The 530,725-nt window shown below is 38.4% G+C and overlaps 9 protein-coding genes across 12 annotated transcripts; 5 read left to right on the top strand and 4 right to left on the bottom strand.

Moving 5' to 3' along the window:
- Window positions 1-38,216: 38,216 nt before the first annotated feature.
- On the top strand, window positions 38,217-80,935 carry LOC137262278 (plastin-2-like). Its single transcript, XM_067800091.1, has 14 exons — window positions 38,217-38,342; window positions 38,793-38,945; window positions 67,822-67,977; window positions 69,148-69,317; window positions 70,222-70,311; window positions 71,727-71,934; window positions 72,386-72,571; window positions 73,042-73,116; window positions 74,102-74,315; window positions 74,923-75,099; window positions 75,459-75,560; window positions 76,085-76,197; window positions 77,044-77,181; window positions 78,215-80,935. The coding sequence occupies exons 2-14, from the start codon at window positions 38,883-38,885 to the stop codon at window positions 78,425-78,427; spliced, it is 1,905 nt and encodes a 634-aa protein (XP_067656192.1). The 5' UTR covers window positions 38,217-38,342; window positions 38,793-38,882; the 3' UTR covers window positions 78,428-80,935.
- On the top strand, window positions 72,245-165,292 carry LOC137262280 (aldehyde dehydrogenase family 3 member B1-like). 2 transcript variants are annotated; one of them, XM_067800094.1, is made up of 14 exons: window positions 72,245-72,250; window positions 144,257-144,276; window positions 153,027-153,170; window positions 154,846-154,941; window positions 156,045-156,180; window positions 156,571-156,656; window positions 157,149-157,312; window positions 157,783-157,909; window positions 158,675-158,778; window positions 159,395-159,521; window positions 160,054-160,240; window positions 160,998-161,127; window positions 161,843-161,978; window positions 163,589-165,292. In XM_067800094.1, the coding sequence occupies exons 2-14, from the start codon at window positions 144,259-144,261 to the stop codon at window positions 163,631-163,633; spliced, it is 1,500 nt and encodes a 499-aa protein (XP_067656195.1). In that variant the 5' UTR covers window positions 72,245-72,250; window positions 144,257-144,258; the 3' UTR covers window positions 163,634-165,292. The 2 variants fall into 2 exon arrangements, with proteins under 2 accessions (XP_067656195.1, XP_067656196.1); XM_067800095.1 differs by lacking the exon at window positions 72,245-72,250 and having other exon boundaries at window positions 144,241-144,276; window positions 161,843-162,042; window positions 163,589-165,290.
- LOC137262286 (small ribosomal subunit protein bS21m-like) lies at window positions 83,040-85,397 on the bottom strand. The gene is made up of 2 exons (XM_067800100.1): window positions 85,309-85,397; window positions 83,040-83,421 (listed from the first exon to the last, which is right to left on the bottom strand). The coding sequence occupies exons 1-2, from the start codon at window positions 85,392-85,394 to the stop codon at window positions 83,244-83,246; spliced, it is 264 nt and encodes an 87-aa protein (XP_067656201.1). The 5' UTR covers window positions 85,395-85,397; the 3' UTR covers window positions 83,040-83,243.
- On the top strand, window positions 85,577-96,718 carry LOC137262279 (nuclear pore glycoprotein p62-like). 2 transcript variants are annotated; one of them, XM_067800092.1, is made up of 11 exons: window positions 85,577-85,680; window positions 87,057-87,137; window positions 87,842-88,432; window positions 88,725-89,000; window positions 89,451-89,602; window positions 90,370-90,521; window positions 91,210-91,378; window positions 92,513-92,697; window positions 93,150-93,261; window positions 94,062-94,128; window positions 94,914-96,718. In XM_067800092.1, the coding sequence occupies exons 2-11, from the start codon at window positions 87,107-87,109 to the stop codon at window positions 95,003-95,005; spliced, it is 1,827 nt and encodes a 608-aa protein (XP_067656193.1). In that variant the 5' UTR covers window positions 85,577-85,680; window positions 87,057-87,106; the 3' UTR covers window positions 95,006-96,718. The 2 variants fall into 2 exon arrangements, with proteins under 2 accessions (XP_067656193.1, XP_067656194.1); XM_067800093.1 differs by having other exon boundaries at window positions 85,586-85,680; window positions 87,057-87,134.
- On the bottom strand, window positions 100,520-136,648 carry LOC137262285 (GTPase KRas-like). The gene is made up of 8 exons (XM_067800099.1): window positions 136,413-136,648; window positions 110,953-111,001; window positions 109,671-109,699; window positions 108,251-108,335; window positions 106,588-106,690; window positions 105,762-105,801; window positions 104,657-104,817; window positions 100,520-103,893 (listed from the first exon to the last, which is right to left on the bottom strand). Exons 1-8 carry the CDS (start codon window positions 136,441-136,443, stop codon window positions 103,831-103,833), a joined length of 561 nt encoding a protein of 186 aa, XP_067656200.1. The 5' UTR covers window positions 136,444-136,648; the 3' UTR covers window positions 100,520-103,830.
- Window positions 165,293-174,653: 9,361 nt separating the features above from the next.
- On the top strand, window positions 174,654-242,751 carry LOC137262275 (low-density lipoprotein receptor-related protein 6-like). Of its 2 annotated transcripts, XM_067800088.1 has the most exons (17): window positions 174,654-174,845; window positions 200,579-200,972; window positions 215,134-215,534; window positions 223,431-223,448; window positions 227,704-227,835; window positions 228,504-228,704; window positions 228,920-229,115; window positions 230,176-230,426; window positions 230,732-230,872; window positions 236,908-237,197; window positions 237,745-237,971; window positions 238,165-238,349; window positions 238,621-238,824; window positions 239,520-239,663; window positions 239,852-240,069; window positions 240,453-240,649; window positions 240,853-242,751. In XM_067800088.1, exons 1-17 carry the CDS (start codon window positions 174,779-174,781, stop codon window positions 242,435-242,437), a joined length of 4,851 nt encoding a protein of 1,616 aa, XP_067656189.1. In that variant the 5' UTR covers window positions 174,654-174,778; the 3' UTR covers window positions 242,438-242,751. The 2 variants fall into 2 exon arrangements, with proteins under 2 accessions (XP_067656189.1, XP_067656190.1); XM_067800089.1 differs by lacking the exon at window positions 223,431-223,448.
- A 7,265-nt stretch (window positions 242,752-250,016) lies between these two features.
- On the bottom strand, window positions 250,017-262,797 carry LOC137262281 (eukaryotic translation initiation factor 3 subunit M-like). The gene is made up of 9 exons (XM_067800096.1): window positions 262,612-262,797; window positions 261,090-261,228; window positions 259,460-259,601; window positions 255,745-255,865; window positions 255,079-255,173; window positions 253,931-254,114; window positions 252,759-252,840; window positions 250,703-250,846; window positions 250,017-250,284 (listed from the first exon to the last, which is right to left on the bottom strand). Exons 1-9 carry the CDS (start codon window positions 262,651-262,653, stop codon window positions 250,085-250,087), a joined length of 1,149 nt encoding a protein of 382 aa, XP_067656197.1. The 5' UTR covers window positions 262,654-262,797; the 3' UTR covers window positions 250,017-250,084.
- On the top strand, window positions 262,783-526,069 carry LOC137262277 (cysteine--tRNA ligase, cytoplasmic-like). The gene is made up of 21 exons (XM_067800090.1): window positions 262,783-262,852; window positions 270,381-270,472; window positions 478,413-478,501; window positions 488,178-488,274; window positions 491,408-491,506; window positions 491,683-491,823; window positions 493,720-493,860; window positions 498,523-498,611; window positions 501,019-501,140; window positions 505,522-505,634; window positions 509,388-509,516; window positions 511,697-511,930; window positions 512,484-512,584; window positions 513,720-513,760; window positions 514,514-514,662; window positions 515,520-515,585; window positions 516,540-516,621; window positions 517,729-517,877; window positions 518,344-518,403; window positions 519,676-519,759; window positions 522,102-526,069. The coding sequence occupies exons 1-21, from the start codon at window positions 262,837-262,839 to the stop codon at window positions 522,258-522,260; spliced, it is 2,253 nt and encodes a 750-aa protein (XP_067656191.1). The 5' UTR covers window positions 262,783-262,836; the 3' UTR covers window positions 522,261-526,069.
- Window positions 301,581-446,348, bottom strand: LOC137262283 (uncharacterized). Its single transcript, XM_067800097.1, has 7 exons — window positions 446,094-446,348; window positions 354,000-354,086; window positions 331,718-331,815; window positions 310,103-310,232; window positions 305,100-305,273; window positions 304,193-304,374; window positions 301,581-303,292 (listed from the first exon to the last, which is right to left on the bottom strand). Exons 1-7 carry the CDS (start codon window positions 446,188-446,190, stop codon window positions 302,939-302,941), a joined length of 1,122 nt encoding a protein of 373 aa, XP_067656198.1. The 5' UTR covers window positions 446,191-446,348; the 3' UTR covers window positions 301,581-302,938.
- Window positions 526,070-530,725: the final 4,656 nt, after the last annotated feature.

Raw genomic sequence — 530,725 nt, 5'->3', positions numbered from 1 at the left:
CTGGTCCAGACCGGATTATTTACATGCTGCCACCATATAGGTGTAATATTGCTGAGAGCAACCTTAACCAGCTAACCAAGCTGATACCGAAGAAATGTTTAATACAGATACAGTACTGTGAAAATATCTAGAAAGCAACTTCACCAAATGTTAGCCAAACGTGCTAGACTCCAGTTGTTTGTTTCTTATCTCTGCAATAAAATGGCGTGCGCATTTGAAAGAAGTGAAACGTGGACCTGCATTTAGATTTGCTATCATATCACAGATTATATCGTATACTATTTAAGTCAAACATTTCACCTGTATCTTGATCCTGCTGTTGACGATGATAGTGATTGGGAGCTTTTACGTGAGCTTCCTATCAAGACGCGCATTACATTCACTGATCTGTGTAGAGGAACATACCGACAGTAATGAAACCTTGACACCAAACACTCGGGGCTTCGCCATGTTCATATCCAAGTCCTATATGTAAGTAGACAGGCTATGAATTGGCACGTTGAAGTTTATATAATGAGGAGAGTACGCTATATTCGATCTCTATCCCAATTAACCTGCTTGACAGTATCGTCAGTAAGAGAAGTATGGATCACTGGATTGTCTGGTCCAGGCTCGATTATTTAGACCGCCGCCGCTACAATATAGCTGGAATATTGCTGAGTGCGGCTTAAATTTAAATCTCTCACTCACTCACTTCTCCGAAGACGACACGGCGTGATATTACTGTAAGCAATTAACCCAACTCCCCCACGAAAACGCACCGGATGTAAGGCACATGGTATGTCCCAAAAGTCAAGATGGCGTACGAAGACCCGGTCCGCCACTTCGGCTCTCGGCAATAGCAAAATTACGCATGGACATAATGCATGAACATGTTCCCGAAAGCATTCTCAAATGATTACCTCTTGGGACACATCTGTGGTAACAGAATTATCATTCTCCTGAGGGAATAAACCCAAGCCGCCCGTTAAACTATTAAACATTTCACCATACAGGCTACCTGTCCACTACTGGATGAATAGAGGCACATTTTGTACAAAAATTAAACACATTTGGCAAAGGAGACACTAGACGTAATGCATGAGCTTCAATATCCATCACGAACATTATTTTTCACTGTCAAAAATGAAAATATTTCACCTCTGTTATCAAAGGACCCGTGAAGGTCCCGGGGTAGAATAGGCCTTCAGCAACCCATGCTTGCCATAAAAGGCCACTCAGCTTGTCGTAAGAGGCGACTAACGGGATCGGGTGGTCAGGCTCGCTGACTTGGTTGACACATGTCATCGGTTCCCAATTGCGCAGATCGATGCTCATGTTGTTGATCACTGGATTGTCTGGTCCAGACTCGATTATTTACAGACCGCCGCCATACAGCTGTAATATTGCTGAATGCGGCGTAAAACTAAACTCACTCACTCACTCACTCTGTTATCAAAGTCACAAATACGGCATCAGGGCATTCCTGAACAACTGGGGCTGCGGGGTAGCATAGTGGGTAAAGCCTTGGCTCGTCCCGAGTTCGAATAGGTACAATGTGCATGTCAAAACATTGATTACAGAACAGTCTCGTTTCCTGTTTACTTGGTTCCGTCCTATTGCGCAAGTTAGTGCGATAACTAGTCCAGAATTCTTAGCCTGTGTCATTTAGCTGGATGCATAAATATTATTCAGTATGATCTGATAAGTCTTCGCACTTGTATACTGAAACAACAAGAGTACATAGCGTGCTCTGTCGTATAGCGAGCTCTGACAAACGCAAAACCTGGAAATCGTGGAAATCTCAAAACGAGGCTCTGCTGTTAGAAAGGTTTGGCGGTCTGTGACGGCATTGATGTTTCATCAACCTCATTGTGCGTTACAGATCTACACTGAATAAGCGTAAAAAACACATAAGAGGTTTAACCAGTGAGCCAGATGCATTGTGAATCATTTTACCACCTCATCAAACATGGGCAGTTTGTGATTCCATATGCTGTCTGAACTTCGACATGAAATATAGAAAGACGGTGTTTATTATTAAAGTTTAAAATTAAAATTCTTTCCATACCATTTTCTAATGAAACAAAGAATTGGAATTCAGTTTAACCAGAGCTGTTTGTGGTGTCATTTTTCACTTTCACAAGGGAAAATTCGAATCGACTAAAACAGTAGGTCAGTGTCTTAACAGGTTAATGAGCCTTATGTTTCGGTATGTGAAGCAATTTTCTCGATTTCTCCGCCGTGATGTTGCTTGAATAATGCTAAAACCGGCTTAAAACCAAACTAACATTCGTCACCAATCGTCCATTTATGTAACTTGTTCCAACACGAGTTGGTCACGAATTGCGGCGTTGCGTAAGAGCAAAATGACATCCGGGTACTCATAAAAGCGGATCCGACACTTCCGTATCGCGGTGACCTGGGCACGTGCTCTACTTGTAAATGGATTATGGAGTTGTTCCGTTTGAGAGCCTATTACATCACTTTCAACTTAACCAGACACGATATTTGGTCAGCTCAACTTACAAACAGTTTCTGTGCAATAATATACAGCAATAATATTAATTATTATTCACTTGTTTCGGTTATGCTTGCCACTGCTATAATCCTAACCCAAAGTTAAGCAACACTAATTTTAGTCTCAATATACATTTTCATTTATTAAAATTGACAAATCATGGAATGATTCAAGAGATGAAACATATGTACACACGATTAACAAAACGAAATGGTATTGGGCAATAACAGACTTAGGAACCATCAAAAACATGTACCCGTGAAACGGTTATGCGAAATGTGTTGCTCTCATGAAGCACAATGTTAAAATGAAAGTTTTGGACTGGGAAACAGTGTTCAATAAAACGTATGGCTGCCTTGAGCACGAATGCAAGCTTCTACACGTCTTTGCATTGACCAGTTGAGCCTTTGAAGTTGCTGTCATAGAATGTTCTGCCATGCGCTCTGTAACGCCTGTTTCAACTCTGGGGGTGAACAGGGAGGCCGTAAATACGACTTGTCCCAAGCATGTTCAGTGGTGTTCAGATGCCCCAGCAAGCCAGTCCATATGTGTGATGTTGTTGAACTAAACAACATCATTAGCAACTCTTTCTCTAGCAACATCTTTCACAGACAGGCATTAGAATCCATAAAAATGATTGTGTTGTGTACGCTTTAACCGATCATACTGTGTGACATGCGGAACACATTCCCCAGATGAGTACAATGTGTGAGACCCATTTCTGGTGTTCCCCAGCCGTGATATTGCTGGAATATTGCTAAAAGCGGCATAAAATCATGCTCACTCACGATTGTCTCTTCCACAAAAGTTAGTACTTTGATATAAATCGATTCCTGCGTGGCCCTGGTAGAAACTGAACAGCCTGGATACAATGTGATAATGTTGTTTTCGTAATGTATCATGAAATTCATTACTGAAGTGTTCTCTATATGCCGGTATCAGCAACCTGAATACAAATTTGAATGTATTTCTGCCAGGGAGGTAGTGACTCATCTGTTTTCACAAACTGTTAACGTTTACTTTCATTATATATTGTTTCGAGAAAATCATTGTCGTAATTGAATATACTGTACGAAATGAAAGATAATATGGTTCTGCAACACACAAAATCAAATAATAAGCATTGTTTCATTTTGGATATAATATATTTAAATTTCACTCAGTTATCTAGGTTAGAATCATCTCGAATGATGCCTTAAAGACATGTATTCTTTATGGTGCTTGGTGAGCTGGACGTATTTCCTACAATACTCCTCTGTTTCCGCTTGGTGCAGGGGCGGTAGGGTAGCCTAGTGGTTAAAGCTGTCGCTCGTCACGCCGAAGATCCGGGTTCGATTCCACTCATGGGTGTCATTTCTGTTGTACCCACCGTGATATTGCTGGAATATTGCTAAAGCGGCTCAAAAGAGTACTCACTCACTCACTTAGTGCCACTACTTAACTATTATGGGACACAGACTTACAGTATTCATAGCTTCTCCGTTTCCAGCGACATAGATGTACGATTGTCGTAGCTGCTCACATTCTGTAATGGAGACAATATTCAGAACCACCGGAATATTGATAAAAGCGGTGAAAAACAAAATTCACTCACACACTGTACACAGTACAGCATCTGCAACCGAAAATGGAGGACCTACTAAGACATATGGTATCCTGAGAGTAATGGCGTTTAGTTGACTAAAGTAACAAGACGGTATGTGGTATGTTTCTTTAATATCGAAATTCTGATTACACGATGTCATTTAGAAAGTGGTCAAATGCAACCTATGTCATGTTTGGGATTTCTCTTTCTCAGTAAAGTACAAATTCTAGTTTGTCATAAAAGGCGACTGTGCTTGTCGGAAGAGGCGACTAACGGGATCAGGTGGTCACGCTCGCTGACTTGGTTGACACATGTCATCGGTTCCCAATTGCGCAGGTCGATGCTCATGCTGTTGATCACTGGATTGTCTGGTCCAGACTCGATTATTTACGGACCACCGCCATGTGGCTTGAATATTGCTGAATGCGGCGTAAAACTAAACTCACTCACTCACTCATTACAAATTCTAGTACTTTTTCGGGTCGAGTCCCATCCGGGATTCGAACTCGCACCCTCAAAGTCAGGCACCTAATCGCCAGCACACACGGCTGACTTTATCATTGTATCGCGAGGATGTTGTACAAAGCTCGTGCTGCAGTTTGTTTGTATGTGTGTGTTTGTGATATGTGACCGTGTAGATATAGTGCCTTTATTCCTTGTCCTGGTAGATACGCTCTCGTCTTGCTGGATGTGACATCCTGCATCGTGACACGTTGAGATGTTATGACGACGATATCATGAGGATATCCTGAACATAATTCAAGCAGACTACTGATATCTACAAAGCTTTCTTTTGACAGGCCCTTAGGAAGGAATCTAATCTTTATTAAAGGAATTATATTTCATATTTCCCCATCCGTGATGATTTAAGCCATAAGTCTTTGGATCATGGAAGATCGGGGTTAGAATTGATCTTCAGTAACCCATCCTAGTAAGAGGCTACAGGATTGGTGGTCAGGCTCGCTGACTTGGTTGATGTCGTATCCCAATTAGATTGGTGCCCATGCTATTGGTCATTGAATTGGTTGGTAAGGACTCGATTATGTACATATTATTTACATATAGCTGGAATGTTGTGTACGGCGTTAAACAACAAACCCGAAACGCGGTAGAGATAGAAGCCCCAGTAAAATGTCATATTGCGTTGCTGCACTTGAAGTAGGGTCTCCATGGCGTGAACTGTATATAAACCACCAGGAGGAGGTGATGCAATGAAATACTGATGTGATTACTAAGTCAATGCCCACCTAAGTGTAGAGTCATGTTTCAGACAACACCTGTGATTTCGTTCATTATTTTTGTCACCAAAATACATGTATATCGAAAGAAATTCCCAGAGTCATAATCGAATCATAAGTCGAATTCATGAATTCACTCGAATAAGGAGCATCAGATATAACGTCGAATGTTTTGATATCATGGATGGAACGCACACGCACACGCACACGCACACGCACACGCACACGCACACGCACACGCAGGCACTAAAGCACGCACACACACACAGGCCTACTTGGAACATTGTGATTAGTCCATTTTAAAAACTTTATCATTCATTTTAATTCGCAATAAAATGGAAAGGTGCTGATGAGTGATAGCAGATGTTGACCTTGTATCACGAGAATGATGCTGTCAGACGATGTTTGTTCCGGAGAAATAGTTCCGATCTCGGAAACCGCTCTCTCCCTCAGTCATAACGCTTGACAGTCTCTATTTCGCCAGAACACCCTCTCGTCACGTGCAGAATATTCTGAGAATAGTCTGAGATCAAACTAACATTACACAACAACGTAGCTTTTCCATGAAGAAATCATAATTCATCTGGTTATATCGACTTCGTTTAATCCGAACTGTGACTATTATTATTTGACCCTTTAGTAACATAAGTTCGCTTTTCTTAAGGTCTTTCCGAATACTTATTAAATTAATATGTGCATCTTCCCCAATCGTACCTACAAAAAAGAATAAATAGAACAGTTGGTCAGTTGGCGTTAATATGATGGGCGTGGCCAGTTAACGTTAACATGGCGGATAGATGTTACGTGACAGGTTTATGTTAATACAAACGTCTCGCACTACTTGCATAAGGATGGTGGTCTGGAAATGAATCTTGAAAAGATTGTCAAGCACCCGAATGGTAGACATGTACTGGAATGTTATTGTTGTCGTTGTTGTCGTCGTAGTTATTGTTGCTGTTGCTGCATCTGCTATTGTGTTTCTTATATTTTTTCTTATCTGAAACCTGACATTGCCATCGATTTGGTTTTGCACTTGCAGTATGTTTTGTATTCGTAGTAAATACCTTGGCACACAATTAGCCACATCAAACAGCATGACACAATGTGGCTAACTGAAACACATGGTGACACTCTGTAATACACCTTGACATACTGTAATACAACCTGACAGACTGCCATGCATCGTGACACACTGTAACACGTCGTTACTTACTGTAAGGCATCGTGACACCCTGTAACACGTCGTTACTTACTGTAACGCATCGTGACACTCTGTAACACGTCGTTACTTACTGTAAGGCATCGTGACACCCTGTAACACGTCGTTACTTACTGTAACGCATCGTGACACACTGTAACACGTCGTTACTTACTGTAACGCATCGTGACACACTGTAACACGTCGTTACTTACTGTAACGCATCGTGACACTCTGTAACACGTCGTTACTTACTGTAAGGCATCGTGACACTCTGTAACACGTCGTTACTTACTGTAAGGCATCGTGACACCCTGTAACACGTCGTTACTTACTGTAAGGCATCGTGACACCCTGTAACACGTCGTTACTTACTGTAACGCATCGTGACACTCTGTAACACGTCGTTACTTACTGTAACGCATCGTGACACTCTGTAACACGTCGTTACTTACTGTAAGGCATCGTGACACTCTGTAACACGTCGTTACTTACTGTAACGCATCGTGACACTCTGTAACACGTCGTTACTTACTGTAAGGCATCGTGACACTCTGTAACACGTCGTTACTTACTGTAACGCATCGTGACACTCTGTAACACGTCGTTACTTACTGTAAGGCATCGTGACACTCTGTAACACGTCGTTACTTACTGTAAGGCATCGTGACACCCTGTAACACGTCGTTACTTACTGTAACGCATCGTGACACTCTGTAACACGCCGTGACTTACTGTAACGCATCGTGACACTCTGTAACACACCTTGACATACTGTAATACACCCTGACTGTAATACATCGTGACACTCTGTAACACGCCGTGACTTACTGTAACGCATCGTGACACTCTGTAATACATCTTGACATAATGTAATACACCCTGACAAACTGTAATGCATCGTGACACTCTGCAACACACTGTGCCACACAGTAACACACGGTGACACGCCGTGGCAAACTGTAACTGATCGTGACTCACTGTAATACATCGTGACAGACCATTACACACCGTGACACACTGTAACACACCATGACACACTGTGACACAGTAACACACACCATGGCATACTGTGACACTCAGTAAAACATATCGTGACACACTGTAACACACCTTCAGCACGATTCCTATTTTAGTCATATCCTACAACAATCACGCGACACGGAAGACATGTCGTCTCGACGGGAAGTATCAACTACGGGTAGCAAGAATGAATAAAACACCCCTCACCCACTGACCATGCGCTAACTACCAATCACAAATCTTAAAGCACACCAATCATAATATAAACGAGGATAACTAGATACTGAAGTCTGTACACACCGGGAAGTATATAAGAGCATATCATTAAACAGTCACAACATGGATACCATATGCACAAGCATAAAACGTACAGCCACACTCCCTGTACAGAATATACTAGCTGTATATGTGTCTCTATATTGTACGTATGGGCGTCTAAAGCACACACTGGGTCACAGATCACACCACGTGTGACATCCGTACCTATCGATATGAAATGTTTCCATATATGGCCATATGAAGTCGTCCCGGACACTGCTGTATATTACTGTCATTCAGGGTGTCATTCGGGTCAACTGACTGCAGCCTGGGAATCGGGTAGCCGCTTACTAGGCCGGCCTGTACTATTTAAATAGGGACTTTCTTAATCCCCCTTAAGTACCACCGTAATACCTCCACTGAGGGGTTAGATGTCCGGGATAGGTTAACAGACGGATTGTTGTCCCTGGTTATGGAGGGGCGAGATTAATCGATTATGGACTCGTCAGTTTACCTGTAGGAGCAGGGAAGGGTTAAATTAATTGATTATGTAAACGACAGTTTACCTGTAGGAGTTGGGAAGGTTGAAATTAATTGATTGTGGGAACGGCAATTTACCTGTAGGGTTTGTCTCCCTTGATCAAGATAATGCTATATTCATTCATAATATGAGATATTAGATGAGTGAGTGAGTGAGTTTAGGTTTACGCAGCTGCATGGTGTCGGTCAGTAACTAATCGAGTCTGGACCAGACAATCTAGTGATCAATAGCAAGAGCAACGATCTGCGCAATTGGGAACTGATGACATGTGTCAACCAAGTCAGCGAGCCTGGCCACCCGATCCCATTAGTCGCCTCTTACGACAAGCATAGTCGCCTTTTATGGCAAACATGGGTTGCGGAAGGCCTAACCTACCCCGGCACCTTCACGGGTCAGATATTAGATGTATTTGTTGTTGTTTTATATGCTGTTGTATTTGTGCATCTTACAAACATACGGATGTTTGTTTTACTCACTAATTACTATAGTAATTAACCAGAAACAGCATTTGTCTGTAGGCCGGGCAGATCGTATAACTAACACTAAAACCAATTTCAGTGTTTGGTGAGGGAGCTGGGGGTAGACATCGGAGGGACTGGTTTTGAGGGGGGGGGGGGGGGTGCGCCAAGCATGCATGCACACTATATCTAATAGGTGAAACTATGCACACAATATGCAATATGTGGAACCATGCACACATATGCATTGTGAGAAACTGTGCTACAAGTATTGACCACACATGACGGTACGGGCTCACTGTTACAACCAAACAACGAATTGTGTAAGGTTTCTTTCCACAAAAACGTTAAAAACGTTATATAAACAGCAGTATTTAGTTGGAATCCCAGAGGCCAGCAATAGAAGATACTCTACGGTAGCGTAGGAAGAAAACCAGTTTACATTCACTGCGTGTTCGTGTCAACACCTATTGATGTAGAGAGGGGAATCAGTAGACCGTCGGTAAACCCTGATGCTCCATAGGGCTCATCACTACACTGAAGAGGCACCTGCATGGTATGTCTGCCACAGCAACACTCACGCCAGGGTGTTACAAGGAAGGCCTTTGACCCATATGTGGAAAAAACTTTGATTTTTTTAAAGGCATACTGTAGCCTTTCTAAATTAAAGTGGGGATTTGTTAAAGTTAATTTGATTTGCTCCACTTTATTTTTATATTTCTTGAACCTAAATATGCGGAATTGCGGAAATCAAATATTATTTATATTTCCAGGTAACCTTGTAGCAGGTGGTTTCCTTTCGTTTGCCCTGTCAGCTGTTTTGCTGTTATACTCCTGACCCGGGCGTTTATATTGCCTTCTATCATGTTCTTGTTAATTTTGTCAACTTCTAAAGCAAATATCAGGTTTTAACACTTTAAACGTCATGAAGTAACGTCTAGTGGAATAAATATTGTTAGTGGCTGTTTGAAACGGCAATGAAAGCAACAACAAGCAAACAAACAAAAAAATACACAAAAACTTGTAGAAAGCACAACGTTTAGCACAGAATGCATATTGCGTAACATTTGAATGATGAATTAGATTTCGTTTCCGGACTGACTTGCAGTAAGTGTATGCCGTGAAGCTCTAAACCGCAATATCATGCATAAACATGTTAGCCTAATTATGCAAGGACAGGTTCGACCATACATAAAGTTGTGTAATAGGTGTATCAGGCATACAATGGTGTGTTTACCCATACATTCAGTAAATTGTAAAACAAGACGTGTTCGAGCATAAATACACTGTGTTAGATCATGCATGGAGTGACATGTTAGATCATGCATGGAGTGGTATGTTAGATCATGCATGGAGTGAAGTGTTAGATCATGCATGGGTGATGAGTTAGATCATGCATGGAGTGATGTGAGACCATGCATGGAGTGATGGGTTTGAATATCTCTCTGTGATATTGGTAGAGGTGGCGTAAATGCAAATTCACACAATGATTTTAACAAAATTTCTTTAATTAAGGATAGAGTTAAAATTATTGTGAACAAACGACGTACAATCATCCACCTTCTCACGATGAAGAGAATGGCTAAAGCGATAGTATTGTATAATAACCCCCGTATTAAGGGACGGTATAGTATCATCATTGCTAAATACATTTGACGCACCAGATATTGCAGACAGCACTTTGATGTGAAAGGTTCTGTAATGGCCCTGAGTGTTTGCTTCGGTGTCAAGGTTTCACAACTCTGTCAATGTTGACATGCAGAAGCTCGGTAGGTAAATATATCGGTGAAATGTTGGGCGTTTTCACTGACGGAAATAGTAAACCGTCTAGTCTACCCATTCTTCATATTTGTATGAACTATGTAAATCGTTATTAGGCCATGAGAACTTTTCTTTTTTTCCGCGGTGTTGACCAATATTTATTTTTTCATAATATTCAGATGAAATGAATAAATCAACTATCAAACAGCCATGTTTAGACCAATTGAGACACACAAACTGTTTACACATTGCTTAAATGGTGATGTCTGGAAGAGACTGGTACAATTCAATCCCTTGAGGGTCCAGAAACTATTCCTTTGTGTGTCGAATTATCTGTTATTTGGTCTGACTTGGGATGCCGGGTGGTCTTGTGGTGAAAGCGTTCACTCGTCACGCCGAAGACCGGGTTCGAATCCCAGAATGGGTATAATGTTTTAAGCTCATTTTTGATGTCCCCGCCATGATGGAATACAGCCGAATCCCGTTTATCCGGACGTTTTGGTTTCACTCAAAAATCGTCCGGACAGCGAGACGTCCGGTTAACTGGATCAACCACGCCAAACGTGAAAACGTGATAACAAAAAGTGAAATTTGTTTCATGTACGTATATCAATAAATCAATAGTCAAGTAATAACAGAACCGATAATACATGGAAGGTGGAACGCAGGTTACAAGTTGCCAGGTTGTCTCGGACGTAATCATGTGGCGTGTGAAGCTTCAGGTGGTAAGTTAAATACAAAACGTAAATCCATGCTAAATCCACGCTGCTAATAGCGGCGTAAATCAATACTCATTCTCTAACGCTAACTGGTTTATTCACACTCGCCGGGATTCCCAAGCCTAACTGTGCGTCTTGATATAAGTGGTCAATGACCTGCAACCCCATGGTTGTAGAGTCAAAAGGTAGGCGGATTCAGTGTACTTTTAACCGTATCAATAACATGTGGACAAACGCCCATTCAATGCATGTGTGTTTCATCAGGTGTATGGAGTGGCCGACCACAACACGAGGTTGTTGCCCATACATACTCCCTACCATTCACCTGGTGAGGGAGCAAGAATATGAACAGAAACATCGTGTTATTCACAATAATGTGGTTGACACGCATGTGCTATTTTCTCATACACATGTGGATGAGAGTGTTATAGTTTCACGCCACGGCATTCAACAATATTCCAGCTATATGGCAGCGGTCTGTAAATAATCGAAATTGGTCCACTCAATCAAGTGATCAACAGCATGAGCATCGGTCTACGCGATTGACATACGGTCAACCAACTGAGCGAGTCTGACAACCTGATCCCATTCGTCGCCTCTTACGACAAAAATGGGTTTGCTGAAGATCAAGTCTAACTCGGATCTTCATGGGTCTGAAAAAAGGAATCCTCCCCATAAAGAAAAGGTATCCTTTAGACTCGAAACACTTCTAGCAAATATGAAGGTAGACGCTCGGACAAGCAAGAAGTCACCAATGCCTTTATCCTCACGAGCAAGAGGTAAACACCTGTATGAATGGGTAAATATGCTATTATCAGCATATATCACTGATTCCATTTTATTTCGTCTGTATCACAAGACACCAAATACGTCAAAAGCCGAAATCTGTCGTAAATCTGCTTGTAAATGCAGTCCACTCTCGCACATTGCTTTATTGCATTTGATAAAGATATATTACCTCTGATAAACTTCACACTAAAGCGTTTGTCACTGGCATCTGTCGCGCAATATCGTGATACTGTTCTCTGAAAAAATGTATATCAGATAAAAACTTGTCCGACATCTTTGTTAGTGGCAGCTTTGTGTTATTTGCTTTGATAACAGTATCTGCTTCGGAAGTCAAGCAAACCTGATTTTTCTCAGCCGAACACTGTGTACGAAGTAGGTCATGACGGAGTTTAGTTGATCAACTGGCCGATCAACGATATTCGAAATAGTGAGTGAGTGCGTTTACAGACTGTTTGCAGTGGACGTGTACCCTGTGAATTTCACGTTAAACCAAGAAGTATACTAAATAGAATGAAATTAAGATTGCGAATCCTCACAACTCTACGTTACCAATTAAACATTAAAATCTCAGAATTTTATTCAACATAGGATAAAGGTTGTTTAATAAACGATCAGTTTCAGTTATTGGTTTGTATTACAATTTAAGGGGGTATGCACAATAAATGAAACCCCGAGAACAAGAATCTTTGGTTTGTAGGGTAGTCCAAGTTAGCGCTCATCACTCACCGCCCGTGCATTTGTTTCACTGTTCCAACTACTGTGCATACCCCCTTGTAATACAAACCAATAATAGGGATTTGAAACTATGATTGTTTGTTTAACAAATTTTATCCTAAGTTGAATAAAAGTCTGAGATTTAAATGTTCAATTGGCAAGGTCAAATTATGAGGATTAGCAATCTTAATTTCACTTTTTTGTGATTGATTTTTGTGTTTAAAGTGAAATTCATCGGTACGTTTTCACTGCAGACAGACAATAGTTGGACGCCGCACTCAGCAATGATCGAGTCTGAAACAAAACATCCACTGATAAACAGCATGTATTTTAATGAGGATAGATCCATGACAAAACATAAGTATGTTATTGTTTCATCTGATCAATACTAACTGAAAATACACATAGTGTATGGCAAAAGAACTACAATCCTTCATAAGTTAAACTTTTGGATATTTTTATATACCAGTTTGGCATGATTAAGATGTGAGGTTTTGGTGTCCAGAAAGTTGATGACAATACACTTAGTCTATGTTCATAAAATATTTTATTAGAAATCAATACTCATGGTGACACAATAATCGTCTCCGTTTACAGGTGGCAGTTATACTACAAATGACAAGCTGCGATATTGAATTTGGACTTTCTGCTCAAGGGTCTTATGAAATATATCCATGAGCATCAATCATACAAGAGCCCACTTTTTGGCGATGAGTACGAAAACGCGTGTCGTGCATATGCTTTGAAAAACAAAATTACACAGATTAAAATTGCAACACATTTTACTCTGATTTAAACAAAAACAAAACCGAAATTGAAACAATGAAACACATTACTGCAAGAATAAACAAAAACGTAAACATCAACAATGCAGGAAAGTATGGCCACCCCATTAATCTGATTGCGGACGGTTTTTCAACAACAGCTGTTCTGAATGCATGAACCACCGCAGTATCGTGTGCAGCATCCTGGGGGTTATATAATATATGCAAGTCTCCTACTCATAGCATCATACTATAAGCCGATGCAACGGCATAGCCTCGTGGTTAAAGCTTTTTCTCTTCACTCCGAAGACCTGTGTTCGATGACTCCGCTTCTAGTGTGCCTGACTTGATGTTGCTAGAATACTGCTAAACAGTGTTATGGCATATGCTCTATGCCATTTAGCTGAACCAGCATTTTAGGAAATTATTTCAGAAATGTTATTGAAAAGCATTATCAACATCTGTGCTTTATCACTGAATGTATATTACTAATGGGAAGTCGATCTAAGCCGTTTCACCACACGTGAGATGTCCAACGTCCGCCCTCCAGACGCAGCATTCTTGTTGGCATGTACTCGTCCTTGACTGTGTGACAAGAGGGATAATTTCAGCTTTCCAGTAGTCAGCTTCCCCTTTCATGGCAATATTCCAACACCTGTAGCCTCTGGTGGTTACATTTAATAACTTTCATAATGTTTCAAGGAGCATCATACGACCCATGCGATCAGTTGTTACAGCATGCCGTGGCCCTGGGCCCAGATTTTCGAAGCTCTCTTAGCGCTGAGATAGTCGTAAGTGCCATTCATTTACATTAACCTACGACTAACTTAGCACTAGGAGAGCTTCGAAAATCTGGGCCCAGGAGAACTATCAAAACGTTGTATAGTAGATGTGAAGGTAAGTTTAAAATCAGTGCATCAGTGACAAATATAATGCCCGATGCAATCCCTTATTTTGAGTTGTTTCGTGAGTTTTTGTGCATGTGATCAACTGACTAGACTGTGCATGTGTTTGTGACGGAATGTCGCGAATACCTTGTGCTCTCACTGTTTGAGATTGATTCATAAGCACATGTTCAGTCATATACTGAATGAAACAAATAAAGGAACACACATATAACACTTCCTTTATTCTTTTTCAGGTTTCTTTGCATTAACTGCTTGAAACGTGGCTGAAAATAAGGGAATGAATAAAAGAACACTGCGATGAAGTGGTGTTCCCTTATTTATTTCCATCAGTATATATCAGAGTATGTATCACTGGATCGTCTAGCATACTCGAGTCGTCGTTGAGCTGTAATGCTAACGCGGTGTCAACAAACACATCCCCTTGATTTAGTATAATTGTACAATCAACTTTCCTTTTAGCAGAATCCGTGAAGACCCAGTTTAGAATAGACCTTCAGCAAACCCATGCTTGCCACAAAAGGCAACTATGCTTGTCGTAAGAGGATCGTGGACAGACGTCGTCGGTTACCAATTGCGCAGATCAATGACCATGCTGTTGATCACTGGACTGTCTGGTTCACACTCGATTATTTATTATAGACCGTCGCCACATAGTTTGAATGTTGCTGAGAGCAGCGTAAAACTGAATTAACTCACTTTTTAGTAGACATTTCTTATAGGCCTTGAAATCGGATTTTCGTCTCCAAAAGCACCCAAGAGATTTATGCATGTTACCTCACAGCACATATAGCCAGTACTTCAAGACTTTCGTTACACGCCCGTAAGTATTTGTAACACGGACGATTATTAATATGTACCTCTCTCTCTCTCTCTCTCTCTCTCTCTCTCTCTCTCTCTCTCTCTCTCTCTCTCTCTCTCTCTCTCTCTCTCTCTCTCTCTCTCTCTCTCTCTCTCTCTCTCTCTTTTATATATTTTTTTTTATTTTTAGTTTCGTGGTTATTCATATAACAGATATTGCAACTAGTACATGGATGTCAGTCTCCATGGCACATCGTATCAGTAATTTCTACTCCCATACAACTCTTGCAGCCACTAGTTATTGCGGCTTAACCAATGACAAGCTTGGACACGGGTTGCCCAATTTGCTGATCAGAGTTGCCTCTCTTAGGCACGCGCGACACCTTGTGGTTCTAGTCTAGACAGTAGGTAATTTAAACGTCAGATACATGCATCCATCGGACTTTCGTCCAACATCAAACTATCACCTGGAAAAGTGCTCATTTATTGCCTTAATTTTGTATTTGTACAAGTATTTAGTGTAAATCCACGTGTAATTAGCAATCTGCCAAAGAGTCAACATGTGCCACCTAGCTGACGTCAAAGTAGAAACATCCTACACTGATCTGTAGGTATAATGAGTCCTATGATAACTGCGATAATTAAAGTAATGAATCGAGAGGAGAAAACGGTATACGAATATCGCTTTATAATCTTGTTCTTTCGTCTGGTGTTATCTCTCTCTGTTTTTGTTCTATTGCTTTCTTGTCTTATGTTATTGCTTTCTTGGACTTTCTCTTTTTCTCGTCTCGTGTTATCGTTCTCTCGTTCTTTCACTTATTTGACTCCTTGTGTTATTCCTTTCAAGGCACATGCTATCGTTTTTTCGTCTCGAGTAATCGTTTACATGTTCTAATTTTTGTCTAGTGTAATCGCGGTCTCATTCTTCGCTTCCTTGTCTCTTTGTCTTGTTCTTACTTTCTCGTCTCGTGTTATAGCTTACACGTTCTATTTATTTTTTGTCTAGTGTAATCGCGGTCTCATTCTTCGCTTCCTTGTGTCTTTGTCTTGTTCTTACTTTCTCGTCTCGTGTTATAGCTTACACGTTCTATTTATTTTTTGTCTAGTGTAATCGCGTTCTCATTCTGTGCTTCCTTGCCTTGTGTTACTGTTTTCTGGTCACATGTTATCGCTCTCTACTGATACCGCTTTCTAGTTATTGCTTCCTCGCGGCCGTTCTGTGAATAGCATACTAGCTATGTTATGCCTTCTCCCTTGCACGTTCTGTCTCATCCTCGTCATGTGTTACCGCTCTCTCGAGCTATCCCTTCCTTGTCCTATGTTATCGCTTTCTCGTCATTTCGTGTTATCCATTCCTTGTGTTGTGTTATCATTTCACGTGCCATTGTGTTCTCGTCTCGTGTTATCTCTCGACTGTAATTGAAGGCGAGAAAAGGCGATGTTCCTTCACCGCCACCATATTAATATCGAGTGGAGACCTTATAAAGCCCTTCCGATGTAATCAATCATAAGTGATATGTGCATATCATGAGTGCTGCAATATGGTGCAGGTAATATTGAATCTGTGCCTTCGTTATACACTAGTCACGTGACAACCCGAGAGCGGGGTGACCTGCTCTATATAGATACTATCTGGTGCATGGGACGTGCAGGGACAGAGTGGAAGGGATACACTGATGGGCTGTTTCCTTCCTCCTTGTCTCCCTGGGACGGGGCATACACATGCTGAAGTGGTATCTCTCCTTCCTAGAGATAGCATCATACTTCCCTTGTCAGTGTATGACAGCTAACTGATACACATACATACAAAACTAATGTCGAAACTACTGTCAGTATATTTGCTACACTACTTCATTGATGACTGTGACTGGTGTTATGATTATTGATCTCTCGAGTGTTTGATTCAGACTCGATTTTGACACCGCCGCCATATAGCTGAATGCGGCGTTAAATAACAGCGAACCAACCGTATCCTGGTTAGTGCCTCCGGTGCCTCATAATTCGTTATTGCAGACAGACCGGTGCCAAACAGCGTTAAAAAAAAGAAACAAAACCCACCCAGGATTCGAACACACACTTTCAGATGTAGGCATATATTCGCCCAGACGTAAATCAGCCATGACGTACAACGAGAAACAATGTTTTCACCTGAACGCTGAATCGTATAACGTTTGAAAATATGTCATATCTGCATACATGCCGTATGGTATCTTCCGAATCACAACAGATGAATTATTATTGCAGTGTGCTATTGTTATCCAAGTCCTATATAACAATGACAACGAACACCTGTGCAACACTGCATCAATACATGCAGTCATTACCAGTATTAAACAGAGACGCAGTTTTCTACCCGACAAAACGCCACATACGGCAATGCGAGAATCCCGTATTTGTTTAAACCACGAGAGCAACTCCACCGAGCAAGTAGGCAACTAGACTGTGTTAGTGGCTTCCATAGCTGCACAAGCGGATCCAGAGAGCGTGTGTGTGCGTGCGCGCGCAGGAGTACTACTACCACTTCCGCCCATTCCATCCCTTTTTTGTCCTGAAAGTGTATAAAATTATCAGTGATACTTCCGCGAAAACGGGTGAAAGTGAAGTGTGCAAACAAGGTCCCCATGGCAAGACCACGACAGTGGACACAAAGAGTGGATTCAAACATAGTTCTGATGTAGCTTCGTCGTCATGAGTAAACAATCCACCCCTAGGCTACTCCAGAATCCACAACTGCTGAAGGAGGTAGTGTTTCCCAACGATGCTATAGAGGCTGGCTTCTAAGTATTAGAATAGATAGACTGCAGGCATAATGCCCATGATAACGGATAACTAGAGGTGTGTGTGTGCGTGCGTGCGTGCGTGCGTGCGCCTGTGTATGTGTGTCAGTCTGTGTATGTGTGTTTGTTGGGTAATTTATGTTTTTTGTTTCTTCTTATATCCTTTTATTTTTATTTTATTTATGTATTTTTTTATTCTTGTTTTTATTTCTCAGTTGTTGTTTTTTGTTGTTCATATTTTTTTTTCTTGGTTATGTTTTTCAACAAATTATTTTGTTTGTCCTGAACAGTTGTTAATGGACATTTGTATCTGCCCGGTACTGTATTGGCAGGGGCGTGATAATAAAGGATTGGCAATATAAGAGGCAAGATATTCATAGATGACCATATAAGACAGTCGTACAGTTATGGTGTTTTGGGGGGAGGGGAAGGGAGGGGTTGCTATCTGATTATATATTTTAATTGTTTATTTTGTTTTTAGAGCTTGTGTTTCTTCAAAAAGTGATAATGGACTCCTGTCTGGTCCTGTCCTGGTATGCTAATACGGCCAAAGTATCGATAAAAGAGGATTGTTTTGTTTGTCGGTTTTATTTAGTTTTGGTCTTTTTTCTTCATTAACTGATAATGGACACTTATTTCTGCCCGGCACTGTCGTGGTACGCTAATACGACATAAGTGTGTGAGTGGGATATTTACCCGATTGTTCAGCATCAGGGAAGGAAAGTAACGTCACGGTGAAACGGCTGTTTTTTTAAAGCGAAACAGTGGAAGTTAACTAGGATCACTTGAGTCTGCTTGTCAGGAAACCCGGTAAGTGTGTGAACCTTATTTACCCGTTTTATACATACTCCGCGCACAGGTAAAGTCGAAGGCGGAAAGTGTACTAAGGGGTCGATGTCTGAGTACACTTCAGTGTTCCTTGTGAAATAAGTAAAAAAATACCTTTGCCACTGTCCTTTCTCTGTAGTGAGTGAGGGTAGTTTTACGCCGCACTCAACAATATTTCAGCTATATGGCGGTGGTCTGTAAATTATCGAGTCTGGACCAGACAATCCCGTCAACAGCAATAGCATCGATCTGTGCAATTGGGAACCGATGACATATGTCAACCAAGTCAGCAAGCCTGACCACCCGATCCCCTAAGTCGCCTCTTAACAGCATAGTCTCCTTTTATGGCAAGCATGGGTTGCTGAAAGCCTCAGTTCTACCCCGGACCTTCACAGATCTCGCGGTAGTGCCCATTTCGAGTCAAAGATGTAATTAGAGCCTTCCTTGAAACTTTGGACCTATTCGTTTACGTCCATGGTGAAATGAAGACATTATCAACAGCAGTTAGGGTAAAAGTTAAATGTCTGACTAGCAAATAGCAATACACCAGTGGGGGTCGGATTACCAGTATCAAAACGACCACGGCCTCTTTTCACAAAGCACTAAGGTGATCGTAAGCAACTAAGGTAATCTTAGTGCAGTGTTACAGAAATGGGGGTTCAGGTTAACCTTAGTAATGGTTGCTTCGTGAAGGGAGTTCCTGGACACGGTGCGCCTGAGAGTAGTCTCCCTTTCCTGGCTAATGTTAAATATGCAAGTCTAACTGCGGTAAGGGGGCGGAGGGACTGGTTGCGAGTGGAGACCTCAAGGTGTACCGCAATTTCCTGTCCTTAGACGATATTAGTTTCCCTTCGTATAGGTAATGCAGAAGCCATTGCAGAAGAGCGACAAATGTAGATTTCCTCAGGAACTTTCTACCTTACTGGGAGATTATCAGTGTCACCATCGCATGACACCGTCTTTCCAAGTTTGGTTTTGTCTTGCATTACTTCTTCTTCTTCGTCTTCGTCTTCGTCGTCTTCTTCTTCTTCTTCTTCTTGCTCTTGCGGGTGTTCTGTTTCGTAAGTTTTGTGTCTTTTTCTCTGTTATGAATATGAATGATTTTTGTTGTTGTTGTTGTTGTTGTTGTTGTGGGGGCAGTTTTTGGTGGAAGTTTTTTTAGCGGCCTAAGTGTGTTAGAGTAGGCTGGAGGTTATCAACTAGTTCAGCGAGCCGACTGGTTTTTGCACCGCATTTTAACATAGGAACCATGTTGGGTTTACCATTACAGGGAGACAGGCAGGTAATAGACTGCTGTCATTTAGTTCCAGATTAACAGTGACGTGTATCCCAATTCACAATACACATCTACATATATTAACATCCAAACAGGAGCTGGGAATAATACTGAACTTCGACAACTGAGCCAATCTGGACTTGCCTAATGATCCTAGATTTCAGTTGGACTCCTGGGTCCGGGAGACAGATTATTCAGGTGACAGATAGTACCATCTTTCTACGGATTCTGGTATTGAAAGACCCGGGGTTCGAACCACAGACCTTCTACTCTCTAGATAAACCCTTCACCACAAGCACTTGGCCATAAAGGCTGTCTCCAAAATATGGAATGACTGATACTGCTATATTATATGGATCTGGTTAAATTTATGTAGGTTTGGGAACTGGAGCACTCCAGTCTTCTTACATCATAACGCAGACTTGAAATTACTTTGAAACATTTCATGTGGAAATTCAGGTCCAACCAGGTCATGTTCGACGGCAACATCAACATCAGATTTATGACGCGACGTGATGAAGACATCGTTTTGAAGCTGTTTTCTACAGCTGAGGCGGATTTCAATATCCTTTATCCTTCTTCAAATACTACATCCACCTAAACAGGATTATTGCTCTGTGTACGAAATAAAATATCAACCACCCAATCCTGTGATCGACACCCTTGCGAAGATAAAGCTCGCAGTTGTACACTTCCCATCATCGGGTGTTTCCGTGGCCAATCGGAACCGCAGCTGACTATCAGCATAACTCAGTAGTCAGAGTTTGAGGAAAGTTTCAAAGCCTTTATCTCAATCATTCCTCGCCATTATGAGCTGAGCTGATACTGTCGGTAATACGTTTCCTCATGGTTCACGCAGCTTTCCTTTTAAAGTGTTTATCAATCCTGCTATCGGGTCTACTTAAATAAAATGTTTGTTGACAAAACACGTCATATCGGTGAGCACGTTTGGGTGTTTTGTTGTGCGAAAGGCCATTTATTACACGCAACAACAGCAGTAATGACCGTGTTGCTTTTAACAAGCTCACCCGATAGTCCTCATGATATAATCCCTCTCAACAAAAATGGAGTTTTTGCTTATTTTTTCTTTAATTTTGACCTTCGAACATATATTCAGATTTGTGCTTACATACGAACTACACGCAATGCAGACGTTCTAAAGAAAACGAGTTGAGGTAATGATGTGATTTTGGTAAAAAAAATGCAATTGTTCCACACCCTACAAATTAAAACATTGTTGGGTTGCGAGCAGAATGCAGGTGGTGTTTGTGTTGGGAGTTTGTTGCCGTTGCAGTTGCGGTCTCCAGCTGCTGTGTGCTGTCTGGAATCGGTGTAGCGTCCGCGCCATTGTTTATGTTCGATTTCTCGTGTCCAAGACTTCGTGAAATGTATGTTCGTATGGACTAAGGCACACGTTACCTCCCTTATCCGCGACAGAATCCCTCTCATTTTCACCCTACATCATCATCGTCTTATTTTCAACCTGGTTCATCACGTATTATTTTCGACCATCCTAAAGAGGACGCAATTTAGATTATTCAGAAACGCTTAGTAAGCTATGCAACAACATTGGACATTAAGACGAGGGCTCAACTACCCACCCGATTCCTGTGTTATACTCCACATAAAGCCTACGTACAAAACACCTTCAAGACAGGACGTGCAACAGATGCCTTTTATGCAATGTAAATACCTGTGGATCACATTCAGAAATGTATCTGTCTATACAAAAGGCGTGGCCATAGAACGCCCATCTCCCATAACCTAAGGCGCTTCCTCCCACGAGAAACATACCACGGTTGTCTGGAAGCCCCGATGTGTATAGGCGTGGCGGTCGGGTAGCAGTAGTCAGACTTATACAGAGGCATATTTTATCAAATCAATGTGACAATCACTGTCACCGGATCACTCCCTCGTAACAAAACTGACCTCATTGTGGGTAACGGAATGTTATGTGACAATCAGCGTCATGAGTTGAACGGGACAATCACTTTCTGTTGACGAGCGTTGTAATCACTGTCCTGGTATGAATGTGCCAGCCATTGTCGTGTGGTGAATGTGACAATCACTATAGGGAATGAAGGTGTCAGACATTGTCATGTGGTGAATGTGACAATCACTATAGGGAATGAATGTGCCAGCCATTGTCATGTGGTGAGTGTGACAATCACTATAGGGAATGAATGTGCCAGCCATTGTCATGTGGTGAATGTGACAATCACAATAGGGAATGAATGTGCCAGACATTGTCATGTGGTGAGTGTGACAAACACTATAGGGAATGAAGGTGCCAGCCATTGTCATGTGGTGAGTGTGACAATCACTATAGGGAATGAATGTGCCAGCCATTGTCATGTGGTGAGTGTGACAATCACTATAGGGAATGAATGTGCCAGCCATTGTCATGTGGTGAATGTGACAATCACTATAGGGAATGAATGTGCCAGACATTGTCTTGTGGTGAATGTGACAATCACAATAGGGAATGAATGTGCCAGCCATTGTCGTGTGGTGAATGTGACAATCACTATAGGGAATGAATGTGCCAGCCATTGTCATGTGGTGAGTGTGACAATCACTATAGGGAATGAAGGTGCCAGACATTGTCTTGTGGTGAATGTGGCAATCACTATAGGGAATGAATGTGCCAGCCATTGTCATGTGGTGAATGTGACAATCACAATAGGGAATGAATGTGCGAGACATTGTCATGTGGTGAGTGTGACAATCACTATAGGGAATGAAGTTGCCAGACATTGTCATGTGGTGAATGTGACAATCACTATAGGGAATGAATGTGCCAGCCATTGTCATGTGGTGAATGTGACAATCACTATAGGGAATGAATGTGCCAGCCATTGTCATGTGGTGAATGTGACAATCACTATAGGGAATGAAGGTGCCAGACATTGTCTTGTGGTGAATGTGGCAATCACTATAGGGAATGAATGTGCCAGACATTGTCTTGTGGTGAATGTGGCAATCACTATAGGGAATGAATGTACCAGACATTGTCGTGTGGTGAATGTGGCAATCACTACAGGGAACGAATGTACCAGCCATTGTCATGTGGTGAATGTGGCAATCACTATATGCGATGGATGTAGCTGTCACGGTCATACGATGAATGTGGCATCCACTGGGCATGATGAGTGTCTCAGTCAATGGCATGGTGTGAATGTGTCAATGTACAGACAAAATCCCTTCTGGTCAATGCGAAACCGTCTTGTGCTATGATTTCTAACACCACCGACGACCTAGCCTCAAGGTTCGAAACCTTAAAGTCAAGCTCATATGACGGACCTTGTATAATCTCTTTATTAAAATCATGTCTCTGTTCTGCCAATAACGGTCCATGTACGATCTACATAATTACATCGACCTTGTGTCAGCGAGGTAGCATATTGACAAGCTTAACACTATCTGTTTTCGTATCTTTTGCACGTTACACGGTATTCCAAGCAACAGCGCTGTCACTGAAATTACGAACAATTCCTTTCTAAATTATTTTTAGAAAGGACATAAATGAAAACAATTATGGCGATTCAAACTATTTCGTGTTGGTAAAGTTGGACTGGTTTTGACGAGGACTCGCGCGAACACCAGTGTCGCTCCTTGTTTATCCTTTCCACATTTAGGCGTGCTCGGTATGGCAGGCACGCCGCCATATTTGTTTATGCTTTTAAGGAGTTACACTGAAATATTATGGGCCATGTTTATCTCACCTCGTGCTAGAAGTAGGTGTGAAGAGGGAAGGCATGTTCTGTCAACGCTAGCCCTCAACAGGTATAACAGCAACCTTGGACGGGCGTTAACGAGGCTGTTTCATCACCTGTGAAAAATAACCTACACGATGTAAGTAGGTGAGTTCACTTTTGCATCGCTTTTAGCAGTATTCCAGCAATATCACGGCGGAGGACACAGGAAATGGGCTTCACGCATTGTACCCCTATGGGGAATCGAACCCATGTCTTAGGCGTGACGAGCGAACACTTTACCCACTAGGCTACCCCACCGTCCCTGCACATAATATGAACATATATACATCGTTGCACGATGTAATATTACCGCTACGACAGTCATAAGTCTATGTTAATGAATAGGTGTAAAGAACAAATTATCACTAATATCTCTTTGTATAACGGCATCTTGCCAGGGTGGCAATAAAACCTGGACCCAGGTAGGTAAAGGAACGGCACTGTCCTCTGAGTTAGCCCAGTCACCCTGCAATCCACCCGATAACTCAGTTCTTGATTATCATAGTCATCGTAATAGGACTCTGGGGCGTTAGGCACCAGTGGTTGAAGCCGATCAGGCCCAGGTTCGAATCCCCTTATGGGTATTATGTGTGAGACCTGTATCCGGTGCCTCCCCCGACACCACCCCCCCCCCCCCCCTACCCGCTCCCCTGAAATATATATATTTATACTCACTCATTCACTCACTCACTCACTGTAAAACGGAGGGCCGCTGTTCCAACCCTCTGTTCCAACTAACTTTCAAATTGAACCTAGTTTTACTGAACATGGCTAAAACATTAATTCATAACAAAACCAGGTTAGCACATGATAAGAGAGGGCACTATCCACTGAGCTGTCCTGCTTAACCATAACGGTTACCACCTACAATGCAGGCAGCATGCTTTCAGCAGTTACGGTATGGGCTACTGTGTGTCGACGTATAATCCCAAATCCTAAAATCGTCTAACGCCTCACAAACAACTTGACCTGTATGTTCCCCAGGGAGTTGAGAATGAATATCGAGTTTACACGGACCTATTGGTAAATAGTGTTAGCGCTCTGAACATGCAGCACATGTATGGAGGCTAGTGCAGTACAACTACGATTAGTTTTATTTCAACTAGTACTTCTACATTTGTTAATATGATTGTTAATAAGTTTGGATATAGCATTGCGATCATTACATTATTTAAGGGTGGGGTGGGGTGGGGGGGTGGCGTGGTAGCTTAGTGGTTAAAACGTCCGCTCGTCAGGCTGAAGACCCGAGTTCGATCCCACACGTGGGTACAATGTGTGAAGTTCATTTCTGGTGTCCCCCGCCGTGATATTACTGGAATATGGCTAAAAGCGGCGCAAAACGTGACTCGCTCACTCACTCATTTAAGCGGGGTTCTGAGTTAAAACCCGTGTTTGTTAAGTTGTGTTGGCGACAGATGGTTTGGCGTCCTTGATGTTTAAAACACGATTTATTTCCTCAAAAAGCAAACACAGTCTCGTCAACGGTTTCCAGGTAACGTCCGCATTGAGCAGCGTCGGGCAGGACAGTCTCGTTTGCCCCATGACCTAGACGAGTGTATCTATCCGGTCAGAGAGTAGTGAATTCATTACCACCCTTCTTTTGTCAGTATGTATGAACCGACATGCATTTACTAAATGAGTATGTTTTTGTTTAATGCTTCACCAAGCAATATTCCAGCCACAAAAAAAGCACAATTTATTGGTAATTCTCGAAATCCTAGCCTGGTGGTTAAAGCGTTGCTCGTCACGCCGAAGGTCCGAGTTCAGTTTCCCACATGTAAGTGTGTGGTGAATTATTCTGGTGTGATATTGTGAGGATATTGTTTCAAACGACGTAAAACCCACACCACTCTCTCCCTAACTCGAGTTAGTGAGTGAGTGTTGGTTTGCGCCGCTTATAGCAATATTCCAGCGATATCACCAGAAATGGGTCTCACACACTGAATCCATGTGGGGAATCGAACCCGGGCCTTTGACACGGCGAGCGAACACTTTAACCACTAGGCTCCCCCAACACCCCCCTAACTCGAAGTCACTTCATTCCTTCATTAACCATACCCCACAGTCGGTCAGACAAAAAAGTTGATCCAAACATATCCAACATATATGATTCAAAAAGAATAGGAGATGTTAAATTTACAAAAATGAAAAAAACCCCGCAAATTATGAAGCCAAGGTGAGAACAAACGACGAAGTGAAATTTAGAGAAAATGTCACAGTTTCTACCTCTACTTTGGAAATGTTTCATCTGTATGGGTAAATTTTACTTTTTATCTATGCACTGGCATTGGCTAAAAAATATATATCGCCTACTTTTTCTAATGGTATACTATTTGGTATGTCCAGATTACTGTAGTTTCTTTAAATGAAGTATTAATTCTCTTGCTTCATTTGTAGTATAGCTTATTAAGATAATATAAAAGTTTCTTTATTGTTTCTGTTTTTATTTTGTTTACTTTCAAATATGTTTTTAGTAGATGTTCGTTTTTGTGTCCTTGTACAAAGGAATGTCAAAACAACCTTTGCTTACATTAACTGTAGGACGTCAGATGTCATGTATTACACGTGCAGCAAGTCCGATTTCACGTTTTAGACGATATGCACGTGCAGCATGCACACGTTTTTATGTGACTACTTCCTGTTGTACACAGATCGTGACATATATCGAGGTTACTCTCGCTTTGCAGTCCCATAACTTCCTCCTCGAGAAAACAAATCGACATAACGCTAACATGCGTGCCAGGAAGGAGAATACTACCCCGGTTTAGAGTGAGTGAGTGAGTGAGTTTTAGTTTTACGCCGCACTCAGCAATATTCCAGCTATATGGCGGCGGTCTGTAAATAATCGAGTCTGGATCAGACAATCCAGTGATCAACAACATGAGCATCGATCTACGTACTTGGGAACCGATGACATGTGTCAACCAAGTCAGCTAGCCTGACCACCCGATCCCGTTAGTCGCCTCTTACGACAAGCCGAGTCGCCTTTAATAGCAAGCATGGGTTGCTGAAGGCCTATTCTACCCCGGAACCTTCACGGGTCACCCCGGTTTAGAAAGTAATTGTAAGTGATATACCAAATACGAAAGAAAACAGCTGATTTTCAATATCCGCCTAGAGGTTTCGTCACGTAGCACACCGAGGTATAACTTTATAGGGCTAACAGACCGTCTCCATGGTGTTGTGGTTCGAGCCTTCGCCCGGAGAGCAAAATGTCGCGGGTTCGATCCCCGGCCACGTCATACCAAAGGGCGTTAAAATATTGTACTTGTTGTTCCCTGCCTGCGCTAGGCATGAACGGGTCTTTTCGGCAGGGAGTCAGTTTAATGTGTCTGAGTACGGCATGGTATCTCATGGATTGCCCCACCCCACCCCATAAACACATACCATAGGGCTACTATTGCTTTGGTCAATCGCCTCAAGTGATGTAAATGTCGTTGCAGCAAAAACACTAACGACGCCATAGCATAAATGTTTTTCAGTTGGTGTTTCCGCCATGTTTTCTGGCCTGTTGTACAAAGCGTATTGTCATGGTGTCAGCGGTTTTCAACTGTTCGGTGTATAAGGTCGACTCCGGTGTTCATTGTAGTTAAAAGAAATTGAAACAAACCATATCACGCATGTCGTTTTGAATCAAGGAAGTAATTCTGACGCAAAGTACAAAGTGTGTGTGTGCGTGTGCGTGCGTGCGTGCGCTTTTGTATTCATATGGACAATGTACAATGTATGGATTATTAAATTCAAGATGGGCACCAGATATCCGTTTTGTACACTATTATGAATATGCTGAAAACCAGCGTCTGAAATACACCGCTGGTCAGAAGGAAATGCACTCCTTATATATGGATTTGACAGAAATATTATCAACAAGTGTCATCAAAATTTAACGCGCTGCCAATATAATGTCCCAACTCAGATATGATACTTAGACATACCATCATTGAATAACCATCTCTTACATGTATCATTTTGTCCTCTTACCCCGTGAAGACCCGGGTTAGAATTGGTCAGCAGTAGCTTAAGCTTGTCGTAAAAGATGACTGTAACGAAATCGGGTGGTCAGGCACGCTGACTTGGTTGACAAATGTCATCGGTTCCCAACGTTGATTTCACTGATTTCAAAGACGACGTAACGAAATCGGGTGGTCAGGCACGCTGACTTGGTTGACAAATGTCATCGGTTCCCAACGTTGATTTCACTGATTTCAAAGACGACGTAACGAAATCGGGTGGTCAGGCACGCTGACTTGGTTGACAAATGTCATCGGTTCCCAACGTTGATTTCACTGATTTCAAAGACGACGTAACGAAATCGGGTGGTCAGGCACGCTGACTTGGTTGACAAATGTCATCGGTTCCCAACGTTGATTTCACTGATTTCAAAGACGACGTAACGAAATCGGGTGGTCAGGCACGCTGACTTGGTTGACAAATGTCATCGGTTCCCAACGTTGATTTCACTGATTTCAAAGACGACGTGTTGCTAAATGATCTCATAAACTAGATGTATTTAAACAGTAAAGGATCTATGTGATATTTGTATAGTAATGACTAAACACAATTTCATAAAAGCTATTCCCTACTTTGTTCAGTTTACGTACTGCACATATTTGTTTATCTAAAGTTAATACAAACAGTATCAGTATGCATTACCCGGATGTTGAAACAGTCGAGATATACATTGGGTGATTTTGTTTTCCTCTGATGGACAGAGGGTTCTTGTTTAGTGTGTGCATGGCTTTCTGAGTGGACAATACAGACTGAGCCCATGTCAACACTGCCTGCCTGCTGGGTGGGTGTAAGCGGTAGTGCTGACGGCGACGTCGGGTTTTTGTCCATTGACATCCATGGCTTCTATGTACACATCGTTCTAAAACACCAGGAGTCCTAGTTCTCACTTTAAAAAAAACACCTATGTTTCGACTTGGACATTTCAGTACAGGCGGTGTTTTAAGGGAGACGTGGCTCCACACTCCACTACATGCTGTGTTTAAGACAGAGGCTTGGTTCCATAGCCCAGTACATGTTTGAGAGGGAGACATGGTCCCAGACTCCAGTACATGCCCTGTTTTAGAGGGAGACATGGCTCCTCGCTCCAGTACAGGTCGTGTTTTTGAGGGAGACATGGTTTCATGCTCCAGTACACACCATGTTGTATCCAGAGGCTTGGCTCCACACTCTATTATAAGAAGTGTTTTAGTGGGAGACTTGGCTCCACACTCCAACGGATACCCTGCTTTAGTGTGAGGGTTAAATGGGTTCGACGTTCCAGTACATGTCGTGTTTAAAGGATACTTGGCTCGTGGTTCCCAGTACATGTTTTGTTTTAGAGGGAAGCTTGGCTCCATGCCCTTGTAATGTCATGTGTTAGAGGAACACTTGGCTCCACGCTCCAGTACATGCCATGTTATATAGATGGAGTGTTGTAGAGAGAGATTCGACGTCACACTTGACGTAGACTTGCCTCGGAATGAGGGTAGATGATTTAATGAGGAAGTGACTTTACCCCTGTGCCTACAGACTTTTACTGGACGACAAGATCTATTAATTATTCATTCCATCAGTTACCATTTTTTTCTCCTATTCATGTATTCACTGGTTTCATGCACATATATTTTCTTTTCACTTTATATTCGTTCATACATATTCATTATTTCCTCAGATTTCTTTCTTCCCGTCTTTAAAAGTATGTTGAATTGCATCACTCTGACATGTTTGCATGACAGAAATTCATGACTGTCTTTGAACCAAAACCGCTGGCTTTCACATATGCAGACAGAGGCACGAACAAATCGGACTACACGTTCAAACCACAGTCCGCCCCCTACATTGTCCGATTCCTCATACCTCTGTCCAGTCACGTACAGCTATAGCGGCTTTACACGATTTGCAGTTGTACGTGACGGCACTGCGATGCACTCCGAGGAATCACATTTTCTAAATATAGTTTTGGGGCATTAGTGCATGAAGATGATTCGCCCGAATCGTGCATAAAGCACCACAGGAGAGGGCTTACATCTTCCCCCGAGTGATACTGGTGTTGTCAATATATATACTGACCTAGGGCTTTAAATAAGAATATGAGTCATGTTTATGACGTCATTCTAGTGACGTCACTTGAAATAATATATTCAAGTCTGTTTTTATGGCAAGAGGTGGTGAATAATAAGAAAAGGGTTGGATACCGATTGTATGTGGGTCTTGTTATCCATTTGCTACTCGGTCGTTAGGTAAATGGGATTTATGTCGCGCACTAGATTATTGCACCTACGTTGCCACATGCATGAATGGTTGGTGACGTAGTCTAGTGGTTATAGTGTTCGTACTTTATGTCGAAGACCCAAGATCGAGCCCAACATGAGTACAATGTGTGATGCCCATATTTTGTGCCATCGGCGTAAAAGTAAATTCCCTCTCCATGGTGTTAGTGGTATGTAACACACTTATTCACATGCATGTATGTATATGGATACTTGTTCAAGGCCGATACAGTGTACAGTGGTAGCCCATTCAGATACCATGACTCCGTTTATCGTGGATACCCCATACTGACCCGGGGCGGTGGGGACGCCTAATGGTAAAACATTCGCTCGTCACGCCGAAGACCCGGGTTCGATTCCCCACACAGCTACAGTGTGTGAGATCCATTTCTGGTGTTTCCTGACGTGATATTGCTGGGATATTGCTAAAGTAGGAGTAAAACTAAGCTCACTCACTCAGCCATACTAACTCCGAGTCGAGCAGTCTATCGCCTGAATCCTGAGCGAAAGGCAGGGTAACAATAAGTACCATCTTTTTATCATCACTGTGTTTTGTTATGACGCGTCCGTGGATCGAAAACCGACCCTCCACTCTCCCTGAAAACATTATGTCCACTAGACCGAAGAGGATCGCCTCCTTATAAATCCCAATAGCCATGTTGATTATGAATTTTCTGACGGGATAGAATAGGCCTTCAGCAACCCCTGCTTGCCATAAAAGGCGACTATGCTTGTCGTAAGAGGCGACTAACGGGATCGGGTGATCAGGCTCGCTGACTTGGTTGACACATGTCATCGGTTCCCAAATGCATCGATTCCAGATCGATGCTCATGTTGTTGATCACTGGATTGTCTGGTCCAGACTCGATTATTTACAGACCGCCGCCATATAGCTGGAACATTGCTGAATACTCACTCAGTCATGAACTTTCTCGTCACAGCTTATAGTCTGAAAATTGAAAGACCATTTCAGCACTAAATAATAAAAGAATTCGTCCCTTTGACGTCACAGTTAAAACAAAACCAGACAAACAGCTGACTGAAAACATTAGCAACCATCCACGCTGTGAGGTCACAATGACCCTGACCACCCGACCCCCAACAAGCACGAGATACTGAATACTTGGTTTCATCCTGCGTCCCATACGTATTAATAAGACATGTAACATTGCAAAGGTATGTTACGAATCAAGTTGGCGTGATGCATTTGTGTAATCTATCATTTTACGAAAACTAACTCGTAACTGCCAGAGATAACTGTGAAGATGTCGGTGAGACTGACTGACAGCTGAAAAAGCGGTTACAAAAATACAGTAGATATCCATCATCTTCGACCATGTGCAACGCTGAGACAAATGAAATGTTACGTTGAAGTGCCCTCCGGGTATCTTCAGTAATTATGATAATGACATTGTAACCAATACACACAACGCATTAGTTTCATCGGTTGTGTGGCCTACTGGTTAAAGCGTTCGCTCTTCACAGAATAGGCCGGTTCGAATCCGACATGGTACATGAAGTCCATTTTCGGGGTTCACCTCTGTAATATTGCGATATTATCGATTAAAGCGTCGAAAAACCAGACTCCGATACTCCCTGCTGTTCTTGGTTTCAATACACTTCGGTCAGCAACATTCCAGGCAGTCAGGCACTCCCCGTTTCTTGGATTTTTAGTTGTGGGTACCCGGAAGTGAATTGTTTTTACCACCAACGTGTTCTTTATGTTAGCGTATCTACAAATAACACATACTTAACTATTTCAAGAGTCTTGTGGCCTTTTGGCATTATAGTATACACCACTGTTGACTGAAAGTGTACACCATTAAAGTACAGTGCCCACCATTCTTGAAGTAAAGTACCCACCATTCTTGTAGTAAAGTACACACCATTCTTGAATTAAAGTACCCATCATGTTTTAAGTAAGGAACACACCATTCTTGAATTAAAGTTGCCACCATTCTTGAAGCGAAGTACCCGCCATTCTTGAAGTGACGTACCCACCATTTTTGAAGTAAAGTAAATATACAAAGTAAAGTAATGTTGATACCTCTTCTGACGGGCCATATGTCAACGCCACTGATGACGACAAATTAACACCATTGTGATAAAAGCAGCTGTTGGAGGAGGTAGACACTATTGTTGACGTAGATACCATTCAATAGTAAGATGATCGCCACTGTTGAAGTAAAGTAGATGTCGCTGTCTTTCTAAACTAATTGATGATGGAAGAAGACACCGCTGTTGTTGGCAAATACGTTGTTGACGGAAGAAGACAGTCGTGTTGGTAAAGACACCGTTGTTGACGGAAGAAGACAGTCGTGTTGGTAAAGACACCGTAGTTGACGAAAGAAGACACCCGTGTTGATAAAGACACCGTTGTTGACGGAAGAAGACACCCGTGTTGATAACGACACCGTTGTTGACGGAAGAAGACACCCGTGGTGGTAAAGACACCGTTGTTGACGGAAGAAGACAGTCGTGTTAGTAAAGACACCGTTGACGCAAGAGTACACCACAGTTGGTGTTACATACACCGTTGTTAACATACAATGGTCGCCACTGGTGTCATGATGATCCGGCATATCTGTCTGACTTTTCATCTACTAGCTCTGAAACTACATCTCTGTCTCGTCCTGCTCTGATTTCTTCTGTCCTGGCCCTATTATACCTATATCCCTCTCTTTTCTACTTCCACCTTATCTATATCTCTGTGAAACGGTTGGGTAGCCTAGTGGTTAAAGCGTCACGCCAAAGACCCGGGTTCGATTCCGCACATTGGCACAATGTGTGAAGCATATTATTGGTGTCCACCGCTGTGATATTGCTGGAATATTGGCATAAGCAGTGAAAAACTACACTCACTCCATCTGTCGTCATGACAAGGACATTGTATACGTTCATAGAAGAAGTTAGTAAATTTGGGATGAGCTATGACAATGATACTCCATCAAAATAATGCGCAACAGACCTATTTCAGTAGGTAAGATACTTTCTGTTCCAACACACATTCGACCCGTGAAGGTCCCGGGGTAGAATAGGCCTTCAGCAACCCATGCTTGCCATAAAAGGCGACTCAGCTTGTCGTAAGAGGCGACTAACGGGATCGGGTGGTCAGACTCGCTGACTTGGTTGACACATGTCATCGGTTCCCAATTGCGCAGATCGATGCTCATGTTGTTGATCACTGGATTGTCTGGTCCAGACTCGATTATTTACAGACCGCCGCCATATAGCTGTAATATTGCTGAGTGCGGCGTAAAACTAAACTCACTTACTCACTCCAACACACATTCCTTCCTAAAGTGGATAATGTCAAATAATTACAAACAATAGCAAATTTTATTGCATGAACTAAAGTGATCATGCAGTTTTGTGTTGATGAAAATGGACATGGAAAAAATCTGCAACTGAAAGTGCCACTTCCAACAGCCATCTGTGAAGTCATGATGTCGACTCAAGGGGGATGGCGGTTCTTCTTTTGTCACTACAAATAAGTCACGATGATAGAAGGGCCTCGCAGATGATCCAGTTTCAGGAAGGTCTTCCACTGCTATCACTAAATAAAATGTTTATTATTGAGACGACTATGTGCAGTTATCCCTTAAAGGACAGTTGTGACCATTGATAGTATTGGGCTGTATACACACGTTTCAGAAACCGGAGTTCTAAGACTAGAGCCTGTCTTCCTAGTATGTAAGTCTACAACTTATCTCTGAAATGAACATTTTTGAAATAATGAAAAGGAGCCCAGAGACTTTCTTCATTTTCAGAAACTGTGGCAATGAGGATTTGCCACATACCAGACTTTCATGGACTTTCTTGGATATGTTTGTTTCAGGATCTGTATGACAGACTACCTGTCTCCCAAACCTTAGAGAACAAATATATGGGAATCCCGCTGAAGAGCAGAATAATTTGCAAGCCGTGGCTCCGTTTGAATATGTTTGGAAGATGATGTTTAAATATACGTTATTGATATGCAGTGTTAACTTTTGCATCTCTCCTAACATATGAGTGGCGTTGCACCATGTATGCAGCCCTTGCTATGCATGTTCTGGGGCATTTTCGTAAAGCGCTAATTAAATATGTCTGTCTGTGACATTGTTGTATGGTTAGTCAGACTTTACTGACCGGGAAAGATTCAGACCCGTTACATCGCCATGCTGGCGACCTTTGTGGTTGTTTCATGTCGCGCTGAAGTGGATTCGTGATGCATCACGGTCTATGACCAGTTAGTCATATTTGCCAGTAGACCACACTGCCAAGAAATAAATTAACAAGCCTTTGAAAATTATTTAATCAGTCGACTTAATTATGATCGGTTTTAACAATTGGAGTTGTAAGTTCTTTGTGAGCGTGTAGTTGCCCTTTGTGCTGCTCACTTCCGACATAAATCTGCCTTCTCCACTCACCCACCTCCGCACCCCTCTGGATTCGCCAATGTATTGCATGCAGTACATGCAGAGTACGTGTATATTACTCATACTTCATGCACGGTAAGTGTATATAAAATATACTCCACACACCATACGTGTATATTACATATATTCCATGCATGCATCTTACATAAACGCTATACATGTATATTACAATAGAAGTGCTGGGTGATGCAGATCCGCGCAGAAAACCAGGAAGTACTTTTCATCAAAACCAGTGTTCACTTTACTGTAGGACTTGGTGCACACCTTTGTATATTTTAGACTTCGTGTACAGGCATGTTCCATGTCTGACTGTTCATGTACACGGATGTATATGCGCGGTTGTTCGGGGTTTCGTTTTTTTTGTTGTGTGTTTGTATTGACGACTATACAGATATATTCACGTGTGCAATGTTTTGTTGGGGTGAACCTGAGAGTAAGGGCGTGTATATGAGTATGTGTGCATGTTTCTATTGCTAGGTGTGTCGCATGCATCTCCGTGCCTATCTCTGGTCCTGACGTCCTCGACACACCCTGCATAACCTCGACTACCTGAAGACAAGTACGAACCGAAGCCTCTGGGTCACTGAGCTGTCTGTGGCCTGCAGATCATTTGATTCAAATGTTTGTCCTTGATCTGTCTGTTGTCTGTCTCTCCGTATATTCAAATATACTGAGAGAAACAAATAAAGGAATGTGGGAAAATTACAGTGTTTCTTTAATGTGTTCCAGTTTTCATAACCAGCTTTGAATAGCTCTGGTGGAGAAGATCTCAGAATAAATAAAGAAACGCTACCATGAAGCGGTGTTCCCTTATTTGTTTCCCTCAGTATAACTACTGCCTTGAGCTGGTCTGTCTGGTATCTGTAGATCCAAAGGTTAGTTAAACTGTCAAGACACTTGACATGCACCTAGTGTCCCAACATTCCTGAATTGTAGCTGGTTTCTACATCCTGGAACTCGCGAAGAACCGGGTTAGAATTGATCTTCGTAAGATGCGACTACCAGGATCGTGTAGTCACGCTCGCTGACGAGGCTGATACATGTCATCGTATCCCAACTGCGTAGACCGATACTCATGCTGTTGATCACTGGATTGTCTGGTCCAGACTCGATTATTTATAGATCTCTGTCATATAGCTGGAATATTACGAGGGAGAACCAAGTTCTGTGGATAGTCAGCTTCTTTATTGCAATGTGTACGGCGTTTCAGTGTAGATACTAACACCGTTATTGAGCAAGTGATAACGGTGTTATCGTACCTACACCGAAACGTCGCTCCCATTGCAATAAAGAAGTTGACTATCCATAGAACTTGGTTTTCCTTCATCTTTACAACTTCTTCAATGCCCCGCAAAGAAGCTGGAATATTGTTGTGTGCAGCTTTAAATAACAAACCAACCAAATTCTCTTGAACTGTCACGGGTGTTTACATTCTGAAAACTGACTGAAGAAACATGGTCGGGGGTGGGGTGGGGGGTGTCAACATCTTTCAACTGTCGCGGGTTTCAAGATGCTTCAGCTGTTGGGTTTCACAGTGCTTCAACTGTCGGGGGTTTCAAAATCTCAGATGTTTGTTTCAAGATGTTTTGACTGTCGCTGGTTTCAAGGTGTTTCAGCTGCCGTGGGTTTCAAAATCCCAGATGCTTGTTTCAAGATGTTTAACTGTCGCGGGTTTCACAATGCTTCAACTGTCGGGGATTTCAAAATCCCAGATGCTTGTTTCAAGATGCTTCAACTGTCGCGAGTTTCAGACTCCCTCAAGTGTGGAGGGTTTCAAGATGCTTCAACTGTCGCGAGTTTCAGACTCCTCAACTGTGGAGGGTTTCAAGACGCTTCAACTGTCGCGAGTTTCAGACTCCCTCAACTGTGGAGGGTTTCAAGACGCTTCAACTGAAACCCACTGGAATAACATGGTCGAGAAACTGTGACGGGTTTCAAAACCCTTTAACTGTCGTGGGTTTCAAGATCCTTCAATTGTCGCGAGTTTTAAGATCTTTTTAAGATAAACGTCATTGATCTTCCCAGAAAACAATATTTCTCAGTGAGAAGAACCTATTCTTGTTAGTCCAAAACGTGCTGGCCAGCGACCCGCACAATATAAACTGAGTATTCATTCCGAACTCGGTCACTCCCTCTGGGCCCCTCGGCCGTGTGTGTACACAAGAGATGGTCAGCACAGGGCGTCCTATTCGGCAACCCTCGCCACATTCCGTAACACGATACATACATTCAAGCAGGAGTCTTTAGAACTATCACGGTAGTGAGTCATGGTTTAGCTGTAATCAGCTGAATGTGTTCCTTAGCTTTTTCCGGCATGACTCGTGACTGCACCGTGCCCTTTCAGGCGGCAAGTCGGAACCATCTGGACTTCATCACTACATGCCACTAATGTTCCCGTAGGAAAATTAAATCTAAATTTAAAATTTTTTTTATGACACTGTCAGATGAAATTCAAAACAAAGATCGTTTTCATCTGTAGATACGATTATAGCATCTAGCCTCTGAAATGAATATATCTTACAGAAAAAAGGGTTCATGAAACTGAGTCAGAAAATGTAATGAAAAGGCGCCCGGAGACTTTCTTCGCTGTCTGAGAAAATCTAGACTTGTCACATAATCTAGACTTGGGCTCTGTAAGATATATTTGTTTCATCACACCCCACCCCCTTCTCTCTGTCTCTCTCTCTCTCTCACACACACACACCACGGAAAGAGCGTCTGCTTGCACGCGCATGATTAATGAAGGATAGGGATGTTACATGAAGTAAACAGTCAAACCCTTGTAAGAAATGAGCCCCAACACATTCAACAGATTTACAAGCTATTGATCCTTATAAATGATCAATTCCAAAAGGCTATACCTCAATGTAACTTCACTTCATTTTGTTTTACCACACATCATTACTGCACCTTGAGGATATGTTTTAATTCGAACAAAGCTCATGTATATAAATTAGAAAACAATGGAATATAATTAGGTGTTAAAGTCATGCCTATGAGTTAAAAGAACTGCCTCGTTACAGCCCTTGAAGTAGAAATAAATGACATTTTGTCTTACGCACAGAGGCATAACAAGTTTCCATTGAGTACTCGCTTAGTGATCTTCCCATCCCAGTAATCGCTTTAGGGGATAATCGCCTTCCGTGTGTTATGTAATGTTATCACCCCCGCTCATAAATGCATTACATCACACCTATTTCAAGTCGCCAGGGAATACTGTTAGAATAGTTGTTAATTACAGGTGTGTGAAGGTGATAGGTGCATAATTACATTCTGGCCAGGTGAGTTGTGTTGTATTTGAGGTAAAGGGACCGCTGTTTTGGATTTATGCGAGTACTGAATGCATGAATTCTTTATTTAATTTTGGGATATTCTGAAAATTAATACTCTCCCTTTTTTTTAAAGTGTATATAAAAGTGTGCGTCTATCTCTCTCTCGACCTCTGTTTTCTCATCATGTGTGCATTATTTATTAATTCTGTATATTTACATGGCTGCGAAAGAAGAGCATTGCTACTCTGGCTAAAAGCCGAAAGCCAGTCAGATGAAACTCAGTCCAAGCGAGTCATATTTTTAGCATTCTTTAGTTTCAGGAAATACTTGAACGCTAACACGTGACTAGCTGCGAGTTGGGTCATAGTTTAGTCAAAACAGTTCAGTAGGCCAGTGAGGGAGACCGGCCGGAGAGCTCGCTCTCGCAGCTGAGGCACACGTGTGATTTTCACGAAATTGTCGTTACGGAAATATTTATTGTGAATCCATTTAAAATGTGGGTGTACTTTTGTATTAAGGTTTGTGAGAGTCTGTAGATGATCATGTCAGCATTTATTTCCAGTTATTTATTTTCAATAGTTTTTCATTGATTTGAATTCTGCTTCCTTGTTTCCATTACATTTTCCAGGGGTTGTACATTCAGTTTGAATATGTTTGACGGTTTCATAACCTTCTGATCCGTGTTTTGTTCTTAATCCAAAAGTGAAAAACTTAATTGTTACACAATTATGTTCGTAGCGAGCATGGATCTAGAGAATGTTCAGACACATGACGATAGCATATAGGTTAATTTACTTTCCAAGTCAATAGGATAATCGATTTCAATAATATTCCTTTTGATTTCGTGTATAACACGAACGCCTTTATACTTGGAATTCGTGATTCACAACCAAGTTGTGAATGTATAGTAAATATTACCTTATTTGGAACGTCAACTATTTTACAGCTTCTGACCAATAGCAGAGCCTCTTTTCCGGTTTTAGTCAAAACCACGTGACGACTGGAGTCCCACCCTGTGCTTTGGTAAAGCGACAAGATGGCGGATAGCAGGGGATTGACAGCCGAACAACGACATGAGTTGTGTGAATTGTTCAGTGGGGTAAGGAGACAAAATACATTTACTCTTAGAGCATGTCAAACACTTTCGAAATGACCATTTACTATCGACCTGTTATCACCTGTAATTAACACATAACAGGTGCAAGTGGAGGGGTAGCTATGCACTCATTCCCTACTTTGCGTCCCCTCGATACGAAATGGTCACAAGTCCCCAAAGTCTTTTTTTTGCATATAAGCACAGTAATTACTTGAATATGACTACATTATGAGAGATCGGTACCATTGTAGTGTTCTGGCATATTATTAAAGAATTATGTTGATCAGAAAGATAATGTCAACTCAGCCACTTACCTGTGAAGTTCGGACCGGTTTTGCGACCTGTTTCGCTCACTGGGCCCAGTGTCACCCAATGCCGTACCGCTGGACGACATATTAAACCAGCCACGCTTTCATTTGGAGGGTACCATAGCTAGTCCGATGTATATATAACTCTAATGTATGTGTGAACGGTTAGAAGCAGATATGACAAAATACTAAATATGATGCATTTGTTAATGCAGTTTTTTCATCGATTTCACCTTGGATATAATTAATAATGAATGCTTCGAAGGTTGCGTGTTCATATAGAGTCTAGCCTGATTCTCATGCGTCGAAATGCCTTGAAATGAAAAGTTTAAAGGTTCATTTCATCGGCCATTTCATCAATATAACTAACACCGTCGTCTTCCTACTAAATGCTGAACAGAAATCCAGTCACTTGTATTATGTTGTACAATATTCAGTAAACATTGTAACTCACAGGATCATATCGCGTAAGTCAAAGGTGGGTTTAGATTTCATAACGTTTTAAATAAGGGTTCTGAATCATCTTTCAAACTTGCATGTAAGTTTTGTCAAATATATTGGCACTTTCATGAAATAGTATATCCATCTCATATACCTAGTATATCTACAAGAAAGAATAGGCATTGTTTGAGTAATGGCTTTGCTGGTTTGTGTACAGAAATCAGACTTGTTTTATCTACACTGCTTAGTCAAGTGAGGTTAACGTTTGGTGGTCTGCAGTGAGATGGATGAGGTCAGTGGAGCTTGGTTTCAGTTGGGCATTAGCAAATCTTACAATGAAGATGTTGTAATCAAATATAATTGACTTATTGCACCATGAAGTGCATTAATTTGCTCCAATTTTGTTTAAATGGATAAGCAAATTTCATTGATTCAGCTCATGGAAGAACCTGAATAATTTGTTTTCTTTCTACATTTCTTATGACAATTTGATATTCTTTGGTATTAAAACACATGACCCATTACGTTTTCGTTGATGCTAGCATGTTTTCATCACTGAGTTAAAGAATACTGTTAATTATGAGTCATTGCCAAGACTTGTAAAGCTGTTGGTAGATGCATTATGCTCACTGGAAACTGAGAGTGAAAGTTGTAAAGGCATGGTTACAGGAACATGTTTGTTAATCATATCTGTATTATGTATGTTTTCGCTACACAATCACTTTTTGAAAGAAGTATTCACCTCAGGGATATAAAATGTTCGTTGCGGCTGGCTGACTGTACCTGCCGACCTGATATCAGGATATTTGATGACTCAAAACTTTCATCCTGCTACATGTCACAGGAATTCTGGTGTGTCCATCGAATAGGGTAATGCTGGTGTAAGACTTAATTTATGAGTTTATCAAGAGGAGTTCCTCAGGTGTATACTTAATGCAGGATGTCTGGTCGCTTTCATGCTGTCAGGAGCTCTTTGTTCTAATATGGTTCAGTGTTTCACCCACAAAGAGGCTTTTGTCATAAATTCCAACTCAAGTAAAGCCAGAGGGATTGTCTTCAGCTGTTGCTGGTTGTTTTACATCAATAGTTCTAGGACGAAGAAGTGTACCCATTCACTTGTCCAAGTTATTATTACATTAACTAATTAAAGGTGAAATGGTCTGTTTGATCAAAGGTGAAATGTTTGGTTATCACCTTCCCAGGGAATACATTGGACCTTTTGGTATGTAGGTGTATTAGATTAATGCAACATTATTTCTCAAGTGTTGTTGAAATAACTTGAAAGTAATCTGTTTATCAAAATAAATACTTAAAGAATGAGTATGATTTAAAGTTGCTTTTATCCCCATAGTAGCAATATCAGAAGACATTACTCAAGGAAAAACTTTCATGTGGGAAATCAAGCCCAGGCTTTTGCTGTGACAAGCAAATGCTTGTACCACTAAGCTACCCTGTCATCCCTAAAGGAGCAAATTTCTGAAATCATTTTTATGCTGTATCATCAGTTTTCTTTGCCTAAATAAATTGTCACTCTTCAGGTCAGCAGGAATGCTTCTAAGTTGTAAGATAACATTTGGAATGTAGAAATGTTTAAATCCTTCACCGATATGTCTTGTTTTATAAGAATGTGCAGATTGTTTTCTACTTTTCACGAGTCATGACCATTCGGTAGGTCATATCTTCAAAACAATGTTGAATGAAATTAATGTTGTGTGAAGAACATACAACATTTGATGAATTGCATACACAGTGTGGTGTTGCTCCCATTACTTGTATGTTTACCTGCAGGCTGTTTTTCTGTCTATGAGAGATGTGTATGACATTAACGGCTAGACAGGATCAAGTCAGGCGCTCATGTTTGTCGTTCCAGTGAAGCAACCTTATCATAAGTTGGCAAAGCTGAGAGGGAAATGAATATTATATTTGGGCATGTGAATATAGTTAAACATGCTGCTTATGAAAAATGGATTAGATTGTCCAGGTGTTTGTGATGCAATGCTTGCATACATTGTAATACAGAAGCTAGTAACTTAAACCTTGCATCAAGGTGTGTTGTCATCAGTGATGGAGGGTTGCACTAAACAACAGGATATAGTGCAAAGGCCCCGTCAGGGACAGTATATAGCTGGATGCTTGGGTTTTATATTACAAACCCTTGATATCATGGTGAAATGGATATTTTCTCGAAATTTAGGAGGCTTGGGATCTGTGAGGTCTTTTGTATGTTTTTTGGATCTAAGGACCCCTAAATCTTAAAGGTCACATGCAACGTAAAACACAACTTTGCAGATTCTGGTACCTTTAGGTATGCACTTACCGAAACAAATCATAAAAAATGCCAAATCAACCTATAAAGTTGGAAAAAATGTGATGAAAAAAAAAGCCCGCGAAATCAAAGTTCAAACGTTTTACTAAATTCCCCCCAGCGCTGGGGGGAAAACTGGTTTCAACAGCTGTGCTGCGCTGCGTCCGTAACACATGTGCAGTGAATAGGTTCGCGGAGCTTGAAACAGTATGCATGCCCAGCGTCTGTGGTCGTGAGCAGTAGTCTAATCTTGGTTGTGTACACAAACAAGTAAATAATCTACTCGTTACGTAAAAATACTTGTTGATTGTGGTAAGCAGTCTCTGTCACAGAGAAAGCTCAATGTCTGGTTTATTCACACCTATATGTCTGCCTGCCTGTCTGCTAAAGACAACATGCAGTACACAGCTTCAATCACGTGTCCACGTGCAATTTGAACTTAACACCTATCAGACTATACGACATAAAGAAAGTAAGTTGATTTATGACTCGTGCACCCGAGTCCCGTGTCTGCCACATTATGTAATTAGGCACGTGTGATACATACGACATGTTTTTATGTCTGTGGGTTGCAAACAAACTACACTCATTTTTTTCGGATGACTGAATCTGACGGAAACTGGTGCAAACTCTTGTCACTTTCAAGTCCTGCTTTGTACTTTGACGGATGACAGATTCCAGTCACGCAGTAGTTTACTATCTCTACTGACATGATTTTTTATTGGATCTTGCGCAAATTCAGAGGACATGTATTTTCCAAATCCAGCATCTCTATATACATTCTTCATGGATAATGACTTCTTTTAGTGTATATGATTTTTTTTGACAACAGTCTATGAATCCATACTGAAACGACGCATCAAATACTCAAAAAGAAGTTGTTATCCATAAAGAATCTTACTTTCTTGTGACTGGCTTTACTTCTAAAATGCCCACCAAACAGATCATCTGTCTGTACACACAATGAACCCTCAGCATATCAGCAAATGAAACAGCCAATCAGAAGCCGTCGTTACACTTGTGTGCACATCCACCCGCTATGACTGGGTTCAGTCTCCCGAGCACTTCGTTTCGGGGTAAGTAAGCCCAAGTACAAAATATTGCACTTTTGAATCGCGATTGTACGCTTGGAATTTTGTTTATTTGTTTATTTAAAAGCATCAATGTATATTATATGTCATGAATAAGTGATAAATGTGTTTTAATTATGATTTTTTGGTTGCATGTGACCTTTAAGTGTTTTAGACCCACTGACTGCATTCCTTGATAAAATCATAGTGTACTTGTCTGGTACTAATGGTGGGAAATTGACAGGTACAGACTTAAATCAGGTAGTTCTTGCTCTGTTGTTGGTGAAGGACAACTTGTTGCGTGAGACATGCATCCAACACACCATATAAGAGGATTGTTATGAATCTTTAACTAAGCCAAGGTAATTATTTGTAGCATTGATTGTGGAGGTACATTCCAGGGAGATTGTCCTAGATGTCCGTGTTACTTCTCATCACCATTAGGAGAGGTTTACAAGGTAGATAGTAGTATTTGATCATTATTAGATTCAGAAGCAGATAACACAGAAAGACGTTGGATTCCCTGGTTAATGTAACTTGTTAGCAAATGGGATATGATGGTCACAAGTGAATCATTTTGTAATTCTGTACAGGAACATTTTGTAATTCTTGGTTTGTTTTTATGTCTTGTATTGACCCTATCAGTTTGAAGGGATTAGTTTTATCTGTTCCATTCATGAAGCCGTCAGAAATGTTAAGGTGTGCATATTATATGCCTCGGTATTGATTGTTACAGTTACCATGAATAACTTCTCGTAAGTGTCACCATGAGATGCAATCGTTCTGCATTGCATGTTTCTTATAGTAGTGAACTTTTATCATGTTGTTAAGGTGGAGGGAAAGCCTTGTGGTTAGTGTGTTTGCTTGTCATGCCGAAGACCCCGGTTCGATACGCCACATAAGTACAATGTGTACAGCCCATTTCTGGTGTCCCCCACCATGATATTGCTGGAATGTTGCTAATAGTGGTGTAAAACTAAACTCCCTCCTCCCATATTGTCAGTGGTGGGTTGCCAGTCAGAGCTGGTATATATATCCTTTCTTTGGGTGACTTCAGGAGTCAGCGGAAACTAATTAGCATTAATAACAGAAGATTGTGTACAAGATGCAATGAAACTTTAGTCTGATATTAATGATAGGCATCAACAAGCTGTTTGAGCTTTGTGCCTCCTAATGTGAGCAAGGGTCAAGGCTAAGTATAGATAAATGTTATGATACATGTTGACTATCAGTATACTGTACTCAGTGTAAAAAGTACCCTGCTAAAAATCCCCTCCATTTGACCAGTTTCTTGACTAAACTGCAAGTGTTCGTCTTAAGCACACATTATTAGGATTTTCCTTGGTTTCTGTTTTTACAATTTTACGTTTTCATTTTCAGTGTACATTAAGGTGTATAATTATTTTGCACCTTTGTATGAAAAGTTAAGTGTCTTTATCCCTGACAGTAGCTAAAACTTGTGAAATGTTTTGATATGCAGCCAATGTGGTCAATTTTCTAAATGTTAGAGGTGTTTATTATCCACAATATGGTTCTGTAGATAAGGAAGAAGATTGTGTTATCTGTCTGACCAGATTGCCTTCCTTCCTATCAGTGTAACACCTAGGAAGGCAATGGACACATGTAATTTGACATGCTACTATCAAGGGTCTAACACTCTAATGGAGGACTTTGTATCAGTGTCAATGTGCTTGTGTTATTGTCATTCTTCATGCTCACTGATGGAGTAATAATAGTTGACACTGTTGATAATTATCCCTAGTAATTCAGGTGATTATCGTGACAGTGAGCTGTCGGTCAAGGTTGAGTCTGATGTTAAATGGCAAACTGTGACATGTTCAGAAGGGTCATGAAGTTCATTTCCACTGACGTTTCTCTAATGAGATTAGGTTAAAGCTTATACAGCATAGTATATTTGGGCCGACACTTTCTCAGTGTTTACAAATGTTTGGTACTACTTTGGATTGATTCCCATCTGGGTTTGAAAATCTCTCAAAATGAGGTACACAATTGCCAGCGCTCAAAGTCAGCAAGCTAACCCACTCAGCCACCACAGCTTCCAGGTGTCTGACATGCATTGTGTATATCTCTATTTATCAGCGTCGTTTGTGGGACTTGGTGTCTGTGACATTTCTCGTATAGCTTTTGCTTCAGTAAAATGTGGACATCAGTATCCTCATAGAAATTTGAGGAAGAAGTGAATAAATTCTACATCATTTTTTCATGGTTGAGGGCTTTCTGCAAACATGTCATGTACTTCAGAATTAAATATGGAAAATTGCAGTATTTTTAATATTGTAGATTGGCATCCTCAAACACATGTGTTGTAATGTTGAAGTGATAGGGATATATACAATTTGATAATCAAATGCTTCTCCTGATCATCGTTTTGATATAGGTCTATATTCAAGATGTGGCCTGACAAAGTAGCTATATAAACATCAGGAGTTATACAAATGATTTTAAGAGCACAACTAACATAACGGAAGGAAGCCCTTATGGTAATCTGCCTCACAGTCCCAGAACCATATTATTTTACCGATAGGCTAGTCCTCTCTGCAGTGTGAAGACCCTAAATGAAGCAAGTCTAGATTCCTTTAGGTTCTGAATCTCTTATCATGAGCTCCTTTTCAGTTTAAATGTGTGTAATTGTTACTGTCAAAATTCTATATATTCTGAGACCAAGGGCTAGTCTATTGTTCCCCTCCAACTGACTTTAGGCTAATCTGGGTCATACGTTGTCAGAAAGATAAGCATTCATCTCCCGATCCCGTAAGGTGATCCAGTGTGATCACTATGCACATGTTGTCATCTGAGCAGACTGGAGTGGCGTGTACATCCACTGATGCATATTACATGATAAATTGCAACTTTGCAGTTTGTGACACAGACACATGAAACTGGAGGAAAAACATGTTGTTTTAGTAAACCTTGTTTTGTCACATTGAAATTTGTGTGATAAGGAACAATGTTTTGCCATCTGAAGTCAGAAGATTAGTTGTTGCTGTTTTCCCAACAGGTTTTGTTGTTTACACAGTGTTATTTGGCAGTAAATGCAGGTAGTGTTTCTGTTGTCTGCTACCTTCATTATTACTGTGAATGTGTAGTGCAGTCATGAGTGTTAGTGTGATGGCGCCATTTAGTGAATATTTGATGCTGTCATAAATGTAAAAATATGATGCTCTCATTTTGATGAAAATATGGGGAATTTTTGTCATTATTGTGAATGTATAGAGTAATGTTGAATATTTGACTTTGTTTGAACGTTTGCTATATGGTCAATGTATGATGTCATTATTGTGATTCTTTGTGGATGTCAAGAGTTATTGTTATGTTGAATGTTTGATGCTGTTGTGTGTAATGTTTCATATTGTTATGGTGAATGTGTGATGTCATTATTGTGAATGTCAAGTTATTGTTATGTTGAATGTTTGATGCTGTTGTGTGTAATGTTTCATATTATTATGGTGAATGAGTGATGTCATTATTGTGAATGTCAAGTTATTGTTATGTTGAATGTTTGATGCTGTCGTGTGTAATGTTTTATATTGTAATGGTGAATGTGTGATGTCATTATTGTGAATACCTAGAGTAACTGTTATGTTGAATGTTTGATGCTGTCGTGTGTAATATTTCATATTGTTTTGATGAATGTGTGATGTCATTATTGTGAATACCTAGAGTTATTATTGTGTTGAATGTTTGATTCTGTCATCATGAATGTCTGATGGCATGGATGTCTAGGAATGTTATGTTGAATGTGTGATGCTGTCATAATGATAAATGTGTCTTACCATGATTGTGATGAATATCTCATGCTGTCTGTCTAGACCATGCATGGAAACAAATCCCACTACCTCATCTGTGCTCACATTATGTGATAAATATGATAAAATTTTGAATTTTTTGTTGTTGCTGCTGCTTCTCTTTCTGGTAAACAAGCAAGGCAGTCATTATGGTTAAAAGTGTTTCGCTGTTACTGGAGTGAAATAGATTTGTCTTTCTGATGCAGCTGTCACTGTTTATTATACCCTTGTAAACGTCAAGTTAAGTGTGAGCTGGTTGTCACCAACATATGTAACACCTTAGCATAAAATTTTCAAAAAGGAACTTCTGTATGTTTCAGTAGCATGTTAAAGTGCCATTTTTCTATCTGACACCCATCAACGGTTCATTCTTAACTAATGCCACTTTCATTTCACGTGTGCAAAAGGCCAATCTGGGGTTTTCATGATTGATACGCCTTTGTGCATATGTGAGCTATAATGCCTAATGTATAGTTCTATATGAGCCGCCCATGAATACCAAGCCTAAGTAGTAAACTATATTTCGCTTGTACTATATTTCGTAGTTCGTAACAGCAGGTCTGAATGGTGAATAGCTCAGTGTTTGTTCCAATATTTTATCACTGTCATAAAGAATATTGATGTTAGAAGACAAGATTAGCTCTGCTATAATTATTAATAATACGTATGGATTCCGAATTGAGACTCTTTGGTTCTGTAGCTGTTATCAACTGGATGAATAATTGGATTCTCTGTTTTCTTGACTTTAGCATTCTTTGCTTATTTTTTGTGTTCTGTCCTAAAATGAAAAGTTTGACTCATACAATCCTTAAAGTCAGACATGTTTCAACTACAGCTTTTGCTTAACAGGAAATTCCAATTATTCTGCCAATGTTAAGCAATAGTTAACATAATGTTGGAATAAGCTGTCGTATTTCAACAGGGTCTCTATTTGCAGATTCCTCAAGTTCAAAGGTTAAACTCAGTCTCTTTCACTTCTGCTTGCTTTTCATTACAAATATCAAAGGTCATGGCTTGTTTAAAAATCAAGAAAGGCATCAGTTCTTTAAACATTGCTGTCTTGAGGTTACATGGCTGTTATTAGGAGGTAGTATAAATATGGGTAGTATACTCTTCAAATTTTCAGAAAAAATGGTCTTCAGTGGTTTTATCAACCTGCCTAAAAATCATCAACAGTCACGACACCCCATGCACATGTAGGAGGCGCCCATGTTGTGCACATGCTTCTCATGCATTGTTTTGCATGTGGTGATAACGTGAAATGATGCTGTATACACAAGATGAATGTACCTGTTTCGTTTCTCAATGGGTTTTCTTTCTACCAGACTTCAAAGTTCATGTTCCCCTACTTTTTTTGAAGAGTATATATTAAATGGTTCAGAAAATATGAGGACACACAGCTGTTAACAGGAGGTAGTAGAAATATTGGTATTTTATTAAGTCGAAATATTTTTTATGGTAAGAGGGATTTTTTTGGTATAATAATGAAGCTTTGCTATAACATTTTTTTTTAATTTTAAGGAAATAGAATACCTCATGCAAGGAACTCAAGCTTCAGTTTCTTGATGAAATCATTCACAGCATGATATATTCTATATCTGGCAACACTTCATGACTAATTGGGAACATTTTAAGACATACATCAAAGGAGTATTTTCTGACAGATGTAATGTTGTGATTTTGTTGCAGTGTACTGCTTGAAGAAAACTGATTGTGTTGGTGCATGAATTCTGGGCCGTTGTCCCCTATTGCTTTGTCCTTTGACCCAGACAGACCCAGTACTGCCCATCGCTTAAATATTTTAACACAATCTGAAAACAGCTTGTGTACACATTACAGGTGAACTGGCTTGGAATTCTGCCTATTTCTTTTTGTTAACCACCCTTTGGAAGCCAGTGTGTGTACTGGATTACCAACACAAAGTCTGTGACCTTGCTGTTAAATGAACTACTTGTAGGTTTAACTGTCTTGTACATACTGCCTCCTAATAGTGGAGAATTTCAACTACAAAGTTTTACACAAACTGCAATTAGTGTCATGAAATTATATGAGAATAAAAACCACAAAAGTAGTCCGCAAAGGACAATTAATGTGGTGAAATGATATGAGAATAAAATTTGAAAACAATAAAAAGTGTCCATAGAAAGCATATTGTAGTTTTAACGGTCATGATTATGTGTTTATGAATCATTTTCGAACAGTGTTGACACCAGGTGTTGTGTTAAAAGATGTGAGGTATTTAGGCTTCAAGTAACTTGCATTTATGTGAATCACTGTTTGATGTGTTCATAAGACATGTTAAAGTAATTCTACCATCATTATACTGACAGGATGCAGGATTCAGAATTGAGATAACAGTAGTAAAATTCAGGAAGATGGGTGACTTCATCATGTTGACTACCACTTCAGCATTCAGCGCAGACAGCTTTATATCATGTCATTTTGCAGGCTAGTGAAACAATATGAAATTCTAAACCTGCGTTCACCAGACGTTTCAAATAACCTGATGAGTAATTGGTCTAGTGCAAAGTGAACACCTGTCGCTCACGACTCTAGACGAAATAGGCTATGCAGAACAGCAGATGGGATGCTTGCAGTTGGTATGTGATCAGCAGCAAATGAAATGAGTTTTATCCCTCCTGAACCCTGACCTTCGGTAAAGTGAAATAATTAATGCTGTGGTTTGTCTTGGTAAAGTGAAACAATTAATGCTGTGGTTTGTCTCGAGTGCTATCAGTTCTATCCAGGTGTCACCTTACCCCATTATATCTGTATGGATCAGTCAGTAAACCATGTTTCTGTTCTTGTGTTGGGTTAAAAAATGTGGGATTGGCGCCCACAAAGGCTTAGTGTCCGAACTGAGGTCACCATCTCTGGTATTGCAAATGGTGCACAGAAATGTTTCACTCGTGAATTTGACTTGATGATCAAATGCTTCTTCTGAACAAGCTCTGATGTAGGTCTATATTCAAGTCATTGCCTGACAAAGTAGCTGTTCAAACATAGAGGAGTTCTGGAAATGATTTTGATAGCATAACTAAGAGTGGGCAAGGAAGCCCTCATATTTGTCTGTTTGACAGTCCCTGTACATTATTATTTTACTTACTGCCTAGTCCTACCTGCAGTGCTAAAGTACTAAATGAAGCAAGTCTAGATTTCTGAAGCTCTGGCCTTCCTCCTTGGGGCTCCTTTTCAATTTTAAAAAGGATTATATGTTACAATGAAACTTCTATACATTCAGAGACTAAGCACTAGTCAAGGTGGAATGCATGAGACCTGACAGATAATCATCATATGGGTAATTGATGTTTGCCCTTTGAACCATGTCATAAGGCATTTCAAATCCTGGTCATTATCCAAAATTTATAAATGCATGTTTTGTTGCGATTTCTTCCATTAAATTACATAATGTTCTATGAAGCCTTTGTGCTTGCTCATGTTAGCTGAAAAGCATTACTTAGACTATTTATGAAGAAATGAGTGATTTTTCAGTGTAATGAATTTTTTATATGAGTTCCACTGTAAAATACATGTAGATGGGAGTTAGTATGATAGTAATCCATGTATATGATGTAGGCTAAAAAGTTGACGAGAAAGTTTATCAATTATACTTATGACTTCACAGGCTCTTTACCATTTATTCTGTGACTGCATAGGTGAATGAATATGATTTGATGCTGTTCTTAGCAATATTCCAGCAATATCATGGCAGTGAGAACCAAAAATGGACTTTACACATTGTTCCCATGTGGGGAATGGAACCAGGATCTTCAGTATAAAAAGTGGATTCTTTAGCCATTAGGCTACCACAGCACTCCAGACTGCATGGAATGCTTATGTTAGCAGTTCAATTGCATGTCACCCTCCATTACAAGGCATGTCTTGACTTTGAACTGCACAAAATCCTTTCCCAATCAAAGTCAACCTGAAGAGATTGTATTTCGTGAAATCGATCCTCGTGCTACATTCATAAGCAATGGTCATAAATTTCAACAGTACAAAACCAAGATGAATACTTGCAAAGGGTATTGATCCATTATGGGACATAAGGAATTGATTTCTCTTCCTGAATTGTTATGATAAAATGAGTTGGTGAAGCAGATATTCGCCAGGCAAGCCAGATCATGCTCCAACAGATAAAATGATGCTGTACTGTACAGATATGCCAGTGTTACGGGTACATGAAGGGAGATTTAGGTGTTCACATCTCATACACCACTATACTACTCAAAGATAGTTAGAAAACAACCAGCTAATTTCAAAGGGATAGAATGGTTAATATGTTTTTGTCATGGCATGTTAACTATACTCCTATTTAAAAATCTGGTGTTTGTTTAACTTCTTTTGGACACATTACAGTATGCTGTTCAGTTGGCAAGCAGGAACAATGCGACTTTTGTTCGAAGGTTTTTGGCTAAAAGTCAGCTGCAAATCTTGTTACAGACTTTGCTAGATATGTCAGAAGTTATCTTTAATGATTATTTCCCAAAGATTTTAATGTTAAATATGGACTAATAACTAACTAGAATGAACATACCTTTTTCTTGAAATTGGTATCAGACCAGTGAGAAGTTCAGGTTTTCAAAGATCCTGTGCATTTAGGAAATTATGAATGATGATGTATTTATTCATACACACTGATAAAATATCAGTCATAAAAGTACCAATATCCCTAACTTATTTTGTCCAGTATAGTTTTGGTTTCTCCAGCCATGGTATTGCTGGAACATTGCTGAAAGTGGTGTAAAACTTTCCTCTCACAGACACCAGTAGTGAGCTTCACTTACTGTACCTATGAGGGAATTGAACCTGTGTCTTCATCATGACAAGTGAACATTTTAACCACTAGGCTACCAGACCACCCTTATTGTTCATACATTTACATTCTACAGAAAAATAAATTTCTTTCATCCAAGTCAACATCACACATCCCAAGATATGCTGAAGTTCAATGTTATAGTTTGGGAGTATCAGATAACATTGAAGGATGTTTATCTTTAAAATTTGGAAATATTCCCCTATGACTCATAGCTACCAGCTTTTAGATAAACAGTTTGCTCTTTTTCCTCATCTGTTACTTATGTTGTTATTCTGTGATATTTGGTTATGGGAAATACAGATAATGAACAAGGAAGAGAAGTACTTAATAGGCCTCTCTTGTGATACTTCATCACCTTCCTTTTTCAAACATTAAATATTTGTTTAACTTAACTTTGTAAGTTCTTTGCATGTTAAACCCTGATACACATCTTATCTATGATCAAGTTTTAACGCCCTGGTACATATTTGGTGTTATGTCACTGATAATATCAGTATTACATTCGCACTTCATGTTTCAGGAAATTTTTTTGAAATTTTGTTGTTTCCTTTTCATAACAGCTTCAAAAGATTTGAAACAAACATTTCAATGCAGTGACAAAAAAATAGTTGATGGACAACTTTCCTCTTCTGGGTCACAATAATGTCAGGGTGTTTATTCAAGTTTACTTTTAGATGTAGTTTGACTACCTACTAGAATGTCATGTATATGTACCAAAGAATAAGCTTGTGTCATGAATCATTACATGCAGTTAACTTTTAATTTTATGTTAGTACATGGTTGCTATAATAGTGACCATTAAATGATTATTCAGAACATTACGGCTGATTGGGAATCACCATTGATCACTCATTTTGACTCAGTTATGCAGAATCATTGATCTACTGCATGTCAGTCTGATACATTTATTCTGAACAACCTTGTCTACCTGTCAGTCAAGTTCTAAAATAGGACGCATTGATAGGGCTTTCGCCTCGTACAGTATGTTTTTCGTTACATTCTGTTATGTTTACACTGCAGGGTAGGGTGAGAACCAGGGAAGGTTTGTTCTCATGTAATCAATAGCTGATTCTCTTGTCCCAGCTTTTTTATCATGTTCATACAGGGCCGAGAGCACAACCTTGTCAAACCACCTACTCTAAACGGGAGTTGATGGGGGTTTTATTGCCTGGAGAATGCTTCCCATAAAAGGAAAATTTGCATTGACTGTATTCATATGAAGGAAGAAGCGTCATGCTTCATTCCAGTTATTTGGTGGCTTTACTTCAAAGGGGGGGATAACCCAGGAGTACATTTTGTGTATGTATATATATATATATATGATCACATTAACAATTTGCCATATAGCATTTCCTCTAGCTTTCAGTTCATATGACATTGACAAACAATAGACAGTTCATGTACTTGCTTCAGCTTGGCTTTTATAACGGATATAGTGACCCATCCGAAGTAAATGTAGAACAGGGGGACATTTTATCAACAGGACTGGGCAGGTAGCGTTGTGAAAACTATAGCCGACCTTACTAAGCATTTTTGTAGATTATAGGGGGTTTTTTTTCATTGTAACTGCATTCATCTCTAGTGTCATTGAGAGGAAGACAGTATGTAGGTTGATGGGGCATGAAATGTGTCTCAGCATGTCTCCAGATTTCAAGTTAAGTATTCTTTACATCAGTCCTCAAACAGTTTATTCTAGATAATGTTATTCGGGAAATACTGACTTTGGGACAAGGAGTTCGAGAGGATTGTTACTTTCTACTGTGCCAACATAGCTGTAATTCTTACTATTTCATAAGCTCATTCATACTGTCCCAACAGCATTGAAGAGATTGAAATGTGCAGGGTTTTATTTTATGGACTGGTGTGAAAGTATAATAGGGGCAGTTCAGATGTTTCCATATTGTTCCAGATTTGCAGATCTTGTGATCAGTGTGCATGAATACCTGAAAATTGATTTGGTCTATGTTGTATACTTCCACACTATTGTATGCTAATGAGAATCAGTGAGGTGGAAGCACTTTTGTGCGGAGAGGACAGCTGTTGCTACAAAATAAGACAAATGAGATTAGATTGATTGGTATGGGTAGCTTAAAATCACTACAGGTCACTGATTGGATATAGTTGTACATAGTAATCCGGCTGTAGCCTTGAAAGTCATGCTGACATATGTCAAACTTATGTGAAGATTGTGTTTGTGTTGCTTTAATAAAGTCTGTCAGATCTGAGTTTTCTCATTGGTACCTATTAAAGCAATAGGGGTGATGTATTAGCCTAGTGGTTAAGGTGTTGGCCTGTCATGCCAGGTTCAATATTCCACACCAGGGTACAATGTGTGAAGCCCATTTGTGGTGTTTCCCACCATGACATTGTAGGAGTATTGCTGAAAGCAGCATAAAACCATGCTCACCTACTCACTCACAAGATGAACGACCAGTGAAGGTCGGGGGTAGAATAGACCTTCAGCAACCCATGTTTGCGATAAAAGGTGACTCTGCTTGTCGTAAGAGGTGACTAACAGGATGGGATTTTCATGCTCGCTGACTTGGTTGACGCATGTCATCAGTTCCCAGCTGCACAGATCAAAATTGATGTAGTTGATCACTGGATTGTCTGGTCCAGACTTGATTATTTACAGACCAGTGCCAAATAGCTGGATATTGCTGAATGTGGCGTAAAACTAAATTCACTCATTCAATCACTCAAATGAATACAGGTTTATTCATTATGTTAACTCTTATGACCAATAAGCAAATGCTATACTTGAGTGTTGACTTGTAGTAGTCTATGATCTGAAAATGTTTAAATTGCCTTTTGATATAAAAAGAAATTAGCAGATAAAATCTTGTCAAACAAGATTTCAAAACGTGGAAATTAAAGTTGAAGATTATTTTTAGTTGAGTAGTTATCATGTGTATTCATTTAAAAACCTCTTAGGAAAGTCTTTCATTTTAAGAAAAAACTTGCTGGTAGACATATAGAGTTAGGTTATTTTTGTACTAACACTTAGTCCCTGGTTATATCAGTCTGATAGTAACAAATAAACCCATTTAAAGTAAAAAAGAGCTCTGGTGGTTTTGGAAATTGAATTGACCTGAATTCCTGAACATGGGGAAATCTAGACTTGCTTCATTTAAGCTTAATTATTGCAGAAAGCGCTGGGCAGTAGGGAAAATAAAATAGTTCAGAGACTGTGAGACAGACTAGGTTGTTTTCTGCTCCACTGTTACAGCCTCGGTATGCTTTCCTCCAAGTAGTCAGGCCTGGCCAATAGGAGTGAGTTTTATCTCTCCACTTGACATATTGATACCAGATGTATTCCTGCTCCTGTCCTTATGTCATTGAGCTCACAGAGGACACTGAAACTTACCTCCTCTTGAATGCTGCTAAAAGTGGCATAAGTGAGAACTAGTCTGTACTTTTCATTAAATGTTAGGTTATCTTGTGTTCTAAAAAAGAATATCTTGTTTTGTATCATCAGTATCAGAAAATGTTTGATTTTTGTATGCTCATGATTTAGTTAAAAAAAATGTTATGTTGGCTGTCCTTTGTGTAATTGTTTAATCTTGTATAAATGAAGCATACACCTTAATACATGAAATCTTCTTGTTTAATGAGCAGAGTGACATTTCGATAGAGTCAACAATAAAGTTATATGCTTCATTTAGCCTGTATGATCATGTTTGAGGACATGTGAAGGTTCATCAGGTACATCAAAGGCTGTTACTGTGTGGTCAAAAGAATGAATTATTGTGAAAGAGTTCTTGTCTTTATAGTGATGAGGCTTTTCACTAGTTTACAAAAAAAGGTGCACAACACAGTTGCCAGGAAATAAATATCATAGTCTACAAAGAAATATTAGTTATCATTTTGCAAACAAGCAGAAATTAAATTGGGAAATAATTGTTACAGGTATAAATCAGGTGTTCCCTACACTGCAATAAACCAGTCACCCTTAGGACACCCCCACCTCCTACAATTGTTCCATGTTGACGACCATGTCATATTTGTATCAGAATCTGTTATCTGAATAAGCCTAAATCATGTAACATAGGTTGTGTGAAAATGTGCTGAAAATAATTCTGGTGCTCAAGTTATATATTTGTTTTGCCTCAAGCAACCATCATTACCCAATGCCATGGATTGGATTGACATGACACAGTGTCCCCACCTTGTAAATCATACACAAGCCTCAAGTTATTTGAATAATCTCTTTAAAACTGGTGTTAGATTTGTAGCCTGAGTCCATTGTCAATCACACCAGGCTTGAGAGTTGTATAAGGTATCAGGAGATAGCTGGGTTGTAAATATCCTTGAGTATTGAACCCTGCTATCACCTGGAAGTGTACAGCCCTCTCTGTGCCTTATGGCAACAGGTGACACTAGCAGCCTCCAGCTACAGACATGTCAATGCTTACTCCTTCAGGCCCTACAAGGGGAGATAAGCTATTTGCCTCACAGCTACTTGTGTCATTGATCATCTGATCACAGTAATTGATTAGGCGGAGAAAGATCTGGATGATAATGAGGAAGCTCTGTTAATGTCAGTATTTTTTGAAAATATATATATATTTTACATGTTAACTATGATATATGTCCTGTTGTAAATCACGTTTTTAGAATTGATTAGTTTTGGTCCCTTTGGCATAGAGATTTCAGTGGTATAATTGTTTTATGTTCCAAGTAAGTAATGATCATTGCAGTTTGTTCTACTCTTTTTGGATCTACAAGCCCAAACAGGCACATGGGGACTATTTTCAGTAAATATTTGTCTAAGTATAGGGACATGCAGAATAAGTGCATATTATTAGAACAGAAAACATTTTATTCTCAGGCTTTGGAAAAGTGGCTAACACTGCAGCCTCTAAATAAGTATGAAATGCATCCTGATAGAAATTGTTTGATTTTGTACTTGATACCAGCTGTTGTTTGAGAATTAGGTGATACTGTTTGTTTAAATGTAAATTTACTATCAGTCTACTTGTACAGGAACTAATTATGTTGAATTATACAGCTATCATATTTAATCTTGTGACATGTGAATGTACACTGTATGAAGATAAGCACATGATGTAGTTTTGATGTCCATTTTCCTTAAATATTTAAGTGTAATGCCTTATTTGGTAGTCACTTTAGTCATAGACACTATATATGGAAGCCTTCAGATCTCTCTGATCGAAAGTTGTGAGTCAGTATTACTGTAATCATGAAAATGATTAAATGACCCTGTTTTAGCAGTGATAATATGACAATTGCAAGCACCATTGTTGTTGCAAGTTTTACAAGGAGATTGATTATGAGACCTGAGGCTCTTTGGTCCATACAGTTTTAATTTGCTTATTTGGAGGGAAACAAAACATTCATTTCATAAATGTTTCAAAAGACGTTCCTTTCAGTTTTGCAAGTTTTCGGGTTTTGTACCTTTGAAAATTTTTATTTTTTTGCTCTGTATCACAAACTGATCACAGCGTAATCTTTTGTGTCAAAGTGTCATACAACTACATTTGACTTATGCCATTCATTCGTGAAGGGGTACCCTGATGGTTAAAGTATTCGTTTGTCATGCCAAAGATGTGGGTTTAATTTCCAACACGGTTCAGTGTGTGAAGCCCATTTCTAATATACCCCAGCTGCGGTATTACTGGAATAGTGCTAAAAGCAGTATAGAGCTTAACTTGCTCACTCTGACAATCATGTCACTACAACTATATATTCTACTGTCAAATAGCCAAGTAGAATATTTTAAGGATGTATCATAGTGACCATTGGCTCTTGTCGCTAAGCAACCTTTACTAAGGGTAATATTAACTGACAATTCTTACTACACTCAGGTTACCTTAGTGACTTGTGATCACCTTAGTGCTATGTGAAAGGAGACCACTTTACATAGACTCAGCATGTGTTCATAGTATTGGTAGCATTTGCAAGAGGATCCTTGTTCAAACTTAATTTCCCTAAGTCGTATGTTCATGCAACAGTTCCTCTCAATTTATCTGAAATTTATCACATTGATCATCAACATGTACTCATCAACATATATCCTGCTGAACAAGTTTCTGCAGGTTTGCTGTTTTATGGAGTAACATTTAAGGAGACTGTATATAAACTGACCAGGGCAGTGAACTGGCTTGTTGATGGGAAACAGGGTCATCACAGGCCAGAATTGGCTGTAAATTTCCTCAGAGGGTCTCTGATGGCTTCTATTACTACAATTTCATGGTCAATTATTCTTCAGAGTGTTCACTCTCCTTAGGACAGGGGTCAAGTAAACAAATGACCAGTGATGACCTTAGCTATCCTTGGAGGCTTAATGTAGACTGCTTCATCCAGTTGACAACTGAAGCATGTTGTTGAAGGGATAAGTATTTGTTTACTGCATACCTCATTTAGACCTAGTAAACTTCATCTGTCAAGTCAGGTCTGTCAGGAGAACTCTGTCTCCTTGAGGGGCATTTTGACTGTCATGAAAATGTTGATATCAAAGTTTCCTCTTTTGAAGTGGATTCTGGGATGTCATTTGTAAATGTTAGATTAGTGATTGATGTTAATGCCTAGAAAGGTTTTGAACAAATTTAGTTAGCTGATTATTGCATCTCTGAGTTATTAGTTGTGAGTTATTGTGGCTCATTTATGTTACTCAAAGTATGTTAAGGAACACCTAATACTTTGTCTATTTCATGCAGATCAGCTATAGTTTAAAGAGAGAATGGTGTGTGCTGTAACTTCTTTTGAGTAGTATGTCACACTATGTGTTTACTGTACCACTACCATATGTAGTTGATATATCATGCTCTTCTGTATCAGCTATAGTTTAAGAAAGAATCAGTTGTGCTATAGCTTTGTTTGAATTGTTAAAGGGTTTACTTGTCGCATCAAGAACCCACATTCAATTCCTCACATTGGTACAGTGTGTGAATCCCACGTCAGGTGTCCTTTGCCATCATATTGCTGAATGTGGCGTAAAACAACACTCGCTTATGCACTCATTTGGGTCGTTTATCTGTACATTATGACTTTCATATATGGGCCTGTGTGATGGTTCTGCTTAGTCGACAAGATATTTGTGGTGTGAATGTGTTGTGTCAGCATAACTGAGAAGCAGTATGCAAGAAACAGGAATTATGTGGTTTCAGATGGTTACTTGTGTCAAATGTAGTAGGTAATGCTTGTTACGTGTGTGTTGGCATCTTAAATCAACACTATCAAATTTTGCAGTAATTATGATTCTCGACATCGGAGGTCATTTACTGCTATTTACTGCTATATATAAGTTGTGGTGTACGATCAGTAGTAATAGGTAAACTTAACAGTTTGATCAGATTGTGACGGGAATGAGATGCAGCGATTTTTATGGCACTTTGCTGTTCTTGATCTTTCGTGAGTGTGTACTGATATTTACCTGTTATTAGGATATTTTTACATACTGAACAGCAAAAGAAATGCAACTGGCTTTTTGTCAAGTGATTAATGGAAGACATAAACATGAACGCTTACTGTTGTGAGATTTTGGTTTTTTTTACTTTTTTTATCGAAAGTCGCGTTCCTTTTGCAGATCAGTATATATTTTTGGCCGAAAGGGTAGGCTGTTAAAGGAATCACTGATAACAGGCCTAGGTTCAGTTCTCATGGGTACACTGTGTGATTTCTGGTGTCCCCATCCTCCCGTGATGTTGCTGGAATATTGCTAAAAGGGATGTGTAACCCCACTCACTCTTGTTACCATGTTTATGACAATATATGAAGACATATTACACAGTGAGCCTTCTGATGCCAAAATAAAGTAAAACTGTTTGCTATTTTGGAGAAAAGACACATGAATATTTTGTTATTTTGCAATGAAAAAAAAAATTGGTTTCTGGAGAAGAAAATGTTTTCCTGTGTTAGTATTGTTTATATGGGACGGAAGAAAGTGTCAGTCTCTGTGAGGCTACTGCCACGGCAACCTTTATTGTTGCCATGTGCCTACCTCCGGTTGGGCAATAAATGGCCTTGGGTAAATAGGTCTGACACATAACGATAAGAAGACAATGCTGCATTCCTTCACCCCACTTATTCAAATAAACCTTTTTTTCTTGGCGACTTGTGTAAACCTCAGTGGATGACATGATGTGATTTGGACAGTCTTTGTTGTTTCCCAGATTAGGTTGTATTAGAAGCAGACTGACAATGTTTGTTTTCTCTTCATTCATACAGTCGTTTAACTTTTCAAATGGTTAGAATTCTATAAGGAAAAACAACCGGACATGGAAGGTTAGATTTTATAGTATCAAAAAGCTCTGCTTGTTTTGTTAAGATTAATGCAAATCTGGGACTTGGCCGAAGGAATATTGTGTCCTCATAGCAAGTGTTTTTGAAATCTTTCAAAACAAAAAACAAAGTGAATTCCATGAGATGATCCATTGCAAATTTCATACACAGGGACACTGCCCCTTGAAGGTCATCAGGAGTGTTTGCATGGACATGCTCGGTATCCATGTCTAGATCAGGGATTGGGAAAGGCAGTTTTGGGCATTAGAATAAAAAATGCTCCATTAAAATTTTGAAGTTTACTATTGATACAAGGACAGTGGTCCATTCTAATTTCATAAAATGGCTAATAATCCTGAAAATGTCCCATTGTCAAAGTTCTCTATCCCAATCCCTGCTAGATACAGTGAATACTTCATAATACAGGCCAGAAGGATCATTTCAGAGTCATGAACACATAGAAACTGAGGTATTCAGTATTAGAGAATGGTTGTGGTCGGGGAAAAGGGTTTTTCAACATTGCTGCACCGTTTTCACACATAGCAACTCATTTCAGTGCGTTAATACCACATCTACCATTTGTCCAGCCATTGAGGCAGTTTGTAAATTAGGGAGTCCATTGATTGAAGTAACAAGCATCAACTTACATAAGCTGGGGACAATGACATGCATTAAACAGGTAATTAAGTCTTGACTACCTAGTCTGTTCGTCTCTTACAACAAGCATAACTTAAAATTGGTAATTTCGTACACTAAAACCAAGTATCATATCCCAGAGTGTAGACTGATGATGTTGATCTTTGGATTGTATGGTCCATGCAGGATTATTTACAGATAGCCATTAGATTTCTGAAATATTTTTGAGTGCATTGTTAAACAAACAAAACAAATGCTCCGGGATTGTCTGGTTACAGATTTGACAATTTAAAACCACCTCCATTTATCTCAAATATTGCTGAGTGCAGCAGTACACATCAGGCCAACAAGCCATCATAATCTTCATGGACAGTTTTTATACTCACAGTTAGTCTCTGAAATGAACATATTTTGCTGAAAAAAGCTGATAGTAAAAGAATATGGGGAATCTTGTTTTGCAACATTTTTTAGACTTGCATGGGCTTTCTTGGATATATTTGCTTCAGGGTACAACAGACTAGGACAGTTGTAACGATTTTTAAAGCTGAAATCTTGAATTGGCCTTTGGAGCCACGTCTAGCCTACAAGCAATCCATCCTGTTCTACCCATGAAGGTCCCAGGGTAGAATAGGCCTTCAGGAACCCATGCTTGCCATAAAACATAACTATGCTCGTCATAAGAGGCGACTAACAGGATCGGGTGGTCAGACCAGCTTGACTTGCAAATAGGACAAATTGTATGGGTAACAACTTCTTTATTGCATGATTGCATGAAAGAAGTTCTTACCCATACAATTTGTCCTATATGTACACCTCAACTTCTAAAATGCCACTCAAACAAGATAGCTGACATGGTTGACACATGTCATCGGTTCCCAATTGTGCAGATCGATGCTCATGTTGTTGATCACTGGATTGTCTGGTACAGACTCGATTATTTACAGACTGCCTTATAGCTTGAATAGTGCGGAGTGTGGCATAAAACTAAACTCACTCACTCACTCCATCCAGTTCTTTTGAGCATCTACATTCATGAAGCCTGATTGAAACACCTTTCTTGATTGAAACCATTCACATATTGTTCATAACTGATGATGAATGATGGCTTTAGTCTGGCATAGGCTCCTCCACTGACAGGAAACCTCTCCACATCTAGGTCAAGTAGTGCAACAAAAACCTGTCATGGAGAAGCTGATGGACCAGTCACATGGCTGCAACACTCCTGATTTCAATCTCTGCAGTGCTTTGTAGACTGGTATTGGTTTCAACCTGGTTGCTGCATGTAATTAGTCACCCTGCAGTGATGACATCATGGATAAGGAAGTGCAGAGTTCTCTCTCCAGCATTAGTCTAGGTGACATGAATATACTAAGAGAATGGAGTTGAAAGTTTGTTTCACATCTGACCGGGGATGGTCTTAAATAGCAAGAATATCATGTCTCTGATGGCATTTAGAACTACAGTTAAATCTTTTAGAACTACAGTTAAATCTTTTAGAACTACAGTTAAATCTTGATGAGTCCAATAACTGGGGACTAAGTTATAAATTTGATTTATCAATGTATTTGAGACATAGGTACAGATATTGGGAAGGAGATCTTTGATAGTGGGCCATTTTCAGGATTATTATCCATTTCCTGAATTCAGAATGGGCCACTGCCCTTATATCAATTGTAAACTTCAAAATTTTAATGGGCGTATTTGTTTTATTCTAATGTGCTTAATGGCCCATGGCCCCTGCCTTTCCCAATCCATGTGGGTATGTCAGGGATTGTAGAAAAAATGGTCGGGACTGTCAGCTACTTGGAGTTGTGCATAATATTCAAGATGGATCGAGACGCCGGCATACAACTCATCGGGATTTGACTGTGATACACACAAAGGGGGAAATCTAGGTCTGTCAACTTCCCTGATACATCTTGTTTCTCATACACAGCAGAAGTTGATGTCCATAAATTTTCCCTCTTGAACAAGGTTGTCACCACAATGTCTCTGTGGTTTAAAACTTGAAACCTTTATACTTGTACATATAACACTGAAAGAGTAACACAACTTTGTGAATTATGCTCAGTGAACAAGGTACAAGATGATGAATTTGTATTTGAATGTCATATATCTATAATTTACATGGATCAGTTAGTATGTTTCTCCCCAAATCTGATCGTATTTTACACAACTGCTAGTCCAAGTAAGTTACATACCATCAGAATCATCCTTCCCTGATCTTCTGTTGTAACCCAAGAGCTTGCTACAGTCACTGGACATGACTGATGTCTCTCAAGAAAGCACTTGATAACTTTAAGATATTTTAGCAGATATGATAAAATTATAACTACATATATTTTTGTGGCATTTTTCGTGTGTGTGTAAATTGTGAAGCAGGTGTGGGGAGATGTGTCAGGGTGAGTGACTCACGGAACCTCAGAGATGAGATTATGTTACCTAGTAGAGATGGATGTTAGTGTTTACCCAATGATGCTATTTCTGTCTTTCTGTGATTGCAATCATAAATTGGAGAACTATTTAACTATGTTAAATTCATCCCATGAAGGTCCTGGGATAGTTCTTCAGCAACCCATGCCTGCCATAAAAGGCGACTATGCTTGTCGTAAGAGGCGACTATCGGAATCGGGTGGTCAGGCTCGCTGACTTGGTTGACACATGTCATCGGTTCCCAATTGCGCAGATCGATGCTCATGTTGTTGATCACTGGATTGTCTGGTCCAGACTTGATTATTTACAGACCGCCGCCATATAGCTTGAATATTGCCGAGTGCGGCGTAAACCTAAACTCATTCACTCACTCACTCACTCACTCTTTCAAATTCAAGTTCGGCCTGGATTTGTACCAGACTTCAGTCATGAAAGTGTTTAGAGAGAGAGAAAAATGAAATTGTGCCAGTGATAATTCTCATTTCTTTGATCTGTAATTTATTTTACTGTGTAAAAGTATGGTTCCAACAATGTAATGATTTAATGTGTTCTTTGTGTCACTGTAAGATCCAAACAGCTTCTAGACTGTGTTGTCAATAATTTTATCAAAGTCTTGATCAGCACTAAATTTTCTAAAGCCACAAAATAGGTTACATTCAAAGAATATTTGACAGGTATGACATATTTACTATCAAGTGACAAGTGTTAGCAGATAAGCCCCCAGTCTCCAGCACAGACAGATACATGTGTGACTTGACTGTGTCGCACTCAGGTAGTGTGCTTAAAATTTTCACTGTTTGTACAGCCCTGTGGTCCGATAAGCCATGTTTAGTGTTCACGGAGGAGAGTAATTGGTGTGAGCAATTTGTGCCTTGTCCTGGAGCTAAGTCTGTAAAGATTTGGTGGATGATAATGGATTGTATTATCAGCCAGAACCTGTGGCTAGAGTAATTTTCGAAAACTTTAGTGTTGGAGTTGAGCCTGGATGCATTTAACTTATGGTTCAGTCATATTACAAAATTTTACGCCAATCAGTTGTTGATGTAAAGGATCACATTGTTAAGGAACGATCACTGAAATTTCTACCTAGAAATTGAAACAATGTTTGGAAAGTTTGTAATAAGACATGAGTGTTTTTCATATGATTATGAACTTTAGCTCCAGCCAGCCATTTGAGAAAGGTCAATGGCATAGCATCTAGAAAGCATTGCAATGAAAACAAAAAAAAACAAAAACAAATAATACTGTGTACTTAACATTGAGGTTTTAAATTTCTCAGGCAATCAAGTTAAAGTTTGCCTTTTAGTTTTTCATGTCAAAGTTTTTCAATGGATATTTGATTTTGAAATAGTATCTCTTTCTTTGGCTGTTTGTGGTGGCTAAAGTGATCTGTTTCCAATATGCAGGCTGTGTATACAGTGTCTACCTGTCCATATAGTCAGGTGTGTTTGTCAGCCCACAGATTCCTTCCACTTACTGTGATGGGAAAGTGACAGATGATTGACTTGATCTTGTCAACTAATATTAACCATTAGCTCAAGTCAGAGGAGCTGGTGACATTTCCCTGAAACTATATTGACTTTCTCTATTTGATGATGTTTCTTCAAACGTTGCTGTTATAAATTAATTGGGCTCTTGTCAATTTTACTTTGAAATCTAACATTGTTTTGTGCCTAACTTATGTTTTAAAAATTGCATGTTGGACATTTTTCACATGGCACATTGAACAGTGTCTCTATTGCAAGTGGTAATTCGGTTGCTAGACCTTTTTTTTGCCTTATATGAATCTACATGTAGTGAATGTGGTCTGAATGCAGCCAATTCTAAGTCTAAGTGCAGAACATTTGTGTAAATAGGATGGAGATTAAGTTAAGACAAAATGTAATATGATATATTATCATATTTTAATATTTATTAATTCAATGAAACTCTTCAATGAAACAAATAACATGTATAACATGTTATTTGATGCATAGCAGTGTATAAGAAAATGCTTCAGTTTACTGGTAAACTATTGATGTGAGGAATATTACCAGTTGAACCTACCAGCTGAAACTTAAGTTTCGACCTGTGAAGATCGGAGGTAAATTTGATCTTCAGCAACCCGTGCTTGTTGTAAAAAGGCAACTAACAGGGTCAGGTAGCCAAGCTGACTCTTTTTTTTTTACTTATGTCATTGTATCCCAATTGCATAGATAGATGCTCACGCTGCTGATCACTGGATTGTCTGATCCAGGCTTTATTATTTGCAGACAACTGCCATATAGCTGGAATAATGTTGAGTGCAGCATAGAACTAAACTCACTCACTCACTCACTCACTCACTCACTCACTCACTCACTCACTCACTCACTCACTCACTCACGATGTTACCAGTTTAACGTACCAGCCAAAACTAGTTTAAGACTCGGGAAGTCAGATAAGTGGTTTCTGTCACATAAGGACGTTCTGTCACATAGGTTGTGTTCACTTGATAATTAAACACTCACTTAGACTGATTCTTTTTACACACTGCACTAGGATGCAAGTGTGGAGCCACTTTTGTAGAGCAGGTCCTTCAGAGCAGAATGAGCCAAGACGTTCTTTTGTTCTCTGACTCATGTTTTTACATAGCATGTGATGGCAATGCCAACTTCCGTTTCATCTGCTTTCACTTCAAGTTTAACCCAGTTGTGATACGAAAATAAATTATTTCGTGTTGTGGCAATATATCTTTGCCCACAGTTCTAATGCTCTTGTTTTCATATGGAACAAGGAAAAAAGCTCTTGGCAACGAAATCCTTCATTTCTGTGTTTCAATTTTTGCAGAAATTTGCAATGAATATCCTTTTTGAAAGTTCCAAAGCATTTACTGTGGACTCACATTCAAATTCATTATGTTACAAGTGTCATTGAAAGACAGTCGATGGAAAATTATGAAAACATTATGTCCTAATTGTAATATATCTTACGCCTTTAGAGTTGATGGTCCCCAGTTGACAATGGGGATTCGGTGGTCGGTGTCATTGTGGATTGAATGTCATTGTGATGTGTCTGATGATGTGGTTTGCTACTCTTTTCTTCAGTGTCTTGTATGCTTCAATCAAGCATGATATTCTACTGATCTGCATGAAATATCTTTAGTATTGCAGACTTACACGCTCTTGATGATAACCAGACACTTACACAAGAAACAGATAATACTGTAGCTGGTAACTAGTTGACATGTTGAGGCTTGAATTTCTTCTCTATCATGTAACAATTTCCAAACGAGCTAGACTGACGAGCGTTATCAGTGCAAGTGTGTTTGCTCAGTCCTCTGCCTGCCCAGCTGATTTCCCCAACTGCATGGCACTCCAGTCAATCAATCAGTTCCATTGAGGACTGCCTTGGGCTCAGACATTCGTCTGAAGCTAATCAAATAGCTCCCTTTAACATTGATCTAAGAACCGTCCTACAAAACACGTGGTGGTGGTGGTGGTGGTGGTGGTGGTTCAGTACGACATTGTGATTGAAAAATAGCAGCAGCATATTTTAATCAAAAGACTTACAAGATTATCATCATTTTGAAAGACTGTTTAGGTCTGTTTTGTTTTTGATATTTCAAAGTATTTCATGGGCTTTACATTATTCTGTACCTCACTTCACCTCATGGGTACAATGCAGACACACGCTTCTGTAGCCAAGAGCCAGTTGACCGTTTAGATACCTGATCAATATTCACCAGCCAGAAAAGCTTATCACATACTACAAGTTTTCCTCAGCAACCATCCAAAATACCACACAAATTGATCAAATACAACTGTGTTATTGAGATTAGGGCAACAAGCTGCCATGTTTCTGTGCATGAATCATGTTGACTGTAGGCTGAGTCAGGAATGAGAGACCACCTGGCACTTGTGACTAGAAATCATCTTAACTGATTATAATCAGTTGAAAGTTGTCTTTGGATGTGTTTGTGAAAGGAAACCAGTTCATGCTGCCATATTCCCATTTTGAAAGTCATTAAGAAAATTGATGTTTTCATTTCTTTGACACAATCAGAACTTTGTCGTTTCCATGATTTTTTTTTCTCCAAAGTAACCTAATTGTGGATTATGTTTCATTTGAAATGTGTAGGGATAGACGTACAGCTTGTCCAGTTCAAGACTTTTCAGAGACTAGTAGCGTATTTCATATTTTAAAAACAATTTCAATTTCATTATTAATACCCGCCAGAAAATAACTGTAGACCAGTTTGATTTTAGTGAAACTATGGTGGATGGTGGGGTAGCTTTGTGGCTAAGCATTTGAACCCGGGTTAGCTTCCCAACGTGGGTTCAAAGTATGATACCCATTTCTGGTGTCCCCAGCCATGATAGTGATGCAATATTGCAAATATTGAGTGAGTGAGCAACCCCACACTCAGCAATATTCCAACTATATGGCAGCGGTCTGTAAGTAATCTAGTCTGGACCAGACAATCCAGTGATCAACAGCATGAGCATCAATCTGAGCAATTGTGCAGTGATGGCATGTCAACCAAGTCAGTGAGCCTGACCACCTAATCCCGTTAGTTGCCTCTTATGACAAGCATAGTCGCCTTTTATGGCAAGCATGGGTTTGCGGAAGGCCTATTCTACCCCGGGTAGACCTTCACGGGTCTTAAAACTCAGAGAAAGCGTATTCCCAAATATAACACTTTACACATTGACCACTTTCTTAGAAGTATTATGTATTCAAAGGTTTCCATGTTCCGTTTTTTGTATACCAACATAGTAACTCCCACTCTGTGACAATGTTTTTCGTGTCATTCCTGTATTTGAAGCTGTGTGTAATAAAAATGTCTTATTGTGCAGGTAGATGAAGATGGCAACGGCAGTATTTCTCTTGATGAGATCAAAGATGCCCTTGCAGCAGTCAACATCAAACTAGCCGGCTATGAAATCCGGGAGATTGTCGAGCGATATGACACAGACGGGAATATGAAGCTTGATATGAAAGAGTTTGAAAAGGTAATGGGGTTCAGCCCACGTTTACTCTCAGGTTGGCACTCCGACCTTGAAAAGGAGTTACATTTAATGAAACAACCTAAATTTGACAACCTTTGGTGTTGGTTTTGTACTTTAAGAGCATGTTTGGATTTATAAACTATTTCTGAAAAATGTATATATCCCAAAAGAGTTTTTGAAAAAATTCTGTCAGGCCTACCATACAAACTGTGAACACATAATCAAGATGAAACCACAAAGATAAGAAAACAGACTTCAAAATCTGCAACAATAGCTTCTAAGATTGAAACAAATGCTCTCTGCTTGAAAACTAATCATTTGATATGGGGAAAAACATCTGTCGGCTACAAGAGCACCTGGGAGTGCTCACAAACGACTTAAAAAGTGGCACTTAAAAAATGGCAGTCATAGCATCCCGAAACAGAATATATATCATCAAAGATGGCAGCGAGGGGAGACGAACAGGCTTTGGTCAATAATTTCTTTCACCACTATGAGTCTTATCTTGAAAATTAAATATCGGTATATAGTGTGAAAACCACCTATCGTAGTAAGCTTCAAAGCTATGTTCTTGCTTTTCGGTGTCAGGCTTGTGATTCTACACAATGTGGCCCTTCGTTCGACTGAGTAGGTTTTGGACTTTGTCGACATTGTGTCATGCTACTGTTTCTCTTAAGTCTGGTAAGTAAAGTAGAGCTTCACATTCAACATCGTTGCTCACTCTCTCTGAATCGCATGTCTAAGTGGTCTTTGACCATAAAGTGCGCTTATTAGAGCAGAGATTTCTGTTTTAACTCCATTGGAGACGAAAAACATTATTGACCAAGGCCTGTTCACTTCTTTGAACTATTTATTCCGTTTCAGGATACTATGACTGCCATATTTGATGCTATGACTGCCATTTAGTATACTTGGCGACCGTTTTCGGGCCTCTTGTAGCTGATATGAAAGTTATGTTTCCATTTCAAATGATAGTTTTCCACTACAGAGTATTTGTTTCAGTTTTAGAGGGAGGATATTATTGCAGTTTTTGAAGTTTATTTTCCTATTTTGTTTTGTTTTGGTGTATATGAGTGTTGATAATTTGTTCATAGTTTGCATGGTAGACCTGTATGTAGTAGTGAAAAACAAAGATGACAGGATAGTATTTAATGTTACTTGATCATTCTCCAGCTATATATTGAAGAACTGAAAAAGCGGAACTTCGGCCTCAAGTTTAAGACATCTGTAGCCCCCAAACGTGGTGTTCGTAGCCATGAAGGAGTGTCCCAGGCGTCTACAGTCGGAACTACACACACTGTCAAGGACTCTGAACTTGTTGCCTTCTCTGATTGGATCAACGCGTGAGTACATGTGCAGTATTAACATGTAGAATTCAGGCTCATTCCATCCCACAAAGCCAGATTATGTCCCATCCACCCAAGCCAATCTCACCCTGTGCAGCCTTACATAATCTTATCCACCTCTCCCGTCCTTATGTGTGAAGCCCATATCTGCTGTTGTGTGCAGTGATATTGGTGGAATATTGCTAAAAATGGTGTAAAACTAAACCCACTCACTACCCCCATTTCATTCACCTCACCTCACTTTTCATTCACCTTACCTCACCTCACAGCATCCCATTTACCTCACTTCACCCCACAACATCCCATTCACTTCATCTCACCCCACAACATTCCATTCACCTCACCTTACCCCACATCTCATTCACCTTACCTCACCTCACAGCATCCCATTTACCTCACTTCACCCCACAACATCCCATTCACTTCATCTCACCCCACAACATTCCATTCACCTCCCCTTACCCCACATCTCATTCACCTTACCTCACCTCACAGCATCCCATTTACCTCACTTCACCCCACAACATCCCATTCACTTCATCTCACCCCACAACATTCCATTCACCTCCCCTTACCCCACATCTCATTCACCTTACCTCACCTCACCCCACAACATCCCATTCACCTGACCTCACCCCATTCCACAACATCCCATTCACTTCACCTCACCCCACAACATCCCATTCACCGCACCGCACCGCACCGCACCGCACCGCAAACCCAAACCAAAACCAAAACCAAAACCAAAACCAAAACCAAAACCAAAACCAAAACTCCTCACCACCCCATTCACCTCATCCCTCAATATCTTGTTCACCTCACCCCAACCCACAACATCTCATAGTTTCTTAAGTTGCAGCCATGTTCACCCACCCATGTTTTAATACCATTGCTGTTCCAGGAAACTTCGAGATGATCCCGACCTCAAAGATTATGTACCCCTGACTGGTGACAACCTGTGTGCAAGGTGTCATGATGGAATTCTTCTGTGGTAAGCACTCACCAAGTTGGCTAGATGAAGCTGTTAGTGTCAGTGAAAAACAAACTTTGTATTTTTCTTCTATGATTTGATCGCTGTTGTTGGCATTACTCCCCTTGTTTGGAATCCTTTCTTATGCCTTGACAATGAATTGACTGGGTTGTTAATGCTTATGTAAAAATTATTAGAAGTGCTATACGAGGAGCATATGCAATTTTAAAAATTGAAGGGGACCTAGAGCTCTTGAATTCATTTTTCGATGGAATTTTGATCTTTTTGTATGAGTGTTTTAAACAGTTTTTAATGTAAATTTACAAATTTCATCGCACTAAAACATGGCAACAGATTTGGTGGAAAGATGTAAATGAATAGATGACAAGGAAACCATATTGATTTCGACAGCGTTCATGGTTAACTGCAAGTTTTATGGAGTCTGTAATATAATCCCCTATCCTATTCAAAGATAGCTTCCAGGATTCCCTTGTTTGTGTGCAGTATTTCAAGAGTAACACATTTGTGCCATCTTGAATTTTTATGAAATAGTGAAAAGGAATTCTGCATCACTGCATGTGTAAAATTTATAAAAGTCATAAATTAATGTTTGCTGGGTGGCAAAGTAGCCTAGTGGTGAAGGTGTTCGCCTAAGACCAGGGTTCAATCTGTGCCATCTTGAAATATTTGTATCCATTTATCTAACTCAAGGAGGAGGCTGTATTCTTCACGTTTGTTGCATTAATATTTTAAAGTCATTTCATTTTAATTGTCTCGAGGCGACTAATGAAATTGAATGGTCAGGAACACACATGTCATCGTATCCAAACTGCATAGATTAATGCTCATTTTGTTGGTCAATGAATGTCAGGTCCAGACTCAATTGTTTCCAGACCGCCAATATATAGCTAGAATATTGCTGGGTGCAAGCTTGGCCACCCAATCCGTTAGTCGCCTCTTTCACGCAAGGGACCAGTGAACAACATATTTATCTTACCGAACACAAGTATTTTAATTTTGACGTGTTTGAAGCACTGGTTCAACCTCGTGGGTGTGGTGAATTATTTTGTCGCCATTGTGCAGGCAACACAAGGAAAACTAATTTAGAGTTATCTCCCTCCCATTTACTTTCCATCGCAAAACATCGGTAATTTCCGTGCATCATGTGTGATTCAATGTTATTCGAGATAAAGAAGTACTACAATGAAGAACTAAATAAGTTTGGCATTCCCAGTCGTGTACATTGAAAAAAATACATTCTCTGTAAGCGTGGTACATTGAAAAAAATACAAGGGTGCTTAGCCAATCAGAAAGCGACTTTCATGTGTGAGGTAAGATAATGTGTAAAGCCCATTTCCTGTGTCCCCTGCCGTGATATTGTTGGAATATTGACAAAAGCAACATAAAACTACTCACTCAGGAATGTTCCTTTACAGCAAGTTGTTGAACGAGACAGAAAAGGATTTGATAGATGAACGGACAATCAACAAGACGAACCTCACTGTGTTCAGGAAACATGAGAACCTCACTCTTGCCTTAAACTCTGCCCAGTCCATCGGCTGCAGCATTGTCAACATTGGAGCAGAGGACATAGAGAAGAGGACCATTCATTTGGTTCTTGGTCTTATCTGGCAGATAATCAGGGTGAGGTGAACTGACTGCTCATCTTGATTGGTAGGGGTACCCATGAAGGTCTGGGGTGAATTAGGTTTTCAGCAACCAATATTTGCCATAAAAGGCTCAACTCACTCACTAACTCACTCTTAGAGGTCTAAAGGATTGGAAGTTAATTTTCCCAAATTTGTTTGGATTACAAAGTAGCCATTTCATGCTGATGTTTTTTTAAATGGGACAATAAATTAAGGATTTCAAAGAACTGTTCATTTTTAACTTGTATATATATAATCTTTCTTTTGGACTTAAATATTCATCCATGGTAGGTAAGTGTGTTTACCTAACAGTTCTGTTGTATTCAAATGATACTGGATGAAACTTTGTTTGTATGACACTGTTCCAAGCCTCTACTGTATGTGGTATTTGTATGAGATGAATTAAATTTACAACTTGAAAGCACATACGTTTAATTTTGTTGTAGATTGGTCTATTGTCGGACATTGATCTGAACCATCATCCTGGTCTGGTAGTCTTGTTAAACGAGGGGGAGGATATTGGGGACCTCAAGAGTTTGTCCCCCGAGGCGCTGCTTCTCCGCTGGGTCAACTACCACTTGAGGCAGTCAGGATGCTCCAGGCAAATCAATAACTTCAGTGAAGACATCAAGGTATGTAAAGACACTCACTGATTCTGTGCTACTTATGAATGCCATCCTCAAATTGTATGTTTTGAAACATACTAAACCATACTGTTAATATGTTTCTTAAAAATCTTAGAAAGCAAGTTATGTGCTGATTATCAGTTTTTTTGTAAATTTTCTACTTTACCCTGCTCCACAGCCTAATAACAAACCCCTCACAAACACCCCTATCCTTTCCATAAGGGTGGGACCATTGAAGGTCCCGGAGTAGAATGGGCCTTCAGCAACCCATGCTTGTCGTAAGAGGCGTAGTAACGGGATCGGGTTGTCACTGACTTGGTTCTAGGCTTCCCCCCACCTTGGTATTCCTGGTATTGCTAAAAGTTGTGTAAACTTAAACTCACTATCCTTTCCTAAATGCTGTATTATCCCTATAAACAGACAATTCTACACTGACTATTCTGTTGGATACTAAGATGCATTATTTCATATTTCAGGACTCTGAAGCTTACAGCTACCTTCTAACACAGATTGCCCCAGAGGATGCAAAGGTCACGTTAGCACCCATGCAGGTGAGTTAACACCAGGTGTCAACAATCATGCATCATATCTCTAGTATTCTGGACCTAACTACTCCTAGATTGCAAGAACACATGAAGATCCAGGTTAGAATTGATCTTCAATAACCCATGGGATCATCCAGTAAGACTCACTGATTTGGGATGACACATCATCATATCCTGTTTGTTGCCTCTTACTACAAGTCTCCCGTGAAGATCCAGGGTAGAAGAGGTCTTCAACAGCCCATGCTTGCCACAAAAGGTGACTATGCTTGTCGTAAGAGGCGACTAACAGGATGGTGTCGTCTGACTCGCTGACTAGGTTGACACGTCATCGGTTCTCAGTTGCGCAGACCCATGCTGTTATCACTGGATGGTCTGGTCCAGACTTGATTATTTACAGACTGCCACCATACAGCTGGAATATTGCTGAGTGTGGCATAAAACTAAACTCACTCACTTATGACAAGCATGAGTTACTGGAGACCAAGGTCTTCATAGTAGTAGCTGAAATGGTCTTGCTGACTTGGACCTGTGAAGGTCCTTGGTAGAAAAGGCCTTCAGCAACCTATGCTTGCCATAAAAGGCGACTATGCTTGTCGTAAGAGGCGACTAACGGGATCGGGTAGTAAAGCTTGCTGACTTGGTTGACACATGTCATCAGTTCCCAATTGCTCCAATCGATGCTCATGTTGTTGATCACTGGATTGTCTGGTCCAGACTTGACTATTTACAGACCGTCGCCATATAGCTGGAATATTGCTGAGTGTGGTGTAAAACTAAACTCGCTCACTCACCCACTCACTCATTCACTCACTTGCTGACGGTAAACTTGGGCATCTAAATCCGTCATGAAAGGAAAGAACAGAAAAGAGGAATAATTGTTTAAGAATTACCTTTCACTATTGTTTTGTAAAATTTCTTTCGAGCATAGTTTTCACTGTTATTGTTGTTGTTGTTGTATTATTGTGGAAATGTGTATATATTCATTTGACAGTCAGGCGATCTAACTGAGCGGGCTGAAGGTGTTTTGAGGGAATCTGACAAAATTGGCTGTCGCAGTTTTGTTACAGCAAGGGACATTGTCACCGGAAATCCCAAGCTAAATTTAGCCTATGTTGCCAACTTGTTCAACCAATATCCTTCCCTGGATTCGGATGGGAAAGATATTGATTTGGGAGAAATACCCGAAGAAACTAGAGAGGAAAAAAGTGAGTTCATGCTTCAAAATGTTGTCACTTCAGGGATTTGTTAAGGCCTTAGCTGAGACTGGGAGGAAAGGATTCTGGCCTTTTGTTATCCATTTTCATTTAAAAACTATCTGGGGATGCGGTGGGATAGCCTAGTGTTTAAAGTGCTCACTCATCATGCCAGAGAATATCCACACATTGTGTTCAATCCACACATTGGTACAGTGTGTTCAATCCACACATTGGTACAGTGTGTGGAGCCCATTTCTGGTGTTACCTGCCATGATATCTAAAAGGGGGACAGAATGAAACTCACCAATTTAAACCAAGGTTATAAAAACTAGTTTATATGAGTTTGTTATATTGCATTTTCAATAAGTAAATTCCATGTATTCCTACCAGCAATATTTGTTCTGGACATAATGCTCTATGAGAGACCATTCAGATCACTGATGTGTATATGTTCCAGTTTTTATTGTGATGTCTGTCAATCAATGAATGTACCAATGAAAATCATACATTTACAGCCAAAAAGGTTTAATTTTTCCCCCAGATGTTAGTCTGTGTATTTGAGGCTTTGTACCTGGTCCTGTGTTGGTTGTTATGTATCAAACATTTTCTGTTTCAGCGTACCGTAACTGGATGAACAGCCTTGGTGTCACGCCATTTGTCAACTACTTGTACAATGACCTTGGCAATGGTCTCGTTATTTTCAAACTGTATGATAAAATCAGACCAAACTTAGTGGACTGGAATAAAGTAATAAACCAATTCCACAAAATGAAAATCAACTTTGAGAAACTGGGTAAGAATTTATATCTCAGTATACAACAATCTTATCACATCTTGTCGCGGATACTTGTGAAAAATGTGGCAGCTGACAACAAACTACAGTACTTGACAAATTTATAACTGCTAATACGACATTGTAAGAATTCCTGTATTTTGACTATATAATTATCTTGTTTACTTGTCAGTGGAGAGGAGCACTGTTGCAAATTCTCAACATTAGGTTTGTGTGATGACAGTCCTTGTAGAGGATTCCTGTGAGTGATGTAATAGACGTACTGTTAACATTATCTGTAATGGGGTTGCGCTTAATGTTTTGTCATGTCAAGTTCTTCATGTCACCATTTAATATCACATGACACCGTTCTTTTTCAGAAAACTGTAATTATGCAGTTGCCCTTGCTAAGGAGATCCATCTCTCCGTTGTCAACATAGGAGGAGAGGATATTCGTGAAGGAAATCCGACAATCACATTGGGTAGATATGCTGTTATATTACAGGGGCGGTAGGGTAATGTTTAAATCATATGCTCTTCATGCCGAAGACCTGGGTTTTATTCCCCACATGGGTAAAATGTGGGAAGGCAAATGCTCGTGTCCCCTGCATTCATATTGCTGGAATATTGCTAAAAGTGGCATGAAACCATACTCACTCACATCTTGCAACTTTTCTCAGCAAGATTATTGAAGAGCACTTAGACTGTTTCTTATTTCATTAAATGCTGACAATTGTAGATATCTCGTATTCTGAAACTTAGGGACCACTGAAAACAGTTCTTAATATTTACACCTCATGTTGTTGCAAGAGGCAGCTAACAGAATTCAGTGGTCATACTGGCTGACTCGTGTCATAACTGTATAGATCAATGCTCATGATGTCAGTCACTGGATTGACTCCATTTTTAACACACTACCACGCTATAGATTGCTCAGTGTAGTTTTAAAAAAGAAACAAAACAAACGTTGATTTCTCGCCTTCACCTATATTGTGTGTCACTGCAGCGCTGGTGTGGCAGTTGATGCGAGCGTACACCCTGAAGATGCTCACAGAGCTGGCTGACAATGACAACAAGCCCATACCTGATCAAGACATTGTAGCCTGGGCAAACCACAGGGTAAGGACTGTTCAGTCAGTCCCATCACAGGGAATCATACCGAAAATTACTCACTTTTACTCACCTTGTGCACATTACTTTCAGAAGGTCATCAGAAATTGTCCTTGTAATTTGTTCTAGATGGCTTCTTCACGTAGGTACCGTTTCTGATATTTCTGTGCCGCCGCTATTGTCAACAATTCATGCAAATGCGATTGGATGAATAAGATAAAAGACACGTTTTGTTTGGGCTTCTCAGAACTTTGACCAAACCAACAGTGCCTTTCCATACAAATGTTTGTCCTATCGAATTTTATTCTTAATGAACTGCATTACTTACCGTACCGTAGCCTGGCACACGTTGTAACCCTAACTGATACAAACTGCCTGGGGCGCAGCATTTAGAAGATGGGGCAAGAACTATTCACTTCAGTCAAGATCTAACACGTAGATCTAACAAGATCCATTGCACGTACAGTGTTATATGATAAGGAATATCATGTTTAGAGTCCCATGTCACATTTACCTCATACTCGCGTGAATGACCACCAGCTTGTGTTATTTCTTGATGTTTGAGACCATACTGAGATGGTAGGGTAAAACCTCATGGTTATAGTGTTGACTCGTTACGCCAAAGACTCAGGTTCAACTCCTCACATGGCTGATCAGTATCAGGGGAGGATACAGCTTCTTTGAGAACTGTTTTCACGACATGGGTACAATGTGTGAAGCCCATTTCTGGTGTCCCCTGCAGGGATCTTACATGAATATCCCCCATTCTGATATTGCTGGAATATTGCTGAAAGCTGCGTTACACCATTCTCACTCAGTGGAGACTGTCCCTGACCAATTATGGTAATGTTTCAGTTGGGAGGCACTTACAAGATCAAGAGCTTTGGTGACCCGGCCATCCAAGATGGCATTGTGCTTCTGACAATAATTGACAAGATCAGGCCGGGCGTCGTCAACTGGGAGTTGGTCAGCAAAGCAGAGACCGAGGAACTGGTAGGTTTGATTGGCACTTTAGAAGTTAAGTTGATAAAGAATGATGAAAATGTTTATGGATATACAGTTTCTTATATGTGAAAGGCGACATTCGATGCAGATTCTAGTGTCATTATCAAGCTTTTTTTTTCACATAAGTTGTATGCCCGTAAACATTGTCATCATGCTTCAGGTGGTCAGTTGTGGAAACTGTTGCAGACGTTCGGGCCAGTTGTCTTCTGATGACATGCTCTTTCATTATACCAGGTGGTAAGGGGTCAGTTGTGGAAACTGTTGCAGACGTTCGGGCCAGTTGTCTTCTGATGACATGCTCTTTCATTATACCAGGTGGTAAGGGGGTCAGTTGTGGAAACTGTTGCAGACATTCGGGCCAGTTGTCTTCTGATGACATGCTCTTTCATTATACCAGGTGGTAAGGGGGTCAGTTGTGCAGACGTTCGGGCCAGTTGTCTTCTGATGACATGCTCTTTCATTATACCAGGTGGTAAGGGGTCAGTTGTGGAAACTGTTGCAGACATTCGGGCCAGTTGTCTTCTGATGACATGCTCTTTCATTATACCAGGTGGCAAGGGGTCAGTTGTGGAAACTTTTGCAGACATTCGGGCCAGTTGTCTTCTGATGACATGCTCTTTCATTATACCAGGTGGTAAGGGGTCAGTTGTGGAAACTGTTGCAGACGTTCGGGCCAGTTGTCTTCTGATGACATGCTCTTTCATTATACCAGGTGGTAAGGGGTCAGTTGTGGAAACTGTTGCAGACGAACATGGTTACGAATGATCACTTTTGAAAGAATGTCGCTGATTGCACAACTAAATCAGATGGCAAGCAATCATGAAATCTTGAACACTCGCGCCAAGAAAGAGCCGTATTAGAACAGAGGTTCATAGGAAGATATAACAAATAACCTGTATAGAAAGAGAATGTTGGCCTTTTGAAGAGTATGCTGTATGAATCTTTCTTTACATATATAAGCTGTATTCATGGTGGAAAAATGTAGAATTGACTTAACATCCAAACATGATCTACTTTTCAGAGATGCCTGAACAATGCTAAGTATGCTATTTCACTAGCAAGGAAGATCGGTGCACGAGTGTATGCCCTTCCAGAGGATATTGTAGAGGTGAAAAAGAACATGGTGATGACAGTGTTTGCTTGCCTTATGACCGTCGACAACCCCTTCAAGAGAGAGAGGGAGCAGGGCCAGTTGAAAGATGCTGCCAAGCCATTGATGGAGGGCTTACAGTGATCTTCACATGTCTAGCTGGGAGGGGCACTGCATGGGAGAGATCTCCATGCTGGAATAGATGGTGTCATGGATCATTTACAAATGAATTTCTTTGCACAGAATCTATGATTTTCATATTGTAAATTTGCTAAATTTTCATAGACCTATTATCTTGATAGGGAACACTTTTGGGGTAAAACTTTTGGATTTTAGAAAATGTTTTCAGTGGTGAATTTTGTAAAGCTGGTCAGGTCCTCTCTACCGTGCAGTGCATGGGTCATTGTTGCCAGAATGAACTTGCTAGTAGACCAATATCTAACTATAATTCCAAGTATTGTGTACAGGTATCATAGCCCATCTTTGTTTCTCTTTGTATTGCATATCACTATTGCATAATTCACATCCTTTTGTTGGTGAAAACAAGAGCAATATAATTTATTGATGTGCTTTTTCAATAGAGTGAAACAAATTTCTTGAGTAGACTCATGCGTCAACACCTATTCTTGACCTGCTTTCGGCTTTCGAGAAATCGACCTCAAAGTTGTGTCCACTTGATGCTTATACCCATGCAAGTGCCTGTGATATATCAACATCAAGACTTGCAACTTAAGTGTTAATGGAATTTTGTCTCACCGCAGTTTCATCATATTTGCCTAAATTTACCTGCATACAAGTATGAGCCCATAGTGACTATATTGAACTACATGTTAGAGGCTGAACTGTTTCTATTAGCTATTTTTGTTTCTTGGATTTTTTTGCCCCAAATCAAATCCCAATAGTTGATGGAGCTTCTGATACTGGTCCAAAGTTGTCCTGTACTATTTTTATGCTGCTGTTGACATGAACAAGCAGGAAACCAAGATTTAAAAAGCAAATATATCAAAGATATATATAACTTGTGGCCATCTCTGAAGTTTTATCATATTTCCAGTTGTCAAATGCATCATTTTTACCCTGCATCAGTCTTCATCTAGTTACCCTGTTCTTGATAAAGGGCAGCTAAGTCTAAAACGAAGGTACAAACGGGACTGGATGCTTCATGTGTCTGTGCAGGCTCTGGTATGGGCATCATGATGACGTGCCTGACATTTATAATGTCTTGCAAAAGACCTCTTCATTAAACCATTGATTATGTTGTGTTATTTAGGCCAAACGAAACACCAGAACCGTAATATGAATTCAATGGGACAAATGTCGGAAAATGTTGATTTTTATGGTTGTATATTTTTTATTTATGTTTTCATTTTTAAACAGTTTAAAGTCAAAGGCTAGCTTTTAAAGTGGAGATGTATTGTTTTTATGACGTGACATTTATTATGATTGTATGAGTATGTTTGGTTGCCATTTTAGAGGTCACAGGTCGATGTATATGTTTATGCAGGAATTTTATCTGAGCTTAAATCATGTTTGTTGAAAAAAGTTGAATAGTCTCAGTCATGAACTGAAGAGGGAAAAGTATGGATCAAAGTTTAACAGCTTGCATATTGTTTTAGGGTACATAGTCATTTGTGCATTATTGTCAGTTGTTGATAATTCTATCATTGTTAATGCTTAATGGATGCAACAGTAGCAAAACTTGTATTGTCAAGATTCTTTTCAGAAATGTCAATGATCAGCTCTACTATCTTTCTGAAAATCCATTTCGTGCTTTAATTGTTTCAACACCGATATTGTTAGAGTTTCTCTGTTGATATAACAATCATGTGTTGATGATGATGCCTTGTTGTAGTGATCTGCCTGGTAGTGAAGCATCAAGCAATACATATTTGTATGTAGCAGTGCAGTGTTAAACAGGACTAACCATCAGTGAAGACGTAGCCTTTTCTATGCAGAGTGATATGGTAGGGCTGTTGCCATGGATACAGGGGCCATGTTTATTACTTGTACAGGATGATGTACAATATTTTCATTTTATAGTTTGTTTTACACTAGCTCATGCAACCATGATCTGATATTTTGCTATGGGACAAATACTGTTGACTATATAATATGTCAGAGCTTTGATCAGAGCAGATTTATGTATTCATTTTGAATTGTTACATAACCAGGCTCTTGTTTTAGTAACTACTGCAAGAGAAAGAGTAGGATGCATTAGTTGTGTTTCCATGGTTACATATATTGTTTAATGACGGAGGTATGAAGTCTGTCATCAGCAGAAGTCATCCTCAGGACTGAATTTGCTGAATTCCGAAATTGGGACCAGCTGATGTCATGTGTGACCCAGATTTTAAAGAGGGACCATTTTACCGTACAATTTGTAATTATTGCCATTTTACAATGAAATTTATTTCATTGTAATGTTTCTCCAAAATAATTGTGATAATTGACATCGGTTGAGGAATCACAGTGTTCTAAGAACTACTTAAGAATTGAGTCAAAGTTCTTTTGTTGAACTAACAACACACTTCAGGCCATTCTGTTTGCTGCGTGTTGGCCCTCATGCACATGCAAACCTCCAAATTGCATCACTTGTTCCAGACTGTTCGGTGACTGTACATCATGGTTTCTTAATAAAATCAATAAAGATTAGTTGTGGTTTGGTGATCTTTTCCTAATGGCAGAAACCTATCATCCTTGTAGCTAAGCAGAGTGGAAGACAATGTTCTGATTATGGGTGATCTCAAAACAACATATTGATTTACATTGGAATGATGATAATTACACAGTGAAATATGTTGTCAAGACTGGCCTTGTGCATAGAGTGAGTGAGTTTAGTTGTACATCGCACTCAGTAATAGTCCAGCAATATGGCGGTGGTCTGTGGAGTCTCCAGACAATCCAGTGATCAACAGCATGAGCATCAATCTGTGCAATTGGGATCCGATGACGTGTCAACCACGTCAGCAAGTCTGACTACCCGATCCCATTAGTCGCCTCTCACGACAAGCACAGTAGCCTTTTATGGCAAGCATGGGTTGCTGAAGGCCTATTCTACCCTGGATCTTCACAGGTGTTGTGCACAAAGAGATGGTGATAAAGAGATGATGAAGTCGCTCAGTGGAAAGTCTAGAGTTTAAATCCTGACTTGGGTATGATTTCAACCTATTTGTTGAGTCTCATATCGTGAAGTATTTGGAATATTGAACAAAAAGGTGTCAGACTGACAGACCTCTGCACCATGACCAGTGACACAAGCTAGTGGATAAAGCATCTGCACATCACACTGAAGATTCTCACTCTCTCACGCCTTAACATACACCAGTTTTTGAAACAGTATTTATCTGAAATGCATCCCTGCAAGTCAATCAGGGTGAACTCAGGAATGAACGGGCATTGAATGTCTTTGATTTTGTGTGCAAACCTCAATTGCACACTTAACACAGATATAACTATTTACAACCACAAAGCACAAATGTGCTTATGAATATCTACCAACTGATGCAGTAATGCTGCATAAATATGACCCGGGTTTGATTCCCCACATGGGAACAATGTGTAAAGTCCATTTCTGATGTCCCTGGCCATGACATTGATGGAATATTGCTAAAAGCAAGGTAAAACTAACCTAACTCTCTGAAAGAATATGGGTAATTAAGACAGAAATGCATAAAGTTTCTTGATTTGCAAGTGTTTACAGACGGATAGACTTGTGACCAAATTCCATGGAAACCAGTTAAAAGAAAAATGCCCAATAACTGTTAGTAGCTAAAGCCACAACTTAAGATTCTATTTGATTTATCTATATCTATTTTGTTGAAAAATATTGCACTGTTGTTTTAGTTATGCCCTGGAAACAAAAGGATTATGGACAGATCTTCAACCAATCATCACAATGTCACCAGTTTCAGTTTTCAGAAAATCTGGATTCAAATGGGCCGTGACATTCAGTACTACCTGGCAAAAGGACTTGTTACAAATTTATTGCCCTTTGAAATTATTTAAGAACTTTATGTCTATCTTCTAGAACAATTTTCATTTCTCTCCCCTTTTAATGGTGTTTCGCCAAGATAAGAATGATAAACTAAGGGACATAACTCCTGTAATATTAACAAGAAGACAATGTCATCAGTCCCCACAATGGTAAAATACTCTTCATGAATATGTCAAATGGTCATGGCAGATATTGTCGTGTACACATAGATCCAGATCTGCAAAACATATAAAGATTGTTTTTCACATTGAAAATAAAAACATGTTAGGTTTGGAGCTGCAATGTATGTTGTAATAGTATCAAGCACTGCACTAGTATTAATGAATAAATCAGATTTTCATTCTGTCATAATAAAACCCATGTCATTTCATACTGAGTAACTGAGTGAGTTTAATTTTATGCATCACTCAACAATATACCAGTATACAATGGCCCTCTGTACATAATTGAGTCTGGGCCAGACAATCCCATGATCAACAACATGAACACTGATCTATGCAATTTGGATAGATGACATGTTTCAACCAAGTCAGCGAGCCTAGCCACCTCATATCATTAGTTACCTCTTATGACAAGCATGGGTTACTGAAGATCAATTCTCACCTGGATCTTCACAAGGTTTCATATATCTAAAAAGGCACTAAATCCAACAGACTCAGAAGAATGAAAAACTTGCTTCAGCTTACAGCTACCTACAACATGTACATGTATGTCTACAACTACTGTGATGTTATCATGAATTAATCTAACAAAGCCAACAAGTTTGTGATGAAGTTTAATAGCTATATGTACATCTTAGCATATGTTTCGTGTGAGGACATTTCCTTTTAACTGAATAAATCTCCTTGATGGCCATCTACAAACACAGCATGGATGAACTCCTTCAAAAGTTACTGTGAACATAAGTCCAGTAGAAACTGTCATACTTTTCTTCACACTTGATGCAGACATGCTGACCTGACCCTGCTACCGGACCCATGGGTCAACCCTGTTCTTTCTCATAACAAAGGCTATCTTTCTTTGCATCTCTGAATTGTATATCCTTTTACACCTCTCAAAACTCAGTCGCCGACGAGCTTCTGTTGGCTTCTCATAATATTCTTTTCGTCGAACATTTTCGTAAAACTTTTCATTTCTCAGGATCCTGTAAAATTGAAGGAAAGAAATATTAAATTACACTAGTAATCGAAACCATCATAGCCATTAGTATGTCTGTGATATTTTGTACACATATTAACCTAGGAGAAATGCACACTAGCAAAATCACATAATTATAAAATACTTAGGGGGCAGCAGGGTATCCTAATGTTTAAAGAATGAATAAACTTTAAGTTTTTGTCCTCCTTTTAACCATTACATATGAAATACTTGTGGTTAGTCTTAACCAGAACACCAAACTCATTCTTAAGAAAAACTACAAAATTGCAAATAGGTTGTCTGCTTCACCATGTTCACTCTCACCTAGCATCAAAACCAGACAGGATGCAGAACTATGTTGTCAGAACTCTAGCGAACCGGAAGTGGCACAGTGTGAGGAAGATTTAATAGTCAGTTACTAGTATATACAATTTATTATAAAGTGTGTGACGAGCTCATCAGTTTGTTGATGTCAACAAAGACATACCAAATTGTGCTGCCAACAGGTCATATGTTGGTGTAACCATGCAGATTTCCACCAGAAACCCCGCAGTTTGTGCTAAATGGGATATGTTTGTAAGTGCAAAACGAGCCTTGTGGAAGCCTGTAGACAATAAGAAATTGGATGGCTCGACCCCTATCATACTAGAAGATAGAGAATATCATTTAAGATTTGTTTTCATCGACTTAATAAATCATACCTGCCCGGTACTTACTAGCTGTAGTAAATGACTGATGGCCTAAAGGATTTTGTAAGACACAACTTGTAATATAACAATTTCTTCCTTGGAAGCAAGGTTGCGGTCGTAGTGAAAATAATATTGTAAGTAGTATAATACTAACACCCACCTCGCTTCCAAGAGTGAAATTGTTATGTCATAAGCTATGTCATGCAAAATCCTATTGTCCATCAATCAAATACATATTTTACTATCAGTAGAAAGTAGTTTGACAGTTTTATGAAAATTTCTTTTCATCAGACTTTTAAAACTTTTTTCTTCATCACTCATCATTGGATTTAATATGCAACACTCTTCCTTACATTGATGAGTTTAAAATAATCTGGCCCTAATAGTATACACTTCCATCCCTCAGACCTCCAGCTGGATGTTGCATCAGCTGCACAGAATTACTGGACAGCAAGCAATATCGTCAGAACACTGGTAAGGTCAATCATATGAGTGGGTGAGTTTGGTTTCACGCAACATTCCAGCAACTGGAAATCACCAGAGAATGGGCTTCACACATTGTATCAGTTGTATGAGATAATGCAAGGTTAGAATCTTATAGTCAATAAAACTTATATTTCTAGGTAAAAAATGATGCATGTTTAGTCATGTAAACCACAAAAATAAGAGACAATGAGACTGATGTGCCAAAGTGCACGCAATTACAGAACGGCATTGTATGTATTAGTACCACGTTTAAGAATATGTCAACTATAAAACATTAGCTTGTCTTGCCACAGACAGGGTTTTTTCATAGGTAAAACATGTGAAGCCCATTTATAGTGTCCACAAGGTTGATGCTGCTGAAATAGAACCTCCCTCCCTTCACTCACTCACTCTTGTTAATATCCAACCACAACATGAACCTGATGTTCTCCTGTTTTCGTAGTTCAGCTAGCTAAACTACTGTTTTCGGCGATCGTTTTTCTAACGTGGGTTTACAATAATGCGATCAAGTTCACATCAGTATCCAAATTTAGAGACAGAATATATGCTGCACCCGGTGACAACGGCCTCTTCGGCTGTACTGAAAGACTAGATCTTATAAATGGGACAACTGCCAAGATCACATTCGCCCTTGAATTTACCTGCACCGTTTTTGCATAGACTCCGCTCCTTACCAATTTCCAAAGTGTTGAAAATGAGAACGTCTTTCATCCACATACCTGTTAAGAACCCCGTGAGCTTTGTCAATATCATTATTATTGACAAGAACCGTCCTTGCGAAAAACCGTATGTGATTTCGCGACATGTTCGGAAGTACTAGTTTAGAATACGGTTGTCGTTAAATATGAGATCGCATCGATGTTGTTATATCATATATTAGTGAACCTACAGCCAGAATGGTGAAAGAAACACCTTATCAATAAGATTCATGTCCCCTACGTGGTTCGTGTTCATGTAACATCGATTTAAATGGTTACCCTTTCACCGCAACTTGCCGTCTGAGAGTCATTTCCTGTGCGCGAATCGAAAGTGAGCCCAAGTTTTCGAACGGTGTTATGTATATTTAGTCGTAGCGAGGCATACCTTGAGAGGTAACCATCATTGTATTAATTATGAATTCTAACAGATTAATTGTAGGTGAAAACTGAGATTCAGATTAAGTCAATGTCGCCTTCAGTTAACACGTTCGTACTGCACATGGCATTTACTGGTTCAGACGAGTTTAACCTGGTAACTAGCAAATATATAGTCAAGGGTTCGAAATCTATTTAGAAAGCCACTGGCAATAGGCAAGCGACTTTAAGAAAGTAACTTGTTTTGGCTAATTTCCCACTTGCCCTGATATTAATGAGATAATCATGATGATGTAATTATGAAAGATCAAATCAACGTGGTATTTGGTGTTAATGTTTACTGGAATACTTATTGTAAATTGTAAACCAAAAGTCACTGTGTTCTGTAATCTGATTGGTTGAAAATCATGATCAAATCTTATTAGATTCCCGGAAACTGCAAGACTATTCACTGCGTACTGACACGTAGAAACACTGCAAACAATTGTTTTGTTGTGTCATCAACAGTGGGGACGTCATTCAATCATATTGTGACATAAAGTTAGAATGACGTCACAAATGAGCAACTCCAGATGCTACCATGGGAACCAGCTGAAATGGCCAGCTGATGACACTTCACTGCTGTATCCGTACTAGATGTAAACGAGTGCAGAGACTAAAACCCTTTGGTTTACTTTTGTGTTTACAATGTCGATAAACATCATGTGTTGGCCAATTTCCGGGTGTTATTGAGTATTTGAAGCACGGGAATATTTCATTTGAAACCTCCGGCTGACGCAGTCGGTTCTAAATGCATTCCCGTGCTTCAAATACTCAATATCACCCGGAAACTGGCCAACACATGATGTTTATCTCCTAAGAGTTCCACCCGCAACACCGCCCACCGTTGGCAGCTGGCCAGAAATCTGCATTTCATCTGGCATAGAGAAGTTTGAAGCTTGTCTCTCGGATGAAAAACAGGAGTTACTTGATTTTCACCATCAGTGACATTTTGAACAACTATCAATGACTGTAGCAAATTTTGTTTACTTATTTTCATAAATAACACTTATAGACACGTTTTTATGTGACATGCAGAATTTCCCTGTCACTCTAATTAGTGACCCTCCTCTCAAGTAGTCATATGTACAGTCAAGTCATACCTCCATTGATCCAACACTTTCATTGGTAACAAACTGAATAAACATTATTTAGTCTTATTTATTTAGTCCAACGTCTTCGTTAATCTGACAATTTACTCTACAACGGACGGTGTGAGATTAAACAAGACGTCTGTACATGTAAAGTGGAACCATCTTGTGAAGATATTATGTCCTCTACCATTGTCTTCTGTTACAATGATGAGTTTCTGTTAAACTGCCTGTTTAAATACTGCTTGTTTTCTTTGTTTTCAGGTTGTGATATCTGAACTGGTATACCTGAAATCTTGACCACAGAACGCAAAATGTTTGGTGGGAACCAGAATAAAACAGGTGGTAAGAAAACTTACATAAGTTATACTGCCTGGTAGCAACTGATCATATGTATCTTTTGTTGATTGTAGCTAAGAGAAAACACTTGTATAAAACAGTACTCAACACTGGAACATAAATATGACAGTAAGAATGTGTATAATTTTACTTGTAATGATATATATATTTACCATTTACTTTAAGAACATAAATTGTATTTTGACAAACAACAACTTTTGTGTTTTCAATGATGATAGTTTCTAAAACAACTTGTTTGGTGGAGTTTGGAAAATGTTCAAATATAAGAAAGCTGTTGGGTATTAGTAAATTATAAATATGTGTACTATTTATATTTATGTGGCAGTTTTGTACAATGATAATATTTGCAATTCATCGGTCAGTTTCTGACTCAAATGGACTGTACATGCAGATTTCATATTTCATGCATACAGAGGGCCTAAAATAAATGTTATGGTTCTGCTAACATCAATCTGAATGTTTATCTGAATGTTTTACATGCATTTTTTCTGCTACAAAATTGATCTGTTTGTAGCATTTTTGTCTTCATACCCTTCAACAAAGTGAGAAGAATGATAAATATCATCTGAATAAGTTTTTGGAACAAAACCCTAATTTATGACGTGAATTGTGATGGTTTGATGATGTTTACCACCATACTAGTTATAGTAATTTAAATTGAATGAAAACTAACACCAAGATTATTTTAGGGTTCACCTTTGGGGCATCTACTGAAGGAGGAACATCAGGGGGGTTTTCCTTTGGTACTCCCACAACAACATCATCCTCTGCAGCCCCGGCAGGTGGTTTTACCTTCGGTGCATCATCAAGCACTCCAGTTGCAGGGGGGGTGTTTGGAACTCCCGCTACTTCTGCTTCAACAGGAGGAGGATTTTCATTTGGTGGAACCCCAACACAAGCACCTGCTGCTGCTAATCCCACAGGTGGATTTTCTTTTGGTGGCACTGGTGGACAGACAACTACAGCAACGAGTGGCTTCTCTTTTGGGGCTGCTCAGACTACAGCAGCAGCAGGAACAACAGCTGCAGCTCCAGCTCCTGCTGGAGGGTTCAACTTTGGAGCAACAGCACAAACTGCAGCAGCTACCCCCCAGACTGGGGGATTCAGCGTAGGGACACCTGCTAGTACAACACAATCTTCTAGTACTGCTGGAGGTTTCAGTTTTGGGGGTGCAACTGCAACACCAAGTGCAACATCGACACCTGCGACAGGGGGATTTAATTTGGGACAAACAGCCACCACAGCAACATCAGGTTTCAGCTTTGGGAAACCCACAGCAGGTGTGTTACTGTGATTGCAACAGATCACTCACTCTCACCCAGTCACTCACTCTCTCACCCACCCACTCACTCTCTTTTAAACTGGTCCCGAGGATCACAGTATGAGAACCTAGTCCTCATCACCCCATTTTACCAACAGTACTGGGGACATTCCACAGTGGAATGGGTTAGACCCACACCATTGCTTTATGTTATCTCTATTGGGGCTAATAGATGTTCTTGGTTAATTTGTAACCCAGGTGTTTCGACACAAAGGATACAATGTGTATGTATATTTTTGTGCCTCTTCCAGCTGCAACTGGCATCCCAGCAGTAGGGACAACACCTGCTTCAACTGCAGCTGCAACTACAGCAGCTGCCTCAGGGTTCGGTCTGGGAACAGGAGGGTTCACATTTGGTTCAACTGGCCCTTCAACAGCAGTAACTACAGCCCAGACAACCAAACCTACAGCTGCTGTTGGGGGCATTGTAACTGGTGGTCTGGGTGTTGGACTTGGTGGAGGATTCAACCTGGCAGGAGCTCAAACAACAGCTGCACCAGCTAAACCTGCAACTACTGCTACTACAGGTATGTTACAGATCAGGATGTGAAGGGGGTGTAACATTGACAAAGTGGTTAAGTATTCACTTGTCACACCAAACACCTGGGTTCGATTCCCTACATGGGTACAATGTGTGAAACCCATTTCTGGTGTCCCGGGCCATGGTCATGCTGGAATGTTGCTAAAAGCATAAAACTAAACTCACTTACTCGTAATTAGTAGGGTTAGGACTGGTGTTCAGCAACCCATGCTTATCATAACAGACAACTAAGAGGATCAGATGATCAGGTTTGCTAACTTGATTTGCACATCATTGTATCCAAGTTGTGTAGATTGATGCTCATGCTGTTGATCACTGGAATATCTAGTCAACACTTCACGATTTTTATTATGTTTAGCTATGTTTCTTAGGGATAGTTCCTTGAATGAGAAATCTGTATATGGCTGATAATGTCATCACAAATGTTATGTTATAGCCTCAGGTGGTTTCAGTCTTGGTGGTGCTGGTCTAAAGCTGGGAACAACAGCAGCAACAACAACAGCCGCTCCAACTGGATTCAGCTTAACAACACCTGCAACAGGGACTACAGCAGGACTCACCACTGGCGGACTCACCACTGGAATACAGGTAACAGGTGTTTTATAACGCTAACATGCACAGACTGGGCACAAATGTTCCCAAAGTTCCGGCATCATACATTGAGATTGAAAAGACATGACATATTGACTTTTTACATAAATGGAATGGCAGTTTGTTTTAAGCTGGCCTTGAAACAATTGTGGTCCATGACTAAAGATAGTGGCAACTTGTGCATGGTGGAAAAAAAAATTCTTTATTCAAAGGGAGGTAATTATGTTTGTGACTATGGTAAGCGAAATGTGAAAGCAAAAATGAATAGATTTATGAAGGAGAAAATTTTGGTAATATTTTTGGTAGGTCAAGTATACCAGAATAAATATGACTGATTAACGAGGAGGACTAAATTTAGTGGGGTTGGTAGCCCTTTGACGGAGATGCTGCCTTGTCTTACCTTGACACACCATGTTTGATTCCCCACATGAACACATTGGATGAAACTCATCCTGTTTCCATGACAATGGCCAGGGTTCATGCTGATTTTGTATTTGGGAGGATTATCAGCAACTCTACTTTAGGGACAGTAGATTAGCCTAGTGGTTAATGAATTTGCTCAGTGTATTAAAGAGGGGATTTGATTCCCTTGCAGTGTGTTGAGTTCATTTCTGGCACCAGTGTCATGATATTGATGGGGTATACAAGGCACTATAAAATATTACTCATGTGTCACTTGAGGCTTCCCTCCCGTTTTCAGCTGACCTCCCATGATATAACTGAAATACCTTTAAGCAGTTTCTACGTGACATTTTGTCCACCAGGCAACTTCCACCACAGCCAGCACTGGTTTAAACCTGGGTCTTAAACTTGGGACGTCTACTGCAGCAACAACAACAGCAGCATCAACAGGCTTTAGCCTTGGTTCCTTCAGCACAGCATCCACAGCAGCAGCCACTACAGGAACAGCTGCAAGGTAAGGCTCATGTTTCTGATGGGTGGTATCCTAATGAAGAATAAAGGGCATCAGTGGCCCAGTCAAGCAGTGCTAGAGTTCTGTCCCTTGGACTCCCCTAAACCTATGATTGTGGGATCAAATATAGGCCATCGACTGTTTCTCTTGGCCTTTCAGCACAATGCCTGTGCTCAAGGTGCCCTGTTGTACACAATTGTGTCCCTTGTGTATGACAGAACTCCTGTGATTGTGGAATTGAATTACTATTCACCTCAGTTATGTTTCTTAACTTGTCAACACAGTATCCGTCCTGTGGGTACATCTAAAGTAGTAAATGTCTGACTTGCATCTTTTGACCTTCATCCCTTGTTCAGTTCATTTGATGTGAAATAGCTGAAACTTGCTTCACGACATTAGGATCTATGTTGAAATGTCACCTTTCACAGAATGAAAGAAGTTGTATATCCATTAAATCATCATGATTCTTTATCAACTCAACTTCTAAAATGGCCATCAAAGAAACTGAAATACTGTTTAAGTCACTGCCAGAGAGAAAGACACTTGTACACATATAATTTTGATTGATCTGATATATTGACAAGTTAATGTCTAAAGAACAAGACTGTGAACTTAATGAAACGTCGTCCTAATTCTAGTATATGTCAAGGGATAGTCTGATTTTTTTTCAATTAAATCGTTGTGTCTGCAGTACCATTACAACGACAGCAGTGACTGGGGGGAAGCAGATGACGTACAGACAGCTGGAAGATAACATCAACAAGTGGACTGCAGAATTGGAGGACCAGGAGAAGATCTTCCTTCAACAGGCAACACAGGTCAACGCCTGGGACCGCCTAGTGATGGAGAATGGAGAGAAGGTGGGTTAGAATTTACTGGGCATGGTGGAGTACTGGGTCAGGATTCACTGGGCATGGTGAGTTGGGATGCAATGGGCATGGTGGGTGGGGATTCACTGGGTATAGTGAGTTTGAGATTCAATGGGTATGGTGGGTGGGGATTCAGTGGGCATAGTGAATTTGGGATTCAATGGGTATGGTGAGTTTGAGATTCAATGGGTATGGTGGGTGGGGATTCAGTGGGCATAGTGAGTTGGGATGCAATGGGTATGGTGGGTGGGGGATTCAGTGGGCATGATGGGTGGGGATTCAGTGGGCATGGTGAGTTTGAGATTCAATGGGTATGGTGGGTGGGGATTCAGTGGGCATAGTGAGTTTGGGGTTCAATGGGTATGGTGGGTGGAGATTCAGTGGGCATGGTGGGCGGGGATTCAGTGGGCATGGTGAGTTTGAGATTCAATGGGTATGGTGGGTGGGGATTCAGGGGGCATAGTGAGTTGGGATGCAATGGGTATGGTGGGTGGGAATTCAGTGGGCATGATGGGTGGGGATTCAGTGGGCATGGTGAGTTTGAGATTCAATGGGTATGGTGGGTGGGGATTCAGTGGGCATAGTGAGTTGGGATGCAATGGGTATGGTGGGTGGGGATTCAGTGGGCATGGTGGGTGGGGATTCAGTGGGCATGGTGAGTTTGGGATTCAATGGGTATGGTGGGTGGGGATTCAATGGGCATGGTGGGTCAGGATTCAGTGGGCATGGTGGATGGGTGGGTCACCATTCACTGAGCATAGTGGGCAGGTGGATTGTGATTTACTGGTCGTGTTGGATGGGGATTTCCTGGTCGTGTTGGGTGGGGATTTACTGGTCGTGTTGGGTGGGGATTCAGTGGGCACAGTGGGTGGGTTTTGATACACTGGGGTTGACGTTCTCTGAACATAGTGGAGAATGTTCTGAAGAAGGATCAGGATTGACTAGGCTTGATGAAGAATGATGTTTCGGAATTCAGTATGCATGGTAGGAAATTGGGTTGAGATTCAGTTAATGTGAAGGAGAAGGTAGATTCAGTGGTGTCAGTTTCTAGGCCTGTAGTAGTTACTTCTCATTCAATATCATTGGAGAAATATCTTTGACAACTGTCATGTTTTTCATTTTTAGATTGTTTCACTGAACAAGGAGGTTGAGAGGGTGAAGACTGACCAGCAGAAACTCGACCATGAACTGGACTTTATCCACGCCCAGCAGCGAGAGCTGGAGGAACTCCTGGATCCCTTGGAGAAGACCCTGGACCTCCTGCCTCCCATCAGCTACCAACAGCATGCCGACCTGGAGCGTGAACACACGTAAGTCAGTCATAGGGTTTACATGACGAATGCATTCAAATCTGCCACAAGCAGCTGGACTTTGTATTGGATATTTAACATAAGGGGTTTCAAATATTGTACTGCTTCCCTAAATTTTGTTGACTGCAATGTAAATATGATCTTCCTTGCTTTTACTCCCTAAACTTAAACATAAGGGTAATGAAAAGGATTTCTTATAGTTTATTTCAAACACTGTATGTAGTGGGGCGGTGGACTTGCGTAGTGTTTAAAGCATTTGCTCGTCCCATGTTGAATTCCCCATGTGGGTAGAATGTGTGAAGCTCATTTCTGGTGTCCCCTGCAGTGATATTGTGTGAATATAGCTAAAATTCGCTCGCTTCTCACTCACTAGCTCACTCGTTCACTCAAACGAACAAACACTGTAAACGTACACAGGATAGAAATATTGACATGGTGGTGTTGTGTTTCAGGTACCAGCTGGCTGAGAGTCTGGATGCCCAGTTGAAGAGGATGGGGCAGGACCTCACCGAGATCATCGATCGTCTCAACTCCTCCAACTCAAAGACCGATGCCCAAGACCCGGTAAGGAGATTGATCTTACACATAACAATCATCCTTCAAACATGTATTCTTGAAAAGAATGATTGTGATACAGTAAAACCGATCTCAGTTAATGTGCCATGCTTTAACTGATGTCTTGTTCAGTGCAGTGTTGAACCAGACTCACTCACTCACTCACTCACTCGCTCACTCACTCACTCAAAGTCATGCACTCAGAATCATGACATTGCATTCAAGGTTATCGCATGTATTTCATGACATGCGTGCACTTGTGTCAGCTGCTCGTACAAGTCCATACTACCTACTAACTCCCATGCCTCCACATGCAAGTAATATATGTAAGTAAATATATGCATCATGTCTTTGTGGTTTTGTGTTCGAAATGTACAAGTGAGATGGCAAGTGACATCTGATTATTACATTTATTTCATGATGTTCATGTGCTGTGTGTAACTGCTTGTACAAGTCTAGATTGAATACAGTGCTCATGCTCTGAGAGACCATGCCACTATTTTAACATTGATATGCCACTCAGGTGCAAGATACTGACACAGTTAATACTAGAACAATCCTTATTATATACCAGCAACAGATAACATGTTTTAATATCTTTAGTTGTGACATCAAACTACTGACCTTCAGCACCCAAGATTGAACCTTTATCCATTAGAGTATTGATGCAGTTTTGAAGCTAAAGAGATACTGAGAGTTTGACTGAACATCAAGTGTTTGGTGGGCTAGAGTCAGGCTATGTATGTACAGAACAATACTACATCTGTTAGTGGTGTTACACCTGTTGAAGATTTTCTTTATGTGTTTAGACCCAGCAGATCACCAAGATCCTGAACGCCCACATGGATTCACTGCTCTGGATAGACAGAAACACAGGTAAGCAAACACACCTCTCTCATCAACATCACCTGTACAGTATGGGTCTAAAATCTGTTAAATTTACCTTTTCACTCATCCTGAGGACCCAGGTTTGATTCCCATGTAAGTACCTGGCGTGAGGATCATTTCTGGTGTCCTTAGCTGTGATATTGCTATATCATTGCGAAAAAGGGTAAAACCACACACACTCACTTTCTCCAATCTCACTACCTGATAAATTTCATAGTACATATTTTGGGAAATCATTTTCAATTTCTTTTCCCAAAGAGCAATCATTTTCTGCAGTTTGTAAGAATATTGCTCTAAAATCTACCATGAAGAATGTTAATTCTGTTTCTACATCTGTTTTATGACACACTCAGTATTATTTCATCAATTTCATTGAGATTTATAAATAATTAAATCTGAATCAGTTGTTACTATTATTTGTGTAGATCCATACCATTGGGATAACATGACTTGGTATAACCAAGTCTGTGAGTTTGATTACCCAGTCAACTTCTTTTTTTACCGAACAAGTATTGGTAGTTTGGCACCACTGTATATAATCCAGAGCCTTAATTGTGTGTCATAGATAAGATGTCCCCCTTCTACAGACTGCTTTTTTCGGTCTTCAAAGTTTGGCCTATACATGGTAATATACGGTATATACACTGAAGCAGATAACTGTATCTACTTACCCCTATACAAGCAGATGAACTACGAACACATGACAGTCATGCAGTGATTAATGACACCAAGTTATTTTGCAGAAAATGTTTATATAATGTGTTTGTTTTCAGTGACTTTGAGTCGTCGAGTGGAGGAGATTGGTAAGCAGATGGACATGCAACGTAAAGAGCAGGAGAGGAACTTCCGTCTGGCCTACAGCTGATAAAGATGGTTGATAGATGTGTCAGTTGTGTCATGGATTCTGGAAAGTGTTGTGTTGATACTCCCATATGAGATGTGGGAGATCGAAACACTTGTTAATCTAGAAGTGACAGATTTCAGACATTCATGGGATCAATGTTTTCAGAACAAACTGTAGTTGCCCAAACTGGCTCCAGACAAGCAGATGCAAGGGGTCAATTTTTTTTTTTTTCAAAGCCACTTGTCACAGGGCAAGTGATTTTAGGAGAGTAACTTGAATAAATCAACATGATTTTTTATGTTAATGTTTACTGGACTATTTATCGAAAAGTGATAAATGGCAAAGAAATATAACCCTACTATATTATTGCAAAATTTAGTAACTATATTTTGAGCAGATGTGCAATTCAATCCCATGTTTGTTTTCAGTTTGAAACCATATGTGGAAATTTTCCAGTAGCCCATGGACAAGTAAGATACATTATTTGATTGCCTGAAGTGAAAACAGACTTGTCTCGGGCATCAGGCAATGTGATTTTTTAACCCCCGAAAAGTAACTCAGTTATGTTTTCTATTGACCATAACATACACTTTCATTCACCTAAGCTCTGGATCTGTTAAAACAAGAAATGTTTAACATTTTTATACTTGTATGTGAAACATGATCTTCATGTCAATCTGTTATTCAGCTGTGTCATCCGTTTGTCATTGCAAATTTCATCACAAACTCTACATTCATATTTCTGACTGTGGTTTTCAGGAATTATATAAGAAAAACACTTTCCACTGTAATTGTTTGGTATTGTATATTACAGTAGCTGTTGAAATTGAGTCATGTTGGCAGTTTCATGCAGTTTATCTTGGCTGCAGGATGAGCTAACCATCAGATAATTTTGTTCTCTTTTTAAGTAATGAGTGAGTGAGTTTAGTTTCACACCAGCACTCAGCAATATTCCAGCTATTTGGCTGCTGTCTGTAAATAATCAGACCAGACAATCCAGTGATCAGCATGAGCATCGATCTGCACAGTAGGGAACAGATGACATGTGCCAACCACCTGATCCCGTTAGTTGCCTCTTACAACAAACATAGTCGCCTTTTATGGCAAGCATGGGTTGGTGAAGGCCTATTCTACCCAGACCTTCACAAGTCCTTTTAATTAATGAGGGAAGTAGGGTAGCCTAATGGTTAAAGCATTTAGTTTTCATGCCAAAGGCCCAGGTCAAGTGGGTATATTGTTTGAAGTGTCCTCATCACTTTGATATTGCAGGAATATTGCTAAATGCGGCATAAAACAACTCACTATTTTAATAGACCCAATTCCAGGTGTATTTTGGGCAATTAACAACTGTAAATGGCAGCTACTTTATTTTTGACTACAAGGCTGTGTAGTGATAGCTGCAGAGTGATTCATTCATTGAGACATCAATATCTTGTCTGTGCCATAATTATGTCTAACACCAGGGATCAGTACTTGAATCTAAACTCTCACTCACTCACTCTAAGTAACATGGAGTTAGTACATGTGTACTTAATCATTTAAGAACAAGAACATACAGCGTTACTCATGTCAGACTTAGACTGTGGAGGACATGCTTTGTTAGCAGCAAAATCTGGATTTTCAGTTTCATCAACACTATATTATTACTTTAAGTGGCTGTAAAATGTAAAAACAATTGTGAATCCATGATCTTCTCCGTGTTCTCAAGAGACAATAAAAATTTATTTTCTATGAGTGTTTGTTGAGAAATATGTATAGATTATGAGGTTCTGCACATGTCAGCATTCTGTTGTGTTATACCTGTGATCCAGCTGAAATGGCCAGTCGCAATGGACCCTGAATGACCAGTGAGTATTGTGTTTTAAACACTGCCTCAGCAAAGCCCATCTTTTCGCACAACCAGTGACTGTGAACATTTGTTTTATGTGTTGTTTACGCCACACTCAGCAGTGTCCCAGCTATATGGCGGCAGTCTGTAAATAATCAAGTCTGGTCCAAACAATCCAGTGATTAACAGCATGAGCATCAACCCTGCATTACTGATGATGACATGCATCTACTAACATGCTGTGGAAATGCAGACAAAAATTTATTTTACTTTTAATGTAAATGTTCTGGAAATGAACTCAACTCGCATTTCCACATTAGTCCATATACGCGAAGGTCTGGGTTAGAATATTGACCTTCAGTAACCAATGCTTGTCGTAAGAGGCGACTAACGCGATCGGGTGGTCAGGCTCCCTGACTTGGTTGACAGTTCCCAATTCCGTAGATTGGTGCTCATGCTGTCGATTACTGACTGGTCTGGTCCAGAATTTGCTTATTTACAGACATCCACCATATAGCTGGAATATTGCTGAGTGGGGTGTAAAACTAAACTCACTGACATTAATGTAACCTGTTGCTATGGAAATGCATAAAATGATATTTTAAAAAACATGAGTGCTTATTTGGTTTCCAATATACAGAATAATTTCTATTGCTATTGTACACTGTCTAAATGAAACAAATGGAATGAATATTCAGATATTAAATATTCATGATTGTATCAGATTTTCTTTGGACCTTCTACATTATTACCAAATATTAACAAATCGTTTGGACTGGACATGTTAGATTGTAATTAGGATGGAGCTTTTCTGACAAACTGGCAATGAAGAGTTCACCCACAGAAAAGCTGGCAATGAAGAGATCACCCATCACCATATCAAGCCATGAGTGTTTGGAAAGGTGATTATTCTCATAGTTCTTTTATGACTGCTTCACTGACCTTGACAGACTAAACAATTTATATACTCTAAGTTTGGCATGAAATGCATATGGACCCGTTTTTTTGTAAATATCTCTTCATCCAATCGATCTCAAAGTTTGCAAGTGGATGTTTTCTCAGGCAACCTAATCACACCGTAAGTCACTGATTTATGCATTTGTATGAATCTGTCTGTTTAACTGCTGCTGTTACAGGTCATTGGCTCCCTCCCTCTGCAAGCAGGATGGGTTCTGCTGTTCATACTGCTTCATACTGAACACATGGTTCATACTGACAATCTCATTCTTCACAGGGATCTGTCGTAGCCGTGTGGATGAAACTGCCATCCTAGTATGCAAGGGGTTACAGATCCTAAACAAGGTATCAGCAGTATATGTTGGAAATTTTCAATATTGTGATATTTTATCATCATCGTCAGTGATCGCAAGACAAAGTTATATCGGACTTTAAAACAAGTAACAATTCAAAGTAAAGGGCTGTCCCTCAGAAAATCTCTGGCATGCTGGGAATTCTGTAAAGAATCAAAGGGATTTCATGGAGAATGCCAGCGAACCTTCCTGTGGCTACACAGGAGGTTTGTAAGTGAATTTATCCTACCCCAAAGTAAGTTATCTAAGGCCAGACCAATTTTATTTCTTGTTTTATGGATCCGTCTGCTGTATTTTTTCAAGAATGAGAAAAAAAAAAATGAATTCCCCCACTCAAAAAATAAAATCCTAATGTTTTTATCTGCTAAAAATGTTAACTCACAAGAAAATACTTTTTGGGTTTTTTTAAACATATTCATTTCAAGTCTTTGAAAGGCATTTAGAAGTGAAATACATAAGAATGAAGATTTTATGGATATCAACTTCTTTATATGAGAACACAACGTTTTGGAATTAATGCTTACTCCTTCATCAGGTGATTGAGATTGGGGTACAGAGCTATATTTATATGTACAGGTAAAACAATAACAAAGGAACAAGTGCAATTCCAAGGAGTAAGCATTAACTCCGAAACGTTGTGTTCTCATATAAAGAAGTTGATATCCATAAAAATCTTCATTCTCATATTCTTTTCATAAATTGCCAAAAGTAAAATATTTTGAGTATTTCGATGGAATATTACTTTGATTGGAAATTTTATTTTTATTTTTATTTTTTTTTCTCGCTTGCCTTTAGGTTTTCAGAGGAAAAAAATCGGTAATACAAGAAATACAATTGGTCTAGCCTAGTATGTAAATATTTTAACATGTTTTTAAACTCTTTCATATGCTACCCAGTTAATTTCCTCCAGGGCAGTAGCATAGCCTTGTGGTAAAAAGCATTCACTGGTCCCACACTGAACAGCTGAAGAAACACAAGTGGGTGTTTTTTGTCAAGTTCATAGATACAAGTTTTGCTTGCTTTTATGAGATTTTTTTTTTTTTTTTTTTTTTTGTAAAAAATTGCATTTTTTAGCTGTTCAGTATATTTGTCACATGGGTGCAGAGTCACCATGAAGCCCATTCCTGGGTGCCCACTTCGGCCATTTTCTGGCTCCCAGTCACTTCCCAACTGTTAGATACATACATGGCCATCCTTGATGAAGTAAGAGCTGCCCACCTCTCTACCTGCACGTCTCTCAACCCTCCACCTTCCATGATCCTTCTCACTTTGTTGAGAAAAATCCCAGTCTTAATTTTTTGGCTAGACATGTCTAAATTTCTGACAGCTGAAGGGATGGTGTAAAATCCAGCTAAGGGACCCACACAGGAAGCCAATGTGCTGCAACCCTATGGTCCCTAGTATGGTGATCTACCTTCAGTTGTTGGTGATCTGTAGCCTGTTTTTATATTGTATTGCTTGTCTTAATTACACTGGTTTAGTTTCACATGCTAGTTTTATATTCACATCTGTGATCATCTGTAATTTCTACTGTCCTTCAACGATAGGTTTTTACATTCTCAATTTATTAATTTTAATATTGATATACATTAAACTGTTCTTGTCACGATATGGCTGCAATATTGCTGGTGTGACACTAAATATTAACTCACTCACTCTAAGTTTCTGGATTCCTCAGGAGAGTTTTTCTGTCAAGATGGATGTTGACATCTTGCTTCCTCTTGGAAATTTGGTGGCTTGGGTTAGAATCACCTACAAATAAGTGCATGTGAAATCAAACATGCTTGTATCGTTTTGTTTCACAGGTTGCGAAACTTCATGACGTGTCCCTATTCTTAACATTGATGTACAAATGTATTGCACAGACTCCGTCGGTTGTGTACTCGTGGGATTCTAAACATGCTTCTATTTTGTCATAGGACCATGGCTGGGTCTTTTGGAAATGGCTTTCCAAAAGAATAAAGGTGTAGTGTTTCACCAATATTTATGAAAATGTCTAAAAATGTCATTCAGTGTCAAATATATTGGCCTTTTCAGAAAAGATTTAAGATTGTCATCTTTTTAGTACTGTTAATAGTACTGTTTCAGCCACTTTTAGCAATAGTCCAGCAATATCATGGTGTGGCCCCCAGAATTGGTTTCACACAGCTTAAAGTTGTTACTGTTTGTATCTATAAACACACACGTTTCTTATTTAATATACTGCCATTGTTTAAGCAGGCAGGCTCTATCGCTGCTTTACTCTCCATACAACTCTTGCATGATCTCCAGGGAGCTGAGATCGGTAATATGATGTAGTGACAATCAAAGGGAAAAAATACCAGCACCTTGATCATGTACTCATCTTGATACGTGTGCTATATAATAATATATAAATACAAAATAAAGAACACAAAGTTACAGGTAGAACTTATTTTTATTGAGAATAACATTCGTCTGACAATACAAAAGTGACCCACCATATATCAATGAATGCCTTGAAGGTGATGTTTCCTTCCGGACAGTGACGTTGCTGTGAAATACTATCACACACGTTGCACGTGTCCAGTTTCTCCTCTACCCGGTTTAAGATCACAACAATTTTCACTAGCACATGTCACTGCCTCTCGGAGGCCCAATGTGGTCAAATGAACTTACTCGTGAGATCCTCATGCCTTGTATCACAAATAAAATTTGACTTAACTAATAAATACAAAGGGACCTGTATTCATAAATAGCGTTTCTACACTGACACTCTGGTCCTATATATATCTTACAAAATTTGTCAGTTTCTTTCTGAACACAGAAATCATTAAACATACACATCTCGAATTAAAAACAAACAACTCCCGTCCATATTTTCCTTTTCAATATGGCTAGACTAACAAACGGCGAAATGGTTCAAGAAACTTCTATTGTGCACTGATTAGTTGTAGATAAAGCCCTTATGCACTAACCATTCATTAACTTCACATATCTCATATGTGGAACAGTAATTGGTTGAACAGTGTCCTTTGTCCGTAACACAACTAATAGTGACACACTCATACACTTAAATAGAAGATATCTGGACACGAAAAGGTCTGTACCTTTTACAGACTGAAAACAAGTAACAGTGTAAGCTCTGAAAAAAAAATAATCACAGTGTTCTAAATCAATTAACTGTCTCAAACAATTCATCACAGTGTTCGAACTCAAGTGACCGTGCTTAAAAACAATTAGCGTGGCTTACCTCAAATTAACTTGGTTTCAGTTTCTAACGAATTTCCAGAAAAACTTCACATTAAAGTTATTATTCAAGCTGAACATGATAATCACATTCATGCATATTGAGCATCGTCAAGCCTTACTGTCGATATTGCACTAAAAAGCAGCTACACTGATCATTATCTATAAAGCTCACATCAGTTTTACATAAACCCCATCTATTTAATACCCTTTTGCACTAAATATTGATTGGGAAGCAGTATCATCTCTTGGATCCATGCCATTGTCAAGCCAAATTTTCAAGTACTTATAAAACTCTGATACAATGCCATTGTGTGCACATGAAAACAATTCAGCTAAATAAAACTGCTTGTATAACCGGGGTCATGAAATCTCAACATGAAGATTAATCAACTTAACTATTCAGAATGGAATAAGATTTTCTATACAAATGGAAAAACTTCAAAGAAAATATCACTCAGCACTATATGAAGGAAAAGAGGTCAAGGTGAAGGGATACCATTTAGAATTGGACTAAATACAAATTCAATATTTACAAAATGCAACAAAGTAAATCAATGGTGCCTTAATTACCTTCTTCACAAATACATATGATGAACAAAGGAGTTGATACGGAGTAGTCTTTAATTTCAATTAAAGCAATGCAAGAATATTTCTCATGCTTTTCCTTACTCAAATCTGAATTACACTTATTGACTTAAAACTAAATGCCACAGCCAAACAAAATGGCTAAGTGAAAGAAATGTCACCAGACAGAAATACCCTTTTGAAAATAATTTACAGAATACATACCTTTATTCACATGACCAGAGTTGTGTAACACAATGATTTAACTAGTCATGAAAACAAATCAGGTACTCTTTAACTCATTTTAAATAGAATATTTCTGAAAATAATACAGTAGCATGTCAAACAAATGTAAATGCACCTCATCCAAATGATCTGGTTACTAATTTCGTTTGATGCCAGTTTTCTTCAAGCATCATCAAACAAACTGCAGTCGTACATCTTAACAACACAACGCTGTCGGTTACATATGCATGTTTAGAATGATCAATCAGTAATGAAAAAATATATCTCAAAATAGTTTCTTATCTGCAGAATTTCCCTTGTTTTTATGATGATACACAATGAGATATTGATGAATGAGAAATACTACCAAACCACTTAGCTTGTACTTTCAAAACATTTATTTCATCTTTGTTGACTTGAGCAAGTTGTTAGCTTTAGCATAAGGAGTTATTCAACATTCCAACAACCAAAAAAAGAATTGCTTTAATACATCTAACTTGAGACATTTTTCCCAAACCATTTTCCAATGTAGAGGAGTCAAATACCACCTGTACTTGCTTCTAAAGCATCACTATATAAAAATTTGCCTGCTGGAGTTCAGAATTATCGCCGAAGCACCCATGATGGCTAGCAGATATCGATGATTTGTACAAGTATCAATAAAACAGAAACATGTACAAACAATGAAAAAATATCATAACCCACTTGTGACAAAAGCCATGTCTTACTGCACATTCAGAAACAGTATTGTACAAAACCTGCTTGAGGGGGAGAGAACTCTTACCAATCAAATGTGGAAGATACATTTTGTAAGTCTCATGTGCGTATGTTTTGTGTCCAATTTGTCAAGTACTGAAATTCAAAGGAAAAAAACTGACACCGATTAAGAAGTTTGTCCAGAATCACAATAGAAATTTCAAGTGTTCTTAGAAATAATTGGTACGAGTGGATTCAAGTGAGGGTGAAAAACTCACATCAACTGACAACATTTAGATCACATAAATTAATTCCTAGTCCCATAAAACAGAGGAATGATATTATAAATGGCCAAATGAGGCAGATTACCTACTAACATTAAGATTCTTGCTTCCTTCGTTCAAAATTTCATTTTGGAAGGTACCAATTCTCAGTATACGGGCCATAATTCAATTTCATCAATCAGTTTCATCAACTGATACATGATCAGACCAAAAAAATCTTCACATCATCATGATTATCTAAAAGCAATATTCCACAAATACTGACCAAAATACATTTACAGAATCAAATTTCATTTGACTGCTTCACTGACAGGTTACCATCTTCATGTGCTTGTTCACTGTACACTTATAAATACTGTCTTGTAAAGTACAAAAAAGAAAATATACAAGTCAATTTAAACATTTAAACACAATGCCTCTCTACATCATGCTTGCACATATAGAAATTGAGAAAACGGTAGCTGTATCAAGATATCAAAAATGTAAAATATCTAAAAATTCACAATTTTTTTACAGAAAAAAAACAAGGCTTGAATGTTATTGGCTATGTAAAGATGAGCAATGACGAAACACTGCCAAGTTGACATGACGCTGACGAGTGGACTAACAGACAGACACAAAATGAATGTTATCTATCGAATTCGGCACCTTATACACGTGAATGATGACTGTGTTTCCAACACAGGTAAACAAATAACTTCATCACAGGTCACATGACATGTCACATGATCAGAAGAGTTTGCATAGTCGTCTTCTATTTCGTTTCCGTTTGTCCTTTCCTTTCTTCTCTTTCTGCAACAACAAAGGTTAACACAAAGTTCAAACATGTTGCCAAAGGTCAAATATGTTTCAACACAGAATCCTAATTGCATGCGATGATCATGCTGCTAATCACTGGAATATCTGATCCCAACATGGTTATATCCGACCACTGCAACAGAGCCCGAACATTGCTGAGAGTGGTGTTAAACAACATACCAACAAAAACTAGTCCTGGTGACTTGAAATAGAATTATGGCACCACTCTCCTCTACTGAATCTTGATCGGGTGGTCAGACTCGCTGACTTGACAGACATGCATTATTGTATCCCAATTTGCGTAGATTGATTGCTCTTGATGGTCACTAGATTGTTTGGTCCAGACTCAATTATGTACATACAGCCATCGTTTAGCTGTAACATTGCTGAGTGTGGCATTAAACAACAAACATTACGGTCCACATAAATAATCTGTTCAGAGACAGGATACTTCATGGTGGTCTGTTTCTGAGGAGGACAGTTGGTCAGTCTAGTGGTTGAAGCATCCACTCACCACACCGAAGATTCAGGGTCAATTCCCCAAACAAGTACTATGTACGACGTCCAATTCTGGTGTTTAACCCGTCATGATAGCCTATTGGTTAAATATCAAGCCAAGGATCAGGGTTTGATTCCTGACATGTGTACAATGTGTGAAGCCCAATTCTAGTGTATTCTCCAGCCGTGATACTACTGGAAGATTGCTAAAAGCGGTGTAAAACTAACTCTCTCACTCTACTTCTGAAAGCACACTTACATATTTCCTGATTTCTCTAACGAGTGTGTAAAATGCGTCATCTACACCCTGCCTCGTCTTGGCTGAAGTTTCAACATAAGGAATCCCATAGCTGTCTGCAACCTGCTTCGCATCTTTTGAATGGACTGTGCGTGTGGGTAGATCTACTTTATTTCCTACCACTGAAACATACATATATGTGTCACCATGGCAACAAGCATGTCAAAGGTTGAAACGTGTCACCATGGCAACAAGCATGTCAAAGGCTGAAACATACATATATGTGCCACCATGGCAACAAGCACGTCAAAGGCTGAAACATACATGTGTGTCACCATGGCAACAAGCATGTCAAAGGCGATTGGTCACACACAAGCTACAATGGCATACATGGTAAATTGATAGAAATTTGAACAATCGACAATTAACAGTGAAAACTGAAAATTAGATCTTATTTCTCACCAGTTGAAGATATCACTATTAAATAATTTCACAAAGTTATTAATTAAATGTAATAATATCATGTGCTGCCATATGCATGACACCAAAGTTACGTGGTCACTATGCTAATACCTCTATCAGAACTTTCGCTCATTTCATAAATATGGTATTACACGGGACATAGTTTAGTATTCTCTATATACTATATACACTGCAACTTCAAAGTGACTTCATTGGCCCAATCCACAAGCATTTGTAGCATTAAGTCTCAGGGCTAGAAATAACTTTAAAATAGTTGGTGTAATCTGGCAAAGTGGTGCACATATAATCACTTGTTTAGATCATTTTCCCACTATACCAGCCAATTTTTGTTGTTGATTTTTTACATAAAAAACATAATTAACGTTGGAAAGTCAATTGGACACCAGTACAGCTTGCTTGTCAAACAGGTTTTTTCCATCCGTGTCGCCTCCAATAAAACATAGTTACAACAACCCATTGCATTATGAATGCTTTATGGATTGGGGCCAAGATCAAACAAGGTAATGGCAAAGATAAGGAACGTACAACATTTGAAGTCAAACACTGAAATACAGTGACAAAAAACATCCCAGTAGCATCATAAATGAACACACAAAATGTATTATTGGATTTGATATATGTGATAGAATTAGTGTGTACTTACAAACCATGGGCACCTCATCAGCATCCTTCACTCTCTTTATCTGCAAATGTAACAGAGAAGTAAATGACACGTCTAGCACTTTGTATACAGGAAGCAATAAACATCACTGGCCATATTGCTGCTAATGTATTTGTTGGTCAAACCAGCATTCAGCAATACTTGTGTCATATATATTTGTATGTTTCCTTGTTTATATATACAAGGTGACCTGATGCAGATTCTAAATGTATTTACCAAGAGATAAAAATGTTAAATACGTTACACAAGAGAAAACAGTTTGTTTCTATTTTTTGTATGTTTTTTTTTTTTCGCCTACGCAGCCACCCATTCACTAACCATACAAGAGTGAGGGAATGAGTGAGTAAAAATACACATCGGCGATGTTTTAGCTATATCATGACTAAAACATGTTCTAAATTCATATAAATTACAATATAAATTGTAAAACCCTGTCAATGAAGAGCCATAAAAATGACTAGAATATCACACAACAGAACTGAACAAGTATGTAAATTTAGGTCACAGACTACCAACAACTGGAGGCAGATCACCACTCTCGAGACCATGAAGCCTTACTGTGGTATTCGTAAGAAAAATATGCATGACCTAAGGCAAGCTCAGATTGCTTGTAACCAATCAGAACATAGCATCCCACAAGAGGGATTAAGGCATATAATCCACACAGTAATATACATCCATACAATGTGCACTTCCTAAGAACTGTCTTTCTTAATGTCTGTTTGATCTAACCATGCAACAAACAGAGTTTTAAAATGAACCAACAAACAATGACTGAGGTGGAACAAGAGAGGTAACTCTGACTGACCTGTTCCCTATACTGGTTGATATCTTCGAAAGACTTGGTATTGTTAACAGCAAACACACATAGAAATCCCTCCCCCGTCCGCATGTACTGGTCCCTCATGGCACTGGAAGAAAAGAAGGCATATAGTCAGTTTCTGGGAGAAGCAATTTGTTATGCTAACCTTGTGTCATCCTTGACTGGTGTTCTGCCAAGGCACAAGCTTTCTGAGATTCCAGACATAATTTATATATTACCTGACATCGGGCACCATGTCTATGTGGCTATTCTATATAATTATCACAGACACTGTTTCAAAAATATTTTACATTACAGACAGCTCCTGCATACTGAATGTAAATGTGTTGATTCGTGTTCCTTTTGGCATCTTGCTTTACTATCAGCACCTTTCACTGGCTCACTGATACAAATGGTCCAATCAAACTTAAGTTTAAATGAGTTAAAAAAATGATAATGATTTTTATTGTGCTTTCTCCAAACAATTTGTATTGACCAAAACAGCCAATGCTTGAGAGGTCACATTCCCAGAAAAATTTGAGATAAATCAAGTCTAATTCTTTTTAGTTGTCACTTCTACATCACTTACCGAAGACTGCAGACTTACCGGGACTAAGATTGAGAAAAGGAGAAATGTGCTACAAACCACGTTTTGTGACCACACAAGCAGACTACAGACACTGAACACAATGAACATTACACATGTACTTCATCAATACATACTGGGTTTTAATTTCCATACGACTTTTCACATTGTGACCCTATATAATTTTCATATATGTGTCTGTGGAATCCACAGGAAAAAGGCAACAATAACCCAGGGGGGAATGTCTACATCATAATTATTGAAATTTCTGTGCATCAATTAGAAAATAAGCATGATGACATTGTAAAATACAGAAAAAATATATGTAACAAATGACACAGGCCCTACATAAAATGCAGACTTGACACAACTAACAAGGTCTTTCGCTTCCACAAATGACAACACCAGATAAGCGGAATGGAGAAAATACGGAATCAAATTTGATACACATCAAGCGCCATGTGACATAGGCATCAAAGTGAACAGTTATGACGTTTCACTAGCAGTGGTCCAATTAATTGTAATACACAAAGATTGGCCACAGTGCCTACCAGCCAAGCCTTCAATCATGTTTTCTTACAACCAAACACAGACAATTTTGGAACACTTTGTTTGCGTTGACAATATTTTGCTCAAAAGCTGCTTTTGTCTGTTTGTTTGTTACATTTCATAAGCATTATGAGCTCGTTCAAAGTCATGATTTAATTTATGGACTCCCAGAAAATTTATGTTCACAACATGCTGCTGAATGCAGAGTGAAATTAAATGAAACTAAATGTTATGTTCCTGAATGTCATCAAATTTTAATTGTTGATCTACTTCATTCAAGCGTATTATACTAAAATGACAAAATTTCTGACTAATCGAAAATAAGGTTTTTACAATCGATAATCATTTTTAATCCTTCTTTCAACCAATGTTCTATTATTTTCGATCATCCGAACACCATTCCTTCAAAGGATGATGAATTTTTACCAATATGGGGACAAACATATCAAGTGGACATATGGATGAGGGACAAAAGGACCACTGCACCTGTTACCATGGTGATCTCATATATGCCCCCCCAATACACTCTATTACCTGTACTCCTCTTGACCTGCTGTGTCGAGAATATCCAGTAAACACGTCTCCCCATCAATCACAACCTGTTTCCGGTAGGAATCCTCTGTAGAACACAACATTACTTACATCAGGGTCCTGTTGGGTATACTGTTTAGTGTAAAAGAAACCAAAACCAGAGGAGTCAACTTCCATTACAATTAACATCCGGTAGGAATTTTCTGAAGGACACAACATTACTTACATCAGGCACCTGTTTGGTATATTGCTTACCATAAAACAATCCAAAACTGGACGAGACAACTTACATTAAAATTAACTTAAACCGTCAATTAAATAATGCTTGGAGTAAACTAAAACTGTCTAATCATGGTAAAAGCTCATAAAAGTCATATATATTTAGATTTAACAACATAACACAACCAGCCACTGTTTGGTATTTGCACAACACTAATTGCAGTAATGAACTGACAAGAGAACCAACTGTCCTAATGTTTTCCTACAGACTGATCATTATCACACAGGCGATTTCGCAATTAGAATCAACCTTCTACTAGCCAAATTTGTCATTTACATAACTGAAAAATGAATGACTACTGACTGAAGGCCCCAATTGCTACTATTTCACTGAACTATTAATGTCTGTGTTGATGTGTTTTCTGTTAGTGTCTTAAGGGGTGTTTCTTCCAGACCTTCCCTATAAAAGATCTCTTCAGGACAATTTGAAAGCAGATGTATTAATTTATCTTTAGTATCTGTGAGCTGAAGAGTTCACCTGTTTCAATAGAGCCATAATTGGCAACTTTTTTTCAACCCATACTGAACCCCTAAACAAAAGCAAGTTTTGAAAAAATGCAATCTCATAAATGTAAGCATTCATTTTATACCTTCTATTCATAAACTTGACGAAAATCAAGTTGCGCTTCTTTTGTTGCTCAGTATATGTTCAGTCGCTGCAAATTGCTGTTATGCTGTATTCACACACTTAAACTAAGTTCAAAACTAAAAATCAATAACAGTCAAGATTACTATGCATATGTATCCACAGTAATTATTATTCAGTCAATAACAACACCTCCTGTACTGCATACTTTGAGCCTTTATTATCTCTCTGTACAGACATCCTGAACAACTAAATTTAGGATACACGACCAATCTCTGTGTTAAGTTTGGGGAAGACATATTCAATGGTTTTAAAGTTCTGATTCGGAAAAGATAAATGTGCACAGACGGACCACATTTCAATAACCCTGCAAAACGCGTTGCGGGGGGTTAACAAATCCTGTTTGATGATTCACAAAATAAGTTGCCATGGTTACTAGACTAGCCATGCACCAGGATAAGAAACAAACTGTCAGTGAAGAGGTTCCATGCCTACAGGAGTAAACCAAGGGGATTCTCCCAAACCCGTTTTATCTGTCAGACAACCACAATCACTCACCTATAGTGGGATCATACTCTTCTACAAAGCTGTGAAGAGATAAAAATATACAGATATAAAATACCAATAACTACACAGTTGTACATGTCAAACATTTTCACTAATAATCAATGGACATGAACAAAAAAAATGTTACGGGTCATGAATATTTTTCTTTTATGAGTGAGTTCTGTATTAGGACGGATCTTCAGCATGACGAGCAACCATTTTAACCACTTGGCTAACCCACTGCCCCTCTTCAATAAATGAGATAGGGCTCTCAATTTTCAAAGATATGACACCAAATGTGTCACACCATTATTCTGTTCAGTGTGTCCTCAATCCTTACACATCCGTGAAGGTCCCGTGGTAGAACAGGCCTTCAGCAACCCATGCTTGCCATAAAAGGGGACTATGCTTGTCGTAAGAGGCAACTAACGGGATCGGGTGGTCAGGCGCGCTGTGTTGGTTGACACATGTCATCGGTTCCCAATTGCGCAGATTGATGCTCATGTTGTTGATCACAGGATTTTCTGGTCCAGACTTGATTATTTACAGACAGCCGCCATATAGCTGGAATATTGCTGAGTGCGTCGTAAAGCTAAACTCACTCACTCACTCAATCCTTACACCTAAACAGCTGTACTCTAACTTAATAGTCTAACCACTTTCCTCCTTTTCAAAATGAATTAGTCTTGTTACTATATTGTTGAAAAGAAGCCCTGGATATGACAACGTGTAACACACATGACACTCTTACATAATTTGCATCTTTGAATCATTCTGTATTCACATTTCAGGAAGCATTTCCCCATCAGCGAGTGAGTGAATTTCTTGAAACCTCTTTAAAAAATACTCCAGTGGCATGACATCATGTCAGGATAACATGGGAGAAAAGAAGTCGTTGGGATCTTAGACATCTGCTACTGCGGTGTAACCCATGAGTATAGGTAAGAAGCCTTGAAACAATCGGAGCAAACTAACCCATAATCAAAGGTTTCTGGTCTGACCAAGGGAAGCAACTCTGCCTGACAAAATGTAGCACCTTACCCTGGGCCAATTGCAACTCCTTTTCAGTGAGACTAACAAGCAAAGATGCTGAACGAGTGAGTGCAGGAGTTAAGTTTTACGCCACTTTTAGCAATATTTCAGCAACATCATGGCAGGGAACACCAAAAATGGGCTTTACACATTGTACCCATGTCGGTAATCAAACCCTGATCCTCCGTGTGACAAGCAAACACCTTAACCACTAGGCTACCCCACCACCTGAGACACTGAATGAAAGAAAGGTAATACTCACTGGTTCTGTATGAGCTGGATCGTCAAGGCACTCTTACCTACGCCTCCAGCTGTAACAAAAACAATACATTGTCACCATAGTTAATATGTCAAGACATACACAATCAGCACAAAAAAAAAAAACATGCTCTTCCTCCTAAAGCCCACTTTCAAAGTCTGGGCACATCTTGCACTATGTACTCAATATACAACACAGTAAATATACATGTCCTAAATCACTTGTCAACCAGTGCCCCAAATGAAAGAAAACTGTTTAGTTGCAAGTGAAACTCCGAAACAGCCTGATGATAATCGGTTCCTGGTGTTTTCAAGGGACACAAATCTGCATGCCTTAGATGACTGCACCACCACTATCCCCTACCTTCAGTGAGACTAAGACCTAACTGACGATTTTGAGTGAAGAAACACAATACTGAACAAGAACACAGGGTGAACAATACTTGGAGAACTCTTCCTGGAGAACGAATTTGCTCTATGTGTCAGTAGGTCACAGATATATACAGAGATCATGTATACAATATCTTTCAATTTCAAAAATGATATCTTAGCCCTAGCGCTTTTTTTTTTCTTACAACCTAGTAAAAATATCCTCAGAGTGAATATGGTTTTACACTTTTTTTCTAGCAATATTTCAGCAATATCACACCAATGGACACCTCAAAAGGGCTTCACACTTTGTACCCATACAGGGAATCAAACCCAGATCTTCATATTGAGAAGCTTTTAACACCAGGCTACCAGACTGCCACCAGAATGAAAGAACAATAAAGATCACTGTCTTCAGAGATACACCAGTTTCTTAACTGCTGCTTCATGGCATAAAACACACAGGCAGCATTTGCCAAACACAGTCCTAATCCATAAGTCATCTGTCTTCATGTACCACAGCTTCCAAAATGCCACTTAAGGGCATTATATACACTGGCAGCATTTGCTGATACTTTCGTGGCTGGTGATTTCTACATCAATTCGTGTCGACCTGCTTCCTAGCCGATACAAGGCCCTAAGTCTGTAGTAAATGTCACTAACATTTCCCAAAGTTGAGCTAAACACTTCACAATTTATCATGTTCATAATGTTAAAGCTAAAACTAATATCACTTTGAAGGCGTCTTGTAATTAGCTGATATAGTAGCAATAGAAGGAATGTCTTCAATTGTTTCTTGAACTTTACTGCACTGAGTGTGCTATTAAATTATAATTTTGAAATACGTCTGAATTTAGGACCACAACTTAAAACAACTTTCAGTTCTGAACAAAATCTTTTTTTTCTAGAGGTAAGTGTTTTTTCGTGGAATCCTTGTTAAATCCCTGCTCTAGCATAGTCTTTTTTATTGTATTATTAAATAACAGTCACTGCATTGACTGCAATTTTTCACTGTTATTACTTACAAAACATGTGATAATCTACTAATACTACCCATCCTTATATATTGTTCAATGTCACATATTGTTCATAGTCACATGTGTGAAATTCTGCATATATCAACTAACTGTACTATAATGTATTGAGATAATGTTAATGGCACACTAATCAACCCTATAATCAGGATGATTGTCCCGTTATAAGTAGGCCAAAGTCATCTTCTGTAGACATGGTAGCATACGTTGTTGTTATTTAAACAATCTATATGTAAATAAGAACACAGCTGCCAGCAGAAGCTTGGATACCAGAAGGAAACATCTGCCTTTCGTCCTCCACTGTCAGTTACATCAGGTTACATGGGCTGGAGTACAGCTATGGTATATATCACCAGTCACTGATGGCAGATACTTGGAATATCATCAGTACCAGCTGTTCTGCTGCATCGATACCTCGACAACTACTGACACTGAGGAGTGTCGGAGTCAGGGAATATAAGCACCACATATTGAGTTGGTTGACAACCAGTAGTGATTAAATGTTTATACACCATGTAATTGGTTCATATACAGTGTATGTACTGTAACGAATGAATGCATAGGCATTTTGTGAAGAGTTCATATGCACCTTGAGTGAATGCATAGGCACCATGTATTGAAGGTACCGTGTATTGAAAGCATACAAACGATATAGTGAGTTCATATGCACCAGGAATATGCTGAATGCATACAAACCATGCATAAAGCGAATGCTGTTTTACGCCGCAGTCAGAAATATTGAGGTGACAGCAAAATCATGAGTTGTTTGAACGTTGTGAAATTGTTACATGCTCATCCTATGCTTCCACTTTATTACACAACTGTGTCAATAACAATCTGAAGTTTGCATCAATATATTTCCCAACAACTTATTTCAGACAGAGATTCAGGATGTCAGCATCCTTGTTCTTTTTGTCAGAGCCTCATTCCTGTACAGATGTTACATAAACATGATGAACCAAAATAGATTTCATCAACATCATTGCTTCTTAATGTCACCTAACCAAATACCATATTCACTGCCCATTTGCACAAAACACAGAGAAAGGATATTTTGACAACCTGAAATACAAAAAGTATCTCCACGAGTCCATGCATCTGGTATCCCTATAATGGTTACTGTCACACAGTCTGACATATTAAGATGCACAACATGCCTCAACTCAGTGTCGTCTACTCGCCATAAGACATAATCAATACCATTTTAATTGGCCATCAGAGCACTGCAAATACAGCAGCACAGATTGACTTACCCTGTACATATCGCTGATTGTATTCACATGTTGAACATGTAGGTGAACAGACATCCAAGATATGATTGTCAATAAACTTGGATAGACTGTCAACATGCTCATGTACTGCATGGAAGTAAATAGAGATGTTTTGTGTTGGCAACACAGTTTCAACATACATAGGTCTCAAGCATATGTGTACTGAAATATATTGTCCAGAAAGACATGAGCCTTGTTATCCTAATGGAAACAGTAATTACAAAGCGGCAGCAAATTCCTTTAGGTAAATATATAGGGTAACACACAGAACTACTTATCCAAGAATATTTGATGTTTAACACAAAGGAAATAGATTAACAAAGATGTCTTGTAAAATTGCTGAGGCAGAGATATTTCAGTGATATTTCTTTTGAAAAGATGACAGGGTAAAGTACACAATTATTTAATATCCTACCATGACTCAAGAAAATACTTGATTCGGATTGGTTGGTCAGAAATATCAGACGGCATCAATTCTGGACTGATTCATTAACAAATCTTACTGTGAAAACAACGTACGTCTGACCACAATGATGGCTGATCATCACAACAACACTGTAGATTTTGATGCCGACTTTGGTATTTTCCACACAGGCAATTATAAACTTTGGGATTGAAAATATGTCTGATTCCACTGCGCTTCACTGCGCACATATATACAGCACTGCTGCACTACCTCAGCTTGACCACCAATATTATTTCCTTTTATTACAAAAAACATTAAAACTCAATTACAATACACAGTCCCAGACATAAACAATATCAAACATATAAATCAGAATGCTGTGTAACACTGCACCCCTATCTAAACAAAATGTGCAGCAAAATGTTATTAAGCATATACCACCTGGAAAACGGTGTATTTGTTTCCATCAGAAATTTGCATGATAGCGGTCTGGCGAAACACCAAATTTCCTGTCATATCGTTCACAAAATACACATAAAAAATTGAACCATCAGAGTTCTGCTCTTTGCCATCTTCCCCGGCAGAGTTCTGTTCATTCACTTTGAGAAATGCTAGGCCACAATCCAGTCCCAGATGACAAAAAGTTGGGTTTTATGCTGCTTTTAGCAGTATGCCAGCAAAATCACACTAGAGGACACCAGAAAGGGTTTCACATATTGAGTCCTTAGGTGGAATCAAAACTGGATCTTTGGCACAAAAACATAACCACGAGGCTACCACAACCCCTAGGGCAGATGTGTAGCCCAGCGGTGGTGAACGTGTTCACATTACATAATTTACAACAAAGACCTGTGTTCATATTTGCCGTAGATGTATAATGTACACTGTGTGAATCACATTTATGAGTGAGTGAGTGAGTGAGTGAGTGAGTTAGTGAGTGAGTGAGTGAGTGAGAGGTTTCATGTCACACTCAGGAACACTCCACCTAAATGGCAAAAATTATGGAAAATATGGAAATGAACAAGTCTGGACCACAAAATCTAGTGATCAATGGCATGATTGATCAAAATCGATCTACACAAGTGGGAAACGACATGTCAAACAAGTCAGTTGAGCCTGTCCACCTTCTAGCCTCCTCTTACAAAAAGCACTGGCTACTGAAGATCAATTCTAACCCAGATCTTCACGGGAACCAGTACATGATACACACAACTTGTCATTCACCACACGAGCAAGCCTACATAAGGCCAGCAAGATGTGTTACACATGAACACAGGTATAATCAGGCACCTGATCCCAATGCCCTATCAGTGATGAAGGGGCCACGTTATCCGGCAACATACCTCTCCTACAGGATGTATCTAATTAACCACGCATCCTACGCCATTATCACCACCTAGCTGAGTGCAAACACCTCCCTACAAAGGTCTTACATACTCTAGACACTTGATAATATTACTCAGTCAGTGTAGTGATATCTGATATCATCACATGTGATAATTACTTATTTCCTCAAATAACTGCCTTCTTATTAATTGCGGTTTGGTTATGTAAGCGTCTGGTGTGCAGTGTAACTTGATTGTTGACGGCAGCTGGGTAGTCTTGTTTGTTTTATGAATCTGTCTACCAAAACTGTTACAAATTAATGACAAATAATGTGTCTTTTGTTTGTTTGTTTGTCTGTTTGATTGTTTGTTTATTTACTGACTCATTAAGCAATATTTTAGTTTTATAACAACAGTCTATAAATAATCAGAAGTCCAGAACTGACAATCCAGTGATCGACATCATGAGCATCAATCCATAGTTGAGAAATGATGGCATGTATCAACAGTGTTAGCAAGCCTGACCTTTTGCTACAAACCATGGGTCGTAGCAAACCACTTTGACCTGGATCTCTCGTATCTACAGGCACACATAAGATTATTTCACCACAGCCTCTAACCATGTCTAGAAGATTTAAAAACATGCAACCTAATTTACCAACAAGCATTGAACCACAAAAAACTATGTTTCATTACTCATGCTTGGATTGGCTGTATGAATCCCACTGAGTTCAGTGAGTCTCTGCCAACTGTTTTCTTGATATTTTATCCAAGAAAGTATGTTTTATTCAAAGGCGAAATTGTGGCATGTACCACACAAGTTGGGGAGAAAATGTAGATGAAATATTGTGCTAATTCTTCACTACGAAATATTAATATTCCTAACATTATATAATAATAAATAATACCCTTATATTCACATTTCTTAACTTCATTTGTGTGATATATTTGTAGAAAAATACAAGGGTGTCATTTCATGGTTTAGCTTTGACATTTCAATCCTAGCAATTCGTCTACATAACATCATCTTCTATTTTACTTCCATCACGTTTACAAAGCCAAAGCCAAAACATTAACAGTTTCATATCAGTTGGGAATTTATTATTTATAATACTTCCACTTTGTCAATTTTGGCATTTGTTTCAGCTACACATTGCCCTAGATAAACATCTGTACTCATATTTCTTAATATGTAACAGATATCATATAACTGCATATAGGTCAGAGCAGAAATGGTATATATCATTGACTATGTGTGGATTACAGGATCATCATGTGTCGATCATTCATGAGAAAGTGCATGGACCAGCAATAGGCTTCTACAGACCTATACAGCAACAAGTCCCTCATGAGAAGCAACATGAATATTATAAATGTAATAACCCTGACCTCGTGGCCTTTTCAGTTCCTTTGGGCCTACTATAAATTGTTTGGAAGTTGCAGTCATCCACAGATTCAGCAATTGTCACTTTGGATAGCTGAGAATATTGTATCAAGAGGCAATTCAGTGGGCAGTTGTTTCCCTTGGGTCAAGAGAAAAGGTTAATGAGGCCATTCTGAAATACTAGAATAATGTTTCGAAGGAATATATGAGAACAATCTCCTGACCAATAGTCAATATTTCTGAACATTCCATATGGCTGAAATAAATAATTGTATCTTACAGGCAAAATGCAAGTGTTAACATGGCACTCGACAGGTGAACTAAGCCAAATTGCTTCACATCTACGTTTAAATAACCAACCAGAGTCAGCTAATGGCCACCAAAAGGCTCCCATTTCTTGATTGGATGAGAATCGATTTGCCTTCTTTTATTTTGTGAGCATTATTGCACTAAACAATGGCCCTACTTTTCATCAAAAAGTTTGTTCATTTCTGAAATAAACAGGGCCAGAAAGGAACATTTTATAAATAAGTTACACAAGTTTTCTCCAAGGATCTGTAAATCAGGTCATAAACACAAAAAACACCTTCTACATCTACAACTCCAAATCAAAGCATTCTTTCACAAACATATTTCCAATGATACTCGAAAGGTTACACAAATGTGACAGTTATTTTTTTACAAAGTTTGCGAGAGACTGCATAAAACAAAAAATAACCCCAAATTATGGAGAATCCAGGTTAATTTGAGCCACTTGTATATGGTTAGGTATACCCTTCATGCCTCCATATCACTTCCTCCTAATGTCCTTCACTGCCATATCACCACCTCAGGAAATACTTCACCTACAAAACATAGATCCACAACGGATAGGAGGATATATCGGCTATTGAGAAATTCAATTTCACAATCGCTTCTTCAAGGTTGGGATCATGGCCAGATAGTTAAGAGTTCCAAATGCTTGACCTGTTTATCAATGCAGTTCTTTGACAAGCAACATGTTAGATCTTCCTGCTTGACTATATATCATTTAAGTGACTAGTGTCACATTACCAGCTGTGCCCACACATGCCATCCTGGTTTTACACTGAAAACCTGCTCACTAGTGGGGACCAGTAAGTAACTAGTAGGATGTGGTCACCCTGGAAAATGGCTGGACATGGAAATTCTGCTCAGCTGAGGACACCTCATTCTCTTCCCACAGAGGTTACTTGTCATATCTTCCTCCGAACCTCTGTTCTAATACGGCCATATTTCGCGGTTCTTATAAAATCCCTTAGCGACAAAAAATGGCAGCAGATTTATCTCCCTTTTTTTCTGTCCAATCAGAACATGTGTTACATCGACATAGATTCAACTTGACAAATGGAAGCAATGTGGAGAAACAAATATGACATGACTGAGTTCTCTCTAGAAGGAACATTTGAGTATCACGCTCAGGAAGAGGTTCTAGTTTTCACGATGCATCCGGAAATTACCGAGATCTTGTGAACGATCACTTTTGAAACAAGGTTGCTGATTGCACTACTAAATCTGATTGCCTCCAATCACGAGTCTTGAACACTCGCACCATGAAAGGATCGTATTAGAACAGAGGTTACGTAGGAAGATATGACCAGTAACCACTGTGGGAAGAGAATGAGGACACCTATACTCCTGGCTTCTTGATGTACAGGACCCATGAAGATCTGGGGTAGAATAAGTCATCAGCAACCCATACTTGCCACAAATGGCGACTACACTTGTCATAAGAGAAAACTAATGGGATTGGGTGGTCAGACTCACTGACTTGGTTGACACGTCATTGGTTCCAAATTGTGCAAATCAATGCTCTTGCTGTTGATCACTGGACTGTCTGGTCCAGAATCAATTATTCACAGACCACCACCATATAGTTGGAATATTGCTGAGTGTGTGTAAAACTAAACTCACACACTCCATGTGCGGATATTCTGGTACATAGAGAGGTGTCAACTTGATTCTAAAGTCAAAAAATACTGCTGGGATCAAATATCTGAGGAAATGTGAGAACTTTATAGTGTCTGGAGATTGTCTTAAGTTTCTAAAGTGAATGGGGACAGTGAACAAGGTTACTGCATGAGTTCTGGAATGGCTGGTTTGGTCATTCCATAACTACATATAATAAAAGTGAAAAACCTTCATACCAACAAGAGTGTGTCAACGAGACCTATGAGCTGACAAACTCACACAGCGTTTCATAGAATAAAATATGAAACATTGTGTACAAAAGGCATACAAATTGATTTGACAAGCATAGTCGCCTTTTGTGGCAAGCATGGGTTGCTGAAGGTCTATTCTATTCGGAGACCTTCACCGGTCAATATATTTGTGAATTATAACAGGGAGGGGAGGAATGGATGTTACAGTACACTGTAATGTCATATCTACCTTACAGTGTTGATATGTTAAATTTCAGATGTCAATTGGAATCCGTAAGTTTCATACGGTTTAATAACTACAGAAAATTACAATGTAGTTAATTATTATCATGAACACTGAGCAAGTTTAGTTTTACGCCGCTTTTAGCAATATCACAGTGGAGAACGTCACACATTGTACCTATGTGGTGAATCGAACCCAAGTCTACAGGCTGACTATGATTAATAGAAAGGAGCCACACAGATTAGCTTAAATAATTAAACCATAGTTTGTGACACATATTTGGACTAAAAACAGGTTGCTGAGACACAACAGACTGTTGCAACAGTCATCACAGTCTGCCACCTGCATGCAGAAGTAATACTGCCAATGCCACCTGCTGAGCGACCACACGAGCTGATACTCACACAGCAGAGATACCACAACATCAAGTGATGGCAGGGACCTCCTATATGAGGTGCACTGTTCCGTGCTTCTGTATGCTGTTATGTACTGTTGTGTACTGTTGTGTACTGTTGTGTACTATTGGGCCGCTTTAGTGGTTTGACTGCTAACAAGAGCTGGAGATTAGATGCCTCACACTGTGAGTGTGGGTTCAATTTCCAGTTGGACTTGACCCCAAAAAGTACTAAGTTTAGTTTTACACCACTTTTAGCAATATCCCAGGAATATGCCTGTGGACCACACCAGAAATGGACTCGACTCACTGTGTGGAACTGACACAAGTCTTCATCGTGATTGAAATTTCAAGAAAAAATGAGAATTTTGAAAATTCCATTCTGTAATGACCCTCTTCAAATATGTGCATGTTGTTTTGACCTCTGAGAATGCCATGCTTGGGGTTGTTTCCAGCCTTTATTCCTCATACCTACAGACTCTTAAAATGAATGACTGTTTCCTTTCAAACACACAACCCATGAATGGAGTTCATCATTAGTTCACATTGTCAGAAACAAACAACTAGTTCCAGCACCACGTTCAAGTCGTAACTTATGACAACTAAATCTATCTGAAATGTGTGTTGCTATAAACATGTACACTTGCCAACTGTGTCATCTACAAACACTGGGTTATTTGGCTGTTTACACTTGCATACCACAGATGCCCTACTGAATGCATCTAAAAATAGACTTGAGTCAGCGACAGGAATACTGGCAGCCCAAGAACCATACCCATGTTATTCCTATGAGACAGAGATTTGCAGGTTTTTGTTTTTACTTCATCTTGACATTATTTAAATTCGGTTCCGAGGAGTAGCCCCTGTGTTAGTGACTGCTATTGATCTTACTTTTGTCAAACAAATGAGGCATTTAAAGGATGCAAAAAAACAACCACAAATTTTGCAAAAGAGCATTTGATGCATTGAGTGAGTGGTTGAGTGATCGAGTGAATGTGCAACTGGTTCAGTATTTGATTGGCCATCAAGACATATTGTGAGTGAGTGAGTGAGTGAGTGAGTGGATTCACCAACAGCAACCCTGTAGGCATAAGACTTCTTGTCTGTCAAGTTTACACCAGACCACACCAAAAGTCCTTCCTCGATACATGAGGATGTAAACATCTACATCACAATACCCACTACATCACAATACCAACTACATCACAATAAGAAGGTCCTGCTATCAGTTTTTATGAAATAATGTGATGACGATACAGACATCTCACAGCACTGACAAGTGAATATTGATTAAAGGGGTGCTATGTCTGGGCATACTGCCAGACCCAGCCAAGTTGATTTAAGACAAATATCACTTTCTTTACCATTTTGTGACAATTATCAATCTACTGCTTGTGAATTACTAAAATTCCACTGAGACAATCTCTAAATTTCTCACTTGCATGAGAAGGTACATCCCCCAAGCCACTCTGAAAATGCTGCCTCAGCAGTTTGAAACTATTTGTACCATTAACGTATCTGATGAAAACAGGTCACCAACGTGAAACATAATACGATATATGAAAACATGACACTGGTAGTGTTGACAAGTTCAAGTTCATCAGTGAACTAGATCAGTGACCAAGAATGAGTTAATCATATACACAATGGCTTGAGAAAAATTCAATATTTAACATCACTTGGAAATCAAGTTAGTAATTAACCATACAATATTTGTTTCTTGCATATAATGCCCCTGAAATATTCCTGGTGCAAGAAAGTAATAATCAATATCATATGATTCTGAAATACTAATGAGTGTCTGGGTCAGAAATATACAAACACAATTGCACTGGCCCAAACATCAACACACACTTCTTCACAGATTTCCATTATATTATCTTGCATCAACGATTACTCCTGAGTTTTAAAGACCAAGTGTACTCGTGGTTTCACTTCAATTCAGGGTAAAATTATACCTTATTACACAACACATGGGTAAAAATGACCTTCATTTCTGAAATGATCCCAAGATAAATGAATGAAAGTTTAGTTTTACACAGGTTAAAGCTTATTTTTGCACAGCCATGGCAAGAAGAGCTCCAGACAAGCATGTACTTGCATATTTCATGCAATACAAATCATATCATAAAAATGATATTATAAGGCTACTTCGGGGCAAGTCAACACACTGAGGTAAATGGTTATGCTCAAGACATAATCAGTGACATTACTGATAGATGTGATGTGGCTCAATGGTTATGTGTAGACATTTTATCTAAACTAATTGACATGGTGAATATAGCATAGAGAAAACGGCAGACCAGAAATGGCCTACACATACTGCATCCATGAGGGAAATCGAACCCTTGTCTTTCAGCATAACAAGTGAACACTTTCACCAATAAGCTACCAAACCGCCTCTCGAGAACCAGGAAGTGATGGGAATGCCCTAATCAAAGCATTATTCTTGGAGGTCTCGCAATACTCAACAGCATCGTCAATCACTCCTAATCCCACATGACTCGTCATTTCAAACATGACATCATCACAGCGTAAAAATAGCTGTACAAAATACAACCTTGGAACTGCACTGCTTTGGTTCTTTAAAAATATAACCAAATGTTAAATTAGAAAATACTGTCAACTGTACATCCATTTTCAACCCAGACTTCAGACAGCAGCCGAATTACTCATATACATTTAGGTTAATCTGTACCTTCAAAAATAGAACTTAACTTACAGAGACTGGCAGTAACATTGTAGGGTCTGAATGTGACTGATAATTCAGATATGTTGTCATACTAACACTAGCCATAGCATTCAAAAGGGACAATAGAACTGAAGCATCAAGTCTTTCTACCATACCATTTCCTTTCTGCAAAGCCTGCACTGTAATTACATAGCTACTTATGGTGCAAGTCAACATTTTCCTCGGGATCATCTCCAATCTAACTTGATCCTTTTCTGTTTACACACTTTTGTGTTTGCGATCAATTTTTTTTTTCAGGACTAAACATTTTTGAGCTGAAGTATGTGTATATACTGGAACATTTTGATAAATTGGCATGTGTATTACAACCAATGATGAGTTATATCAAATCACACTGTCCTTAATCCAAGCCCACGAAAAACATTGTCTGGAAATGTCAGTTTTATTAACCTCTCAAATCCCAGGCAGCATCAAAGGTCATTCCAACAAACAGTGAAAGCATAGTGTAGTCAAAGTTGCCATTTATGTCCCTGGGTCCCTGCAAGCAGTGCAGAAGATATGCCCTTAGCCATTACTGCCTTCTGACTTTCAATACAAACATCGATCCCCTGTAGGTAGAGACGGAAATACATCTGTACCACAACATCCATCGCAAACTTTTGGATGAAAAACATAATGTTGCTCGAGTTTTTGTTTTTCAAATTATTCAGAAATGTGATTTCAGTTTAAAAAACTGATGTAGTTGCTGAAAACGGCGCCAACCTTCCAAAAAGTATCTGACAAGGTCTGTTGCTATTGGTAACCAGTATCATCTTAGAGGCACTCCTTTTGGAATATTTATACCAAAAATACCAATTGTCTTACACTGAACCAAAATAACTGAAGTATTGTGTATGCTGACATGAATGACGTCCAAGTAACCCTTGTAATGTTATCATTAAAAGGTTCTTGATCGTTTTCTCCATAGCTGTTGCTATAACTGTGAAGATTATGGCTGTATAAGGCTACACATTATTAAAAATAATCTAACACCCTACAGCATAAACCTGACAAATAATGAACCAAAGGGCAAACAACCACACTTCACATCACAACATCTTCTATTTAGCCAAGACCATGGATCAGTCTCATCAATCAGGGTAACTAATTTATTAGTAATTAATATTCATTTCAACACATCAGTTGTTGGTAACTCCTTAAATGGTAAATGTGGTCATCTGTAAGAAATTGTCAGAAATAATTCTTGAATTTCATTGGTCTTTATTTAACCAAACCTATTACAAGACATAGTTTCTTGCTTTATTTTTCGCAAACATCAGAAATTGGTTTCTTTTTTACTTTTTAGTACTACCAATTTGATCTTTAAGATCAACATGTAGTAAAGTTAATAAGCACCTCCTACAAAGACCGAAATTCATATGACAGCCCATACTTCTGACAAATTTGTGTATTGTATGTTTCTGTACACAAAATAGCAACATACAAGGATATAAGCTATGGCAGAAACTCAAATTTAACTTGTGCATAGTTTTGAAATATTGCACAAGAAACCACTGTTAATTTGCTTCAATATATACAGTAGGTAATCTATGTCATGTAATAAAACTCCAGTAACTAATTGTAAGGTACTAAGCACAGTAGTACAACCTCAGTTCAATATTATAATCAATTATTCCTATACAACACAATACCTGCCTTTGACTGTAGACATAATGAATATAATGCTACAGCCTACACAATCAAAACATGTTTACCTGAAGACTAGTAAACACAATCATCTAACAACAGTCTGAGGTGACCTGTACTATGGCAAAGCAGGTACACAAGGTGTCAGCGAGTGTGGTTTTATGCCACTTAAAAAGGAGATGACACCAGGATTGGGGTTCAAACATAGTACCCATGTGAGGAACTGAACCAGGACCTTCAGCGTGACAAGTAAAAGCTTTGTCAACTAGGCCACCCAATAGCCGCCCAAAACATTAACACCAGGAACTACCATACAAATAACACACAAACATGTTGTACTTGGTATCATCAGTCTTATATGGGTACACAATGATTAACACTTCAAAAACACTAAAAATTGAAACACCCCAGAGAAGACTAAATACATACTGAGGGGGAAGGGAAAAAGGATCACATGAGCACGGCATGTATATATATATGGGCTAAACGTAAATATTCCAACATGTCAGACTGTTATGCCAGGACCAGACAATCTTATGATCTATCTTGTATGCAACAATCCACACAATCTGATGATCCACAATGAGGTCACCTTGGCTGATGACCTCATCTAACTGGCCACCTCTTACGACCAGCAATAGTTGCCATAGGCCTTTTCTCACCCAGAATCAGACCGTAAGAGTGTGCTTATAATATTTATGATGCTCCCCAAACATACGGTTGACAACTATTTAGCCCAGTTACAGTTTTCAGGATTACATATGTTAAACACCTGGTTTCAAAAGAAATAAATAAAGAAGAAGACATACCATTCATATTTTCCAGCAGCCTCCTTGTATATCATTTTGGGAATGAAGTTTGACATCTTATCTCCCAATTTTGTTTCACTGCCAATGAACAGCTTGAGCTAAGTGGCAAAAATAAATTTCAGTAAATTTCAAAGGCGCAACTCATTAAAGGCACCAGTTCACCACTAGACAGATCTGTATACCAAGTTTCAACCAAAAATAGATGATAGGCATGATGATCAATAAATCCCCCTTTAAAACAACTGAGATAATAATTACAAGAACATACATATTCTGAATTGTACCTAGATGATTTTACCATAATAAAACGCCCACCGTTAATAAAGCCACTTGACGTCACCCTCCTGTGTCAGATTGTGATGTTACCTGTTAATATTACTCTGGTGTAACTTGCATTATGATGTAACACATGGATTCCACAACCGATGTGACAATATTCAAACAACCCAATATGCTAGAGTAATAATACAGAGGTAATAGCCTCATCACTCACGTCACCTTCCTCTATCACCTAGCAACAATATTCTTATGTAACATCTTGCAATATGGTTTGGATTTGGAGTGAGTGTGTTTAGTTTTATTCTGCTTTTAGCAATATTCTATCAAAATCACCCCAGGGGACACCAGAAATGGGTATCACTCATTGTACTTATGTGGTAAATCGAACCCAGGTCTTCGGCGTGACAAGCAAACGCTTTGACCACTCGGCTACCCACAACCCTATATCAGTATATGGATTTGGAGATGCAAGTGACGATGAATGAAACAAGTCAGTGGATATGGGTAATAATACAGCAACAAGTATTGATCCACGCAACCTCCCCACCAGTATCCCACCTGATCAATCACCTCTGCTTTGTGACATAATGCATTGATCTTGATCCAAAAACCAGGTAAATCACTTTGAACGGTAATCTTGTTACATCACGACATGTCAGCTCATTACAGCTAAATATGGAAAAAGAGTCTCTGATGCAGGTCGTAAACAAAACTGCCACTTTAGAGAAACCCACCACCTGGATATGGTGTGTGAGTGAGTGAGTTGGGTTTTAAGCCATTTTCAATTTTAGTAATATTCCAGCAATATTATGCTGGGGAACACCGGAAATGAGCTTGACATACCCATGTGGGAAAATCAGAATGTCATGGATATGGTGAATGAGTAAGTGAGTGAGTTTAGTTTTATGCCGCACTCAGCAATATTCCAGTCTGTAAATAATCGAGTCTGGACCAGACAATCCAATGACCAACTGCATGAGCATTGATCTGCGTAATTGGGAACCGATAACATGTGTCAACCAAGTCAGCGAACCTGACCACCCAACCCTGTTAGTCGCCTCTCACGACAAGCACAGTCACCTTTTATGGCAAGCATGCGTTACTGAAGGCCCATTCTACCCCAGAACCTTCACGGGTCAATCTGGAGAATGATTTATCTAGGCAGGAAAAGTGGCGAAAACAAATACTTTGTTTCAAAAGTTCTTATGTTCCTTAATTCTGAGGTTTTTTTAAGCCATTACATTGTGAACATAATGCCGTTTCACAAATGGGAGCTATGGGGTTCACCCATGTCAAAGGCCCAGGTTTGATTCCCCACATGGGTACGCTGTGTGAAGCTAAGCTTATTTCTGGTGTACCCCACCATGACTTAATGGAGTAAAGCTAAAAGCAACATAACAAATTCATCATTCAGTCAATATGTGTATTCTTGGAACAGCAAGATATACTCATAGAAACAATACGGGAACACATGAAAGTACCAATGTTTATTCTTTACCAGGTTTCTACAAAAGGTATGTATTGTACCATGGGTGAAATTCTGGAAACATAAAGGAACACTTGTTCTTTCATGAGTTCCTTTATTTGTCTCCATGAGTATATATATGTATGCACAGGTGCAAGATGGTATGAAGATTAAACTCCATTGTGCAGTTCCAGGTTACAAGAGTGCAAGTTCTTAATGTTTAAATCCAGCCCTAGTCCTATACACTATCTTCTTATATGTATTGTGATGCATTGGGTGTGGAAGTGTTTGACAACGACTGACATACACTCAGATCATCCTTTCCATATTGGGTATAGTAAATAAAGATGTCAAAATAAGCATGCCCATTGACCCCCATTTTGTTGCCCTGGATACAGGGGAGATCTAGAGGAAAAATAACTGCCATTTGTGAGGGGGAAACAGCATTTGTAAATATATGTCAGTATTGATTTCGGTTCTAATTAATACCAAAACAAAACTTATTACATAATTTTTAGCCAGTATAGCAGGACATGTTGACATTGCAATTTGTGCAGTTTGAAAAGCACATTAATACCATGCAGTCCTATCTATTGTTTAAAAAATGAGACTACCACCTGATGATATTCACCACCCAACATAATTTTGTTCAAATTCATCATTACCAAGTCTGGGTATAACATCTTTGTTTAAAAACAATAACAAAAACAGCATCTCACATTTCTGCAGTAAATCCATACCCTTACTCAGTCATCTTAGTCATCCATACCACCAGCCACCAATGCAATTCCCAATCTAAGGTGATACTCGAATTTCGAAGACATCGGTTGCCATCAATACTGAACGAGTTACTTCTGCTCCTATGGTGTAACAAACCCACAAATCAATAAGGTACAGCATTGTGCCCTGAGCTCTATACAATACTTCCCATGAACCTGTTGCTTGTTGAGTAATGCTACTCCTCGGGGTGGGATATGATACGTAACTTCTGGTGGATATGAGCTTGGTGGGAACTTCACTCATGGACATTGCATGCAAGGTAGTCCGTCTCTCAGAATCTAGAGAATAAATTAAGGATTGAATCCAGTCATAGCTAGAGTGATCTGGAAAAGCTCAGTCTGGCTCTCAGCTGGGTTATGCCTTTAGTTTCTTAGACACATATTATAAATGAAGGTAACTTTAGAAAGGGGACTAATGACTAATGACTTTCACAAATCTCCAAGGTGATTATTTTTTAGTTTAAATGACAATTTCTATGAGTCAAAGTATTCATCTCAAGATCTGGAAAGCAAGAAATGGGTTTCGCACATCATAGCCACATTATATGAGGGAAACAATGCAGGTCTTCAACATAACCATTACAAGGTGCAAATGGGTACCTGGTAGGATGAAAAAGCCACAACATAAGTTGCTCGATCAGCCACTGCCTTGAACATGTATGCATAAGCTGCATGGATATGTGCGCTATATTAATATGCCACAGTAATGAAGAAAACACCTTAACCACACGGGCTACCCCACATAATATATTGTGCTCTTATGAACCATGCCAGCTACATAACCACTGAATTTGATCTTAAAGAAAAGAGCACAAGACAAGTGTAAACTTCATTTCACCTGTCCTCAAATGAGTGAGTGAGTTTAGTTTTACGCCACACTTGACAATATTCAAGCTGTATGCTGACAATCTCTAAATAATAGAGTCTGGACCAGACAATCCAGTGATCAACAGCGTGAGTATCAATCTGCGCAATTAGGAATGGGTTGATAAAGGCCTATTCTACCCCGGACCTTCACGGGTCACATGTCTTCAAGGACATCATAGGAAGGATACTACTCAGAAGACGTTACATCTGAATACTAGCTAATGGAAACATTTGGTGTTCATTACGAAAACAAGGGGCAGTGGGGTAGCCTATTGGTTAAAGCGTTCGAAGACGCCGAAGACCAAGGTTTAATTCCCCACATGGGTACAATGTGTGAAGCCCATTTTCTGGTGTCCCCCGACATGATATTGCTGGAATATTGCTAAAAGCGGCGTAAAACTAAATTCACTCACTCACTCATTACGAAAACAAGAAAACCGTTCATCTTCTTGGTACAGGTTTGGTGGAGTAGCCTAGTGGTTAAAGTGTTCATATGTCATGCCAAAGGTCCAGTTTTGACTTCCTACATTTGTAACATTTCTTAAGCCTATTAGCTGAATAGAGCTAAAAAGGTGGCACTCACTCTATCTATTTTTATCTATCTATCTATCTGTCTATCTATCTACATGCAAGATTCAGTTTGTTTCCCCACATGGGTAATATGTGTGAAGCCAATTTCTGGTGTTCCCCATCATGATATAATGCCAAAAGCGGCATAAAACCAAATTCACTCACTTGCTCTAGATACAGTTGTGTTTCTGTAATCTAAGCAACTGACCAAAGTCAAAAGAAAGCTATTCAGGGCAATATTTTCAGTTCACAGCAGTTTCAATGTTCAGCATTGTTCTCAAACTACAGCTACCTTGAATAACTTCCGGCACAGATCTCTGTTCAGGGTGAGTGTACTAGTTCCTCTGGTCCATTACGTTCATTGCAGATCAAATGAGTGCTATATGGCAATCTAATGTATGCGGTTACAGGGAGCATAACGCCACAGAAATGCCAGGATATGTGTGACATTCAGAAAATCCTGATCAGACTGACTTGACAGCTCAAGGGCAAATGCAATGCCACAGATCTGCCAGACTGTGTTCGGTACAGTAATATCTGTTAACAATGACGTCATAAAAATGTACAAATGATAAATCTAAGAGTCAAGGCCATTGGACTGAAAGTTTCGGTGAGTGAGTGAGTGAGGACTTAACGCTTGAAATAGAATTTCAGTTAAACATGGGATAACATGTCACAATACACTTCTTGCCATCTAAAACAAGTCACCTGCCACTGGGATTATCCAGTCTTTCAAGCAGGGATTTACCTTGAGCACTGTATTTGAGGGTCCCTGGGACACAAACTCTTCAATTTTTGGGGTCCTGTATAACAAAAACCGGGTCCCATGCACTTTGCTAAATATTAATACTACTATGTTATAATATTGTTGAAATTCAGTCACTGTCAATGTATTGTGTATCATGATCATCAGAGTAATTAAACTGCAAATGATATCATAACCTGGCTAGTAGCAGACTCAGTAGTAAGTTATTGCTTCTTGATCATTTCAAAAAATTATTTGGACTTTTTCTACATCCCTGTGGACAGGCTAATCTATTTCGTTGCATCCATTATTCATTTTTATGCATATAGGATGCTGGAATTTGCATCCTGTAAATCCCTGATTAAAGGCTCAGTACCGGCAACATCAGATCAACCACCTTGTTTACATAGGGCCTCTAACCATCCCACCTGGTTATTATGCCATACTTTCTCCTAAACACTCTATATCCAGGGCATACTGTATATCAATTTTTAATTATTTCCATTAACTTAATTTGTATGTTCAAGATACAAATGTATTTAATAACGATAATATCTTTGCCATGCAGAATCCACATGATCCAGTTAAACAGATTTATTTATTAATAGTTTTGATGAAGCATTCACATACAGACATATGACCATCTGTATTTACCTGTGTATGTGTATTTGCATGTGCACGTACTTGTCAGGGCATGCATGTGCATGCGCATATGTGTAAACTGAAGTTACTCTGTGGCATTTGTTTGATCATCTCAATAAACTGAGAACTATCCATCAGACCCCTCATAACAAATCCCTTTTCGCAAATTGACTGACAACAGAATGGACAGGAGCTTGTGTTGCACATTTTGTGCTCAACGCCACTTTTTCCCTTCTAGTAAAGGTTTTGTGCCTTAATTATCAAATAAGCCATCTGATAACCTATAAAACATCAATTAAATTTTCTACATGTACTGTCTATAACGATACACTGATTTATCTACGATTGGAAAAAATGTCACATTTCCATAATTGGATCATTTTATTGTTCTTATTTAGCAAATTCTAAAGCAATGGAAAATTTTCAACTCCAAATTTATTCTCTTTTGCTCAGTCCTTGGGACTGAATGGCATTCTCTCTTTTGACAATCAAACACAAAGCTGACACAGCTTCATTGGAAGAATTACTGATAACCTCATCTTCACGGATCAAAAGCTTGGATAACAACTCTACTTCCTGGTCTGCATGTACCCGTCAGAGAAGTTATAGATGATGTATATTTGGTACAAAACGAGACTGAGATATTAAGGGAAGTCATTATAGCAAGGTGATGATATTTCAGACGAGCAGACGCAACCTGTCTCCCAACATTTCCAGACGGACAGGTTGGTCTGTGGCAGTTGTTTCATCATGACACACAAATGTCATTGGAATGATGTATGGGATGGGCTGAGCTGACAAATGGATTAATTACAAACAACAACAAAGGTAACGAACACTTAAAATACTTCCAAAAATTGATGTTGACATGCACAGTTTGCAAAAGCACAATTAGTGCTCCAGAAATGTTTTTGATAGTCCCAAAGTTTTCCTTTATCATGGACATCAACAGATTTTGATGAAGGCAAGAATTTATGGATGTCAACTTCATTATTTTAAGGAACATGACATTTCAGAATATTTTCTTATTCCTTCATCAGGTGAATGAGAACTAGGAAACAGATATCCATATATGTACATGTGAAACAACAACAGTGATTTGATAACAAGGGAAGCCAGAAGTTGATTAGCGCTAAATTGGTTAAGGGTGTTAGGTTTCTTCTAGTTTGTATTGGAATTTTACTTTTGTCCAGTTTTTAGGCAGTTTCACACCAAAGCTATGTGTAATAATTATTGTTTAAGCGTTTAATAACTTAAAATACAGCTTCTGACCACTTTTCATTTGTATGTGTTCATCAGGGCACCACTAATGAGCACAAACATATTTTGTAATGAATAATAACAAGCCTGGAGTTGATTCATTATATCAGGTGAAATAACAGCAAAACAAATTGTTTCACATATACTGACCATGTTTAATTTAGTTTAGTGCTAATTTATCACAAGTATGACCAATGTCCACATTTTGGTTATATTAATTATATGGGAATGTTCACTTCTATCATTTCTGGTTTTAGTAACTCTTTTAATATATTACATATTGCAAATCTCGCTTCAATAACACCCAATGCAAAGAAAAACCTTTCTTCTTGAAAACTTCATGAATATTCAATCACTGTGAGCGCAAATAATTAATTGAAGTTATAGAGGGATACAATCCAAATCGAATACACTAGTGAATCATAACCATGGCAACAGTCCTCCATTCCATTCCCGAACACATTTGAGTCACAAATGCAACATACATTCCTAATTAACATTAAGAGTGAGACAGTACTCGTCATTAATGATCATTCATAGCACCTGACCGGAATTCATGTATGTGAGATGCCTGCAATGAATAAGGAGTGGTGAGGGTAATTGTTTGCTTGTCACACAAAAGTTCTGGGTTTGATTTCCCTACATGGGTACAATGAAAACAAATGAAGTCTATTTCTGGATGAGTGAGTGAGTTCAGTTTTACACCGCACTCAGCAATATTACAGCTATATGGCGGCAGTCTGTATATAATCGAGTCTGGACCAGACAATCCAGTGATCTACAACATGAGCATTGATCTGCGCAATTGGGAACTGATGACATGTCCCAACCAAGTCAGAAAGCCTGACCACCCGATCCTGTTAGTCGCCTCTTACGACAAGCATAGTCGCCGTTTCTGGCAAGCATGGGTTGCTGAAAGCCTATTCTACCCCGGGACCATCACAGGTCCTATTTCTGGTGTCACCAACCATGATATTGCTGTAATACTAATTAAAGTGGCATGAATTCAAACTTACAAATGCAATGGTTTAAAAAAAAGTATGGCTGGTATGAAAAGTGAGAAGGTTATGCTGGGTATAGCTCCTGTAATATTATCAAGTACAATTTATGGCATGGTCAATGAACTCTGCTAGTGTGTATGATATATTGAACATTTCATTATAAAAAAATAAATTCTTAAAACATATGTGATATAGATATTACCATGATACTAATTGAGCAGTTGGGCAGTCCAGTGGTTAAAGCATTCATGTGTCTTAATGAAGGCTTGGGATTTATTCTCAATGATAAATTGTGTAAAGCCTATTTATTGTGTACTCCGAGTGATATTTGAATTCAAAGAAAACGCTTTTGGAAAAACATCTTATGTTTGTTTTGATTTACGCAAGAAAAAAATAGATAACTAAATTATGGACGGCAGTAATCATTTTAATTACAGGTTCACTAGAAGTGCATGAGAGCAGAGGTAACCCATAATGTCATTTCTAATGCTGCACAATTGATAACATCTGGAAAATGATGATTACTGCAATGCAATAATTAGACAATGCCTACGACAATGGTACAGAATGCAGGGGTTCAAACATTTTTTTAAAAGCCAGTTGCTACAGGGCAAGTGACGTTAAGAGAATAACTTATCCAGACTCATTTTCCACTTGCCCTGATTTTATAACATAATCATACTAATGTACTTATGAATGAATAGATCAACATAGGATTTGATGGCAATGTTTACTGGACTATTTATCGAAAAGTGGTAAATTGCAAAGAAAGATAACCCTACCTTATTATCATTGCGAAATTTAATAGCTACATTTGAGCAGACATGAAATTAAATCCCATGTTAATTTGCAGTTTAAAACCAAACCAAAAGTAGATATTATCTAGTCGCCCTCAGTTGCCCTGAAGAATATAATTTGAAGTCATCAGTCATATTGTCCAGTAAACTACAATTGTCAAAGTTTTAGAACCATTAATAACCTTTTCCTTACTCAATCTTGCTCAAGTTTACATCATTTCAGGCCTAAAATCTCCCTCCTTTCTTTTCAGATGCGATTATGGCATTTGTCATCCACTTTCCGCTCATCTAATGCATTGCAAAATACTGTCACCATGCAAAGTTAGCATTGTGAGGTCAGGTACCATATTATTATGATGGGTCACATGAAGAGTACCACTTTATTATAACTGGTCACATGAAGAATTTTATTAAAAATTAACTGCGAAATTCTGTGTTTGAAAATTCTGTACGATGATGTCTCAGCGCAACAGGGCAGGTATATTATGTACTATATCATGAACTTACCATTGAAACAGTCATAATAGTCCTATTATGAAGTCATAGAGGATGTATATATGAGTGCCCATGCCATGTTATGTTTACGACATGAGTGTCTAAATGTTGGTATTTCCAGAGCAAGAGCGAGTCATATACCAATATTTAGGCATGAGTGTTGTTAACATAGTATGCCATGGGCACGTATATAACATTCTGTTTATTACCGAAGTCGTTACATTGAGGACAATAAACTCAAATCTACTTTCAAACACGGGCTGGCTACCCACTGTCACTGCATGTAGAATATGCCACAGAAGAAATGTGATGTCATGGCATTGTTCATGACCTCATATCACCATGACAAAGTGATATTTTGACCTACGATAATAAACATATTTATTACATGGTCCTACAATGATATATTTTCATACAGTGAGTTTAGTTTTACACCAGCCATAATGACGGCAGTCTGTAAATAATCACCTTTGAACAAGACAATCCACTGATCAACAACATGAGCATCAGTCTATGTAACTGGGATACACTGACATGACATGTCAACAAGTTAGTCACCTCTTAAAAGCATGGGTTACAGAAGATCAATTCTAACCCTAATCTTCACAAGTCTATTTGTATATAGACTGATTTCCAGTATTATTTGAGCTGCAATTGCTTTCCTTTAGAAATTCTTGGATTAATGACAATTAATGTATAAGCACACAGTCTGGTTGAGAAAATATATCTTATACTGAGTATGTTATAATGGAATATTTTAGAGTGAGTGAGTGAGTTGGGTTTCACACCACTTGTCACAATATTCCCCGCAATATCACAGCAGGGTAATACCAGAAATGGGCCAAACACATGTAACCTATGAGGAGAATCAAACCCAGGCCTTCCGCATGACAAGTGAAAGCTTTAGCCACTAGGCGACCCCACCGCCCCATAGGAGAGGCCACGGTGACGTCAGTGTTTTGATCACGTGACGCGCCCGAGTACTTCCGGTAGGCAGAAGTTAAACATAAACACGAGAGAACCACACAAGCTGCATACATTTGATCGTTGACTTGTCATGCGTAACAACTCCTCCCGATCTGGTTTTCTTTTTTCGTTTGGTGTGTTGTATAATGAGACAGGTACACAACCTTTATTTTTCTAAAACATTTGTGGAAAGTATCTAATTGACAATATCCAGATTTCATACTTCACTCTGGTCCAATACTGCAAGTCTTCGTTTTTTAAAGCAAGAATGTAATGCAAAAACTCCCAAGTGTTTGTCTCGCATTTCTTTCAAACAATACAAATTTTAAACAAATAATCCCTCACTTACTGTTTCTTTGCTTACATATTGTCAATGACATAATCAGGAAAGGTGAGTAATCTGCCTCACCTGCCAGTCATACATGTTACATAAACACCACCCCAAACCTTCCTTGTCAACTATAACAACACATGCATCTAAATGGCATTGAGTTACCATTTTATCACAGCTTTTCCTTCTTATGAAAACAGATAAAGAAGTAGCATTGATCTAAGCTAAATCTTTAAATGGCATTGAGTTACCATGTCATCACATTAATTCCTACTTATAAAAAACACATACAAAAGCAGCCTTGATCTAGGCTAATCTCACCAACAGGGTGGTTTCAAAACTTTCCAGACACACTTGTAGTAGGCATCAGCAATATATTCTTTATTCCTAACAATTCAATATGTAAGTTAAACAGTCATCTCACAGACATAATTTTCTCGTAGCAGATATCCAGCAAGCACGGAGGTGTTTTGTCATCGACATTGTGGTACTGTGTCGGAAAAACGTGTCCACTTTCCACATATTCATATGCTTTCAGTTACTTGAAGGGTCTCACAGATTCGAGGGTGAACTGATCTGGGGTGTCTATCTGATAGAAATAAAATGTTAAGTACATAATCCGACCATTGTTTGCCTTTCACGCTACACCGGTTCCCATCGTTATCATCAACCATTGTGGCTTTCTGCCTACCCATGTCTGAGTGAGCGTGGTTTGTGACGTCACTTCCGTAAACATATGGACACCGCTATATTTCTAGAGGGAGACATGATATGTTACTATGGCCACCTTGACAATATCATGTAGGTCTTTTGTAAAACTATTTTCACACAAATTGTTGAGAAAGCTGAAAATTTTTTTTTTCTCTAGACCATGTTGTAATTCTTTGTATATGGTCTTCGTGGTCTGTGTAAGGTGAGCGAGCATGTCAGTTTAAGCAAGATCAAAACAATACACCCACAAGTAGTGTAACCAAGTATAAAAGGAATGCCAGTTATGAACAAGTTCATTGTATGTGAGGGCACTACATTCCTTCGCCTGTGTCTCCTCTCAATGTGTTTAGATTACAAATAATCCTAGCCCTTGGGGTATGTTTAGTACGAGCAAAATTGTTGGACTGCATACTAAGGGAAGACAACATATACAGATGATCATGTCCTTGTCTGAACAGTGCACAACAGACCAAGTTTCCACACGTATGCCTTTCCATTTATTATAACACACCAGTTGATATACTTGTGTATTAAACCATGACCGACATGACGGATTTTGGTTAAGATTCAAAACTTGCTAGCGTAAACAAGACAACAAGTCCACATTCCAATACATTAACACGGCACAAGGACACAAAATCGGGGTCATATCTGCTCGAAGTGACCCAAAATGTCAAAGATATGTGACGCTACAGCACGCACAGAGGACTCCATACACCGTGTGCTACGAGAAGGATTTCCACCACAACTCGTAGTACGATACTTGTAACAAATAGCGCTTACCTCCAACCACCACAAGCTTGTATTCAGTCATTTGCACCTCAACGTGCGTCCACTGGACGTCTTAGTGGCTCACCCCGATGGAAAGAAGGATATATTCTTGTTACATATATAAACAAACGCCAGACGATGGTCGTTGCTTTTGACACCAGCACACTTCGTCACGATCGTCTACGATTTGACCTCTTTAGCTCACACCCATCGGAGCTTTTATACCACGGACAGTTGCAGAGAACCGTAAGGGCAACCGTCTCAACTCCTTAATACCGTGCTCTCCCCTATATCTCAGAAGGCTAAATGGTCAGTTGTAATAACAACATATGCTGTTCATATAACTAACAGTTATTTAAATGGATTGCTCTTTAGATAATATGTGACTAAAGCATTAGAGAGTTTGTCACAAATGTCCAGTCGAGTCTCTCACTTCTAAAAATAGCCACCAATAAGCTGTGTGGTTTCTAAATTCAGTCTCTGTACTATTTTCCCAACCATTAGCAAACTGACTGTTAGCGTCATATCATTACATTAGATGTTATATTTCACAAATGACAACTTCTGAACTTTCTTGTACCTGACACGATGTCTACGATGAAGTAATTTGTCTTTAGGTCATATGACAAATTCACGGAAATGTGTTGCAATGTGACTCACGTGATGACTCACATGTATTGCTGGAATTTTTAACATTTTGCCAAATGCACAAAAATATCGATTACATCACATTTATTTTTTTAATTTTGAAAAAAAACCACATGTACGTAGTATAACATTTTGAACATATATGTCATTTTGAATGCAATTTGTTTCATCATAACACATAATCAGTATGCACATTTATTGATGTGACCTAAAGTATGCATTGATGCAGTAAGTAAAAGTGTGATTCGCAAGCTTGACCAGCCACATAATTCTTGATGCTAAACTCAAAATCGATTGAAAATCAAATGATGACATGTTATGTTAAAGTCGCTAAGGTTCAACTCCCTCTCCTCACGTGCATCATTGCATTCGCCCCGAATCTGCATATCGTAATTTCCAACTTTCCATATGACAATTTGCACCCAGGTGATGCCCGGGGTGGAATTCGTCCTTGGCAACTTCGTGTGTTTCTTTGTTGTTCTTAACGCTGCACTCAACAATAGTCCAGCTGTCTGTAAGTAATCGAGTCTGAACCAGACAAGCCTGTGATTAACATCATGAGCATTGGTCTATATGCTATACACGGCCTGGCCTGCTGCGATAACGCTCCGACAGTGAACCAGGTTGTTGCAATATAATCGAACGTGTCAGCGAGACTGACCACACGATCCCGTTAGTCGCCCCCAATGACAAAGTTGGGTTAAGGAATTTGAACCCGGATCTTCACGGGTAATTGTAAGAGGCGACTTTAATGGAATGGGTTGTCAGGTAGCATGATACCAATCACTGGGTTGTCTGGTCCAGACTCGAATAGACCGACTTCAGATTTCTAGAATGGAGGTGAGTGATGCTTTAAAACAAACATACGCACAAATTAAGAAAAAAAGAAAAAAAACCCGGAAAAACTACACTATTTTACATTGCATATCAAATAAACCAAACACGGATTTACTTCCGCACTGATTTGGGCTTTTAAAAATGGAATGGCTATTTTGATTTGAAACCTCCGATTGACCAGTCAGAATCGCGCACCCTGCATTTACATTGTTGAGAGAGTATTTTTTGGAATAACCTTCACATTGACAAATTTTCTTCCCATATGAAATCTGACTGTCATCCCTTGGTACAGAAACTGTCAAGTTTAACGAAAATTGCATTATCCCTGTTATATAGCGAATCTCACCCAAGTTTCTACTGATTTCAAATATATCAACACGAGTTGATAAAGTAACAAATATCCGAGGCTCGCCGAGGATATTTTAACTTTCATCAACGAGTTTTGATATAACTGATATCAGCAGGCACGAGGGTGAGATTCTATTTATCATCCAAAATCATTCATTAGTTTTCAGTGAAAGATGTACATCTCTGAACACGATACTGTCATCAGATTTGCACTGCGGGAATGCCATAGCATTGTGACGTCATCAACTTCACGACGTCATAACATTGTCAAGGCATTGTACAAAATCTACTGTCAAGGACATGGAGATATCGTCTGATCTTACACAAGCGATATCTCCCGTGGAACAGTTTTGGATCATAAACGTTTATTTATTACTCAGCAGTTGAAGATATCACTAATTAATAATTTTCCAAAATTTTACACATTGTGTAATACCATCGCGTGATGCCGTATGTATGACGTCAAAGTTATGATGTCACAATGCTAGTACCTCCTCTGTCACAGTAGTATTTGACCTTGAGTGACTCGTGCAAAGCTGAGTATCACGACTCTCGTTGAATTCTTAAGAAAGAAGTACTTTGCTCGATACTATTTAATATCTAATGTCGGGTGAGTAATAAATAAAATACTAAACTATGTCCCGTGTAACACCATATTTATGTATAAACATGGAATTACACGGGACATAGTCCAGTATTCTATATGTTGTGTTTGCGGTGAAAATGTACCGATGCATTTTACTCTAAACAAAAACCTAAATCAAATAAATTGAAATCAAGATTACGAATCCTCATAATTTTATCTCGACAATAAAGAAGTTAAATCTTACACTTTTATTCAACTTAGAAACAAAGTTGTTTAAAAAAAATATAATTCAAATCGCATATATCGGTTTGTATTACAAGGGGTAAACGCAGCAGTTGGAACAGTGACTCAAATGCACGTGCGGTACGCTACTTGTTCTCAGTGTTTCATGTAATGTGCATATACCCTTGTCATACATACCAATAATGCCGATTTGAAACTATAATAGTTTTGTAAACAACATTTTTCCTTAGTTGAACATAATTCTGACATTTAAATTTTCAAATGGTAAAGTAAAATTATGAACATTCGCAATCTTAATTTCTCTTTTTTTGATTTACTGCTTTGTTTAAAGTGACATTCATAGGTACCTTTTCACCGCAATAAGGCTATATGTTATACTCATACGCATATAAGCCATAATGGCACTCTGTATTTATCAAAATATACGAACGTTCCCTATATTATATATATAATTTATGAGAAGAAAAATCCCCATTCCTGAATGTTGGTTAACGCCACACTAAGCAATGTTCTAGCTATGTAATGGCGCCCCGTAAATAATCAAATCTACATCAGTCAATCCAGTGCCATTTATGATGGATATACGCCAACAATCGTGTCTGCTTAATCCGATTGAAGGTTGTGTCTCATGGCATCGCCCTGTACAAGTTGGATTCCTTATTACACGTGCCTACACGATCACCATACACCTAAACTATGTAGGATAATGAGAGGCCGTAGGACGCACACGCGTGCTAATCGTTTCCCTCACCCCAGCATTGGTGACGTAATGGCGTTAACGTTCATCATTGTCTCCAAAAGAGTGACGTCAGTCAATATAACCCTACCATTGATGACGTAGGTTTGTTTACGTTCAAGCTTCTCGACATATTTCACAGCTTCCCTTTTCATAACAATACTCATTGGGGTTTGGATGTGAATTTAGACATGTCTCAAATCATTGTCTTTAGAAATGGTGGTTACTAGTATCTTAGAAGTGCAGATAATTGATTTTATGATGGCCAGGAAATGAAGGTTGTTAGCTATTAGAAGTATTTGGGTGTCGTATTTTCCTTAAGGCTAGTGTGGTCCCGAACTGATGACGTTAACAGCAATGAAAGCGAGCTTTCCTGTCAAACTGATGTTGATAAAGTATGACACACCTCACGAAATGGTTAAGAATATATTTGACATGAAAATAGCACCTACTTTGCCGTATGGCGCTGAAATTTGGAGATATACATTTAGAGCAGATATTGAAAAGCTTCAGGGTTCGTTTTTAAGAGGTGTTTAGGTCTAGGAAAGTTTGTGTCTACAAAAGCTGTTAGGGGAGTTGGACAGATATCAAATGGCTGTAAACTATTTTAGTCGGTGTATAAGGTATTGGTGTAGACACGTGAGAATGAATAGTCATATATATCCCCTAGCTTGTTATGAAATGCTTCAAGTCTTTGACGATAATGGAGGGTCTCTCATGTCCGCTTACTACTGTTTAAATCTGGACTTTCTTTTGTATGGATTGCTCAAGATTTTGGCGACGTAGGTGTATTTATGGCAACATTTAAGCAACGCTGTAAGGATATCTGTTTCCAGACTTGGAACAATGATATTGGTAGTAGTCACTTTCCTAAAGTTTATTCATCATAGAAGTCAGTTTTGGAAACAGAAGTGTATATAACTGCGTTACACACGAGTAGAGACTTGAGGCATGTTTTATGTAAATTCCGTTGCTTATCGCACTAACAGGCGAGTGAGTGAGTTTAGTTTTACGCCGCACTCGGCAATATTCCAGCTATATGGCGGCGGTCTGTAAATAATCGAGTCTGGACCAGACAATCCAAGATCAACAACATGAGCATCGATCTGTTGAGGAACCGATGACGTGCTAACAAAGTCAGGAAGCCTGACCACCCCATCCCGTTAGTCGCGTCTTTCGACAAGCATAGTCGCCTTTTATGACAGTCATGCGTTTGCTGAAGGCCTATTCTACCACGGGACCTTCACGGTCTGGGTGCCCAATAGTTACGTTTCAATGTGGACATTGTAGATAATACTATAGAAATATGTAGAAAGTGTGATTTACACAATTTGGAAGACGACTACCACTTTCCATTTGCATGTCCATACTACCACACAGTTAGGATGCGGTTTATACCTGGGTATTATCATACAATTCCTTCTGTTCTTAAGTTTAAGCAGTTGTTATGCGCAAATAATATGAATGTTACTAAAATTCTAGCAATCTATTTGAAAAGTACCCTACTTTTTGACTGACTGCTATATATACTGATGTACTATATTTATGCATATGTATTGAATGCGCACAAGCAAACAACTGTGTATTTTCTGTACTCTAGGCCGTAAGGCCACTATGCGAATAAACTCCCTCTCTCACTCCCTCTCTCTTTCTCTTTCTCTCTCTCTCTCCCTCTCCCCCACCCCCTCTCTCTCCCTCCCTCCCTCTCTCTCTCTCACTCTCTCTCTCTCACTCCCCCCTCTCTCTCTCCAGTAAATATTCACGAGCACCACGTTGTATTCTCCTCGGGAACAACAACACGGACACTCGTCTTGAGAAATTCGCAACATATATACGAATGTGTTCTAATGTGGCTGAACATTCTAATCTTGACACAGAACTGCCCCCTCACGTTGCACGCTTAGAAGAGGTGGTTGGCTGAGAAGAACAGCTGGCATCTCGTCCGTTCTTTTGCTCCTGACGTTGTTGACGAATAGGCAAATTACGTCACCAAATGTTTGACGTCATAGTGACAATAGTAATGTTTTCAATAAAGGCCTCACTTCAGTACTTCTTCGTGATAACGTTAGTGTTTGAGTGAAAAAGAAAGAATAGCCCGTGTATGGCATGGAACTAACGATTTGATAGAGACAGGATTGCTATCATTAAGGGCACTGGGGCGACGGGGTAGCCTTGTGGTTAAAGCGTTCGCTCCTCTCACTGAAGACTCGGGTTTGATTGCCCACATGAGTGCAATGTGTGAAGCCCATTTCTGATGTCCCCGGCCGTAATATTGCTGGAATATTACTAAAAGTGGCAGATAACCCAAACTCACTCACTCATTAACCACACGGGCTGGACAGACCAACATGATCCACATTCATACCGTCATAGCTTTGATTTGTGACGTAACCTAGACGTGCTCGCACATCAGCCTTCAGAGACGCTTCCCATCACAAAAAAATTAACCTCATTTTTGTAATCCATGTTTTGATGGAGTTTTAAAAATATTTTCATTTGGTGTTTGGTTTGGTTTGGTTTTGTATTGTTTCGGCGTTTTTGTTGTTTTGTCTATTTATCGTGGGTTGTTTTTTTGTTTGTTTTTGTTTAGTGTTTTAGTGTTAGTGTTAGTGTGTGTTAGTGTTAGTGTTAGTGTTAGTGTGCGTGTGCGTGTGCGTGTGCGTGTGCCTGTGTGTGTCTGTGTCTCTCGCTGTCTGTCTGTCTGTCTGTCTCTCTCTCTGTGTGTTTATGAGTGTTGTGTGCGCGCTATTAATATGATTGCTTGTGTTCACATTCAAACAACGACATGCCTACCAAAGTGAGTGCATTCCACAACACATTCCAGAAACAGAGTATATTTTGCGAATACCTCTTTCTCGGTGAGCAAGAAGAAAATAGTGATTATACGTGCGCTTATTTCTGGTCACATTCCGACCGAACCTCAGCATACACCTCTCTCAGTATATCAGGTGTGTTTGTAACAAGGTTCTAAAGAATTTGTTGCAGCAGTCGCATGACTACTACTACTACTACTACTACTACTACTGCTGCTGCTACTACTACTACTATTAGTATGCGAATGAGTGAGTTCAGTTTAACGTTGCATTCAGCAATATTCCAGCTGTATGGCGCCGGTGTGTAAGTAATCAAATATTATTTCTGACTTCCACTAGAAGTGTTATGACATGTAGTTGTGAGCTGGACAAAGTTAAAAATCACCTAATGATCAGTATCCAACAATGTTCTTAAGATGAGGAAACTGAGAGAGCGAGTGAGTTTAGTTTTACGCCGCACTTAGAAATAGCCCAGCTATATGGCCGCGATCAGAAGAAAATCGGGTCTGGAACAGACAAGCCAGTGATCGACATCATGAACATTTGGGAACCGATGACATTTCTCAACCAAGTCAGCGAGTCTGACCAGTAGAGTTGGGACGGGTTCAAATGTTTTACCCGGGTACCCCATCCCTCATCCGGATACCCGTTATGCTAATCCCTGACATCAAATTTGAATGAATGAAAACATATTCTTCAGCTCGGAGGAAGTTTTCATATTCGCCTCACTCAACAACACTAAAACAAAATGAGGACCGTCTGTGAGTAATCGCATCTGGGCCGCACAGTCCATTGGTTAACACCATCGGCAATATTGCAGCCATATCGTGACGAGAAAGGTGACAAAATGACAGAGTACATAGTACCAAGTCAAGACACTTAACAATTAAAACATTTGAGCAGAGATCATATAAAATGGTCTCTGATTTGAGACTTGTGTTCAAATTCCATTTAAAATCACAACAACCAACCAAACACTTTTCACTATGTAATATATTTATTTTCTTTTATTTTCGGCCTTTTTGCCCTATCATTTCGGCTCATTTGACTTTCAGCCTAGCCCCTTTTGATGTTTTTAGGCCATTTTGTCCTTCGGCCCTTTTGACTACAACATGATGACATACATGAACCAAGTCACCAAACCCGACCACCCGATCCCAGAGTTCTGCTCTGGATCATCATGTTTGGGCCGCCATCATGTCTCATGGTATATTAGGGACTTATAATTATCAGCAATCTAACTGATCAGTCGAGATTTTGTAAAACTGACTCCGAAAACATTCGAGTATGTAATCAAGTCTGTGTGAATGTCATTACGTCCTTGTTTAATGTGACGTCACTTATTTGTTACGTCACAATTTCCCATTGTATTCTGCTAAAAGAATAGCGGCCACAAGATGGTTTGCACAATAAAAGTTTCACCAGCAATAAATCTTGGCAATAAGTTTGCAATGATCAATTCATTGCATGTGTTACTAGAACATTCGTCCTAGCTAACTTGAGCTGAACTTTGAACAGGGAAGCATGACTAACCTAAATAACGCCTACCGAATGACTTGCAGTTTCCTTTCCTTCATACAAGTATTGACAAGGGGGGTAACTGCAGTGCCGGCGATAACTGCGGTCGAAGGTTACAATACAAGAAAGATGGCGAACTTTGCAGAGGTAGGGAATATTGACTATAATATATTTCCAGAATCAAACTCTCGTGATGAATGTTAGCACTCATGTATATGAACCTTATCGTCATTGCTCCTGTCTGAGAGTTGTCGACATACTGTCATAGCAAATATATTCATGTTAACGTATTTATCAAGCTCGAGATAATTGACAATGTTCTGTTCATATCCGTTGATATCATTACACAATCATACGACGTGCCAGCCATCGTGCGGTTATGTTGAATTTATATATGCTTCAGATTAGTTCATTTGTCCTAAAGATGCACCAATCATTCGTCAAGTTTTGCATCGTATGTGGCAACATTGCCACTTTTTACGATTGTCACCTTTGTGAGATCAGTCAATCGTTGATGTTTCTGAAGACCCCATGCAGTGACTGTCAGCTATGGATGCATATATCCCTCATTCCATGACCTTTTAGGTAAGAGTTCCGCCCGTACCCCCAACCCTAATCAAAAGCCAGAATTACAAACTGACATGCATACTTCATCCTAAATGTACATTCAATAAACTGGATTCATATGAACTAGATCAGGTATAACAAACAATCAATGAACTTATTTCATTGCTGTAATATTAAACCAGGGAGGGTGGAAATATTCTAAGTGAAAAAGAGCGGGGTACGGGCGGAACTCTTTTTTACCATTCACAGCACCAAATGTTATCACCGTGGAAACTTGAGGTTCAACACAATCTTTCTAAATTCTAGCTGACTAGAACACCAGTGATTTGACAACAGTCAGCTGATGTAGTATATATTTTTTTTAAATAAAATGAGTTGGATTTCACATCAGTGTGAAGAGAATTCCAGGTCTGTCATAGCATGTCAGTTTGATACTGGATGAGTGGGTGAGTGACTGATTGAATATTGTTTTATGCTGCTTTCAGTAGTATTCTAGCAAAATCACAACAGGACACCAGAAAAGGATTTTTGAGGAAAGTGTATTGCAATCAAAAAATAAAAAACAATCAAAGTCTCTAATTTTTTATGATAGTTTCTTAACTTTTATTGATAAGTTGGCTGTTTTCTGAAATGAGTTAGGCAGCAGTCAGCAAGTTCAGCAACTAGTACATCTGCCTGAATTTATTGAAGTTTTTTTGCAAGCATATAAAATCACATTTTCAAATGGAGATCATTTTACAGTGATTCTGAATGTAATATTCAAGTTGATTGAAACTAGGATGGCAGGATCACATCAACCAGTTCAACTGAAATCACATCAATATTTTTAGTGTTTTATTGTTCAGCCTCAATAGAAGAAATAAGAATATGCATGAACAAATATTTTTTTCACTAATCGTGCTAGTTTTGTAAATCACTAAATGGTTATTAAAGTGTCTAGGACTTGCCTTATATGTTTGGCATTTAATGCCACACCCAGCAATGTTTCACTTATATTGTGGCAACTTTGTAAAGAGTCAAATCTTGACCAGACAATCTCATGATCAACAGCTTTGTACCAGTATTTCTGACTTAAATAAAGTCACTTTGCTCAGGAAATAAAATTTAAATATGTACACCTTTAGTTGAAGAAAGGTCAAGCTGAGCTGGCATTTTAGGAATGAGCAACTGAAGAGACTGAAACCATCTAGCAAACCAGCAACTTTGACTCTATCCCCAATGGTCTCCACTCCTCAGTCTGCATTAATAACGATCTTGGAGGCCTGACACTTCTTCTTGGTAGATAGTGGGAATCGGAGCAACTTTTTCTCTGCTTCTCTGCTTCAGTGTTCACGAACTCTGTCACTTCAACCAACCTTCTGCTACTTCGATGGTCATGTGGCTGCCAAGTTTTGTCATGGTGTTGTTCTTTGTATTTAGAGTGGCAGGGCATCCCAAACCATGGTGTGGACAGCGCCATTGGTAGTCAGTTTCATTCCTACATCTGGCTTTGACACTGGACTGTTAGTTGTTCTGAGCAAGATACTGACCGATCTCTGTTGTTGTCTATTAATTTGATCTCTGCTCATGCGTTCGCCATTGTGATGACATTACAGGGCTAAAGTTTGTCCTATATTTGGTAATACCTTAAACAGGCCCCCCTAAGTAATTGAAGGAATTACAGCAAATTTGAAGGAATATCATCTCAAATGTAAACAAACGCAGCCCACTCGCGAAACAATTGCAGCGATATCGGTAGTTTAGCGGTAATAACAGAAATACATCGGCCCTATCGGAAGCAATGTCGGTAATACTGGAAACACGATCGGCCATCTTCGGAGATTTTTCGGTCGCGAGCGGAAACTCACGCACCAAAACATGGCGTCGTTGGAAGAAGCACCCGTCTCGGTGAGATTTGTTTTTAGTTCGTACTATTACATTTTCATACTTATCCATCTTCGACCACCCGCGTTGAATGCGTTTAGGTATGAGGTGTTGTCAGGGCAATAGCTTATGTTTTTAGGAAAAGATTGTCACTGCAGAAGAGTGTCACAAGTCATGCCCCTGGAGATTGTTTACATCTGAACATCGAAGTCGTGCCGATGATTACGAACATCATGAACGTGCGCCATGAAGAAGTTTATGAGCCATAATTTTTCTTGCTTCGAAGTGCAATTGACAAATTTAAACACATTTCACAAAACAATGATGCGATATCTGGCGCACGTTCGTAATCATCGGCACGACTTCGATGTTCAGATGTAAACAAACTACAGGGGCATGACTTGTGACACTCTCCTAGAGTGACTATCTTTTCCTAAAAACATAAGCTTTTGCCCCGACAACACCTCATACCTAAACGCATTCAACACGGGTGGTCAAAGATGGATAAGTATAAAAATGTAATAGTAGAAACTAAAAACAAATCTCACCGAGACGGGCGCTTCTTCCAACGACACCATGGTTTGCTGCGTGAGTTTCCGCTCGCGACCGAAAAATCTCCGAAGATGGCCGATCGTGTTTCCAGTATTACCGACATTGCTTCCGATAGGGCCGATGTATTTCTGTTATTACCGCTAAATTACCGATATCGCTGCAATTGTTTCGCGAGTGGGCTGCGTTTGTTTACATTTGAGATGATATTCCTTCAAATTTGCTGTAATTCCATCAATTACTTAGGGGGGCCTGTTAAAACCATTTCAATATCTCACTTTATCACATGCATGAAAAATGTGAAGAAATTAAACTAGTTGTAATACCACATCAATTCGTAGCACTTAAATGCAAATCTCAAATCTCTATCTCAGCATGCACTGTTACATTGTCCCTCTGTCGAGTGTGAATGCAAACAGAATATCTTACTATACTTTTTGCATAGTAAAGCAAACTGAAGTCATACATTTGTATCATTGTAATTACCATATGTCCACTGAAATCTATGGCGTGACCTCATGTTATTATTTTGCCAGTTTGATACCAGTTAAAGTTCTTGTCACATCTGGACAATAAAGCAAAGACTTAATTATTTTACTGCAGTCAATATGTATTTTTTGAAATACCAGTTGGTGTCCAGTGTTAACCGTAAGAGAATCATTGAGCTCACTGTCCGGCAGAACACATAGAAGTCCTTATTCACATCAAGGAAGAGTTATTTCATTTTTTCTTTGATATATATTTACAGTAAAAGATTTATTATTAGTTTTGTTCATAGTTGATATGTCCAACCTTGATAGAGCATGAAGATCATGGTTGGAATTGATCTTCAGTAACACCATGCATGTCATGAGAGGCTACTAGAGTCAGGTGGTCAGGCTCACAGACTTGGTTGACACAGACTTGGTTGTCATTGTATCCCAGTTGCCTAAGTCAGTGCTCATGGTGTTGATCACTGGATTGTCTGGTTCAGCCTTTAATATTTCAGACCACTGTCATGTAGGTGGAATATTGTTGAAAGCAGGATAAAACAACAAACCGGTTTGTTTGTTGTCTGTCGTGCTGTACATCCACACCTCTTGTGAAACATGGCCCTCCCCACCACCTTAAACAATGTATGTTAATCATTTGCAAATGAAAACCATAAAGGAAGAGTTTTTATCAATTTTGTTATTTTTCAATTAAATTGACTGCGTTGCTCTCTCAATTATTTCCAATTTTCGTACACTAAATTATCATGTGTTGTAACAGATGGTTTTTGTTCAGTTCCATGTGCTACTGGAAAACTTATAAAAACAGATACAGGGGTTCAAAGACCCCATCGCCCGACGTCTGAGACAAGTCTGTTTTCATTTCGGACAATCAAATAATTGTATCTTACTTGTCCATGGGCTATTAGATTATTTCTGCTTACCTTTTCAAACTGCACATAAACTTGGATTTCATTTCATATCTGTTCAAAATGTAGCCATTAAATTTCGCAATGATGATAAAGTAAGGTTATCTTTATTGGCTATTTATTACTTTTTGATGAATAGTCCAGTAAACTATAACATCAAATACCATGTGGATGTATTCTTTCATGATTACATCTTCATGGTTACTGGTATGTCATAAGAATTAGTCAGGACAAGTTACTTTCTTAACGTCACTTGCCCTGTGGCATGTCGCTTTTTGAAAAAGTTTTGAACTCCTGACATAAACATATTCTGAGAATATACTTGTCTCTGGATAAGTGTGGAATAATAATGATGATAAGAAATGAAAGGAATTTTACAGGTTACTCAGATCAGAAGGTCGTGGTGATCTTGATGAAAGGTTTGAAAACAGTTGTGGTCTGTCCTCAGCGAAGTAGAAGCTTGTGGCACCATGGATCTGTGATTCTATTGTGTACTTTTACGTATGATAATTTATTTGATGCACAGCAAGACTCATGATGAAAGCAAGACATTTCACAGCTGAGGATGCCAAGGTAGAATGGATTTTGTTAATGGCAGTGTACAAGCATAGTGATGTCAGTAAACTAGGTGAAGTCATTCACTAAGTCTGCCAAGATTCTGTCATTTAAGGAGAAAGTTTCTGAGAAACTGTGGCATCTTGTACATATGCAGTGAGTGAAACAGAACAGCAATCCAACCTCCCCCTTTGGCTGGACGAAGTTAACTGGTCTTGCAAAAAATGCAATTGAAACAGAAGGCCATTTTTTGCTGCCTAGGACCAGTCAGTTCCCACTTGCAATCAGGACCCTGCACATGTCCTGGATGTTACGGAAAATGATCCGTTTAAACTTCTTTGGAATAGGCCCTTATGCAGCCCCAAAAAATTCCTGTCAACAAACCCGATCTAGTCCTTTTAAAAAAAGTCAGACCTGGAAGAAGAGCATGCTGAATATGCAAACCTTGCTTTTAAAATGTCTCGCTTTTATCCGATGTAAATCATCCTCAACCTCGCCATTGTTCTCTGTGCCACTGGTTTGGCATGTAGGAAGCTCATGGCACAGGTCAGGAGTTGGCCTGGGTTCTTCTGACCCTTTGGTTTACGCAGAAGGCTGCAGCATGTGGACATCTGCATATTCTCCAAAAGGGTCTTGTTGGGTTTGACAATACACAGCTTCCTGAGAGAAGTCCTATTCTGTCTGGGCTGCATGTAGAGTGGGCAAGGGCCCTGAGCTGATGATGATACCTTACCAGCCTGACTGTGGCAGGATCACCTACCCCCTATCTTCTGCATTTATCTTAATCTATAAAACAGAATAATTATAATAATGATAATAGTCATATCCGTATTCATATTTGATGGTCATTTTCCAGTGAATTTGTTCAAAATTGTAATTTATCAAAACCAGTGTTGCAAATTTATCACGCTGAAGATTTTGTAACATCTGCTTTCCATTATTAATGCACACATCACAATGTTTTGTAAGTCCATATATTATCCACCTGTCCTTATGATAAGAGCACTAAACTATTACATATATACCAGCTGGTTGTTGCTCAGTTACTTACTGGTACTATTACTACTAATAGCACAGATGAGGCCTGAATATTGCCTACGTCAGCTGTGAATAACTTTCACTCACTCATTTTGTTATTGTGTTAAACTAAACCTTTGAAGATCTGGGTTAGAATTGATCTTCAGTAACCCATGCTTGTCATAAGTGGAGACTAACAGTCAGGTGGTCAGGCTCACTGTCATCATATCGCATCGTACGTATCATCATAGATCAATGCTCATGCTGTTGATCACTGAATTGTCTTGTTATTCTCGGTACATGTCCAATAACGTGTCTGCTTTAAAGTCTTGTGTGACTGCTGCAGCAGACAGATTTAAGGATTTAAGGAATTCTTTTGCACATGGGAGTGGTGGGGTAGCCCATCAGTTAAAGGGTTTGCTAGTCAAGTCTGGACCAGACAATCCAGTGATCAACAACATGAGCATCGATCTCCGCAATTGGGAACCGATAACATGTGTCAACCAAGTCAGCAAGCCTGAAAACCCGATCCAGCTAGTCGCCTCTTTCGACAAGCACAGTCACCTTTTATGGCAAGCATGGGTTGCTGAAGGCCTATTCTACCCCAGGACCTTCATGGGTATCAAAGGTAAAAAATCACTGACATGTTTGTAGGTTATTGTATTCCATGTTGATGAAAGTGACTGTGTCTTACAAACAAGGCGTGATAGGGTAGCCTAGTGGTTAATGCGTTCACTCATGTGGTCACTGTATGTGAAACCCATTTCTGGTGTCACCCTACTGTGGTGTTGCTGGAATATTGCTTAAAGCTGTGTAATACACAGCTCACTCACATGTAGGAAACAAGTCCCAATGCTATCCGTTCTAGCCCTGTTCATGTATGTAATCTCAAATTAAAAGAAAGTTCCAATGCTAACATGACCCAGTTGTCTGTCATGCTGCAATTCAGTAACGTCCCTTGGACTATAATGGTGATTTTTTTCATTCTGCTTCGCCCAGTTATGTTTCAGTTTTGTCAGTATCTTTTTTGTGCTCACACATTTCACCCAAAGTCTGAATCTTAAATAATTTGGGGATTTCCACCCAACCAATTTCACTGGTTGATCTGTAGCATGAATTTACAATGTTGCTAACCTAACAATAGAAAACTCATGCAATCACATGTGATATCACATAACTGATATGATTTCATTTATTGTTTTTATAGACCTGTAATGCATTTTTCTTATTTAGAAATTGGAGTGTTGATATTAGAAGTCAGTCTAAGCAGTGATTGAAATAAATTTTCAACTCAACCTGACAGCCGGGCTGGTGGCTCATAAATGTTGCCTGTCCATCTTGAAAGTTGCCTGCCCACCTTTTTAACTTACTTTTTTTTGCAATAATTTACAAAAGCGCCGCCATTTTGTAACAAGTACAAACCAGTAACTAACCCTCTCTTTGATTTGCTCTTATTGAACCATGTCACTACAGATATCCAATCAGCCAGTTTTAGTGTCCTATTGCTATCTTCACTGGCGGAAGAGTTGTCCATGTATGTTATGGAATATACTTGTAGCTTTCATTCATCTTTGTTAAATCAAAATATGCCATGACAATTAAAATGGAGTGATCGTCCTGAGAGCAAACTGAAAGTAGGTCAACCCTAAAAATTTCAGCCAGGCAATCAGGCTGGTGGAGAGAATTTACAGGCAGCCCGACTCAAAATTTACCGGCCACGGGCAGTCGGGCAGGCCGTTATTTCAATCACTGAGTCTAAGTAAACTTAGTCTCAGTGTATTTCATTACATTCCACCACTGAGTCTAACAAAACCTAGAAGGTCGGGTCAGGTAACCTTTGAGCGACCAATGACTATCCAATCAAACGCGAGACAGTTAAATAGATTTAACCAATCAGACAATGGCTACTATTTAGGGATTGGAGGGACTTTCAAAATATTCAGGTCACTGATATGGATCTCTCCACAAACAAAAATAACGCAATTATTTGACCTACAGTATATAGGGTTTGGGGTGTCTGTTGACATGGTTACCATTAGCTAATGTTCATGCAAGATAACATCCTTGAATATTGCCAAAAACACCATTTTCAGCAACTGTTTACTCACCGTTGTCATGGTTTTACGTATGCCGTGTGCATCACCTGGAAGCGAGCTTACACTAAATAGCATTCGGAATCGTTCAGGTACGAACCTATTCGAGATAAAAAGTTCAAAAGGTATGTGCTAATATCCACTTTCGCAATTTGGTAAGCTGTGTTCTGATTGGTCAATCTCAAAGGTTACCTGACGCAACCTCCCATAAGGTTTTGTTAGTAGTGGAGTGTAATGAAAAGTACTGAGGATAAGTTGACTTAGACTGTATTAGAAGCCAGCCATGAACTGTGAAATTCTCTTCCAAAGAAAATCAGGAACATGTCATTGAAAGAAACTTTTAAATCACTGCTAAAGACTTGTCTGTTCACTGCTGTCTTTATGTGAAGGCTATATGCACTATTTCCTTCCCCAATATTCGCACTGCAACACTGAGCATGTCTACGTTGGATACTAGGCACTCTGTGAAAACAAAATTATTATTATACGCAACTCATTTTACAAAACAATCTTAGAACTATGACCGTCATAAGTCTATGTCAAGCTATTGGAATTAACCCTAAGATCGTGTGTAATGATCTGGGTGCCATTGTACAAAACATCCTTGACACTGCGACAGTCGTAAGTCTGTGTCAAGCTTTGAGACTTACAGTTACCTTAACCCTACCATCACTCTGTGCACCATGGAACAGTTGACTCTTCGTATGGATTGTTACTGACCTACCTCTCTCAGGACTGATATTGTCTGTGTTGCATGCTGTGTGTTTGGTGGAAGTATAAACAACAGATGTGAACTTTTCTCAAAGAGTTTTTGTTTCTACATGGTAACCATTGCTGACATGATTTACTTGAAGGTTGTGCGGTCACTGAGGCAGGTGTTCAGGACAGGGCGCACCAAAACCTACGAATGGCGATACGCTCAGCTGTCAGCCATGTTGAAGATGATGGATGATAACAAAGACCGGATCACAGCAGCGCTGAAAAAGGACCTGAACAAGGTAGGAATAGCTACAGTCTGGCACCTTTTTAGTTCCTCTATCTTGTCTCATTCATCAGCTGTCTCGTCCCGAAATCCCAACTCCTGGGACAAGACAGTTTTCATTTTGGGCAAACAAATTATGGTAGCTTACTTGTCTGTGGACTACAAGATAATTTCCACTTATGGTTTCAAACTGCACATAAACTTGGTTTTCATTTCATATCTGCTCATAATGTAGCTATTACATTTTGCAATGATAATTAAGAAGAGTTATTGATCCTTGCTAGTTTTTGCTTCTCGATAAGAGTAGTTCATTAAACATTAACATCTAATACCATGTTGATTTACTCTTTCTTAATTACATCATCATGATTTTTGTCAAAAAAAAGTCAAGGCAACAAGGCAAGTCATTGCCCTGTGGCAAGTGTCTTTTAAACGAAATTTTTAACCCTTGAATCACCACCCTGATTCACAAACTTGCCTACTCACTCACTCATTCACAGTGTTTCCCTCCTGCCCCCCTCGCCAACTCACCTCCTGATTCACCTCGGCTTGTACACACTTCATTCCTCCAGTGCTAATTACCCCCTGCCTTCCAAGTGTCCATTGCTATTCCCATTTTGGAAATTGATATGCCTTTCATTTGCCTTGTGCTAAATACTAGTCTGTGCGAAGTAGGGATGAAGTGGTACAATCCTACCATAGTACCATATGTATTGGTTTAATATGGCCTTTGGTCCAGTGCAGTGTATGAGATAGGATCATAATGCAGAAAATTCATATCATGGATTTTGACAAAATGGGTCTATTTCTAGACATTGTAGAAAGATTTGAAACAGTTAAAAAAATGACGGAAAACCAAAAAAGTTCTACATGTGACCCATATGATAAAATGGTACATGACCTCACAATGCTGAATTTGTATGGTGACAGTATTTCGCAATGCACTAGATGAGCGGAAATCTGATTACCATTAATTCATCCTTTTGAAAACGTTTGAACATACAGCAATATCGGGTAGTTAGGAATGGGGACACAGCCATTTGGAATGAAATGGTTTGCTCTTACCACTATACAATACGTATTGCAGTACAAGGTCTTCGGTTGGTTTTATTTGGGTACGAGGTATATGAGATATGATAATTCTACACAAAATATTTACAAGAACCAAACATTAATACATTTTGAGTAAATGATTCAATTTGTAGAAATTTTAGAAATTTTTTTACAAGGTTAATATATTGATGTACAAAACCAAAAATGCTGAAGTTCTTGATTGCATTATGGTATACTAAACAGAAAGCAAAATACCTCAGCTCTACTAATATTGTGGTATACCATTTCACCCTGCATGAAGTTACTGTTATAACTCCTAAATTTTCCATCTTTGTTGTCTTATCATTTTTCATTGTTACATGTTCACATATCTGTCGTGTACATCGTAATATTCACTTAATTGATGAAGAACTAAACATGTAATCCAAAACATTTTATTCATCATCATGAAGAAATTGACATCCATGAATTATCTCCCTTTCATATCGATGTCATCTTGTACTACCCTGATCCACGCATTAACTTTAGCAATAACATCAAAAAGAAAAACCTTTCATGTTCGTTCATCCCATACAAACCATCACTTTGCCCACATCATATTCTCTAGTAGTTTCAGTACTGTTTATTTTCCTTTGAAGCACAAGATAGAATCGTTGATCTTTGAGTTCAACCTTTGCCGCAATGAGCTGATTCTTACTTTGAACAACCTCAAGGAGTGGATGAAGCCAGAGAAGGTAATTTTTTCTGTAACGAGGAAAGAAAAAAAAGATTTAAGGCCAGACCATTTTTATTTCCTGTTTTACAGATCTGCCTACCATATTTTTTCAAGAATAAGAAAAAAATAAAGATTTATTTACCCCAGTCAAAAAATAAAATCCTAATGTTTTTATTCTCTAAAAATGTAAACTCACAAGCAAATACTTTTTAGGTCATTTTTTACCCATATTCACTTCATAAATTGCCAAAAATAAAATGCTTTGAGCATTTAGAAGGAATATTACTTTGACTGAACATTTAAGTTTTATTTTTTCCCACCTCCCTTCAGGTTTTCAGAGGACAAAAATCCATAGAACAAGAAATAGAATTGGTTTGGCCTTAAGTAAAATTTCCAAACTATTTACAGTGGTAGGATATAGAAGAAATTGACCTTGAACGTCTGTTAACCAAAGTAATGATAGACTGATTATATTCCTTTTGATCTTATCTCTTGATGTTTTTTGTTTTTTTCTAATCCTGTAATTCTGAAATTGGTGAAGGACCTGCCTTTTGGATATGTAGTGTTTGAGAATGGTTTTGCAAAACTTTTAGCTTTATTTCAGCAATATCATAGCAGGGGACAACAGAAATGGGTTTCACACATTGTACTCACATAGAGAATTTAACCCAGATCTTCGGCGTGACAAACCAACCCTTTAACGACTAGTCTACCCCACCCCATCCCCTATGCAGTGTAATGATATGTAGGGTAGAGTAATTGCTTGTCACACCAAAGCCCTTAGGTTTCAACAAAGGCACAGTGAGTGAAGCTCATAATTTATGTTCTCAGTGATGATATTGCAGGAATATCTTTACAACCAAGTTCAAAAACGTACCCAAGTGCATGTTTTTCAGAATTGTTTGGGGGATTGTAGGGCAGTCAAGTGGTTAAACCGTGCCTCAAGCTGAAGATTCTGGGTTCGATTCCCCTGTTGACAACCATGTGTAAAACCTTTTTATGGTGTCACTTGCTATAATATTGCTGGAATACTGCTAAAAGTGGCATAAAAACCTTACTCACTCACTCACTCTAGCATGTTGGCCAACATACTGCATAGTGACCTTGACCTTTCTGTATCAGGTGAAGAAGGAGCTGTTGAACGTGATGGACAAGTGCTACATCCAGCGAGAACCGTACGGTTTGGTTCTGATTCTTGGGGCTTGGAACTACCCCATCCAACTGACCATCCTGCCGATGATTGCCTCTATATCTGCAGGTGAGTAGACACACGGTGGGTCGGGAAGATGGGAGGGTGGAAAAACCCAGTCCAACTGACCATCCTGCCAATGATCACCTCCATATATGCGGGTGAGCAGACACAGGGTAGGTTGGGCAGATGGGAGGATGGAACTACGCAATGCAGCTGACCATCCTGACAGTGACTGCCTCCATATCTGCAGCTGAATAGTCACAAGAGTGGAGCATAGATCTACCCAGTCCATGTGACCATTTCAGGTCTCTGTAGATCTTTGTCATGAGAAGATGTAAATTGTTTATTGATAATCAAAGCTCTGCATCATCAGCAATAAGATGGGATCCCCATCAACATGATTGTGGCTTTATATTTCAACTGTTGCTGTGGTAACTAAGTGTGTTTGTTTTTCAGGAAACTGTGTGATTGTCAAGCCTTCAGAAATGTCAGAGCAGACAGCCATCCTGCTAGAAGAGATTGTGCCCAAGTACTTAGATAATGTAAGGCACATGATCGCAAGCTATTTGCAAGAAGTAGCCATTAGTACATAATGCTATTTAGAAAGTCATCAAATGTAACATGTGGTATTTGCAATTACACTTTCTCAGATTCTTGTGCAAATTCTGGTACTTTTTAGTATTTGAACTGACACTGTCACAGTCAGCAATGTAACACACTAAGCCACTTGTAGAACCTGCAGGTTAGATTGCTGAAATTGTACTGGCAACTAGGTACCTGATTCTGAGGCTGGGTTCAAATCTCAGATACCACTCAGCTATCAGTAATGGGTATTTTGTGCTGATTCTCAGATTTCTGCTGATATTGTCTAGATCTGTTGAGAAACACTGAATTCCATATACAATGACACAATATTAAGTTCTCAGCTGAAAATAGGTCTTCCTGTTTGCCATCCCTGGCTATACTCCCAGAGTAATGTTACTGTTGGCACTCACTGTCAATAAGTGTCTTCTTATTGGCTGTTGCTGATTCAGGAGTGTATCAAGGTCATCAATGGCGGCGTCCCTGAGACAACAGGCCTGCTCCAGGAGAGATTTGATTACATCTTCTACACCGGCAACAATGTTGTCGCTAAGATTGTGATGGCTGCTGCTGCTAAGAACTTAACTCCTGTCACACTGGAACTGGGAGGGAAAAGGTAGGACCTTAAGTTGGAATCAGGGCCTTGATTTTTGAAGCTCTCTTAGCGCTAAGATAGCCCTAAGTTAATGTTAATGTATGGCACTTAAGACTCCCTTAGCACTAAGAGAGCCTAAAAATCTGGATCTTAATGCCACCAATACTGAAAGTTGTTGACTGCTGTTTACAAGAATGTAAAGCTTGCTAAAACATTTGAAAATGTTAATCAAGGGTGATCATATCATGCCAGCATTAAACAACTACTCTTTGTGTCACATAATTAAACAGCATTGCAACTTTGCAAAAGGAATGCACAGTACACTTGCCTAAATTTCTGTGCAGTCTCGTTGAATAAGGATACATCAGGTGAAATCAAATATCGTCTGAATCAAACTATGTCCTTTATTTTCTTGTAGTGTTTTAGACAGTTAAACATTATTTGTGAATTTTTGTTGAGGTCCAGTCTGTCAAGCTGGTTGTGTGTTTCAGCCCTGTGTATGTTGACCGAAACTGTGACTTGACAACAGTTGCCAGGAGACTTGTTTGGGGGAAGTTTGTCAATGCTGGACAGACGTGTATCGCTCCTGATTATGTCATGTGCCCGTCAGATGTCCAGGTACAGCTACAGCCTCAGCAGCTATACTGCTCACAAGAAGTTAAAGAACACCCTTTTTATATGATTTAGTTGGGTGTAGTTCATCTGTTATGTCATGACCATGTAAAGGTGTCTAATGGGATTGAGTAGTCAGGCACGCTGATTTGGTTGCCATGTCTTTGTGTCCCAGTTGTGTAGGTTGATGCTCATGATGATTGTCTGGTCTAGACTTGATTATTTACACACCACTGTCATTTAGCTTGAAAACTGCTGACTGCTCCATGAAGCAACACACACACAAACGAAATCATGACAGATGACTGTAGCCATATAGTCCATCAGATAATGGTATAATTATGCATTTTCATGTTACAAGCATGAAAATTGGCAGGTATGTTGCTTATACCATAAATGTAGCCATATATTGAATAACATGCTGAATGTGTTGGTTTATCACATAATGGTAGGTGTCATCATGTGATACTTAAACCAATCCTGTAATAAACTTGGTATCACAATGTAAGAAATATGCATATGAGATCATCAAGCAGGTACTACTTTCAGAACTACTTTCAATACTCAAAGCTTTGTCTGCTTAAGAAGCTGCGTTTATTTCATTCCAAAAATGTTTTCTCATGAAATTCATAATTTGGTTTGGAAATGACTTGTTAATTATGCATGTATTCAAGTTAACTGTTATTTCTTGTTCTTCTTTGAACTATGAGTATGAACCTGTACAACTTTTGTAGTATATTTCCTTTATGTCTGAATTTGTATCTGTTCAAGGACCCACTTATTGAGGAAATGAGGAAAGTGCTTGTTGAATTCTTCACTGAAAAACCAGAACAGTCAGACAGCTATGGTCGCATTGTGAATGCCAGACATTTCAAGTGAGTTCACTATTTCCCCGACAGTGGAAGCTGTCAAAACCAGCATCTGTCCAATCCGGCAAGTTGCCAACACCGGCATACAATCTCAGCATACATTTACCATCAGCTCTACAATCCAGCACTTTTTCTCAACCGGATCATTTCTTCTGTCCCAATGAGTGCCAGTTTAGACAGCTTCCACTGTAGTAGGTACATTGTCAGTAGTTGTTGGAGATACTATCTCCAGATGGGACCTGTTTGAGAGTTTTTGTTTGTAGTTTAACACTATGCTGTGCAATTTTCCAGCCAGATGACAATGGTTTGTAAATAATCAAGTCTGCACCAGACAGTGATTATCATCATCATCAATCTAAGCAATTGAGATACCATAACACATGTCAATAAAGTCAGCAAGCCGTACCATCCATGTATCTGAATCACTGCTGAATGCAGTGCTGAACAATCAACCAATCAGTCAACGAACCAACAATCCATCCAACCAACCAACCAATCAGTCAACGAACCAACGATCCATCCAACCAACCAACCAATCAATATACACTACCTCCAAGCACATAACATATCATAAATATGTTACAGATACTGGTATGATGTCTGAGTGATATATCTGTTGCAGGCGGGTAGAGAAGCTGTTGACGGGGGTAAAGGTTGCTATCGGTGGTGTCACAAAGGAAGAGGAGAAATATATCTCCCCCACTGTTGTCCGTGACTGCAAGCTAAGTGATGCAGTCATGCAGGAGGAGGTAGGTAACCAGGCTGCCTAAACATTATACGGCCAGTCAAGTGATAACAGAAAACACTAATTATGGTTATTTAACCATATATAGCATGCAGTTGTTTTCTCTACTTTTTGACAAGCTAGCATCAGAAAGCCCTGTTTGCTTTACCAATTATTTTATATCTTTTATGTGAATAAAACAATTGTTGTGTGCCTAGAGCCAGGGTTGGACTCGCTGACTGAATTTGGATTTGTGCTGCTTTTAGAAATATTCCGGCAACACCATGGCAGGGGACACCAGAAGTGGGCTTGACACATTGTACCCATATGGGGATTAGAACCGGGGTTCTCGGGCTAACAAGCCAACACTTCAACCGCTAGGCTACCCCATCGTCCCTGCAGGGTTTGAATAGGACATGATTTTTTAGAAAGATGTTGTAGACTCTGGGCCTTTTGACGTCAAAGCTTGTACAGTTGAACAACTCTCACTTGCTGCTTTAATAATGTGTAGAAGAAGGTATTTATGATACCTGCATATTAAATGATCTTTTACGCAGATATTTGGACCTGTCCTGCCCATCTATATTGTGAAAGATGACAAGGAGGCGGTGGACTTCATCAACGACAGGGAGAAGCCACTGGCCATGTACATATTCTCCAGAAACCAGCGCATCATTGACAATTTTGTCAACAATACCAGCAGTGGCGGCATGTGCATCAATGATTGCATCATGCATGCATCCAGTGAGTGTCCATTTATGTTGTCTGCCATCATATAGCTGGAATATTGACGATTGCCGCATTAAACAACAAACAAAGCATTGTTTTCGCAGGTTGTTAAACCCCTCATAAACTCTCTACAAATGTCCAAAAATATTATGGTTATATTCCGAAGATAAGAAAGTAAAACTGGTTCATGGTCTTGTGTTGACAATTAAAGTGCATACGTTTTGTGGTTGTCATGGTAGAAGTCTGTTGGCGCCTAAATATTCAAACCTGTATCACACAAGGAGGCAATATTGTGTGTGTTTACAGTGCTAACACAGTGAGAAAGTAAAGGAATGAGATTGCCTGAAACTCTGACAAAATCCAAGGAGGGTCAGAGTACCCCACTAGACAAACACAGAGTCAGGAACAGACACACAGGCAGACATCTTCATACTTTTCTAGTTGGCATTTGTAATCTGAATAGGTGGCCATTTATGTAAAAGACGTAGATTCTATCTTAGTGTTAGAGTTTTCCAAGACGCAGCAAGTTTCTTTTAGCGTACTACTTTTCTTTCTTAAACCAGAGGAACTGCAATATAATAATATGCGTAAGCCAAGATATCTCCCATTCCTGTCTAGTCGCCTCTTATGACCAGCATGTTTTACCAAAGACCAATTCTAATTCATATCATCTTGCATTACACATAACGAGAGATATTATGTCACCAGTTTTCTTGTACTCTGCTCCAGCTGAATTTTGACAATAAGGGAGAATTACTATGTTCTGTGTCAGTGCCCTCTCTGCCATTCGGAGGTGTCGGTCACAGTGGGATGGGAGCATACCACGGCAAGTTCTCGTATGACACCTTCAGTCACCGGAGATCCGTGATGCAGAGAGATCTCAAATTGGACTCAGTCAATGCGTACGTCCTTATGATGAACTTGATTATTCACAGGTTGATGTCTGCATGATACGTCCCACTGTTATCACCAGCTTTTAAAACATTTCATCATACCTAGGTGTGACTAAGGAGGGGGAAACGTTTGGGAAAACTATATAGTCTGTTACTACATACTGTAGTGCAGTATTTTTTCTCCGTGAATTGTCTCATTTGAAGTGATTTCCCAAATGATTGTATAATTTATGTAAGATAAAAACAAGCGGAAGTGGCTTCAGTCTCTGTAATAATTGACAAAAAAACTAATAAGCCTGTTAGTGTTAGAGGTAATAGGGGCAGATAACTCTGCGTCAAGGTGATGGAATCTGGCACTTCCTGTATTTTGTACTGCGTATTAAGCAACAGGAGTCAATATATAGAACTCTCAATAATCACATATTCTGTCAATGCATTGATAGTTTTTCGTTTCTACCGTTGCTTAATTGCTATCAGAGACTCGACAGTTGCAATACATTAATAATTCAAAGCATCATTACAGCCCTATTCATACCCATATGTCTATAATTTTATATGACTTAATCTATTACATGACAGATTCCTCCACATGATCTATCGAGATTTTGACTCCCTTGGTTGATGTGTTTTCACAAATTTTTTTTTAAATATATTTTCCACCGCAGGAAATTATTTACATGAGCAGTAACTGATTTGTATGATAATGGGCTTGTTGCTGTTCCAGAATTCGCTATCCCCCATACACTGAGAAGAAATTTGGCGTCATCAACTGGTTGACGAAGAAATCTGTGAAGAAGACTGGGGTCATGTCCTTCTTTCCCCTGGTCCTGTTCGGAGCTGTCTTAGCCTTCTTCCTCAAGGTGAAGGTCAAGCAGTAGTGGGGGCACCTGCTGTCTGTTACCAGTACCAGTTACTAGACATGAGGTTATTATTGGTCACATGTTGCCTCACTGATTAGACTTTTGAACTTTTAATGAAATCAGTGAGCAAATTGTTAGTTTTACTTACAGACTAATATAGATGGTAAGGAAATACCATATATCTGAAAATATTAAATAAGTATTTGACTTGAGTGAAATGGTGGCTTTAGGACAAAAGATGACATAAACCTTTTACTTGACAAGCAGTCTTATGAGACCTTAGTCCTTGTTAGTGAGATACAAGACATGAAGACATTCAGATCACAGCAAATGGATACTTTTCGACCTTTACAGAAAGTTGGCATTATTCAGACAGAAAGCAGCTTTCTCAGGCTTTACTGTAATAATTCTAAAATGGGAAACTTCCATTCCACAACATGCTTGAAGCAATATTCCTACAAAATCCAAAGCTCCTAAACTGAATATGGACAAAGATTTTTGTGGGGTGCATATATGGTTGAGTGTGTACCTCAGTGTCCACAGCCATGGAAAATGGATGTAAGCACTATCTTTAACATCAGTTTGAAATGGCATCTCCTCAGACAAATGTGTCATCGAACAAAACACCAAGATCAGATTTCATTGTGAATTCTGGACCAGAAATGCTATATGCTCTGTCTAATTTCTGACTGATTTTATTACAATCAAAATATCAATCACATTGTCTTAAATCAGTCACAGCATGATATGTTATTATTATCCCCCAGTGCAGGGGGATATAGTATAAGGCTCCTTAAGTATGTACGAAATGGAATAAGTAAAGAATGGTTACCTACATTTTTTTCATGTTTGGAAACTAGTTTCATCACAATGCTGGTCATGTTTGGTGACCTTGACCTTCGTTTCAAGGTCTGAAGGGGACTTCAATATTTTACCCTTGTCAGTGAGATATCTCAAGAACCAGTTGCTGGATTTTTCTTTTTTCATATTTGACACTAAGCTTTATCTGGGGATGGCATAGGGCCCAGATGAGTTTGGTGACCTTCACATCATTTTCATGATCCCTACAACACTTTGAAGGTTTCAGCATGAAGTTTGATTGGATCATTTGCAGCGGGGGATTATGTGTTTCACATGTTGGCAAAATAGGCACGAGAAACAAACATCCTCTGGCATTCTTTGTTACTGCCAGGAGATGATTGGTTTATGTGCCTGTTTTGCCAATATATGAAACCTGTTTAAGCATACCACTGATTAACCATGAGATACATCTTAGTTGCCAGACATTGATAACATGTTATGGTCTTATAATCAGAAAACCATATCGTTTTTTGTATTTGACATCAAGAACAGGGGACTGAACTCAAAACCTATTATGCAAAAGTTCTGCAGCAACTGACTGACTTAAAGAAATAGGAATCTCAAAAAACATCTGTCATCATCCATTATCTCCACGTATTTTTTATGGTTCAGTAACCATGATGTAAAAATTAAGACTTGCCTAAATCTGTTATCATTTTATTTGGTTCTGGAAATTTCTGTAGTGTTGGGGACTTGGTTTCGTCAGGATTTGTGTGTCACTTCAGATATTCATGTTTTCCTCTACCTAGGCGGTGGGAGTTCAAGCAAGATGGCCAGCCCTGAAGGAACAATAGATGGCGCCACTGATGTACACACAGATGTGTCGCCTGGCAACAAGACATGTACCTCCCTGGGGAACAATAAATCATCCCAGCAACAGTTTTAAAGAGAACTACATCAGATATTTCATCAGTGACAACTGAAAGAATGTTTTGTTTTGTTTTGTTTTGATTTTGTAAATAAATCCTAAATAACCGCATTCAGTACTAACTCAGGCCAGCAAGGGTTATCAATATTGACACCTTGTTTCATGACACTCGGGTCACTAAATCATAATGTACGCCACACTAATGATGATGTTATCATGATGACATCATCTTGTCTAAGACTGTAAAACACTGTAGTCTTTAACATGGGATAGGTTTGTCCGCGCCATAACCATGGTTTCAGCAACATGATAAATTTCTTAATCTTGCATTGTGGTATTAAGCCGGTCTTTCTGACTATGTTGCGATGTGTATGACGATGGTTTGAAGTCCAACAGGACAATTTGAACTTAACGCACATCTGGTGGTCTGTAGTAACAGGGTAGAGGATATGATATGTATTTCTGTTATTTATTGTGCATGTCGATATGCCCAAATGCACTTGTTAATCTTTCCACTAAATAGTCGCATTACTGGAGGTATTTTGGGAAATCATAAGCCATTTTAAAAGGTAATTAATAATAATTAGCAGTATTTAGTTTTTTAAGAATATTTTAAGTTTGTTTGAAAATTATATACTGTCTTTCTTAATGAACTGTTGGGTCGGTAAATTGATATCAGTCTATTTCATCTTTTCAAAACCAGCATTTTACTGATTTCATCGTACAGTGTCATGACATTTGGTTGCAAAGGTACAATTACAGTGCTGCATCCAATACAGAATATTCATACTGACTTGTTACTATACCCAGCTACAGGCAGTCGAGATCGGGCAAAATCCACCAGCCACTCACAGATCCACTTACAACAGCTAGAGATTTTACAACATGAAGCTTATATGCCATAATACAATAAATCATCAAAAAAGTGACTTAAAAAAAACACTATTTGCCCATCTGTAAAATATAACACATTATGATGTGTGACCTTCAACCATGATCAGTACATGTTTTGACATAACACCCAAGTTATATACAATATATTACAGCCATGTATTAAAGATTCACGTAAAACATGCTGCTAGTGCTAAAGGAAGTGGACTCTGCTATATTGTAGTAATGTTTTATTGAATGTGCCTTTCTTATTTACGGGACAGGTTTGTTTGTTAATATTTGTCAAATTGTCAATTTCATGTAAGTGTTTGTCAGAGACTGTTACATGAGGGCATGAAACTCACAAAACTTTCAGACAGACCACAGGGCTGGTTAGATGTAATAAAATGACAGCCCTGAACAAAACTTACCCTTCCACAAGAAATACTTTGTATAATGAAATTAATGCTGATGAAGATAAATTACAGCTGATGAATATCTTCATATGCATGTCTGAATATTAGCCTGTCTGTCTAGAAGGTGAATTTGATAATCAAGGCATCTGTGTTGAAAATATCCCATCCCGGGAGGTCAGCCAGGCAGGTATTTCGAAGACTGGTAATATTCATCACCTTTACAATCATTGTTTAATTGTCAGACATGTGATATTTGTATGTGATCTGGTTGAAGAGTAAACAGCCATGACAACAGCTGACTTGCTTGTTTTGTGTTTATGCAGAGGAGCAGTGAGTCTTGTGAGTGAGTTTAGTTTTACACAGCACTCAGCAATATTCCAGCTATATAGCTGAGGTCTGCAAGTAATCAAGTCTGGACCAGACAGTCCATTAATCAACAACATGAGCATTGAACTGCCCAATTGGGAACCAATGACATGTGTCAACCAAGTCAGCAAGCCTAACCATCCAATCTCATTAGTTGCCTCTTACAACAAGCATAGTCGCCTTTCACAGCAAGCACTGGTTTGCTGAAGACTTATTCTACCCCGGAACCTTCATGGGTCGGGACTCTATTAATGAACTATTAGGATCATAAACCAATATGTTAATGAAGAGCAACGACAAAAGATTTTATAAAAGGAATATGATCACAAATCAGTATCCATATCATGCCCTTGAACCATTGTGATCTTGAATCTTTGTAATCATGAACTATTATGATCATGAACCAGGCTATTGATAAAGCAGTAATCCTGTTATCATGAATTCTTTGGATCTAACATGATCATGAACATGATCTGGGATTACTTAAATAGTAAGATCTTGGTTTCCCAGAATGAGTGTGATGATTAACTGGTATGACTAACCCAGTTATCATGAACTGGTGCGATTGTTAACCGTTGTGATCATATACACGTCATTAAACAGCTTGATGAAGACACGATTTGATTATCACCTGGCACTACCTGAACCAGTCAGACCATGAAGCATCATTATTCTGTGTTCATTGCGTCACGTGACCTCCATGATTGGCCATGAAAATGCATTTTCATGAACTGTTATGACTGGAAAATTGTGCTAGTAAGTTCAAGTGTCATCGTGAATCGGTTTGATTTCAGACTATTGAAAACGTAATCTGGTAGTCCCTACTGGAAATAACCCGTTCGGGCAGTCGGGCAAACAGGTATTTCGAACGCTGACACTAACCACTGTAACCCAGTTGGTATACTGTGTCATGCTTCAACCAAGACAAACACAGAGGGAACAGGTCAAAATGGCCATTTTGACTTTTTTGTGGCCATTTTGACTTTTTTGTGGCCGTTTTGATTTGGAAGATTTATGGCCATTTTGACGTGTGGCCATTTTGACTAGGACCCAACACAGAACCGTCTCAGTCGTTTCTTACCACAAACATGAGTTGCTAAAGAGCAATTCTAAGTCGGGTCGGTTATAGATCGAAATAGATGACTGACTGGATGGCCAGGTAGGACTTGTTGACCGCATGTCATCTTGTTTCAGTAGCGTCCTGTTAAGGGCAAACAGCGCTGCCCCCACTTTGGGAATAACAGAATACAAACAAAAAATTACTACCAGGAATAAACAGGATAAGAATGTCGGATCATCTTGATGTCTGAGACCAAATTTTCCTTGGATCGAGTTGTGGCAGTGGCCAAAGAGTCTGTAAAATCTCAAGTGTAAAGGGAACTAACTTCTGCAGCCTTATCATGCAGACGTCACTGACCTGTACAATAACACGTCACATGTTGTCACCAAACTTTGGTCAGTTTGTTGTTAAATGCCACAAGCAACCATTTTTACAGGTATATAGCGGTCTGTCAATGATAACGTCTAGACCAGACAATCCAGTGATCTACAGCATGAGCATCGATTTACGCGATTAGTCGCCTCTTACGACAAGCATGGTTTGCTGAAGATCAATTCTAACCCGGATCTTCACGGGTCTCTCACCAAACCAATCACGTTTGTTTCTCTGTTGAGCTTTGCGACGGACGGACGGACGGACAGGCGTTTAGAAGGTCGCCGGATCCTAATACTAAGTGTCACGGGAAATGATTCACTCATGCCGAATAATTATCCAATAACATCTATATGGTTTACACGTCAAACGTTACAGGGACCATGATTTCTATAAACTTTTGATAGACCAATGCCCGTAAGAGTTCTTATTCCATTAGAGGACAGGGGGAAGCCCCCCATCATCCAGGCTCTGGCAACTTTCTGTGGACACCAGGAATGGTCTTCATGATAAACTGTTGTGCCAGAAAGTCTATAAGACAGTCTTTGAATAGTCATCCATCAAAAACTCGAGTCTTTAAACCTACAATCGTTCATAACCTTATGAACTGTGGTAATTCTACAGTTTATCGTAGGCGTGTGTTATTTGCTGTTTAACGCCGCACTCAGCATTATCATCCAGTCACGTGTCGGTGGTTCTGTAAATAATTAATGCTTGGTATACAATGGCTGGCATCATACCCCGATTGCATTGATCGATGCTCATTATATTGATCGTGGATTGTCTGGCCCAGACTCGATTTGTTACAGACCGACGCCACATACACATACAGCGCCACGTATCAGGAAAAAAGTAATAATTAAACAAAACAAAACAAAACAACAAAAAAAAACAAAACAAACAAGTGTACATCAAACTGTATGCTTACTTCTCATTGCCGAACTGGTAGTTGTTTTACATTTGAGGATTCTGTGCTAGAATAGGTCTTAAACAACCTGTGATTTTTCCACTAGACAAGTATAAAGACTGGACGCTAAGTTTCTTGGACTTCTTCAAGGGTACTCAACCAAATGGGTCGCTGATCAACTTATCAACCAGTCTAGGTTCCAACAGGCAAATAATTAGCGAGAGTGTGACGTCAATTTAACTCACTCACTCACACATGAAGCTGAAACCTGACAGGGTGTCAAGGACTACAATGTACAAGCAAGAAGCATCGCACATTTGTCTGGTACAAGCCCGTGAGTGTGGCCAATGCCGTTAACGTGAGTGATATCATACTATCCAAACAAAGTAGGGGATATTCCATATTACGAGCATACCATAAGCCAATACTATAGGTCTTAAACAACCTGTGATTTTTCCACTAGACAAGTATAAAGACTGGACGCTAAGTTTCTTGGACTTCTTCAAGGGTACTCAACCAAATGGGTCGCTGATCAACTTATCAACCAGTGTAGGTTCCAACAGGCAAATAATTAGCGAGAGTGTGACGTCAATTTAACTCACTCACTCACACATGAAGCTGAAACCTGACAGGGTGTCAAGGACTACAATGTACAAGCAAGAAGCATCGCACATTTGTCTGGTACAAGCCCGTGAGTGTGGCCAATGCCGTTAACGTGAGTGATATCATACTATCCAAACAAAGTAGGGGATATTCCATATTACGAGCATACCATAAGCCAATACCAATGCATATGAGAAAGTAATATATATCCATACAACTGAACGGAATGGACAAAATATGTCACACTTTCCCCTTAATTTCACTTCATCATCTGTTTCCTCCTTGACTTCATCGTTTGCATACATCAATCTTGTAAATCCAACATCCCCTACTTTTTTAAATATTATATTGACAACTGCGCAGATCGATGCTCACGATGTCAATCACTGGATTGTCTTGTCCAGATTCAGTTATTTACGGGCCGTTGTCGTGAAGCTGGAATATTGCGGAGGGCGGCGTTTGGTTTAAAAGAAAATTTATAAAGACTGAATTAAGTAATAGGCATTTTACCAGTCACTGTGCAGTATTATACTGCAGTCATTCCTACTGTGATACGAACAGTCGTGGGTGGCACTGGGCTTATATTACATGGCTAAAGAATACTCGACGGCGTGTGGTTGTTTTGTTTACACGCTACGTTATACAATATCTCGATGTTGGTGGGTTGAACCTTTATCAGATCATCGCTCGTTCTGGAGAACACCCTAAACGTCGTCGTTTTTGCACAGTGCACGTTGTGACACTGGAGATGACAGCAAAATGTCAAGGAAACTGGAGAACATGTGGTGAGGACCCCTCGCTGTTTGGATCATGTCGGCCGTGGAAACAGTCTGAGAGGAGAAGGAAGACGGCTGTCTGTAGAGGATGTCGTAAACCAACTTTATGGTATATGACCTTTAACAACAGTCGTGTTGTGACGAGCCCTTGCGCAATGGGCTCTGGATGGGAGACCTGGGTGGGAGAAGGTGTGGGTGCACGATGGGAGACCAGCGTTGTCAGGAAGGTGTGGGTGTACGATGGGAGACCAGCGTTGTCAGGAAGGTGTGGGTGTACGATGTGTGACCAGGGTTGTCAGGAAGGTGTACGATGGGAGACCAGCGTTGTCAGGAAGGTGTGGGTGTACGATGTGTGACCAGCGTTGTCAGGAAGGTGTACGATGGGAGACCAGCGTTGTCAGGAAGGTGTAGGTGTACGATGTGTGACCAGAGTTGTCAGGAAGGTGTACGATGTGTGTCCAGTGTTGTCAGTAAGGTGTACGATGTGTGTCCAGTGTTGTCAGGAAGGTGTACGATATGTGACCAGGGTTGTCAGGAAGGTGTACGTGTACTATGGGATACAAGGGTTGTCAGGAAGGTGTACGACGGGATACCAGAATTGTCAGGAAGGTGTACGATGGGAGAACAGTGATGTCAGGAAGGTGTAGGTGTACGATGGGAGACTCAGTGTGCACTGATCGGACAGTGTTGGGTGTGGCCACCATTGTCATCGATCAACGCAGCAGGAGTGACACCCGAAATTCCAAAACAGTCAGGTGGATGTGTTGGTAACGACCAATCAAAGATTTCCCAAACGAGTTATAGGCGTCCCGATGTATTCGTCGGTCCGTCTCACCCCAGTGAAGGGAGTAAGTTTGGTTTAAGTCGCGTTTAGCGTTATTCTACCAATAACACGGTTCGTGACACCAGAAACCGGCTTCACACTTCGTACCCATGTGGAAAATCGAACCCAGGTTCGGTGTGATGAGCGAACACTTTAATAACTGGACTACCCCACTGCTTCTCCCAGCCAGGTGTTAAGAGGAACAGATTTAGAGAAACAAGTAGAACTTCAGGGGTACATTATCCTGCTGCAGCATGGGGTTTCGTCCCTTCATTTTCATGAATATTAGAACACGATGTGCCATGTTTATGGCAACAAACAGTATCACTGATAGACAGGAGCTCTGTTTATAGAAACAAGCAGAATTACTGGTAGATAAAGGTCACGTTTAAAGAAACAATTGGTATTAGTGGAATACAGGAGCCATCACTATGGAAACCAGCAGCATTCCTGGTGGACTGGATCCCTGTTTATAGAAACAAATATTATTGCTGGTTGACAGGGGCCTTGTTTTACCGGTAGACAGGAGCCCTATTTATAGAAACAAACAATATTACTGGTAGACAGGAGCCCGTTTATAGAATCAGAAAGTATTAATGATAGACAGGAGCCCTGTTTATAGAAACAAACAATATTACTGGTGGACAGGAGCCCGTTTATAGAATCAGAAAGTATTAATGATAGACAGGAGCCCTGTTTATAGAAACAAACAATATTACTGGTAGACAGGACCTCTGTTTAAATGAACAAGCCGTATTACTGGTAGACAGGACCTCTGTTTAAACGAACAAGCCGTATTACTGGTAGACAGGACCTCTGTTTAAACGAACAAGCCGTATTACTGGTAGACAGGAGCCATGTTCATAGAAAGAGGCGGCATTACTGTTACACAGGAGCCCCGTTCATAGAAACAGGTGGTATTACAGATAGACTGGAGCCCTGTGTGTTTTTTTCAAACAAGCAGCATTACTGGTGGACTGAAGAAATGTTTATAAAAACAAGCAGTATTACTGGTAGACAGGAGCCATGAGGACCAAGTCAGTGAGCCTGATAACCAGATCCCGTTTACCACCTATTGCGACAAAGTACCCATTCAAACCCGGATCATCATTGATGCCATTGTGTCATGAGCAGTGAAAGTTCTGTCGACAAGAGGTCAGTTAATTAAGATGTAAGCTGCAAAAACGTAGCACTCGTTCTACTAGAAAGACAACAGAATTAATTGATGCGGTTAACTTGAAACGCAGCATATATAGGGAAGTATCCCATGTTTTTGCAGTCGCCGGAAACGGGAATGACTTTGATGTGGTTACAACTGGTTTCGGTAGTCTTGTTCCTCCTCCATGCGCCACCATGTACTTGACAGCAAATAGGCACAGAGGAAAAGTAGGAATTTATAAGTATGTTTATAAATACTCGCTCAGTTATTTGGGCATACACACTCCTGACTGTAAAATCCTTCGCAGAATTCAGTGATACACCTGGGCATTCTTCGCGATAACCCCATTCTTTCCCCATTGTGACATTCTTTGCGTTAACAACTGGAGGTTTGTGTGACATTCTTTGCGTTAACACCAGGGAGGTTTGTGGGACGTTATTTGCGTTAACACCTGGGGTTTTTGTTGGTCATTGTTTGCGTTAACACCAGGGAGGTTTGTGGGGCGTTATTTGCGTGAACACCTGGGGTTTTTGTTGGTCATTGTTTGCGTTAACACCTGGAGATTTGTGCGTCATTCTTTGCGTTTTCATCTATTTGTTCGTGCATTTGCTTTCTTTGCGTGAACACTTACGTTCTTGTGGAACATTCTTTTAAAGAGCTCCTTCGCCAGAGGTACCAGTAACGCCTTGTGGTTAAAGCGTTCGCCCATCTCGTTGAAGGCCTAGGTTCGATTCTGATATTGCCGGAATATTGCCCAAACCGGTCTGAAACCACACTCACTTGTTAGAACATTGAAATAGGATTGTTTCCCCTGTGTGAATGCTGTTGAATTGGAGTAACATGAAACAAGACGACAGTTGAAAACAGAATGTCCATGCTGACAGTGCAATCAGGACTTCTTTTATATTCGTGATCGGGAGTTTAGACACTTCGAGAGAAATTTTCTCCGAGGCGTCGTATGAAAAACATGGCTCACTGTGTTGAAAGTAAATTGTTTCTATACATATTAATGGGCAAAAATGGAGATGCCGTGTTCAGTTAAAATTATTCAACAAAGGAAACCCAAAACAATCAATACATGTTCTCGCTGTAGGGACTTTCATATGTCTATACAGGACGCGTAGTGTAGAGGTTAAAGAGTTCGCAAGCTGCGCCGGTTGTCCAGGTTCGATTCTTCAGTGGCGTCAAACAATATTCAGTGACTCAGGCTGTCTTTAGAAGCCATCTGTGGTGTCCCCTCCCCACACCCCACCCCGATGTCGCAGAACCGTTTGCATTACAGTCTATGGCGCTACGGTTACGCCCCTTCAGCGCGCCAGGATCCGGTGATTGTTGGTTGTATCCCGGTTTGATCCGATTATGTTTCTTCGTCTGTCGCAGCCATACGAATGTTTGTTAGTGTCACAGAAAGTGGCAAACGTTTAACACCTGATGCCTGATACTTCGGATTTTTCACCCACATCAAACTGCCACGCCATGCTATATCCGATAACTCTGTCAAAATAACATACTCCCTCTAACACTGGACCACAGCGCTGTGTGCATTTTATTTCATGCATAAGATATGAATTTATTAATGTGAAGTATGCTCCATATGTCAAACTAGTAAACTAGTAAACAGCATCTTTTAAAAATCTCTCCCCCTCTATGCATTTCGGTCTCTCTCTCTCTCACACACACACACACACACACACACACACACACAAACACATACACACACACACACACACACACATACACACACGTGTACAAGCTGAAACGACTGGTACACGCTGCCCTGCTATTTAAAAGAATGAGATCATCAAGCTGCAGTCCTAACATGCGCAACAGGGTATAATAACAGGTAATTTATTACACAATGCATAACGGTACAATTAAGTGTGACACATTGTTGCATAACACGTTAGCAAACAGCCACTTAATCGTTTTGTTCCCCAGGGTGATAAGAAGGATATCGCACCGTTGTGTGGTCCGTCTAACAGCAATGTTTATAACCAGTGGTCTCATGATTTGAGCGAACGGGGCGGGGCCGAACAGTTACACCCTAGGGACTGTGTGTGTCCTGGACGCCTAATGAATAACACATACATAATGAACACAGCATGAAACGAAGCCATTATGGACTTGACTCGTCGCCCTTTAGCATAATGACCTACCGCTTTTAGTGTATGAATGGAATTTGTCAAACAAATATCCTAAATATGCAAAATAATACCTATGGTTCAAATATGTTTACCCTGTGGGTGTTTTAGGTTTCAACACATAGTTTGCCTAAAACTAAAACATTTATAAAATGCCTCAGCATGAAATTCCACATGCAAAACAAGTTCTGTAACGTAAACTGAAATCTAACGACAAATTCATGGCATTAGGGCAACCGATTATTAAATCTACAGGCATTCGGCTTTTTTTAATAGAGAAATATCTATTTAACAAATTTAAACACTACAATACCTATTCATTTGGGGTCACTTTGACAATGTCGTGATTTTCTAAAAAATGTAAAACAGTTGATTTCAGATTTTAAAACGTGAAATACGATAGCCTGTCATTCATTGTGCAAACAAAAGTGTATGTGCGTAATCCTCCACTCGTATATTGATATTAACATCCAGTATATCTGCCAGTGTCATACGATGTGTCGCTGATTTACACCGTCGTTGTCAACCCAAACAGTCAGTGGCACATTTACCTCTGACAATTGTACACCGGTCACACGTGGGGTTTAATGTTCGCGGAGTACAGTGATGTAAAAGTTAGTGTCTAGGGATTATTAAACATACATAGCATATACGGTTAGGTCCCCATTTTCGTCATTAATGTTATGAGTGATAATAAGTCATGCTACTCAGACAAGGCGTGGTTGACTTGCAAACGTATGTAAATCTTGAGATTTGTGTTTAACGCAGTTGGTGTTGACATGGGATTAAATTTGTCATAAACGCACGTACCAACATAATCCATGTCAAATACACATACATGTTTTAAGTGCTGATTTAGAATGAAAAGTAACATGAAATGTATGCACGTGTTTCTTATTTACCTTTCATGTTATGATTCATACTATTTGCACATCATACTATTTGCACATAATTCTGTGACTTCTTCCATCATTGAAAGCGTTGCGGTTCAGTTTACAAACGGAAGGGCACTGAAAAGGACAGGCTAAATGCCCCAAAACTTTTGTCAGATACGTTATTTGAACGTGCCGGTTTAAAATGACAATATCAGGAAATTGAACTTCGTTAATCATCAGCGCGACATTTTAATCCACAGAATCAATTCTCCCACGATTAACCAGTTGTTTGCTACTGCTAGTAGCCTTGCAAATCACGGTATGTAACCCTTCACATTTGCTCAAGACAGGTGCCCCAGTTTAATGGACGCACACTCTAAACAATACTCCGCCGCAAAAACATAGTCCCACTGCAAGAATTAACTTCTGTTTGTTTGAAGTATAATATGCATATGATACGGATATGATAACAACGTGATGTAATTGTCCAATAAGCCCGGGAGTCCGACAGTTGGATACGCATGGCTAGGTTAATTAATTGAGCGCCACGTTGGCGTAGGGATTTCCATCGAGAAAATAGTGCAGTTATGTTGTGAGAATGTTAGTAAGGTTAGAGGGAGAATCAGGCCTGGTGAATGTGTGGTGCGATAAACTCAAACTTAAATGTCGAGAATAAGACTCGATACTAAGCGAAGGTTTCCCCATGCCTTCTAACATGGAGTACATATTACGGATTCTGTTGATGATCGGGATCGTCCGCTTGTGCAAAGGTGAGTGTTTTACTGTTGCCACCGTTCGTCCGTGCATTATTCATGCCTCGAGCGTAGCGTATCACAAAAGCGCCTGTTTCCCGTTTACGGGTCCCGTTATTATCTTAGTGGACTGACCGGGCCGGCTAATCTTGACCATAGCGCTGGACCCATTCCATATGCAGGTGAATAAATAGCGAAACATGCAGAAATCAGTTGATAGCTGTGTCTTAACCGCGGTCGCCATTTTGCCGATCTATTTTGGCCATTTCTTGACATGATTTAGAAAAAACAAGCCGGTTTTGCATTAGTTCACAGAATTTGCCCTCCTGTGGATTTTTCTGACCAGAGAATAAATGCCCTTTTCCATTATGTGTGTTGTTTCAATATATACCAGCCCGTAGTGAATGAAATTGCCGTGTGCAGGTTGGTCAGCTCTCAAATCCTTAGGAAAAAAACAGTACAATAAAACTGGACTTGAGGGAAACCTTAAGGTCACGTGACAGTGGGCCTTCCAAGGGCTATCAGCACCGTTATGTGAGGTGCACGGGCGTAATGAGCGACACGTGCTGTAATTGATGATTAGACAATGATATGACGTGTTGTGTATTTCACCTACTGTAATTTCCACGTGCGATATGACGTTTAGCGTGTAGTCATGTAAACATACCGGGAATGTGCGTTGTAGACGATTTGACGCCGATAGGTATTACGTCAGAAAGTTCTTACGAGCTTTAATAATGATGATAATCTTAATTTGTGCAGTTGTGAATCATTGTGACATATACTACGTCTGATTGAAGATACGAACCGGTAGAAGTTAGGTCAGGAGAGTATCAACTATATGAATACATGATAACGTTTTATCACATTTATGTTCATCATTGTTTAATAGCAGTTATGACTTATAATAACCTACCATTGTTAGTACGGGATTTACTGTGTTCTTATTAAATATGCACAACTGAATAAACACACACAAAGGATAAATCAGTGGTCGGGTTACTAAACCAGAATTCTCTGTCAGAAACTAATAGTTGTGAGAAAATGCTTTAATGATGCACCCATTTACTTTATGGCACAGGAAGTTATAACCATAATAGCCTTATTAATTTATTTATTGTTTCGTTCATTAAGGACGTAATTATTTCTCCTCAGTTTGAAATAACAAGCCAGATATGCCAAGAAAAGACATTAAGCAGTCATGGATGTATTTTGATATTAGAAAACAAGTTCCCATGCTATTAAGTTTAAAGTGGCATTGTTGATGTAGGCTGATAAAACGTTAATTTACAATGTCAGAATCAGGAGCTAGTATTGTGTTCCAAGATGTATTTTCCCAAACCTCATTACTTAAGCAGTTTAAATGATTTATGGGTGTGTAATCTGGAACCAGGGTAGTGTTTCTCTGGGCCTGAGACAGGCCTTAACAAACATGGTAAAAATAGCTGATTATCTTAGTCTACTTGACAGCTGTACATAGGTGCCAGTGTGGCATGAAAACACGACAGGTATGACTGGAAAATGTCAAATATTATATCCTCTAGTCCTGATGCTGGTTCCTTGCAAGAGGTAGTTTGGGGAAGGCTCGCAGGGCTAGGAGGAAGATGGTTGAATATGTGGAAATTTGATCCTATAGGTCTGCTGTGAGCGGATGATTGATTGTCACAGACTAGTGGGCAGGAATGGATGAAGAAAGAATGAAGGAGTGGGAATGTGGAAGTGAGAGAAAGAAGAGCGTAATGGTTTCGTTGGACTTGTAGGTCAATGATAGGAAGAAACTTGAATAATGAAAAATTGAGTGAATATTGTTTTACGTCACTGTTGACGATATTCTGACAGTATCATGGTGGCAACAGCACAGATGGGCTTCACATAGTGTACCCTTGTGAGAATTGAAATACATTTTGGAGTGACAAGCAAACAGTTAACCACTAGCCTATTCATCACCTCCTTAGACATCAAGAAGACATTGCAGTATCATATTTGTAGGATAGGAAGTTGGCAAGATTATTTGCACATGTACAGGACATTGCAGTTGATACAGGGATTAATCTACACCTGCTCAAAGGCCAATACTGAGCCTCAGTTAAGCAGTGTGCAATTAATGTCCGTATAAATTCACATACGTGAGGTAATAATTTCTCATTTATGTTAATATAGTTACAACTAATATAATAGCTTGTATGTTGCTGAAAGCTAAACCAATGAGTGAGTGAGTTTAGTTTCATGCCACACTATATCCCAGCTGTATGGCGTCAGTCTCTAAATAATCAAGTCTGAACCAGACAGTTCAGTGATCAACAGCATGAGCTTCAATCTCTGCATGACAACGTAATGTGTCAACTAAGTCATTGAGTCTGACCACCCAATCACATCAATCAACTCTTTTTCAGGACCAATAAAAATTGCCATTGAATATTTAATTTACACCTCATCACAACATGCAGTATAACAATGCAACATGACGATGTCTCAGAAACAATTAAGTCCAAATGTTGAATAAACTGACAATGTTTTCCTTATTTGCCTGTCAGTTGCACTTAAATCCCAGATAAATCCCTGTGGCATTGGCAGGTTCAGAGGACTTTTGTCTTTATCTTCTGTGTTATTGTTTGCTTAACATTAATTTTCAGAAACAAATGGAATTGGGTTCTGTTTTTATTTTAAGTCCACTTGAACTAAGGGATGTGATGCGTTTTCTGTGCCTGCCAGTTGGATCTTTGCTTTTATTATTTTAATATCTGCATCTGTTCGAAAGTCAAATCACCTGGAATTATAAGGTGTACCAGTACATCAGTTTCTGAAGGTGTGCTGTTATGAAACACGGTGTGAATGTTCGATGATGATGTTTGGTAGAGGTATTATTTTTGTGATTTAGACCTTATGTTTGCCATTTGATTGATTCCACCCTTGTCACATTCAAATAATGTCATTTATATTGTGAAATCTTATTACTTCCTGTTTGGGTTGTCAGTTTTTTAGGCCTATCCAAGTTAGAAATATATTTTTGTTTTCATTGGATTTGTAATGTAAAGTTTTTGTAAAGTCCAATTTTCATGTACTATTTCATGTGCAGTTTAGGGTTAGCAACAAATTTTCATTCTCGAAACTTAAAATATGAAATGTGTGAGATCTTGTTCATGATTTGCCTTGCATGAACTTAATGTTCATGATGAAATTTCCAATTGTCATTCCACGTTCTTTCTAAGTCTCATGGAATTGCAACTTACATATGTTTCAAACCCTGTCTGTGATGCTCAATCTTTGCATCAAAGTTCCCTGAAATGGCTTCTCTACAAATTTATCATTGTGAAATCGGATCTGCAGTAAGTATGTGCTGAGCACAATAACATGTGGTATGTTTTTGGTGTTTTTGGTTTTGACTCAGCTGTGACCTTTGTGTGTTTCACCTTCAGCCTTTTCTTGGAGCAAACCAGGTTTTGCACATGCTTTTGTACAGGTAGGAATACCTAGGCAATAAAATCACATAAACCTTAGTGAGGGCAATGTAAAGTTGTTAAAAACATTGTTTTGTTTGTCAACATCATTCAAAGTTTTTATGAAGATAACAAGGTCCTTAGAATGAGAGCTTTGTAGCTTTTAACCATCCTTAATATCCATAGGTAACCTTAGAAATGTTAACAAGAAATACTGTTACAACATCAAGAAGGGTTAAGTTACATACTGACATATTTTTTATACCAATTTTTAGCTGACCCTGTAGTGAAAGGACCTGTGAAGGTAGAATAGGCCTTCAGCAACACATGCTTGCCACAAGAGGCGACATGCTTGTCATAAAAGGTGACTTACAGGATTGGGTGGTCAGGCTTGCTGACTTGGTTGACACATGTCATCGGTTCCCAGTTGTGCAGATTGATGTTCATGCTGTTGATCACTGGATTGTCTAGTCCAGGCTCGATTATTTACAGACCACTACCATATTGCTGGCATATTGCTGAGTACGGTGTAAGGCTGAACTTACTCACTACTACTGTAGTGAAAGTGCAGCTGAACAGTTGTTACATTGCCAGAGGAAGTATGAAATCCAATCATAATACCGAAGATAAAAATTGATAGGGATTTAAGACCCATGGAGATCCAGGTTGTAATTGGTCTTCAGTAATGTGTGCTTTTCGTAAGAAAGAATTGGTCTTCAGTAATGTGTGCTTGTCGCAAGTAAGAACTGGTCTGCAGTAATGCTTGCTTGTCATAAGAAAGAAATGGTCTTCAGTAATGTGTGCTTGTCGCAAGTAAGAACTGGTCTGCAGTAATGCTTGCTTGTTGTAAGAAAGAACTGGTCTTCAGTAATGTGTGCTTGTCACAAGTAAGAACTGGTCTGCAGTAATGTGTGCTTGTCACAAGTAAGAACTGGTCTGCAGTAATGTGTGCTTGTCGTAAGAAAGAATTGGTCTTCAGTAATGCATGTTTGTCGCAAGAAAGAATTTGTCTTCCAGAGCTCAATTTATGAGATGTTAATCTATTGACACCAGGTGCATCCTAAGATAAAAGTCTAGTTGCACCAGCCTAATTCCAGCTGCACTGCTTTTAATATAGTATTGAAAGAAATGTGCAATTGAGTTTTTCAAAGTTTAGAAGAAGAACAAGTGGACATAATAATGCTCATAATGTTAAATTTATTTCTCAAAAATTGAGTTACACCTGGTGCAAGTTAGACAAATAACCATGTTGCACCAGTGTAAGTTTCAAAGCACTAAATTGAGCCCTGTCTTCAGTAACAAATGCTTGTCATAAAAGAGAATTGATCTTCAGCAACCCATAGTCATGAGAGGTAACTAATGGGATTGGGTGGTCAGGGTCTCTACCGTGGTTGATATGTCATCATATCCTAATAGCTTAGACTGATGCTCATGATGTTGACCACTGGATTGTCTGGTTCAGACTTGATTATTTACAGACTGCTGTCATATTTTGAGTATTTCAGAGTGTGACATATAACTATACTCACTCAGTTACATATTATGTACCTATTATGAGTTTTGCCTTAAGTAACCAACCAACCAGCCATATTGATTAATGGTTTGAGAATATCACCAGCAGCCAGTGCTGGTTGAATGAGGTGACATGGGTGTATTGGCCAACCACAGATTTGGTTGTATTATTGATTGAGTATCATTGTTAACAGACTGGGATGTTGCTCATGATATCATTTGCTGGGTTGTGTCGCACCAGACTCTGTTATTTACAAACTGTTGTCACACACCTTGATTATTACTGAGTAAACCATTTGGCAAATACTCGTAAAGAGTTCAAATGTACATGTAATTGTTGAAAGATATACTGCCTTGTAAATATTTTCTTTACCCCCTCAGAGTTGTATAACAGTTGTATCAAGTAGTTGTATAACAGTTGTATCAAGTAGTTGTATAACAGTTGTATGAAGTAGTCGTGTAACAGTTGTGTCAAGTATAGCAGTTGTATCAAGTAGTTGTATAACAGTTGTATCAAGTAGTTGTATAACAGCATCATCAAGTAGTTGTATAACGGTTGTATCAAGTAGTTGTATAACTCTTGTATCAAGTCTGACCTTTGTTTTTTTTTTCCTGTTAATGATTCAATCCAATCGTATATTTGTAATGGTATGCTTTTAAACCTTGGGGACAAATAAATTCTTGTAAAACTTTTGTTGAAATAGGATAGACTTAAGTTCAAAGATGTTTGGGATATTTTCTCAACAGAACTGAATACATGAGTATTTGTTGCAGAAGCTATGCCTAGATATTACCCTAGTGGTAAAGACGAGGCGCTTGCTGTTAAGGTATTCTCGTAATTCATGTGTTTTTCTTTTTTTTAATGAAAACAAGTTGGATTTTAAAAGCAACTGCAGGTTGTGACTGTTCCTAGTGTACAAACTGTTTTGTGTTTGTTCAATGCACTGTTAGGGAATTGAGGGGGTCATATATAGTCAGTGCCATGTTTAATCAACTGGTCAGAACATATCTTGTAGTGTCATCTTGTAGTGTCATCTTGCAGTGTCATCTTTTAGTGTCATTTTGGTATATTGTAGTGTTACTATGTGATTATTACGAGCTGAGATTGTGAGACCAAACATGCTTGTATTGGCCTTACACTTTGAGCTAGGGACTGAAGTAAAGACTATACATGACTTGATAACCATTCGTAATCTCATGGCGCCGTTGGTTGTGTAAATGGCCTGTTGTTTGGGAGTTCATTAAGTTGGCATTGCCAGTGCCGGTACTGTGCAGGTTTCAGTTTCCCTCCGCCCCTCTGCTTCACCCCCACCCCGGCAAGAAGGTTGCCCTCCCCTTGTGTGTAATATCCAGCCAACATTTGTTCTTCCCCCGAAAGGGTTGAGATCTAAAAATACCTGTATGTGGTTGTGTTTTCTCAAGTATGTTGTGTTTAGAAATGGGAGCTGGATAGGGTGGCAGTGTCAGCTCAGGAAGACCTGGCTTGTTATTTAGACATTGTCTCCTTAGCATGCTTCCTAGACTTGCTACGGTGCTCTGGAAGACCTGGCTTGTTATTTATAAATTGTCTCCTTAGCGTGCTTCCTAGACTTGCCAAGGTGCTCTTGAAGACCTGGCTTGTTATTTATACATTGTCTCCTTAGCGTGCTTCCTAGACTTGCTCTGGTGCTCTGGTGCTCTGGAAGACCTGGCTTGTTATTTAGACATTGTCTCCTTAGCATGCTTCCTAGACTTGCTACAGAGCTCTGGAAGACCTGGCTTGTTATTTAGACATTGTCTCCTTAGCGTGCTTCCTAGACTTGCTCTGGTGCTCTGGAAGACCTGGCTTGTTATTTAGACATTGTCTCCTTAGCATGTTTCCTAGATTTGCTACAGAGCTCTGGAAGACCTAGCTTGTTATTTAGACATTGTCTCCTTAGCGTGCTTCCTAGACTTGCTACAGAGCTCTGGAAGACCTGGCTTGTTATTTAGACATTGTCTCCTAAGCGTGCTTCCTAGACTTGCTACAGAGCTCTGGAAGACCTAGCTTGTTATTTAGACATTGTCTCCTTAGCATGTTTCCTAGATTTGCTACAGAGCTCTGGAAGACCTAGCTTGTTATTTAGACATTGTCTCCTTAGCATGCTTCCTAGACTTGCTGCAGAGCTCTGGAAGACCTGGCTTGTTATTTAGACATTGTCTCCTAAGCGTGCTTCATAGACTTCTACAGAGTCGTGAAAGACTTGGTTTGTTGTTACATATTGTCTCCTTAGATTGCTTCCTAGACTTACTTACAGGTAAGTAGATAAGTCTGTGTGTCGATATTATTCTTTGAATGTCATTCAGAACAGATACACATAAGGGAGAAAATTTATGGATGTCATCTTGCCTCTTTCGATCCTTGTGATGAAGAATTTGACATCCATAAATTCTACCTGATACGCCTATGTATATATTAGAATTCTAGTCTAGGCTTATGATAAGCATGTCTGGACAAAGAAACATTTAAAGGGTCAAGGTTGATAGTTTTTGTAGGGATTATTGTTGTTGCAGTCAATGTAATCAATAAGTGTATCTTAAGTTAATGATTGTTGCCTTATGGACTTGTGCAAGCCTGCATGCTTTGTTTTCGCCAGATATGGGATACTGTAGCTGAACCAGTATCTTTTTAATTTTTCCCATAACTTCACTTCATGATAAACATGCAAAGAATTTGTTGAGTCAGCATAAAAATCACAGTAGACATTACATGCAGTTTTAGAGCTCATTTGTTTGGTGTGATTCATTGTACTGTCAATGTTCTTTACTAAAGTGCAGATGTTTCTACACCAAAACATTGCTCTAGGCAATAAACGAGATGTTGTTATCCATAAAGTTGCAGACTTGATCGTGGAATAGATCTGTAACAGTGGTATATGTGGAAGATGTATGGTTTGGCTCATCCATCGATTTGGGTCTACACATTTGTACATAGTAAAGGACAGTGTGGTAGGCCTAATGTGCTTACCCTGAATGATTCAGGTTTTATTCTTGATATAGGTACATTGTGGATGTCCTAGTGGTGATAATATTTGGTGACTGTTTTCCAATGATGTAAAACTCACTCACTCACTCACTCACTCACTCACTCACTCACTCACCCACATTGAGGATATCTGGCAAGAAAGCACTCATTTTCATGGTCGTATCATTAGTGATTAGGTGGTGGTATTGTGCTATGGCTCACCCATAGATTTTATTTCCCATAGTGGTACAATGTGTTAGATCAGTTTAGTGTGTGATATGACTTATAATGCCTAGAGAGGTATGAACTGCAACACATTATGGAGACACTAGTCCTGTCACAGTTGTCCTGGCCTGTGAATAGTAAGGTCTGATCCAGGGAATCCAGTGATTGATATTACGATTAACAATGAATATGATCTGGTTACGATGACACGTGATGTTCAAAGTCACCAGAGCATCTAATCAACTTCAATGCGCCCAGCGTCAGGGTAAGGATGACCAGAGTCATCCTTATGCCCAGTGGAGTCAAATACCTCCTACACAGTGTGTGATATGACTTATAATGCCTAGAGAGGTATGAACTGCAACACATTATGGAGACACTAGTCCTGTCACAGTTGTCCTGGCCTGTGAGTAGTAAAGTCTGATCCAGGGAATCCAGTCAAATACCTCCTACATAGGACCACTTTGTACCAGAATCACCTCAGGCTTAACTATATAGTAACCATATAATATTAGTGTTTGTGAAAATAGTAGATAGGATGGCTTTGTTTTAATGAACTGACTATAATATGTTCTCTGATGTTTGGTGTCTACCCCTCCCAACACTGATATTGACAGTAGAGATTTGTGGTGAAAGACAGTATACAAGCTTGTATGTGTACACAGATTCACCAGAGACATCTGCCATTTCTGTTGATTTTTTTGGCGTGGTTGACATTTGAATGGAAGTAGGTCATTTGAGATCTGTCACTATCCGTGCCTTGCTGGTGAATGGCAGTGGAGTATAGCCAGTGTGTGCTTTGACACCACATCTTGAGATAAGTTGCCGATGTTATTCATGGCTAGGTTTTGACAATAGGTACTTGTAATCGCTCGTATTCTTCTTTCAGGCTATCAGTGTGGATATATGTAGATATATGTGCATGTACACCGATCTGTAGTAGGCTGATGGAATCGGAAATGCATGTCATTGTATCAAATTACGGCGATTGGAAAATAATTTGACAAGATAGATTTGTCACTGCTCTGTGTGTTTGTATAACACTGTATCCGAGGTGTACATGACAGTAGGGGGTCACGACTACTGATTACGGATATTGAAAGATACATTTACAGGAGCCACCCTGGGATTTGGTTCAGCATGCCATGGGATCGGATTGTCTGATTGAGAATGGATTTCATGGCAGTTTGTGGCACAATGTGTCAAACTTATGGCCTGTGTAATGAGCTTACAAATATAAGGAGTTTTGACGGCTTGGGAAGGGGCACTGATGTCGGTAGTCAAGTCACAGTCTAGACAGACAGTTTTTACAGCAAAGCATATGTGTCTAATTCTAAAGGGTCCACTTACAATCTTGAATAAATCCATAAGACAGGTTTGAAAGAGTCAGTATTGTTTTATGCCGCTTTGAGCAGTTGTCTAGTAATATATTAAGTGAGTGAGTGAGTGAGTATGGTGAATTTTGAAGACATGCACATTTGTGAAATAAATGTTGCACGTGTCAGAACACCGAAAGTGTCCATAGTAATCCCAGCAGATAGGGAGTCAAGTTCCAGCACTATTCCAGCTAGGGACCCCAGAAATGGGCTTCGCACAATGTACCCATGTGGGGAATTGAACCCTGGTCTTCGGCATGATGAGTGGTTGCTTTAACCACTAGGCTACCCCACCGCTGTAGTGTTCGAAATTATGCAGAAAAGGTCCTTGCCATGGCCCTAAAGTTACGGCAGGTCCCCAGCTTAGAATCCAGGAACAACTAGCCTCCTCAAGGGCACCAGAATCCCCGTCAATTTGTAGAGGATGTAATCCAGATTTCCTATCTTTATTTCCTGATCATATGCAGTTGTTGTTTAAGGAAGCACTTAGCAGGTTTCCAGCCATTTGACAGTTGTCGGAAAATAATCAAATCTGGTCCAGACAGTGCAGTGATTTAGGTTTAGATCATCAATCTTTGCAGTTTGGAAATTATGACATGTATCGATAAAACCTGTGAGCCCCTCGTCTCATCTTTATAACTTCCTCGATAATGTGCAGATGTTTTTGTTCATTTATTGCTTTCCACACTGCAGTTAGCATTATTCGAGTTACATGACAGTGATCTATAAATAAACAAGTCTGGACCAGATTATTCAGTGATTGACATCATGATCAACCAAGATCGCAGTCCTGAAAACTGATTGGCTCTTAGTATGTTTCCTGTGTTTAAACCTCGCTTGATACACAGTTATGTAGGTTGGTTGTTTGTTGTTTTACGCCTGATTCAGCAATGTTCCAGTTATACATCACCTGTCTGTAAATAATCAAGTGTGGACCAGACGATTCAGTGATTAACATCATGAACATTGATCTATGCAGTTGGTTTATGCAGATGTAATGTAGTACAGATGCTGATCCATGGTGTACCATATGTTTTAATGTGGATGGTTTTTGTTTGCTCATAACAAGAGGACAGGTCAAAAAGAAAGAAATTGGTTTTTCACTAATGTAATGTTTTTTCTTTGAAATCTGAAACTTAGATTACATGGTGATGGTCTTTAAGTAAAAAATGGAAACTACTGAAGAAAAAAATGGATAACCAAACACTAGTCGATAGCCTGGCAAAAGCTCCAAGAGACAGAAGCCTAAATTTCTCAAGACCAGCCTCTTCCTCAAGCCCCACTTCCTACTCAGACCACCTTGAGAAAACATAATGTGCGACTTCTCTCTCTTATGTTTTTTTCTGTCTTATGGGGCTTTTGTCAAAAGGGGCTTTTGTCCAAGGAGCTTTTGTCTGTTGGGCTTCTGTCCTGTGGGTTTTTTGTCCATTTAACCACTAATCTATGTTACATGAACCTGGTGTATGCGTGCGTACCTATGTGTGTCACAGTGTTTACAAGTGTATCTACATAGTAGGTTGTTCATGGGTCTGGACAGGTCTGACATAATGAGTTTTGAGTCCTGCATAATTCACAAGATACCAGCACGAGACGGCACTGGGACGAGGTTTGAGTTCTATTGTTTACTGAGGTCATATAGAAAGGCAGCTATGTTGAGTTTTGTAAACCTGTGGTATATTTTCATTGTTATGTCATGAACATTCTGCACTGGTGGAAGGGTCTGTACATTAATGCTGGGTCAGAATTGGGAACAATATGATGTATTTGGCCTCATATGTTATTAGACAATTATACTGGGTCAGAGAACTGTGAGTGAGCGAGTTTAGTTTTATGCTGCTTTTAGGAAAATTCCAACAATATCTCGGCAGGGGATACCAGAAATGGCCATCACACTTACTACTTGTGTAGGGCATCAAACCCGGGTCTATGGTGAGATGAGTAAATGGTTTAACCACTTGGCTACCTCACCGCCCCCAGAGAATTGCGACTTTATGTAGTAGCAGATAGGGTCTTCCTTGTGTGCGTGCGTGCGTGCGTGCGTGCGTGCGTGCGTGCGTAACTATATATGGATCATGTCACTTTATGATTGTTAGTGGATGCAAACAAATGTCACATACTTCTTGGTGGTATATATGACCAAATACGACAAACTTCTTGATGGAATATATGGCCAAATATCACAATTGTTGGTGGTATATATGGCCAAAATATATGGTGCCACTTGCCACAGAATTCTGGTTACTATGGCCATCATATACCCTATTGTTTGGTTGAGTATATGGTTATATGTCATCGATTTTTGTGTTATTTGAATGGCATATGCATCCTAATCCATAGTTGTGTGTATGGCTGTGTATCACCCGGTTCTTGGGAGTGTATATGAATATGAGTCACAAGCAGGCACCCTCATTGTTCCAGCAATTATATTTCCGTCCTACAACCAGGGTATGGGTGTGGGATGGGTCTTGTATTTACAGGTAGTGAGTACTCTTGTCTTTGGAGGTACAATACACAAATCCTGTGTGTGAGCGGTAGGAGTCAAAATGGTGTCTTGAGTCCAGGTGTTTCGCATGTTGGAATAGTGTATCCCACATGTACCCGATTTATACATATTCAGCTATAGGTAATATAGCCTACATAACCCCACTTGTGTATATCCAAGTATAGTTAATATATCCCATGTATGTGCAAGTTGTATATATCTAGCTATAGGTAGTGTTATCCACACATACCCTAGTTGTACATGCCCAGATCTAAGTGGCACATCCTGCATAAGCCCATGTGTTACACTAGTTTTATACACCGAGATCTAGGTATATTAACCCATACCCCAGTTGTATATATCTAGCTATGGTTAGTGTTATCCACATGTACCCATGTAGTATAATCCACATGTACCCCAGTTGTATGTGAGTACAGCAGCTGAGAGAGATCAAGGGGCACCTGCCAGACTGCCAGTGACAGGGGTTTGTTTACACAGGCCAGGCACTCTGCCAGCGAGCAGGACTCCAACAGGCAAGCCCCAGCGATTCAGGTCAAATTTGTTCCCCTGCCATACGCCTAGTGTTTCCAACAGGACCAGCTTGTATTTGCACATCAAACACCTAGTTTATCTAACAGCTTCCCCAGCATCGGAGTTGAAACCCTGTATTGTGTAAGTCTCCTTCTATAAGGGACAGTTTGCCACAACCTCAAGAGCAAATGATCAGTAATGGGCGTAATTACTCCCAACTACTGAAAAATTCTGATTGGGGAAAAACTTTCAGGGGCATTCTAGGGTAAAATCAATTTAGTTGGGCCATTCTGTAGCCCCTCCTATGGATGTGGTGAGGAATGCACAGTATTATATTGGGTAAACATTGGAAGTAAGAGTCAGTGCCCTCATGTCTACCCCCCTTGTCCACCTCCTCCCCAATCTCCTGTACAACCAACCTGCCTCCAGTCTTCTGATTAACACCTTCACAACTAGGTAGTGCCAAATTGAATTTCACAATTCCAATTCACATCCTGTGACGGGTGTTATTTGCTCTGCCTGTTGAATTAAAAATATTGAATGAATTTGAAATAGTGATTACGATTGGATTCAGCCCGAGAGTTGCTTCAAGGAGTACTTTTTGGAAAACCTGAATTCAAGAATTGGACTTTTTCTGAAATCAGATTTGCATATAATCAGGTCTAAGGGAGAGCATGTTTGGATCTGATGTGAATCTCAGATATGGTACTCAGTGCCAGGAATTTAGGAGATTTGCCTTGTGCGCTTTGAATTTGGAGGTAGTTTCACTGTTTTGTCTGAAAATGACTGAATACTTTAATTTAAGTTTACTGAATTTGAAACTTAAAACTGTACATACTGTTATAACTTTTATATTTAAAAAATACTTGCTCACAAATACAGAGAAAGATTTTTCTTTTTTTTATTTCAGTTTAATTTTCAGCTTCCTTTGATTTTCTCTGAGTAGCATTTTAGAAGTTCGGAAGTACAAAATTTACAAAATTTACAAACTTTATGCGTAACAACTTCTTTATATGAGTGATGGTGATGTTTCAACAGATTCTGGTACTGTTCTTCAAGGAGGAATAAGTGGTCATTCAAATATTGTGGCTGTTTCAGTAATGGTTTGTTATTGTTATCTGGCGCCTCCAACTGACCAATCAGATTATGTCATATTCATCTTAGAATGTGAAACAGACATAGGATACGTCAATTATCAAGTCATATTTGAAGTAAATATATTCAGATATCATTATGTAATTATGCGTTATAAACATGCTATGAAGACAAATGTCAAATAGCCATAATTACTTCTAAGAGGATTCAGGAAACGATTCTTGAATGTTTGAAAAAAAATTACCAAAGTAAGATCTGACTTCCAAAAGCGTTTTATATGTAACCAACTTGAACTAAATACTAGATCAAGACAGCTGCAATTATAACTGTACCATTATTAGCTCATGTAAAGAATGTAGTATTTATGATGCATGCTTGAATGGTGTCCTAGGGTTCATGTCAGGATGATGAATGGAACGGTTTGATGGCGGGTGGAAGGTATGGCTCCATACCAACTACTACAACTCTCACAGTGCCTGCCATGGCAGTCATTCTGGTGTTGGGGTCTGATGACTGTTTTGACATGCCCAGGTTAGGTGATTAACCAGACCTCGCTGCTATAGCCTGTTTCACCATTTAGCCCCTGGGAAGAGAAAAGGATTAGTACTCTGGTAGAATTAGGACCCAGCTTAGAGGATCGTGTTGGGGATTTCGAAGGTGACGAATTGGGTTGCAGAATATGTTTTTGTATTGAACAAAAGTTTGGGGAGATTTTGGTTAGGAGTTGCAACTTGAGCTGGTTAAATGGCCTGATAAAGAACTGACATCCAGATTGTGTTGAGTAATACTAGACTTTCATAAGTCTCTGAGGCAGTAATTATTGATTTAAGTCATAATTTCCAGATTAGGTACATAAGTATTTGTATCTATACAGACTGGGGTCCTGCCGTCCATATGTAGACTTGCTTATTTTAGGATAGAGACCCATCAAGATCCCGGGGTAACATAGGCCATCCACAGCCCATGATTGCCATAAAAGGGGATGGTGCTTGTCGTAAGAAGCAATTAACGAGATGGGGTGGTCAGGCTCGCTGACTTGGTTGACATCTGTCATTGGTTCCCAATTGTGCAGATCAGTGCTCACGTTGTTGGTCACTGGATTGTTTGGTCCAGAGTGGATTATTTACAGACTGCCACCATATAGCTGGAATATTGCTAAGTGCGGCGTAAAACTAAACTCACTCACTATTATGGGATAGAATTACAGTGCCAATGGAATTGTACTGCTTTGGAACTGATGATGATGAATTTGGAATGATAGAGGGGAGAAATGTTTGTTATGTTGAGTGTTGTTTAACACCACGTTTAGCAATATTCCAACTAAATGGTGGGAGACAGTCCAGTGAACAACATCATGATAATTGATCTACAGTGTTGGTATTAATGTGTCAAGCAAGTCTGCAAACATGACCACACGATCCAGCTAGTCGCCTTTTACAACAAGTATGGGTTGCTGAAGACCAGTTCTCACCTGGATCTTCATGGTATGGAGAAATGTATTCTGTAATGAAAGATTCCAGTGATTAAATGTCAGTCTGATGTTTAAATGAGGTTTGACTTTCTACAGTAAATCACATTTGGTGTTGTTAAGGACTGCTCCAAGCAAACAACAGTAATCTGAATGATATCAAGGAATGGCCAGTGTTAAACTAACAGTGCTAATAAAAGAGTTCTGTTTTATGTATACTTTGACAAGTTTAATATATTTGGTCAGCGATTGATGCGCCTTCATGAAAAAACATGATATTATTGAAATATTGTGAAAGTGATGTTAAAGGAGATGTACTGTGAAAAATAATCAAGGGATTAGATGATTTATGGGGCAAATTTTAAAAATTATCTTGGGTAAAAATCCAATAAGACATGACAGATTGAAACTGCTGTTATCTAAATTTGCCAAATATCATAGGTGAGATGATGTGGGGTGAGGTGAGGTGAGGTGAGGTAAAATGGGGTTTAACATTGCTCTAAACAATGTTTTGCTCACAAGACGATGTGTATGTGTGTATGTGTGGCTGCTTATACTAGCCCAAACTTAAGCTGGTTTTATGGAGCCAGCTCCCTGAGATACCATGATGCAGTTAAGCATGAATATCCCTCACAGACTAAAAAAACCCCGACCAATCCATGTTGTACCCATTAATGCCAAGCACCAAGAAGTGAGCAACGAGTGCAGTATTTTAACATTTTAGTATGATTCATTCGGGCATCAAACCTGCAACCATCATCCCTCACCTGAATGCTCCAGCCAGTACACCACAATGGTGGTCCCAGTTGTCATAGACTTGCTGGTGCTCTAAATGATATGTTTGTTTGAGTCTGTATCACAGACAATATTGTGGGTTATCACCTCCCAAAGAAAAGAGTGGATTCACCCTTTAATATTACAGGGTTATTCCCACATGTTGTGATCTATAAATGTCATAAATACTTAATGTAATCTGTGCCAGTTGAGATAATGGATCTGTAAAGATCAATATTATTATGAAAATGTCACGTTGGCTGTTCTGTGGTGATTATTAGAATTAATATTATGTAATAAATAGAGATTATTATTACACGAGCAAGTGTGCCATACAACTTATATAATACAAGTGTGTAATTTTGTATACATAATTTTACATAAGTTTTGTAGAAGTCGTGTGGCTCACATGTAATAGCTTCTTTCTCATCCATTTCATTCGTGTATATTTCTGTCATAAGACACAATAAGCAAGTTTGACGGCCCTTTCCATTGACTTCTGGTTCAATTGTTTAATGACATCACAGACGAAAAAATAAATACAGTCACAATGGTTGCTAAGTAAAAGTAATATGTACACATATATATATGTATGACATTAATTATGTTTTTCCATCTGGATAATAATGATCGATTTCAACATCAGTGTGAAGTTGAAACCATCAGCCATGTATTTTGGGAATATAAACAAGGTCAAGGTCACTGGCAATCACTATTATGCCTACTTAATGGATAGTAACCGAATGTCCTCTCTTAGCAGATTAATCACAATCCTGAATCATTGGCTTTTAAATTGTAGGATGTTGGGAAGGAATATATGAGCTTTGGGAATGTGCAGAATGTGCTTTTTATAGGAAATACCTAAAAATGTGCATGAACTTGTTCTAAACAGTTTCTATAGTTATTAATTTTTTAACAGCTATTTATATTTCACTTTATCAGTATATTGCAAGACAGGAGTTTGAAATTGATGCATAGCATAGTATCATAATTTATCACCACCACACCACACCACACCATATATTACTCACTAATCACTACATAATAGGATTGAGTGAGTTTTAGTTTTTCACTGCTTTTAGTACTGTTTCAGATGTATTGTAGTAGAAGACACCAGATATAGGCTTCACACATTGTACCCATATAAGGAATCAAACCCATGTCTTAACCGTGACGAGCGAATGCTTTAACCAAAAAGGCTACTCCACCTCCCCACTTCATACTAGGGAGTGGATGAGAATGTGTCATTGTCCAGTTTTGAAAGACCCAAGTCCATCAGGGTTTTTAATCAACACAGAAATGTGCATCCAGTACATGCATAAACGACATAGAGTGACATTCGTTGCACAAATTCTCGATCAAGAGATATGAAGTTCATCTCATGGAAGTTGTATTCAATTAATGATACAGCACACTGCACAGTTTCACTCTACAACACTGACGATAAATTTCCTGTAAGGACCCTCAAAAGTAGTATTTTGGAGTCCCAGGTTAGTAGGGGGTCGAATAAGCAGAGAAATACATGTTCCTATTAGCTGAAACTCTTAAAAGAAAAAGAAGACACTGACAGACTGGGACTCCCATTCACACACTCATTCAGTTTCTGTACTGAGCCGGGGAGGTCTGTAAGGGAACATTACAGTCCAGTGTCTGCAATGACGTGCCATGTTTAACATTAATGTTGTGGTAATTCATCACCAGAACCACCGAAGAATCCTGTGTCTTTTGTCAAATTTATACTGGAGCCAATGTAGATTTGAGAATAAGATCTATGAAGGTGTGCATTTGCATGTTCCCTGTGATGCAAATAGTTGCGTGAGTGAGGTTATTTTATGCCACTTGTAGCAAAAGTCTAGCAATATCACTGTGGGGAACACCAGGAAGGGGTGTACACACTGTATCCATGTCGGAAATCAAACATGGGTTTTTGGCACTTTAGCCACTAGGCCACCCCACTGCCCTTTTGAAGAGCTGTAAACCTCAAAGATAAAATTTGTCAAGTAGAGTGAATTTAAATTCACTGGGATGCAGTTCAGAGTTCAGGGGATGTCGGCTGTATTGTGAGTGCTCTCTCATAAGATTCTTGCAATGACAAAGACCCTGTTATTGTACTTTTCAAATTTAGTTATTGTTGAAGTAAAATTGTTTTCAGTATTTTTTCGTCAAATGAACAGACCAGCTGATGAAATTGCTGAATAATTACAACATCTTCCTGTGATACATATCTGTGTCAGAATGTGACAGTAAACTCCAATGTATGGATGTTTTATGACATTTCTTATATTCAACATTGCTGAAGGCTGTTACCTTGCAACTATAGATATATATATCTGTCACCGGCAAAACTGGAAGGATATATGATTGTATTGAGTGACTTTATTGTCGTAAATTGTTTTAGTGTAGGGTAATTACGGGAGTTATTCCCTCCTCCAGTCTGCCCTTAGAGATGTGTCACCTCAAGTCAGAATTAGGTTGGTGAGATACAATGAATAGTTGTAGGGGTTACAGTTTTAAGAGCAGTGATGCCTAGGGACCAGTCATTATTTATAGGGAATAAGGGTCAGTGAGAAGCAGGGAAGAGTCATCAGGAAACTAAGGACTACTTGTGCTAAGGGATGTCTGCATTATTTTCATTACTGTGATGATTGTAACCTTGTTACTTTAGTTCGGACTTGCAATGGTCATAGCATTATGATGGCTTCGTACAAGTGAATCTGACAAGGGGGCAGGGTTATTGATGGACGCACAATGTTTGGAATATTTATGAAATAGACACACGGAAAAGAACAAGGGAACACATAAAATGTCCCTCCCTTTCACCCACGGTGAAATACATACCTTATGAAGAAACCTGGAAAAGAATACAGGAATACTTGTACTTTCATATGTTGACTTATTTGTTTCCATGAGCATATGTGAATTGTTTCTTTCCTATTTAACTCATGTATCAAGACAAGCAGGAATTTCAGTATGACATAACAGACAGTGGTATAAATATTTTCTAATTTATTCTTTAATTTACATTAGCAACAATTATATATATTATATTATATTGCAAAGTTGAAGGTATCAAATAATTATTACTATGTCTCCTAATAACCATCTTGAAAAAGTATGTCTGATGGCTTGTTATGATATTTCCTGTAGCCTGTGCTCTTTTTGTGCGATTATGGCCCCCATATTGGAAATTATGGGTATGAGACCTGTAAAGATCGCCAGTAACCCATACTTCTGGTAAGAGGCGACTAACTTGAATGGGATTGTCAGGCTTGCTGACTTGACTTGGTTGACAAGTCATCGCATCCCAGTTGTGTAGGTCAATGCTGTAGACCGATCACTGGATTTTCTTGTCCAGACTTGATTATTTAGAGACCACTGCCATATAGCTGGAATATTGCTAAGTGTGGCGTAAAACTTAACTCATTCACTCACTCACTCCAGGTTTCATTGTGCAGCAGATCCCTCTCTATTCCTGCTAGGGAGTCAGATTTGGGTGTTAACGTGATTAATATGTGAAAGTGATAATGATACTGCTGGCATATTTCGGAGTGGGGTATTAAACAAACAGATCAACAAACAAACAAACCAACTCACTGCATCATTCATTGTCACTTAAGTCTACAGTAAGCAGATACCAATTAAAATCTCATTATCACCTGTCATTGGGGCTCTTCACTTTTCACCTGTTGCTAAGAGGGTAGAGCTCTCCACACTTGAGGTGTTGCATCACTTTATTACCTGTGAAATATCACACCTGCCCATTTGTGGATAACTGTTTCTCCCAGTGAGTTGTTTAACGGGCTGGTGCTCCATGGTCGTGTTTGAATCACCCTTAGCAGACTTTCCTGAAGAGTTTAAACAGATCATTCTCATGGTTGTCATGTAATGTAGTTTCATTAAAGTAGTATTATCCTACCATATGTGAAAGTACTTGGTTTGCTCATCTTTACAACTGTAATTATGCACACACCACTGCCTTAATTGACTGTCACTAGTGGTATTAGACCATCACATAAACCTTTTAGGCTATCAATTTTTGAAACTTGAAAATATCTTTAAGTGTCTTTCAACTTGAATTCAGCATAGCAGAAATTGCTGTGTTATGCAGTATTATGTCAACAATTTTTTGGTATGCAGACTTTTTGTTGTGAAAGATAATCTCACACTTGAGATGATGCTAAGATTAGATAAGTGTAGAATTGTCAGGATCACTCATGTTGAAATGTGACATTTTTGACAGAAGTGTATGAATACCTTATGGTGGAGATTATTGCACATGATATTGCCTGACTGTGTTATACAAGCTGTAACACATGGCCAGTTAGAACTCAGTTTACTGCTTGACCTCAGTCACAGCCCTTTGTACTTGATGGTGCTTTTAAATGGTTGGTCAGTTTGTGGCATGTTTCAATTGGAGACAATTATTCCACGTTTCATCGCAAAGGGCATAAATCCTTGTGTCTCATGAATATTTAGTCTGTCGGGTCAAAGGCCTTTAGTTGGTGAAGTATGACCTTTAAGAGACAATTAAACAATATTAGATTTGGCAGTTTGAAGAGGTTGGGAATAAATATCTTGTCTGTTAAATCAACTTGGTAGTCCAAAAAATATTTTTTTGTCACTGTCGCCTCTGATTGCTTTTGTCCCGAGACTTTTGTGGAATGTTTTCTAAGAAATATTTGAAAAATAAAGCGCTTGATGTTTTTTCCATGCAAAAAAATCTTCATGTTTAAAGAGTCGGATTCTGTATTTTTCATAATGTAAAGGCATGTGAATGAGCCTATTGTTGACAAGTTAAACTAACTGTTGTTGAAAGATGTTTCAGGGTTTATTACATAGAGTTTCAGTCATGTATCATATTCTTTTGTAAGAAGTGATTTGCCTTACCATTTACGTCATCATGTATCTTATCGTGGAAGGCCTACTCTTGGTGACCCTCAAGGTGATATTGCTGGAATGTGGCTAAATGTGGAGTAAAACCCAACTCGCTCACTCACCCACTCATATATTATAGTATGTCATGAGCAGTGATTAGTGAGCAGTGATTAGTCCCTGTTTCGCGTTGCAGAAATATTTAATATTCTGACCCATGTAATATGGAAGGGAATCCAGTAGATTATTGCCAATAAGAACCTGAAGACATTCGTAGTGCACCTTCTGTGGGTAGATAGCCTAGTAGTTGAACTGTTCACTTGTCACTTTGTTTGAGTGAGTGAGTGAGGTTAGTTTCATGCCACTTTTACCAGTGTTTCAGCTATATCACGGCAAGGGATACTAGAAATAGGCATCACATATTGTACCCATGTGGGGAATCGAACCCAGGTCTTTGGCATGACAAGTGCTTTATTTAACCACTAGGCTACCCCACCACTCCTTGTCACTCAGAGAACCTCGATTAGACATGTTAAAGCACTGCTGTGTTAATACTTCAATGTGTCTAAAAAGTGTAAATCTCACTTGCTCATAATAGCCAAGAATTATATCTAGAATTATATCAAACTAATCGTTAATTATAAACTTGACAATGAAAACGTTTCAGTCTGATGTTTTTGTGTGGCACTTTTTCAGACCCACAGGTTCAGTTTACATGTCAGAATATTTACTCAGTGAGTTCTCTTTTTAAACAAATCTAGCCCAGAGTAACTTAAGCTTACACTAATATCAAGCTGAAATAGGAACTGAGTGGTTGTGTAGTAGCAGAGGTCAGAGAAAAAACAAAGGTGCTTTTGTACCCAACCTTAGGCTTGCAGGTTTTAAATATCAGTGAGAGGAGATCTGGAGCATTGCCAGAGAAACCACACACTGCTGTACGTAGGTATGTTTTGACAGTGATTGCCACAAAGTCTTTATCTGACAGCTTGTCATACAGAGATAGGAATGTGACAGCTAGACTGGGTTGAGGACTCTTGTAGATTATTTTATAGATGGGATGTAGATATTGTTGTGGCATACAGGAATGTGACAGCTAGACTGGGAGGGAACTGTTGTAGATTATTTTACAGATAGTACCTAGATCGGAGCTGTTGTGACAGGATGGAACAGCTAGACTGGGACCAGGCTCTTATAGATTGTTTTATAGTTGTGGTGTAGATGGTTACTGCTGTGACAGCTAAAACTGTTACAGGCCCCGCCCACCCCCTGCAATTTACTAGTGTTAATTCCAAAAAAGTACTCAAACCCAGGTCTTCAGTGTGATGAGCAAACACTTTAGGCAAGGCAAGGCTAGGATAGGATATACGTGTGATAGGATACATAGAGTGATACAAGTTTTTGTCATATAATGTTTAGATGATTAAGGGTAATAAAGGAAATATATTTGCTGTTATGGTTCTGCCTATTCGTAGTATTTTCATTGCTCCTACTACTGATGATGTAGCAGTGTCTTTGGGATATGCAATGGTCTGCGAGTTTTGGATGCTGTGGGTCGGTACAATGTTTCATTTTCTACTTTAGTTCCATCAGCTGCAGCCTGTCTGCATCTGAGTAGGCTTCAGTGTCATTTGAGCGTTACATCAATGGTCTACACATCCTCGTCAACAACTGCAACGCTGCCCCAGGCTATACTAGTATTTATTCATTGACTAGTGTATAAACTACTTACTCATTGACCTGTCTGGCTGATCTGATGACCGTTGGTTACGTGTATGTATTGCCTGGGGGTCAGATGGTGGACTCCGCCAGACTTGGCTTGCTCTGAGGTCTGTTAAGATGGTACATTGCTGTTGTCAACGTCTAGTATCTCGGGACCCCAAATGAGATGAGTCACTGTTTTCAAGATGAGAATTATAAGCTCTAAACAAGTACAAGAAATTTGATATCATTATACCAGTTTACTTCATCTGTACCTCATAGGTTGACACTCTAATTGTCATTAAAATATGAAAGCATTTTGGTACAGATTTATCAGAACTGATTTTTTAAATTGTATTCACACATTGCTGAGCATCTATCTAATGGTGATTGTAATTTTTTGCTGTGTTGGCAATGATTTTTCCCACAAGATTATAATAAAATTGGTGAATGTTACATGGACAGGCAAACTGGTTTGGTTTCAAGTACATTCAAAAGACCAGCGTTACCTGTAGATAGATGAAGTTTACGTGAATATATAACTTTATCCAGTGTTTGTCATGAAAACCAATTAGATGCGATCTGACCAGTAATTATATGTGACATGTTTTCTGTGTTTGAACCCTAAAGACACAAAAGAGCGTTGGTAATTTTTATTATCTATCAGTTTGTCTGATCCTGAGTTGATTGCATAAAGAGTTGTCAAGGGTGAAAACATGCCATTGCCAGCACAAATCATTTTCCTTTATCACAATGGTATCTTACTTGTCTGTTGGCTGCTAGATAAATTCCACTTATGGAAATGCCCTGTCAGATGCCCTGTGGCAAGTGGCTTTTTAAAAAACATATTGAACCTGTGTTAGTTACTTATTCAAGGATCAGGTGTTCTTGTTGTAGAATGACAGGTTGTCTGTCATGTCTGTCATGCTTAATTATGGGTTTATGATAAATTTACTGTTTTAATTTGACTAAGAACATTCAGGTGATTGTATCAATGCTCATAATGTTGAACCCTGGTTTATCTGGTCCAGATTCTGTTATATTCAGAGTGCTGCCATGTAGATGAAAAGGTAAGATTTGTTACGGATCCTAATGCCATATACATAGGTTATTGCTGAGTGCTGTGTTGAACAACAAACAACCATTCATTATCAGTTTGAAGGAAACATGTATTTCATAGGAAAGCAAGACAGTTGTTATGCCAAGCAGTCCTTGTAGTCGAGGCTAGCTATTCTCAAAACGTTCATAGCTCTACGAACTTCTTAAGCCCATTCTTAACACATGGGCTTTGATCAGAGTTAAGAATTCTTAGGGCTACAAACGCTTCGATAATAAGGGCCCAGGTTTGTCCTTATGTATCCAAAGCCTGGGTTATTTTAGGAGCCCATAGTCACTAACACGTTTTGATACTTGTCGGGAATACTGAATCACAACCTAGTTCAGTTACAGGTAGCCAGCCAGTAATCAAACTCTGCTGTTCCTAATTGGCTGACATCAATCCTCGTTTACCTCCCCTTACTGAATTCAAAATCATCATTAGCTCCACGTGGATGTTGATGTGAGGTCATTTCGCCTTCCATTAAAGATGAAAGTATCTTTATTGCCTTGTCCATTTAGGCTATTGGTGGTCAGTCTACTGACAGGTCTAGACATCCATTCACTGATCACAAAATTAACATGAGCAATTGCAATTAATCTTTCTTTCATGTGACTATTCATTATATATGTGAAGCCATAGTCAGTTGATGTCTGTGTCAGGTTCCTGGACCTGTCAATCAAATCAAAGATGTCTCGTTAATTACCAATTAGTGGGCTGGTAGTGATGAGGTTGATTCTCATCCGAGTACCATTAGGTCTGTGAATATGTGAATCTACCGACGACGTCCATCACTTGAGATTGCTGTTTTGGTCCTATCATGTACCTTGATCTGTCTGCCATGTAGGATTTATTTGACGATGGTGACATACTTTGACGTGGCACTTGCTTATAAATATGTACACACATGGTGACCAGCCATTGCACTGAAAGGGTTGTTGGGAGAAGGACTTGGTTGTGTAGACTGACAAATAGTGTACTAGTGGAGATATTCCGTGCTATTGGTGTTTTGTAGAATGCATAAGAATACTGTTGACCTTATAATGGTGGACTAAGGAATACTGTAGATTGTGTTATGAGACTGATAAATACTTGAGGTTTGCTAATCCAAGACTGATCAATACTGAAGTTTCTGTAATATTGGACTGATAAATACTGAAGGTTCTACAATATTGGACTGAAAAATACTGAATACTCTGCAATACTGGACTGATAATTATTGGATGCTCTGCAATACTGGACTGATAAATACTGAAGGTTCTACAATACTGGACTGATACATACTGAATGCCTTGCAATACTGGACTGATAAATACTGAATGCTCTGCAATACTGGACTGATAAATACTGAATATTCTGCAATACTGGACTGACAAATACTGAACATTCTACAGTGCTGGATTGATCGATACTGAAGGTTCTGTAATAGTGGATTGATAAATACAGAAGGCTCTATGGTCCTGGACAGATGAAGCACATGTTGCTGGACTGATAAAGATTGCAGTGATGATATCCTCCCCACAGCTACTTCTGTTTTTGTGTGTCACATTTTCCTGTGAAACTTTACGTGGGTGTAGTTCCAAGAGATGTGGATTTTTAAAAGTTAGTGGTACGTTACTGCCTCCAGTTCTATTGCAGGAATAGCACTTGGTGCCCAGACCAGCTAGTGTGACATTTGTAGGACAGCAGAATGATTGGACCAATGATACATTTAGATGCAGCATGGAGGAAGCTTTCCTCAAGGCAACTCTTTAAAATGACATTAAGTTTTCCCAATATCTAAGAACATCATGAGACAGTCATGAAGGAATAAATATTGTCATGATTGATACATTATAGCAATGCTTTTTATAACTTTCATTGAACAGAATGTAAGAAAAAATACTGACTAGTTTGGGACATGTAATGGTCAGGTTTGATTGTATGATCACAGAGTGTTTCGGGTAATATTGTTTAATGCTCTATCAACAGTTTTGCAGCTTTTCGTGGCAAGAATGCAATTAAGGTGTCAGGTCGTGAAAATTGGTTGCCGAAAGCTGTTCGTGCACATTTCTGTATGTTTTCAGTTGAACTGAAAATATTAATAGCAATCCTCAGGTAATGACTTGTGAGAAATGCCAGTGAACATGTGTTATTTATCATAGAAAATTTGTACTATCAGGCTTTTAGTTCATGTTTTAATGTTCTTCATTCTTTTTCCAGGATCTCCACAACTGTTATTTGCTAACAGGAAGGATGTGAGGATTATCGACGCTGAAGATGCGAAGGGGAACTCGACCGTTGTCGTTGCAAACTTGGAAGATGCATCGGCTGTAGATTTTATTTTCAGTGAAGGAGCTATATTCTGGACGGACGTCAGCCTTGAAGTCATTAAAAGGACTAACCTGAACGATCCTCAGAACAGTATTAATGTGATAGCAACAGGTCTTGTGTCGCCAGATGGGCTGGCTTGTGATTGGCTGGGAATGAAACTCTACTGGACAGACTCGGAAACCAATCGGATAGAAGTCAGTAATTTGGATGGGACATATAGAAAGGTTTTATTCTGGGAAGGATTGGACCAGCCACGGGCTATTGCATTAGATCCAGCCAATGGGTGAGTTGCCTTTGTCTTACATAGTACTGAGCCAGTGGTTGAGTTACCTTTGTCTTACGTAGTACTGAGCCAATGGGTGAGTTGCTTTTGCCATACGTAGTACTGAGCCAATGGGTGAGATGCTTTTGCGATACGTAGTACTGAGCCAATGGGTGAGATGCTTTTGTCTTACATAGTCCTGTGAGTGAGTGAGTGAGTATGGTTTTATGCTGCTTTTAGTAATATTCCAGCGGTGTCACTTCAGAGTAGTGTTGGGAAATGATTGAAATCTCACAATCGATACCTGTTTCATTAGCGCCATTTTTCAGATTTTCCTATCCAGGTCGCGATTTCTCGAAATAAACTTCAGTTTTGACTCAAATTCCAAACTGAGTTTCACAATTTTAAACAGCTGAATTTTTAACTCAAATGCATTTTTTAATATAAAAGCCTGCACACCTTAACACCTCTATCCATCAAGCTCAAATTGTCTACTATAGTTTTGAGTTTTATACAAATTACTGTTCATTCTGTGAAATGAGTTTTCTCAAATTTGAGTAAAAACTCAAACTTAAGTCAAAACTCAGACTTAAGTTTGTTTCCAGAAATCGGGGCCAGGTTGCTAATGCAGATGTCTAATAACATGATGCAACTTGCTACTTAAAAGTGAACATAAACATGCTGGAGTCTTCAAGAAATATTCAGGCTGTACTTTTCAGTTAGGGAAGTGAGTTTTCTTACAAATAAACACATTTTCTGGGGGCTGACAACATTGAAGATATATTCCATCATCAAGTGTTTAAAGACAATTACAATAGTTCCAAAATCTTTTGTTTTCGATTATGAGAAAATGTGATCGATTGCTTGTCAGTGGGTCACTGCAACCAGTCTTTGATTTTTTCAATTAATCAGAACACCACTACTTCAGAAGAAACCAGAAATAGGCTTCACACATTGTACCCATGTGGGGAATCAAACCCTGGTTTCCAGTGTGAAGAGCAAACTTTTTAACCATTAGGCTATGACACTGCCACATATAGACTCATAGAAAGGATTAAGGAACACAAACATGAAGGAATAGAAAGTGAAAGTGTTCCTATATACTCTTTTCAAGGTGTCTTGGCATGCTTTGTTTTGTACAGTGCGTGAAAATTTGGAAATAAGTAAAGAACACTTCAACTTTCAAGTTTTCCCTTATTTGTTTCCATGACAAAACTGCTTTGTACTTTTTGTTCTTTATATGAAGCTGATAGTAGTTTCTCTGTGTTTCCTATCTCCTACTTGCCTAACATTTTAACTCCATTCTGAAATAATGAGAGGCTATCTTATCTAAATGTTTTCTACTGCTGTGGACGTTTATGTCCTGATATGATATAAACACTAGTTTAACACCAATAAATGTACAAGGTCAGTTTCAAAGTTTGTGATCTATTGTTCTTAGAAAAATAAATAAATAAATTAAATAAATAAATAAATCAATCAATAAATGTAGACAATACACTATAGTGACAACATCCCAGCCACTAATCAGCTTTTGCTCTATCTTCTATCATTTTGCACAGACCAACACATAATTATTTATCACAGACAGGAATTTTTCTTGGCGTGAAGCTACCTCATCCAGATACCTACATGTCTCCACCATAGCGATCAATTTGATTCTCATCAATTTACCTCTGTCTATTCGATGAAATATAATAAGTGTTGTTATCAAAACAATTTGTTACCATGTCACGAAACTAACACAAGGGAGGCCCCACGATAACTGTCTCGTTTATTATGTAGGCATGGTGCTGCAGAATTGATGTGATCGCGTTTACTCATGAATTTTAATCCAATACCAGAGGCTCCAAGTACTGAAATATTTGAAACAATTGTCCCGTCACCTGGCCCTATTTGTCTTGGAAACTGTCCATCCCTGCGTCAGCGCACAGTAATGAAGAATCATGGGATTGCTTCATCAAAGGTGATGTGAAGTATCTATCATTGTGAGTAGACAGAAAGAACAATAAGAAAGAAGACAAGGGAATTATAATCACAATTTCTTTGCATGTAAATCACGACTTTCCAATGCAGACCTCTCGTCTCTGACGGCTTGTTTTGTGGTAAATGACATGTTCAACGGGGCCTGCTTCACACGGAGAAGTTCTATCATCAATAGAGCCAAGTTGGGTTTCAAATTGATGAGCTTTCCTGAAAAAGTTGAAATATTTGTTTTTTTAGGTGGCGTAATTTTGTTGTGCACATCTTTATCTCCAGAAAGTCGGAGTTGAACAATATCCATCATGCCAAATTAAGGACAATGAAGACCAGTCTTTTATTACAGGAAGGTGGTGGTGTTAGGGGTGGTCACTAGGTTTTATTTTTGTCAATTTAGTGCAAGTAATGATCCTCCTGTAGTGCATATTGTATGTTGATTGATTCTTCCCAAGTTCATATATTTCCAAACCCTGCCTGAAAAGCACTTAGTAGTTTCGTATAATGTTATGGCAGTGGGGTAGCCTAGCGGTTAAAGCGTCATGACAAAGACACTGGTTTGATACCCCACATGGATACAGTGTGTGAAGTGCATTTTTGGTGTCCCCATTCGTGATATTGCTGAAATATTGCTAAAAGTTGTATGAAACTAAACTTGTTCACTAACTATTTTTAGATAGTTTTGTAATAACCCTCCCCAAATATGAGTGTTATTTTTTCGATGCTCACCATGCTGTCATAGTTTTGGGTGACTACAGCTGATAACCTCCACGCATCCCCCTCCTTAACAAGTATCAAATTTAATTTGATGACAGGTAGGTGGGGTAATTTGCAGGTAAACTGCAAGTAAATTGCAGACAGAACAGTATATATTTAGAACTGCAAGATAATATTATGATATATAATTTATGCAATAGAAGATGTACATTTGAAAACCAATTTGATGAAATTGATAACAAACATTTTCTAGATGTACAAGAAGTTGATTGAAACATCACAAATGTAAGTTACAAAACACAACTACTAAACCTGTAACAATTTCATCACAAGCTGAAAACAATTCTTTTATATTTTTTCTTTGTATCATTTTAAGTTTTGAGTTCACTTTTGTGTCACTAAATACATGTAGTATCATGGTGGAGGACACAAGAAATGGTCTGTACACATTGTACCCTTGTGGGGAATTGAACCTTGGTCTTCGGTGTGTCGAGCAAACACTTTAGCCATAAGGCTAACCCACCTTTCATTAGAGCCAGCAAGAACAAGTGTATATGTCCATGGCTTGAAAGTTCATCATCCTGAAATCACCCAGATCCATTGTGATGAGTTGTGAGTCATACAGAATTAGTGTAAATGTCCTCGTCCTGTGTGCAGGAAAATGTCTGACATATGCTGTCACTGCTGTTTCGTCAGTTTTGTCATTTGACAGTTCAGATGTCAGAAAAAAACAGGCACATTATTTACCTGTTCCTATTTAATACCTGAACAACCTGTCAAATTAGCACTTCATCGGTATACTTAAAATAACCAAGTTCTTAAAATTTAAAGCTTTCACAATTTTCAAGTTGTAAGTTTTCATTCCATTTTCAAATTGTGTTTTTTGTTCATCTGGAGGACAGCTTTTGAAATTACCCAATGCTTTTTCAACAGGAACATTATCTTTTAGAATTAATCAGTCTTTTTTTCAATACAGGGACAACTTCAAAATTAGTAACTCATCTTTAAACTTCAGGATTGTTTTCAAACAAACAAGCGCTCTTTATTCTTTTAAATTTCCAGGTTTGCTTGAGATCACTCCTTTTTCCGCTTGGAGGATAAATTTTAATATCACCCTGTACTTTTTCCATTCAGGAACAGCTTTCAAAATTACACAGTAGTTATTTTATAGGACAACTTTTAAATTACCAGGTGCTCTTTATGCTTGAGGATATAACTTTTAAAATTACCCTGGGCTTTTCCTACTTGGAGTATGAGTTTTAAATTTACCCTGGGCTTTTCCTACTTGGAGTATAACTTTCAAAATTATTCTGTCTGTTTTCTAGTCAAGTACAGCTTTCAGAATTACACAGTATTTATTGTGCTTGGGCACAACTTTTATATTACCAGCTTCGGTTTGTGCATGATGACAACTTAAAAATTACCCTGTCCTTTTCCTACCTGGAGCATAACTTTTGAAAGCACCCTGTCCTCTTTCATTCAAGACAGCTTTCTAAATTACACAGTGGTTTTTCTACTGGATGACAACTTTTAAATTAACAGGTACTCTTCATGCTTACGGAGACAATTCAGATTACTACCTTGTTTTCAACTTCTAAATTGCCAAGCCAGTGACAATTCTCCGATTTCAGGGAAGGCAAACATAATAGATGTAGGTGCTTTGACCTCAGGATGAGGGACATCAACCAGCAACCAAACCTTACCTTCAGAAAAGAGAATTTGCATGTGCTTGACAAGTTTACTGTAGAAAAGAAGGATGATTATACATTGGGCATGGTGTAGAGCTAAGCTTTCCCATTTGTTTGTTTGTTGTGTCGAGGCTTATGCCAGAATTGGGTAATAATACCTGTATTGATAAGCTTTGCTAGGTAGCACTGGAGGTCCCTGCTGAGATGGTAGCGAAATGTGAACGTGTACGATGATATCTGTACCTCGTGAGGTATTTCTAATCATTTGTCTTGCTAAATTTCTGGATTATGCAGCTTTGAGGTTAAGCCACTTATGTCAAGCCTCAAAGGAAACACCTTGAAAAAATGGTGTCCCTTATATGCCTGTTCTTAGGTTTATTAATGGTTTTGTGTTTGAGGATGGTTAAATGGCTGAATTTGGGGATGTCAATTTAGTTAATGCCAGGGTAGAGGAAGCCCCGTGTGTGAAGAAGTTGTTTGCTTGTCGCCTCTCGGTGTAAGTGTAGCTATGGTTGTGAATACAAACTGGAGGGGTGCTGCTCTAACATGGGAAAATTACATCGGCCAGTTCTTGACTTACGATGTAGGACAGGTGATAGAGAATTGGTGTACTTTTGTGTCTGTTTGTTGTTTAGCAATGTACTCAGCAATATTTCACGTATGAGAAAGTGGTCTGCAAATAATAGAGTTTAGACCAGATAATCCAGTGATTGAATTCATGAGCATTGATTTTCTCAATTGGGATATGATGACAAGCGAAATTGTAGGTTGATCTTTAAGAATAGGGATTACGATCATCATAGGGCTAAGATTGTTTTGTGCAGTTATCTGATGACAATTTGTGAGATTGGATAGAGTCTCGAGAGCATTTGTGAGAAAACTTGGCCCCACAAGTACAAAACAGTGTTGGTGCAACGGCTCTTTAAGTCAGTGTTTGAGAATGAGAGTTACTACCATCATAGCAGTAAGATTGTTTTTTTGCAATGATCTCGTAAGAGTTTGTGAAACTGGCATAACCCCACTAGCACAAAGTAATATTTGTGCTACACATGTCATAAGTCAATCTAAAGTTTTGGATAAGAGCATCATAGTGCTAAGGCTGTTTTGTGCAATGCTCTTGTGAGTGTTTGTGAGATGAGACTGGGGTTGGAGTTCAACAGACTAGCAATGTATGTATAATAACAGATAACCAGAGTATGTATAATAGGAGTATTAGTCTGTCTCACGGTTCCTGTACCATGTTATCCTCTGAACCTAGTGAGTGAGTGAGTGAGTTTAGTTTTACACCGCATTCAGCAATATTCCAGCTATATGGCGGCGGCCTGCAAATAATCGAGTCTGGACCAGACAATCCAGTGATCAACAACATGAGCATCAATCTGCGCAATTGGGAACCGATGACGTGTCAACCAAGTCAGCGAGTCTGACCACCCAATCCTGTTAGTCGCCTCTTACGACAAGCATAGTCCTCTTTTGTGGCAAGCATGGGTTGCTGAAGGCCTATTCTACAAGTTGTTTCAAAGGCATTTAGAAGTTGGAGGAATCAAACTAAACATGCTTTATGGTTCAACTTCTTTATTATACAAGGTCACAACGTTTCGAGACAGATCCTAGTCTCTTCTTCAGGTGACTTCCTAGTCACCTGAAGACGAGACTAGGATCTGTCTCGAAACGTAACCTTGTATAATAAAGAAGTTGAACCATAAAGCATTTTTAGTTTGAGGCCTATTCTACCCTTCATGGGTCCCTGAAAAACCTAGCCATCACTGCAGTGCTAAAGACCCATATGAAGCAAGTCTAGATTGCCCCAGGTTCATGGATCTCTGCCTTGGGCTCCTTTTCAATTTAGATAGGTTTGTTTCTTACTATCAAGATTATTATATATGCAGAGACTAAGCAGTCTATAGGAGTCTGTGAGATAGCCACTCAGCTGTGACCAGAGAATGTACATGTGTAGTAGGAGTACGTGAAACAGCCACTGAGCTATGACTACCCCTCTCGGTATATTGGTCAGTGACTAAATCAGGTGTGAGAGGAGGTTAGGATTGTATTGTGTGTTTAGTAGGAACCTGTCAACAGTCAGACAGGGTGATGGACACTTGAGTGTTGGAGTCTTCATTGGTGTGTTTGTCGGGGACAGACTCAACAACAGCAACACGACATTTAAAGAGTCTCACCATGTGCCTTCTCTAAGATTTCCTGCATTGACACTCTTGAGAGTCTTGCCATGTGTCTTCTCTAACATTTCCTGCATGGACACTCTTGAAAGTCCTGTGTTAACAGTTTTCAAAGTCTCACATATACCTTCTCTCATTTCCTGTATTAGCAGTTTTCAATGTTTCACTGTGTGCATTTTTTCTCAAATTTCTTGTGTTAAGCACATTGTATTATCAACATAAATAAATCAATCCAGTTGACAACTCTCATGCACAACCATGTGCCTTCTCTCAAATTTCTTGTGTTAAGCACATTGTGTTATCAACATAAATAAATCAATCCAATACACAACTCTGAAGCCTAACCTATGTGCAGTTAATTATTAGTTAATGCATCTCGAAACCAGGCGTTTTCACAAATTAGAGGATTCCCTCTGATAAGTATGCAAATGAGGTCAATTAAAAATCAGGTCTTTCAATGGCGTTTGGAAGTGACACACATAAGGAAGAAAGGTTTTATGGATGTCAACCATCTTCTGTATTATGAGGGCCGCAATGTATACCTTACTTCTTTGCCAGTGATGTCCATAAAAGCTCTCTTCCTTATGGGTAAGGAAATGCCATTCAAAATTTTATTCCTGCTAACTGACCTCATTTGCAGCATATTATTAGAAAGTTATATGATAACTTTGTTCTAATCATCACTGTACATTGAAACAATGTCTTCCTGAACAGTGAAATATTGGCCAAAGTACCCAGAAATTGTAGATGAGGGATTTCTAGTGTTTTGACATGTTTGTAGATGAATATTGCCAAGAAAAGTTGAGATATATTTATTGCACAAATATTTCATTTTGGCAGCTTTGTATGCTTACATGAGACCATATTCAACATCTACCATAATTATCACCATGGCCAAGTGATGTGACAGATTTGAGTTAAGTCATTTAGTTTGGGCTTTTATGCAGAAGGTATCGATATTTTTGTATTTAAATGATTTAGTTATTTAGTTTTTACTTTCCATGCAGAAAGAATATTAACATTTTAGTATTGAAATGTTTATTTATTCCATATTTAAATAGACTAAACTGTAACTGTATCACTTGCAAAGACAATCTTTCCAGCTTCATTGACTCTTCACAAAGCAAATGGGATGTTTTGACATGACCCCTAAGGTGAGGGTGACTGGATGAGGTCAAAAGGTCATCCCTTTTCTGTTTAGGTCATCAGACAATAACCTCGCTCTGAAAGAAAATATTGCTGTGTGTAGAAAAATAGTCCTTCAGGATTTAGGGACTAATAGAAAAATGTAGGGGTCAAGAAGCCCCTAAGGTCCTGTCACTGGAGGGTATTGTTCCACATTCCTCAAGGCAATAGGGATGGAAAGGAAAGTGGTGGACAAACAGAGCTAATAGAGGATGGGGTTGGACAGCAGGTGCTCTTACTGATCCGACCTGAAGGGCTCCACAAGGTCAACTTGAAAGGGTATGGTGACTACTGTAATGCTGTACATGGTCACTCTAGAGGGGAGGTTACCTGTTGGAGGATCTCTCTGAAGAGCAGGGTCTCTCTGAAGGGGTACCTGTTTAGGGCCACTTTGAAGGCATATGGTACCTGTTGTAGGGTCACGATTAAGAGGTACTTGTTGTAGGGATACTTTGAAGGAGTACCTGTTGTAGGGTCAGTCAGAAGGGGTAGGGTGACTACTGTAGGGCTGTACAGGGTCACTCTGAATGGGAGGATACCCATTATCGGATCACTCTGAAGGGAGAGGGTGATAACTCTGGGGCTTTATGGGTCCACTCTACACTGTAGGGCAGGGTACCTGTTGTAGGGACACCCTGAAGAGCAGGAAACCTGCTCTTGCGTCACTCTGTAGGGCAGCATACTGGTTGTAGGGCTGTACAAGATTATTCAGGACATAGGTATAGTTGAAAGGGTATGGTATGTGATAGGGTAGACAAGGTCAAGACGAAGGGGCAGGGCACACTGAGGGGCAAGGGAATAGATAAGTGTACATTCCAGTGTTATTCTAAGTTCCCAGGAAAGAACACAGCTTAATTTCCCTTGTATTTGAGTGGTAGAAGATTGACAGTTACATAACCTTTCATCCTGATGGGTACCCATGTACTTCTGTAAGAGTCATATTTTGAACAAAGTCAGTAGCTATGGAGACCATATGTATAACATGTTAACTGTTGACATAAGACAGTCGCCCATGAATTTCAAGAGTCAAGACACTAAATATAGTGACCCATCTGCCTGTGACTTTCACAACTTCACCAGATTTATGACTTGAGCAATGTCCAAAGGGAATAATTGTAACGTTCATAATGTTGTAGAAATGGAATAGAAATTCAGTATTTTAATGAGGACTAACAGGATTGCTACACGTGAAGAATATTGTTTTGTTTCACGAGACGATCTTATGCCATTGCATTTGTTTGAACTCCCAAATATTTATCAGGTGAGAATCATGAAAAGGGTAGAAGCACAGGCAAATAAATCCAATTATATTGGAAAGTCACTAAACGGCTGTTGAAGCAGCTGATGTTTATGATTTCTGCTTTTGGTTTAGCTTGAGCAGGCTGGCATTTCTAGTCCAGTTACAGACCTGTCTGTATAAGAGGATTGGGCATAACAAAATGGCAGAGGTCATGTGTTGTGTGAACTGGTCCTGTTCAGCTGTGAGGGGCGGACAGTATCCATGGCTCCCTGTAGCTGGGGAGAGGTCAGAGAGGACCTATTGTTGATTGTGAACATTCCTCTCTTGTCAGATGGATGAACATTGACTGAGGAGAGTTGCAGATGGTGAATTCTCTTTGTAAACACTTGCTACATGATATAGAGGATTGAGCATGCAAAAAAATCTTTTCCCCTGTTTAGCCTTCCAAGGGTATTTTGTAGAAAATAATGTGAGACTGTACATCGCTGTTGATGTACATTGCTGTTGATAGGTGCTGAAGCCTTGACTAAGAGTATAACACTCTGCCACAATGGCGGCTTCTTGTTCTTCATTGGGGAGTAATGTGTAAGTGATCTAAAATGCAGTGACAGGCTGTATTGTGTCATGCAGGTGTGTGTGACAAACCTGTGATTCTGTGTTTGAATTCTGGTTTCACTGCACCAATTGAAATTGATGCATTAAGGCTACATCAAGCTGGTACAATTCCCTCCCTCTCTCTCCTTCTCTCTACCTCTTCCTCTAAAAAAATCTTGTTTTTCACTCTTTCTCAATAAAGAATTTCTCTCTTGCTCTCTCTCTCTCTCTCTCTCTCTCTCTCATAAAACAGATTTGCAAAATAACAGTGCTGAAATAGTAGCTAGGATTTTATTCCTCATGTTGGGAAACAATACAAACTTTTTTTCATAATGCCATCGTCACGTTAAACAGAAAGCATTTGAGTCGTAACAATATGGCTGATGCATGCTGGAAGGGGTACTGGCTCCTTCTCTAACTACCAACATGTGTATCGCGTTTCTACAGCTTCATGCAGCTATCAGTCAGTCATTTCGTGTCACATGACCTGCCATTAGCTTCCAGTTGGTGCGGCAGACACTGCGTCCTCTCCAGACGCTACTCCTGCCAGTAAACACAAAAACTGACATGAAACTGTAATCACCTACAGACTTCCAGGTACCATTCAGATTGGTAAAAGACTAATTTTTTTTTGAAATAACACATGCCACTAGGATAACAACTTACTGTTTTGCCTACTTCAAATTCCCGTCTGCTTGGGTAAAAGCACAGTGTTTTTGTGAAACCTTTCCAAACCCAAATTCCTCGTCTATAGAACTGTTGTCTAATTTTACGGAAGTGAAAATTGATTTTCTTAAGAAATGCCTTTTCTGGAGAAAAAAATAGTCTGATGCAAAATTGCAATATTTACAATTGGATCTATAATAAAAAAGAAATTGAATTTGCACAAATTTGGTATCAAAATACATATCTCTCATCCATTATATTGATGAGAGGAGGTGTTCAGATTCACACCTCTTCCTGTAACAAGGGGCAGTGGGGTGGTCTAGTGCTTAAAGCATTCGCTCGCCACTCCGGGTTTGATTCCCCACTTGGGTACAATATGTGAAGCCCATTTCTGGTGGCTCGGCCTTGATATTGCAGAGATATTGGTAAAGGCATTGTAAAACTAAACTCAGTTCCCTCACTCCCATAGCAAACCTGCATCTAGGTCAGGGTTAATATTGGTCTTCAGGAATTTGTGCTAGTGAGCAACTGGCACCTGAAGTCGTTGAGTACACTGACTTGTTTGATGCATGTCAATAATATTATTCAAACAAATAAGTCCATTAGCATCAGCAGTACTTGTTAACTTCTATTAGCCAAAGAGTTACTTGCAGAGGATGTATGTCGGTAAACCTGAAGGCATGAAGGTCTTCAAGATTTGAAAGAATACTGGAATATGTATCGGTAAATTTGACAATTTTGATGTAAAGAAGTTAAAGACAAAGAATGTTTGTATTTGGACATTTGGTTGATTTTAGTTATGCTGGTGGGATAGAAAGTCATTGCATATGTAGGTAGGAGTATACAGTTATGGTAAGTTATGACATGGGAAGGATTATACAGTTATGCTGATGATATGGTAAATTATGACATGGGAAGGATTATACATTTATGCTGATGATATGGTAAATTATGACATGGGAAGGATTATACATTTATGCTGATGATATGGTAAAATATGACATGGGAAGGATTATACATTTATGCTGATGATATGGTAAGTTATGACATAGCTAGGAAGGATTATACAGTTATGCTGATGATAAGGTAAATTATTACTTAGCTTGGAAGGATTATACATTTATGCTGATTATATGGTAAGTTACAACATAGCTAGGTAAAATTATACAGTTATGCTGATGATAAGGTAAGTTATGACATGGCTTGGTAGGATTATACAGTTATGCAGATTTTATGGTAAATTATGACATAGCTAGGTAGGATTATACAGTTATGCAGATTTTATGGTAAATTATGACATAGCTAGGTAGGATTATACAGTTATGCAGATTTTATGGTAAATTATGACATAGCTAGGTAGGATTATACAGTTATGCAGATTTTATGGTAAATTATGACATAGCTAGGTAGGATTATGCAGTTATGCTGATGATATGGTAAATTATGACATAGCTAGGTAGGATTATACAGTTATGCAGATTTTATGGTAAATTATGACATAGCTAGGTAGGATTATACAGTTATGCAGATTTTATGGTAAATTATGACATAGCTAGGTAGGATTATACAGTTATGCAGATTTTATGGTAAATTATGACATAGCTAGGTAGGATTATGCAGTTATGCTGATGATATGACAAATTATGACATAGGAGGTAGTGTTCATTGTTACTTTAAACAGGGAATTACACCAAAAAGTGAATGCAGAGAAACTTGTCATGCTTAATGAGACTTGACAGAGTTTAGTGTAGCATAAAGTTGCAATGCCATCACCATTTGTATCTGTCAGTAGAACATTGTTGCCATGAAACGTGGACACACAGGCTGAAGCACCAGTCAAACCTCATTATTTGCCAGGATAAGGACACATTTTTAACAAAGAAAAAAGGCAACCGTTTTTTGTTGTTGTTTTGTTCATTGTAGCAGTGTATCTTTTTAGTGCTTTGTTGTAGAAACTTTATGTTATATTATTATGAAGCTTATAATGAAGGCTTAAGGTAAATACCAGTAACACTTCCAGTGTGAGGAAGATTCAGAGAGTGTTTTGATATTATCATCTGTTTGAAAAGGATTCTCAAACATGATTCTCAAACTGAAATATTTTTCTTGTTCAGCATCCAACAGACTAAACAATTTTTATTTAAAGATCATATCAGAGTGTTATTTACGCTTTATGAAACAGAGGTCATGCTGGCTTTAAATTTGAAACGTTCAGTGTTGGGAAATTTGTTTGCCATTACGACTTGTGACATGAAATCAATACTACACAGTTCGTGATTGTTTCCAGGAGAGTAGTGCTAGCTCTGTCCTCAGTGTGTAGACACACCTCAACACACACGAATGCATTAATGATTCAGCTTGATATGCCAGGTGATTACGGGATACGGGTGACGGCTTGTCTGTTACCTGATGTCAACATTAAAGAAAGCATTTTCATTCTGAAGGACGAGATTTCTTTACGGTGTTCAGTTGCTTCGTCACGGTTGAAATTCAGTAAGGAGTGAGACACAATGCTCGCTTCTGTTTACATCAGGCGGTTCACTAAGCCACACGTAGCTCCATGGATATCATTAAAATGTATTTCATCGCGAGATTAATCTCTGCTCTGTTAGACTGCATGAATATTTGGATTTTACAGTCTCGTTTCTATTTCCTGGGAATTAAATATCTCATTCGAATGCATTAAGTTTATGGTATTGCTTGCGTTACCATGCTCCAAACCTATTTCATGACACTTTGTGAAAAAGGAAATATGCGTTGAGATTTGCATAAGATTACGTATGAATCTATTTTAATGCAGGAAGTATGAACATGAATCGAGGGTTTATTTTTCCATTTTGTACAGATTTACTCCAACGGCAAACTGTCGTTGTATGCACATGAAAATATGAAGCGAGAAAAAGTTTGAAATATGATGACTTTTCATCCGATTGTGTTGTTTTTGCTCAGTAAGGTTACAATATCAAGTGTGGTTTATCCGTGCTGCTGCCACGATGTCTGGGAGTGTGCATGGAGATGTTAAAAACATGCATGTCAGTGCTGGGGAAGATAAGCCTTGTTTAAAACTCGTACCCTGATGGATGGAACAATTACTTGATTGTTAATTCTTTGCATCAGTTAGAGGAGGGAAAAGGAAAACACCCTTTTTCTGACTTGGAGGTATCAGTAACATAGTGGTGTATACATGACCATGCTTTTGTTTTGGATGTATTGGTAGAATCATGGGTTCTTGTCTCAAGCAATGTATGATTTGGATTGTAGAATATATTTTCTTCCTCTGTATGACTAAGTTGCTCAAAATTCACCAACACCTAAAGATATGCTGTAAATCCTGTTCAGGTACAGCAAAAGTACTGTCATTATGTTGATCTGGTGATCTACAACCTGTTTTTATGTTGTATTGTTTTCTCTACAGGGATGCCGTTTTATGACACCGTGGTGTTTTTAAGTTAGGACCAGTAATACTCAGATATTGGTACTGCCCATTGATCAATGGTTTTTATGTTCTAAATTTATTCATTTTTAGTGTATATATTGTTCCTGTCATGATACGGCTCAAATATTGTTGATGTAATGCTAAATATTTTCTCGATCACCCACTTGTTGAAATGTAACGCTAAATATTTTCTTGTTTATGGCTACTTGATATGCCTGTCAAAATTTAATAGCATACATGTATGTGAAATGTGCTTTTGATGATTAAATGTCTTGGGTTTTTTTTAGTTAAATTTGACTCATAATTTAAATTAAATTAAATAGGAACTAGGTTATGTGATACATTGCCGTATCCACATCTGGTGTTTCATATCATATGAAACATCTAGCATTATATGTAGCTTGTGTGTTTTTCAGTATTGCTGAACGGCTTACTTAGTTGGAAGTCAGGCGATATGTAATTTAACTGTTATTAAATTTTTTTTTTTTTTTTTTTTTTTCAGGTATATGTACTGGACAGACTGGGGTGAGAATCCGAAGATTGAGCGTGCTGGAATGGATGGAAGCAAATGGAGTAGAACAGAAATAATAAAAGATAATATTTTCTGGCCAAATGGTCTGACCCTTGACTACGATGATTCTAAAATATACTGGGCAGACGCCAAATTAAGCTTTATTCACCGCTGTGATTTTGACGGATCTAATCGTCAGGAGGTTATTGCTGGCGAACTCCCTCACCCTTTCGCATTGACTCTGTATGAGAAAACGCTATACTGGACTGATTGGCAGACAAGATCAATCCACAAGTGCAACAAGCTCACTGGTCAACAACAATGGACTGTTCATGAAGAAATATACTCACCAATGGACATTCACGTCTACACTGCCAAGAGGCAACCCAAGGGTAAGCCGAAATAGACTGTTTTATTTTCATGTATGAGGAACTAACAATGATTGCTGGTTCTGGGTTTCCATGTTGTGAATAGTTACTGACAGTGATAGAAAGTGTCTTGGAAACTGTGTGTAGACTGACGTTTTACGTGTATATGAATCTCAGCTATTGCCATACACATCCAGCCTACATGAGACGTGTTTTTGGCTTCTTGGTAGCCAGGTTTGATGGAGTGTAATCATGCTTTCATGATGAGGTTTCATTTTTGTCAATATACTGCTCAAAGTTTGGTAAGGATAAATCGTTTTTGCCATAATATTCCAACTAGGACGATGGATCCTGTCCACAAAGTATTTTTAGAATTGCATCATTTGTAAGCCATTGATATAGTATAGAGTGGAGATTGGTTAAGAACATTAGTTGTTTGTGGATTGTGGATTGGTGTTTTTGTAGAGGTCTGCTGTTTCTTTAGAAATCGTGTTTGAATATATATTAACACGTAAAAAAGTACAGTTTTATGGTGTTATCAACACTGAAAGTTGTCAAGACGTTCATTGACATCTTGACATCTCTATTAATGATTTTCTGCAAGGATATTACTAACAATTTTGTTTAGTTTAAATGGGTAGGCATCGTCTTTCATATCAGTTATCTCCCTTGTATGATGACAGTATGTAATAGGCCTGTAAACTCTTAAGTACTAAATCTAATGTAAATTAGATGTGTCTAAATTTTTAATGTGTCTTTGCTCCAACACCCTAAACAACAATCACCATGATCAAGCTCATTGGCGTGGTGTTGTAGTTACATGCATTGGTAACAAGAAGTACTTGTGTATCCTTATCAAAAGGTCAGCAGTTGAAGGATGGATACGGAAACATTTATGGTGTGTTGAATATGTTGTTTTCCAAATTTGGTGATGAAGAATGGAGATTCTTTGTTCATTTCTGTGCAACAGATTGTTTTGAAAAATTTCAAAATTTAAACTAAAAATATCTTATTTTAGTTGGGTGGTTTATCAGTGGGTGATTCCATCAGTTGATCTTGTTGCCAGAGGAGATGAGCTGAAGTAAGATAGGGCTAATTATGAGCAGGGACGTATAACCCCAGTGAATTTAGAGGGAGATAATAGAGTTAGCAGCCAGTAGGCAGGTAGATACAGGCTTATCAGCTAGGTGGTGAATAGGTAGTGTTATCAGATGTAGCTGGAGGCGGGATGTTATTGCCTGGTTATCACATACTGGATTGAGAGGCATGTGGCACATGTCAGTTAGACATGCTGGCAGGGGAGGTCACTACCTACAGCAGTGGAGTAATAGGGTCAGGGTGGGGCTGGAGGAAGGGATGAAACTGGTTGAGGGGGTGAAGCTGGGTGAAGGGTAGGGTTGGAGGAGGGATGAGTGTGGACGAAGGGTGAGTCTAGAGGAGGGGTAACCCTGCAGAAAAGGGTGGGAACGGAAGAGAGGGTGGGACTGAAGGACTGGGTAGGGGTGGAGAATGGATGCGGATGGAGGAAGGATCGGGATTGAACAGGGGGTGAGCCTGGAGGAGGGGTAAGGCTGTAGAAAGGGGTGGGAATGGAAGATAGGATGAGACTGAAGGACTGGATTGGGGTGGAGGACAGATGGGATTTGAAGAGGGGGTGAGGTTGGAGAAGGGATAGAGGTGGAGGGTGTATGGGGTATGGTTGACTTGTGGAGGAGGAGGTTGTATGATATAATTGACTTCTATGTATTCACATTCACAGAGTTCTTACCCAGCCTAGAATTACAAAGTGTTAACTAAATGGAGCCAAGAACAATGCTGATCATCTCATAATAAAATAATTCCTGACTTGAGTTGAATTTTTCCAATAAATTACCAGAATTCAGAAGACAGACTATCCTGATTATGTATACAGTTACCTTGATACCTTATCATCATCAAGTATAGTAAGAAGCATATTTCTATTATTGCAGTATTTCCAATAATATCCAGTTCATTGCTGTGTCTAGCTTTGGTATGGTGGATTTATTAAAGGTTTCATATTCCAAGGCAGTTAAGATCAGGGTCTTCTCGTGGTGTCATGAGTAGAGCATGTGGGAACACTTTTTGTGGCACGAAAGATTCGAATTCATAACTGTTATATTCAGCCTGTGTAGAAGAGTGTTGTTTGATTCAGATGTATTAAGGTTCTTAAAGATATCGCTGTATATTAGGGCTAGGATAGGTCCAGATTTTCTACATGGGTACCCCCACCAATTATTACCTTACCCTACCTGAATGCCCATTATGTTGATTCCTGGTATCAAATTTGTGAGAAATAGCTATATATTCAAGTTTTTGCAATATCTGAACCGTGTCTTTGATTCAAGAGTTGTGACTGTAATAATGTCTAAATCCTCAGAGACAATGCAACCTTTTAATCATGAAAGAATTACTTTGTTTAATCTATTAATCTATGATCATAACAGGTCCAGGTACTGAGACGGGTACCTGGGTCCAACTCACTACCTACCTGTCCTAGTTATCTGGGTTACCTGTTTCATCCCTACTATGTATTGCTTAGAAGTATTTATGAAGTTCCTGATTCTTTCATATTGCTGTAGTTCTTGTGATATGAAGGAATCCAGTGTTCCTTGACTTCTTTTGAGTAGTATATTTACAGGTTTCAATGAATTTTGTTAATGACTCGTGTAACGTTGTGTTTTATGGGGTAAAAAGGTGCTTAAATACTCTTCAAGTGTGATGTATTCTTCAGTAACCTATATGAAGAAACTATCAACAATTTGAAAAACAGCTTTATAAAAAGTTGTGTTTAAGGAATTTTGATATGAAGAACAACGCAATTTGATATCTGCTTGATAAACATGTTTCACAGATAGTGAAGTTCTGAGGAATGACACAGGAAGATATTTTCAAAATAATTCCTATGTGGCGGCAATACGGATCAGTGTATATATCCCACAGCTGGTAAATACGAAACATGATTTGTCTGCAAGTATAAACATTTGCGCAGCATTTCGTATAGTGGAACAGACACTATGGTGCAGCTGTGAAATAATGGAGGATGCTGGTATTAAATGTCTGCTGCAGCATCTGACGGAGGCCATCCATGGTCAGCCGGTAGTTTGGCATGCAGGTCAGATGGAAGTTCTGGGGCTGCTCTGGAAGATTTGATTAGTTTACAATGAGTTCAGCAAGTCTGTTCTGCTCAGGTTCTGATAACATCAAGAGAGATCATAAGACAAAGATGTGCATAGCGGCATCACTACCTGTGTTCTGTACCTGTGCTGTTCCTGTTTGATAATGAGAGAAATGGAACCACATTGTGAGGTCTGGTTGGTGGTATTTGTTTCGGAAGCAGACATGTTATTGTAAGGTCATTATGATATTGTGAAAACAGAGAGGTCGACTGCGGCTGAAAAAGAGAGATATTACATGTCTAAATAGGACAGATATCTCAGATTAGATGGTATTGATGTTCTTGTGGGAGATCTATATGTTCCGGTAAGGGTTCTTCCAGATGTTCCTGAAGTATAGTGGTATGTGGCTGGTGTTCGTTTCGGAAGCAGATATGCTCATGCAAGGTTATTATGATATTGTGAAAACAGAGAAGTTTACTATGATATGCAAGTTCAAACAGGTACCTAAGAATTATTGATGGTTTTTGTAGGAGATCTATACATTCAGGAACCCGCCAAGATCCGGGTTAGAATTGATCTTCAGTAACTCATGTTTGTTGAAAGAGGCAACTAATAGGATATGTGGTCAACCTCGCTGAGTTGGTTGACACATTTGCTTAGATCAATGCTGCTGTTGTTGATCACTGGAATGTCTGGTCAAGACTCAATTATTTACAGAATGCTGACACATAACTGGAATATTGCTGAGTGTGGTATAAAATTAAACTCATTCACTCATTCATGTGTCAGATCCATATGTCCCTGCTTGTATTTGGAGACGAAATGTTAGTCTTATCCCCTACACAAATTCAAACAAGGACATAACATTTCATCACTGAATATATAGTGTTTTTATAGTGGACACATTTAAGCTGATAAGGATCCCTGAATAATAATGAACAAACCCATTTAAACTGAATAACTGAATGATTTTCATATCAGCGAACAAACCCATTTAAACTGAAAAGGAGCCCCACAGATTCCTGAACCTGAGGAACTCTAGACTTCATTTAATTCTTTAGCATTTCAGGGAAGGCTAGGCAGTAGGAAAATAATGTGGTTCAGGGACTGTGAGACAGACCAGTTGAACATCTGGGCCTAGATCTTTGAAGCTCTCTTGGCACTAAGATAGTCATAAGTGCCATACATAAACATTAACTTGTGACTATCCTAGCACTAAGAGAGATTAAAAAATCAAGACCCTGTATGTTATTCAAAGATGTTTCTATTCCGCATTTAGTTCATTTAGCAGATTTAGAAGATTCTTCTTTATATAAAAGTCTCTGTCAGTTAATCCAGGATGATATTGCTGGATTGTGTGGATTGCATGCTTCTTTTAATATCCCAAAGGATGCGACGTTGGTCCTAATATCAACCACAGGTTTCTATGATTCAGATTCAATCATTAACAGACAGCCATGCTATAGTAGAAGTATTACTGACTCAAGCATAGAACAACATACACACATTCACTCATGTTAGCAGGAATGTCCGACATGCAGACTGTATTGGATTAAACGCAGTTTGGAACAAAAAAAATCAAGAAAAAATATGGTGGGGTTTATTAGCTAAGGGAGTTGCAGTACTGGTGTGTTAGCATTTTCTGCCTGAAGAAGGTGAAAACTTGTTAACAGGATTCAGTTCCTGTTGTGATGAGATGCGCCAGGTGGCACAGGTAGATTCTGAAGACACTCGATCAGAGGAGGTCTAGCCAAGCGGAGGCGTATATTCCCGCGACACTGTGGAGATATTTACTAGACAGAGGTTTTATTCCTGTTCTGAAGTAAAGGAAGGAGGTGTTTAGGATTACAGTGCCCAAGCTTTACTTAGCTAATGAGATGGGAGTGCTTTTTGCAATTGGCTTAATTTGTATGAAGAAAAAAATGCATGTGTTTGGTTTTTGGCGAAACAAGGCATTATAGTTTAGATTGCATGCCACCATGCTTTCTTGATTTCTTTCCGGTGTAGGACATTAGCCTGTGCCCAGATGTTGTTGAAGGAGCAGAATGTGTAACAATGTTAGAATTGGTTTTGGAAAAGACATCTTCGTTTAACACATGGTTTGATTGAGGAAGATAGTATTGGCGTGACTTTTGATGCATCATGCATGATGCTAATACTTGTGCAAGTTATCAGTATCATTGATTGCTAATAGGAAACAATACCAGATGTGTTGTACATGACCTCATGGTAATGTTGGTACGAGTTGCCAGTATTGACGTCAATAACTGCTCTACTCTGTTGTTAGCAAGTTATGTTTTTGTTCCATTCAAATTGGACTTAGTTTGAAATTACTTATATTTTTATGAATTTGTACAGCACAATACTTAGCAAAGCCACCTTGTAAAACCAATCATAGTTGAGGGCTGGCATGTCTGTGTTTTGTCAGTGTTAAATAATGTGAGGAATGTGCAGGCAGGTGAAGATACTAACACAGAAGACATGCCTTGAGTGAGTGTGTGAGTGAATGAGTGAGTGAGTGTGGTTTTAACACTATTCCAGCAATATCATGGCAGGGACACCAGAAATGGGCACATTGTACCCATTTGGGCAATCGAACCAAGATGTTTGGCGTGATGAACGAATGCTTTAACCATTAGGCTACCCCACCACCCCTAATCTCATGAGACACCTTAGGTCAACATTAGGTAAACAGAGTAATGAAATGGTAAAACCAAAATGTTAATTTCAGTGACATCCAAATATTCAGAAAACAACCTTAACTGATATGTAGGGAGAGTTAATCATTAGGAGCAAATGACTTGTTGATGGATCTTATTTCACGAATGTTTAGCTAGGGCTTCCTTCAAACTCACAAATGTTGCAGTAGATTCAGGTAACAATCCCTTACCTGATTAAGAATTTGTTATAGTGCTCAGGTCAGCAGAATGATGAGGGCATTGTAACGACACAGACAGAGGAGGGTCTGTTCTTGAATGTAGGCTATGCATTAACTTGTCCCAGCAACCAGGCAGAGTGTCCTCCCTCCCTTACCTGAGACAGTGATTACAAGGTAAACAGCTGTTACCTGTCCAGGTAGATACATCAAGGTAATTAAGCATCCAGGTGTCTGCTTGTACCTGTCACAGTTCAGATGGGTGGGGAAGAGACTGCTCGTGGAAACACATGGTGCACAATAGTGAGGTTTCTCAATACAATCAGGGAAATTGTACTGATGTTGCTTTTTACAAGGGAGTCACCAGCACAGTTACTAGAAATATACTAAAAATAGAATTTGAAATGTGATATACTCACAACACTTAATCTTAAAAACTAGGAATATAGGTTTGAAGGTGTTAATTTGGACATGAAGATTTTAGACCTTCAGGACACTGTATTGAAGACACCATGTTCTGTTGCTGAACTAGTCAGTCACACAGTCCCTGAACCACATCATTTTCTCTACTGCCAATCCCTCTCTGCAGTGTTAAAGCCTTAAGTGAGGCAGTTCTAGATTTCTTCTGGTTCTAAATCTCAGTTCTGAATGTGAAGTTATGCAGTGTTCTGTTAGATGTTCTGTTGTCGACTCTGTGAAGTTATATCACTGTGAAATTATACCATGGTCTGTTGAGGACTATATGAAGTTATGCAATGTTCTGTTAGATATTGCATGAACTTATACCATGTTCTGTTGGGGATTGTGTAAAGTTATACAATTGTGAAATTATGCCATGTTCTGTTGGGACTGTGTGAAGTTGTACAGTGTTCTGTTGTGGATTATATAAAGTTATACCATGTTCTGTTATGGACTTTGTGAAGTTATACCATGTTCTGTTAGAAACTATGTGAAATTGTACCATGTTCTGTTATGGACTATGTGAAGTTATACCATGTTCGCTTGTGGGTTATGTGAAGTTATGCCATGTTCACTTACGGGTTATGTGAAGTTATACCATGTTCTGATGGGGACTGTGTGAAGTTATACCATGTTCTGTTAGGGACTGTGTAAAGTTATACCATGTCCGCTTTTGGATCATGTGAAGTTATGCCATGTTCTGTTATGGACTATGTGAAGTTATATCATGTTCTGTTGGGGACTGTATGATGTTATACCATGTTTTGTTAGGAACTTTGTGAAGTTGTACCATGTTCGGTGATGGACTACGTGAAGGTATACCATGATCAGTAGGGGACTCTGTAAAGTTATGCCAATGTGAAATTACACCATGTTTTGTTTGGCAATGTGTGAAGTTATACCATGTTCTGTTATGGACTGTTTGAGGTTATACCATGTTCTGTTTGGGACTGTCTAAAGTTATAAGTTATACCTTTGCAAAATTTTACCTTGCTCTGTTGGGGACTCTGAAGTTATACCATATTCTGTTGGTCACTATGTGAATTATACCATGTTCTGCTAGAGACTATGTGAACTTTTGCCACTTCCTTTTGGGGTCTGTGTGAAGTTATGCCATATTTTATGTTCAGATATTTGAAGCATGCCATGTTTTGGTACATTAGGATTCTAAATAAGCAAATTTTTAGGTCATAAGATAGATATTTTGGACCTTGTTATCAGGGCCTGTAACTGGATTCACATGTCATCAGTCACAACAACGTTCACTGCTCATTATATCAATCTGTGATTCAGATTTGATTTTTTTCCGAGTTGCCTTCATTTAGCTGAAATGTTGCATTGAGTGTGACATTGAAGAACAACAAACAAGCAAATGCATTATACAATCTGTTTTAATAGTAAATATTGACTGTTGTACTAATTCAGATTGTTTTTAATTACTTCTTTCAGATTTGAGAAAAACCCGAGGTATATAGCTGTTGTATTCTTTAACTGTTATGCTGTGCTGCTTTAGACTAATTCATTGTTGTTAACTATCAGCACTAATTTTAAACTCATTTGTTATTTTTTGCTGCTTGAAATTAAGTTATAGAACTACTTATTTATCATTTGTACTGTGAGAATTCTTGAAACTGATTCCGTTTTGTTGTGGCACGTTTTAACATTCAGTGTCTTTTCATGTTCTCTGTTCAGTGTTGATGAATTTTTCTCTTTGTAGGAATCTGTTCGGTGTTCCTCAGTACTTCGTCTGTTGTTTAATTTTGACTGTAAATTCATCCATTGACTACTCCGGCTTTGATTATCTTTGTGAAATGGCTACCAGTTACACTAATTTTACATGTTGTAATCAAAGCTTTATTTTGTCAATGCTGGAAGGCAGTCGTACAGAAAATCAAATGATTGTTGAATGTTTTCATGAGGCCTCATTAAGCCTTTCATTTTGAAGAATTAACAATCATGTTGCATGGAGAGTAGTACCCAAATCATTAGTCTCCAGTTGTGCAATTATTCATCAGAAACTGAAGAAATTGTATAGCACAAAGAAGTTTAAGACCAGATTTTGATTTGTAAGTTTAGTGAAGTACGTACTGCTGAAGACATAATTGGCACAGATTTAATTTAGAAGTTTGAATGTCTTTCAAATATGGTAATGCCTTCTAGAATGGAATTGTAGGATAGTATCTGAACGAATAATGAATGATGTGTGACCTGTTGATGAGATATGACTGTAGGTTGTCTTTACGTGATCTGTTTGACTAAAAGTGGTTGTTAGGAAATAATGTTTACTTTGAAGACAGAATGTATATGTCCAGTCTAAGACTGGAGCAAATCTTTAACACAGTGATTATGTTTTAAATCATAATTTCTAGGACCATTGAAGATCCATGGTAGGAGAGGTTTTCAGCAACCCATGCTTGTTACTATAGACGACTAAGCTTGTTGTAAGAGGCGACTAACAGGATTGGGTGGTCAGGCTCGTTGACTTAGTTGACATATGTCATTGGTTCCCAGTTGTGCAGACTGGTGCTCATGCTGTTGATCACAGCATCTCCTGGACCAGAGTCTGTTATTTACAGACTGCTGCCATATAGCTGGAATATTGCTGAGTGTGGCGTAGAAATCACTCACTCACAATTTCTAGATATGACAGCCGCTTGTCATTAATGATCTGTTCAGCCAGAAGTAGTACTTAGGAGAATATGTTTACTTTTAAGACAGAGTATATATTGACAGTCCAGGACCAGCACAGATCTTTAAGGCAATGACTAAAGTTTAAATCATAATTTCAGTGTTATATATCAGGTAAAAATAATTTGACCCAATCAAAGACTATTATCCTCATACCTTAAACTGTGTTGTTCTAGACCTGTCTGTTATGAAGATGAACTATATGTGCACCATTGGAGACTTAGAGCAAGGCTACCCCAATTCTAAATGGACACACATACTCTGTATTACTTAGATTTGGCATGCACAACATGTTGGGTTGTGTTAGGTGGGGTGGGGCAGGGTGTGGTCAGGGTGGGGTGCTGGGTGGAGTTGGCAGATCCTAGGGGTTGGGGCTGACAAAGTGCTCATTAAGTTGGAATGACAGTTGCTGTAGAAAATAGAATGTGCATGGTTGGTGTAGGGTTTGGATTGGGTGGTGAACGTAGTTCAGTGGGGTGGTGATTGATAAGGATGGTGAGAGGGAGGACAGGTACAAGAGGCTGAGTCGACAGGTACTTTATGAAGATTGAACATGCTGTACACAACATTGTGTGGGGAGCGGTAGGGGCGGAAAGGGCCGAGGATGTTAAGGCTTCGATGTAGGAAGATGTAGATATTTTAAAAATGTTACCAGAAATGATATGAAAGAGGTGTGGAATTTCAGAAATATTATCAAACAAACTGGCAGTAAATAAAAAACAGTATGCAGTACTAATACCTAAAAGCTTAACAAATTGCAATAGTGTTTACTGGGATTGAATCCTCATTGACATTGTCATGCCTTGACATATGCTTGCAGGCAGTTCTCTCCCTTTACTGAATGAACTTTATGGACAACGACTTCTTTTAATTTTGTGAGTGTGACATTTCGATACAGATTCTTGTCCAGCAGAACAACGATATAAGAATGTTTCTCAAAATGTCACTTTCATGAAATAAAATAAGTTGTTTGTTCATATTTTGTAGAATCCCAACTTATAAAATAGCATTCAAAGAAGTTTTCTTGCTTACCAAAAGCCATCATCCACTTCATGTCATCGGTGTGTTCTCATGTCCATGGAATATATGCAAATATTAGGGAATGGTGCATAACTTTTTTCATTGTGTATATGTTTCTATTACAAAGTTTACAATCTATTCTGTTTTACTTATATGCTTCTGGGGCATGGTTTTTAACCTTTGGCTTCATGGATAGTTTCAGTTAGTTTACATCTGATATCGGATGTTGAATAATAATTGTATATCAGGAAATATTGTAATTTTCTATGTGAATTTAATTTGTTACTTATGTTACATTAAGAGTCTTTAATGTATAAGTAATTTCGTTTATGGTAAGAAATGTTTGTTCCTTGAAAATTTAAAAACATTCCATGTTGAGAAAAGGGTTTATTTAAAGTGTATACCAAACACATGACAGTTTTATGAAAGCTATTAAGTTAGACTTTAGGAACGTTATCACTGAAGTACAAGTTCTGTATTTGTTTTTGACTGATAAGTGCATGCTGAGGCACTGAACAACCCATATTAATACCTCGACATAAGTGACATAGCTCTCAGTTAACACACAGATTATGAAAATAAATATTCACAACATACAGCAATGGTGACCTTTTCCACATCTCTGCTGTCGTCACTGTACGTCAGACTGGTTCTATGTGTGTGTTCTGAAACCCAAAACAATGATTAATTTCATTATGAACCCCAAAATGTTTTGAGATAAGTCTGAAAAATGTTTGTCAATTTTATGATTTCTTTTGGAAACATGAGTAAGGTTATTCATGAAAATTGTATCTGAACAAAATTTGAAGGGTGTTTTAACAATCAGAAACATTGATAAAAACTGTTGCGATATGTAATTAAAATTCTCAAGTGAGGTAGGAGGGGACAAATGTTATCGTGCGCTGTGGTGAAGTTGGGAGGAAATTAGTTTTATTAAAATTTAAATATATCGGCACTGCCAAGGTGAGTCGTGGAATGGGCCATTCTGGTTAAGGCTGATTGGGTTCAGGAACCCTCTCTCCCTCTACTGGGAACAGGGACAGGTTACTCGCAATCCAAAACACATGGGTGATCTCGAGGTGCGCCTGATCTTGAGGTCCGCCCAGCACTCCAATGGGAACCAAATGGAAGGAACATTTTAGCATTGAAGAAAGGTCGTTTCATTATGTGGTATTTTGAAATATCAGAATTATTCTGGTTGGCTGCATTCCATTTCTATGAGGAGTGTATGCTATTTAAATATTGTGTCATTGGTTAGGTGCTAGCTTAGATGTGATTACGGAAATTATTTACTGTTTCTTTGAAATTGTTACACGGCTTTGAAAGGGTTACATGTGATAATGTGAGATGAAATATGAGATGATTCCTGTTGCTCTGTGGTTTGTTTGTAATGTCAAACTTAAAAGAGTTCAACATTAATGTTTCTGGGATCATGAACCAGAACCTTTAACCAGTTCAACATAAATGTAGCCTGCATCAAATATACATTATGTTCACATCTAACATTTTGGTAATATTTTGTTTTGAAATGCCTGCTTGTCATTGAAATAAGGTTGTGTATATATATCAAAGGGAAGGACACAGTTTGATATTTGCATTGCAGTTTTTTATTAGTTGGTTCTTTTAAGAAGTTTAGAAAAAAAGATCAGTTTATGATGTAAATATTTTACAAACAAGATTGACTGATAAAGTTATAAAAAGTTTTGAATGTGTGTATGTATGTATGTATGAGAGAGAGAAAGAGAGACAGATCATGGGAGTGAATGAAGAATCATGATATTGCTTCATCAGTGTGAAGTATCCATCATTGAGTAGACAGAAAAGGTATTACAAGAGAGACAAGGGAATTATAATCTCTATTTCTTTGGATGGAACACCTCTGTCCTTCCAGTAGAAGAGACTGAGAGTTTGGCTATTTAATAAGTTTATATGGATTGGCCTATGAGTTATTGCAACTGAGTCCAGCTTGTGGGAGTTACCCCCCTTTACTTTATGTTTGACCTTTCTGTTTCAGGGATGAACCCTTGTGGGAACAACAATGGCGGATGTTCTCATCTCTGCCTTATGTCACCGAAGGAACCATTTTATGCCTGTGCATGTCTGACTGGTGTCAAACTTCTGGCAAACAACAAGACGTGTGCTGATGGTAAGAAAGCAGCTTTGACAGACCAACAGCTTCTCCATTTGGAGAAAATGTTCAACGGGGTTTGAAGATTATTTAAATGTACTCATAAACATGGTGTTGAGTGATTAGAAGAAAGAACTTTATTGTCCGCATTATAATTCTGGATTGGAAATACCCTTTTTATTAGCATGCTGTGGCACAGTAGATATGAAATGGCACAGTTATAGAGTGTTTTCGGTAGCTTTATGTCATACCCACTTTAAGGGAAACAAGTCACCTTAATCCCCAGTCATTTAATCCCCAAAACAGTTATTTTGTTTTCTTTCTAAATTGAATAATGCAATACATATTTGAATGTTCTGAAAATGAATGATAAATTTCATTGTCATTTATTCCAAGAACATGTGGGCAGACTTGATTTCTGAAAGGCAAACTTAAAATATTTGTCTGATGGCCTAACGCACACTTAGGAAACAAAGTATTTCCATCCCTGCAATTGTATTCATTGTTGTTCATAACTACTGAAGCGTTTACTTCTTATTGGAATAGGGAAATCTTATCAATCAGATTTTCCTGCGATGGCTGTAAATAACTAAAACAATTATTGCAACAATACTGCTAAAACTAAGCTCTTGTTCTCTTATTTTCTCGTTTTCTCGCATTAATCTGTGACATATTTAATTTTTCAGGGCCCCAGAAGAATTTGTTTTTAGCTCGAAGAACAGACCTCCGAAGAATCTCCTTGGATACACCTGACTACACTGATGTCGTCCTGCCCCTGGACAATATTCGCCATGCCATCGCCATTGACTACGACCCTGTGGAGGGATATGTGTACTGGACAGATGATGAAGTGCAGTCCATTCGCAGAGCACAGTTGGATGGGACAAGTTCGTAAACCAAAAATATTGTTCTTAAAGAACAAGAAATAAAAGAAAGAGAAAAAAGAACAAGATATCATCCACCGCTACTAAGTGGGATATTTGTGTCTTTTAAATTTTTGTAGAAGAAATTATGCTTGCTGAAAGTGAAGAAACATTTATAAAATCCTGTAATCATTTACATGTGGTCATGTCTGGTCTGACTTTCACATTGATTGTTGTAGGTCAAGAAGTGTTGATCAACACGGAAGTGGACCATCCTGATGGTATAGCTATAGATTGGATTGGACGGAATCTGTACTGGACAGATACAGGCACGGACAGAATCGAAGTGGCTCGTCTAAACGGCACTTACCGAAAAGTACTCATCTCCGACAAACTGGATGAACCTCGGGCCATATGCTTGGATCCTGTCGCAGGGTAAGTGTTGTCATTGTGGAGAAAGCATTCACGGTATTGTCAAGTGCTGTATAAGGAGTTACGACAATCAGTATCATCTGACATATATATCACAAGGATATCACTTCCTGTGGCTATATTGGAACCACTTAAACATGTTGCAAATCAGTGTCCTATTTTAAGTGTGTCATGTAGATTTTGAATTGATACGAGTCTGTTGGTGCGTGTCTTACTTAATTGTGCTTTGGACCAGTATTATCCAATGAGACAATCTGTATTGACTGTTTCCATATGATGTTTATGATTCTGCATCAGTTCTCAATGTTCAAGTTTTTCTACAAATTAGGACTGAATAAAACAAATGTATTTCTTGTTTAAGCCAGACAAGTTTCATTAGATTTACATGCAATGTAGGAGTTCAATATGTTTAAGGATGTCATGTTTTAAGTCAACATCTCAGAGTGCAGACTTTGCTTTTGTTGTAAAAATTGGGAGGTTATTTGCATTTTTGGATGTTTAACTAAGCTCAGGTTAAAATAATGGAATATAGATCTATGAGATCAAGCTTCTCAAAGAAGGTGTCCTTCTTGGGTTTTGTTGGTTTGTTATTTAGCATCACACTCAGCAATATTCCAGCTATATTGCAGAAGTCTGTAAATAATCAAATTTGGCCAAGACAATACAGTGAATGACATCAATGTATGCAATTGGGAAAAGATAACGTGTCAACAAAGTCAGCAAGCCTGACCATCGCCTATTGCAATAAGCATGAGTTGATGAAGACCAATTCTGACCCAGATCTTCACTGGTCCCTCTGTGTGAAGATAGGCATTAGAATTGGTCTCCAGCAACCTATACTTCAAAGTGGTAGCCATGATGGTTTTAAGAGGTCACTGATGGAATTTGATGGTCAGTGCTGGAATAGGGAACCACAGTTTAATTCCCACATTCTCAAATTATATTTTCTGATCTTGGCTTGACTAAGCAGAATAACAACCTGCTGTTTAGATGTAATGATAGTAGTTGCATCAAGATTCTCAACTTTTCCTACATCATTTAATGCTTTCCTTTTTTTATACAGGCACATGTATTGGACGGACTGGGGAAAGCACCCAAAGATCGAGCGTGCCAACCTTGACGGGACAGATCGTGTGGTCCTTATCAACACAACACTAGGCTGGCCCAATGGTCTTGCCTTGGACTTTCAGACACACCGCATGTACTGGGGCGATGCCAAGACGGACATGATCGAGATGGCCACCTTTGAGGGCAAGAACAGAACTGTGCTGGTTCGAGACAGTCTGCCTCATATCTTTGGATTTAGTCTCTTAGGTGAGCAGGCAGCAAAATGCAATATGATTTTTATTCATTTTAATTGAAAAGGAGCCACAGGGAAACCAGAGATTCAGAACCTCTGGAAATCTGGACTTGCTTCATTTAAGGCTTCGTCCCTGCAGAGAGGACTTGGCAGTGGGTAAAGTAATGTGGTTCAGGGATTGTGAGACAATCTATGTCAGCAGGGACCAACCCATTTCTTATTCTTGGAGGAACACAAAAAGAATTTTCCAGTTATTTGTCATAAAGTTGGTCTCCAGTTTCATCTGTATATTCAAGCTGTGTTAACCCTTGTATTCCAGATGACTATGTATACTGGACAGACTGGCAGCACCGCTCCATTGAAAGGGTTAACAAATACACAGGGGATGATAGAGTGACCATTATCGAGCAGCTGCCAGACCTTATGGGGTTAAAGGCCGTCAACGTGAAGAAGGCTGAAGGTAACACTGACTGACCCTCAGCTTTTAGAATTACCAACAGCTTGCTGGAATGGCTGCTATTCAGAGTAGAAAACTAATTTGCTGCAGAATATGTTTTGGGCACTATGTTTGTGATCTGCAGCCTAGGGAGCTGTACCATCAGCTCGTAAAACTGCAAACAGCTTGCGGAAATGCCAAAAGCTACAACACAGAGAAGTCTTCCAGAAAATCAGTTTACTGCAGAATATGTTTTAGATACCATGTTTGGGATAGTTTTGGATCTGCAGTCTAGTCCACACTACCCACAGCTTGTAGAACTGCAAACAGCTTGTTGGAATATCAAAAGCTTCTACACAGTAGTTTCGCAGAAAACTAGTTTACTGCAGAATATGTTTGAACATCTGTTATTAAGGTTATTAAGAATACTGATCCAAGAAGCAGTAATTTGTCACTATCAGATGTGGTCTTAATGCAGATGCTCTGTCCACTTCCTTTGTCTTCCAAGCATAGTGGTTGGTAACCAAACACAGTGGAGGGTAACCAAACAGTGGATGGTACCCAAACAGTGGGTGGTAACCAAACACAGTGGAGGGTAACCAAACACAGTGGGTGGTACCCAAACAGTGGGTGGTAACCAAACACAGTGGAGGGTAACCAAACAGTGGGTGGTACCCAAACAGTGGGTGGTAACCAAACACAGTGGAGGGTAACCAAACAGTGGGTGGTACCCAAACAGTGGAGGGTAACCAAACACAGTGGAGGGTAACCAAACAGTGGGTGGTACCCAAACAGTGGAGGGTAACCAAACACAGTGGAGGGTAACCAAACACAGTGGAGGGTAACCAAACACAGTGGAGGGTAACCAAACAGTGGGTGGTACCCAAACAGTGGAGGGTAACCAAACACAGTGGAGGGTAACCAAACACAGTGGGTGGTACCCAAACAGTGGAGGGTAACCAAACACAGTGGAGGGTAACCAAACAGTTTGTGGAAACCCTGTGGTTAAAATCTCAAACTGGCGGAGTAGCATAGTGGTGAGAGTGTTTGTTCATCACACTGAAGGCCTGGGTTTCGAATCCCACATCTGCACTATGTGTGAAGCTTATTTCTGTGTCCACTGCTATGACATTGCATAAATTCAGCTCACTCACTCACTTAAATGTTGTACCAAAAGCATATATCTGGTGTCACCACCATTGTACCGCTGGAACATTGGCTATAAAAAACTCACTCACTCACTCACTCACTCACTCACTCACTCACTCACTCTAAAGACTTGGTAATAATAGGAATCAGTAACAGGTGTTTCAATGATAAAATAACTTATTAAGATGATGCCTTCAAAAAGTTTTTTAAAAAAGATACACAAGACTTTATGTTGAAACCTTCAAAAGGGAAAGCATTCTTTGATGAAACTTTTTTAAGAAAACATTTTTAATCCACCCTCTCTATTTGTGAGGTGTTGAAGTTCATGTTTATATTTTCTGCCTGAGATTTGGTGATTCTTGTATAAACATGACAAATGGCTTCCGAGATTGCATAAAGACATGGGCTGTCAGTTGCTGCTGGATTCCAGAGATATCAGTGGTTGAAAATAGGATCTTGCAATTTTAACTTTTTTATGAGAAATAATGTGAAATGTAGAGGGGGACATCTTGTTCACATATTTCTGTGATATTGGACAGAAATGTTGCTTGATGAAGATATGACTGCTGTAATAGAAATATGAAACAATGAATAATGGTTTTCACTTATGCCAAAATTAGTTTTTAGATTTGTATTCTTGAATTTCTGTATTGTCATGAAGTATGTACAAGTGAAACAAATAATTGAGGTGCAAAATTTCTTGGTTTGATGAAATACACCATAGGCCAACCAAACGTTTATGTATCATGTGAGTAGTGGGGTAGCCTAGTGGTTAAGCAACTACTCATCATGTCAAAGAACTGGGTTTGATTCCACTCATGTGTGAATCCTATATCTGGTGTCGCCTTCTTTGACATTGCTGAAATGTTGCTAATAGTGGCATAAAACCATCCACACTGCCTCACTAATGTTTCATGTGAATCACATCGTTAACCTTTAATGTTCACAGTTAACATACACTGATATAACAGTTTCTTGATAAGGAAACACTAAGTAAGAATAATGCATTTCTTTCTCTACAGTTTTGAAAAGGCATTAATGTATTGATGTGTTAATGTTACAATCTGGTTTTGTTCTGTGACAAGGGTGATGTGTAATTATGCTTTGTCTTTATGAAAAAAGCAAGATATTCGTGTATTGTTAGACAGCAGTTAATCAGAAACTACAGCAAACAGTGTGTTGCTAGGGTGGTGGTGTAGCCTAGTGGTTTAAGTGTTTGCCTGTTACTTCAAAGACTCAGGTTTGATTCCCCACATGGGTATGATGTTTGAAGCGCAGTTCTTGTGCCCTCCACCTTGTTATTGCTGGAATATTGCTAAAAGCGGTCTAAAACTAAACTCACGTACTCACTTTGTTTGTTGCACTATTTATGACAGTAGCTTGTAATTTGCTGAAATTCATGCAAATCTGATTCAGTTCTTGACTTGTAACATTCTGAAGTTTGTGCGAACACAGTGAAAGAGCCCATCATTCAGGGAGCTACGAGCCCTTGGGGGCTCTGATAAAACAACACCTTTGGGTGTTAGATAATAAATGTAATTACCTACATTTAATAACTTCTTATCTCCCCAAGTTCAAGTCTAGCAGAACTGAAGGTCAAATTTGACATGGCTAAAATTAAACTACTTGAAGATAAGCTGGCACCTTTATATTGCTCTGAGACCATGAGGGTTAAAGAGAGCTAACTTGTTGTGTGAACTTATGAGAAACACGTACATTAGGTACTGTAGCTATCCACGTTGTCCTCAGAAGTTTGATTAGCATGTGTGTGAAAATGGCCATGAGAGTTCATCAGGATGGCAGGGCGGTGTATTGGAGCCATGACGTACTGTTACTTGGATTAAAATTTCATATTGTCAGAAGACTTGAAATGAATATGTTTAGAAGAATTTTGCTGAGACGTTTTGAAAATGGTCAAAATTCTAATTTTGACATGTTGGAAATATTAGAAATGAAATCTTGTTGAAATCTTGTTGAAGACTTGTTGAAGACTTGTTGAAATCTTGTTGAAATCTTGTTGAAGACTATTTGGAATTGATTTTGTTGATTCATCTTCTATATTTCCATGATCTGATAAATCTATTTTATTCACAAAATTGTTTGCTTTCAGCTTTGCTTGCTTGTATTGATCTTTTTTTCTCATTGATTTTATTTATTGATAAGATTTTTTCTTTCAGTGATTACAGTAATTTCTATTAATTAAAACTGCTTTCTTTTATTAACCCAATCAATTTATTTCATGTAAATACATGTTTGTATTTACATGTTGCCTTTCTTTTTTTGAAGTTCTTATTAAATTCATCAACACTTGTGTCCGTGATCATATTCGTATATTTTCATTCATTAGTTTGCTTTCTGCCATTGACCTTTTTCTCTGTTTAATAATAGTTTTGTGGGGAACCCTTGTACTAGGGTATCCTAGTGGCTGAAACTTTCACTGGTCACACTGAACACCTAGGTTTGACTTCCAGTATGGTCACTCACTCACTCACTCACTCACTCACTCACTCACTCACTCACTCACTCACACATTCACTCACTCACACATTCACTCTCTCGCTCGCTCATCTCAAAATTCATCTTCAAATTCATTTGAACTTGTGTTTTCTAAACCTTGTTGATGAACATCTGTCAGTGATAGCTGACAGTAGATCATGTTTAACATTCAAATTTATTGTTCAGTTTTTGATAAGGATACACAAACCTGATGCTCATAACCTGTTGAATGTATGCTTCATCAGAATGACGTTCTCTCATTATCTTTAACTAATATATTACCTAACATGAATATTAGTATGCAGTACTGAGCCGGGGGTTGGGTGGGGAGGGTCGTTCATGTTTAGAATATTGACCATGTTTACTCTGTGAAAATTATATATTTTTTTTGTAAAATTGTGTAGAAAATCAACATACTTTAAACTCCAAACCAATAACTGTTTCCCATGCATATCTTTTTGTTAACACAGAGCTCTTATGTAGGAGAAATGTTACAGAGTGTAATTAATGGGAACCTGGTTGGACTTGGCCTTTAATGTGTGGAGACAGAGGCTGTGTCCGACAATCTGCAAATTAAAATATATTACATTTAGCACTTCCCCTGTCAGCTTGGTCTGGCCTAGCAGTTTTTTTATGCATTTATATCAAGATTTACCATTCATCCACTGAAGCACCCTGTTATACAGCTGACAGAGGGAATGCTCTCTTTATAACTCAAGAATGGGAAACTACTCAAATTTACTCTTCAAGGACACAGTTAATGGAACAGATGTTCCCTTTTTGATCTGGTTGTTGGTATATAATTTATAATAAGGTTTGATGGTTTTGATACAAGAATTACAAATTATGTCTTATAGCGAGGTATTTGGAAACCAGTGCCAAAGCTTACAACCATAGGGTGGTTATCTTGACAACAGCAAAGATGGAGATGTGAAGGCTGGACTTGGTCCGCATGTAGTTTTACCCCAGCCCTCCTGTCAGTCCATGATAATAGCTCCACTTTTTGTAGCTAAGGTCCTCCTAGATGTGGGTTTCATGAGCCCAAATTACCACGGTGTCTGCTGTGAAATGATACACAATGAGCATTGAGCCTAGAATTTTAGCTTACTCATGAATTTTTTGGAGGGGTGATAAACATGATTTAGCATATAAACACTAGAAAAGGAAGCCTGTTGGATATTGCGATAACTTCACTTTTTGTCCTTGGTGGATACATTCTCGAAATATTTAACTGAATAGTGCATATTATAATACATGTATAGGATTGGGCAGGTGGATGCATGTCGACATTAATCAACAGAACATGCCATTAACAACATAATGTCTGCGTTATAAATGACGCAAATGCTAATAAAATTTATCTCTTTCTATGTCATGAGAGAAAGTCATGTGAACAGGGCTGTAGCGGATAATGTATAATATATTACATGGAAACTATATAGTTTTGATGAGTATTCTCTCTCCTTACTGTTGTAGAAGTTACCTCGTGTGATATATAATTATATATTTGGAAACTATGCAGTTGAGCACGTTTCCTCTTCCTACAGCTTTTCTAGGAATTCGCCTAAGCAGAGTTAATGTATTGTATAATTATAATCTTATAATTTGTAGTTTGAGGGAAATTGTTTTTCCTCGGTCTGGTTGAGTTTTATGCATGTGAGGTTTTAATATATAGTATATTCCTACGTATGTGATTTTGATAAAAAATGAAATTGAAGCGCAGCGCTAATGATATAGGAGCCTGTACAATATAAACTTGCTATGAAATCACTCAGAGACTATACTGAAGGGAAAATAGTATGGATCTGGATCTGTGAGATAGATGACATACCAGTAGAAAATGAATATGTCCCCAACACCCTATAGGTTGTGAGACTCCCTGACTTGTGTTTCGTATTGGACTTTCAGGTCATTTGTTGATTATGGGTCTGACACAGTTATGTAGAGGGTAGCTTGAGATAGATCTTAATTTGTTGACAGTTAGAAAAAGCCAACTCACTCACTCACTCACTCACTCACTCAGGCCAGCAAGAGATAACTAGAATTTGTTTGCAGTTAACTACAGCAGTGGGGTAGCCCAATGGTTAAAGTGTCTGCTTGTCATGCGGTAGACCCAGGTTTCATTCCCCACATTTCTGGTGTCCCCCTTGATGACATTGTGGGAATATTTTTTAAAATGGCATAAAACTATATTTGCTTGCCCTCACCTACTCACTCACTCACTCTCTCAATAACTCAATCACTCAGTGAGTGAGTGAGTCAGACAGTCCATCAGTCAGTTCCATGATACAAGGTCCTGGTAGATACACTCTGTGAGAAGCCATTTGTTGTTGCCTGTGCCTTGATACTGTTGAAACTTTGCTGCATCAGCTGTAATTGTTCTGCCTGCCTCACTCAGCACGTTGTGTTGCCAGGTACCAACCCATGCGCAGACAACAATGGTGGCTGTAGTCACCTGTGCCTGCACCGGCCGGGGGGACCTGTCTGTGCCTGTCCTATGGGCCTGGAACTGGTCAGCACCGGCAAGATCTGCATCGTTCCCGAAGCCTTCCTGCTGTACTCCAAGAGTTCTGATATCATACGCATCTCCCTGGAAACAAACCGCAACAACCAGCCAATCCCACTACAGGGTGTAAAGAAGGCTCTGGCCATTGACTTTGATATCAACGATAACCGGATCTACTGGACGGATGGTTCTCTCAAGGTATGTCGTCTTGTGGTCCCATTTTAAATGCATTGAGGTAGGTACTGTGATTCTCAGTAACAGAAATGGGGCTTCTTTAATAATGTGTATTCATGTCATTCTTTGAGCCCAAGATAAGAAACAGTGTGTGTGTTTTTCTTTGTTGTGGGCATTTCCACTGTTGTGTGGCAAAGAGGAGAATATGGTGCAATATTTCCTGAGATTTGTTAGTACTAGGATGAAAATATATTTTGGCAATATCTCATGAGATTTGTTGGTATTAAGGTGAAATTGCGTGTTTCCACTATCTCTCAAGATTTATCCTGAGATTTTCAGGTATCAAGACATAAGGTAACGGCATAGTCTTCTGATATTGGTTGGTACTAAAACTAGGTAAGATGAATATAACGCTTGTGAGCTATATCGTACTAAGATGACAATACATGGAGGCAACTGAAGGCAGTGTCATCTATGACTCTACTGAAATGGATTAGGTCGTAACAATGCATACACATTTTCAGTTCCTACAATGTCTTAAGCGATTTACAAATGCCCATGTTCTCCACAGAGTATCAGTCGAGCTTTCATGAATGGCAGTGCATTGGAGCACATCATCGAGTTCGGGCTGAGCTACCCAGAAGGCATGGCTGTGGACTGGGTGGCCCACAACATCTACTGGGCGGACACAGGCAAGAACCGCATCGAAATGGCACGATTGGATGGTTCATCAAGGAAGGTGCTCATCTGGCGTGATTTGAACAGTCCACGAGCTCTAGCACTGGATCCTCCAAATGGGTGAGACTCTGTGAAAACGATATCTGTGTTTCCAGGAGTACAGGTAATTTTGTCAAACATGTTGAACATCTGGAAAAACTTTTCATCTGCATGTTTTAATGATCGTTTATATGACCAAAAGTTGGCATGGGTCTTGTGTTTTAACCTGTTTTGCACCTTTGTGTTTGGTCTTACCTGTCTGTCACTGTTACAGGTACATGTACCTGACTGTGTGGGGCGAACATCCACACCTTGAGCGGGCTTCTCTGGATGGCAGCAGGAGGAATGTTCTCATCTCCAAGCTGGGTCGTGTCCAGGACCTCACCATTGACTATGGCGAGCGCCGCCTCTACTGGGCCAACTTGGACAACAAGGCCATTGAGTCTTCTGACATGATGGGTATGTAGTGTGTCAACATGTAACAGATGTGTGCATATTTCATAGGTTGTATGTACTTTCAAAGAATGGGAGAAAAAGTTAGAGTTAGGCAGAGTTAGGAACATAGAAATAAACATTTATTGATAAACCAGTTAATTGTTCTGAACAATCTTTTGAAGGTTTTTATATACAGGTATAAGATGAAGATATTTTATTTGTTATTTGTATCACCGACTTGACCTTAGTTGAAAGCAGTGGTACAGGTTGATAATATTGGTGTCTGTTATTGAAGGCAAGAATCGTCGCACTGTCGTGCAAGAACAGCTTCCCCACCCAATGGGACTGACACAGTATCAGGACTTTGTCTACTGGACAGACGTCAAGCGTCAGACAATTGAACGGGCCAACAAGTCGAGTGGAGAGAATCGCACAAAGATCCAGCAGGGGGTGGAGTTTGTCATGGACATTCTGGTCTTTCATGCTTCAAGGCAATCTGGTGAGTGGGGCATTCTTGATGTTTTGGGGGCACCTGCTGGATGAGGCATTAAGGTGATTTAGGGGCACACGCTACATTGGGCATTAAGGTGATTTGGGGGCACCTGCTGGATGAGGCCTTACAGTGATTTAAGGACATCTGCTGGATGAAGCATAAGGTGATTTGGGGGCACTTGCTAGATGAGGCATTAGTTTGATTTAGGGACATCTGCTGGATGGGCATTAGGGAGATTTGGGGGCACCTGTTAGGTGAGGCTATAGGGAGATTTGGGGCACCTGCTAGATGGGCAGTAGGGTGATTTGGGAGCACCTGCTGGACAAGGCAATAGGGTGATTTGGGGCACCTGCTATATGAGGCATTAAGATGATTTAGGGGCACTTGCTAGAGGGGCATTAGGGTCATTTGGGGGGCACCTGCTGGACGAGGTGTTATGGTGATTTATGGGCACCTGCTGGATGAGGCAGTATGGATGAATTGGGGGTGGGTGGGGAGTTTGTCTGTTGTCCGAGTGGTGGCACTAGCTGGTTGGGGCATTTTGGTGATCTGGGGCACCTGCTGGTAGCAGTATTCTGTATCAGATGGGAGGACCCACTAGGAAGGATAGTCATCTGATGGGTACACCTGCGCAACATTAATGAAATAATCTGGAGGTTGAGTGACTTCAGTTTTCATTGTCCTCACTTTTTTTTTCACAGGATGGAACCAGTGTGGTGTGAATAATGGTGCATGCTCTCATCTATGCCTGTCCCACCCGAAGACCGATAAGACTAGCAACAATACCTACTACTGCTCCTGCCCCACACACTACACTCTCAACATCGACAACAAGACATGCTCAGGTACGTCACGAAGCACACTTCAAAAGAAGTAGTGGGAAGCCAGGAAAACTCTTTCTGAATAGTTAAAGTAGTAGCAGTAGAAGGAGATATTATTACCATTAATAATTGCTATTTTGATTTGATTTGAATAAACAAATGTAGATAGATATTTATACACTATTGTGAGTGTATGGTGAATCCCCTTACAGCCCCGGAGGAATACCTGCTGTTGGCCCAGCGCAATGCTATCAGTCGGCTAGCTATGGACAAGAAGGAGTCAGAGACAGTAGACAACCCGGAGGTCGTTCTACCCATACATGGTCTGCGCAACATCAAGGCACTAGCATTTGACCCAGTTGATGACTTTATATACTGGATAGATGGACGACAAAAGAACATCAAGCGAGCTCATGATAATGGAACTAAGGTCACTATTAAAAGACTGATTTGCTGTAATGTAGACTGTGATAGCATTTAGACTAAACATGTTTATGTTTTATTTGAGGTAAATAAAGGATGGTGCACACTTTTTATTTTTCTGAAAACATGCAACTGATGAGAGTTTTCAACCAATCATTACATCGTAATTCTTTCTGCATGTCTTTCTAAAGTCCTGGGTTTGATTCCTCACATGGATACAATGTGTGAAGCCCATTTCTGGTGTCCCCTGCCGTGATATAGCTGGAATATTGCTAATAAAGGTGTAACATGATGCTCACTCACTCTCTTTAATTCTTTCTCATTTTTGTTGTGTGAATACAGATAGTTTTGTGATTATTGTCGCCAGTAATGTTGTGATTGTTTCCACAGCTGGAAGTGGTGGTGCCGAACCAGAACAACAAACAGTTCATCCCGTTTGACCTTGCCATTGACCCATACTCTCGAACCATCTACTGGACATGCAACAATGTCATCAATGTCACGCGACTTAACATGAAGCCAGTTGGAGTGATAGTGTCTGCCAACAATATCAAACCCCGATCCATCGTTCTACACCCAGAGAGAGGGTATGTTGATAGTTGTTGATTTCTCTTGAAACTACACTGACATGCTCACTTGCTCACTTACTCACTCACTTTAATTATGGAGTCTGATCTGGACAATAAAAACAGTATGATCCTCATTAACAGAAACCTATTTTGCCCTGAATCCCCAGGATGAAACTGAGTATATCTGATGAACTGAACTGATTGTATTTGACTTGTTTCAGGTACATGTACTGGACAAACATGGTGAGTCAAGCCCGCATTGAGAAGGCCGCCATGGATGGTACAGAACGAATAACTCTCTTCAAACTGGCTCTGGGACATCCAGGATCTCTTGCAATTGATAAGAAGTCACGTAAACTTTTCTGGGCTGATCATGACCTTAAGCGAATTGAATGTTCCGACTTGGAAGGTGGAAACAGGAAAATTCTGTTGGATGGTCTAACAGGATCTCTAAGAGGTTTGGCAGCATTTGGAGATTTCTTGTATTGGCTTGATAAAGATAATAATGTCATCGAGAGGATAAACAAGAAGAATGGGGAAAACAGACTGTGGATACGAGGCAGGATAACAGATCTAAGAGATTTGATTGCCGTGGAACATAATCTTGAGATAAACGATCATCCCTGCTCTAGGAACAATGGTGGATGTTCTGACATCTGCTTCTCTCAAGATACTGAGACAGTGAGGTGTTCCTGTCCCTTGAATCTGGAATTGAAGAGTGACGCCAAGACGTGTGCAGACCCGCCGACCTGTCAGCCAGACTACTTCACATGCAAGAGTGGTGATATCCGATGTATCCCAAATGTGTGGCGCTGTGACAACCTGGGGGAGTGTGAGGACCAATCAGATGAGGAGGATTGCCCACGATGTCGGTCAAACCAGTTCCAGTGTACCGACGGCCAATGTATTTCACATGAGTTTGTGTGCGATGGTAAGAAGAAATGTGTGGATGGATCGGACGAGGAACAGTGTTGTGGGAAAGACGAATTCAAGTGTCGAAATCAGAAGTGTGTACACAAAAATAAGTTGTGTGATGGCCATAACGACTGTACAGATGGGTCTGATGAGATCACGTGTACCCAGGGTTCAAGGTCGCCACCTCCAACCGCCACTCATTATGCAATCGCTATCGTCGTTGGAATTGTGTTTCTGATCTTGGTAGTAGCAGTTGTGTTTATTTGCCGGAGGAAAACTAACCATTATCCGTTAGACGACGGGGACATTATGATGGTTAAGAAACCATTGAACCCACACTCAGAGGGTCAGTGCACCCCACCACATACACTATCATCACGGGGAAAGTCAGTGGCCACGGGTCTGTCTTTGGACTCGGGTAGTGGGCCCCCATTGTATGATCGCAATCACGTGACTGGAGCATCTTCAAGCAGCTCAACAGTCACGCAGTATCCAAAAGAGACTCTGAACCCCCCTCCGAGTCCTGTGACGGACAGGTCATATGCAGGGGAGTACTACTATTCCTCGAACAGTTTATCTACTGTGCGTTCAAACAGGCCCTACAAGTCCCAGAAAATGCGGCAATATCGCAATCACATTCCACCTCCCCCTACCACGCCGTGTAGCACGGACGTTTGTGAGGACAGTGAACCTTACGTAAAAAAATATTATTTCAACAATTCTGTTGTGGAACTTATGAGTTACGACTCAGACCCTTACTGCCCACCCCCGACTCCTCGAAGTCAGTATTTTTCGGACGAAATGAGTTGTCCCCCTTCACCATCAACTGAAAGAAGCTACTTTAATCCCTACCCACCTCCCCCATCCCCTGTGGGGAATTCCGACTGCTGATAAACTCAACCCATGCAAGTACCGACACAATCCTGTGGAAATGGCACAAAATGTGTAAAAGTGGGAGTGATGAAGAAATGAATTGTGAATGCGTGAAATGCTGGAGACAAGTGATACAAGAATTAATTATCCATGATCAATTCCAACTCTTGCATTCTTTTTTGTGCAAGTTTAAGAAAGTGGTAAGCAAAGAATTCGCTCTGCTTTGAAGGTCATAAACCACATTAATGCCAAAAATATTGGAAAATACTGAAAAATGTGTATGTAATGGCGGTAGTATATACAAGTGTTATAAGATGTTAAAATCAGGTGTCAGTTTACCCCAACACTTTACTGAAGTCATCCTCTCCCAGTTGTTATTTAAATAATGAGTATTTATAGAGGGAGTCGACCACATGGCCAAGTGGATGTTCAGGCAGCCATTAATGTGGTTATGTCATTTTACACAGAATTTTGTCGATTCTTGTATATGTTTTTCTGGTGCTGTACTCATATGATCAAAGATGGCGAAACCAAAAAATGATTTTTCACTGGTGAGTGGAGAGAGGTCATACTTCGTGGGACTAGATCCCAAATGGGCCAAAGATCAAAATGTTACTGGACTCTCTTAGTTTGTGGACTATGTAAAGTGCTCAATATGTATATAAAATGTTCTGTTATTCATCCAGAGGTTGTATATAATACAAAGGGGCAGTGTATCTTGATGTTATTTCCAGGGAAGATCAGTTGGCTAAAAATGGCACCCATTTTACTTATGTGTATTCTCTCATCTATTCAAGGGCATATTATTCATCAGACCATTTCTTGGTTTATTTGACCCTTTAGATTATAATAGTTATTCATCTCAGGAATCAACTGTTCAAGTTCTCTGTGTAGTACACACTTTTGATCAGATGTTGTCAGAACTGGCAGCAGTCTCAACAAAAATAAATGGCATTTGACATAATCAGGTTGTGTGAATAATTGTGATCTTTACTCTGTTTTATTTTTTTCATACTTAGTCCCTGGAAGTATCATCAAGAAAAGCATTGCTCCTTTGACTTGAAGACACTAGTCACATTACTTGCTCAGGTATTGTAGCAAGAGTAACCTCCCTTTATTACTGTTGTCTCACCTTGAGATGACCTTCACCTCATTGCCCTTGTATTTAACCTCTATCCTCAGTCACTTGAAGTTATTGCAGTTGGTTATATTTAAATTATGGTTTAAATGGTTAAATTAAATGTTCAGAAAGAAAATTGAAGACCTTTTTGAAAGAAGATTGAAGTTGCAGGGAGTCCTGATCAGATATATGTCATAAGTCAGTCAAATTTTTGCATTTTGTTTCTAGTCTGTATCTTTTGGGTTTTGTCACTAAGAAACACAGCGGAAGTGATAGTATGAATAAAAACTGTCACCTCTATGTCTGTGTGAACCATGAGTCTGTCTAAAGCATGGGGAACCCGTGAAGGTTCAGGGTAGAATAGGCCTTCAACAACCCATGCTTGCCATAAAAGGCATCAATACTTGTAAGAGGTAACTAATGAGATGGGGTGGTCAGGTTCACTGACCTGGTTGACACATATCATCGGCTCCCAGTTGTGCAGATCGATGCTCATGTTGTTGATCACTGGATCATCTAGTCCAGACTCGATTATTTACAGACCGCCACCATATAGCTGTAATGTTGCTGCGTGCAGCGTAAAACTAAACTCACTCAAAAGCATGGGGACAGCTTCTACTGCATTAATTTTTTCATTTGGGTTTTGCACATACAAACACTGACAGGTTTGGTTGTGCCCTTATAGTTTGTTTTATTCAACTTCAATGAGATTTTAGCATAATTATAAGTAACAGTTGAATTTGTAAGCATTTTTTCCTTGACATTTTAACTTGATTTTTAACATCACATTCACTATACCAAATAGGACCATCACTCAGATCTTATGCTTCTTGATTGATGTCGTGTATGCATTACCTACTGATAGTAAATAAGTGACTGAGGAAAGAGGATTGGCATTGAAACGGGGATGTGTTTGATGGCAGGGTTAAGCAATAGATTTGATGTAGAGTTATCTCCCTTGGTTTCTGCTGTTCAGCATTGTTATGCTATACTGTATATGTGTCCTGCGTATGACGTTTAGGTTTTCTTTTGTATTTTTATGAGTGTTATTATAATCAGATATTATTTCTCTGACAGAACTATTACAGTTATTATAAATGTCATGGTGATAAAACTTATTATGCTCTGGTTTTGTAGGAATGATTTCCAGTTAACTTAATTGCAATTCATTCAAAGGGAGATAACTCTAAAATGAGACCATAGGGATATTTATACATTGTACAAATTCATTTGTAAATATACATTATGTGTGCAAACTGATTGTAAAGGAAGTGTACAGAATATGTAGAAAACTTAGACAGAGAGGGTGCTGTGTCATGGGGATCATTTCATAAGTTTTCAAGTCTTTATATGATATGACCAGTATCTAAGCACAAACTCTCACTCAACAAATATTCATAATCCATTTTTTCCTAGTGAGAGTTGGTTAAATATGTGATGTTAGATTAAGACTTCAAAAAGTTTGAGATGGTCCCTGTTGTATGAAGCGCCACTTATATCCAGTGTAGACGTGATATGTTTACCTCACTGAAGAATCAATGGTACCTCAGTAGGACTAAATACTGTGTTGAATGAAATGGCTAGGTGAATTAACATACGTTATTTGTCTCTCTCTGAATATAATGATACCATTAATAATAGTAACAATGTTGTAATAAGTATGTGTATAAACCATTTTGGTCCAAAGATACAATGTGATAAGAGTGATATAAGAATTTTAACCTAGTCAGCTGAAATAGGTCACTGTGACACAGTTTTTAAGGCATGAAGAAATCCAGAGGTGGATATGCTATATGTTATAGCATGCCGATATCCTCTTTTGTTGAAAGAGTATTTTTATTGTCACTATGTTGTGAAACATAATGATATGTCAACCATTGCTGGTCACATGACACATCCAAGTTGATGTCAGTCACCTTGTGACAAATTACATTGTTTATATTGTCACTTTTATTACACAATGTAACTTACATACCTTTTTTTTACTGGAACATGGTCACAGGATTTTCAGATATTTTCTCTGTCCCTTTGTTGTTTTGGTTTGTGAAGAATAATATTTGAGTGAATGAAAACCACGATTTTGTGAGTATAGTTTAGTTTTACTGATGGACTTTTACTGAGAGAAGATATGTTTAAATGGAACTGTATGAAGGTACATCAGATAGTTTTAACCCCTTGTCTACCAAAGGTCATCAATTTGTTACAAAGTTCATTATGACAGAATTCAGTTACTAGTATTCTGGTTGATGTGAAAGTAACATCACTATGTGTTGTGTTCCACACCATTACTTTGTTAGCAGGTAAGGGGTTAACACCAATCTTATCCTAGTAACTAGGAATATTACTCAACATAGCTCCATAGTGAAACCGAACCTATAACTGAAAGTAGAGCATTATTTCAGATAGTGCATCAGTTGGGTGATTTCTCATGTAGACATTGGTTTAGATGTTTTAAGCAAAACTGGGTTCAGATCCCAATTGTTTCAGTCTTGGTCCCCTGTTAAGACATGGCTGTAGGAAAACAAATCTGAACTTAAACTCATTAAAAGACCTGCAACCTATTGGAAAGAAAACCCGAATCTTTACGAAATGATTTTATGATTCTGTTGCCAAATAATCAGTTAAGAACTGCGGTTTTAAAGTGGATCTGTGTAGAAGTAATACCCCTGTGTGCCAAGGATGATTGTAGCTACTTGTGGTTGTGTGAACTGCTGGTGTCTTGACAACGAAGCCTACATGCTTGTGGTATGGAAAGGCCGTAATTTGAATGACTATTTATATATGATAATATACATGGAGAGATGCGATCTACACTGTGTAGACTTCTGTCTCTGCATAGTTTTTTAGTTATGTTACATTATTTTTAACAAAATATTCCTGAATTTTAGGCCTGATGATTTATCCCTAAGTTATCGTACATTTAATTTACGATATCAGATAAAACCGTGAATATGTTTCAATGGAATACAGATACTAATGCAGTATTATTCATGACTCTTTCTTAAATGCATTGAAAGTTATTTTTTGAATAATATTCATGTATATATTAAGGGTTCATCATATTGATAAATCAAATCTTAATTATATGTGGAGAAAGTGAATCTGTATATAATACTGATATATTATGTAATGCTGTGACAGATTGGTTGCTTGGTAACAGTTTTAAGTTATGGCACTTGTTAAGGGACTGTAGTTTCGTTCATCAGCTACAAACACCTGTGTCGCCTTCCGAAGTGCTTCTTTTTGTTGTTGAACGGGCTAAAGCCATGACAAATTAATACACATGACTCAATGTAATAAGCACCTGTTTGAATAATTAAACACAACTACACTGTGTGAAAATTTCATTTCACTATCATACATTTCAATATTTCGTCCCTTTGTTGTATTTCATGAATTATACAGATAGGTTATTTTTATTTAAAAAACCTGGGCCCTCCTTAATTATTAATTATTGTTTACAGGTAGTGAAGTAGGTGCTGTTTATGAAGGGGTTTGTTTGTTTGTTTGTTTGTCATGGCTTTATTGGGAAAAGTTCATTATGTACCAAAGTTTGATTTTCAGAGATTTAATTAATTTTTGTCACTGCTGATAAGAATTGTAGTGTTAAAATATTTATATTGTTAATTCTACTTTTGAAACTCAAGTGCTGATGAGAAACCACTCAAGTTACTTATTTATGGATAGTTGTAGATAATATGTTGTTAGTGTGGATGTGTCACCATCTATCTGCTTCCTGTATCCGCAGTTGTCTCTTCTTGCATTTACCACAATGCACCACAGTCATAAACAAGCATCAGTTGGTTCTCGACCAATGTCTGTGTTTAAAAAGTCAAAAGGGAAAAAAGGGTCATTGTCACAGTCCTAATACTAAAAACTAAGATTTAGGAAGAAGTCCTTTAATCCATTGCCTGACACCATTGCCAAGGATCCTAGAATTTAAGCACCCAGTGTCTTTTAAAAACTGAGTTGATACGGTGATGAGGAAAATGTGCTTGCAGAATATGAAGTTGTCATAAAAAGCTTCCTGTTTGCTTCATATATTTTGAGATTGCTGGAAAACAACATTAAAAATTTGCTAATGATAGATGTGTTACAAAACCACAGGCCAGTTATTGATTGTGATAATTTGTAGATCAAATTTGTCTGCAAAATTTTAAGGTATTTTATAATGATTTACTTTTTTAATATTTCATGTTTTATCTTTTATATGTCTTTTAGAGCCAATGAACTACAACCTATAAAACCACACATGGCAGCAAGAACTGTTTTTGGAGGTTTATAACAAACTGTTATGCAACAATTGTTGAGGAAAGAACATCTTGAAGATATGTAATATATTGAAATTGCTTTTGATATTTAGATTTTGTAATTTCACGCCAAATGATATGAAGATGTTTGTGTCCTGTTTTGAGTTTCTGGAGATTTCAAACAGCTTTCTGTTGAGATGGCAAGGGCACTCTGATCCTTGAATCATGCCATCGCTGTGAGTATCTCAGGTCTTATATGTGTTGGAGTTGAGATATTTACGAAGCGTGGCCATGTCAAGGAATGGGGCCTGTGTGGGTTCAGTAACTACTTAACGTAAATACTCAGTGTGGAATGAAGTTCGTTTGTGATGGAGACATCTTCCTTCCATTTTTACTCTACAGAAGCACACAAAATAGCTAAGCAGAAAATACTTGTGTTGACCGATCTTCCGCATTTTGATTGTGTATGTTTTGATGAGTTATGTGACAATGTTATGTGACATCGTGTGACTGCCATAATGTATACTTCGTGTGACCTTGCTCTTCAAGAGGGCATGGTCATTCTATTGCCAAAAATGGGCATGGCCTCTTTATAGCCATAAATGGGTGTGGCCAATTTGTGTACAGGCTTAAACAGGTGCAGTATATACAATGCTTTCTAGTTTTATAGCAAACTGTATATCTGTACAAAATAAAATACAGATACTTATTAAACATGACTTAGTGTTTTCATTGGTAGCTTATTTGGAGACTGGATGCTGAGGACCTGTCATTGCACTCTTCACTTTGAATCCCTTAGCTACCCCATCACTCTCTTCTGACATGGGTTCAGGGTCAACCTTTGTAAGTGAGTGAGTGAGTTTAGTTTTATGCCGCACTCAGCAATATTCCAGCTCTATGGTGGCGGTCTGTAAATAATTGAGTCAGGACCAGACAATCCAGTGATCAACAACAGGAGCATTGATCTGCACAATTGGAAACCAATGACGTGTCAACTAAGTCAGCGAACCTGACCGCCCGATCCTGTTAGTAGCCTTTTAAAATCAACAGCATGAGCACCGATGTGCATAATTGGGCAGCAAGTCGGCAAGCCTGACCAACCAATCACGTTAGTCGCCTCTTACGACAAGCTTAGTCGGCTATCAGGAAGAACTTCTGGTGTCTTGAGTGAGTCAGTTTAGTTTTATGCTGCTTTTAGCAATGTTCTAGCAATATCATGGTTGGGGGACACCAGAAATGGGTGTCCATGTGGGGAAACAAGCTTGGGTCTTTGGCATCATGAGTGAACACTTTAACCACTAGCCATCCCATCGTTCGCCACCCCCACTATGTTGAACTGAACCCAGTTTAACCGGAGAGTGCCTTATCCATTAGACTAAGCCACAGGAGCTCTGGTGTCTTGAAGATGTGGAACCATGTAGCTGCAGTATTACTAAGTGCAGCGTTAAATAACAAACTAAGGTAAAATGATGGCCTCTTGTGTTACAGTGGTACAATGAGGTTATGGAGAGCCATGTCACTTCAAGTTGATCTGATGTTGTAAGGTTCCTGTCACTGGGCTGATGTATTGTCCATCATTCCACACAGTGAGTGAGTGAGTGAGTGAGTGAGTGAGTGAGTGAGTGAGTGAGTGAGTGAGTGAGTGAGTGAGTGAGTGAGTGAGTGAGTGAGTGAGTGAGTGAGTGAGAGAGAGAGAGAGAGAGAGAGAGATTGTATTTACAAACTCCATTCAATGTTTGAAATTCTTGCCAGTCTGGCAGTTCAGAACTTGCTATCATGCTGTTTTCAAGTTTTCAATATTACTACCGCTTGTAGTAGTAACATTTAATCACATTTTTATGACTGATATTTTATCAGTATGTCACACAACGAATAGACACATAATTACTGATAATTGCAATATTCACAAATATCCTTAACTATTTTTGTCCAGTATATGTTAAGATTTAAGAACACTTTCATACATTTTCAACTCCCTTGGGATCATAGGGCCACATTGCCTGTTAAGCACAGTGAACTAAACAGTCACGTTACCAGCACATCCTCACAGGTACCCATTTTACAGGTGAACTGTGACAATGTAGATCTAAGGATACTACACAAAAGTGCTCACCTTGGGACCAGAACCCTCCACCATGTGATAGGCACATGCTTTTCCACTAAACTATTGCATTCCTTACAATTGCAGTATACAAGACTATATTTGACATTCAACAACACAACTACAGACAGGTTATTTGATTTATTAATGACAGATATATGTACACAGAACTCATGAAGAAATTATTTGCAATTTTACGATGGAACTTGTGACTGAAGTGCAGACAACGAAGCGAAGTTGGCTTCTATTCCCTTTAGCCTCTCCTGCCACTCTGACAAGGCCGAGCGGAGCACCTGCCAGTGATGCTTTGTGAATGTCCGATGGGTTGTGGAGATCACCACAACTTTCCTCTGAATCTGGTCAATTCTGGCTCGCACAGCTTTAGTCCTCAACACTGCAACAGGCAGGGGAGATAATTTGGAATCCTTTTGCATTCAGATGTCTTTAGTCTTTAAGTGAGTGAGTTGGGTTTGAAGTCACACATGAAATATTCCAGCAACAAGGGGGTGAAGGGGGAGGAGAGGAGGGGGAATGGTGTGAAGGGCAAGGGGAACAGGGACAACAGAATGGACTCTGCACATGGGGGGGGGGGGGGGAGACCAATCTTCATTGCAATCACATTAATGTAACCACAAGGCTGCCCCACTGACCCCAGTGGATGTATGGATATGGTGCCAAAAGGCTAGAGTAATTATGAAACCTGTCCACACACAGTTGGGGGTGGGTGGGGAACAGTGATGTTGGGGACTGACTATTTTACTTAAGTGATTTCTGATTAATAAATATTCAACAACGGTTAATGATGAACTCACCATCTATGATAAACTCTTCAACCTGGTCGCTGCTCAGCTGCATCTCGTCCTGGATGACAGAAAACTCAATCTCCTTCCTGTTCTCTGCCATCTGCATAAAGGTCAACAGACGCATCTTCCTCAGGTTCTGCTCGTGGGAAAGACCTGTAACACAGTAACACCTACACTGTAGGGCAGCTGTCTGCTTCAGTTGAGTTGGGTCGAAGTTTCTTTGAACAGTGGTCCAGTGACTTCACAGCAATTCAACCAAATATGGGAAAAGTAAGGGTGTAACATAAAAGGGATGATTTGTTACAATATTTTCATAATATGGATGTGATATGATTTCAGAAATATAGTGTAATAAAGTACGCCTGAACTGTAATAGCTACTACCATATTTCTTATGTAAGCATATTTACAACTAAATGATCGGTCTTGTGGCAGTCATGTCACCATCGACAGAAAAGCATACAGACTCCAATCTAAGTCCGGCCAAAAGTCATACTGACTTGAGTTACAATGACATCAAGCTATGATGTCATTCTATTGTTTCTATTGCAAAACATCAGTAACTTCCACATGTAACATGTGATTCAATGTTATCAGAGATAAAGAATTACTACCACAAAATACCAAATGAGTTTGGCATTCCCAGCACTCCCTTGAAAGTGTGTAAATTGAAAATACTAGCAAAGCACTCAGCCGATGAGGAAAGGACATTCATGTGAGAGGTAAGATAAGCATATAGTAAGAAGAATTATTATGCTATTTTTGTGCAAAGTGACTCATCATGATAATGGATATTGTGAGGTTAAATAATTACTTTCCAATGCAGAGAAACTAACTTGGATGTCCACACTGTTTTTGCATTACTGATTTCCCACAACAAAGGAAGTTGCAAGAAATTTCATGATGCTTGATACCTTGTGTTGTTAGTGAGTTTAGTTTTCCTCTGCACTCAGCAATATTCCAGCTATATGGCAGTGATCTTTAAACAATTGAGTCTGGACCAGACAATCCAGTGATAAACAGCATGAGCCTGGATCTTTGTGGGTCATATGGAGAAGGAGTAGTTTTAGTAAAATCTCATGGTTTGTCATAAAAGTAGAACATTAGATAACAGATCTTAATCTATGGCAATATAGTGTCTGTGATATGCCTTTGTTTGAACAAATAAATCTGAACAAACCTTGGATTGTCACAAAATAATCTGGCATGACTTTAGTCTAGTCCATTCCAAATATGGAAAAAACTGAGGAACGCATGCTGTGTCACAGGTATGTTGTCATGGTGATACATAGAACTATTACCGTACAGATTCCTTCACAAGATACTCCATAGATACCTTGTAACAATGTATTCTTACATTTATCAGTTTTCAATCGTCTGTCTGAATGAGTGGGTTACGTTTAACGCCTTTTTTTAGTAATATCCAGCAATATCAATGTGGGGGACACCAGGAATGGGCTTCAAGGTTTTCCAAATTGGAAACTGAAACTGAGTCCTCAGCTAACATCAGTTTGACCACCAGGTAAGAAGCTCGAAGCATGTGAACAAGTGCCAACAAAGTTATAGATTCATTAACAAGTGTCATCACTATTTTTTCTCATGCATCTGGCTGACCCTTTCTTCTCACTCCTCCCTCGTAAAAAATCGCGAACTTAGTCAATATTTCAATGAGTTTGTTAAACAACTTTTTTCTTTTAAGGACACAAATTCAGCAAAAACTACACAGAGTTGGTATGATGGTTTGATTAAGATCAGGATTTCACTGAGTTTTATATGTTAATTAGAGTATGACTATGACATAGAATTCATTGGTCTGATTTTGAGCCCAAATGAACTGTATAATAACCATATGATGGAGGGGTTTCTGGTTAGAACAGGTTCCAGCCACCTGCACTGGTCCTACAGGGCAGCTACATGGATTGGAATGGTTCGATGATCTGGTGGATTGTTCAACAAATCACAGAACCAAAACATGTTGTGTTGGGGCCATAGACTTCTCTTAAAGTTGTAACAATGCTGCATATAATGTTAAGCAAGAAACATTCAGGGTGTCATTTGCCACTTACCCAATGAGTTTACAAAGTCTGTGTTGTTCTTGTAAAACTGCTGATATTGTGACAGTTTCCCCGACACAAATATGGAGAGGAGCTGAAATAAAACAAAGTCAGAAATGATACATAATGATAGGCATGCTAAGTTTCTTGTATATAAACAAAGAATAAATGTCAAAGATCATTTGGACAGTTTACCCATTATGAATCTCCCCACAGAACTGAGGGTCATTGTTTGAAGCAATCTTGGTGCTAAGGTGATCTTAACTTCCATACCATGACATAGGCTAGAGGTAGTCTTAGCGCTAAGGTTGTTTAGTACAGTGGCACCCTGATCATGAGAGATTTGGTTGAGGGCAGTATTCTAGTAATATCACAACATGATGTGGGAGGAAAGAATATAACTCAAGTTGTTGACAATTACCAGGTATGAGTGAGGTAAGGTGCAATGGGATTTAATGTTGTATTTGAGAATATTTCGGCCATGTGTATGAATGTGTGGCTGCTTGTACTAGCTGGTTTTTGTAGTTCTAGCTATGTGAGATGCCATGTTGCAGTTAAGCATGAATACCCAACTCACACACATTATACCGACACCGAACCCTTTAATGCCAAGCCCCAGACTGCGACCAACAAGTACCATATTTAAACATCTCTTGGTATGACTTGGCATGTGATCGACCCCACAACCTTCCGCTCTCTGGACAGACACTCTACCTCTACACCACAGAGGTGCTTTCAGTATGGTTAGTTCATGTTCTCGATATTACTTCGGTTCTTGTATGGTGCCAAGAGTGGCTATGCATGGCCAATAAGGAAAAGTTCTAACATAGATCTTCAGGGACCTATAGAATGGACCTAAAGTGACTAAGTGCTAAGGTGATCGGAAGTCCTCTACTTTAACACTGGCTTGCGAAAGTTGAAGACTATGAGTGCTTTGTGGAATGGGCTCCAGGTTATACACAATGGAGAATAGTCTGTCATACAGACACTGAAGCTCACTCAAATGTGGCAAGGCTAGATTTCCATAGCTTTAGGTTTGAAAATGAAGAAAGTCTCAGGGGCTCCTTTTCATGTTTTTTACTATGAGCTTTTTTTCTGTACAATATTTTCATTTCGTCTAAATGGAGACATAACTGGATAATCAATGTTGTCTTTTGGCAATGAGTCAATGGTAGGTTACTCACATCGTGAATGAGTTCTCCCTCCAGGAACTTGACTGGCTTCAGAGACAACAGATGATCCATCAGGTATGTGCTGGGATCTGCCAGACATGTGACGATACACTTGTGGGCGTCATCACGTGCCTGGGAGGCGTTATCTTCCGTGTATGTTCCCAGCAGCTCTATCATCACTGCTGTGGCTTGTTCACTGTACGGAGACAAATATGAAGACAATTAGTACTGTCACCCTCTATGTGTTCCAAATGAGTGAGCGAGTTTAGTCTTATGCCGCACTGAACAATTTCTTCTATATGTCAGCTGTCTGTAAATAATCGACCTTGGATAAGACAATCCAGGGATCAACAGCATGAGCATTGTTAAGCACAACTGGGAACCAATGAGATGCGTCAACCAAGTCAGCTATCCTGATCACCTAAACCTGTTGGACGCATCTTACAACAAGCATAGGTTACTGAAAATCAATTCTAACCCGTATCTTCTTGGGTCTTCCAAATGAAGGCTAATACGTTCAAAGTTTTCATATGTATTACTAAGAAGGGCTGAAGACATGAAAGTGTGGAATACAATAAATTCAATAGAATACTCAAAAGAGGCTAAAGAATAATGGATTCCTGTTTTTAACCCAGTTAAAACGTCATGACTTGTCTGACAGCATGATGTAGTGACACACATCAACCCATAGATGGAGAGACCATGATATGAATCAATCAAGGGGTTCAATTTAAAAAAAAAAAAAAAAAAAAGCCACTTCCCAAAGGCCAGTGACTTTAAGAAAGCAACTTGTCCTGACTAATTTTCCACTTGCCCTGATTTTAAGACACAATGTTTGATGGTAATGTTTACTGGACTATTTACTGAAGAGTGATAATTATTATTATTGCGAAATTTGTTATTTATTATTCTACATTATGAGCAGATATGAAATAAAATCCAACTTTATTTGCAGTTTGAAACCATAAAAGGAAACTATCTGGTAGTCCACGGACAAGTAAGATACCACTATCTGATTGCCCGTAATGAAAACTGACTTGTCCTGGGCGTCGGGCAATGTGATTTTTTAACCCCTGCAATCATGTCAGCAAGCAGCCCAATCCTAGGGGTTGAAGTTCTCACTTGGAGAGTCATGGGTGGAGGTCAGTCTAGGCACCTACCTCATTTTCCCTTCAACGAGAGCATCATAGAGAATTCTCAGCATGTTCTGTGTCTTCTGGGCGCTGATGTTCCACTGTGTGATCCACTCTTTGACCTGCAACACAACTCACTGTCACTTGCACAGAATACTGGGGTCCATAAAACACATGTTATAGGATTCTATGATTTGATCTTGTCACTGTAATAAGGGTATTATAAACATTATGTCCTTCTATCCATGGAACAAAAACTGATTCTGATGTGTCCAGTGTTTGAACAAGATGTTGGAGTACCCTTATCAGAAATTGACCAGCATACATAACGTGGACAAATCTCAGATTTGACTCAAGGCTGTAACTCAGCACAACAAAAATGTTTTTTTCACTTAATAACAAAAATAAAGTACCAAGGTTACGACCTACTATTTGGCATATCTGTAGGGACATTGATTGAGCAACCGAGCAAGTGGTAGTCAGTAAACCATTGAGTCTGCAGCAGACAATCCACAGATCAACAGCATGAACATCAATCTATGCATCTTGGATACGATAACCATGTCAACGAGCCTGACCACTCGACCCCGTTAGTCACCTGTTTTGACAAGCATGGGTTACTGAAGATCAGTTCTAACCTGGATGTTCATGGAATGATCTGCAGGAACAAGGATGAGATCTACTATGACCTACCATGCTCAGATCTGTGGGCACAAGGCCGAGGTCTCCTTGTCCTGCTAGCTTCAACATAGCACAGTACACAGTGTATCGAAGAGGGGCAACATCTGGCAGGCCATAGAACAAGTTGCTTAATCTGAAAAACATCACAATGTACAAATCAACTAAATCATGTCACGTGCACATGAAAGCAAAAGGAGAAGAAATGCTTTGAAAGAAATATTTTATGAGTGCTTTACAACACTTCTGGTATCATGTGAGCTAAAAAAAATTATCTCCCCGAGCAGCAGAAGCACCTTGAATACTTACAGTTGGTGTAGCATTATTGAATTTTCATATCAACATTTATGATAAGAAATTTTCATAATGCAAATGTATAATTATGTCCAACTGTTTGTCAGTGGTTACATGGCAACTGCCCTGTACTGGCTTGTAATCTGATTGTGACACTGTTTCTGCTTCTAATTTAACACTAATTTTGATTAGCATGAGATGTCAACTAAGGCTGACAGTGACTTTTTATCTTCTGTCTGCTGAATGAAGTTACACAATAGGTGTATGTCACTTCTGGAAAATCTGCAAATGACTTAATTGTTGTCACAGGATTACTTTTGATTCGTGCAAGATGCAATGGCTATAGGGGTTGTATTAGTTTCAAAATATTTCCAGAACTTACTGTGAAGATGAATTTCAACCAGTAATACATTCAAGTGAAATGATCACTTTTTCATGTGCAACAACTTGTTTTTGCACAATTGGCATACGTAAACAGCTGACACTAGGGGTGGGGTGGTACTTCTGCGTTCCCGACATTTTCGTGTGCCACAGAACCCCACCACCCTTGGGGATTTTACGGGATGCTTTAATTACCCTGCGTCGTGTCTGCACCCAATGAAATTGGTTCCATGGAGGCAGACATGAGGGGTCCTTGTACCCCATCACCACTGCCCCAATGGTGTACCAAAAGAACACATGTAAGTGAGCTGAAAAAAGTGTCTCCCCATTTAGACTATATAATTAGAGAGCACCTTGGATACTCACTATTGGTATAGCATTACTGAGTTTTCATACCAACAAAATGTTGACAAGAAATTTTCATAATGCACCTGTCAATCAGTCACGCCATAGCATTACGGTGCCGAAAGAAATTTCCTAGTTAAGTTGTCTTGGGCATCAACCTGAGAGTAGCATGGAGCAATTATTTGGGCAATTTGCACAACACCTGCAGGTAACTAATATACTTGGTTTCAAGGGCTTATTATCACCCCAGAAACCGCATTGTTTTCTCATGTTACTGTCAACTAAGTACTAACTTAAAACCAACAATCATTATTTTATACTGATGCTTTCTTCTGCGTCATGTAGTCACATGTACTTTAATCAGAGGTTCTTACTGTGATTTGATACCTTTGATCAAAAGTGAATATTTCCCAAATTCATAATAGAATTCTAAATCAGCAGTCTTTCTTCTAAACATTTTCAAAGGTCAAGACTTTTGTCTGTAAGCTGAAAAAAGTGTCTCCCCATTTAGAGAGCACCTTGGATACTCACAGTTGGTGTAGCATTATTGAGTTTTCATATCAACATACCGCTGACAAGAAATTTTCATAATGCAAATATAATGTAAATACATTCCTTCAACCTCTTTCTGTATGATAAGTAAGATAACATCACAGCCTGCGTAATGTTAGTCTATATCCCAGCATGGTAACCTGCAACTTGTTACAAGCTAAGGTGTCCTGTCCAGTAATGCTTGTCCTCTAACAAATGTTGACCGCTGCTATATAGGTTGACTATTGATGAATGTGCATAAAACTAAACTTATACATTTTAACATCTGTTGTCACCAAAGACTGCTAGTCATGGAGATAGTGGACCTGCTATAGTGAATGAGTATTTCTTTTGGATTTTGTTTATATAATGCTGCACAAAGCAATATTCCAGCTATATGGCAGTGGTCTGTAAATAAACAAGTCTAAACCAGACAAGCCAGTGATCAACTGCATGAGGAATTGCATAAGCATAAACAATTTTCAGATCATACGTGTCCAGGAATACAGTAACCCTTCTGATCCCAATAGTTACTTGTCACGAAAAGCATGAGTTGTTGAAGATCAATTCTAATCAGGACCTTATCAGGTTATTTCTTTTCTCACAATTATTGGGAATATCTTAACTGATACATAATCCCAGTTTGTCAGTGTCATGTGAAAGGAAACAATATTAATAAGTAACTTGTGTGCCTCACCAGCTAATATTGTTCAAACCAACTATCACAGGATCCTTGGGTATCTAAGGTGGTATACTGGAGCAATTTCAACATGGTCCTGTTTTCACTACATGCCATGCTGAATTAACATCATTTTGAATAATGTTTATATTCGTCTATGGTCAAACATGCCAAAATGCTTATACTTCATGTGTAAGTGAGCTGAAAAGAGTGTCTCCCCATTTGAAGAGAGAACCTTGGATACTCACAGTTGGTATAGCATTACTGAGTTTTCATATCAACGAAATGTTGACAAGAAATTTTCATAATGCAGACAGTATAGGCAATAAGGACATGTTAAACACAAAATCTCTCCATCTTTGTACTGCTGGCTTAACATGCTGTCAACTTGCTTTCAAGGGCTAATTGTTAGCTTGGAAACCACACTGCTTTCTCATGTTGATGTCAATAGGTCTGGCTTAAAGCCTGGCAGATTCCTCCATTGCCTAAAACCAATAGCAGGTCACTTTAGCAGGTCAGTGAGTTTTTTAAAAAAAAAAAAAAAATTTAATGCAGGGATAGTGGGGTAACCTAGTGGTTAAAGTGAGTGAGTGAGTGAGTGAGTTTAGTTTTACGCAGCACTCAGCAATACTCCAGTTATATGGCAGCAGTCTGGACCAGACAATCCAGTGATCAACAGCATGAGCATCGATCTGCACAGCTGGGAACTGATGACATGTGTCAACCAAGTCAGCAAATCTGACCACCCAATCCTGTTAGTTGCCTCTTATGACAAGCATTGGTTACTGAAGCTCAATATTCCAACCCAGACCATCACAGGTGTATTGAACACAGAGAATGTGATTCAATTACATAAGCAGCGACATGAACCTGAGGTTTCCTACCAAATAGGTTTAGAAAGTAGCCATGTAAGCTTGCCATTAGTATATGCAACATCACAAAAAAGGAACAAAGATTTTACAACTGCTTCACTAGCTTTTCTTACTGTGTAAGTGAGCTGAAAAAAGTGTCTCCCCAATTAGAGGAAGCGCCTTGGATTCTCACAGTTGGTGTAGCATCATTGAGTTTTCATATCAACATACCCCTGACAAGAAATTTTCATAATGCAAATGTAATGTAAATACATTCTTTCAACCTCTTTCTGTATGATAAGATAAGATCACAGCCTACGTAATGTTAGTCAATGGAGTGAAGGAGTTTAGTTTTTTGACGCACTTGGCATATTCCATCTGTGATGACTGACCGTAAATAACTGAGTCTGAACAAGACAATCCAGTGATCAACAGCATGAGCATCTATCTATGCAATCTGGATATAACATGAATCAACCAAGTCAGCGAGTCTGACCACCAAATCCCGTTAGTCGCCTCTTACGACATATCTCTTCCTATGCTATCACTAATTGTACTATTGTCTATTCTGAGTCTATGTACATACGTCATAATGTGGTACATATGTATGTGGCGGCCATATTTATGCCATCTCGTGTGTAGGACTTACAATTTAACTCGGACACCAAGTCGCTTCTCTGACGTTGTGGCTTTCACTATCTTCTCACAGAAAAGAGTTCCCAGGCTCTCCACCCCCTCTGGAGGCACCATAAGTATCAAGGATATGATTCCATTGAACAGCATCTCAACCTCTGAAACATTGGTACATTGGGAACATGTAGAAATCAAAGTGGCAAGTACCTGAGCAAGCACTAACATCAACACAAAAGATATTAATAGTCCTTCACTACATTTCCTTCAGTGAGATCATGTAAGTGAGCTGAAAAAAGTGTCTCCCCAATTAAAGGAAGCACCTTGGATACTCACAGTTGGTGTAGCATTATTGAGTTTTCATATCAACATAATGCTGACAAGAAATTTTCATAATGCAGGTGAATAACATATTGTCCCACAGATTATCCATTAATATTGGACGTCCCAAGACAGCATCAGCATACAGGAACATGTCTAGCCCACACCTAAAGGCTTCGATGATACCATTAAATGCCATTACTTCAGTGAAGATGGCTGCGGCTAGTGGGCACAAAGATTTTTCCAACCCTGCAATGGTTGCTTGCAAGTCTCTGCATTTGGCTTATATACTGATTAAGACTATTCGCATTATTTCAGCCTCTTTCAATCAATTGTTGTTATCACAACACTTCACATTTTTAATTAAGAACTCTCCCGATACTCTCAATACAAACAGATGCAACTATATATGGTTATAATGGAAAATCACAGACAATTATGTACTTACCATAACATTTTAAGGTAAAAGATGGCATTAACATTTGTCTTTTGTGACTTTTCAGTCTATTTTGGAATCAGCAGATCCTCACATGGTAAACTAAGTTCAATGGATAGTGAACTTCTTTATTGCAATGAGTGTGACACTGTGATGATTCAATATAGGTAGTAACAATGATGTTAGTTGACTGAAAACTATGGTAGTACCTACTGACAAACAAGGACAAGTTGGCAGTGCATGGCAATGAGAAAATCCATTTGGTTTGTGAAAGGTAGAGCAGACGGAGACAAGTGCACAGGCAGAGCATGAGGATGAAATTAATTGTGTGTGTAGATGCACACACCTTGCTCATTGACTCTTATGTCACACAAGTTATGTGGTCGGTGCAGCACTTGATAGCGGCAACCTGGGTAGTTTGCTCACAATGGCAAGTGCCAGTGGGTGGCACTCATACATGGTAAGGGTCAGTGCTCAACTTGTCCTTATTTGCCAGAGTAGTATAGGGAATGATAGTTCTAAAACACTTCACATATAGAGTGTGCTAAAGCTAAGCAAAGCTAAGCAAAAGCTAAGCAAAGCTAAGGAAATTTCCTTAGCTTTGCTTAGCTTTTGCTTAGCTTTGCTTAGAAATTTCCTTAGCTTTGCTTAGCTTTTGCTTAGCTTTGCTTAGCTTTAGCACACTCTATATGTGAAGTGTTTTAGAACTATCATTCCCTATACTACTGCCAGTATACCGAAACACTGCAATGACAAAAATGGTGACTATCCTTCAGCTTGATATTCCTTCATTTCTTCAACTTCTAAAATGCTTTTCAAAGAAGATTCTCACAATTTTTTCCCATAATGTACCATAGTGAAAGATAAGTAAGTAAAGTAGATAACATCTCACCACCATCATTTTGAATTTCTTTCCAACATATCGTGCTTGCTTCAACCACATTCTTTAAATCTGTTAGGATCCCGCTTTCAGAGTTTTCTTCACAGATTTCTGCCCCCAGAGACTTAAGATAGCTTCTTAACTCTGAAGTCTGGAAACAAATTGTGGAACAGTGTGTAAGTTTAGTTTTACGCTACACCCAGCAATATTTCAGCTATATGGCGACGGTCTGTAAATAATCGAGTCTGGATCTGACAATCCAGTGATCAACAACATGAGCATCGATCTGCGCAATTGGGAACCAACGATATGTGTCAACCAAATCAGCGAGTCTGACCATCCAATCCTGTTGTCGCCTCTTAGTCTTATGACAAGCATAGTCGCTGTTTAAGGCAAACATGGGTTGCTGAGGGCTTATTCAACTCGGGACCTTCCCGGGTCCATCATAAAACATACCATAACATGGGTAACTAGTAATCCTCACAGAATATAAAGCAAGACAAGCATGATGCAATATTAAATTCTAATCCATTGTAATCAATGGGTGACGCTTATTTTAAAAAAAAAAAAGAGTAAAGATTCCTTTCTTATTTCGTGGCAATGACGTATGTACTTGCATGTGGCTTTAGAGACAATAGGTATTTTTCAAATGTGGCTTTCCTGGACAGATAATCCATGGCCCTTTTTTCATTTTGATCATCATAAATATATTAAAATGTGAAGATCTAACAGATGGAGATAAAGTGGAACAGGTATCAGCAAAGAGTGACATATGAACTTAACAACAAATACATTTAAGTTATTTTCATATCTCCAAAATTTCAGCTAAGTTCGCCAATATTGGTCACATACTTTTGAATGGGAGCATTTTTCTGACACACAAATCAGCATTGGTCCAGTATTCTATAAAGAATGTGTTGTCAAGAAAGAGTATGTTCCTTAACCATACAGTTCCAAATAGATTGTTAATGAAGCGATCTTAGTGTAACAAATCTCTAATGTTAATGTGATAACATATGTTGACCGTTTCCATTTCAACATGAGGAACCAATATCATGTCTCAAACTTTGAGATATACTTTTGAGACTACTAAGGTAAGAACATTCAACTCAAATACTAAACCTGAATATCAGTTGTACCATATCCACTAACGTCAACTAAACCCATATGTTTCAATTATTTGAGCAAACATTTCACTGAATACAGAAACCAAAAAGCACTAGATGATTATAATAACAATACAAAAACACCGCTGGGTTATCATGTAGGGCCTAACATGCTAAGGGAAGTGTTTCTGTATCAGAACTGTGACACCATTTCATTCCATTGCGTGTGTGGTTTTACACTGCATTTCGTCAGTTTCTTTGCCACGAATTTAGGTGACACAACAACACGTGCGTCCCATATGGACACACCTTTGGTCTTCAAACTTACTCAGCGGGACTAGTAATATGGAAGTATTTTGCTTTTCGGGCAAATTGTGTAGCCATATATTTCTTTCAAAATTCATTTACAGTTACAAACTTGGTTTTACCTGTTCAGGGACCGCTATATCTATGAATACTGGCGTACTCATTTTCCTTGAGAAAGAATATGGCGAAGCTCTGCGAAACACTAATGTTGATTGGATTAGAAGAACCAATAGCCACTCGCAATACAAATTCTGGTTCAGTTCGTAGTATAAGAAGCGCGCCCAACTGTTCCGATAGCTCGCTACAGTACTACTGCCGGTTTCATCATCGCGTGGAATAGGGTGACAATGTCTGAAGTTGCAGGTAAGTTATAGCAGTTCGTATAAAATCAAATCTCTCAAAAGTAGAATATGTGTGATTTGTTGGGAGATCATACAATGCTGATTCTATCACATATACATTTATGACTGACAGCTTAAGTTTGTGGTGGTAATACCGAATCCGCGAACGGCTTTAAATGAAGATTGTTACATCGTCAGGTTTATTTACACATGTACAGTTGGCAATATTGTCACCCGAAAGAATAGACTCTATCGTCAACGTATTACATTAACTTTGACATGACTTCCATGTTTTCGTATTTGCTGTATGAAGCAACGACAGCTGTTCACTCTGTCACAAACATTGTGTAATTCTCATCATAGTGATATATATATTCTACCTGAAGTTGTTGGATATGTCGCCATTGGGCGGTTTTTACAAAACCATCAGCAAAAAAGGAGTGAAATGGTTGTCATAATATGAAAACACACATTCATGAATGTATATGTGTAACAGTTTCTTGTATGTCATACATCTTCTTGTAAGTCTTACATCTTACATGTTTTTGCTATGCCATGAGGCATGTAATCTTTATTAGGTTGAAAATACATGTACTATCTCATTAACAACTTACTTCACACATATGTGTGAGAAAGATTTGTATAACTTAGAACTTGTTTGCAAATACTATATGTCAGTGTGAGTGACATCCTCATGGCAATGGTTCATCCCTAAATTATTTGTAACAGGAAAAGACCTTTTACTGTAGTGCAAGAAGAGTTTACGAAACTACAGTGTTGGCAGCTCCTTTTATATACCATACAGAGGTTACACTGGAGTGGGATGCTTTTGAAATTTTATGTTGAAATTGACACTTCATCTGTTTGTGTATGACTGTCAAACGTAAAATTAAACTTGTAGCTCTCAACTCGGAGTAAATACATCCTGTCCGGTTTAATGTTGATGTCATTTGGTTACATAATGTGTGATCCTTACAATTGTTTGCTGATTATCATCAGTATTCTTCACAGAAAAAAAGTTGTTGTAATATTCTTGTCCAGAGACTTGGTAGGAATGTCATAATTACATTTTGAGATGTTTGCCTCTGAATGCATGTAAGTTGTGTTTGTTTCGTGTTTTTACATAGCACACAGAAATATTTCAGTAGCATGAAGGCTGCCTGTAAATCATAGAATCTGGACCAGATAATCTTGTGGTTGATATTGTGAGCAGCACTGTATATACTGTATGTCACAGAGTCTAACCACTTGTCCACTTGTTGCCTCTGATGACCAGCAATTGTGAAGACCTGGCTGAGAATTTGTCCTCAGTAGTGAGTGAGTTTGGTTTTACATGCTCTTAGCAGTGTTCCAGCAATATCATGCCAGGAGACACCAGAAATCGTCTTCACACAATGCACCCATGTGGGAAACTGGACCCAGGTCTTCGACGTGACGAGTGAACACTTGAACCACTGGCTACCCAGCCACCCCATTAGAGTATGAGGTTAATTATCAACCAAGTTACAATCATGATCACCCGGTCAATTTAGTTTGTTTCAAATGACCTGCATACATCACTGTTAAACCCAGGATCTTAATCGAATTATCCGGGATTATTGTTCATTATATCAACCTCTGGGTTATCAGGTCCAAGTTTACTTATTCAATGGCTGTTGCTGAGTTGAGCAAAATACTAACAAGATATGTACAAGAAAAGTTTAGTCACACTTAAACTGGAGTTGTCTCCCCATTGACCATAAAGTGGAAGAAGGCCTTGCATATTCTTGGATGAAATTTACCTGTGAAGTGTACTCGTTCACTGAATACTAATTAAGATCAAGAAGTCACAATAACCTTTTCTCACTTATTGAAAGGTTTTCTTTCCTTTGTTATTCATTTTGATCAATACTGACAAATTAATTAACAGAAGGATTTTAACCTTAGTTTAATTACTGAAGTGTAAATTGTGAGTCTGTCTTCATTAAAATTAATGTTATTGATATGATAATGCATTTTAAAGTAATATTATGATTGCTGAGAGATAATTACTATGATGTTAGCAGTGTTTGTCATGGTGTAGGTTATATCGCGTACGTGTATCGTGTACACTACATGAACTGGAGCCGAGTTGTCCCTGGATGAAAGCTTACATTATGCAGGGATGACGTCTTGAATAACAGTGTTATGATGTGTAGGATCAGGGATGAGATACTGGAGTGATGACAGGTGGGATACTGGAGTGATGACAGGTGAGAAACTGGAGCAATGACAGACATAACGTGATCACAGGTGGGACACTGGAATGATGACAGATGGGATACTGGAATGATGACATGTGAGATACTGGAGTGATGACAGATGGGATACTGGAGTGATAAGAGACAGAATACTGGAGTGATGAAAGGTTAGATACTTGAGTGATGACAGATAACATGATCACAGGTGGGATATTGGAGTGATGACAGGTGGAATAGTGGAGTGATGACAGATGGGATAGTGGAGAGATGACAGGTTTGATGCTGGAGTGATGACAGGTGGGATACTGGAGTGATGACAGATGAGATAACATGATGAGAAGTGAGATACTGGAGTAATGACAGATGGAAAATTGAGTGATGACAGGTGGGATACTGGAGTGATAAAAGGTGGTATAGTGACATGATGACAGGTGAGGTACTGGAGTGATGACAGGTGAGATACTGGAGTGATGACAGATATAGCATGATCGCAGGTGGGACACAGGAGTGATGACAGGTGGGATACTGGAATGATGACATGTGAGATACTGGAGTGATGACAGATGGGATACTGGAGTGATGACATGTTAGATATTGGAGTGATGAAAGATGAGATACTGGAGTGATGACAGACGATGCTGGAGTGATGAAAGATGAGATACTTGAATGATGACATGTGAGATACTGGAGTGATGACAGATGAGATACTGGAGTGATGACATGTGAGATACTGGAGTGATGACAGACAGGATGCTGGAGTGATGAAAGATGAGATACTGGAATGATGACATGTGAGATACTGGAGCGATGAAAGATGAGATACTGGAATGATGACATGTGAGATACTGGAGTGATGACAGACAGGATGCTGGAGTGATGAAAGATGAGATACTTGAGTGATGACAGATAACATGATCACAGGTGGGATGCTGGAGTGATGACAGGTGGGATAGTGGAGTGGTGACATGAGATAACATGATGACATCTGAGATACTGGGGTGATGACAGACAGGATGCTGGAGTGATGAAAGATGAGATACTTGAGTGATGACAGATGACATGATCACAGGTGGGATACTGGAGTGATGACAGGTGGGATAGTCGAGTGATGACAGATGGGATAGTGGACTGATGACAGGTTTGATACTGGAGTGATGACAGATGGGATACTGGGGATGATGACAGGTGAGATACTGGAGTAATGACAGAGATAATGTGATCACAGGTGGGACACTGGAGTGTTGACAGGTGAGATACTTAAGCTATTATATGAGAGTTACTGGAGCAATGTCAGTCAATGACATGTCAGTTACTGGATTAATAACAGGTGGGATACTGGACTGATGACAGGTTTGATGCTGGAGTGATAACAGATGAAATGCTCAAGTGATGACAGGTGGGATACTAGAGTGATGACAGATGAGATAACATGATGAGAAGTGAGATACTGGAGTGATGACAGATGGAAAATTGAGTGATGACAGTTGGGATACTAGAGTGATAAAAGGTGGTATAGTGACATGATGACAGGTGAGATACTGGAGTGATGACAGGTGAGATACTGGAGTGTCGACAGGTGAGATACTAGAGTGATGACAGGTGAGATACTAGAGTGATGACAGATGAGATACGGGAGTAACGGCAGATGAGAAAAAGTAATGACATGTGGGATACATAGTGATGACAGGAGAGTTATGAGAGTGATGACAGGTGGGATAGCAATGACGAGATATTGGGAGTGATGCTGAGTGATGATATGTGAGATACTGCTTGATGAGAGGTGTGAGTGAAAGGTGGAGTAATGGAACAATGTTAGGGTAGATACTGGTGTGATTTCATTTGGGATATTGGAGTGATGACATGTGAGATACTTAAGTGATGAAAGTGACAACAGGAGGTATATGGGAAAGATGACATGTGGGATGGCAGTGTCAACAGGAGAGATGTTGGATTGATGACAGGTGGGGTGACAGTGACAACAGGCGAGATATGGGAGGAATGACAGGTGAGATGATAGGGACAACATGAGAGATATCAGAGGAATGGCATGGGATGACTGAAGAGATATGTAAGTGAAGAGTGGTTTGGATCTCAGGGACAACAAAAAGGATATGGGAGGAATGACAGGTTGGATGACAGTCACAACATGTGAGATATGAGAATGATGCCAGGTGAGATGACAGGGACAAGAGGAGAGATATTGGAGGAATGACAGGTGGGATAACAGTGACAACAGGACAGACATGAAAGTGATCAGTGGTTGGATGACAGAGACAACAGGTGAGATATGGGAGTGATGACAGGTGGGATGACAGTGAGAACATATGATATATGGGAGGAATGACAGGTGTGATGGCAGTGACAACAGGAGAGAGATATGAATGTGATGTGTGGTTGGATGACCAGGGCACCAGAAAATATATAGGAGTGACAGATGGAATGACAGTGATGAGAGGTTGGATGACAGTGGCAATATGTATGGAAGATATGGGAGTGATAACAGGTGTGATGACAGTGACAACTGAAGAGATATTGGAGGAATGACAGGTGTAATGACAGTGGCAACAGGAGTAATGAGTGGTTGGATGACAGGGATAACAAAAGGGATATGGGAGGAATGACAAGTGTGATGACAGTGGGAACAGACGAGATTTGGGAGGAACAACAGGTTGGATGATAGTCACAACAGGTTAGATATGGGAATGATAACAGATGGGATGACAGTGACAACAGAAGATATCTAAGAGTGACAGATGTGATGACACTGACAAATGGAGAGATATGGGAAGAATGACAGGTGGCATGACAGTGTCAAGAGAAGAGGTATGGGAGTATGGCAGGTGGGAAGAGAGGGACAACAGGAAAGATATGGGAGTGATGACAGGTGGGATGACAGTGACAACAGGAATGATATGGGAGTGATGACAGGTGGGATGACAGTGTCAAGAGAAGAGGTATGGGAGTTATGGCAGGTGGGATGAAAGGGACAACAGGAGAAATATGGGAAAAGTGACAGGTGGGATGACGGTGGCAACAGGAGAGATATGGATGGAATGACAGGTGGGATGTCAGTGACAACAGGAGACATAGGGGAGGAATGACAGGTGTGATGACGGTGACAACTGAAGAGATGGGATAAATGACAGATGTGATGACAGTGACAACTGGAGAAAGATGGGAGGAATGACAAGTGGGATGACAGTGGCAACAAGAGAGATATGGGCGGAATGACAGGTGGGATGACAGTGACAACTGAAGCGATATGAGAGGAATGACAGGTGGGATAACAGGGAGAACAGGAGAGGTATGGGAGTTATGGCAGTTGTGATGAGAGGGACAACAGGAGAGATATGAGTGGGATGACAGTGGGAACAGACATGATTTGGGAGGAATGACAGGTCGGATGATAGTCACAACAGATGAGATATGGGGATGATAACAGGTGGGATGACAGTGACAACAGAAGAGATTTGGAAGCAGTGACAGATGTGATGACAGTGACAACAGGAGAGATATGGGAGTGATGGCAGGTGGGATGACAGTGACAACAGAAGAGGTATGGGAGTTATGGCAGGTGGGATGACAGTGACAACAGAAGAGGTATGGGAGTGATGACATGTCAGATGACAGTGACGAGTGAGGTATGGCAGTGATGACAGTGACAACAGATGAGATGTGCTAGTGACATTAGGTGAGATACGGGAGTGATGACAGGTGGGATGAGAGTTATGAACAGAGGGTAAAGATGACAGGTGGAATGCTAGAGGTATGAAAGGTGGCATGATTGCTGAGACACTTCTGATAGTTTTTTGTTAGAGTCATGGTGACGGAGCTTCTCACCTGGGAGGTACCCCATGCTTGAGTTCAGCATGAGTGTTGAGTGTTACATTCAGCAAACACCTACTATTTACACAGAGCTCTGTTCATTGAATACTATGAAGGCACTCAAAGTTTGCTCGGTTATGTCAAGTGAGTACCACATGTGTGATTACCTGAGTTACTCCAGAGACAGCTTCATCTGATAAAATTGTAACAATTTTGTTCAGCGAGGCATAAACGTGATAGATATTTCATACAGGGTAACACTCACCCTAGAGCAGGACATCCAGGTGGGAATGACAAGTGATGGCCACATGGTATGTTTCTTGTAGGTTTGTTAACTTTTAAGGTATGAATAGACTAACACTTAGTTTCTGAATATATACTCATCAATAAAAGAAATGCAAATTCAAACAAAAATAATTCTCATAAAGTAAGTGTTCATGTTTATGTCTTCTCTTTTAATACCTGACAAAAGAACAACAGATCTGCATTTCTTTTTCTGTTCAGTATATTTTATTTTGACTGTAAGAAATATGCTGAAAAAGAGACCCAGCGTGACCAGAAAATCTGGGGAAATTTAGACTTTATTCATTTAGGGCTTTAGCATTGCAGGGAAGGCAAGGCTGTTGGGAAGATAATATGGTTCATGGATTATGTGATAGACTAGGGTGTGAATTGCTAGGTTGAATGCGCACTGAATGTTGATGTATTGTAGGCTTTGGTGTTCACCCTTGTGGATGTTTAGTGTTGAGCAACCCATGCTTGTCATTGGAGGCAAGTAACAGGATTAGATGATGAGGATTGCTAGTTCGTGAAGCTACAGGTATATAGCCTCAACTTTCAGATGAAAGATGTGTGTGTGTATGGCACAGACTGTGTCCAAGCCCTGATTTTTTTAAACAAACTTAAGTTTTTACTCAAATCTCAAACTGAGTTTCACAATTTGAAACAGATGAATTTTTAACTCAACTGTATTTTGGACATGCAAAACCCAAACAGATTAAGTAAACTTTTCACGAAACTCAAATTGTTTCCCATACTTTTAGTTTTGTGCTGATTTCAGTTCATTCTGAGAAATGCGTTTTCTCAATTTTGAGTAAAATCTCACACTTAAGTAAAAACTCAGACTTAAGTTTGTTTCGAGAAACTGGGGCCAGACTTGCATGAGTTGAATCCTTGACTCACAGACAATAAACAGGTGTGCATGGATTTAATCCTTGACACAGACAATATCAAGGTGTCCGTGGATCGAATCCTTGACACATACAGAAATGTCATGAGTTGAATCCTCGACACAGACAATATCCAGATGGATAGGAGATTTATCCTTCACACAGATAATATCCAGGTGACCATGAGTTGAGTCCTCGACACATACAATATCAAGGTGAGCATGTGTTATATCCTTGTCACAGGTGCTATCCAGGTGAGTCACAGAAATTACATGTTGATGAAGGATGGAAATTGGAATTCTTGACAACTTTTATTGTTCATAAAACACTGTTTCAGGGAAAATGAAGAGAACACAGCCCCTGTGGGAGGCTCCACCTGTAGGAAAGGAAACAAAGCTCAAGTTGTACAACAGCCTGACTCGACAAAAGGTAGGTGGTACTTTCATCAGCATCACACAATGTCTCACAAAGGATCAGTCTTTCAATGGTGCTTCCCTGTTTGCCTTTGTCTGAGGTCAGACATGGGACATGAATGATACAAAGGTTTCATCTGGAAATTGCAACTCTTTACCTTCATTAGAAGTTAGTCAGTTGCTAAACTGATGGGATTTTTTGTTTAATTTGAGTTGAGTGAGATTCTTTGGTCAAAAAGGCAGTGTGACCATTTGATGCTCAGATTTTAAGCTGATTATATAGTTTACACATTATTGGTTATCTTGTTATACCATATAGGTAGATTGTTTATTATAGGATATTATCATCCTTATTGTACCACTCGTAGAGTATTGTTACTTATAACACTCATCATCCTCATAAGGTTATTCATATATCAATCATCGTTTTCCACCTATAAACTGCTACTTTGGTATCAGCTTGGAGTTTTATTAACAGAGTGCTGTGATACCGAAAGTGTATGGATACCATTTATGGATGCAATTCATGGATACCCTCAGTGTGGATACCTTATTTGGATACCAGTTACCTTGGATACGACAGGATAACAGCAGTGTCACCTTACGATGAGATGTCATCTGGGTTTAGAGCTATACAGAGGTATTGATCAGTGGCGGAACAAATATTTAAAGTTTGATGTCTCAGGAAGTCTAATTACTCTGCAAATTTTCTGTGTTGTTTTTCTTCATGAATACGTGATCAAAGTGATCTTTCACTGTTATTTTGGCTTAAAAACGTAATTTTATAGGTTTGGGTGATTTGAAGGAGAAGCTTGGGAAACTATATCAGGGAAAATAAATGTATACCATTAAAAGAATATAAGGAACATTTCATTCTTTCATATTTGTTTGTCAACAATAGTTAAAGGAAAGAATTTGATGTGCTGTAGCTTCTTTTGAGTGCCATGATAGATCAGCTATAGTCATGTGGAAACTTTATGTTTTTGTTTTTTTTAATATTTCAGCCTGTATACTATTATGGTATTTTGTAAACACTGTTTCTAATAATGTATAGATTATCCATATGAAAAAAGGATAAGTATTTCACTTCACTCATGTTCAGGACATGTCTCGACCAATCATTCACAATGGAGTTATCTCCCTTACATCACTCTTCATCGGTTAAATATCATGCATTCCTTGTTTTCTTGTTTGAATATTGATAGATATATCATGATGTGTTGTCGTTATCATCATCTTTGACAGTGTGCTCTTAAATTGATTGAATTAGGCCCTTCAAAGATCATGAAAGATTATTCCGAAATATAGCAGCCATATTAAATGTCATCCAACATACTGCATCATATTCATTCATCTTCATATTTGTCATGGCCTTGTAAAGATTTGATTTCAAATCAAGAGACATGTTTCTATAATTTTTTTTATTCCTTGTATCTTTGTACATAAGCGATAAATGTCAAACAATTAAATGTTTCACCAGCTAAGGAAGTCATGAATACATTTGATTTTGAGACATAATTTGATGAAAAAGTATGTGATAGAAAAATAGATAGTGAAGATTCAGAATATCGACATCTTTGAAGATTTCAATCTCTGTAACAACCCTTTAACATTCTTATATCATATATAAACACTACAAGCAGCAAGCACTGAAACCCAAATTGTTGAGATTTTAGTGTTTCTTACAAGATGTTGTTATCATGGTGTCTTAAGTTCCACTGTATAGAATGGCCTGATGTGGATCGAAAATAATTGTTCACAGATTTAACAAGTTTTAGATTTTATTATATTTTATATTGAAACCCTATCAATGGTTGATAAACCTGATGAGCCCCTATTAACACTAGTTGTGTGTGAATTTTTTTGAGAGTTGGAGAGTGGGTGGATTGGGAGGGTGGCATGTAGAAGTTGGTGAGATGAACAATAAGTATTGATATATGGATATATAACTTATTCAGTACGATATATGTGATGTTTCAGTGTTGAAGCTAACTAATGCTGTTATCAAGCAAGTGAATTGTATCTATTGTTATAAAGATGTACATACATAGAACTGGCCCCCGCCCCCTTCAACACACACATGCTGTTCAAAAACATTCATCTGAAACCAGTTTTGAAAAAGTGCTTTCTCCTTTATTGCTTTTTCTTGTAGAAGCAGTTCTATAAATATTAGCATGAATAAAGCCATACTTGTGTGCAGTTTTATGAAACATCTTTCTGCAATCCATATACAACTTGGGAATGGTTTTAATGCTAGGAATGATGCAAGTCTTGTTAAATCTTCACAAACAATCAAAAGTTATACTCTGAAGTCAGTATATATATATATTTCACAACCTCGATTGGTCACTGTTGAATGGCCATCTTTTTGCAATGATTTTCTGACGACTAGGTGCTTTTCTCATTGGTCAAAGGAATACATGAGTTACAATGTACTCAGTACTGTTGTATAAGTTTGATATTGTCCACATTGTTTGGACCTGTGTTGGCATAGCCTACTAAATGAATAGTTTAGACAGAATCTATGTGGGTTGTATGTCATTATATCCCAACTGTCTGATACTTTGCCTATATCAAATATTGTGTTTTTCAAGCACAGATTTTATTACATACGGCCATCGGGAATTGTTTCCAGTGTGTAATATCCAACATTGCATATTCATATAATCTATATTGACATTTGTTAATTATCCTTCTTAAAGGTGTTTCCATATGTTTATTGTGTAATAAGTCCAAAACTTCTAGGATCCAACTAAAAATTCTGAATTACATGTTTTGTAATATCCTTTTATTTCTACGTATTGCAAACCCATAAATCCATTGTTTTCCATGAAACAACAGGATAGCAAATTAACCCCATAATGTTGGAGTAATTCATTTCATACATACATATGATTCTACACTTAATGCAATAAATTTACTTGTACATCTTTGAAAAAGTCTCAGATGTTTCTGATTTTTCTTTCTCAGTGTCAGTATAGTTTAGATAAGACATTTTATGGGTGTTTCTTTCATTGCTGCCACTGACAGCTCTGACTTCACAGTTATCTTCACTGCCATAATGCTACATGCTACATTTGTTGTACAAAGGGACTTCACATGTGATATAGATTAGATTTTATTGGACATCATTCTTTGTATAAGTACTGCACTGTTATGACAACTTGTGATAAGAGTCAATAAGAGTTATCTTTTAGATAAGCTACTGTATATGGGAGTATCAGATGTAGAGTCACAGAGTTACGATATTTCAAAGCTATTGACTTCGAAGGTGTCAGTATTTCTGTTGTAGCAAGATTGGTATATTATTGCTGATGAAGGATATATATTTATGTTTGTATATTGTTAGGTTTACCTTGCCTACTTCTGAATGTCAGATTCTGATTGGCCGACACCATTCTGATTGGGCGATAAATTTTGATTGGTTGATAAAATTCTGTAATCTGTTTATGATTGATAAGAATAATGTGAAATTAGTGCTATCACTGTAGGCACGAAAAACGGACCCTCATGAATGTGGTAAGCGGAAGTTGTACGCGAATGGAATGAGGTAATGACGCGTCTCCGTTGTTTCTGTTAACAGTTTTAATTAATAGAAATGGGATTGAATTTAATGAAATAAAAAAAATGTTTTCTGACACCATACGTTCTGGGATGACTGTGTACCCACGCTATAGTGCGGTGTGTTGCTTCACATTGTAAGTACTCGACTGGTGGTATGTCTTGTCATTTGTAATTTAGATCTACTACGATGTTTTGCTATTGGTATAATTATTATTGAGAAAACCCTGCATGTTTTCATCATCTGAAAAATATGGATATGTACGATAAACACTGTTAGTTGTCATCCACATTGAATTTCACTAGTTTAGGTTATTTTCCTGACTGTAACAGCGGATTTGTTGATGAGCTATTTTCAATTTCATGGAGGGTTGTGATCGCAGTTCAACTTTTTTTATGGGAGCCACAGATTACTCATGCGGTTTAACCGAATCCGCGGTATCACAAAGCGTGTTATTGAAAGGGATGACTGTACTATATTTCCAGAATATTGCTGTAAATTTTTTTTTCTTTTTTCAGTGAATGGTAAAAAGTGGAAAAATATCTAACTGTAGTATTCAGTATTAGTAGGTGAGAATCATGTGAATGTGCCGTCTTTAGTTTGCTTCTTTCAGTTAGATTGAGCTATGGGAACAATTCCAAGTCTTGAGGGTAAATTGACCTAGTCATCAAAATAACTATACATGTCCACCTCTGGCTTCCTGTCAGTCTGGTATGTATAGCTTGTCTTCTTCACCTGAAGAAGGGGCAAGAACTGGCCCAGAAATGTATTTTACAATAAATAGTAAGTTGCCATCCATGTACTCATCTTGTATCATCAAGACTTGTTTAGAACTTACAATATAGTCTGGACACAGATAAGGGTGACAATACAGTGGGGAACTTGTTATATGACAATGCATGTTGAGTCTTCTGTTCTAAGACTTGCATTTTATCAGTAAGAGATTGTTTGAATATTAATAATATTTTTGTCAAAAACTTCAAAAAAAGGAGAGACCTCATCCAAGTCGTCTCCCTTTGGTCATCAGTCAAATAAAAATGGTTACAAGCTGTATCCACAGGAGTTGTGTCCCCTTGACTACACCCTACCTGGTTTTAATGAAGCAGACGTCATTAAGGCACAATAATCAATATCAGTAATAACTCATCAGGGTGATTATCACGAGCCAGCTGATGTCGTCAGTAGGGGTTTGGGGGTGTGTATGTGGGTGGGTGTGCTTAGAGGAGTGGTATTCCTGGTGGTTGGTGGGGGAGAAACGTTCATTACTTGACAGTTGTCACCTTAATGGATGGAATATTAGCAGTAGGCTTCACTCTCAGAGTTCTTGTTGTCATTGTACATACCAGTGTTAGAACAAGTAATAGAACAAATATTTTCTGTGACAAATCGAGACGCAGAAGGAATTTTTAAAAGTCTGTATGGTCTTTTTGTGGTTACATTTCATCACATTTTCTTGTTTTTGTTGAAGATATTATTTATGAGTGTTTATTGTGAAACATGGGGAATATTCTTGATGACCGATACAAGAAAACATCCCATATTAGGAGATGCTTTTCTTGATTATGTCACTTTTATGGACCAATCACAGACCATCAGAAGCCTACAGGGAAACATGCCCAGAGAAGAAAGATGGAGATCTGGTTAAGTCCTCTATGGAACATTTTGTGTTTCCAAATATACATAAAAATATATCAACAATTTTTACATTTAGATCAAAATTACTTTTAATAAATAGAGAATTTCACCCTGTGTCTTTGTATATCAAATGTATCAAAGCGAGTCGATAATAAGTTTACAACTCAATAGCTTATAGCGGAGTTCTAAACTTTTAATGACGAGTGGAAAGGGATCTAGATGAGGCCATCTTGTGATGTTGAAAGTGATTGTGTTATTTTCCTTCCATCTCTCATGACCAGTATTTGTATACAAATAGATGAGGGAACCAAACATTTCATTTTTTGTTGTGTTGATCGTTTCCTTGCATGAAAATTTATAGTTTGTAGCTCTTGCACTGGAATTGGCCCTCAGATGAAGAATCCAAACCCATTACATAAGTGAAAGAAGGACTGTCTGTTTCAGCATACACGTCTTTGTGGTTTCTTTGTGTGAGTGAGTGAGCTGGGTTTCATGCTGATGTGAACATTATTCCCGTTACATCTCTGGATATTGGGAAAAGGCCAGAAGTGATGTGAGTCTCAGGTCTGGTAACTTCAAAATGTTACCAGCCCGAAGAGGATTTAACCAGACAATGTATGGTGAATTTACCCAGATGAATGGACCATCTAACATTTTTACCAGACAATTGGACTGGCTATCTGTAAATATTAGACCATTAATTTTTTAACCTTTCCTGGGTGGTCGGGCAAGCCTAATTTCCAGCCTGGTTGCACTTTTTTTAAATCATGGTTTGAGGCAGGGTTATACAAGTGGTGGGACTGGTCACAAATTTGTTTAAGTTCATCGATGTTTGTCACAGGAAATATGTGTATCTTTTTAATTTAAGTCTTTATTTCCTGCCTCAGTGTGGTTGCCAAGAAGTTTGATGGGTGACTGCAAGTGATGTTTAGGGCCTCCCTGCTCAGTACTTCATTGGCTTTGACTTTATTTGAAATATGCCACAGAACACCCAGCAGTGCATGTGTACCTGATAGCAAGAGATGGTGATATGACAGTTCACCTTCTAGCACCAAATGGGACGCATATTCAGTAAATAGTATTGACCACTGCCTGTGTTCACCCACCACTGCATGTGTACCCGGTAGCATGAGATGGTGATATGACTGTTAACGTCAGGTGCCTCAGAGGCAGCTTGTGATGCATGTTTCTCAAGGAGCTGAGTATGACAAGCAGGTACAAACTGATCCGTCGACTGGGCAGATCATGTTTTTGCTCAGCTATACCTATACGTGGTGTGGATATTAAAACCAATATATGTCACACATTGACTACTTATTTCGGCTAACTTACAGGCTTTTCTTTGTACCTTTCAAGCTTTTGTACCTCTGTCCATCAAGGAATTTCAGTACAATGCACTCATGGCATGTGATGTTTAACAGAGTTATCTACCCTGTCATCTGCGGCAATTGACTGGAATGTAGTATGTGATGATAAAGGTACATCTCTGTTCTAAAATATTGATGATAAGAACATTATCAGCAGTGTTAGTTTAGGTTGTATGGTACAAGATTTTAATCAGACTATCAAATTTAAACTTAGACTTAGATGCAGCGATTGTCATGCTATAAGTGCACCCGATTTATTCCTGATAATCAGCAGCTCCTTCTGTGGAAACCATCTCCATTATTTGTTTCGCAGAGCATGTCATTAAACTCGATACCAGACTGCCAAAGGGATGCAACTCTGGATGATGACTTGTGTCTGGGCCCCCTCAGTCCAGAACACCCTGAGTTTTTTTTTGGTTTTTTTTTTGCCAAATAAAATGGACTTAAATGTCCTGGGATGATTTCAACAAACAGACAATAATTTACATTGGAGTTAGTGAGTATGGTTTTACAGCACTTTGAGCAATATTCCAGGAATGTCACAGAGGCTGGAAACCTGAAGGTATGTGTAAGACGAGTATATGTATGACAACTTCATCTTTATTGTGTAACACAATGTTTCTGGACTACTTCTTGCCCCTTCTTTGCGTGATTCAATCTGGGCCACTTCTTGCCCCTTCTTTGCGTGATTCAATCTGGGCCACTTCTTGCCCCTTCTTTGCGTGATTCAATCTGGGCCACTTCTTGCCCCTTCTTTGCGTGATTCAATCTGGGCCACTTCTTGCCCCTTCTTTGCGTGATTCAATCTGGGCCACTTCTTGCCTCTTCTTTGCGTGATTCAATCTGGGCCACTTCTTGCCTCTTCTTTGCGTGATTCAATCTGGGCCACTTCTTGCCCCTTCTTTGCGTGATTCAATCTGGGCCACTTCTTGCCTCTTCTTTGCGTGATTCAATCTGGGCCACTTCTTGCCTCTTCTTTGCGTGATTCAATCTGGGCCACTTCTTGCCTCTTCTTTGCGTGATTCAATCTGGGCCACTTCTTGCCTCTTCTTTGCGTGATTCAATCTGGGCCACTTCTTGCCTCTTCTTTGCGTGATTCAATCTGGGCCACTTCTTGCCTCTTCTTTGCGTGATTCAATCTGGACTACTTCTTGCCCCTTCTTTGCGTGATTCAATCTGGGCCACTTCTTGCCTCTTCTTCACATGATGCAATCGATTCAATCACCCCAAGAAGGGGCAAGAAGTAGCCCTAAAACGCTGTGTTATACAATAAAGAAGAAAGTGTCTAATAAAAACTTGTCTTACAGCTCTCTTCAGGTTTCCACCCACTGTGACATTTGTTTAGATATATTGTACTGTGAAGCGTTTCACAGCGTCATCTCATACCTTTCATATTTAAAAAAAAAATAAAATCTTTATTCCTTGTATTGACATGAGGGCCTGTGGGTCATTTGACTCACTGACAGAGTGAACTGATATATCACTGGAGTCACTAAGACAGGGGTGCATCAATATATCACTTTATATTCAGCTGACATGTGATATACTGTTCAATATGAAACTTATGTAATCAAGGAACACAAATTAATTTTATTCAAGGTGTTATGTTATATCACAAGTGAACACCCTAAACCATCAGAGCTTGTGAGTGTTATGCTCCACTGCAGCATGCATTCAAACACAGCAGCATTGTGCCACAATCTTCCCACGTTATCAAAACTTTAACTATACATGCAGAACTAGGTTGAAAAATGGGTGAAAATGACAAATTCAACATGGCTGCCATGTTATGGTAAGCACTATCGCTGTAGCCCAAGAGTACTTTACTCTTCATTTTAGCACACTCTGATAACTGAAGGCCGTGCTGATAACTTAAAAGGCCATACTGATAAATTAAAAGGCCGTACTGATAACTTAAAAGGCCATACTGATAACTGGGGGTAAAGCCTGAAGATTTCTGCAGGCAACATTTCAAACCTCTGATGTTCATGCTTTCCATGACTGAAATTATGCAAAAATGTGATTCTTTTTTTAGGTTGCGTTAAAAACCTTCATCTTCATCACATTCATCTTCATCACATTCATCTTCAATTCATGCACATTATACAACGTTTAATATTTTGGAAACTTCTTTCAAAGATAAGACTTACATGTTTAAATGGCATGTTGAATCAAATTCTGTCAAAACACTGTAAACTATTGTCTTGTGTTGACTGTTAAACATGAGGGGAAGTGAGGTAGCCTTGTGGTTTAAGTTCTTCCTCATCACACCGAAGATCTGGGTTTGTTTCCCTACATGTGTATATCTGATTATGTCTGTGATTCCATACCGCTAGTTTGGTGTTAAAAGTAGCATAAAAACACTTCATGTTACAATACGCTTAATTCAGAAAGGCTGTCCAATAAATATCAATCACACCCACGTGTACACCAAGTGTACACATGGAACAACCACATGCATCCACACACACAGAAATTGGTTTCCCACCTTGTGCCCATGTAGAGAATCAAACTCAGGAAAGTGATGAGGAAATGCTTTAACCACCAGGATTCGGTTTAATAACATTAATAATAATAATAATAAACAGAGCACACCACCCTCGTTCCTCTCTTAATCGTTTATACATGCCAATCAATTCTGGAGGTCGAGGTTTGATTAATGTGGAAGCTCTTCATGATAGAATTCTATTGTGCACTTTTGCACATATTTATTTATCGGATGATCCTCTGGTGATGTACGTCAAGACTCATGATGAAAGCAAGGAATTCCACAGCTATTTTAAGCGTGCCAAGGTTGTTAAACACAATCTGAAATTTGAAGTTGATTTTGCTCATGGTGATGTACTGCTGGATGGTACAGCGATGGGAGTAAACCAGGTGAAGTCCTTTACCAAATCTGCCCAGAGTCAGTCCTTTGTGGAGAAGCTGTCTGAGAAGCCATTGCATCGTGTGTACATGCAGTGGGTGGAACAGAACAGCAGTCCAACCGACTCCTTCGCCTGGATGAAGTCGGCTGGTCTCAAACGTGAAACTGAGGGCTTCCTTTTTGCTGCTCAGGACCAGTCACTTCCCACCTGCAATCGCCAGAATGTTATTCTTAAAGAAAATATCAATATGAAATGTCATCTTTGCAATGAATTCACAGAGACTGTCCAACACCATGTCAGTGGATGCCCTTCCTTGGCACAAACAGCATATCTTAAAAGACATGATGGCATGGCTCGCTGCTTTTATTATCGTCTCCGCCATGCCTGTGGCTTTGACCCTGAGGTCCATCCATGGTACGACCCTGAACATGTCCAGGGCGTCCTGGAAAATGATGCTTTTAAGCTTCTCTGGAATAGGTCAATATACAGCCAGAGACGAATTCCAGCCAACAAACCTGATCTTGTTCTTTTTGATAAAGCCAATGAAATTATTTATATCATTGAATTTTCTGTCCCTTTTGATAGCAATGTGATTGGCAAGATTCAGGAAAAGCATGATAAATATGCTGACCTCGCCTTTGAAATGTCTCGCCTGTATCCTAAGTACACTGTCGTCAGGCTCCCCATTGTTCTCGGTGCCCTTGGTTTGGTACCTCCTGATCTCTTGGCACAGATGAGGAGAGTGTCCGGGTTCTCCATATTCTCCGGAAAGTTCTTGGTGGGTTCGACTAGGCAGTGTTTCCTGGGAGAAGTCCCATTCGCTGTCTGGGCTACGTGTAGAGGGGGTGAGGGCCCTGAGCTGATGATGAGCTTTACCAGCCTGACTGTGCCAGGATCACCCAAACCCTCTCTGCTGCATTTTAATCTTAATCTGTGAAACATAATAATAATGATAATAATAATAATAACATGCGCATATATATTGTGCCAAACTCCACTCACCAGGTGAATGCTCATAGCACTAACAGTCAAAGCAAGCATATCATTACTCCAGATAACCCAAGCTGCCTGTTAGGTGCCAGAAGGTCATAGTTACATGACATATTCCACCAGGTACCCATTTTCTGCTGGGTGAACAGAGGCAATTTTTAAAAAAAAAACAACACTTGCCAAAGATGAGACCACATGTGTCACATGTGCTTCGTTGTGGGGCAGGACTGATGTCCAAGAAACACTCAGTTTAACCACAAGGCTACCCTACTGCTCCTGCAATGATAAGATTAAATGTTAAAAACAAAGGAATCGTACATGGTTTCAAGTCAGCTCTTTTGATATTCCATATTTGAAGTATGGCTGGTAGTTAATACTGTTGACAAGGTTTCGTAATGAAACTACTAGAAAACCTGTCAACATTTCACCAAAATTAGCTGTATTGGTGTATTGATTAGCCATAAAAAGCCAAATCAGCAACTCTGTTGTGAAAACATGAAAATCTGCTGACGAGGCTGAATACAACAATATTTCTGATCAATTACAATCCCAGAATTGTAGCTGAGTGAACGAGAGTCTGAGAGAACATTGCACATCATGGCTGTTTTGAGTGAGTGAGTGAGTGAGTGAGTGAGTGAGTGAGTGAGTGAGTGAACACTGATATGTTGCATTGTGAAGCATTTCAAGTCGGGGCTCATCTCAAAATGTTTATATTTTTAAAGAAAATCGTTAATCCTCTCAATGACACAAGGGCCTGTGCAGCACCCCTGTAACAGTGAGTCAAGCGATATGTTGATACACTACTGTAACAGTGAGTCAAGTGATATATCGATGCACCTCTGTAACAGTGAGTCAAGTAATACATCGATGCATCTCTGTAACAGTGAGTCAAATAATACATCGATGCACCTCTGTAACAGTGAGTCAAGTAATACATCGATGCACCTCGGTAACAGTGAGTCAAGTGATATATTGATGCATCTAGCACTTAGGTGATATTTCAAGATCTTGTTCTTTGAAATTCAAGAAACATGCAGACTCTTCCCTCAACAAAAAGCATTCATCACTGAAAAAAAAATGTTGCTTTCTTCAGGAATATTTGATTAACCATTTCATGAATTTTCATAAACTTTACATAACTTCCATCATTTTGGCTGTTAGAGAGTATTCTGGTCTTCTTCAGTAGAGAGCGTGATCATTCTCTGTCAGATTCATCAATGGTGGCCGGAAACAGAACTGCCTTATCCATCATGGCATCCTGTGGAAATCAGGCCTCGACAATGGTCTGCTAGACATGCTGGGCAAATAGAGTATTCATTAATCTGTAGTGTAAGGAGCTGGACTGAAGGCTGGTGGAACAGTTTAAATGTCGGCTTCCTTAAACTGTTTACCGTAAACAGAAGCAAGGGTCAGAGATGAAGGGAATATTTTTTATGTTAAGTGTAAAACATGGGAACTTCATGGAATTGGTAGCAGGTGATAAGCGTCTGTGTCAGTGTGATAAGTCTGTGTTGGTGTGATAAGTCTGTGTCAGTGTGATAAATCTGTGTTGGTGATTCTGTGTTACAGAGTTACAGTAGAGTGATTGTAGCTCACATACTTTAACATTGACTAGAGACTGTCGTAGTGATAAGGAATTCCTGTGCTTTCACATAGACTTAACGACTGTCACATGTGATAGTAGCTCCCATACTTCGACGTAGACTTATGACTATCATACTGCAAAGGTACTTGGAACCCCTGTGCTGCAACAGAAAGTTTTTTCTGTCAAAGCTATAAGGTGATTGTAACTCCCATTCCTTGTCATAGACTTATGACTGTCTTGCTGACAATGTAATTGGAACCCCTATGCTTTGACGTAAACTTTTGTCTGTCAAAGTCATAAGATGATTGTATTTCCCATACTTTAACACAGACTTACGACTGTTGTACTGATAGGGTAAGTGAAAACACTATGCTTTTACGTAAACTTTTGTCTGTCAAAGTCATAAGATGATTGTATTTCCCATACTTTAACACAGACTTACGACTGTTGTACTGATAGGGTAAGTGAAAACACTATGCTTTTACGTAAACTTTTGTCTGTCAAAGTCATAAGATGATTGTATTTCCCATACTTTAACACAGACTTACGACTGTTGTACTGATAGGGTAAGTGAAAACACTATGCTTTTACGTAAACTTTTGTCTGTCAAAGTCATAAGATGATGATTGTAATTCCCATACTTTGTCATAGACTTACTACTGTTGTACTGATAAGGTATGTGAAAACTCGATGCTTTTACATAAATTGTTTTGCTGTCAAAGTCATAACATGACCGTAACTTTGTGGAGTGGGGCTCAGTCATGTTCGACTTTTATTACATGTCTCAAAGTTGATCAGGTGCTATGATATCAATGATTCGAAAAGTCATATCAGTACATAATCACTGAAACAATTCACCAAGTTGAGAATGTACTTAAAAACTTCAAGACACAATTACTTTTTATAATAGTTCTGTCTGTCATCAATAAGTACCAATTCTCCCTTGGTTATGCTTTATTTCTTGTTTTGTAGAAGAAGTAATTATGGCAGTTGTGAACTGCATCATCAGATGGTAGGTTTGAGATGAACATGTCGTGTAAAAAAAATCAGGAAACTGATCTTGTGAAACCAAAATCTGTCTGCTGAATGCCATTTTGATGATATTTTACTTGCGTCATTATGATAATAATTATCATATGGTACAGCTAATTATGTCATTTGACTTATCTTTACCTTAACCAGTGAGAAATCACAGGAACCAACACTACACATTTTTAACAACATTTCTTTGTGTCAAGTCATCTTGATGTTCTTTTTGTTGTGTTTCTGGGTCTATCATAATTTATACAACCAATCATATGATTCAATATGACTTGACCTTACCAAATAAAAAATCCCAGTCCGTTATCACAAAACCAGTGTCTGAACATTGCAAACAACATATTTAACATAATACCTCATTAGATGTTTTTTTTTCCTGTATTGATTTATCTTAAACAATACATTATTTATTTAGTTTGATCTAACTTGACCTTGCAAAATAGGAAAATCTGCTCTGTTCTTATGAAACCAATGGCTGTGTGTTGTAAACAACATTTTCTACATCATACATCATCTGGCTGTTATTTTGCTTGGATTGTTCTATCACACCATTATGCAACCAATTATGTTTTTTGACCTATCTTGACCATCAAACATTGCGCCATATACTGCACATGAAAAGAAATGGATAAAAAACTGGATTTGTGTGAAGTCTGTAGCCAAGCATAAAACCAATACAAGTATTGATTGAGAATGACTTGACTAGTCATGCAAGTCATGTCTACATTACGTTTGTTTTTTATTTTCGGCATTCAAACCTCAGCCCTTCTTTGGTCAAAGATAACAGTGATGTCAGTACTGGAGGCACAATATTAATCAATTCTTTGTTGTCTGAACATAATATGGCGTGTGTTCTTGCTCTCTGAGCTGTGACAATCCAGTACAGTATGTTTCCCATTTTTATGACATTCGTGTACACTCTTCCAGGTCTGTATGTTGACTGCAGATCTTCAAACCCTTGTTGCCATTGATGTGACCATTGAAATACTTAGTTCAAGTACATTGTTGAATCATTTAATAGACTATCGTAGTGTGTCTGTAAGAATTACCAACAATTGACCCTACTTGCTGAGGCGCTGTATTGGAGGCAGCCAAGCAAATCACTTTCTACTATCTGCCTCCTGTTTATTATCTAACGTTTATAGTAATTACACACAGGACAAAGAGAGGTGACCTATGTTTGGTACACTCATAACAATGATAACGCATTGAAACAACGATGAACACAGTTGGACGTCAGCATGTTGCTGCAGACGGAACAATAATCGAATACTCCTGCAGTTCATTCAGCCTTGAAGCAGCAGCATTTTTATTACCCCTCTCTCTGCGTGATACAGGGTGTTAATCATTGGCGGCTAGCTCTACCAATCATGTTGATAAGTTGGTGTATGAGGTATATCCGTATACTTGTTCATATGTCTATAACCAACACATAGTGATTAACAAGGTGTTCAATAATGCATGCTGGCCCCTGCTTTGATCAGTCAGGAATGCCGAGTGGATGACCGTCACATGGGACTGATAAAGATGCCATGATGGCTACAGTCAAAACATCCCGAAAAAATATGACGCTCTTCTCCTTTTGTCAAAACGGGAACCTTGGTTTATTAGGGGTTTGGGAGATGTAAAGCTTAGTTTGAACCAAGGCTGTATTCAGCCTTGGTGATGGCTGGCTCCAATTGTTTGATCAGTAAATGAAAGAAAATTGAGAGTTTACAAAATCGGATTAATAGTCCTTCCTTTGTTGCTGCCCACATGGGTAAAATATGTAAAGCACTTTTCTGCTGTCCCCTGTCATTATAATCATGGGATATGGCTACTAGTGGCATAAACCTCAGCTTATTCACTAACTCTTTGGTTGCTGTGACGATGTTTCTGATCATCTAACATTTCTACAGACAATCCCACTTAACCGTTTGACCCATGTGATTTAGATCAAGTTTGTAGGGAAATACCGAAACAATATGATATCCAGACACAGTCAATTAATGGTCCTCATACCTTGCAACATGTATTTGTAATGAAATATGAAACATTTCGAAATCTCTGGAGGGTTTGAAATTTGCCAGACTAAAAACATGGCTGTTTGGTGTCAACGGGACCTGTAGTAAATCTATTGCAATGTACTCTGCAGCAGGGCCTGTGTGTAGCATTGACCAGTTCTAATTTGATAAAAAGGAAATATTAACTGTAGCTCCATATGTAAGCTGACTCAGTGTCAGCAGAATGTACTCTGATGTTTTCAGTCCTCGGTTCAGAAAATATGTTTTATGAAAAATATGAGCAAATTATCATTTTGATCAGGCTTTCTCAGTTCTCTCTAATTTAGTTACCAAAATTGTATTTTTGACATTTCTACTCAGTTTAGTTATTTGTCTACTAAACTGGCTACTGAATTAATCTCTGGTGTTGTTTCATCAGTATTGCTAGTATCCACAATAATCTAGCAAGCAGACACACCAAACACTGCTGTTTTTGTGAAATGGCTACCAGATTTGCCACAGACTACTGTGTTTGTGAAATGGCTACAAACTTTGTTTTTACTGTTGCTTTTGTGAAATAGCTACCAAATTTGCCTTAGACTGCTGTGTTTGTGAAATTTTGTCTATCATTGATGCTTTTGGGACATGGCTTCTATCTTTGTCTAATGCTGCTGCTTTTGTGACATGACTACTGAATTTGACAAATGCTACTGCTTTGTGAAATGGTTACTGTAACTGTCAAATGCTACTGCTTTTGTGACAGGGCTACTGAATTTGTCATATGCTACTGCTTTTGTGACATGGCTACTGATTTGTCAAATGCTACTGCTTTTGTGAAATGATTACTTAATTTGTCTAATGCTGATACTTTTGTGAAATTGCTACTAAATGTGTGTGAAGTGAACAAGCTTCTAAACTGACCGGGTAATAGTGTGTCCATGTGCCCCTCACAGCAGGCATCACTGCCACAAACTTCATCACTGGTTTGTTTCTTTCAGAGTCAATTATTTACAGGACCCTGTCAAAGAGTTACAACAATGTTGAATGATTGCATAAACAATTAACAAACAAATTAATTAAACCATGCTGCATGCTACCTCCCATGACTTGATATCTTATGCAATATATTAAAAGCATTCAATGTATTCAGTGTTCATTGATGTAAATTGATGAAGACTGCTAGTGATGATGATGCATTGATCCATGGGCTGCCAATCAAATCGATACAGAGCTTTTGTATATCCCGATCAAATGAGCCATGATACATCAGTGTTTAACTTTGAATATTGCCAAATTGTGATATCTGTTGAGAAAAAAGACTTACTTTTGCCTGAGGAGTAAAATATATGTTTACTTATGTTCCCCTTCATAAGTAAACTTTTTTCTGAAATTGTTACATTAGAACTGTGTTAGACATAGCACTTACAAATTATCAACATTCACAAAGCCTGTGTATAAACTTAATTGTCTAGTTTCCAAATGATCATGGAACAGCACTGTCAAAATTTGATGAAGTACTTTAAAACTGGCTTTGGTGTGATCTTAAGATGTTTTTGTAGTTGGTGTTAGAATAAAAGATTTTACATTGCGATATGTATCATATCACCACCCTTATATTGGGATTCATATCGTATCGCAGCTTCAGAGCACAGTACATTGGCAACATATTCTTGTGATGAAAATGGCAATATATCATCGTGACTAAAAGTTTAGTTTTGTGACATATCATATCGCATGTTGTATGCCAGTACCGACACTAAACATTGCAGCCATGCTACTGTACTGAAAGTCTGTCAATAGAGGCTGACCTTGAACAGTAGCTTCAGCAGAGACCATCAGCCTGAGTGGGACAGGGCAGTTACAGAGGTTAGGCAGGCCATCAACGCTCATTTGTTCAAGCCTTCTCTCTTTACGGTCTTTAGGGGAGGTTTAAAGGGAGATGGCATAAATCTAAAGGTCAAACTTTTGTGACTGTCATTAAATATAGCCGATTTCACTCCTTAATCGGCAGGAACTAATTCTGCACTAGTCGGAGAAGACACAATGAAGTTGTTCCTGCATGGCTTGTGTTTCTTCTTGATCAAAGCCTGTTGTAATTACCTCTTCTGTTGTGGGTATCACCGGTAGATGTTGTCGTAATCAACCATTTAACATCGCTTCCGGCATGGATTACACATTGTAGTGGGCAGCCAAGGTGTAAAGGTGCTTCATGTCAACGCAGCTTAACCACTATGATGATGGTTTACACCATCTGTGTTGTTTGAAACTTTCCTTGGAATCTCTATCTATTTTATATTGAGATGGTGCAGGAAAATCAGTGCAGTATTCAAGTTGCTTTTTTGGTAGGACTGGAAAAAGAAACGATGAATCTATTCTAAATGCAGTTTGAAAATTTGGCTTTGAAAAAAAAATGTAACCTAAAAAGCTTTAAAATCTCAGTATTAACTGTTGAAAATGCAAAAAGGTCGTGAAATCCGTCCTTCTACTAACACTGACTGAAACCATGCTATTATGATATTCTTTCTTGAAGACTGCTTTTTACGGGTATATTTTTTCTTATCAGATATCCTCAGCCTTAAGGTCTTTTCCAACTGCGCATCCTTCAGTAGTAGAGATTGGAAGGTGTGTGGCGTCAGTTTCTGCGGGGATGCAGACCTACTTACCAGCTCCCAGACAAAGGCACTTGCTCTAGCCACAATGCCATAAGATGACACAATAATACTTTTTGAGACGTCCGGGTATAAACTAAGACGTGACATATCCCAGTTGTTTGCACAAAAATAGTCATGTTTTAAGACGCTGTGGCCAGGATGGCGGGACCAGACGTGGTAATGAGAGATGTGACTGTTTTGTTGTCACTGATTGGTACTGAGACTGCCTTAGTTCTGGGCTGACCTGTCCCACACACTGAGAAGATGGAGAGGCTGGCTGGTGATATGGGGTTTGACAGCTGCTGCACTTTTATTATGAGGTCTAGGAGTGAGTGAGGTTGTTTTTATGCTGCACACAGCATAATGGAACTGTATAATGGGGGTCTGTAAGTAATTGAGTGTGGGCCGGGCAATCCTGTGATTGACATCAAGAGAACTGATGCATGATTGCAGCACTTCTGTTATGAAGTCTAGGAGTGAGTGAGGTTCTTTTTGTTTATTTTGTGTCACTTTCTGCAGTAATCTATCAATATAATGGTAGTCAGTAAATAATTAAATCTGGACCAGACAGTCCAATGATTGTCATCAGGAGCATTGATCTACGATGAAACCAAGTCAGCAAGTCTGACCACCTGATCCTCTTGGTCTTGTCTTCCGACAAGCATGTGTTGCTGATGATGAATTCTAGTGAATATATAGTGCAGGCTATATGATGTTTCTGGAACAATCCTGACTATAGCATAAACACTGAACAAACGAAACCAAATCTTCAGACTCCCTATGTTTATGAATGAAGGCAAGCTGAGCGTAATACCCCCAGCCTTTCCTGAATATGTCCCGTTGATACTTAGCTGGCATGCAAGAAGAAATTCCAGAGTCCTCTTAAAAGCAGCTCATTTGGGCAAAAAAAAATATGAATTAAGTTCCATGAAGGTTTATTTTGATTGATCTTATGAGGCAAAACATATTATTCAAGTCTCAATTGCTATTTGATGGTGCTCTCTTTCCTTTCGCGGCGACATTTTAATGTCAAATGAAAATTAAAATCCCTGAGGTTTCATTGGTGATTGGGTCACATCATCAGGCAATAAGGATCGTGTTGAATGGGATTAGATCTATTGGTGGTGTTAGACTAGTATATTTGGGGTTTATGTACAATAAGCTATGTTAATCTCAGCCAATTACAGTAGTAGTAATGACATATGGTGTGAATCTTCAAGACAGATGGCTCAAACCATGCGAAAACGACACATATCAAGTTGTGAATAGTCGATATTATACTGGCGAGGAAATGTGGTCACTCGTCCTATCACCACTAATGGGACATTCTACGTAAATCACCTTGTATCAGCCAGCAGCACGACGCCAGGGTTTTGTATAAATGCTTCTTGCCACAGATACCTTTTACATCTCTGTATGTACTATAGGAGTGTGGTGGCTGAATAAAGACTGATACACATCGCACTACCCAGCCAAGTTGGTTGCTAAATATATACATGTGGACAGTTAGATATTGGACAAACTGCTGTTGGCATAGTGATTAACCTAACACATCCTTCATTACGCAGTATTTCAGTACCTGAAGATTGTATTCAGGTATCAGTTTTTAAAGAAAATGTGAAATACAATGGTTGTTCACACTGGATGCTTAATGGTTCTATACTTGATTACACTGGTTTATGCATGATGCCTGACTGTTTTATATCTGATACCTGACTGTTTTATACTTGATACTGAAGTGTTATATACTTGATAACTTTGTTGTACTTGATACCTGTTTTGTTCTTGATACCTGACTGTTATGTACTTGATACTGAAGTGTTATATACTTGATAACTTTGTTGTACTTGATACCTGTTTTGTTCTTGATACCTGACTGTTATGTACTTGTTAACTCTTTTATACTTGATCATTGACTGTTTTATACTTCATGACTGACTGTTTTATATCTGATACCTGACTGTTTTATACTTGATTGCACAGTTCTGTAATACTTGATTTCACTGTGTTGTAGTTGATACGTGACTGTTGTATGCTTGATGCCTAACTGTTTTGTACTTGATTACACTGTTTTATACTTGATTGCACAGTTCTGTAATACTTGATTTCACTGTGTTGTAGTTGATACGTGACTGTTGTATGCTTGATGCCTAACTGTTTTGTACTTGATTACTTTCTTTTATACTTGGTATCTGACTGTTTCATACTTGATAGCAATTTTCTACCTGATACCCAACTGTTTTATATGTGATGCCTCACTGTCTTATACTTGATGCCTGACTGTTTTATGCTTGATTCCGTACTCTTTTATACTCGATGCCTGACTGTTTTATTCTCATTTACACTGATGTATACTTGATATGTAACTGTTTTATGCCTGATAACTGACTGTTTTAAGCTTGATAATTTTTTTTATACTTAATGCCTGACTGGTTTATTCTTGATGCCTGATTATTAAACCTGATGCCTGATTGTTTTATACTTGATACCTGACTATTTTATACTTAATAAATGTTTTATACTTGATGCCTGACTGTTTTTACTTGATGCCTGCCTGTTTTATACTTGATGCCTGCCTGTTTTTACTTGATGCCTGCCTGTTTTTACTTGATGCTTGTCTGTTTTATACTTGATGCCTGCCTGTTTTATACTTGATGCCTGCCTGTTTTTACTTGATGCCTGCCTGTTTTATACTTGATGCCTGCCTGTTTTTACTTGATGCCTGACTGTTTTATACTTGATGCCTGCCTGTTTTATACTTGATGCCTGCCTGTTTTATACTTGATGCCTGCCTGTTTTTACTTGATGCCTGCCTGTTTTATACTTGATGCCTGCCTGTTTTTACTTGATGCCTGCCTGTTTTATACTTGATGCCTGCCTGTTTTTACTTGATGCCTGACTGTTTTATACTTGATGCCTGACTGTTTTATACTTGATGCCTGCCTGTTTTATACTTGATGCCTGCCTGTTTTATACTTGATGCCTGCCTGTTTTTACTTGATGCCTGACTGTTTTATACTTGATGCCTGCCTGTTTTATACTTGATGCCTGCCTGTTTTTACTTGATGCCTGCCTGTTTTTACTTGATGCCTGCCTGTTTTATACTTGATGCCTGCCTGTTTTATACTTGATGCCTGCCTGTTTTTACTTGATGCCTGCCTGTTTTATGCGTGATGCCTGATTGTTTTATACTTGATGCCTGCCTGTTTTATACTTGATGCCTGCCTGTTTTATACTTGATGCCTGCCTGTTTTTACTTGATGCTTGTCTGTTTTATGCGTGATGCCTGATTGTTTTATACTTGATGCCTGCCTGTTTTATACTTGATGCCTGCCTGTTTTTACTTGATGCCTGACTGTTTTATACTTGATGCCTGCCTGTTTTATACTTGATGCCTGCCTGTTTTTACTTGATGCCTGCCTGTTTTTACTTGATGCCTGCCTGTTTTATACTTGATGCCTGCCTGTTTTATACTTGATGCCTGCCTGTTTTTACTTGATGCTTGTCTGTTTTATGCGTGATGCCTGCCTGTTTTTACTTGATGCCTGCCTGTTTTTACTTGATGCCTGCCTGTTTTTACTTGATGCTTGTCTGTTTTATACTTGATGCCTGATTGTTTTATACTTGATGCCTGCCTGTTTTTACTTGATGCCTGCCTGTTTTATGCGTGATGCCTGATTGTTTTATACTTGATGCCTGCCTGTTTTATACTTGATGCCTGCCTGTTTTATACTTGATGCCTGCCTGTTTTTACTTGATGCTTGTCTGTTTTATGCGTGATGCCTGATTGTTTTATACTTGATGCCTGCCTGTTTTATACTTGATGCCTGCCTGTTTTTACTTGATGCCTGACTGTTTTATACTTGATGCCTGCCTGTTTTATACTTGATGCCTGCCTGTTTTTACTTGATGCCTGCCTGTTTTTACTTGATGCCTGCCTGTTTTATACTTGATGCCTGCCTGTTTTATACTTGATGCCTGCCTGTTTTTACTTGATGCTTGTCTGTTTTATGCGTGATGCCTGATTGTTTTATACTTGATGCCTGCCTGTTTTTACTTGATGCTTGTCTGTTTTATGCGTGATGCCTGCCTGTTTTTACTTGATGCTTGTCTGTTTTATACTTGATGCCTGCCTGTTTTATACTTGATGCCTGCCTGTTTTTACTTGATGCCTGCCTGTTTTTACTTGATGCCTGCCTGTTTTATACTTGATGCCTGCCTGTTTTATACTTGATGCCTGCCTGTTTTTACTTGATGCTTGTCTGTTTTATGCGTGATGCCTGCCTGTTTTATACTTGATGCCTGCCTGTTTTTACTTGATGCCTGCCTGTTTTTACTTGATGCCTGCCTGTTTTTACTTGATGCCTGCCTGTTTTTACTTGATGCCTGCCTGTTTTATACTTGATGCCTGCCTGTTTTTACTTGATGCCTGCCTGTTTTTACTTGATGCTTGTCTGTTTTATACTTGATGCCTGATTGTTTTATACTTGATGCCTGCCTGTTTTATACTTGATGCCTGATTGTTTTATATTTGATGACTGACTCTTTTATATACTGGATGACTGACTGATTTATGACTTTGGTAATCAAGTTAATCAAATCTTCTCAAAACTAGTAGAATATGCTTTTATGTTATACAACTATATTATGTTATACACTAACAAACTGCCTTAAACCATCAGGAACCTTGCCCCACAAAATGATCTTAATGTGAATGACAAATCTGTTTTAAGATAAGTTGGAGTCCTGCGCTGTCTTCCCAACTTATCGCTATTGCTGTCAGTTTGTCTGCATCATTGCTTATTGTTTTCGTGAAATGTAGAAGTAAATGCTTTCTCCCACAACAACACGCTCAAGCCATATTCTTACTGGAATTCTTTTACAGCATTGTTAAAGCCAACTCACGTTGTTGAAGCACAGTGCTCCTGTCCACATAGCAACTGTAACCACCAGACATTTGTGACTCTCATAGTTCAACTGTCTTATGGTGGACATGGCACAAAGATTGCATCAAGGAATGAAACACCAGAACTGATATTGTGAGATGCGGTCCAGCAAATTCTAACCAAGAAGACCATTATCTATTTGTATTTCTAAAACCAACCGCCATTAGTCAAATGTGAATTTGTAGTGGCAGCAGTAAGCTCATCCAGTTTCAATTTAATGGTGTTGTTGCTATGGATACAATGGGGAATAAGTGCCAAAATCTGAATAGAGCTATTGAAAACTGTGAACTAATGTTCATCAATCTACTGTACACGATACCATCTTAATTTTCCACTTTTGTTGTGAATATTTTCGCCATCATCAAAGCCATTGCAAGGGTCATAGATGTATTCACAGATGTCATCAAACTGCAGTCGAAAAGATATCTCTCCTAGTATGCCTGTGAAAGGTCTCAATAAATCGAAGGAATACCATTGAGTGGTATGGATTTGGTATGCATGATCTGGGGCAGAGTAATCAAAATAATGGACAGGTTTGTTTGAAACAGTTGTTCAGAAAGTGCTACTTCCCCCGAAAACTGCATAACTGCATTTTATAGGACTACAGTCTTTGTCCTTTTCTCTGGAAAATCGGTTTTGTGATAGTGAATTATGACAGAATATTGATATTGTGTAAAAAATAGCTTTCCATTTTTTGCTAGGTACCAGTAATTGCAGTTAATGTCTTTCTTTTCCCTGTAGTGTCAGAAACAGAGCAAGAACATGTTCATAAGCTTAATTGTTTTCTTTGGCATTATCACGAGACATTGTCTAATCAAATTCATCTCAATTGTCAGTAAACGAAAATATAGCCTGTGTAAAAATAGTCCATTTCAGACTTTGAATACTTGCAGGAAGTAGGGATAAAATTTATGTTGAAAAGGTAAGACATTATAGATGAAATTTAATTGAATCGTTTTCTGTAATGATAGATTCTTGTAGCCTTAGTGAGATTGTATCTTCAATGACATTTCAAATTTCACTATCTGAAGCATTTTAATGGTCAAATCTCTCATTAATGAAAACCTCTTGCTTTTTGTTGCTTGATTTTATTAACAATTCTTTGGTGATGAAGAAGAGTTTAATGTCCGGAAGTAAAACAAATGATGACAGAGTCCAGATAAGTAGTTCTGAGAACTCTGTCACTCATGTGTTAATGATTCGGAGAAACTACCCTTGATAAGACGAAGTGTCATCATTGAGACTTAGCTTTACCGTGTAGTCAACGACCCTGATAGTATTTTATTTCCCTAATCTCAGCGGGTGAACACATGGAAGATGAAAAATGCATGTACGCGGAGTCCAGGTCACAATTTCTACACTGGCTGCACTGCTATGAATAACAGATCTTAAGAGAAGATATTTTCCCTACTCATATACCTGAGCTTCATTGTCATTTAACGATAGAATGATATCAATAATTAATGTCTGTAACGAGTTTTGCCAAAGGTTGGTCTCCAGACTTCTTTTGGTTTTTGCTGTTTCTTACCCAGTTGTTTTAATGATTGGGAGTTTTTGTGGCAGCCACTGTCTTTGTGTAATTTCATCTACTTAAGCACCTTGGTGTCAGCAATCAACAGCACTAGGCTGTGTTAATTCAGGTAGTTGTTAATTCAGGTATATGTTTGGCCGTTTAGAAGTTGGTGAGTATTCAGAGAGGTTGGATGCTTTCTTTCTGGATGACAGAATCATAAGATATAAGAAGCAGTTATGAAGAAAGTATCTTACTTTTCGGAGGTGTTTGTTGATTTGGAGTGAGTGAGTGAGTGAGCAAGTTTGGTTTCATACCACTTTTAGCAATATTCCAGCAATATCACGATGAGGACACCAGAAATGGGCTTCACACATTGTGCCTGTGATGAGTGAATACTTTAACCACTAGGCTACCTTACCACCCCTTATTGAGTTGGAAATGTTTTTCCCCTGAGGTTTTTATGTTTGCTTGAAAAACTGAAGAAGTTTGTTCGATTCTTCATAAGTACCAATGACCATATGTAATAAAGGAAGACCATTTCTGAAGACTCTTTCTGTGATATACAGTGACTAGAATTATGTGTGAGACAGTTCCTGATTTTGATTCGTACCATATGAATGCCTGACATTTGCTGCTGCCTGTGTTTGTGATTATAACAAAACCCCACTGTACCATGACTTCAGTAAATGCTGGATTGTGATTGGTTGATCTAAGTCATTCAGAGGTATATAATCATGTCATATATACCTCTGATTTTTCAACACATTATATATTTTTTAAAACCTTAATGACACAGTTATTGTAGAATGGGGACAAACGTATTGTGTTGGAAAATCAGAGGTATATGGCAGAATTATAATAGCTCTAACTTTTTTATTCAAATCAAATTTAGAGCTATTAAAATTTTATTATATACCTCTGGTTTTCCAACACAGTATGTTTATCTCCCAACTGAATGACCTAAATTGTATTGTGAAGACTCTGTGTTTTTAGAAGTCAAGAAGTTTACCACTTTCACAACACATTTAGTTTTAGTTTGGTTTCATGGAAATTGTAGCTGCAGTCCAGAAACCTCATGGCGAGGAACACCAGAGATAGGCTTCACACATTGTACCCATGTGGGAAATCGAACCCAGGACTTCAGCATAATGAGCAGATGCTTCAACCACAAGGCTCTCTTACTGACCCGTAAGGATCCAGGATATAAACTGACCAGCAAAAGAAATGGAATTCATGCTTTTTGTCAGGTTTTTAAACAGGAGACATGAATATTAACACTTACTTTTGTGCGATTCATTTTTTTCAAAACTTGCGTTTCTTTTGCTGATCAGTGCAATATGCACACATTAATTCATAAACAAGACCAATAAGGACATTGCAAACATTTTATTCTGATGTTCTGAGTGACATATTTACAGAAGTAGCTTCAAAGTCAAAAATAAGTTATTTCACAAAAATCAAATCATATTGAACATACCCTCTGTCATTTTACAGCATTGACAGGCCATATAATGAGGAGCCTCGTTTACAGGTCAGTGGTACAAAAGCCGCCATGTTACTCACACTATTATATATCATCACTTCTGTACACAAGGGGTAGGATATACACATCGATAAACATTGTCATGTAGGACACACATTATATGTGCAAACTTCTTACACAAAGTTACCTTTCATTCAGTGCACTGTCACAAGAACTATGGCTGTGTTAACATAAAATGTTATTCTATTTTGTGAAGAAAAAAGATAAACAAGAAAAGAAACAGTTATGAAAAAATATGTTAACATGGTCCATGTGAAGGTAAATTACGAATATAAGTTTGGGGGGTTTTTTTGACAGAAAAGTTAAATGAATATCATTTCCTTTGCAAGTCAGAACAGATCTTATATTTGAGAAATTTTTAAAATGATAAGCCTCAGTCAATCTTAGGAGAAATTTAGAAGAAAAGCACATCTGTCAATCTTTATGGAACTTACAGGAAAAAATTTATCTTTGGTTTAACTGATCAGAAAAAAAAACACGATCAATGCTGGTAGAAACTTCATTTACACATTCTGTTGCTAAGCAATCCTTGGGAACATTTGGTAGAAAAAGACCAAACTGAACCTTCATCAGTTTGGGGAGAAACATAGTAGAAAATGCTTGTTCAAATGTTGGTGAAAACTTCAGAAAAAGCTATCATTGGGGTAAAGTAGGACAGAAGAAGCTAATTCAACTTTGGGGGAAACATATGAAAAACAACCTTTATCTACATATGGGGAACACAGGAGAAAAGCCTTAAATCAGACTTTGCAGTTCTTGCTTCATTCATTCATTCATTCATACATTCATTCATTCATTCATTCATTCATTCATTTACAGTATTCACACGTGTCATGTAGCACTTAAAGACTTGCAGAAAAGCAAGAGTGTTTATGCAGTAATGAGAGGTAATGATGTAATCAAAGATGTGTCTGTGAATCATGATGACATTAAATAAACAACCAACAGCTATTTACAGAGACAAGGACTCGGGTGGATTCACTTGTTAACGTTATTAACAGTCATGTTTATGTTTATTGGGACAATTTCATTAAGGTGTTCCCCTGTCATATGGTACACAAACATTCCACTTAATGGATCATTAACATATTTGGGAGTTCCTCCTGTACCCCCATCCCAAATAACATTTCTAAATTGATGTATACTAGAATTATTAACAAAACCTAGCACAACAATTACTGGAGGACTCACAAAAGTAATTAAATGCCTTGAAATTAAATACAATATATAGGGTTGAAGCGCTTATTGTTACTTCTGTTAATCTGCGAAAGAAAGAACATGGGAGAACGGAAGGAACTCTTTCCACATATTTATGTCCATTAAAGTACATATAGACATTCCTGTTTTTCTCTATTTTACTTATCAATATTTTTTTTGCATTTCAGAGTTTATCTGTAAACAAATTTGTGTTAATGAGTCAGTTACATCATTATTCATGTCTTTTAGATTATATATTGAGATGTCAATTTTTTGTGAATATCACAGTTGATGAACAAAATATATCAGCTTGATAAAAATAATTCATTTTAATAAGTCATTGATGTATTTATGTCCATTAAGTTACATATAGACAATCCAAATATTTTTTTTGTGTTTCAGAGTTGATAAACAAATTATTCCATTGTGATAAACCAATTTTCCTGTAACTGAGTCCCTGATCCCTAATATGACAGACATTCCTTATTTTGAGTTCGTATTGCCAAGTTGCTGGATTAATGACATGTTACAAATGAAACAGTACAGTCCAGCAACCAATATTTTCTTATAAATAAGAAATAATTCTTAAAGTATAAAATCAGTGTATATGATTGTAACCTTTGTGTTATAATTTTTAATCGGAACTTTTATATCTAACTTTTATTTCATTTAATTTTCACTGATCCACAAGATCTAACAGCGGTGAGTAGCCATTTACAAAATGGATGCCATTTTGTGACTGTTCCTTCTTGCTGTTGACATGGAAACATCACCAGTCTTTCCTGAATTCCAACAGATTCTTATTTCAATGTTGAAAGTTCTGTTGCCATATATATCACAGAATGTGTGAGTTAATTATCATTTCTGTGAAATATGATGAATCACTGCTTTGCTATTCACTTAGAGATCCTATCTCATCCAAATGCAGACATGACCTCTTGGCATTTATTCATTATTAATTCTTTGATCATCAAGATAACACTTGTTTGCCTCTTAATGCCCAATAAATAGAGGGTTACAGTTTCAACATAGCCATGCTCAACCTATCATGTTACTTTTAGCCTGAGCAGTTCTCTAGAATCACAGCTTTATGGTTGTTGTGATCTTGACAAAGACACTTTTACAGGATTTCGTTTTATCTTGTAAATGTCTCATAGTGACGAAAAGGATATGTGTTGAAGTCACTCAAACTAATTCATGGTTTATGTATTAAAGTGTGACTATCTGATGAAGATATAAAGAAAAATATTTGATGATGACACACAGGAATTAATTTCTTCTTAAATAAGTCGTATAACTGGATTTCATCTGATTGAAATTTATCAAAACTGTCAGTCAGTGCAAGGTATGCTGTGGAAGAGAATTTTCAAAGTATTATCTTAGTAAGAGACTTTTGTCACTATACCTTTTTGAAGCTTGACAAGATGGAGTGTAACTGTCCATGAGGTTTAATGTAAGCCATTCACGGAAATCTCTGACAAAGAAGACCTACTTTTAATAAGTTCCTGTTTAACCTTTAAGTATGTATGTTACTATGGTAACAGATTTCTGAAATGAAATATGGCTGAGACGTTGGCTGTTATCTGTTATAATGGGAGAATATTAGGAAATATTTATTGTGAAAATGTTAAATTATTCCTATGACAGAACGAAAAGGGTCACCCTTTTCAGTAGAAGGGATATGTTACTGTTTTGTATTGATTAGGTGGGCTGTCAGGTTATCAAGATTAGCTCTCTAAGTACTTAATTAAATATCTCCATAAGTATAAAACCATTGAGTTTTGTTTATTAGAATGTACAGAGGTTTATCTGAAGCTGTTCAGAAGTTGATAAAGACACCCAATCAGTGTCAAATGACAATCAGAATTTAAACATTGTTAAGTCATGTATATTTAGTTTTATCAGATTGGAAAGGGTGATTTATTCTTTTTAAGGTATCATGGCCAAACAGGAAGTGGCTTTTTCCTATGTCTAAATAGTTCCAATTCCAATTTTGAACCACATAATGATATTCACAAATTTGTCTGCAAAGACGTCTTAGCTTTATATCGACAGAACAAGTGTATTTGGATGACAAGTTTTGGATGACGATTTTGTAGTGAATTTATGTTTTCCATTATGGTACAGATGCCTTAAATTTTGTGTTTGTTCAGCTGTGAAAAATTTGAATTTGAAATATTTACAAAATTTTGATTTCTGTTTGTTGCCATTCTGGTCAGCCTAATGAAACTGTTTGGCCCATGCTGCAAAAAGATGCTAATAAGTTGTAAGGGAAGCTGCATGTATAAACCTGTACTCTTTAGGAGCTATTTGTGTCCAATGATTGAAAATATGAATGTTTCATGAAGTAATTCTATAAGTAAATATAGAAAACTGTGTGAATGCAAATCAAAGCTGATTTTCTGTTTTCTGTCAGTGACATCAAAGAAAAGATGATCTTTAAAAAAAATAAGATTATTCGTTTGTGTATTCTTGAAACAATCTCAAACATGGACTTATTCACAAAAATTCACACATTGCAAGTAATAAGCCAGCAGGGAGCGTCTACTGTCACGCTTCAGGAGTGTTAATAAGTTGTCAGGCAAACATTAGCTACTGATGCTAGTGTGTATATGGACTATGTGATGACCCTGTCTAGATCAGAGAGGCTGGAAACAGGAAACTGTTAATATTGGAAAAAGAAATTTCAATCCATAAACAGAACACAATCAACCAGTTGGCAAAGGCAATCCTACACGAGAACAGACATGTTTCATCATATACACGTTTTATTGATATCATAGGGCTTTGAAGTAACAAACCACAATAAATGTAAGGCCTTTCACTTTTTTTAGTTGGTTTACACAATTCTTACTCAAAAGTTCAGTGTAAATGGTTAAATTTTTACTTCTGGACTAGTACTGCCACTAATGAATGAAAACAAAACTCCAAGGTCATGTGACCACAGGAGTGTGGTTGCAAAATGAGACCAAGAAGTAATAATGGTTTGTTTCTTAAAGATTTCATACATGTTTGTCTAAATTTCACATGAACAGCAGTGATTTTCATTGCACCCAACTGTAAAACAGTCTGAACAAACAATTTTTCTTTTTCTAATTTCAGTATTTTTGATTGGTCTCATAACCAACTAAAAATAACCAATGAGGCCTAATTTGTGTTTCGTGCAGTAATGAATTATATTTGAAAAAAATGTGAAATAACCAACCAGCACATATCTGCCAGAAGAATTCAGAATTTGACAAAGCATTTACAGTTCTACAGGTACTTAAACATCGGAATTCTAGTTACACATATATGTGCATGTAGTCCATTCTTATTGTACAGAATGGTGATTTCATCATACATTGAGAATACAAACTTGTCAGATACTGCTACGGACTATCACAAAGTCAGGATCAACATGATTTCTATACGACATGTTGAGGTTTTGACGACATGCTAAATTCTGCGACCGTTTCCAGTCCTGTTATGCTTGATATGTTATGTACAGATTCGCATGCACCAGTGAACTCCAAGTGTATTTACATGAGAACAAACAACAACAGTGCACATGTTCGTCATTTGGTCGGCTTTTAAAGCTTGCATTGAGGCCACACCCTGCATAGGAGACCAAAAACATTTCATCGGTGGAATTTATGATAAAAGTGTTTAAATATAAACCATTAGGACTGTGATGCTATTCACAAACTTAAGATCTTTAAATAAGAAAATGGCTGGGTGTTTGGGGAAATTAGCATACAAGGCTAGGTTCTGCTAAGCAATGTTAACGTGAAGACAACCACAAATCGCATTCGTTACCAAAGACTTATAACAATTGTGGTACTGAGATATTGTGAAGTGAAGCAAGGACCGATTCCACAGAGTTATCTTTGTGAGTTGACTGGCTGGTCATGCTACTTATGTTCAGGTGATGGCGTTGTGGACATCTTTACGGCAAGATCACTTGTATGAAGCTGCATCTGAGACCAGATCCACAAATTTCTTTGTGCTACAACTAGCGTAAACATATCTTTGAAGTACAGGAATTACATTCATCTTAATGCGAAAATTCCTTTTTGATGCCGGGTCAAAGACCAGTTCCTCAACATTGTCTTCATGCTAAGACTGGCGTAAATGTATGTTAAAGTACGAGAGTTACAGTCATCTTAGCGCTAAGATCACTTTGTGGAACAGTTCCAGATTAGCTCTTTCCTTTGTCTCATAAAAAATGCACAATGACTTTTGAAACAAAATAGACTGCATGCATACAGAATTATTTATTTATTTTTGTTTAACAGATACAACGCTTTACGTACAACAGCAAGTTTTTCCTTCCTTCCTTCACTGACTTAATGAAACAGAAAGGAATCAAATGATACTGCAGGCACACAAAATGACTTAGCAAAGCACTCTTTCAATATAAGTAGTGGAAATAAATGAATGACATATACAGGACTTAGGCTTAATACCAATGGTGATGCATTTTAACACTTAACATTGTTCTCCAAGCTTCAGATAAAGTCTTTGGAAGAAATGTCTCATGGTGTCCAAGTCTGCAAGTACAACACCAGTTTTGTGTTTTTTTTTGTTTTTTCAGAATAAAATCAAGGGCACTGATTCTCTTTGTGTCAATTCCTCACCTGATAACGAGCACAAGAACTTGCTACTCTGTGTGATTTTGGATATGTATATTGTGACACACCACGACAAATTGAAATTCATTCTGATTATCATTGAATGAAACAGGAGTCAGGAAGTGACAATGTTCTCTGTCCTTTGTGTCAATGGGACTGAGTTGACCTTCACCACGGAAACAATTGCCTCATATTCATTCGTGTATTCAAAACCTGAAATGGTTAACGTGAATATGCTCTATATTGTGACCCAAGCATTGTTGCATTGTTACCTAATTTTGAATTTGTACCGTCATTTGTTCTGGTTGACATAACGTCTTTTGGATAAATGGTGTATGTATATCTAAGATGTGGCTAAGAACTTGTCTCAGTTGATGATGTCCTCTTGGATATCTGTTAGTGATCTCATAACATGGTGTTTTATGTCACACAGCCGTTGTGACTCCTTAAACAGCATGTATGTACCTTCGTGGATCTGTAAGCATCTTGTATGTAGACCCTGTATCAACTTTTAATGAATCTGTGTATAGATCCCAAATCCTGTTAAAAGACCCCAGATTGTATGAACAGAACTTGTACGGATCTTCTAAAGATTCCCCAAATCCTGTTCATAGACCTTGTACATATCTGTTGAAAGAGCTCAAATCCTGTGAACAGACCTTGCTTAGATCCTGTCAAAAGATCTCAAATCTTGTGAAGAGATCCTGAGTAGACCTTGTATAGATTTTGTAAAAAGACCTTGGCCAGTCCTGTCACACCTTGATATTGAGGTACAGAGCGTCCAGTTGGAGGACCGCATCCTGAAGGTCATCCTGTAGGTCATTCTGTAGGTCTTCTGAAAGCATCCCAAAAGAATGGTCCTGTACCAATCTTGTGGATCTTCTATGCAGGGTAGAAGACAGTAGTGTTAAGGCAGTTACAAGATTAGACCGACACGTTATATCACAATGTTAACTTCTCAAACAAATGATGTAGCTCAGTCACATGATCCTATGAATCACACGCTGTTGGTGATGGAATTGAAAAGAAGTTCCTCACACACCTCATGAACAGTGCACTTAAACAAAATGTGATTTTAAAAATTAAACTGTCTCCTGTTACACTACTTGCAGCACTTCCAGATTGTTCTTCTCGATCACGAATAATTTTGTCAAGAATAATATTGTTCTCTGTGGGCCTGGTTTTCTTGGGCTTGTAGGTCGTTGGTGGGCGTTTTGTTTGGGGCATGACAGTTGGAAGTGGACAGAGCATTTTGTCCTCATTGCGAAGCCATATATGGATTCCAAACACACTGAACTCTTTGTTGAACATACAAGATGGAAGCATATTTGTATCAAACGTGAACTGAAAGAGAAGAGAATTTGATTAGTAAGATTTATGGTCAGTAACTTAGGTGAATGAATGAATGTGTGAGTGAGTGAGTGAGTCAGGTTTTACGCTGTTTATAACTATATTCCAGCAATATCATTGCTCGGGACATCAGAAATAGGCAAGGCACTCAGTAAGTGACTTCACAATGATAGGAATCAAACCTGGGCCTAGTCATGACTGATAAATAAACCACTAGGCTACCCCACCCACATTTCAACAAAGTCAAAAACAAGTTTCATTCTTCCATTGATTATCTAAATTTCTTGTGCAGTTGTTTCTTGAAATCCTTATCATCTTGGGTTCAAATCCCAATTTGCCATGAATATATTTCTGTGTTTACCAACAATGGTGGTAAGCAGATGCGTCACTTCATGCTGTCTTCCCTAATCAAGCTGGCATGAAAACATACTGATCCACAGACGTTCAACTGTAACTCACTCACTCACTCTTCCAGCTGGATGTACATGATGCAGAGAATGACATCACAGCAATTGATGAAGTTATATATGTGATAATTATCAGGCAATATTTACATGTCATGATTTTAATCATTATTTTTTAAGCCATAATGTCATCAATACAGATTAGAAGTAGTTTCAGTATGAATTGTTATTTTTTTCTGTTATTTCCCAGAACAAGGAATATATACTGAACAAAAACATTAGAGAACATAAAATTTAAAGGATATGTTTTTGTATGAAGATGGAGCATTAGATTAATATAAAATTCCATATAAAGCATTAATGCTCCAAAACTCGTTTTGTTGAGTTTATGTTGATTATATTTTTCAAAAAGAATATTGTATTCCTTCTATGAATCATATCATGAATGGTGGTATTTAACATGTATTTATCACAGGGTGATTTTGTTTACCGGGTAGACAGTTGGAGTCAGTTTGAACCAGCGGAGTTCTTCCATGCTGGATTGAGTTATTGGTTCCCCTTGGAATATCCAGCCAAAAGCTCCAAGCTGGCCCTCCGTGTTGTACATCAAGAACACAGGATACAGGCGTTCACATGGCATGTTCTTGGACAGGTTCTTGAAGTAGTGTAAACCTGTATGTAGAGGGAACATAGTAGCACAAACTGAGATTATGTCATGTTATCATTTCTTCAGTCATACAGTGACATCAAACAATATAATGTAGTCATTATTTGAAATCAAATAGAGGGATGTGAAGATTTAACAAAAAAACAACCCCTAAATCTATTTATGTCAATGTGCAATTCATGCAATTTGTATTTTTTTATGACACAATAAGAATCTTTTCACCCAAGGTCTTCTTAACTATCAGCTATCCACAATTAGTTGTACAAATAACAGTATCTTACTTTTCTTGCCTCAGCCAATTGTTTCAGCAAAGAAGAGCCCTGATACAGTTTTTGTGAAATGAAATACATATATATCTCAATGTCAATAAACAATTTCATTCTAATCTTAATTTTGCAAGAAAATACAACAGATACTTTTAGAGATCTCTTCATTTGCTGGTTCTGGCATTTCTTAATAGGTATGCTGAATGTGATATGAATGTAATATGAATCCAAACCCATACAAGAGATACATCTAAGAATTTCATCTGGAAAAACATGGTCTACAGGAAATAGAATATTTACATATCTCACAAAGTCAGTTAGGACTTATTCAAAAAGGTTTGGCCAGGAAATAAGATATATGCCTAAGAGTCTGTTTTGCAAGTCTTCATTTGTTCTTCATGGAATCGTTTTTTTTCTTCAATATGCTGAATATGATTGGAATGGAAATAGAAATTAATTCCTACCCATTTTAGGGATGCAGTTTCCCCGCTTCCACTCGTAGGAAAGATGATGGGCCTCTAGGGGTATCCTCTCATATTCATGCTCAACCCTATAGCCCATTTGGATGTACAAGCCTTTGCCTGGGTGGGCGTTGTATGCGTAGGGGCTGCAGATCAGGCTTGGGTGCTTAAAGTATGCTACAACACACAAACATAGATGTATGTGCAACAGCACTAAGTGAGCTTGTTTGTATGAATAGTTGTCATGGTATTTCAAATGTAAATAGCCGAATGTACGTGACATATTGAAGGGCCAAGCTACAGGTTCTTGGGCAACAGATTCAGATCTGTATTAAAGAAACTGTATTTTTTGTATTAAGATTTGATCAGTTGGTTCTTAATGAAATTTGTGAATTTTGTTTTTGTGTTTGCATTTGCAGTGCATGTGCGTGTGTGTGCATGTGTGTGCATGTTCATATTTGAATTTAGGATTTAGCACTGTGCATTAGCAATCATCAACAAAAGATTACATCATAATGAATTCTTCAATTTGTTCTGTAGGCTTTGACAGATTCACCTGAATTTGAATCAGATATTAAGCTCCAGCAATGTCTGAGAAGCGTTACACTTGAAAACTGTTTTCCTTTATACTGATTCAAAACAATTGACAGTTTGCCTTTGACATTCATTTCAAACATTCCCCAAACATGCTATAATCAGATTTTCTTTTTGTGTCATCTTTTTATGACTCATAAGTGATAAGGAAATTATGATAGTATTTGAGCAATATCTTGTCGTTAATGAACTTAATGATGGCTACATATTCTCAAAGGTCTCCCTAATAGTAAAACTGATATTGATTTTGAGTTAAGATGGGCAAACTCAAAGCCATTGTATCAACAAGTCCTGCCTAAATATTGAAATATTGGCCAAACTTGCAATATTTCTTTCATCATAACAATACAAGATTCTGTTTGGCTTGAATAATCAATGAAATATCTTGAAAGATTAAAAAAATCTCATATCTATCTCCCAAAGGAAGTGTGTAAGGCCAGGGAGTCAGAATTTTTCTCGGAATGTCTTAATATCAGCGGGTGTTTTCAACATCTGTGATGATGGCAGTGAGTGCCAGTGGATGTTGATGGTGTCTCACAACGTGTTGATAATTCGTAATTCACCTGAGGCTGAGTTTAGAGGAAAAGCAAAGATTGTTGTCTCTCTCGACAGCCATTCGGCAGTATCATCAAAGTCACACTCTTCTCTACGCCTTTTACTTGGGAAATCCACTGAAAGATTGGACATCATATCACCTTAACTCTAAAACTGAGGCAGATTAACCCATTTGCCTTCAAAATGTGGTGATAATGTTGTGGATCATTTTGGTCGTAAACTAATGAGGAAAAATCACATGTTCCTAGCATGTTATTTTTTTTAAATGATGTGCTCAAATGTTCAAGTGAAAACGGACCTGTTTAGATTGTTCAACTTGAAATAATTATAGTAAAACACTGACAGCATGAATACAGAAAACAAATGCTCGAAGAAATGTTAAACAATTGTGACAAGGCCCTCAACAGACAATGTAGAAAAAGTGTCTTAAAAAACGATAACCAAGTTTTAAACTTGTATTTTGCAGTATCGTCATGTTTGATAATGAAAATATTTATTTTAAAATGTCAAGGACATTATTTTTGTATGAATATAAAAAGGAAGGTGCATTTTAAATGTCCAGAAAGGGAGTAGCTCTTACAAAAAGCAGGAAAATGACAAATCAGGAAGGTTTCATGTTTTGTTTATTGGAATAATACTTTCTAGTTTGTCACTTTAGCCAGTGTTAGGGCGGAGTATTTCCACAAGGGCCTCTTCACCTGTTTCTCTGACGCTAATGTTGTAAAGTTTATTTTAGAAAGTGGCTGCACTTAGTCTCACATCTCCAAATGATTCTCTCTTTCTCTGTATCCTATCCTGTTATTATAGTCATTTTATAGCCATAGTTTGGGAGTGATACTGCTACACCCAGACTGTTGGGAATACAACTGATTCCGACCACAACAAAAATGTAGATTTGGATTATTTCTTACATCACGTGCACAATCTTTCGCAAGATTATACTTATTTACTATATTGAGCTAGACATTTTCATATTTATATTTTAGATTTTATTGCATCAAAATACAATCCAAGATGGAAGAAAAAAATATTTGATAAATTATATTTTAAGTGCTGCATGTGAATAGGACACATTTCAGTTCAAATGAAATTATCTTTCCCTCATTAAAAACTTAATATATGTGGCTTATGGATAAAAATTGCAAGCTGTAATTCTCAAACTGGTTGAGGTGTAGAGCAAGCTTATTTTTGTATTTGGAAAAGACATAGACCAGGAGTAAGAGGCTGACACAGATGGTGATATTTGTGGATTTTTAGTCAGTTCCGTGTGGTTATGTGAAGGATACATTGCTACATAAATGTCTGCGTGACATATTGTCTTGACAAGGTGTTCAAGTCCTACACAAAAATGTACACTGGCTTTATCTTTTATTTTTACATTTCTATCAAAACAAGGAATTAGCAGGGTTCTGTATGACTTGAGTAATCTATCTCTAAAAATACTAGGTGTTTTCTCAAATGAACAAGTTGGTGAAGAAAAATGTCTGGAAAATTCTTCAATAGGATATGGTTAAATTTATATTTGAAGTCAATATCTTCAAATGTTCGGTTATCAGAATCTGACTTTTTTTTAAAATGCTTACAATGTCAGTGCAAATTGAGCTGTGAAGAAGGAAATCGGATACTAGATTGTTCAGATAGGCTCCTTATTTTCAGGACTGCACCGTGACGCGGTACAAGTGCATGGCTGTGAGACATGAATAACCCTTCCACTCAGAATCCCAGGCTTCTTTGAAATTTCATAAAAAGTGACAATTTTTCTGACATCTCTTCGCATAGGTGAGGGATTTGCAACAGAAATACATCCAGCCGTATTTTCCTTGGCAATTTGTCAAACTGGCATAAAAATGGTGGTCTGTTTGTTGCTTACAGAGTAATACATCTCCTTCTTTGTTGGCGGTTGCTAGCCGTCAGTGCGTGATTGTTTCAACTGTGCAGAGAATGAAGAACTTTATGTCTGTTTTCTTTCACAGGAAGTTACAGACAGACTTTCTCAAATATTTGAAATGTAATCACTTGGTAGTGAATTTCAGTGCAGACATCTATTTATGTCAATTTTCTTTATCTATCTTGTAGATCCTGATCAGCATTTCAAACTGTAGAAAGCCTGAACAGAAAGTATAACACACAATTCGAAAGTTTTACTTTTTCCAGTTTAGTAGAAATGATACACATTAATGTGAGATTTATATTCAAAACTGCATGCTAGTTTGTTGTAAATAAGTTATATGTTTATTGGCCAATAATTATTTTGGAGGGCCCCTGATTATGCAATTTTTTAAAATTTGTAGAAATACAACACTGACTGATATGAAATTTATGTTCAAAACTGCATCAGATACTTTTTGGTGAATAAGCTATGTTTTTATTATCAAATAATGATTTTAGGAGCACTCAGATAATGCAATATTTTTAAAACTAGGTAGAAATGCAAGTGCTTAGTGATATCAAATGCTTAAAATTATATCAGTACTGCAATAATTTTTAGTAAATAAGTTATATCTTCGTTTTCAGCATGAAGCTCGTATAATATTACAGGGTTTTTTGAACAGGCATGAATATCAAATGTGGTGATTCTCTCACAAGAATTCCAGGATCCAGTAAAGATGGTGACATCTGAGGACAGCTTCCATTCTGCAGACATCTTCTTAAAAAGCTCACATCACCAACAATATCATTCGATCATAATGGCCATGTATCATTTCCAGAAGAATGTACCGTGTTGTTTTAGCCAGATTAGTTTTCAACTACGCGTTAACGCTGCTTCTACCAGGAAAGAACGAGTAACATGAGCCAGCTCTTGAACAGCCAATGGTGTGTGGAAAGATTGGAGTTGATCTATGAGTGGAGAGGATTTGAAATTGGCTGCTGTGAAACACCTGAGCCGCCATTTTGTACTACCTCTCATCTTCTGACAGCAGGACGTACAGAGGTAATCACAGGATCCTTAATGGATCTGTGCTGGGAAATGAGCTGCTAGATCACAGTCGATGATTCCTGTTTTGGGTACCGGATGTGACGGGTGGCCATCGCTTTGAGGTGACCAAGTAGAGAAATATAAATAAATATTTCTTGGTAGGTGACCGGGTGGGTCAAAGGTGTTGCTGAGTATGAGTGATGGATGGTTTCAAGATAGGTATTCATTGATCTTAACTTATAGAGGCATATTGTGGTCTTGGGGATGAAAAAGACTGGAAAAATACAACAGTGTTATCAGTTTGGGGAAGAATATTATCATGATGGCAATAACATAAATTTGAGGTTTTCCCATACTAGTCTTCAGATTTGTCAGTTGTTCATATTTAGGCATATGCCTTGAATAACCTTGGTTTTTAAATCGTGGAAAACATAAAATGACTATCTTGTACAGTACTTTGATTTGAAGGTCAAATGAAAGTTAATTCGCAGAATGAACCGATCTACTCCTGCTGAGTGGAAACGTGCATGTCAGCGACGTGGTAGATTGTTTAGCAAGGGACAGATAGGGAGATCTTGATAGATCTATGGTGTATTAGGGTTGACTTAATCAAGGTTTTGCGTCCATGTGGCCTGTTTAATACGGTAACCTTAATCATGTAATTCCAAGAATACATCCATGTGCCATGTAACCTCTCCTGATATTCAATACAACTAATCTGAGCCTAAACTATGAAAGGTCAGTGCTGAACAAGTCTCCACCAAATCAGAATCCTGGATCAATGGCGAAAATAAAGGCACCTTGAGAAGGTGAAGAGCCATCATTTGATTAATATCATACACATAGCTCTGCCTAGTTTGTTTAGAGAACCCAATCTCCTTGCTAATTATTGATTGCTTGTTTCTTACGATGTTTTGTTGACCTTGAACTTTGGCCTCACCTGTTATCATGTACATCTGCGTTCCCTTGTAGTTCTGTTCTTGACTGAGGAGAATCGGCGGCATCACTTCGGATGGTGGCAATTTTATAGTTTCATTGCGTGAGTTGAACCCCTCCATATTGCCAGGAATCTGAAAAAAATCACGATACTAATTCAGTAGGCTCGATAATAGACAGCAAAAGACAATTGACAGACGGTCGTGGTGACGAGGAACATAGCATCACCTGTAACCATAGTGATTTGAATAAACCATAATTTAAATCACGTTGACAATAAAGATCAAGGAAGCCTAACTAAATAGAACGTTGAAATGTGCTATTTCGTGGGCCAGGTATCTCTGATGATATATCCTGACTATGAGAATTGTTTATGTGCTTCTAAACACAGATAGTTATTGGGAAAATGGGTGAAATCCATACAATATAGCCATAGAGAAACGTGCTCTGTTGCAGAGTCATCATTACTCTCAAACACCTAATGAAGTTCATGAAAAATACTGTTATAGCTTTGAGGCTTGATGCTAATCAATGAATCCTGCTTTTTCGAAGAGTATGTAGTTTCACTTGATTCATTTTTGGGTTATTTTGGGGTTTTTGCAAAATCTTTGAAACAATGCATAATTAAATGATATTCGGGTGTTTGAATTTACAAACATAGTATATTTTTCTTTCCAAACATTGTCTCAGTTTTAGTCTTTTGAGCCCAGATCCACAAAGTATTAAAAGTCTTACAAACTATTGTGAAACTATAGATTTTAATAGTCTAGCAATTGCAGTAGTGTAATGAACACTTAGTAGGAGAGCCCTGATTTCTCACTTTTTCTGGAGTAATATTCATGATGGTTGAATGTACAGAAAGTATTTCAAAAAGGAAAGCCATAAAGCTTATGAAATTTTCAGAAAGTAATGTTTAAATAAACACAAGCAACTGGGGTAGACACCATGTATCGTGTTCAAGGAGTCCACGGTTCACTTGCATGTGCTTTATGAAGGATTACGTGGGTTTAAGAGGAGACACCTATTTGTGGGTTAGATAGAAGGAGGGTTAAAGCTTCTGTTGGTCCTTCCTTAAGGTCTTGGTTCTATTCCCAATGTGAGCGCAAAGTGTAAACTCCATTCTGATATCTACTGCCATGATATGCTGAAAAGTGGTGTAAAACCCAACCCAGTAACATGCGTATCATGTTCTTGTTAACTGTCTCTGAAGCCTATGATGACTAGATTAGTACCAAGATGTGATAACAAACTTCACATTACGCAACGCACTTGATGACTTGCTCATATTTAGATTTCTTTTCTTGATCCACAGACTGAAAAAGTTTGTTTTATTTTTCTGTACATGATAATTTAGAAGCAAAACTGGAAAAAAGTAATCTTTTCTGTCAGATGAACAGTTCTGATAACTTCTGTATGTCATGTCAAAGTTTGAATGTGATGAAAAGAAAGGATTGATTTCAGTCATAAAACATGTTTAATATATTACAAAATAATAATCAGTTTTCTGGAACTTTTTAATTTTGAGTGATCCATGAAGGCTTCTTTTCCTCCACGTCTTTTGTTGTTGAAGTATTTGAGCTTGTGAAGATGCATAGTATGAAACTGAACTTTCCAAATTTATCAGATATGTTTCTTTTATTTCTGTGGAAAGAAAAGAACTCACATTTTCAGGTCAGACAGTCTTGAGTTGTTTGCTCATAACTTTAATGACAGTCTTGCTCATTTACAATCTTAATGCATTAGTTGTCTGGATAGTAGTCCCTACCCTTTCCCAGCTAAATATAGGACCACCCTCCTCCCTTCAACAAAAGGTATCTGCGTCATCGCATTTTTCAATTTCCTACAAATTGTTGATCTGGAAAGACCTTTCAGCAGGTCGTCACGGTAGTCATAATGTATTGTTACGTGTGAATCTTGACTTCTGTATCAGAGAGACCACCTGGCTACCATGCTACCATCAAAGCTTCCGGAATCCATTTCCAGTGATTACCTCTCCATATTGATAATTTACTTTGATAATAAAGAAGCAGGGATATTTCAACATTAATAGTGGTACAATTTGTCAGAGGCTGATATAAAAGTTTACCTCACAAGAGTTTAATAGAATTGTGTAGTGAGGTACATATTAAAATTATTTGCCAAATGATGTGAGAATATGTGATAATGGGATATGAAAGAACATCTTCAAAGCAGCCTTCAATACAAATTATCTGATGGGGATATGATTTTGTGTTTTTTTTGACTGTTTATTGAGACTGTGGCCTTTCTGACGTGACTGTTGTTAATCTATACTAGAAGGTTGGGTTTTGTTGCTGTGTTTCTATATTAGCTGGGCAGTCTTTGGACATTATTGTCTGTACAGGTCAGCACCTTTCTGCCTGAATTTTCTGTCTGAACTAACTGGGCTACTTTTCTGATAAAATTGTTGTTTATATGTGCAATTGCTGTGTATCTACTCTAAAGCCATCCACTCTTTTATAGTCTATTCTTGGCCTCCGTCCTGACAAAGACACCATGTATCCACAACCAAATGCTCTATTCCGCCAAAGCCATTACCCACACTACAAACCTCACTCACCAAAATGTCTCATAGGTAAATATGAGAGTTGCAAAATACAATCCAATTTTACCATGGCATAAACAGAACACACAATGTATTCTTGTGTTCACACCCTTTGGGGACTGCAGGATAGAACCTGACCTTCACTTGGTGAAAATGCTTCATAAAAAGGATGGAGGTGACAGTCATGTTGACATGTGGGTTGGGGCAGTGGCTTAGCCTTGTGGTTAAAGCATTTGCCCATCATGCCAAAGACCTAGGTTCAATACCCCACATGGGTACAATGTATGAAGTCCATTTCTGATGTCCCCTATCCTGATATTGCTGAAATATTGCTAAAACACTGCAAAACTAAACTTTTGGCATGACATCGAGGTCATCGTATATAACATTAATCACAGGTTTGCTAGGTCCAGATTCGTTTACAGTAAACCATTATAATGAACTGACGGATATAACAAATTATGTTTTCTTCAGGCTACTTGTTGTATACTTTAGTTGAAATGCATACCATGAAATTTGATTATAACAAACTGAAATTGATGATCCATTTGAGGTTGTTATAACTGCAGTTTACTGATAACCAAGATTTACAAGACAAGTTGAATTCATAACACTATACTTAGTAAAGGAAGTAGTATTTTTTCTCCTACCCATGATTGAGTATAATTCTTTTTTTTTTTTTTAAATAAGCTAACAGCTGATATTATATTTTGTCAATCCCCTTTGGATGTAAACCTATATTTGCCATGAAATGTCCGTAATGTGCATGTAAGTACATCGATCGCCATTTTTGTAATCTGCGTGAATGCCTGCCCACCTGATCATGGCTATTTATGTTGACAGCAGCCAGGCAGCCATACTCAGTATTGTGAGCGTGACTATTGACCCAAGCTCTGGACTCGCCGAATACGGACAGGATGTGAAGGCTTTTTGTAATTGCAATTTCGTATGTTCAGCTCCGATTAGAGTATATTTATGTCCAGAGTTATGGCCGGTTTATGACGAAGTTATTGGCGATTTCATCAAGCCATTATTAAAGATTCTCCATGTTGTTGGTGTGTTAATGAATGCATGGACAGGCGACCCTTAGATTAACTTTGAATTTCCTCATTGTTTTCAGTGCTGTTCTCTTCAGAACTTGCTTTGCTGTTGTCAGATTTTGTGCAATTCATTATTGATAGTTTCGTCATTCTAATCACGCATCTCTATCAATAAAACTGAACTGATTTCTTCCTAGTTCATTGTTGCATGACAACATTAATCGTTATTGCTAATACCAGAAATTGTTCTTCATGGTTAACTAACTCTCTCATTCTTCTTGTTTCCGTGCTCACTTTCATTTTGTCATCCAGGAAAAGCAAAAACTGTTTGACTACATATATTCCATGGTAGAAATCAATCTTTAGTTTTTAACTTTGTATCCTTGAATGAATTTATGTATTAGGTCTCGAAGAGTGTAATGCTTTTCAGATTGGCAGACATTGATTGTACAGTTAATTATTTTTGAAATCCATGTTTAGTTTTTAAGGGATAGATGAATGGTAACCCAATCAACAACATGGCTATGACAGTGGTAGGTTGTGATATTAGTGATTGGCATATCAGATATCTTGCACATAACAGAGCATAGGTTTGGGAACAAAACAGCAAATATATAGCATATAGATACTATAGCATATATATGGCATAGCAAATACATGTACATAGCCAATATATTATGTGCGAGGTGTCTTGTTGTAGTATATTATGTGCGAGGTGTCTTGTTATAGTATTGAATGTGGGGAATACCTAACCTTTTAATCTTCTGCCTGAACCAGAACCATTGACAATCATACTTTATTTCATGAAACGATATGCTATATTTGATCTTTCATGACTCACTGGAGTCAAGCAATATGAAAATGTGTGTGATTTCTCACATCTGGAGCAGATAACCCAGTGATTGACAAAAGAAATGATGATAAATATTTTACAGTCACTCATTCTCACCACCTGATCCATGAAGTTAACACTTGCTCAATCATTCATAGTATTCACTCTTTCACATGGTCAATAACTCACTCTTTGACATAGATGACTGCCAGACTGGCATATTGTATTTGGACATCAACATGGCCATTCAAATCACCATTCTCGTTGTTACATTTAACTTATTCAGTCCATGGACAAAAATATTTGATTTTGTAATGAGAAGCCGAGAATGATGAGGATCAAGATGTTTGAAGTCAGTTTCAGACTGGACAAGATATTTTCCAAACAACTGAAACTGGTCTGTTGCATCCTGGAAGTGTCAGCAATTCCCTCCCGAGCATGAATAGCTAAGCATCAAGTGTTTTCATTGGCTATCGAGTGTTTAGTGGATTGGAAATTGGCCACTCGAATTCTGTGGCTAGTACCACTTGGTATGCGAGTGATTGAGACTGGGATATTGTGGCTTGCAGGGTCTACAAACATACATGTTACTGTCTCAGTAGGGATGTGTTGCTAGCTCTAGATTCTCTATTTGTTGCCTTATGCTGTGGCAGGTCATATTTTAGTATAGAAATCCTGAGATGCTTCTTCAAAGATTTCAGAGAGGATCAAACACCCCCTGCCCCAAAGTTGTTCGATCAAGGCTACCTCATGCTGGTTCTTGGTAATGCTTTCAAAAGGTTTCATGGTAGACATGAGGGTTTGGCTAAATTTGACATTTCTCCAACAGAAATCATGTCTGGTGATGTTCCCTGTTTTCACCAGTACTATATGTTTGATGTTTTCTGAGTCAAATGTTGACCTGCCTTTGCATTTGCAGGGATTTACCGTGAGTCCTATATTTGAGGGTCCCTGGGACTTATACTCCTAATTTTGGGGGGTCCTGGACTTTAAAATGGGGGTCCAAGACACTTAAACATTGTTATTAGTATTGTTGTCATGTTGCTGTAATGCTGTTATTGTATTGTGTATCATTATTATCACATTCTTACCACTCGACTGAAATTTTTACACAAATATTTGGACTTTTCTTGCATCCTTGTGGAAGTGCTTATAAATATTGTTGCATCCATTGTTAATTTTTATGCATATAGGACACTTGAATTCGCGTCCCATAAATCCCTGCATGTGTTTGTGATGCATGTGACCAGTTGTGAGGAATAAATTTGCTTTTTACACAAACACTCGGTATATAAATAAATAAATAAAAAAAAACACAAAAAAGCACTTGGTATTGTCACAATTTGATAATTATTCATAAAGAGAAGCTGATGATATAGTCGGAACTTTCAACTGATCCCAATTTTAGCAGTTACTTTATATGTTTGAAACTTATAAATATGATTTTAGTAAACTAACATGCTAAAACATACCAGCCAGACACTGTTAAAAGTGTCTTGTTTATCCATTATTTCAACAAGTATGGTGTATTTGTCCTGAAGTACTTTCATGATTATGGCAGTTCTGATCATCTGAACTATATTGATGGATCTTCTTATCATATTAACACTATAGAGAAAATCTATTGAACATAATTGATAATGTATTTAGTAATATTGTGTGTGAATTATAGTACAGATGTGTGAAGAAAGGTCTTTCTGCTTCATAAATGCCCTCCCTCTTTGCTTTGTAATGAAAATATGAAAAACTGTTTTGAAGTTACCTCAGTTTCATTAATAACAGAAATACACTCAGATAATGTTCATCTGTAATGAAGGTAATTTTCACAGACAATTTGTGACGCTGGCTTTGAATGATGATATGATTATTTCTAAATCCGAGAACTTGAAAAGAACCTAATATGTTTCCAGTGTGTATCCATATTTGTGATATCAACCATTTCAACTCATTTCCTATGATAATGAATTAAGAGTGAGTCACTGTAATATTGATAATTCTATAGTTTTCCTCTAAGAAATGATTATTTATCGTTCCATACTCATAAAATCTTGCATGCTTCTGATCTGTCATGGATCACTGAATTATTTAGATTTTGCTCTTTCTTCTTCTTCTTCATCATCATCATCATCATCAACATCATCATCATCAACATCATCATCATCAACAACAACATCATCAACATCATCATCAACATCATCAACATCATCAACATCATCATCATCATCATCAACATCATCATCATCATCATCATCAACATCATCATCAACATCATCAACAACATCATCATCAACAACATCATCATCAACATCATCATCATCATCATCAACATCAGCAGCAGCAGCAACTGCATGAATAATGTGGAGATACTTCTCAAAATTTTGTAACATCTTGACATACCAGTAACACAGGTATAGCAAACACTGTTATCATAAGAGTTAGGCTAGTGGTTAAAGCATCAGCTTGCCCTGCTGAAGGTTCAGGACTTGACATTGGTACATGGTATGAAAACCGTCGTAAGTTGGTATTTTTTTCTAGAATACTGTTCCAACTTTGCTTTGTTATGAGGACTGAGAAAAGTCATGGCTGTAGGATGATTTTTGAGCTCATAATAAGTTTATTATTGGGTCAGTAAGGATATTGGTTTGTTGTGGTATTAGGACTGTTTAAAACATCTAATATGTTAATCAGATCAGTAAGGATGTAGATTTGTGCTGGTATTACTACTATTTGAAACACCTAATATGTTAATCAGGTCAGTAAGGATGTAGATTTGTGCTGGTATTACTACTATTTGAAACACCTAATATGTTAATCAGGTCAGTAAGGATGTAGATTTGTGCTGGTATTACTACTATTTGAAACACCTAATATGTTAATCAGGTCAGTAAGGATGTAGATTTGTGCTGGTATTACTACTATTTGAAACACCTAATATGTTAATCAGGTCAGTAAGGATGTAGATTTGTGCTGGTATTACTACTATTTGAAACACCTAATATGTTAATCAGGTCAGTATGGATGTAGGTTTGTGATGGTATTAGGATTATCATGATAAGTGAACTATTTAAATCTCAAAGTAACCCAATATGTCATTGATTATGTCGATTATCATTGTTACTGAAGTATTTTAAACCCTAGGTAAGACCAGCAAGGCCAGTGAGGATGTTGAATGCCATGGTTACTGAACTACTTGAAATCCATCATAAGGAGATGAAGTCTGAGAGACTGTCAAATGTGATTGGAAGGTTTTCCAGGAAGGTGTATATAGTGTGTCATGAGGGAAATATTACATCTTCTTATGGAATTCTTGTCAGTCTGTTCTGAATTCAAATGTCAGTGAGGATGTAGATTATCATGGTCGTTGAACAATTTGAAACCCCTTAGTTTCCCCACAGATCATTGAGGCTGTAGGTTATTATGGTTGCTGAACATTTTGAAACCTCTAATTAGCCCAACAGGTCATTCAAGATGTAGATTATTATTGTCACTGAACTATTTGAAACCCCTGATTAGTCCAAAAAGGCCAGTGAGGATGTAGATAATTAGGTTGTTGAACTATTTGAAACCCCTAATTAGCCCAACAACGTCATTTGATTTCAAACTGTTATAGGACTATTTGAAACCCTCAATAAAATGTAATCATGGATGTAGGCGTGTCATGGTTGCAGGACTATTTGAAACCCAAAGTGAGCCCAAATGGCCAAGGAAGAAGTACATTTCTCGCAGTTACAGAACTATTTGAAACCTGTAGTAAGCCCATCAGGACAGTGAATACATAGGTTTGCCATGGTTACTGAACTATTTGAAACCCATCATAAGCAGATGAAGTCTGAGAGACTGTCATATCTGATAGGAAGGTTTTGCAGGAAAGGATATATAGTGTGCCATGAGGGAAATAGTACATCTTGTTACGGAATTCTTGTCACTCTGTTCTGAATCCAAATGTCAAATTCCATTAACGGCTTGGACAAAAACTGGTACAAATCTTGCCACTTGGGAGTACTAATATGTAAATGAACCATTGACAAAACCCTTCCTAACTCTCATAGCACAGAGAATTATTCATCATGTGTCAGATTGTCTTTCCTGATTTTCAATAAGCGAGACCTCTATTCCCATAAAAGGTGTCCAAGTTAGAATAGGGACATATTACATGACCTGGAGTGGAATAATTATCATAATGCTTGTTTTGATCTACATTCATTGTTGGAGGGGAATTAATCTTCTCTCTATCGATTTGCCTCTGAGAACTTAAGCTGTTCAAAAAGATTACTTTCTTCAAAACCAGCTAGATCATTTTGTACCATGTCCAATTATGAGTAAGAATTGATACAAAAACTACCATTACTAAATTAACGGCACAGTTTGGTTTAGTTAATACAAACAGCAAATATCTTCGTAATGAATATGAGATAACGCATATCTTAAAATTTACAGTCATATATCAATGTAGCAGTCATTTTGAAATAATTAAGAAATTTAATTGTTTCTTCAAGGAACATACAAAACATCAAACACACTCTTCAAAAGTGATAATTGAGCATTCACAATGAAACAACTTCTCTTTTCCTGGACATGGATTTATTCGGAACTACTTTTATTTTCCTTCTCTGTGACCAAACACCTGAGTATGATTTCAGTCGTGTGTTTTCTGGTAACCATGTTTTGATATTGCTGGAAAGCTTCAAAAAACCCTGCTGACTCACTAACACAACAAGCCTCTCAGCTACCCTCACAATGATTGTATCATGTTTTCTGTAAGCTGAGAGTAGGGTCTTTGCAGGTAATGAAATAGGATTGAACCTGCGAAACTATCAGGTGGAGAAAAGATCCAAATGATGGACACTGGAGCTCATAAACGGCGTTGATGGTAAACACCGATGATTCCAACGGCAGATACTAACTGTCGTGGATGTTACAACATTTGATAGTTGGGATTATGGGAAACAGCTTCTACTCCAACCTTCAATCTGAGCTGTCTTTGAAGTTTACACAACTACAATCTTCTACATTGTCAAAGCACACCATCTCAGTCACATGAAACCATCCTATTTCACCACAACTAAACTAAATCCCACTTGTAAGAGGTTCAAGAATTGTGTGTAATGAGACCCTGGTGTTTCTGGAACAAACACCAAGATTGTCAGGCAAGTTGGAACCAACAAACGTAATTGGTCATTTATGAATGCAGACAGGAGTATGTAAGAAACAGCCATTTAAATTAGCAGCAATCAAAATCTTTCCCTGGAAACAGACTCGGTTTTTTAAGTGAGCTACACTCTTGAATAGCAGACAGCTTGATCATTTCATAAGGTCAAGGTCATGGATTATTAGTTGTCCAGTGCCAGATGAGCTGACCACAGTGTCCGTAATTGATTTCTTCGAAGACATGTGTCATAAATGTCGGCTTCATTAGTCTTGCCAGGCTGCTGTCAAGAATATTACCTGCTAATTATTTACTTCGATCTAATTAGCTAATTAGTCCAGTATTTCCAAGACTTACTTCTGCAAAATAATTCTGAGAAAACTTTTTAACTGAGAGCTTGAAGTGGAGTTTAATGAATATATTTTTTAGATGTGATGGATAGATTTGTGATAGCAGAAATGAAGTGGTGTGGATGCTTAAAATTCCACGTTTCAGTCTGACAGAAATGAATTGTCAGATTTTCAATCTGACAATGAGTAACAGATGTGGAACTTGTCACAAAACATAACTCACACATTTAATTCCCTCTTCTAATCCAGATCTCTGTCTGCTGCTGGTTAAGATTGTCTCAGACATTAAATTACAAAGATATTCTTTTGTCGTCAGTTCCATGCTATTCTGGTCCTATCGCACCTTCAGTATTGAAACTTTCTTCAATCAGGAAATTGGTTTTCGGATCAAATATCTTTTTATTTACCACATGTTGGTTGCAATAACAATAGATGGGCCACAGAGTAAATATGACATACTCTGCAAGCAAAACTCATTACAAAATTGCGTTCCCTTGCAGGAAAATTCTGCAATGTTTTAAAATATTAATTTTGCCGAGTTGGAGCTCAGGCAGCCAATAGGTGGGCATTCTGACTTGGGACGTACAGAGCTGTCCCACATACATCCTGTCTGTGCATTAGAGACTCACGTTCTCAACTATGGATTCACATGCAAACATTTGAGGGCTTATTTCTATTGAAATTAAATTCTTTTTAATTTGACATTGTGTTTGAACATGTGTTTTGGTGTGGTCTTTATGAAAATAGGTGATCAGACGGTAAATATCACATTATCCATGAGGTTTGATTCCTAGGGTATAATATGTAAAGCCCATTTCCAGTGTATCATGTCTTCCCATCTCCCTTACACTCTCAAGAGGCAGTAGGGCAACCTAGTGGTTCATGCGTTCACCCATCACACCTAAGACCTAGGGTTGATTCCCGCCATGGGTTCAATGTGTAAATTGAATTCATAGTTCTCGTTGCTCCCTGTTGTTGGTATTGCGGGAACATTGTTTGAGTGGTGTATAAATAAAATCATTAACTCACCACACTCCTTCAGCAATATTTAAGGCGTGTCATGGTTCGCTGTCAATAACTGTCTTGACCAGACAAGTAAGGATTGTTATGTACATGCAGATTGTTCATGTAGACAGATGGAACATTGCTGTTTTTGGAGATAGGTTGCACTGGCATATTTTGTATTTAGCTAAATCAAACACTGTATTTTTTAGGGAAGTATGGTACAAACAATGTGATTACATGTTTCTGATATACAAGTTTGCTGGTATAAGACATAATTAGACACATATCATTTTTCACAATGACAAACTCAATCAAGTCAGTGTTTCTTTTATAAAAACAAGGGAACATATGGTACGAGTCAAAAGAGCAAGTCAATTAAAGTTAAGAAACTAGGCACATCAGTACTAGTGGAAAAGGAAATTGTGTGAAAAATGAATAATGAATTTATGATGACCATATTTTGCAACAGTTTGTGTGTTCACTCATAGACAAACCTCTAAAATAAGAAAATTATGACCCAAACAAAACACTTAGACTGTTATGCACCTTTGTTTTTCTCATTAATAATTTCTGCTTAGCTTGCTTCAAGATCTAGATGTAAAACAGTTTGGCTGGAAGAATTGACACCATGGCAATGATTCCTACGAACATTATTAAGGTAATGAGGCTTTGCCTAAAGCATTAACCAAATCACCCCATAAAAATTTGACGTGATTTTTAGAATAAATTGACAAGCGAAAACAGCCAACATCCAACCAACTATGACAAAGCAAATTTTGTGGGTGAGTTCTTTGATGGTGGAAAAACTTGAAAATCAAACACTGGTCACTTGGTCTGAGTGCATGGATGAACATAACTCTTTTAATTACGTGGTTTAAACGGAAACGACAGCAATTTTAGATCAACAGAGGGCACCTTCATTTTCGGATGGCATGGATTCTGTATCATGCGATGTACCTGATGACAATATCATCAAAGATGCTGAAAGAGGAAATCTTTAAGCCATTTGCGATCTGTTCGAGCATAGAAGCTTTCTAATTTGTACTGTACATTAAGCTTGCCAAATGAACACGTCTGCCAATATTATTTTAAGGAGCAAATGGTGGGAGAAAGGTCATGGATATGACCTGCTGGATGAAGTGGCATCATATTCAAAGAAATGTGAGAATGCTTTGAAAGATTGGATTGTTTTGTTACCATTATTACATGCTTATTGGAAATATTATACATGGTTTTGAAGATGATATTACCAAATATTTAAAAAAAGGCCAAAGTGTTACTGAATAGGAGAAGGTTTATGTGACAATATTCCACTGAATTTAGATCAATCATGACGTTAATGGTGGAGAAGGAATAAGACCTGCTGTGGAGACAAGATGGCCGTCTGTTATTGAACTGCTTCTGTGGTTTAGTGGATAAAGTGTGTGCCTGGAGGGTGGATGTTTGGTGGTTCTATCCCCTGGCAGTGTCAGATAAAAAGACATAAACTGGTTTGGTGGGTTGACTTGTAAGTACTATGTGTCTGGGTTCGATACCATATATAACACTCGGTGTGTTGGTACTTATAACACCACCAAAAGTTCAAACTGGTTGGAGCAGACGTGCACGCATGTACACTTTCAGTAGTCTTGATTGTCACATTCATCCCTTTGTGAGGACACTGGGATAGCATAGTGGTTAAATTGTGCATTCGGTTTCTATTTCACAAATGAATACAATGTGTGAAGCCTATTTCAGGCGTCCCCCAATGTGAAATTGCAGAAATATTGCAAAAAGTGGGTGAAACTAAACTTAATCACTCATTCAAGCGTTTGTCACCTGAGCATACCTTTTCTTCCTGCTTTAATGGACTGACCTATGTAGATCTGGGTTAGAATTGGTCTCTGTTAACCCATGCTTGTTGAAAGATGTCACTAATAGGATGGGTGGTCAGGCTTGCTGACTGGGTTGACATATGTTATCGCATCCCAGTTGTGTAGAATGATGCTCATAGTGTTCATCTTTGGATTGTCTGGCCCAGACTTGATTATTTACTCACCACTGCCATATATGGAATATTGCTGAGTACGGTGTTAAAGAGTACACAAACCAAACCAAACTTTATGAAATGAAAATTGGATGCTCAAATTAATTTTAAAAAACTTAAATTCTTATTAAAAAGTCCATCGTATCTATGGCTCATTATGCCAGTGGGGGATCTCAGTCCTTGGTGTTGAAATTACCATATTGCAGTGAGCTGTCAATTAAGCAGCAATTCACTATTGCTGCCTGATGGGGCAAGACCTACACTGGGATGAAAGAACACTTCAGTATTAGAGAGCTACATGCCAACGAAGATATTGAAGGAAGCACAATAGAAATTTGGAATACAACAACAGAGAATTGCATCATTTGCCAACATGGAACAGGAACTAATTGGATCCCAGTCAGCTCTGAGATTATCCAACCTCTTGACATAACACAAAATGGGATGCATCTCAGGTGGAAATCAAGCTGAAGAATCGCGACAATCCTCTCTTAAACATGGTCATTATTATCTCCCCTTGACAGAACTCTCTTGTACTATTTCAAACTGTTAGTATATTCTAGGTGAAAAACTTGTGGATGATAGTAGCTTTCATGAGAAATTTGAATCTACTAACTGAAAACAGTGGTTAAACCGTTTGTTCTTGATCCACACTTTGGTACAATATCTAAAGCATATTTCTGGTGTCTCCTGCTGTGATATTCCTGGAATATTGCTAAAAGTAGCAGAATGCCATACTCAATTTTAAAGAAAGGTCCAGTACTTTCACATTGCTGTAGTTTATCTGCCATTAAAGAATCACGTAGTCCTTGACATTTATTGAGTTGTATATATCATGAATAGTTCAACCTACACTTGTAACGTAATAGTCAGTTACCCTGGAAGATGTTTAAATAAGGCTTCCCTTTCATATAGGTCCATTTAGACTGAAGTGTGTGATGACTCTCTGACTTTGTTTGATGAAGACCCTTGTAACAGACACAAAATGGCCACCGTGGTTACCACATCATGGAAAATTAAGAATATACCACTATTATTGTTCGTCTGCTTCCTCAGTTAAACTTGAGACTGAAGTGCCACCCATCGTTCGACATTTTAGACAATCTTACCCCCTTCTTTAGTCTGTAACGTCACAACATGACAGTTGTATCCTGACTCCTAACAATTGCAAATATGGCCGACATAGTCACAATATTGACGCGAACTCTTCACTGTGACAACTGAAGAAGGTCTAAATGCACTCCGAGATAGCCATGGTACATTCACACCTACCTCCAAAGTAGACAATTACGTACGCTTTCAGACAGACCACCTTTTAGAGAGTAAAGAGGCTCTTAATGTCGGACTATTTTGCATGGTGAGAGGATAAGTGTGTGAAAAGTCTGCACCCTCGGCAAACCAGAATAGCATATGGGGCAGCTGGAGCAAGGATATGAAGGAACTTTGGACAGCTGTTACGAGACTCAAGGCAATTAGAGTCAAGGAAAAAAAAAATTGAGAGATAAAAAGGGAACATGACATGCTTTTTGAATGTATTCCTTTGCTTTTCAGTGAAAATGGGCATGGGTCAATTGGTATCCACATGACTGTCATCTGAGTATGTGTCCAGGCCCTGTTTGACAAAGGTCTCGTACTGTAACATAAGTACGCATCCTATGAGAAACGTTATGTCATCTTAGGCTTACGAAGAGCTTTGTGAAACAGGGCCCAGGGGTTTACCTTGACTCACAAACATTGGGGTCCAAGGAACCCCCAGTTATTAGTTTGACAGGTCAAGGCATTGTGAAGTTGCTGTAGAGTAACAGTATGTGTAGAGACCTGGACCTTTTGACAGTTTTAAAGCCTCATTGATCATGTGGACTGGTGGATGAAATGATGCATGTGACTGCTGTGAAAGAAACATGTACACATCATAGATGTGCTGCTGATACAATGAATAATATTGTGCTTCCCATAGGACTCTGGGACACATGCTGGGTGGAATGATTTTCGGATGTCATGGTTAATGACAGTCGAACTAAACTGAGGTGCTGGGTTTTCCTGTAAGTGTGAGAAAGTTTATTTTGATGCTATTTTTAGCAACTTTCTGAAAATTGGCTTCATACATTGTACCCACAAAAGGAATCAAACCTAGGCATTGAGCATGATGAGCCAATGCTTTAGCCACAGGGCTACCCCACCGCTATCCCCATTCAAAGAACCCCTGAGGCACTAAAACTGTGATTTGATGGAAGTAAAATAGACCAATAAAACAAATTTTAACTTTCCAAATATAAGTTTGAATATACCTTTTCACATTTAAGCCATTAAGAAGCCATAAGCCATTGTTTACTGTTGGCTTGCCACCCAAGCATCACTCAAGGTGTTCCAAAGTGTGGATGATTAAGCTAGTTGGACATAGTACTATAGAATTGTGGAAGATATTGGCCATTATGGCACGGTGGCAGCCCATAACAACTGATAGAAGATGTCAGCACTAGACAAAGTCTGGAAGGCATGTGGCAGAATCATCTAATTGTTGTTGATTATCAATTGCCCTCGGACATAAAGAAGAGGCAGTCCCCCTGCTTGACTTATTGATATACCAGCTGTATCTGCCATGTTCAGACGTCCCCAGCGACTACTCCATGACTGTTCCGTGGCCCCGGGAAATGTTTCCGATTTGCTCCATCTTGTAAGATTTAGCCCTCATAATTCACGGCATCAGAGCGTGAGCCAGCCCGAAGCCACTCTCACAAATACTCTATAGACGATAACCAACTAACCACTCTGTATTTGCCCGCAGATTTAGACAATGGCAGCATTTATCGCTGTTCTTGAAGAATTGATGCCGAACATACTTGGTCCAATTGAATTGTCTGTTGTAGTCTAGCTAGTTGTGCTGGTCAGAGATTTTGTTAAGAAAATTGGTACTCCCTTCAGAGATGCTGTTAGTTAAATAGTGAATTTTATCAAGAGTTTATTTAGGATAATCATTGAACATGGAAATTTAATGATGATCATAAATGTGTAAAAATGAATGAAACTGAAAAACAAGATGGGTAATTTGTTATTTTGTAGTATATGCAAACTAACAGACACATTTTCATTGAGTTTGTCAATCTTAAGGAAGATTCTGTTTTTGTTGCTAACTGATGTGCTAGTAACATAACTAAAAAGTAAGGTAGTGGAATCCTAAGAAGACAATATTCATACAGATTTGGGCTTTTGTAGTATTTTGGGCCTGAAGTATTTTGATTTCGCAGTGTAACCTATCACATTCTAATTCATTTTATGTTTTTAGCAATTACGATTAAACTTGTGTTGGTTCTCTGTCAAACCAAGCAGGCATGATAATTTTACTTTGAAGCTAAACACATTTAGAAAAAAAAATTGGTGAAAAAATTAAAAGCTTTAAGTGAAATTAAATTTGCAATCTTTGTCAGAAGACAGATGCCTGCTTGAAACAAATTAATCATTTGTTTCAACAAAAGACCAGGGAGTGTGGTTCCTGGAATCTCTGAAGAACCTGTCTGACTCAGACAGAGATAAAAATGTTCCAATCTGAAATTATGTTTTGTTTTGGACCACATTATGACAGCAACAGAATAAATATTTTCAGATTTTAAGAATCTTTGTGGCGAACTTGATGGATATTATCTGGAATAACAAATTAACAGCAGCTTTTAGCTTGAGACGTAATTGTTGAGGGGGTCATCTAGTGGACTGCCTAAGTACTTGTCAAATAGATTGATTAACATGATAGAAAAAAACAACATCTCAGATGTGTGCTGTTTAAATAATATTAATTTGTCACAGGACGCAAATAAGAAGTTATGGACTCAAAATATTAGGAATCCTGGTCGATGGTATTGAAAAAACACAAGATTATTGATCGTTATGTTGATCGGGTGTTTGTAAAACTGTTAGTCAGTATTGTGGTACTAATGCACCAATGTTATACATACGTCATATGGAATCTAATTGACTTGATCTTTTTTATGTTCACGTATCATATCTATTTTAAAATGCATCATCATCACATGAAGCACATGACTTATCTAATTTTTCATGAAGTGTTTTGTCAGTATTTACAAAAAGTACTATTTTTTTTTTTACTTTTTTTTTTTTTTTTAAGAATTATATGCTTCTCAATATTTGCTAATGTCCAAAATATCTATTGATGAGGATTTGATGCTAAGAAATTTGGTTGGTATTCCTTTGGGTCATCAAAATTGGAAATATTCTGTTCACTGAATGAGTAAGGAACCTAAGGGACCAGTCATTAATTTTAAGGGTGAGATTGTCAGAGCGAATCACAAGATTGTTGTGTTACAATTCAACAGTCATAAGAAATAACACACATTTGTAGCAAAGGTCATGTGTATGAAATAAAATCTTCTACATAAGGACCTAGGTGAATTGTGTTTTATGCTATAAAATATGTTCCAGCTATATCACGGCGGGGACAACAGGAATTAGCTTCACACATTATATCTCTGTGGGGAATTGAACCCAGCCTTCAGCACAACGAAGACCTAGGGTGGGTGATACCAAAATGTGGCTCACACTTGAGGAGTGTCATTATAATCAGTACATTATAGTGCCAAAAAGCTGTTACCCAGAACCTTGTAATGAATGACCAGTGCCTACCTGGAATAAAGTTGGGAATATTTTATCACTGGAAACTAAGTCTTCACTTTTAGATAGTGAAAGAAACACCTTAATGCCAAAATTTTTCAAAACTGGATGGTAATACAAAAAGAAACTATGTTTATCACCAACTTGTTCATGCTCAAACAGCACAAAATATAGCCTCCCAGTGGAATTTGGAATGCAGTTTGAATGCACACAGATTATTGAGTGATGACATATTAATATTGTCGTCATTATCATAATTGATCAATAGTTATTACTGAACATTAAGTACTTTCACATATTGACCACACAATCGATGTACTAAAATTGCACAAAAAAGCATTGACCCAAAAATGCAATTAGATAATGTCGTCCGTATGCATGACCCAGTTGAAACTCAGTTGTCTGGAAACCAAGAATTGCTTGTTTACGGTTAAACCAGTAATACATTTAGATATATCACCCCTGAAATCAATATCTCCTCAATTTGAGAGAGATTCCATGTGTTCCAGGCTTGATGCACATGTTTGTCACTGACACAGACTATCCTTTAATTCCATGGCTTTAAAACCAACAGTTAATCCACCAGTAAATGACTTGTGAAAGAATATGTCATGCATAAATTTGCATATCATTACCAAGACAAAAGGATTATGCGTAATACAGAGAGCACCACCCATTGCAAAAGAAGAATGACAAAAGATAAAAGGTTGATGCACATGGAGGTCCTGTCACAAGAACAACAACGAGGAGCGAGACCATGTTGACAGTTCCATTGATTCACCGCTATCTCGTTGCTAAAAGAAAACAATTTAACGTGCGATATTGATTCGGCTCCGTAATGTAAACACAGTCGAAAGAAGGGGATCTGTTGACACTTGGACTCGCAGTAAGGGCAATTGGTCTTGTAATCGGATTCCGCAAAAAGATCTTTCTCAAAAAGTCGACTGATAGGGGTCTGTCTACTTTGAATTATGGCGATCAATTTCGTCTTTTTGTTTTGTAAAACTTCCCAGTGACCTCTCACCTCCTGGAACTTCCAGGTAAGACTACATCCTGGCGCCATGGAACAATGGATGGATGATTGTAAAGCGTTTCGTCTTTGTTCCTGCACATGGTGCATTGTTTGATGTTTCTTTGATGTGCTTCGATTGGCTGTCAAACAAGCCCTATTTTATGAATATGGCGAACAAATAATAGGAATGTTTCTATTTCTTTAAATTGAATCTCAAATCATCTGTACAAGCATTGTATTCTGGCAATGAAGTTGTCTTTCATGATGTAATAGGTGGTACAGGGTTGGTGGTCGCTTGTTTTCATCACTAAACATTATTCACCTGCTTTTTCAAATTGTCTGCTCAAGCATATGATAAAGGGAGATAACCTAATATATCTGAATTGCTAACATGCTGAACGTCAGTTGTGTGTTCAAGTATGATCATCACCTATCTACTCATGCATATGCCTGAGGAAATTCCTGACCAAACGTTTTCCTAAAACATTTCTGCAGAAATAACAATCAGATCAAATAGTGATAAATAATAAAGTGTGAATAAATGAATAAAAATAACAAAAAGTATTTCTATAACCACAATAAATTCTATAAATAATGACAGTGTAAACACATCAAATCCTGTCCATATTCACACAAAAAGGCCTGTCAATTATGTAGTTCTGACAACATGTGTTTCTTAACATCATGACCACCATCAGTGCTGATGAATCTGTTTCAAACAGTTAAAATACCTGGTGTTCACATACTGGTGAACATAACATGCCCCACTGATGGCACCCATCACATACAAAAGACATATTCACTTAATGCAAATTCATGGTACAATTCTGAAAATATCATGTTTATGAATTGCAATCTTCACCTCATGATAAAGATTGGCAAGTACTACGTCTCCATTGCCTTACAACTGCATCGGAACTTAATTCCATAAATTTTTGTAGACATACCTCCCTCCATGAGTGAAATTAAAGATGACAGTCAAGTCATTCTTATAATTATCATAATGTGTGAATCTACAAACTTCAAGGAGGATCTTAGATTAAACTGCTACAGCCCAACACATCAAAGACCAAGGACTGTTTTTGAAATCTAACTAAGTATACAGAGTTTTTAATATTTTTACATGCTTTGCAATGTAGAAGTGTTCTGGAAGAATTCACAGAAAAGGACATGATCACACAACTGCCTAAGTCTCTCATTCCTTTTCGGGTTATACTGAATCTTCTCCAACTCCATTGTGTAATTTGTCTGCCACCAATACCACGGCCACACGCTGTGTATTATCACCGAAAATTAAAAAGATGTTCAGTACTGGCTACTGTCACTTCAGTTAAATCAGTGTTCATTGTAAAACCCCTTTGATATACCTAAGATCGAAATTCCTTACTGCTTTAGACCATTCCTTATTTTCTTTCAACACTCCCAAATTGCATATATTGGCTACATTGTGAAACCTTGATTACAGTTTCCGTGGCATTGGGTTTGTTATACTCAGGATGAAGTATTGCTCTCCTCCTGATTTACCGAATCCAAAGGTCCGCAGAAGCAACGACAGTAGTTATGAAAAATACCTATTACTTCTGAAGGCATACAATAGTAAATGATGTTATCAGACATGTTGGATCAAGATTTAAATGCGACTATGGCAGTGTTATCTTGAATCATATGTTAAAGGTCATTGAAGAAATTAATTCTCTTTCCTATTTCGTAAACCAATAAGAACTTAGAAGCAGGATGGAATACAAAATTGATGTAATTTAACAGTAGATTTACTTGTATACATCACAGCAGGAGCGTCTCCCTGGAGACTGGTGCGGAGTGTGCTTATGAAAGCAGGAGGTTTGGTTATTAAGTAAGAAAAATATTGCCTGCAGGAGGGATATGTTAGAAAAGAGAGGTTTCAAATGAAATTGTGTACATTATGCTTTCTAATATGGCCAACATAATGCACCGCTGTGTAAGTCGGTATGACAAACGTAAGGCCCCCTGGCGATTCCGGTTTGGAATTAATCCTGGCTCGCCCTGATTATATTTGTAGGTTTGTCAGCTCCATACTTGTGGGTTTTATTTTTTAACAAAAGTGGTAAATGTCTGCGACCTACATGACTTAGGGTTTTCTTCCCATGTGAACGAGTCACTGCATTAACTTTCTCAGTGGTGATGTCAAACCCATTTAACAATGGAGTAGCATAATCTCCAAATATAATGATAAATAGTGGTGTAAAACCTCACCGACTCACACACTCATTCCCTAGGCGAATCAAGATGAGGAGTGCTGGGGTGCCCACCCCTCCCTTTTGTCCTGAAACTTTGTTAAATGGTCACTGACACTCGGGTGAAAACCTTTCTCAAGATGCTGTATCTCTCTCTCTCTTCCCCCTCCCTCCCCACCTCTCACTCACTCATGTTTAAAATTGATCCATGAAACCAATACTAGTAATATGAGGTGACCAGTTTGGACAAATACATCTAGAATTTTTGTTTACTTCTTAACTGGCATGATAGATTAACTGTAACAATATGCAAAAATCATGCTTCAAGTCTGTCATGACATGCAATACTACTATAATAATATGAAAAAATGAGCTGTTGTTTAACACTTATTTAACAGAATGAAACAGTACGATAAAATAATCAAAGACATACATCTGTCAACCACTGACACAGTGGTTAATGCTTCACTGAACCACAAGTAAGTTACTGATCGTTAGTGGGTTGGCCATGTCCAGATGTCTTGTAAACAATTCATTGACAACCATGAAACAGGGCCACGCAACATGCAAGGGAAACCGAGCAATAAAACATAAGATTTGTTAGAGAAGGTTCAGCTAAATCACTTAAGTTTGGATGCTAAATAATTCAAATGACTGCCACACAAACTAATTACTTCTCACAAAACATTTATGGCACACTTGGATTCTGTTTTTTTGTGTGTATGCGTCATGGATTTCACTCTGCATGAGAACATGTCATGTAAATTACTTACGAAACATGGTTTTTCAAATGTCAACAGAATTCTACTTACCGCTGTTTGAATCCCTGCTAAATTGTCATTAAGATCGAATATTAGGCGTGATATGTAGTTTCCCTCTTGCATATATAGAAATCCATGATATGTGTCCACTGAAAACAAACAAAAACATCATCATTATCAGTGACAGTATTCAGATTTGTTGGGTAGAACTGGGAAAAACATTCAGCTGCCAGCAGCCATGTAAACCGAAGAATTCAGGAGTAGGGGAAGGAAAAAAATATAATTGATTTTGAAATTGTTTCTCTTTGAAAGTTTATCTTTATCCGGTGTCGTGAAGTAGGTGCTATCAAATTTCGGTGAGCATGAACCAAGAATTCAGTTTAATGAGAGTGATCTTTTTTAAATCAGTGTTTGACATTGATGCAAGGCTACTTGTGTTAGGTTGTATCAGATATGAACCCCGTATTCAGAATACATTCAGGAAAGTATCTTATGACTTTGGAGAGCCAAATATTCCCCAACATGACACCTCAGATAATCGTCCTTATTGAATAAGATGATAATTTGATGCTTGAATTGTATAAAGGTATTTTTGTCCTATTTTCTCATATTTATCGTTAGTTTGTTCGTTTGATCTTATTTGGGAGTTGTCAAATTGGATAGGCCCAGACAAAAATCCCTAATTGTCTGAGACGCAAGTGATCGGCTGTCATTACGTGTATTGGATCACTGCGCGATGGCTCTTCCAAGACTCAACAACAGTAAAGTGTCAATTAGTTCCCATAGGCGCTTTTTGGTATAGGCTGTGTGCATGCCACTATACCGGCACTCTTTGATATACGGCGAATCTGTACCACTGAAAGGTCACTTTGGGTACGCACCTAGTCCACGGTACTGAATGGGCGATTAGATGTATTGTTCATGTGGTCAGATGTGCAAAAAGTCAATGACAATTTGTAGCGGGTCACTTTGCAGGTGACACCTCGGTGTACGTCTAGCGTGTATGTATAGTGGGCCCATTATGGTAAACTGGTTTGGATCAACACAACTCAATTTTAACATTGGATCCTCGATATTCGATTGGATCATTTCAGAAAACGCTGGAACTTTCAGCTGTGAAAATAATCTGAAATAACAATGTTAACTAAAGTTTTTTGCTCGCCTTTGAGTTTCGCAAACTCTCCGTGGCAGCAGGATAGTACGCAAATATTGAATTTGACCAAGTAGTTCTGTCGATTCAGGCAAATAAAGTTTAGTAAATTTTTCTACAAAATTTGAGTTCTAATTAAAGGGTCCTGGTTGATCGTGGAGAGCCCTCAGCTCCACTTAATCACATACGGCACAAAAAACTTGAATAGGCACAGCTCAGCACACTTAACTCAATCAATCGGTGGTACACCTCTTGCTACTAGCCTAATACAAGGTTTATGTGCAAGGCGCCCTACGGAATTGAACGTTTTGTGTTTCGGCAGAACAGATCTTCACACACAAACATTGAACCTCAGATTTTGATGATTATGTACAAAACAAGTCGGTGTCTTTAATAATGATGAATAATTATAAAGATGATGATGATAATGGCAGATGATTAAAAATGAGAAGATGAAGAGGATAGCTCATGTCAGTATAAAATTTATATTTTGGCAGAACACTTCATGCATGCATGCATCCTTCTATGCCTACATACGTACATACATACATACATGCATGCATACCTACCTACCTACCTACCTACCTACCTACCTACCTACCTACCTACCTACCTACCTACCTACCTACCTACATACATACATACATACATACATACATACATACATACATACATACATACAAAAAATCGTTACTGAACAATTGATTGTTTGAAGGGCAATTAACCACAGTTGAATTTGCATGAAAGATTTTGGTTTTAGCATTTTTTTTGTTTTGTTTGTTTGCCAGTGGAAGATCTAACAAATCCTTGTACCCACGCTGAGTGCCTTTGACAGTGTGTCATGAACGAGTGCCTTTTTGAAATATGGCATTGTTACCACTAGACCTTTCTGGATTTTTTTTTCATCTTTGTGACAAGTCTGTGGTTATGATGTATAGAGGACTGAAAGTAGGCCATGGAGTGCAGGAATGAATAGACACCATATGAATTGAATCCAAGTGGATTGCCACATAACCTCTGCTTTCTGTCTGATACTGTCATCAGTCAGCACACCTTCCTAGGACACGGATGTCAAACTGTGCCCCGCTCAGTTAACGTGTTATCATTTTCACTGACACATCTTCATTGATTCCCATGGTCACGAGTCTGAACCTTTGATCATGATGGCACGACAGGGAAATTACGACAATACAGCGAGGTTTGCCATAGCCATTTCTGCACTGCCACAACTTGGGAACATATTGTCTTTGTACAAATTTCATTATGATTGAATTAAATGACATGAGTCATTTGTTTTCTGAATTAGTGCAAAAAAATCTCGATCGGTTTGTGATGCAAGGCCTTGATCTGTCTGCTGGTCGTCAAATGGCCTGCAGCGAACTTGTCACAGTTGGTCCCTGTCAAGGCGAGGTTCCCCAGCTACAAAGGCCCGTCTCTGTCCAGGATTGCTAATCTACAGGACATGGTGCAGTTTTCCAGCTTTGTGGTAGTGTCATTTGCGAATCATCGAGATTAAGGACAGTGGTCCGTTGCTTAGAGTGGACAAAAACCATTAGGTGGTGTGAACTTGCAAATTGACAGATTGTTTGGAATATTTGTTGTAATTTCACTGATCACAGGGCCTGGATTATCCCAGAATTTCAGACTAATTTCCTCACAAAGTCATAAAGGAACCCAAAACTGGGATATCATGCGATGGACTTTTTTTTTTGTCTTTTCAGTATTACTCACAATTTCTGCCAATTTCTTAAATTTGGTTCATTACCGCACTCTAAGCCAGGGCCTCAACAATCATTATTTGTAAGTTTGACAAAAAAAGAAGCCCAGAAGCTAAAGGTGACATTTTTTTTATATTTTCTTTTATCTCCTTCTGTTGGGTGCAAATGAAGAAGCTTTGTATATGGTGACAATGACCCTTAAACTAACAGATTGTTAAAGAGACTCGGGACAGAAATGCCTACAGAGACAGCGGAAGCAGTCGGAGCCTTGTATTTGGAATCATAATTCTCCATAAATCTTTGCATTTTTCAAATAAGGTGAGCTGGAGTTAGTTAAATAATTAAATTATTCCATGTAGTGAGAAAGATCTTTATGTAATTCAGTTCTGATAAATGTTGGAAACAATTCTTGAATTTAGAAATATCCACAAGGTGGAAGCAAGGGCTATATTAGAATGTGATGAGATGTGCATATTTCCCCCACAAATTTCTTTACGTGGAGTACGGTACCTGGTACGTATGTCAAGCTGAGAGAGAAGTTGTCGATAGATTTTGTTGGAGCCACTCAGTAAGTGACGCTCCTGGAGATTCGTTAGAAGCTGATTCATCAATCGCGAAGGATGTACACAACTAATGATGGTCGAAAAGTCTCGTTTCCTTATCTACCAACATTGATTTTTGCACTGGGTCTCGGGGACCTGTCAAATTATTTATGACTCTCACCTGTCGTAGGAGTCATTAGTGTTGAAACAATGTCTCGGACTATAAATTACCTACAAATGACAAATACGTCTGGACGTTGGTAAAATAATGCGTAAGACCGTAACATCATTATAAATTTCACTTCATCATATTTCTTATGCAACTTAATGACCGTCATTTGTCTTGCTAACAAATGTATTCTGCTAAACAATGGACTGGCGGTCAACTTCCTCACTGTTGAAAGGAATTGAATCTCATTTTCCGATTCAGGCTAATTTTTCGTCATCATAAATGTAGAGATATTTTTCTCCTTAGTGATTTGTTGTGGCTTTTGACTGACTGATTTTTTTCTGATAATATCATTCATATGAAAAATGTAAAGTATGATTAATGATATTGGATATTATAAAATTGTGATCAAGATGTTTGGATAATTTCGTTGTTTCTCCTCAATTTATCTCAATACAAAGGGATGTCCACACTCCATGAATCAAGTATTTCCCATCAATGGGTCATATGCACCATTCAAATTGACTTTCATTTTGAAGATAATTACAAATTTCTGAAACGGCTCTAGTATTAGTTGAGCGTCCACCCAGTATTGTGCCAGCTGACCCAAACAGCTGTAGTGAGCCCCACTTTGTCTCTGTTATGGTTTGTGTGAAATCAAGGGACACGACCCTTGTCCCCAGCCAAGATTAAATTAAATATGGCCATATCGTCAGTCCATCAGTCCAGAATATCTATTCGCTTCCCGCATGACTGAATCAAGTGAGGCCCAAGAAAGAACCTAATAATCTCATGCATAGTTAATGGCAAGAAAATAATTATAACCAAACAGTGAGATCTGGAGCCAAGGAACAATGGTACTGTGGGACTAGTGGCGACCCCTGGTGGGCTAAGCAGGAACCTTCCATGCTGATGCCGACTTGTATTTGCAGAAATCAGTGACAGATTTGGAGAGCTTATTACTGTCAGTGAGACATATTTTGTCATAATCATGTTGAAGATGAATGGACCTCACAAAGGCTTGTTTCAACAGTATTTGAGTCACCCATCTGCCCAGAATATTGTTCACATTCAGTTCCCTAAAAATTATCTGGTGCAGTTTAAACAAAATGTCTTTCCCCAAAAGAATGGGTTTGTGAACAAGCAGAGCCAACATCAAAGACATTAAACAATTTTGAAGGGTGAATCTTGCGTATAGTGTTTGTTTAAGTTTGTTTCAGCATTGAATTGTTATACATTTATTGAGACAATTCCAGAGATTACTTGCAGCAAAATATATTGAAAAATACTTTGAGACGTCGAAAATTGATTTTGTTTTTTGTGTGTGTGTGTTTGTTTTTGTTTTGTGTGTGTGTTTGTTTTTGTTTTGTGTGTGTGTGAGTGTGTGCGTGCGTGTGTCTGTCTGTCTGGATTCAGTTTTTCTTCAAAATATAACACATGAAAATATTTTATGATCCCCACATATTTTATTCTGCAAAGATTTACTGACATTTGTGTCATTTCGTAATTTTTTGACATAACATCAACTAGGGAAAATTTTTTTTTTTTTTCTGAAATGATTCAATTTAATCTTTTTTTTTCCTCTTAGTGTGAGACCTTACCATCCTTGAATTGAATTCTTCTGTGTTTGAGAAAACTGAATGTTTGATAGACCTAGAATGGCTGATTCATTGTTCCTGGGGGACTCGAGCCAGCATGATTTGTTGGCAGTGAGAGACATGTCTGCACTCTTTATATCTCATGCTTGATGTTCGATACTGGCTATTGTACATGTAAAAGCCTGCAGTCATGGGACGTGCTTCTTGAGGGAGTGGGGCAACCCCTTCATACACATATGATATGGTCCAATTTTCTTCTAAGCCAAAATGAATTCTGTTAGGGAAAACTGCTTTGAGATCAGTTTAGTTTTTGATGGTTATTTGACTGTTAGATTGTTGGAAAATTGAATTGAGAAAAGTTGAGCATTGTGAATGAAAATGTTTGATTTTAACAAGTGAACGTGGTTAAGATCAATGCACAAGGTTTGAGAATCATCCATGTATGTGGTTGACAATCAATGTATCAGGGTTTATACTGATAAATATAGGACTTCATTTGAGATGTTAAAAAATGCATGCATAAATTGATTGAAGAAATCAGAAATGTAGTTGATTTAAAGAATTCAACAATTTTTCATGACGGGTTAGGGGATGGATTGAAATATGTTTGAAAATGTCAGATATTAGTGGTTACAGGTTAGCAATAATAACAAATCCACATCCAAATCCATATCCACCTCTGACAACCTGATAGACTGTGCTATACCTGGCAATTTTACATATGGACTCAGGATGTTATCTATCATTTGACACTTGTGATACCACAGCTGACAGACAGACTGCCCTACACCTGGTAGGAGGTTGTTATCTAACATTTGACACCTGTGACACAGCTTCTGACAGGCAGGCAGACTGACCTAAGCCTTGTGACCATATACAGGTTGTTATCTATCATTTGACACCTGTGACACAGCAACTGACAGGCAGGTAGACTGGCCTATGTCTGGTTACCAGACACAGGTTGTTATCTATCATTTGACACCTATGACACAGTAGCTGACAGGCAGACAGACATCCCGATGCATTATCTCTGCCAAGTATTCCTTCAAACATCAATATTACATCACTATGCTGTCCTTGACTGACAGGGACGTGTATCCAAATGCATTGTCGGATGCAGACAAATACATGCAACACAACCTATTGTTCTTTGGGCATGAAATATTTATCATTGTTCTCGGTGAACTTGTTTTTTTTTTGTCTTTGGAGACATTGTTACACACAGTGTGTGTACAACTATTTATGGTTACATGAATCGAGTTCATGCACATTCAATAATGCTGTTATAGAAAACAATACTTAGTGTTTATAGCGTCTATTGCCATGGTTGTTTCATGGTGTTGCAGGTGCACCTGGCTGAATAACAAACACTAATCTGAAATGCAGAATTCTGAAAATATTATTAATTTACACACAATTTCACAAGAAAGTTAGTGCCAATTAAGAAACACTTTTTGGTATGTTTGTGTTGCTGTACAACTTGTGTCGATTGTTCTTCTTTGGCGCATTCATTTTTGCTGTTGTAGCTGGAAAATTGTTTGAAGATGCCTGCCATTTTACGTGTCATTTTGACTGGGTATCCAGGTGCAGTTCCCAGTAGTATATTCCCCTGACAGAAATATTGGAACTGCTGCCATAGAATAGCTCACACACTGAATATGGCTTTATCACCTTAAGCAGCAGGCCAGCAGTATCACTCACTGAATACGGCTTTATCACCTTAAGCAGCAGCCCAGTAGTATCACTGACTGAATATGGGCTTCACACATTGTTCCCTTGTTCGAATTCGAACCAAAGTCTTTGACCATGATAAGTGAACACTTATAGAACAATTTATATGTGATAATTTTTTTTAAAATGAAGAATTTCAACTGTTGGTTTCATTTCATTTGAAGTTAGTATCACTTTGTGTCATTTGGGTTTTTTCTTGTGTAGTTTTTTCAATTCTTGTCACTGAAAAACATATTTCCATTATCTTTATCTGATCTCTTCTGATGATTTTGTATCAAATGTTCAATTGTAAACAGAGTATGTTATATTAATATCTGAATGAGTTTCACTGCATCTGTCCAAAAGCTTAGGGTTATAATTAAGGCTTCAAATGAGAAAAAAGATCACTTTCTTTCATTGAATAATCCCAAGTAATGTTTCAGGGACTCAATCAAAACTAGAAGATCAGTATACAGCATTGTTATTGCTTTCCAATTTCCAGCAAATGTCAAGGGGATGTGGAGTAGCTTAATAGTTAAAACATTTCCTTGTCACATGAAGGTCTGGGTTCGATTCCCAACATGGATGTAGTGTTTGAAGCCCATTTCTGTGTCCAGTATCGCTGGAATATTGCTAAAAAGCAGCATAAAACCTAACTTACTCACTCTAGAATGTTGAATAGATCACCTGTTTGTTACACTGTTAAATAATGGGTTAAAGCTGGGTAAGATTTGGGATTTTCAAAACATCTAGTATGAGCAGAAGACACATGTAGGTGTTAATTTCCTGTGAATAATGCAATGTTTTGTAGAACAGGACTAAGATAGAGAATGCCTGCTTGTTATAACAACTTGAAACCCTATCAAACATCATTACCTGGACGGTCAACATCGTGATGTAGATAATAGATAGATCACTCCCTTGATCTTTACCTCATTTTGTTGTGCATTCCGAAACTCAAACTAGAGTGTGAGTCAGTATTGGGAGGTATAACTTCGCTAGTGGATAACCGTTAAAAAATGAGTAATTGAATAAAGTCAATGGCGAGCTGTCGTCTTTAATCACTCGTAACAGGTCGTATTCAGGCAGTCTCGCTTTGTCTCAGCAGGGAGAGAACCACCAGAAAATTGTCCCTCTTTGCCGATTTGGGATTAACTTCAAAGCGCCCGGAGACATTTTTTCAGTGACTCCTGGGTAGGCATGAATGGAGTGGAACATGAAGCAGCGGTCTGCTAGCTGTCGTTGACTGATTGGTGCTCCAGAAATTGTTTACATCGAGAAGTGCACTGATCCACTCCAGCAGTTTGTGATTTTGTGTTAAGCTGTACTCAGCAATATTTCAGCTTCACAATCAAGGTCTGAGTATGGACCAGATGATGCCATGATTGACATCATGAGCAGGGATACTATGGCATGTGTCAACCAAGTCAGTGGGCCTAACCACCCAATCCTGTTAATTGTCTCTTTTAACAAACATGGATTACACGTCATGAGCATTAATCTATGCAATAGGGATACTGGGGCATGTTTCAGCCAAGTCAGTGGGTCTGACCATCCGATCCTGTTACTTGCCTTTTATAGCAGTGAGCGAGTGAGTTTAGTTTTACACTACACTCAGCAATATTCCAGCTATATGGCGGTGGTCTGTAAATAATCGAGTCTGGACCACACAATCCAGTGATCAACAACATGAGCATCGATCTGCACAATTGGGAACCGATGACATGTGTCAACCAAGTCAGCGAGTCTGACCACCCAATCACATTAGTTGCCTCTCACGGCAAGCATAATTGCCTTTCATGGCAAGCATGGCTTGCTGAAGGCCTATTCTACCCCGGGACCTTCACGAGTCCCTGTTATGGCAAACATGGATTGCTGAACACCAAGTCTAACACAAACCTTCACATATGATTTTAACAGTAGATCCATTTAGTGACAATAAGCAGAAGTTGATGGGTTCATATTCTTACTCGAAAACTCAGTGAGTCAATTCTCCAGCTATTTGTAAGGGAAAATGGTTTCATCAGAATTTGTTTACATTTCAGGAGTTTTTTATGTAGACGATAAACACCAGTTTGGAATAGGCATATCAGATACAAGTTGGGAAGCAAGTAAATACTTGTGCCATTGGGAAGTCTTCCTTTGATATGTCTTTGGCCTTGACATTTGCCGTTACGATGTAAAAACTGTGACAACTTTAAATCTTTTTGTACCTGACGTGTTCATGTTTCTTTTTTACAGTGTGGAAATTTCACGTTGGAACAGATTGTTGTAAGAAATTATTAAATGTATGAACATGTTTACAACATGTGATGTTGTTTTGGTTATCATTCATGAGTTTGTCTGGTCCAGATTCAACAGGCTGTTGTTGTGTAGTTAAAATGTTGCTGAGTAAGGCTTTTAATAACAATAGCAAACGACTCTTCAAGGTACTAAAGGTTCTAGACTCAGAAGTTCTATACATTGATTATTAAGTGTCAGCTTCCATTAAATGCAGCTCAATATGGCGAACACAAGTTTCATCACGCGAGTCAATTTGCTGAAAATCTGACAACATTTTTTGAGAATTAATGTTTAATGATGCACTTTGGAGCACTAAAAGCGAAGAGAGGTAGACTCCCGAGGGATTGATCATCAGTGTTCTCAGCATGTCAAAACACAAAAGACACAAGTAACAATCCACTTTCAATTTAACCTGTACCTGTTTCTTTGTCCAAGTATAAATTAATAAATATCATTCACTCTGTAAACATGGAAACTTGGTTGGCCATGAGGTACTACAGCGTGTTTGCACAGCCTTGTCCTTTGGGTGAGCCAGAACAATGTGATCATGAGTTCCCGATATCCTGGATTTCTGGGTTCTTTTTCCCATTTGGGTCTCACCATGTGGCCTATAGATAACTGAGTCTGGACCAGACAATCCAGTGATCAACAACATGATCTTTGATCTATGTTATCGGGATACAATCACATGATCAACCAAATCTGCAAGTCTGGCCATCCAATCCAGTTTGTGACTTCTTACGATAAGCATGGGTTGCTGAAGACCAATTTGACCCTTCATTTTCCTGCATCCTAGACCTTAGTCACGACAAGCTTCCCTCCATATCTAGTTGACATGTTGTCATATAAAAGGGAATACCAAGGAAGCAGGGAATACCATGGAACCAGCTCCCTCACTATAACACTGAGTCAAAGAGAAGTAAGCGAAGGGTAAATATAAAACATTAACCCTAGTCTCGATTACCCTCCAAAACATTTTCCCTTGGATCTCATAGACGAAATATTGATGAAAGTCATATAAATCGTATCATTACTTGTCAACAAAAATCAACAACGATGCCAGGTTTTGGCGAAAAAGTAGCACTAGTTGGAAATTGATTGGACTAGCGAACGACATTACTTGTGGTTGGTATTTTTGGACCATATCGGTAGCAAATGTTATGGAATGGAAGTCTGTCAATTATGATACCGTCCTTTAAGTTAATCAGGTCCATTCTCCAGTCAATCCTTACTCTGAACTCTACAGGTTTGCTGTACATGTTTATAAAAAACTTGGGTGCAATTTCTTTTTTCCAAAGCATTATCCCACTATCTTTTACTGCCATTTTCTGATGATTTGGGGCACACATTTCATAAAATGACAAAATCTGCTATCCATTGAATTTCAACCCAAAGTTGAAGCACACAAAGGTCATTTGAGATGAGTTGAGGCAGCCATAATTGGTGTGTCTTGGAGGATAATGTAATTTTGAGGTTCAGTTTTATCCAGCGAGACATTAATGCAATCTTTAGGGTGTTGTAAATTACATAATCAATTTCATAAAAGCATTGGTTAGAATTAGTGATGCACTGTTTTGCACTGTGCTATAGCATTATTTTAATCTATATTCATTCATAGGATTTACTTTTGTTAGAAACTGCGGAGGATTTTAATGAAAAACATAAAGCATGTGTTTGTGAAGTAATAAAACCTAACTTCATTTATTAGATATTTTTGGGATATAAATTTCATTGATTATACACTGAAGAATAAAGTTGTGTGATAGCTTAGATGGAGTCTTCAGCATCAATGTCGCATTCAAATCAGCAGAAATTGTCTAGCATTTATTTCAAGATTTCGTTTGAGTAATTAATAAGTGAGTCACACATGGGGGTTAAGTATTCAGCAATCTCTTCATTTAAAAAAACTCATGAGGGTAACGTTAGAATATTCCAATGCTGTTTCAGCAATATTTCAGCCATATTACTCAGTGTGAGGATTCAAACTCGTGCCTTCAACGTGACGTGCAGAGCTTTAACCACTAGGCTACACAACTGTCCAAAGTCATGTGAGGATTCAAACTCGTGCCTTCAACGTGACATGCAGAGCTTTAACCACTAGGCTACACAACTGTCCAAAGTCATGTGAGGATTCAAACTTGTGCCTTCAACGTGACATGCAGAGCTTTAACCACTAGGCTACACAACTGTCCAAAGTCATGTGAGGATTCAAACTCGTGCCTTCAACATGACATGCAGAGCTTTAACCACTAGGCTACACAACTGTCAGAAGAAAAGTGAATCCTGTACTTCTGGTGGTGGTTCAGTGGTTAAAGTGCTGGCTTGTCATGCCAAATCCCCATGGTACAAGTTGTGAAGAACATTTCTGGCCTCCCTACAGTGATATTGCTCGATTATAGCTAAAGGTGGTGTAAATCCTCTCAATAAATGTGGCCACCAGACAACTCCATCTCTCATTCACCGATACAGGATCTCCTCACAGAGCTTTCAACAGACGCAAGTTGAGCAAGTGCCGTATGTTCAGCAGATAGAGGAAGTCAACGGTTTCAGTTTGACTTCCTAACCTCTGACCTGTGCCATCTCCCTGAGCTCTCCAATTCAACACGTACAATAACTGATAAACCATGTTTGTCGTCTTGTCTGGGAATGACAGGGATTTCACGGTACATACGTCATAAAAAAATTAATACGCTGTCAAAGAGCCTGCAAATCCTGTGTGAAAACAACTTTTATGCGTCTTTGCTCAAAGAAACTTTGCCAATAATCTCAGGCAGTGGGTCTATAATACAGTGCAGGAAGTGAAAGACTTTCCATCACATCTTTTTGTAGATACGTCACCTCAGAACGTGCTTATGTTTGCAAGATTAAGCTTCATTAGGTTCATTCTTACTGGCTCTTTGATGTCGCTGTGGTAACCAGGCTTATTAAGAAAATGGAGGTTTTAAGTTAGATAAGAGTAAAAGAGAGAGGCTACATCCTGGTCTTAGACAGGTGACGCGACCTGAGATTAAAGGGTTGCGGCATTCCACGAGTGTAATTCTGGGTCAGATTTTAGTGTCAAAGGTCACTTTTTGATCACTGAAGGTTACTTTTGAATCACTGGTACAGTCCTCTTTTGTCTTTGCTTGATGTGCCCGAAATGCTACTTGCTACAAATTGGTTGTGATCCCTCTCTAGACTGTCTTTCAATTGTCCCAGAGAGAAAAAAAACACTTCAAAAGAATTGAAGGATCCATTATTGTTCCATGGAATCAGACTTTCCATGAAAGTAATTAAGTCGGTTTGTTATTTCGTGATTACTGCAGCATCATCATTTTGGGGATCATAACATTATCTATTTGTGATGGGGGATCGGACCACTGTAGGTACAGTGATGGAGTGGCTTTAGACTTTGGAAATAGGTTTTTAATGTAATTGGCTCACATGCAAGATAAATGCTGGGAGCAATATCTTGACAGCACTGAAATAGTGGTAATGTATGGGGCTACTCGTAAATTTTTTCCTCAGCATGCTTAAAGTAAATACATGTCATGTCACATTATGTTTCTTTTCAAATTATGTGTTTATTTTACGCCAGATGTGCTCAGTTGTGGATTTGTCTGCTTTTCCTTTCCAAATGATCAATTTGAATTTAAACCAAATTAGAAGCCGCACTCTGTCATTTTGAATGCATTATTTCAAATTTTGCAGTTTCACACTTTAAAAAGCGTGCATATCACGCATCACACACACTTTTATCAGCTGTTTCTTCTACTCAGTGAGTTCATCTTTTGAGCAACCTTCGACTGGTGGCCATCTTGCAATAATTTCCTTCAAAAGTGAAGCAGTGTCACAAAAACAATCTGAGAGTTTTATTCTCAGTGTCACTTGTTCACAATAATGCACATTGACATATCTGGAGGCATCATGTGTCCTGCTTCCATGTTACACGCACATCCATCCCCTTGTTTTGTTTGATCTCCCAATATAACTAATTTTTGATAGGTTGAAGTTGTTTTTTTAGTGGATTAAATCAATTCCTTGTCAACAGGTATGCGGTGTACTTATGACCAAATTTGTGGTAATTGTTCAAAATACAATTTTTTCTACCCTTGTGTTTGTTAATCAGCAAATTACTTTTAATTTCATGCTCAATAATGTTTCTGATACCTTTTCTGCCTTACAAGGGTGCAAAATTTGCGTGCTACTGCTGTAGATCGAAACTGATATGCAGCTGCATTTGTCCATGACAACTTTTCCAGATCTGCAGCCAATTTTGATCAAATCTGAAACAAGAACTTAATACAACCCTTAGCGGTCAACATCATGAATAAGGCAATCATAGGCTGGACAAAGTTTATTTACAGAATGCATTAGACTTGTTTTAATTCCATCAAAGAAGGTGAAAAAGACAAGTAGTGTCAGTGTTTTTTACGTATGGGGAATTTGGAAGTCATGATTTTCTAAACGCAAATACAGTTTAGTTCATTCTTTCTTTGAACTAATGACACAGTCCATACATGTATGGGCAGTCAAGGAAATAAGTCTCAGTTAATTCTGAAAGTTTGTTTCATTTCAAACAGCTATCAGATTAGTTGCCAGTATTGTCTGGAAAAAAATAAAAATTAGAGTAGATTTAGATTTCCTTGGTAATTTTTATTTCACCATTTGTTGAAACAAGGATATTTTAAAGTATTTGGGATAATTTTGGCATCAGATACACAGGAATTCCTTGTCAAATGAAAGCTTGTAATATTAACATCAATCTATGCTATTCTTGCCCTCATAATACTTGTTCGTACAGGCTTAAAGGCTTGTTTGAAGTCTTAATCTTGAAAAGCCATGAAAATTACAAAAATAGCTGGAAAAAGTTTGAATGCGAAACAGTGACATAAGCTTCTTTAAAAAAAACTCTCTGACTCACGACAAACTTAATTTATTCTATTTGTTGGTTGTGGAAAAATGTCTTGCTGGAAAACTTGTGATGATTATTCTGTCTTTCTGGTCAAAGATTTAATATATAGCTGAAAACTGGATCTAAATAAAATTGAGACACTAAGACTTATTAGTGAATGAGGTTAGCTTTGAAAATAACAGTTATAGGAATCAGAAACCCTTGATTTCAGTGTTCCATGTCTACATGCTTCTTGACAAGGTGACGTTGTGAAACCAGTGGAAACTGAAGGATTTAGTCTGTCCATGGAAATAATGTTAAATAATGTATGGCACTAAAAAAGTAATGTACATCGTAGACCGATAAGGAAATTAGGAAATACTTATTGGATAGATGCCGTGAAGACTTCTGATATTTTCAGGATTAACATGATTCCATTTGACAGCCTTGCCCATTAATCTAATACACAGGATGATTGAACTATTGAAAGACATTACTGTATCACATTTGCCCGGTGTGTAGACTTATAGGTGACAATAGGTGGGGTTATGTCCCTTCTTTACACGAACTCTATACCGTTACTATAAATTGCATTTAGTTGTCCGAGACATCCATGTGACATTTTTTGACATTCATCCTCAACCGACCAGCATTATCATTGAGATATTGGTCCGAAATCTGATTATGTGACATCTTCATCAGCAGATGGGAAATTACCGACATGGCGATTTGTTCGCGGTTTTCCTCAGAGATTTGGATCGAGACTGATGACTTCTCTCTCCCTAATGAATATCATTTAAGGAACGGAAGGAAAATTCTTCAGATCCTGTAAATGTGACTGCAATCCATTGTCTCTTGTGTATTAATTTATGTGTCACAAATTTCTTTGGAAAGTTGACAGATTATAATTACCAAGGCTGTAAAGGGGGGGAACATGAGCTGGCTTAAGACCACCTAATGTAGCAACTTCAAGCTGACTTCCTGTCTAATGGGTACGTATGGTGAGCATATGAATTATAACAGGAAATACAATATGACAGTAGGACGACCTGAATACTATGTAAATGATTTGTAATCAATGGCAGCTGTCAATCAAATGTATCACTTGTTCACTCAAGGTTATTCAGATGGTAATGTGCTCTCACTATGAAGGCATTGCTGTGGCAGTTTAATTAATCAGCTTCATATACTATTCAGAGACTACACTTCTTTGATTTAAGATTACTTTTTTTGTCCCAAGCTATTGTTGAGCAGCATATGTCACTCTATCATTGAGGTGTCACTGTGCAGACATCTGTTCCAAATTTGGTTTCTAAAAATTATTTACATGTGGAAATGAGAAAGGGAAGTCATCAAAGTGAAAGTGTTTCATAATTTATTTGCAGATTTTCCGCACATTTCAATACAAAACAGGTGAAGAAACCTGGAAAAGTATGTAGGGACACTGTACTTTCATGTGTTCAATTGCTCGTTCCATTCAGTACTTTTTTAACAATATGAACAAATTGAACTAAAGGTCCATGTTTTCAATGTTGTTTTTGTTAAATAGCTTATATGGTTGGTTTGAAGGGTTAAAAGAAACTTTGGAGTTTTGAGGACATTAAAAATACCCACAAAGTTCTGAATGTTTCATTGATTATTTTCAGTATTGACCAACAAATGTATTTTGAGCACAGCTTCAAGAACTTTGTGTTGTATTATTCATCCAAATATGTTCATGTCCAAGGCACATTCTTGTTGTGTCTTTGATCTGTAAATTAGATACGTGAGAGGACTGTAGTAAACTACAGTGATACATGGTCTGTCCTCTGTTGAAATTATTCAGCTTCTGAACCATGGTACCACTCACGATCACTTGGGATGAAAAAGTATCGCAGAAAATGATTATGCCCTATCACCATTGATAGAACATAATTGTTTTGTCTTGGCAAATAGCAATGCACACTTCCCAAAGTCTGAGTACTGTGCACCCTGACCTAATTTAACCTTTTCTCCAATTTTACGCCCTTTGTGAAAAAGTAGCTGTGTTTGCTGAACAGTTATCGGCAAGTTGACTATTTCCAATCCTTTCAATTTGGTCCCTCATCAGACCCTCTCATTTCCGTCATAATTGATTTGTTTGTTCTTCAAGGCATGGGTGTGTGATGCTCTTCGATTTAATCTTTAACTGATGAAAAAAATTTAGTCGGGTGGGTAGGGGGAGAAGATAATGAAGCATATTCACCAGTGTCACGGTTTCTTTGTTTATCACATGGCAGCCATTTTTGTGCCCAGGGGAAACGACTCCCACCTTCCAGTTCTTCATTTTCAAATTATGCCCTATTCCTCGACCCCTGCTACCTTTTAATTAATGAATTTAATTGACCTTTAATTAACATGTCTCTAGTAAGGTTTCATGAAGATTAAATGTCATGGGCAATAAATTCTATTTTCCTGATCACTACTTCTAAATTTCGGAAGTGGTGATGTTTTCCTAATGAATATTCCAAAATGAATACATTCACCCTTGGAAAATTTCAACTGTCAATATTGCCACTCTGGCAACTATTTGTCTCACAAGTTCCTGTCGCCCGAGTTGCAGAGCAACGACAAAAGTCCATACCTTTCAGTCCAAAATTTATGTCAACTCTTTGTAATGACAAGTTCCGGACTCAAATATCTGAAGTAGTAATTTTGGCGAATTAAGAGGTGTCAAAACTGGAAGATGGCTGCGATTAGTTGTGGAACAATCAGTATTTCCTGGAGCTGTCCCCCTGGGCCTCCACCACAGCAAGATGGCGCTGGACTCTGATTGAATAAAATGGTCCAACTTCAGATACTTGGAGCCAGAGTTTCAGATAAAATAGTTGCCATAATCGTCGACTGGGGTTAAGGTATTGTGGGGAACTTAATACATTACGTTACGAGATACACTATGGGGAATGTGTATCGGTGAAAATATTGCAAAAGGTCAATCATCCTGGCTAATAACCATGTGAGTCATGCTTTTAAGTACATTCCGTGCCATTGAAATTTAAAGTGTACCATTTAAGAAAGGTTTAACACTTGATGAGGGAGTTCACATTTCACCCCCTTAATTCAAATAAATCAGGTTTGGAGATCCACTTGTTTGTGATAAATTATAAACAAACTGCAGGTAAATGTGTCTGACTGAAAGTTTTCTGATTTAATACCAACTTTTGAAATGTATTAAATTTGATATCATTGTCATTATAATCAAACTCATAATCAATATGTTTTACAGCTAAGAATGTCTACTGCTATTACAGAAAACACAAAATATGCTGTACTGTGTCTGTTAAAAAGCGTTAAATCAAGTGAGGCATTTTCAGAATTCAGACTTTCCCCCCATATGTTTGTTTGCTTTTAAATTCAGGGATAAGTTTGATGATTTTTCTGATATAGGACCAGAATGTTTTGTCGACAAACAACTTGAGTGATATAATTCCTGCATTGCCATGCTGTTGGTGTTTGTACAGGCCCCCCTTTTATTACTTTTTCAATACGAAGGATAATCTTCCCACCTATCTCCTCACATACATAAGACAGGACTGAATTAAAACAGTCGTAATCAATATGACAGTGAGGAATAAGGACTGCCAGTACCTATAAGTGCTCAGTTCAGGAGAACAAGCAAGTAAGAAAATAACAGACGGATATTATGGATCGTATGAGGTATAGAAACAAAACCAGCTCGGAGGTTATACGAGTTGTGTGTATTGAGGGGGTTTGCACCGACTGAACTCTGTTGTGTCAATTATAGAGACAATAGGTCTTATTGACTAGAAACCTATGCAGTAAGTTTGTGTACTGCTGGTTGTCGTCTTGTCTAGGTGTAAGTTTGCCACCAGGTGGCGTTGAATTGATACAAACATGCTGCATCATGGGACTGGCTTTAAAACATGATTTTAAAATTGATGTCATAACTTTTCTAGCTTGAAGTTTTAAAAAGTATTTTTCTTAATAGTGAAACAATACTCAGACAGTCTTAATAGTCAGTTTATTCAGTGTTGGTGCTTCCATTAACCATTCATGGTAAATGTTTAGCCTCCAGAAATATACTTCAACACAATGTCATTTTTTGTTTGAACATGTGAGAACAGACAAAAAGCCTTTAGCTGTGGTCTTGTATGTACATAACATTCAGACTCAAAGGGAGCATTACTTTCGATTCATACTTTTATTATCATAATTTATTTTAACAAATGTATGCAGGAAATGGCTGGGATCTAAAAAGAGCTTGCTCTCAGTGAGTTTGATATGAGTGTATTTACTGTACATTACTTGATTGCGACAGTTTTGAGTGAATATTTAAGAATAACTTGGGTTTCAATGAGATAAGTTAGAAAATGACTAGAACAGAATTGAAGTCTTGAAACATTGCACAAGCTAAATGTAGCATTAAGTAATAATAGAGATATTCTTGGATAAATGTTAGAAGGGCACATTTTACAACTAAGACATCTCATGTTTTAAATTTTAGTTGTGTGAAATGGTACACAATTCAAATATGATACAGGTTAGTGTGTATTGAATGCTGTATCATCTGAGGATGTTATAGATGTATTGTTGAGTTGTGACATCCCTACTTTCAAGCAAACAACTTGATTGAAGGTAAATAATACTTCTTAGTAGCAAAGCCAAATTTACCAAAGTCAACTAATCCATATCTACAATTGTCCACACCTCTTTGACAGTTGTTCTAATTTTGTCTCAAGAGTGCTGGTATGGATATCTGATAAGGTCTGGGGACATAACTGCTTGGTACTGCTCTCCTCACCACTTATTCCATAGACATGATGACTTTTAATATGACTTTGGAGAAATCTGGGTAAATTGACCATCCTACCAGACAAATATTGACAGCTGGTAGGGAAATAGCATCTATTAGAAGCCTCATCTTGCTCCAGGTTTACTTACATATAGAAACGATGCATTATGGGAGTGAGAGACGGATTTGCGATATGACAAAGTTGATCACAGTGCTATCCATTTACAGTCTTCATTGCATATTGACTAGTTCTATTTAGTCTACATTAAATATTGATGAGTTCATTTCAGCATTGAGAAGGCAACCCTAGTTATAAAGTTTGAAACTTTAGTAATCAGTACTCTATCTGTTCACGAAGTGTTGCAAAGAATCGGATGATCAGAACGTTTCAATTTTTACGGAGTTTTTTTTTAAGACATGAATAGGAAAGGACTGTTATTGAAGATTGGTAGTGTATGCATGCGAGGTCGCACACTTAAATGATCACTGGTTGAACATCATATTCACCTAGTGCAGGTGATATAAAATTTGTGAGATGAACTCTAGTTTCTTTAGATCTCATTGTTAAACATTGTAATGCATGAATAGACTGAACACAGCTATAAACTTTCAATTTTCATCAAGATGGCTTTTATTTATGGAACAGCGTTAGAGACTCGTGATCTGTCTGGATGTGTCTGACTGTGGGAATTTACAGCCAGAATCAGGAGAAAGCAGCAGACGTGGCTTTCAACAGCAGACTAGACAGCCAGAAAGCACAACTTACACGGCAGGTTGAATTCTAAGTACCATAGTGTAATTGACCAAAGATTCTACAACCGATATTTTTTGTGTGTGTGAAGGACTTTAAATCAAGCTTATATGCCTGTCAAAGGACCCTCCCACTAATACAAAGATACAGGACTTTGTGACGCCAGTCTTATCGGGATTTCCACTGTATTGTTAACTGGGGATAATTTTCACCTTTCTGACAATTTTAAGCTCAGAATTCACATAGCTACCTGCCTAGCTGTTATGGAATCGACAGGTAGATCTTAGGAAAAGATTTTATCAGTTAAAAAAAGTTTTCATGGATATTGAATTCTTTAAAAGAATGGTGTTAAATCATTTCTGCTTGAGGAGTTTCATTGTTTGTTGGAGGTGCAATCATGCTCTATGTATCAAATTACAGCAGCATTGTGGGAATACGTCTAGAAGTTTCAGATTGTAGTATTGATAGTGGTATTTCAGATCAACTTTGAAAACATTTTGAAGTCCTTGAAAGAGGTACTTCAGTTGAACTTTTTTCAAAATATTCTTCATTGGTTCATGATATTCTTCATTGGTTCATGACATGCATCATTTCAAATGATTAAGCAGTAAAAATAGTGTTCCATCATCAACTGAGTCTGTGTTTTTGTCCATTCCAAAGAACATATTTTTTCTATAGAATACTCTCTCATCATAAAATCAGCTCTTAATGGACAAAATTGCTCTTGAGTTCTATGTTTTGCGTTATTACAGACCTCAACCATATTCTGACTGAAGTAATTTGAAGGACATAATTGTGCCATATTGAGAAATCCTTCTTCTCAAATATTTGATTCATGTATTTGGCAAGTTGATCCCGTCATCTGTTGAGTTCAATCCCTTAGGTTTTACACCACTTTGTCTCCAGCCTTGTATTTAAAATGATCAGCCATGCGAACATGGATGATATCAAAAAGTGACACGAGAGCAAAAAACCCTGTATGATTAAGTGATTAGGAGCACACTGCATTATGTAGGTTCCTATTGGCTTAAATTTCTCACTTGACTGTTCACCAATGCGTAATCTGAAATACGATTTAAACTGCCCAGACTGTGACTGATTAGAAGGCGTTTGGTTGTGAGATAGTTTATTGCAGACGCAGCTAGTTGACGCCGTCTTTATGCTTATTATTGGTGATGCTGTTCATTCAAGATGTTGAAATTAATGTTTTCAGTTCTTGACAAAGGTAGCCAAATAAGCTGGTAATTGTTTCTAGAGTCAGACAGTTCAAGGAAACATCGTGGTTAATACGCTAGAGGTGACGTCTATACAAAGCCAGCGTGGCAATGTAATTTCTGTTGATCACCATGCTTTCACACTAGTGACTGCTGTGAGCATGGGCACGGTTGGCAAAGTTGCCCAAAATGCTGCAAAATGCTATACAGAGTAATGTCCCTTAGGCATTACAGGATCATTGTTCAAATCCCAGTTCAAAGTAATAATGCCTCTAGATTTGTCAGCACCATCCTCGTTTGTTTCACTGAGGTGCTAAATGTGTGAGACTTGCATCTCTTGTTCTTTACCAAGGCATGACATGATATGATGAAATATTGTTGAAAGCAGTATTACTGGGAGTGTCATGATACAGGTACCTCACATATCTCGATGATCATTATGTGATACATATTGTGAGACGGCACTTTCAACTTTTTGTGCGTAACAAGCAGCAGCTACCTCAGTGGTAAGTTGTGTGATGTTGAAACCATTGTTCACTGAAAACCTGTGAAAAGCCTGCTTGATGTATGAACAGGGATAGAATTCAGGAAACACAATCCTGGTGTCCTGAGCTGGAATATGGCTAAAAATGTGCTTTTTAGAGTCAGGAAATGTCCTTTTGATATAAGCCTGTTCAAACCTAATCTACTGCATGATACAAATGGTCTCACAGTCTCTGAATCACATTATCTCCCCCACTGACAAGCCCTCTCTGTAGTCCTAAAACCCTGAACGAAGCAAGTCTAGATTTCCTGAGGTTCTGAATGTCCATTATGCTGGGGCTCTTTTCAATTTAAATGTTTTATTTGTTACTATCAAAGTCATTCATATTCAAAGTCTAAGTCTGTACAAATGGTAACATATGTATTTTCACATGTGGAACACTCGTTACTATTACCTCCCTTGGTAATCCATTACTGTTAATGATCAGATCACGAGAGTTCCTTTGAAGCGTCTGTGAAAAACAGCGTTTATATTACCGGACAACATGTCCCAAGGTGTAAACGTTATTTTTGATTTTACTTGTTTGAAGTAGACATTAGACGATAAATCTGACTTTTGATTCATCCCCTTGTGGTCACAACGTGAACCATCCAGTCTCTTTCGTCAGTGATTGCTTTACGCTCATTGAAAATATCCCACATTTAACTCATTGGCCATTGTTAATACTGCTTTTACTGGGAGATGGTTTTACATACGGGAATTTTAGGGGTTCAGACCTAAAAGAGGATTTCAGTAAAATGATTACACATCTAATGTAATAATTCAATTTATGTTTCATGGGGTAAATTGGGCATATGTTTTATTAGATCATTTTTTTATGTAAATCTATTAACAAAAATACATGAGAACTCATATCACCACCTTTGATCTGTGGGCAGACCTTGGAAAATTCTTAAATTTTATGGAAAAATAAGTACATGATGGATATTTTCTGTTTAAATATTATCATAAATCATACATTGGTTCAGTGGTGAAAAATATTTCCAGTGTTTATTGATGGTGATACTCACTTTTACAAATGTGATTCATTTTAATATATCCTGCTTGCATCGCCTCTACTGGGGTCCGAGGGGGCCGGTACCACAAGCCATACTTTACTGCAACAGAAGAGAAAAACTTTATAAAGTAATTCAAAAGTAGAACAAATTGATTAAATCTGATCATATATAATAAACTAGACATTAAAAAATCTGCATAAAATCAAATCAGAAGTACTCCTTGACATGGAAAAAATATTTTTTTTAATTGAGTGTAAGTGTGAACATAACTGATGAACACAGATCTTGTGCCATGTGGAATTGAAATCAGATTTACACCTACAGTCACTGTTCACGCCTCACGCCTATTGTTAGGAAAACTGGCACTATTCATGTCTCACATCAACAGCCTGCAAAGCTGTAACTATTCATGTCTCACACCAACTGTCAGGTACCCCTTCACTATTCATGTCTCACACCAACTGTCAGGTACCCCTTCACTATTCATGTCTCACACCAACTGTCAGGTACCCCTTCACTATTCATGTCTCACACCAACTGTCAGGTACTCCTGCACTATTCAAGTCTCGCACCTACAATCAGGTAAGCTGGCACTATTCATGTCTCACACCTGCAGTCAGGTAAGCTAGTCACTATTCAAGTCTCACACCTGCAGTCAGGTAAGCTGGCACTATTCATGTCTCACACCTGCAGTCAGGTAAGCTAGTCACTATTCAAGTCTCACACCTACAGTCAGGTAAGCTGGCACTATTCATGTCTCACACCTACTGTCAGGAATATCGGCACTATTTATGTCTCACACCTACTGTCAGGAATATCGGCACTATTTATGTCTCACACCTACTGTCAGGAAAGTGTGAAATTCACTGCACCATGTTTGCCTTGATCTTAACTGGATGGATAAAATCAAAAAGGTTTTTATTTTTCCTGATGCAGCTAGCAAACAAAAGGCCACAAGTGTGCTGGATGTGCTGGCCAGGATACATTTCAGAGCGGAATGCACGGACATGTGCCTAAATCTACATTTATGCACGCATAGTTGAAATCGGATCGTCCACATTTCAAAGCTAATATCAGAAATTCTATGGCGAATGATATATCCATAGCACCATTGAACAGTAGACAAAGAAATCTACACTAATCTCTGAGAGAATTATTTATTCTGGGCGGGCATTGGATACGGAAGAGGCAGGATATGAGTTAAACCTTGCTGATCAATTGTGCAATATTGTATACTATGTAAACATCCCATCCACGTGCAGTGCAAGTTTTATACAATACACACAGCTGCCAATGTTGGAAGGTCCCACCTTGTAAACACTCTTCCATTTTTCTCTAAAACATAAATTCATTTTTTAATACCTGAACTATCCTTGAATTTAAAAGTGAATGTTTGTTCTGTTTTCCTCATGCTCTCAGTCTTTCGATTCTTTTTTAAAATTCTGAACATGTCTTTTGAATAGATAAAGAAAAGCTCTTTATGAAATTGGAAATTTGATATTGAGCCTTTCGACTTAATCTTATTTAAGACTAGCAAGTTACATGGATTAAGTGAATATACCTTACTTTATGATAATAAATGTTCTGTGTGATGATTTGAAAAGTTTCTTTGATAACTGGCAAGTTTTTTGTATTTACATTTTTTTTTCAGAACTGTTAAAATGTTACATTTAATCCTTCTTAAGAGATGAGAGAATTTTATATTCTCCAGTCCTGAAAGTTTTCTTCTGGGACATGAAGTTTTGATAAATTAGGAAACTTTGTAGTCAGGAGTATGGTAATGAAACCTGTGAAAGTACTCAAATCAAATCACAAAATTTTTTGGTTATAATTTTAACTCTTTTATGATGTTTGTTGCTAAGCATTGCAGTCACAGTATTCCAGATACATGAATTTTTCAGTATTTCTTTAAACATTTCACGGAAATCAGTTGTTGATAAATTGGAAAACATGTTGATGTACTTACTTGTGATGACTATAATAATGAATGGACACAATCAGAAACATTTTCAAGATATCATTTTAGCACTTTTATGATGATTGTCATGGAACTTCACAATGCTCCAAATATGTCATAGAGGGTAATGAATATTCTGAGTGTAGATCCATTAAGCTGGTGATTGCCATTTCTTGATGTTGAGGTACATTTTGAACCGAGTCATTTATCACAGCACATAGATAAAACGGTCGACTGTAAGAAGTCACATGGTCATGTGGTCTGTTGTTCTCATAGTTTCGATCAGTGAATAATCGTGGGCTGTTGACAAGGTTCCAACCAACACAGGTTCTGGATGGCAACTTGCCACCGGATGTGTTGCAGGTCAACGCAAGTATTGTATGACATTTGATTACAGTCATTTGTAGATATGTACATTCAACAGATACACCACAGGAAGTCACCTCAACATGTTTAGAAGTAGGTGAAAGCTCAGTCTGTGGAAATGTTGTTTCAATCCTTCATAAATGCATCATTTATTCTGACGTACACAAAACTGAAATTAGATTCCCTATTTACAAAATACCATCAGTGACATCCTTTATGATCGAATTGGTGATTTAACACTTTTCTTATTGTGGTATTCAGCAATCAAAATTAAATCAAAGTTACCTCCCTTTGATGTACAGCTGGTACCTCAGTGCAAAATGTTGTAGCACAGTTTGTTTAATGTGTTGTGTAATAAAATGTAATGGCAGGGAAGTTTTATGAATGGAGTAAACATTTTCTGAGTAAGAAAGCATACACTGAACTGGTTTTAATGCGTCAGGTCAGATGAGTAAAGAAGACATATTGAGTACAATGTGGTGTATAGACCTGCAACATTGCTGTTAATTCCACTGACATTTTATATTCCTTCCTCCCTGCGTTTCATGTATATTGATAAGTCTGATGACAGTCTGACATGCATGCCCTGGTTTGTGATGGCAGATGAGGCCGTCTCCCACACAAAAGCACAGCGAGGCATGGAGTCTATTGTTCTTCTGATAAGGAAAAGATCAGTGATTGAACAGCTGCCTGCCTGGTTTACAGTAATAACTGGTCAACAAGTTATCATTCAGGTATCAAGTCTCAGTTATCTTGCAATATATTTGCAAATATCTCAGACAGATTTTCCACAGATTGCTGTGTTGTAGACAGAAAATTTCGGAACTGCAGTATTAAAAAATGAATTTGATTGTATTTTTGCCTTTAATTTTAATTGCATTATTAATTTTGATTTCAATTTTCCACTTGACTGTTTGTGAAGTGAAGAAGATGCCTGTGTCTAATGCCACATTGGACTGACAATTTAATAATTTTCAAAATGAAAACATTTGAATTTTGATGAAGTTTCTGGATTTCATGTGCTTTTTATTTGTATGAAACCCAGAAAATTCTTTATGTTCATCGAATAGCATCATCTTAAATGACAATCAAGCATCTGTTTGATTCATTTTTGTTAAAGCATCATTTGTTTTCACACAAATGTTTCACTGATGGTTTGATCAATCATTTTTGCTAGTAATCTTGGCTGCAGAAGTATCATAAAAGAACTGTTGGTTTACCTGTCCAGAAAAAGTTTGAGTAAAAACTTACCGAACATAACACTTGCAGGGATGGATATGGACCTTGTAAATGTATGGATCTGGAGTCTGCAGGTTACTTGTTTCATGTACCGTGAACTCATTATTCAAGCAATTTGTATATTGTTTACACCTAAAACCTGTAAGAATGACATAAACATGTTATTTTGTTCACACTGCACTGTGTCTCTGAGGGATTTATGTTTCAAATGCGGCATTTCGTTATGTTAGTTTCATGCTGCAAAACCAGCATCAGTTTATACTACAAGTATTAAGAGATGCGCATGCATGCACATTGTTATTTAACTGCATTCTTTTTGAACATTGTATCGTATGCCAGAGCTACAAATGTTGTATTAAGAACATGAAAATACCTGGCCATGTGATTTTTCATACAAAATCATATAGGACATTAAGTATGTTGTTAGTCAAGTAGAACTAAAGCGTCAATAGTGGCAGCTTCGTATCCACAGCTTACATTCCATTTAATTCAGAAACTGGACAAGAGTAATCCAGCATTTCTTGATCAGTTCATTAAGAGATAGGTGAGGTGGGGTAGCCTGTTGGTTAAAGCCTTAGTTCGTCACGCATGGCGTCACAAAGACATGGGTTCAATTGCCCACATGTGTTCAATGTGTGATGTCCATTTCTGGTGTCTTTTTGCCATAACTTTGCTGGAATATTGCTAAAAGTGGTGTAAAACCCAACTCACTCACTCATTAAGGTATAATCTGTGTGGGACCAGTGTGGGGGATGCATGAATATTTAAACGTATTTCCTTCTGTCTCTCAATACCTAGTGAGCCATCAAAGTCACTTAGTCTCTCAGAGGAATTCTCACTTTATCATTTTGTCGTCAACTCCCCGTTAGGACCAAATAATTATTTCTGACAGATTTGAGGACAGACAAATTCTCAAATGCTTGGTTGCACTGCAATGGTGGTTTTCTGTGCATAGTCGTGGTGGCGCAATTAACACAAGAATTATACGACTTAAATGACGATGTGTTCTTTAGGCTTTCACACCTTTGAACACACATGTCAAGTCAAATATTTGTTTCCAGACATTGCATGTTAAAAAAAATCAGCTTTATGATGAAGATCACCAGTTTTGCCACCATGATGGTTTCATATTGAAATTTGGGCCAATCTTTGTAAATCTCTGCAAGGCATTTGGGAAATGTATTCATCCATATATCAAATGATGAATAAAGGTATTCATTCACACTCATTCTTCTATTCAGGGTGTATTCGTTTCTCATTATCGTTAATTACGAAATGCTGTCGGAGATGGCAAAATCAAGCAGATTTATTTCTTTTTGTTGACTGGAGCATAAGGTATTAGCATGTTGAACAATAGAGGAAATATTGAATCCGAATTTATAGCTCGTTCAGAGAATTACAGCGAATTCAGATGCCTTTTTTCCGTCTGTTCGCGTCTTTGTTGCACTTTAATATGTCTGTGTTGGAAATGCCATGATTACGTTGTCCTTTGACATGGCCAATCACAGTTAGCGATACAAGCCTCCTTCTAACTTGTTACTTTCCCGTTTCTAACTGGTTGTATTGTGATGGTAATGCACCATAGCGCAATGCACTTGGAGGAATATTTAGATTTGGGCTTAATGCTGTTGAATCATCGCTGTTCGCACACCTGGATTTCCCACAGTTCTCAGGCCTTAATATACCATACTTGTGATTGGACAATGAGTCAACACCTTATACAATTTCAGCCAATGTCTACTTTCGTAACAGGAATCCAGTATAATCATCATCCTTGCGTCAATCCTGGTGCAGGGATGAACTAAATGGCTGTGTATTTTCTGTCTGGGAAAAAGGAAGATAAAAGGAGGCTTTTGTTAGAATATGTATCAAGAATCTCATGGAAGAAATATAAGTTTTCTTTCAGAGTGTTTTGCTTGTTTAAATACATTGGTTTTCTGAAAACGGTCCTAGTTTAATAAATCTGGGCAAATTTATTGTGACTTCAATTTTCACAGAGAAGTCAAAAAGTAATTGACTTGTTTTAGGTATCATAGAAACATGAATTTATAAGTTTTTAAGTTATTGCTTACAAATCTTGCTTGATGACTGCGTCAGCATCTGCAGTGAAACATTGCTAAATAGCATTAGGTATTTGCTTTACATATGGTGTCTGTCTACTTTAGCAACTGCCAACTTCTAAAATGTATATCAGAGAAACATGTTGAATGTATTCCTGCTGATTTCTCTCTTGTGATGTTTTCATAAACTTTCAGCACCTTACAGTTTATACAGTTTCTAAGAATATTCTGTCCTGCACTTACCACCCATGCTCTCGAATATACCATACACAAAATTTTATTGAAGGAAATGTTCAGACTTTTTGACGGATTAAATTTGGTATAATGACACAAATGATATACCTCACTTATTTTAGTCCTATGTTTGTGGCTAAAGATATGGTTTCATCAAGTAAGTTTATGTTTTTAAAATGTTTGCCATAAATGATACCTGGTTATTTTGTGTTAATTTGATCACCAACAATACATTTATAAAAAATATTTCTTATTTTTTCGTAAGTTGAAATATTGTGCAACATTATCTTTAGCCTAAACATTTTCACAGCCAAAAAATAGATATTTTGTTTATTCATTACTATTAAAGGTCAAATCCATTTTCGTTTGATTGTCAGTTCATTTGCAAGACTCCATCACAAAATAGAAGAGAAGAGTATAATGCAAATTTAATGAAAAAATATTTAGAATTTAATGTTCTGTGTTTATTATGGTTAGAAAATTTATATCGAAAACCATTTCAGTTAATTTACATCCGCAATGTATTAGGTGCCCATTCTTCAACTCATTCTATGTTAAGACCGAGAATATCTCAGAGCCTAATAAGAGTGACATCTGCAGAATATGTTTTGCCTCTCCGACTTGCTCCTTGGCTAATAACTCAATTACTGGCTGTTTTGACATACACATGACAGAAATTGACAAGAAATGTATCTGGACTTTCATCAAATCAAGCATTGTTATGGCATCAGTGCCTGGTCACATGATAACAAAATGATGTGCTAGTTTCGCAAAAACTAATCCCAGAAATGCATTGGACACGCAAAATGAAAATTTCTTATAAATGTCCAATATCCTGTTACGCAGGAATTTTGCCCTCTCTTAGACAAGTTCATCCTGGACAGAGGTTGAATTAACTTTGCTGAGAATATCCCCACAAAATGGATTGTAGGAAAAAATATGAATTTTAATGTTTTTGTTAATATTGTGTTTTGAAACTGTAAACGTGACAGTTTTTGTTAGTTGTTAAAATGAACAATTTTTGCTTTAATTTTGTTTTCTGGATGATTGTCTTAGTTATAAAGCTTATTAGAAAAGTCTTTTATCGATAAAGAAAAATAAACACCATCAGATATTGAACAAGCAGTACCAATTATGAACTATTTCATTAATGCACAATAATTACCTTGAAAGTATAACAGACATTTCACAGGATGTGAACTTTATTGTCGAAACGTACCCTCTATCCTCTCAGCAAGAGGCACTTAGAGCTCTCGTGCAAAGTGTTTGCAATTAGATCTACTGGTTTCAGATAGGTACTTTGCGTTTAGAAGATGTACTTCGTTTGACTTGCAAGCCACTTTGGTAAAAAGTCGTGTATTATATTGATAGTCAGTGGTCAGAGAAAACTCTGAATGCCATCACTCGATGACATCGACACAGTAATTGCTCATCCTTGGTGGGTAATTCAGTTTGAATATTTGCCCAAAAGGATAGGAGGGCCCAACAAGTAAATTGTAGTGAGCGGTGAAGGAGAGTCACTCCGAAACAGCTAGCAGTAATTTGACGAGAGAAATTGCTTCTACAAACACTGAGACATTTGCGTACACATTTATTGAAAGAGAACTTTCCAAAACAAAACAAAATGTCGGACGGTTGGAACCCTACCTCTATGTGTACAAACACAGAATAGAATTAACAATTAGGGCCTCTGATGCTCAATTTTGTAAAATATTGGTTGTCTGTTTCGGAAAGGTCCAATTACTACAGAAGTGGATGTTTGAAGTTTGATGAAACAATTACTTCATCACCAAGTCCAGATTGGCCAAACCGGTCAAATTTCCTTCATTTTGCTGTGCAGATTTTGGGGCATGACATGAAGGGTCAAATGATTTTAAGGACAGAGAGCAAGTTCCATCTTTCGAGGTCACTCTTGGATTGAATAAGTTCAACCATGGAAAGGAATGCTGATTATGAAATAACAAGCCTTGTGTTATTCTTAGTTAATAGGAGTTCAATTTCATTGCCACAGGTTCATGATTAGGGGAGGGTTTTTCTAAAACTTAATCAGTCCTTGATCAGATTTTGAATCATGTCGGCATAATCAAAGTGAAAGATGGCAACAGACGGTCACACTTTAAGCGCTGTAGTGATTGAGTGATTGACATGGCACCCTTACGACAGAAAACTCACACCTCAATTTAATGTTAGGATGAACTTGACCATTAAAGGCATAAATGTAAAGTTACCTTCTTTTAGGGTTTGTAAAAAATAGTATTGCAGGTATGTGAACATTGTACACCATGAAGAAATTACTGCAGTATTTTGTCTGCGACTACAACAGCGTTATAATGAAGGCGGGGCGTAGAGACTATATTCAATCGCACTTGGTCAATATGTGAGTCATAGAGGGTGTAATAGAAGCATATTAAGTGTAATTTTTGACAGATCAAGTGAAAGAGTCGGTTTTGAGGTCAATAGTATCATTTGCTAATTTCAAAACGGGATAGAAGGGAGTCAGACAGATAGCAGAAAAACCATTTGAGATCTATAACATGTCGCGTGAATCAGAGTTTTTGTATGACAGGTCATGTGTAGTGTTTGGAGGGCCTGTTGAATGCTGTGTATCTTTGAGAAAGGTTCAACAAGCCATCTCCCTTGGCATTCACGCTCTTGGGCTTTTAGAATATTGGACATGCGTCCATCTTTTCAAATTTTGATTTGATAGAATAAATTTTTCAAAAACTTGGTTTGTAAAGTGGTTCTGTGCCTTTAATTTTCTTGAGAGGTGGTTAGTTTTCATTGGCCATCCAAACAGCATTTGGATTCCAAAAATTGATGAAGTAAAATGCTTTTTGTTGACTTAAATTTGATAATTCAATGATTTGGGATATTTAGGAATATTTTTTTGCAGCTTTAATTTTGTAAATGAAAGAATTCTGACTTGATCATAATTTTGTTAATCTGTTGTCAGCCTAATGTTTTTCTGCTTAAAAATTGGAATGCGTCACAGTAATGATATTTAGATAGTCTGGAAGTTTTCTAAAAATAAAATAAGATTAACAAATGGGATTCCTAGGCAGACTATGTTGACACTGTGATGAACTGTTTGAGAACAACCTCAGTATTCATAAATACAAATCAAGGTATATCGTCATAGTAATGACAATAGTATTTAACATATGGTTAAAAGTTTGAAGAAAGGTAAATATTCATGTCACAGTATGTTTTACACATACATGATATGGAATGATATTATTACAAATTTTATTTTACCAGACAACAAGACTAATATGATTTTTATATTCACTATATTAACAATGCTCCTCGTTGTGGAGGGTTAGATTTTTTAAGTTGTAGGAAAACGGTCTTGATTTAAATCACTCTCTGTTCACCCACCACTTGGTGATCTATTCAACAGGGCATGTTCTCGCCATTATGACATTTTCACAAACATGTCTTTTGCTGATGAACTTGTGGGCTTTTTTAATTGTATGCTTCATTATCCCGAGTCAACGCATGCCAACACACGTTCCTTGTTAGTGTACACAGCTTATGAATTCATTTGGTAATTGCCGATTTTTTCAACATAAATTGAATCTGCGAGAAAGCCCCTCGGCTGTTTGCTGTCCTTACTTTTGTCAGTGTTTTGGTCTATGTTTGGATTTCATTTCCTCGTTCTGAATATAGACTCTGTGTTATTAACAGTGACTGTTTCTAAATCCTTAGCCTCATTTGTAGATTGGGGTTTCAAGCTATGCTAATGTCTTTCTGGAGCGAATGTTTTTATGACTAGTGCATGTTGTCATAAATCAATGCTTTTTGTGAATATAGGGAAAACATAATATGCATATTTATGCAGGGACCTTGAATGTAATCATAATTGAGAATCGAAATTTATGTTCAATACGCAGAAGTTAATTCCGAATCATTCATTCAAGTTCTGAGCCCCACCCAAATCTTTCTGACGGCATACAACTGCTTTGTTAAAGCTTTCTTTTGTCCTGTGCTTTTTAGTCTAACTGAGGAATATGTCACCTGCATAGCCTTTGTGTGACATAGTTCTCTGTGATAATTTTTTGTCGCTTTCTGTTTGTATATACATTCACCAAAAGACCAAGTCTCACCATCAGTGTCAAAGTGATTATCTTCTAAAGTGAGTGAGATTAGTTTTACTTTAACAATATTCCAGCAATATTCCAGCAATATCATAGCAGGGAACACCAGAAATGAGTGTCATACACTGTACCCATGTGGGGAATAGAACCTGGGTCCTCAGCGTGACAAGTGAATATTTTAACCACTAGGCTACCCCACTGCCCAGCTTCTGCAAGGATCTCATGGTGTGACTATCAGTGGTGTTATATGTGAAAACAAGACATTATTTACCAATACAGTTAGGATTGTGAGTTAGAAAAGGGTGCTGTTGTCCATAAGTCTCACCCGTGTGACCTCCTGTAAACCTATGTTAAGGTATTGGCTTTGTGATCACCCGGGCACTAAGATAATTTCGCACAACATTTTATGCTGGTCATAGGAAAACACTACTATTACCATCACCTAGGCATTAAGATGGATTTGTACAGCATCATCCTGGTGTAAAGCAACTTATGCTGGTAATAGATTACTATTACATCACCTTAGCACTAAGATTGCAATGTGCTACAGCATCCATTTGTAGAGCCACACAATAAGACTAAACAGGTGATTTTGAGACTTGCTTGATTGTGTGTCATCATATCCTGTACCTATGGACAGTTGCTCATGCTATCAGTCATTGGTTTTCCAATCCAGACTGCAACCCTTACAAGTGCTGCACAAAACAAAAACAAAAACAAAAACTCTTTTACATTTGAAATCCAACCAAGAACGATGCAAAATACACAAACATAATAGCTGTATTGTAATCATTTGATTGCATATATACTACTTCAAGAAGGCATGGCATGTCATTGGTCGTCTGTGGGAAGTGAAGTATAGCTTGTCTTGAAATGCCCCATCAGTAAAAACACCATCTCAGCCTACATGTGCATCTTCTTGCTTCTAAATTCCCCCAAGTTTAACATTTGAGGCTTGTGATTGATCGACTGACTATTTCCTTGAGTTAGATGGATTCTCCCTTCGAGGTTGCTATAGATTCTGCCATTTGATGGAGATCAAATTAGCGCGTTTGACCTTATTCAGCACAGGTGAAAAGATGTAGAGACTCGCTCATTAATTTGGCCTTGTTCCGAAGCAGATAACAATATGGCGAAGTGTCCACCGTGTGGTTTACAATCATCAGTGTTTTCAGTGATGTCCCTTTATATGGCTGCTGATGGATCTAGCGATTGTTGCAATTACACTTCACTAGTATTTCCCTTTTCAGCCTGATAAACTCACTTGCATTTGTATATACAGCATGGTTGGAGAACAAAAGAAGATACATATTCTCAACTTATAACAAATTTGACAGGGATTCCAAGTAAACAATTTTAGTATAATCTTTATGTTTCTTGATATTCTTTTACAGTTCAGGTATCTTACTTACAGTATTTATTTCAATAAACATTAAGCTGAAAATAATCAGTCTAGGAATGTAATGAAATGGAAAATGAAGAAGACATATTAATGTGAAAAATAAACTTAAATTTCGATTGCTTAAATACATTCGGCACCAAGCGTATGTTATTTTACCTACTTTCCATTGAAAATTGGCTTTGAATTGATGTCAAATTGACTGTGGCCATGTTTTTATTCCATACATAAACTACACGGGAAGCTTCAAGAAAGGAGTTTTACTGTCAGTAAATTTCTTTTGGCAAACGCACCGTTTCTAAAGTTTGCATGCCATTCCTGTTTTATATGTTACAAAAGCAGTGAAATGTATGCTGTAGAGGTCTGTGTATAAAAGCACTTCAGTCAGAGGAGGAGCAGTAGAACTGGGCAGTAAATGAAGGAGGGCGATATTTAGAACTTGTTTGTTTACTTTTTTGTCATGAAAAGTATCTCATAAACATAAGTAATGTATTTTCCAGGCCATGTTCATCTGGGTGTTCCGGGATCTTGCTTTCGGCAGTCATAATTCCAAACATTTTTATGGGTCATTTTATTGCATTAACTTGTCAAACTGACTGAGGATTGTAAAATGCCATTACTCTGACAATCTAATGAACACGTTTCAACATATCTGCTTCAGTTTGATTCTGTTTGGTTTGCTTTTTGATAAACTTTGTTATCCCAAATGATTCTCTTCATTTGCTGGGAGCAGATAAAGGAGTTTGTGAGACGAAGACTGTAGTTATTTATCTACAGAGATGGTACATTAGTTTTCATAATAGCTTCCTTGACATGAGCAAAATTTCTGTCTGGTGTTTCCCTGAAGATTTGAGAGCTTGTCGACTTTGCTGGGATCATGTGCGAAATGGCGTCATTATACACATGGTACCATCTGCTCAGTAGGATTGACCGGCAGACATTGCTTACCTATGTCTCCTGAGTAATTAATGTCCCTTACATCCACATGAGAGCTCCTTGCAACATTGAAAAATACAGCTCCAATTTCAGCTTCCTTTTTAAAACTTTCTTCACTTTAATATGTTAAATATCAGGTTAAGTGGGGATTTCTTGAAAGTCACTCAGCGAAATGTCATTTCCTTCGTAATGTGTTTTTGTCTTTTTAAACGGTTCATCAAATCTGTTGAATAAAATTATCATTTGGCAAATGGAGCGATGATGGTATAACTTATGAACTAGAGGTCATGTGGGACAACATACTGACTGGACATTGTTCAAATATATCATCAAATCAAAGACAAGCCACCCCTTACCCCTAGCCTGCGAAATAGCTGTGGATCCCTTTGTTAAATACCTTGATGATATTTGACAGAATCATCACATTATAAGAGATAATGCTTTCAAACATGCAGCATTTGTGGATAAGGACCCTTGTTAAAATTGTTGAATAATTCGCATGGAATTGGACACGGATGGGGACTGGTGAATAAGATTATGACTTTGCAATAAACCCTCACTTTTATGACATTATACGAGTGAGCATTTCGGTGCTTGTGTTTAAGGGACCTCTTAACTTGGCTCTAGTGTCTGTGAATGGGCCCATGTGATTGTCCACAAACCAACTCAGTATCAGTCATGTTAAAAAAATGAGCAGAAAAAACTATAACAGACAAAGAGCGTCATATCAAAATCTGATTTCAGTCGCGCAGAAAGGTTGAATATTCCCAGCATGCTTTGCATCATGAACGTCACTTTTATGCAGATTTAACGTGACACTACCCAAAACAGGGTTGCTGTCAACAATGTCTGAATGCATTTATTTTCATGAAGGTGGCTCCTGTATACACAGAGAAAATGTCCAATTTTCAACCATTGATGTACAGTTAAGACACATTGAAATTTTCTGTACACGCAGAATTAATTTTATTGCTAATCTGTCATAAACATGGCCAGTCACATTTCTGCTAAACTTCATTGTTGACCAATGGCACATCGGAACTGATATTAGATTAAACTTGCTTCAGGATTCAAAAGAATTTTTCAATATTTCAAGGCATTAATTATCTTAAGATCGCTGGTGATTTAAATGACAATAACCAGTAATGTGCCTTTGTCATAGTTTGTGAGTTGCGCCAAACATGGAAATTTGCAATGTTATTTGAATAACTTTCGCACAGGAATGCTCTGTTTTCACTGAATAAATTTGACTAATGTTGAAATTTTAAAAAGATTGAGTTTGAGGGAACATGAACATTTTTGAATTGTAATGATTTCAAGTACAAGACTCAGATAACTAGGAAATAATGTTGTAAAAATAATTAAGATTAATGATTAATGTGCTTTTGAAAACAATTCTATTTCCAAAAACATATGCAGTACATTTGTTATAGTTGGACTTTGAACTCATGTAAGAGTCATCCATATACCCTATTTTGTCTTATGAATGTCATGCACCAGCGTATCAACTATTGAGCATTGACAGAAAATTTTAAAAAATATGGGTGCCTTCAAATGCAGATGTTAATTGAATTAGCCAGCAGATTCGATTAACCAACCTGATTGACTGCGAACAGGTTTTGCCTTACACATCCTAAATTGTTAAAAGTAATAAAACTTAACTCAATTTAAAGGTCATAGCATGTAAAATGAAATTACTTCCAACACTGTGGTACTATTCTTTCTTTATCCCACAGTAAAATTTCTAATCTAATGGAACATAGTCAGAAGTAGATGCTTGTAAGAAAATATTATAGATTGTGTACCGTTGTGGAACAGAATTGTCTTGGAGTCTCTAAGGTTTAATTAAGAGATTTATCCTTTACAATTAATTAAATAACACTGTTTAAAGGTACCATGTTAATCAATACTTTGTACTAATTACCTATGTCATTCGGATATTACATGTTGCATAGAATGATTAATTGTCTGAGATAATTATCATCAGGTATTACATGGATAACTCCCTCTACATTCTGAACATGAGCATGGAAGATGCATCGTACGGGACGGCTGCCGGAAACGGCAGCTACTTGATATGAGTTTGACACAGTGGAATATTCACACTGAATTTGTCTCCGTTTGGAGGCCAACTGATTGATAGTATTTTAATTTTGAAGGATTGTCCGTGGCCCTGGTAACCTAAAAGAGATGTGTCTTTAACATGGAGACCTCTCTACTTGTAGCTTGTTGCTAATCATATTGAAATCATGGCAACATACTGAGGGGAAATCAGAATATCCGTGGACAATTTCTTTGAGTATTAAGTGATGGATAGCATTGTAAGATGTGTTAACGGTGAAAAATGCAGGCATATTTGAAGTGGTATCAGGTCCGCTCCGTCATCTTCAGATATTTGATGAGCTCAAAGCAATGGGGAAAAAAAAGTATTCCAGTTTGATATATGGTAACTCGAGCTGTGGATAATCGGCTTTAAAATGCTTTTGCTAAGTCCAGGGGAGGTAAGCGTGAATGTTAGATGTACTTTGAAGCCAGATAAATGGACATTGTGTTGTGTGATATTTTGTTTGGTGTAACATGTGTAGATATGGCCCACATCAGGAGTTGATGGGTTTGGATCTCCTGCCAATACAAACAGATTGGAATTTTTAAGTCACTTTTATTGTCTCTCAAGAACAATGCACACATGAAGATATCACATAAATAAATCCTCCACCAGAGTTTTATCACGATCGTCAAGGACACAGTAATCCATAGTCTTCTTGGTGATTCTTGAAATTATAGATTGGCCTGCTCTTTCGTGAAAAAAGGTGCTGCATTCTTTACGAAATGTCAGCATTTCCTCATATCATGCATCATTAATGGTTATTATCCTTACTGGGGAAATATAAAGTAATGTTATCAGCCAAAAGAATTTTAATTAATTTATCAGCCTTAAGAATTGTTATTAATTTATCACTTTATTCGCCTTTAACGGGAAACAAAACTCCTAGTATTAAACCAGAGAGATAAGGATTGGCTGAGTACGCATATTTCCACAAATATACACTTGATTTTGTTTAAAGAGTCCCAAGAATTTTGATGTAGTGTATGGATGAAACGATTATTTAATCCAAAAATTATGTATTCCATTAAGACCTGTGAAGGTCTGGGATAGAATAGGCCTTCAGCAACCCATGCTTGTTGTAAAAGGCAACTAGCTTGTCATAAGAGTTGGCTAAACGGGATCAGATGGTCAGGTTCACTGACTTGGTTGACACATGTCATCACGGTTCCCATTTGTGCAGATTGATGCTCGTGCTGTTGATCACTGGATTGTCTGCTCCAGACTCAGTTATTTACAGACCGTGACCATATAGCTGGAATATTGCTGAGTGCGGCATAAAATTAAACTCACTCACTCACTGTATTCTGTTAATGACTATTTTAGTTTCACCTTTAACTATATGCTTTTAAGATAATAACACTGTATGCTTTAAAAATAGCAACACTTTGGACAACTGCTTCCCATTTGCTGATGATGTTAATATCCGGAACAGTTTGACCAGCAATCATTATAGTTTCTGGGGTACACTAGTTTTGCATAGTCTTGTTAGCTGCCACAACTAATTAGTCTAATTAATACTTGTAGTTAGTCAATAACTGAGCCTCAAGTGAATGATGACACACTCACAAGTGTAGATCTTGTACAGTTAGACATTTGTTTGTTACATGCATTGCAGAGCACAACTACTTCTGTTTGTTCCATACATTGCAGGAGACAACTCATTCTGTTTGTTCCATACATTGCAGGAAGCAACTCATTCTGTTTGTTCAATACATTGCAGAGCACAACTACTTCTGTTTGTTCCATACATTGCAGAGCACAACTACTTCTGTTTGTTCCATACATTGCAGGAAGCAACTCATTCTGTTTGTTCCATACATTGCAGGAGACAACTCATTCTGTTTGTTCCATACATTGCAGGAGACAACTCATTCTGTTTGTTCAATACATTGCAGAGCACAACTACTTCTGTTTGTTCCATACATTGCAGAGCACAACTACTTCTGTTTGTTCCATACATTGCAGGAGACAACTCATTCTGTTTGTTCAATACATTGCAGATGAAAGCCAAAGGAACGTAAGAAAGCATGAATGTGTTTTAGCAACAGCCATTACACTGCATTCAAAACCATAAAGAATGCATCGGTGGGTTTATGATCAGGACTTAATCACATACACGTCTTCATCATGGCTGTTCCATGGTGCATGACATAATTAGACACTGAATGGCTACTGCCTGTTCTTACATGGGGGTATGATCATGACAATCTTCCCTAATCCAATAAAAAATATATATCTCACTTCTGTTTACGATTGTGTATCATTACCCATTTTGACACTGACTGTATTCCAGATGATGGATGGATCTACAATAATCAAAAATCTTTCTCATGTCCAAACATCCATTGTCACATGGCTGACAGACGCAAATGAAATGAAAGGAAGCGAGATTAGTCACCTTGACCTTCAGAAGTGCCATTCACCTCAAGGATAGAAGGCTAAGACCTGCAGATGATGGCCAGAAGCTTTCGGAAATAAAAAAAGTGACATTTTGATTAACGTATCAGTGTTTTTTGACAAGAGATTAGTAAAAGCATCCGATTCAGAATCGAAGGAAGATGTGAGAAAACCGTCCAAGAAGTATTTTGTTTGACAGTTATTCAGATGTTTAATACCGCCAACTCAAGAATAGTTACTGGGTTAGTTAATACAAGTTGTCTGAATCATGTTGGCCTTTCTTCACCCATGGGGAGAAAGCCCAGTGGTTTGAAGTGCTACAATTGTCTATAATGATTCCACTCTTGCTCTGATCATGTATTTTTGTTTGTTAACACTATTTCAAGAGTGTAGACTTTCCTCCAACATCAATTGGAGATGTCATTGTATATATAAATGTTTCTACAAATGGTGTTAGAACTAATTTTAGTGCTCGTAATCACTTGCTGACTCACTCACTCATCAAGCCAACCTCACTCATCCAGCCAACCTCCCTCATTCATCCAGCCCTCACTCACTCATACTCACTTATTCATCCAGCCAACTTCACTCACTCATCCATCACTCACTCGTCCAGCCAACTTCACTCATTCATTCACTCACTCACTCGTCCAGACAACTTCACTCACTCATCCAGCCAATACGAAAGCGACTTGCATTGGAAAAGACGATTTTCTGCCACTGTCTATTGCGCCAGTTGCGATGGACACATCTATGTCGTGGCGTCAAACGAACACCAGCCTGAGTATGACGGTGACGTACAGTATTGTCGCTGATGCGTCTGTCGTGTTTACTATGGTAGCTATTGTGAAGCAATCTCGCAAACAATCACGAGAGGTCACAATGTAGCGATCATCAACTCTCAGTCATCCTGCCAACCTCACTCACTCATCCAGCCCTCTTTCATCCAGCCAACCTTACACACTCACTCACCCTGTTTACCACTCACACATCAGCCTTCGTCTCACTCACCCTAATGTCAGCTCAGTCACTCTTTACACATTTAGCATAATATCATGATCATCAACCCTGGACATATACTTCTTTACATGTTCAACTTCAGAAAGGCACTGTTTGAATTTATAGCTGTGTTCACTTAGAACATATTTCAGGTCTTTTTGAACAACTTGCCTAATCGTAACAGTCCTAAGACTATTGCATGATTCACTGATGTGTTTGATATGTCGTGAGCAGCACCTTTAAATCTCTACCTGAGTGATGTCTGGCTAATGAGTTATGACTGATTGTCCACAGGGGCGTAAATGTTGAACAGGAGGTGTGATGTAAAGTATTAACTTACGACAATGCCCAAAACGTCATCAATCACAACTGAAGCAGTCCTAGATTTCATTGGCATTTCACTGATTGCTCCCTCTCAAACTTACCATGATACAATCCCTAAACCACTAACCTCGACTCCGAGGACAGGCGAGTCTTGCAATGTAACAGAATTACATGATGCCCCAGAAAAAATGTCCTTGAAGGAACATGGAATATTATTACAGATTATGTAACTTTATTGAACTCGTTGATGGTTATTACTCCATCATTTCCATGTTGATGTTGGATCAAATCATTTAGAAATGCCCTTCAAAGATTTGATATGTAACTTTAGTTATTACAGGACCATAGAATATTGATTGTGAAAAGAACTTGATCTGACCTATCAGAAGTTTCAAGATTATCAGGATGTAGTCATTTGATGAAATTATAGCTGAGTGATTTTTAGTTGTACACTGTTTTATCATTTTTCCAGTAGTATCTCAGCCGTTGACACCAGAAATGTGTTTCACACATTGTACCCGGGTTATTTGACAAGTCAGTGTTTTAACCCCTGGGTTTCCCCACCACCCCCAACTTGTCAGTAAGTTGCTCAGAGTAAGCTTATTTGGTGTAGTATCTCCTGAACACCTGGTATCAAATCAACAGACATGCCTTTGCATGTGTTTGTGATGGGTGACACCAGATGGGCAGGAGACACTGTGTCACAAAGTTCATTGTACCATCACTATTTGGTAATGATTCAAAGGAAATGCTCAAATTCATGATTACAGGTTCCTGGTACATCAAAGGGAGGGAACTATGAACAGCAAATTATGGAGCCTTTGACCACAGAGCCACTTCTTGGTACATATGATCAGTGTCAAACGAATCATATACATGTAGTCATTGTCAACACATTCTGTTATTGTGAAATCATGAGAATAAGTTGATAGTGGAGGAGTGAGTTGATTCTACTTTTGAAATATATAGTTTCAAGCCATTTATGTAACTTCAGCTGATCTGACTCTTATGATTGACATGTAATTTCTCTCCAGCTGTGCATACTGACATACAAGTCATGTCAGTGTTTTATTCGTTGAAACTTCAGAATGACTGAGTGCCTAGACGAACAATACATGACATCACCATGATTGTTTAAATGTTTATACAGGCACGTCTAGTGATTGACCTTCAACTGTGGCATGTGCACAATCTTAGAAACGTGCGACTATCTGGTCAGTGGTACATTATCTTGGCCATGCAGTAGCCAAGGAAGCAATTCATAGAAGAATCATCGCTACTTTGCCGTGGATATTTCGATGGTATCATCCCAATCGTTCATGTAATGAAGTCCAAAATCACTCCAAATCCAATGGGCTACCAATAGGTCGTGCCCGAACAGTATGAACATCACAGAATTTGATTGGCTGATGCGATTGATCTTTCTGTGCATTGGTATGTCTGCTGCTACTCAACAGCCTTTAGGGAAATTTTTCCATTTGCTGCCTGTAATTCTACAATTCTGAAATCCCTTGTACCTAAAATAGAAAGATCTAGTGTTGTCCCATGAGCTCAATGGTATGCAGTATTTATCACTCCTGAAACTAGTCTTGTTGTTGGGAGTATAGATTTTAAGTGCAAATCTGACAAATTTAGCTGCTTGTAGTGTTTTCTGGAACTTGCTGTATGTTGTTCCTCTCCCCAATGGAATAACTAAGTCAAATTGTTTCTCGTAGTGAGTTTGAGGAATAAACATTTATTACTGGTTTTGATGGCTTGAACGATAAACAATACTCCCCATGTAAAGGAAGGAGCTTTTCTTAATCTAGCATTTATCGGATGTCTGTCTGCTCAAGGTTAACAACCGTGATCAGTATTGCTTCTCCCGAGGTGTTGATCAACATTTCCGATTCCAAACCGGCCTGTTTGCATTATATTCAAATCTTGACATACATATACACACATATAGCCGTAGGACTGATCATATAGACAAGTTAGGATTATGTATGTATAGAAACGAGACAGTTTATTTATATGTCATGTTTGAGCAAGTAAGTTCAGTATGATCAGCAGGCAGCTGGGATTAAGATGTCCCTTCACTTGACTTGCTGGACTGGGACATAAACTACATTCCTGATCTGTAGATTTGAGGATGACAAAGTTTTATAGATTTTCGAGCCTGCTGTGAGACTGCATGTTGAAGCAGATGAATATGAATTTGAGAAAATGTTATCTGTTATCGCTATAAAATCATACTTCAGTACAGAAATAATGTTTGAAGGTTTGACAGAAATTGGTGCCAATCTGAGACTTTTGCCACTTGTCTGAAGACCGAGTCTTGTCAATTTTTGTCTAATTTTGTAAGTTCAGGTGATGAATGTATTCATAGCAAGATCTGCAAATGAAAAGCCAAGCTTGGCAAGTAGTCCAGAAGCGTTTTGCACTAACAGGTACCCGTTATCATGTAAACTTGAAAGTAACCAATGGCGACTAGAGGAGGGGTTGGATACACTCACCATTTCTCAAACACCTGGCATCATCACTGTGTAGTAGTGATTCGTAAACACATATTTCTAAATTGTACAAGAAATTCTGCTGTTAGCTGAGATTTTTTTTATCACGCAAAGGGTTGGTTGTTTACATTGGATGGATGACATTTTTAAATGTAAAAGAATCATAGCCGATGTGAGATAAAACTTGCAAATAATGTTCCTTACTAGAAGAAACAGAAGATCAAAGAAGATCACCCCAACTCATCCCCTCCCGGCTTTGCCATACTTCTGTATGTTTTCCTCATGTACTATTTCAAGACAATCACTTCTCGACAAGGAAATCTATGTTTATTCTCCTTCACGATCCATTTCCACAAATATGACAAAAAATCCCATAATCCTTCTGTTATCCATTGGTTGTGTGTCGCCTGACAGACACAGGAAATAGCGGATGTTCTGACTGAGCGCGCCTGCCGGCCACACAAGATACGCCTGTGTTCCTCCTCAGAGCTTGACATATAAGCTTTGCATGATAACGCTTCATAATACCCATAACTCACACACTGATTCGCATTCCATGAATCGGTGATGTCAAGAATACGTAGATGTATTGTTTTATTAGTGGTTGTCTTCACAAATGTTTGCTTAACTAAAAAGATGTGTTCCCCTGCGTCATGTATCATGCCAAATCTTCGAATGTTTGAGATTTATGAAGGAATGACTGTATCCAGTAATTGCTGTTGTTTGTTTTTGGAAAGCCGTTTCATTATGATGTTGAACTTGTCTGGGCCAAATTCCATTTCCTTTGAATGTGCTTTTATTGTATTTGTGTTAAAGTGTGTTATGTGGTGAGATTATATGTGCGTTATGGGAAGGTGTCGATGCCAGAAACCCCAGTTGTTCTGTTTGGTCTGTGTTTTGTGTGGATGCGTGTGTGTGGATTTTGTGTGTTGCATGTGGATCATGGCGAGGGTCGATACAAGGAACAGCAGGCGTTATTGAAAAATCCCATTGTGTAAATGTGTAAAAATTTCAGGAAAACAATTTCTTTAAAGTAACTGGCCAACTAATATCCATTATTTAGAGCTTTCATCTTTGTTCGCAAGACATGATGGGTATTTAATGAGTTGTCGGACAAGCTTGAGCTTCATCCAAACCTTGTGTCACCAAGGAATGGTCGTAAGTCAAGGCCCATCTGACGTATAAAAGGTCAACTGGGATTTTTTCTAAACTGTGCCTGATTATTGACCGGCCGGAGTCTGTTGACGCAGACAAAATGGATTTAGATTCTGTTCGGAAATTCTAGAGCCAGATGTACGGACGTTGTTTTATTTCTTTTCTGGGTTAACTTTAAGTTGCCAATTTAACATCCGCCTACCAGTGATGAAGCCACTACTTTCTATCACTCTTGTCGTGTAATATGCATTCAGTGAACTTACAGCTTCTTTCACAGAGGACGGCTTCATGGATAAAAACGTTTTTAATTACCTTGGCAAAAAAATAGTTCGCACAGTGACTCTACCTTGGGAAAAAGGACAGTTTGTTCAGGTTTACACATGTATCTTGATATTGATTGATATCCTACATGAAGCTGGAACACCTAGTATACTGTCAACAGGAGAGTTCACCCCACTTCACGAAATGGTGTTTAGTGTGCGACAAATCACTACATGCTTATCGCAAAGTTTAGCTGCAAATGTCAAGTCAGTTTTGTTTAAAAAGTCCCAGGGTAACAACTGATAGTAATCATATCGATGCATGGAAGTTACCTGATGATAGTGAGTGAATGAGTACAGTTTTATGCCATTTTTAAGCAATATTCCAGCATATCACAGCAGGGTACACCAGAAATAAACTTCATGCTTGGTCTTGATCCCAGGTCTGTGCAAACTTTTTAACCACTAGGCTACACCACCCACTCACTTAAGAATAGAATTATTGTGGTGATGAAGGAATTACAAAGAGTAACATTTCCAAATAACCTTGATAAGTTCTCAGGATACTCGTAGTTTTACTGTTTTCATGAAAAAAATTTATTAAATCTTGCATGATATTTCTGTGAGCTGCAATTGACTTGTCATGTGCGAAAAACATGAACTGTTTGACTGCAACAACCTCTTGTTTGCTAGTCCATATGAAATGCAAAATCAGAGAAATAGAGTCCTGATCAACTTGGCACCCCAAACAAATATGGCTGATGTATACTGACCATTTAAAAATTCCGCCAGTTCCATGTGTCCCATAACTCAATATTTTGTTTTATTAGTTGTGTAAGCAAATTGCTCCACAAACACTGTGAAGTACAAAGACTCAGCCTATCTGCTTATTACCTAGTTATGTCCTGTCACGGACCAAGGAACGGAGTGTTTGCCCTTGTTTTATCAATAAACAAATGTCGTGGGTGCTAATAATACCACCATTGCATCCTTCCCCCATGAAGCTGGGCCTAATATTTACCCTACAACTGATGTTGAGGGTACTTCCAAGCCCATGAGACCTGATGTGGTAGCTCGGAACAAACACTACTGACAGTAAATCATGGATAATTTAATTGCACACAACTTAGATTGTATTAGCGTCATTTGTCTGATTTAGGTATAGCCAATGCCTTGCTTGACTGTACTTGGGGATCGCCTTATATTCCAGACAATATGCATGATTTCATTTAATTTCATTCATCGGCTCATTTCTTACAACTTTGTACCCCTTCCGGCAATCAGTAGGTAGTGTGCCTTAAAAGTAATTTATCTGCGCCTAATAAAACGTCATGCTTGTTATTTATTTCCAAGAATATGCTTTCAAGTTATATCAAATTCATGTGTTTGTGTTCAAGACAGGCTCATTTTGCTCATGGTTGTTTCAAAACTTAACCGATTGTTTGATATAATGCATATGTTTGCCAGCAGACGTGAAATCCTATTAAGAAATATGTGGTTTTGTTATAGGGTATACATACATGAAGTATTATTGAGAGAAACATGATCTTGTTCAGAATTAATTGTTGGAATGCAAATTCTCTTTGTGCCTACAATGATAAGAGCTATACCAAATGTCAAGAAGGATTTGGAAACGGTTACAGTTTTCCAGAACCTCATAATTCCTGCAAATGATGTTGAAAAATCTTATTCCGAATGATTTAGGTGAAAGTGAGAGGGTGTAATTCCAAACACGACATAAAAGAATCGATGAGACGCAGTTTGAGTGGGGATTGATATTGAAGGTTAAACGCTGTTCAAAACAGTCCTTGGAGTACTTGTTTTACAAGGGTAGTTTAGTCAAGGACTGGATTTGAATTCTCGACCAAATATCAATGACGATTATACACCCTTCTTCATCAAGACTTTTCAATTATTAAGCGCGAGTTCGTGAACTGCTCGCTGTCTGTCGGAGAGCCTCTTTCTGAATTATTTATTCTGCTGTATTGATCTCAGTTAGCTCACTCCGAAAACTATCTGATAGATTTTGTATTACACGATGGTCAAGGCGTTGATTCGATGATATAGAGGGACCAGCAAGGCAAACTGCCTTTTGAAGAGGGACTTATCTTTTTGACGATGTGTCTTGGCTCCACTGAAAAAGCCTCCTCAGAACAGAAGGTGTAAAGTTGCGGATGTGCTCGTAAATAATTTCTCAGAGTGGACAACTTTGCCTGTCATGGTTGTCGTTGTTGTCGCTGTTCTAGTTTAAAATTTCATCAGAGGTTCTGCCGTCTTTGGTTGTTGTCCCTTTGAAGTTTTTTCATGCAAACGTCAATTCATTAACACATTCTGTTTCAGGAGGATGTACATTAACTAGCCCATAGTGCGAATATCTTATTAACAAAAGACATCTAAAGAATTAATCTAAATCTTATTCTCTTTCAATCTGCTTGTCAGTAGAAGGAATACAATTTGTGCCTACTCTGGCATTTTCATAAACATTTGAAATGCATGCAAAATATGAGTTTAATGTACAACTCAGCAATTACATCTTTCAAAATTGTTGCCATAATCATATTCGTAGCAATGATGAAGTCTGAGAGCTTTTAACGATGTCAATAAAAGATACAGCATCATAAACCTAATTGTGAGAATTTTTGAATTTTTGCTGAAAGTATCGTTAGTAGTACCATTCCAACTATATCTTTAGCACGTGGATAGTAATCGATGTCAAATAATTATGATACAACGTCATCAGCTGAGAGACTGTCACTGCAATAATTCACATTCAAACATAGCCTGATCTGCTCTGTGGCATGTGAAAGTTGGAATTAGGATAAAGTGCACAAATCCACCGATGAATTTCAGTTATGACACCGCTACGTCAAATGCTATTTGTATTGAATGAATATTCCGAAACATGACAGAAATGTTTCCTAGCACTTAGATAGCAGATTTGTTTCAGGTATCAGTGTATCAAACTAAGCAGGTGAAACAGTCCAGAAATGTGGAGTTCACAGACGGAACTTGTGCAGTTTGTATTATGGTCATTTCATTTAGTAACGGAAGAGAAACGTTCATGACATTCATGCATTTTTTCAAATTTATGTAACAACTTCATGTTGGTCGATATGTTGATATATTTGAAAACAAGCAAGTCGCATTTGATCATGTTCAGATTCAAGGTTGATTTCAATCATGTTTCAAGTTTCTCAAAACATGCAGTCAAACAGCAAACATGCAAACTAAAACCAACCTCTGCCTGATATTCCTTTTATGTGTAAAGGTTAATTTATTCATCAATTTTAGCAGGTGGCATTTTCAAATATATTGACCTATTTAAGGCATATTTGTTGAGGGAATCCAAGCAGGGGCTATTATTACGAGAATAAAAACACAAACCTGCAACAATTTCTGTCATGGCTTTCTAAGATGATAATCTAGAGCGTACATCCGCAATACAAAAACACTAGGCATGCTGAATTATTTGTGAAAAACAGCCTTGTATGCAAATATCAAAGAGAATTCATAGAGGTTGGCATTAACAACCTTGCTGGTAGCTTCTCTTGCCTGACAGGATTTCCAGAAGAAAAAAGGAAGGAAAACAAAACAGAGTTACTTGAAAATGCAACCAGATTCAGGATGTTTGAGTTGATGAGAAGAAATTGTCAATGTACGCTTACAGCCCGTCGAAGCGAGTATTGATTTAAGCTGTGATAGATTAGAGAGCTAGATGGTACTTGATTTGGTTCAACTAGTGAAAAAAATACAATTCAACTGGAAAGAAAAGCTATTACGACTGCCTGCAGATATAATAGCACTGGAAACTTAACAATTAACTTGCCACACAGTTTCTGTCTAACACATGGAGCTTGTGTCGTAGGGTGCACATCCGTGAGACTGAGTCTGAACAGACGGTGAGTCTGGATGGAATAAACATGGCTTGGATGTGTAATGCTAACAAATGGACACATGGGTCTTTTGATTATTTTTATCTCGAGTGCTTATATTTCATGTATGTCGGGGTTTGGACTTGGACAGGTGTAATATTGTTTCATGCAGAGCGTGAATAATGATGTGTGCATGAATTGTGTGGGTTTGACCTCATACAGGTTTCGCTTATGTAGAGACAGAACAATGCCATTTCATGTTTGATGTGGGTTTGACCTCATACAGGTTTCGCTTATGTAGAGACAGAACAATGCCGTTTCATGTTTGATGTGGGTTTGACCTCAGATAGGTATATGCTTATGTAGAGACAGAACAATGCCGTTTCATGTTTGATGTGGGTTTGACCTCAGACAGGTATATGCTTATGTAGAGACAGAACAATGCCATTTCATGTTTGATGTGGGTTTGACCTCAGACAGGTATATGCTGATGTAGAGGAAGAACAATGCTGGTTCATATATGTAAGGTTTGACCTCAGAGAAGAGATAAGGGAAGATTTTAATCTTGAAGCCAAAATCTGATTACAAAATAGTCATTTCCGATTTAGGAATACATTGCTTAAAAGAAATTGAGGACACTGGATTATATATGTCCTTAACTTCATGTGAGTAGAATATTTCTTGTAGATATATGTGATCATATAAAGACAGAAGTTGTAGATGGAAGATGTGAATATATTATGGCCATGATTCATGCTCTGTAAATAACCAGTCATTTGTTTCTCTACTGGACATGGAATCTGTCAGTACGTGCCAGGAAGAAAGTATTATCAGATTACACTGACTGATTGAGTTTGCTTTCACATCACCTTTAACAATATTCCAGCAATATCATGAGCAGCAACACCAGAAATGGTCTTCACACATTGCACCCTATTGAAGGTGACCTTTTGCGAGATCAGTGAATTCTTTAACCACTAGGTATCCTCACTGTCACATTCAGTGGACAGTGGCCATGGATATCAATAGAATCAAAGGATTTATATACTGAGAGAAAGAAGGATAAGGGATCACATGAAAGGACGAGAGTTCCTTTATTATCTTCCAAGATATCTTCATAAGCTTTGTATCACATATCTTTTGAAGAAACCTGAAAAAAAACAATAAGGGAACATTTGTGCCTTCAGGTGATTCCAATTCTTTTTCTTTCAGTATACATTTAGATTGATAGGCTGTTCTAGTATAATGGTTAAAGTGTCTGCTAATTATGCCAAAGTCCTGTGTTTCATTCTGCACATGGAATTACAATGCCTGAAGCCCATTTTTGGTTTCCACTGACACGATATCACTGAAATATAGCTAAAAGACCTTCTCGCTGACTCACCCCTGCAATACATATTTAGAATTCTCCAACGTGATGTCAACCCCAGTTCCACCTCACCTGGTTTGTTCAATGCCCAGTTTGGTCAAGACATGTCTTTCTTCCCCTTACAAACTACAGCATTTTCTTCCAACAGAGTCTTCAATTCCCACAGGATGGACATGTTATAATGGTTTGATTCCATCCTTTTCCACTTTGTGATTCTGGCTTCACTAATATTGAGGTAATGGCCATATCATAGAGTGAAGTCGACCGTCAAAGATTCCCATGTCCCGTGTAAGGAACACCATAATGGTTTGATCCTCTTAACATGTCTTCCTGCATTGTATCCTGCTCGGCATGAAATCCTAGAACCAACTGCATTGTAGGCCCCTCTGGGGCCATCTTCTTAATGGCTTAATCCCCTAAAATACGGGTTTACTGCTGATCTCTCTGTTGCCCTTCCTTGCTATCACAATGGCTGTGATGGTCATGGAGGATGCCACTCGATGTCGGTTGATGTCAAATATATCAACACGAGTCCATAAATGCTTGAAACTTCTGCTTTTATGAAGTACTGTTGATATATTTGATACCCAAAAACAAGATAATTATAACAAATGATTGAAAACTTGATAAAAAAAATTTGAATGTGAGGCTCTGTCATCATTTATTTCATCTCTTGTACTTTTCAGTCTGTAACTTGTCGTAAGTTCTGTTTTGTATGTACATGTATGATACCTACTCAAAATAGAAGAAATTGAAGAACGAACACTTCTTTCACTTGACAAAAGCTAGTCTGTTGACATTACTCATTTATCGTCATGAAAAACATGATTGTTATTTTACATCTTTTGAGTAATGCAGACATGCAACACAGTTGAAGAGACCCAGTAGAAGTTGGCGTTATCTGCGGTTTGCCAAATGATGACTAAAGAGGATCAAGCTGGGGGACAACTTTTAGTTCAACACTTCAAAGTTCAACTCATCAGTATTTAACTGTATACTTGTATTACTTATTTCAGTGCGTGGATAATAATACAGTCATTACACCCCTAATACCTGTATGTAAGTAGTGAATAATTTGAGTTTTATGCACTTTTGAACAATATTCAAGCAGTATCTTGGCAGAAACCACGAGAAATGGTCATCACATTACATACCCTCTTGAAAATCAAACCCAACATTTCAGTGTGATGAGCTAACCCTTTAACAACGAGGCTACTCCCAGTTATACCATCACATTACATACCCTCTTGAAAATCAAACCCAACTTTTCAGTGTGATGAGCTAACCCTTTAACAACGAGGCTACCCCACTTATATCACATGATGTATGACTCATATTGTCCAAAAGGCACCCTGGCTCACATGGTGTAGCTATCCTAGTTTTTACAACCATGCTGGTAGGTGGCTGTTAAAGGACTAACCTTTTTTAGGTTTGGTTGCCAACAGTAGCAATTAGTATTCATTGGTACAATGTTAAAAACTTCATATCTGCTTCTCCTTCCTTAAACAGACAAGTTAGTTTTTCAAGATGGTCGGTATTATCGCACAGCTGCCCACAAAAGATAACAATGATTTTGTTCCACCCTCTCGGTTGACAGACCCCTTTGGATGGTGTTAGTCTGTCATGGAGACCCCTATCAACTTACACAACTCTGAACAAAGTCTCCCTACTTTCAGTGGACAGAATCATGGTGGTAATTACCTCCATCCTCTCTACCTCCATCAGCATGTGGCAAATGTCCACTTGATAGTGCTCAGCCAGCCAACACTGATTCTAATGGCCCCTGTCTACAAACTAATTAGACCGGGTTCCACTGGACCATTTGATCAAATGGCTAAATCCCTGGACCATGTCCATCAAAATGACTCGACCAACCAGTGGACGTATCACAGATGTTGAGGTCCAGTCACCCTCCCATGGTGGCCATTCTCAGAGGCTAACTCTGACATCTCCTCGAAATCAAATCTTAAATATTTCATTAGGCTTGATGGATGAATAAGTTAGACTTCCCACAAAGATTCAGTCAAGGCCTCTTACTTTGTTCTTGAAAAAGACTCTTGTTGAGTTGTTGAAATTTGTGAATATGACAAGGAGGAATTTTCTCCAGGATGTCATTTTTCTTCTACTTGCACTAAAATTTGGACATTGTTATTTTTCAATCAGTGTCATCTATACATGTTCAGTAAATGTGAAATGTTTCCTAGGGGACGAATAATAATATGAATTATCTTCATGTTTTAAATCTGTTGCAAAATTTATGGCAAGATGATGAAATTTGGAGAATGTCTAATTGATAAAATTATGGCTGTCCGGCTAATGATGTTTTCCACAAGACTGGCAATGTTAGTGTTATCAACGTGAGGCGGAAATGGTTCGGAGGGGTTAGCACTCCAGGGCATTGTCCGCACCGATCATGTGACAGGGCGAACAGCAAGGGTGTGACACTCCAACCATGTTCAGGATTTAGCGCGGACCTAACATTATTTCACATCAAGTGGTCTTTAGGTCTTGTAGGGTCATGCACGTGTCTGCTTTGTTCATCTCATTAGAGAGTTACATTAAAGCATGCATCTTTATGTCCGAAGCATGTAGTTCTTTATGTGGGAGCTCTTCAGAACTTGAAGAAAAATAAGATCATGGTCAATGTTCATGCTTCAAAGAGGATCAAGCAAACGCTTGGGCAGTTATTGAAATCGTTCCACGCGAGTGCTCGTTTAAATCATATTGACTCGGATGTCAGAGTGGTCATCTGATAACTTGGTTTAAGATACGGGTTGCCACCATGTTTGACTACACACGTGATATTTGCATCAAAAGGTTTTATTTCCTAAAATGTTGTGGGTCCTTTTTGGATGGAGTGAGTCATGAAGTTTTGTATGAGGATCAATAGAGTGTCGTTTGCCGATCGTAATAATGTTGGCATTGATGATAATTGACCCTGAATAAAGTCAAACCGTGCAAGTAGGAATATAGCCATGCTTTATTACGAGATTATGTAGACAACTGACTGAGGAAAAATGATATCTGTATGTAATTGCTGGTCATTAATCGGGATTATCTGGTTAGTTGAAATCAAGACTTACTGTCATATTCAGCAGGGGAAACAATATCTTGTAAAGTTATCTAGATCAGATTCAGTTCCAACACCTTCGGTCTATGACCTTCTAATATCCGACAATGCCTTCTTATGAAAATACTGTCCAAACTCAATATGGAGAACGTTGTTGATTTTTAGAAATTAATTTTAGACACCTTAAAATTCACATACTAGCTTCTTCAGTTTATCACAATAAAATATAAAGCAATTTCTTTGTTAGATTCAACAAGGAGAGTGTTGGTGATAATATTGATTTTAGACAAAATTCACATACCACCATGTTTCGTTTATGAAGGGAGGACACTGTTGATTTTATCAAGTGAGTGAGTGTTGTTTTATGCCAATTTTAGGAATCTTCCAGAAATATCAGACTGGGGACACCAGGAACGGCCTTCACACTCTGAACCCATGAACCCTTTGGGAAATGAAACCTGGAACTTTGGCGTGGCAAATGGATGTTTTAACCACCATGCTACCCCACAAACCCAATTCAGTAAGGAGAGTGTCATTGATAAGATAAATTTTAGACTTCACTTACCAGCACATATTTTATGTCTTTGTAGTTTAAGGCAGTATCAACTTGGGAAGATACGGCCTGATTCAACAAGGAGAGGGTTGTTCAGACAAATCCAAGTAATGTCCTTGATGACATCAGTCTTGATAGCATCATCACATACTGGCATTTTCAGTTCATGATTTTGTCTTGGTATACATGTATTGAAATGACATCTTATTGGCAAGATGTAAGAATGGTACAACAAACAGAAATAAATATTCTATACTTCTTTGTCTCGATTTCCAACATCTTGGCTGGACAGTGAATTAGTCTGAGGACAAAGATCATTTCACCTGTTCTTGCTTGAAGCCAATTAGGTAATGACCAGAAGCATTACAGGGTAAAATGAGAAGTAATCGGTGGTTGGGAGGGCATGAGGTTCCTAATGGCATCATGACTGACACATGAAGGTGTGTGCAGGTGCTTAAACGTTGCCATAGTGATGTATAATGGCCACTAGCACTTCATGAAATTGTTTCTATATTTGGACCTGCCATGGGTTTGTTTTAATCACCTTGAGCTGGTAGTTTTTAGTTGGTTGTGAAAGAATCGAAAGTCTTTCAGTCCTTGTGAAGACTTTTTAGGACATGACAGTCTTTTCCTCAGCAACTCGTCAATACAATGAGGGTAAAGAAGTACACCTGTGATAAAAATACTTGCTGGATTGCACAAGGGAATATAAAGATGTTCCCTTTGTATCTGGACTCCAAGGCACATTTCTGCTAAAACCATATATCTCCATAGCCAGTGCATTCTCAATTAGTTTAAAGGGGAAATCACAATTTCTGATGAATACTTACTCTCTTTGGACCTCCTTTACTATTTAGTCACCTTCCTCATCAGAAACATCTTTTCCCCTACATTTCTCACTGTTTCCTAAAGTACATGAAAAATATATCAGTTCAGGGAATTGTATCTTCATTCATTTGGACAAGCCATTTGTCATCTTGTGCCTCACTTTCTGAATGCTTGGAAATAGCAGACAGCATTGGGAAATCTGTATAACGGTTTTTGAAATAGCAGACGGCAATGGCAGATTTGTATGAAGGTTTAGAAATATCAGACGGCAATGGTAGATTTGTATGAAGGTTTAGAAATAGCAGACGGCAATGGTAGGTCTGTATAATGGTTTGGAAATAGCAGACGGCAATGGTAGATTTGTATGAAGGTTTAGAAATATCAGACGGCAATGGTAGATTTGTATGAAGGTTTAGAAATAGCAGACGGCAATGGCAGATTTGCATGAAGGTTTAGAAATAGCAGACAGCAATGGTAGATCTGTATAACAGTTTGGAAATAGCAGACGGCAATGGTAGATCTGTATAACCGTTTGGAAATAGCAGACGGCAATGGCAGATTTGTATGAAGGTTTGGAAATATCAGACGGCAATGGTAGGTCTGTATAACGGTTTAGAAATAGCAGACGGCAATGGTAGATCTGTATAACGGTTTGGAAATAGCAGACGGCAATGGTAGATCTGTATAACCGTTTGGAAATAGCAGACGGCAATGGTAGATTTGTATGAAGGTTTAGAAATATCAGACGGCAATGGTAGGTCTGTATAACGGTTTAGAAATAGCAGACAGCAATGGTAGATCTGTATAACGGTTTGGAAATAGCAGACGGCAACGGTTTGGAAATGCAGACGGCAATGGTAGATCTGTATAACGGTTTGGAAATAGCAGACGGCAATGGTAGATCTGTATAACAGTTTGGAAACAGCAGACTGCAATGGTAGATCTGTATAACCGTTTGGAAATAGCAGACGGCAATGGTAGATTTGTATGAAGGTTTAGAAATATCAGACGGCAATGGTAGGTCTGTATAACGGTTTAGAAATAGCAGACGGCAATGGTAGATCTGTATAACGGTTTGGAAATAGCAGACGGCAACGGTTTGGAAATAGCAGACGGCAATGGTAGATCTGTATAACGGTTTGGAAATAGCAGACAGCAATGGTAGATCTGTATAACGGTTTGGAAATAGCAGACAACAATGGTAGATCTGTATGAAGGTTTAGAAATAGCAGACAGCAATGGTAAATCTGTATGAAGGCTTGAAAATAATAGACAGCATTGGTAAATCTGTATGAAGATGTGAAAATAGCAGATGCCTATGGTAAATCTGCATGAAATTTCGACAGTAGTAGATTGCAATGGTAAATCAGTATGAAGGTTAGACAATAGTAGACAGCATTGGTAAATCTGTATGAAAGTTTGACTACAGCACACCGCAATGGTAAATGTGTTTGAAGGTTTGACAATAGTAGACAGCAATGGTAAATCTGTAAGAACGCCTGACAACAGCAGATGGCATTGGCAAATCTGTATGAGGGAAGAAGCTTGGGTAAACATGTTTGAAGTGGTTTTCTTAGATGTAAGGTATTCGTGTATTACATTTTATCACACCTAACAGTCTCAGCCAAATCAATACATAACATGCATGTAGGAGCGTCTAGACGTGTCGTCTGAAGACAAAGTTGTTTACTGTCAAATTGTGAGATACACTGTGGTCAGGCTGTGTGAGGTTGATATCTCCAGTGAGCGACGCAAGCTGCTTTCAGAAGCACAAAATGTGCTGAAAAACACGGCACATCGTGGTTAAATCCTATTCCTTGAAATAAGAGCACATCATTGCATTGTTAGTCAATTACTTCATGGCTACAACTCGGGAGAGATCTCTAGAAAAACGAGCATGAGCGGGAATCCTGTACTGCAGGGTTTGAAAGTATTCGAGTGGGTCGAGAAGAAAGTGGTGCTCAATTTGTACATCCCATGCAACAAATCACATTTTCAATTTGACCCACTAGAAAGAAATCACATTGTCGAGCATTGGATTCTCTGGTGATTTCGTTCGAAAAATCAAACCCGACATATCCCAATGATTTTGTGAAATGGCTGGCTGGCAGAGTAACGTGGTTGGGATCCGATTACAGATTAAACAATGGCTAGCCCAACTTACAACTTAACATCTGTTGTCAGCTACCTGCCTTTCTGATGAGGTTAAATTTGAATAATTCCTATAGTTTCTCAGGATATCGCTGTGGCCCAAAGCCAGGGGCACAATTAAATTACAATTGGATTAATTTGGTTCATTTTGTTTGGAGAAATGGGAAGCTTTGTTCAACCATTGCAGTGCAGTTTGGTCATTATGGCACCATTCAGAGTGTGAATGGTAACCAATTTCATACCAGTTGATATGCCATCGATTAAGTTTAAAATTTATCATCTTGAGTTGTGAAAGTTCTAGTTTTATTACAGTGCCGAAACCAGGGAATAGGCTTGGTAAATATGAAATGGTTACGGCGTCAATGGAACCATTTGGAATTGCCAACATTTGAAAGGTTGAACTCATCATCCTTAGTAAGGTCTTGTGACTGAATGGGTTAGACTCTACTGCTGGATTATTGAGTTTTCTCTCTTTCAATGTGAAATGATCCTGTAGTAAAAATATGGATTTGTTTCTTAATCTTAGAATATGTGCTTTGAGATTGGGAAAATGTTACCAAACATTTATTGTGTACGTCAGATCTTGAAAGGAAGCATTCACATGAGATATTAATGTTTTTGTTGAGCCTTCGATACATGGTCTTATTGAAAGTCTGGAATCACATCAACACCATAAAAGATCAGATTTATGATAGGCCTATAGCACTGTCTAAGCATCTTGCCATTTTGGCGCCAATGGTTGCCTGTGGCACCAACACCAATAAAATGCTAGAACTTCTGGAGTGTACCAAGAGACAGAGTTCTGCCTGCTTTGACAGAAATTACACACTCAAAACTTGCCGAGCAACAATTGTTTATATAATATTGTTCAATCAGTGTAAAGATTGTGCATCAGTAACAACAGATTGTAACGTTCACCGACAATATTGCCCAGTTCACCCTGTAACATATGAGGTGTGCTAAGCATGCAGTAACTTTCCTCTTCCTCTGGACCAGAGCTATTGGGAGCCCTGTGAGTGACCTTATCATCTGTAGTGTAAGGATGCCTTACACACACACAAGATAAAGTGCTTGTTATATTGTATGGTATCAACATGATTATGTTACTGACATTTCATTATCTAACAAATCTCACCTCTAACTGCTCAATTTATCATGCCTCAGTCTGACTTGGGCAAGTTTTGGCATCAAATACTGACAAGATCCATGTTTTTCCCATCAAGTAATTTTCTAAGCTCACGTCCTGAAGATTTCATAAGCGTCATGTTCCTGGTATTAGTGAGTAATTCAATTGATAAATTTTATCAACTAATAAATTCTGATTTTCAAAGTTGAGAACAAACAAAGAACAATTTTTTGAACGTGGTATCTCCTTTGAAATCAAATTTCCTATGTTCTGTGGCAGAGTTCCAATCGAAATTCTGTCTTTTAGCGTAAGTGGTCCTGGGATTGCTCGTGTACAATCTCTCATGTTTCGGCAATTCTCTGACCTCTCACATGTTTGATTCTATCCATCCCGAGCGGTGCAACAACTGTAGAAAATTGCTTCGATGAATCAAGCAGAGTGGAGAACTTCCAATACCAGAGAGGTTCTTTCAGGGTAGAGACGATGACAATTTTACAAGATTTACATTGAAATTGCAATGACTGAATAAAATAGTCTTAGTTGGAAGGCAAATGGCAGAAAATTAATCCCACATTTCCATTGCTGGATGTATTAAGCGTGGTTGTGCTAATTTGGAGCTGGAGGTGCGTGGAGTCACTGCTCAGACTTAGTCTCTTGAAAATTCGTTACTACAGGCTAATTAAATTAGAGGCAAAGTGACCTCATAGTAGTGATACAAGCCAAGAACTCGTGTAATGCCTCTAATTACAAGAAGCTGCAATGGATGCTCCCTAGGGAGCAGTTATTATCTCCGACATGGACAGGGGTGATTTCTTAAATGGGGAGAAGCTGGTACCACACATAATCACATGGTTAAACATGGTTAGAATCGCGATGGATCTAGGAATTTTGAGGGCTGATTCACGTTCAAACGCCATTTGTTGGGGAAAAAACGCAAATTTTCTGGCAAATTGCACGTTTCAACTCCAGCCAATCAGATATTGTCATCTCAAGAGTCAAAGCTCTACTCAGACAGTTCATATCAAATTTTGGCTCTAATAAAAAGATCTTATGTCATTTGATTTCATTTCATCTGTACAGGGAAACTGACCCCGTTTTGATATTTGTCTTAAGTCCAGATGATTGAGAGGAAAGCAAAAAATCAATGTTTGTGAGACATCAAAAAAGATCTAAGTTTAAACATAATCCATCATCCTTGAACAATCATGACGAAAAGCGTAACTGGAAAATTAGTTTATGAACACTTGTTTTCCTAAGGACAGGGGCAGGATCTTGGATCGGATGGATCCTAGAGCACCCTATATCCATGGAACCACCCGAACCCATGGATCATCAAGCGATGTATTGTTGATGTTCAGAATAAAACACCATGATAAAACCACAAGTTGCTTATGTATCCTTTTGAATCGACTAAACACACAATCCGTCTGATCTGTATATGTTTAAGTAACGATAAGCGTCAGTCAGCTTTAGCGCATGTTTGCTCTCTCTCAAATAAGTTTTTCCAGGACTGTAGAAGTTTTCCCTGCCCAACATTTTTTGTCCATGTCTTGATACCCACAGGACTGGGGTATTGTTCCGTTATAGTGGGGGATACCCAGGAAGTTAATTGGGTACCTGTGTGTTGGTCTAACGCTTAGTCACTGAATATATGCAATTTTGATAGTAACAAATAAACTCATATGAATTGAGAAGAAGCCCAAGTGAGATGTTAGCTCCAGAACCTGATTAAATCTAGACTTGCATCATTTAGTGCTTCAGCACTGCAGGCAGGTTAGGCATTCGCAAATATACTGTGGTTCAGCAACTGTGAGATACATTAGTGTTCTATCATTCACTTTATCCTGCTTAGTCCAGAAACTGTACGTTCCAGGAGGGAAAAACTGGATCAAATTATATTAAATGTTTTGAGATTCTACTTTTTAAAACACTTGCATTGGCATCTTTGGTAAACAGTCTGACATTTCACTCAGTTAATCTCATCCATAATTTTCTCGTTTACCACCAAAAAAAGATTAATCTGACAGTTTATGGTAGACCTGTGTTGTTGGTGGTGTTTGTTAGCTCTTGATTGTTGGGATTGTGGAGGTCCTTTGTTATATGCTGCTTGAAAGGGCACATATTTCATTAACCTCTCCTTGACAGAGGTCATGGTAAAACAAAGGTCACACATGGCTGTTTTTAAGCATCAATGTCAGATTAAGTTTGTGCTAATTCCTTGGGGAAATTTTTCTTTTCCATCTTCCCATTTGCTTGGAACTTCTTGGTTTGCTAATTACCATTTTCAGAAAAAAAATGGCCAATTGTCTTTGCAGATTGGGTAAATACTAGAAATTATGCCCTTTTGATAAGCCATCCATTTTGTTTTGGAACTGTCAGAGTAGAGTGGTCTGCAGGAGAGGGTGCATATCACATATTCATCGCCTTCTGATTTTATCGCAGTTCATGCATTCAAAGTGGCAGTGGCATTTGTTATCTGTTGTAAAGTTTTTCAACAATTGTCAGAAGAATCAGTGAACGCTCCTCACCATGATCCTTTTCAAGGAACAGTTTGTGTTTGGTATAAATACAAGGGAACAAGAGTGTATGCACCAGTCTTTGGTAGTGTTCTATAAGATAGAAGGCGCTTGTCGCTTGTTCACCAGTCGTTCTAGGTAGTATTCTATAAGATAGAAGGCGCTTGTCGCCATGTCACAAATTTGCTATACGGAGTTCCATCCCTTGGGTACACTAGAAGTCGATTATGTTTCTATTTTTGTCAGTTCCATGCCCATTTTGTGGGTCTCATCAAAGAGGTAAATGTCTCCAACCTGTTTTCTTCAGGTTTTCCTCACACAATTAGCTGGCAGATAGTGATATACCTAAAAACTTTTCAAACATTTTTGAACCCATTTCTTTTTATGACTGGCCAGAGAATCGGAAAACAATCGCCACGATTTTCTCCAACAGAATTTATGTTAAGTATGGTGGAATGATGGATGTGACCACATTCAAAGTGAAAATAATGAGCACAATGAAATAATTTTAGGTCAGATGACCTGGAGTTTACTTGTGATAGAGTTTGTTTTCTTTCTTCTACACTAAATGAGGAGGGTTAGTCTCATTGCTAAAGCATTTGGTCATAATGCTAGGGGTCTGAATCAATTCCCTGCATGGCTTACATTTGTGAAGTCAATTTCTTGTGTTCCAGTCTATGAAATTTGTGCAAACTTTCTAAAAACAATGCTCACATACTTCCTGCCAAGTTCTCTTAAACCCACTTTTCATGTACCTTGTCAGACTGTTATTTTACAAACGAGGTGACTCAAACATGGAATATTAATACTATTATTAATATCAATACTAATACTATTTTTTCATTGTGACTACATGTTATTGCCTTCATTTTCAGCAACTTTTCACAATTTATCTGGCTTCCAAGAAGACAATGCAAATAAAGTTATTCCCCAAACAAAGTGATTTACAGCCCATTCCAAGCCCGTCTCAGAGGTTGCTTGCTTCCATGTCCAATTTGATCATCATTTCATTGGTGTAAAGTGGGGTCAGTGGTATAAACCTCACCATTATCATAGTGACAGATATAAACTACAGCCATTATCAACAGTCATACATGTGATCCCGGCAATTATTGTCTGGCACTGTGCACGTTATGATGCCCTCATGTTATATTTCACCGTATCCCAGCACTTTTCTTCCTTATCACTGATCATGCTTGTTCATTTATCAAACAGATCGTCTGACTTTTGTCAATTTATATTTCACATCGACTGGCTTAACCTTTATGATCTACTGGGACTGTCTACGTGGTAGAGCGGAGCTAGCTTCTGCCTGGAGAGGTGAAGGTCAGTGGTTCAGGTTCATGACCTTGCCATACCTCAAAGTATTAAAAGAATGGCACTTGATGTTACCATGCCCAGTGCTTGGTACTAATGTAGTGGAATTGGGACAGGTCACTTTGAAATATGTTACATGAGTAGGGTAATATTTACCTATAAAACTAGAGCTATTTGTAGCTAGTTCATACTTGCATGCCCGCACAGCCCCACCCCACCCATGCTGCAGCTGCACCCATCTACCCGAACAAACACACACAGAAAACACAAACACACAGAGACAGAAACCCATACTACATGCAAATAACCTTACAAGTGCAGTAATATTGAATATGGCGCCATACCCAATTTCGCCTCACTTTATGATGTACCAAAATATTATTAATATGATATGTCCAGTCTTCCATAATTAATAGTCACAAAAATGTCTACAGATTCAATAATACTGTGTACATTGTAAGGATTTGTTTGACGACCAGACAGCATTCACACATCTGACACTCAGCTGGGTCATTTTGCTACATTTTGTACTGTTTATCTTAGAAGAGAGTTCATTCCTGAGACTTAGAAAAGTAACTAGTTTTGTTTTAGCAATTTATGTTTACTGAAAGTTGTATATTTTAAACATCATCTGTATGAGTGCAAAAATCCTCAACTTCATACTTTGTTTTATGTTGCATTGAGATGCTTATTTGTCAAAATTTTAGATTGTTGTAGCTATTTTCACCGGAATCTGTCTTGACATAACTGCAAAACATTTTTGAAACTATAGGAATGTTTCAGAGACAATTTACTCCTATGCACTGAAGGTACTTTGGGCAGATATGACATATATTTTAGAAAATGTATTCGTGGTAATCAACAGGAGTAATTGCAATTAAATATTTGAGATTATACAGTTAAGGATAACAGACTAAACCATCTGTGAATAATTTGCGAAGACAAAATGATAGTTTGTCCCAAGAATGCAGCAAGATCTCTAAATGGTCAGAGAAGAATAATTAGTTGATTTGCAGAGACCAAGCTTTTGCTCCATCCCTTGTGTCATATTTGAGAGAAAAATCCATTTCAGTTTCCATTGTTCCTTTAAATGAATATTGAATTATCGAAACTCAAAGCAATAACTAACTTTGCTTCCTTTTCTCGAGGGATTGTCACTGAAATAAGTCCCTGTTTGGTGACCAATTATTCAACAACCTTGGCCGTTGTCGTTAAATAACTGTAACGTGACACCCAAATTTTAAATAAGCAATGCGTTATTTACCAGCTGTTCGATTCGGAATGGCTGAAAATAACCTGCTCTAGGGTCATATTGAGATGACGATAGCAGAAATGATTGTTAACGGAAAATAAGTAACTCCATAAGTGACAACTTGATACAAAGCAAATTTCTGGATAATGATTGACTAGCGAAATTTGACTACATATCTCGAAGGCATAGCATTGACAAAGTCCTATTCCTACACCTTCAGAATCACACCATATCTTATCTTACGATGTACGTTACCTTGTCCAGACAAATTAGTTTTATTGGATGGCGATTCCGGTCAATTTAGCCTCTTTCCTGTTAGTCTATCAAGAGTACCACAAAAAGCCCAGAAGCCTTAGATCGCAAGCAAATTACCTAACATTGTTGCCTGGGGTAGCAATTACATTCTACCCTGGCAAATGCGATCTGTGATGAGCAGCTGGCTTGTGACAGAGGATTGTGGGTAATAGCGTAGTCATTGCAGCTGAAATTTTAGTGCAAGAAGGAAAGTGACAGTGAGCGAAACCTGCTCCAGTAATTAAAACATTCCTCTGATGAATGACATTTCGAACAATTAAAACTTGATATTTATAACATTAATATTCATTATTCTTAAGTAATTTCAGACACTGTATTGATTTTTTTATTACACTATAAGCTTTAGACTAAAATGTAGGTTTCAGGTTGAAATATAGACTTCAGATTAAAGTATAGACTTATGGAAAATATTTGAAGACAATTTGATTCAAATGTTTTTAATTTTTAAATGTAGAAAGGAACCGAGAGAATATCATCATCTTTACTACTGTAGTAGTACTTGATATCCTTTTATTCTACATCTATATGTGAGATTGTAAAAGTATACATTTAGAGGGTGTATTGTGTATCCCAAATCACACATGCTGAATTACCTTGAATTACCTCTGAATTACCCTGAATTACCTCTGAATACCACTACTGCCAGGATTGTTCTTTTCCATGATATTTTAATCATCACATGAATACAAGTACTAGTCAGATATTGTAAATCTTTGTTTCTTAAATGTTTTTTGTGGGGCAACAAAGAGACCTGGTTTGCATTTCACAGATGATTGAATGATCGAATTGGACAAATTGACAATTTTTGTAATTTTAAGGAAAAAAATCGGAAAAGAAAATATGCCCTTTCATTAAACAGGTGATGATTTTTTGCAGTGGAATGTGAGATCACATGTGAGGAATTTCTTTGAATTTGAACTTTTTACAATTATCATCTCTTTGCCAATTAATCTCTCTCAAGTTAAAAAACCAAGGTCATCAATAAATGGTCTGTGCGCAGGACACAATGTGACAGCCAACTCATCCCTGAAATATTACAAATTTTGTTTGATGTTGGATTGTGAACATTGCATGAAATTGAACAAGAAAGCATTCTCTTGTCATTAATGATAATCTCAGTTTTCAAGACAAATCATTGCTACGAGCTTTTCTTGTCCTTGTAACATATTGTTTCAAACTGCATCGAATAAATCAAATATTCAATAATGACTGTTTATCTTATGAATTTATCAAAAACTATTTGAATTATTCCAATTTTTCAAATTTTATAATTTCAAAATACAAAACTAAAATTGTTCATATATGCATTCAAATTCATGTTTTTAATTTTGGCGAAGTCCATATATGAGATTGAGAACTCCCCGCAGCTGTTGACAAGTAGGAATTGGGCTCCTGAACCCAGTAAGGAGATTAGAGGTATGCACCTGAACCGTAATGCCCCAGGTGGCGCTGGGCAGTCAATAACATTACAGTGGAATAACACTGGTGCAAGAACACACACACAACTCTCAAGAAGGAACTCTTCTTAATTTCCTTAGGAAACGACAGTTTACCGTTAAAATTCACATGGCATTTGTGTGTGATGCTATTTTGAAGTCTTTGCATGATTCTACATTTCTCAGAGTGTTCAATATTCCATATGTTCCATGTCTGAGAGTAAGTAAGGTAAATGAATTCCACCACATGTCTGAGGCATTATGCATGTGGACTGCATGAGATGGAGTTGATTTTCAGTTGATTTGATAACTATTGAAAATAATCTGTGCTCTAGGCTGCTTTTAGATTCATTTCTTACTAATTTCAAGAATTTCAAGAGCCACAAGTTAGTTTACTGTCACTAGGGAACAAGTATAAAGTATGACGTCATATGGATGACATGACACACGACATCAATGTCAGTGTGCAGTTTGGTAACTAGGGAAGATAATCCATACTCTTCAGAGTATACTCTTCTGATTCTGATTTTACTGATTTAATTTTGTTGTTACGAAACTGAATGGAACATATCTAAAGGGTATGACATGACAGTGCCTTTTGATTTTTTTTCACTAAATTGTAGAGCTACGTGCCTGAAATACTACTGATGTGACTACTCCCAGTATGATGTCAGTGTTTAATTTGGTCACTACTGAAGATATTCCCTACTCTGCTTTAGTGTTCCGATTTTTCCGATTTCTAGAGCCAAATAAAGTTGTTCCCTAACAGAAGGGAACATATGTAGAGTGTACGGAACCATGTGCTGGCATTCACAGTGCAATGTTAGTGTTCGGTAATCTGTTTCTGGCAATGTGGCAAGTTGTCACTGAATGACAGATATAGAGTCTCTTGCACTTGTGATGATATTTCCGTGCTTTCGCCTGCCAGGCTGATCACATGACACCCAAGGACAGGTCGCTCGCATAAGGGTCACGTCGGATAAGGGTCATTACTCATTGATCATTAATATAGTCGCCTGTAATGTTAAAGCGAAGAGATTACACAAACATAAAGAATCCATAGAATACTCTCTTCCATTTTTTAATAATAGCTCATGTTTTTGACCTTATTTGAATGGCATTTTTCAATTTTTGTTCATAAAGGGTCAATTCATTTTTAATATCTCAACATTTTGATGACAGGAGTTGGGGGTTAACCCAACCTATCCATGAGAACCATCAACTGACTGCATCATCTCTACCAAGTAATAAGGTTTTATGCCCAATTTTATGCAAACAATGCAAAAATAAACTCCGGAGTGGGCATTGATTTTGCCCCAATTTGTTTCAGATTCCTCCCTGTTTTTGCCCCATGTTCCTCCAAGCCTGAATATAGTCTGTCAGAAATCGTATTTGGGAATCTGTCCATCGCCGTGTCGCTAGTCTCCCATTGATTTAATGATTTCCACTGAATCTGTGGGGTCAGTAGAGGACTTTATTAAATGGACAGAGAAATATTTTCTTTCCAATTAGAAGATATTTTTTCATTCAGGTTGGGCAACCTCTCTCTCTTTCAAATCAATATTTTGACAAGAAATATTGTACACATTTGTGATGTTATTGTCCACCATGGTAAGGCAGATATTTCATTGTCTGTATCTGTACTTGTTGTCAAAGACTTTTGTGATTTTCAGTTGACAGGGGTTTCGGGATTATTAAAAACTTAAAATAGATCTTTTTGCTTCCTATTACTTCTCTTCTTACTCCATTGTTTGTGTGGGTGAGGTCTGGTTGAGTTTAGTCAGTAAAATTTTTAGCCAGTCCAGATCCTTGTTCAGATGGTGGAACAACAGCTCCGTTATTGAAACAGAGGAGACAAGGAAAGATAATGATGATGATGATGATGATGATGATGATACAAGAATGTACTGTATCACACTAATAGCACCTCCTTCTACATGCAAGCCTTGCATGTTACTGCAAGAATATATCCTGCACGTAGCCATTTTTCCCAACAAAAATGAACAATTTCTTTGGAATACGTTTTTAAAAACATTCATCTTAGACATATATTTGCTCCCATTGTATTTATTGACATGATAACATGTTAAGATAAAATACCTTTGGATGAAACTTACATAAATGAAGAGATGTCTATGTGATAAAACTCCTGATGATAACTTCAAATATTGGTCCATGATGAATATGGATCTAATTTGGACTATTTGTATCTTCCACCAACTCAAGGATCGAAGTTTTTCAGGAATTTCCTTTGCATCACATGGTTCACTAATGTGATCTGCAAATGCATCTGCCGTATAGCCATGTATCGCAGCATAGTGTTTAGTATTCCAGATCTAAACTGCCATCATTCAGCCAATCACGTAACAGACTGGCCTTATAACACAATAATCAATACTGATTGGACATTGACCTAACACTGCTTAAATGCTGTCTAGCATCGATCCATTTCTGTATTTTTATTTTTTTCTTGGAGACACTGTCTATTGAGTTGATTTGCAAAATCGTCTCGGTGTGTATACATTTAGGTCAAACAGGTTTATAAATAACACTAAAATAGGAACTTATGGAGCATAATTTGAACACGATTGGGGTAATAGATGCTTATGACAGTAATACGGTTTCAGGATCCAAATTAATCATTATCATGATTACCATTGCTGTCATCATCAGTGTGATGGACTCTTCCAGCACAGCTAACAAAGCCTTATGCAGTATCTATTTATGTGGTGTCATGTATTTTCATTTGCAATATGAGTGAGGAAAGTCAGACGAATATATCCCTTTACACCACAATGCACTACTGTGACAATATACAGTATGAAAATCAATAACTCTGACCAGATACTGATGCATTCTAGTATCTTGGCAAGCAAACATATCTATTTCAGTATTCATGGTTGAAACCACATCGTATACTTCCTGTGTGGTTAATGTCATACTAATTCTGCTCCGTGCATGTATAGAAATTGACATCATGATCACGCAATACTTGAAATCAATGGCCGATCATACGTCGACCTGGCAGAACGAGGCAGGGGACACATCAGATCAAACCAATAATTGCTGCAGAATTACCCTGTCCCTCTGTCTATCATGAGCTTGGCGTCTAATGAAGGGCGGTGCCCACCACCAGGGATTGGGGGGGGGGGATTTTGAATTTGCTTCATTGACTTGACCACCTTGTGTCAACATGTTTAAAATGAACATTGGATGGGGATGCTTGGGAATTCATCACAGAGAAGCTGAATCTGATTGTGGAAATCATGACCTATTTAAGTCTGTATCTAGTCATGGGATTGCATTGTCCTCATTGTTGAAGAGATACTTCTTCCTTATGAAGGTTTCAGGACTGGGGTATATCATACTGTTTGTTTTTTATTTCATTAATGAGAATTATGGGCAGTTATGTAGTTTCCATTTTGTTCAAGGCAATGGTGCTTATCAGTTCCGGTGAACATTGCAGTGATCAAGGACCTATCAGTTGTCACATGTACTTGAGACATAAAAAAATCTATCACTTAGTGAAACTTATCCCAGAATATGGATGTCAATTATTTTTCACTGTTGCTTAAGAAATGTTTTGTAAGGAGTCTACAGCATGTTTTCATACTGTTTATTGTTAACGCTTCAGAATTTGAAATGTCTGTGACAAAAATGATATGTGAATCTGGTACTGATTTTGATCAGTACTATTGTTCCAGTGTTTCCAGATGGCAACTGACTTGTCTTTGCATGTGTTTGTGATGTCAGTGGGCAGGGTACACTTTCTTTTTCACAAAACTTAATGTCATCGCCTAGATAATCATTCTTAAACCATTGCCTTTATAAAGCCAAATTAACAATGCTTTTAGTTGAAATTTCTTTCACCCTGCATATGTTTCTTCCCCGTTTGTTTATATGGATTTAATGATGTTTATCATGATTAATACAGTGAAGACCTGAACTGAAAGTGAGGCTTAATTTCAGAATGCCATATTTTTGTGTATAATTAATTGGCATGTATCTGTGGTTTGTATTGGCCTGACAGATGTATTGTCAAGTCAGAGGACATGTAAAAATGACCAAGAGTGTGTAAGTGATGCATCTCATGCGGCTGACCAAAAAACTAAACTACACAGACAGATGCAATCATTCAACGGCGCGGTATTTTTTTCTTCAGAAAGTTATATTATTTCCTTTCTAACAAATTACAGTAGGGTCAGAAGTTTGTAAGATTTGGTAAAAAGTACTGTCTTAATTGTTATGTTGAAACCCAATCTTGTGAAAGCTTTCAAGCTTCTAGTGATGAAGGAGAGATAATTCTGTTCAAAATCTTTAATTTCCTCAACTTTTTACTCGTTTTATAAATTCTGGCACAAACTTGACTTTTGCCATATCCTTCTTGAAGAAAAAGGGTTCAAAAACATAATCTAGCTGACGTATATCTTTTCAAAACATTTGATTGGGAATAATATCCTAAACTTTTTTGTTGTCCTACATCATTAGAAGATGCAAAAATTCAGATTACAATTTCTTTTGGTCATCATTGAGAAAAGATTTGTAATTTTTTTCATTGACACTAATTGACATTCTTAAAGATCGAACAAAATGCTGACACCTAAATATGCTGAAGTTTAAAAAATGTCTGAGAAAGTGTTTATTTCCTCTTGAAAGAAGAACATATTTTATTCTTAATTTGCATACTCTTTCATCTACGGCAGACTCTCAACAAAATCAAAGTGAGCAGTTTTGTGATAGAACCATCAAGTTCTTCCAAAGGTGAAGAGTAAATATGAGCATTTTGGCATTGGTTTTACAGTTTCTGGTTAATCAGATGTCTGGGATTTAGTGCAACAAATGTATTTGTGTTGGTAGGAAGACATCTGCTCTGACTTTTGTAAATTTGAGACAACATGGAATGACAGGAAGAAAATGTATATTTTATCACAATTGAAGATTTCTTAAGCTAAGTTGTCCTGGCAACTGCTGGATTTACACTAATTGAACTCAACACAGTGGTTTCATAAGATTGTTTCAAACAGAGATGTTTCATTTGACTGTTCCAAACAGAAAGAAGATGTTTTTCAACTTCAAAATTCACCGAATCACCAACCGTATCGGTTACTCAGCATGACATAAATGTTTGGAAGTGCTCTTCAATTAGTGAAATATTTTAAGGAACTAGGAAGAGGAAATGTCTATTTTATTACTTCACGATTTCTTTACCAGTCGAAATATCTTGTGGCTTCCATTACTTTCAGTCTGTTGAGACATATTGTCAAACCAGGGTCTCAAACTTTTGCTACTTTTTTATCCATTTTTTTATCAGAGATTACCATGTTCTTCCTGAAAGCCAATAAGGACTAAAAAAAGGGTGCTCAAAGTTTCAAGCATGTGCTAGAATGCTGGTTGCAATGTTCTGATATGTCCGCCTGCTTTTCATTTTCCATTTTCCAAGATGATCCATTGCGACAGCTTGGTATATTAGCATGTTTCCAGCCAGAGAAACAGAGATCTTTCAACATGGGTTTTCTTTAGGGTTATGCCACACAGACGTAACACATCCTACGACTAATGTCTTCAACACCTTGCACTTGCAGTTTTGAGACAGCTGTGTTTGTTTGTGTAATTATTCTCTCGGAATGAGTACCATGTGGTCAACACTCAGCCATGTTTTCGCAGGTGTCCCTTTGTGGACTCTTAACATTTCCACATGCAACATGCGCAAACGGCATCATTTAACAAATTTTGAATTGAAAAAAGATGACCCCTGGAGGTCAACTATGAGGGTGGCACAGGGAAGGTGCCCTGGTGCACTTTGTTGCCTGCAGATTCGGGAGCTGTTGTGGGGTAAAGTTCTTCCAGTAAATACAAATCTGTTTCAAATACTTGAATTGTTGTATAAATATACAAAAACGGGCATATGCTCGCCTTTTGCTCAAATGAACATTAGTTTCGACTAAAGGGCCCTCTAATGATGTTGATGGTGAAAAATCATTTTGAATAAACAAGCTAGATTTCTGGCGTCTGCTTTGAACATAAATCTGTACCTGGTTGAGTATATCATGTGGGTGGGATAATGGCGTTCCCCAGCTTGTTAGAAGTGTTGACAGGAGTCTGTGTACTGGCTGTGAAGAGTTGGAATAACAATCTGTTGTATTTTGTAAGCTGATAAACTCATCATTGGGACATACTGGAAATGCAGACCAATGTGTTGGGATATCATTAAATGTACTTTGGGTAGATTTCAAATCGAGATAACCTCCACATATTTGTTGTTTCATTTATGGTATTGTCTGTCTGTCTGTCTGTCTGTCTGTCTGTCTTTGAGTCTGTTTCTTTAGTAATGGTGTGACTTAATGTCTCAACGTTTTTGTGTTTGAGTGAGTCTGTGGTCTTTTGGCTAATTCAATCACTCATCTGCCCCAAGACTCACTCACTCACCCACCCACCCACTCAACCACTCACTCAACACACTCACCCAGAGAGGTCCCTGTGTCCTATGACAGGTGATTCAGAGAACAGTCTGTTTCTAACACATAACGCAGTTAACTGTATTAGCCTTGGGAATGTTTTTCAGGTTTGCGTTATTTGGACATAAAAATAATACTTTTATCAATATCTCTGCTCAACAGTGTTGACTCATACCCCGTATTTATGACAGAAATGGGAAATGTCAAGAATAGAAAATTTTATATTAGAACTCCAATGTCATAAATTCAAATACTATTTTAAATTGATAATGTTTGTAAGACAAAAAATGACAGATTTTCCATTTTGTGATCACCATAGAGCAGTCTTGTGTTACGAAGAGTGCTTTGAGGTAATCACCCAAATATGGCCTCAGGCAAAATGCATCTATACAAGACATTCTTCTGGCCGAGAGAACACCGAGCAAATAAATCACATGAGCTACCGAGTCTTTTAGAAAAACCAAGAAAGTTAACCATCATCTCATACTACAAGTGATGAATTATTTCACAAGCTATAGTGTTCATTAAATGACTATGCATCATTAAATGAAAAAAGTTAACGGCCACAGAATGTCATTTAGTGTCGCCCTCTACAATTACGCAAGTGTCTTGACAATTTTACCCCGCATTGCAAGATTACCCGTGCGATCAGCTGTGTGCTTGTATGCCATGAATCCTGACATACCTCGTTAACAAAATATCGCTGCCTCGGCAAGGAAAATTTTTGCTCGTGGTTCAGATAAGATATCTCCCAAGATTCTAGCCTGCATTTGTTGAGCAGCAAGGCAACTTGAATCTCATCTCAGAAGGAGGACACATAGTTAGGCCAATGCTGGCATTTATTCATGAATCCAATGGGGAAAACACAGTAAGGTTCGTGATGCGCTTACTCTGTTATTTAGCATTAATTGACCCATGACCTTGAAAAGCATGATGAATGTCAAACGGTGGATACTATTCAGTTTCCCCTTGAAGAAATGATAAATAATGTAGGCATATCACGTTTTGTTTTAAGGGAACCTTTCAAGGGTTATTCTGTGTGGCGACGATGGCTAATATGGTAGCATTTCCTGTCAACTAGTTTTAACTATGATGACTTTATATTGCTTGCAGTCAGTGGAGGATAGAACAGATCCTATAGTTTGTTCAACACTGTCAACCTCCGCGTTTCACTCTGACATAAAAATGGCTTAGTGTGTCATCCAAAACCATCAGATACCTATTGATGTTGGCCAGTAGAGATGAGTTGGAGATTGAGAAAATCATAAACATTTTTCTGTTGATTTCTCTCTCCCTTCCTTAACGTTTGATTGAATTTGTGAAAAACTTTTCTGAAATATGTTAGGGCAAATATCTTCAGCATTTGAAGCTTTTGTTATGCTTTTCATAAATTTTTTTCCTTTCAAAACCAGCATATGATTGTGGAGAAGCACTTAGAAATAAAATTCAAATATGTTACTTTGGACAAAGAAAAATTGAATCATCTTTATGGAAAGAATCAGAACAATATTGACTGTTTCGAATTTCAGAGAAGGACATGAACGATAAATATTACCCATCCATTTCATTTACTGTTTGGTTCGCCTACTTTTAGGAATGCAACAAAGCATGTGGGAATTTGAAATCCAATACTACTCTCCTCAAAACTACTTTAGACGATGTAAACTTTCTAGGAACTATGACGCTTTCATCACATTTATGGGAGACCTATTTTCCTAACAATTTCAAGAATATTTTGTCTAGGATGAATCTATTCAGAAAGTGAGCATAAATATTTTGAAAGAATGCACTTAAAGGACATGTAATATTTACCTAGTTGAAAAATGATGCTGTTAATAAACACTTTCTTCCTTCATATCTAATCCTGCCAATTCCGTTTTATTGTTGGAATGGAGGAATGGCAGAGCTGCATTTACAACCAGGGTCTAGTGACAACAGGAGTAAATACATATTACATGTTCTCATAATATTCGCTTTGGTTAGAGTGTTGACAGTTACCCCTTTTCAGACGTAGAAATCGTTGGAATATGTCCAACAGTATATGTTCAGGGTTTTTTCGATTGAGGGTACGTGGTGCAGTATTGTTCATCTTTTGCTCCAAATTCACGTTTGAAAAGTTAATGAAAGTTTTTATTAATATTGATTAACAGCAGATGGTGATTCTGGAGTGTGAATATTGTATTTGTTTATGTAATACTTGAATACTGGGTATCAGACAGTTATATAAGAATGAAAAAGAGATAGAATATATACTGAATAATTTGGTATACAGTTTGTAACACAGTCTGTTTGTCAAATTTAAATGGTGTTCAGAGTCTCAATATATTTGATTTATAACTTTTTGTTTGCATGGAAGTGAAAGTGTTTGATAAATGTGAGACAGCGAGAAATTAATTATCATTTTCTCATTAGTTTTGTTTACAAATGTTAAAGTGACATATTGTAGTATTTATATTTCACTTTGTTTTATTAATGGTTGAAAACATCTTTAATGCGATAACTGTAGATGGATTTGAATGAATGTTTGGTCCTAGAATATATGTTTTAAAGTCATGTTAATAAAAGTTGAAAGCACTTTCCACAATTGTGAGAGATGTCTTCTACACAACATTGATTGTATAGTTCCAAATGTATCTAATATAAAACTGTGAAATAATGATGAATAACAGGGTTTTACATGAAAGAGAGTGTATTCCACATATTGTTCCCATCACAAATACTTTCAAAGGCAGGTCAAGTGCTGGAAGGTCAAATGAAATAAAAACAGGGAACACATTTCAATTATTTTCATCTGCAGCAACTGAAAATGCCGATATGTGGGGAAGAGGCAGGATGAAAACCAAAATTAAAAAGTCCTGCAAAGAAAGTCTTCAACAAATAGTCTATTCTAGAGGTCGTTGAACTGGTTTTTGCCATGTGTGAAGGAAGATGGAGAAATGGCTGATTTTATTCTCCCCTGTGATGGGCATGTTTTGGACGATGATGCATGGCAGACCTACTTCTCTAATAGACATGTTAAACATGGCCGCCAATCCCCTGGCTCAAGCCTTGACAAACTCATTCCAGTCAAATTTAATTAAAGGAGTCTTGTCACATGTGCAGATGTATTGTCTAATTAGAAACCACACAACTGTAAAAATATGCAAATCGGTCTGGGAAGGATGAGACTGAATAGGAAAACATGGCCGTTTTTTTGCTAACCCACAGAAATCAAAATATCCTGGCGTTTGATTTATGCAAACCAAGTACTCTTAAGCCCCAATTAAAAGTGAATTTCTGAAGGAAAAAAAATTATACATTGGAACAAATGAACACAGTTTGTGAAGTTTCTGTTGGATCTGGTGCTTTGTTATTTTCGAAATATTTTCTCAGAAAACATGCTGATTCAATATGTGATATTACAAATGCTAATAATAGCCGTTCTTGTATCTAGGGCGCATCCTGTTGGTTTCTAAGACGCATTGTTTATATTTTCATATCTTACACAATTTGTGGTGAGTCTCAGCTTGTGTTCTCCTTCAAGTTGTTCTGAACGAATAGTTGACAAATATTTCGGCTGCCAAATTACCATAAATGCATGGTAATTCTTTATAACTGTCGTCCAGTAAAAATTGTCAGTATTTTATTGTGATAATTTTCTATGATTTATTTTACTCTGTTGACATGTTCAAGCTGAAAACACTGTTATTTATAATGTTTGAATTCATCAATAGTAAACTTTGACCCTCACTGTTTTCCCATAGTTCCCTGCTAAGGGGTAGGTTGGCAGATCCTCTCTTGTCATAAATTATGTATAGACTAGAAATGGGTTTTAGCGCATGATAATTACAGGGATCTGGGTTCCTTCAATATGGCCACAAGAACAAAGAAGGTGACAATACGTCACCAGTAGTCGCCCTGCAGTTGACACGCTGGAAGCTGATTGGTCAAAATTGTCACCACGAGGAGACGACAAGGAATCCTCCCGCGATGTGTTGATTCCCATTGTATGATCATAATCAATGACAAAAATGGAAGCTGATGTGGATGGAATTTGAATTTGAAACTTGAGAATTGAACTTCAGACAGGGAACTTTTTTATGTTTTTTTCAAGACTCATCAAAGATTGTAGTGGATGAGTTTGTATTGCCAGGGCCAGCTTGAAATTTCAGCACCATCTTGAAAAGATATTAATACATACAGCACAAATAAGACATTAATAATGTTGCATCTATTGTCATATTGTTTTTTTTTTATCTATTTTCAGGTAAGACACACCTTGACTTGTTTGTTTCTCTGACAGAAGTGCACAGGTAGGTTTGTCTTCAAGTTGTTTTTCACTAACAAAGGCTGGTTGAAGTCATTGTGATTCAGGGTTTGAACAGATGCTTAACATCCTTTGCTTCCCATTGGATGTGAATACATGGATCTGGTGGTCAGACTTGGTGATTATTGGTAAGAATATCGGTCCACAGCAACCTCGACTTGTCATACAAATAGACTGTTTGCATCTGGGGTCAGATTTGGTGACCACAGTGGGGATTAAGGGTAAGAATATATGTCCACAGCAACCTCAACTTGTCATACAAATAGATTGCTGGATCTGGTGGTCAGAATGGTGACCTCAGTAGCGATTAAGGGTAAGAGTATACGTCCACAGCAACCTCAACTTATCACACAAATAGATTGCTGGATCTGGTGGTCAGACTTGGTGACCTCAGCGAGGATTATGGGCTGTACATGTAGCTTTTAAACAGCAACATATGTTTGTTGCAGTTGACAAAGTGGATCAGGTGGTAAACCTTAGTTTATTTTTACGTGATTGTATCCTCGTTGCGTAGGTCGATGATCATGTTGCCAATCACGAGACTGTCTTGTCATGAGAGTGAGTGTGGATGGTTTTACACCACTTTTAGTAATACATGCAATATCACACTGGGTTACACCAGAAATGGGCTTCTCACATCGAACCACATGGGGAATCAAACCCAGGTTTTCAGCATGACAAGCACACTTTAACTACGAGACTAACAGTCCTATTAGGAATGACTGGACCCAATTTAGATCATTGTCAATCTGCAAATATTCCTGGCAAAATGCAAATTTTAGTTTATGTTGATCTATCCTGAGACACTAACACTTGAGACCCTAACCAACTTTCATCCCATCACCATATTTTTCTGTAACGTCTCTAAAGTCATGCTGTGATTGATACCTTAAAACACTGCTTCCTGAACCTTGACTGAACAGTCTAGTCTTGTGACTTAAGATGACGAAAAAATGCATACGTCAGTCTCAGACGGAGGTATTCCGATGAAATTTCTTGCATATTAAAAGTGAGAAATGGCCACAACTGTTGGCAACTTTGATACAAGAAAACTGCACACTTCACTCAATGTATAAAGTAATACACCATCTGTCATTAAGGTTTATATAAATAAGCACCATTTAGATAATGGATGTGCAGTGACCAAGATCAAATCCTCATCTTGCACTTGAAACACAATTTCTCCATTATCACAACTATGTCAAATTGAACAAAGACACTCCTGTAAAGATAGTAGCAGCATTTATAATGCAGATCTTTTGTTTCCAGTAGATATGAGTTTGAACTTCTCTAACCTATGAATGGATGGAGGATGCTAAACAGGCTTCAAGGAGAAGTGATGCAGAACTGATACATCTTCATCATAAATGGGGGCTTGTTACACAAGTTGCATATTCCAGTGTTGTTTAATACAGGTTCACATTCGTTAAAGCAAAGGTCTTAGGTGTTGTGTCTTAAATCTCTGAAGATTGATCCAGTATAATTTTCATTTGTCTGTCTCACAGTCCCTGAACTGCATTATATTCCCTTCTGCATTGTCCATAAATGCTAAGTCTAAATTTTATTGCAAAGCCTACAACTGGGGCCCAGTTTCCTTTTTATGATCAAAGTCATTGACTTTTATGACAATTTACTTACTTACAGTTTATATGAAAAAAAGCCAATGGTAAACCGCTGTGTTAAAGTTTACTCAACTTTTCTTCACTTTCTCCATGAATGAGATTACCCATGAAGATCAGGGTTAGAAATGGTCTTCAGCAGATCATTCTTACAGTAAAGAACTAATGGGATAGGGTGCTAGGGCTTACTGACTTGGCTGATATGTGCTGTTTTCAGTTGTGCTGATTGATGCTTCTGATGTCAGTCACTTAAATGTCTGGCTCAGAATTGATTATTTACAAACTGCTACCATATAGGGAGAAATTGCTGAATGAGACTTTAAACAGCAGGCAAGCCTGAATAGTAGACACTAGATTTTCCTGTGAAAAAGATACTGTATACAATGAGTCTTTATGTACACAATGGATATTAACATAAAACTGTTTGCTTGGGTTCGGCTTAATAATTTAATGTATTATTCTTAAATCTATGTTTCAGAATATTTCCTGTTTGTTATTCCACACCAGATAATTGCAACAAGAATCAATTATATTCAGATATCATCAGATAATGTACTGCACTTTCCATTAGTACGGTGACATCAACTTCTGGTTAATGTGTTCGAGTAGTTGCAAGGTTGTAAATACATCGAGATAATTGTAAGATGTATAACATTTCCCAATAACACGAACCCATGAGAAATTGTGACAATGGCTCGGAGCATTGCTACGTGAGATGATTATTTTGAAGCAACATATGATACCTTCTTTGAAGTTTGACAATCATTTCAATATAAAAGATCACATATCCTGTTAAATACAACTGTTCAGCTGCTTGTAGGAAATTTAATAGTTCTCTGTAGTTGCAGGCAACAGAACTTATGCAATCTGTTTCTGTTGCTGAGTCTGCTTGAAGGACCAGAAAACAATGTTAACAATTATGATGCGTTGAGCTTTGTGTAACGACCACTATCTTCGACCATCAGTAAATCACCATCTTTTGCCGCTAATTCAATAACAACCTGACACTATGGTTGCTAGAATTTGGAAATCATACTAATTTTGGCTAGATGTGTGTTTTTTATGTCATATGCTCATGGATATGATATGCTTTTGTTGTCCAGTTGTCATGGTAACATGGCTGTCCATGAAAGACTAGCTGTTTTATACAGATTAGAAATGCATCGCCCTTCATCATAAAAGCCTAGCGTTTCATAATGGCACTCACAGATTTTTGTTATGACCAACGTTCTTCAAGTCATGTGACCATCAGTCGAGAAGATTTTCATATGATTGATTTTCGGATCTGCATTGTGTGTCAACACTAGGGGGCTGGTGTCACAGGGGACATCTTATAGCATATGAACTGTCATTGCTAAAGACACGTTTATTTATCCATCTGTCCATCCACATTTACACATCCGCCTTTCCTTTATGGTTATTTCAGTCTCTCCATCCTTTCATCTGTGTTTCTATCACCTCAAGTGCGTGAGGCCATAAAAATATTTTTAATGCATCTTCATCTAAGCTGCCTCTCTACCAAAAAGTTCTGAATTTTTAATTCTGTTATTTATAAAGAGCTTATTTCATGATTTGGGGAGATTTTGAATGATTGAACATGTGAAATATATTTTTCAAAAGGAGATTACGAATAACCAGTCTACTTATTCAGATGATTTTGGCATTATTTGTTATTGAATGCCACACTCTGAAGTGTTTCAGGCATATTGCATCAGTCTGTAAATAACTGAGTCACAAATTGATTATTAGGTTTGATTCCAATTGTTTCAGAGACAAACAATCTGAGTTACACAGTGTGAACTCTGTCGTGTACACCCTGAAACAAGTACATCCAATACAGTCTATGTAGGTATATATCATGTGGGAAGTAGACATTTCTGCAGTTTCAGTTTAAGTCATTGAAGAAAGTCCCATAGCTCCTTTCAGTTATGTTTAATTAAGAACTGGGGTTTTCTTTCAGTAAAATATGTAAATTCAGGGAAAAGGTTTTAGTCAAAAAGTTTTTGTCCAATGCATTTCACAGCACATTTGAATTATGATCTTCGTTTAATTGCAGTACACCATCCTCTTACCATCCATCCTCCATCTGAACCATCCATATTTCTTTGTTGAGCGAATTTAGTTCTAGCATGATTTGGGCAATACGCCAACAATATCCTGACAGAGGACACCAGAAATGGACTATACACATTGTTCCTATTTGGGAATTTGAACCCAGGTCTTTGGCATGATGAGTAAATGCTTTAACCACTGGACCACGCATTTCCCCCTATATCTGTTGATAGTGTGCAGTGATGCTTAAAAAAAACAAGATGCCTTCTAGTTTTGAAAATTGAATGAAAATGTAATTATTAATTCATCATGGCCTTATGGCCAGTGTTGATCCTGGAGTGCAGAAGATTCATGCTTAGTTGGTGGTCTTTCTATTAGAATCACTGAAGGCAAAGTGCAGTATTCCTCCTCAACCACTTCCTTACAGATCCCAAGCATATATTTTAATAACAGTCACCAGCTTTCCCCTCTCAGCTCAACCAGCCTATGCTCATCCCCCTTTCAGCCCTGAAATGGAGAGACTGAAGGATTCCTTAATTCTCAAGGGTTCCTTTACAGAATTATTTTGATTCAGCCTTATACATAACAACACTGTGCTGGTCTAGTCGTCAGCAACCCAGCTCCTCTCATCTGACTCGTATTTGACTCATTGTGCATATCGGGTTCTAAAAAGCAGAATTCCGAGGGAGGTTGTTAGTGAATGAATGGAAGATTAATAACTTTGCATCCTGCCATGATAGACGTGTACAGTCATCTGTCCCTTCCAGAGCAGTATTCAAAGGCAGTGCGATGTACAAATATTAAACTACTGAAATCTGAATTTGAAAATGCCTCTCACCTTGTATGTTATTACAGTCGGTGTGAGGAGTTAGATTCATTGAAGTCAAGGGCAGTCTGTCACATGAATCGTATTAATCATTGCTAATGGAGAATCAAATATTAGAATATATCACTTTCATATGTCACAATATTGATTTGGATGGAGGAAGAGAGATTGTGTAGATGAGAGGGAAGACATGGCAGGTGAATCTTCATCACTGTGTTGTACATTCTTGGTAACAGTTTGACAATATCATCGTCTGATGACATGTTGGGGGTTTCGTGAGGTCAAACAGCCCCTGCTTTTGATACTGATTGAAATGTTTATTAAGGTCATGGGTATTTTGGGGCACTTTCCTCCCTTCTTGTCAGTTCATTCATGCCTGGTTTCAGCCTGGATCAAAGCCCTTTGTATTGAAAAGCTTTTCATTTCTAGTTGTCATTGACAACATGTCCCCAGTAGCCTCGCTATAACACTGTTAAAATAAAAGTCTTAAAACACAAATGTCTGTCTTGAAATAGGCCATGATAATACGTTGGCACTGATGACATAGAATTTGATCATGTACACATATCAATTGTAGGTATATTACATGTGTTGTTGATCTTCTTGCATTATACTGAAACTGTTTGGTATACAACACTGCACAGGTGCAAATCACCAACATTTGCATGTTGGAAAATGCTATTGAAAGTGAAGTACTTCATGCATCAGAAAATATGTCTTACACATTTGAACATTCTGACACTCCCTTGGCTTGGTATAATCTGAGATTATGTGGATCACTGACAAGGGCTCGTAATACGTTTTTCTTCTCTGAACCCTCACCATGTTCAATTTCTGCCTCCCCGATTTTGATAAAAGTTTAATGCGGTGGGCGTTATTTTGGCTTTACGACCATGTGAGGTCTGTAACATCAGAATTATAGACGCAGTGTATTGGAATCTCTTATTTTAATTCGTCCTCTTTAGTGTGACCTCTCCTGTGTCGGAGTTTAGTTTGCACAGTGTCATGAGGCATCACTGTTGAAATCTATGACAGATGGAAAGGAGAAGTTCTTTACAGGCTGTAATTATTTGTAAACATCATTTAAAGACTATTAGAATTTACCTTCTTTTTCCATTTCAAAGTTTCAAATGACCCGTATTAAAAGCATCACTGCATGAAAAAGAGCAACATTATAATTAAACAGTTTTTGTGACTAAAAGTGTTTGTGGTGCTATCGGTATTTGGTTTTAATTTTTAGGATTTCATATTTTCCAATATGAAAAGTTGCTGCATTTTTTTTTCATGTAAAAAATAACAATGAAAAAATAATAAACTGTATTCTTTGGGCACTTAAAGAAAAGAGATCCATATTTTCCTCAGGCAATACACAGTGTATGTAGTTTATTTTGACTAAAACATGGTCTTGTTTATATTTGTTCATAAAATCACCCATACTGAAAATCAAAAGACTGGCCCCTCCAGGCTACAGGACATACGTGGAATAAATAGATCGAACAAACATGAACTGCCAAATGAGCTACATCTCCTCCCATTAAAGTCTATTCATACAAGTCACGTTTCCTGCTTTTCCAGTAAGGCTTTATTTTGATGAATAATATGTTTAAACCTGCCTGTTTGGCTTCCTTGGAATTTTATGGAATTGTTTTGTATTTTTCATAAAGCCAGAGAGCAGTATACAGTAGAGAGCCCAAAACCAGCTGGTCGTGTTTCTGATCCGTCAATTGTCCATTATAATGCTCTGTTTTCCCACAAACAAACATGCATGTATTTGTGACAATAAAAGTGTGAATACACCCCCTAGGTTCCCCGATTCAAACAAAGTATTTAATCTTAATGTCAAACACAATCTCTTCTCATCAGACACGCTTTGGTTGAGTGAGCAGGCACCATTGTTTGGGAGATGTAGAGGCCTGCCAGACTGACATGTAAGCAGACGGGTTGTTCATCTTTCACATTCACTGACACAGGTCACCGGGATGTCTTTTGTGTCAACTCAGATCTTCCTTAGACATGAAACAAGTAACCTTGCAGGAAACTAATCTGTCCAAGGGGTTCCTATGGCCATCGGCATCACCTTCATTCTTCAAAGAAAATAGAAAATGGTTTGAAAAACCTACATGGCGATGCTTAGCTTTGAATATTTGCCTGGTGGCATTTGCAAAAATATGAAAAAGAACAAGATATTTTGTCACGAGGCAGACGTAGTGAAATACTTGACCAAAATTTACAATAGCTTTTGTCGTTAAAAAAGATGAATGTCTCATGTTGATGTGAGGTTTGTGTTTTGGAGATTTGAAGTTGGCAAATCACTAGACCAAGATCAGGAAATGCTTCAACACTGGTTTTCAATGATCAAAGTACCATAACTGTTGTGAGAATGAACACATTTTCAACTATTCTATTGTATTTATGAATGAGCATTTACTGCTTAACAGCAAGTCATATGTTCTAAACAGTCTCTAATTTACGGGCATCTCAAGAAGACTCAAGGTGGTTGTTCAGAGGTCACGTCATGCTAAAGATGTTAGAACATGGTACTTGTACCTTGCCTGGTGCTTGGCATTAAGGAGGAGATAGAAATGATACAAGTTTGCTCGTAGTCATAATGCTGTGTCTCCGTGGGGTTCCTGTATTAAACAGAGGCATGGTATCACAGTGGAGTTGCGTTGTTAAACCAACACAAGTCCAGCAGCCACATACAGACATACGGATGCAAGTTGCTATAGAAATACAATAATCTTAAACACAGCGTTAAATCCTTTTTGAGCTACCCTATATTTGTATTCAAATGACAGGCTTGAAATGACTCCTGAGCACTTGAGACGAAACAAAATGGCAGAATAGTCATGAGCAGAGCGTTGTTGTGTATGCTCCAGCAGATAGGCTGAGGTGGATGAAAAATGTATCTCCATGGATGATATGTTTATGCTCAGTATGCTCCACCCTAACTCTCTCTGAATCTGTTAACACCAACAGAATTATCATGTCGCAAAGAAAATCCGCCCACTAATTGAATGCCGACAACGTTATGCTCCATACTTCAAGCATAAGCACTGAGACTCCGTAGGTACGCTTTATTAGAATGGGATTCTACAAGCTTAACCAGAATTGCGTTAGTCAGAAAACTGATTGCCATCGATATTAAATCGAGAATAAACGATGCTTCCCTTGAAGAATGACAAGTGACCAGAACAGTTATCAATCCTGCCTGGACTTCATGTTGCTTCTTGTAGTATCTGAATTATTATTACTTATTGGAAAATGATCAAGAGATTTGCCCACAAAAAGTGACGTCTGCTTGAGGAATTTGTCACTGACAGCAGCCTTGGGTATGTTACAAACTCAGGACCAACTGTCAAAATGATGAGGACATATTTCATTATGGCTAAAATAAGACCAGCAGTCATCTCAAGAAATTTGATGATATGATTTATGGGAATATTCATGGAATTTTTAGCCTTTTGATTATTTCCCTTGCTGATATAATTTCAGCTGTGATGGAGGGTACAAAACTGTAACATGATTTTATTTCAGGAGGAAGTGCCGAGTTATTCCCGTACAAGGTTGCATTGAGCTAGCTCGTGTCACATGATGACATGCAAACATGACGTTCATGCTTTGGTTGGTGTCTATACGTGGATCATTTGATGAATGTTGCCATTTGAAAAATTTGGTACGATGATCATTTGTGCTTGGATTCTTTGAAAATGAAAACAAGGATGTAACAAATCCAGTGCAGATGTTTTTAAGATTGTTTTAATTGTGTTTGGACGGGGCCTGCCCTTTTGGAATGTAAATGAATAAACAATTATCATTCTGAATGAGTCAGAAAACCAACTCAATCACACAGGTCGGGTTTTATTTTGCTGCCCAAAATAATGTAGTGTTCTGTGACATCATTGCATAATGATGTTCTTGTAATTATGACAGAATCAAAAGGCACACGAACCTCCAAGACCAGATCATTATCAGTCTGCTGCCATATTATTGACGAGTTACACTTAAAAACTTTCCTTGGTTCAATTTGTGCAATTTCTAGCAAACATGGTCCCTAATCACAGTGACTTCGATTCATTTTAATCTCATGTAGATACAACTTTCCCTGCTAAAATTAATTAAATGCAAGTAAATATTTCAGTCTATTAATGAAATGAACCATGAACAAGCAACAAGTTTTAATATGCCAAATTGATAATGCCATGTTTTTTGCCGATAATAACATTTTGCACTAAATTACATCATGTAACATATGTTGCCAGTGCTGGATGTCCTGCAGGGAAATTGAAGCTTCTCTCTCGAAATTGATGTTTGACATGAAAGCAGTAGTTTGTTATTATTTTAATGATTAGGAACATTTTCTAATTAGCAAAGAACAAAGACTTTTGGAGGGTTGTCAGTATCCTTGAAATAAAATAACGATAATTTTTGTGGCGTCAGTCATCAAAGATTATTGTTAATCTAACCTGTTTGTTGTTTGACTGAATGAAATTTGTGCTATTTGTACATGGACGTGCACCAAACCTGCAGCTGGCATCAGCGTCAGGATTCATAGTTTCAAATAAATACTGCAGAAATGAGTTTTGACATCTTGATTAAGAGTTTTCATAAAGTAGCTGAGGCTTTTGTTTCAAGGTTGAAACACACTTTCTAATGAGCATCATCAGTTATCATTCACAGTGACATTAAATTACACAAATATGTTTTTTAAAACAAAATAGACATTTTTATAGTCCATAATAGTAATTGGAATTAAATGTAGTGTAAATCCTATGCTGCCAAAGCTTCACAAGTTTGCATGAGTGAACAAAGTTGTCAAGTTTTTAAGGGATGTGTTTTTCCATTCCTTGGCTTTCTTGGCAGAGTAGGTTTGTTGATAGCTTAGAGACTTAATACAAATGAGCTGTCATCATCTAGGTGCAGGCCCCTGGTGTGTTTCAACTCAAACTGGTCAGTGACTGTACAAGCAGCCAATTTGAAGGCCGAAATTGATTGAAATTTTCTTTCCGATTTGTTCTCGAGTATCTTACTTGCTGCAGTCATGACACCATATTGTAGTGCACAGACTTCAATGTCTGTCTTTCATTGAAGGCTAGAGTTTATTCTTGGTCATCGTGCCACTTTCAAGGTATTTGAAAGGGAAATGAATTCATGATGAGCTTTGGGAAGTGATACAATGTATATTAGATTAATGCTATGTCTCAGAATATAGAGTCTTTGTACTTTTATTTTTGCCTCTTGCTTTCATTAACACCTGGTGTCATTATGGATCCATCTGTATCATTTTACCTCTGATTTGGAATTAGAGGGAAATAATTTCGACTGCATTTTCATGGGTGTCCATATACATACCTATAGCCATTTTTTTGTGAGATTAAAGTAGTTTTCACATTGCTTTTACAATTTGAAACTCAGGTCATCATTTCTATGTTTGGAACCTCATTCCTCATTAATGAATTGAGATGCAAGCAACACTACAACCAAAACATATATGAGGAGACTGGAGATGAGGCTAGTAGACTGGAGATAGTGGCTAGAAGATGAGTGACACGGCTGTATGACTGTAGATAACAGCTATAACACTTGTGATGAGACTGTCATACCAGACATGAGACTCAAAGACTGGAGATAAGAGCTAGAAGACTGGAGATAAAAGCTATGAGACTGGAGACAGTGGCTAGAAGATGAGTGACACGGCTGTATGACTGTAGATAACAGCTATAACACTTGTGATGAGACTGTCATACCGGACATGAGACTCAAAGACTGGAGATAAGAGCTGAAAGACTAGAGATGAGGCTAGAAGGCTGACCGCAATACTAGAGATGAGGCTAGAAGACTGAACACAAGACTAGTGACGAGACTAGAAGACTAGAAATAGGAGCTGGAAGAATGTTTCAGCAGACACTTTCATGAGCTAACTCTTAATCTCTGAAAATGATGATAGACATACCACTATTTAAACTGAACCCAAGCAGCACCAGAAAGACAGGAGATGCTGAGCATGGGATAGATGTACACTTGCTTCATGTACGGATATTGCATAGCAGCAAGAGATGGGCTGTAGGCAACATGATGCTGTTCAGGGACTGTGGGACAGGTTATCGGCAACACTGGCTCGGCTATTCCGCGTACTCATGTTTGTTTAGAAGTAGATGAGCCATATACATTGCAAATAACGTCTTTGCGTATTTGTAACTGTCCCAATATGCATGCAAATCTGAAAGACGATATGTTGCATCATTGAGAAACATTTACACAATCACACGCTCTTCTGTCAGCACTTTGTCTTTCCGAAAATACAAACAATTGTATTTGCACCAAGATAATTCTTTGCGTGTGTTGCTAAAGCCAGGATAGGGGAATGGAGTCTTGAGACATAGTGTCTCCTTTGTTTTGAAATCATATCCAATGCAATGCATAAATGCAGCAGTTTAAAAACATGGTCATTCTCTGAAGACTGATGTCTTTACAACTTTACAGTGTGAGTTGATTTCTTTGTAGATATTGTTCATCTGATGCTGTCCAAAAATGTCAATACTTCTGGAAACAACACACGAAAAAGTTATATAATTATCCTTTTTACTTTTTCTCTCACGTAATCAAATCAAAATGTCAAAAATTGTAAGGATCATAGAAATATCGTTCTGTAAAAGTTGTGCCAGTTGAAACAAAGATTTCTGTGTTTTCAAAGCACAGTCTTTCACTCTTTGATTTCAATTTCCCTAAACAAAAACTCAAAGCTTTGACTGGGCAGCTGCCATCTTCTCTCTCTCGACACCGAAAACAAAAAGCATTACTACAATGGCTTACACTTTAATTACATCATAAATTCTTAAAACTACAAGATGCTTTTAAACCAACATCACCACGATTCGACTTATGGGGTATACGACAAACAGTCGTTGCAGGCGATTGGAATAACTAGATGCCATTGTGTCAGCTGGAAAGAAGCCTCACTTTGATCTTACAATGCATGAAGCCCACATCAAAGTTACGTAAGACATGAATTGACGTAGGGTTCTAAAAATGGCATTCGGCAGTGGATTTGGTCATGTTAAACAAGTTTTGATACTCAGCCCGGAAGAACAAGCTGTGTGAATGTCTAGCTTAAAATCTCCCCATTTCCTGGTATTGTAGCACTTCGAAATGATTCCACATAGATCAAAGACCTTTGACAAAAGCTGCGTTCTACATTGTGTTTAAGTTGGCTGTAGATTTTGTGGAGCTATCATGATTGTGGTTGGTGTGTTTCAGTTGTGTGGGTGTGCAGTGGTGGAACAGACAACAAGGATGTGAAAAAGATGGGATATTGTTTTGATGTAGTGTTATATTAGTCAGGGTGAGATGAAATGAAGCTGAACATAGTGTTCAATTACATAGGGTCGTCTCTGTGTGTTTGTGTTTGTGTATGTGCATGCGTCAGGGTGGGTGCATCTAAATGTTACAGTTTGAGCGAGATTGAGAAGTGAGTGCCAGTGTGGGTACGTGTTTGTCTGGCTGTATGCATCCAATGTGTGTCACTATGGGCATGTTCCTCTGTGTATATGTCTGGTGTATGCCTGCTTATTTGTCTGCATGTGCCTCTGTGTATATGTCTGGTGTATGCCTGCTTATTTGTCTGCATGTGCACCCATCTGCACCTCGTCTAGCATGTGCTAGTTTGCTTGTTCAAGCCTGCTGATATAGTGTAGAATCAATGTCCATCCCAAACACATCATATGGACAAAAAGACAATAAGTCCTAGTTATCTCTCTCAATGTCATGCCCCAACCATGGTAGCATCAAGTACCATCTTTTAAAGTCTTATGCTTTGACGCGGCAGGGAGTGAAAGCACCCAACTGTTGTCTCTAGACACACTCGCTAACCTTCCATTCTCAGGCTGTATCCACCACACCACGGAGATGATATATGTTCTGTAGGGATGGTTGTCCGAACAGATCAGTTTAAACAGCAAATGTTGCTCACAGCTTTTAATTTTTGATGAATAAAAGGAGGAAAAGATGGTGTGTCTGTTCATAAATAGTCACAGGCAGTTATCAATCTCCACTAAATTCCTGCCCAAAGTCTAGGCATATTGTAATTCGTACATGCTGATTCCTCGAGGCAAAGGTCAAACACAGAGTCTAATGATCCAAGACTTCTGCTTCCATCATTCTGAAACAATTTTTGTTCAGGGATTATGGAGAAACGCTAATTCCTTGACGGACAGTACATGAAACGTGATCGTGTGTGTCTTCTGGTGGTACTGTAATGAATCCGTGCCCCTTCTATTGTGAAGTGATCAAACACGAAACTGACTCTGCCACACTCCAACAGTGTAAGCTGCACTGAGTGATGTAGATACAGGCCACGAGGCTGTCAGAACTCTCTAATGAGTAAACTTAGCTTGTAACGACCAATTTGAGATCAGATTCATCATACAAGTAAAATCTATATGACTCTCTTCGCCTTTCATTCCAACATTGAAAAGTCATGTTCTCGATCAGCGTTTCACTGATATGGGTAAACTGAGAAAGAAAGATTTTGTTCCACGAATTAGGGAAAGTCATCAGTTGTACAATGTTATGCTGTCCTTTCGGCTCTGACTGTATTATTCCCCGGGCATAATCCAATTCTGTCATAATACGAGAGACTCCAATCAATTCAACAGTCATATTTCACGTCTTCTGATTAGTCTCGTTACGGACGACATTGATTGTCCAGAAAGCATACGCTATACACATTTTCAGACATCAAACGAACCGTAAGCTGTTTTTATGCTACAGCTTGAGTGAAAAGCATTATTTTTGAATGTTGAAAGAGGCAACAAGAATCATAAACCTTTGTCTGACAGATACCCATGAACAATTTTTTGAGCCTAGTTGGAGGTCATCTTGAGCAATATTGTATATGTAGTATAATGACAAAAATTAATTCCTGGTTACAGTCAACAATAAATACTAAAAGGGACCTGTAATTTTAGTATTATAACTTTTGTTCATTATGAGCACTTCGTTTAAGATGGCCACAAAACAGTGTGTCATTTTCATCAGTTTGTTTATATTAGTGTGTTCGTCCTAAACACAGTTTTTATGAATAACCATCAAACAGATATACCAGGTGCCTGTGAGAGAAACCTATCTCACCTTATTGTTGACATTGAAATGAGAAATGCATGTACTTGACTTGTCTTTTTCGAGGAATACATACTCAAGTGGTAGTGTTATAGTATAGGCTGTATGAATTGTGTATCAGTATCGGATAAACTATAGACGACTAAATAACTGAGTGCGGATCCTTCTTTCACCATGATTGATGAACTTGTGATAATGAATACATCAGGATTCTTATTCCACATCTTTTCACTTTGCATGTTCATGAGTACCCAATGAAGATCTTGGCTAAAATGGATCTTCAGCCACCATGCTTGTCTCAAGATTTGGGTTAGAATTTGTCTACAACCACCCATATTTATCTTTCCTGTGAAGATCTGGGTTAGAATCGGTCTTCAACCACCCATATTTATCTCCCTATGAAGATCTGGGATAGAATCAGTCTTCAACCACTCCTACTTGTTTACCCTATGAAGATTTAGAATTTGTCTACACCCACCCATATTTATCTTCCCTACGAAGATCTGGGATAGAATCAGTCTTCAACCACCAATATTTATCTCCCCTATGAAGATCTGGGTTAGAATCAGTCTTCAACCACCCATATTTATCTTCCCTATGAAGATCTGGGTTAGAATCGGCTGTCTGCCACCCATGCTAATCTTAAAAGTGAACTAACAGCTGGGCATGCTCACTGATTTGGTTTGTACATATTATAGATCTATGCTCAAGATATCAGTCACATGTTTGGTCCATGCTCCATTATTTACAGAACTCTCTCATAAAGCTGGAATAATTGCCAAGCATGACATTTAACAACAAACTCAAAAGATATATGCTAACCCTGACACTTTAGTACTGACATAAATACAAGGTTAGCTATCAATCGATACAACATCCATTCGTAAACTGACACATTGTACCTCCAAAGGTAATACTGACAAATCTTTGCCGACAAGCAAATATCCAGTTCTGGTTTCATTTAATGAAATACATACACCAAAGGTTTCTTTTTTCCATGACAACAGGCACCGATGAACTCCTGGCGACGTCCAACCATGGTTGCCATGACAATTAAATAACATATGAAAGACTGAATTTAATGCGCATTTGAAGCGACATGACAGGTTAATAAATGGAGGATCTGTTGAAATTCTAGACGCAGGTGGATTTTGCCTGGTGTCAGATGTAACATAAGTTAAAAACTATTAAATTGGGAATAATTGAGCTTGAATCAATATCCTGGCTTCACTAGATATCATCTGCCTCTTTATTTCAAGGCAATGTGACAACTAGCTTAGGTTTTCTCACTGGCTTCCTGATAGATTGTTTCAGAAAGTTTTACAACTAGTAGGTGAGTTGGTTTCAACATTGCCATAAACAGTAGTCCAGTTATGTCTTGATGTGTCTGTTTATAAGGGGAGGAAGGCAGGTAGTAAAGCAGGTTTCCGATATTTATCACTTTGTGGAAGCTATTGAATACATTATGGAGATACCAAGGAAGAAATACAGAGAATTATCACAGAATCAATCACTGGATTATCTGGTCAGATAAGTTTATCTCAGCAGTTATCATATTTTAGGATTTGTTCAGTACGACATTAAACAACAAAATACTGCAAGTGACAGAATAAAGTAAATACAGTTGAATTAACATCACAATGATGTTACAATAAGCATAAGGAGCATCACAACCATGAGTAATCCAGTACACAACATCATAAATATCAAAAATCCATTAAGCTTGACCATTACAGTAGCCATTACTAGTCACAACATCGCAAGAAAACAGGTTAACACCGGCTTTGCATCCAGTGGCGATACTCAAGAAAATCTGACCACTGTTTTTGTAAAAAAAACATCACGCCAATAAATCTATCCTCATGGATGAAATAGTTCCTCAAAAGATTTCTGGCGAAATGATTGTCAGTTATTATTTTGATGGAAAAAAAGCCAACAAAAAACACACACCAAAAAAACCCCAGCTTTTGGTGCCGCCTACCTCATGAAGGATGATGTAAACTGAAGTCTATTTTTGTGAAACGCAGTATACTTTAACAAACTGTATAGCCGCAATCAATCAGCTTCAAAGAACATGGTTTCATGTCCTTCAAATGTCAGTCGGACCAAAACAGTTTTTACCACCGATCAAAATTGAAATTAGTTTTGTGATCATTTTCTGAATGACAGGTAACTTTAATTCATTTGAAGTCATCACAAGAAAAATGATCATCAATTATTGTGATCACTTTATAATGTTTTTTGGTAAGGTAATAAAGATGTTTGAAATAAATGACATGAAGCTAGGGTCTGTTCCTGGTTCACTTGGGAACCTTGTTTACTTCATTTCAATATTGGGATTGATAGGGGAATAAAAACAGCGTTCATCTATGTTAATTTCATCAAAGTAAAGTAATAAAGCCTTGATGTTGATGAATGAGTGAGTGAGTGAGTTTGGGCCGCAGCATTCAAGCTATAAATATCACTGTGGTATAAACACATACAAAGATCATGTGTAGTGGTTGCCATGCAGAATGAAACCATGATGCAGATGTTCAACTTTTTCTGTTTTTGTTGCAACCCCAACCATGGGTAAAGTGCTACCAAACCTAGAAACAGTAAGGGAAAACCAGATTTCAATCCACAGTGACAGGTTTGCCCAAGGGACATAACCATGCACAGCAGATAGGCGCTTTTGACGACAAGGCCACCCTTGTTTATGCTACAGAATGCAAGGTGCTATAAAGTCTGTGAATATGTAATAGACATGTTGGAATTGGCCTGTGACATGATAATGTTCACACCTGAAGGCTACTGAATGAATGCAGTTGCTACACTTTAATCTTTTATTCATGATGATGTACATTAGGTATAGCTCATAACTTGGAACAATCGGAATAATTAAGAGGTGAGAATTCCTGCTCTGTGAGCTAGATTTAAAGACAGAACATCTACCATTTTGATTGGTCTTGGACAGGCTCAAGAGACTGTTGATCCGAGGCTCAATTCCAAGTCAAATGCCATGCCAATAGATGTTAAAGATGCCTTGCCTAAAGATGTTAAAGACAGTATGTTAAAGACACTCTAACAGTAAGCATTGGAGTGAGACATTCATGTCAAACCACAGTATGGTGTCTCTAGGGCAGGGAACAATGACACTTGCACACACTTGTGTTGTAAAATAACAAATGATAGTGTTAATATCATCCTGATCAGCCTGAAACTGACTCTGGTCTGTTAGTCTGAGACTGCTTAATTGCACTCGGGGCATACAAACATCAGGTAGCAGCTGACAGCTAATTCTGAAGATTTTCTGAGATGTTCAGTGGAAATTCAAAACTAATATTTGGAAAACTGAAATATGAAAAAAAGTATGTACTATGGCTTGGGGCCAGAAGGCATGAAACATTAGAGTATTGTGATCTGAGTAAGAATCTTTATCTCACTCTGCATACCTGAACATAAACTTCAAGTCTTTTCTTGCCTAACAAGAATCACGATCAATAAAACATTTTCAAAGTGTTTCTGTATATCTTTGTCCTGAGGCCCAAACTATGCATTTAAGCAAACAGGAAATTAGAAAAGTTTGTCTGAAAAGTCAATGTATATATCATGGCCAGAATTGTCCTGGTTCATTACTGATGCAGAACAGGATGATGAAGAGGAAAGCAGCCCTGGCTGTGGAGTAATTGGTGATAAATAGTGACAACAGTTAAATCAATACATGCTCAACTTTCTGCATGATTTATCGGAGTTTTCCTGCTTCCTGGAATAATTAGGCAATTTAAGGAACCAATTGTTGCATCATCAGGTAACTTTAGAAATATCTAACCTGATGCAAGATTTCATCAGACCAATTGCTTTTGTAAGAATTGAGAGTTATTGCATCAGTCTCACGGGTGACTATATAAGACATCAGGAGGAGCCTCAACTCTAGCTGTAGACTGGAAGGAGGAGAGTGGTGTGTGGGGATTGCCATCTGTCATTGTGCATGAGAGAGAGAGACAGAGAGAGAGGTGGAAGAATAGATGGAAAGAGGGATGGAACAGAAGACAAAGAGAAAAGTTGAAGGACACAGAAACAGTAAGATTGAAGGATAGGCAAGCGGATGGACAGATAGAGAGAAATGAATGGATGAAGACAGTTATGTAGATGGACAGACAGAAAGTCATATAAGTGCAAGACAGGTGGATGGAGAGATAGATCAATAGATAGAAAGACTCTGGTGGATGAATAGACAGTCATGAATGCGTAAGACAGGCTAAAGAAGAGACAGAAAAGAGACAGAGACAAGCAGATGGACAGACAGAAAGAGTCACGTCATTGGGCAGACAGAAAGAGTCACGTCATTGGGCAGACAGAAAGAGTCACGTCATTGGGCAGACAGAAAGAGTCACGTCATTGGACAGACAGAAAGACGGGGGTGGAAATGACCCATTGCCTGATATCCCGAACCAGTGTCTTTTCTGTTGGGCAGAAAGTTTTTATGTCACGCTGTAGCGGTGTCCAGTTGACATTCTTATATTAATTAGGTTGCTTATTTAAAAACTTTAACAAGAAAGTCAGCCAGTATAGTTCAACAATTATCAGGGCAAAAAAATTTGCATGACTACTGTACATGAGTACCCTAAATATATTAGTTATTTCCACCCCTGAAAGAATCCTGTATATGGAGAAACAGAAGACAGGTGGATAAAAAAGCAAATGTCATGTAAATAGAGAGAGACAGGTCAACAGAGGTGGATGGACAGAAAGTTCATGTATCTATTGCTGTAAAGGGACATGACGTTCCAAGGAGAAACACGGTGACATATTCCAAGATGACCAAGCTACATATAAGGAGCAGTGGTGAACTTTCTAGATAGATGGCTCACGCAATATTCTTCTTGGGGAGCCCATTGACTGCAACTTACACTGTTTGTTTCCGTTAATGACTATGTTTTAGCTAACACATGGATGAACTGATGACATTATTTTTTGTCTACACCGGTGCTGGTCTTTGTTGCACAATACCAACAGCAATTTCTTATGTGAACCATTTCACTTACAATGTAAATCAAGCTGAGAACTCCTGTAAAATTGGCCATCTCGGCCATTACCAAGAACGGAAGGAGGATTTGATGTGTAGAGAAACAACAAGGACTTTTTGGTTAAGGATTTTCTTTTGTGCAGATCACGATCTGAACAATTTAGATTCGATGTTCTGCACCTGTTTCCAGTATTACCCAAACATTGCCAGGACAATGTGACATCAAGCTTATAGATGTTTCTCCCAGGCAATCTTAAAATGTTTCAATGTAATCTTTAGATAGTTTTATTTATCATCCAGCTTTAGCTTCCTTTGGGAATAACTCTTTTGAGAGATCGATGAAATTGCATCACAATACTTTGAAGACAATTCTTTATCATGATGTCACAATTAGACAATGTCACTGGTTGTTCTGGCTTTGAAGCTTGTCAGCAGTATAATTTGGACACCTCAAAACACAGGGCTATTATTCTTTTCAGACTGAATAAGTTGGATGAATGATTCTGGATGATCAATGGAATTTAATTGTTGTTTCTTTTTATCTAAATATACCACTTCTTGTCATTGAAACTTTCAGAGTTTAAAATGTATAGCTTTTTTTGATATATGAGACAGTGAAAAGTGTGGGTGATGTTATCAATTTGTATCCATTGTACTTAGGAAGGTGGTGCTTGGCGCCAGAGGTTTTAATGGCGTCACTGACTTGCAAAATCCCATTCACTAACTCCACTTGAATGGTGACGACAATGATGAAATGGTCTGCTGCGACATAGGATGTTTTGACTGAATATTTAAGTTGTCGACTGTCCCTTGTCTGTGCTGGCCTAGCAAAGGTGTCCACGGCACTACCAAGAATATTATGCCATTTGGGCTTTTACACAAGCGTTCATTTATTTGGTATCTAAAAGTGCATGCAATCAAGCTCTTCTTAAAATCAGAATTCTACAGGAAGACATTTTATCCTGTATCCTAGCAGCACATAAAAGAATTTGTCTCAGACAGATTTAATGCCCTTAGATTCTACTATTGTGGAAAACTTTAGTATTTTTTGTACGACAACTTCTTTACATAACACGATGAAGATCGTCCACAGACACCCATGTGCACAACTGTGTTCTGGAGCCTTTCACAGCTCTTTGACAGCTATAATTCTCCAGGATTTAATTCTGGGCTCATGGTTCTAGCCACCTCTCCAAGCAATGGCTGGTTTTTAGGCCTTGATGCAATTTGAACTGCCATGGGAGGCAAAATCGGAAGAAATAAACTTTATATACATATGCTGTGCAGGATTTTTTGCTTGAAATGACATCAATGTTTTGTACACAGCGGCCTTTATGTTTGTCCATTATGTACGTATGTGTTGAATTTACAAACGTCACGATTGTATGTGCCTTGGATTCAAATTGACAGGATTTTAAATAATGTGGGTTTTCCCATGTGTATTTGAACATGTGTGCACAGTGCAGTTCCTCCTAAATTGACCTTGCTTGGGGTGGAAATTTGAGTCTGGTTTGAACAGAGATCTGGATGTGGTTATAGGAGGGGATTCAGAAATAAGACTGACAAATATGTTTGGAAAATGTATTATTTATGTTTGATAAAAACTTGGTTTGGTATTGACAGAAGTCTGGATTAGTCAAATCTGGTTTTGGACGATTCTGCAGCATCATCTGGTGTGTGCTGAGTTGGAATATGGCTGTTGCTGATGCTGGCAGTTTGTTATGGTGTATTAATGTCAAGAGTATTTCTTTAACACTTTGATCCCCATCACAGTTGTTGTGACGTTGTAACTCCATATCTTCCTCTTTATACAGTTGAGGGTGGGTGGGGTAGCCTAATGGGTGAAGTATTCGCTCATTAATCTGAAGACCTTGGTTCATTTCCCCACGTGGGTACAATGTGTGAAGCCCATTTCTAGGGTCCCCCACCATAACATTGCTGAAATATTTCAAAAAGCGGCTTAAAACTCAACTCACTCACTATACTGTTGAGAATATGTATTGTCTTTTATAAACTTGTCAAACAACATGTGGTATATTTGAGATTATTCTTTCGTAGTCCAGTACAGATTCTAGTACATAAAAGTTGAGATTTTGACCAGATTCAAACTCACACTCTCAGACTAAAGCACAAGGGTCTAGATTTTCGAAGCTCACTTACCATAAGATAGTCGGAAGTTAATGTTAACGTATGTCACTTACGACTATCTTAGCTCTAAGAGAGCTTAAAAAATTTAGGCCCATTATTGTGAATTATGAAAACGTTCAATTGGGGGACTTTTGAAGATGGCTAGTAGTTGAACCAGGTGTTTGTGAAAACCAAAGGTGAAATCAAAAGTCAACATACATTTTGTCTGTCTCACAGTCCCTGAACCACATCATTTTCCCTACTGCCTTGCCCTCCCAGCAGTGCTAAAGTCTTAATGAAGTCTGTATCTCTTCACAATCTGCCATCTCACTGGAGATCACTTTCAAATTACAAGAAATTATTTATTTCTGTCCAAATTATATATATTCAGACGAAGCATTAGTCTTGTACATGTTTACCCACTAAGAAATGGTCTCAGGAACTATCTGGTTGTGTGGTTAATATTCCTTGACAAGATGATCTGATAAGATCTTGTCCCTTGTTTCGGGGAGTTTTATCCTCTCAGACTGGGTTAGAGAGAATTAGGTACAAATCAGGTCTATTTATCCCCTTAGTTTCAAGGGTTTATATTGGAGGTCTTTGACTGTTTGTTAAATTAGCTTTGTCAGTTTCCTAATCTTTACCTGGGTTCTTATTTTGACAATGAACATGAACAATTTCATTATTCCAAGATGCATGAAATGTGACAAGAATTAATCTTCTCTCGGAACAGAAATAGCCATTGTAAATCTAATTTTCTCAAGTTAACAATGATTTGTATTCTGAATTCAACCTCAGAATATTGCATGATTTGGTTCTATTTGATTAAACATTTCTCACTTAGAAACGGATATTAATTCCAAAGACATCTGGGGTCGACTTCAAGAGAGAATTAATCTTGAAGGACTTTTGTGGTGTATGTTTGTTCTCTGACTGTGAAAAGGTAGATTGGATGGAACAGTAGCTGACTTGACATCCATTCTGATTACCTGTTCAGGCTGCATGAACCTAGTGACCTCTTTGCTGTGTTTGTCCATAAAGACAAGGATATCACCAGGTTCACCATCAAGAATGGGAGCTGGAGTATGTATCTCTGTGCATGCAGTCAGGCCCTGGTGCAGATCTGGCAGATTTGGCTGGCAGGGGTACTTTGGGGTAGGGCATACACATGCTTTGGTGCAGATCCATTTTGAGTAGCAGGGATACATGGGGGATGGGGCATATGTAGGCTCTGGTCTTGATCCAGGAGAATGTAGGGGCCTATCTTCACCCAAAATAAGAGTGTACACAAACTCAGATTGACTCTGGGCACTGATCCAGATTCATGCTTGAACCTTGAAGGGGTGCATTATGTGTGTACTCTAACGTAAGGGTGTAGAGAGACTTTTGGCTTGGATCTAGAAGGAGAACAGGTGTACCTGTCCCCACTAAGGGTGGACATTACTAAGGTTCTAGTGCAGATTTATTTTTCTGATCAAGAGGTTCTGCATTGTAACAGATCTCTGCCTAATGTATGTAAGGGTGTGCACAGACTGTCTCTCAGGACTGATCCAGTTGAGGATCCATAGGCGTTGTGGGGATACACAGGTCCAGATATATTCAGGAAAACTAACAGTCACTGAACAGATGACTATGGCCAATTCATTTTGCATAAAATATCGAATGTTGTTAATGCAAATTGCCAAATAAAAAACAAACCCTTCCTGTTCCAAAAAGATGAATGTGTGCTAGAAATACCTCTAGTTATTAACATACCCCCAGCCCACACTGTAAGAGGAGCAAGTTCTGTGATATTGTAATTTCTGTCATCACACATTGACTGGCACTTTCCTCTGCTCTGTAATTCTCTCTCTACCCTACACTTACAGGGCACTCCCTAGATGTGGCCAGGCATATTGTAATTCCACTGCTGACAGACTCAACTGCATCTTTCTCCTTGTGACCCCCGAAGGTCTCCAGATAGAATAGACCTTCAGCAACCCATGCTTTCCATAAAAGGCGACTGTGCTTGTCGTAAGAGGCGACTAACGGGATCGGATGGTCAGACTCGCTGACTTGGTTGACACATCATCGGTTCCCAATTACGCAGATCGATGCTCATGTTGTTGATCACTGGAATGTCTGGTCCAGACTCGATTATTTACAGACCGCCGCCATATAGCTGGAATATTGCTAAGTGTGGCATAAAACTAAACTTAATCACTCTTTCGCATTGCTGCAAACTGTACCAAGATTCAACCCCTTCCCACACCATAGCTTCTTTGTTGCAATCTCTTCATGCAGCAGACCTATATACCTTAAAGTTGTGATCACTTGACATGAGATTAGCTGGTAGATTAGCTGGGAGATTAGCACTGGCAATTGGTAAGCTTGATATCCAGCTGATCACAGTCAAGTAGGCTGATCTAAGAGTCAAGGAACCTGATCTACGATTCTTTTTATCTTCCTTATTTGACCAGAATGCCACCTCTGTAGCTTCTCCTTGGAGGAAATGTGTAAAGGTTGCAGGAGAGTTCTGCTGCCGTATCTGTGGCAATTTGATCAGAGAAACATAACACTGCCGTCCTTCCACTAATGCTGTTACAACATTACTTTGTTGAGGACTCAAGGCTCCTGTGTCTAATGCTGGTATATTGGGCTTTCTTCATGTACACTGGTCTTCAGGGAAACGGTTTCAGCTCTTTTTCAGATTACGAGTTAATATGGGTTTTACTCATGACAATATTCAGGGTTATATTCATGCTGAGAGAGACTTGGGTTTCACGTCGCTGTTAGCAATATTCTTTCTAATATCATGGCAGGGGAACACTAGAAATATGCCTCACACATTGTACCCTTGTGGGGAGTGTACCCATGTGATAAGCAAACGCTTTAACCACAAGGCTACCCTACCACCCCTACTGTATATGATCATTTTGTCAGGAAAAAGTTGTGTATTAGTGCTGGCCTAACTCACCAACATGTTTGTCCCAACCCAAAAGTATTCAACAGATTTTCTTTAATTATAACATTAACCTTCCCTCTGGATCAGGGTAACCTTATTCCAGTGGTAACACAAAATCATACAGAAATTCCATAGAAATCTTTAACAGATAGCTATTCCTAGTGGTATGCCTTTCCTATCCCAGAATTATCTCCCTTGATCCTTACATCATCATTTTTTTCTTTTGTCTTTGGGAAGGGGTGTACTTCCACATAAAACTGATATGCCTTAACATAACTGATATTATATTAAACCACCCACCCCTCCGCTCAACCACTCAGTCACCCACTCAACCACTCAGTCACCCACTCAACCACTCACCCACTCAACCACTCACTCACCCACTCAACCACTCTTGATGATGTATCCTGACTGTAACATTATTAGAATGTATGAAAAGTGTCTCAACCTTCTTAATATAGAAAACGGTTCCTGGCATCCTTGCAATGCCCTTCAGTTGACATCTATATTGACATTATTATATTAATGTCATATCTAATGTAGGTAATTCTTAATGTATATTAATGTCAGTTTATTGAAGAGTTCGACCTCCAGTTGGGACACAAGCTATCAGCAGCTCATTAAACCTGTAGCTGCTTAATCACCAAGACATGTGGACCCATTGAAATGCTAATCATTGTAAACCCCTGCAGTTTGTGACAATTTAGAACTTTGCATTATCATTGTTTAATATATATGGACATCCATGTGCATACATATTCATGTCAGATTTAACAAACATCAAAGCCCTACACAAACTGTAATACGTCCGCAGACCAAGTCCATAAGGTTGCAGCCGACCAAGTCGATTAGGATGCAAGATTCATGGTATTCTAATTAGTGGAATGTCGCTTTATTTCTTCAGATATCACCTAGTTTGTGTGTAAGCAGTAAAAACCCTGGTTACAAAACACTACCTGACGCTGGAGAGTAAATGTTTATCCAAAAGAGCAGTGTGCAGCAGGGGAAATCAAGCATCTGGGAAAATCAGATAAAAAGTGAGCTCCTCTCTCTCCGAGGCCCTCCCCTATCAATCACCGCCTCGTTTTTCTTGACAATACGACATATGTCCAGCCAATATCATCTGCCTGGCCCATTAACTCGCTGTGTACAATGCATGGCTATTCTCTCTGCCACTGTGGGGCCTTTTTACTACATTTCTAAGTCGATTTACTACACTTCCGGACAACAACCCTGGTTAATAATGCTTCAGCCGCCTGGCTGATCATCAGTAGATAGTCCAGCCTATCGTTGTGGCATCTCACAGGTGGAAGACAGACATCGTTTGACTATGATACTGGGTTCATACAGTCCTTTTATTCTTGATTGGATAAACTTGATGGATAGTGGACGATTCTTTGATTCTGTTGTGAAATATGGGGGCGAGAAGCTGTACACATAACATGGAACCATGACTATAGTTTTTTGTTTGTTTCCCTTGAATGGCTGTCCTGTAAACTTCTTTTGAAGGCGTCATATGGGTGTCATTGGTAATGGTAATAAACAGGTCAAGGTCGGATTCAGATGGTTTGGAGCAGGGAGTTTGGTTGAATGTCAAGGGAATCGGCTGCAATAAGAAAATTGCTTTCTAATTACTGCCATGAGAGAAACAGGGTTTGACTGGAGATTGAGTTTATGTGTGCTGACTTGTGGACATGGGAGGCGATGCAAGCCAGGTGATATACACAGTGCAATAGCTGCCATGTGTAGTTATACACTTAACACATGAGCAGACAATATGGGAACTGCATCTTCATCACTGATGACCAATCACAGCATTTAGTCACTGGTATCATCGGACCCATATAGTCTTTGAAATTAAATTCTATTATTGTTGTGTAATTATCTTGCTAAAGTATCAGAAAAACGATCCCAGAAACTATCTTTGGAAAAAAATCTTTCATTTTTAAAATCATCTTGAAAATAAATGAAAAAGGGAACCAGAAAATCACTTCAGATTTTAAATATCTTACAGTTGTTAAATTCATTTAAAAAAAATATATAGTCCAGAAAATTTGTTCAATTTCTGAAGTGGAGGTCTATTTTGATTAGTATGATTTGTTGAAGAGTAGGTGTGATAGACGAGTGTGTCACGTAAAATCTCAAATGCATAAATATCATTGTTGCCAATCACAGAATTGTGTCATTCAAACTTGATTATTTTCAAACCACCATCATAAAGATGGAATACTGCTGTAAGCTACAGTAAAAAAAAATCTAGTTGAACAACCACTTTGAGAATCTAAGACGACACAATCCCAGGACACTTACATGTTGCATAAATTGCACTTCTTTCTATTTCACTGAGAGGTTGTACTAAAATGTACATCTGTCATGGCAAGATATTTTCATCTGGGTACAATTCAGAACTCAGCTCACATATTGGCAGTGTTTGAGTGAACTTCCTGATTATTTCACAGATACAGCCATTATGGCTGAAAGATCCTGACACAAACTGATTCTGATAGGAAGGTTATGTTAGGATGTATATCTGTCATAACAGATCCTTAGACATTTTCATGTGGGTGCAATTCAAAACTTGGCTCCACATATTGGTGGTGTTTGTGCACACTCTGATTACTTCAAAGATACAGGCAACATGGCTGAAAGAGTCTGATACAGACTGATTCTGTTGTTCATCACGTTTACACAATGGAGCATCAGAAAGCCTGTACAATGGCTTCCTCACTATGGATTAAACATAAGCCTGGTGTCTGTCAAGATGGACACATGTATTAATTAATCTCTCAGGAGTTTCAACCTCTAAGCAAGATAGATATGATTTGTTTGAAGAAATGGTCATTTTGAGACATAAGCTTATGATTGATAGGTGATATCACAGAAAATAATTTAGTTTGGTGAATGACCACCTAAGCAGACATGAATTTGGACAACATTATTTTCAAAGGTAAAATTGTAAGCTTTAAAAAGGAAAAGTAACTATTAAATGGTTTCATTTAGTTTTTGTTTCTGCAGTTGACAAAATTGCAAGTGGTTGCGAACATTGACAAATACTTTGAAATCAATAGACACAAAACCATTTTCGTTATCAGTAGAAATGTAGAAATCTTTGCCTCTGTATAAGCAGGGTTTTACTCTGCACAAACACTAAACATTCTCCCAAATTGAACCTGTCAGCAATGGTTTACATGGAAACAGATTACAGGAGAGAGACCAGTCAACCAAGCAAATCAAGAGGAGTTGAAGGATCAGACCTGGTCAAGCTGACCCCTGCCTCCACCTAACTGTCCATACAAACACTGGACTAAGCTCCTAATTTCTAGGATTGAGCTTGTGTATTTTCCAAGCAGCAGACTTTAAAGACCCGTCTATAATTACTGACCAAACCTGTCACTCATCCTTGCAGTGACCCCTCTATATCCACTTTTCAGACATTACAACACAAGGTCGGAGTGTGTCCAGTGTAAGCCTGCAATTCATGGCTTGTCAGAAATGGACAATTGAATGTCTGGAGGACAAATAGCCATCATCATTTGTTTGAAATCAGAGTTGAACTCTGTGGTATAACTGTGTTGTGGGCCACCGTGGTGGTCAGTCAACAACAAACCCTTCGACCCACTACTTGTATGGAGGAGCTGCAGTAAAGTTTTATGTCTCCCGTTATCCTGATAATGCAGTGTTGGGCTCACAGGGTGAATGAACAATTGACCGTCTGCTCAGCAAATGAAAGTGGTCATTTACATTGTCTGAGGTTCGTGTGTCAGGACAAGAGTTTTGATGATAGGTCTGTGAAACAACACACCATCTGATCATACAAAGCAGCCGGAGTTGTACCTAAATCTGACTAGTCTTCTGTCTAAGATGTCCCAAGCTCATGATAAATATCCACGTGCATGCAATTCAGATATTTTTTACAGTATATTTATTCCTCTCCATATTTAATCCTTGTGTTTTTTCCAATGATGTCTTCCGGAGTGGATCACAGACCATAATAAGACCTTTGGGATTGGTAATTCCTGAAACTGATGAAGATGCTCTGTTTCTGGACCCGTTATCCTATGATCATGCAGTAATTGAACCATGGATGATCATGAAATGCCAAAATCACTTTTATCTGTTATTGCTCCTCTTCACGAAATGTCCACTTTGACCAACACACCCTAGTCTATTTTAACCAACCAAAACAATTAATTATTGACAGGTAAATAATACGTAAGGCATCAAAGGCTCTTTGCTGTCCTCTTTAAGACCACAGTTGTTATCAGACACATTGCGTTTGATCTTTGAACCTGACAAACCTATCCCTTTTTCTCCTACCAATGATATCCAACCCTGGCCAAGCACCAGATGACAGATCAAACAGTAGCTATCCGGTCAGCTATGTCATTGGGCTATATTCCTACAGTCGGACCAAGTCTCATTGACTACAGTCCACTTTCTCCCATCTTGATTCCAAGACCGAAGTGACCGCCAGCCTTGGCAATGAACTGCCCAGCTCATAGCCTTTGTCCAGTCAGTCTATCTTTAAGCTGTTTCTTAGAGTGAGACATCTTAAGTAGCATTAGCAATCAGAATTTCAATTACACTGATGTCCCCGAAACTCATCAGCATGTCTCAAAGTGAAGAGGCTTTGTCTTGCAGAGGTGTTAAGGAACTAAGCTTGAGTCCTAAGGACTTCATTTTGTTCATTGATTGCAGTATAGGTTTTGAGGGGTGAGCACCACCACATCTTGATCTTGATTCAATTTGAAACTAGCAAAACACTTTGACCCGCATGTTAGGGCTGAAAATATTAATTTAAACTCACAAATTAAACAAAATGGAGACATGACCAGTGGTGGCAAAACTAAAATTGAAACTAAGACACATTTATTCTACATAATGTATCGTTATCATTTTGGCTCAAGTAAACATGAGAGAAATATTTCATTCCAGCTTTAGATTATGTTGTATCACTGATTTCAAATGGCTTCACGTAGGGTTATTATATATATTTATTAGTCTGGTTGTCAGCATCATATCGGTGCTGATGGATTTCACCAGACTGTTAAGTTTCCAAGATCTGCATTATCTCAAGGTTTCCTTACACACTCAGGTTGCTCACTCACTCACTGAGTTACTCATTCAGTTACTCAGTCATTCATTCACTCACTGAGTTGCTCATTCAGTTACTCAGTCATTCATTCACTCACTGAGTTGCTCATTCAGTTACTCAGTCATTCATTCACTCACTGAGTAGCTCATTCAGTTACTCAATCATTCATTCACTCACTGAGTTGCTCATTCACTCATTTGCTCACTCATTCACTCACACTCACTAGCTCGCTCCTTTGCTCACTCAGACTCACTAAAAGACTCACCCATTTGCTCACTCACTCATTCACTCACAGACTTACTAACAGATTCACTCGCACACTCATATCAACTCCCTGCACTGAGATAATCCACTGGACATCAACATCAAGTTATGTCCACAGTGCTGACAGGCATGAGACACAAACTGACCCCTGCATAATCAGGTTACTGTCATCCCAGTATTAGTTAACCCTACAAAGCCAAGTGGTTGCAGCCAACAAGGGGGATATTAACCCTTCAACATGATACCACCTGGACTGGGAATAATTTCTTTAGGATGAATTCAGCAGAGGACTTGGTTAATCTTGTCATCATTTAGCCTTCAGTTGCTGAATATTTCTAGAAGATTTAGGTTGTTTTTGCCCACTTGATTCTGATGCTAGCAATGATGTCCGCGTCTTGTCCGCAAGTGCAAAGACAATTATTTCACTTGTGCAGGTTGTTCCTAACTCCATCATTACGTTGTCAATAATTAATTCAGGTTCTGTTTATAGACCAGAGTTAGCTCTTGTACGAGGTTCGGAGACACCAGCATGCCAATATGCAGCACAACTTATGGGGATACGATGTAACTTAACCTTGTTGACAACAGTTTCTATTCTCTTTTGCCTGCTCATGTTATGAATTTGAAAGACTGGATCAACCATTTACATCTTTGGAATTAAGACAGTTGAGGAGACTTTTGTTTATGAAAATATGAATCTGGATCTATTTAACATACAATTTGCGTATTATCTGTGTTCTTGGCTGAGGCTGGGTCAACTTGACAAGAGGCTCGATGAGTCGGGGTTTATTAAGGAAGCTGTAAAGAGGCATTCAAATGTACCACAGTGTGTCTGTTAGTTTGTTGTCGTTTAACACGGAGCACTATTCCAGCTATATGTCTTTGATCTGTAAATAACTGGACAAGACAATCAGGTGATCAACAGCATGAGCATCGATCTACACTAATGGATATGATGACATCTGTCAAACAAGTCAAAGAGTCTGACCACCTGATCTGTTAGTCGCCTTTTACGACAAGCATGGGTCTGTCGGCCCTGGTAATACAATGAAGCAATTAGGATCATTATCTGTGTTCAACTGTCCCTGATCATCTGTCTGTGTATGAATTATTTACAAAGGTCACAGCTTATAGCTAAATGCCATTACTCTGGAGCCACAAAGGACACTGAGAGCTGAGCACTGGACAGTCATATGATGTAATGTTTGGGCAGGGGATAATACACAGTCTAAATATTATATATTGGGGGAAGAAGCAAACAGTCTCAGACGCACTTGACTTCTTGGTTGCGAACTTGATGCCATTCCAAAGAATGGAGAAATTGCATCTATAATAATTGACCACAGAGGGTGTAAATGATGAATAAATCGCTCTTTGTCATTTAGTTATGAAGTTATGAACCTCCCTTATGTTAGGGGCAGTAGATTAGCCCAGTGGTTAGGGTTACTCATTAGGATTTGGTTTCCCACTTGAATACAATGCATGGTGCTAATTTACTGTGTCTCTCGTGGGAATATTGCTGAAATACTGATGGTATCAGCTTAAAATGATGCTCACATTAGTCACTCATAGTCTCTTTCAGTCATTTGTTCAGTCTCCTATTTGGTCATTAAAAGCAATGTAAAAGTATACTCACTGATAAAAAGTAGTATTAAACCACATTCTCTCACTTACTCATAAAAGGCAGCATAAAACTTACTCACTGACTTCAAAGGGATGTTGAACCGCTCACCCACCCACCCACCCACCCACTCTAAGCAATAAAGGATTGTGTGTACACACCTCATTACCTCTGGGCTGTTGTCCCATGCTTACTCACTCACTCACTCACTCATTCACTCTCACTCACTTTCACTCACTCACTCAATTCCGCCTGTGTGGTGCATTGATATTCTGTTTTATCCAAATGCCTCTCACCAACCAGATGCTACCTGGAAGACATAATCTAGCTCTGTTGGTCTAAGCAATAATGGATTGTGTGTACACACCTCATTACCTCAGGGCTGTTGTCCCATGCTTACTCACTCACTCACTCACTCATTCACTCTCACTCACTTTCACTCACTCACTCAATTCCGCCTGTGTGGTGCATTGATATTCTGTTTTATCCAAATGCCTCTCACCAACCAGATGCTACCTGGAAGACATAATCTAGCTCTGTTGGTCTAAGCAATAATGGATTGTGTGTACACACCTCATTACCTCAGGGCTGTTGTCCCACGCTGGTTCCCCACAAATCCCAAACCCTCTTGAGAGGCGTCCTAGACCACCCACATCCACCCCTTTGGCAGCAATGATCCCAATGTCATGCTCACATTTGAATAACATTAAAGCTTTGAAATAAACTTTATTGAAAGCATTTGCAGACTGTAAACAGCATGCTGATGTTAATTTCTCGTCACACATGCTGATGTTTGCATATGCAATCATTGTCAGTATTGTTAAGTTAATATTTCCAGGATTATTTCAAAGTCATACAAAGACATATCTAGACCACATAGTATTCGTTACATTGTTTATATGAATTTACGAGTAGGAAAAGACATGTTTTGCAAATGTGCTTGTGATGCAGTGAACCACAGCTGTGATACGTTCTTGTAAGCAGTAATGTCTGCTTCAACATATGCATGTGTAGTGTGCATCAATGCACAAGGGTGGATAGACTTCTGTGTCATCATAGAACAGATGGGTTCAAGCTAAATACTACTAACAGCATTGTTTCTGCGAAGCCTGCAAAAATAAAATTGCTACATTTTAGAGTCACAGACTTGTCGGGAATTTGATTGACAGAAATAGCCTCGATGCAGATGAAATATGGGGCAGATCAATCACTAGAGGATGGTTTTGGAGGTTAGACGACCTACGAGTCATCGCGGTCATGTTCCGCAATAGAGAAGGGATCAAGTCGAGGAATTGCGCGGAAAGCATAGCAATAACTATCCAGTTGGGAATGGTGCTCCTATAGGGGTTTTCAGAAAGAGGCTCTCTCTCTCTCTCTCGCCCATTCAATTCTACTCGCCTACTTGTGGCTTTACAGAATGAGCCCCCAAGTAAAGGGACGTTGAATTTGTAAAGAGATTGTTCTGATTGTTTTGCTCCAATATTAAAAATGTTGTTCAAGCTATTTCAGCCTTGAATTACCCTTGAACCCTCACTGTTTGAGTTGGTGGGGACTTTTTAAGGACTCAAATTGTGTATTGTGGTCAGTTTTTGTTTCCTCATATTAAGGTCTTCAAATTAATAGACTTTCTTAACCATGAAATGTAATTTTTTTCTCTCACCAAGTTTACCTTCAAGTGCATGGAGACAATAGATTTTGGTGATTGCTTGGTCAGCAGGAAAGGGCAGAGATACGTCATTAACTTCATGATGAGGAAGCATTAACTGTGCATGGAGACAATAGATTATGGTGATTGCTTGGTCAGCAGGAAAGGGCAGAGATACGTCATTAACTTCATGATGAGGAGGCATTAACTGTGACTGTATACAATAAAAAAATAGTTTATATAAATGACAAAAACTGTGTATGGGAACATGCCCAGGAGAATGAGTCTCAAACAGCCTGTTGGTCTTGAAAGACATAAAATGCATTTTAATCATTTTCATTCCATTTCCATGTTATAGAGTCTCACATGACCAACAGCGTTGAAGAATGACCACTTTATTATTAAGGGTCATGGGAGATTTGTATTTCTGAGAACTATCAATATCGGTTAATTGTTTGAAGAAATGCCAAAAAATCTGCCAACTATATTAGGGAAAGGTTTCACCCTAAGGCGAACATGTCTCCTCTTGTCTCCCTCGTAGTGCTATCATAATCGTATTAATAACGATGTTATATCAGTCCAAGGGAATGAAATCAGACCGGTGAATCAGAGTCCACACTTTGCAATAACTGTGATCGGACTGAAGATGGCCAAAATCAACTATCGTAGACCCAGCAATGGGGAGTCGTGGCAATCGGACTTGCAAGTACTCGTCTGTGTATCGAGCGCTCTAGGATCACGCTGTTGAGCGAAACTAAGCCTTCATGAGTTTTGCCTAAGGATTTGCCAAATTTGATTGTTTTGATTTGCTTTGCAATAGTGAAATTTCACCAAGATTAAGTACCATGTTGCTGAGCGGAGGAGTGTTTGCAACTGCCAGCCATATTAGCAATTTAGAGAGCCTAGCCAAACCCTATGTATACAAAACCTATTTTTTCATTTTCCAAACCAATTTAACATTGAACTGTCAAGAGAAGAGCGAAACTCGACCGTTCTCTTTGTGAAATTGCGTGTTGAATCATTACGATCTGCAGGAGGGTTTAAATCCATCATAAAATTTCTTAATTTTACACCATTTCCAATGTAAGGAATTGATTTAAAATATTGTATTGGGGATGTTTACAATCTTCAATCATTTTGCTGAAATCCATTCTTGTTTACTTAATTTGGTATTCTTGTGCAACAGCAAGCAAGGAGTAAAACATTTCTTCTTACAGTCCCCAGCATTTCATTCATGAATTATTAACAGTAGATTTATTGATTTTTGAAATACCTTTTTTAGCAGTGAGTCAAATCACCTCAAATTTCTTGAACCTCAATCAATAAATTCAGAGGGCTTTAAGCAGAGGCAAATAATTTTGTTTTCAATCATCCAAGTACATAATTCTATTGATAAAAGAGTCTTAATAATCCCTCTCACCATAACAAAAATGGCAAATTAGCATAAATTTCATGATGCATTTTCATGCCCTCGTGACATTGTTAAATATATGTCAGATGTGAATAAGGCGTGCAAAATGACATACCCTAGTTCCATGAGCTACCATTTGCTGCCTGATTCATAAAAATTTTGTTTTCAGTTCATTAATTCATTCCGTTTTAACTGCTCCAGTCCTGTCTCTCCTAGCCTTGCTACATGGCTGTACTGAATGCAAAGCCCATGGATGTATAGCATTTCCATCCTTTAAGAGGCAAGTGTAGACAGGTGGACAGGACAACCTTGTTAAATACAGACATTTACACATCGTCTAAACACACTTAAGTCTGTTATGTATATTATAAAGGAAATTTTATTTGAAACTATTAATTAATACTTTAGAGACAACTTGTGCAAGTCTAAATTTCTCCCTGCATCTGGTATTTGACTCTTAACAAAATCAGCCTCCTTCAAATCCCATTTGAAGACCTCTCAGTTCTGAAAAAACATTTTCACTGCTAGTGTTCCATCCATATTTCTAACACTGCTTGTTTATGTATGATGTATACAATATCATTCACTGCATTATTCAGCTGATAGAAGTCTGGAGGTATTTTCACAGTAGGAATACACTTATTGTTGTTTTAGATTGATACTTTCCTTAACTACCCGGTCGTTTCCACCTGTTCAAATATGGGGAATTAATAGCATGAAAACAAGCATGATAAAGCAATAATACATTAATTATTCGATTTCTTCTCAAAACTTACCACCAGACTAAACCATGACACATGATCTCCCTGTGAACAAGGTAAAGTCACTTAATGTTTGCTCGCTTCTTTCCATGTTTCATGAAATACACTATTTCATTTACATGTTTTGTCTGAAAAGATACAAACGTCTTAAAAAACTGTTTTAGAAAACGATTGCTTAAAACAATTGCCACATTTTCTTTTGATTGGACATATTTATGTATTTGTTGTGTTCTAATATCAAGACTTATATATGTGAGTGTGACATAAAAGATGATTTCCATCGTAAGGCTTGGTACTGCTTTAGCCTAATGTATTAATATGCTAAAACTTGTGAAGAAAACACAAAAATTCCTCTTTGAAAACTGAACTTCCATCATGTGTGTTTATACTATTACAGCATTACTTTTCAAATATTAATCTAATCCTACTGAGGTGACGTATCCTATCTGCCTCTCTGAGGTATTCCTTCCTTTCAGCTGATCAGACCATAAATAGGTGTATCTCTTGTCTTTACTCTCATAATGAAACTTTTTTAAGTCCTTGTGAAATAAGCATTAGTGTCATTAAAACATTTATATAATAACTCCTACTAGTTCCAATCATATCAACATACATTTCGGTTGGTCCTATGACATGTACAAAGGAGCGTGTGCATTCCATTTCCTGTCTGTTGGCACAATCATATGATTACTTATCACTAATATCTACTTAAGGATAGCCAGTGGAATTATTGCAAATATCACATATTCCAGATGGGTTGTTCTTGGTCTGACAGGACCCAAGCCTAGGAGAGTTCCTCGTCTGTATATATGATTGTGTGGCACATCAGGAAATGGCAGATGTCAATGTGCAAATGTAAAATATTGCTACAGGATTCATGCTTTCATGATAATTACTTAACCCTGAGGGGTCAGTGTATTAGAACAGTTAACAATATGCTAAACCAAAAGAACTAGTGACCAAGGATATTTGGGTGATTTTGTTTTATTAGTGAAAATATCACCCTAAATATCCATGATCCTTAACTTTATTTGTTCAGTATACCCTGAAAAAGGTAAACAAATTTGAGGTGACTATATTTTTGCATAGACATGATGATGTTTGCTTACAACTGACATTCAATAACCACAATTAAGACAGTGCCATTAATATTTATGATAACTTAATGAAATATTTACTGTTTCATGACTAACGGCTTCGGATGGCAAGGTCAACATATTTCGTGGCAGTAATGATTTGTTGTGTTGTTTGTAGTAATTATTGTTTGAACATCAATATTTACTTGGGTGCTATCAATCTTCATCAAGAGCAGAGATAATGTTACCGAGCGACTAAAAAGTAAAGCTTGATTAATCAGTTCTTGGCCGTAATAAGTTGAATTGCTACTATTTTACACAGGTATCCCAGCATCCCTCACTGACTGGTAATATGTTTCTGTCGCGCTGAAGGCCAGTGCCCAAAACTGATACAATCGTAGCAAGGTAACGTTTCCCTGAAGAGAAGTACTTTTTGTCAGTACGATTGACAGAATTAACTTGTAGCAGGCGACAGAGCCTTTCTCTTTACCATGAGCTCAGATCAAAGTGCTTTTAATTACAGCACAGAAATCAGGTCTTAGCTTTATAATCCAAGGTAAAAATATCGAGTACATGTCAAGAAAATATGTCATTCTGTCAGCTTTGGAGTCATCACTCAATCTGAAGCCGGTGCTCTTTTAAATAGGAGATAAAAAGACATGATGTAGCGGTAATGTCAAGTCACCAGTTGGATTGAAAAGGCCCAAATACGTAACAATGTCTCCATGGAAAATGATAATGTGATATAACATTGGCTTGTACCGTCTTAGAACTAGATCAAGGTCTGAAGTGCAAATGTGGCCTGTTTCCTGTGAAATTACAAGCAGTGTTTATTTTTTCTACATGCACGCCAGATTGAAGACATACTTGCTGGCTGAATTGTGAGCTACCAAAATTGAAATTAAATCCACGTTTGTTGATAATACTTGTATTTCCATACGATAGTAGATTATTCCTCGCAAAGGTAGTGTTATTACGAATTTTGTTTTTCTAACTTCCGCTCCCTTAAAACTTATTTATTCAGGCAGTTATGACCTACAACTAATTTAAAGAAATTTCCGTGTTCATATTTGGTTGCAGTGATCATATTTTTAGTCAGTGTTTCATGTTATGTGTGGGAAACAGTTTTGTTGCGTTCCCATGGATATTCATCAGTAACATGTAAAACACATTAAACTATCAACAGCAGGGTTTTTTACAATGACAGTTATCCAAAATTATAATATTAAAGATGGGCGGTAATGTTTGAAGTGCAACATTACACATGCACATCGTGAAAACCGTCTGAGCTGGCACTATATCTATGCCCAGTGTTTTTGCAACAAAACATTTTCTGTCTCTGCCAAAGTATTTTTCGACATTTTTTATGTGGACTCCACAAGTAGATACCTACATAAACAATATTGACATGAATTCCGCGTGTCACTCTCCACATAAATTTCCGTACATCATCGTAGGGCGATGCTGAAGTTGTTAGATGGTTCTATCAGCTTTGGAAGAGTGGCGTAAAAATCAACATAGTGCAACTACCCATTCTTGCATCTACTGGTATGCAAATAAGCATCCGTTTGACATATTCTTGGCTGCAGACTTTTTCTGGATGATTTCATACATAATCAAAACAAAACCTGAAAAGCATGGTGTGTGTTACAATGGTTACTGACTCTGAAGTCTGTCGACATAAACATAAATATTAATCACAGCAGGCAGTGATAATCAGATATCTATGTTGGAAAAATCAACTCTGAAGTATCTGTTGACAGAAAAAAATAAATAATAATTACAGCAAGGCATAATAATCAGATATCTATCTTGGAAAAATTGCTGTTAAGAACCTCACAGAAAATCTGGATTTGAATTGTACATATGGCCCAGTTATCAGATTAGAAAAACAACAAATTTGATTGTCCATATTTTTTTTACATAAACCTGAACATCATCCTCAGTATTGCTTTTGGATGTGGGTAAGATCAATCCAAATTGTAAAATTTAAATTAATTCATGAATGTTCTCTCAGAGAATTTCCTGAAAATGTTGATTGGTTTTAATGAAATTAGTGAAATGGCTACCACTAATTTGAAGTGGGAAGAAACATTTCTGTTTCTGAGATGAGTCATGCCCCTTCCATGTTGGTAGCGCCAGAATAGTTATATGTGCGTACTGTAAGTTAAAAAGTTGAAGCGAGTACGTTGTGACAAGGCCTTCAATTGTCCTTTGACATCAAATACACCTGACATAGCTTCTAAACATGATATTCACTGAGGGATATTTTTAAAACCTAGAGATTGTGGGTATCGGTAAAAATTCTATATTTCTGCAAGATACATTTTTAAAGGTTGTCCTGTGTTGCTCTTGTTCATTCCCTGGATGCAGATGACAATTGTCAGTTCACTGAAAGGTATCGTATGATTTGATGTTTGAGGGATGAAAACCCTTGAGACTCTTTCTGATACCTGTCATTTCAAGACAAAACCTGATAGTCCTCCAATGCGTAGCGAGTATTTCACAAATCCCATCTGAACTATAGTCAAGTCATTGATTCTTGAAATGCTAGTGCCGGAAATATGTCATTGCCTTGAGAACTGAAAACACAATGGACGCAGCTTTCATTGCTGTTATGAGTTTCAACCATACGAGGGATATAATGTGCAGCAGTAGGTGAAACTAAACCGACAGAGATTGGAGTTCATTTATTCGCTGGTAAGGCCTTTCCAAAGCCAGCCACATCGTGAGCTGTGAATATGTCAAGATATTACAGTCTTATACAACAGAATCACCTCGGTGAAATCATAACACAGAATATAAAATAGCGCCATCACGATTAAACCCCAGTTGGTTATAATCGCACAAACCCCTAGGAGATGTGGTAAGACAAAATAATCAACAGATTAAGTTTGTCTCCTTGAAACCACCCTGGTTTAATAGCAATTGCTCCTAGCAGTATATAGCATTATAGTGACACAACAGCAAGCCAGTTGCATCGTGAGGCATAAAACAAAAGAGCCGGTTTTATTAATCTAGCCATTTGCGACATAATTTCACCAGAGCCCATATTGCCAGAAGATGGATGAACACTTTGAGTACAGATTGCTTGTGTTGGAAGACATGGCTAGCGCATCCTAGACTGTACAGTTCTATTGATTTCATTATTAACCCTATACAGGATTTATCTTTCCTGCTATGTCTTCAACGCAGGAGGTAGATGCAATGTGTCTTGGTGTCAGGCTGTACCTGTCATCAACAGCGATGCTGCTAGTTTCAGACAACGATGATGGTTCGTTGCAGCTGTATGAGTCATTCATTGCTTAATGGACAAATTCAGATTTTGATTACAGGTGTGATGAACGATTGCTTCTCTTTAAAATTTGTCAGCAATTATTAGTAAAAATGCAATTATACAATAATCACTTCATATTATGAAAAACAAAGCACAACCAAATTTTGGAACATAATAACAAAAATTATTGTAATTGTAACGAAAAATGAGTTACACTTTTTCTAAATATAAATATATTCTGTCTTTCTGGTTTCAAGAACCTACCAGTATGAGGAGCATAAAACCAGTCAAATATTGACATAATTAATACTTTATTTGTTCCAAAGCCTTTATTGTTATTGAAATTCAATAATGGAAGAAGACAATAGCTTGGAGCCATCTTTATGTAGAATGAAAACCTGGCTTGTTTCATTCTGCCAAATTCCCCAAAACACGATACAGGTTTGGTTGTCAAATGAATGTCAGCGTATCATGACATTTGTGACAATATAGCTTGACTGTAATGACAGTGGTTGCTGCTTGAAAAATAAAAAACAACGAAAAATAATGACAACTACAAAACACTTGAACTCCATCCCTCGGTCACAAATCTCTTTTCTGAGATAGTCTTTATTAAACATCCTCTGGTCAGTGATGCGAGAGAAACAGTTAATTGACAATGTTATTGGTACTTACGAGAGAGATGGTCCCACACTGTATTGCTGTTCACTATTGTCCATGATTGTAAGAGAGAGGTGAGAAAGAATAGCGACTGCAGTGGTACAGTATCCATGATCCAAACCTCGTCATGCACAGTTGTTATAAGAATAGCCTTACTGTCCCTCTGAATAGGAGTGTATAGGTGAGGGCGATAAGGATCCTGTCTCCACACAACCTAGCAAGGAGCAGTACCCACACATGTGCTGGTCAGATAAGAATAGCACACTGAATGGTGGGGATGTTATAGTAGCAGACAGCCTTGGCCAATCACATCCTGGCTTCTTTATGCTGCCACATTGCCATGCCAACAGTCAATGCCACTGGAGACCTCAGGAGTTATCTCCCATTCTTTGTTTGCTTTCACTCTCCCCAGCTTAAAAGAAGAAGTTTTAAAGTATTGACATCTGGGTGTTTGCAGCTGAAAGATGATATGATGTGATGTCAGGTAAACTAGAATTTTACTTCAATTGTTTAAAGGTTGGTGAGTGAAGGCCCCTTGTTATTGTCTTTTAGGAATCATTGTATTGTCAAGCTGAAGATGATATGTGTTATATGTTAAGAGAAATGTAATATTCTAACACTTTAAAGCTGCATATATCATGCTTCATAAAGGTGGAAGGGTCTCTATATCTATGTCAGCTGGAATACCAAGATATTTCTTAATGATACCATTTATGTTTTTCAGATTAATTTCTGAAACCCAATCTAAATGTGAAAGTGTGAGCAGTTTGGTACTTTGGTTTTTATTAATGGATGTCTTTTCTGCGTCCAACAAATTATTTAAGAGGTGTTAATTTTGCATCCAGGGTTCAGTGTGACTTCTGTTAAAAAGTGAAAATAATATTACTTTATTTTACACAGAACTAGCAACCATGTAGAAATAACAAATTCACACAAATTAAAATATCCTTTAAAGTATGTAATTACTGTCATAGTAATGATGTCAATCACTTGATGTTCTGGTCCAGATTTGATTATTTACAACTCCACCAATACTGCTAAGCTCAATGTTTAAAAACAAATATGATACTTTGGGGATTTTTTTCAAATCTTCTTTTGTCCTTGAATTTTTAAAAGACTTTTCAGATCAAAATTGTAATTGTAATTTTAATTGTCTTTTCATCTTAAAACTGTTTGGCTGCATACAACAATTTAAATGGTTTTCAGGCACATTTTGTTCAAGAGTGACACACACAAATAAAGGTGATGCACTGATGGCTGAGAAACATTTCACTTTTGTTATTTAGCCTTATATAAAACCATCCTGTGTCCTTTAAAAGTGGCACTACCAAAATGATTAACCCACTGATTATTAGATTAGTTTATACTTTCAAGAGAACTTCTTTACCAACATGCTAGGTTTTCAAACTCTGTGAGTAATGGGCACTATTAATCTGGGAAAATGTGTTAATCTTTTTACAAACACCTGGTATCATCACTGACTTCCCTTTTCACAAACACCTGGTGTCATCACTGATTTTTCAAAACCAGTATAGGCTAATTTCCACCATTGTTTTGCCTTTTTTCATTCAATGGAATATGTTTTAGCAAATGATCGAGTGTGGTTCTCTTGCATCTACATGAAAGGAAAACCAGATATTCAACTACTCTATCATTTTCCTTCAAATGTGCTTCACAAAAGTATTACTTATTTATGTAGTGCACATATGCACACACTTGTGCAGGCTCAAGGCACGAAATGTGTTCTGGCACATTTCGATTTCAATGTTGAGGTGAATGAATAATTTTGAAAATTATTAGCTGCGTTTGAGGTCAGTGGTTGTTCAACTACGAATATTTAACCAGATAACTGAATAGTTGCGAATAGTACCAAGCAGTTCCTTTTGAAATTTCTGAAACAGTTACCAGACTGAACATTCAAACAGACCCTGTGAACAGTTGCCGTCATCATGGAGGGTGTATAGATGCTGCAGAAGGTTAGATAGATTCCTGTGGATTAATATACAACACAACGGAAATTGTGTAATGGAGAACACTTCCTTGGAAAATGAAATGATGAAAGACTGTGACTATCCCGAGGGAAATCTATCTCAAACAGGTTTATGAACATGGGAAAAACAGACATGAAGTATGTGGCTTGCTCTTACGTTGGTAGACAAGTTTAGAACAGTTCACTAGGTACGACAGGTGTTGCTAGCTGATAAAGTCTAGGAAAATAGATACGGCACCTTTCATAAGATGGTAATTGCATGAAAACTATGGAGAACAGCACCTCGTCACAACTGTCCGAGAATGTTAGATATGAGTTTTGAATAAGTTAGCCGATTCCGATCAATATATGTGAAGCATTTTGTTTCTAAAATATGTAACTGAATACATTTTATTAATATTTTGCAGCATTTGTGGTGGAAATTATTCAGGCGTAGTGCATGTATGTTTAGTAATATTGACAGACAGCTGAACATTTTATGAGACTTTTGCGATGGAATCGTTTAACCTTCTTTATTATTTATTTACATTAATTCTAATGTTATTGTTTTTTGCTTTATAATTTTCTGGAATTAGGGTTTTATTAGATATGATTTTGACACACTAAGAATTTGCAGTCTCCAAATAACTAGCAGTTTCTAAGAATTGTACAATATCAGATCTTCGTATCTATATGGGCAACATTTTGCAGGAATAAATGCAGGTTTTCTGCCATGAATGTAATCGGTTGTAATGATTGGAATGTGTTTAGTATGGCAGCTACAATAAAACTTGCTGTGATATGGAAATGAGATCCACCTGCCACCATCATTTTTCCCTTCAAGAAATACTGATAACACCTTTATAGAACTTATTCTTGATGCTTAGCAATAACAAACATGTGTGATTGCTACTTGTTTAAGAACACAGAATATGCATGATAAATTTGCAAAATTTGAAAAATGATGTGTATGCAGAACTGTACCTTTTGGTATAAACTTTAATCACAGGAAAAATATATTTGAGGTAAACTATTTGGCACAAATAATATTATTGCTTGTCCCATGGAATGCAATATATATATCTCTATTTTTCTGTGTCCATTCTGTACATGTGTGTGTACTCAATTCACGTTTATATGTTATGTAAAACCCTGACTGAAACCCAGGAATGGAGACTGTGTGTATCCATTATAAGGGAAACAGTTAAAAATACCTGGAGTAATATCCTTAATGCATGGTTTTAACACATATTTATTTGTATGACAGGATTACTGTCTCATAGAGTGTATTAAGATAGCTTTCTGAAACTCATGAAAATGAGGACACGTTGTACGCACGTCACCAAAGACTTTTTTAGAATTAGGAATTCCTTATTCCATTCCAAGCGCTTTTATGACCCTTTGTAGTTATTACTTTTGTCCCTTCCAAGAAATTATGTTAAATTAAAACTTGGTAATTTTCCTGTTCTAGATAATATATTGTATGGAAATTTAATGCACGCAAAATAGACCATTTTGAACAGGAAAATATTTTAGTGAAAAAAACACATGAAGGAATGAATTTTTTTTTTTTTTTTGGTCAAACTATTAGTGTAATATTTTGTATATTTATATTTTTGCCGAAAGTGGAAATTTATGCCACTTTTTAGTGGATCCTGTCTAAATTCACAAACTGTATATATTTCTATATTATTATCTTTGAGAAGAGGAGAGAGGGGGTATTTTCTCATTTGATGATACACACCTGAAACTCCCAGAACAAGATTAATGACATTTGCAATACCATGATAGCTTTCATGTTCAAGCTTGACCACTCTCCATCCAATGACCAACTAAGCATGTTTCAAGATCAGATTTCACTACACTCAACCTTTTGTATAACAACATCTGCTTCCCTTCTTTGTGGGAGTAGAGATCGGAAGGTAGATTTAAAAATCATTCACCGGCCATCTGTATGTTTATATAAATATCTCATCTTACTTGAAAATGTGTACAAGAAACCTTCTATGTTAGAATAATAACTTGGTTAAACAGTCACAAAAAAAAACAATTGTTGAAATGATTTATTCCTTCGTCGGCAAAAAAACCAATGTTGAACCTTATGATTCAAATAATTCATAAAAACCCCATCCCAAACAGATGTTATTTTATTCAAGAGATTCACCATCGTTTATTATTTATGTAATTTATAGTTTGATGTAAATCTTTTTCTTTTACTGATGATTTATCATCTGTGTGTGTTCGCAAATGTTCATGATGTGTTTTGGCGTAAAGGTTCAAATATGCTCCTCCTTCGGACTCTGACAAACCAAAGTGTTCTGCACCTAAAATGGTCCATGTCTGATCTCTAATGTTGGAATGATGTTTACATTTTCTGTTCACTCATGTACATATGATGTAACTAATCTCAATCAGCATGACCCACATCAGTGCGCTGCAGGTGATATTATTCACCAGAATGTTTTCGTGCCTGTTGTCAGGTTCCGTGACATTTTATACTTCAGATTTTCTTGTTCAAAGGTAAGAATAAAGGAAACAATAAAACATTTCCAAATATTTCTCAAATATATTGATTATCTACAAAAAGAACAAACTGAAAGGGACATTGTAGTTCATTTTCTAAATAGTTTATATGCATTTTAACTAATTTTATGAACTCATCACATGTTCAGTGAGATTCAATCTTTAAATTTTCTTTTCACAATCGTCTGGATAAAATATTAAAACAACAAAACTTATCCTAATTATTTCTCTGATGTATACATAAGATTATCATCCTTTTTCACTATGTGCATTGGAAGCTAAACTTTAAAAGGTTTCAATCAGGGTGCATTAGGAATGTAAATAAACATTTCCAAATAATTCTCTGAAATATACATAATGTTTTAATATTTGTAACTATGTTCAGTGGACGCTAAACTTTAATGCTTCCAGTCAGGGTCTGTACAAAATGGAAACTTCAGGATGCATTTTGTTATTATCCTTTTGAAAAATGTGTATCTTCGCAGTGAAAACTTAATGAGAGTTCTGTACGCTTACCAAATAAAGTGTTTGGTTTCATTATGGCTTCAAAAACCCTGTATGTTATCAACATATTTTGTCGTTATGGCGATACAGGCTTATTGAGATAGCAGTATTTGACACAGACTGTATTCTTGATTCATAAATGATTCACTAAAAGCTTGTGCTATACTACAGAGATTGCCTATATTCGTGTCCTAATTAGATATTGTTTCGATACATAAATTTCCCTAATATTTTGTAAGAAGTCATCTAGTATTTATCAATTTCCCATTTCATACTGCTGATAAAGCAAATTTCTTTTTGTATAGTCTAAAATCAATTTTGTAGGAGTGCAGATATACATCAGTGAAATAGTATCACACCTATTGGCAGAATAACAAATATTCTACGTTTCGACTTTTATTAATAGTAGTTAGTACACTATTACTTGATAGATTTACTTTATGATTACAGAATTGGTTTTACAGTTTAAAAAAACCCAATGTTTTAGTTAGTTTTTGAGACAAAATGAATTAAAACAATACCAAAAATATGTTAGAGAAAAGAGATGACTTCGGAATATCTCTTTTCCTTCTCTGTTTACAGGTAAAATGGAAATATGCTGACATGAGTGTTTATCACTGTTCTTTGTTGAATACTGTTGATATGTATAAAAATCCTTAACTTTAAAAACATCCAGAAATTATATATTTGTGTGTGTATTTACCGTGTTGAAATTTGTGTAATTTTGTTCCATTAGTAACAGAAACCAGTTTAAAAGTTAGTATTTATAACAACTAAATTTCCATCTACCAATGTTGAATCTGAAGGCTGAAAAATGTTCATAAATTTTTCAAAAATTCAAATCCAGTCTGTACTTTTTATGAGTGAGAGTTCTGCATGTTCCACATGCTACATTGATGAGGATGAGGATATTTTTACCACGCCCATTTATTGTGAACTGCAGACGTTCGAAGACTGGGTAAATATTGTAACTCCCAGAATCTGAAGTTTGGCAGTTTAGAGTTTACCAGACTTTAGCTCCTCACTGCTGAAATCTGCCTTTCCCACATAATCTGCTCAAGTAAATAAATAATAGCACTATCATGTTTTGACTCTGAAAATGTACAGCATGACTGGTGTTGTTTAAAAGCAATATTATAGTCGCCAACAAACCCTGCTTGTTGTAGAGGTACAGGAATTATTAAGGTTCACATAACTTCCTTGCATGCATGCTGGTTGTGCATGTTCGTAGGCTTCTCATTAATGCGTACTGCTTGTGAAAGTTCACACCTTTTCCTTGCATGCATGTTGGTTTATGCAAGTTCACTCGCCTTTCATGCATGCATGCTGGTTGAGCATCTTCATATGATTTCTTTCACACACCTTCCTTGCATGCATATCATTTCAGGAAGCTCACATGCATTATTAATGCATTTTCACCTACCCTATATAACATTACACAAGTACATTTCAGAAAGGAGATCTGCAATCTGTATAGTTACTTATCTACCCTGTGTAACAGTACACAGAGAGGAGACGTTAGTCTGCTGTCTGTGTAGTTACGTGTATACCCTGTGGAACAATACACATGCACATTTCAGAGAGGAGACATTGGTCTGCTATCTGTATAGTTACATGTCTACCCTGTGGAACAATACACATACACACTTCAGGGAGGAGACGTTAGTCTGCTGTCTGTGTAGTTACGTGTATACCCTGTGGAACAATACACATACACACTTCAGGGAGGAGACGTTAGTCTGCTGTCTGTGTAGTTACGTGTATACCCTGTGGAACAATACACATACACACTTCAGGGAGGAGACGTTAGTCTGCTGTCTGTGTAGTTACGTGTATACCCTGTGGAACAATACACATACACACTTCAGGGAGGAGACGTTAGTCTGCTATCTGTATAGTTACGTGTCTACCCTATGGGACAATACATATGCACATTTCAGAGAGGGGGCATTAGTCTGCTGTCTGTATAGTTACATGTCTACCCTGTATAGCAATGCACATGCACATTTCACTGAGGAGATGTTAGTCTGCTATCTGTATAGTGACAGGCTTTCCCTGTGGAACAATACACACATGCACATTTCAGAAAGGAGAGGTTAGTATGCCATCTTTACAGTTACGTGTCTACCATGTGGAACAATACACATGCACATTTCACTGAGGAGATGTTAGTCTGCTATCTGTATAGTGACAGGCTTTCCCTGTGGAACAACACACATTCACATTTCATAGAGGAGACATTAGTCTTCATTCTGTATAGTTACATGTCTACCCAGTGGAACAACACGCATGCACATTTCATAGAGGAGACATTAGTCTTCAATCTATATAGTTACAGGCCTGTGCTTTGGAACAATACTCATACACATTTCATGAGAAATTTATTTTACTTCCCCATTTTCAATTTGATCTGTTTTTATCCTCTGCTGTTTTTGATTATCTACATATTAACTGAAAAAAAGAATTTGTGAGAATGAAAATGCCAAAGGAATGAACGTGGCCTTCTGCCTGGCTGCATCCAGTCTCCCTGAGTGAGTGTTAGGAAGGAGCCAGTCCAAGTCTGTTTAAATCTTTAATGAATTTAATTTGATTTTTTCAAGGACGCTGTCTTTTAAAACTCAGTAGGATATCCACAAGTTCAAATTGCTTAGCTCCTCACATCTGGTGAGGGTGAAAAAATGTTGGCAGTTCCGTCAAATTTTACAGGAAGACTTTTTCCGATTTCTATAGCCATATAATTGTTATGCTGCTTTGTGGAGGAGTTTTGCTTTCTGGAACTGCTTTTTGTTTAGCTACTTCTGTTGGTTAATGTCAAGTTGCACAATGTTTTATTTGTTTTGTACTAGAAGAACACTAAATCTTGCTTATGTCTCCATGGGATGTCTTGTTTAGAAAGATTGTTAGAATGATGTTAGAATTGATTCTTCTGTCTAGATTATAATGGGTTGCTTGGTATTACATGAAACTGACTACAGGCTCTGTCATCCTTGAAAATGAGTAGGTTCTTTTATTGTTATCCTGAAAATGAGAATATTTACTTTTATTATTATCCAGCAGTAGGGGATGTTTAGCATTATTGTATGCTGTAAATGATTATATTTACTATTGTTATGTTAATGATGGTACTGTCTTTAAATGGCATCTTGTAAATGAAGACATTATGTTATCATGGAAGTGAGGACAAGGTTCTTAATGTTTTCCTGGGAATGAAGACCAGGGGCTCTTTTCACAAAGCAACCTTTACTAGGATTAAATTTAACTCCCGTTCTTCAGCATTGTGCCAAGGTTACCTTAGGTAACCTTAGTGCAGTGTTAAAGAATGGCAGTTAGGGTTAACCTTAGTAAAGGTTGCTTCATGAAAGGAGCCCCTAGACTGTAGATTTTCAAAGGTCTCTTAGTGTTAAGATGGGTATTAGCATCAACATTAGATTACAACTGTTTTGCTCTCAGAGAGCTTCGAAAATCTAGGCCCAGGGCCCCGTTTCACAAAGCTCTCGTAAGTCTAAGGTCTCGTAACTTTTCTCGTAGCATCCGTAGCTCCTGTGAGGCACAATGGCTACGAGAAAACTTACAAGATCTTAGGCTTACGAGAGCTTTGTGAAACGGGGCCCAGGTCTGTTGTTATTTTGGAACTGAGGACAAGGTAGGTTGTTATCCTGTAAATGAGGACATGTTCTGTTATTATGGAAGTGAGGACAAGAAATGTTGTTATCCTGTATATGAGGACATGTTCTGTTATTATGGAAGTCGGGACAAGGTATGCTGTTATCCTGTAAATGAGGATATGTTCTGTTGTTATCATTAAAGTAAGGACAAGATATGTTATTATCCTGTAAATGAGGACATGTTCTGTTGTTATTATGGAAGTGAGGACAAGGTATGTTGTTATCCTGTCAATGAGGACATGTTCTGTTGTTATTATGGAAGTGAGGACAAGAAATGTTGTTATCCTGTATATGAGGACATGTTCTGTTATTATGGAAGTCAGGACAAGGTATGCTATTATCCTGTAAATGAGGACATATTATGTTGTTATTATAGAAGTAAGGACAAGTTATGTTATTATCCTGTAAATGAAGACATGGCCTGTTATTATAGAATTAAGGACACATACTATCATTGTTACCATGGTACCCTACAGTATCTACCATGACTTCTGCCTTAAAAATGTGTTTTCGTATAATGTATTGCATCTTCATAATACTAATGAGTACAATTCACAATACATTTTCAAAAAAGATTTTGTTTACAAAGTTCATATCAATGGTAAGTTGAACAGAAATGATGGAATTATGAACTTATGATCAACTTATAGTTATGAACAAACTATTTGTGACCAACTTCCTTTTTATAATATGTCTCTCACTCATGTATCATGACCATGGTAGTATAAAATAAAATGGTTGTCAAGTTGTCAAATATGCAGGAGAAGTCTGTGTCCATTTCTATTAAGGCTCATAACACAGTATACGTGAAAGAAAGCGGTATATTGTGGAATGTATGAAAGTGATGCCAATACCCATCAATGGCAATAAGTGCTCACGCTACTTTTCAAAATGGTTTGTTTTTATTATAGTCCATGTGTCAAACTGTCCTTCAAATTTATAATTGGCTTGTAAAAGGTATAAATTTTCCACCCATATTTTGATGCATTCTTTGAAAGTTGGTACACAGCAACGTAAAATGTCGCTCAAATGATTAGTTTGTTGGATTCATCAATAATGAGACTCAAACTCCTCACATCGCCCTTACAGATTATCAAAGATGTCACACATCGAGAGCTCCTCACAGGTGAACTGAGACTTGTGTCATGCTCTCACTAAATTTTTAATTGCTTCAAATTGGATTGCTTAATTAGTGTTCCCTTGTTATGAAATTAGTTTACCATCCTAACTCGACACCATTTGTTGGCAGCCAATGAGATATTGTGTTGACAATTTCACTCTTGCGCTACCACTTTGATGTCCTGGCTTTGTAGTTTGATGGTTTTATAGTACAAATGCCTCCATCCTCTTGTGATGGTTAGTCCTTAAAAATGTTTTATTCCTATTCCACAGGGAGCACTAAACTCTTGGCAGCAGTGGCACCGGTCTTTCTTCTCTGTTAGCAACTCTGGCTTAAAAATGTCATCAAATTCTTCACAAAATGCTCTGCATTGTGCCTGATGTTTATGTGACTGTTACCAACTTGTAGTAAACTCAAAGCCTCCATTGATATTACTTAAAATGTTTTCAAATTTTGTTTGGCAGATTTCAACACAATAGGGTACATAAACTGATATATAGGCTGAACATACCAAAACTAGGTGATGAAAACATCAGGATTTTTAACTTCCATCAATGCTGATATCAGAAGATAGAAGGAGAGATTTCATCTCTCAAGTGACAAGTGACAAGTGACAAGATGACAAGTAATAACTTTCATCTTGAGTGCAAAAGTGCACCGAACTAGCTTAAGTTAAAGAGATAACTAATGTTATCGTAGGCATTGATGTCACAATGGTTTTTATAACTTTGTGATGACATTTTGTGGGTGATGCTGAATCACTTACTCATGCTGAATCACTTACTCATGCTGAATCGCTTACTCATGCTGATCGCTTACTCATGCTGAATCGCTTACTCATGCTGAACCGCTTACTCATGCTGAATCATTTACTCATGCTGAACCGCTTACTCATGCTGAACCGCTTACTCATGCTGAATCATTTACTCATGCTGAACCGCTTACTCATTTTCCCTCTTTCACTTTCTCTCATGCTCTGTCTTTCACTCATGCCCACTGCCACTCTATTTATCTAAAGCTCACTCTCTCCATGTTTCATTCATGCTTGCTCTCTCATGCTCTGTATTGTTCACTCATGTTCAATTTCTTTCCTGCTCTCTCTCTCTCTTTCACTCACTCACTCACTCACCCAATATACCCCACTGAAGGCAGGGTAGGGTGATAAATGAGTTTTCATCATGCAGTGTAGTGGTTCACCAGAGAGTCAATTACTGGAAGCATGTTTCCTCTTTATGAATTCATATTTAATGCTTTGCTTGAAAAACACACACAGGTGATCAACATGTTCATTGTAAATGCAGGATGGTTGATATTCAGGCCTATTCCTCACAAATGGAATGTTAGCATCTACACTGAAGCATCGCATTGTTTTAATTTTGTTTGTTACTTAATACTTTGCATATTCCAGTTCTATGACAGCGGTTTGGAAATTGAGTCTAGACCAGACAATCCAGTGATAAACAGCTTAAGCACATATCTATACATTGTAATAAAGAAGTTGTATAGCTATAGAACCAGAGCTCCAGATAAGGCGCATGTTTGAGTATTTTACTCAATAGAAATCACATTTACTCATTTAATCACAAATCTGGGAGTACAAAAAATGCATAAGAATCACTTAAAACCCAATAGGTCTATAATACGTTGCGTACATTATTCAATTAACTAAATTGGCTTGTGCATGATTCATTGTGGCGCACAAACTCTACAACAGCATTAGCTAATGGTAGGTGATGTCCATATATACATATACTATTATAGCCGTAACCACTGTTCTGGTTTTACTCTAATAATCACATGACTTCCATGTTGAGTATTTAGAAATGGTTGCCAAATGTTTGGCAACATCATAATACCTAAATTGCATTTATATTTATATATTTCGAAGAGTTAAGGACCCAATAAGGACAAGAAACTGTGTGTGAAAGTTCTCAATTCTTGTAACTAGTGGGAGTATACAAAATGCTAGTTACTCCTCAAAAAATGCAAATTTTGATACATAGACATACAAGAGAGTAAATACCCAATTGCTTGAAAAATTATCTGGAGCTATGTATATAACTATCCCCATTGTTCGCAAAACATTCCTACATATCATATGAAGTTTGTGATTTCTTAAAAGGATTTGTTCAGAACCATTGTTATCTATACAAAACAAAACTTAATCAGTAAGTCAGAATTATTGGGGGAAAATTTACACCACACTCAGTGGTATAACCTGTTTGGATGTGTTTTATGTGTTTTAAAATATCAAATTTGTTACTCTGAAATTTCAACCTTTTATTCAGCAAAATATCAAATTTGTAACTCTGAAATTTCAACCATGAAACATAAAATATTACTGACTGACGTGCATAAGAAATGTAACAACAAACAAATGTATGCATTAAATGTGTATATATCTGTACAAGCAAAGATGACCCAAATATTCAAATAAGCACAAGTACTGCTATCTCTGTATGTAGTCAGTCTCACATTCTCACTTTTAGACAGGCCAGTTATGGCGGCCATTTTGACTAATCATTTTTTCTCCTCCCAGCAGTTATTCCCAGGAGTGTAAGTCTGGGCACTTCCTTCAGCTGTGTTCATTGCCATACAGAACGGAACAGTAGTTAGTTCATCAATATTTAGAGAAGAGAGTGTCAGTCCTTTTCTTTTCACAAATGGTGACTTGTAAATGTCCCAAAACAGTATCTATTACTGTATAAAAACAAGGCAGGAGACCATTATTTTACCATATAAGACATAAAACAACTGTATGAGCCCCCAGGTCTCGTAGTTTACTACAGTAAATCTAACACTATGTTAAATTCTTTCTGATCCATTTTTTTCATGTACCACATGCCGTGTCATGTCGTGACGTTTACATGGTACATAAATATCGATTGTTCTTTATTTACTTTTTAGTGGCATATTACTTGAGTATTCTTTGTACAAATTCTGTGGCTAACGTTGTGGAAATTTTAGATGGGGGGAGGGTTTAGCACTTTTTGTTGATGTTCATATGTACTAGTATTTGTTTATACTGTTACTAACCATTGATAGAAGATAAATGCTTTCAAAAGTTAACATTTGCAACTTCTCTAATGGCAGATGTCTTCAAGGTGACAAAAAACATTCAAGGAAAGTGTGACCAGTGATTCTCATTCTGCTCAGGTCCATAACACATACAGAAGAGAACACTTTCTCTCAGTATATATATATATATATATATATATATATATATATATGCTTTAGTTAACATTTAACAATGTTTCTAAAGGTATGACATTTACTTTATGAATTAGACAAGACAAATTTGACAAAAATATAATTGCAGTGAAGGAAAGTATTGATTTGATGCAAGTCTGCATGTTATTGATGTTATTACCAGTTGTACTGGGTACAGATCTAGTGATGTTCAATATGTTTGTTCTTTACTCCATGCATAGCATGCAGAATAGATGAGGTTGACTTTTTCAAGAAGGTATATACAAGGATCACTCATAATGTGCTAGGTTTGCAATGATTGTTTTCATTTTATGGCATTAAGATCCCGTGTGACAGACTGCAAAGGGTTTTTCTTTTTTGTGTATCATTGGTTGTTGTGGTTACCAGAATTCAATTGCCATTATTATGAGGGAATATCATCCTCGTTTCATAAAAGACTGGCCTGTCTATTGTGCATGAGGTTACTACTAAGCTTTCAGGGACCCAGATGGCAATTTGTTGCACAGAGTTAGATCCCTTGGATGTAACAGGATTAGTTGATTTTTGTTTGTTTCAACCAAGTTTTGTGTCAAGTTTTACGAGTGACAACCTATTAAGATCCAGGGTCGAATCAGACTTCAGTAACCCCTGCTGACATAAGAGGTGACTGATGAGATCGGGTGGTCCGGCTAACTGACTTGGTTGATGCATGTCATTGTATGCCAATTGTGTAGGTCAGTGCTCATGATGTTGATCACTGGATTGTCAGGACCAAACTCAGTAAACTCTTAGAGACAACAGTTGTATTGCCCCAAGACTGCTGAGTCTGTGGTTAAAAAACAAACTACAGAAGTAAATATCATGTCTTACTTTCCCTCAACGTCAGACAGAGAAACTTTTGGGCATGAGTTTGAAGATAGATCCTTATACAGATTTCATGACAACTTGTTACATAGTAGCAAAACATACACTGATGGACAAACAATACATGACAAGTGTGATTGTGGTCATTTTGCTTATAATATGATCTTGCAACTTTATCCTAGAAACAAAATTTCTAAATGTCTAAAATTTCTTGTGTTTTTTTCCCCATAAGTTTGCATATTTTGAAAGTGATATCACCATTCATTTTATCGATGAAATAACACACTATTAATGCACACACCATTTAATGTATGATGAATTTGATAATTGAAGTGTTTTCTGTTAATCTGAATTTGATAAATTATTTTTACTCTTGCAAAGCAGTGTTCATGTCTGATCTGGACAGGAAGATGTTTTGTGCAGTAGGGCTTGATAAACTGAAAGTGATGTGTGCTTTCATTATCAATACAATCTTAGCACACTGTAGCTCTCTAACTGTCTCATGTTGGTGTTAATATAATTACTATATTCCTGATTATCCATTAATCATGAGCACTTCTCTCAGATGTGAAACAAAAAGACTATTTGGTGGAGATCGGGTTTTGCTGTGGAAATCATTAAATCATAATTCTGTATGATTTCCATAATCCATGATAAATTTGAACACTTTGCTAGTAAGCTGTACACAAGGAATGTGTTGAGTCATTTCGATCATTGGCGCTTTTCATAAAGTGTCATGATTTTTCTGACATTTTTGATGACCTGATAAGCTCATTACTTTATCATTGATTTTGCCTTTGTCTTTTGCATAAACATTTACCACAATCCTGATCTTTTAATCTCAAAACTTTTCCAGAATGAATGAAATGTTTAAGCGTAATTAGATCAGGTTTTTATTCATTTGGTCACTTTATCATTGTGCAGAGCCTCAGTTTGAATCGGTGACACCTTGACTCATCATGGGCACGCACATCCTCATTATACCACAATGTCAGAAATGTTTCATCATAACACCATCAGCGGGGCCTAGTGAGACACAACATTGTAAAAAAACAACGAGTTCGTGTTGCAATTTTGACATCGCAATTACAGAAGTTTACTGAGTAAAAAGTCAAGCATTTAGTTAAACATTTTCTGTTTAAATCTGAATTCATTATTTGTGAATTTGGATTTATCAAGTCTGCCTGAATCCCAAATGCAGGTCAAATGTTAAGACGTATTGTTGTGACGATTTTGACACAAATTATGGGAGTAAATTGGTCAAAAGCATGTCTGTGCCATCTGCCTGTGGCCAATGACTCACAGTATGGACTTGTGTTTACTGAAGATTGATATAATCATATCCACAATCAGCTGTGTACAGGCACTCTAAAGACAGAATGGTCTCCCTTGTCTGAGGTCTTCTCACCTGCTGATCGGAGTCAATAAAGCACACCTGCCGGGAGCTACAACCCCAGCCTGTAGAGAGCCGAGCTTTCTTGTGAGTGGTAGGGTGTCGAGTATCGCTCTCTTCTCAGCAAATAATAAGAGATGGCATTGGCATAAAATGTGAATACAAGATCTCACTTGCCTCCCATACAATTACGTTTTTTAATGTGATACAATATGAAGTGTTTTATTAAATATTTGTTAGCTTTCAGGGGTATATATTTTTTTTTAAATAATTAAAATGTGTTTGGCTTGAAATTCTATTATTTCTGTAGGTGTAGAAAGGGATTTCACAAGGAGATAATTCCAGTTAGTGGAAATAAAAATGCATGAAAGCTGCACTCATGTTGCAAAAATACAGGGGGTCAAAATTATTTTTATAAATCCACTTGCCAAAGGGCAAGTGACTTTAAGAAAGTAACTTGTCCTAACTAATTTTCCAAATGCCCTGATTCTTATGACTTAATCATGATGACATTATGATGAGAGAATAAGTCAACATGGTATTTGATGTTAATGTTTACTGGGCTATTTGTCGAGAAGTGATAAATAGCAAAGAAAGATAACTCTACTTTATTACCACTGTGAAATTTAATGGCTACATTTTGAACAGATATGAAATATAACTTCAGTTTGAATATGTAAGCAGAAATTATCTAGTAGTCCACAGACAAGTAAGATACCATTATTTCATAGGCCAGATTGAAAACTGACTTGTCCTAGTCGTTAGGTGATGGGATTTTTTAACCCCTGCTTTATATGCCACTGACATTGGCATTAACGATATTGCAACATATCCTGCTCAAATTAAGTTCAGGGACACAGGATATTAAATGAACTAATATAACTGTTATGTGCCTTGCATTTTATGCTGGCTGAAATTGATCTCTACACATATTGGTTTTGTTCCATATAACAATCTTAACTCTATGTTAAAGTATTGGTGTTACTCAGAATTTTGCTTAGAGTGTGGTTCAGGATTTGGATTTAAAGTGAGAGACCAGGAATTTATTAAATAAAAGTAATGCATGAGGATACAGATTGTATTGCACTCATTAGAAATGGCATCATACCATGGATAGATGACAGACAACACACTATGCCCTCACTCACACCTGGAGTGAGTGAGAGAGAGTGAACGAGCTGGGTTTTACACCAGTTTTAGCACTATTCCAGCAATATCATGGTGGGACACCAGAAAAATGCACATTGTACCCATTTTGGACTCATACCAAGATCTTTGATTAATTTTAAATATATAATAGACTTAAGTGACATTGAACTGGTTGCTGCATTCTGTTCATTGCTACTTTAGTTTTACAAAAATAGACAGCAATTGTTTGGGATTGAAAAAAACCCAAACAGTTTGTTATATCCATGAGTTTGTTCTGAATGAGTTCATTATCAACACTGTATACTGTATGTTTTATTGTCATGTAAATTAGAGTTTGTTATGGGCTACATTTCAGAGTAATTCATATAAAAAAATGTGATCTTCTGTTTTGGTCTGTTAGGTGACATTAGCTGTCCATTATCGTACAAGCCTATGAAATGAATCACACAAGTTTAATGAATTAGTATGTCTTCAGTGTAAACCTGCTGACCTGGGATGATTCTGTCATGTCTGATTATGTTGGTGGAGGGACAAAAACAGCTTCGTATATCATCCCCAGTGAGAATGAGAAATTGATTGTCTGCCTGAACTTTCCATGTGGAAATGTAGTGAGAAGGTGTGGGTCTGTGCTGCCTTACATATTATATCATTTTGACATTTGCTATTGTCTTGATAAAGTCACAGGGCAAAAAGGTTCTGTCTATATATCCATCAAACAGTATCCAGACTACAGTGTGTATTCTTAGGCTGGATGTGTAACTACTTCTTCTGGCTCTATTCTTACCCTTACTTTCAATCAATGGGCGGGGGAGGGTTGGGGGGGTCACCAGGGGTGGGGTGAAGAGAGAGATAGGCTGAATTGGCCTTTGGATTATAACTACAAACTCATTTCATGTAAATGTATATCAAGCTCCCCCATATATATTTAACAATACTTTCATATATATTTAGCAATACTTTCATATATATTTAACAATATTTTCATATGTATTAACAATATTTTCACATATGTTTAACAATACTTTCATATATATATTTAACAATACTTTCATATATATTTAACAATACTTTCATATATATATTTAACAATACTTTCATATATATTTAACAAAACTTTCATATATATTTAACAATACTTTCATATATATATTTAACAATACTTTCACAACAGTTTGACTTGATTTCTGTAAAGAATTATTTGACAGTAACAAGTTTTCGAAAATCAATACAATATTTTTCCTGTTTCACATATAGGTGTTACTTACCAACAGAGTGTTGCCAATGTTGCTATCACTGTTACCTATCATTAATATTGGGCTACCATTTGTTCAGGCTATGCTATCCGTGAGTTGTATTCACCATAAGTAAAGATGAGTGAGAGGGAAAATACCAGTCATTGTCAGTGATGAATTGTCTCTTGAATATTTCAATAACCTGATCAGAGCCAACACCTACGACTAGATCTGTTTTCATGATCGAAGTAAGAATATAGATCACCAGCATTGTATGCTTGTTGTTTGAGAAGTCTAAATGTTGCAGGTGGCCATCTTGCTGAATTGGTTGATTGTATATCAACGATGTCTAACTGTGTTGTATGCCAGTCAATCACTGGATTGTTTGGTCCAACTTTGAGTTTTTTTACAGACCATTAACTGGAATATTGCAAAGTGCAGCACAAAACAGCATGCAGAGCAAAAACTGATTTAGCCAGGAAACACTACCAGTGTAGTCGTGTCAAATGAAACGGGGCATCCTGAATACTCCATCTACATGGTTCTACTGCTTAATTCTAATTGTCCATTTCTTACAGATGTTAAACAGTGAGAGTATGATTGTATGCCACTTTTAGCAATATTCAGGCAATATAACGACAGGAAGTATCAGCCATTGTCTTCACACATTGTATCCACTAGGGGAATAGGTCATGTGTGTGCCAACCCTTTAACAGCTAAACCACCCCACAAATCCAGATGCAAAGATAAATGATAGACAAAGACGTTGAAACTTAGCCAGTTTTCTTGTTAGCCCATTTCCACTTGGCAAGATCCAACTGTAGTGATAATATGTTATAAAAAACATCCATAATATGTCTCAAATCCTCATGAAATGCAAAAGCTGTTTATGATCAAGCTGGAGCTGCAAGTCAGAATCTGGATTCAATGCCCAGCTTCTATTGCTAGTGTTTATAGGTCTTGATGGGTGATACACTTTGAATTTATTAGAACCGTTTTCCGAGCTATCCATGGCAATGTAAAACCACTGAGCTGAAGAGAATGTGGGGAGCCTGACTGTTTCATATAACTCCATTCAATCAATAAATTGTGTGATTCATGGGAATCTTTGACAACTTGCTAATTTCAAAGTCTTTGAAATCTTATCCAACCAGCACCAAAAGTGAGGCTTTGAGAAACCTGCAAACTACCAGACAGTGCTGCAGTAGTAATTTGTCTGCTTTTTCTGACCTACCATAGTTTCTGCCTGTATTGATTAGCAAGGAACTCAGCCTTGAAGGTTTCAAATGTCTTCGTCAGCCTGGCACAAGGGAAACATTTAATAATCAAATGGTAACGTTGTGTTGAATTTCAATGCCACAGATTTGGAGAACCATAAGTATGCATTTTGAACTCTGGTTTCGAAAGATGATGATGTTTCTTGTTCTGAGACCAGACTCTCCCATGTCGGATTAATCACCGTCTTTGTTCTTGGGAGTTCTCCCGAGTTAAAACTTGAGGATATGCTTGCAACATGAGATTTCTTTTTCACAAATAATTACATTCAACAATGGAAAGTGAGACCAAGGGCCATTACTCTGTCTAATTACAGATGGAGTGTACCTGTGTCCTCGTCATGATTTCAAATTAATGTGCTTTCCAAAGTCCAGAGAAGAGACCATCATGCCTGAAACAGGAGCAATGTTTTTAAGGAGTTTCTCCCTAATCCCTGAGTACTGTCAGAACTGACATCATGACTCACTAAACTGGGAGCACCATTTCATCAGAAAGACTGGGTCTTTTAAGGCCAGGAATTTCATTGTTTGACTGTTATTTTACCTTTGTCTCTCTGCATTAATGGGCGTTGGAGTGGCCCAGTGGTTAAAGTATTTACATGTAGCTTGAAGATGTGCATTTGATTCCCCACATGGGTACAATGTGTAAAGTATATTTCTAGTGTCACCCACCATGATATTGCTGGAATGTTGCTTATAGTGGTGTAAAAATACACTCACTCACTCACTCACTCACTCACTCACTCACTCACTCACTCACTCACTCTTCCATATCTTAGTGCCACTTGTAGTTACCACTGTGCATTGTGAACTTTCAAGAGTTGATTAAAATTTTTAAATGGCACTTATCAGTTGTTTTTACAACTTGTATCAAAATACGAAATGTATTTTAAGAATAGCAAGGAGATATGAGGAATTTATATATCTCATGGGGATTAATGATGCACTGACAAATCTGCACTGTTGCTGAAGGCCATGTTAAGCCAAACTCACTCACTTCAGAAGACTGTTGCCATGTCATCAGAAGCAGGTGCTGTGAGTCATCTCTATCAATTAATGACCGGTTATTGGCAATTCCCCATCTCAACTTGTTCCATACATTTCACTTGTTGTTTTGGTGAACAGTTGACAAGTCTGTGCCTGTGTTTCTGACAGGTGCCATCAGTGGGACAGGATATGCTCATCTTTTTGCCAGCGACTTTGATCATTGCTTCTTTTGTTTCATGAACATGTTAATATCATAAAGTGAGAATTGTTGGATGGATATTTTGGGATAGATTTGGCATGGTTGTAGTTTTCTCATGTTATTGTTGTCACAGGGAGAACATTTGCCCAGAGAAGTGAACATCAGGAGTTTAATATATTTGCCTTATCATATCAATAGACATTAAAAGATGTTACTTGTTGTTACCTTGTCTAGGAGTCGGCGTTAAGTTGATAAAACTGAAAACTGTCTACAGTGTACAAGATGTTACTTGTTACAATACCTAGGACTCAGCATTAAGTTGATAAAACAAGGAATGGTCTACAATGTAACAGATGTTACTTCTTGTTACCATACCTAGGACTCAGCGTTATGTTGACAAAACAAGGAATGGACAGTATACAGCGGCTGAGTGAATAATTTATCAGAATATAAAACCTTCATTACTCCTGACCAGTGTAAGTCCAAGTATCAACACACACACACACACACACACATGTGTGTGTGCATATCTCTACACAAGTGCAATAAACCTGAATGCAACCCCTTTAACATTGCCAGCGCTGATGTCTTCAGACAATCGGTACTCTAAAAGAATGTAAAATAACAATGGCCTAATGAACCTGCCCATGTGTAGTTTGACCCTGACAGGTCACAAAAAGTAAGACGGATGACCGATGTGGCTGCAAAGGAAACCAGGACTCTGATTGGATAATCCATTTTGATGACTCGTCCTTAAAATTTAATCTCTACATCCAACTGAGGCGTCTTAGAATTTTAGAAAAAGATTATTTTTCTTTGTTTTCTGCTGGTATTTTATTTCTGATGTCAGTTCGGGAAATTCCCTGAGAAAATCTGGTGTTATTATAGGATTACATGAGCAAGCTTGTCATGTCTAGTTTAGTCACTTTAGACTAGTTCACGTTAAGGAAAAAATCCCAACTTGTCTCAGTGGCAATGTTTTTAATCTGTTTTACAAAATTGATCTTCAGCCATTAGAAATGATGAAAAGGTGCTACTGTTCTGATCAAACTAATTATGAAGAAAGATGTGTTTTTTTCTTATCCCTAGATAGAAAATTTGACTGCTAGATGGCGATCTTTGTAAAAACAATGAAGCGTTGTTGTTTTTGCTTCTATCTTGTGCTGTGAGTACTAAGACTTGCCTTTGCATGTGTTTGCAGCTTGGCAACATCACAGAGAAAAAGTGGATCACAAACACAGTGTGGATTGGTCAGAATCTTACAATCAACTCAGTTGAAATTGATGATGATTATATTTTGTGTATCTTCTACAAACTTTACAATTTTATTATGTCAGACTGAGGTCCCTTTGTCAGCACGCTGGAATGTTTTCAAAAACAAGAAGCAAAACTATTTGAATTGGATATTTTCACATTTCACTTCCCTTTTTCCTTTTCTAAGGAATTCATGTACATCATCCATTGAAACTTGAGACAAACATTGCGGTATTGAAATATAGCAAATTGCTTCAGGAACATCTCTAAAAATCAGCCTTACGCACATACTGTTTTTTGACCTGTGTATTTGATATCATCAATAATTCCCAAAATGAAATTTTTAAAGTGACCAGTCCACTACTCATTTACATAGCATGTCTGATGACTTTCGTAACGATTTTCAAGAGTATTGCAGTCATAAAACATGCTGATTGTGTGAGGCAAGACTTGCTTCACTTGCAGCTTTAGCACTGCACAGAGTGCTGGGCAATATGGAAACTAATATGGTTCAGGGACTGTGAGAGACTAAGGGGGATCCAGAGAAGGGGTGCAGGGATTCTATCTATTTCAGTTGTATTGCTGTTACATCAGTACACTTCAAATCCTTCAACAGTGTCTTCAGGACAGTGTCATCTTCTTCAGCAATGAAGCTATTGAGGTCATGAACATTACATGTGGGTACAGGTGGCTCTGAGTCGTCTAGTTGTCTCCCTTGAACAAGCCAGTGATCTGTGATTCTCATTGGAAGTCCTCTAGATTTGTCTACATCATGTCTGTGGGGCGGGGGCAGTGAAGTAGCCTAGTGGTTCAGGCGTTTGCTTGTCATGCCTAAGAAACAGGTTCAGTTCACCACATGGGCACAGTGTGTGAAGCTCATTTCTGTTGTCCACCGCAGTAATATTCCTGGAATGTTGCTAAAAGCAGCATAGAACTAAACACACTCACTCACTCACTCACTCACTCACTCACTCACTCACTCACTCACTTCAATGCATGCCAAGAGAAAGACGGGCACTAGTGGCCATGTTGTCCAAGGTTCCACTATTTTGTTGTATGGGGTTACATCCCTTTGGCATGCCACAGCTTGATTATGGTTCCATATTTGTTAACACAACACCCATGCTTTTAGTTTTCAGCATAATGGTGAATGTGTAACACCTTCACTTCAGATTTCAATCTCTCATCAAGCTGAGTCACTAGTAAGTGAGTGAGTTTAGTTGTAAAACTGCTTTTAGCAATATTCCAGTAATATCATGCATGGGCTTCACACGAACGTGGGGAATCAAACTCGAGCCTTCAGTGTGCCAAAGGAATGCTTCACCCACTAGGCTACCCTACTGCCTCAGGTAAATACTGGAATGCTGATCAAAACCTGATAAAACCCAACTCTTTCATCATAGCAACACATTAAAATACATGTGGGAACCTTTGAAGCCTTGACCAGGGAGAACCGGAATGAGCATCTGGTGTAAAATTTCTTCTGGGTTATAAAAGAAACTGTTTGAGCTGTTGGAAGATGATAATGACTGGTTTCAGCTCTCTGATTGTTGTAGCAGCACAAGTAAAGAGCTGTAATTGGACCAGAGTGACAGACTTTTCCTTCACTGCGAACCTGATATTTTGTTGGGAGGCAGCCGTGATTCATCATACACCAATGGTTCTTACTGTCTTGTTTTGGGATAAAGTCACAGTCGATCAGTACCCATGGTATAAATAAAGAAGCTTGTTTGTGGGAGTGAGTGAGTGAATTTAGGTTTATGCTGCACTCAGCAATATTTCAGTTATATGGCGGCGGTCTGTAAATAATCGAGTCTGGACCAGACAATCCAGTGATCAACAACATGAGCTTCGATCTGCGCAATTGGGAACCGATGACGTGGGTCAACCAAGTCGGCGAGTCTGACCACCCAATCACATTAGTCACCTCTTACGACAAGCATAGTTGCCTTTTATGGCAAGCACGAGAAGCTGAATGTTTGTGGGAAATTGAGATATATTTTACTGATACGCTGTGGGTTATCACCTGTGTTTATAAAAACAGGGACTTGTCAAGGTGTGGAATGAAATTTGTCTCCACCAACCCTTTCTTGTCATGAGATATGACTTAAAGACCAGTTGGTCTGACTGGCTGACTAGTTTATACTACGGATATATTATAGGTTATCACCTGTGTTTATAGGTATAGGAACTTGTCAAGGTGTGGAATAGAATTTGGACTCCACCAATGACGTACAGATTAGGTGGTCAGACTTGCTGGCTTGGTCAAAGCATGTCATTGTATTCCATTTGAAACAATGAGACTGTGAAGGTCAAGGTTAGAATTGGTGTTCCGCAACCCATTCTTGTAGTAAAGAGGGGAAACAGGATTGGCTAGTCGCATTCACTGACTTGGTTGATGCATGTCATCATATCCCAGGTGCGAATCGTTGCTAATGATGGCAGTCACTGGATTGTCTGGCCAAAATGTAAGTATTTCCTGACTGCTGTAATACAGATGGAAAATTGGTATGTGCAACACAAAACTACAAATAATCAATTCGATCAGTGTTTATGATGTCAGTCACTGAATTCTTTAGTCCAGACTTAATTGTTTTTCAACAACCATCATATAACTGTAAAAATACTAAGAGCAGCATCATGTACGGATGAAGGAACTTTTATTTAGATTTTGTAGGTGTTATAGAAATATATCAAAGGCTATTTTCAGAGACACAAAAAATTGTCCGATTGTGACCTTATCAATGGCTTGTGTTGATGACTCAGTATAACATAATGACATCAGGTGTTCTAAAAGTTCAATAAATATAAAAGTATGACCAGTAATTGTCAGTTTACAGCATGTTGCCACGCTTTGTTTCAAGCATGATGTATCAATGTAGTAATTATGTCATGGATTGTCATTACATGTATTTTTTTATGACTTCCCCCATCGTTCATGATGTCATTTCTGTTTAAAAAAAAAACATTTTCAAGACTTCAAAATGGCATCTCAAATCATCCTTACTTTTCGGAAAGTGGCCAGGAGTGATAGATTAATATGTTTCCTTTTCAAAAAGAAACTTATTATGAATCTTGCAGCCCAAGGCAATTAGAAATACACTCACTGTAGTGCTGTTACTGGAACATCTGAATGGCTCTGCATTAACTAACCCAAACAATTCGTAAACTCAGATGATTCTTTGCACTCAATTACATCAAACAGCACTTCCCTGACATTCCTATAGGGGGCGCCACAAGCCAACACTCATGCCCAGAAGTGAGACGGACAGATCGGCAGACACAGGTAATTTGGTTAGTCTGGTCATGAATTTTAATGCCCATGACCTTTCTTTGTCTCACGGAAAAACACCTTCCTGTCACCGGCTCTCACTACAGTCTTACAGCTTGGATTTGGTCAGCATGGTTATGTGCCATCAGTTTCATCACAGTGTTCAGTGTTTAAGCAACTAAACATGCAACAGTGCAAGAGAGTGGTTATTATCACACCTCCAGGATATGTGGTTTATCTCAGTGCTGTGTATAGTTTTAACATCTTTGATCAAACTGTTGACCATCCACATCATAAAGGTCATTCAAGATGGTGCAACAGTACAAGAGAGTGGTCATTATCACACTTCTAGGATATATGGTTTATTTCATTGTTGTATAAAGTTTCAACATTCATTGATGAAATCGTTGAATATTTGGGATGTCACGATTCACCAATAAACTGGTGCATCATTAGCAAGCCTTGTACAATACGATATGCAGATTCATGTGATATTATATAAATTCAGGTTTTTACACACATATGGATTACTATTTTGAGTCTTAACACATTTTTCTCTGTTGTATTTTTTACACAAAACAGCAAACATGACATGTTGAGAGTGAGTGATGGCTGTTTGGCTGATGGGTAGTTGTCCAAAGAAATGACTTGGATTATTTGTTAAGAGGTTTTCAGTGAACTCTGGTTTCAACATCAACTTCCCAATAAGCTGATGTCTGTTTGTTATGCACAGAATGTTGAAAATGCTGTATTGCCATGCGTATTGTATTGTGACGTCAGTATCGAGATACGTATCGTATGGTGAGGCACCTGTATCGTGACAACCCTATTGAATATCCAGATCATCATGGTCATAAAGGATGGTGCAATAGTATGAAAGTAGTAACAATGGATTTTTGTGCCATTATGCATCATGATTCCGATGTGGTATAATGCTTCTAAGTAACTATGGTATCAGTGTCACTGTATTCCATTAATGTATCATGACAGAGATATGATAGCTGTTGCCGTGTTGTCTTCCGCTGTACTCAACACGTATGATATATCAGAAGAATTTCTTATTCTGTCAAAAGAAATGTGTTTGGAAATTTGAGTTGAGCTTCTTGTGATTCATTTAACATAACTTCACCTCTGGCAAAACTAATCTATTACTGGCAAGATGTGGCGTTAGAATCGACATATTTAACGTTCTGCATGAAGAAACTTCAGACAACAAAACACAGCCAATGCCATTGCCAAGACAAACAGAAGTGGCGCCATTGGCTAAGGATGCTGATTGGTTATCCATGTCACATGACCCAAGGTTCCAGAAACATCATTTGATAACTAAAATACTTTGATTTGTATGACAGTTGTTTGACCTCAGACACATTGTGTTGATTTGATCATGTATTTTTATCATTAGTTGAGAATGTTATGCTGCTCTTAACAATATTCCACCTCTAACCAATCCATGTTAACCAGAAAAGTAGGGTTTGAACACAGGTCTTGTACATGCAGAGCAAATGTTTTTACTGCCGGGTTAACCAATCTATGCTAACCAAAACAGTAGGGTTTGAACTCAGGTCTTGTACATGCAGGGCAAATGATTGACTGCTGGGCTAACCAATCTATGCTAACCAAAACAGTAGGGTTTGAACACAGGTCTTGTACAAGCAGATCAAATGATTGACTGCTGGGCTAACCAATCTATGCTAACCAAAACAGTAGGGTTTGAACACAGGTCTTGTACATGCAGAGCAAATGTTTTTACTGCTGGGTTAACCAATCCATGTTAACCAGAAAAGTAGGGTTTGAACATAGGTCTTGTACATGCAGAGCAAATGTTTTTACTGCCGGGTTAACCAATCCATGTTAACCAGAAAAGTAGGGTTTGAACACAGGTCTTGTACATGCAGAGCAAATGTTTTTACTGCCGGGTTAACCAATCCATGTTAACCAGAAAAGTAGGGTTTGAACACAGGTCTTGTACATGCAGAGCAAATGTTTTTACTGCCGGGTTAACCAATCCATGTTAACCAGAAAAGTAGGGTTTGAACACAGGTCTTGTACATGCAGAGCAAATGTTTTTACTGCCGGGTTAACCAATCCATGTTAACCAGAAAAGTAGGGTTTGAACACAGGTCTTGTACATGCAGAGCAAATGATTGACTGCTGGGCTAACCAATCTATGCTAACCAAAACAGTAGGGTTTGAACACAGGTCTTGTACATGCAGGGCAAATGATTGACTGCTGGGCTAACCAATCTATGCTAACCAAAACAGTAGGGTTTGAACACAGGTCTTGTACAAGCAGAGCAAATGATTGACTGCTGGGCTAACCAATCTATGCTAACCAAAACAGTAGGGTTTGAACACAGGTCTTGTACATGCAGGGCAAATGATTGACTGCTGGGCTAACCAATCTATGTTAACCAGAAAAGTAGGGTTTGAACTCAGGTCTTGTGCATGCAGAGCAAATGATTGACTGCTGGGCTAACCAATCTATGTTAACCAGAAAAGTAGGGTTTGAACACAGGTTTTGTACATGCAGAGCAAATGATTTATTGTCGGGTTAACCAATCTATGTTAACCAGAAAAGTAGGGTTTGAACACAGGTCTTGTACATGCAGAGCAAGTGATTGACTGCTGGGCTAATCAATCTATGTTAACCAGAAAAGTAGGGTTTGAACACAGGTTTTGTACATGCAGAGCAAATGATTTATTGCCGGGTTAACCAATCTATGTTAACCAGAAAAGTAGGGTTTGAACACAGGTCTTGTACATGCAGAGCAAATGATTGACTTCTGGGCTAACCAGTCAATGTTAACCAGAAAAGTAGGGTTTGAACACAGGTTTTGTATATGCAGAGCAAATGATTTATTGCCGGGTTAACCAATCTATGTTAACCAGAAAAGTAGCGTTTGAACACAGGTCTTGTACAAGCAGAGCAAATGTTTTTACTGCCGGGTTAACCAATCCATGTTAACCAGAAAAGTAGGGTTTGAACACAGGTTTTGTATATGCAGAGCAAATGATTTATTGCCGGGTTAACCAATCTATGTTAACCAGAAAAGTAGCGTTTGAACACAGGTCTTGTACAAGCAGAGCAAATGTTTTTACTGCCGGGTTAACCAATCCATGTTAACCAGAAAAGTAGGGTTTGAACACAGGTCTTGTACAAGCAGAGCAAATGTTTTTACTACTGGGTTAACCAATCCATGTTAACCAGAAAAGTAGGGTTTGAACACAGGTCTTGTACATGCAGAGCAAATGATTGACTGCTGGGCTAACCAATCCATGTTAACCAGAAAAGTAGGGTTTGAACACAGGTCTTGTACAAGCAGAGCAAATGTTTTTACTGCTGGGTTAACCAATCCATGTTAACCAGAAAAGTAGGGTTTGAACATAGGTCTTGTACATGCAGAGCAAATGTTTTTACTGCTGGGTTAACCAATCCATGTTAACCAGAAAAGTAGGGTTTGAACACAGGTCTTGTACATGCAGAGCAAATGTTTTTACTGCTGGGCTTAAACCAATCCATGTTAACCAGAAAAGTAGGGTTTTAACACAGGTCTTGTACATGCAGAGCAAATGTTTTTACTGCCGGGTTAACCAATCCATGTTAACCAGAAAGGTAGGGTTTGAACACAGGTCTTGTACATGCAGAGCAAATGTTTTTACTGCTGGGTTAACCAATCCATGTTAACCAGAAAAGTAGGGTTTGAATACAGGTCTTGTACATGCAGAGCAAATGTTTTTACTGCTGGGTTAACCAATCCATGTTAACCAGAAAAGTAGGGTTTGAACACAGGTCTTGTACATGCAGAGCAAATGATTGACTGCTGGGCTTAAACCAATCCATGTTAACCAGAAAAGTAGGGTTTGAACACAGGTCTTGTACATGCAGATCAAATGATTGACTGCTGGGCTTAAACCAATCCATGTTAACCAGAAAAGTAGGGTTTGAACACAGGTCTTGTACATGCAGAGCAAATGATTGACTGCTGGCCAAACCAGTCAGTGTTAACCAGAAAAGTAGGGTTTGAACACAGGTCTTGTACATGCAGAGCAAATGATTGACTGCTGGGCTAACCAATCCATGTTAACCAGAAAAGTAGGGTTTGAACACAGGTCTTGGACATGCAGAGCAAATGATTGACTGCTGGGCTAACCAGTCTATGGTTGCTTGACAAGTCAGGTTTGAACTCAGTCCTTGTGCATGTTGAGTAATCATTTGACCACTTGGCTAACCAACTTGTTTGATTTAAAAGTGGGGATTGAACAAAGGCCTTGTGCATGTTAAGCAAATGTTTGATATCTTCGTTAAAGGTCACATGCAACCAGTACATGAAACATAATTGAAACGCAGTTATCACTTATTCATGATATATAACATGCACTGATGATTAAGAAAAAAACAAATAAACAAAATTATAAGCATCTAATCGCAAATCAAAAGTGGGTTTACCTCCCTTGAAACGAAGCAACCATGATACCGGACCCAGTTAGAGCTTGGGGGGTGTGCACTCAGGTGTAATGAAGCCTTTTCACCTGCCACTGGTTCATTTGCCGATAACCTTAGCAGGTTCTTTGTTTATGGCTTATAGGTGTTAATTTCAAATTGTAGTCAGTATAGTCAGTGATTGAAGTTGTGCATTGCATATTGCCATTTGCAGACAGGCCAGAAGACATATAGGTGCTAATAAACCAGACATTGCGCTTTCTCTTGTGTCTGCGTATCACAATTAACAGGTTTTCCTATTTAACAAGTACATTATTAACTTGTTTGAGTACACAACCAAGATTAGACAACTCCTCACAATCTCATACTCCGGGCCGGCATATGTTTCAAGCTCTGGGTCATAGATAATTTTTCATAATGAAGGCAGATGTGAAAATGTTGCCAAAATATGATATTAATAATCCAGTTTTGTTCAGTGTGCATATGCTTAACATATCATATGCTTAACAGAATTGTTCATGAACACATTTTTCTTGTATGTTTAGAAGTGAATATTTTTTCAGATTTTCATGAAAATGGTCCAAATGATATTTGTGACCCCGAATTTTTTAAATATTTTGATCATGGATACTTTATGGGTGTGTTTTCATTATGAATACTTTGTGGGATACTTCGATCATGAATGCTCGGTGAGAATAATTTTTGTAGTAAAGACAGAGTGTGATTTCATAAACATTTTGTGAAAAATATTCATGTAACTTTAGTTCAGAATACTTGATGTATCTGAGGTTTGGTTAGGGGGTTATAAACAACTCCAGCATGATTTCATATAAATAGTATTCATGCACCTTTACATTTTTTGGTCAGTATATTTGATGGACATTTTAAGGATGCTTAGTAGTGAAGATTCTGTATCCTGATGTATGATTAATAGGCTAAAAGCAACTCCAGCACGATTTTATAAAAAGGAATCGAATAATATTCATGCTCCCTAACCTTTCTTTCTCGGTATATTTGATGGACATGTTGAGTGTGCTTGGTGCTGAAGATCTTGTATCCTGATGTTTGGTTAAGAGGCTAGAGTCAGGTCCAGCTTCAGGATGTTTTAAGACAGCCACCTCCCAGACTCTGTTGAAACCGAGAGGGTAATCTTGTATTTTGTCAACTGTTAAATGTAGTCTGTGACAGGCTTGTGACAGAACCCAAATAAGGTCATTAATTGATTGCCGAACAAATTAACTACATTATGGAAAGCTTTAGTGTTTTGTTACTCGTTTACGCTGAAGGATTATTTTTGGACTCTTCACCAGCATCAAGGACTACAATGAATCACAGACAGGAAGAAAATGAGACAAATGGAAGGATAATTATTGCCTGGCTGGTTCCTTCAGAGTGACAAATAGTTCTTCTAGTATTGCTGACAATGTGATATCATCAAATCGCTGTTGGGAGTTCGTATGAGGATGGAATGAGATCCTACCTGCTCACCAACTCCCCAAAATGTTTTGTTGAAGCGACATGAAATGGTTTTATTTGACCATGGACATGCCTCACTGTGTAACAGTCACATTGGTAGCTGGGCCATCATGTAGACACAATCTGTGCAAACTCTTTCCTGCCCATGAACCCTGTTTTATGAGGATGAGTTTCAGTAGATTTTACTCTAGAACTTGTGGTGAGGGAGGTGAAATTGGGCTGAACATCGCTTTTAAGATTATTGCATTTTTATTGCTTTTAAGATTACTGTACCTTTATGGCCATATGGATGTGTGTAGGGCTGTATGTGTGAGTCCAGACAAAAGTCTGTTTTATAGCACTGAAAGCATGCTGCAGGATTCCTTCCTCAATGTGAACATTCCAACCAGTCTTCATTTGTCCAGTAATGCTGAGCACCAGATGGGGTAACTTGTACCATGTTTTGATTCTTTTGGTATGATAGACTAGGGACTGAACCACCAGCCTCCCTGGGCAAACACTCCATCTACTAGATCACAGATGAATGCATAGCTACATTTACTAAGCCACTATAGTTTTGTTGACTCCTGTGGTAGCTTTTGAAGTGGAAATCAGAATAACATAGAGTAGAATGTTTTTCAGTGACATTTTAAAGTGCAGTCAAATCCAGATGAGTGGAATGACGGCGTCTGAAATGCTATGCATAACTCGAAGTACCTGTCCGTCCCGACTGTTCCCTGTTATGGTTGTCATCATTTGATTTCCGGTTACATGAATTCGTCTCATAAATACACACGATAACTCGAGAAGGAAGGTCCCAAGAGATTCAAACAACAGCAATCTTGTACATATAAGCCGTCAAGTCCGTCAATATGAAGTTAATTGCTGTAGGTGACTGATCCAAATAAAAAACCAATGTAGCTCACACCTTTCCCTCATTGACATGTGACTTCAATAGGCAGATTAGTGATTTTATGATCCCGTACAGGAATGCAGCCTTTGACCGTTACTAATAAGATCATCTTTTTTCAATATAAATCGATCCAAGTTGAATTTAATTCTTGGTCCCCAGTGATTCGACTCATTGGAATTTGACTGTAATAATATAGAATAGTATGGAATATGTTGTCGTCGTCGTCATCATCATCATCATCATCATCATCATCATCATCATCATCATCGTCATCATCATGGTGGTATGACATTAACATCACCTTACACAAAGTTTTGTTTTCACCATCTTTTACTGCCAAGGGTGTTCCAGTTGAAATATAGGTGATATCTGAATGGTGATGAGTTGTACTTCTCCACCAAAACATGTTAAGCATTTACCCAACACCATGCTGATGCTTTAAGTTGTTCACTAGTCACAAAGGGGGCATGGGTTCATGTACTCTTGATGTTTGTTTATATTCCCTTAGCCCAAAGGGTGCATCAACCCATGGGCCTCGAGGGACCAGTGGACAAAGTATTTATGTTACCAAAGACCTCAATCTTCATATTGAACTGTTTTGAAGTATGGGTATCGGATTGTACACTTCAGCCAACATGTGTGAATCAAACAATTCAAATCTTGCATCTTGCTGTTTTCTAGCAGGTAGTGTCTTAGTGCCACGGTGTAATTCTCCTTGGATCATACTTACTCACTGTTGGCACTGTTCCTTACAGTAGTAAAACCAAACTAACTCACGTGATTCAAACACCAATTAAGGTTGGTCATATGGTTTGTGACCTTCTTATTATGGACAATTTTATTGGTCACTGAATCTGACCTGAATGTTTTACCTTGCCCTAGCTAAACACAGAGTAAAAATTTGCAATTATGTTTTGTATTTTTTGCAGGAAACTTTTGTCCCCCAGCAAGGTCGCCGTGTTACATGGTACAGCTGTGGACCAACTGTGTACGATGCCTCACACATGGGTCATGCAAGGTGAGATGATGGCTGATGTACATACTTACCTGACTTCCCTCCCCATCACCAAGATTTACTGACCACCTCATCACCTTCACAAGTTACCACCCATCACCAAGACCTAGTGGCCATCGCATCACCCTCACAAGTTGTCACCCATGACCCAAGGTACACCACCTACACACCACCATGACCCCAGGTACACCACCTACACACCACCATGACCCCAGGTACACAACCTACACACCAACATGACCCCAGGTACACCACCTACACACCACCATGACCCCAGGTACACCACCTACACACCACCATGACCACAGGTACACAACTTACACACCACCATGACCCCAGCTACACCACCTACACACCACCATGACCCCAGCTACACCACCTACACACCACCATGACCCCAGGTACACATCCTACACACCACCATGACCCCAGGTACACCACCTACACACCACCATGACCCCAGGTACACAACCTACACACCACCATGACCCCAGGTACACATCCTACACACCACCATGACCCCAGGTACACCACCTACACACCACCATGACCCCAGTTACACAACCTACACACCACCATGACCCCAGGTACACCACCTACACACCACCATGACCCAAGGTACACCACCTACACACCACCATGACCCCAGGTACACCACCTGCACCATGACCCAAGGTACACAACCTACACACCACCATGATCCATGATACACCACCTGCACACCACAATGACCCCAGGTACACAACCTACACACCACCATGATCCAAGGTAAACCACCTACACACCACAATGACCCCAGGTTCACCACCTACACACCACCATGACCCAAGGTACACAACCTACACACCACCATGATCCCAGCTACACCACCTACACACCACCATGACCCCAGGTACACCACCTGCACCATGACCCCAGGTACACAACCTACACACCATCATGATCCCAGGTAAACCACCTACACATCACCATGACCCCAGGTACACCACCTACACACCACCATGACCCCAGGTACACCACTTACACACCACCATGACCCCAGGTACACCACCTGCACATCACCATGACCCAAGGTACACCACCTACACACCACCATGACCCCAGGTACACAACCTACACACCACCATGACCCCAGGTACACAACCTACACACCACCATGACCCCAGGTACACCACCTGCACACCACCATGACCCCAGGTACACAACCTACACACCACCATGACCCCAGGTACACAACCTACACACTACCATGACCCCAGGTACACCACCTACACACCACCATGACCCCAGGTACACCACCTACACACCACCATGACCCAAGGTACACCACCTACACACCACCATGACCCCAGGTACACAACCTACACACCACCACAACCCCAGGTACACAACCTACACACCACCATGACCCCAGCTACACCACCTACACACCACCATGACCCAAGGTACACCACCTACACACCACCATGACCCCAGGTACACAACCTACACACCACCATGACCCCAGCTACACAACCTACACACCACCATGACCCCAGGTACACCACCTACACACCACCATGACCACAGGTACACAACTTACACACCACCATGACCCCAGGTTCACCACCTACACACCACCATGACCCCAGGTACACATCCTACACACCACCATGATCCCAGGTACACCACCTACACACCACCATGACCCCAGGTACACCACCTGCACCATGACCCCAGGTACACAACCTACACACCACCATGATCCAAGGTAAACCACCTACACATCACCATGACCCCAGGTACACCACCTACACACCACCATGACCCCAGGTACACCACTTACACACCACCATGACCCCAGGTACACCACCTGCACATCACCATGACCCAAGGTACACCACCTACACACCACCATGACCCCAGGTACACAACCTACACACCACCATGACCCCAGGTACACCACCTGCACACCACCATGATCCAAGGTACACCACCTGCACATCACCATGACCCCAGGTACACAACCTACACACCACCATGACCCCAGGTACACAACCTACACACCACCATGACCCCAGGTACACCACCTACACACCACCATGACCCCAGGTACACCACCTACACACCACCATGACCCAAGGTACACCACCTACACACCACCATGACCCCAGGTACACAACCTACACACCACCACAACCCCAGGTACACAACCTACACACCACCATGACCCAAGGTACACCACCTACACACCACCATGACCCAAGGTACACCACCTACACACCACCATGACCCCAGGTACACAACCTACACACCACCATGACCCCAGCTACACCACCTACACACCACCATGACCCCAGCTACACAACCTACACACCACCATGACCCCAGGTACACCACCTACACACCACCATGATCCAAGGTACACCACCTGCACATCACCATGACCCCAGGTACACAACCTACACACCACCATGACCCCAGGTACACCACCTACACACCACCATGACCCCAGGTACACCACTTACACACCACCATGACCCCAGGTACACCACCTGCACATCACCATGACCCACGGTACACCACCTACACACCACCATGACCCCAGGTACACAACCTACACACCACCATGACCCCAGGTACACCACCTGCACACCACCATGATCCAAGGTACACCACCTGCACATCACCATGACCCCAGGTACACAACCTACACACCACCATGACCCCAGGTACACCACCTACACACTACCATGACCCCAGGTACACCACCTACACACCACCATGACCCCAGGTACACCACCTACACACCACCATGACCCAAGGTACACCACCTACACACCACCACAACCCCAGGTACACAACCTACACACCACCATGACCCCAGCTACACCACCTACACACCACCATGACCCAAGGTACACCACCTACACACCACCATGACCCCAGGTACACAACCTACACACCACCATGACCCCAGCTACACAACCTACACACCACCATGACCCCAGGTACACCACCTACACACCACCATGACCCCAGGTACACCACCTACACACCACCATGACCCCAGGTACACCACCTACACACCACCATGACCCCAGGTACACCACCTACACACCACCATGACCCCAGGTACACCACCTACACACCACCATGACCCCAGCTACACCACCTACACACCACCATGACCCAAGGTACACCACCTACACACCACCATGACCCAAGGTACACCACCTACACACCACCATGACCCAAGGTACACAACCTACACACCACCATGACCCCAGCTACACATCCTACACACCACCATGACCCCAGCTACACATCCTACACACCACCATGACCCCAGCTACACAACCTACACACCACCATGACCCCAGCTACACAACCTACACACCACCATGACCCCAGGTACACCACCTACACACCACCATGACCCAAGGTACACCACCTACACACCACCACGACCCCAGGTACACAACCTACACACCACCACGACCCCAGCTACACAACCTACACACCACCATGACCCCAGGTACACCACCTGCACACCACCATGACCCCAGGTACACAACCTACACACCACCATGACCCCAGCTACACCACCTACACACCACCATGACCCCAGGTACACAACCTACACACCACCATGACCCAAGGTACACCACCTACACACCACCATGACCCCAGGTACACCACCATGACCCCAGGTACACAACCTACACACCACCATGACCCAAGGTACACCACCTACACACCACCATGACCCCAGGTACACAACCTACACACCACCATGACCCCAGGTACACCACCTACACACCACCATGACCCAAGGTACACCACCATGACCCCAGGTACACCACCTACACACCACCATGACCCCAGGTACACAACCTACACACCACCATGACCCCATGTACACAACCTACACACCACCATGACCCCAGGTACAACACCTGCACCATGACCCCAGGTGCACCACCTACACACCACCATGACCCCAGGTACACCACCTACACACCACCATGACCCAAGGTACACCACCTACACACCACCATGACCCCAGGTACACCACCTGCACCATGACCCAAGGTACACAACCTACACACCACCATGATCCAAGGTAAACCACCTACACACCACCATGACCCAAGGTACACCACCTACACACCACCATGACCCCAGGTACACAACCTACACACCACCATGACCCCAGGTACACCACCTACACACCACCATGACCCCAGGTACACCACCTACACACCACCATGACCCCAGGTACACAACCTACACACCACCATGACCCCAGGTACACAACCTACACACCACCATGACCCCAGGTACACATCCTACACACCACCATGACCCCAGGTACACATCCTACACACCACCATGACCCCAGGTACACATCCTACACACCACCATGACCCCAGGTACACCACCTGCACCATGACCCCAGGTACACAACCTACACACCACCATGATCCAAGGTAAACCACCTACACATCACCATGACCCCAGGTACACAACCTACACACCACCATGATCCCAGGTACACAACCTACACACCACCATGACCCCAGGTACACCACCTACACACCACCATGACCCCAGGTACACAACCTACACACCACCATGATCCAAGGTACACCACCTACACACCACAATGACCCCAGGTTCACCACCTACACACCACCATGACCCCAGGTACACCACATACACACCACCATGACCCAAGGTACACAACCTACACACCACCATGACCCAAGGTACACCACCTACACACTACCATGACCCCAGGTACACCACCTACACACTACCATGACCCCAGGTACACCACCTACACACCACCAGGACCCAGGTTCTCCACCATCTAGCGCATCACTGGGAACAAAACAGATGCTTCATTAATCCTACTAATTGAATGAGAATGATTCAATGTTGGTTGACTCTGCACCAATTGAATCCAGCCCTGATTAACCCTGACACATGGTCATCAATAGCATTGATAATCATTAGGATGCCATTCAATTAAAACATCCTCAGGAACTAAATCAGTTTGCCAGAGCCAAACCCACTTAATCCTTGATTTAGTCAAAGGAAGTAGGCCCCTGTGTAAAATCAAAGACACATGACTGTGTCCAACAATATTTAGAAAATTGTGTCATCACTTCCATTCAGGATATACACCCAAACTCACTGGAACCAGTCTTAATTGTGATGATGATATCAAGTTTGGAAGTATATGTGAAACAGTATGTCATATTGTAAATTTAAGATATTGTCTTGTAAATGTAAGGCACTGTCTTGCAAATGTATGGTATTGTCTTGTAAGTGTTAAGTGTTGCATTGTCTCTTAAATGTATGGAATTGTCTTGTGAATGTGAGGTATTGTCTTGAAAAAGTGAAGTACTGTCTCAAAAGTGTTAGGTATTCTAATGCAAAGTAAGATATTGTCTTGTAAATATAAGGCATTTCCTTGAAAATGAAAGGTTTTCTAATTGTAAGGCAGTGTCTTGTAAATGTTAGGTATTGTCTTGTAAATTTAAAGGACTGGGTCTGTGTTTTCGAACCTCTCTTAGTGCTAAAAAGGTCGTGAGTGCCATGCATCAACATTAAATTATGACTTATATCTAAAAGAGCTTCCAAAAGTCTAGTACCCGTGAAGGTCCCGGGGTAGAATAGGTCTTCAGCAACCCATGCTTGCCATAAAAGGTGACTATGCTTGTCGTAAGAGGCGACTAACGGGATCGGGTGGTCAGACTAGCTGACTTGGTTGACACATGTCATCGGTTCCCCATTGTGCAGATTGATGCTCATGTTGTTGATCACTGGATTGTCTGGTCCAGACTCGATTATTTACAGACCGTCGCCATATAGCTGGAATATTGCTAAGTGCGACGTAAGACTAAACTCACTCACTCACTCACTCACTCACTCACTCACTCGAAAAGTCTAGTCCCTGGCTTGTAAATGTACAGCATTGTGTTGTAAATCACTTTAATTCAGAGAATAATAGTCATAATTTGCCCTTTTTTTTCTTTTTTTTTTTAAGAATGTCCAACTTTGACTTTAAGTAGTAAAACACTTAAATAAAATATAACTTAAATAAAAGAGAAAACTTTTCCCTCTTTGACTTGAATATAAAGCTAGTGCTCAGTTGACATTAATTATTATAACAGTTAGTCTCAGTATGGCTTCAGTTGATTAAACTCTAGTCTTTTTTTACTTTTAGTATAAGAATATTGGACCTTATTTGAATGTGATAATATCGTTCCATGTCCTAATTCAACTATTATACAATTTTTTTTATTCTAATTGCTTTAGTTACGAGTCCATTTGTTGTCATTTGCCTTCAAATAAAAGTAAGCAGGTTATCAAATTATCATAATTATCATCAAAAACACATTTTGTGTACTTATGTTTTTTCATAAAGGAAATAACTGCAATATCCCATATAATTCTGTTGGGTGTTTAAACACTGTATTATACACTGAGCATTTAGATTTGCTTAGTGTGTCCCCATATTAACTCCCTCTGTCAAATCTGTTACAATATAGAGGTAACTGCAACCAGTTTTTCACATAATTTTGCGTAAAGTGCTGTTTCGAGTGACAGTTTGTGCATTGGTCAATGTAATAGAGTTCATTAAGATGTGATGCAGGTTTCGATCCTCAAATATAGAGCAGTAGAGCAAAACAGATACTGAAAAACAAACTGTAAGTACAGGCACCCTTTGTTTTATGCTACATTTTTCATGCATACTTGAAAAGAATCAACTCAAAATTACTATGTGTAGGGGATATGTACATTATGTATTTCACACAATGTGCAGTTTATTTGGATTTCTTAAAAGTGCAAGAATATCCTTCAATAAAATAGACGTAATTAACATATCACATATCATTTTATTACAACTTCAGTGAAGGTACCAACATCATTAGCTAATCACGAGATTGAGAATCGTGTCGTGAATTTTAACAACTGTTTTATCCATTTGTTTCTACACTGCTGGTGCTGGACCTAAAATCTCCAACCCCAAGTATTAATCAGTGGGCCCTGTTTTATTTGAGACTAAACTGGCCGTAATAAATGCCAGTGTCGGGCACGAGATGCACGTGTAATTACTGCCCTCACGTCCACGAATAATCACTCATGAGTCTGTGTGAGTCACCTCCCTTTCCTTTCATTCAAGTCCTGTGTGAGCTATTCATTTGACGCTTTTATCATCTCCAATGCATCCATTTCAGACGATGCAACAAATTAGAGAAATATGTTGCTTGCGTCCGATCTCTTTTATGACTATTTGGCCAAGTTTTTTTAAAGGAAATCATGATGATAAATCACGGTATGAAACATTTTGTTTTGTGTGCGGGGACACCTCACTTGATATTTTGTTAATTGTAATTCGACTGGGGCTATTGTCCGTAAATAAGGAGGGGGTGGCTGGTTATAAAACAGACTTCTGCTGATTAGGGAACTGTTTTAATGGTTTAGTGTTGTGCAGGGGAATCTTTGTTCTCTGTCATGGATAATTAGAATAAAGGAACAACATGTACTGTTTTGTAGTTAATAAACTTTATGGATAAGAACTTGTTTTATAAGTGTATGTGATGATATCCTTGTTAAACTTTAATATGGTATTGGAGCATGGTAGTTTTGTAAAACCTTACACATGGGTACATTGTGTTACATTTCCGTGCCCCCCCCACCCTCCTGTGATATTGCTGGAATATTGTTAAAAGCGGTGTAAAACTAAACTCACTCACTGTGAAATCTTGGCACTGTGACCCTTAGTTTTGACTAATACAAGCAGACACGTATCAAACTAATAATAAACTGTGCTAAAAGTGTAAGAAATATGTAAATAGGTAAAGAAAATAGCGATTAATAAATGTTTCTATTAAATCTTTATTTAATGCTCACACAAGAGCAAGCTGAATTTAGTGAAAGATTAACAAAACATGGTCAAGGGTATGTTCAGAGAAAATGTAGCATGTGCACTCATATCAGTGCTACTTTCATATTTATTTAAAAAACTGAAAGCATAAAAAGCAAACCTAGTGTTTTGAACCTGTTTTTATTTTCAAACAATTACTTCTAAGCTTTCCCACAGCTTAAAGATTGGTCGCTTGATGGGGAACAAAATGTCAGTTTTCCTGTCGCCTGCTTTTTCTAGTTATCATCGTTTCTTTATCAGTTGATGAGGTCACAACAATTTGCATGACAATTTATGTCACTCCAAGACTTATCAGCTTGATAGAGGATGATTAACCCATGTAACACGCCCAATCAATCCAACACCAATTTATTACATGACCTGGTCCCGATTGCTCCAATTGTAACACAACAGATGCGATGATAGATATGAAGCCAACATAAAACTGACAGTCTACATTCTCACTAGGAAATGGAGAGTAGATTGATTCCTAGGGACACATTGCCACATTTATTTGTCTGTAGGGAACTCTTGAAGAGATATAGAAAATCTATGAAACATCCCAAAGAAGCGCCGATGGTCAGGGAGAAATGCAGACATTGTTTTAGAGCTGATCATTTACAGCGATCTATTGGCATTACCTTGTTTGTTGATCCTGTTTAAGACTTTGTGTCTAGGGCTTGGTGTTTACAGAGGATTGAGAAGTAATCCCAGTAGTTGCTTCAGTCCATTGATGAAGACTTCTCACTCTGACAATTAAGGCATGGTACTGATAGGACCATTTATTTGTGGAGGTGATAAATCAGCCGTATTTGCCACGGTCTGGAGCTTCTCCACGGATCTTTGAGATAAGATTAAATACTGAGCATTTATTGTTCTCAAGCTGAATGGTGTGTCACTGACCTTGAATAGTCTTGTTTTCCTTACCCTGCAAACTGTTTGATAGTCCGCATGCATTGCAGACAACTTGAGTGAATGGATGTGTTGAGCTTAATGACACAATGATTTTGTTTAAATGCAGCTTTGAAAAGGAATCTAGCTATACCATGACTTCTCCAGTTTTATATCATGGAGAATATGGTATTACACAGGACATAGTTTGTTATATTCTATATATCATGACATGTTAAATGTTATATCATGGAATATCCAGTGTCATATCATGGTATGTCTTCAGTTATATCATGGCATTTCCACAGTTATATCGTGGCATTTCCACAGTTACATCATGGCATTTCCATAGTTACATTTCCACAGTTATATCATGGCAAACTCCTTTTTTTCATCAAATGTAAAGTTAAACCACTTCCTCTTTATCGGTCCATTTTCCTGTAGTTGTGTTGACCGAACGAATGCAGCAATAAATATTAACATTGAATGACAAATGGATTAATGACCGCTTTTTACTAGTGACTTAGGGCCTGGAAACTCTAATCAGATCTTCTATATAAAACCCAGGCAGTGTCCCTTTTTCCTTTTAATGTATTGCACTGTGTGTTCACTCTGTTATTTGGGTATAGCATTTGACCCTTCCTAATCTGTCATTGCGTCCAGCATGAAAAAGTATTTAAATGTAAAAATTGTTGCTGGAGAAGTACAATAAATTTGTTTTTGTGTGGAAGTCAGTCAAAGTTACAAGACAAATGACAGCAGTCGAAATGTTGAATCCAGAGGGCACACAAGGCGTCTGCCATATTGGTCTGTCGAGATGTTGATAAAAAACTCTTCATTTGTGTTTCCTGCCTCCATTTGTTTCAGGTCGTACATCTCCTTCGACATCCTGCGGCGGGTGATGACTCACTACTTCAACTATGATGTCTTCTATGCCATGAACATCACTGACATCGATGACAAGGTACTGAACTTTAACAAATAATTGTACTACTTTTTTATGGATATCAGAGGCAAAATATTTTATGTTTACTGTCATACAGATTCAAAGATGCCACATTCTCAATGGGTTTTCTTGATATCAGAAGTTTATGGAAACTTTATTAATCAGTTTTGTTACATGAATTTTTGTATTACCCTGGAACTCTTTTGTGTTTGAAATGAGAATTCTTGTTAGCATCGGTGAAAAACTATGTATCGTTGATACTGTCCTCATTTCTGTTCTCCAACATGATCAACAAATGCAGGAGAGTGGAGGAATTTCATGAAATGTGTATCTGGATGGAAACTAGTTTTCTATGCAACAATTTGTGCCTAATTCAGCCAAGCCATGGCCTCAATTAACCATGGGGTCTTTCATGTGATGGTCCTATCTGGCGTTGGACCAAGCATTGCCACAAACCATTTCTTCTTCCTTACTTGTGGCACCATTCTTTTTCTAGCCAATCAGAAATTAATCTCTATTATTCATTGTAGGGATTGAATTAATCCCAATAACAGGGAATGGTTTCTGTGATCACTCAAGCCAATCTTCAAGCAAGAAGAGGACTGATGTTAATGAGACGATAATGCTACCAGCTTTTCAGCCGAAAAAGAAAAAATTGAAAATCTCCTGAGAGTGCTTTAGTTTTGTAGACTAATAACATCGTGGCTTGTTTGCTGAGATTTGTTAGATAGTCTGAAAAAGGTTTAATCTAAATGCCCAGCTTGTTTTATATTCAGTTTAGGAAGTGTTTGATAGCTGCTTGGCCATCCAGTCCTCAGTTCCCATGAATAATCATAGTTGCAAATACAGCTACTTCGCAGAAAGTCATTATGGAAGTAAAATGGTCCGCAGTTAATAGAGGACAATCACTGATTGGTCATAATTGTGTAAATATTTGTGATATGACCTTCACCTTTATGCATGCTTGCAATCAATTTTATCGTGGTAAGATCTCTAATCATGTGGTCAGGTGATAATTGTCGGTCTCAACGAGCTGATAAGTTGGCACTATGTAAATCACCAAACTCGTGATCTTTTATAAGAGTGCATTTCAAGCTAGTTGATTGAAATATAATGAATATGGATACAGATAGATTAAGAATTAATGTGTTGCAGAAGAAAAGCAGCAGACATTTGCATAAATTGTCTGCAATTAACATTCCTAGTCTTTCCCATTTACAGGCAGGAATTTCAAATCGACTTTTTTTTTCACTTAGCTATGATTGAAAAAGTCAAAATGACAGCTGAAGTTAACGTGTGAAAATCTTTATTTTCTCATTAATTTTACATATTTCTTCCTCCAGTGTGATTTTTTATTTTATTTGTCAGTTACATGATAGATGTCTTCATGAAGGAAATTAGTTTAATGTTTATAATTTGATTTTGAAATATGAATTTGCATGCATCTGATAACTTCTACATTGAGAAGAGATGGAGGTCTATGTTTTTAGAGTTCTTCCAGTGGGCATTAACCGTCACAACTATTTTTTTAGTGAGAGTTGTTTAATTTACCTTCGATAAATGTTCACTTTCTTCCTCGGCAACTACTAAAAGCCCCATCACATCTTTGAAAAGAACATAAGTTATGACTGTGTGTTTTGTCAGTTGGATTCGTTAATGCTTTGCATCTTGGGAACTGCTCCAATCACATCGTCATTATGTTACAAATTGCTACATGACAGCTTGTTGAAGCTTTGTGAAATTTCCCATATTTTATCTGACTTTATAGAATGTGTGACCTGTAGGTTAAACACTGACAGTGCTGTCTGTTCTGTGCAAGATTAAACATGGGCTCCATCCCACATACCAGTTTTTGGCACTGCCGCCATTGCCAGTGCTGAAATGTGGGAGTTAACATCGTCTTTGTGTTAAGGTCTCCATGTGAAATTTGGCCCTGTACTCTGATAAAAGGCTGTTTCATGCATCCAATCAGTGGAAAGCTAATACTCTTTTAAAGTTTCAATAGTACTATTTTTTAGAGATTTTAAATTGATATTACTTGCTGCAAAGATGCGAATTAATTATCAGACAAATATTCCAGAGATATACAACAAAACATATCATCAAATTTTCTGGTGTGCCATTTACAAAAGCAGTATCAATTATCAGTACTTACAGTTCTTTCACACATTATTTATATGTTCTGAAAATTTGAATTCCTTCCTACGAAGATGCTAATTAATTTTCTCAGGTTATGTACATGTATTAATAAAAAAATGTAGTAACATTTTCTGCTGTATTAAATATATGAATATCACATGAAATTCTTCACTGGTACAATGCTTTTGTCAATAATGTATCACCTATTTAATGGTATGGTTGCCTTTAAATCTAACACGGATTATAACACTGTCAGTGACCCTATTGAGCAATACTGCTATGAGCGTACATGGGGTTTTCATGCATCCAGCATAATTCTCCATAATAGTGAAGGTCACGTTAGACCATTTATATATATTTTATAAATGGTTTATGAGATTGATTGACACTGGAGCAGGAAAAAGATATCATTTAAAAAAAAATATGGGTATATGGGTGTCCTGGATTCACTTTCCAGAGATTCATTTCTTCCGGACTAAACCTTTGATTGATGGGATGTTTTGTGACCTATATTTACTTGGCATAGTTGCCTCCCTTGCATGTGGCAGAAACGTAGGATCAGTCCACAAGTGACCTATATCTACTTTGCAAAATTGTCTCCCATGCATATGTCAGAAGTCTGTGACCCTAATATGTATCACAGAATTGTCTCCCTTGCATATGCCAGAAACCTATGATACATCAGGCATCAGTGACTCTAATATATTTCACAGAATCATATCCCCTGCATCCACCAGGGACCTATGACCCATAATTCCACAAGTGACATATATTTGCTTTTCAGAGTTTAACTTTCCTTGATCAATGCGGGTAGACCCAGGTATACTTTAGAGAATTGCTTCCCTTGCATACGCCTTGGAACCTATGATCATGGATAAATTCAGATTTTCTCGGAAGGCCAGCACCATGCCTCTGTTGGTGAATTTCATTAAAGTAGTTACCATCTAAAACCGCTAACACACTGTCTTGAAATACTGAAGTTGATAAGAAACCAACTAACATACCGTTTCAGATCATTGTCCGTGCCCGCCAGAACTACCTTTATGACCAGTATGTCAGCCAAGGCTACACCCCTGAGAGGATACTTGCTGATATCAAAGAAGCAATGGGTGTAGGTTCTTGCTTTTTCAATATTGGTACATCTTCATTTTTGTATTTGTTACACTAAGTGCTTTACATATCTATAAATGGATTAAAACAAAATTGAACATTTTCTAGACATCAAGTGCATCTAATATGAAGAATCTTCTTGTTTTGGGCAGTTATGATGAATTTTCTTCCTTGCAGCCATTTGAAGCCAAAGTATCATCGGAAACTGACCCAGACAAAAAGGTCATGCTTGAGAAAATGAAGGTGAAGGTCACCGAAGCAGTTGGCTCCATGGAAACCTGTATGAACAATGGAGGGAGCTTGGATGTTGCAAGGGAGGTATGACATGATTAGACATTTTCACTTGTTGACTTTGTAACTACAGTGGGGTGTTCTCTTGTTGGGGGCTGGGGGTGGGGTATCCAAGTAGATAACCCATTCAACACCGTACGCCAGTTTACTGGCCGAGACGTCATAATTCCCCTGACACTGTATGCCGGTATAACAGGCCAAGCAGTAGTCACATCCAAATGATATATAATTTTCGGAACCTAACCATCAAATGATTCTTTTGTCAACTCATAACACTTTCCACAGTGTCTAAAAGCACTTATTAAATTTCAAATGATCACATATTATCAACAGGATTAGAATTATAAACTATTTTTTGCAAAGTTGTTATAAAAACATAATTCTCAGACACATGTTTCAGCTATGGGTCCACTACAAAGTTGTTAAAGAGTAAAATAACAATGTTTCGAGATGAGATAATGATGACATCTCGGCTTTCGTTGCCTCAAATATCGCTCTCAGACTTGATGTTTAATACTAAAATATATGCATGAAGCATTTTTGTTACTGGTCATAACCTGGGACGATATGTCCACTAAGTTCCATAAAATGTGTATATGTGGTGAATTTGGCATAACACGTTCAGAATAGTGTGATTTTACCAAAAACTTTCTTCTAAATCTTATATTTTTTGTTGCATTGGCTTTGAAGATTTAGATATGAATAAACAACCACCTGTTTTGAATATAATGCATTGTTAACGTATGGTAAAGCTCAAAATTGTAGCCTTGGAGCAGAAGAATATATTGCCATCTTGTACAAATTTGATGTCAAAATTAACATAACGGGTATCCAGGTAGGGTAGGGTATCCAGGTAGAAAATTTGGACCTTTCCTGGCTCAAGCTGTTACACAGGAATATTGAATACCTACAATTGTCTGCAATAGTTTTTGTGGTATTGGTGGTATGAATGTGAACAAATCCTGTAGTAACTAACTTGATAGACTGCTTGTTTACACAGAAAGGTTGTAGACAGGATACACAAGGACACTGATCAGCACAATAATATGTCGCAAACCAAACCTATTGTATTATCAATGAGTCAGAAAACAGCAATCTGCTACTGTCCTTTTTCTGTGTTCTTTGTCAGTGTATGCAAATCTTGTAAATCAAATTCAAAGGAATCATTTGCAATTTTTAAATTTTTCCGATGAATACAGTATATGGTATCTAAATGCATAATAAATCATGGTGTTGTTCCTGCTTGATGAACACAAGTAGGAAACATTGATTAATGGCTGGTCCTTTGCCCTTTCTATTGGCTATATAGTTGTGGATCGGTAGTTGAATTAATCCCTGTATCATATATCATGATTTATGTTTCAGTCTAAAGTAAACTGCTGGTGTGTAATAAGTAACAATACCTACTCAGTTGTTTCCGGCTCTGCATAGGGGGAAAAACTAGTGGTTGAGGCATTTGCTCATCATGCCCAAGTCCCGAGTTCCCCATATAGGTGCAAGATGTGAAACCCATGTTGTTATGACATTGCTGGAATACTGCTTATAATGGCATAAAACAAGACTCACTCACTCACTCCACATGAGGTCACAATTTGCAATGGGAGAGTGAGTATGATTGAATATGAGCAAGTGAGTATAATATTCCGGCAATGTCATGGTGGGGGACACCAGAAATGGGCTTCATATATTTTACCCATGTAGGGAATTGAACCCAGGTCCTTGGCATGACGAACCAATGCTTTAGTGACTGGGTTACCCCATTGGCTTGTCTGGGTAAGGGTGATACAGTGACATGAAGCTCTGCCATTCAGAGCCAACTGAAACAGTGGACACAAAAACACACAAAGAATGTCTTGCTGATGTTTTTAAGATTTTAAGATTTGGTGTCTGAAATGTGCAGAATTTTACAATTCTGTCTTACAGAATCTCCTGACAAATGCCAAGGATGTGATGGCTGGATGGCTGGACAAGTCAAGTGGCTCAACAGTCTCAGACAACTCCATCTTCTCGGACCTTCCCAGGCACTGGGAGGAGGAATTCCACAACGACATGGATGCTCTCAATGTAAGCGCAGGATAATTTGGGCCAAGATTGAAATTAGAATAGCAGAAAACAAACCTCCAAGGTTTTGGTAGACAGTGTAAAACTGGAGAGGGAGGGATTTCCCAACCCTGATGGTTTTACATTATACCATCAATGATGGATAATTACAATGTAGATGATCACTTAATGAAGCTACATAGGAATAACTGAAGCGCACTTAAAATCAATTTAATGACAGTAACTATAAATAGATAATTTAGCCCCCACTTCCTTCGTCGACACAGTGGCCATGTGGTAGAGCATCTGCCTACAAATCTGAGAGTTGTATCTCCAGTCTTGCTAGGGGAAAACATTTGCCTTTGAGCTTAATCTTCAACAATATTTTTTCAGTTGATTTTAAACGCTCATATATCATTTGAATGTTGATATAGAGTTCATATAGAGTTAGGAAAAAGTGATTGCAGAAAGTAAAACCTGGGAAGAGGTCTTACTAACAAAAAGTAAAACCTTCATATTTAGACCCTTTAGTTGGGGTAGCAGTAAGGGAGACAATTTATGTGTAATGGCCCCCAGTGACCCATAGGATCTCCACAAATGAAAGAATGAAGCAAATATAAAGAAATGGCAAATACTGACAAATATGAAAATGCCTACATCATGGAACAGGTAAAGCACAAAATGTCATGGAACAGGTACAGCACGAGATACTACTGGTATTACAACCGAAGTAAAAGTGAGAGAAGAAGCGCTCATGAATGAGCAGAGTAATGAGTGAGTGAGTGAGTTTAGTTTTACGCCGCACTCAGCAATATTCCAGGTATATGGCGGCGGTTTGTAAATAATCGAGTCTGGACCAGACAATCCAGTGACCAACAACATGAGAATCAATCTGCGCAACCGGGAACCGATGACATGTGTCAACCAAGTCAGCAAGCCTGACCACCCAGTTCCAATAATTGCCTCTTACGCCAAGCATAGTCGCCTTTTATGGGAAGCATGGATTGCTGAAGGCGTATTCTACCTGAGGACCTCCACTCCTGAGAGTAATGAAGTAAGTGATTTGTAATGTATTGGGAAATACATCTGGCACCGTAATAATGATTTGGTTATGTCTTGATGGCCACATGAGTAGTGTGCTCATATGCTGGAACCACATGTTCAGGTGTTTGGCCATGCCAGATATCCAAAGTGTCAGCAAGAAAAAACACCACTTTTAGTATTCATAAAAAAATTTCAAAGTATTATCCATCAAACTTTGACCTTCCACGAGGCCTTAATACCTTGTCTTACAAACATGTGGACTATCAGCCATGAAGGGAGATAAATGGATGGATTACACAGTGTCATTATAACAATGAATTTGACATTTGAATGTAGATACCATCATTGTCGTAAATAGTTGTACATGTATAGAATTACCTCCCTTATTTGTGATGCTAAAGTTTGAAAGAAACAGTCAGTCTTCAGCTGTCTAACAACATGGATGCAAGATAATAATCACAAGACTGTGAGAGATTTCTCAGTGATTATTCACAATAAATGTGTTGAAAATATCTTTGGAAAAGAAGTTTTTATCATCTGTAAATTTTGCCAATGTCTTATTTGGAGAAAAAGTTGACTTTCCTGTAAAAAACCCCAAACATCCTGCCTAGTAATAACTGTTTTCAGTGAGATTCTTATCAAACGACCATTTCAGTCTAAAATTATTTATAATATACTCATTACCAAGTAGCAAAACATGTCTAAGCAATAATTCTTTCAAGTCTGTGTACACTGAACTTTTTTTTTTTTTAAATCTGTTTAAAATTCAGACACAGAATGTTTCACTGTGATGTCGTTGTTTGATGGAGAAAACTGTTTGGTTGCGACGTATTACTTGTCAGAGTGTAAAACATATTTCTTTGGGTTTTTGAAGTCCAGTTTTTGCAATGAGACAGAAAGGAACCAGACATAAATAATGCACTATGCCAGGGAAACAAACATGGCTGCCCATCATTTCCAGGTCAAGGGGGCTTGTGGACAGCTGGTTACTTAATTTTTCTGACTGCCTAGCTGCTTGAATTTGAAATGTTAAGTCGTGGAAACCTTGTATCTTTTAAGTTTGACAGCTTAAATTTTTTCTTGACTGTGCCAAAGGTTCATGAAGTGAAATGTCGTGGTCAAGATTATTGCCCTCATCAAGCGATATCTGTTATTTGTCATTTAAAGCTGCACTTGGCAATATATGGCAGCTGCCTGTACACAATCCAGACAATCCAGTGATCAACAGCATGAGTGTTGAGCTATGCAAATGAGATACAATGTCAGCAAGTCTAACCACCCGATCCATTAGTTGCCTCCTACACCAAACATGGGTTGCTGGAGACAGTTCTAACATGGATCTTCAAACGACCAGGCACCCGTGGCGATATTGCCGATGTGACGTTAAACATTAACTCACTCACTCACTCATTCAAACGACCATAAACATCCATTGTTTTCTTCACTATAGCATGAACGATTGTAGAACATGTCATTTTAATTATTATTATAAAGACAACTTTATCTAACACAAGCCATCGTAAGAATAACCACAATAGCTGTGTGACACCATCTGCCTTGTTGAAGAGTGAACACTGCCATCCATAAACATACAATGCTACAATATTGATATAGGAATAATACTAGCTGTGCAAGAAGCTGTTGAACATGGCGGTAATCAAAAAATGTTTGGCTCATGCATCTAGTGAAGTGTTCTTGATTTGTACAGTATTAGCTGTTGCAATAGCTGAATGGATAAGGCACCTGCCAAAAGGTTGGACGGAGGAGGTTTAAACCTTGGATGCATCATACCAAAAGACATTAAGGGTTGCTCTAGTTGTGACCCATTCAGGGTCCTGTTTCACAAGGCTCTCATAGCACTACGACTCTCGTAAGTAACTGTTACATGATAGGAGGTAAGAATGGTATGAGGAAAATTATAAGACCCATCCAGGAACAACATCAAGGGATAAAACAAAGCAAATTGGGTTTGAGTTACACTAACAGTTAGTCTCTGAATATATATAATTTTAATTGTAACAAATAATCCAATTTAAAATTGAAAAGGAACCCCAGTGAGACTGGATATTCAGAGCCTGAGAGGAAATCTAGACTTGCTTCAGTAAGGGCTTTGTCAGTGGAGAGAGGGCTAGGCAGTTGGGAAATAATGTGGTTCAGGGAGTCTGTGAAATGTCTCTTGCTGTTAAAACACATTATTGAATCTTAGTGGGTTAGCATAATGAACCAGTAAAAGTACATACTAGAACAGACAGGCACATAAATATACATGTACCTGTGTGAGTGGAGTGTAAGCATGTTACCTTACCTTTGCACCTGAGAATTAGAGCTGGTTTACGGAACACGGAACAATACTCTCTAACTCACTGCTGTTATAGTATCAGCCTACCTTGTGAACTGTTTTAAGCAGTTAATTTCTGTTGAATTTGTAACAATCTTTCTAAATTCAATTGAAGGCGAACATGATTCAACCTGTCTTACTCATGTTCAAAGCAGGCAAGTCCTGTGGGATTTCTTTGGAAACTGTAATTAAATTGATCAATAAAATTCAAATTGCATGATAATATGTTCGCTTTGCATCAGTAATTTTTTTGGTAACTGTGCTTGTTTCCATTGTTTCTTTCTATGAAAATGAAAATTATGACGATATGCAATTATGTGAAAACTACGAACAGGTTTTTGAACTTATAATTTTAATAGCAAACTTTCTAGTTTTGATCTCCTATGCAAAAGCCTTCTTAGAAGGATGTTATGTTGTTTCAGTGATTTTTTTATTAAGTCAGATGTTTTCTGCCACATTTTCGTTGGCAGTTCATGGGTCAAAGACAGGCTAGTCTTTTGTCTATTTTTGTGTGAAATTTTGTCAGTTTTGAGAAATTATTTGCATAATTTCTAGTAGTAAGAGTCCCTTGGCTCCAGTGTGGCGATTGCTGATTAAGTTTCTTTTCGGTTCGTCGATAGTTTTAACTTCACGTCTTTATGAATCGTGTAACATATCGATTGAATGTTCACGATTTGTTGTAAAGACATCATCAGCTAACTTTAACATTTTAAACTGGCACCCTTTTGATATCGCATGCCTTCTTGCATGAAATTTAGGGTGCTAAGGACTGTTTTATTTTAAAATGTACAGCGTTGTTCAAAATGGCACTCATTGCACTGTGGAAGGAGGCGTCAGGTGGTCTGTAAATGGTGCAAGGAGTAAGTCCAATGGTCAGCCACCTGACTCAGTTTGATAAGCTTCTCTTTTCAGATGTTGTTATTCCAGAGAAAAGAAATTACATATTAAAATGTTTTCATCCTTTCCTAGTACTGAGGATTAAAAGTCAGCAAATACGATATGGAAGAATGATGCATAATGCGAACTGTCTCCAAAATGGTGGCAGTATTAATTCCACGCTACTGGCAAGGTCACATGGGGCACTTAAAGCATCACAAAAATATTATCTTGGTCAGTTATAGAATTATTTTTGACAAAATGCATTCTATTTTAGCTAAATTATTCATAAATACTTGAACATTTTTTGGGAGCTAATTCATGAAATGTGAGAATTTATTAAAATGTTCGTTTTCGGGTCATATATGTTGACCTCGGCATGAATCATGATCCATTGATTGTTGTTTATTCAGTTGTTCTTGTTGTAGGTGTTGCCGGCTGATGTCTTAACCAGAGTGAGCGAATACATCCCAGAAGTCATAGATTACATTCAGAAGATCATTGAAAATGAGTATGCGTAAGTGAATGTAGCTGAGTCTGCAGTTTTGTAGTTTTTAGTTTTAAGTTGTTGCCCGTATTCTCCTGGATGAAGAAGGAAAAGGGAACTGAACTTTCCTCAGAACTGTTTTTCATTACATGATAAAGTGCCAACTAAGGAAGTCTTGGCAGTTTGTTATCCGATCTGGTTTCAAAGGCTCATATGCTATTACTTTCACAAAACAAACTGTAGAAAACAACCACTAACAAGTTTGTTCTAAAATTCAGCTGCCTTTGATAGTAAGAAATGTCGAAAGTCAAACACACTCATTCAGGTCTTCTTTTTTCGAGGGACACGGAATATTTAGATCTATTTGTTTCTATTTAACTGCCCACTGAAGATCATATTACACCAGTAAAATGCAGGCTTACCTTGCTGTAACAGATGTTTTTCCCTTTCATAGTTATACCTGGTCACTAAAATATCAGCATATAGTCTCTGCTAAAATGAAATGAAGTTATGTTGTCTTACAGAGAGGTTATCTGACACAAAGGGAGATAACTGCTGTGTAACAGTTTCGGTTGTTTCTGTTGACAATGGCTGTGTAGGAATTAATCTAGTGTGTGATGATAAAAAAATAATTTGAGATAGCCATTTTAAGATCCCGGCTGCTGTTATGTGAACTGTCCAATTGCATTGGCATTTAATCTTTCCCTGATTATCAAAATCATGTTGAAGATTTCTAAGGATGAGATATTTTTGTCACATATTTGATTTCGAATGTGAATAGCCATGTGTAATGGCTGTCAGTGAATATCATAGTTGTGTCTTTTATGATGATTTATTTCCAAAGTTCAGATTCATTGAAATACTACTGACATTTCCAGAGCTGAAATTGTCCGTCAGAGCCAAATATATCTATTACTATGCACATGAATCATTACTAGTGTGGGTTATCAAATGCTAATCACAGTAAGAGGGTTTAATGTCAAAGATGACAATGGTGATTCATTCCGAAAAACTCCCCGTTTCATGTATTGCATTTTTTCACTTTGTGAAAACCAGTAAAGAGAAAAAGGATACAGTATCATGGTTTCACATAAACAACAGGAGAAAATCAGGCGTACAGTTTTGTTCACCTGACTGGAAGCGGTGTCTGTTTCTCGCAACCATGAGGCTCAAACATCTCAGAGTATCAAATTCTGTTCAAAGGATGTGAGTGAGTGAGTGAGTGAGTGAGTGAGTGAGTGAGTGAGTGAGTGAACTTGGTTAAATGCCGATTTGAAGGATATTCCAGTTCTGTCGCTGCATATGTAAGTTTGTCAATAAATGGCCTAAAGTGATGGAAGTCTTCACGATTTTGAACTCAGTCCTTGGATATGGTGCTCAATTACATGGAAACAGAATAAGGAAAACTGGGATTTGAATCCATGATTTCAGGCAACTCAAGGCATAAGTCTTCACACTGGACTGGGCATCTTTGATGACAGGACAACCCACGGCCCTCTAACCATATGAATGTTATGTCAAATGTGATTGAAAACAGATAGAAGATAAAATATAGAATAGATGTGACATCATGAATAATATCTGGTAACATAATACAGTGAGTGAATATGGTGCTTTTAACAGTATTCCAGCAATATCACAGGATTCACACATTGTACGTATGTGGGAACTCGAACCTGGGTCTTCAGCATGACATACAGAGTAGGTGATAACAGAATGGGTGATTCTTCAATACAGACTAGGTGATAACAGAATAGGTGATTCTTCAATACAGACTAGGTGATAACAGAATAGGTGATTCTTCAATACAGACTAGGTGATAACAGGATAGGTGATTCTTCAATACAGACTAGGTGATAACAGAATAGGTGATTCTTCAATACAGACTAGGTGATAACAGAATAGGTGATTCTTCAATACAGACTAGGTGATAACAGAATAGGTGATTCTTCAATACAGACTAGGTGATAACAGAATAGGTGATTCTTCAATACAGACTAGGTGATAACAGAATAGGTGATTCTTCAATACAGACTAGGTGATGACAGGATAGGTGATTCTTCAATACAGACTAGGTGATAACACAAAGGAGTTTCATGTGTACAGAAATAATCATGTTATTCCATCTTGTTGGTGAGCTACAGCACTGGGATATACTGTACCTAATGTTCAGTCTGTCTTTGTTATTTCAATTGTCATCTGACATTTCAGTTAACAGTGGTAATTCCTGGGTAGAGAAGCCCCAGCATCAAAGGTTTATCATAGTCAGACTTGGTGGCTTCTCTGTCACTCATGACAGAGACTTAGGCTGGTATTCCTGGTCCAAGCTTGATTTTTTACAGACCATATATCACAGAAATATTGCTGACAGGATTTTTAAACGCAAGACATTTGTGAATTTTGGAAATATGTTATTATTACAATATTATTTTTTCAGGTATGAATCCAATGGATCGGTATACTTTGATACCATGGCTTTCGACAAATGTGACGATCACCATTATGCAAAACTGGTGCCTGAAGCTTATGGAGACAAGAAGGCTCTGTCTGAAGGAGAAGGTGAGAGGCAGCTATACTTCCTTACATCAACTTATTTACATAACACTGTACAAGTCATCCTATATTTCCCAGGTCTCACACTATTGAATCTGGACATTTTTCTGCAGATGCTCTCTTCACTGTCAGCTATCCAATATCAGTTGGTGGGAAATAGTACGAGAACTGGTCCATGGTGAACTAGAAAAATGATCATCAGATATAATTTTTTCCAAACATTGGTTTTATCTGCATATTTTTTTTTTAACTTTTCTCAGTTAACTAATAATTTCTACCATTACTCATTTGCTTGCAAGAGGAAACTCTCTGGTAGACTTGTTTGTGAATGACTTGTAGAATGGGTACTCTATCACTTGGATTACCGAACCATCCAAATTACTTTGCACCAACATTTTTCATGTTATAAGGCTGGGGTGGAATTTAAACTCTGGGTCCAAGATGGGCTGTGTGTAGTTCCATAATGGATAATACTTTCGTGGAAAGAGGGATACATGGAATCAATTCACAAGTGTTTTCACCTTCCAAGGGAAGTCCAAGGTGGACTGGAAACCATCAAACTCCAAGAAGGAAAGATTGTCCATTGAGAAGGGATTGCTAAGCTTATTGTGCTAGGAGGTGGTTTACACACAGAATTCTATCACTTTTTGAGTTTCTAACAGAAAACAAACTTCATGGCATGAATTATATTTCACCTGCATCTCAGTATTCAAAGGAATTCAAGGAGACTAGATCTGTAAAAACACCAAATTCCAGGCATTGATTGTGTAAAGAGATCACACATATATGAGTGTTGGGAAGCAGCAATCTGTAGCAGCTTCCCAGGACCACCAATAGGACAACAAATCAAAAAGGATCACCTCTGCGAATCCAAACAAGACATGAACGGCAGTTATAATAATAACAGTAATGTGTGCATTTATATAGCTATATATATTTATATTTATACATTTATATAACTCCACACTAGGTATGCTCACAGCATTAAAACAATCACAGCACTTATCACAGCACTCCAGATAACCCAAGCTGTCTGTTAGGCACAAGAAGGTTGTAGTCACATGACTTATCCCACCGGTAACCCATTTTCTGCTGGGTGAACGGATACTATTTATTATCAAACTCACTTGTCTAAGGTGAGACCACATGTGTCACATGTGCTTCATTGTGGGGTTCTGATAAAGTCCTGGAAACTCTCAAGAGTCAACCTGTCAGACACGGTCACCCATTCAATGACTCTGCCATTGCTTGATTTCACGTGATTTGTGATCTTAGCTCAATGCGCAGGACCACACACCACCATGACACAGTTTCCGTCTTGAAGTTACTGTGAGGAAGATGCAGGCCCTAGATTGCTAAATATCTACCACAGGATGACCTTGGAGACCATCATTGTCTGCAACTGAGACAAGTTGAATAAAGAAGTTGACATCCATAAATCTGGCTATTGTTATGCATTCTATTTCTAAATGCCCTCCAAAGATTTGATGGGACAAGTCCTGTGAGGATGACCAATGGTTGCAGATTTCATGATCCATGTGTAATCGAAGGACACTGGACAGCTTTAACTCCCCATTTGCCAGCACTCTCTATAGGAGATCATCCTTTACCAACCAATGGGATCTTTCCTTTCTCAGGATGTCATTCCTAAAATTGTGCTTAACAGACTTCACATGTCTCTGTTAGGAGTAGATCAGTGTATGAACCAAACAACTGAACAGGATCTGAGAAGGTTATGGCAGGGATAATAAATGAACCCTTCCACAACACAGGATACCTAGCACAATACAAGATTCCTCACAACACCGGGTCCCTGGCACAATACAGGATATCAAACACAACACAGTATAGACAGGAACATTAGCACAACTCACGAACCCTGCACAACACAGGAACCCGAGCACAATACAGGATATCAAACACAACACAGTATAGACAGGATCCGTAGCACAATACAGAATCCCTGGAACACAAGATATCTGCAACAACACAGGATCCCTAACACAACACAGGATCCTTCAAACAAAACAGGATCCCTAACAACACAGGATCCTTCAAACACAGGATCCCTAACACAACACAGGATCCTTCAAACTACACAGGACCCCTAGCACAACACAGGATCCCTAACACAACTCAGGATCCTTCAATCAACACAGGATCTTTCAAACAACACAGGATCCCTAACACAACACAGGATCCATCAAACAACACAGGATCCCTAACACAACACAGGATCCATCAAACAACACAGGATCCCTAGCATAACACAGGACTCACACGACAACACAAGACCCAACACAGGTCAATAGCTTCCCTTCTTTTCAATTATATTTGGTAGAAGATGAAGAACTGGTCAGAAGATGGACCACCAGATTCAGTGATGTCATCATAAGGGGAAGTGACGCCATGGACTTCTAGGTCTTGGAGGCACATTCTTACCAGCATGATTGATGCGTACAATTCCCCCACTTGTTATGTGACATTGATGTTACCACTATGATGGTTCTATGGATGTTTTTCATTTATTTAAGGATTGACTGTGTATTTCTTTCGTTGCATTGAAGTATGAAACTAAAAACCAATGTGCAAACTGTATGAATCCGCGTAGTCAATCCTTATAATTAAATTCAGCAACAAATACTATACCCTGTTAACAATATTGTCTTTAAACATAATCAAATTCATCGAAACAGATATCTTTGTTACCACCGATTAACATTTTCGGTGTAAGAATTCGGTAATGGCGTGACATGACTCAGGTGACTCATTTACATAAAATGACACGCCTACCAAACCATTAGCCAATCAGCATAGAGCACCCCACACACAGCTGTCAATCAACCAAGCTAACATCGGTCGGCGAATCAGAGTGGAACAACTCAACGTGACGCGTCCCGGTATCAGCAAAGTTTCAAGTTCAAACGTTTGAATTACTACCTGCGAACTGAAAGAGACAGTTTGAAAAGTGAGAAATGGAAATGAAGCCCGATGATATGAAGTTAATGGAACTGAGATTGTAGTATTTGCTTAAGTAGAAAGAGGCTGTGATGTGACTGGGATTGCGATGCCATGAACTGATGTTCCAACGTGCGCATGCTCTTGTCGAGGCGTTGCAACGTTATTAACGTTCACGGATAATCTTGAGTTGTTTGTTTATGTTAACCACAATGTATCACTTCAATGTTTACTCAATTCATTAAGGTACCCGAGTGCAAGGGAATTCCCTCGCTGTGTAAAGGTATTCCCCGACATTCCTCAGGTCCGAAAGTAGCCCGGTTCGGTGGGCGTGGCTTATTTTTTCAGATTCATTGGGAAATGAAATCAAAAGAAATGTTCCCAGTTAACCAATCAGATTGCCTGAATTTTAATGAACACAATAAAAATTTAATTATTTGCAGATGTCCTTGACATTGTTATCAAATCAGGCTGTTTGATGTGATTTGGTTATATATTTAGCCAAAACAATTAGTAATCAAGTTTTGGAAACACAAGGTACCCGAGATTTCTAGATTTAGAGAAAAACATCCAATATTGGATAAGTACCATTTTGAAGGCAAAGCTTAATCCAGTAAAGTCAGTAGACTCTTAACTATGATAGTGATTGCTGGATGTCAGAGAGTTCCAGCTCTGGTGTATTCTGCCATTGATGGAATAGAGGTTTTGTGTTTGTATTAATTATCAAACTCTACTACCTCAGATTACCTGCACTCTGTCAGGAGTGATTCAGATAGTCCAGCCTCAAAACGTTGCAGACAGTAGTTTCAAGGATCAAAATTAAGAGTTTGACCATAAAGTTAGTAGTCCAGTAAATACTTAAAACTGACCATGATGGATTTTGAGAAAGATCATATGACACTAATCAGGAGTGAAGATTCAATTTTACATACCTACAACAGCCGATTTCCAAATTATTAGCATTACATTTCTTGTTTCTTTGGGGGGAAATGTATTTAATTGATAAACATATATGTCTGAATTTTAATGAATGTTCTTCAACTTTCATAGAATTTTAAGTGCAGTGTTACTGGTGTATTTTGAGGCTAAACTTCATGGCAACTACTAGTCCGTCGTACACAAGAAATTCATAGAGGTTGGCATCTCTGGTAATCTCTCCCACGTTCATTATTATTTGTATCTGGAAGGCTGAAGTAGGAAAATATTACTTGTACAAGTTGTTGTGTATAGCTGACAATGAAGTGGACATCTAGTAAATATATGACGATCAGAATGATGTCATACCAACTCAAATACTGGATTCTTTTAGTTATTGACAATGATAACTATTAAAGTTGTTTTGAGGTAGTTGTTTTGAAACCTGGACATTATCTAAAGATGTTAAAATATGTGAATGTTGTTGTTACCCTGCCTGCTGTTTGTAATTCAGGTGAGCTAAGCGTGTCTGAGGAGCGTATGGGTGAGAAGCACAGCCAGAATGACTTTGCATTGTGGAAGGCATCCAAGCCTGGAGAACCGTCATGGGAATCGCCCTGGGGGAAGGTAAGTGGCATCAGTGATGTCCTGGGATCAGTTCCCCTCAGTTAGGATAGAGAGAACTAGTTGTTTTGGGTGTCGGACACCACTGCATAAATTGATGCTTATAATGTCAGTCAGTAGATGATCTGGTCCACAATCATTTAAAGACTAATGTCATCAAGTTGGGGAATTGCCGAGTGTGGCTTTTAACATCAAACAAAACACAACACATTTTCACATGACATGGCATTTCCATTATCTGTCCAAAACAATGGTCACTCCTAACTCTTTGCAAAACATCCAGGTCTCTCATGCTGAAGCTATAAAAATAAAGCAATTCAAAACCATGATTGAAGAAGGAAGAAAAACATTTGGTTTTCAATTATTCCATGTCTTTATTCCTGTTAAAAAAGTGTCAGATCTGTCTGGTGCTACATCTGGACAGTTTCTGTTGTGGAACATGGCATCGTGTGGATCGTCAGTGTCTGCCAATGGGGGATTGGAGGGGCATGATCCCATAAAGCAATCGTAGATTATAAAGTCTGTATTAAACTATTGAAACTAGGATCATCAAAGTTCACTTTGTGGAATAATGCCTCAGAAAAGTTAACCACATGTGTGAAGTTCATTCTTTTTTTCTATGTCGGGTTGTCAGGTTGTCAGGTTGTCAGCTAAGGTGTCTTTGTTGGCTGTTGTTCATGGTATCAGTCACTTGTTTGTCTGGTCCAGCCTCAGCTGTTCATTGGCCAGTGTCATATAGTTGGAATATTGTAAAGTTTGGCATTTTACAGGAAACGAGCATATAAGCTTTGTCTCTGAATGATTGGTTTATAATTAAACAGCTGCCCGAACGCCATAGATGTGTTAACTTTGCGCCAGGCGTGGTGAAGAAAGTTGCCTCACCGACTGCTACTGGAACAACAGTATCTTGTGTTTACCGTCAGTGACACTATGATGATTTGTGAACTTGATGCGGATCAAATATGTCAAGTTGCCAATCTTGTGCATAAAGCTGATCAGACATACCTTTTCTTCTGATTACTTGTTGGTTTTTAGTCAGCCTTGTAAGTTGTAAAAGTGATCAGTCATGTGGTTTGGTACAATATGGGTTGGTGGTAGGGAGTTTCATACATCAGAAACAAGTCATCACAAATGCCAACCTCTATGTATGAAGTTCTTCAGGATGGTGAAATAACCCCAGTAACTTCTTTGCTTAGAGGAACTACAATTTTCATTCCTAAGTGGAAGAAGTCACACACACTCATCCAAGTTTCTTTTCTTGACAGCTTTCAAAACATAAAATTCAAAGAGTCCTTGTTTGTACCTTAACTTTGAGTGTCATATGATTTTGGTGTCCACAGGTACTATAGCAGCACAACTGAAGGGTGCCCTTTAATTTAACACTCATCGGCCCATAGATATACCTGTAATTAGTACCTGTAATCATGCCTACATCAATGTATATGTTCACAACCTGCCTGCATGTGTGGATCTCTCTAATGTAATGTGTGAACACCACTGCAATAATCTTTTCTCAGACATCAAGGGACACTTTCACCTGTTCAGAGCTCTGTCATGTTACACTTACCCCACTATCAATCATTTGAAGAAAAGCGCTTTTAGGTATTTATTCTGTTGGTAGAATCTTAAACAGAATGAATAACTGGCTTGGCCAGAAGTCTTGTGCTAATTTCAACCCTAAAGTACATTCTATAATGTTAAGGTGTCACAGCCATGTGGACTTGGCTAATTGTGCGCCATCTATCCCTGAAGATTCATTCCACAGACTGGTCCAGACTCAATTATTTAAAGACTGCTTGAATATAGCTGGCATTTTGCTTGGTTCAGCAGTAAACAACAGTTACTTGTGTGTTCACTTGCATGTTCTGTTATCATGTTACAGTAATATTGTGGATGATTTATAACTTTACACATGGTTTTAACAGATATTTCTTCCGGTGAAGATCCAGAATTGAACTTCAGTAACCCATGCTTGTCGTACGAGGCCTCACCTGCTGAGATAAGATTTTATCTTCTAAAACCCATGCTTGTTGTAAGAGGCAACACCCATGAACATCCGGGTTAGAACTGATCTTCCATAACCCATACTCGTAACCCATAACCCATGAGGCGTCATCTGCTAAGATTAGATTTGATCAACTCTGTGTGTCGAAAGAGGCAACACCCACCAAGATAGGGTTAGAATTGATCTTCAGTAATTCATGCTTATCGTAAGAGGCGACACCTGTGAAGATCCAGGCTAAAATTAATCTTCAGTAACTCATGCTGAGCTTAAGTGACGACACCTGTTTAGATTCAGGCTAGAATTCATCTTCAGTAACTCAAACTCATTGTAAGAGGTGACACCTGTTTAGATCCAGGCTAGATTCATGTTACGAAACGCATACTCATCGTAAGAGGTGACACCTGTGAAAATCCAGGCTAGATTCATGTTAAGAAACGCATGCTCATCATAAGAGGTGACTCCTGTGAAGATCCAGGCTAGAATCATGTTAAGAAACTCATGCTCATTGTAAGAGGTGACACCTGTGAAGATCCAGGTTAGAACTGATCTTCACTAACTCATGCTTACTGTAAAAGGCAACACCTGTGAAGATTCTGACTAGAACTGATCTTCACTAACTCATGCTTACTGTGAAAGGCAACACCTGTTAAGATCCAGGTTAGAACTGATCTTCACTAAGTCATGCTTACTGTGAAAGGCAACACCCGTGAAGATCCAGGTTAGAACTGATCTTCACTAACTCATGCTTACTGTGAAAGGCAACACCTGTTAAGATCCAGGTTAGAACTGATCTTCACTAACTCATGCTTACTGTAAAGGGAAAACCCGTGAAGATCCAGGTTAGAACTGATCTTCACTAAGTCATGCTTACTGTGAAAGGCAACACCCGTGAAGATCCAGGTTAGAACTGATCTTCACTAACTCATGCTTACTGTGAAAGGCAACACCTGTTAAGATCCAGGTTAGAACTGATCTTCACTAACTCATGCTTACTGTAAAGGGAAAACCCGTGAAGATCCAGGTTAGAACTGATCTTCACTAACTCATGCTCATTGTAAGCTGCAACTAACAGTGGGTCAGGCTCACTGACACGTCAAGGTATCCCAATTGTGTTGACCAAAGCTCTAGGCTCTTGTCAGGTACTGTGTACAAACTGAGAGAAGGATTTTGAATGATAAATGGAAACTCACAGTTCTGACTTCTGACATCAAACATATGGAAAAGTCTTGAACTGGCCTTGGACCATAACAGTTTAATTGACTCACATTGAAATATTCACATCCAAACACACAAGGCATATAGAGGTTTGCATGATGACGAACAGAGAAAATTCTGTGGATATGCAATAATGCAGAAGTTGAATATCGGTAGAATATTCTCAGCGTTGTTCATCATCAGATGGTGGTTGATTATAGGAAGCTTCCCAAACTCTGCAAGACCAAGAGACAAGTCACAAGTTGTGTCCCTTGACAGGCTTTAGATTTTATGAGTGTTTCAAATTTATAAGAGCTCTGAGAAAGCAGATTTCAGAAGACGCAAAATGCACCAGCTTCCTAGCTCCCTAGTAATTGTAGGCTGTAAACCTTGAGATATTACACCTGGATCAGATCCTCTCCGTCTCTGAGACCTTTGAAGATTCACGGGAGTCCAATAACTAATTCAGATAGTCAACAAGGAAAGGACTTGGATGTCAGAAGATCATATTCACAGACTACAGATTATAAACAATCTGTGTGATTTTGTTCTTGTAGGGACGTCCTGGTTGGCATATTGAGTGCTCAGTAATGGCCAGCTGCATCCATGGAGAATCTATGGACATCCATACTGGAGGCTTTGATCTCAAATTTCCTCATCATGACAATGAATTAGCCCAGGCAGAGGTAAGGTTAAATTCATTCTTGGTATGATTGAGACAATTAAGTTGTTCCTCATTTTGTACTGCTTGCTTATATCCAAGTCTCTTGAAATGTAATGGAATGTAGTTGTGTATATTTATTACCAAACTGAAATATAAACAGTAGACCTGATAGAGTCACTATAGAAAAGTATAATCTCAGCCTTTAATCTTAACTTTAACACAGCAGGTAATTTGGAAAGGGTGGCATGGATTGCATCAAAGAAAATGTTTTGAGAGATGGACTTGTCAAACCATGTTGGTCATGTGGTTCCAGTAAACTTGTATGAGGAATGTATTCATTCAAGTGAACTTTCTTCCTGGTAGTTCCAAATGCTTTTGGGGATAAAGAGAGATAAACAATATGTACTAGTCAAGATAAGAATATGATATAAATATTTACTCTTAAAGACTCATTTTTAGAAACTGGTTAATGCCAGCACAGTTCTGTATGAATTTGGATCAGCAGGGAACAGTGGCACTGTATGATTCACCGTAACCTTTCCTCCTTACTTTGGATGTTAGATTGAATAGAAGAGACTAAAAGAGAATATTATGTTACCATAAATGACTAAAGATAAAGCAGAGTTAAAATCATAAAAGGCATTAGTTTGTAGTCTGTTAAACTTTTATGAAAGTATTTTCTATTTTTCATAGCAAGCACTTGAGTATAAAGTTGCTGGTTTAAATACTGTATCACATTAAACACACATTGTCTAGCTTTAGGTGAAAGAGCAAGAGATGATCTTTGTGAAATTGGACATTTAACCTTCTAAACGTGATCATGTACCATTACTGTTGTATTTCTTGAAATGATATTTCTGTTTGAATATGATTACCATGTGTAATTGTCTAGCGAACTAAGGACACAAGCTGTTTATAAAGACCAACAGACGTCCTAATTCATCGTTAAGAAAACATTTTAAGGACGACAAGGTTGGCATTTTCAAAATATATATTTCAACTTCTTTGTTCAAGTTTCTAATGCCATATTTTACTTATTCTTGTCTGGAGATAATTACCATAGAAAGTAATGTCTTTGGTCAATATTTCAAGATTATTGTTCCTGAACTATATTATTTCCACTAACAGTTTCTGGAATATTTGCTTAAATAAATAATCTTAATACATGAAACCAGTACACTAATAAATTCACATTTAGCTAAAACTAATTTGCAGGGGCTCATTTTTTTCGCTTAAAAAAAAGTCACTTGCCCTTTGAGAAAGTAACCTGTCCCGACTAGTTTTCCACTTGCTCTGATTTTATGACTTGATCATGATGATGGAATTATGAAAGAATAGATGTATTTAATGTTAATGTCTACCGGACTGTTTATCAAAAAGTGATAAACAGCTAAGAAAGATAGCTCTATTTTATTATCATTGTGAAGTTTAATGGCTACATTTTGAGCAGATGAAATGAAATCCAAGTATATTTGCAGTTTGAAACCATAAGCGGAAATTATCTAGTAGCTCACGGACAAGTAAGATACCATTATTTAATTGCCAGAAATGAAAACAGACGTGACCAGGGCATCGGGCGATGGGATTTTTTAACTCATGCTTTTCATCTTGTGTAAACAGTGCTTAGAAGTTATAGAGGTCAAGAATCGATAACTAAGTATTAATTACTGCTAAATATCAGAATAGTAACTTGGAGCATTTATGCAAAAAGATTTAAAAGAAAACAATAATACCTGTGTTTGTGGTTATATGTAAGAATTACTTCGACTTTTGAAGTTTAATTAAATGTTTGCTTTCTGCTATCAGCTGTTAATAAAAGCAAGTCTGTATAGGTGTTTCAAAACTAGACCTCATAAAATTGTTTCAGAGCTTTCATTTCGGTAATTTTTCATCTTTCTTCCAATCAAAGATAATACCAATTATAAAGTTTGTGTTCACCAAAAACAGTGTAATGTCTCCTTCTTACTTGTGTGTCACATGTTTTAGGCTTACTATAAGTCTCCTTCTTACCTGTGTGTCACATATTTAGGCTTACTATAAGTCTCCTTCTTACTTGTGTGTCACATGTTTAGGCTTACTATAAGTCTCCTTCTTACTTGTGTATCAAATGTTTTAGGCTTTCTATAAGTCTCCTTCTCACTTGTGTGTCTCATGTTTAGGCTTACTATAAGTCTCCTTCTTACTTGTGTGTCTCATGTTTAGGCTTACTATAAAAACAACCATTGGGTGCGGTACTTTCTCCACTCCGGTCACCTGACCATCGAGGGCTGCAAGATGTCCAAGTCCTTGAAGAACTTCATCACAATCAAGGAAGCACTCCAACGTCATACGTCCCGACAGATCCGGCTGCTGTATCTCCTGCACTCCTGGAAGGACACCCTGGACTACAGCGCGGAAACCATGGACATTGCTGTGCAATACGAGAAGCATGTCAATGTAAGGACCTGAGTTGCAGTTGTTAAAACCTTCATCTTACCTCTATGGCTATCTTTCTCATTAGATGAGATGAGATGGGGTTTATCATTGTTAGGGGCAATGCGGTAGGCTGGAGGTTGAAGTGTTTGCTTGTCATGCCACAGAACCAGGTTCAGTTCCCACATGATCATTAGATGTCAGTCTCAAATGGCACAATTATCAATCTGAACTCCCTGGGGACCATACGTTTCACACGATATGTGAAGCTTATTTCTAGTGGGCAACCATGATATTGCTGGGATAATTCTAAAAGCAGCATTGAAAACAATCTCACTCTTTTTCTGCAAGATAGCACTTTTAGAGGTATATGCAGGTACTAGCATGTAAGATAATGGCAATGGAGATATGATGATGAAGTTAGACATTAACACGACCGAGACACACTATAGTGACCGAGCAGACCAGTGTTTGTTTATCCCCTAGATGCAGAGTGCTGAAATATTTTAGGATTTTCTTGTCATCTCATTAAGAAAATAACCACACTGTTCAACTCATATGTTCAAATGTTTCTCAGGAGTTTTTCCTAACGGTGAAGGACATTTTGCGCAATTCTCCCAGTAATGGTGTTGCAGCCTGGGACAAGTGGACTCAGGAGGAGATAACTCTCAATGAAAGGTAACACTAATGACGAGTCAGCCACAGTTAGGGTACTATGTTAAGTTCACAGACAATAGACCCATACACTTCTAAATGCTTCTCTAGTTGGAATGTTCAGTAAATCAGTCACGTAGACTACTGATCAGCGTTATGTATTATCATCAGAGGAGTCAGCGGATTGATTAGCCTTGTGGTGAAGGCATTTGCTCATCATGTTAGACATCTGGGTTTGATTCCCTACATGGGTGAAATGTATGAATCCCATTTTCAGCGTAGATATGGCTAGACCAAAACTTAAATTAGCATAACATTCTTCTCTCTTCTCCTCCCCCTCCCAATTATGTACGTTTGCTGTATATTGCTATCTATTGACTGGCCTGCAAACATGGTGATGCCCCTGTATAAACCGTTTATTGAGCTTAACTGATATACAAGTAACCTTTCTTAGAAGTAATTTTGAAGAAGCACATTCACCAACACATACATGCACAATCCCTTTATTCACAATAGCCAAGTCTTTCCATATCTCTATATGTGTTATATCGCAGTTCCCACAAGCCATCAGACTACCTAATTATCAGTAAGAAAGTTCAGTGAGGAATAAGTAAAACTGTCATTTGTCTGGTAGGCCAGCCCTCTTCTCAAACCTTGGTCTCTACATCTAACATGTATTACATTTGTCTGTAGAGTTGTCATTGATTATTATCCATTTGGCTCAGAAGTTGACCAATGAAATCTCATTCAAAAACTAATAAACATGAAATACTCAATAAAATGTTGATCATAATCACAACATGGACCGAAAACCTCATACCAGCACTGCGATTTTTTTATAGAATTTTTGTCCTAAAAATAAAACAGCTGTTTAACAAACTAAATACTGACACAGTTCAGGGTTTGTTACGAGGAGTACAGAGAAAGGGATAGCCATGTGTTCGAGAAGCACATGTACAAGTGCTGACAAAGTTATTGAATCATTAACATGTTCTGGCTCCATCCATTCTTACACATTATTATGATCAGCGTTTCATGGAGTATTTTGTGGTTATTGTTTTTTTAGGTAGATTGCAATTCATCGGTTTGCTTTTGAGCCAAACAGACTGTAGATATGTAGAGATGTAGGGATTGCTAATGGTGACATATATTGTTGCAGATTTCTGCAGAAGAGGGATGCTGTCAATGAAGCACTTTGTGGTCAGTAAAACATCCTTGTGGTTAGAGTGTTTGCTAGTCATGCTTAAGACCTGGGTTTGATTCCACACATTACTGGTGTCCTCCGATATTGCTCCCCAAGGAGCAACGAACTAAACTCACTCATTCATTATTAAAATAGAGAAAAATGTCAATTTTTCTGAAGGGATATTGTATATCGTACACCAATTTTATTGTGTGAGTGCAGGGACAAATTGCTTTTGATCAGCTCTTTATTTTCAGGAAACCCAAAGTTTTGTTTATTGTTTAATACTGCACTCAGCAATATCCCAGCTATATGGAGGCAGTGTGTTCAAATCTGGACCTAGGCAATGAGGATGCTATGACAACCAAGTCAGCGATCCTGACCATCCAATCTCATTAGCTGCCTCTTGCAAGCATGGGTTGCTGAAACCCAATTCTAACCCAGGTATTAACAGGTCATAGCCCAAAGTACAGTACCAGATGACCCAAAAGTATTGCTGGTTAGAACTGGTCTGGAGCGGCCTGTGCCAGCTGTCACAGACAGCCATATTGATCTGGTAGTCTGACTTCTGATTTGGTTGACTGGTCATTATTCTGCCATGACAATGAATTAGGGCTCACAATATCGACCACTGGATTGTCTGCGTAGACTACTTACAGACAGGAATATTGCTTTTTGCAGCATTAAACAATTCAGAATCAGTTAGTTTTGTCTTGTGACAGATGTGTTCCATGGTTATGAAACTAATCACACACTGTGCATTTGTTTAGACAACATCGACACACGCACCGCCCTGGAGCATATACGAGAGTTGGTCTCCATAGGAAACAGCTACATTGCCAAGGCCAAGGCAGAGAAACGCAAGCCCAAACGACAACTTGTCTACAACATTGCCGCTTACATCACTCATCTATTCAAGGTTGCCTAGCAACAACAGAAATGAATGATTATGCTTTGTAGATATTATGTGAAAGAATGATTGTTGTGACGATACAGACATTTAATACCAGTGCTCACTGTAACAGCTGCAAAACTGCTGATTTGGCATTAAGTGATATTCACACTAATATTAGCTAGTTATCCCAACTTGACCAAACAGAGCCAAGACTTTTAACTCCTTAAAGAGTGAAAGTGACAGAGATACAAGGAGACCTTGTTTTGCATTTGTATTAACAAGGTACTGTACATAAGCAGGGATTGGGAATGATATTTTCAGGCCATTTATAGTAGACTTCCAAATTTTAATGGGCCATTTTTCATTCTAATGTGAAAAATAGCCCATGGCCACTGCCTTTCCCAATCCCTGCATAGGTCTTGAACTTCAGTGGAATATGAAGAAACATAATTAAAGCTCACAATTTTTCGGTTCCGTGAAAGAGGGTGGTGTTGCTAGCAACAAATGATTGAATATGTGTCAACTATGGTGCCAACAAGCACCACCTTGTGTCACGTGTCATATCTATGTTACTGATCAGTGTCAGTACATGATGTGAGAGTAAGTGAGTTTGATGTCAAATATACTGTCAATGTTAGTGGACTAAAAGGATGGAGCACAGGGCCTAGATTTCCGAAGCTCTCTTAGCACTAAGATAGTCGTAAGTGCCATAAATTAACTTATGACCATCTTAGCACCAAGAGACCTTTGGAAATCTAGGCCCAGAATAGTTTTATAGAATATTATGGGCTATAGTTTGAAGACAGCATTCAAATCACAAGGTAATTATGGAGTATATTGTTGAATAACCTAGTGAAATCTTATACTGTCTTTTATTTCAGGTGTTTGGGGCTATCGAAGGAGATGAAGCCATTGGTTTCCCATCTGGAGGCACCGGTTCTACTAATGTGAGTAGCACTCCCAGCAAGACGCAACAATTGTTGGGATTGACTTTCTGAGAATGCTCTACCAATCATGAATAATGTTATCTCCAAGCTGAAGAATGTATGATACACATCTATGGAGTGAAATCAAACTGTGTCCATGTTTAATGATTGTAACATTATTCATTCACGTTTGACTGTTGTAGCTGACAATTATAAAGGGGAGATAATCAGGCAGAACTATGATCACTCGTGGATCAAAAATGTGAAACTTACTGACTCATGTCGCAAAATTGTTTTCAAAATTCAGTGAGGTGAGATTCTTTGGATTTTCAGTGGTTAAATTTAAATTAATTTGATTGCAGTGTGGTGGCATAGAGAATATCTTTAGTATCATGCACTTTTGGTTTTACCATCATATATTGGTGTTGTCAGAATTCATGCTCAAGGACCCATGAAGGTCCGGGGGTGGAATAGGCTTTCAACCTCCCATTGTGTATGTCATCACATCCCACAGCACGTCATGTATGTCGACCCATGAAGATCACGGGGTAGAATAGGTCTTCAGCAACCCATGTTTGCCATAAAAGGCAACTATGCTTCTCGTAAGAGGCGACTAACGGGATCAGGTGGTCAGACTCGCTGACTTGGTTGACACAGATCATCGGTTCCCAGTTGCACAGATCAATGCTCATGTTGTTAATCAATGGATTGTCTGCTCCAGACTCGATTATTTACAGACCGCTGCCATATACCTGGAATATTGCTGAGTGCGGTGTAAAACTAAACTCACTCACTCACTCACTCACTCACTCCTTGCTCAAGTTTTATTAAGAAATATTGAATTGTCACATACCTTTTGCCTGATAATATTTTCACACTATATAAATGTACTTCAGTGTATATTTTGAGCCTCTGATGCCTCACTGTTGTATCATACTTTGTAATATTATATGATTGTTGTCGTGTTGGATGCAGGTGGAGGAGACTGTCATGCCTTATCTGTCAACACTTGCCACATTCCGGGAACAGATTCGACAAACTGCTCGGGAACAGAAAGGTAACACCAGAACACAAAAATGAGTAAACAAGTTTTATGCCGCTTCAGCAATATTCCAGCAATATCACGGTGTTCGCTTCTCACACTGTACCCATAACTGAACCCCAATCTTCAACCTGACAAGCGGGTGATTTAACCATTAACTACCCCAATGCCTCGAACTCATAACTTTCTATTATTCTCAGCACTCAGAGAGTGTTGACTGATCACTCATGGCAAAGTTGAAAGTTTGGACAGAAAGGCAGGTGGTAAAGAGATGATTATCTTACAATTTGTGTGAAAACATCTGCAACATTGTGCTGCAGAATGTTCCTGTTGGACTAGACAACCATGGGGGTCATTATGTGCATTGACTAAGATACTTTTCTGAAAGGAAGAGATTATTGTATGTACGTAGCCCTGAAAACTTAAACATACAGCAATGGCCATGTTGCAAATGTGTGATGATGTTCGTGACAATGTGCTGCCTAGTCTCGGTGTTCGACTAGAAGATTATGAGGGACAGATCATCATTATTCTTGTTGTCCAAGATAGTAATATCTTTCTCTGAGAAGAGTGTTTGTAATTAACCCTATAACTTTGTCCCTACAGCAACGGCCATCTTGCAAATGTGTGATGATGTTCGTGACAATGTGCTGCCTAGTCTCGGTGTTCGACTAGAAGATTATGAGGGACAGATCATCATTATTCTTGTTGTCCAAGATAGTAATATCTTTCTCTGAGAAGAGTGTTTGTAATTAACCCTATAACTTTGTCCCTACAGCAACAGCCATCTTGCAAATGTGTGATGACATCCGTGACAATGTGCTGCCTAATCTCGGTGTTCGACTAGAAGATTATGAGGGACAGATCATCATTATTCTTGTTGTCCAAGATAGTAATATCTTTCTCTGAGAAGAGTGTTTGTAATTAACCCTATAACTTTGTTCCTACAGCAACGGCCATCTTGCAAATGTGTGATGACATCCGTGACAATGTGCTGCCTAGTCTCGGTGTTCGACTAGAAGATTATGAGGGACAGATCATCATTATTCTTGTTGTCCAAGATAGTAATATCTTTCTTTGAGAAGAGTGTTTGTAATTAACCCTATAACTTTGTCCCTACAGCAACAGCCATCTTGCAAATGTGTGATGACATCCGTGACAATGTGCTGCCTAATCTTGGTGTTCGACTGGAAGACCATGAGGGACAGCCTCCCGTCATTAAACTTGTTGACAGAGATACCCTTCTCAAAGAAAGGGAGGAAAAACTGAAGGTGAGTTATTTAGAACTATCACTAATTATCTGATATAAAAATGACAAATTGGGACATGCACAACCAGTATTAATTAGTCCAATGTTGATGAAATTCTAGAGAATTACATTGTTTTCCTCGAAATCTTTGTTATTTTGCATGTAACACTTGTCAAATAAAGATTTAACTAACAGCATCAGAACATTTTAGAAGTCCATGATGGGATTCCCTCTGATCTATATCAGATGCCTTGTTCACAAGGCCAAATCATTGAACTCTATCACACTCACATAGGACCACATTATTTTCCCTCCTGCTCTAAATGAAGCAAGTCTTCATTTCCGTAGATTCAGGGTGCCCTTGTTAGTTTAAAAGTAGGTATTTGTTTCCATTTAAAGTATATTCAGAGTCAAAGCATTAGTCTACATGCCCTGCTTCAGAAGCAGACGGTCAGTGAATACCTGTAGCTGTTTGTCTTGTGTTGTAGCTTGAGCAGCAGAAGAAGGAAGAGAAGGAGAGAAAGAAGAGAGAACAGGAAGCAGCTAAAGTAAGTAGAAAAGTCAACCTCTGTGAATACTAGTTTATCCATCCATATTAATATTATCAGTCCCTCCTGGATTCCACAGCAAATTACAAAGAATACCGCAGCAAATTTAAGCAAATTCTGCACCCCATTCTGTGGTTAAAACGTTTAGAAAAAAACAAAAACATTATACAGACCTTCATAATTTAATTCTCAAACACAGATATAAAGTTAAGTCGACAATGCTCATAACATCTTGAGTAAGTTTGATGACAAAGCATGGACACTTTTGTCTGTATTTGAGAATTAAACACTTGCTGAAAGTTATTTCTGTCCTCTCATTCGTAACTTTGACGAAACGAAACAACTTCCAGTTTCATGCAAATAACAATTTTATACTTAAACAAATCTAAAATAATTTCAATTTTCAAAATGATCGATTCAAGAACATAACAGCAGTGCCAAATTCATCTAATTTTATTTGAAACACGCCTAAAACTGAATAAAGTATCTTTAATTGTAATTATTTTGAAAATGTTGTCACAATAAATATGTCAGTTTGTTTTATATGTATATATATTGTTGTATTAATTTTATCCTACCTCTGACATTAGCTCTAGTTTTCGATTCAGCTGTCAGTCACTTTTCACTCAATTGTTCAAATAAGCAAATTCCGCAGCAGAAAAGTTGCAAATTCTGCACGAAAATGAATTTTCCGCAGACCAGACATTGTTCTGCATGGAAAAGTATATTTTTCTGCAACTGCAGAATCCAGGAGGGACTGTTCATATGACTTCTTTGGAGATGCATTGACAAGTTGGAGTACTAAATAAGGATAAGATATGGTTAAACAATTATTTTACTCTGTTCACGAATAGCGTCTGACCCTCTAAATATGGCAGATTCACTGACGATCTGGTCTACAACCCGCTGCTGGCCCCAATGTCCGAATGTATATGTCACAATGACTTTGACTGACATTGTCTGTCAAATGTGACAGTCACACTTGTTTGCTGTTTATAATTTATAATTTCCAGTTACAAGAAATTTTAAATCTTAAATATGTGTTTAATTTTTATTCAACAGGTCCTGTGAATTTAAGTGGGTCAGATGTCTGAAACTTACATCACCCAGTGTCCTGTTACTTTGATACACTATTCGTGAACACTGTATTTACAATGAAGAGCAGCAATAACACCATTCTCAAGCAACTCCTCCCTGCAAGATATAGAAGTGGTGTACAGGTGAACTTTTGCTTTAGTGCTACTAAACATACTTCTGTACTTCTGTCATTAGGCTGCCAAGGAGGCTCTCAAGAAGATTCCACCTAGTGAGCTGTTCTGGAAGGAGACTGATAAATATTCTGCCTTTGATGAACGGGTAAGATGGCAGACATTTGAATATCCATGTGACTTTAAATGTTCCTCAACAAATACCTCAGAACGTATTATAGTTTCATACTGTGGTGTGTGATTACTACAGTTGTATGCTATAGAATGAGAGAACCATAGTCAGATATATTTTTGTAATGTATCTAGTTTAACGAGTGATAACAAGGCATGTAAGGAAGTAATGTAAATCTTTAAAAACTCAATACAATAAAACTTGCAGATAATGTTTGTATCCAACTTACTTTCGTTCCTTAGGTGCATTTTTTAAAACAGCATGTTTTCAGATATATGGTAGCTGACATACACTTATGTAGTAATCTTTACCCTCGATGCTTTCTTCATATCCGATGTCTCTATTATCCGATGTCCCTATCGCTTTATCAAATGTCCATATTACCCTATTGCCGGTCCAGATTTCCTCATCCAATGTCCTTATTACTTGATCTGATGTCCAAATTTCTTCATTCAATGTCACTACTTCCACATCCAATGTCCATATTCAGTGATCGCGGTAGGTTTTGTACGAGTGCGTACAGAAATAAAATTATAAACATGTAGTCCAGATCTTTTGAGTGTGAAATTTTCAGTAGTCCTGAATCATGTTTACAATCATGTTAAAATTATGTAGATCAGAATCTATGCGTCCAAAACATGTACGCAAAATATTTTTTGCATGGTTTTATGATTTTTTTTGCATGAAAAATGCATGTTTCTGTGTTAAAGCAAACACTGCATATTATCTTATCTGATCTCCCTATTAACTGTACCTTATCCAATGTACCTCTAGCCTCAACTGATATTCATACTTACTCTCCCGATGTTCATATTACCTTATCCGATGTTACTTCATCATCCAATGTCCATATTACCTCATCCTGTCTCCATATTACCTTATTCTGTCTCCATATTACCTTATCCAATGTACCTCTAGCCTCAACTGATATTCATACTTACTCTCCCGATGTTCATATTACCTTATCCGATGTTACTTCATCATCCAATGTCCATATTACCTCATCCTGTCTCCATATTACCTCATCTGATGTCCGTATTACTTCCCCCAATGTCCATATTACCTCTTCTGATGTTCATATTACCTTATCCGATGTTACTACATCATCCAATGTCCATATTACCTCATCCTGTCTCCATATTACCTCATCTGATGTCCGTATTACTTCCCCCAATGTCCATATTACCTCATCTGATGTCCGTATTACTTCCCCCAATGTCCATATTACCTCTTCTGATGTTCATATTACCTTATCCGATGTTACTACATCATCCAATGTTCATATTACCTCATCCTGTCTCCATATTACCTCAACATATTTCATATTTGTGATTTCACTTTCTCAGTAAAGTACAAATTCTAGTACTTTTTTGGTTGAGTCCCATCCGGGATTCGAACTTGCACCCTCAGAGCCAGGCACCGAATCGCCAGCACACAAAGTCAGCTGTCTAGCCCGCTCAGCCACCGCGACTTCCACAAAAATGAAAGTGGGACAACTGATAGTCTAGACTGCATACTTTGTATACCCCTCTGATAAGTGTAAATTGGCACGGCTCCCACGGACAAAAGCTATGATTACACGATGCCATTTAGAAAGTGGTCAAATGCAACATATGTCATATTTCACTTTCTTAATAAATCCCAAATATGACATGTTGCATTTGACCACTTTCTAAATGGCATTGTGTAATCATCCATATTACCTCATCCGATGTCTCTAATTCCTTATCCAGTATCCATATTTCCCCATCCGATACTTGTATTCTCCTACAGGGAATGCCTACCCATGACGCTTTTACCTCATCTGACGTCCATATTATAAGTTATATTCCTCATCTGATGTCCATATTATAAGTTATAATATGGACATCAGATGAGGTATATAAGTTATATTCCTCATCTGATACTTCTATTATCATACAGGAATGTCTATATTACCTCGTCCAATACATGTATTCTTCTCCAGGAATGTCTGTATTACCTCGTCCAATACATGTATTCTTCTCCAGGAATGTCTATATTACCTCGTCCTTCTCCAGGAATGTCTGTATTACCTCGTCCAATACATGTATTCTTCTCCAGGGATGTCTATATTACCTCGTCCAATACATGTATTCTTCTCCAGGGATGTCTATATTACCTCGTCCAATACATGTATTCTTCTCCAGGGATGTCTATATTACCTCGTCCAATACATGTATTCTTCTCCAGGGATGTCTATATTACCTCATCTGATACTTGTATTCTCCTACAGGGATGTCTATATTTCCTTGTCCAACACCAGTATTACCTCATCAGATACTTGTATTCTCCTCCAGGGAATGCCAACCCATGACGCTGCAGGGAAGGAACTGGCCAAATCAGCTGTGAAGAAACTCCAGAAGTTGTACGACGCTCAGGAAAAGAAGTACAAGGAACATCTGAAGAACATGGAGGAAGGTGGCGGTAAAGATCAGGGGGCTTCGGCCAACCCTTGATACCAACCAGGCCTGCAATATTACCAGGGCCATACCACAATGATGTTACGTCTGTTTATACATGTGATATGTCTGCTTATACATGTCTGCAGGTGGATTCATGTCTGTATGAGTATTTAAGTCGTTCAGTAACGCTCATCATCATCATCATCATCATCATCATCATCATCATCACCATCATCATCAACATCATCTTGCACAGTAATTTGCTTCCAAACTTTTATATATCGGGGATTGAGTTCCTCTGTATCTTCAAACATATTAAGATTTCATCAACAAGATCCAGAAGTATTTTATGTCAATATTGTCAATCTGTAGATTTATGTACTGTCAGTGTTGTTGGTCTTTGCATGGAATATAGACAGTGTAGTAACTTATTCAATGGCTGCAATTCTCTTGTAAGCCTAAGATCTCATACCGTTTCTGATAGTATTTGTACCTTTGTGTTACAGTATAGGAGGAACGACTGCTACAAGAAAAGTTATGAGATCTTAGACTTAAAAGAGCTTTCTGAAACGGGGTCCTGGATCCTTTCACCAACATTGGGCTGTTTAGGTATTGTCATCACCATCTCTTGCTCAAAATTCTCACAGAATTTCTCTGAAATATCATAATATCGCTTCTGAATGAGCTCAAGATTAAGACAGTGAGAGGCAAACGATGAACTGTGTACGCAATGTGTGAAATAGCTGCCTTCCTCAGTTCCTGATAGACCGCCCATACAAAATTTTTATAAGGCTAGATATTTGAAAAGGCCACTGGTTACTGCAAATTTATCTTGTGATATTTCTAAAACGTACCTCTGTTTGAAAAAAAGGGGAATCTCCCATTTTGAATGAATAAATAAATAGCCAGTCTACCTGGCCAGCAATGTTTCAAGACATACTCTATGTATACAAATATGTCAAATTGCATAACACCACTGTTTTATTACCTCAGTCTCACAATAGTGAGTGAATTGTTGGTATTATCCATGGTACTTAACTGAAAGGTTGTCTGTTGCACAGACTAATCATGGCTGATATTAAACCTGCAATTGTTCAGGTGTCTTTCAACTTATACATATTGCAAGGTGCCTGTTTTTTCTGAAGTAGGTATATCTTGTTGGTTATGATGGATAAAGGAAACAGGGTGTTTGTACGTGCTGGGTTCACGACAAATTCCAGACTGACTCTATACTGGCAGGGAGGAATCATTAATTGATTATGAATCAGGATTTTTTAAAAGTTTTCATGAATACAGTGTATGTATGAATTGTTTATGTCTCATATTTTTTTGTCGGTCATGTTATCAGTTATGTACAAGTAACTGTTGTCCTGTATTAGAACATTAACATTGTAATGCAGTGTTGGCGTAAGAGCGGAATGTTCGAATACCAAATTGGGAATATTCTTAGACAATTTGCGTCTGAGCAGGTCTAGATGATACCAAGACATGTTTCTGTCATGGAAATCTACCTTCAGTCTACTGCCCCAGTGATGACAATCAGGGTGTCGCAGATACAGGTGCCTCACCATATGATACATATGTCAATACTGAGGTCACGATATGATATGTATAGCGTTACAACATTTTTGACATTTTGTGCATAACAAGCAGCCATTACTTTGATGATAAGTTGTCTGATGTTGAAACCATAGTTCACTGCAAAACTCTTAACAAATAATCCACTTCATTTCCGTTATGGTTTGAGATTTTTTCAAGAAAGGACAACTACCCATCAGCTCTCAACAAGTCACGTTTGCTGTTTTGTGTTGTTGTTAAGACTCAAAATAGTAATTAATTTAAAATCACATGAATCATGTATCGTATCGTGCAAAGCTTGTCAACAATGCACTGGTGCATCAGTGAATCTTGACATCACTAGATTACAAAATGTTGTACTACATCAAACAGTTTGAAATTTTGCTAGTCAGGTAATAAAAAGATAATGCTAGTCAAACTGGCCTAGGTTTGCAGGCTATTTCTGTTCCTGTCAACAGACTGTCCAATCCTATACAACTCATGCATGTACCCTTGCATCATACTGAGCGTTGAACAGTCAAATTTGGTCGAGAGACATCATCTGAAATTCTAGACCTCATTGTAGGACACTTTTAATAGTTTCACATTTGCATAATTCTTGCTAAAGGTTGACACTGCTTATACGTGATGTATTTATTATAACATACTCAAATACAGTTGTATTCATCCATTTTAGCCAGCTTATATACCTTTCATGGTATCGGTTTTTAGCTATTTTTTTGTCTGTGAAGGAAGTTCTCATTGACTAGCTATTTGCCTAACTTTTTGTAATGGCAAACTGCCCTAACAGATTATGGACCTCTGAAGACACCTGAATTTATTCCATCACCTCAGTGAGATGTTATTTTGCATTAGTAAAACCACTTATTATCATGAAAATGCTATGCCATCTTTGAAACCACTTTGAAATCCCATGTTAACTGTTCATCTAAGGTCACGTAAAATAAATGTCCTTGTTTCTCATTACAAATTTAAGAAAATGTCGGTCGTGCAATTTAAATTTTATATCCCAAACCCTGTGACTTGTGTGGAAATTACACCTTTTCACTGATCGAAAATCAAAGGTTTGAAATTTTCAGAGAGTCAGAGTTGCTTTTTCTCTAGTATAACGGGTTTTTTTAAATCTTGGTGTCGGGTAGTAATGAGAAACAAGAATATTTTCATATATGGCCAATGTGAGTGTTAAATTGTAACTAACACCACAATAAGTTAATTATTAGATTTTCATCAAATTTGTGAAAAATAAATGCAACAAAATGCATATATTTTTTAACTATTTTTGAAACATACTTATCAATACATCCATGTACTGAATATACATGAATGTACTGCAACTGCATGGCTTGGACCAGATTCAAATACAAACACTCTCTTAAATGTGTTCATAAATATTTTATTCTTATGACCACAAATATAGAATTCATTGAAGAATATGACTCTACTCACTGACTGCAAAAATGAATGATAATATGACCAGTATACAGTGGAAGCTGTCTAATCCGGCACTCATTGGGACTGGGCAAATAATCCGTTTTCAACAAGGTGCCGGATTGCAGAGCTGATGATAGATGTACAAGCCACGGAAGGGACTTGGATTTTATGCCGATTTTGACAACTTGCTGGATTAGACAGATGCTAGTTTTAACAGCTTCCTCTGTATATGGGGCATTTCATCAATTAATCCTGTCAATGCTGCGATCGAACCCATTCGACTGGCAAACAGCTTAAAGACATCACCAAAGAAAACTTGCAATAATTATTTCCTAAGTATGATTTAATGTAATGTGAATTATGTATGGAATACATTAATTCTCAGTGTTCTAAATATATAATCTTGAATTAGTTTATGTATCTTAAAACAAAATGCCTGGGAACTAGAAATGTATTGCCAAATTCTCGTCAGAGAACCACAAATAATGGCCATTGTTGATTTCAGGCACTTCACGTCAAGTGGTACTTAGTCTTTCCCTGCAAATTCATCTTTTCTGGAGCAGAACATAAAAATGTTACGTATCTATTCACCAAACTGGGCACGTAGATGGGTCTGGTGAACTGGTGCCTTTTGGTATTTTCTGATTTCTGAAGAAAACATTTTTCTTCAATTTCCATGGCATCAAGTTTGACTTAGACTGAAATTGGTTGTAGAGCTCTCTTGCAGAGCAGAACATTAAAATTGCTCTCTGTTTCTTCACCAAATTTGGCACATAGATAGGTCTGGTGGCGAACTGGTGCATTGTATTAGTTTTTGATTTCTGAATAAAACAAGCTTTGCACTTCCATGGCAACAAGTTTTCCTTTGATTGAAATTGGTGGTAGTGTTCCTTTCCGGAGCAGGACCCTCGTGCATTCCAGTATTTTCCTTCTATTATGTGAGTACACAACAACCCAAAGACATTAATCAACAGTAATTCACTAGGAGTAGATTTTGTGTTTGAAAATCGCAGTAGCTCCAAAATTGGGGTGGTTGGCATCTCTGCTATCAGCTGCAAGAGAGCATACTCTCGGCAGTCATACACCACATGTAGCATCCCCAAACAGCAGAAATAAAAAAAAAGTATCGGCAAGGGGAGACAAACAGGCTTTGGCCAATAATGTTTTCCGTCACTATGAGTCTAATCTTGAACATTTGATATCGGATGTATCACATCGACCCTCTATTACATGTCTCATATTATGCCCGTCACTCGCTTGAAAGTGTAACAATCTGCTGCTTAAGAACCCCAGATCATAACTGTCCAAATTCTCCTTAAACACCAGTGAAGTCGTTTTCATCAGTTCCGTTCCTTCACAACAAGGCGCATTCTAACAACCCGACAAAACACACCATTCCCTTGCAAAACTGTTTGAATTGTTCTACTGTTTACTGTTTGATGTTGACAAACAATCATTGGTAATGTCCCTTAGAATTGTGAAGCAGACGAACAGTTGTGTTGCGTTGAAGTGTGAAAGTTTAATCTTCATCAACATGTCTTTAACATGTATGTCTACATGGGGTTCCAGCTCTGATCTAACCGGGCAGATTCTTCTCGTCTGCTCCAAATCTTACCGGCGTTCTCAGTCGCGTGATACGACGTAACTCATTACTGTATTCCTTGACGTCATCAATAACAGCAGGGATACTCTACAACAGGGATAGGGCACTCGCTTGCTTTCTTTACCATTTGTACTAATTAACGTGTGCCTCGTCATGCTCCAACGCACACAGTGACTTGGCTCGTTCCCAGTGCAACTTCAGTTGTGTTTAACCAGGGAGACGATACAGAGTATATACTTTGTAGATTATCCCTTGTGTTAAACAGAACTTCAGCCAGTTTATTGTATCAGTTGGAATTTTACAATGAATGGATGAATGAAGGAATGAATGAATTTTAGTAAGTATTAAGAGCAAGAATTATGTGAATGAATGAACGAAATAAAGAAAAAGAATAAAAGAAAGAAGTACATATGTGAATGAATAAAAGAATAAATGATACACCGCGGCCTTCCCTCCCAAAACATGTTAAAGAACGCAAAAGTATCGCGAGAACACGTGTTAACATCAACTGCCCTTTAAAAAATCTACTTTGAAACATATTTGTTTACCTTAATAATTAATTCAGATATCTTATTGCATGTGGGGAACGGAATGGACACTAACAAAATGTTAACTGACACTGTCACACTGCCCTCAAAAATAAAGTGTAAAACTCTCACAAAGCGTTCTAAAACACCTTTCCAGGAGAACACAGGAGAATTGCCAAATGGGAACCTTTCATTATAAATTCATTAACTGACCATCAAGTGAATGATGACAAATGACACGTGTATGTTTATACCATCAAACGAGAGTTACAGAAAGGAAGGTGTAATCTCTGTGTCGCATGCAGCCTGAAAACACTTATGGGCCACAACTGTTTTGAGGATAGCAACGGAACTTCGTTGTTACATAAGAAATACACACAGGCATTTGCTGTGTGCTTGGGTAAATGGGTTTAATCAGTTTTTTTACGTTTTTTTTCAGATTTCTCTACCAATGGCAAAGTCGTTGTTATTAGTTTACGAAGCCAGATAAATCAACTGTGTGTTTTTATTATCATAGATAATGAACCAGGGCCATAGCTACCAAACTTTACGTATGATGTTTGCTATGACAGCTGGGACAACCCTCCAAACTATCTAAACATAAAGCTTTGCCATCTTTCGGACTTATATGAAACAAATGACTTGCTACGTGCATGTAGACATCATATTTTCACTTGACATGATTAAATATCGAGGTAAAAAACACATAAATAGGATCAAATTAGATCAGTCACTATACCATCCACGCATCAGAAAAAAACTACACTGCGAGTTATTTTGCTACAATCCAACCTTGGAATACCAGGGGTATTTTTAAATAACAGTATGTGATGGGCATCCGGCCTCCTCACTCTTTAGAGTGAAGAAATTCTGCTAATGTGGACAGGAGCCCAGCCCCCGTGTCCGTCACGGTCGAGGGAGTGGGTGCTAACCAATTTGCTGCTTGGTTTCGTAATTAGACCTTTGGTCAGAAACATTATTCGCTCTGCATCAGTGTCCATATCTGCAAATCGAAATCGTGGAAAAGATGATAACAATGTAAGTGTAATCAAGGATACTCTACAACAGGGCTAGGTCACTCGCTCGCTTTCTTTACCGTTTGTACTAATTAACGTGTGCCTCGTCATGCTCCAACGCACACAGTGACTTGTCTCGTTCCCAGTGCAACTTCAGTTGTGTTTAACAGAACTTCAGCCAGTTTATTGTATCAGTCGGAATTTTAACGCAATGAATGAATGGATGATAGTAAGACTTAAGAGCAAGAATTATGTGAATGAAAGAAAGAAAAAGAATAAAAGAAGTACATATGTGAATGAATGAAAGAAATGAAATGGAATGGACAAAAGCAAAATGTTAACTGCCACTGTCACACTGACCTCAAAAATACAGTGTAAAACTCTCACAAAGCGTTCCAAAATACCTTTCCAGTTTTGTCAAATAATAAGATCAACAAGAAAGAAAGAAGTTATAGAAGTATAACCCTCAAGCATCAAATGCGAATCAGATCAGATCGGCAATATGTCATATTTTTCACACACCTCAAATACACCCTAACATTTTGTTTTAGATTATGAAACTATCACTATTACTTGCAAACACATTTCACTTGATAGTATATTCCCCTCATATGAATTACAGGTGTATGGCAAAGATGTTTTTGAAGAAATAACTTGAAACACTCAAACAATGGCGTGTAACATTTCAATGGCGGATCAGAACAGATCGGCGATATGTCTCATTTTTCACACACCTCAGTTACACCCTAACAGTTTTTAAGTCATAAAACTGTCACTATTACTTGCAAATACCTTTCAACTAAAGGCATGTTTTCCTTCTAAAAATTCAACGAATGTGTGAAAGAAGTTTTTATCGGCACAATTTAGTCTATCTTCGCGGTGAATCGAGAATAGAACCCAGTGAGTTATGACATACCGACTTGAAACTTTACTACAAATCTACTAATACGGACACTAATACCAATTATTTGACCTAAACTGAAGTGACATAAAGGTTAACCAATCTTCTACATCAATTAGACAAGACATTAAGTTCAACAGACATAAAATATAAATGGTAAATAGTACATTTCCACAAAATTTCCCAGAAATATAATATTTGTACACAACCGATCGCGTCATTGTAATTTGAAGCGTACGTAAAATCTGTCGCTTCTCTCACTGCTTGGACGTTAGGGGATCCGGCACCATCATCCAAGTTCCTGCTAGGACCTCTGTCTTGTGTTACAGTATTTTGAATTCTGTCATAATGAGTTTTCTTCCTACACACGTTATCATAATGATTCTGAATACCACAAACGTCGCATGTTTTACCCGGTATCCTCCCATTTGTCACACATGCCAGTTGTAACACACCCCAATACACATACACCACTGCATACAGTATTACCTTCTAGTGAAGACTGGGATAGTCAATACTCCCTACAGACATACAAAGAGAACAGAACACAATTGATTATCACTGCATATCACCACATATGGGTGGGTTCCGACAAACTTTTCATTTCATTTTCTTGTGGATGACTGGTCAGAAACATTCCTGACAAGATGTTGTGCATTTGCCGTTGCAGATCTTAACAAAGTGCTGACATGTCTGTCGTGTTGTAGAGGAATCCTTCAAACAGAATCTGTGATCTGCCTCGCTGAGATGTGGCATTCTCTACACAACAGTCATGGTTAATGTGTAAGGGTCATCCCGGGGTAGAATAGGCCTTCAGCAACCCATGCTTGTCATAAAAGGCGACGATGCTTGTCGTAAGAGGCGACTAACGGGACCGGGCGGTCGGGCTCGCTGAGTTGGTTGACACATGTCATCGGTTCCCGACTGAGCAGATCGATGCTCACTATTGCTGAGTGCGGCGTAAAACTAAACTCACTCACTGTAAGGGTCATCCCCAGCCATTTGTAGTAAATGATTTAGTTGTTCAGTATAATTGAGTTAACTCAGTTGCCATTGAGAAGAAGAAATCATCTCAAGATAAAAACTGAATGTAAATATTAAATGCTAACTGTAGAAATAGACTAAAAACTAACATTTCTTGAGTGAAAAACAGACATCAAAACTACTTTCCCTTAGTCCCATTTGACAGGTAAGCTGCTTAACTACAAATTCCTAACAAAACTGGTACTGCTTGCGCTTAATCCTTTCTATCCATGACAAGACAAGGTCCACGGTGGTACACGAGAATAAAGATAAACTAGATAAACAGACAAGAGCAGTGATCAGAGGGATATGTCATTTTAACCATTTAAATATTCCGACAAATTCTTCAATTTTGACATTTTTCTTGTGGGAGCGGTGGGGTAGCCTAGTGGTTAAAGAGTTCGCCCGTCACACCGAAGACCCGGGTTCGGTTCCCCATA

The sequence above is a fragment of the Haliotis asinina genome, chromosome 14 (genome assembly GCF_037392515.1).
Source record: "Haliotis asinina isolate JCU_RB_2024 chromosome 14, JCU_Hal_asi_v2, whole genome shotgun sequence".
Taxonomy (NCBI): Eukaryota; Metazoa; Mollusca; class Gastropoda; order Lepetellida; family Haliotidae; genus Haliotis; species Haliotis asinina.
Note: the sequence above shows the minus strand (reverse complement) of the source record. Positions and strands in the feature narration are given on the sequence as shown.

Excerpts from the sequence above, each read along its gene's own strand:
- LOC137262278 (XM_067800091.1), top strand. The coding sequence starts at position 38,883 with ATGGCGGATAGCAGGGGATTGACAGCCGAACAACGACATGAGTTGTGT. Across the intron at positions 74,316-74,922 it reads AGAAACTAGAGAGGAAAAAA|CGTACCGTAACTGGATGAAC; the intron begins GTGAGTTCATGC and ends TTTCTGTTTCAG. Across the intron at positions 75,561-76,084 it reads AAATCCGACAATCACATTGG|CGCTGGTGTGGCAGTTGATG; the intron begins GTAGATATGCTG and ends GTGTCACTGCAG.
- LOC137262286 (XM_067800100.1), bottom strand. The coding sequence starts at position 85,394 with ATGTCGCGAAATCACATACGGTTTTTCGCAAGGACGGTTCTTGTCAAT. Across the intron at positions 83,422-85,308 it reads GCTCACGGGGTTCTTAACAG|GATCCTGAGAAATGAAAAGT; the intron begins GTATGTGGATGA and ends TCAATTTTACAG.
- LOC137262279 (XM_067800092.1), top strand. The coding sequence starts at position 87,107 with ATGTTTGGTGGGAACCAGAATAAAACAGGTG. Across the intron at positions 89,001-89,450 it reads TGCAACTACTGCTACTACAG|CCTCAGGTGGTTTCAGTCTT; the intron begins GTATGTTACAGA and ends GTTATGTTATAG. Across the intron at positions 91,379-92,512 it reads TGATGGAGAATGGAGAGAAG|ATTGTTTCACTGAACAAGGA; the intron begins GTGGGTTAGAAT and ends TTTCATTTTTAG.
- LOC137262285 (XM_067800099.1), bottom strand. The coding sequence starts at position 136,443 with ATGACTGAATACAAGCTTGTGGTGGTTGGAG. Across the intron at positions 106,691-108,250 it reads GCAGGTCAAGAGGAGTACAG|TGCCATGAGGGACCAGTACA; the intron begins GTAATAGAGTGT and ends CTTTTCTTCCAG. Across the intron at positions 103,894-104,656 it reads TTAGAGAAATCAGGAAATAT|AAAGAGAAGAAAGGAAAGGA; the intron begins GTAAGTGTGCTT and ends TTGTTGTTGCAG.
- LOC137262280 (XM_067800094.1), top strand. Across the intron at positions 157,910-158,674 it reads TGTGCCCGTCAGATGTCCAG|GACCCACTTATTGAGGAAAT; the intron begins GTACAGCTACAG and ends TATCTGTTCAAG. Across the intron at positions 158,779-159,394 it reads GTGAATGCCAGACATTTCAA|GCGGGTAGAGAAGCTGTTGA; the intron begins GTGAGTTCACTA and ends TATCTGTTGCAG.
- LOC137262275 (XM_067800088.1), top strand. The coding sequence starts at position 174,779 with ATGCCTTCTAACATGGAGTACATATTACGGATTCTGTTGATGATCGGG. Across the intron at positions 174,846-200,578 it reads GATCGTCCGCTTGTGCAAAG|GATCTCCACAACTGTTATTT; the intron begins GTGAGTGTTTTA and ends TTCTTTTTCCAG. Across the intron at positions 238,825-239,519 it reads TCATGCTTCAAGGCAATCTG|GATGGAACCAGTGTGGTGTG; the intron begins GTGAGTGGGGCA and ends TTTTTTTCACAG.
- LOC137262281 (XM_067800096.1), bottom strand. The coding sequence starts at position 262,653 with ATGAGTACGCCAGTATTCATAGATATAGCGGTCCCTGAACAG. Across the intron at positions 259,602-261,089 it reads AGAAATTCAAAATGATGGTG|AGGTTGAGATGCTGTTCAAT; the intron begins GTGAGATGTTAT and ends CCAATGTTTCAG. Across the intron at positions 250,285-250,702 it reads TGAAGAGTTTATCATAGATG|TGTTGAGGACTAAAGCTGTG; the intron begins GTGAGTTCATCA and ends TGCCTGTTGCAG.
- LOC137262277 (XM_067800090.1), top strand. Across the intron at positions 488,275-491,407 it reads TCACTGACATCGATGACAAG|ATCATTGTCCGTGCCCGCCA; the intron begins GTACTGAACTTT and ends ATACCGTTTCAG. Across the intron at positions 491,507-491,682 it reads ATATCAAAGAAGCAATGGGT|CCATTTGAAGCCAAAGTATC; the intron begins GTAGGTTCTTGC and ends TCTTCCTTGCAG.
- LOC137262283 (XM_067800097.1), bottom strand. The coding sequence starts at position 446,190 with ATGGATACTGTACCACTGCAGTCGCTATTCTTTCTCACCTCTCTCTTA. Across the intron at positions 310,233-331,717 it reads TAGCAGGGATTCAAACAGCG|ATTCCTGGCAATATGGAGGG; the intron begins GTAAGTAGAATT and ends GATTTTTTTCAG. Across the intron at positions 303,293-304,192 it reads TGACTCCAACTGTCTACCCG|TTCACGTTTGATACAAATAT; the intron begins GTAAACAAAATC and ends CTTCTCTTTCAG.